General features: G+C 46.6%; 5 protein-coding genes, 5 long non-coding RNA genes and 2 pseudogenes across 21 annotated transcripts; 7 read left to right on the forward strand and 5 right to left on the reverse strand.

The window, feature by feature from the left end:
• Window positions 1-7629: 7629 nt before the first annotated feature.
• On the reverse strand, window positions 7630-249890 carry ATPSCKMT (ATP synthase c subunit lysine N-methyltransferase). 4 transcript variants are annotated; one of them, XR_015240458.1, is made up of 8 exons: window positions 249605-249883; window positions 245096-245382; window positions 241982-242119; window positions 240552-240602; window positions 48970-49102; window positions 44681-44771; window positions 15289-15399; window positions 7630-9901 (listed from the first exon to the last, which is right to left on the reverse strand). XR_015240458.1 is itself a non-coding variant. In XM_086675994.1 (5 exons), the coding sequence occupies exons 1-5, from the start codon at window positions 249618-249620 to the stop codon at window positions 101731-101733; spliced, it is 552 nt and encodes a 183-aa protein (XP_086532120.1). In that variant the 5' UTR covers window positions 249621-249882; the 3' UTR covers window positions 101578-101730. The 4 variants fall into 4 exon arrangements, 3 of the variants coding, with proteins under 3 accessions (XP_086532120.1, XP_086532103.1, XP_086532110.1); XM_086675994.1 differs by lacking the exons at window positions 7630-9901; window positions 15289-15399; window positions 44681-44771; window positions 48970-49102 and adding an exon at window positions 101578-101790 and having other exon boundaries at window positions 249605-249882; XM_086675977.1 differs by lacking the exons at window positions 7630-9901; window positions 15289-15399; window positions 44681-44771; window positions 48970-49102 and adding an exon at window positions 110401-111742 and having other exon boundaries at window positions 249605-249890.
• LOC112860242 (large ribosomal subunit protein uL18 pseudogene) lies at window positions 109687-110565 on the forward strand (annotated as a pseudogene).
• Window positions 178989-187428, forward strand: LOC147584012 (uncharacterized). 3 transcript variants are annotated; one of them, XR_015240445.1, is made up of 4 exons: window positions 178989-179437; window positions 185033-185168; window positions 186854-186942; window positions 187111-187428. It is a non-coding gene; the product is annotated as an uncharacterized LOC147584012 (long non-coding RNA). The 3 variants fall into 3 exon arrangements; XR_015240452.1 differs by having other exon boundaries at window positions 185038-185168; XR_015240444.1 differs by lacking the exon at window positions 185033-185168 and having other exon boundaries at window positions 179001-179437.
• Window positions 249891-249909: 19 nt separating the features above from the next.
• Window positions 249910-262977, forward strand: CCT5 (chaperonin containing TCP1 subunit 5). Its single transcript, XM_025923476.2, has 11 exons — window positions 249910-250176; window positions 253137-253197; window positions 253721-253885; window positions 255126-255324; window positions 256920-257112; window positions 257197-257346; window positions 258835-258954; window positions 259547-259732; window positions 260330-260467; window positions 260945-261125; window positions 262616-262977. The coding sequence occupies exons 1-11, from the start codon at window positions 250072-250074 to the stop codon at window positions 262741-262743; spliced, it is 1626 nt and encodes a 541-aa protein (XP_025779261.1). The 5' UTR covers window positions 249910-250071; the 3' UTR covers window positions 262744-262977.
• A 3765-nt stretch (window positions 262978-266742) lies between these two features.
• Window positions 266743-289330, reverse strand: CMBL (carboxymethylenebutenolidase homolog). Of its 4 annotated transcripts, none has more exons than XM_086676014.1 (6): window positions 289152-289330; window positions 276705-276938; window positions 275436-275543; window positions 270697-270839; window positions 268560-268651; window positions 266743-267493 (listed from the first exon to the last, which is right to left on the reverse strand). In XM_086676014.1, the coding sequence occupies exons 2-6, from the start codon at window positions 276917-276919 to the stop codon at window positions 267314-267316; spliced, it is 738 nt and encodes a 245-aa protein (XP_086532140.1). In that variant the 5' UTR covers window positions 276920-276938; window positions 289152-289330; the 3' UTR covers window positions 266743-267313. The 4 variants fall into 4 exon arrangements, with proteins under 4 accessions (XP_086532140.1, XP_086532132.1, XP_086532152.1 ...); XM_086676006.1 differs by having other exon boundaries at window positions 276705-276941; XM_086676026.1 differs by lacking the exon at window positions 289152-289330 and adding an exon at window positions 288955-289129.
• Window positions 289331-330269: 40939 nt separating this feature from the next.
• MARCHF6 (membrane associated ring-CH-type finger 6) lies at window positions 330270-406760 on the forward strand. 2 transcript variants are annotated; one of them, XM_086676032.1, is made up of 26 exons: window positions 330270-330537; window positions 349449-349545; window positions 350333-350406; window positions 352855-352998; window positions 357734-357806; window positions 361770-361938; window positions 364622-364811; window positions 366427-366488; window positions 367233-367265; window positions 368426-368477; window positions 371618-371676; window positions 372950-373030; window positions 373259-373327; window positions 373407-373481; window positions 375250-375384; window positions 377349-377468; window positions 378250-378350; window positions 380816-380953; window positions 381554-381758; window positions 384747-384816; window positions 387746-387942; window positions 389610-389744; window positions 395064-395153; window positions 397811-397943; window positions 399334-399469; window positions 402946-406760. In XM_086676032.1, exons 1-26 carry the CDS (start codon window positions 330519-330521, stop codon window positions 403034-403036), a joined length of 2748 nt encoding a protein of 915 aa, XP_086532158.1. In that variant the 5' UTR covers window positions 330270-330518; the 3' UTR covers window positions 403037-406760. The 2 variants fall into 2 exon arrangements, with proteins under 2 accessions (XP_086532158.1, XP_086532166.1); XM_086676040.1 differs by having other exon boundaries at window positions 387761-387942.
• Window positions 341722-343315, forward strand: LOC147584013 (uncharacterized). The gene is made up of 2 exons (XR_015240491.1): window positions 341722-341867; window positions 342527-343315. It is a non-coding gene; the product is annotated as an uncharacterized LOC147584013 (long non-coding RNA).
• On the forward strand, window positions 363122-364615 carry LOC147584014 (SCAN domain-containing protein 1-like; annotated as a pseudogene).
• Window positions 406761-413080: 6320 nt separating the features above from the next.
• Window positions 413081-430939, forward strand: ROPN1L (rhophilin associated tail protein 1 like). Its single transcript, XM_025923497.2, has 5 exons — window positions 413081-413535; window positions 417639-417762; window positions 419194-419355; window positions 426541-426716; window positions 430759-430939. The coding sequence occupies exons 1-5, from the start codon at window positions 413405-413407 to the stop codon at window positions 430820-430822; spliced, it is 657 nt and encodes a 218-aa protein (XP_025779282.2). The 5' UTR covers window positions 413081-413404; the 3' UTR covers window positions 430823-430939.
• A 3446-nt stretch (window positions 430940-434385) lies between these two features.
• On the reverse strand, window positions 434386-442991 carry LOC147584015 (uncharacterized). The gene is made up of 3 exons (XR_015240497.1): window positions 439255-442991; window positions 438791-439036; window positions 434386-438538 (listed from the first exon to the last, which is right to left on the reverse strand). It is a non-coding gene; the product is annotated as an uncharacterized LOC147584015 (long non-coding RNA).
• Window positions 442992-454414: 11423 nt separating this feature from the next.
• LOC147584016 (uncharacterized) lies at window positions 454415-456371 on the reverse strand. Its single transcript, XR_015240506.1, has 2 exons — window positions 455601-456371; window positions 454415-454519 (listed from the first exon to the last, which is right to left on the reverse strand). It is a non-coding gene; the product is annotated as an uncharacterized LOC147584016 (long non-coding RNA).
• A 6635-nt stretch (window positions 456372-463006) lies between these two features.
• On the reverse strand, window positions 463007-468228 carry LOC147584017 (uncharacterized). Of its 3 annotated transcripts, XR_015240511.1 has the most exons (3): window positions 467837-468228; window positions 464609-467147; window positions 463007-463864 (listed from the first exon to the last, which is right to left on the reverse strand). It is a non-coding gene; the product is annotated as an uncharacterized LOC147584017 (long non-coding RNA). The 3 variants fall into 3 exon arrangements; XR_015240510.1 differs by having other exon boundaries at window positions 463007-467144; XR_015240509.1 differs by having other exon boundaries at window positions 463007-467147.
• Between the last annotated feature and the right edge of the window lie 31468 nt (window positions 468229-499696).

A 499696-nucleotide genomic window follows, 5' to 3' on the forward strand; every position in this document is an offset into this window, starting at 1 on the left:
GTGGGCTCCCTCTCCTGTAGTTCCGTGCTTACATGGCCTTGTGGGGCTGTGCAGGTTCCAAGAGGAACCAGCGAGAAGGCCCACTGTGGGCCCAAGAATGCACTGTCCATGGATGATCCCCATGGTCAACCCCTGGTCTCCAGGCCCGAGGCTATCTTACTTGGATGGAAGTCCTAGAGAAGAACCATTAAAGGCAGTGCACCTCTTGGGCTCCCGCAGGCCTTGGGACCCCAGCAATCACAGTTACAGGCCTTCAAGATTTGCACGGTAAGAATACGCACAGGCCTGCAGGAGGAAAAGGCCATAATCCGGTAAGAGGGGAGTACACCGGGGCTTAACCGGAGAGAGGACCTGTAAGCATCCACAGACACAGTGAGCAGTGCACATGAGGTTGCAAGAGAATGTACAGAAGCTTACGTGGGGAGTGCACACAAGGTGGCAAAAAGAGAGCATAGGCGCACGTGGAAACTGCACACGGTTTACATGGAGAAGCACACACCGACGTGGGGAGGGGCGCCCAGGCTCACGTGGAGAGACCCACAGTGGCCACATGGGGAGATGCACAGGGGCTCACGTGGGAGACGCACATAATTCTTGGGGACCTAAAAATCCCTCTCAAACAACTCCCGCATTTAATAGAAGAAGAGTGACCCTGGAGGATCCAGGGCAAGTGCATCCCCACCCAGCCAGTGCAAGTCACACGTGGGGTCACAGACCAGGATCATTGGCCAAGATGTGATTTTTACTGCCTTCTTTAATTTCAAAAGAAACTAAGACAAAATTTCGCCCGAGACCTTTCCGACCTTGGGTACAAGCAGCACAAGGAACACTGAAGTCAAGACTTGAAACTTCAGGGGCATTTTCTCCAAAGGCTGCCTGGGAGCTGACAAAGAGGAGGAGATCTACTCACTACAGGTTGGGATTTGAAAAGAATAACGAGCTCGGGAGCCGAGCACGTGCCTCCGCGGGCCCCGGTGTTCCTCGCTAAGCACCTGCCACGCTTCTCCCTCGGGACGCTCAGAAGGGCTCACATCTCTCCGTGCTCGGGAGCCCGTCCCTGGCCCCGTCCACAGGAGGGCCCCCCTCACTCTCAGCTGCTCCTCCTTTCCTTTTCCTCCTGGCGTCTATGCTGAGGGTGATTCTATCGTTCATGTTTTGCTTTTTTACCATCTCTCTCCCTTCTAGAATGTCAGCAGAGTGAGGCTAGGACCTCACACTCTCCTGTGTTCAAGGCTCTGATCTCGGTAGCTAGAATAGAACCTGGTACAGGGTGGATCCTCAGTCAACACCTGCTGGGATAAAATAACGATAAACAAACCATACACCTAAATGCACACGCTGTTCCATTTCCAGAGGCTGTATTAGAGAATAGATGATCTTACATTTTAAGAAAATTCTCTCGTTGGTTCCCGGAAAAACAGTGTTTTTGTGTCCCTATAACTCACTGTCGTTCCTGCAGTAATGACTGAATGAGTATGGAGAGATTAAGGAAGAGGAAACAGGCATTCATTTCTCTTTGTGACTTTGACACAGGTGAGGCATTCCTCTGAGAGTTCGTCTCCCCGAAGTCCTTCTGCCCCCAGGGAGGACCAGGAGAGCCACACTCTACAAATGCCCATCCCTGAGGACCAGGGCTCCGCAGGACGGTCGCATGCTGTTAAGTGTGCAAACTGCAATTTTTCAGACAGCTCCCGAGACGCCTGCCTGGGGCAGAGTTGCAAGTGATCCAAAGGTGACAGAAAATGACGCTACACCAGAGTCTTTCACTTTCCCGACGATCTGTCACAAGGACAAACGCCATCCGTTCCGGTGGTCTTTGAGATCACTCCATGCTTGGATGGTTGTGTCAACACCAGGTCAATCCGGGATGGATCAACAACCCCGGTAATTCCAAGGAGCCCGCTTTTACTGTAAGCCACGGTAACATTCCACCGCGAGGCCTCCGTGAATGTGCCCTGGGCTGCAGGGTTCCACCCAGAGGCGCCCAGAGGGGCGACAAAAAGCCCCGAGGGAGAAGCCACCGCCCGCTCACCGTCACGGAGCAGCCCTGACCAGCTCTCCGTTCAGGTGAGCCTGAGTGAAAGGTACGCAGTCAGTTCCTGGGCAGGTCTCATTACCCACGATGTAAAATGTATGTTTAACACAGGCCATTTTACCAAACTGGCCGCCACAGTCACCTGGAGACCGCTGCCCTTGAACGGCCAGTAAGCGGTAGGATCGTTTCTAGGAGTTTTAAGTCATGCTAAAGGAGAGTAAGCAAATATCCAAATATCCAACATTTACAGAAGCAGAATCCCAGCCACATCCTCATCAGACATAGCTGTTGAGATAGGACGCTGTAAATCGTAGCAACTTCATACGGTCGTCAGCCTTCGTATCTGAGCCTGGTGTCTCCTTCCACCCCTCCCCCCCCCACACGCACCCACACACACACCATCCACACGCACGCACACACCATTCACACTCTTACAAAGCCTCTGCTAACAACAGCCTCTTTAATAATGCAGCATGGAGCAGAGGGCAAGAAATTATCTTGTTCTGCCCAAACCCAAGTGGCAGGAGAAAATATTTCCCAGCCCTCACGTCCTTGAGATGTTAAAACTGGATTTGCAATCAGTTTGGTGCTGCACACAGTGCCCAATGGAACAGCATCGTAGCAAGACCGATGGTTCTGCTTTGCAAAACCTAAATAGCACACTTACTGAAGACAATCTGAATGCAGAACAAAAGGTACCTTAGAAATAACCGTCGGGCTAACAGAACTACAGCGCTGAGTGGGTAGGCCTGAATTTAATGAAATGATGTAAAATGTGTGCTTAGGAATGTACTCAGTTCTCTGTGGGATAGTTTGGGTTTGCATCACCAATTAACACAAGTTCCCAGTGACCATGTGTGTGTGTGCATGCGTGTGTGTGCGTGTGTGTGTGTGTGTTAAGTGTCTACAATGGCAAATGCCCACACCAAAATACACAATGTCCAGAAACTTCATTTCTCTGAAAATGAATCCCATTAAGTTTTTTCCTAAATTTTTTTTATTATGTGTCTTTATTTTTGAGAGGCAGAGAGACAGAGAGAGAGAGAGAGAGAGAGAGAGTGAGTGGGGGAGGCACAGAGAGAGAGAGGGCGACACAGCAGCCAAAGCAGGCTCCAGGCTCTGAGCTGTCAGGACTGAGCCCGACGCGGCTCGAACTCACAAACTGTGAGATCATGACCTGAGCCGAAGTCGGACGCTTAACCGACTGTGCCACCCAGGCGCCCCTCCATTAAGTTTTTTTAAATGTAATTTATTGTCAAATTGGCTAACATACAGTGCGTAAAGTGTGCTCTTGGCTTTTGGGGTAGATTCCCGTGGCTCATCACTTTCATACAACGCCCAGTGCTCATCCCAACGAGTGCCCCCCTCAATGCCCATCACCCACTTTCCCCTCTCCCCCACCCCCACCATCCACCCTCAGTTTGTTCTCTGTGTTTAAGAGTCTCTTATGATTTGCCTCCCTCCCTTTCTGTTTGTAACTATTTTTTCCCCTTCCCTTCCCCCATGATCTTCTGTTAAGTTTCTCAAGTTCCACACATGAGTGAAAACATATGATATCTGTCCTTCTCTGACTAATTTATTTCACTTAGCACAATACCCTCCAGTTCCATCCACGTTGCTCCAAATGGCACGATTTCATTCTTTCTCATTGACAAGTGGTATTCCATTGTATATATAAACTGCATCTTCTTTATCCATTCCTCAGTTGATGGACATTTAGGCTTTCAACAACAGCCAGATTATGGAATCCCATTAAGTTTTAACCTCCAGCATGTAAGATTTGGAGGTAAGCACCAGAATTAAGAGGCTGCTTGAGGAACCAGGATGGCCATGATTCTAGTGATTTCTTTCTTTCAATCACTGCCAGCCTCGGCATGCAAAGTTATCTAATGGGGAGTCCACAGAGAATAATCCAGAAGCTAAAAGACTACAGGGACCCTCATCACACAAGCATGAAGACATAAAAACAAACTTGGCAAAAGCAAAAAGAGAAATTAAATGACCTTTAAAAGGGTTATGGAGCCAGCTAGGAATACTAAAGGATATTCACACAAGCCTCTTGCTCACGGAATGTGAATTCCGAACTGCACTTTCTCCAGATCCTTTAAGACACACGGTTCCTGACATGCAAGCATGAGGGTTGAATGAAAAATCACTATACAGTTCTCATGTGAGGTGGAAAAAAACTTCAGGGCGTAAAACAGTTAACAAACAAAGAGAAATGACAGCTTAAATTTGAATTTGGAGAGCACCTTGCAAATTGTTTGCACAGATGTGACATTATTTACATGATAATTTCATGCTTCTCAGCACACAGAGGAAAATAAAACTTGTTACATGACATAATGGGACCATTAATTCTATTAATGGATCAAGGGTTGTTTCTAGAACCTTTCCATTGCTTCATCATCTTGATATAATTGGCAATATTGTTACATCTGCATTTCAACACCTACTGCAAAAGGCAAGTCAGAAAGAAAATAAGTTTGCTACCTTGCCTAGAAAAATAATGTTTCCTAGTGTCAAAAATAGTCGAGGCACTACAGATGACTCTTAAACGATATGGGTTTGAACTGCCCAGATCCACTTGTAAGTGGATTTTTTCCAATAGCTACAGAACAGGACTCTAAATGTATTTTTTCTTCCTTATGATTTGCTTCATAACATTTTCTTTTCTCCAGCTGACTCAGTCTATAATACGGAAAGCATACAAAACATGTGTTCATCGACTATTAATGTTATCAGTGAAGCTTCCGGTCAACAGTAGGCTATTAGCAGTTAAGTTTGGGGGGGGGGGGGGGGTCAAAAGTTACATGGGGATTTTCAACTGCAGCGGGTAGGGGAGTGTTTTTGGCACTCCTGACCCCCGCATCGTTCAAGGTCAGCTGTATCTGGAATGACCTCTCGCCAAAGCATTAAGAACCGTTTTAGGGCTGAATAGTTTTCCAGCCATTGAAAGAACAGAATAAAGAGCTTTGTCTACAATACTTATTTCAGAAAGCCTCAAAGAAATAAGCATAGATCAGCCACAAAACCACGAAGCTTCTTCAACGTGATGTTGCTACTGTTTCCTCCAACGGCGCTGAATCAGCTCCATTTCGGTGGCAACGCTCTGGAAGCAAGAAATGATAGATTACAGCTGCGGTGAGTTTCACTTCGAAAGCACAGGAGGAATTCTCTTCCGTCGGCACTCACATTTCATCACTTACTTGCAATTTCTGTAGAGTACTCTCCAAACTGGGAAAGATGAGGAGGCCACGGGATAGATTCAGATTCAAGAGATTCGAGACTCACCCTTCACCCTGGAAAACATTCCACGCTGTCCCTCTGTAAATGGAATTATGGCCCCGGCAACACACGCCGGGGTGCAAAGTGCCCGGGTGAACCGAAATTAAATGCCCATGAAAAAGGGCTCCCTGCACATCAGCGTCCATCTGATCTGGCCTCCTTTGCCTCCGCCATCTCTCTTGATTTTCATTTAGAGCCACGCCTTTCGCTCCGGGTACACTCCCTCACAGTCGTGGGTGGGTGTATGTGTCCTTGTCACCCACGGAGCGACACGGGGGAAAGAAATTACTTACTGATTTTCCTTTCTGTGGAATGGTGTCTTTGGAATGGCTTCTTGAACCAGGCCAGCAACGTGTGCGGCTCCAGCGGTGGTACCTGAGACAGGATGCCGTGCTGGGACCATCCTGCTCAGCCCTCAGCCCTTCTCCGCAACTGTTCCTCCTGAGACCGCCAGCTCCCAGCCTCGTTGAGAAGACAAAGTGTGCCCTTAAACGTCGTAAGGATGAACAAAAAAGGGCGTCTTCCCATCTGAGCAGCTGAAACAGCACGACGAGAGCTTTGTTCTACTTCTCTATTCTGATGGAGGTTTGGGATGACTCGTCCGGAAAGGGGGCTGCCGCTTGGACATGCAGGGAGGGCAGAGACGGACAAAGGGGTACGGAAGGATCTGGAGCAGGAGCACGGAGAGGGCGGGACCTGCGTGCCACAGCGGGATACAGAACCGGGTAGGCGGTGGAACCAACACACGAAGAGTCCTTCACAGCAGGGACCATGTGACCCAGGCAGGGGCCCAGGTAAACATGACCACCTGCTGTTGTAAACAAGCTCTTATCGGATTGCAGGATCTCACCTGAGACCAACGTGACCCAGGCAGGGGCCCAGGTAAACGTGTGTCTGTAGGGGAAACTGAGCCACACGGCAGCTCATACCCAACCGGCCCCACGGGCGCCCTCTGTCTTTGCTGCCCTTGGCCCAAGTGATCCCACTGGCGCTGGCAACCCAGCCTCAACCTTCTCATTGTTCTGACAAACCCTCTTCTCGCTGCCAAGACTCTCCTTGAACCCCAGCTTCCTGCCATCAGCTCAAAACACACTGGGGGTTCAGGAGAGTCAGTTGGTGATAGTGACTCTTTGAAAGGACTGTAGTAAAATCCAGTTTTAACCTCTTTCTCAAGACTTTAATTTTGTTGAAATGGTCTGCACTACCTAAGAGATCTAGTAATCTCTGAACAAAACGGTTATTTTTTAAATTTATTTTTTAAAATATGAAATTTATTATCGAGTTGGTTTCCATACAACACCCAGTGTTCATCCCAACAGGTGCCCTCCTCCATGCCCATCGCCCACTTTCCCCTCCCTCCCACCCCCCATCAACCCTCAGTTTGTTCTCAGTTTTTAAGAGTCTCTTATGGTTTGCCTCCCTCCCTAACTTTTTTTTCCCCTTCCCCTCCCCCATGGTCTTCTGTTAAGTTTCTCAGGTAGCACCACTAGGAATTTACCCAAGGGATAAAGGAGTGCTGAAGCATAGGGGCATTTGTACCCCAATGTTTATAGCAGCACTTTCAACACTAGCCAAATTATGGAAAGAGCCGAAATGTCCATCAACTGATGAATGGGAAAGAAATTGTGGTTGATATACACAATGGAATACTACTTGGCAATGAGAAAGAATGAAATCTGGCCTTTTGTGGCAACGTGGATGGAACTGGAGAGGGTTATGCTAAGTGAACTATGTCATCCAGAGAAGGACAGATACCATATGTTTTCACTCTTATGTGGATCCTGAGAAACTTAACAAAACAGTTTTTAAAAGTAATCTGACTATCCTATGTTTCTATATTAAGCTCTTGCTGCAACTTATTGGAAAAGTAAACGAGCATCAATGCAGATCAGGTTATGCTCGGGTGTAGTTAAAGAAGAGAAATAACCAAGGGGATACCAGAAGGTGAAAATGAGCCATGAGCTGTTGTAAAAACGTAACAAAATAAACAGGTAAATTCAGAAAACTTGTAATTGGGAAATTTCTAAGGACTTCACATTTGTCAGGAAAGGTGTACTACAGATTTATTTTTCCTTCTGGGTTTTGCTACTTGAAAAACCCAAACTTGATGCAGATAAGCAGATGTGTCCCAAGCATCCACGTCAACACCGGCCTTGGCCAGCCTGAGGCCACCGGCAATTTGAAATGCAGGTCTGCTATGAGCGCTCGTTGGGCTTTTACTGTGCAATATTCATGGTGAATTACAAAAGGCATTTTAATCACAATCTCTATAAAGCACATGGATAATAAGAAAAATAGCCACCAAATTGCAGCTTAGACTTCTATTTATTTTACAAAGACACTCTAGAGTAATTACACATTTGGCAGGTTAATGCTAAATTCAAATTTAAAAAGTAAGATTAGCTTTTATAATATAATGAACGGCCAATTTCTTATATCCTGCCCTTGGTTGCATCCCAATACTGCCTCCTGGTGGTACTGCAGCTTAATTGCAGGAACAGGTTTTTGAAAAACAGTTGTTTGAAAGATGAAACCTCAGGTGATTACAAACACCATGACATTAAGCAATGTAGCCCTGAGGTCTGTGGTGGGAGAGCTGTGACCAAACATCCATCTCTATCCTTTGAGAGAGACTACTGTGACCTCTGTTGTTCTAAAAAATAAACTAAGAAATGAACTAAGAAATAAAATCACCACCTAGAAAATTTGGCTTTATTTTTTTTAATGTTTATTTATTTTGAGAGACAGAGACAGTGTGAGAGGGCTAGGGACAGAGCGGGGAACAGAGGATCCGAGGAGGGCTCTGGGATGACAGCTGAGAACCCGATGCAGGGCTCGACCTCATAAACCATGAGAGCACGACGTGAGCTGAAGTTGGACGCTTAACTGACTGAACCATTCAGGCGCCCTGAAAATTTGGCTTTATTAATATCCAAATTCAGAGCAGTCAAACCAAGTTATTAAGTGGCATTGGAAAAAGAAAGACATGGTACACTCAGGTTCTGTTACTTCAACCTGCACATCTCAGACGGCTTGGCGTTCGGTGTGAACTGGAGACAACACCCACCTGAGTCCTCCAAACTTGGTTTAAGAAACTGATTGGCCCATTTCCCTCCAGTGGCTCCTGGGTTGTGACAATCTGGGTCATGCAAAACCTCCATAACGCTTCATTCCAAACGTCCGACCCAAATCCTTCTTGTGTACTTCAAGATCCGGTGCAAACCCCGCCTTCATAGTATCCTCCTTTCTGCCTCAAGACTGAAGTGAATTCTCCTTCTATCTTTTAGATAACCCTGTCTACAGCAGTCCCCTCTACCGCTCTATGCTTATATAATGTTACACCATTTACTTCCTTCACTCACCTATCACGTGCTGTGGTCACCTTACCAGGCTATGTTTTTGTTTGTTTCCTGTGGGTCTCTCCCCATAGAATGGATGCCTCCTGAGGGCAGGGACCTAGCCTGTTCTGCTCACTACTGCATACCTCGCTCCTTGCACAGTGTTTAGCACATGGTAGATGCTGAATACGTATTTGCCGAAAGAATACACATTTAGTGTTGCTGAAGGTGTTACAGTCAGTCCTATGCTTGTTGCCGAGATAGTACAAATTATTTAGCGGACAATTTAGCGATACGAATCAAACTTTGTTACGCGAATATAGTAGTGAAGTGTAAAAAATAACCCAAGCGTTTGTCAAGAAAATGGACATAAGTGATGTGCGTCAAATAGTAATATGCTATGCAGCCATCAGAGATGATCAGGGGCACTCGCACAAGGGCCATCCTTAGGGGCACCTGGGTGGCTCGGTCAGTTAAGCATCCGATTTTGGCTCAGGTCATGATCTCACAGTTCATCAGTTCAGGCCCCATGTCAGGCTCTGCACTGACAGTGCAGAGCCTGCTTGAGATTCTCTCTCTCTCTCTCTCTCTCTCTCTCTGCCCCTCCCCCACTTGTTCTCTCTCTCTCTCTCTCTCTCCCTCTCTCAAAAATAAGTAAACTTAAAAAAAAGGATGATCATCATCTCTATTTACTGACATGAAAAAATGTCCATGACATATATTTAAACTCAAACAGAGACAAAAACAAAAACATGCGTAATGGTTAATTTTACGTGTCAACTTAAGTGGGCCATGGAGTGCCCAAATATTTGGTCAAACCTTATTTTGCATGTTTCTGAGTCTGTGAAAGTGGGTTTTGTTTTGTGTTATTTCAGATGAGAAAAACATTTAAATCAAGAGATCCAGTAAAGCTGATTGCCATCCTTAATGTGGGTGGGCCCTATTTAATCAGTTGAAGACCTAAATAGCACAAAAAGGCTGAACGTCCTCTGGTAAGAGGAAATTCTTCCCACCCGCCTGCCTTCAGACTGAGACGCTGATGTTTTTCTTGCCTTCAGACTCAAACTGAAACATGAGCTCTCCCTGCTTTTTAGCCTGCCAGCCTTCAGCCTGGAGCTATATCAGCGGCCGTGGTGATTCTCAGGTCTTCGGACTCACTCCGGAACTAAACCGTCAGCTCTCCGGGGTCTCCAGCTTGCCGACTCATCCTGCAGGTCTCGAGACTTGCCAAACTCCATAGCTGCATGAGCCAATTCCTTATAATAGATCTGTATCTGTGTATCTATCCATATTGATGTATCTGTAGCTATCTCTCCATACGTAGACAGAAATATAGATACAGCCTATTGGTTAGAGAACCCTGACCAACACAGCACGTATAACAGAATCTCATTTTGTTAAAATATCACGACAAGGTAGGTTTAGTTGTGGTGGCTTGATCGCAGTATGTCCGATCCGCTCAGGCCTCCCTGAGTCCGTTGCTCCTCCACGGTCCCTTTCACAGTGACACTAGGTACCCATTTAACTTGGTTTTGACCAGTGCGACAGCAGTAAATGCGACGTAAGCAAGGGCCTGGAAAGTGTTCGCAGGCAGTTTGCCTTTCCGCAGCTCTTGAAACCTGAGGATGCCGTGTGAGCCAGCCCAGGCGAGGCTGCCGGAGTAAGAAGTCACTGCAAAAAGGCCCCAGATGTCCTCCCTGTGCTGGTCAAGGCCAGTCCATCAGTTGACTGTGAGGTCACATGAGACCTGAATGCCAGAATGCCCAGCTGAACTCAGTACAAATTGCCGACCTGAAGAATCCTGAGCTAAAGAAATGGTTGGTATTTCAAGCTACTAAGTTTGGGGATGGTTTCTTATAAAGCAAACAATAACTAATGAACTATAATAGAAGAAAAAACCCAGAGGTCTGTATTCTAAATTGTCAGCAGCTGTAATTTCTGTGTATATCTTTCCATTCTGTTTATGAGAATATATTATGTCTGTGAGCATTAAAAAAAACCCACATTTTCATTTTGAAAAATTATTTTTTAAAAAATTGTTTTAATGTTTTATTTTTACTTTTGAGAGACAGAAAGAGAGACAGAGTGTGAGTGGGGGAGGGGCAGAGAGCAGGGGAGACACAGAATCCGAAGCAGGCTCCAGGCTCTGAGCTGTCAGCACAGAGCCGGATGCAGGGCTTGAACTCATGAACCGTGAGATCATGACCTGAGATGAAGTCAGACTGACTGAGCCACCCAGGCTCCCCCCAAAATTAATTCTTTAAAAGTGACCTCAGGGCGCCTGGGTGGCTCAGTCAGCTGAGCGTCCAACTTCGGCTCAGGTCATGATCTCACAGTTTGTGGGTTCAAGTCCCACATCAGGCTCTGTGCTGACAGCTCGGAGCCTGGAGCTACTTCGGATTCTGTGTCTCCCTCTCTCTCTGCCCCTCCCCTGTTCATGCTCTGTGTCTATCTCAAAAATAAATAAACGTTAAAAAAAATTAAGAAAGAAAGAAAGAAATATAGAAGGCAGGCATCATTCCACTTTCTTTGATTTTCCAAAAAGACTCCATGCATGCTTTTAAGAGGAAGGTGATACAGAAAACAAACAAACAAACAAACAAAAAAACCAGTATGTTAAAAACAAGGCAAGTGGTAGATTAGACACTGAAGCAAGATGGCCGCCGCCTTCAGCTGTCAGAGGGTCACCAGCCTACCTTGAGGAGTGCCATTACTCACCATAAAGCTAAGTGGCTCTGACGAGGACACCGGGGCTCTAAAATCTGCTGGCAGCACTAAAATGGGAGTTGGGAAGAATGAGGAGCTGTGTGACCAGGTTTCAAAGAATTTGAATCATTTAGGTAATTGGGCCAGCAGATGGCTAATGCGGTTCATTTTGCGAGACTGAAATGATTAGTCTGGGAGAGAGAAGCTAATCTAGTAATAATGATCTTCCATTTATGTGGTATTATTTTTTACAAAGCACCTTTCACCACGAGGTTCCCACAAGGCCTCTGTGAAGGCTGTGCGCGGTTGGCTAAGACGGTACAGGTGGAGGGAGAAGCATAGAAGGAGAAGTGTAATCCGCACAACGGTGGCCCAGACGGGAGGAGGGGGCCCTCACAAGAGAAGCAGGGGAGCCCCAAGGTGGTTCACCAAATAGAGACATCTTTTGGGCACTCAGCTGGGAGAACTCAACCGGCAGAATATTTGCACGATTCTGAACGGTGACTCATGAGAGATTAGGGCGTTATTTCCTGGGGGTAAGATCTCAATTCTGCATATACCCGATTTCAAGGTTTTTCCCTAAATAAAGGTTTAAAGAGATTAGCTTTATCTTGCTAAAACGATGAAAACATACACACACCAAAAAACCCTCAATTGGTCAAATGAAACTTTTCAGTTTTGCGAAAAATTCCCAAGACTGAACAGGTGATTTCGGTGAGAAGTCGTCCCGGGGGAACAGAGAGAACGTTGTTCTATAAATCCCTCCTTCAGAAGAAAACTTCTCTCCTTGCTTTCCCACCCTCTCATGCGCCAGCCCCCTCCCTTCCTGCTCCCATCCTCCTAGCTCTCAGTCAACAGAGGGTGTTGGATGCAACTGGGGGGCAGCGCGGCTGGACTTTCGTGCATTCAGAGCGAGTTCTCCAGCCCTGCTCATCGCCCCTTCACCAGCCACCTCGAATAAGCAAACAGGAGCCTCTGGGACATTTTGAGAGCCTGGATTTTCTATCCGCCTAAAACACATCGATATCACCTACTACAGATCAAGTATGGCTTAGGGTGAGTCGGGAGCAATCAGTCAGCTTACATGGGATGTCAAGCAATCAGAAGCCCAGAGAACAGGGACAATGGAACTTGCCTTGTGTGGCTTCAGAGGCACCTGAGTTCCCAATTCCAAAAGCTCAGCGGTTAAAAACGCAGCGTCTCTTGTTTACATAACCAGGGCAAGTATTTACACGAATTGTCTCTCCCGGGGGTAGATGGGAGAGCATCCAACTGCGTCTCAGACTGCTGTTAGAAGGCGGGATTCTGCAGATCTCCAGGAGCACAGGGCAGGGAGGGATGAGTCCCGGGCCTGGAGGGCTGTGATTCTTGCTCCCATCCACCTGGGCGCCGTCCTATTGCTAGAGGGTCAGCTCCGAGTCAGACCTCAGCCCACCTCACAGGGAAGTCACCCTGAAAAGACTGCGAACTGTTAGCATTAGGCTACGAGCAATCTCGGACCGTGTCATGCAGATTCCAGGCCCTCATACTCTACTTCTGCGCCCTTTCTAAACCATGGTCAGGCATTATTACATGCAATTGCAGACAGCGTTTTTTTTCTTTTTTTTCTTTTTTAACATTTATTTATTTTTGAGAGACAGAGAGAGAGGCAGAGCGTGAGCAGGGGAGGGGCAGAGAGAGAGGGAGACACAGAATCCGAAGCAGGCTCCAGGCTCTGAGCGGTCAGCACAGAGCCCGATGCGGGGCTCGAACCCACGGACCACAAGATCACGACCTGAGCCAAAGTCGGACGCTTAACCCCCTGAGCCACCCAGGCGCCCCATAGACAGCATATTTTTAAGGGGGACATTGACAAACGGGGGTTTGATCAATGGGGTGACATGCTTGGTGAGCCCTCTGGAACTAGGTTGCATAAAGAGGAAATTCACAAAATTAGGGATACTTGTTTTTTAAATTGGGGAACTTCCAAATGTCTTAAAGAAAGCATAATCATGTATATGAGAGATTCAACCTAATCTGTTTCTATAACCCGGAGCAGTGCTGTCCAGCAAATTATAATGTAAACACAGGTAAAAATGTTAAGTTTTCTAGTACCCACACGTTTCAATTTTTATTAATGTTTTTATTTACTTTTGAGAGAGAGAGAGAGAGAGAGAGTGATAGAGAGTGAGCAGGAGAGAGACAGAGGGAGAGAGGGAGACACAGAATCCGAAGCAGGCTCTAGGCTCTGAGCTGTCGGCACAGAGCCCAACAGGGGGCTCAGACCCATGAATCTCGAGATCATGACCTGAGCTGAAGTCAGACGCTCAACTGACTGAGCCACCCAGGCGCCCCAACCCCACACATTTTAAAGTGAAAAAAAATGGTGAAATTAATTTTCTTACTGAGAATGTTATGTGAGTTTCAGGTCAACAATATAATGATTTGGTATTCGTATATACTGTGACAGTGATCACCAGTGTAAATGTAGTTAACATCACTCACCATGCAGGGTTACAGCTCTTTTCTTTATGATGAGGGCTCTTAAGATCTACTCTCTTTGCAACTTCCAAACATGCAACACGGTGTCATTAAGTAGTCACCATGCTGCACACTCCATTCCATGATTTACTTCATCTTATAACCAGAAGGTTGTTATTGAAATTAATTTTAATAATTGTATAAAAACTTTATTAACCCAATATATTCAAAATATCATTACAACATGTAATCAATATTTTTCTAAATGTTTATTTAGTTATTTCGAGAGACAGGAGAGAATGTAAGCAGGGGAGGGACAGAGAAAGAGGGAGAGAGAGAATCCCAAGCAGGCTCTGTGCTGTCAGTGCAGAGCCGGATGCGGGGCTCAGACTCATGACCGTGAGATCATGACCTGAGCCAAAATCAAGAGTCGACGCATAACCGACGGAGCCACCCGGGTGCCCCTATAATCAACATTTTTAAGAATTGCTGAGAAGTGTAGTACTTTTTTCTGATTACATCTTTGAAATCCAACGTGTATTTGACACAATTTACACTAGCCACAAGCGGCCAGTGGCTGCCATATTGATCAGAGCAGCTCTAGAGCTTAAATTGGGCCATCGTGTGCTAGAAAAAACATCAGAAGGTCTGTCTTCAAAGTCCCGTGTGACCTGAGGCTCTTCCCTTCTTAAATCATTACGAGTCATAAACGTTTGTGGCTGAGGGTGATTTCTCAACTGGAAAAACATTTTGTCACAGCTCTCGTCTCTTTTCAACTAATGCTAACAAAGAGCCACCTGCTCTCAGAGCCCTCTCTCCCTGCCATAAGCCACACTCTCTCTCCTCCTTGTGGCCAAAGGCCTACATCTCCTCCTCTGCTCCATCTTCCATGTCCCTCTCACATTCTGAATAGGCACACCACCTCCAGGCACATCTCACATCTAGTTCTCACCCCTGAACGCCTGTAAACTGAATTGTGATAGCACATTGCTGCAAACCTCCGGCAGCTTTATAACACCACTCAGTAGCTGCAAGCAAAGCAGTCCAGGCAGGGAAGTCCTCTTAGCCACAGTGCTTCAGTAACACATCCGTGCCCTTTGGCTTTCTCATCTGTCTTGCAGTTTTTGTTGTTGTTGTTGTTTTCACAAACACAGCTACAAAAACTATTGTGAAATGTATACCCTCCTATCCCGCCTATCCTTCTTTAATTACAGGGCCCTAAAAAGCTTTCTGGGCATAACTTTTATTCAAGAAAAACCTCAGAGGATGTTATCCAAGGGATACTCCACCAGAAGAAATCCAAATCTGGCATACATTAGCATCCATGCTGTTCCAGGTTATTTTGGAGTATCTTGGGAATTGCAGACATTTAGCTTAAAGGTCCTTCGTAGGTCCTTTTACAGATGGCAGTTTTATGATGCTTTATGCTATAACAAGAAGCTAATAAATGGGGGTACTTACCCCTTCCCCTCTCATCTGACACCAGAAGAAAGTAGCCACTGGGTCTCTCGGAGCATCCTCACTGTTCTTGGCAAGACACGATGCCAGCAAGTGAAAGTTGCTAAGTGCTGGCTTTTAGAAAGAAAATGAGATGCATGCGTTAGGTCTCAGTGTGACTTAAGGAAAGTGCCAAGTTCAGTATTTTTTAAATATTCTCACCATAGGGACAGGAGGGGTAAAAAAGGTGTCAGAATAATCTATATCCAAAGGCTTTTTAATTGTGACTTGACTGTAGCTTTCATCTGCTGGTTTTATTAAACTCCTGCACACTAGGAAAGAATACACACGTTAGCAGGTATGACCCCTGCTGGCAGTCTCTACGGGCATTGGGATCGAGGACTGCAGAGTGCAGACCTTTTAAGGCATTATTTAAGGTTCTCCTCAACTGTCCACACCGCACATTGATTTTCTGTCACAGCTCTATGTCTGGAGGGCTGGTACTCGCCATTGATCCACAGAGAGCATTTTTAGTGCATCAAAGAGGTACGGAAGGTGAGACTCCAAGGGAAAGACAAGAACCATGCTTTTAGGGAGGGACACGGCTCAGCAGTGTAAAAGTCACATCAAATATTAAGCTGAACTTGAGATTTTTTTTTAATGTTCTGAAATCTGTTGACATATGAGACTCAATGGGACACAAAAAAGGAAGGGATTATTAGCTCTTCTAATGGAAAAACTCCCCCTAACGGAATGGAGCAAGCTGCAGGAACTGATAAATTGAATTCTGCATTTATCTATTTGTGGAGGACTTGAGTGTTGTAAATCACAAGCGTCCAGGCTATGAAGTTCAATCAGTCAAGATGCTATGTTAAGAAGTCAAGGTCAATCCAAGGACAAGCTGGTCAGCTTTGCTCCACTGTCAAGGGTTGTCCCGTGAACTTTAAGATGGATCCGTGCTGTTCTCAGGAACAGGAAGTAGCTGACTTCATGGGATTTATTACAGTAAAGGGCAAAACTTCTCTGGAGAAAAGAGCTGCCCACCTCCCAGGCCGGAACGCCAAAGCCCATGGAAATTCTATGCATCTGAAGGGTTAGATGCAGGCTCGCTATATTAGTCAGATCAGGCCACCATCACACAATGCCACAGACTGGGTGGCTGAACAGCAGAAATCTGTCACCATTTCAGAGGCCACAAGTCCAAGATCAGAGTGCCAGCATGGTAGGGTTTTGGTAAGATATGTATTCCTGGCAAAGAGGTATTTGTTTACCATATGTTCACCTGGACTTTCCTTGGTGGGTGTGTTTGTGGGGAAAGAGATGGCTGATGGCTCTTCCACTTCTTATAAAACCACCAATCCTCTCAGCATAAGACCCCACATTTCAGCTCATTTAATTTTAATTACCTCCTAACTGATGCGTGTGCTATCTCCAAACGCAGTCACATTGGGGGTTGGGGCTTCAGGATATGAATTGGTGGGTGGGGGCAGGGAAACACAATTCAGTCCAGAGATCTTCCCTTTCCTTATACAGCCTTCTCTCACCTCCCTAAACGGACACAGACTTCACTTAAAAAAAAAAAAAAGAAAGAGAAGGAAAGGAAAGGAAAGGAAAGGAAAGGAAAGGAAAGGAAAGGAAAGGAAAGGAAAGGAAAGGAAAGGAAAAAGAAAGAGGATATCTTTTCTTCTTTGAGTGAGATGTTTAGACACCTTTTACCCAAACGTTTTTCTGGATACTAATAGAGTTACATGTGTACGTGACTAATGAAAAGATAATCCACTTATACCTAAGCGGTAACTAACTCAACTCATGAAGGCTGTGAAGACGAAAAGCAAGGCCAAAGGAAGACCATTATGAATGTAAAATGTGAGTTTCCAATATCATGACTTACATAGTTCCTGGTACTAAACAGACCCTCACTGTTGAATGAATGAATGAATATTTTCTAATAACGGAAGGAGACTAATATGAATTGAAATCAAAGCCAGAAATGGCCTCATTCATCAATGCTTATTCAAGACTAAAGTTGACCTAAAATGAGTTTTCTTTTAAAATCGGGATTTCAGAATATAAAACTGTAGCATTTCAAATACGGATAATTACATTTCTTATCAAATGCACTGGTTCTTGTAAAATAATTCAGTTTAATATATATCCAGCTTAATTAAAATTTATAAGTGGTTGTGGACCAAACCAAGTGTATCTTAATTAAATCTGAACATGGCTCACAGATGTTAAGGTTGACCCCAATTTTAATAGAGGAGAAGGAAATACAATCATTAGGGACTTGGCTGAGTAATTTTGGTCAGGTGGAAAGCAAGATGAATGGGAGGCCAAGACTGTCTCTTCTTTTTTTTTTTTTTTTAAGTATATTTATTTATTTGAAAGAGAGAGCACATGAGCAAAAGCAGGGGAGGGGCAGAAAGAGACTGAGAGAGAGAGAGAATCCCAAGCAGGCTCTGCACTGTCAGTGTAGAGCCCAATGCAGGGCTCGAACTCTGAACCGCAAGATCACGACCTGACCTGAAACGAAGAGTCGGACGCTTAACCAACTAAGCCACCCCGGTGCCTCGACAGTCCCTTCTACTTAAGGCTGGAAAGTAAATGACCCACTAGCTAGAACATACAGAAAGATGGCATGACCTGCCCAGCCAGCCACTGAAATGGAAGTAGGCAGCTATAGGGTGAACATTGAAGTCAATCACCAAGTAACCAACCCACATGTGATAAGGGGGGAGGGGGACTTGCTCTGGAAACTCACACATCCTAGAATTTTCCAGTCAGTTCTGCCACTGTTCAAACTAATCAGGAATGGAGACAGAGAAGGAGACAGAGCCAGGCCAACGCTGATGACTGAGGGTCCACACCAATAAGATTACCAGATAAAATAGAGAGTGCCCAGTTTGCTTAGAATTTCAGATGAACAATGAATAATTCTTTGCATACTTATGGTACGTCCCATGCAATAGACATCCTGTATTTTTTTTTTCCGCTGAATTTGGCAACCCTCTCTGCACGAACCATCTCAGAGCTGTAACAAAAAGCTTGTCAAGGACTTTCCTGTAATTCCAATATAAACCACAATATTGGTTGACCAGCCATCTGAAATGGTAACCGCACACCTGAATCACGCTGTTGCCAGCCCTTGGAGGGGGCAGGGAGAGACAGCCTGCGTTTTAACATTCTTGTCTTTCCAATCTGCCTGGTCCTGATCGGGAGTCCTTCTTTTTAATGTATCTCCTTGAGAGCAGACCAGACCCGGAGGAACATGACAGTCAGAGGGAACTACGCTGGTCAGAAAATCAATCTAGAAGCATTTATTTCAGGTCTCTTTTGTAAACAAGGCTATGCTGGTGATCACATCTGAAACAAAAACAGACAGCACTTACCCGCTCCAGGAAAGACCCTGGGCAGGTAGAGAAACTAAGGCCCTACACGGAGAAGGAGGTGGTCTCCCCAAGGTTTAGGTGGCTCTTAACTGGCAAAGCTAAGAGTGTTAAACTACTCAATTATCCTTCCACAAGCTTTTCAGCATGTAATAAAGTTTATAAATGTTACAGCCTCTCTGAAAAAAAATTAATCCTTCCCAATGTGGATGCTCAGGAAAGATTGACACGGGTTAAAACATATTCACTTATTCACTGATTTCATTCACCAATATTTTTTGTTATGAGTTCTGTGCCCAGCACCGTTGTAGATGCTGAGCCCATGGATGCAATGCCTGCCTGTAAACAGACTGACCCGACGCTCCCCGCACTCTTTCCTGTCTCTGCTAGGCACAGCCAGACTACGTTTCCCAGCCTGCCTTGCAGCTCTGCGGCCATGTGACTGAGCAGTAGCCAGTGGAATGGGGGCAGGAAATGACGACGGGTGTTCCCAGCCCAGGTCCATTGAAAATCTTCCGTGTGAAATCCTCCATCTGTCTCCCTCCCCTGTCTGCCAGATGGAGGCAGAGGATCCCACAGTGAGCCCCAGCAGAGGAAGGAGGAGACCCCAAATGGACACCTGGAAGGCTTGTACCCCAAAGAGTCACATGGAACAGACATTTGGAAAAAGTGAATAATCTTCCACTGTGCGAAATCACAGAGGTGTAGAAGTTACTTGTTACAACAGTGAACTACCCTGATGCACTGCCTTGGTAGGATTTACAAGGGAAGTCAGGTAATAGACCAATACACAAATGAAAACAGATATGATTACAAATTAATTACGACCTGTGAGTGTTCTTCAGGAACAACCAGAGTGCAGCAATGAAGCATAACAGATGAGCAAGGAGGCTGCTTTGGACATGGCTAGTAATGAGCCAATTATAATAAGGATGGCAAGAGGAACATTGGGTGCTTATGGAGCATTCCCTCCACGGCAGGCCTTGGGATAAGCACTTTATCCACTTAAACTCATCTGCTCTCATGACAAGCCTACAAGGTGGGGATTATCAGTATCTTCATTTTACAGACAAAAATAAGGATGCTTGGGGCCAGCATATATTCTGATTGGTTGAAGTCTATGCTATAGCAGTTATTAAGTCATTTTAATGCTGGCCCTAGGTCATGGGATGATGGGTGGGTGTAATTTTGGGTAGAGCAGGGGCTGATTTTGCCAACTAAGGGGAGATTTCACCAACTAAGAGACCTTTGACAACGTCTGGAGCCATTTTTAGTTGTCAAACTTGGCATGGGGGGATGCTACTGACATCTACTTGGAAGAAGCCAGGAACACTACTAAACACTCTCTAATACATATGTCAGACGCCCACAACAAAGAATTATGCAGTCCCAAGTGTCAGCAGGGCCAAGGTTGAGAAGTCCTGAGAGACGGAGAAGAGTGTGTGCAATGCTCCTAGGGCAGGAGAGTCCCAGCACAGCCAGTGGTAAGTGTACATGAGACAGAGGAGAACAAGTTAGCAAGCTGGGCAGAGGGGAACAAGAGTACCCTGTAAGTGATGGCGGGAGCTGGGATTTTACCTTATAGAGGATAGAACAGAAAAGGGGTCAGAGTCATAACGCTGCTATGGTGGCCCGGGTGAGATGTCAAGAAAATTGGAATGGGGCGCCTGGGTGGCTCAGTCGGTTGAGTGACCGACTTGGGCTCAGGTCATGATCTCACGGTTTGTGAGTTTGAGCCTGGCGTCGGGCTCTGTGCTGACAGCTCAGAGCCTGGAGCCTGCTTCGGATTCTGTGTCTCTCTCTCTCTCTCTGCCCCTCCCCAACTCATTCTCATTCATATTCTCTCTCTCTCTCTCAAAAATAAATAAACATTAAAAAAAAAAAAAGAAGAAGTTTGGAACAAAGAGAAGTGGAGAGGTGGAGAAGAGCAAATGCACCCTGGTGGGGGATATGGGATACGGCAGGATATATGGATGGTTTGCACAGGGAGGGGGATGGGGAAGCAGCCTCGGTGGGCAGCTGGCTGGTGGGGGTGTCATTTACTGACTATGGAAAGGAAGGACGACATGACAACTCTGAGACCAGACTGTGAGCCAACAGACCAGATGTATCAGATGCAGGGCTCTCAGGTTCACATCACACGTTTGGGCTAGAGATTGATGTGTGGAGGTCAGCAGAACAAATCTGACCTCTCAAGGGCAGAGAGAGTAGGGAGATGAAAAGTGAGCCGTAGGACCCTCGAACAGTTGCAGTTGGGGAGAATCAGAGGAACAAGAGATGGGAAAAAGAAAGATGCCAGATCAGAAGAAATCCTGAAGTGTGAGAGAGGGTCTTCCAGAAAAAGAGTCATCCTCTGTTCCAATTCGAGTGAGAAACAGAATGAAACGGAATGTGGAGACCACTGGTGAACTTGAAGAGAGCCAGTCAAAACAGAAGTGGGTGAAAACCAGATGAGAAGGTTCTGCCATCGTGAACAAACGGAGACAGCGTGTGTATACAATTCTTACGAGATTGCGGACGTCTGCTGTGAACCGGGGCAGAATGATGGGGCGCTAACTGAAGCAGGAGAGGGTCAAAGAAGACTTAAGTGGGTCAGAAAAAACCACAGCCTGTTTGTGTGCTGTGAAAAATATGCTGGCGAAGAGAAACTGAAGTCGCAGGAAGGAAGGAAAGGAACACGAAGTGAGTTAAATCCTTGAGAAAACAGCAGGAATGGTGGCCTAGGGACGGAGAAAGGACAAGGACTCCCAGGGCTGGTAGGCCTCTAGATTTGATGGTGCTAAATTAAGATGCTTCCACCTAGGGGCGTCTGGGTGGCTCAGTCGGTTAAGCGTCCGACTTCAGTTCAGGTCATGATCTCGCGGTCCGTGAGTTCGAGCCCCGCGTCAGGCTATGTGCTGACAGCTCAGAGCCTGTAGCCTGCTTCGGATTCTGTGTCTCCCTCTCTCTCTGCCCCTCCCCTGCTCATGCTCTGTCTCTCTCTGTCTCAAAAATAAATAGAAACATTACAAAATAAAATAAAATTAAATTAAATTAAAAAAAGATGCTTCCATCGAATTCCTTCTATTTCCATCTAGTTAGCTGATGACCTGGCTGTGGAAGGGATGGGAAGGAAGAGAGGCTTGGAGATTTAAGGAGAAAAATTGAGGCATGAAACAGTTATCCCAGAGAATGGAGAGCAGATATTCCATGGCGGGAAAAAAAAAAGAGAAAGATTTGGTGCGCAGTCTTGGGAAGTTACTGGAAGTTTGAAACCATGATTGTGAAGTGAATTGCATCAGCTGAGTTGTCCAAAATTCCACAGCATCACCTGACAGGTCAGATGCAGACGTAGCCAGAGAAAACGCTGTGTGTTTCCAAGATTGGAGCGTGATCAATATGTGGACTCCCCAGTGCACCCCCAAGCCTTTGGACCCAGTCCCTTGCTATCTGGACCACAGACCTTGCTTTCTGCTCCCATCCTCTCCAGTCCCCCCGGTCGCAACTGCACCAAGCACTGAATCTTTATCCAGCAGGGTGACAGCATAGTCTGGCTCTTTCTCCATTTCCCCCAGCTCCATATTTTTTTTTTTTTTTTTTTGGTATAAACTTTATAAATCTATACACGGGGACTCACTTAGCTTTTGATAGGCAAAGACAAGTCATTGACTTTCAAACACCTTTTTCTCTTTCAAAAGGCCCAATTCTTGCAAATCAATAGCCTTAAATCACAAGACTATTGTCTCTTCATAAATTCTAAAAGCCGTCTAAGACACTCAAGCAGTAAGACAGGCGCAGTGTTCACTGCCCTTGGCTTCCATGACAAAAGAATGAGGAAGTCCCCACCCCGTGGAAACCTGAGAGCAAGGAGAAGTAGGTGTGAAAAGCACCAAAACGTGTGTGTCTGGAGGTATACTACACTGGTGAATAAATCAAAACTGCTATGTTTCATAACAGTAGTTGAACGGTTTGTGCACAAATATGTTTATTATATGCTGGGGTGCCTGCAGGGCTCAGCTGGTTAAGTGTCCGACTTCGGCTCAAGTCATGGTCTCACGGTTCATGGGTTTGAGCCCCACATTGGGCTCTGTGCTGAAGCCTGCTTCAGGAGGGACGATCCTGGGTTATCCAGGTGGGCCCAGGCTTGTAAACAGATCGGATGTAGCCAAGGAACGAATGGCCTTAGAAGCTGGAAGCACCAAGGACAGGTTATCCCCTGGAGTCTCGAGCAGGAACCAGCCCTGTCGACATCTTGATTTTAGCCAGCTGAGACGCCTTTCAGATTTCTGTAATCCCTGGAACTGTAACAGGATAAATATGTGCTGTTTTGAACCACTAAGTTTGTGGCAATTTGCTTTAGCAGCCAAAGGGGGGGAAAAGACACCTGACACAAAGCCAGAGAGAGGCCCCACCCCTCCATGCCCCCTGTCCCGATGGGATAATGGCTAGAGTCTTCAGCAAGCTCTTGCCTGTTACGGCGCTGCAGGGCTGCTCGGGGTTCATGGCCATTCACACATGTGCCTGCAGGGTCTGGATCAACAGAGGGCACTGAGCAAGGAGTACAGACCCTGTCTTCCTTTTGATTGTACTCGCTTCTGGAGCAGGAAGTGCTGAAAGCCTATCCTCGTTATCAAGAGGTCAAGCCTAAGTTCTGTTGGTGACAAGAATTGGCAATTTGTGGCTACTATCTTCTCAATCAGGGGGCAGCCACTGAAATTCAAAAGGCAGTTGCACAAAAGGCATCACGGGAGCCCGGTCACTCCGGGCTTGGGTCTTACAGGCTGCCGTCCCACCCTGGCCTCCTTCCTAATGACCCATCCGGTGTCGTGTAGGGCATCCTTTAAATAGCTTGCATTTCCAGCTTTTCATCTGTAAGATCAGGATTAATTATGCCTTCTCTCCAGGGATGCTATAAAACCTTAAATAAAGTCTGTGCTAATTTTCACACCATGATCAGCCAATGATGGGAGCACAACCTGACCGATGAGGGCTCCCAACACCTCTGAATCAGGTGAGAGAGTGGTACATTGTCACCTAATTCCTGACACCTCGCCAGGGGTGGAGCAGAGGATGGGAAAGCTGGACTGTTCTGGGCAACAGAGAACCTACAGTCGCTGGCTGGCTGGCTCCCCTCCCCACCATACTCAGCTGCGATGTCTTCTCGTTTAGCTAAAAGAATATTTCTTAAAGTGAAATGCAGGTAGAAGCCGAACACCCAACAAGTAAAAGCCATGAATGTGGGGTTATTTGGGTTGGCGTGAGACACAGATCTCAGCGCCTGGCTGGTCCCCTCTGGCTGCCCCAGACTCTCAGAAAAACCTTCATAAGGCTCAGGGGAGCTGATCGACAAAAGCCCTGTCCCCGTCTGTTCACAGGGAGGTGAGAGCCAGGGGTCCCACCGGCTCCAGAATGTTTTTAATGACAACAGAGACCTTTCATGTGAAAAAACAGAGCCTTAGAATTATTGTCTCGTTGGGCAAATGTCAGACTAGTACCGGAGCGTGAATTATGGAGCAAAGGGAGCCACAAGCATCCGATAAATTGACGCCTTGTTTCACGTCACCCCCGTCACCTGACTTGCAGCCCTGCGCTCTCTATGTTAAACCACATGGCCCCTCACGCCTTCTCACACTCAGCATGTCTTCTCCTCTCTGCATCCCTGATTTGCCACTTCTAGAGCTTAACCCCTCTGGCTTTCCTTCCACTCTTCTCACACCCAGCTTTCGTGCAGTCCTGTGCGCCTTAAAGACCCGTCTTTCTCCTGTGTGCCTTCCAGTCGGCTTCCCCATAAATACAGGGTAGTAGGAAATAAATGATGGTATAGCCCAAGCACAGCGCCATGTGTTAACTACGGAAAGGTCAGAGGAAAAGAAATCTGAAAAATAACACGACTTATAAAACGCATGGGTTGCATACACAAGTAGCTTTTAACAAGCGCAGATCTTGGGGCGCCTGGGTGGCGCAGTCGGTTAAGCGTCCGACTTCAGCCAGGTCACGATCTCGCGGTCCGTGAGTTCGAGCCCCGCGTCGGGCTCTGGGCTGATGGCTCAGAGCCTGGAGCCTGTTTCCGATTCTGTGTCTCCCTCTCTCTCTGACTCTCCCCCGTTCATGCTCTGTCTCTCTCTGTCCCAAAAATAAATAAACGTTGAAAAAAAAAAAATTTAAAAAACAAGCGCAGATCTTGAGTGGGGTCCTGAATGGTTTCTGGGGGTGCGTCCTGGCACCTTGTCATAGCTCTTATTGTTCTCTTTCTGCTCCCGGGTGGTGCCGCTACCACTCGGCCCTTGGCTCACTGCACCTCCCCCTTGGGTCCTCCACCGCCACCCTGTTCTACCAGCACGACATGGCTCTTTCCCAGCGGCAGGTAGACATTAAGGTGCGGAAGGAGACGTCAAAGGCAGAACGACACCCAGCGGAGAACGTCTGCCTGGTACGGTCAGAAGAATAGCAAACGCATGTGGAAATAGATGAAAACCAGTCAAATGGGAAAAGCGAAGTCTGTTTATCCTGAACTTGCTAGAGCAAGGGAGTCGGCCGCCGTCACTCGAGCTTCGGCAGAGACACAAAAGTTAGGGAAGGTGCCAGTAATTAATCAAGTCCTGGCCATTTGGGGCTGACTATGATGGGATTATTGCTTGGCTTCCTGGATTACTACTAGAGATAGTGGTCTGACTTACAGCAGGCTGGCTTCCTGGGCTGGTATGGGGATACTGGGTTGGTTTCCTGGGCAGGTTGCTACAGGTTGTGGGTCAGAGTTCTATTTACATATATATATACGGTCTGGCCAGCGTCCACTGTGTATTCAGTCCCCCAGGCAAGCAAAACAAGCAGCCATATATACGCTGTCCACATCCGCCTCCAGGGGACAGGAGAGTGCGACGGGTTGACTGATGGCCCCTCCAGAAGTATGTCCGTATTCTAATCCCCAGTATCCATTTGGGAAAGAAGATCTTTACAGGTGTGATTAAGTTAAGGGTCTGGAGAGGAGATCATCCTAGATTACCCAGGTGGGCTCTTCATTCAACGACAGTGTCCGTAAAGGAGACAGATGAGAAGGAGACCAAGAGAGGAGGAAGAGACCATGTGAAGACGGAGGCAGGGACTGGAGGGACACAGCCACAAGCCAAGGAACTTCTGGAGCCACCAAAACCTGGAAGAGGTGAGGAGAGATCCTTTCCTAAAGCTATCAGGGGGCGTGGCCCTACTGACACATTGATTTTGTACTTTTGGCCTCCAGCACTGGGAGAGAATAAATTTATGCTGTTTTCAGGGACAGAATTCATGGTGGGTTATTACAGCAGAGGGGTTCCAGGACGCACGGGCATCATAACCCCCTTCCTCCAGGTCTGCTTCACCTAAGGAGGAGACACAAGAAAAACGGATGTTCCCCGTATCAAATACCCAAAATATGCAAAAGAAAACTGAAACATTCAAAATTTGGGTATTCCAAAATAACTTTACATTTCACACAAAGATAAATATCCAGATTTTTATTTCTTTGGCTTTTTATAAATATAGGCTCTCTTTGCTATGTGGCCAACAGTCCCTCGAGGGTGTATCTGTGGCTATTTACTTAAAAATGCACAGCAGCTAATACCGTTTATACGTAGGTGATTAATAATAAACTTCCTGAAAGAGCTTATTCACAACACCAGGGTAATATGCATGACAGGGACATTCATAACAGGGCATAACGGGCCAGAACATGTTACCTGAGAAACTAACTCATATTAGCATATTTAAGACTGGGCAAATTACCATCTTCGTACGTTCTCCCACCCCCTGGAATTTCTCTCTCCCCTCTTCCTCGTCCTGCATCCTGGTCACTTCTGAGTTAGCCTTAGTATTTTAGAAGCAAAAAAACGTGTCTATGTTGCATTTATTTCCAACTTAAAACCCCCAAGTCTTCAAATTCTGGATTGATCGCCACTTTTCCCAATGCAACACCCTTGTCGTATTAATCCTTTGTCCCTGATTAACTCTAGTAGCGTCTTTATTTTCAAGCAATAGTGTCTAGAGATGTGATTAGCATGTATAACAAATGCTCTTGGGAATTCACAGCAAGCCCCTTTCCACTCAGCATTCAGTTGCCATCACCTTGTGCCCACGGAGGATTGTACACTGTCCCTGAACATAGCCCCAGGAGCCGGTGGGCAAATTCATATCCACACAGAGGCAAACATTTTAGAGAATCCATTGGTATATTCAAGTGTGGGTGACTCGTGGATTCAACTCTTGCAAGATGTTGGCCTCTGCTGCCTACACGGTATTCCTGGATAGGACCCTGCGCACTGGCTGTCGGGAAATCAGGCCCCTTCTGGCACTATTTTAGCATCTTCCTTTTCTCCTCTTTGCAGATGGAAGAAGAAAGGATTGGTTCAAACATAAAGGGACACTCCATTTCAGCAGACCTACTTTCATAAATGAAAGCGAAGGACCCAGTCATCAACAAACGGACTTGGAAAGTCTCCAGCCCCCCAAATCAAATGTCAGATGTGTGTCACAAACCTTTAAAATGTGCATTTCCTAGAACTGCACTTCTAGAGATCGATCCTAAGGAAATACCAGAGAAGAGCAGAAGGACATATGTCAAGGATATTAATTGCATTGGTGTTTACTGTAGCAAAAAGAAAAAAGAAATCTGAAAGCAACCTAAATGTCCAGCCATAGATGATCAGTAAGTACATTATGATACAGCTTTTTAATGGAAAACCATGGGAGTCATTAAAATGAGGCTAAAGGAATACATCCACGGACACGGAAAATGTTTATCACATATTTCAAGTGAAAGATTGCTTCAATGTCCTCTTCCTGCTGTAACAAATGACTGCAACCTTCGTGATTTAAAACAACAAAGACAAATGTATTATCTTGCAGTTCTGGAGGCTGGACACCACCTGTATTCCTTGGCTCGTGGTCCCTCCCTCCAGCTTCGAAACCAGGCATGTAGCATCTTCAAATCTCTCTCTTTGACCTCTGCTTCTGTCATCACACCTCCTCTGACTCTGACCTTCCTGCCTCCCTCTTATAAGGACCCCTGTGATTACAGTGGACCCACCCGGATAATCTAGGATAACCTTCCATCGCAAAATCCTTAACTAAATCACATCTAGAAAGTTCCTTTTGTCGGATAGGATAACATTCACAAATTCCTGGGATTAGACATGGACCTCTTTGGGGGACCGATATTCTTCCTGCCCCAAAAGATCAAACTGCAAAATAATAATATACGTAGGTAAATGTGATTCCAGTTCTGCTTTTGACATAAATTATATAAGCATTAGGCACTGAGAGATTTTAACAAGAGAATGAGAGGGGACGTAGGGTTTACATGTGCACGCACAAACTCATGCACACACATGGTTAAGATGTGCATTCCCTAGAGCCCGCCCACACCCTCAATTCCCCAAAGCCCCTTGTGATCTGACTTTCCACCTCGTGAGCACACTGGCTCTTTCCTGCTCCTTCCATGTCCTTCCAGCAGCCCCAGGTTCAGGCGGCCCCCACCGCCTAGAGTAAAACCTGAGAAATTTCCTCAGGTCTTCATGGGACAGGTAGCCCCTTCCTGGGATCTTCTACCTGGAGACACAGGCTGCTCTGCTCTCGTGTCCTACAAAACCACCTGAGGGGTCTGACTCTGATGGCACTTACCTTAGGAAGGCAGGGCACTGGGGCTCCCTTTTCAGGGGTCCACCAACATCTGTGCCCCACTGCTTCCCCACAACAGTGGTCCTGGCCCTAAAGGAAGGGAAATCTGCTGGGATCGCTGCCCTAAATCTTCTCTCTTATTGTCCCAACACCAATTCTCCGACACCAGCCAGATCTCTTGCCATTCAGCTCAACTCCCAGAGCCGGGGCAGACTCCGTGGGTTAAGGGCAAAGATTTGCATAAGACCACCCCCACTTCAGATGGCAAGTGTATGTTTCAGGGCTGCCCACGCTGACTGGCTACAAATTCGGAGGATCCCGTGACCCCCTCAGGTTCAAGAACTTGCAAAAACAAGTCAAGGAGCTCATGGAGAGCACTGCACTTACTATTAAGGTTCTACTAAAGGACAAAACTCAGAAACACCCAGATGTCAGGGATGCAGGGGACAATAACTGGCCGGGGGCAGGTCACAGACGTAAAGTTCCCATGACCTCTCCCCAGGAAGTCAGGGCACGCCATCACCACAGCATACCAATAGGTGGGGTGTCCAGAGTCTTCCTGGGATCTTATTACAACTCTGGCCATGTGCAGAGCTATGTCTAGCCCCTCTCCTCTCCCAGACCCCAGGTCTTTCAGGCGTGGGCCAGCCTAATCTTATATCAAGGGCCCACCCACCTTGAGTCACCTCATTAGCATAAACCCAAGTGTGGTTGGAAAGGGCTCCTTGCCAATAACAAAAGACACTCTCATCATGCAGGAAATTCCAAAGGTTTTGAACTCTTATACTAAGAACTGGCCATAAAGACCAGATATATTCTTTACTGTGCCGAACTCAGTTTTCACAACTCACAAGCCAGAAAGGGACCCTGCCTGCTTTTCTCTACTCTCTGCTCGTTAACACCCATTTCCTTAGGGAGTGATTGCAGCGTGGCAGAGATGTACCAAAAGGACCATGGATAACTGAAGAGTAGAAATGCACTGGGCTAACATTCACTCACATGGCACTGCCACGCAAGCTGTATATATATATTCCTCGTTCCTGAGCTTTCTAGCTCGTAGGACAGCTCCCCCTGCCACAGTAACCACACATCCCAAATGTCCATTTATTTCTCTGTTTTAACAGGGAACCAAGGTAGTGAGTCCAAGCAGAGCTCTGGTGTAGAGGAAACATAGCAGCAGACACAGTACCTGCCCCCGGGGAGCTTATAGTTTAGCTGGTGAGAGAGACACCAAACAACTAGTTAAACAATGATTTGATCGCAATGATGCACAAAGGAAAAGTACTGGGTGCTATGTGGGCAGACGGCCGGGAGATGCAGCTCAGACTGCTGCACCGGGAAAGGCTAGTTTGGGCAGCTGCCGCCACCTTGGGAGCTGACACATGAGTAGGTGTCAGCATGGAAAAAGCCTGGAAGGTAGAAGCAGGAGGAGCACGATCCAAGCAGAGGAAATGTGCACGAAGCTCTGAGTTGGAAGGCCTCAGTTCAAGAAACTAAAGCAAGGGTAGCATGGGGCGCAGAGAATGAGAAGCATGGAGCACAGAGAGAGAAGAAGCCACAGGAGCAAACGGGCAAGTAATGGAGGCCCCATGGGTCACAGTGAGGATGGGGTTAGATCTTCACAGCAATGGGGAGCCACTGAGTGGTTTACACAGGGGGTCAACATGGTCAAATGTGGTTTTAAAAACCCAACTCTGCTGCAGGGTCAAGAAGAAATTGAAGGGAGAGAAGGGGCGCTTGTGGAGGCAAAGAGGCAAATTTGACTGCTGTTTCTAAAACCCACAGAAGATATGATTGTGGCTTCACCCAAAATGGTGGTGAGAGTAGAGACAAGTGGATGGTTCTGGGAGGAAACACTTTTCTTCTGGCTGGTCTGTGAATTACGTCGACATGAGACAGATCAACGGGAAAAAAAAAATCAACTTTAATTATGCACTCCACATAAACATGAGAGAGTCCGAAGACAGGCAAAATGAGGTATATGTGTCATCCTGAACTAAGGAGAAGGGGGGGGCAGGGGTCCGGAACTTCAAAGGGAAGGAAGGCAATTCACAGGAAAATGAAAAAGAGTGAATGTTTGGTAAGCAAACATTTGCTAGGCCATACAGAGCAATGGGACATAGACTTTGATCAAACAGGCCTCTGCTAAGTTCCTCCTTGTCTACCACCCCGGTTCACATTATAATGTAATTATCTATGTGGTAGCTCTCTTCCTGGAGCAGGTCCTCTATTTAAATTCTTTTAGGCAGTCAGGGGGAAGGTCAAAGCTTCTTTGGGCCTTGATTGTTTCAGATCAAAATAATCTGCGTGCCAACATGGCACATATTGGGGCAATTCTCATTCTGAACCCCTAGGATGGTTATTAGGAAATATAATCAGTAGGACTTAGCAACTGATTGGATACAAAAATTCTGCAAGAAGAAGGTATAAAGGATGATGCCTGATGTTCTGGCTTGAGCTACCTGGTGGTGCTCTCACTTAGTAAACAATGGTGAAGGATCCAATTAGGGTACAAGTAGGGGGAATGGAGGATCAGGACAGAGCAAGAGTTTATCTTCACCAATACAGTCCTGATTTCAAATATTCGATTCTCTTGTCTTCATAAACTCTCAACATCTCTCAGGAAAATCTGCTATTTTGCTAATGAAGCCACATTTCCAGATTTCCAGATTTCCTTTGGTACAAAAGTATCCTCAAATTTTCTTTTATCAGACTAAAAAGCCTTTGGGACCACCACAAATCCGTGAGATATCCCTTTTGTTTGAGAAGTCATGTTAATTAACCACTCTCCTAAAACTTGTAACCATTGTGAATTTTAGCACACTGATGATAAGAAACTCAAGTAAGCTGCTTTCTTTTAGGCAAAAAACAAAAACCATTTGGAAACTTCAACCTGGACACTTAATTCTATCCTGGCAAAGACCAGATCCCTCTGAGATGATTATTACCACCACAACCCTACTCCATTTTCTGTATTCGACCTTGATTAAATAATGGGAAACATTTGGCTATAATGAGTCACCCGCCATTGTCAACAGCCAAAGAACTTTACCCCTAGGTCCCTTCTGCAACATGGCAACTTGCCCTACTAAACAGTGATTAATTCAGGAATATAGAGCTGATCTATAACCAGGTTCCAAGAGAAACATTTTAGTACTGTTTGTCATAAGCAGGAAAGGGTGAGCATACTGAGATGGTTACTAACCAATTTTCATAATCAAAAAGCATTGTACTCTATTGGCCAAAACATTAGTCATGGGATTAGAATCCATCTGCCCTTGAATAGTCTAATCCTCTTAAAAATAGCCCAGAGTAATCAGGTTAGCTTCACTGTAAATTTTAGTAAACCCATCACTCTTGTAAGAGTTTCAGAAAAAGAAAGATCAAACACTTTCTAAAATCCTTGATGCTGGTGAAACACTGGGCAAATTAAATGTTCTTACGAAGCACTTATATAATTGATTTAAGCTAAAATATACTAATAGAGATACATTTGCCATAACAAATGGGTTTATACTATAAAGACTTCCACTGTGGAAGCAAATTCTGAGTGCTGGTTTTCTAAATAACAGGACAGTAACAAGAAAGGTCATAGGGAAATAGCTCACCAAGCACTCTACTTTCTAGCAATTTTTAAATGGAAGCCCCTTTTAGCAATGCCAGTTAAGGATGTTAGGAGTAAATGAAGTAGCCAACGGTTCTGTGACTTTCTGGTGAGCCCAGTGCCCTCTCCCCAGCAGGCAATGCAGACGTGACGAGCAAACTCAGCTCAGGTCTTCAATGCATCCACTTTGCTCTGGCCAATTCACCAAATCCACTGTCACCTCAAGTCTCCTAAGTCTTTTTTACACGTCCCACATTACCAAGCCACAACCCCACCTTCCTACAGTTTGCAGAAGTGCTTCTGAAGCCAAGAATAGGATCACTAATGTGCTCTTGTAAGTTTCCACTTAGATTCAGTTCTACGTTTGAACCTCTCCACATTATCCTGGACGCTCACTTATGGTCTTATTTACCCACTGTCCAGTCCAGATTCAGCATACCAAAAAATTATAAGGCACACCTGCCTATCTTCATTCAAATTACTGATACAAATGTGGAAGCTTACAGATTCTAGAACAATGTCATTTTTTTCAAGTTCAAATTGACATAAGATGGCATCATCACCCAAATGGTTATTCTTCCCAATAAGTGCCCTTGAATCCAAACCAAAGTTTTCTAAAGGCTTAGGTGAAGCTGAGCACACACACAGACACAGCCATGCATGCTTTGTGGACGTACACTGAATGCATGCATTCAGAAGGGCTCTAAATGTTTATTTATCTTTGAGAGAGAGAGTGAGCAGGTAGGGGCAGAGGGAGAGAGGGAGACAGAGGATCTGAAACAGGCTTTGCATTGACAGAACTGACAGCACAGAGCCCGACGCGGGGCTCGAACTCATGAACCGTGAGATCGTGACCTGAGCTGAAGTTGGACTCTCAACTGACTGAGCCAAGCAGGTGCCCCAAAAGGGTTCTAAAATTCAAACTTCACTGAAAAACTAGAAAGGAGTCATTCTGCCTGATTCTACTCCACCTGACCATGGACTGTCCCTTCTTTGCTATTTATACAGGAGAAGTCAACCAGCCTGTCAAAAATAAAAAAGGCTACTATCTATATAATTGCAATAAAAATGCTTTAATACTTTCAGAGAATATTCCTGTGATGGTTAATTTTAGGTGTCAACTTGGCTGGAACATGGTGCCCAGATACGTGATCAAATATTATTCTAGATGTTTCTGTAGGGTTTTTTGGGGGTTTTTTGATGACATTTACGTTTAAATTGGTGGACTTTAACTAAAGCAGGTTTCCCTCCATAATGTAGGTGGGCCTTATCCAACCAAATGAAGTCCTTACCAGAGCAAAAGACTGACCCCCTTGGAATAAGAAAGGATTCTTCCAGCAGACAACCTTCAGACTTGAGTTATGACATCATCCGCTCTTCCCCTAATAGCATGACAGTCTTCAGGTTCATGACCTAACTCAGCTCTTTCCTGGGTCTCCAGCCTGATGGCCTTCAGACTTGAATTACAAATTTTGAACCTGGCAGTATACACACACACTCACATACAGACACACACACACACACACACACACACACACACACACACACACACATACTGGAGAACCCTGACTGATAGAATCAAAAGGTATTTTAATATTGAAAGTACAAAAATTTACTAATACAATGCACAGAAACAATCTTATACCTTTAGTTCTTCAAAGGAATCATTAATGACATCCTATTAGCTTCTTTATTCTCTTTAAGTAGCTCATATCCATTGCCCTTTAGACTTTTTTTCAGGATGTATCCACCTTCTTATTCATCCTTGAAATCTTGGGTGAAGGAAAGTATATAAATATTTCACCTCTGCAATTCCAGTTTTCTACTATTCAGAAGATATCTACTGAATCATAGGTCAAAGATACAGCCACTGTCTGTGCAGAAGTCATAAGAACATTAATAATTCCTAGCGGATTTATGGGTCAGGCTTATTGAACAAAAAAATTACTTTCAGGGCACAAGACCCCCTTAAGGTAAATGAGAAAGGGAAGCATGAGTGAGAGAGAGAGAGACTGCACTCGCTCAGGGCAAGAGAATCCTACGCTCAACACCTGTGGGGGAGGGGAAGAAAGGCCATCTTGAATGTAGGCATTTCCAACAACAGCCACTCTACACACACACACACACACAGTGGCTATAACAATGATTTTTTTTTTTAACAAGCGATTTCTTGGGAGAGGTCTTGGTCTGATGAGATGCCACCATAAAGTAACAAAACCACAAAAGACCATGGAAATACACAATGATGGATAACACTGTGTAACACTGCCAAGTTACCTTCGCATTTCCATTACTTGTGGCAACAGGAGACAGACAGCATATGGGTAATAAAAAGCCATCAGTAATCCAAAAATCTAATTTTAGCAAATGGTTCAAAGTCCTCCCATAAGATCCTTTATGAAAAGGATTCATAAGTGTTGCGTCTGCAGTGAAGGGAGCCACAGAAGCTGTCTGAGAAGACCAGGCAGAGCCCAGACTTCTGGGAGAAGAGCACTGGGGAAGGTGACTTGGTCCCCAGCTCTGCCAGGCACCGGACGTCTCCCAGGGACTGGCTCCAGCTGTCCTCAAGAGGCTGATCCATACATGAGAACAATGGTTTCTTAGTTCACCTCAAAAGAACTCTATACTGAGGCACCTGGCTGGCTCAGTCGGTAGGGTGATCTCGGGGTTGTGGGTTTGAGCCCCACGTTGGATGTAGAGACTGCTTAAAAATAAAATCTTGGAAAAAAATTTAAAAAGAACTCTTCGCTCACCATGAGACTCACTTCTTGTGGTCAGCACATTCTCACCTCCTTGAAGATTCCAACACAGTCAGTCAAATTATAAATAAAAAACTGTTTGATGAGCACGCAGTGAGGACAAGAGGAGATTGTGGAATGATTTTATGGATAGTGACATCAAGTCGTCAGGATACAGACAAGCCTTTCAAAGAGATGAAACCATGTCTGCTGCTCCAGGCATCCTGTCCTGCAGACAGTGAAGTTCCCACACAGGAAAGGCCCTGTTCCCCACTCTCATTCCCTGGGCCCATGTTGATAATCTGCCTCTGGTTCTAAGTGTGCCTAAAACTCCCCAAATACTCACCTACAGATTATTGCATAAGATGGGTGCCCTGAGCTGAATTATGTCACCAAAATTCATATGATAAAGTCCTGACCCGAGCACCTCAGAATATGATTATATTTGGAGATAGTGTCTTTAAAGAGTAACTAAGTTAAAATGAGATTATTTCAAATGAGGTTCTAATTCCATATGACTGGTGTCCTTATATAAAAACAGAATTTGGGGGCACGTGGGTGGCTTAGTCAGTTAAGCATCTGACTCTTGAATTCAGCTCAGGTCATGATCTCACAGTATCATGAGTTTGAGCCCCACATCGGGCTCTGTGTGCCGACCATGCGGAGCCTGCTCGGGATTCTCCCTCTCTCCTCTCTCTGCCCCTCACCCACTCACACTCTCTCTGTCTCTCTCAAAATAAATAAACTTAAAAAAAAAAACAGAATTTGGACACAGATACACAAATGAACATTGGGAAACCATGCAAAGACACAGGAGAGGACGGCCGTCTACAAGCCAGGGAGAGAGGCCTACTACAGTCTCCCACATTCCTCAGAAGGAACCAGCCCCGAGGACATCTTGATTTCAGAATTCCAGCCTCCAGAGAAGTCTGTGAGAAATTAAATCTTTGTTGTTTAAACCACCCCCTCTGGGTAGTTTGTTATGGCAGCCCCAGCAAACGAATACGCAGGTTATGTCAGAGTTAGGTGTGGATTTTTCACTCTCTGAGAATAGGGTCTTTCACAATTTTAAGAGAGGTGTTTCTTACCCTACACACCACTACCATTTCAAACACTAAAAATTACTGCACTGGCCCCAGCTAATGAGCAGAGATATGCCTACTGCCAGAGTCTAGAGGAGGGAAGCTATTTTAAGAGGGGGAGGAGGGATTTTTATGTTGCTCAGATCACATAATTAGCTCAGAGTAATTGATGAGTATAGACATAAGTCCTTAGTACATATGCATTCGTACCATTAAATATTCATGAAACGATTGTCTCCAACTGGAAGCTCAACATTCCTCTGCCCTTTTGTTCTCGACCCCTGCCATTCTCCCTACCCCAAAATCATTCCACCTCGGAAGAAGCGTCTCGTTTTTTAATTGCCAAATCCAGTGGATGGTTTTCTACCACTCCTTACCCGGACCTCTCCTACAGTTGATTGTTTCCTCTTTGTTGAAACCCTCCCTCCACCATCTCCCACCTTATCACCTCACAGGAAGCTGGCCTTTCCATCTCTCCCTACCCCCTTTTTGTCTCTGCCATGATAGTTTTCCTCTTGACACTTCATAAATATTACTATTCCTTGAATTTACGTCAACACGCTTCTCGTAGCACATAAATTTACCTATCACTTCTATGCTGATGATCCAGATCCACACAAGAACTAGCTTCTCCCCATTGCCTTCAGCCTAGAATCACACGTCCCGCTTTCTGATGAGGAAGCCCAATTTTACTTCCGCTCCTACTGCATTAGAGAACCATTTGCGTGGCCCTTCCTGCAGCCCCTTGTCAGTGACACCTCTACATCCTGAGAGAGGGAGCACATATTTTCTTGGTCCTCTCTGCTGCACAGACTCCTAAGTACCTGAGAATTTGCATCACCTATCGAATAAGGCAAACCCTCCTTAACGTGGCATTCGAGACCCTGGGAAAATGGCCCTGGTTTACCTTTCCAGCCTCTCCACCTTCCAATCTAGACAGAGGAGTCTGTTCCTTCTCGGATATTTCCAGGCCTTCGCTCATATTCTCCATGTTTAGAAAAGCTTCCCCTACTAATTTAGGAAGATCTTGTCATCTTCCTAATTCAAAAAAGAAAAAGGAAAAACTTCCTCCTTTTAGCTTTCACTGAAACTTAGCCAGGCAGAATGCCACCATATGCTTTGCTGCATAACGTATACATCCCACTATTACAGTGTTTATTCTGTGTCGTGCTCATTTGTTTGTAAATCTGCGTTTGCTATCATTCCATGAGTCATTGCAGAGACCATGGCTCTCATCTCTGAAGCCTCTTGAGCCTGCTACCATCATTAACATGGTGACTCATGAGTATTCCTGAAGGGAACTAAACTCTTCCGGGGAGGAAGCATGGACAAGCCACATAAAACTGGGAGGACGACACGGCTCTACAACGAAATGCAAAGCACTATCCACACACAGAATTAGTATATCATTCATCCTCTTCAGGATTTAGGACTTTTGAACATTAAAATGCCCAGGAGGTATCACGGAGAACAGCACCAACCAAGGCTGGAGCCCACACCCTGAAATTCCGGACATAAAGCCTGGCCAACTACAATTTTAAATGCTCTCGTCTTCAGTTTAGCTTCAGGGAATTAAAAATTGACCCTTCACCTATCTGAAAAGATTTCTGTTAAGATCACACAGTCTGTGAAATACAGCCCTTGATATTTGTGTAAGAAGGTGGCCTATGCAAAACTCAACTCTGAGGTTTCTAGAACTGTAGAACGTTCTCAAAAGGAACAAGCTAGGGGGTGGCTCATTTGTTTGAACACATCCTTCTGACTCCGCAGATATAGAGTGAGTTCCTACCTATGGTTCCAAGGGAAAACTGTGAGGTGACCTGGTGCAAAACCAGATTCTAAAGGACTGAGTTTGAATCGTACCTCTCACTGTTGACTTCTCACTGGAAGAAGAAAGGAAAGAAATTGGTCGTGATTTGGTTAAGAATTTTAGAAAGAACTATAGCTTATCAAGAATTTATGTCAATCTTTCCCAATAAAACCCTGGATCTTCTAACTTGAGACCTGGAACTTCAAGAAAATTGTGGAGACATGGGTCTTTCCCTAATGCTGGAGTCTAGACTATAAAGGAAGTAAATTCCCTAATGCTGGAGTCTAGACTATAAAAGGAAGTAAATTTGGCTTGGCAAGACGAAAGCTGCATAGGACTGTTAACACGTGTGCTGGTATTATTTGCATGAACCACCCTCAACATTGGTGAATATCCTGGTGTTGAACCGTCCTCTTCCGAAATGATTATCTTTGGGGCCCCTTGGAGTGAGACATGAGCAGTTTCTGTTAGGATGAGTGTACCTTGCATCCCTTCCCCTGGGAAGAGGGAGATATGGGAACACAGAATGCAGACTTCAGAGATGAAGTTTACAATGAGGTGAAGGGGAACACCATCTTCTCTTCGACCTTGTAGCGGATGGACTTTGAATGTGTGCATATAATGCATGCGGGGGTGGGGAGGTGACTTCCCTCTGAAAACCACATCTCAGAACCATTGTTAACTATTCTTGGTATTGTACTTTCCATCATTTACCCATAGACATTCAGTAGAACCTTACCAACGCAGCCCAATTTCAACTGTGGGCTCTAAATGGAAGGGCTTGATTTATGTTGGAGACAGAGAGGCAAAGGCGGTCAGTAATACCCCTTTCTCAGGGTGGAGTACAGGCCCTTTAGCCTTCGCCAAAAGACGGAGGCCCGTGTCCACCAGAGGGGACTCTCCACGTGGGCCACTGGTGGCAAGGACCGTAGGCTAGTCCGAGAAGTTGAGGCTGGGGATAAAGGTCATGAGAGAGCCCATCCCAAATCCACAGAAGCCTCCCAGATACCCAGGAGATTGCTTCAGGGGGGCAGGCACCTGCAGGGGGAGGTTTGAGGTAGTGTCACTCTGAGAGTTAAAGAAAATGTGACTTCAATTTGAACCTGGGGGCTGCTAAGGGCTAGACACCCGGGCACCACTTCAAAGTAGTTCTCTTTTACGAAGATGCTTCCTTGTACTTTTCTTCTCATTAAGGAGAGCTCCAAATACCAGGTTGTTGAAGAGCATTATCATCATTTTTAGTTCCAGGTTCTCCTGGTCATGAAATAGATACACACTTATTCTCAGGAGGAGAATCTAGTCGGCGTGGTATCTACTGAATGAGTACTGGCTGCAGAGACTTCGACTCTTCCATTGGCTTCCCCTAACATTGCCCACTTAGGAATCAGAGTAAGAAATGTGTGCGCGTGCGCGCGCGCGCGCGTGTGTGGACGCTCGCGTGCCATATGGCCTACATTGTGAGGTACAGGAGGAAAAAAATGTATGATGTTAGAGAACTGTAACCTTTGTTGGCAGTTTCACATAACCAATGAATTGTTACCTCTTTCACATTTTTAAAGCCTTAAGTTTACTTGACAAAAATTAATGAACAATGGAAGAGCAGCATAAACACTTGGAATTATTACCCAGGACATCTCGTACTTATCAATTTATGCAGAATGACCGGCTCTCTTGGAACAACTCATTAAAGTGGAGAACGGGACTTCTGGCCCGTAATTCTTTCTGGAAGACCAGTCCTAGATGTCACTGACTAATTGGGCTAATTGGAGGAGAAAAATGGCACAAAATGTTCCTCCAACATATACATTAATTTGCTTTTATTTTCAGCTGAGTCCTTCATATCTAATTGTATTGATTTGTAGTTCTGAACAAATGAGAGATTCTACGGGAAAAAAAAACATTTACAAAGGATAATTCCAAAAGAAAATAAAGATAAAGAAGAAGAAGAAGGTCAAAAGTGCTATAAAGTCTAAAACATTATTCTTTTGACAACCGTTTTAAGATACCACAATCACTTAAAACTCACTAAAAATATCGTCTTGAACACTCTCAGGAACTGAGAACTGCGTGTCCCAAATAATTGTCAACATGACATAGAGCTTTTGCTTTGCTGTGAGGCAGTTCCCAACTGACAAATGAGTTGTGCTCAAAAAGTTCTTTTGAAGTTAATTGTTCAGAACTCAGGCCGGCTCACAAAAGAAAATTAACCCTACACGCTTCGTGTTTTAGTTTCCTCGGCCGACCGTGCAGAGTACCGAAGACCATGGGGGGTTCAACACCGAAATGTATTGTCTCACAGTTCGGGACGTTACAGGTCCAAGATCAAGGTGAGGGCAAGTTGTTTCCCAATGAGGCCTGTGAGGAAGAGTCTGCTGTGTGCCCCTCTCCTCGCATCTGGGGATTTGCTGGCAATCTTTCGCATCCCCTCCCCCCGGGTGTATATCTGTCTATGGGTCCAAGTTCCCCTTTTTTATAGGACAGCAGTCATACGAGATGAGGGGCCCACCCTGCTCCAGCAAGGCCTCACCTTAGCTAATTACATCTGCAATGACCTTATCTCCAAATGAGGTCACAATCTGAGGTCAAGGTTCAACAAATGAATCTGAGGGGGACACAGTTCAACCTGTAACACTCCCAAAGGGCCCTTCGAGCACAGGGTCACTGAGAACCTGCTTCTGCCAGGGGGGCCGAGGCGGGTAGTAATGCCTCTTCCTCAGGCCAGGCAAGTGGCCCTTTAGCCTTCACCAGAAGATGGGGGTGGGGTGCGGTGTCAGGAGCTTCTCGGGGCTCACAGCTCCACCTGAGGTGGGGGAAGCGGGAGAACAGGGCTGAGCCCTCCGGCCCCAGGGAGCTGTGAGTTCTCCGGGCCAGCCCAGCAAGTCAGGGTACTGGAACACAGTACTGGAGAAGGTGTGGGTCCCCTCTGAAGGCACCCGGCAGAGATTCTCCAACTTCAAACACAGCAGGATCCCCTGGCTGGCCTGTTGAAACAGACTCCTGGGCCACAGGGCCGGTTTCTGGTAGGTTTGGCATGGGGCCTGGGATATTGCATTTCTAACAAGTTCCCGGGTGAGGCCGACGCTGCTGGTCATGGTCTACCATCTGTGAATTGTTGTCCCGAGAGACACATTATTGAAAAGATCTGCTTTCTGATTTAAAAAAAAAAATGTGCACCCCCTGAGGAGAAACCTCCATAGGAAGAGGGGCTCCAGGGGGTTGAACGGTGGTCTCCCCAAAGACAAGTCTGCCAGGAACCTCGGGATGTGACCTGACTTGGAAAAAGGGCTTTTGCAAATGTGTTCTTTTAAGTTTATTTTGAGAGACAGAAGGAGAGAGACAGGGAGGGAGAGAACCAGTAGGGGAGGGACAGAGAGAGGGGGACAGAAGATCGGAAGCAAACTCTGCGTTGACAGCAGAGAGCCGCGGGGCTGGAGCTCACGAACTGTGAGATCATGACCTGAGCCGAAGTTGGACGCTTAACCGACTGAGCCACCCAGGCGCCCTGCAAATGTTATTAAGGACCTGAGATTAGACCATCCTGGATTAACCAGGTGGTTCTAAGTCCAAAGGTGCACGTCCTTGTAAGAGACAGAAGAGAAGACACAGAGGGCACGAGATGACGGAGGCAGAGATGGGGGTGATACCACCACAGATCGAGGAAGGGCAGGAACCCCCAGAAGCTGCAGGAGGAAAGGAAGGGTTCCCCCGCAACCAGGGACTTCAAAGGGAGCGTGGCCTTGCCGACACTTGATTTCTGTGAAAGGATAAAACTTCTATCATTTTGAGCTACTGAGTTTGTGGTAATCTGTCACGGCAGCCCTGGGAAACTAATACAGGGAGATTCTTTGACTAAAGATTAAATAAGCCTCAACTGATCCAAAGACAAGGCCATTTTCCTAATTTTTCCCAGAGACAGATAAATCACAAATTAATACCAGCCACCCTTCTGCAGTCTCTCGCCCTAAAATTAACATGCTTCCAAGGAAATAATATTGCATTACATAGAGAATCTGTGGGGCCTTTTCTTCAGCAGCTAATAAAAATGTGCTCCGTAGGGGGGTTTTATATACAGTCAAAACACTGTGAAACCATACAAGGTCGTAAATAGGAGGAGCTATGGCTGGCGGACCCACAGCTGGGGCCCCAGGGCTCCTCCAGCACAAAGTAGATTCTGGCACACGACCCGCCTCTCTCAGGGTGAAACGGGGCCCCGTGAAGCCGAGAAGCCAGAGAAACGCCAGCCACCGACAGAACTGAGCAGAGGGAGAGAGAACTGAACACACAGAGAGAGAACTGGACCCAGCCACGGTGACGAGGAAGGGGTGCCCAGGGATCCTTCAGAGCACTCAGAGGTGGCCGCGCTGGGGAGTACCACAGGAGCCAACAGGCCAGAGGGCAGAAGCAGAGGACACTGAACCTTCCGCCTGCGCCAAAGCCACACCGCCGCTGTGGAGTGGAGGCAGTCTGGAGACGGTCCTGGCCCAAACCCTTCAGCCCTTCCCGTGCTCATGAGTCAAGGATTCGTGGATCTCAAGGCCCACCAGAGAACGGGACATACAGGACCAGGCAGGTTCTGTGTTAATCACGGGATTCGTTCTGGGAAAAATGAACTCGCCTCCAGAGGACGTTCAGGAGTCGCCCCAAGTCAACACAATAAGATGACGCAGACCGGAGTTTAAACGACCATACCAAGGGGAAGAACCAGGCCCTCCCAGCATAGGTCCTTGTACTCTGTGGGCTGGTATCATCCCTTCCTGGCGCTTTGGAGACACAGGGAGGGAAAGGAGAGTTTCCGGGAAAATCTACTCCCGAGCACGTGTCACCTAAGCAGAGACTGCTAATATTCTGCAGGAAGTCATCAGGGCCTTACAAACGGAGGGAGCAAACTGCAGCCCAGGTGGCCATGGGGCCCAGAGGAGGGTCAGCGGAACCTGAGAGGAGCCCCCCAACCCAGACAGGGCCAGAAGAGGAGCTCCTCCCAAGACACAGGCCACGAACTCACTGCCCGAGGAGGCACAAAGCTGGACGGCACATCCCACTGCACTGCTTGTGTGTCTCAGTAAATAAACACACGCATCACACATAATCTAGTATCGATGATAGAGATGTATTAGTAAAACTGTATTGTGTTTTGTGTATTAATGTCACATGTAACGTGTTAATAGTCACATACATTATACGTGTAAGAGAACAATACATATTACATGTATTGCATATATTAATAAATTACACATGTGTCTATTACGCCATCTCATAAATTATGTATGTATATAGCTATGTCTACCCGTCTCTATCCATCTGTCTCACTCCAGAGTGTAGCGGCCCTCAACACATCCCTTCGTCCGCCTTCGTAAAATTCTATACGAGAAGCTCTATTCGACTGTCGTAGAGAGAGGTCCTGAGTGTGCCTGGCAGACAGCGTGTCACGAGACTTACTTCAGCCTGGATGTGTGATGTGACTCACTGCTCTGTACCCAGAAATGGGAAAGAACCTCCTGGTTTCGGTGCCATTTCTGAGTTGGAAGCGCTAATGTCCCCTTCAGCAGGTGTCCAGAGAAGTCAAGTAGTGGTCAGGAGGGTCCCCTTCTGTTCACTCTGCCTGCTTTCCAGATGGGTTTCTCCAACCCTCATCACACTTGACTTTCCTCTCTTGCTCCAGTTCAGACAAGACCTGGGGCATAAGATGAGACAGTGATGCCTCCTTGCTGCCCCGCGCCCGCAGGACTTCGTCTTCTCCATCCATTTCCTCCGGACAGCGTGGGACACAGGATAACGGACGCTATAGACTGCTGCCTGCCTTCACCCCAGGAACATCAGACTGACTCCCGCTTCTTCTGCCGGCCCCTCCCGCCTGTGTAAACAGACTGGTTCACCCCACGGCAGCCACAGGGTCTAAACCGATCTCCAGTGAAAGGGAGAACAAGATCAGAGACCGCTGTGCCCGCACAAACCACTTCATGGCTAGGCCAACACTCTAAGGGAAGCATTAAAAATACACACGTTTCGAGAGGATGATTTCTTCCTCTCCATCTCTACAACAGAGCTCTAATAGTTGGTTTTCTTGCACATAATTTTTCCTAGTAATTAAAAATGATGGCACAGTATGTAAATGGCCTAAAATCTCAGTGATAGAGAGGGTGTTTGAGGCTCTTGTTTATAAATACTATCAGTTTCCTGGCAGTGAAGGAACTCAATTTACTAAGACCAGCAGAAAGCACTTCTATGATAAACCTACTGTTCCGGTTTTCCTTAGAAACATTTGTAATCTACTCTATCAGGGATGGAGATTTTCTATTAAAAATATATCAACACCCTCATAAAGGCCATTTTCCCCTTGCAATTTATTCTGAGTAATAACATCCAAGCCATGAATTTGTTGACAATCAATTTTTTTGCTTCTCTATGCAATTCGGCTCAAGAGTACCTTCGGCTCAAACCCAAAATAACATTCAATTGCCAGGTGTGGTGACTGCACATCCTACAATGCTCCCTGTTTTGTGGTGACATATCTACATATCACCACTGGTCCTACAGCCTGAGCCTCGCGAGGGCTTGCTGTTCGACTTTAAATGGGTTTAATTGACTCCAAACACGAGAAATGTGAGTATTGAACCTCAACTACATCATGAAGAATGTCTCCGGGGTATAGACGTGTGAAAGAGTCACTTAGATGTTGATGAGGGGTGCCCTCTTGATCACGTTTTTCATCACAGAAAATACTGAAAGGCATGAAACCGGTGAGTCTAGCGGCTTGAGTAAAGAAACTCAAAGATGGGGATGCTCGAGGCTGCCTCCCGCTTCATTCTGGAAGGCTGCTGGGATGGACTGTGGTAATTAGAGCTTTTATCCGCCCTGCCCTTTCCCTTCGCCCCCCCCCCCATTTCTTCCAGTAACGAAACCCCCTTGTGAGAAACTCTTTCCAACCAACGTATTTAAGACTTATGATTCAGGCTTGGTCCCTCCAGGAAACACAAGCCCCTGACCACAGTGATTACTTCAGGGACAGACACAGCCACTTGGGCCAGAGAAAGTGGTCCCCCTCCCCCAACAGGGACATGGCTGGCATCATCAGAAAGGAGACACCCTCCACGGATTGCTAGCATCATCACCGGGAAGACATGAGCCCAGGTGTGCCGGCAGCAACCTCTGACAACACATGGACAACCTACCTGAGAAGGGGAGAATTCGAAGAAGCAGATTCAGAAGGTGGAGAGGCAGAATCCTGACGTCACCGCACGTGTTCCTTGGACCTAGGCACTCCTGGATGCAAGAAACAAACGCTAAGTTAATTTGAGTTGTGTTTCTGTCGCTGGTAGCTAAAAATATCCTCACACAGACCCTGAGGACAAAATCACAACCTGTTTCTAGGCTAAACCAAAACTCTCATTTCTGCTACCCGCAACACTTCTGACACCAAATGTGTAGGCTCTACAGGCCGAAAAAGGCTGATTCTAACTACCTGGCATCAGCCCAGACCCCACAGATTAAGGGCTGAGTCCCATAGGAATGCCCTCACTTCAGACACCAACCGAAAGTCTTGGCCTCTGGCATTTTTGACCAACAGACTGGCTATAAATGAAGGGTTCCCATGACCCCCTTCTCGGGTTCAATAATTTGCTAGGAACAGCTCACAGAACTCAGGAGTGTTTGACTTACTATTTGGAGGTTTACTATAAAGGATACAACTCGGGAACAGCCAAATGGATGCACAGGGCGATGTGCAAGGGGGAGGGAGGGAGAGAGGCTTCCAACCCCTCTCTGGGCACAACTTGATATACTCAACAACACAGAAGCTTTCTGAGCCCTGTTGTTTCAGGTTCTTGTGGGGGTTCCATTATGTAGGTATGATCGATTAAATTATTAATCACTGGTGATTAGCTTAATCTCCAGCCCCTCTCCATTCCCTGGAGATCAGGGGTATGGCTCAAAGTCCTACCCCTCTAATCCCAGGCTTGGCTTCTCTGGCAACCAGCCCCATCCTCCACAGTCACCTGAATAGTATAAACTCAGGTCTGGTTGAAAGGGCTTTATGATGAATCACGGAAGATGTTCCTCTCACTCTTAAATTCTAGGGACCCTAGGAGGTCTGTGCCAAGAATTGGAGATAAAGACCAAGGATATAACTCTTATTATGTCACAATATTGTATAGGCAAATCTTGTCTGAGTTTTAAGGGTGACAACTTTCAGACCTTGGGTCGTCGGCTAATTTCAATGCAAGAAGTAAGTAAAAACAAAGATTTTATTTTTCATTTTTTGCTGTTATTTTTGTTTTTATCTTGCCTTATTGGTGTTCTAAGAATGTTAAGATATACTAGGACGAGCAACAATCGGACATAAATTGTCTCAAAAGGCATTTCTTGAGCCGAGTTCTAAGGCGGCAAGGGTTCCCAGTGACGGCGTTGGTGAACAGGACTTTGTGCTCTGTGTTCGGACATTTGTGCTTCTCTGCTGTTGTTGTCCAGGGCCTGAAATCTGTGCAGAATCAAGAAAGTGTTGGCTCATCGTCAGAATCTGACCTGCTCGGATAAGGAAAGATGGTGGCCGTGGCAAGATCGCGGTTCCTGGCGCGTGAACCATGGCTCATGGGCTATCTGGAGGCTGGTTTCTCCCAGCGCCGCTATTAATAAGATCATTGCTACATTTCCCTTTCTGACATGAATAATTTATTTGTGGCCACTCTCCCTGAAATCTCGCAAGAGGTACAACTCCTTCCTTTTTGTTTTAAGAAAGTTGCTGTGGGGGCTATTGAGGGACAGGGGTTTAAGCAAAAAATAAGCTAACAGAAATCAAATGTAGTGGCATATGTCAACTCAGCAAATGTGAATTCAGTGTTTCTTTCAAGAACGACATTATGCTGGGGGAGGGTGCAAGGGAGGAAGAGACATACAGAAATGAACCATCACCCTGTCCCCACTGAGTATGCAGTCCAGTGGATGTGAGGGAAGGAGCTTAAGCAAGAGAGGGAAGACAAACATATACATCTAAACAGTAAGACAGCAATAAATAAATAGATAGATAGTAAGACAATAAAAATATGCCATAAGAAAAATAAAAGACAGCTAAAATGCAGGGAAGCTAATATTTAATAGGGGGAAGATAGGGGTTTTTTCAGATGTACTTATATATGCATTTCCCAAAGTTTGTCCTATAAAACACTCGTCTGATGCGATGCACCTTGAAGAAAGGGTTCTACGGTCCAATATATTTCCGGGAAATGATGATTTCCATTATGTCACAATTATCCCACCTTACAAATCCCCAATATATTCGAGCTTATTCAAGGCTCTGATTAGTTCTACTGAAAGGAAACTATTTAACACAATATTTCCCAAAGTTACCTGACTATAGATATGATGGGAGTTCTCTATGGAAGATATTCCAAGTCATGCTAATGTATATCACATAAGGAAAGATTCCTGATTTCATGGTGCAGACCCAGACGTTCCATAAGATTGGATTTCTTGGAAATCCCACAGATTGTTACCTCAACTGTTGCCTTCAAATTAGTTAGTAAACCTGCTTTGTTCCACCAAAAGAGAAATGAATGAATAAATGAATGAATGAATGAATAAATGTCATGACCTTTGCTAAGAGATGGTGCACATTCTACTAAAATTTCAGATGTGTTTAAAATTTGACAGGGGCTAGGGGCGCCTGGGTGGCGCAGTCGGTTAAGCGTCCGACTTCAGCCAGGTCACGATCTCGCGGTCCGTGAGTTCGAGCCCCGCGTCAGGCTCTGGGCTGATGGCTCAGAGCCTGGAGCCTGTTTCCGATTCTGTGTCTCCCTCTCTCTCTGCCCCTCCCCCGTTCATGCTCTGTCTCTCTCTGTCCCAAAAATAAATAAACGTTGAAAAAAAAAATTAAAAAAAAAAATTTGACAGGGGCTATAGACAGCAAAGAATGGATATCTTCAAATTTTTGTTTAAACAGAGGATTATACACACATATGTCTGTATACATATATATTTCACATGTATACATTTGTGTATAAATATCCATGTGTATTTCATCTGCCATGTGTACATATATATGTACGTGCATTTGTGTACATATCCCCTTCATGTGCTCACTGTGATCATTAAGAAGCACTTGCAAATTCATGCGGTTTTAAAAAAATTATCATCAAAATATGCTTTAACCCACTCTTCGTATTGTGAATGGCCAAGCTCTCATTTCAAAGAGGAGAAAGTAGATGGAAAGGAAGGGTGAGAGGGAAGCATCAAACCAAAGACTGGGGGTCACTAGGAACGTGGCCTAAGTCGGTTTTGAGAACCAGAGGAAGGCCAAACACCGACATGATCCAGGAGCATGGGAGTGTTTATCACTTGACAATTGTTGTACATCTGTCTGTCGGTGCTGTTCTCACCTCGGGGCGACCCTGCTCAGAAACCCCCGACTGTCGGCACTCATTTAAGCTCTCTGGGAGGTACTGTCTTCAATGAAGACCTCTTGCTCATCATATCACCGGGGAGGGGGTTGCTCGGAATAGCCAAAATACAGATGCTGGCCTGCAGGGGATCTCCAGACAATAAACTGAAGCTTTGGAGCCTGGGATGGAGTAGGGGTCCTGATGCTCACTCCTTCTCACCTGTAGATTAAAAGCGGACGGGGAAATGGTCATAATGAGGATCAAGGAATCGGCTCCTCACCTAAAACAGGACCGGACAACGGTCTGGGCTGAGGCTGCAGGAAGCCTTCTCTCTCCGGTGCTAGACCCTGAGACTTCCTCAGAAAAGTGCAGGAGCACAGGCCAACCCGGACTCTCATCACTGCACAGAGAAAGCGCAAGAATGAGGGAGAAGGCACCTGCTCCTAGGGAAGCCCTGAGCAGTAGGAAACAGGAAGTAGGAGAGCTGGTATTAGCCACTGCGCCAGAGCCAGAGAACCTCCCAGATACAAGCAGAGCCCTTGAACCTTGCCCTTCCCCCCTCAAACGGCACAGGCACGGACAGTGGCCATCCAGCTCCCATCCTAGGCGATGCCCCCTCCCTGGAGCCCATCAGCAGGGAGAGAGGATCCAGCCTACTCCCTCCAACACCCACCTTTTGTGGGGATCTCTCTGGAGACCCAAACAAGGGGAAAAGGTTCTCATCAGCAGCATACATGCAAATATATATGCATCCATCACAAGTGCAGTAAACCTGTCCCCTGTAGAATTTTATATTTAAAAGGACATAGCTCTACCTGATTGGCAAGAAAAGGATTATCTTTCATCTGGAGATGGTCATCTCCAGATAGATGGACTGGGTTACTTCTCAAGAATTATGTTTCCCTGAGCCTTGCACTGAATGTCAACAACAGTATTAGGAACTGAGCGCCCACAGAGCAGGGTCTCTGCTTTGTAGAACACACAATAGTATTTGCACACTACATTTAGCAAAGTGGCTTAGACGGGCCAAGACATTTTGTAGAGTATAATTATGCGATCTGATGTTTGACTTATCTGCGAGCCCTCACCATATTTTGTCCCTTTTCAAGTCAGCAAGAGCTCTTCTTCTGGGTGGCTTCAGGTCACATGTTTGAGATCCATTCTTCTCCCTTGAAGTAAGTAAGCTTCATTTGCCGGTTTCATGGAATTCAAGCAGAGGATCTGAAATACAAGACAGATAGGAGTTAACTTTCTCTGAACAATTTCAAAGAAGGCTTAATGGATAACAATCAACTGGAACGAATACTTGATCGATCGACTGAGGTGATAAGCAGGAATAAAGCAAGAGCACAGACCAGAAGCCCGAGCCAGGAAGAACCCTAAAGCTATCGACAAAACAGATAGGAAATGTAAAACATTTCAATCAGTACCAACTTTGGCAGATGAGTAAACGTTTGACTAATGCATCTTATCAGTTGTAAATCAGCTTTGAACGGCCATAAGATGTCATAAGACCATCTGAAAGGAAATTGGGGGGGGGGGGAGCCTAAGTCCAAAAAAAAAATCATATTTTATGGCATTTGTACTGGAATTATTTCTAGAACAATGCAATTTCACAGCTATAATTCAAACTAGGTTTTAGTCTATTGGTTTAACTGCAGCACAGCTAAAATTTAGAAGTTTTTAGAGTGCTCAATCCTACATAATGGTGGATAGAAAACTCAGAATTCAATTACAGTACAGGAGACTGTGCTCCTTTCGTTCCTTCACAATGGACTTCATTTGGAGACCTACTAAATAAACAGCAGCTTCCAAATTTCTAACCCAATGAATATACAAATGGGGTGGCTTACTAACCCAAAAGCACTATCAAGAGATGCAGAGATTATGAAATGCAGCATAGGAACATTACAAAAAAAAAGTAATTCTCTAAAAGAGTAACTCTTGTTCAGGTAAAATATATCCTGATCCTGACATGGTTTTAAATATATTACACGATAAGGGGCATCAGGGTGGTTCAGTCAGTTTAGCATCCAACTCTTTTTTTTTTTTTTTTTTTAAATTTTTTTTTTCCCAACGTTTATTTATTTTTGGGACAGAGAGAGACAGAGCATGAACGGGCGAGGGGCAGAGAGAGAGGGAGACACAGAATCGGAAACAGGCTCCAGGCTCTGAGCCATCAGCCCAGAGCCCGACGCGGGGCTCGAACTCACGGACCGCGAGATCGTGACCTGGCTGAAGTCGGACGCTTAACCGACTGCGCCACCCAGGCGCCCCTTTTTTTTTTTTTTTTTTTTTTGCATCCAACTCTTTATTTCGGCTCAGGTCATGATCCCAGGGTTGTGGTGCTGGGCTCTGTGCTGAGTGTGGAGCCTGCTTGAGATTCTCTCTCTCCCTCTCTCTCTCCCCTTCTCCCCCACTTGCTCTCTCTCTCTCTCTCTCTCTCTCTAATAAAAATAAATATAAAAAATCTTAGGGTGCCTGGGTGGCTCATTCGGTTGAGCATCCAACTTCAACTCAGGTCACGATCTCACGGTTCTGAGTTCGAGCCCCCCATCAGGCTCTGGGCTGCCAGCTCAGAGCCTGGAACCTGCTTCAGATTCTGTGTCTCCCTCGCTCTCTGCCCCTCCCCCACTCGTGCTGTCTCTCTGTTTCAAAAATAAATAAATAGTAACAGAAAAGAATTGTTTCAAACCTTAAATATATCACATGACTAAATAATTATACAAATTCCTATAAATTAACAGGTGGCATCAGAATGAATCTAGAAAGGATCCAGCTGAGAGCTAGAGGTCTCACTTTTTATCTTGAAGAAACTGGAAGGGAGAAGAGACACTAGGCCCCCAGGATACTGGCACATCTGGACACCAAGGACAGCTATGCACTTGCAGCTACTTCCAGGGGCATCTGCTGCCCTAGAGATGGGCAACTAGCAGCTCAGTGTTTTGCTTTCTCAGAAAAAGAGAAAGGGATTACAGGGTTAATTAGAGTTCAGTTTGAGAGATTATCTAATTCAAACGTCTCAGTTTGGTCCAAGAAAATGAGATCCAAAGAAACTACCTGGCTTGCCCAAGATCAGAGAGCAAATTCTTGACGACCTGACCTACCTAGAGCCCAGCCTCCTGATTTCCAGGCTCTGATGGCTTATCCTACACTAGAGCCAAGCATGGCCTTCTCTCCTGGGATGGGCATCCCCTTACGACAACCTTCTCTCCTCCAGGCCCTGGATGTCTTTGGCTGGCTGAGCTGGCAGGAACCACAAGAGCACCTCGCCATCATATCTGAATCTCAGAATGGGTCAGCAGTCGGTTGTGGAACGGGTCTTGACTCAGAGGATTCCACTGAGCGGTAAGTTCCAGCACGTCACGTATATTCATGTCGGTCTGGGAGTTTCTGCATACAGTGCTTTGTCAATATACATGCATTATGCATCACGCCTGCTCAGTGAGCTAGCTGGTGTGCGAAGAACCAAGGGCTGTAGCGGCACAGCTGATAACTTCAGTCACTGTGAGCCCCCCAGGCAATGACCTGTAGCCTTCAACTATGGGCTTGTCATTCCTACCCTGGGCAGTATAAAACGGATTATTTTGAAACCAAATATTTAATATTTAAGAAAGGACATACATAGCAAATATGAAATATGCAATAGATTTGTTTAGCCCATTAACAAAAGCACATTTCCTTCTTGGAGTTAGCCACACGGATTGGGGGTTGGGGTTGGGGGTGGGATGCAGATTTATGCAAATTAGCATTGTGCCAAGAGCCTTGATTTATTTCAAAACCATGAAGATTCCATTGCTCTTGGTAAACCTTAGAGATTTTCTTTAAAGGAATCATTTGTTTGCTATTGTACTGAACGATGCTTTATCGTGTGTGTGTGTGTGTGTGTGTGTGTGTGTGTGTGTGTGTGTGTGTTACACACACTTTAATTTAGTCTTATAGCCTCTCGTCCTCGCTATCGATTTTTATTAGTTTGGTTTCCTATGTATTCAAAGAGATTTGTAAGTCAAATCCACTTTCTGTTTTTAAGGATGCTTTATGTTTTAGGAATTAAATAATGCATTTTTATTTTTTAAATGTTATGTCACGCTGTGCTCACCGCAAGTGTATCTGCCACCTGCTCCCATACGACACTATTCCAACACCATTGACTTTCTTCCTTCTGTTGTACCTTTCACCCCCGTGACTTATTCATCCCATAACTGGAAGCCTGTATCTCCCTCTCCCCTTCACCCATGCCCCCATTATTAAAATACTGTACTGTTAAATGAGTTTTTAAAACGTAAACTAGATACTATACCAACCGTTTAAAAGGGAAAAGGGATTATCACAAGTGTGTTTGCATCCCACTCAAATCAAGTATGTGCAATGAACTCCGTGGCAGAGTGTTCCGGGACGGAGCAGTAGGGAAAAGCTACCTGTGGTACCGAGAGATTGCCACTGGCTTTCTCATGATCCCCAAGTAGGGTCACGTTCCTTGCAAATTCTGAGGGCTGACTGACGCAGCAGGCATGATGACGGCTGCCACCAGCAGGGAATCCAGCTGACATGCCAGCTGCGCTCACTCGAGGCCGGAGCCTGTGTGAGGCTTCTTCTCACTGCCGACGGCATTCCTTCTCCTTGGCCGGGAAGTTTTGTCCGTGGTGGGTCATTTTCTCAGATACATGGATCCGATAAGGGTAAAGAAGCTGTGAGTTCTTTGGTTCTGTGTAGCAGACCCTTTTTTTAAATCCGTGGTTAGCACCGAATCCTAGTACCTGGGGTCAGATTCCTAGTTCCGGGGGTCAGAGAAGTGAGTAACTAACTTTACCAAATTGCTGGTGCTCTGGAAATCAGGCAATGGTAGAAACCTAACCACTAGCCCCTTAGGCAAGATACCCGGGGAGAATATGTTTTCATAAGGAGATTAGGCATCAGACTTTGTTTTTGTTTTTTCTTCCTAATCAAATGAATGAATGTCCCAGGGCTCTACGCTGAAGTCGACCAACACACCAACATAAAAGAAATGAAAACACCCGAAGGTGTTTCACATCCTGCCAGCTGGGTTGATATTGTCTCGAGGCCCCAGTAACTCCTGCCTCTGCACTTGTCCTACGGCACCTGGGGAGCACATCTAGGGAGCACCCATGGGTGTCCTACGGCAGGTGAGCCACTCCGGAACCCACAGCCCACCCCACCGGCCCTCACTTGAATGGGCTCCTCTCATCTTCAGGGGGCTTCAGAGAAATTCAGAAGGTGTCACTGAACACTACAGAGGAAAGCAAAGCTTCCTAGAAAAGTATGGATGTGAGCTGGACCTCAAAACACGGTGCATAAAATGACCTCACTTACTGTAGATCAGTGTTCCTCAACCTGCTTTTCATCATCACCTCTCCCCCCACAAGGAGCCTTTTTAGCTTTTTCCTAATCGCCCTTCCCCAAGACATTTTAGTGCCTGTATCTCTGGTTATGCACCTTGACCCTGTAAAAGGTCCACAGACCATTGTAATATCTACGATTTTTTTCACTCCCCACCTTAAGAATCAATTTTTGCCTCCTGGGGGGTAAGTATCACTGTAGAGAATGCACATCACATGTGTTTCCCTTGTATAAATGATGATATTCTTCTGATACCCTACCGTGGGTAGTCAAATTCCCCTTTAAGAGAGATCTTTTTCAGTGTGGGTTACTTAAGAGAATGTGTGAATCCTCTTAGGGGAAAAACGGAAGTCCCCCAACAAATGAGCCTTGAGTTGGCAAAAGAGGAGATAGTTCATCTCCGCCATTCTTTGCTTTTTAGATCTAGACGCCAAGGAGTCCAGATGTCTTAGAAGGCTGGGAGGCGGCCCCTAACTCATGGAGAGAAGCTGAGCAGCAGAAAGGACAACCTTCTTGGAGCAGGAATTCCCCAGAAATGGGAAACACCGTTTGGTGGGCTGGATCATTATTTTACATCACTCTGTACTTACCCACATTCACTGTCTCTGAATTTGTGAGTCGGCAAGAGTAGGAAAGTGAGCCGAGGGGGTAAGTCAGGAGAGCGGGCCCGTCAGGACACGTTCAATGGAATCAGTGAGGGCCACTCACTCCTTTTCCTGGAGTAGTATAGACAGCTTCATAAAGGAGACGGCAACCAAACACTGCCTATGTCTCAATGTTGCATACAACCGTAGCAAGTGCTTACATCCTTGACCTTAACTAAACCAAACTAGCCTCCTCCTCCCTTTACTTATTCCCTCAACAAATATTTTGAGTGCCAAGTATCTGTGAATACTGTGAAAAATGCAAAAGTCAAGAGGGATCCACTTTTCCCCGCCGAAGAGCCTACAGCCCACAGGGAACGTTCAGATGATCGGATTAGTAGAATTGGTGGGTAGTGCAAGGTTCCCTGGAGTATTTGCTCCAGCTCCCCATATTGCAACACCCCCCTCCCCGAGATATTCACTGTTTGTTGTTCTTCGAGGATGAACTCACTCTTTGGGGGACTTCATTTCATTTGTACTTCCAAATCCATTGTTTTTCAGGAGCATAACCAGGTGTCTTAAAGTCAAGCTGCTACCTAAATTAAGCCCTCTTCCCTCATTGCACTCTCCCCACAAAATCAGTGATTACAATCAAAGAAACAATTACCTTTCACAAGATTTGCTTTTAATTAACCTGGCTGTACCTCCTTGAAAATGCCACTACTAAGAGCACATCTAATGAGTCCTCCTGCCGTGGTAGTTGCAAGAACAGACGGACAATAAGCAAATGGCCTGATGGTGGTTCCTTCGTCCTCCACACCTTAAATCACAAGAGACTCAAGTCTGCACACGGGATCCCGGGAACTGGGCCTTGCTCCAGACAGCTTTTGAGGACACGGGGTTGTTCGGATGACAGGAGAGAGGGGGCTAGTCCTGTGAGATGGAAATGCTCCTTGGGAAGAGCTGAGACTTTTTTCCTGACTAGTTCTTAAAAGTATTATGTCAGCCTCATAAGGTGTTGTCATGACATTCTCCCAGTCTGTCGACCTTTTCACATCATTAGAACAAACCTGAGTCAATAGATCCCCTCGAGCCGGCCTCCACAGCCAACCTTAGCCACGCGGCCGCCGAGCACAAGCCTGCTAAATCTGCTTGTTCTGTTTAGAAGCTACGGAGGTGGGCACGGTGGCTAGCCTCCTGAATGATTCTTCGAGAAACCCAATTCTGAAAGTCCTTTTTTTTTTCCTACAGAAGCTTACCTACTGAGCACTCCTACATTGTCAACACATCTCTCCAGCAGGAGACCTGCGCTTTAACAGGTTGTCCTAAACATCAGACACCATAGCCTCCTCCAATGACCATCACCGAGTTGCAATCCTCTCTTGTAGTAGAATTCTTAGACATCCCTACCTTATCAGTAGAATGGCAGTAGTGTGTAGAGCAGGAAGAATTTGGGCTGCAAGTGTGTTTCCCTAGTATGGTTCTCAGCTTCCATAATTCTAGGCAACTATGCTGGGAAATTTTCCTGGAAGATTAACCATTAACTTTATCCTTTATCCTTGGCAGATCCAACACTGTGTATCAGCCCGGCCTCTAACGCTGGAGACTGATTTCCTTTTGAACATTCTGAATGCTTGAGCCCTCCCAGGGCAGTTGCTGGGTTTCAGAACTTGACTCGGGGTGGCTGGGTGGTTCAGTTGGTCCAGCTCTTGACTTCAGCTCAGGTCATGATCTCACAGTTCGTGAGTTCGAGACCCACGTTGGGCTCTGAGCTGACAGTGCAGAGCCTGCTTGGGATTCTCTGTTTCCCTCTCTCTGCCCCTCCCCTGCTTGTTCTCTCTCTCTCTCTCTCTCTCTCTCAATAAATACATAAACACTAAAAAAAAAAAAAAAAAAAAAAAAAAAAAAAAAAAAACTTGGAGACTCTCCGTGTCTGTAAAGCAATCAGTGTGGCAACTGGCTCTCCACCTTCTGGACACCTACTGCTTTTCTCCACTTCTCCACTTACAGTTACAAGTAAGTTACTCCCATGGTAGGAAAAAAAAAATCATCTAATTAAAAGTATATCTCTCATTTGTCCTTTAGAAAAGTTCCAGAATTCCATCCGACCCCCAAATTCCATCAGTTCAAACAAGAAAAAAAATGTATTGCCATGTAAATGAATCACCTCACAAAAACATGATATAGACTACTTTTCTTTGATAAATTTACCCATCGTCTCATATTTTCCAAAGATGAGCAAAGAGCCTCTGTTAACTCTCTTCCCTTGTTTCATTTAATTTGAGCTCAAATTTAAATGCAGTGGTTCCCTTAGAAACTACTGCAACCTGCAACTTTTATGACCAGTCTCTAGCTACAAACTCAAGCTTATTCACGAACATAAGTTTTAACATAATGTTGAAATAGAACTTAAAAACTGAGATTCTAGTGTTTTTATAATAAGGACTTATTAGTAAAGAAATGAAAAAGATAAGGAAATAAAGTTTTGTATATGAAACGAAGTATGCTGTTTCATAAAAGCCATACCTCTGAAATGTATTATATAAGTAGCTGAACATGCTGATGTCTCTTGAAATTTGCTGAGAATAAATTTGAAATTGCATTTCCATGGAAGTAATTGCCTATCCTCTAGAGCAACGGTTTCTAACTTCTTCAAAGATCCTTTTTGAATACCAAGAAATTTTAGCAAGAACTCCCACATGATCAGAAAAAGGCAGAACGCATGTGGAGAGAGACTCACAGGTCTTTGCCTTAACTTCACAGTCCGCCAGTCTGGTCTCACCAGCTGGCTTTCACAGATCCTGTGTGCTGATAGCCATAAAATTATCCAGAAATGACGGTCCCTGTGCAAACATTCTAGAACGAGCTCGTGGCTTACATGAAAGCTTCAGAGATCACTGTGTCTACACCAGATTTGCCTACGCCAGGAAACAAATGTCCTCCTTTCTTTCTTTTAGTGTCAATGCATAGTCTACTATTGATGTGTTACACCCCCGAAATTTACCTTTCTAGTACTGTCTAATTAAATCTAAAACCTGTTCACCTTCTTCTCAAGCGTAGGGTTGAGCTGTAAGAATGCAGAGAATTCAAGAAGGACCTTTCTATATGCAAATAATAAGTGTGATAACTTATCATCCCCTCCATGGGGATGATTATCCACATAAATCTTAACAGTGCCATTGAGAGCTGCATTAAATCATCCCACTGGCCCGTCGCACTGTGGGTGAGAAGCTGGCATTTTTATATATTTAACCCTATTGCACTTTGACAGGAAATCACACCCTGTCCATATGCACCATCTCTGCAAGAAACCCAGGTCAGAAATGAGCGAGGCCCAGCCCCACCTGGCTTGTGGGCACAGGCATGCAAAGTCGTGCTGCTTCCCAACCCCTTGTGCCATCGAAGTTGCCTCTACAATGAACGTGTTGCCCTTTGGAGAGGGGATTTTCTAATTTCCACACTCTCTGGGAGATCTTCCCCCTGACAAACAGGAATTCTGCAGGCTCTTGTTTAGAAATTGTTCTTCCCTGGCCTCTGGCATGCCTCACGACTTATGTATCATTCCGCGTCTGCCTGTGGGTCACAGAATCATAGACATTATCTGGATGGCATGAATTCAGAGGATCCACCAACTTGAATGGGGGGAAATGTTACAGCTTTATTTTCACTCATCTCTAACTGGAAGTTAGCATTTCCTTCAAATGTGAATGCAGGCAACAAACCACAGTTGTCTTGGAGACATTATCACCAAGAGAAATCGCAGGTGTTTTCATATCACAGTAATGCTGCACGGATATTTCAAAATATTTACTGTTGTCACTATTTCAAAATGCAGGTAGCTGTTAGACATGCCATGAGAGCTTGAGCTTGCTTTTAGTGTAGTTACAAAGAAGCCTACATATCGCTACATCACCAATTTGATACATATATTTGCTAAGTATATTTTAACAAGATTGGTTGCCATTGTATCCTTTGTGTTTTATTTTGTGCACTTAAAACCATAATTTCCTTTGCCTTCTGAGACGTGTTGAGTAAGAAGTTGCTGTGGCTGAAGTAAAAGAGGCTGTTGCCTGTTTTCTCCTCTACGGTTTTGATGGTTTCTTGTCTCACATTTAGGTCTTTCACGGGGACCCCATCGAGATAAAAAGCTTCTGTACAGCAAAGGAAACAATCAACAAAACCAAAAAACAACCGATGAAATGGGAGAAGATATTTGCAAATGACATATCAGATAAGGGGTTAGTATCCAAAATCTATAAAGAACTTACCAAACTCAACACCCAAAAAACAAATAATCCAATGAAGAAATGGGCAGAAGACATGAATTGACACTTTTCCAAAGAAGTCATCCAGATGGTCAACAGACACGTGGAAAGATGCTCAACGTCACTCCTCATCAGGGAAACACAAATCAAAACCACACTGAGATACCACCTCACGCCGGTCAGAATGGCTAAAATGAACAACTCAGGAAACAACAGATGCTGGAGAGGATGTGGAGAAACGGGAACCCTCTTGCACTGTTGGTGGGAATGCAAACTGGTGCAGCCGCTCTGGAAAACAGTGTGGAGGTCCCTCAAACAATTAAAAATAGAACTACTCTACAACCCAGCAATAGCACTACTAGGAGTCTATCCAAAGGATACAGGAGTGCTGATGCATAGGGGCACATGTACCCCAATGTTTATAACAGCGCTTTCAACAATAGCCAAATCATGTCAAGAGCCCAAATGCCCATCAATTGATTAATGGATAAAGAAGATGTGGTTTATATATACAATGGAATAATATTTGGTAATAAGAAAGAATGAAATCTTGCCATTTGCAACAACTGGAGGATACTGGAACTGGAGGGTATTATGCTAAGTGAAATAAAACGTCAGAGAAAGGCAGACATCATATGTTTTCACGCATATGTGGAATTTGAGAAACGTAACAGAAGACCATGGGGGAAGGGGAGGGGGGAAAACAGTTTCAAACAGAGAGGGAGGCAAACCGTAAGAGACTCTTATACAGAGAACAAAACTGAGGGTTGATGGAAGGGGTGGGGAGGAGGGGAAAATGGGTGATGGGCATTGAGGGGGGCACTTGCTGGGTGGGATGAACACTGGACGTTGTATGTAAATGGTGAATCATGGGACTCTACTCCTAAAACCCTGGGCACACCGTATATCCTGTATGTTAGCTAACTTGACAATAAATTATATGTAGGGGAGAAATATTCAAAATACATACATACATACATACATACATACATACATACATACATGCATACATAAAAACATTATTAGGAGGGGCATCTGGGTGGCTCAGTTGGTTAGGCATCTGACTCTTGACTTCGGCTCAAGTCATGATTCCAGGTCCTGTGATGAGCCCTGAATCAGGCTCCACGCTGAGTGTGGAGCCTGCACAGGATTGTCTCTCTCTCTTTCTCGCCCTCTGCCCCTCTCACCCACTTGTGCACGCACACGCGCGCTCTCTCCCCGTCTCTCTATAATTAATTAATTAATTGACTAACCAATTAAAACACACTTTGGAGAAAGGGTCCCTGGGACTCATCAGAGGCTCTAGGTCATAAAGAAAAGTAAGAATTCTTGCCTTGAAGCTGTGAGTCCTTGAATTTTCACTGCTGCTGCCACATCCTTGATCACCCTGTGCTTGGCTCCGTTGCTCTCAAAGCCCCACTGCTCTGCCCTACGGCCTCTCATGCTTGTGTATATAAGGCTGGTCTTGTTTGACCTCCACAAGCAAGAGACATTGTGGGCAGAAGTTCTGTCCAGGAGGACCCATCCTGACAGTCACCCTTTATCGATTCTTTCCTGGCATCTTACTCTTGGGGGAGTGGCACGAACTTCAGAGAGCACACAAAAACATTCCTTGTCCCCTCATGCATTTCGACCAAGTGTTAAGAGGCCCTTACAGAACATTTGATCTGCCTCCTAATTCCACAGTCAAGTCAATGGAATCCCTGACGGCAAAATGAACCCGCCTCAAAATCCCACAGCAAATTAACTGTCCCGACGCCCAGGAAAGTTCTCTTCTGTATACTACACACACACAGAGATAACAACAATGACGAGCATTTACATCGTGCTCACGCTGTACCACGCACTGTTTCGTGGTACTGTGCTTTACGTATATTAATTCCCTTAGTTATCATTATGAATCAATTAGGTATGTTCTGTGATTACCCTCACTTTACAGATGGGGAAACTGAGGCCCAGAGTGGTGAAGAGACTAACTAGGTTACACAACCAGTGAATGATGTAGCCAACATTCAAATCAGGCAGTGAGCCTGCTCTCAGCCCTGAACCATCCTGCCTCTCCAGCTAACCTCCACCAGTCCCACCATGGCTGATGACAAAACCATGCAGAAACGGGGCAGAGATGACCTCATTAGGCTTCAGTTCCCTTATCTTATAAAACAAGGACAGAAAAGACCTATCTTGCAAGGCTGGTCTGAAATGGAAATAAAACATATATATCAATGCTCAATGTGTTCAACGCATAAGTTCCTAAAATGGTAGTTGTTTTCATTTGTGGCAAGGTAGACACAAAACACTGTGGACAAAGACGAAGCAGGCGGTGACGGCCAGACCTTCAGGAGAGGGGGAATGAGCAGAAAACTGTGGCCCAAGTGGAAGAGAAGTTGAGTAATCCAGCCCACATTTGCAAAGACCTACTAGACACCTCCAAACTCCTAAGGATTAAGACTCGAGGGGCACCTGGGTGGCTCAGTCAGTTGAGCATCTGACTTTGGCTCAGGTCATGATCCCACAGTTTGTGGGTTTGACCCTTGTGTCAGGCTCTATGCTGACAGCTCAGAGCCTGGAGCCTGCTTCGGATTCTGTGTCTCCCTCTCTCTCTGCCCCTCCCCCACTCGCGCTCGCACGCTCTCCCTCTCTCAAAAATAAATAAACATTAAAAAAATTAAAAATCTATATATTGCCTCTTTCCCCCCAAATTCATCCCTGCTCCTGTATTCCTTTACTCAGTGAAAGTTGCTACATTCAACTTCTTTCTTGCCCTCCTCCTCCCATCCCACCCACAAACCCTGCCAACCTGCTCCAGAAATAGCCCCTACAACTAACTCAAAATATGACTCAAACACTGAATTTAACTCCTTCTCAAAATTAGCACCAGCTGACCAAAGAAAATCTGTATCAATGCTGGAAAATTGGAAAGGTTGAAAATGACATTCAAATGATACTCAAGGATTTTCCAAGCAATATAGTAACGTGAGACCAGCCACAGACTAGAATACTCTGGGCCCACCACTGCCAAATGCAGAGAAAACCCACTTGGGAACAAGTGGGAACACAGGCAGGGAGCCCCAGCTAAGTCCCACCAGCAACTCCTAGCTTGGAGAGCATGAGGGATGATGGGTTTTTGTTTTGCCTACTTCCCTTCCTTCTTTGGGGAAACTGTACATCTCCCTCCGGGCCCCCAAACATAGGACCTGCCACATCCTGACCACAGAGCTGAGTGCGTGAGCAAGCTAGGTCACACAGACTCCCTCTTGGGAGCTCAACTTTGAGGGATACATGACGGACAGAGGCATCTGGCGTTGAATCATCAGGTTGACAGCCACACCCTGGAGAGGTGGTCCAGAAGCTCTTGCTTCTAAGATCCCTAGAACTGTACGATGTCCTTTCCTCCTGAGGCCTAGTGGCTCCATCTTCCCTGGACTCCATGAGATGTTCAGTATCCTGGGTGTTTACTGTATTATTACACTTCATAACATACACGTACACTACATACATCCTTCTACATGGATCACTATTTCTTAATCAATGTTAAAGAAGAAAACAGCAATTCCTAAAAGAGGTTTGCTTCCAGGCAGTGGGATGGAACTCACTGCAGACTCAAATGAGAGGAAAAACTCATGCACTCGTCCTTCTAAAGACAATGGAAACCATGAAAATGACTTAGGCTAAGGCAACATAAAGTTTAGCCAAGGAGGGAGGGAAGTTAGTGCAATCCCAGTGAGGTTGAGGGCTTTGCTCAACTCAGTTAACTCAATAATTGGTGAGAGTTCATTTGAACCCTTAGGACATGGGCTGCAAGACCATTCCATTTGATGGGTGTGAACTAAGAGTCCCCACAGTCCCCCTATGAATGACCATAAAAAGGCTTCACGTGTCCATCTGAAGCACAAAGGGCCCGGGCATCCAGAGCATGAGTCCCAGAGAAAATTCTCCTAAAGAGAACCAACATCTTTCTGCTTAGGACGAGCATCCCAATATACCCGGAAACAGTGAGTTACTGAGCTCAGGCTGCCATAACAAAATGCCATAGACTGGGGGGCTTGAACAACAGACATTTATTTCTCACAGTTCTGGAGGGTGGAAGTCCAAGATCTAAGTTGCCAACATGCTCAGGTTCTGGTGAAAGCCCTCCTTCCTGCTTGCAGAACACCCTGCCTTCTCACTGTGTCAGCATGATGGGAAGGGAGACAGAAAGACGTTGGGAGGGAAAGAAAGAGGAAACTCCGTCGTGTCTTCTTACATGGTCACGAATCCCATTATGAGGGATCTATCTTCATGACCTCGTCCAAACCTAATTACCTCCCAAGGGCCCCACGTCCTAATGTGATTTCATCAGGGTCGGGCTTCAACATATGAATTTGGGTAGGGGCTTGGGACACAATTCAGTCCAGAGCAAATGATAAAACTCTTTTCCACTGAGTATCATTTAACCCTTGGAAGAACTTAAAATATGTATAGCCCATCTTAAAATACTCCCACATAGACAAGTTACCCCGTAGGCATGCTCAGTGGCCTTCTGGAGAACCCCAACCCTTGGCTGGTGTTCTCACTGGCAAACCCACACACACCGAGATGGCTGCAGCAAGAGTGTCAGCCTCCCAATTCTCCATCCATATGCAAGGATGCTCTAATTAATATAGAGAGGGTCAGAAAGGGATTTTTTGTTGGGAAAATGAGTGGTTCTCAAGCTACGTGAATGAACAAAATATGTCAGTAATAACCTCCATGCTTCGTGAACAGCATAGACCAGGAACTCAGTAAATGGTACCACTGCCATTGGATACCATAAGACTCCCATGTCCCGCCCCTGTATTGGGAAGACTCTGGCCTGCGGGTAATGTCGTATCTTCCTCCATGAACCTTCGGTGCAGTGTCATCAGACCACCCACGAGACAGAGAACTTGGGTTTCACCAAGCTCACAGACTTGGTAATAAGAGTTTGTTTTTACAAATACCAGTAAGGAAGGTTCGGCTTAAGACCTCCCTTCCTGTAACGTGGCTGAACCATGATTACCCCACCTGCAAGAACCAGTTCTCCGTAGGCTAGAATATCAACGCTCATATGTTACAACGGGGAACAACCTACGTATATCTCGTATGTGAAGTGTTTTTGGATAATTTGGTCTATCGGAACGAGCAAATTCTCTTTGTGGTTCCATTAAAATGTGCAATTTACTTCAGACGTGAGATTTTAAGCTGAAAGAATTTGGCTAGGTTTGTAAATAGCACTGGGATGCTTAAGAGAACTTGAGATTTACTATATCCATAAGTTTAATTTATCACATCAACTACATAGGAGAAATCAAATGTATTATATTTATAAATGCAGTAAAAATGTTTAAAGGAATTTAATTAACCAAGTTGTAAAGGGGGCTGATTATTTAAGGCAGTTTTGTCTGTTCAACTGGAACACTAATAAAAGCACCCTTGAATAGGATTGTTAAAATTCAATGGATTTATAAAAAGAACAATCAGATTTACAAGCAGGACTTAGAAGCTTAAAGAAAACAAGAATTTTACATTTTTTTATTTGAATAAATTGAAAATTAATCTGAAAGTCTAAATAGATGTAAGTCAACCCTTTCAGGGAGGGGGAAAAAAAGTCATGTTAAAGACCCAAACACTCATACCAAGAAATCAGAACTTTTAGGGGCACCTGGGTGGCTCAGTGGCTTGAGTGCCTGACTTCGGCTCAGGTCATGATCTCACAGTTCATGGGTTCAAGCCCCGCCTCGGGCTCTGTGCTGACAGCTCGGAGCCTGGAGCCTGCTTCGGGTTCTGTGGCTCCCTCTCTCTCCACCCTGCCCCCACCTGTGCACTCGCGCGCGCGCTCTCTCTCTCTCTCTCTCTCTCTCAAAAATAAAGAAATAAACATTTAAAAAAAACAAATCAGAACTTATAAATCACTATCCATTTTGATGCTGGCATTATTTTCCCACAGAATGAACCAGTTCTAGGATAGTTGTGACTCTGCACCTTTAATAGTAAAACAATCTTGAGGATGTATCTTCGATATACATATATTTATCGACACCCTGCAGTGCACACTGTGAGGCCCCGCCCAGAGCCCCCTTTGATGAAGGACATGTTGCCCAGCTGCTCAGAGTGCTGCGGGCAGGCAGCCTCAGTGGTCAGACCCTTGAGGGATGCCCGAGCTACACAGGACCTGGCTGACTGCACAGATCCTACCCAGAGACTCTGCCATGAAGGGCTGGCCAGCCGGGACCGGCTCCGGATGACTCTGAAGGTCATCCTAGCCACCTGAGCTCTGCCCAGGGGTGGCCAGAGCTGCTACGGGGTCTGCATCAGAGCTGACCCAGGCCCCTGCCCCATCCCTCTTCCTACAGCTCCCTCCCACAGAGGTCAGGGCCCAGGATGCCCCCAAATAAACGCCCTGAATGACCAACCCCTTCCCAGGGGCTGCTCCCGGGAAGCCCAACCTGTAACACAAACTGTGCCCAAGCCTCTCAATTGCTTTGTTAACCAGGAGACAAGTTTAATATCCTTACGGTTTTCATATCTTCAGAGTGGGAAAGAGAAGTGAGGAGGCCAGAATTCTGGTGAGCCATAAAGTATGGCTAATGGAGAGATTACCTGCTAGATGGTCTATACTTACAGGGGAGACTCCATCACGGCCTACATAACATACTGTGCTTCATCTTAAGACACATCTCTTCACATATTACTGTCTCTGGCTTTGCTCCCGGCGAGGCGACTGGTCTTAGGTCACTGCCATCACCCACACAAAAACAGGCATCAAAACTATCAGCATCAAACCCTGCAGGGTGGACATCTGCTTCCAGGAAGGGAGTAGATGTACTTTTCCTGACTCCGTCCACTAAGTACAATGAGAAACCCTGAACATTACACAGAAAACAAATATAAAGAGGCTCTGAACGATGGAGAAAAGGCATACACACTGGATGAATCTCTAGTTATGCTAAGTGGGGGAAAACCCATTTCAAAATGTTACATACTGGGGAAACCTAGGTGGCCCCAGCAGTTAAGTGTGTGACTAGATTTTGGCTTAGGTCATGATCTCATGGTTCATGAGATCAAGTCCCATATCTGACAGTGTGGAGCCTGCTTGGGATTCTCTCTCTCCCTCTCTCTCTCTCTCTGCCGCTCCCCTGCTTGCACTCTCTGTCTCTCTCAAAATAAATAAATAAACATTTTTTAAAAAATGTTACATACTGAGTGACCCATTTATAGAATAGTCTCAAAATAACCAAACTTTAGAAATGGAGACGAGACTAGTTACAGGGATGAAGGAATAATGGTATGAGAAGGAGGCACGTGTGGCTATAAAGGGCAACATGAGGAATCCTGCTAGTAACGGAAATTTTCTGTCTTGACTGTATCCGTGTCTGTATCCTGGTTGTGATATCGCACCGCAGTTTTGCAAGATGTGACCGCTGGGGGAAAGTGAGTAAACGGTGCACAGGGTCTTTCAATACTATCCCCTGTAACTGCGTGTGAACCTACAGTTATCTCAAAATACAAAGTTCAATTTGAAAAAAAAAAAAAAAAGCATGCAGGTTGAATGTTAACGATCGAGAAGAAAACCCTGTGGATGAAGCAGACGACTCTTTAACCCCTTGGAGCCAAACACTTGTAGGGAAGGGCTGGAGAACAGCGAGTCACATGCCTTTTGCAACTTTCCATAGTTGACACCAAAGTTTGTTCTCCGAGACGGATTTACCATGAAAAAAACAAAATTTAAGCTGCAGGACCCCTCGCTTGCACAGACCCTACCGAGGCCCTGGCATGCACCTTAGCAATGTATTCGCTTGAGTACAATTTGCAAAGGTAAAATACTCGACCGGCGTTGGTGAGGATTGAGAACACCTTCTACTCTGATTTGTCCTCCTATAGCTTCTCCTTGTGTTGGGCAGGGGCGAAGTGGCCACAGGCATCTTGGGGACCTTGTTAAGGGGAAGCCGAATAGGAGAAACAGCCTGTTTGGTAGCTGAGGTTACCACATGAGGTTATCACATGGCTCATAATCACGTCCAAGCATAACCACGCTATCACCAGTTATCTCAATAGAGGAATGCTTCCAGGATTTCCCTACCACGCACTGTGTCGTCTCACCCAGCATGACACAGAAGTGTAGGTCCAGAGGTCATACTCCAACCTAAACATTATCTATGGCCCCTGTTGGGACTGAATCATTTACCCCCCAAATTCCTAGGTTGAAACCCCAAGCCCCAAGGTGACTGTATTTGAAGAAAGGGCCTTTAAGGAGGTAGTGAAGGTTAAATGAGGTTGTAAGAGTGGGACCCTAATCCAAGAAGACCAGCGTATTTATAAGAAGAGAAAGAGAAACCAAGGATGCCCGTACACAGCAAAAAGCCCACACGAGGTCACAGCGAGAAGGTGGCCGTCTACACGCCGAGGAGAGAGGCCACAGGAGAAACCAAACCTGCTAACACCTTGATCTTGGACTTCCAGCCCCCAGAACTGTGAGAACATAAATTTCTGTTGTCTCAGCTGTCCTGTTCTATGGTTCTTTGCTATGTCCGCTGGAACAGACTAATACAGCAGAGGGCAGTGGTGGAAATGCACGGAGCCTGGAGCCAGTCAGTGCGAACTTGTCCCAGTCCTCAAAGGTGTAAAACTGTAAGCAGGGAGCTCAGTTAGCATGAGTTCAAACCCGAATGGAGGTGCTCTTCCGTAGAGAAACTCAAGAATGAACTGTGGGGCACCTGGCTGTCTCAGGCAGTACAGTGTGCAACTCTTGATCTCGGGTTTATAAGTTCGAGCCCCACACTGGGTGTAGAGACTACTGAAAAATAAAAATCTTTACAGGCGCCTGGGTGGCTCAGTCGGTTGAGCGTCCAACTTCAGCTCAGGTCGTGATCTCGCGGTTCGTGAGTTCAAGTCCTGGAGCCTGGAGCCTGCTTCAGATTCTGTGTCTGTCTGTCTGTCTCTCTCTCTGCCCCTCCTCCCTTGTGTTGTCTCTCTCGAAAATAAATATTACATTTTTTTTAACCTTAAAAACAAATGAAATGTTCACAGCTAGAAACAAACCACACCCTCTTATAAAAATCACACAATTAGAATCCCTCTGTCTTAAGAGGACAAACATGTAACAACACATCAAACTGTTGGTGGATGAAGTCTTACATATTCTGTGGGTGACGTCTTACGCATTCTGGTACATGAGATGGCTTTTGAGCAACACCGTGGCATCCCGTCCTGACGCAATCCAGCTGGCGCAAATGAAATAGCGTGTAAAATCAAAGCAAAGCAATGAAATGCTCCAGAAAATCAAGTGTTGTGATGACCAAACTGCTCCTTATATGGAAGAATAAGTCGCTTTGATGGCTGTTGCCATGTGGCAATCAGAGTATGCGGCCAGAAAAGGTATGGAAATGGGCATCATAGATTGATGCAGTCGTGCAATTAATGGGAAGTATCTACGTTCTTTTTTTGTATTTTGTATTTGTGGTATTTGACAGCTTTTGAGAGCAAAATTTGACTTCACAAATCTGTAATGTTTCAACATTTTTTGCTTCTCCCATTTTAAATAAATAACCATGATTGTAACCTGATTTTGTCTGTAATGTGCAATTTTGTGGCCTCCCTCCCCAAATTTTATAACCTTCCGACTCCACATCACCTAGATGACCCCTGCGGTAGCCGCATGATGACAGAGCTAGGTAAGAGCCGGTCCCGTGGCTTTTTGTTATTTTTAAGAAAAGACACAGCATCAGTGTCCTTGATGACACAAAGAGTAGTATTGGGTTAACCAGAAACAAACAAACGAACAAAAAATAAACCAAAAAATCAAATAAAACCGAAAACACCTGTTCAGGCAAAAAAGTGAGAAAACTCGAATTTGTGATGTGAAGTTTTTTTTAGGAAAACTGTAACCCATTCTTCATCCATATTTTTCCCTCTTAACGTATAAACATGCTGGACATATGGTAAAAATCTAAGTCTAATCCAAAAAGCCTCTTTCGATAAGTATACTATAAAATTTTCAAGTGAGAAGAAGCACTGTCATCAATTTTACTGCCGGCATTTTTTCTTTTTTTAGCAATACATAAAATACTGGCGTTTGACATTAGTGACGGCATCCCAGATTTGGTAAAATAGCCAAGCGTGTGAAAAGCGGTCGGTTTTAATCTACAACCTGGGAGCGGCTCACCAACATTTTAAAGACCCCAATCAGAAATCTCCCCTCCAGGGGCAGCCTCTTAATATCTGAAAGACCTTTTTCAAAAGCCCACATTGCACTTCAACTACCGCACTCAGATTCTATCAGGGGGTGTGGTTAGAAATAACTATTTTTTGTTGGTGAGATGAGTGGTTCGAATCGGTGAATTGGCTGGAAATATTTTCCAGCACCACTGCTCAGGCGTGAGCAGGGTATGAGAGTCTGACCGGCTATCCAGCACACGCCCACAAGCCCAGTAAGCGTTGCACTCCTTGCAACTGCTAAGGATTCTATTGTGTGGTCTGACCTTCAGAGAGCCGCAGGACAGACGGCTGAGCCTTCTCTGAGCTTCCGAGGACAGGTTTTGTGCCCCTTGCTAAGCAAAACTTATTTGGTGGCTGAATTCATTATAAGACTCGATTTCACCGTGGACACTTGGGGATGAGGTCACGGAGGGCAGAAGCTACAGCCTTCACCCACCTGTGCTCTCGAAAGGGAACGTATATCCACAAAAAACACCAGACATCTGTGAAGATGCAACTGACCACCTGCAGCTGGGACCCCACCCCGTCCTGACGTCCAGTCACCATCATGACCCTCCCAAACCAAAGCCCCTTCTCCTAGACACCCAGAGTATAGCTGATTCAAGAGCCACAACTGATTCAAGCCACAATCGTGAACCTTCATAATTATTATCATGAGAATCTCTCTCCCCGGCACAAATATATGAATGAAATGATACTGGCAGGGGTTCACCTTTGGGACATTCTTTTAATTATGCCCCAGGTAATTAGTTTGTTTCTGAAAGTGGCCCCAAACTTACCCATTTGGATTCCCTGTTACTAACAGACATATAGTGGTTGCTAGGCAACATCATGCATTGTTATTTCTTCATCTAATTTAAAATTCTCAGTTCGCAGTAAAGGTCTTCAGAGGGAAGTTATTGTGTGGGGTGGGCCAGATACTATTTTTCACTATAGCCCATTCAATTTAGAAAAGAAATTACAGCGTACTGTTTAATCAACATAAAATGATTTGTACAGAACATTTAACATCTTCTTGAAATGTAGCTGTCTTCTTTCACTAATCAGATCTACTTAATTCATTTTACACTTTTCCAAGGATACTTCCTTTCTCCTTCTATCCTTGCTTCTTCTTCTATGCCCCCAACTTGCAAGCTAAATTTTTAGCATAAGAAACGGGAGATCTGGGAGGAAGGTCTGGAGATATAAGAGACACCCTGTCATTTGTCCTGGAAAAGGAACCTCAAGTAATCCAGTCACCATTCTAATGAGTCACTCACCCAGCACTCCAACTTCATTAGAAAGAAGACATTTAACATACAAGTTTTCTGTCACGAATGCTGCAAAATTAATCAACTGTTTGTTCTAATAACAATCTGGCTTGGCTTCAAGTATTTGGGAAGAGTGTTGCTGAAGTGCTCTCCCAGAGGACAGACCATCACATTTTTTTTCATTCACCCAACAGCATTTCTTGACATGAAGATTAACTTCTTGGCAAAACTTGTTGGAAAGGAAGTACATTTTCACGAAACAAGCAAAAGGCATTCCTGCAGAGTGACCCTCTCATTGTATGTTCGGTGTATTGAAACATCAACTGAACCCGAGTAGATTAAAATAGACTTTTCCTTATCTCGACTGCTTGGAATCTGGAACAATCTAGAATAAAAACTCACAGATTCCGTGGAAGAAAAGAACTATAAAGCGAATAAATGGGCAAAACTAAGTGGGGTGTTTTAAAGGAAATGTAATTTTGTTACTATAACAATAGGGAGAAAATCTGATTTTCATAGCAGTAAAATCTCTCCCAGGACAGACAAGATTGATTTTTGTTGGCTTAAAACCTTGTTAAGCTTCTTGGTGTGTGTGTGTGCGTATGTGGTGGGAGGAGACTCCCCAGAGACTGTGTTTAAATTACAACAGAGTAGATGGCCAATAAGTTACTGGGGTGGTGTCAGTTTAGTCATGGTTGTTGGGATTTGTTTTCCTAATGAAGGTATGATTTTTAGGGGCTACGGGTAAGGGCGGTTGGCAACACGGAAAGAGAATGTTCGGAGGGAGGCCTCTTCCCTAGAGAGGCCATGAGGGCGCACATTGGAACCAAGTATCCCTGGGTTCCAATCTCCTCGGTGCTGTTTTCCTCCTGTGAACTTATTAGACTGATCAGACTTTCCCTTATGTACCTCAGCATACGCATCGGCGAAATGGGAACATGAGCATTTAAGAGTTAATACGCAGCCTGTGTGATCACACCATGTCCCTCCACCTCCTCCACGCTTAAAAGCACCCCCCCCATGGGGCGCCTGGGTGGCGCAGTCGGTTGAGCGTCCGACTTCAGCCAGGTCACGATCTCGCGGTCCGTGAGTTCGAGCCCCGCGTCGGGCTCTGGGCTGATGGCTCAGAGCCTGGAGCCTGTTTCCGATTCTGTGTCTCCCTCTCTCTCTGCCCCTCCCCCGTTCATGCTCTGTCTCTCTCTGTCCCAAAAATAAATAAACGTTGAAAAAAAAAATTTAAAAAAAAAAAAAAAAAAAAAAAAAAAAAGCACCCCCCACCACCTGATCTGGCTTAGTGTTTGGTTGTCATTGTCTTGAAATTCCTAATCATTCTTGCACGCACGGGGCCCAGTATTTTCATTTGATCTGGAACTCACAGATTCTGTAGCACGTCCCTAAATACATTAGGAATTTGGAACAAGTCCTGGCCCATTGCCAGGGCCAGCTGTTATATTTATCTCCCTTCTCCTACCGCAGAATTTTAGGGAAATTCCCAGGAAGCAGACATGGTAGGGCAGCTGGAATTCAGGGGGGAAGGGGAGCAGGGAGTTGACAGAGGAGCCAGCCTCCTGCATCCAGTACGGATTTCTGCAACATACTGCCAATGGGGCAGGATGAGACAGAGGCTGCCCGGGGGGGTCCAGGCACATCTGGGCTGCCTGGCTTTGAAGTCTGGACAGAAACGATATACGCTGACAAAACACGCATTGACAGGGAGGTCTTTAAGAATCAGTTAGTGACTAGCTGATAACACACGTGATGAACACATCGACTATTTACACACAAACAGGCATTTAAAAAGTGCAAGAGACCATCTGAAGATCCTTTATCCCTTTAAATAGTTTGAGTCTCAGTCCTCCCTGCCCCACGAACCCTGCATCATTCGCAGGGAACAAGACAAGAGTGGAGTGGGGCCCCAGGAGCTTTACATCTAAACATGTACACATTATTCATCGAGACAACAAACTCTCAAGTTATTCTCCATTCTATGGCCTGGAAGTTTAAAGTTTAAAATGTCCTTAATTTCTCAAAGTTGCTCATGCGTATGCATATGAGTGTGGACATTCGTCTCTTCCCATGCAAGATCCAACTACCTCTTCGTGCTATAACCAGTCAACCCTCGGCCACCCTCGGGGCCTGAAGTCATGTGTACAGTGCAATGGGCCATTCTCCATTGGGACGAACCTGAGGAAGACACCAGCCTAGACCTGGAAAACAGGATCCGGGCTTTTGGACTGGGAAATCCAAGGCCTCAGATATCCAGTATGAGGTCGGAAAGTAGGGTAGGGGTTAATGAGGGCCGCTGCTTTTTTGCCCACAGACTTCACCTCGTGAGAGGGGCATGGCTGGAAGCGGGTCTGAACAAGGGTCCCTAAGCCCAGGTCGAACACCAACCCCGAAATATTGGTTACGCTTTGAGTCTGTGCTCTGAGTATCCCCTTAAATAAAACTGAAATCCCTGCTCCTCCCATACACATTCACACATTCCAAATTATTATAGCTTTCTCTATAGAGAATTCCAACTTTTCTGGACCCGAACTCATATCCTCAATTATGCTCCCAGTTACCCCCCCCCCCACAAAAACACATAGCTCCTGCTCAGCCGGCAATCCCCAATCTCCTCCCACCCCCGTCCACCAGCTTGTTTCCCTCAGGTGCCCCCCAAACACTTTGGGTGAGCTTTCTCCCCAGTGATGAAATCTCAGCACCTTGTTCAGGAACAGATGGGTTAATTTATATTGTACTGCTGACTAAAATTAAAATATTGAAAACACATCTATTATAAATATGAAGGTCACCATAAAAAGAGAGAAAGATGTCATCATGGCAAATGGAGCCCAGGCATATTCTAAATATAGCCTTTGTCCAGGGACCTTTTAGAAAATCATTTTTCTCATGTTGCCCTTTGTATCTGACAAATATTGATTTGAGTTGTGTTTTGAATAACAATGAAAATAACGCCTTAGATAGGAGTTTACTCTTATGCTTAAACTAGTTAACACTCTAGAAAGTTGAAAGAGCACTGCACTTCTAATTCTGAGCTTGGGGTCCTGCGTTTCAGCAGCTGTGTGAGTCTGAGGCAAGTGCCCCAGCCTCTCTCTCTCCCACATTGTAAGGCATCATAAAAGACTGTGACCCAAAGACAACAAAAACACTAATTCAAAAAGCTTTACGCACCCCTGGAAGGAGCTCAAGTGTCCATCAATAGATGAATGGAGAGAGAAGATGTGGTAAATATAGACAATGGAATATTACTCAGCCATAAAAAAGGACAGGGTCTTGCCATTTGCAATGACGTGGATGGAGCTAGGGTGTATTACGCTGCGTGAAATTAAGTCAGAGAAAAACAAACACCATATGATTTCACTCATATGTGGAATCTAAGAAACAACACAAATGAATAAATAAACAAACAAAAAGCATAATTGGACCTGTAAGTACAGAGAATAAACTAGTGGTTGCCAAAGGGGAGGGGAGTTGAAGGATGGGCAAAATGGGTAAAAGGGAGTGGGAGATACAGGCTTCTAGGAACAGAATGAACAAGTCATGGGAATAAAAGGTACAGCACAGCGAATATTGTTAATGGTATTGCATAGTGTCGCATAGTGACAGACGGTGGCTATACTCAGGGCGAGCACAGAACAACATAGACGCTGAATCATTACATTGTACCCCTGAAACTAATGCAATATTGTGTGTCAACTATATTCAAATAAAAAAAATTTTTTTTAGTGTTTGTTTATTTTTGAGAGAAAGAGCAACAGAGTATGAGTAGGGGAGGGGTAGAGAGACACAGGGAGACACAGAATCTGAAGCAGGCTCCAGGCTCTGAGCTGTCAGCACAGAGCCCGACATGGAGCTCAAACCCACGAACCATGAGATCGTGACCTGAGCCCAAGTTGGATGCTTAACCGACCGAGCCACCCAGGTGCTCCAACGATATTCAAATTTTTAAAAAAAGAAGAAGAAAAATAGAAGTTTGGAAACAAAAGATTTAGAAATCTCTTATGTAATCAAGTCTAATCCCCAAATTTCACACTTGAAAAAACTGAAAACTTGGACCTGTTACAGATGTGCTCATATCACACAGGTCCCCACAGAAGAAAGGTTCGGCATGAGTCACTGTCAGTGGCGTGAGAGTGGTCACCTTGAGGGGCCCTTCTAGTTCTAAAAGTCAATGCTTTTTAAGAAAAGCAAAACACTTCAGTCAATCATCATCTCAATCAGCACATCCAACTTCTCATAATAGATTCTGTTTTTTTTTAAAAAAAATGGTTTTGTGAAAAAAAAATCAGGTCTTTTCTGTTAATTAGGAAATCAACAAGATAATAAGAAAAAACTGAGCGATGACCAAGGAGAGAGCACGGAGAATTGGATTCTGGGCCCTGTTCCAGAGCATTCCATAGTGGGCCTTGGCCAGGGACTAGCCTCAGCAATTCTGTGGTTCATAATTGTCACCGCATCTGAATGGGACCAGTGACAAAAGTCCTTGACTGGCTGAGACTAAAACAAGGAAAATCTTCCCTCAGAAGGAATCCTAGTATCTTTTTTTTTCATGAGCCACAGAACAGAACTTGGTGGGGGGAAATATATATATTAACAAAGAAAACCTGATCAATCAAACACTAATGGACCATAATCATGTGACAATATTTAGCACACATTTCCAGTACACACAGGCCAAAGGAATATGCCCCTAATTGGTAGACTGACACTTTAACATGGGAAAATAGCCTTAATTTGTGTTCTTTACTGTGTCCCTCTAAAACCCAGCCTTTCAGAAAGAAATCTTTAGTGATTCACTGCTAATGTTTTTTGTTTGTTTGTTTCAGTTCCTAGTTAGTATGGCCATCAGGTATCATCTGAAGAACCTATTTAATTAAGAATGGTTCATAATATTAAGGATAACTGAGCTGTCCACAGCTCCAAGCATCAGGGTGAATACTGACCCTTGCAGGTAACAGAGCAAGACGTTTCTGCAATAAGGACTGTTAACCACAGAGCCCAAAATGGCCTTGTGTCTGTAACGCTGCCCTTCTGCTTGGAGCATCCACCCTCTTACCCTTGAACCTGATTCCAGCTAGCGTACTTCAACTCATCCCCAGCACCCCCACTGAAAGCTTAACCACCTCTGCCAATATAATAGGAAAAGACAGGATAAAATAGGCAGAGAGGGACAGGAGAGGACCTGAGGTCCCTGGGTGGGGAAAAACACGTATTTTGGAACAATGCTGGGAGTATGTGACCACAGCAAACCCCCCTCAGGGGTAAGGTGCCTCTTAAAAATATAACAGACACCACCTAGCCCCCTCAGGTTTCCCTCAGGAATTTGACAAAAGACCTGACTAAAAATAAGCAGACCATAAAACATATGAGCCACGAGAAATGATCTGGCCATAGACCACCCCTCATACAACGGAAACGAGCCAACCAGGAGTGGACAACCCAGCACCTAGAGTTGTGCAGCCAAGAAGGGTAGAACCTGAGAAGGAACAAGCAGAAAGGAAAGTATGGGGGCGACCAGAACCTTATAAAACAAGGACCCTTGCCTATAATCCTTGGGTATTCACTTTCAAATGCCCCTTCTCTGTAAAGAGAGCTTTCCTACTATTCTTGCTTTCTTATCTTATAGTATAATAAACTTTGTCCGCTGCTCACTCTGTGTCCACTTCTTCATTCTTCGGAGCAGCGAGACAACGAATCCTGGGTATTGTGTTAAAAAATCTTGCCACACCAAGCAAGATTGCATCCCTCCTATCCATACTTCTCCTGCACCCTGTTTGCTTATGTGCATTTCCCATGAGACTCCAGTAGGCCCGCCTATGGCAAGGGCTGTGTCTCTCTTACCATTTTATCCCCAGGGGGAAGCAAAAGACCCTATCCAGTGAGGCGTCAGGAAATATTTGTTGGAGGAGTGACGACTCTGGTTGCAAGAATGAAGATGCTCACCACCCCCCTTCTTTCCATTAAGGGTTAGACACTCAACTAAACTATCTCGTTCAAGGGTGTTTACGGATAAAAGGTTCAGGGAGGTTTTTCAGGAACCACAGCTTGGAATGGAAAATGACGGAGCAGTGAGTGTTTCCTCCCTCTCTTCCTTCTTCCTCTCCACGCCTGCTCCTCCAGCTCCTGACGCAGACAAGCATTCTCTTCCTCGGCACGGAGCCTGGTTGCCTCAAGCCCCGCCCCGCGTGACCTTCAGTACTGTTACTTGGAAGCTCTCATGGAGAGCGTGAACAGGCCCAAGGCCACCAACCTTAAAATCCAGCATGCTTAGCTGCAGAAACTGGATGTAAGCCATGCCGAAATATTCCTCTGGGTCGCCCAGCAAGGGGAAATCAGTTAAAACCTTTTGCACGGTCCATGAACGGAGGTTTGCGTACCACCCCCTGCCCCAAATTCATGTTGACGTTCTGACCCCCAATGGTGGTTTTGGAAGTGGGGGCTTCAGAAGGTTTGGATGAGATTATGTAGGTAGAGCCCCATGATGGGATTAGTACCCTTTTATAAGGAGAGGAAGAGATAGACTCCTTATCTTTCCATGTGAAAACACAGCAAGCAAGCAGCCATCTGCAAGCCTGGAAGAGAGTTCTCACCAGAACCCGACCACACTGGCAACCTGACCTCCTAGTTTCCGGGCTCCAGAACTGTGAGAAATAAATTTCTGTTCTTTAAGCCCCCAGTCTATGACATTTGGTCATAGTAGCATGAGCTAACCAAGACATATAGCATTTGCCTTCAGTCATGTTCCAGATAACAGATGGCAGAACCCGGTACTAAGTTCCTTCCCCTCGGACTTGACGCCATCTGCAAAGAGCCACATCTGGTTCTGTGTCTTTGCTCTATGCACTTCCCTCACCCCCAACTCCAGGGAAGAGGGGGATGCAACTCCATGGCATCATCTGGGTGCTGTTTCATATAGCGAGAGTAAGCCATCAAAGCCTGACCAACATTTTGGTGGTCAGGCCACCAGGCTCCCCTGCCAGGACACGTGTCCCAGGAATGGGACTGACAGGGGACTCACTCTCACAGAAGCACTCTGGCTTTCTGGAATGTGGTGTTGAGAATCAATACAATGGATCCACCTGGCAGGTTCCCTGGACTCACAGCCCAATCACAGCTCATCTTGTTATAATTATGGGAAAGAAAATCTGATTGGTCACTCATCAGCCAATGGGGTTGGCCCAATCAGAGATGTCCAGTGATAGAGGGTCACTAGAAGAGGAGAAGAAAAGCTACCTAGGTACATCTTCTGGGGAGGGAAGTTTCCAGAGAAGGTAGCATGGGCTCCTTGGTACCCCCAAATATAGCCGGCAAACATTTAGTCACATATCCAAAACTACGTAGTTTCCCAGGGAAGATTTTCCAGCAAACGAGTAATGTTTTGGAAGGCCAGTTGGCATTCCAGTCACGAGGGAGGGTTGCCGAAACACTAACTAGTGCTGAAATGGGCATATCACCAATGCTTCCTATATCAGTTCCTGATGGACATCACTAGCCATCTCCAATATCCTGTTCTCCTCCCCCTCTGGCCAGTGGAAGATTGCACATCTCAGGCCCTTGCATTTGAGGGCCAAGAGACCATGAAACTAGCTTCTGGTGGGTGGGTTGATCTGAGGTAGCAAAGAGCCATGGTCTCTTCTCCTGCTGTGGCCATCTGGAAGTCCGTGTGTTCTAGATGGCAGAGCCCAAAAGCAGTAAAGCTCCAACATTCTGGGCCACCGAAAATTGTATGGGCACAGCTATCCACCCACCACGTTGGATAGGAAGTATGACTAAGAATAAACTCTTGTGTTAAGCACAAGATGTTGGGGATGTTTCTTACTGAAGCAAAACACAGCCCAATACATTCAATCTGCTAAGTTCCAAGTGACTCAAACTTAGGCCTAAAGCCAACAAAAAAGGCTATAGAGAGCATTTGATATTTAGAGCCACCTTTCAAAATTAACAGGGTTTCTGGTTCTTTCATAAGTGGAAAAGAGAAAATACCAGGAATTTACTTAATTCTAAGAGAGCTGGATGTACCAAAGCACATGAGAATCTACCAATTAACTTGGGACTGCATGAACAAACCATGACTAATCAACCCAGAGTACACCAGACCACTGCCTTCACGAGAAACATCATCACAGTCGGATCCCAGACGGATTAGTGGCCCGTGCAGCTCAATCACATCTCAAACAGTAACACAAAGTTGTGCCCCTACTTTTCTGCCCTCAACTGCACATCGTTTTAACCTAATTTCCTATAATTTTGTTTCCCATCACTTTTTACCCTCAAACAACCTTACAATTGTGATAATTAGGAGCATTAAAGCAGACGGAAGTTTGTAAGGGGAAATTAGATCCATTCAGCATATTGCCCTACCCAGTTAAGGTAATTATCTCAAAATTCAAATGCCACCACCAAAATTCAGAGCATCCTACTCACAGCCAAGTCACGCCTAGTCGTGGCCATTGTGGTGTCCATTACATATTATGACAACTGTCGTTACAAAAACAAACATGCTGCCTTGTCAGGCAAGCAGGAAAAAGACAGGGCTCTCTCTAATTCAAGTCCACACAAACATGACGACCCAGATACCTTAGAACCCAGCAGTTGTCTTAGTGTCGTTGCTATAGTTGACCTTGGGGACTGTCCTTGAGACTCTCTATTCCCCCATCCCAGTAACAGGACTGGCTCATGGTTCTCCTCTTCCCTCCGCGACTACTCCTTCTTGGTCTCCTTGGTGACCCTGACTCTTCCTCCTCCCCTTGATTGTTGGCATTCCTAGATGAGGCAGTCTCAACCCACTGTTTTTCTTGTACATGCTGTCCTTGAATAATCTTACCTATTCTCACCTAAAACACAGACAATGATACCCAAACCACTCTCCTGAGTTCCCAACTCATATACCTTCTGTACATCTCTACCTGGATATTCCATAGACACCTCAGATTCTTCATGCCCAAAACCAAACTCACCACTCTGTCCCAAACTCCTTCTTCCTTGGCATTCTCCATTTTGTTCAGATGATGTAGTGGGTTAAATGATGATGGGGGTTAAATATCCCCCGCCAAAAGATATGTCCTTCTGCAACCTCAGAATACAACCGTATATGGAGAAACTTCTGGAAAACTGTAAAATGTGGGGGAGAGGGACCTGGGTGGCTCAGTCAGTTAAACATCCGACTCTTGATATTGGCTTAGGTCATGATCTCACCATTCATGGGATCGAGCCCTGTTTTGGGGATCCTCTCTCTCCCTCTCTCTCTCTCTCTCTCTCTCTCTCTCCCTCTCTCTTTCTCCACCCCTCCCCCAATGTCTCTCAAAATAAATAAATAAACATTTTTTTTAAGTAGGGGAGGGGCACCTGCATGGCTCAGTCAGTTAAGTGTCCAACTTCAGCTCAGGTCATGATCTCACAGTTCATGAGTTCAAGCCCCACATCAGGTTCTTTGCTGTCAGCATAGGGCCGACTTTGGATCCTCTGTCCCCATTTCTCTCTGCCCTTTCCCCACTGATTTTCTCTCTCTCTCTCTCTCTCTCTCTCTCTCTCTCTCTCTCTCTCTTTCTCTCTCTCAAAAAAAGGGGGGGGGGAAACCATTGCATTGGAAAAGGGCCCATTGAAACTGATTGTGGACTAGATGATCCCCTGACACTCTGCAAGGCCAATGTTGTCCATCCACAGGTGACTAAATTTAGCCACAGTTACAGGATTTAGAAAACTTCATTTTCACGAAGTTGAGTAACACTTATAGTTACCTCCCCAAAGAGATGTACTGAATGTCTGAGAATGGAAGCTTGGAGCTCAGTAACCAGTAGAAAGAACAAGGCACCTTGAACAGGTGTTGAGCTAGAGATTAGGTTATCTGTGGGAGGGAAGAGAAGGCACCAGGCTCAGGTCAGCTGGCCACCCAGAACGTCAGGAGGTACACAGTCCACAGGAAGACTTCAGAACACCTTAACTGTGTGATATGGTTGCACATGTTTAGCCTTCGTGCTTAACTAGCATATAAATGTCCTTATCAAAAGCAACACCAGAGCATTCAGTAATCAGAACAAGAAGCTCTTAAGAAATTGTTTACTGTAGTAGAATATATATAACATACAATTTACCATTCTAACCAGTTTCAGGTGTACAGTTCCTTAAATACATCTTCATTGCTATTTAGCCACCACCTCCATCCAGAACTTTCATCTTACAAAACTGAAACCCTGTACCCATTAAGACACTATTTCCTACCCCTCCTGCCCCCGCTCCCCGCCCGGCCCCTGGCAACCACGATTCTACTTTCTATGAATCTGACTCCTCTGAATACCTCATATCAATGGCATCATACAATATTTGTCTTTGTGGCTGGCTTATTTCGCTCCACGTAATGTTCTCAAGGTTCATCCGTGCTGTGGCATGGGGCAGGATTTCCTTCCTTTGTAAGGCTGAATGATATTTCACCATATGTATAGACCACGTTTTACCCATTCAACCTTTAATGAGCATTTGGGTTGTTTGCACCTTTTGCCTCTTGTGAATAATGTTTCTATGAACACGGGTGTGCAAATATAGGTGCAGGGCCCTGCTTTCAATTACTTTCCACTGTGTGTGTATGTGCATGTGTGTGTGAAATTAATGGCATTTAAGATTGGTGGGTGGTAGGCACCTACAGGAAAGAGGCACAGGAGTCAGGCCAGCACCTATACCAGAGGAGCAGGTGGCCGGCCCAGAGTCCCACACACTGAGCTGCCACAAAGAGGCAGGTCATGCCACTCATGGCCCCGTTGAGGGCTCTACCGCCAAGGAAAGGTGTGCGGTCTGCAGACAGGCAAAGGGGCAATGCCTCCCGAGTTACCTACCCAAAGACGCCCAGCATACCGGTGTTTACCCAGATTGGCTCAGGCCAGTTCACAACCTACAGGGTTCCTGGTATCGGCACAAGGCGGGTTATATAAAGTGGTAAGTGAGTCGCACACAGCACCTGGACCGTGCTGGGCACTCAGCGGAGTGTTCACCAGATGCAGGCGAGGGTGAGTGGCGGGTGTGATCCAGGCAGGTGGTCAGCATGGGGAGGTGTGGAAGATGCCGGGTGACAGAACCGGTGGGCAGTGAGAACACATATGTGGGTTTCCTACTGCTGCTGTAACGAGCTGCCATAAACCTAGCAGCTTCAGACAACACAAATTTATTATCTTACAATTCCGAAGGTCAGAGGGCTAAAATGGGTTTCACTGGGGTAAAATCAGGGAGTCGGCAGCTCCGTATTCCTTTCTGGAGGCTCTAAGGGGACAGCCTGTTCTTCATCTTTTCCAGCTTCTGCGGGGCTGCCTGCATTCCTTGGCTCGTGTTCCCTCCCCTCATCTTCTAAGCCAGCGGCAAGGTGAGTCCTTCTCCTATCACATCACTCTGACCTCCTCTTCTGCCTCCCTCTTCCAGTTTTAGGGACCCTTGTTTGTCATCTCCCCATCTGCTGATTGGCGACCTTAATCCCATCGGCAACCATAACTCCCCTTTCCCATGCAACCTGACATACTTACAGGTTCTGGGGATTAGGATGAGGACATCTTGTGCGAGGGGGTTCTGCCCACCACGTGTAATCTACAGAAGGCAATATTGGGAGACCCAAGGGGGAAATCAGAATCAGGAGGAGGGGCAGGACTCCAAACACCAGGGAGAAGTTTCAGAATCTAGAATAGCCTTCCAAGAGCAAAGCAGGGGGTCAGGTTTAGGAGACCCAGGTTATAGGGTGCATTATTAGAGCAAAAATGGAAGCCAAGGAACCAAACAGGGGTCTGGCCGGTGAGACTGGGGTACAAGTGGAAACTTGGCCTCCAGAAAAAGATAAAAGGACAGGCACGCTCAATGGGTCAGGATCAGAGCAGCACTGCCAACAAGACTGACGTGCGTCCGAGAACCTCATCAGTTCTCGGGAGGCCCTTGAGCCCCCTTGACTTTGTACCCAGGCAGATCACAGCCTCAGGTCAGGAGGCAAGAGTTGGCAGGAAACAGCCCAGGCACCCGGTTATAGGTCCCATATTCAAAAAGGCTGAACACTACTGGAGCGTGAAACCCAACCAACGGGACAGTGGGAAGAGGAGGAGGACAGCTGGGGATACAGACTCAGCCAAACAAGGACACAGACCGGTACCCAGGGGTGCACTGAGGCGCACTGAAAAGATGGCGGCCGCTCACTCCTCTGCTTATGCTCTGCTGAGTGAGCCTTCAGGCTGTCAGCCAGAGCCCAAGCCAACCCAGGAAACAGAGGGCAACTTCGGAGGGTGTGTTGGGGTGAAGTCAGAGAAGAATGCTGGCAGGGGGGTCAGCGCCGTCCAATAGAAACTCGATTCCATGTCTACTGGGCAGACAGCGATGCAAATGATCTTCTCCATCTGTCCAGAACACCCCACGTCAAATATCCCTTTCTTAATTAATGCATGGTCAAATCAGATCTGCTAGGGGGATGCTTAGAAACACCAAGCCCTGCTTCGAGTGGGCGCGGGCATGAGTGTGGTCGCCCTACAGGTCCTATGTCACCAAAGGAAGACCATTAGAAGGAATACATCAGCCCTCAAAACAGAATTCCTACTTGCAGACGTCAAATAAGCATGGGACATAAATGGGAGCTCTCCCACGTTGGTTCTCCCTTTGCTCTTAGATTCTATCTGATTTCCTAGGAGACCGCAGGGCACTGCTTTGTTTAAGATCCTGAAAACCCAGCAGTCCTGTGTTGTAATTAGTTTTAGCCATCAGCAGAAACACCTTTGTCTTCTCAAAAGTCAAAGACAATCGATACACCCCCACTTTATACCTCCCCTGGCTGATCAGAAGGTCAACCGGCAAGAAACTCTCCACCCGGGGGATGGTGGAAATCCTTAGGACTACTAAAAGAGCAAAACCCAGGCTGCCTTCCCCTGCCTTCCTCTGAAAAGCTATCGAAGGTGAACCCAAGGGCACTGGCCAAGTGTGGTAATAATGTTCCAGTTTAGCCTCAAAACGCAGGAGCTAGGACCCAGATGGAACTCACAGACGCGTTTCTGAGTTAGCCTTTTCCTAGCCTGGGGCCCCACTATTAAAAATGAATATATTAATTGGATCCCAGCCAGCCCTTTTAACTAAGAGTTTCTGATTTGCGATTTAATAAACTCCTGCCACAGTGACTAGTTAATGAAAACTAGAGCATTAAGACCCTGCTCAAACACCCCCTTGCCGGCCTTATGAGGCTGGTTATCAATAGCATCCAATTTTAAACGTCAAGCCTTTCATTTCAGAAAGCCTCAAGATCACACATGGTTTGCCATGCAGGAATTATTACTACAGAATGATTTCAAGGCTGCTGAAAGGGTATAGCCCGGGTTACGTCCAAAATGGAATACTCTTTGCTTATTACAGCTTCCGAAGGAAAGTGGCAGCATCCATGAATTTCCCATTAAGTAAAATAGGGGCCAAGCACAGGGAGGTCTGAAAGGAAGAAGAGTAGACCGTTGGGTAGCTGTTTGGAGCTCGTAAAGAAACTTCTCTTTCTGCCATTTCTGGGCGATCGCAAGGAAAGAAAAAGGAAGTATAGGTAAGGATGGCAGAAATAGGTAACACCTTGGCATTGATTTTAGGAAATCGAACACGGGCTTTAGTCTGGATTCAGTTGCCACTCATTGCTAGGTCGGAGGAGAAAACCTGAAGCCCTGGAATTAACAGAAGCCCACAGCCTTCCCAGGAAGAGTCCTAAAGGCACGGAGCTGTTGGGTGGAAACCCCACCTCTGTGGAATCGCTAACCCATCGGGAATGGCGGCATAATATTCATCGACAACTGTACCCAAAACAGGGATAAAGCGAGTCAGACATACTTCCTTAAAGTGTGTGCTTGGAACTCAAGTTCATTAAGGCCCGCAGACTGGGCCCAAAGAAATTTATGCTAATACTTTTCAGGTGACAGACTATGATAAGGCTGCTGGGACTTAACAGTGCTGATGAATTTTTGCCTTCCACCTTGTACAAAAGTCCCTCCCCTGAGGCCCAAGGCCCAGGCCTACCTAGCTAGCTTTGTCCCTGATGGACACCAATCTTCCAGCCGTCCTTCCCCACATGACCTCTCTCCTATTCCTCCCCTCTCCCAGGGGCCCGTCCCTCCCCATCCACATTGTCTGAACCCACAGGCCTCAGGACAACCAGGACTGAGGCCTGGGGAGGCGGCATTTTTGCAGGTTCTCTGTTAGGAGACATTCACGAGGCTCCAGATCAAGAGCCCTCCTCGTCCAAGCAGCAACCTCATTATCCTCATCGGCACATCCCAAGCTGTGGGATGTAGCCCGCCAGCACAGGGGGTGTTGACATCTGTGTAGAGAGCTAAGAGTGAGCTGTAATGCATTAGTACCGAATCAGAAATGTCGGAAATCATTGCAGGATCCATAGTAAATGCCACTTCCTCAAACTTTTCTTCCAGCTGATACACACCCATCAACACACTTGCAGAATCGTATGTGAAACATAGTCCTTAGACTGGATTGGTGCTACGAAAAAATTGGAAAGCAATGATCTAAACCAACAGTCTCCAACTGTTTTCGACCGCACTCTCCATCCTTTAAAATTTTTTGAAAACTGGGGCATCTGGGTGGCTCCGTTGGTTAAGCATCCGACTTCAGCTCGGGTCATGATCTCACCATCCGTGGGTTCGAATCCCGTGTCAGGCTCTGTGCTGACAGCTCAGAGCCTGGAACCTGCTTGGGATTCCGTGTCTCCCTCTCTGCCTCTTCCCCTCCCCCGCTCATGTTCTGAATCTCTGTCTCTCTCAAAAATAGATAAACACGAAACTTTTTTTAAAATTTGTTGAAAACTGCATTTACAATATATGCGTCTTTATAAACATATCAGTTATACTCATATTTATTACCAATGTACACGTACTATGACACGGTACATGACGTATCTTATAAACACACCCAGAAACAGTAATGAAAGATTTTATGGAAAAACAAGTAGAAATGTTACTCCCAATACTTTCTGCTAGCGTCCATTCCGATAACCCTGGGCATGCAGAACCGGCCCCTCGGACAGGAGATCACATGGCAGCCCCCTTCCCTCCCGGCTCAGAATCCCTTCTCTTGTGCGCTCTCACAACACCCAGTGCTTAGAAGACACGAGTCCGGCCACAAGCCCCTCAAAATCTGGTGAGGAAACTGAGACACAAAATGTCGATGAGAAAGTGCTGGAGCACGATGCGGTGGCACTACAGAGGACAACCAGTCTTCCTGAGACAGGCAAAGAAGACGTCGCCGAGACGGTGATGTGTGAGCTGGTTGGGGATGGCTGGGGGGTGACGCCAGATGTAGGGGGGAAACGCCTCTCTAAACCAAAGGAGCCGACAGGCACAGCTCGACCTGCGCTTCACAATCACCCGGCACTTGTTTCAAATTCTCTGAATCCATCTGCCAGACCCCGGCTGGTCGGGTCTGAGGCCGGGGGAGCCCAGCTCGGGCAACGAGAGGCAGCGAGGCAGGGAGGGGCTCCAGTGGAGACACTGCATCAGGTTAAAGTGGATTTAAAACAAGACCGAAACCAAGATTCTCAATGCATGGAAACAGTGTCAGCACAGGAAGCAACAAATCACTCAGGCAAAGGTTTTTTTGTTTTTTTGTTTTTGTTTTTTTAACATTGATAAAGTTCAGCACCACTTATACTCAGGAGAAAAAAGGCTTCACACCCCATAATGCTGTTCAGCTAGACATCCTGAACAGAAATGTCTGCTAATCGTAGAAAATGTCTGCTGATTGTTTTTCCATCTACCAACCGTGCCTCCTTCTTCATCCTTGTGGAAGCCTGTCCCAGACCTTCTGAGATTCTCAGCCGGGTTCCAGAATGGGGGGTGTAACGCAAGCCTAAGGTAACCAGCAGCGCATTGCAATCTTCTAGCTACAGCCATTGATTTTGGGAAGTAAAATCCACACAGAAAATCACAACTAAGAGGAACTAGGAGACTCTGCTGGGATTGCTCGTGGAAAGACACGTGCTTTTTCCCTCCTCATCCCCACCTGAACCTAAAAATAAAGAGAGACTCAGTTGCTGTGGCAGCCATCTTACCACCGTGGGATGGAGAAGAGTCCTTTCTAAGAATTCACACAGAGGAAGTAGAGCTCACAACTGGGAACGCCAGCTAGGACAAGGTAACAGTGTGAGAGCCCTAGAGCCTGGTCCACCTTTTCCATTATATAAACAAAAAACTTCTCACTTTTGTTTAGGCCAGTTAGAGTAGTATTTTTTATTACTTGCAGCTGCAAGGGTCCCACTGATACATCTTCCATCTCTTCGACACATCGCAAGGTGACTGAAGGCTCTTAACTCCTCAAACTTCTATGCACAGGGTAGGCACTTGGTCAATAAAAATGGATTTTTCTTGGTCAATTTTTACTGACCAAGTGAACAGATAGTTCTTTCCCAAAGCATAAAAGCACAAGTTACAACAGAAAATTTTGTTTTTCCAAAGAGAAATTTTGGACATCACTATTATACATCCTACATGATCATATGTCAAAATAAAGCCACATTCTCAAACATCCAAAAGAGAAACTTTAAAACATAAATGGCCAAAATTTATTTGGCCTGTGTAACACAATATGCATGATAAACTATGGTTATAAGAATTCCTTATCCTTAATAATATGACTGTAATCTTCTAAGACTCTCTTCCAAACTCCAAATATAAAATTAAATTTAAGGGATCATTACAACTGAGTTAAGTTCAGTTAAACATGCATCCATTCAACAGTAAGCCAGTTATCAAATGCAGCATGCCTCTATGTACCAAGCCCCATATCAGGTACTAGGTTCATGTCAGACATGAGATGCCTTAGAAGCTATAATGAAACTGGGCTTGATAACAAGAGAAGAAAAGTGCAGTGTACCAAATTGTTCCAGGCATTTTGTAGAAAGGAATTCTGCCTATCTGCAGGATTAGCCTTCAAACCCTCTAAGGTCCTTTCCAACCTAAATTTCAATTACTATTTAAAACGCCTCTACCTTTTTTTTTTTTTTTTTTTTGGTAAGTTTTACAAAACTGGGAAAAATTATAACTAAAAAGATTAAAAGTTAGAAACTCCTGAGCTTCTCTGGGGCAAACATATTGCATTAGGATTTCTTGATTGCAATTGACAGAAGCCCAATTAGAAACGTTTGGGCAAAGAAAGGGGCCCAATGGCTCTTATTAAGCACATTTTCCTTGCCAAAGGTGGGGAGATGGAGCCAGGGACTCAAATGGTTTCAGACTCTGTCTCCATTTCATTCTCTGCCAGTAGGCTTTACTATCAAATGAGCTTAGTCCTGAGGTTGGAAACAGAGCTGCCAACTACTCTGGACTTACATCTTCACAGTTTTGTGGCCAGAAAGAGAAAGACTCCATTTCTAGTCCCAATCCCCTCTTAGTTAAACTAAGCCAGTTTAGTTAAATGTTGGATAACCAACCATCCAGTTTTCCTAATACTGAGGAGGTTCCCAGGATATATACGTCTTTCAATTTTGGAAGGGAAGAAATCCAAGCAAACCAGAATAAGTGTAACCCTAGTTAAATGCCACCCCAAGACCAATTATTGTGGCTAGCAAGGTAAGTTACTAACACTTTATTTCAAGTCAAGTGACTGCCCTTTAATTAATCACTGTTAGAGTTGGGACCCATACAGACATCATGGTGGGATGAGGGGAAAGAATGACTTCCATCAAGGAGGAATGGCTTATTTTCTGACCACAACACTACGAAACTAGAAGTCAACCACAAGAAAAAACCTTCAAAGACCACAAATACATGCAGGTTAAAAAACATCCTACTAAACAATGAATGGGTCAACCAGGAAATCGAAAAAGAAATATATGTGTGTGTGTGTGTGTGTGTGTGTGTGTGTGTGTGTATGTGTGTGTGTATGGCAAATGAAAATGAAAACACAATGGTCCAAAACCTTTGGGATGCAGCAAAGTGGTCTGAAGAGGGAAGTATATAACAATATAGGTCCACCCCAAGAAGCAAGAAAAATCTCAAATAAACAACCTAACCTTATACCTAAAGGAGATGAAAAAAGAACAACAAATAAATCCTATAGACAGAAAAAGGAAAGAAATAATAAACATAAGCAGAAATGAGTGATATAAAACTAAAAAACAAAAACAAAAAACAATAGAATAGATCAATGAAACCAGGAGCTAGTTCTTTGAAAAAATTAGCAAAACTGATAAACCTCTACCCAGACTTATCAAAAAGAAAAGATAAAGGACCCAAATAAATAAACTCACATGAGAGAAGAGAAATAACCAACACGACAGAGTTGTAAACAATTATAAGAGAATATTATGAAAAATTATATGTCAACAAATTGGAAAACATAGAAGAAATGGATAAATTCCTAGAAACATATAATTACCAAAACTGAAACAGGAAGAAATGGAAAATTTGAACAGACCAATAACTAGCAAAGAAATTAAGTCGGTAATCAAAAAACTCCCAACAAACAAAACTCCAGGACCAGACGGCTTCACAAGTGAATTCTACTAAACATTTAAAGAAGAGTTAATACCCATTCTTCTCAAACTATTTCAAAAAGTAGAAAAGGAAGGAAAATTTCCAAGTTCATTCTATGAGGCCAACATTACTGTGATACCAAAACCAGATAAAGACTCCACCAAAAAAGAGAACCACGGGCCAATATATCTGATGAACACATATGTAGAAATGCTCAACAAAATACTAGCAAACATTAAAAAAATCACCCACCACAATCAAGTGGGATTTATTCCTGGGTTGCAAGGGTGGTTCAATACTTGCAAATCAATCAGTGTGATACACCACATTAACAAAAGAAAGGGTAAGAACCATATGATCATCTCAATAAATGCAGAAAAGGCATTTGACAAAGTACAACATGCATTCATGATAAAAACCCTCAACAAGTAGGTTTAGAGGGAACATACCTCAACATAATAAAGGCCATTATGAAAAACCTGCAGCTAATACCATCCTAAATGGGGGAACACTGAGAGCTTTTTCTCTATAATCAGGAACAAGACAGGGATGCCCACTCTTACTGCTTTCATTCAACATAGTACTGGGAGAACTAGCCTCAGCAATCAGACAACAAAAAGAAATAAAAGGCATCTAAATTGGTAATGAAGAAGTAAAACTTTCACTATTTGCAGATGACATGATACTCTATATAGAAAACCCAAGGGGTGCCTAGGTGGCTCTGTTGGTGAAGCGTCCAACTCTTGATTTCAGCTCAGATCACGGTTTCCAAGGTCTTGCTGAAGCATGGAACCTGCTTGGGATTTTCTCTCTCCCCTTCTCTCTGCCCCTACCCTGCTCGCTCTCCCACTCAAAATAAATAAATAAACTTAAAAAAAAAAGAAAGACTGCAAGACTCCACCAAAAATGTTTATAGCAGCATTGCTTACTATAGCCAAATTATGGAAACATCCCAGTGTCTATCAACTGATGAATGGATGAAGAAGCTGAATGTGTGTGTACTGGAATATTACTCAGCCATAAAAAGATATATATTCCAATACACACACACACACACACACACACACACACACACACACACACACACATCTAGATATATAGATATACTAGATATATAGAATATCTATACTGGAATACTACACAACCATAAAAAAAGAATGAAATCCTGCCATTTGCAACAACAAGGATGGAGCTAGAGAATATTATGCTAAGCAAAATAAGTCAGAGAAAAAAATTCCATATGATTTCACTCATCTGTGGAATTTAAGAAACAAAACAAACGAGCAAAGGGAAAAAGAGAGAGAGAGACAGAGAGAGACACCCAAGAAACAGACTCTTAATTATGAAGAACAAATGGGTGGTTACCAGTGAGGAGGGGGTTGGGGGTGGGTGTGATAGGTGATGAAGGAGGGCACTTGTCGTGATGAGCACTGGGTGACGTACGTTAAGTGTTGCATCACTATACTATACATCTGAAACTAAAATTACCCTGTATGTTAACTAGCTGGAGTTTCAATAAAAACTTTTAAAAAAGGAGGGGTGACTTAGAAATGACACTAACAGATTACGGTCAGTCAGGCAGCTGCCCCAATCTGGTTTGATCATATATTCCTAATAATCTGGTGATTCCTAAAACCACTCCAATCAAATACACTCATCTTGGAATTTTAATTCTCTAAATTCATTAAAATGAATCTTATTCCATCATTGCTTCAATGGGACAAATGCCACCCTCACGAGGCAAAATACCTCATATACGCCTTCAACCACTTCCACATCCAAGAAATCTAATTCACTTCTTAGAAACTATCCCACTAAGTACGACATTAATCACTTGTCACGTCTTCAAAACTACTATGCTCTGTGAAAACATATCCTGCAGTTTGATGCTAAACAGTCTGATGCATTTGTAACAATATAATGTATGCACACTGTCAAATTGCCTATTTGCCCCTTGTAGCAATTTTCTGTTCTGGAGAACTTAGTTTCCCCTCCATGTGCTTTAGAATTTCTTGCATTCTTTAGCTCATTCTTTCAGGAAACAGAATTAATATTTAAAAGCAGTAACAGGGGGCGCCTGGGTGGCGCAGTCGGTTAGGCGTCCGACTTCAGCCAGGTCACGATCTCACGGTCCGTGGGTTCGAGCCCCGCGTCGGGCTCTGGGCTGATGGCTCGGAGCCTGGAGCCTGTTTCCGATTCTGTGTCTCCCTCTCTCTCTGCCCCTCCCCCGTTCATGCTCTGTCTTGCTCTGTCCCAAAAATAAATAAAAAACGTTGAAAAAAAAATTAAAAAAAAAAAAGCAGTAACAGTGTCATTTCGAGAATGTCTCTGTCATAAGCAGGGTTCCCATGACATAAATTATCCATCCTTTTAGCAGTCTTATTTCCTTTACCAAGTCATACAATCAAGAGAAGCTGGAGAAAAAGGGGTTTGAATTATAGTCCATCCCCCAGGAAGACTTAGGTTTGTTGAACCAAGATGCAAAGTCAACGAATTCAGACGTACAGACATTTCTAGGTTGCCTTCAGTCGCCTGTGATTTTCAGAAAATAGATTCAGTACCACACCTGCACAACAGCACAGTGTATAGAAACACTCTGGGTTACAAAGACATGAAATTAAAGATTCTCACTCCTGTCCAGACTGTCTCACTCTGAGAATTTCTGTTCACTCCCTTCGTCCCAGTTGCACAAACTAGTTGAGTTTTGCAGCCAGAAGATGGTCACTCAGGGACCACACATGGCCTCTAGGGACATCCTGACCTCTGTAGAATGAAGGATCTTTTTTTTACCTTGATCCAGCCGATTTGAGTTTGATATTTCTCCAATGGATATTCAATAGAAAATGAAGGACAGATAAAGCAGGAGGAAATACAAGAGCACAGACATGGATGTTTCCAGAGCAAAGGTGCTTTGTTCTGGGGCTACTCAAATCAGACAGGTCTTACTCCCTCCTGCGCTCAGGTCCAGATGACTTGGAAAGTGAACCACATGCGTCCTAGTATAGACCCCAGTTCCACGTGCTCTCTCCCCACCTCACCCTGCTCACAGCACCTTGGCAGAAACTGCACAAGTCAGGTAGGGGCTGAAGACAGACTGGGAAAGGGCAGGTGCTAGAGAATGGACAGAAAGGTTTAGAAGGAAGTAGAAAGTCCTGGAAAGGAAGGAAAGGGGAGAGAACAGATGTGCTTAGCATAACCGAGGGTGAGCACGCTGGCAGGGGACAAGAAGGAACCCCCGGAGCTGCGCAGAGGTAGAGCTCCCACTGAGTCTCCTATCCAAGGCCCAGCCCCCTTCAACATGACTTTGTCCCCCAGTTGGTGAACTGGTGAAGGACGCCCTGAACCATCAAATATATTATCTAAATTTTGAGATGACTAATTTTGGGGGGTCCCTTCAATTGAAGGCAAACAGAGACAGGGGTGCCTTTTGGGGGGGTGGGGGGGCTCAGTCGGTTAAGCGTCCAACTTCAGCTCAGGTCATGATCTCGTGGTTCATGAGTTCGAGCCCCGCATCGGGCTCTGTGCTGACAGCTCGGAGCCTGGAGCCTGCTTCAGATTCTGTGTCTCCCTCTCTCTGCCCCTTCCCCACTTGCACATATGCTTTCTCTCTCTCTCTCTCTCTCTCTCTCTCTCTCAAAAATAAATAAAGAGTAAAAAAATTTAAAAAAAGAAAAGAAAAGAAAAGAAAAGAAAGCAAACAGAGACAAACAAACCTAAACAGGAAAGGATTTATCTCCAGTGAGTTTGCAACACAGCACTTTGAAGCCACATCCTTAAAGGTTTAATTTCAAGGACAAAAAAGTGCCATCTACAGTTATACTTCACTTGGTATTTTTATAGTTTGTAAAAATATACACGTATCTTAAAGCCGTTCACTTTGTATTGTATGATCAAATAGTAAGTCACTAAGGTCATGGTTGTGGTAGGTTGAGGAATGCCCTTGAAAAGGCAACCACAACTTAATCCCTGCAACCTGCTCAAATGGAAAAAATTACTTTTCAGAGGTGATCAAGCTAAGGATCTTGAGATGGGGAGATTAGCCTGTATTATCCAGGTGGTCCCTGAAGGCAATCACATGTGTCCTTGGAGGAGTGAGACAGAACGATGCCTTTACTTTTGCTGAAATGTAAAATAAACTTTCTAGTTTTGAGCACTGACACGGCCTAAAGCCTCCGCTATACATATTTGTGACAACTGTAGCAAGAACAACAAGAAATATTGATTATAGTGCATTGAAACACAATGAATCCGTGACAATACGTGAGTCCGTGGTAATACTTAAAAAGAGAGAGATCCAGAAAAATTCCTTATGTCACCACCTGCTGGAACTTTCTTTGAAAACTGGTGATTAAAATGAAAGAACTAAGCCTCTATCAAGCCTTTCCAGGAAAAAACATGGTGTTTCAGAGAAATCAACGATCTGGTTGATGGAGAAAAAGGTCTGCTTCACAGAAGAGTGCCGGGTAACAGTGAGAGGGAACAAGGGAATAAGGAAATCAGCATATTCTGCAACACTTTACAAAGCCAATGGCCCAGGAAAGGAGGTTCAAATGGTGTTAAAAGTGTTGGGGGTATGGCTGCTTAAAGTGGCTGTTTCTGTAAGGCCACAATAGCACTGCACAGATCCTTTGTGAACGTCAAGAAGAAAAATCAATAACTGGATTGGAGGAATGAAGCTGTGGCCATCCTAGCCTAGTGGCCACGCTCACTAATGAGGTCATAAGGCACAGAGCCCCAGTGCAATGATGAGGCACATGACATCACCTGTGATGCTTTCTAACCAAAAAAAAATGTGTGACTCAGATCCAGTAGTCCTAGAGCATCAACTCTCGTGACACCACAAGAGACAAACGCACCAAACCCAGACAGGGGGCATCTTCCAGGAAGGCTGGCCGGCCGGTCCACGAGTCTCGGCCACAAAAACAAAGAGGAAACTACACCCGCACAGACGACACACAGATCTCGGTGAGTGGTCCTGGCTTTGAACAAACCTACTGAAATGGACATTTGAGGACAATTGAAGAGACCTGAGTGGAGGCTGTGGCTAAAATAAAATTAAAATGGATGGGCACGGAAAGGCGGCGATTACCAATTGCAAACAGCCACCTTCCATCTTCGCATGGACAATACGACCTTTCTCTAGGTTTAAAGAGCGCACACGGATATCCACCATGGACCACTTGTGCCTGCGTGTGCCCCCCCACACACACACACAAAACAAGCTACCCCGAGGTAGCTCATCTCAGAATGACAGGAATGCAGTGTTTTTATCTCCTTATTCTTGTTAATCTGAATTTCTTAACCTCCTAGAATGTTCATTTACTGCATGTGCAATAATAAAAATTATATAAATAATATACATTATATATAAATATGTATATATTTATGTATTTTATATATAATTTGGTACATAAAAATTTTATATATTTTATATATTTCTATATTTGAGAGAGAGAGAGAGAGAGGGTGCAAGTCATTGAGGGGTAGAGAAAAAGAGGGGGGGAGAGAGAGAGAGAGAGAGAGAGAAGTGAGGCTCACCCGGGGCTCATGTTCACACGAAGCAGGGCTTGACCTCTCGAACTGTGAGATTATGACCTGAGCCGATGTTAGATGCTTAATGACTGAGCCACCCAGGAGCCCCACAAAATTATATTCTAAATTAAAAAATAGAATCCATTTAGGACCTCCATATATAAAAGACCCTGACCAACCAACACAATTAAAACTGCTCAATAAGCACAAAAACGTTTTTTAAATGTACTCACAAAATAGCAAAAAAGTTAAATTTCTCCAAAGGCCCCCCCCCAAAAAAAAACAGAATGAGGAAGGAAAGTCAGAAACAAGGAGAAGGAGAAACAAATAATAAGAACAATACACATGGTACATATGAGCCCAGATATATGACAATAATGTAAATGGACTAAATGTTCCAGTTTAAAGGCAAAGATGGTCAAATTGGATTGAAACATCCAAATTTCATATAGCTTACAAAAGGCACATACATAATGAAATGATACAGGAAGGTTCAAAGAAAACAATGAGAGAAAAAACTAGGAGAAGACAGGTCAGGAAAATAGTAACAAAAGAAAGCTAGTATCACTCTGTTAGGTATTTTATAAATTAAGAAGATAATGGATTAGAGAGAGAGAGAGAGAGAGAGAATGATTCATAGAATGATTCATAGATCTATAGATACAGATACACACACGAATTTACATTATTAGATACATAAACCTTAAGGCAAAAAGCATTTCTAGATATGGAGTTAAGATAACATTTTAATTTACCAGGAAGATACGATAATTTGAAATGTGTACACAACTGACAAAGTAGACAAAGTCAAAATGACAGAACTACGAGAGAAAAATTCCAATCAACAATCATATGGAAAATTTTTACATACTCCTTTTAGCAATTAAGCCAAACAGGGCCACTGGCCTAATTAGGGCTATAATATAATTAAGGATATAACAGACTTGACCACTGTACTCAGTAAGATTTGCTGAGCGGACCTATAAAGAATATTGCACCCAGAAAACACAAATTCCTCTCAAGCATACATGAAAGATTTATAAAAATCAACCACATATCGGCTGTAAAGCTTGTGCAAGCTCGAACACGTTTTAAAGGAGTTGGATTGTACAGACCATTCTGCAATTGTTTAGAAATCAGTAACAGAGGTCAGAAAAATATATTTGGTACAACCCATCAAGTTCAGACTACAGCCAATTTGGGGATAGCGAAAGAATATGCCTGACCAGATGAGCTGGCCACACAGAATCAATCCTCTTTAGGATTCTACCAGATGAGAATCAGTGAATGACCACCACGTGTCCAAGGAAAAGAAATAATGTTTGAATCTGGGCATAAGGGGTTAATTTAAACTTAATGTGATCTTTTCCTCTCTGGAATGTGGGAAATCATTTGTTCCTAAGCAATTCACAGTGTTTTCTGATTCAGCCCTCGTGATCTGCCGAGCCAAAATGTTCCTTCCCACGGTCCGGCAAGATAAAGTACGCGGGACAGCTGGATTTTAAAAACACCCTTGTGAGTTGGGTCTTTGTTATTAGCAAAGAAATTCACTAAATTTAGGTCTTCTTTCAAATTTTATGTCCTCAAGATTGAGCTCTAAGTACGAGCACCAGAAAACACAAGTTGGGTACTTGGACCCCACATGTCAGGTGGCGTGCAATCCACGCGAAAAAGAGGGAATCTGAAAGCCGGACTGTGGGCAGACTGACTGATAAAGGCTACAGAGCAGCTGTGTGGTAATTCTATGTTTGATGTGAGATGTAGTTCTCTCTGCTGTTACTTGGAAGATACTCCGGAGCTTAGAAAAGAGGAGTGTGAATCTAATTAACATTGATGGGAAAATTCCAGAATGCCGTCTGAATGCCAAAGTGCTCCCCGCGACCCTGTGGTCAGCAGATCCTTCGGTTGTAACTACAACCATGAGTCGTCATTCTAGACACAATTGGGGCTTTAGGTCTGTTTTTATTGATTTGTACAACACTATAGGAGAAATCGTGAACTCTAAGATCTCGTCTGTCTACCTGAAACAGTTGGGTCTTCCAGGGAAAACATAGATCAGAATTCCGGGCAAGTGTTAAATGACTTTATGGTATAATATTGCAGAAAAGGAAGACTCCCACCAAAGAAGTGGTGGCAGGATTACAGAAAAGGAATGGAAGGGGGCAGTGGATTCCAAAGTGATTTCAGGTGTAGCCGTGTACATTGTTGGATAATTAAAACTTGGAAAAATCTTTTTTCTGGTCTGATCAGAGCTCCTTAGTTCACGGATGAGAGCTGAAGCGGCGCTAGCTTAGGGCCGTGCTTCCCGGCCCATTTCACCTCCTGGGACACGGAAAACGATTGTGCTTTTGGAAGGGGGCAGTGCCGGGAGAGCGGCTGTCCTCCTGACCCAGCCTACACCTGCCTCCAGCCCAGGCCCTGCCCCGCACACAACCCGGGCCTGAGGAGACCCATATTGGGGCCAGGCGCCGAGCGGCTTGACCGGAGAGCCGCCAAAGGAACAGCTGTCTCGTGGACACCTCAAACTCAACATCCAAAGCCCAGTTTCTCATCCTCCTCCCAAGATCTGCTTCTCCCACAGATTCTCCATCTCAAATCGGTGCAACTCCGCTCTTGCCATGGATCAAACCAGAAGTCTTGGATCGAAACTTGACTTGTCTCATTTTCTCCCACCCTGTGATAGACTGAATTGTGTCCCCACCAAAAACAAAACAAAAACAAAAACAAAAACAAAAACAAAACCATGTTCAGGTCCTAACCCCGAGCCCCTCAGAACATGATCTTATTTGGAAAACAAAACCATGTTCAGGTCCTAACCCCGAGCCCCTCAGAACATGATCTTATTTGGAAACAGATCATAGATGGTTGCACATGTGATTAGTTCAGCTTGATGAGGTAGCAGAGGGGTAGGGTAGGTTCCCAATCCTACGTGACCGGTGTCCTCACTAATGGGGGAAATTTGGACCCAGAGAGAAGGCCGTGTGAAGATGAAGGCAGAGGTCGGAGTGATGCTTCGGCCAAGGAGCACCACACGTCGATAAGAAACCACAAGAAGCTAGGAAGCAGGCGGGGAACGGATTCTCCTTCCACTAGAAGGAACCAAACCTGCTGATACTTTGATCTCGGACTTCCAGCCACTGGAGCTGTGAGACAATACGTTCACGTCATTTAAGCAATTCAGCGTTTGGCCCTTTGTTACGGCGGCCCTGGCGAATGATCCAGACGCCGCATTCAGTCCAGCAGCAGATCCTCTGGGTGCTACCGAGCAGTGTGCCCGTGTCCCCCACACGCCCGGCTCCAGCCTACTCCCAGCCCCCACCACCCCTTGCCTGGCTTAGGGTAGCAGCCCCCTACCTGGTCTCCCTGTTCCACCCCAGCCCCCCTTTTCCCAGCGATCTATTCCCAGCACAGTCATCCATGGCTTCCCTTGAAGAATCAAGTGAAATCACATCGCTCCACGGCTGTCCCCGCCACACAGGGTGGCGTGTGGCCAGTAAGACCTCCCGTGGTCTGGGTCCCTGGCACCACTCTGACCGCACAGCCTTCCACTCTCACCGCTGGCCCCCCAGTCTTCTTTGGCTGTCCCCTGCACGCTCGCCACTCGGGATCTTGGCACCTTCAGCGCTCCGTCTACCTGGAATGTTCTTCCCCCGGTGTTCACATGGGGGAGATTCGCCTCCCTCACCTCCCTCAGATCCTGGCTTCTCATGGAGGCTTTCCCTGACCTCCCCACCCAGGGCAGCGACTCTCCTCCCCAGCTGGCACCTACCCCCTGCCCTCTCCATGGCACACGCCCCCTCGGACATCTGCACATGCTGAGTCTTTTTTGCTGTGTCATCCTCGACACCAAGCGGTGGCAGCTGCGGACGCAGAGGACTCTATCCGCTCCGCTCACTGTTTACGACAGGGCTTGGAACGTGGCCATCTCTCAACTAGATTTACTGAATGACTGAAGGAATAAATGCATCCCAACACCCATGACCTCCTCTTAGACGGGATGAAACCACTCTCCATCTGCCCCCTGATACTGATCCTGGTGAGTGGGGGCCACCTGGGAAACGGGGTGCCCAGATCTTGGCTAGGGAAGAGACTATTGTCTGGACGACCCTAATCTGCTAAAGACCAGGAAAGGGTGGTTTTAACAGGAACCAGTGAAGAAGTTGATTAAGATGGCCAAATAAGAAGAAAGAGGAGAAAGGAATCCTCTGCGAAACTATCCGTGGTACAGAAGGAGAACAATCAAATCTGAGAAGAATACTTGTGTACAAAAGGAAAGTTTGCACAGTGTGGGGCTCAGGGACACCAGGCCCATACAACATATTTTGGAATCAGCATTTAAAAAGAAAAAAAGAAAAAAAGGAGCTATGATGGGGCGCCTGGCTGGCTCAGTCGGTTAAGGGTCCGACTCTTGATTTTGGCTCAGGTCATGATCTCACTGTTCATGGGTTTGAGCCCCACATCACGCTCTGTGCTGACAGTGCAGAGCCTGCTTGGGATTCTCTCTCTCCCTCTCTCTGCCCCTCCCCCACCTGCATACACACATGTCCTCTCTCAAAGTAAATAAACTTAAAAAAAAAAAAAAAAGAACTATGGCAATATTGTTGTCACTTCCAAAAGAAGTACGGTGTCTTTATCATTTGTATTACTCTTTCACTGTATTGAGGGGAGAGAACGAACAAGAAGACTTGGAAATACGTTCACGGGCAATACAAAAAAGAAACAGCAAAAAGCCAATAAACATATGAAAAAAATGGGCGTAACCTCACAAGTCATCAAGGAAACACACATTAGAACAATAACAAAACAATTTTCCTGTACACTGGGTGGGATTACTTAAATAATATATGATGAATTTCAAAATAAGGATGGTGGGAATAGAAAATCCACATAACCTGTCAAAGGAAAATCTGGCATTATATATCAAAAGGTTTTTAAAATTCCTATTCTATTATTCAGTGACAATGTTTATACTTTACTCCAATTTGCCCGCAAGGCTTTTTCTACATGAAAGATCACCACTCCTGGTAGGTACCCGAGCTGGGACTGGAACTCAGGCTTGTCAGCTCCAAAGCTCAGGGACCTGCCAGGTTCCCTACCTCCCACAAGCAGGAGAGTGGATCTGCAGAACTAGAAAAAGAGCCTCGACGTGCAGAACTTTCCATCCATCAGCAGATGGGACGGAAAACGTTCCCACCGTAAGTGCTGAAAGCCACGCTTTTACCTGCAAAACACCTGATGCCGGATAATTCCCAGCCAAGTGAGACAGTACACGGAGCCTTCAAAACCCAAGCCCAGACACCTTCCGACTCTGGAACACATTACCAATTCACATCACAGTGATGTACTTAGGAAGGTTATCTTAACAAGAAATTTCCTGACACTCGCATGAATAAATGCATGTACACAGCTGAATAGATTTAAGGATGCTTGCGCTAGAACTCTTTGCTAAAAAGAGCTTTAACTCGAGATACAAAACACACCAATTACTTTGCAGGCTCAGGCTTAAGCAATTTAGCATTATTTTGAAAGCCCTTGCCATAAGAGCAAACAAAAAAAACAAGCAGGGCTTGGCCCGGGTCTCAGCCTCCGCCTCCAGTCAGCCCCCTGCCGTGGGATTTTACAAGGTTAGTTGCAAACGTGGACAAGACAAGTCCGGTCGGAGCTGTTCTCGCAGAATTAATACGTTTCGAAGTCGAGAGCCTGGCCAGGAGCAGTGCTAATCAAGCAAGTGACAGTATTAATCTCCTTTGGCTCGGCTCAGAATAGGATATGCCACAGGTGACCCCGAGTCCTTCCCTCCCCTTCTCAAACCATTAGCCAAACATCATATTTCTTTCTGCTGCCAGCAACGCACGACCAACAGCACAATTCAAACAGGGGCAGAGAACACACGTGACGAGAACAGCTTATTAACTCTGTCTGGGAATTTCTGTGCTCACCTGTGGCCGGTTTTAAGGTATTCTCTTCATTTAGCAAAAGTAATGAGAAGATAGCCCTCAACCAATTACCCAGCGTGCGTTTCAGGAGGACCGGCTAAGAACATTAGGATTGAAATTTAAATTGTGTGCTCAGGCCACAGAAGAGAGGCTTAAGCCAAGGGAACTTTCAGGAAGGTGATTTAAATACGAATGAGTCGTCAGGAAAACAGAGGCGTGGCTGTTCAGTTGAGTGTCTCAAGCAGGACGAGGTGCCGCGAATGAGCTAGAAGAGACAAGGTAGCCGACCTCCGGAACCGGGGCCAAGCTCTGCCCTGAAGGAACGGTTGAAAGAACAAACCCGATACGCAGGTAGGAGTCGTGCTCCAAAAACTAGGGTTCTGGAGCGAGCCTGGCAAACAATTCCAAGGTCTGTAATCACTTACAAGAATGGAGTAGTGGCCCTCAACTCTAATTTCCACCCCGGAGAGCTCCAAGTACCCCTTAATTTAAAGGCCAAAAGCCTGGGGCACCTGAGCAGCTCGATCGGTTAAGCATCCTACTTGAGCTCAGGTCATGATCTCACGGATTGTAAGTTCGAGCCCCGCATCAGACTCTGCACTGACAATGCAGAGCCTGCTTGGGATTCTCTCTCTCTGCCCCTCCCCCACTTATTCTCTCTCTCTCTCTCTCTCTCTCTCTCAATAAATAAATAAATAAATAAACTTAAAAAAAATAAAGATCTAAAGCCTGGCAAACATGTCCATGCGTCCTCCTATCCAGGTCTGAAAGAATCTTTTACAATTCTTCTGTCCACATTTGCAAGAATCCAGAGTCATTTCCTTGATTATCTGACAGAGAACAGGGGTGGAGGTACCGAACATCAGCTTCACCTCCTTCGCCAGATTCCAGCTCTCATCAAGCACAGAGTCTGAATCTTGACTGCTTATTTTCCAGACCTGAAATGCATCTTTATTCCTCTTCTCCTTCCCAGAGCCCACACTCTTCAGGAGGACCCAGCCTCCTCTCCTTCTGAGTTGCAGATTCTAACAGAAGTCTCTGGATCTATATTCCCTTCGGAGAAGGAAGTTAGGGAGGAAACTACCTTGAAAGTACTTCCTCCACTGGGCGTAACTCAATCAAGCCAGTGGCCACCTGGCCCAAGGACATCCAATCGGCAGGCTGACAAGTGACCTGAAACAGAATCTCGGCAGCAGGGGACGTGGAGAGGGTGTGTAGTTCAAAAAAAGGGCAGTGAGATACCATCTAGAGATGGAAATGGATAACGAAAAAATAACACCTGCTGTTTTCACAATACAGACTATAGAATGTGATGTTTGCCAGGATTCCCTGGGCTCAGGGGATGCACAGGAACTAGTGATGTGAAATTTCTAAGGTTGAATATTGAATAACCCCCCAAAAGGCAGTGAGAAGGGCCCGATGAGTACAAGAAAGCGGGAAGGACTGGCGTGCTTACTGTCACGGTGACGAGTGGCCTTTCCTAGGCTCCTGTGGATGCATATCCTACAAGAAAACCCTCAATACTTAAAGCAGCACAAGGGAGTCACTCCTCTTAAAACCAGAGTCTGTGGGGCACCTGGGTGGCTCAGTTGGTTAAGCGGCCAACTCTTGATTTCAGCTCAGGTCATGATCTCTCCATTGGTGGGTTCGAGCCCCGTTTCAGGCACTGCTTAGGATTCTCTGTCTCCCCCTCTCTCTCTCTCTGCCCCTCCCCTGTTTGCACTGTCTCTCTCAAAAATAAATGAATACACATTGAAAAAGAAAAAAAGAAAGAAATATAAGGACTGCAGAAGACATCCTTACTCTATCTCCCGAATTTCTTTGAAGGAATCTATTAAGAAACATGAAACTAACATTCCAACAAGAAGGAAAACGAAAAGCCAGAGCTGGATGTCAGCAACTCCTCATTTCTCACTGACGCTCAAGCCATGTGTCCTGAGGCCCCCGCCTTGAGGTTTCTTCACCCAACAACTGCCCAGAGGTGACAGCACCCGAGAAATGGGAGAAGAGTGAAGGACCATGGCAACGGAGAAAAAGTGCTCAAATAACAAAAACAACATGATTTTCCTCCTAGTAATCATTACTCATAGAAGGATTGAGTACGTAGAAATTCAGATGCGGAAATTAAGCAAAACACCTCGCAAAGGGGCAACTGTGAGGAACAGGCACATCACGTGAACATCGGTCATCCAAGGGACGCAGGCAGTTAAAACCCAAGCACACTGTCCACCAACGTTCTGTGGCTCTAGTTCTGCTGAGAAACGTGCTTTTCACAATATGCCTCAAACCTGTCTGCGGGAATTACCTGGGAAGCAGAAAGGTGGCATTTTAAATTTTAGTGACACATTAATGAACAAGGTAATACTCTTGACAGATAGAGAGAAATGTTCCCCATATCAAGCTAAGCACGAGCTCCTCAGATCAAAATACAAGCCGTGTAACTGGCCTTGGCAGGTCCACCGTGCACAGAGCCGCACTTCGGATGCCGCACAGCCGCTGACGTATTTACTGCTCACACTGTCCTTGGCAGACGTTTGGCAGATATCTTGTCTCAGAAGATTCAGGCCTTTGTCTTGGGGTCGAGGGTTAATAGGATCCCTTAACTGCAGGATCAGTTATAATAAGGTCCTACCTTTTCAAAAGCAGTAGTGTCTTCTTCAAGCTTAGTCATTGATCTTCTAGTTTGCAGTGGTACCATTTCCAAGTTCAACGATTCAGAGTTCAAAGCTAGAACACGAAGGGAAGTAGGCTTCCATGCAGCAGGATATTTTGTGGTTATGAACACGTCCCCAGACACGTTCTGTGGCATCTTTGGCCAATAGCCAGAGCCATTGAGAGGACAGGTGGGTGCCAGAGGTGGGTGCCCCCGCCCCTGCAGGCTTCTCGAGGTGGCCAGGCGTCCTGCAGGCAGCTTGAGCAGTAACTAGCTCAGGGTCACTGTGAGGGGTTGAACTGCATCCCTCAAAAATTCATGTGTTGAGATCCTAGCCCCCAGTGCCACCGAACGTGACTTGATTTGGAAACAGGATCATTACAGATGTAAATACTTAACATGAAGCCACTTGGGGTGAGCCCTAACCCAATATGACTGGTGTCCTCATAAAAGGGTGAAATTTGGGGGCATCTGCGTGGCTCAGTCAGTTAGGCGTCCGACTTTGGCTCGGGTCATGATCTCACAGTTTGTGGGTTCAAGCCCCACGTGAGGCTCTGTGCTGACAGCTCAGAGCCTGATTCAGATTCTATTGTCTCCCGCTCTCTCTCTGCCCCTTTCCTACTCATCTGCTTGCTCTCTCTCTCTCTCTCTCTGTCTCTCTCATAAATAAATAAATAAATAAGTGGAGTGGATTTGGACACATAGACAAGCACACAGGAAGAAACTCATGTGAAAATAAAGACACAGAGGAAGACAGATACTGCATGGACTCACTTATATGTGGAATCTAAAATATATATATTATATATTTTATATATATAAAACTAATATTGTAACAAATCTAAAATATACATATTTATATATATAAAATTTTATACATTTTATATATAAAATAACATAACTAATCTAAAAAAATGTATATTATATATAATATATATAAATAGGGGCGCTTGAATGGCTCATCCGCTCAGGTCACAATCTCACAGTTCATGGGTTCAAGACCCAGGATGGGCTCTGTGCTGACAGCTCAGAGCCTGGAGCCTGCTTTGGATTCTGTCTCCCTCTCTCTCTGCCCCTCCCCTGCTTGTGCTCTGTCTCTGTCTCAAAAATAAATAAACATTAAAAATTTTTCAAAATGAAAAAATTATATATATATATATATATATTATACATATACATACATATACATATACGTATATACATATATATATTATATACATGTGATCGCCAGGGGCTAGGAGGACCGGGAAGTAGGGAGAGGTTGGTCAAAAGGTACAAACCTTCCTCTATAAGATGAAGCAGGTCTGAGGATCTCCTGTGGATAACACTGTACTGTGCAATCTGCTAGGACAGAATTTAAACGTTCTCGCACACAAAAGATAAATATGTGAGGTGATGCTGTGCTAAGTAAGTAACTCAACGGGGAGATTCTTTCACAATGTATATGTGTATCCAGTCATCACATTGTAGGCTTTAGGTATCTTACAATTTTATTTGTTAATTGTATTTCGAGAAAACTGGGGGAAACAATGAGGGCAGAGGAGGGGTGACCTTTCCACAAGGTGGGCAGACCACCAGAAGCTGGCAGAGGGCAATTCTCCCCCACAGCTTTGGAAGAGCCAGCCGCGTTGACCCCTCGACCTCCACCTTCCGGCCTCCTGATCCACGAGGGAATGCATTTCTTCTGTTGAAGCCACCCAGTTTTGTGGCGCTTCGTTACCGCAGCAGGAGGAAACTGACACAAACGTTACCTCAACTCCCGGTTACCAGCCACATCGCCGCCGATGCAAACCCTTGATCTGGGGTGAAAATTGAGAAAATTGCCAGCACATTCTTCTTTGGTCTACTCTGTCAACCCATCAGTTCTTCTTATATTCAGAAACTGCTCATTTCATATTCTAAAACATTAACTTATATTTCAGCTAAGGTGCTGTGGTCACTGGAATGTCAAAAAGCAAGTGGTGGTTCTGGACTAAGACATTTTCTTGCTTAAGGTCATTGGTTTGTAAAACATTCTAATTGAGCAATAAAAAGAAGGACAGCAGAGAAGAGGAAGCAAGAGAAAATGTAAGGAAATTCTAAACAGCTGCCCTTTTCACCCAAAGGACCCCTATTAAACTGGAAAATTGAGTGGCCACCGGTTAATGGTTCCTCTAAAATCCAAGATGGTGGTCCCGAAAGCGTTCTCCCCACCCAGCAGCATCGGCAGCAAATTCTCAGACCTATTAAATCAGAAGGGGTGGGGCCCAGTTCCTGTGACACAACAAGTCTTCCAGGTTTTCTGATGCCTGCTGAGGAATGAGAACCACTCTTACACTCAAAGCCAGGAGGCAACTTGGTTCCGATCGCAGATTCAGTTGAAATTCCCAAGAACAGCGTGTTGAGAAGGATTCTGGAGCAGACACTGAGCTTTGATGTTAAAATGAGGAATCTCTTGGGCAAGAAAGAGAAGGGGACGGGACAAGCCACTTGGCAGCCATTCCTTGAGTCTCACCAGGAGCCCTAAGCCACCACCACCACATCCTTCTTCATATCAGTTGTTCCAAATAAAAAATGTCCCTAACCATAACCATAGCCAAACCATAAGAGACTCTTAAAACCTGAGAATAAACTGAGGGTTGATGGGGGGGGGGGAGGGGTGGGGAAAGAGGGAGGGTGGGTGATGGGCACGGAGGAGGGCACCTGTTGGGATGAACACTGGGTGTTGTATGGAAACCAATTTGACAATAAATTTCATATTAAAAAAAAAAGAAATGAAATAAGATAAAATAAAATGTCCCAAGTTTCTGAAGTGACTTGGACACTACGTATACTGACATAAAAATGAAAAGAAATAAATAAAAAGCTTGCTTTCAGTTCTGAGACAAAACGGAAAGAACTTGATAGCAGTGCTCTTCCGTCTACTGAAAATTTATTTTCCCCTTTTCTCTCCATACTTTACTTCTCTTTCAGGATGGCATTATTTTGGTGATGGGAGAAGACAAATGGAGTTGTACTTCACTTAATCCAGGAAAACAACGTACAAAATCTGAACTCATAAGATCATTGAATTTGAAAGTCACTATTTTCACTGCATTTACACGATAACACATATTCTTTGGTTTTTAAAACAATTTACAGGGATGCCTGGGTGGCTCAGTTGGTTAGGCGACCGACTTTGGCTCAGGTCGTGATCTCGCTATCTGTGAGTTCGAGCCCCACGTCGGGCTCTGTGCTGACAGCTCAGAGCCTGGAGCCTACTTCAGATTCTGTGTCTCCCCCTCTCTCTATCCCTCCCCTGTTCACGCTCTGTGTCTCTCTGTCTCCCAATAATAAACGTTAAAAAAAATTTTTTTTAAGGATTTACAAAAGAGTTCTTTACAAGATTGTATTTTATATCTGATTTTATTTATTTTAAAATTTTTTAATGTTTATTTATTTTTGAGAGACAGAGCTCCAGCTGGAGAGGGGCAGAGAGAGAGGGAGACACAGAATCCAAAGCAGGCTCCAGGCTCTGAGCTGTCAGCACAGACCCTGACACAGGGCTCAAACCCACGAATTGTGAGATCATGACCTGAGCTGAAGTCAGATGCTTAACCGACGGAGCCACTCTGGTGCCCCACTGATTTGATTTACTTTAAAAATCACCTACTGCTTCCTGTTACCTTCAAACCTGAACTCCCAGGACCAGTGACTACACCCTGACTACAGGGACTATAGCCAGGAACTACTGGCCCACCAGCCAACCTTCTCCTACTTCCCTTCCCACAACCAGCTCCTCCCCAATGTCAGGCAGGGTCGCTCATCCCTCTGTTGTCTCTTACAGTGCTTTTCTTCATCCTTCCCAATACTGAGCCCTCCCCACACCCAGGTAACATCTTCCCTTCCTCTGTACCCCTGCTCTGACCCTTTGCCTCCCCACAGCCCTCCCTGTCCAACCCAGACTGGAATGTCTCTTCTCTGAATCTCCAGTGCCTTCCCACGTCCGCCCTCACTTGCCCTAAAGTTGCGCACTTGGTCCTATGGGGCTTGCATATTCCATCCTTGCTCACTGTCCACCCCAGGGGAACCATTTCCATCAAATCTCCCACTGCAGCAATGCAATGAGTCAACAGGTTCACGGCATGAAGAGATTCCTTGCTGGGAGAGTGTGGCCAGTTCCTTCCTCTCCTGGGAGCACTGCACGTACACTACAGGCTCCAACTGGAATGACTAAATTTCTTACCTGTGAAGGGTCATTTCCAGCCTCAGGGAAGCACTGAGAATGATCTGGGTACCCCCAAGGAATCTACTTAACATCCATAGATCGAAAAACTAGGAAATCTGGATTCTGTCACTCAGCAGCCCCTAATGAAGTATGTGGCCTGGAGCATTGTGTCTCTGGCCTCCTCCTGGGCCATAGGATCTCCATCACCATTCTTAGGCATAATTCACATGAGGATCCACTAAAACGGGTTAAAGCATCAGCCAACCTCAGCACCATCTGAACAGCATTATTAATCTTTTGCCCTGTCCTCCTAAGATATTCCTCTGATCCTTATATTTTCTAGTACAAATGACAGGAGGCATCTTTATCTTATTTATAGCTCTAAATAAATTGGTATGAGCATCCACCAAACATATTTATTTTATTTCCCAAGAAATATACCCCCAGAAAATGTCAAGGAAATGATCTTTGAAAAATGCACATCCGAATGCAATATAAAATATTTAAGGGAATGACTGTGCTCTTGGTTTCCATTTTCTGTTAGATTATTCTACAGGCTCTTGTAAAAGTCAAGTCAGTGCTTTTAAAGGCAGAAAATGGCCACGAGTTAGGAAAAGCCTTCAAAGCCCCGGGGTTCTCCTTGATTTCGCTTTTACTTTCAGCATTTTGCCTTGAATGAACGACCTCAAATAACTGAGATATTCACAAATTGATGGACAGTACTTAGCAAAGTAAAACTCGGATAAAGATGGTAAGAACCAAGCCACTCACCAATGGCTTGAAAATTCACAGCCGCACCCGGTGCTTCCTGACAAGGTGTCTCTTGGCTACCACTTCCAGTGCGTTCTTCCCCTCCATCCGCCTTCCTAAAACCCTCTGCGGCAAATCACGTGGTCGACAAAAAGAATTCCAGAGAAGATTATTACTTAAATCTCACCATAAGTCCATTCAAATGAGTTGGCCGGGGAGCAAATACTCACCTAGGTTAACTCACTTAACCCTCCAACAACCCTGTGAGGCAAGTACCGTCTTATCCCTCTTCTGGGATCCAGGAACTGAAGCACAGACAAGTCAAATCAGTTGCTCAACACAGCGATGGAGTAGCCAAGCCAGAGTCTGACCTGCCTGGCCCCAGAGCCCGGGTGCTCAGCCACCATGACACAGTGCCCCAAAACCAATGCCGTCACCCCACAGGTGCTCATACTGGTTTCATAAATGACGAGACGGATGAAAATTTTCAAGTAACTGAAGTTCATCAAAGTTATCTGTAAACCTCACTGGTAGAGAGTAGAAAGGTGAGGCTCATAACAAATGAGGACTTCCTCAGGATCCAGGGAGAGTGACCCAGGGAGGATGAGAGCCCCCAAGGGGACATGCCAAGACCAAGTTCCACGGTCCAGGCAGTGAAGGGAGCCCTGAAGGAGGCTCCCAGTGATCAGGGTAGCACCCTGTTCACAGCTCCTAGATGGCCAGTGTGGGGTAGGGCTCATCGAGGGGGGCACAGCCAGAGGGCAGGCTTGGACCACAGTTTTGGGCAATTGTGAGATGACCTAAATCCAACCCTCATCTACCCTCCTGGACAGTCCCCGTCTAGAGACCTATGAAACTGAGGCTTCCACATCAAGACATTCTGCACTGACCTCTTATCATTGGGACCAAAAGTGTGTAATGAGGTCCAGCCATCACCAGAGCGAGGACACTCCCAGCCAGCTCCTGAGGTCTGCTATGCTGGCCACAGCTTTCTCTGGCTGGACTGCCATTTGCTTTGGATCTGATCCAGTGGGTAGCAGAGATGTTCTGAGGTCACACACTGGGGTGAATACCTCTGCACCTACTAGCTACTGAGTTTGAGAAAGTTTAGAACTTCACGGAGCCTCAGCTCCCTTATCTGAAAGATGGTGCTAATGAGACAGACAACCCCAATGGGTTATCATGAGGATTACGTAGGTAATGAACGTAAGACACGGGGGGCAGTGAAGTGCCCCCACATCAGCTGCTGCTCTCTGACTGTCACCTATAATGGCACAGGCTCCCTCACCCGATGTCATCTGTTGTCCATCTCTGTGTCAGAAGGTCACTTTTAAACACTCCAGATCTACCATGTGATGTGAAGTGAGCTGTCAGCACCCTTGTCAAAGGAGCAGAGCTCAGGGTAGACTGTGGTGTGCTATGCAGGGAGCCCAGACACCGGGGTGGTGACTGCAGAAACTTCTGTTGTCATCAAATAAGGCTTACAGAATACCAAAAATGGTGCCTGTAAGTGCAGTTAGTGACCTATTAATTATCATGATGGCTGCTAGACAGGAGCTCCCAATAGTGACATTAAAGGTATTTAAGATGCACGGATTGGCTAAAATATTTTTTAAAACATCCCCACCCCTTCAGGAAGAGGGTGCAAAACTCATCGATGCCTGAACCCCTTCCCTTGGGAATGATGTGTGACAACAGCCCTAAACCATCCCCCATCGTCGGGCCCTGGACTTGGGAGGATTATCTTTGTCTGATGCTGGTGACAGCATTTGCCTCCACAGCCTTGGCATTTGCCTCAAGACTCCTTCTGCCCAGCAGGAGTCAGAACCCCTAAGGGGCAGGAGCTAGGACTTCATTAAGCTCATAGAACAGGTTAATGAACACGTTGGGGCCTGCTGGCAAATTAAGACTGTTTCAATAAATGCCCTGTGTGTGGCTGAAGCTGGTTTGAGGCTTTTTGAGGAGCAAAAAGTCAAGGCTCTCACCTGCCTCCGACTTCTTTAGCTGCTACCCAAATCGACCAAGAAGAACCCAAGAGATGCACATAACCAAACAGACTTAAGTCCATTGGGGCTGTGCCTGTGCCTGTAAGCTTCATGGGGGAACGATAAAGGGCAAGTGTCCTCAGCTCTGGAGAAGCCACTCGAGCTGACAGCTACCGCCACCCCCATGGAGTCACCAGGAGAAACCCACCGAAGCCAGGAGGTCATGTTCAAGGTCGTACCACAGGGAGATGAACTGAACAAGAAAACAATTTCAACAAGGAACTCCTTCTCCCTGGTTGACCCTGCGCATTAAGCAGCCAACCTCAAGTAAGGGGCGAGGTGTGGACACCGCTCTCTGTGCCACAGGATGGGGCTTGTTCAAGTTGCCAAGAATAGGGGCACCTGGGTGACTCAGTCAGTTAAGCGCCTGACTTTGGCTCAGGTCATCATCTCATGGTTCATGGACTCAAGCTCCGCGTCAGGCTCTGTGCTGACAGCTCAGAGCTTGGAGCCTGCTTTGGATTTTGTGTCTCTGTCTCTCTCTGCCCCTCCGTTGCTCGCACTCTGTCTCTCTCTAAAATAAATAAACATTAAAAAAAATTTAAATAAAAAAAAATAAAGTTGTCTCACTTCAAGAGATACCAGGTGAAATTTAGAAGAAACGGGGGGTGGGGGGGACGGGTAAAAACCGATCACCATGCTTGGAAACACGTGGTAGTTCAGGGTAAAAATAGGTACAACACACGTAAATACAGGGTGATCGCTCGTGTGACCAACAGGGATATCGTTTGTCAGATGGCTTATGCCCATGCAGAAGGAGACATGCTAGTCTGTGCAGCTCATGCTCATGAACTCCCAAAGTACGGTGTGAAGGCTGGCCTGACAGGTTATACTGCAGCATACTGTGTCCACCTGCCGCTGGCCAGCAGGCTTCTCACTAGGTTTGGCATGGATAAGACCTATGAAGGCCAAGTGGAGGGGACTGGAGATGAATACAACGTGAATGGCACTGATGGTCAAGCTGGTCCCTTCACCTAATATTGGGACGGAGGGCTTGCCAGAACTGCCCCTGCAGATAAAGTTCTGGAGCTGTGGGTGGAGGCCTGTTGGTCCCTCACGGCACCAAATGATTCCCCCCGTCACGACTGGAAAAGCGAGGGGTTCAATGTAGAAGGATATCGGAAGCACGCCACGGGTCAGAACGCTGCAGGCTCTGTGTGTGGCCTCATGGAAGAAGACGAAGCTGCTTCCAGAAACAATTCCCCCAGTGCACAAAGAACCGTGGGCTCCAGACACGGCAGGGGAGACGCACGAGAGAGCTCGCACCGCTGTACAAGAGAAGGCTATGAGAAGAAGCCCAAGAAAGAGGTTAAAAAGATGAGGTGGAGCCATCACAAAATACCTCCTGCCCCGAAGAACGATCGGGTAATTCAGAAGTACCCAGGCTTCCTTACACCTCCGAGTAGGCTGCTAAGAGCTGATAAACCAAGCCGCAATTCCCTATGAAGATTTTTCATATACAGACAATAATAAACTCATTCATCAAGCTGAGAGAGAGAGAGAGAGAGAGAGAGAGAGAGAGAGAGAGAGAGAGAGAAGCTGTTTTCCTCTCCCCCCAAGATGAGTATAGTCCAAACTCCCCATCAGAAGCAAAAGGACTCTCAGAATTCTGGGTCCCTAAACTGGGGAAGCAGAAGAGCAAGCAGTCATCAAAATCCAGCCTCGGGACTTCCTGCTCCTTAAGGGTGTTTGCCGAAGCCAAGTTCCCTGGGCAGCCCCTTGGTATCCAAGAATCGCCCTTAGGCTCCATCCCGACCCGCGTTCATTATACTGGGAAGTGTGTAGATGAAGCACAGCGTTTCACGGGAAAGGTGAGTGCCACGTGGAAGCACAGGAAGGGTCCTGGACAGTCAGCCAGTGCGTGTCCCCCCCGAAGAACATCGACCCGAGAAAACAGCGCACTGTCTGCCAGAACCTCAAGTTTGGGAGCTCACGGGAGACACACACTGGTTTTCCGCTCAGCTTCTACACAGCTCCCAGCACCGCCCCCCGGGCTCCGACCAGTCAACAGGCTCCGAAGCCCGCGCCACGGAAGACACAAGTGAGGACGTCGCGGACACGCGTGCAGATGTACAAATCCCAGATCCTGACCGGGGGTAGAGAGCTGAATACGGGTATCAGTCAATCCCGGGGAACACGTACATTCAGGTCACTCTGGAAAAGACCTTCGAAGAGAAGGGGTCAGCTGCAGCCCAGCGATACCACACAAGGAAACCCAGACTCTCTGGCATGGGCTCACATCATAAAGGTTTTCTTGCTCAAGGGGGTCAGAGCTGCTCCACCATCGTGGGGCTACGTATGCCATCCAGAGTGTGTCCGGCAAGGTGGCCACAGCCAGGGAAGAGAGGACACGTGGGATAGTTTAATTGCTTCTCCCCACCCCTCCTGCCAGCGCCGCGGCCCGGTCTCCCTGCAGGGAAGTCTGGGTAAGTGGGGGGCAGTCTCTGCTCCGGGAGGTAAGCCCTCTGTATGTGCTGTGTGTACGGGACTGGTCACGAAGCCTGGGTCCCCATCCTCCTCTCTGCTCCCCACTTACACACCTGAATTCCCACAGAGGTGCCCGCTGGGGAGGATGACAGACATTCTGGAATGCACGATACTTCTTCTGGACTCTGCATGATGCCTGGAAGGGATGAAATGTTGTTTTGTCATCAATGCCACTTCAAGGCATTGGCATGTGATAGAAGCAATTCTAAAAATCCCCAAATCGTTCCTGACCAAGGTCAGGGTCCAGGAGATACAGATGGGTAAGGAAATCCACAACCAGGTAGAAGGAGAACAGAAAATGAATATGAGCAAAGGACAAAAGAACAATGCACATGAGCGTAAGTCCAGGTCAAGACAGTTAATGAACTGCTAGCCCCACGGGGGTCACAGACGCCAGAGGCTGTGCGAGTGCAGAGCTGGGGGGTGAGCTGGTTGAAGAAGCAACCCAAGGGGCTGGAGGAACAGGGGAGGCGGGGATACCTGAGCAGAGGCCCTGAGCATCACCAAGAGGATGGGATGCAGGGAGAGGGGGGCATCACTCGTGCCTCCACTGGAATCCAAGGACCTCAAATCATTGAGGTTCGGTTCTAGGACCTCAAATCCAAGGACCTCAAATCGTTGAGTTCGGTTCTAACTTCTCTGACCCCCCACACACCAAACCCTGCCACACAGACCCACACAGCCCCACCCTCGTGCCTGCCCACACCTCCCTGCCTGAACTGGCCTCCAGTGTTTCCCCAAAAGGGAAGAAAGAATCTGTCAGAACCCTTCCTCTGTGCTGGTCATTCCTGGTCCAATGCTGGTCCCGTTCTGGTGTCAGCCACCCCCCGGCATAAGAGCGGGGTTTATCTTTTTATTTCTTTAATTGCCTAGAGTATGAGTCTTCAACTTGATCTTTCATCGGAGTTCTTTCTCTCCATCTGAGATCCTGAATTTCTCTTAAACCACCTCAAGAAAGTGGCCTGCAATCCCGCTCTGCCCGCCTAACTTTAGATATCGGATAAAACCTTGATTCTCAGCACGAGAACATTTATCCCAACAGGTCACTGTTTGAAAAAGGTTAAAGCAATTGAAGGAAGCCTTTTCCCTGATATCAAAGCCACAGACTTAGGTGATTTTTTTAGGCCAAAAGAAACCCACCATAAAAAAAAGAAAAAAGAAAAAATCGCCATTCCCTAAAAAGAAAGCAGCCCTGCTTCTTTTTCTTAGCCCAGAAAATTACTAGTTCACAAGGTGAATCTCCCCGTGAATAAACGCAATACGGATGGGGAAATAAATCATTTGACTGTCTACATTTTTTTCTTTGTGACAGTCATCTTGTTGAAAAAGGCCTTTTTTGTGTGTGTGTGTGCTAATGGAAGTGTCTTGCTAGGTGAGACTTACACACTATCTAAAATGTATAGAAAGTTTTATCTTTTCAACGCATTTTATTCTCTCTCGCTGATAATTTTCTGCAGAAGTGCCCCAAATTAGGTTACAGGTATAAACATCTGCACGTCAGAGGTGTGGGGGAGGTCTGAAAACCCTCACCGAGGTCACCTTCAAGTGACCTTGACAGCAGCTTCGACTCTGCTTCAGGCACGATCCCAAACGACTTGATGAACCATCATCCTTCCAGGCGTGGGTCACCCCTTAACAACGACATGTCCCAGATTTTCCTGTTTCTTCCCGCCCAGACTGAATGTCCCAGCAAGCTGTCCTACCTCTTTATTTGTGAGATATGCCCACCAGAGCTACAGCCGGGTGGGCTATCAATCAGAAAGCTTTCATACGACACCATCCCGCGGTCATTCTGGCGGGTGGGTGAGCACCCGTGCTGTGGAGGTTGTTGAACATCGTGAACTCACCCCTGGCAGCAAGAGTCAGCCGTGGGAGAGCACAGAGCATTCCTTTCTCCGCCCCCAGATCAGTCGCCCCTGGTCTCCCCAACAGCACCCTCCTCTGGTTTTGCTTCCACTCTTCTGGTCCCCCTTCAGAAGCCTTTGCAAGCGCCTCACCTTCCACCTGTCCTTAAATGTTGCCATTTCTTTTTTTTTTTTTTAGTTTATTTTGAGAGAGAGAGAGAGAACGAGCAGGGAAGGGGCAGAGAGAGAGGGAGACACAGAATCCGAAGCAGGTTCCAGGCTCTGAGCTGTCAGCACAGAGCCCGACACGGGGCTCGAACCCACAAACTGGGAGATCGTGACCTGGGCCGAAACTGCTCAACCGACTGAGCCACCCAGGCGCCCCTAAATGTTGCCATTTCTAAGAGCACTTTTCTCCTGTTCTCACTCTACAGTCTCATCAACCATACGATTCTCAGATGATTACCTCCGGCCCAGAGCTCTCAGAACTAACTGGCGCATCTAATGGAATACCTCTCTAAAAGCTCAAGCTCCGTGTATCCAAAACTGAACTCTGTATCATTCCACGTTGGAACTCACGTGATTCCAGCTACTACCAAAGGAGTGTGCACCCTTCCCGCTGCACCCTAGAAATGGCACCCCAAAACACCCACTTGTCTCAACCAGACATGTCGATGCCTTCCTTGATTCCCTTCTCTCACTTTCTACTAAGTGCCCTTTCTCTTCCGTCCTCAGCAGCCGTCAAGTGTGTCTGCTTGTGCCACGCCCACCCTATGAGCCCACACCCTGTCTTGCTCCGCGCCAGCCTTGATGGCGCCCTTGCCCTCCTCTCCTCTCATCTCCGCACTGCAGTGGAGAGGGAAGTTTCCAGAACTGAAATCTGATCCTGACACCCCGCTGCCTTAAAACTTTAAAAGACAAATATTTTCTACTGTCTCTAGGGCGAAACCCGAATTCTTGGCCGGACTCAAGGTGCCCCCAGACGCAGGCTCTGCCTCCTCTCGAGCCTCACTTCTCTGTTCTTCTCTTTGTACGTACCACCCTCTCCCTCACCTCCCAGCTTGTACGTAAGTTGCTCTGTGGGCTTCAAACAGTGCCCCTCTCCCTGCCCTCCATACCCACTCCCATCTCATTTGTGTGGCCAGCTCCCTCCAAGTTGTATTTTATTTATTTATTTTTAAATTTTTTTTATTAAGTTTATTTATTTTTGACAGAGACAGAGTGCAAGCATGAGCTGGGGAGGGGCAGAGAGAGAGGGAGACACAGAATCCGAAGCAGGCTCCAGGTTCTGAGCTGTCGGCACAGAGCCCGACGCGGGGCTCCAACTCACAAACCGTGAGATCATGACCTGGGCCGAAGTCGGATGCTTAACCGACTGAACCACCCAGGCGCCCCTCCAAGTTGTATTTTAAAGCCCTATTTCCCTTTGGCAGGATTTTCCTGACCTTCTAAGGAAGACGAAGATGTGTCCTCTCGGCACCCTGCACCCACCCACATAATCATTGCACTTTATTTTGATTTTTTTTCTAAATTTTCCTTTTTCCCATGAACCTGTAAGACCCATGTCCATAGAACTACTCTGATGGTTCCCTCCCACAGCCTCAAGACAAAACAGACATCGGAGAATGGTAGGCACTACACAAACATTCAACGATTATGAGAATGAATGAGTCGAAAAGTAAATTAAATCTCACTCGCTCCATAAAGCCCAGCCTTGGTGCTCCAGCCTACACCAGGGTTTCTCCAACTTGGTGCTGTTGATATCGTAAGCCAGGCAATTCTTTGTTACGGAGGGCTTTGCTGTGCATTGTAGGATGTCTAACAGCATCCTTAAACAGCCGTAGCACCCCTACCCACTTGTGACAATCACTAATGTCCCCAGACATTGAAGCATGAGATCTGAGAACCACGCTGGCCTCTCTCCCTTCTCAAAGCACCTTCGCTGCCACTTGTTAATTGTTCTTTGTCTGGGTCATGTGTATTAGTCTTGCCACCCCAGAGGACTAAAAACTTTTTGGGAGCAGGGCCCTGTCCTCTGCCGTCCCCTGCAGCACCTTACCCAGGACTTCATGTAACACATGGAATTGGCATATGTATCCATCAGTGGAAAGAAGTAGAAAGCCAAGACCATCATTCTTATTAGCAGGTGGGATTCTGACACTCCATCCTAACATTCTGCTGCCTGCCCAAACATTTCAACGTTGGGAAATTCAGCTTTCTCAGAAAGCCTTTACTGAACTCTCAATCGTATATGGCGCTTACGATGGTTCATTCCATGCGTCAGCTTGAATGAGCTGCAGGGTATCCAGACATTGGGTCAAACATCATTCTGGATGTGTCTGTGAGGATGTTACTGAATGAAATTAACATTTGATGTGGTAGGACTGACTAAAGAAGATTGCCCTTGTTACTGTGAAGGGGTCTCATCCAATCAGTGGAAGGCCTGAAGAGAACAAAAAGGCTGACCCTCCTCAAAGAAGGGAAACTTTTCCTGCTTGACTACTTTCAAGCTAAGATATCAGTCTAAAATATGCTCTCTCTTTGGGTCTCAAACATGCCAGACTAGGACCACACCACAGGTCTCCTGGGACCCCAGCTTGCTGGCTGCAGATCTAGGAACTCATCAGCCTCCATAATCTCAGGAGCCAATTTCTTATAATAAACCTCTTCAGGTAGATAGATAGATAAATAGATAGATAGATAATCTCCTATTATTGGTTCTGGTTCTCCGAACAACCCTGACAGTGTGGCTTTACAACTCTGTAAAGAAGATTTAAAACATTTAAGAACTAATAATCTCCCCATCTGGAATTCATTAAATTCTCATCTTCTAAAAATTCAACAAAGTCAACTGGACCATGGATGGCTTGCTATGGGTTCAGCGGTCACCCCCTTGAAATGCTACTTTCTCTGGATAACACAGCTCTACATACCTTCTGGCACATTCAGCATGTAATCAGAGAAAATGGAGCCAACTTGCCCTTGACCTGTTATTAATAATGACATTTGATTTCCCTTAAACGAACCTAGATGCCGCCATTGCTCTTTAAATAAATAATGATGATAATAGCCAAAAAATCGATGGTTAAAAATTAACCATTTATTTTAAATATTTAGCAAATGTTTATGTACTAAATTTGAGTTTAGCATTGTAGCAGTCCTGCTTAAAAAGAACCCCCGAAAGCCACTTCCTATGATTAGAAAGGTATCTCAATTAACACATGGACATGTAGCAAAAACAGGTAATAAAACAAAATATTGGGGGGCATCTTTCCCTTGCTATGTGCCCATGCTCAAATACACAATAAACAGTTTAAACCAAAGCCCTGTTTATGAGTCCAGCCACACGGTGTGGTGGGCCGAACACTCCCCAACATTGTAACCCCATGTTCTGAGCCCAGTTCTGCCAACAGTTAGCCTGTGAGCATGGGGAGAACTTCCCTATACATCTCTCTGGCCCTCAGTTTATTCATCTTCAAAGTGAAAAGAAAGACAGACTCCACATGATGACCAAGGTCCCTACAGGAGCTAAAATTCCACAGTTCTGAGTATAACCTTAGGACATGATTTTTTAATCCCAAAATAATTGTTCTACTTCTTTAATTGACAAGTGACCACAGTAAAATTGGCAAAACACCATCTACACTGGCCTGGGATGAAATGGCACAAGACAGAAATACATGATTTGGGCATTGGGATAATTTTTCTGTACCCGGAAGTAAGCAATGGCGGGTTTATGTAGAAATATTTATGTAGCAGTGAGCTCCCGATTAACTCGCTTAAAAGAAAACGTGGACATTCAGGGATTAAAAGGGGCAATAGAGGGGCACCGGGGTGGCTCAGTCGGTTGAGGGCATGATCTTGAGGTTCGTGAGCTCGAGCCCCACAGCAGACTGGCTGCTTTCAGGGAGCCTGTTTGGGATCCTCTGTCCCCCTCTCCCTCACTCTCTCTGCCCCTCTCCCTCTTGCATTCTTCCCCACCCCCCTGCTCAAAAATAATAAAATAAACGTTAAAAAAGGGGAGCAATAAAGGGAAGAGAAGACTTCAATACAGATGGAATCAATGGCAGTAAGAGCCAGAGAAAATGCCCCCAGAAGGGACACGGGACAGTCTTCTCTCTGATAAGGTCATTCAGATTCAGGTCACTCTGGTAAAAGTTCTCTTCATGGACTCCCTTCCGTTCCCACCTCTTTCCAATGAACGTGGCAGGTAACCACACAGGCTTCGGCTGCACGTTGAAGCTAAAAGTGGAAAACCCGCTAATGAGCCAATAAACGGCCCAACGACACATTCCTAGAGCCGCTAAGGCTGCCACATCAAGCAGCACTCATTTACAGGCAACAGAAACCACTCGAGCTATTTTAAGCAGAACACGACTTCATACAGGGAACTAGGTTCCTATAAAGTCGTCAGAAGGGTTGGAAGGTGGAGCTGGGCCATCAGGAATAAGGCTCACAACGAGATGCCCAACTGGCCCCTATGGGAGCTCCCACCTCTGCCGCAGATGGCGATGGGGCTGAAGGTCTGCCCTGGGACACCTCACCTCGCCACGGGGAGCTTTTGTCCCCTCTTGCTCCGAGCAAGGGGCACAGGCTGCCACACTGAGGTCCCCCACCTTCAGAACAAGTGACGCCGGAACAGTGAGCCAGCTGCCAGCACCACCGGGAAGTCGCCACCTTTGTGAGGCCAGGAAAGCACCGGAAACACCCCTGCAGCAAACCCCGTCACGTGACCCTCCCCGACAGCAGCAACACGAAAGCAGGAGCAGGAGGGGCCCTCTGCACGGGCACCTCGCGCCTCCCAAGCCTCAGTGAGCAGGCTCTGAGGGCCAGAACCCAACTCACGTTCACAGCCAGAGCTTGTAGGGAGGCTGGGGATGTGGTCTTCAGCCTTCTAGGCTGCAGTCCTGGAAGGTGCGTTCCAGAAGGAAGCCGGAAGAGACGGTGGGGGCCAGTCCACCGTATCCACCACAGCTGGGATGGAAGGCACTAGTAAAATCCTCGCCGGGATCCTAAAGACAGTCATGAAGCATGCTGTCTAGCAAATCACAGCCGAAGGATAACACGTGACTTCTCCAACCGACTTCTTATCGCACTTTTATCTAGAGGAAGGCACAACGATCTGGAGATCGAGATTTTACAGATCTGTATACACTACAAAGTCTTGGGTACTACATAGTACCTGCAAATTCTTTTGGTTGTCTGTAAGAGAAAGAGGTGACAAAATACAGCAAAGTCTGTGGCTTCACTCATCTGCTTACGTATTTACCAGGCTCCTACTCAGCGGCAGGCACTGGAGAAGCCACGAAGATTCCAAGGCAGAGGGAAGCAGCCATGTGAGGTCACCGGCTTTAGCACGGAGCAAGCGCCAGTCTGATTCCCATCTCTGCTGCTTACTGGCTGTGTGGCCTTGTGCGAGTTCCTTGGCTTTTCCATGACTCTCTTTATCCACTTTTCAAATGGGAATAATAACACCCACCTAAAAAGGCTGCCGTGAGTATTAAACGAGATAATATATATCCGCCCTCAGTCAGCATCCCCCAAAGAAACATAAGTAATAGGGTGTAGACTGGGGGGAGCAAATGTTTTATTTCAAGGAATTGGCTCACATAATTATGGGAGCTTCTAAGTCCAAAATCTGCAGGGTAGGCTGACAGGCCTTCTCTGGAGCCTGACTGTATGAGGCCCACCTGCCTTATGGAAGTCATGGAACATCGCTTACTTTACGCAAGGCCTCCTGATTTAAATGTTCCTCTCATCTAAAAAGTACCTTCACAGCAACATCCAGCCGTGTTTGATCAAATACCTGGGTACCAAGGCCCAGTCAGGTGGACACATAAAATTAGCCATCACAGTCCACTAAGAACATTTGCTGAGTGAGAGCTGTTACTATTACACAGCTTACATCTGGGGTAAAGACACACAACGACAAAACAGTGTGGTAGGTTCCGTGGAACAGATGTTCGGGACACCAGGAGCGCAGACAATGGGCATATGTGCAAAGCAAGGATGCAAAGGGGTATCTGAGATGGAATAAAGAAAGCTGGAGTTACAGGCTCCTGGACGAGAACACTGTTTGGACACAAGAGAGATCAGAAGGATCCAGTTAACCCTCACCAGACCTGAGCACAGTCGGGTCTCGTGAGAACACCTCCCTTGGATCAGGAGGGTCCCCTGGCTGGTTGAGGTGAAGGTGTGCATGCAAGGAAGCTAAAGGCGTCAGAGATAAGGATGGGTGGTCAGAGTCATTATCAAGAGGGGGCGAGGTCATGGTCAGGAAAACGGGCTAAGCATTTAGCCCAGGGGAAAGAACAGAAACCAGATCGAAAGCTCCTCTACCTGGAGAGGGTAGGGTCGGAAACAGAAGAGAATAAGGAGTGAAGACAGGATAAGAAAGCAGCTCAGAACTCAAGCTGCCAAGGGCAAACTCGTGCCACAACACCATCACCCATCACCCCCACTACATGCATTCATATCCATGGTGAGCTTACTAGAGTAGCCGGTGGCAACATAAATACCATGTAGAAATGGACAAGCAGAACCGCAGGCCGCTAGAACCAAATGTTGATGATGGGCCATGGTTGGTACAAAAGAACTTTGACTGGTAAAAGAACTCATTTCTCCAACACAACATGGAGGCCCACAGTCCAGGAGTCAACAACATTGTCATTGCTGTCCTGAGATGCCCTGTATAAAAAAGCCACCCCTCCCAGGGGCCTCAACCCCAAACATCTGATGTGTGTCACAGATGTCCTTATCACTGGACATTTCCTCCAGCCTGGTCTAGCCTCAATAAAATTAAGATGCACTTTTAAGTTACAATTTCCAAATGTCTTCTTAGCTACAAATGGGAGTGCTCACCTCAGGTAAGATCCCGTGTGCCCAGGATCTTTTGGTGCCAAAGATTTGACCCAAATCCCCAAAGACATTCCTCTTCGAGGAGATTCTCATGGGATTTGAGTGAGTGAAAAACACCTGACAACAAACGGAGACTTGACCGTATCAGTACCTCCATCACTGACAGCAAGAGACACAGAGAGAGGCAGACAGGATTCATCTTGAATGGCATGGAGCAAAGACAGTGCACAGCCTCAAGTTTCTCCTCGAGAAACATGTGCTAAAAGCCTGTAAAGGGGTGGGGAGGGAAGAGTGACAAGTAGCCAAAATTCTTTGAGTTTGTTTTTCAAAATGGATAAAATTCCCAATGAGCATTGATGTTAGACAAGACCCAGGTTAGTTACACCCCAAAAGAGGCTAACGCCGCCTAGTTTCTTTGAAGTCTCCTACATTTTTTACCCTCCTGCAAATTTTAGGTGGTATGTGAATAGTTGAAAGCTGTTTCTGTCTTTTCTCTCTTAACTTCCAATTATACCCCCCGCAGCATCAAATGGAGAGGGAATTATAATCAATTTCTTAAGTAAATTCATGTAAAATAAATTTAGACTCAAAGGATCTGAACAACAAAGCCATTTCATTCAACCAGGAAATCAGATTTTGACAGCCAAGGCTTTTTAAAAAATTGAATCTATTTTCCAGAGAATTTATTCAAGTGCTCACTGCCACCAGGCACCATAACAGAACTATAACCAACCCACTGTTCCCCTGTGGGTCACATTTGTCATTTGAGAACACACTAGATGGATGGGTAAGAAGGGATTTTTTCCTAGACTGACCACCAAGGAGCTGTAGGCCCTGAAGAAGTCACTTCACCTCTAAGCCTTTGCTTCAGTACTTGTAAAGTGGGGTGTGGTAGTTGATATATTAATGGCCCGATTCTTTACCCCTCTTGTATCCCCACCTTTTGCCAAATAACTTGGTAATCCTCTCCAATGCTGACTCTAGACTCAGCTATGTGACTCTGGTCAACAGAATGCAACAGAAATAAGAGTTCGTTGGTTCCGGGCCTATGCCAAGAGACCTTGAACACTTCCACTTGTTTTCTTAAGCTTCTGCCATCACCAAGGGAAGGGCATGCCTGGGCAAGCCCCGTGAAGAGGATGAGGGACAAGTGGAGCACAGCCAAGTGTCCCAACCAAGTTTCTCCAGCCAAGTCAAAGCCACTCCCAGTCCCCAGGAGCAAATGCTACTGAGATGAGCAAAGCCACCTAGCTGAGCCACCCATGAGAATAAATAACTCAGAGTGGATTGTTATACAGCAAAAGCTAACCAGTACACGGACAATACCACCTGCCCCACCTGCCTTATTACCTTATTAGCATGTTAGCAAAATCAACTGAAATCATGTCTACAAAAGCACTTGAAAGACTGTAAAGTTGCCTTCCAACATGGGTAGAGCCATGGGCTGTACAACCCATTATGGTCTCTTCACACATCTTGGGGTGGTCTATCCAGGTGGATCTTCCATTCTGAACTTGGTTTTCATAACGTGATGACCCAATTCCTATACCATGCCTCAAAACAACAAAAAGTGGGTGATCTGAAAACTCCCTATCAGCCCATAAAGAACCACATACCCTAAAATCATTCAACCACTTCAAACTATTGCTTAAGGTTCTTTGGTGAACTTTGTATTATGAAAGTTCCCATCCACCTCAAATAGAAAGCTTCCCAAAATACATTTCTATTTTAGCAAATTATGATCAATAGGTGAGACTTGAATAGCTTGGTATTTTTCTGCCCTTGTATGAATCACTATACAGAAGTGCAAATTAAACCAAATGATGCAGATTTATACCAGGTGATAAATCGGATCCCATATTACCCTGCTTGGGCTGTCATGACAAAATGCCATATAATAGGTGGCTTAAACAATAGAAACTTATTTTCTCACAATTCCAGAAGCTAGAAGTCCAAGAATAAGGTGCCCTGAGGGCTGGTTTCTAGTGAGACCTTTATTCCTGGCTTATATATGGCACCTTCTCACTGTGCCCCCACACGGTCTCTTCTCTGTGCATGCCTGGAGACTGAGACTGCTTCTCTTCCTCTTATAAGGACACCAGCCCGATAGATTAGGGCCTCACCCTTACAACCTCATTTAACCTTACCTGCCTCCTCCAAAGCCCCATCGGGGATCAGGGCTTTAACATATGAACTGGAAGAGCAGGGAGGGGAATCACAATTTAGTCCAAAACAGCTCCCAGAGAAGGACTCGGGCAATACAAGTGTAGACTAGCAAATCCGTATCTTCCTGCCATAGACGAGGCACGTCACTCTCTTATTTGAATGAATTTTTTAAAACATGCATTTATTTACCAAACACATACGAGTGTCCCTCTGTGCTGAGCCCTGTGCAGGGTCTAGGGATGCAATGGTGGGCAAATCAGACATGGTCCCACCCTCTCAGAGCTTACATTCTGGTGGAATGGGACTACTCACCACTCAAGTACTGAATGAGGAAGGAGGGGCGGAACTTGTGCAACAAATACAGAACACGTTCATTTCCCTCCGTTATGCCATTTCACGTGTTCCTCCCAAATTACTCACCAAAATAGCTACCCCAGTCTACCTTCTCATGAGCAGGACACAGAGTTCCCCACATTCAAGTCAATACTTGATATTTTCCAACTTCATAGTTTGTGACAGTTGCATGGATATGTTGGTTTAATTTGCATATCTCTGATTGCTAATGAGATTGAGCATCTCTCCATATCCTCCAAAAATTAGCTTTCCCCTCTGTGAACTCCTTATTTATTCCCTTTGCCCATATTTCTAGTGGTTGCCTGCCTTTTTCTTGTTGATTTACAGTTGCTCCTTTTATACTCGAGAAACTAATGACTCCTTGACCGTGTGTCTTACAAATACTGCCTCCCTGTCTACTAAGGGTGGCTATGGTGCTGGAGCAGATACTTTTTGCCCCTCCCTGAGGGAGGATTACACATGCCTGACCCACTGATAACAAGCTTGGCCACATGACTTTTTGGCCAATAAAACGTGAGCAGAAGTGACATGTGACCTTTTCAAGCAAAAGTTGAAACGACCATGTACTTTACTCTCAGAGAGGGGCCACCATTTTGGCCTGGATTCTGGAATGAAGGAAAACCCATGGAGCAGACCCACAGCCAGCCCACAGCGATCTCAGTAGAAATAAACCTTTGTTACTGTAAGCCACAAGTTTGGTTGTTTGATTTGTTTCGTGTTGGTCGTCATGGTCAAAGAGCTGAACGATTCAAAGACTAACACCAGCAGTGAGGTGCTCCCATAATAATACACAAAATATGTGCCTGGGTCTTATCTTAGGGCAGAGTGGCAGGTGGTGAGAAAACTGACAGTAAAGGCTTTTTATGCAGTGGTGACATGTTTGATAAAACGATCACCTGTGATAACCTAGAAGGCTGAGAGTGCAACTAATGAATTTGTGGTTTTAGCGAAGTGGGAAAGCAGAATATTGGTAACACTGGATATTTGCTAATGGCTGTTCTTGACAAGGCACCATAAGAAAGAAATAAGCTCATAGGAGAAATGGCCATTTTACAAGCAGGATTGAAAGAGCATTTGGAGAGGCCATAAATTCCAGGATTTGCAGGTTAGAAAATGGAACTGTTTCTCATCTCCAACTGGTAAGAGATAAAAGTGAGAAGGCCTTGAGCTACAAAGCCCAGTTAAGACTCATCCTTGGGGCAAAGATGAAACCAAGTAGCCCGGTCAGCCCACTGTTAACTCTAATGGGGCACAAATAGAGGAGGTCAAGCGTGTAGTGAATGAACTCTTCACCCACCAGAGAAAGAAGTCATACGTGATGCCTAAAACTAATACTTCCATCGATAGCAACATAATCACATTATTTAGAAATATAAAGGTGGGAGCACCTCAGGGGCCCAGTCAGTTAAGCATCTGACTCTTGATTTCACTTCATGTCATGATCTCATGGTCAAGAGACAGAGCCCCACGTCAGGCTCCACACTTAGCATAGAGCCTGCTTGAGATTCTCTCTCTCCCTCTCCCTTTGCCCCTCCCCTGCTCGCACTCTCTCTCTCTCCCTCCCTCTCTCTCTCAAAATAAATAAATAAACATTTTTTTAAAAAGAAATATAAAGGTGTAACTGTTTCCTATTGCTGTGTAACAAATGCCACAAACTTAGTTGCTCAAAACCACACATACTTACTATCTCCTAACTTCCCTGGGTCAGGAGTCTTGGCACGGGTTAGCTGGGTCCTCTGCTCAGGGTCACATCAGACTAAACCAAGGTGTCAGCCAGGACTGTGACTTCCATCTCAAGCTTGGAATTTTCTCCCAAACTCACTGGCTGTTGTCAGAATTCAGTTTATTTATGGTCATTGGACCGAGACCCTCAGCTCCCGAAACTATCCACTGTAGATTTCAGATGGACTCATCACACACACACACACACACACACACACACACACACACACACACACAAACAATGTGAGGACATGATATGATAATGAGCTTGACTGTAGTAATCATTTCACTGTGTATATGTAGATCAAATCATATTGGATACCTTAAATACACACAAAGATATATAGATAGAAAGCAAAGTAGTATGATTAAAATACAAAACATGGGAAGGTTTATCATTGGACAAAGAGTGTTTGTTGATACTGATAAAAGGCAAAATTCACAAAGAACATGTTAGTATCTGCTACACAGGCAACCATGCCAGGGCTTAGGAGCCTAAAGCAATGACCATTTCTTTAGCTCACTAGCCTGTGGGTTGGCAACTTGGGTTGGGCTCAGCTGGACATCTCTCATGATGGTCTCAGCTGAGCTCACTCCTGATTTGTGATCAGCCATGGGGGTCTGCAACCAGGGTCAGCAGACTGTCGGCAGGACGACAGGGGCGACGGTGGAAATGGAGCCACGTGTATCTCCTCATGGCATGAGTTCCCTGAGCAGCAGCAGAACTGGCCAGAGCGAGCAGGTACTGTTCAGGCCATGCTTCCATCACCCATGGATGTTTGTGAGCAACTCAGCACCAAAATAAGCCAGACCAGAGCTGTCAGAAATATAAGAAACAAGAAACCCAGCCATAGCTTTACCTTCAGCTCTCAATCCTTATCTGGATATAAAGCAAATAAAGAATTGGGATTCAAATAATATAACGAATAAAGTCAGTATCACATTTTGTTTTCTATAGAAACTATGAATTTTTTTTCAATGTCTTTCGAACATTTACAAAACTGATCACACTTTTAGGCCATAAAAGAACATCTCAGTAAGAAAGAAAAGAAAAGAAAAGAAAAGAAAAGAAAAGAAAAGAAAAGAAAAGAAAAGAAAAGAAAAGAAAAGAAAAGAAAGGAAAGAAGGAAGGAAGGAAGGAAGGAAGGAAGGAAGGAAGGAAGGAAAGAAAGAAAGAAAGAAAGAAAGAAAGAAAGAAAGAAAGAAAGAGAAAAAAGGAAATAAAGGAAGGAAGGAAGAAAGGCAGAAAAAAGGAAAGAAGGAAGGAAGGAAGGAAGGAAGGAAGGAAGGAAGGAAGGAAGGAAGGAGGGAAAGAAAGAAATGAAGGAAGGAAGGAAGGAAGAAAGGGAAGGAAAGAGAGAAAGAAGGAAGGAAAGAAGGATAGAAAGAAAGAAAAGAAATTATATAGGCAATATCTTCTGGCCAAACACAATAAAACTAAAATTGAAAGAAACTACAAACAAGAAAATTCAGAGGCGCCTGGGTGGCTCAGTTGGTTGAGCATCCAACTCTTGATTTCGGCTCAGGTCATAATCCCAGGGTTGTGGGACTGAGCCCGGCATTGGGCTCTGCACTGAGTGTGGAGCCTGCTTAAGACTCTCTCCGTCTCTCTCTCTCCCTCTGCCCATCTACCCTACTCCTGCTCTCTCTCGCTCTCTCTCATGCTCTCTCTCGCTCTCCCTAAAAAACAAACAAACAAGAAAATTCAAACCACATAGAAATTAAAACACTTTCCAAAACAAGTTGTGAGATGTATAACTGCAGGCTATTTAGAAGATAAAAACGATGACAAAAGTATATATCAACAACTATGGAATGCTTTATAGGGATCAGCAAACGTTTTCTGAAAAGGACCACATAGTAAATATTTCAGGCCTGGGGCGCCTGGGTGGCGCAGTCGGTTAAGCGTCCGACTTCAGCCAGGTCACGATCTCGCGGTCCGTGAGTTCGAGCCCCGCGTCAGGCTCTGGGCTGATGGCTCGGAGCCTGGAGCCTGTTTCCGATTCTGTGTCTCCCTCTCTCTCTGCCCCTCCCCCGTTCATGCTCTGTCTCTCTCTGTCCCAAAAATAAAAAAAAAAAAAAAAAATATTTCAGGCCTAATGAGCCATAGGTTTCTATCACCACGGATAACTCTGTCACAGTAGTGTGAAAACAGCCACACACAACTCATAAATGAATGGCTGTGCATGTGTTCCAATAATACTTTATTTATAAAAACAGATAGCAAGCTGAATTTGATCCATAGCCTTGGCTTGCTAACCCGCTTCACAGTAATTAAATGTTAAGCACCTAGAAAGAAATTCCTAACTTTACATGTTTTTATTGCTAAAGAAGAAGAAATAGAAACCAATGAAATAAGCAATTTGCTCTAGAAGCAGGAAAAACATCAACAATAGCAAAACAGAGGCAGCAAGAGTAAAAAATAATGAAGCCCAAACAGAAATTAATGAAACAGAAGGCAGGAAAACAATAGCATTGATAAATAAATCCAATATTTAAAAAGACCAATAAAATAAACCCAAAACAATGCTAATCAAGAAAAGTGAGGGAAGAACCACAAATATCCATTACTGAGAATTAGATATCATACCCACAGATGTAGAAGATTTTTTTTTTTTAATTATAAGCAAATACTGTGAACAACTGTATGGTAATAAAAGCTCAACTCTCAGTGAAATGGCTCATTATCTAGACATAGTCTATTTACTAAAACTGACTCTTGTAAGGGGAGCAAATCTGAATAGATCAAGAATAAGAAAAAGGCCAAGGTTATCCAGCATTTGCTAGTGTTGGGTCCTCTTTGGCTAAGTGCTTTCCTTGTATTGTCTCAGTTCATCCGCCCAGCAACCTAGTGATGTAGGTCCTATTATTATGCATGTTTCTTCAGATAAAGACAGAGAAGTTTAAAAAGGTTAAGAAGCTTCTCACACTCTGGTAACTGGAATTGGCACACTCTGACCCGGGTAGTCCATCATTGACCTCACACTGCAGAAGAAACTGAACAATATGTCAAAGAACAGTCCCTAAGGAGACAGGAAGGCAACATGGCTTCCTGATTGGGCAACTTGCTCAATCTCTTGAGCAAGTGACCATTTCTACAGAATTTCAACTGTTTTTCTGGGAGAAAAACAAGAAAAAAAAAGTTTCATTCTATTGTAAGAAGCTTGAACCACTTAAAATCAAAATGGGACAAGGATAACTAGTAACTAAATCTCACAAGTATAGATGCAAAATCTTATTATATCTCAAGTCTAGAAATATATTAAAATAATAACATGCCCTGAACACATATGGTTTATAATAGAAATGTAGAGATGGTTCCCAGCGAGAATTAAATTCTGGACATAATACATTATATTAACAGGTCAAGGGAGGGAAATGATTTTTCTCAACAGATGCAAAATTTAATCTCCTTTCTGGCTTTTTAAAAATTTAGAAAAATAGGAATAGACCAATACAACATGTTAGATGTCTTCTTAATGTCAACAGTAAGCATGGTGTTTACTGCTGAAATACTAGGGCAGTCTTTCTCAAACTGCTTTATAGAATATCAGCTTCAAAAGTGAGAAATTCTTATTCTACCATTAAAAGAATTCCATATTTCAATAAACCCAGAAACGGATACATGTCATATCCCCATTCTGGAAGGGATATCACAATATCACAATATACCTGACTGTATTATATCTACAAGGATAGCAAACATACGGGCACCTGGGTGGCTCAGTCAGTTAAGCATCCAACTCTGGATTTCGGCTCAGGTCATGATCTCATGGTTGGACTCTGCACTGACAGCATGAAACCCACTTGGGATTCTCTCTCTCTGCCCCTCCTCACCTCAAAATAAATAAATGGCCGTTTTTAAAAAGAATAGCAAAAGTAGCAAATAAATTCTGAGGGAAAAAAAGACACAAAGGCACATTATAAATATTCAGTATTAAAATATTACGGTAATAATAACTGAAGGAACAGACATAAAAAAAAAATCTTCCAAAAGAGTAAATATAGGATCCTAGTATATGATAAACTATACCATTTCAAAACATGAAACAAAGGTCAGAATATTCAATAAAAGATAGTAGAACAACTAGAAAAAATATGTATCAGACCTCGAGCTCATATATTACAAAAAGGTAAATGTGGCATGGTTTCATTATATATCAAGAATGAAATCATAAAGATGGCTTCAGGAAACAAAGCTGGAGTTCAAGTGTGAGCATGGCTACTTAAGCATACCTCTCTCTCCTTGCCCCCTAGATTATACCAGCCACCAGAAGCATCGCCAACACAACTGAGAAATTTCATTCTCAGTGAGACTTTAAGTATAATTGGTGGACTTGAAGATGTATGTGAAGACTGAGAAATTCAGTTGAAACTGAGCAGAAACTACATGGGAAGAAGTAAAAAGAAAGGGAGAGAGCATGGAGAGGATACAGTGCTTCCAGGGCTCAGAAATGCTGCTGAATGCACCCCCTGAAGGGGAAGGGCTGCTACTTTATTATAACAGGTGTATCCCTTAACAACAACAGTGACTGTGAATGACAGGAGGGGGCAGAGGCGGAAGCAAAAGGTCTCCTTGATCTGAAAGAAACAGCAGAAGAGCCTACATTAAGAATCACACTGGAGGCGCCTGGGTGGCTCAGTCGGTTGAGCATCCAACTTCGGCTCAGGTCATGATCTCCTGGTTCATGGGTTTGAGCCCTATGTCGGGCTCTGTGCCGACAGCTCGGAGCCTGGAGCCTGCTTTGGATTCTGTGTCTCCCTCTCTCTCTGCCCCTCCCCTGCTCATGCTCTGTCTCTCTCTGTCTCATAAATAAATAAAAACATTTTTTAAAAAATTTCTTAATAAAAAATTCAAAAATAATAAAATAAAAGAATCACACTAAAAGCCATATCCGCAAGAAGTCTGCCTCTGGAAAGCTATCTTAGTCCCCATGCACCCTGTCCCTAAACAGGAACCTCTTACAGACTGGCTAAGGAGAATATGATCACTCTGTGATGAGTGATAAAAAGGGAATTAGCGTTAATACAAAGATGATCTAGGAAATAATAGTGAACAGAGCAACAAAATACATCAATGATGAAGAACACTCATAGAAAAAACGTTGCCACAGAGCAGATAAAAATCTGAACTAAGTATTTCACTGCGAATTTAAAAATATTCAGTGTGGCCATTATCTCTATAAAGGATGATGAGAAACACAGGAAAGATACGATTATTTAACAGAAAGAAATAAGACATGAGCTGGCATACTCCAAGAAAGAATCAATGAATAAATATTGGAAGGAGCAAAAATGTGTCTAGATACTCTGGAAGCTCATGAAGAAATAGAAGTAATAAGAAGAAGAAGAAAAATGAGCATTATAAAACAAAATTAAAGAAAGGATTTTTTTCTTAGGAAAAAAATGCTAGCGCTGGAAGACAGATAAAGGAGATTCAACTCCTACATCATCAGAATCCCTGAAGAAACACAGAGCAATGTAACAAAACAAACATTTAATGACACGGTTCATGAAATTTTTCATGAAATAAAAAAAGAATGCCATTGGTACAACTGAAAGATTATACCATGTACCAGACAAAAAGTTAACCCAGAATGGTTAAAACTACAACTTAATCACAGTAAAGTTTCTGGATTTAAAAAAAAAAAGAAAAAGAAAAAAATTTCTAGACCAAGAAGTCAATCTGGCTTTAGATTTTATCCACCATTAATCACCAAAAGATAATGGAGCGGCATCCAAGAGGTACTCATGGGAAAAGTATGACCTGTCCTTCAAGTATGAAGAGTCCTTTTTTCTGTAATTGCAAGAAGTTAGGAAACATTGCTATCATGAGTCCTTGAGAAAACTATAAGAAAGCAAATGTCAGCCAATCAGAAGATGATTAGGAAAACCACAGGGAAAGAAAGATGCTAATGGTAAGCATCAGATATGCTTAAAATGTATTTTTTAATGTATTTATTTATTTTGAGGGGGGAGGGGCAGAGAGAGAGGGAGACAGAGAGAATCCCTAGCAGGCTCCACGCTGTCAGCACAGAGCCCGATGCAGACTCAAACTCTCCGAACCATGAGATCATGACCTGACTGAAACCAAGAGTGAGACGCTCAACCGAGAGAGCCACCCAGGTGCCCCAACGTTGGATGTTTAATTGAAAAATAAAACCAAAACAAATGTGTGGACGAGAGTCACAGAGCAGAAGTAAATGCTACCTGCCATGACAATGTTGAAATGTTGCAATGACAAAACTCGGCAGAAAAAGGGAGTATGAAGGCAAAAGACAGAGTAAGTTGGTCAGTTGCCTCGTTTGTAAGAACTGAAAACTGAAAAGCAACGAAAGTCATTAATAGCTGACAAATCACGTTAGAAGTATAAACATAACTAGCTTACAAGGATACGTACTAATGCAGATGGGTTTTATTGACTAAAAGTGGGTGTATGCGAGGGAGAAGAAAGCTGTCACGCAGGGATTTTTACCGTTACTTTACTGAGGAGAACATATACTGTATAAAAAATAGAGGACCAGGGGTGTTCATTTTAAATGAAATTATAGAAGCAGCCACTAGGATAATAATAACCCGAACCTTCCTAGACTTCAGAAAGGTTTTCAAAGACAAGAGACCACCTGGTAAATGACTTTATGCAAAAGCATAAAAATTGAAATCATAACGTAAAATAATATGGAAAACTAAAAATGGATCCCATCTACCATTAATAGAGGTAAATGAGCTCAACTCAGCTCTGATGGAAGCGTGGGAAGAGGGAAAGCAGTAAAAGGAAGAGATCGGAGGCCAAGGCAAACCCAAGCACAAGCGATACACAAGAGCCACAGCCGAACCGACATGTTTCATAAAGATTTCTCAGTCTTTACAAAGGTTTTTCAAATTCAAGCACAAACACAAAAGAGCAAGGGTTGTGATCTTAATACACTCAAGACAGACTACAGACCACAAAGCATTAAACAAAAAAGAGAGAAGTGAGCACTCTATTAAGTTAAATGCTATAATCGCGTAATAAAGATAACAGCTCTGTATCTCTGTGCACCTCCCCCTGTCCTTGATGCATAAAGTAGATTAAAAAAATAAATTATATATGGCCTAAGTAGTATAATTAAGAAGTAGGTCTGGTTTACATGTACAGAAATGCACCCATGCATACATTCGCACGCACCCTAAAAACAAAGAAAATATCTTCAGCTTAAGTGCCCGTGAAAGTATAAAAAAAAACAAAACAACAAAAAACTGGACTCAGTTAGGAGCCAAAAAGAAAATCTCCGGAAAGTAAAAACAGGGCAGAAAACTTCCTATGATCACAATGCAATAAAACTAGAAACTGAAAATCAAATTAAAACACAAAAGACCCATCCCCCTGGGACAGGGGCAAAGGCTCTTACATTTTCCTTGAGTCAAAGAAAACGGACAAACAAAAACATAATTTCTAGAAACTGTAATGAAATGGCCACAGTAAGAATCCATAGGAGAGAGCTAAGAAAAGCTCAGCCAAAAACACTTCAGTTCTATTGACCAAAAAGAGAAGAAAAACAAAGAATGAAGAGAAAATGAATGAAGCACCCAACACAGAACATTGAGAGGGCACAAAGGAAAGTCAAGGAAACCTACAGGAACTGTTATTAAAGAAAAAGGCAGAAACTAGACAGTTAGAAGACAGAAAAACAGTAGAAAACATAAATCTGAAAGCAAATTTTGCTCAGACAAGAGTTTCTTTTGGCTGCGGGACTTTTTATTGGATTGAATGCCCGCTCAGTGTTAAATGGCCACACAGCACAGTGGGAGGTGGGGAGAGAATGTCACCCAAAGGAACAGGGCTATTTAGGGAAGTAAAGAACCAGGATGGGCCAGGGGGACAAAAAGAGGGCTGAACTGCTTTGTATAATAAAGTGAGGGGAACTTTGCAAGGACCCTCAGAGGAGAACCGTGTTCTTGCCCGTCTGAAAATGTCTCTAAGTGTCCCTCAAACTTGATGGATAGTTTTGGCATAGAATTCTAGTGTATTCTAGTATGAAGTCACTTTGCCCCAGGATTCTCAAGGTACTGCCCTATTTGTCTTCATATCCTGCAGTGAGCACTTCGAAAAAAAAAAAAAAGGAAGAGGAAGAAGCAGATCAATATGTACTAAAATGGATAGTTCTCCAAGGCACAATGTTGAATGAAAACTACAAGTCTTGGAGTAATTTATAAGGTGTGGTAAGTTTTAGATCAGGAGAATCTGGAAAGGGATCTCCCAGGGGCTCCCTTGGGGGAAAGGGGAGGGCACTGGAATTGTGGGGGTCTGGTCAAGGCAGGCGGCAGTCTGTGCACTGACAGTGTGCTTTCCAGTTTATCTTATAAACACAGTTGCCCCACAAATCCAACAGAAGTGTGAACAAAAATAAGAAAATGATGTTCTAGAGCTCTTACAACCCACACTAATCCAAAAAAGCTTGAACCAGAATTTCCTCCCATCAAGCGCTCAGTAAGTACAGAATCCTATGCTCCTACATCTTAACCATTTTCATCACTTTTCCATTTACCCTTTCAATATACCTGGAGTTTATTCAGTTGTGTGATATGACTTGATGTCTTACAATGATATTTTTTCCTATTTCCTTACCAAGGGTTCCCACACCATCACGGAACATTCCTTCTCTTCCCTCCTGATGTAAAGTGCCTCGTGGAGGCATGCAGCAAGTTGAAAAACATCTAGTATAGAACTCAGGTTTCCTAATTCCCAGCCTGGTGCCTATTCCACTAAATCACCGAGTAGATTTTAGATTACTTTTGTTTTAGACCTGGCCTTTTTTCTCAATTTTTTAAAATACAGTTGGCACACCATGTTATATTCATTTCAGGGCTACAACACCGTGATCTGACAACTCCTGGGCCGTGCTGTGCTCTCCACAAGCGTAGCCACCATCTGTCACCACACAACGCTACCACGATACCGTTGACTATAATCCCTACGCTGTACCTCTCGTCCCCATGCCTTTTTCTCAATTTCTAAAACGTCTCACATTCCTAACATTCCATTTTATTCTTGAATTGGACTAGTTAGATTTTTGCCCTCTGTTATGGAAGATGTCTTCCCAGGATTTGGACAAGGGGTGCAGAGCAATGCTTGGGTTCATTCATTTATTCATTCAGCAAACAGTTCTTGAGCCCCAACCATGTTCTAAGTACTCTTGCCAACGCTGGGGATCTCAGGAGATGAGGGCACGGAGTCGCCTCCTTCTTTTTCATTTGCCTTTTATTTGATTTCAAGCTCTGTAGCCTGTCCCTCAGTCTTTGCCATTTAACTATTCACTCCATCCACCCCATGGCCTCGATTCTACCAACTAGCAGCTGATGATGATTCCTGCTCCTTGGTTTAGGATGAATGGTAGTTTTGATACTCAGCGACTTTCCATTGATCCCCTCACTGCCTCAATAAGCTGCTGTTACCCAGGACTCACGATGACCAAAGCCCACTCCGTGATGGGAATGTATTTCATTTTGTACAAGTGAGGGGACGGGACACTGGCATCTTGCCACCCATCCCTTCCTACCTCTACCTCCACTAAAAACAAAAGGAGTTAGTTGTTAAGACCTATTGTGCACTTTCCAGAGAAGTATTGTCTATAGCCTAGATAACAGTGCAAGGGGCACTTTGAAACCTTTTCCAGTTAGTTCTGATTTATTATACAAGCCCCAGGCCTCCCATGGAACTCTCTGCGGTGTTCTGGATCTATAAACCGAAGAACAGATATTACATCCAACCACAGGAATCGTCTCGTCATCTGTGGTGAGTGTAGCCTGGACAACATTCTTCATTTAATAAGCCATTTAGATGTAGTAAGTGGCTGCAGCAAAAAGGAGGCACTTTCCATTGTGGGTTAACTCTTGTTTGGATGAACTGAACTCAATGGAAGTTAAAGCGATAGGGTACATTGTGTTTGGATCCATGACAAATCTAAGAAATTAGCATGGGGGTTCCTGGCTGGCTCAGTCGGGAGAGCATGCAACTCTTGGTCTTGGGGTCTTGAGTTTGGGCCCCACGTCCAGGGTAAAGTTGACTATGAATGATCAGCATCTAGAGTCGTATACAGCCATTACACCTCTTTGAGCAAGAGGGAATCATTTATTCCCTTAAGACTCTGCGTGTGTGAATTACTGCCTTGCTAACACAGATACCGGCTGACACGAAGGTGCAGATTTTCTTTTTTATTATTTTTTTTTATTTTAGACTGAGAGAACGCGTGCACACGAGCAGGAGAGAGGGGCAGCGGGGGAGAGAGAGAGAAAATCTCAAGCAGGCGCCGAGCTCAGCACAGAGCCTGATGTGGGGCTCGATCCCACGACCCTGAGATCATGACCTGAGCTGAAGTCAAGAGATGGACGCTCAACTGACTGAGTCGCCCAGGTACCCCAGCCTGTCTTCATGGAGATGATGACTTTGCCCTGAAACAGTCCCCTCGAAGACAGCTTCCGAAGCAGGTGCCATGGCTCAGTGGCATTTGGCAAATAGGTTAAAGGTGGTTGTGGGGCTGGACATCCTCAGACCCAGAGTATCCAGAGCTCAGACCCCTCACCCTGACCATGGGCAGCTGCCTCCATTAACCCCACGTATGTTCTCATTTTCTGCACATGCTATGATAAAAAAAAAAAAAAAAGAAAGAAAGAAAGGTAACGAAGGACTGACTGCCACAGTGTAATGTAAGTGAGGAAATTACCGTGTCGATTTTATAGGAAACAGAAATGCTGTTAAGCAAATTGTCAAAGCTTGAGACATTCTCAATATGCAATCAGTTTTCCTATTTTCCTCCTTGCAGTAAGTATGCTAATGAAACTCTCCTGCCTTAGCTCGTCAAGGGCCTAGGGCCGCAGTGACAGACCTGCCCCCCATTCGACAGACCATCTTCCCGGCAATCCTGCCCTGCTTCCACAGAGAAAGTCCTTCCCTCCTTCTGGAAGTGTGTCCCCCACAGCCTGACCACAGGTTTCCAGTGGCACTTGTCCCTTGCCTACGGACCCCACCCCCGTCTGTGCTGACCGGTCCACGGTGGGCACTTAACCCCGGGACGGGCAGATCCGATGCCTCCAGGCAAATCTGGGCCTGATCCCAGAGGGACAAACACGTGAGGAGGGAGGCACGAGCTGTCGGAGGGGGCTCCTTGCGATGTGATGACATCAAGACGAGAGATGGAGTCGGGGGCTTGCAAAGGAGCGAAGAAAGAAAGTCGGAGACAGTCCGGCTGCACGTCTGGCGACATTTTGCTCTTTCCAGTGAGGCTGCCGATGATTTCTTTCTCGTTTTCTAGGCCTTTGCTACTCAGGGGGTGGTCTTCGGAGACGCAGCACCTCCTGGGAGCTCATTAGAAAGAAATGTAGTCTCAGCCTGGCCCCAGACCCAGGGGACCAGAGGCTGCATTTTAGCAAGACCCCCAGGTGGCTGGTGCACGTTCAAGGTTGAGAAGTACCAGCCGAGTCCACTTCAGATGGGCCTCCCTGTCCCAAGGAAACCCGGCTGATACACCCTGACAGCCTGAGCCTCTGGGTCTTTTAGTAAGTGCTGCAGGTGCTCGGACACCTGCCTGGAAACCTAAAACACCCTTCTCCCCAGCCACAGAGACCTTCTCCCTTCGTGGGACTTGCCTCAGTCAGCTGACAGTGGCCCTTCAATGCAGAGAACAGGCCTGACCAACAGCAAGGACAATGGGGCACCAGGGCAGCGCATTTAAGAGGGCATGCGCTCGGGGGATCTTTCAATGACCCTGAGAGTTAAGCAGAAGTGAGCACTACTTGGGGCGCCTGGGCGGCTCAGTCAGTCGAGCATTGGACTCTTGACTGCGGCTCAGCTCACGATCTCGTGGTTTATGGGATGGAGCCCCGCATCGGGCTCTGCACTGACAGTGCAGACCCCACTTGGGATTCTCTCTCTCTTTCCCTCTCTTTCTGCTCCTCCCCCGCTCACACTCTCGCTCTCTCTCAAAATAAATAAACTTTAAAAAAAAAAAAAGCACTTTTCAATGTCACTGATCATCAAAAAATGCAAACCAAAACCACAACAAGATATGTATGACCTCATGCTAGTCAGAATGGCTAGAATCAAAAAGACAAGAAATGACAAGTGCTGGTGAGGATATAGAGAAAACGGAACCCCCATGCACCAGGGGTAAGAATGTAAACTGGTGCATTTACATGTGCAAAGCAGTATGGAGGTTCCTCAAAAAATTAAAAATAAGACCACGATGGGACGCCTGGGTGGCTCAGTCCGTTGAGCGACTGACTTCGGCTCAGGTCATGACCTTGCAGCTCGTGAGTTCGAGCCCCGCTTCGGGCTCTGTGCTGACGGCTCAGAGCCTGGAGCCTGCCTTGGAGTCTGTGTCTCCCTCTCTCTGCCCCTTCCCCGCTCATGCTCTGTCTCTCTCTCTCAAAAATGAATAAACGTTAAAAAAATTTTTTTTTTTAAATAAGACCACCATATGACCCAATCATTCCACTACTGGGTATTTACCCAAAGAAAGCAAAAACACTAATTTGAAAAGATATATGCACCATTATGTTGATTGCAGCATTATTTACAATAGCCAAAATATGGAACCAACCCAAGTGTCCACCAATAGACAAATGGATAAAGAAGATATGGTATATACATACCATGGAATATTACTCAGCTATAAAAAAGAATGAAATCTTGCCATTTGCAACAACATGGATGGAGCTAGAGAGTGAAAAAAGTCAGACAGAAAAGACAAAAACCATATGATCTCACTCATGTGTGGAATTTAAGAAACAAAACAAATAAACAAACAAACAAAAAACCCCCAGAGAAACAAAAAAACAGACTCTTAAGTACAGAGAACAAACTGATGGTCGCCAGAGGGAAGGTGGTGGGGGAGAGGTGAGGGATAAAGGGGATTAAGAGTACACTTATCCTGTTGTGTGCTGGGTAATGTATAGATTGTTGAATCACTAGACTGTACACTTGAAACTAATATAACACTATATGCTAATCATACAAAAATTTTATTTATTTATTTTTGAGAGAGAGAGAGAGAGAAAGAGAGAGAGACAGAGCTTGGGTGGGGGAAGGGCAGAGAGAGAGGGGGACACAGAATCCGAAGCAGGCTCCAGGCTCTGAGCTGTCAGCACAGCACCCAACGCGGGGCTCAAACCCACAAACTGGGAGATCATGACTTGAGCTGAAGTCAGATGCTTAACCGGCTGAGCCACCCAGGCACGCCCCCCCCCCTTTTTTTTTAATTTAAAAAGTAGGCACCTTGTATGTTGCTGGTGGGAACATAAAATGGTGCAGCAGCCACTGAGGGAAAAGTTAACCACAAAATTATCATATGACCCAGCCATTCCACTTCTAAGTATATACCCCCCAAGTTGAAAACTGGTACTAAAATAAATGTATGTAGGTACACGCATATTCACAGCAATGCCATCACTATAGCCACAAGGTGAACAAAGCTCAAATGTCCTTCGGCAGATGAATGGATAAACAGAATGGGGCATCGCCACAGAATGAAGAGTATCCAGCCGTAAACAGGAATGAAGTGTTGCTACATGTTACAACATGGATGGACCTCAAAAACAAGCTACATGGAAGAAGCTTGAACCGAAATGTTTTATGATTGCACTCATAGGAAATTCTAGAACAGGTAAATCCACAGAGAAGGAAAGCAGAAGGAAAGCCGACTGGTGGATGCTGGGGTGGGGGGGGGGGGGCGGTAGGAGAGGCCACAGAGCCACAGCTTACTGTCAGGCTTTCCTTTTGGGGATTGAAAATGTTTTGGAACTATATGGAGGTGAGGGTTGAACGGCACTGTGAATGTCCTAAATGCCACTGAATTGTTCACTTTAAAATGGTGAATTCTGTTATGTGAATTTCAGGTCAATTTTTAAAAAAAAAAAAAAGAAAAGAACTATATAAAAAAAAATAACAAATTAAACGAGGCACCCGGCCCTGAGCATAACATCCATCAAATGGTAATAATCACACGTGAGCCACAAGCAGAGCCCAGCCCTACGGATCTCCAGTCCCTTCCTCTACACCTCGATACCTCCCCTTGACTGCAGAAGCTTTGCAGAGTTTGATTTCTGCAAAATATGACATTGCACGTGCATGTTGCCATTGCTACACTCCTAATCACTTCCATGAGGCTAATAGATGTAGGAAATCTGTCCTCCAAGAAAGAGCTAGGAAGGAAACACAGAGGTAAAATACACCAGGACGCTTGCTTCCACACAGAGGACGTCCAGCGCGTGTTTAACAACAACAACAACAACAACAAGAAAAACCGGCAGCAAAATCTACTCACGGTCCAATATTCAGACAGAGGCCAGAGAGTTTGCCAGAAAGCAAAGAGAGGCCAGAAAGCAGAGAGAGTTTGCTGAGGTTTGGCAGCATAAACCAAGGCCAGACTGACGAGATGATGAGAACTACCGTTCGTCATTTCTGAACCACTGGCATTTCCAACCTGCTCTCCAATCGTTTATGTACCGCTGGAAACTGGACACCACAGCGAGTGATTTGGTATTTTGGGGTGGCACACGTAGGCACACAAAGGTCATCAGGACCTGGTGAAGCGGCAGGTCACGAATTAGGACTCGGGGCTCTGAGCTGCAAGGTCCTGGCCCCGTCTGCCTCTCACCGGCTGGGGCTGTCTCGGGGGCGGTGCTGTCTGCAGCTCGCAGAGCTGGTCCCGGCACTGAAGCCAGGAGAAGAAGCTGGCCAAGTGGATCTCTCCTTTCCCCCATCTGCAGGCTTCCCCCTCCCCTGACCCATCCTACCAACTCATACTAAGACGGAAATTCGTGATCTCCCCTCCTCCAAACGCAGAGAATGCCCGGCTCACTCCCACATCCCATCCTCCGTGCGCTTCATTCATGTCTGCACATCCAGACGTGCCTCGCCCTGAAGGCAGGGAACCCCCACGGCATCTCTCATGTGACTCACAGACCATTGGAGACTCAGCTCCAGTGAGCCCTCAGACGACAGAAAGACATAATGAGCCATCTCTGAAATCAGCCCGACAGTTCAACAGCTTCAAACACCAAACTCACCTGTGCGTACAAACTGGGGCCAAGCCGAGAGACCCTGGGCCACCCGAGAAGATCAAGAAGTTTCTGGTCCTTCAGATGGCCCCCAAATGGCTAGACGTCTTCTTCTTCTAAGAGGGCATAGGATTTTCTAGGGCTGCAAAACAACTCGCTACCAACTGAGTAGCTTAAGACAACTGCCACTTTATCTCTCACAGTCCTGGAGGCCAGAAACCCAAAGCTAAGATGTCAGCAGGATCGTGTCCCCACCAGAGGCTCTGGAAAGAATCCTTCTTTGCCCCTTCTAGCATCTGCTGGTGTGCCAGCGACCCTCAGTGTCCTTGACTTACAGATGCGTCCCTCCAGCCTCTGCTTCCCTAGCCACGTGGCCCTCCTGCGTATCCAAGTCTCGGTTCTCTCCTCTTACACGGACACCAGCCATCGGGTTGGGGCCCACCTTACTCTAGCATGACCTCACTGCAACTAATTACATCTGCAAACGCTCTTTCCAAAGGTCACCTTCTGAGGCTCCAGGTGGGCAGGACGCTGGTGGGGACACTATTCAACCCAGCACAGAAGAGAACAGATTTGGAATTGGGATTGACAGAAGGGGGAGTCTGCTCTCCATACCTTCGTCTGCTAAGCCGGTAAGAGCCCCCGAGGAGGGCTCCCCTGAAATCCCAAGTGACGTCTCGGCCTTTGCTGTACGTTTCCTCCTCCTCCCCCCCCCACACCTCCCCCCACCCTGCTGTTGGCCAGGGATCAGTAGCCGCCTGGGGTGGCCAGGTTCCTTCTCCATCCTGAAGGGACTCCTCAGCCCCTGCCTTCCTCACCTAAGTGTTCAATTTGCAGAGATGGATATTAAATCAGATTTTCTCCTGCTCCATTGCATTCTGATGATTTTGAGCTACTGGGATTTGCAATTTGAAAGAAAATATTTTGATACAGAAATGCCCACAGGACAGCTTCTAGGATGAGCTGCATTAAAGGCCACTTGAAGCGTTCTGGGAAGCTGCGGAATGAGTCTACATATAGACATGCCACTTAAAACCACGAGTTGACTTCCTAGTTGGCCCAAAGGGAGGTGTCGTTATAGGGAAGAGTTTTAGTCCGAAGTTTGCTTAAAATAATAGGCGCCAAAAGAAAGAAGTCCTTTCAATATCTGTACTGCATCCCATTGACTCAGCACGGCTCACTTTGATGCAAAACTTACAAAAGCACTCACTTTATGGTATTTTTTTAGCAGCACAGATGGACTAAGGCATACTATTTAAAAACATAATTTATTGTTAATAGACTCCTCCTCATTTTGGGTTTGCTCCATGGGCCCTCGTGGTTAGATTCAGGTTATGCCAAGCCAGGACAGAAAACTCCAGGAATGACGCTCTGTCCTTCTCAGGGCTTCACAGCTGGAAGCCCAGGACACCCAACATCTCCTCAGTGGTGACGTTACTTTCTGTCACCTGGTCAAAGTGGTGCCGTTTTCTCCCTTGGGTAGTTATTCTTCTTCCCCTTGTAATTACAACCAGTCTGCAGGGCGGCACTGTAGGACCACACAGATACCTTGCTCTTGGAGGCTTTCCCCTTGGGTTAGGACCCATTGATGACTTTTGCCTGAACCAATCTTTAATGGGTGTAAGATGACAATTTTCCAACTCCAGCACGCCCCCCACCTTTATCTCGGTACTCTTCATTCTGCTGCAAGCCTTAGTGCTCCCATGTGCCAGAGGAGAGAGACAAACCCACACTAGTTCAGGGGCCCAGCGCATCAAGGACGTTTCTAGGACTTCAATGGGCAGGAGACTTCCTCTGCAATGAGAAGCAAGCGGTCGCCCTTACACTGCCCACCATGAAAAACCTCGGACTTAGAAGGCAAGATAAACCACATTTAAAATGCTTCTCTAGCCATATAACCCAGAAAGTAATCCTGTCAACCCAGAAGGTGCCGGCTACGAACACCGCCTACAGCCAGGAAGGGCTGCGCAGCGGACTGAGACAGCAGCGAGCACTGCCCTGGCCTTGGACCTTGTGACTACTTGACCCAATGACACTGGAAGTGTCTGCAGCACAGGGATGGTATGTGAAGCCTCTGAGCGGCTCCAACAGGAGATTCACAGCACAGACACTTGGGGTGCAGGAGTAAGGAGCTGCCTCCCTCCGTCAGCAACCATCTCCACTGGGCAAGCAGCTCCTTTCCGACCTGGCCCTGGGAGAAACAGGAAGCCTGACCACGAGACACAGGCACAACGTGAACAGAACTGGGTAGCTTCTCATCTACCAGCCCATCGTGAAGACGCACAACCGAATGTGCACAAAAGCATTTCATTATAGAATGGAAATGGTACATGGAGAGCAGTTGCGAGCAGGTGTGGGACAGATAAGGGAACTGCAAAGGAGGTGGCTTAGACCCCCAAGCTGCTGGCTCTGACTGCTTTATCCCCTCCGTCACCCCATACTATGGAAGGTGGAAAGAGGACGATCCTACCTCCTAGGAGCCCTCCTAGGAGTCTATTTTGGCCTCTTCATGCCGATGAGTCAATAGAGTAGGGGTCCAGGAGAAAAGGAGAGGGGTGGTTTCAAAAAGGACTTTGAAGCCTGGAGGATTTGTTGGGATACCTCTCTTTTCTTCCTTGCCCCCCCCCCCATTCCTGGTCAGCATGAAACTGCAGAAAAGTCACCAAGATCTCATATCCCACAAGAACGAAGGTGTGGTCACCTCACCAGGTAAAGAATCCATCCAGTACAGGGAACTAAAGAAAGGGTGGTGGGAAAAGATGACTCTCCAGGCTCCCTGAGCAGCCACCAAGTTGGGAATTGTAGCAGCTGGGTTTCCAGTCCTAGAGTGGGATCGCATGGTCACCTGTATACCCAGGAAGAGGACCGCTAACCTGGGGAGCAGCTCTGAAAGATGCTGGATGAGAAACCTCCCTCTAGATAGAACCTCAGGGGACACATCTGATTTTCATGTAGAAGGACAAATAGTTGAAGATGTAAATAAACCCTGACTGACCAGCAGGGCCCAATGAGGTGGCCAGCTAGTGAGGGGCTCTGAGAGAACAAACTTGAAAACCTGATGGTAACGAGGTCAGGGAAAGCTGTGTGGACAGACTTCTGAGGATGCAAACTCATTTGTGTGCCATGTAAATGCCCACCAGAGGACAGCCAGCCATAGTGGAAGAGGCACTCCGTAACAGGTGGCCAGGAAGACCTGAGCATGGGGCCAGGATGGATACCACACATAGACTCAACAGCCCAATAGCATGGCTGCCCTCACCAAGATAAATGCGGCCACCATCACTGCTTAGTGCCCAACCTTCAACAGCAGAGGACAACACTGAGATTTCCCTACAGAACCATTCCCAGGGGGACCCACTGGCTCCCTGGTGGCAGGCTCATGACATTGGACTCCTCCCTTTACAGAGGGGACAATGTCTTGTCCTCACAGGGTAACGCATCTTCCATGTGTGACTTTCTTTTTTCCCTGCCCTCAGCACTTCTGTCAGCTTCACCATTAGTGGATTTACAGAATGTCAGAATGCCTGAACCAGCACCCTGGTATCCACATAACATCAACTAAGGGACATTTTCAATAAGGGAAACGATTCAGTGGTCTCATGCTTATAGAATCCTCTGAGTTTACCACATGCCTATTGCCCAGAAGCAGTTGGCTTGACAGAATGATGGAATGGTGCGCTAAAAGCCCAATTATGGTACCAGCTGGAAGCAAACATCTATAAGGTTATAGGGTACGATGTCTGCCTTAAAGTTTAAGGATTGAACCAGTGATCCACATATGGTGTGATGTTCCCCCATGGCCAGGAACACAGGCCAGGGAGATGAGGAGTGGAGATGGGAGTGGCCCCTCTTATTATTCTAGCTGGTAACACACAAGAAGTTCTGTCCCCATGCCAGTAACTTTTGGTCATGAGCAGAACCATGACCAAAGCAGAAAACAGTCATGGGTCAACAGGAAGCTGAGCCCTCCTAGGAGTCTATTTTGGCCTCTTCATGCCGATGAGTCAATAGAGTAGGGGTCCAGGAGAAAAGGAGAGGGGTGGTTTCAAAAAGGACTTTGAAGCCTGGAGGATTTGTTGGGATACCTCTTTTTTCTTCCTTGCCCCCCCCCATTCCTGGTCAGCATGAAACTGCAGAAAAGTCACCAAGATCTCATATCCCACAAGAACGAAGGTGTGGTCACCTCACCAGGTAAAGAATCCATCCAGTACAGGGAACTAAAGAATGGGTAGTGGGAAAAGATGACTCTCCAGGCTCCCTGAGCAGCCACCAAGTTGGGAATTGTAGTAGCTCGGTTTCCAGTCCTAGTTTTTAATGACTGCCCCATTTCTATTTTCCTTATGTGAAGCACACAGACTTGGCTAACAATGCAAATTTCACATGGAAATATGAGCAAATCAACATCACCGTCACCTTGCATGAGAGTAGCTGGTGGGACTTCATACCTTCCCTCTCCTGGGCATGTGGGCTCCTCAACCAGAAGGAGAGGAAGGGAAGCTGGGGCCAGATCTTTCCATTTGCTCTTCTGGGTCTGTCTCCACCCTTCTCCACCCTGGTCTGTGCCCCAGGATGCTGGGCTGATTATACTCTATATCAGGTCCCTGGAGAAGTCTGGCTGCCAGTTGGGTTCAGCCCATGAGAGCCCCAAGAGAAGGAGGAAGGAGAGAGTGAATCAAGGTGTTTATTCTCTGGTTCCTCACTGAGGACACCCTCGGTGTCCTCTGTGGTAAGTCCCACTGAATGTCATCGTTCCTCTCAAGGTGGCTTGCTACAACTGGAATCCCTCCTTCTGGGTCTCGATAAGATCTCCTTCCCTCATCCTCGAATGGCAATCGTTCCTCTGTTGTAAGCCCTGGTCCCTGAATTATGCCATGGTTCCCCCGAAATCTGCTATGACTTTGTAACAAGTCCCTTGTAATTAAAACCTCAATTTATCCTAACAGAAGACGCCATTTGTTACTCCTGGGGACTCTAACCAATACAGAGAGTTTAAATATTGTGCCCCGTATCATGCATGTGGGTAAGGACAGGCAGTGACTTGAGACCTGCTCCTGCAGCCCAGTAAGAAGTGCCACTGGTTCCTGCCCCAGCAACATGGCCCATCCAGGAGATGGTCCCACATCAGCCACACCTGCTGCCTCCAGCTCCATGTCCCTGTGTCCAGGCTTCTCCCTGGTTGCTGGAGAGCTCACGCAGAGCACAGGGAAGAGGAGGAGCTGCTCAGGGGACATTCCAACACAATACCCCCCAACAGGAATGGGAACAGGAGACACGTGCCCAGCGTCATCCTCCCGAGGGGTTCCGACACACAGCCTCCCAGAGAACCCACGTGGGGCTCGGCTCTAGCTGCCTACAAGGCTGCCCTGCTCCCTAACACGCCCTCCATCAGCTTTCCCACTTGCCATCTCCGGTCACCACTGCCATTAACAAACCCCTGCAAACTAAGTAGTAAAACACATTTTCCGGTGCACAACTATCAGAATGGCACCAGTCGGGAACAGACGACACCAAATGCTGGTGAGGGCGTGGAGCAACAGGAACGCTCATTCACTGCTGGTGGGAATGCAACATGGTGCAGCGTTTTGAAAGACAGCTGGGCGGCTTCTTCTAAGAGTAAACATATTTTTACAGTGAGATCTAGCGACCACACACCTTGGTATTTATCTACCCCAAGGAACAGAAAATTTCTGTCCCCACAAAGACCTCGACCTGGATGTTTATAGCAGCTTTGAAGCGATCACAAAGGCCACCCAGAGCCCAGTGGAGGAACATAGATTCACCTCTTGATGCAAGAGCCTGGGCAGTGGGAGATGTTGTGGGGGACCATCTGTGGAAAATATCATCTGCCCTAAGACTTCCTCACATTTCTGGTCTCCTCTCCGCCATCCATCTCAGGCTCTGGGAAGCCTTAAAATCACGTGACTTGATTTACACAAAGTAACGTATTGTTCCCTCTGACCCTCCTGGCCATGCCCTGGGAAACTTCCTCTTTCACACCGGAATATTGTCCTAAATAGTCAGCACTATTTTGCAGCAAACAGGTGTGCTCCAAGCTAGGTCTTATCATGAAATACCTAGCCAAAAAATATCTTCCAGAAGATGGATTGGGTGCTACTCAGGCATAGAGAATTTGTTTCATCGTAATTTATGGAAGCCACATTTACAAAGCTGTATTAATACTTTGCCCATGGAGGGGGGGGGCAAAAATATTTAGTGAGTGAATGGATAAATAAATGAATGAATCAAATGTGGACTATCAGCCAAGATGTGGAAATAACCTCATTACTTGGAACTGAGTGTTTTAATGTTATTCATTAAAATAGATTCTGTCTGTATTTGTGATATATGTGCGCTTAAAATTCATGGAGAAAATGAGCATTTTAATTACAAAATGCTGAAATCATTAATAATTCAAAGATCATTATTCAGCATCCCTTTCTAAGCAACCAAGCCCTTACAGACAAATCAAACCAATGCAAGGGCACAGGCAAAGGGCAGATGCAAGGGAAGGAGGAACGGGCAGAGCAATCCCCTCACCCCCACCTGTGGGCCCGGACGAGTTTAACCCAACCTACCAGAATGCATGAGGCCCAGGAACACCGTGGGAGACAGACTCCCACAGAGGGACTATGACTCCTAGCTGATCTCAGCCTCTGCTGGGAGACCACGGCCCCATCCACGCCCCCAGCCCCCCAGCCCCCCACCACCCCGATCAAGACTGCCCCCCCCCTGCTGCCCCAGGGCAGCCTACATTCTCCACTTGGATTCCTTCTTCTGCTGTGACTCCCCACCAGGAAGGCACCTCTCGATTCCCACCCACTAAAGGGCCCCACCTCGAGGACCCAGTCAAACGCCACACCACCAGGAAGCAAAAGGAACTCCATCACCCAGCCCAATATTAGCCGCACCTCCCCCGGGCCCCCCTGCTCGCTGCACTGTCTCTACTCCATTCTCTCGCCTCTAAAGAACCACGAAAACCAACATTCAGGATGTGCTTACTTGATGGGTTTTCTCCTCGCCAGCTCCATTTCATCCACTCAGCAGCCCCTGAGCCACCGGGGCTGTGATTGTCCTCATTTTACAGAACTGGGGCCAGGAAATGAGTGAGTTGCTTGAGGCCACACAATGTGCGCTGGGTCACCCACCAGGTCCGTGTGACAACCAATCACCAGGGTCATCTGGGCCACGCGGGGAGGTCTTGGTGGCGCCCCCATGTGAGGGTTCGTGTTCAGCGTCTGGTGGTGTATTGCACCTACCTTTGCCCATTACAGAGGTGTGCAGATTATATTCCTTTAAATAGCACAACATGTAATGAAATGAGAGACCACAAATAATTCTGTCACCTCGCAGAGATTTATGAGTAAAGAAGGCAAGGTGCTTCCCACCGTTGTCAAGTAGAAAGAGGTTAGTTACACTTCACTTGCACCAAAACAATAAGGTTTCCAAATCGGCTTGACTTTTTTTTTTTTTTTTAAGACAACTGGTAAGTATTCTTCTATCGTACAAATACTTGTGAAAACACAGACACTCCATCTGTCCCTTCAAAGTAAAAGTAACATTTAATATGAGTATGCAAGAGAGTAATGTTATACAGAGAGCTTCTGAACACAGACACATGGAAATGTTTTCAGTATTACATGACTTTGCTGCCCAAAACAAGATATGTCCTCTATTAAATTCTCATAACTGCACACTTAAAACAGAATTTTCTAATCTGTTTAAAAGACTCCAAATGAGTATTTTCAGTGGATTTGGATTCCATATGTTTTAAATTGCATAACTGGTGGGTGGGATTTGGAAAATGAGTTTCATCAAAGTCATGAACCCAATTTCTGAAAGTTAGTGTAAAATGGGATTTTTACGAATCTTTGCCAAACTTATCCATTAACATCTCAAACATGACTTTTCCTTCTTCATATGATTAAGTGATAAAAAGGCAGTCTTCAAGAACAAATGAAAATAGATTAACAAAGCTGGCTTTACTGTGTATTAAATACAAATATGCCGGGGTGCCTGGCTGGCTCAGCCGGGGAAGCGTGCAACTCTTGCACTCGAGATGTGGGGTTCGAGCCCCACGGTGGGTGTAGAGATGACTTGAAAACAAAATCTTTAAAATAAATAAATAAATAAGTACAAATATGCCGAGATCAAATTTTGAAAAAGTCATTGACACATTTGCAGAAGTTAAGGCTTAAAAACAAAAACTTCGATGTGAGTATTTGACACTGCAAAAACCACTACTGTGTTTTCTCTTTTTCTTAGTACTATATTAATGGAATTCTTCTAGTACGAATCCATAACTTTTTTCCTTTTTACTGTAATTGTTTTTCATTTTCTATTTTTAAAAAATTTTACTAGCAGATTAGATAGACAAAGTTCAATAAAATAAAAATTTCAAAAAAAAACCAACTGAGTTTCATGGTCCAGTAGACACAACCGTATGGACCTATATATATTTGCGAGGCACTACCCTCAGCTAAGACGGCATTAAAACCCATATGAAAATAAGCTACACTTAGAACTGAGTCATCAGACCACTAAATCACAGCAGATTAAACAAGATTTGTTAACAAAGCATGTTTGATCATATTCCTATTATTAAAATTTTTTTAATTTGTTAATGTTTATTTATTTTGAGGGAGAGACAGAGTGTGAGTGGGGGAGGGGCAGAGAGAGAGGGAGACACAGAATCCGAAGCAGGTTCCAGGCTCTGAGCTGTCAGCACAGAGACTGACCTGGGGCTCGAACCCATGAGCAAGATCATGACCTGGGCTGAAGTCGGACGCTCAACCGACTGGGCCACCCAGGTACCCCTATTATTAAAATTTCTTCATGTATTTTAATAAGGGCAGAAAGAAAGGTACAGACAATTTCAGGATCATTCATAAATACAGAAGCTATTTTTAAATACTTCATATTTTCTCTTTAGTTCATTCTTTATTTTTATGTTCATGTATTTTGTGTGCTGCAGTGTCACTGCCCTCCAGCCAAAAGCCATCTGCAGCTGAACAAGTTGTAATTGTTACTCATCGTGCTAAGGGAGACCACACTCCGTGGGGAATTCGGGAAGGGGAAGGGACTTCAGAGAGAGGGTGCTAGCAAGAACCCACTGCCGGACTTGGGACTTTGATGTGGTGATTTGCATGAGGATGCAAAGGAGGGGTTCACTCTAGATCAGATGCTGTCGGAAAGAGGGGCAAGTCTATGATCGGGCATCTCCATCCATCTTATCTGGGGGAGGACCGCCAATTAAAGTTGTCATTGGTGGGGCGCCTGGGTGGCTCAGTCGGTTAAGTGTCCGACTTCGGCCCAGGTCATGATCTCGTGGTTCGTGGGTTCGAGCCCCGCATCGGGCTCTGTGCTGACAGCTCGGAGCCTGGAGCCTGCTTTGGATTCCGTGTCTCCCTCTCTCCCTGCCTGCCCTCTGTTCGCGCTCTCTCTCTCTCTCAAAATAATAAATAAACGTTAAAAAAAAATTAAAGTTGTAACTGGTAAAACAGCAGTCACTCATCTTGGCTGAGGGGGTGAGTGGCATGGTGGTCATGTTTTTATCTGTGCTTAGACAAAATTATGAAGGGACTTGCTGACTCTCATGTTTTCACAGCCTCAGAGGACCCCTGTCTGAGGCTGGGGTTCTGTGAGATTGCGTATGCTCTACAGGAGAGGAGCAGGCCTGGCTGTGAGCGGCAGGCCCCTTCTGGAAGCCTGGGCTGCTCTTTCCAACTGTAACATGATTTTACAAAAAACAACTCTATTGAGATATAATGTACATACCATGAAGTTCATCATTCACGGTGTACAAGTCCATGGTTTTTACTTTACTTGCAGAAATGTTACACGTAAACGTGTAACGGTTTCATTACCCCAAGAGGAACCTGTACCCTATCAGCAGCAGCCACTCACCATCCCCTCGCACCCCAGCCCATGGCAACCACTTGAAATCTGCCAATTCTGGACATTTCGTATGCATGGTTCGGATAGTCGATTTTAGGTGTCGACTTGGCCAGGCCATGGTACCCAGATGTTATTCTAGATGTTTCTGTGAAGGTAGTTTTTAGGAGGGAGTAACTTTTAACCCAGTAGACTCTGAGTAAAGCAGATTACCCTCCATAATGTGGGTAGGCCCCATCCAACCAGTTAAAGGCCTTAATGGAAAAAAGACTGATCTCCCCTGAGCAAGAAGAACCTTCCCTGGGAAGATGGCCTTTGGACGTGAACTGCAACTCTTTCCCAGATCTCAAGCCTGCCGGCCCACCATGCCGATTTTGGACTTGCCGAGATTCCACCACCATGCGCACAAAATCCTTACAATAAATAAATTTTAAGATAGACACACACTCTCTCCTACACCCGCACGCACACACACACAACACACACCCACTCACACTGGTTCCGTCCGCCTGGAGAACCCTGACAAACACCAGAGTGTCACAGAAAATGCGAGTTTTTGTGACTGGCTCCTTTCACTCAGCATATCTGTAGGACTTTTCACTTAATCCTCAAACGCCATCATGAAAGAAGTATCTATATCAGCGGTAAAGTGGAGCGGAGTCTCCCATCCAGAATGATTGCAGCGAGAAGAGGCGCAGACACAATCCAGACTCCACGTCTACCATTTGGACGCTCCGGATACACCATTCTGATGCTGGTAAACCCTTCCCTTCCCCAGTTTCTGTGAACTCGCTGGAGACGTCCCCTCTCCCAGGAAGCCTTCCTGGGCCTGCCCTCCGCTCTGCACCAGAGTCTCTCCATCACATCCCTCTGCTCTGCTTTTAATGGGCTGTGAACTCCAACAGCTTCTTGCCAAGACTGAAAGCATTAATGCTACAGGCTATGTCTTATCCAGCACCAAAATCCCATCCCTCAGCTCAGTGAACTGTCCACAGAACGTTCCATTAAGACTTGTGGAAAGGCTCGGGGAAGCCTCGCTTTAGAGCACACCTGTTCTCCGTACCCAAGGGAGGGCAGCACAGCTCCTAGCCCCTTCGCCCCACCAGAAACTCTGCCTGGCTGCATCGATGGAGTTCCGCAGCACAGCGACCTCACCTACAACCAGCAGCCAGATCGGGGACTGCCTCTCAGCATCTTATTTTCTGTCCAGTAAAATGAGTCTTAAGTACACAGCCTTCCACGTGTCTAGCTTCTGACTGACAGGCCCGCTAGGAGCTGCTGCCTCCTGCTTTCTCTCAGCATGAAGGGGGAGCCAAGGCCTTCCAGAATTTTCCCTCTGGCAGCTTGCTTGCCCTCTCCACCTAATTTCCTCTATTTCTGTCCCGTCACAGCATCACCTTCTCCACTACCCACCTCCCCCCCCAAACACACACACCGAGAGCCCACACTTGCTTGGAGTGTTTCTTAATAAAACTTTCAGAGTTCCTATAGGGTAAATTGGCAATTTCCTTTTGAACCAAAATCCATTATGTATCATGAACGTGGCTCCAGCAGCCAGTAAACAGGGGGAGTTTTTCACTACTACCCAGAAATGAACCCAACCTTCCCTCACTTTTATATATTTTCCGTGACAGGCACTTACAGAATCACAGAAGGGGGCCCCAAGCTGGCATTCTTTTATTTCGGGCCTGACTTCCAGCTTGTCCCTTGGGCGGATTGCAGCCAGCCTCCTGGTGCCATTTGTTCAGTCTCCAACAGATCCATGGAGAGCAGCCCAGGGTGCAAGCCCGGGGCCAGCAGCTGGCTGCGGAAGACAGTGGGACATGGTCCTCCCCACCCCCAGGCTCTCAGCCCGCCAGGGGACAGGCTGCAGCTGTGACAGCTGAGCATCATGATGCTGGCTGGAAGGACCCGACACCATTCATTCAAAATCACAGAAGCAGTTTCTAATCTGAAGACTCCATACCGATGTGGGCTGAACTGCATCCTTTAAACAAGATATGTCTGGGGCGCCTGGGTGGCTCAGTTGGTTAAGCATTCGGCTCTTGATTTCGGCTCAGGTCATGATCTCACTGTGAGATGGCACCTGCCCCACATCAGGCTCTGTGCTGTCAACATGGAGCCTGCTTGGGATCCTGTCTCCCTCTCTCTCTCTGCCCTTCCCCTGCTTACGTCTGTGTACATGCACTTGCCCTCTCTCTCTCTCTCTCTCTCTCTCTCTCAAAATAAATAAATGAACACTTCTTGTTAAAAATTTAAATAAATGTGTTCAAGTCCTAACCCCCGGGGACCTGTGAGCGCGACCTGACTTGAAAAATACGGTCCCTTCAGTCAGAGAAAGACAAATATCATCTGACTTCACTCGCGTGAGGAATTTAAGATACAAAACAGATGAACATAAGAAAAGGGAAGCAAAAATAATACAAAAACACAGAGGGGTGACAAAACAGAAGAGACTCTTTTTTTTTTTTTTTTTTTTTTCAGAAGAGACTCTTAAACACAGAGAACCAGCTGAGGTTGCCGGAGGGGTCGTGGTTGGGGGGGGACGGGCTAAGTAGAGGGCACCACTGGGACGAGCACTGGGTGTTATGGGGATGAATCACTAGAATCTACTCCTGAACACATTATTGCACTTGTATGCGAACTAACCTGGATGTAAATTTAAAATAAATAAGTATTGAAAATAAACATTAAAAGTAATTAAATAAGGGGCGCCTGGGTGGCGCAGTCGGTTAAGCGTCCGACTTCAGCCAGGTCACGATCTCGCGGTCCGTGAGTTCGAGCCCCGCATCGGGCTCTGGGCTGATGGCTCAGAGCCTGGAGCCTGTTTCCGATTCTGTGTCTCCCTCTCTCTCTGCCCCTCCCCTGTTCATGCTCTGTCTCTCTCTGTCCCAAAAATAAATAAACGTTGAAAAAAAAAATTAAAAAAAAAAAAAAGTAATTAAATAAATAAACAAATAACTAAAAAGGAAGAAAGAAAGAAAATAAGGCCCTTACGGGTGATTAAGTTAAAATGAGGTCACTGGGGTGGGCCCTGATCCGGTACGACTGAGTCCCTAAGGGGAACTTGGGACGCACACGTGGATACGCACAGAGGGAAGACGACACGCAGGCCAGTGACGACGCAGGCAGAGGTTGGCACGGTAAGCCAGCGACGCCGAGCGTGGCCGGCCGCCGCCAGAAGCTGGACGAGGCGAGGAAGGATGCTCCCTGGAGTCCCGGCAGGACCCTGGCCCTGCCCGCACCGTGATCTTGGACTTCCGGCCTCTGGAACCGTGCGGCTTTCTGTTTGGTGAGCCCCGCCACCCAGCCTGGGGTACTTTGTCACGACAGCCCTGGGAAACTAACACCTCCATCTCTAGGCGCAAAAGCTGTGACCGTTTCTTCCTCAGTAACTGCCAGGCGCCGTCTACTCATCAAGGAGACCTTCCCGAGCCACGAGACGCATCATGTGTAAGAACGCGGATGAAAATGTCAGTGCCGAGTGCCATACGGAGGGTTATCACGGACTGTGCCCCTGGCTGCCCTGGGCGGTCAGGGACCATGTGCCACCCACCTACCTACTCTGGGGTCCCCATCAGCATCACGGCAAACTGACCAAAACACTGCCACCTGCCTGTCCTTCTGCACTGATAAGGATGACAAGCAGGTCTGCTGTCACAGACCAAATGTTCATGTGCCCCCCGCCCCAGATTCATATGTTGAAGCCCCAACCCCAGTGTGGCTGCCCTGGAGACGGAGGTCCTCTGAGGAAGTAATTTTTTTTTTTTTTTAATTTTTTTTTTAACGTTTATTTATTTTTGAGACAGAGAGAGACAGAGCATGAATGGGGGAGGGACAGAGAGCGAGGGAGACACAGAATCGGAAGCAGGCTCCAGGCTCTGAGCCATCAGCCCAGAGCCTGACGCGGGGCTCGAACTCACAGATTGCGAGATTGAGGAAGTAATTAAGGTTAAACGAGGTCATAAGGGCGGGAGCCGATGGACAGGATCAGTGTCCTTATGAGAGAAGACTGTGCTGTTTGCTGCTTCTCTCTCCCCACACACACGCTCACAGAGGAAGGGCCATGGGAGGACACAGTGAGGAGGCCTGCGAGCCAGGAACCGAATCCACCGGAACCCGGGTTTTGGACGTGCAGCCATCCAGTCGGTATTTTGTCACGGATCCCAAGCTAACACACCCATCCGTCTGCAACTCTCCCAGGCAGGCCTGAGTGAGTCTAGAGCAGCATCTTTATGGAGAAACCACTTCTTCAGCTCCATGCACCCAGGATCTAAAGCAAAGTATGGGAGAGGGGGAGTCAAAATGCAGACTCCCCAGCCTCCCAGGAGGTTCCGATGCGGTGGGTCTGGAAGACAGGTGGTCTGTCCGTAGTTAACCAGTCTCCTACCCAGGTGATTCTGAGGAAGGGTTCTCCCCAGCGCACTTCAGCTAATGGCAGGAGTGAGAAAAACGATCCCAGGAAGGAAATCCATGGAATGTGGAGATTCGCTGCTCTCAGCCAGAGAGGGTGGCCTCCCGCCCCCACCAAGTCCAAGAAGCCCCAGGAGATCACCAAGGAACAAAGAATCTTCCGTGTTTTCTTCCACCATCCCCAGCCGGGGGCTGTCACACTGCGATCACAAGAAGGCTGCTGCACCCCCGGCATCATGCCTGTTTTCCAAGCAGGAAGAAGGAATGCCCTGTCACAGGAATTCTGCCTGCTGCTTTGAGCGTGTGACCCTCACCACCTGGCCAACCCTAGTTGCAAAGGATGCTGGGAAACCAAATGTTTTTAATGTGAGTGAATTGCCAACCCCAATGAATTTGAGAGTTGTTCTTTTTTTTTATTTTGAGAGAGAGAGAGAAAGAGAGAGCACAAGCAGGGGAGGGGCAGAGAGAGAGGAAAAGAGAGGATGCCAAGCAGGCTCCACGCTGTCAGCACAGAGCCTGGTGTAGGGCTCGATCTCACAAACCATGACATCATGACCTGAGCCAAAATCAAGACTCGGATGCTTAACGACTGAGCCACCCAGGCACCCCAGAATTGGGAGTTTTTTTAAGTAAATAAGAAAGGAGAGTAGCTATGCTCCTAGCATGGTGGCCACAGGTCCATATTAGGGTATACGGCAGATTTTGCTGCTACTATGATTGGGGTCATTGTTTCCTACTGTAATTTTTAATTATTTATTGTTAGCGTAAGAAAAATCACTTTATATGTGATGAGCACTCTCACTAATGTATGGACTCCAACCGTTTATCAGATGATTCACTAGTGTTTCAAATTTAACAATTATAACATCTGAACATACTAACGGTTTTGTTTCTTCCTTTCCAGTTTGTATTTCTTTTCTTGGAATTTGGCTAAGATATATGAAGGAGCAGCGGTGACTTGACTTTAATTTTGTTTTATCATTAAAAATAGTGGCTTCTACAGTTTTCTGCAATATATTCTTTATCAGTTCAGGGGGTCCCCCTTCGATCCTCGGGGACCCTAGGTGTTCATATGGTGGATGAATACGGAGGTGGGGGTGGGTAGCATCTATAGTGAAAATCATGGCTTTTTTTTCTTCATTTAGTTTAACACAGTTAACCACACTGATAAATATTCTTTGCTGAACCAACCCTACTGGCTCAAGATGCATTACTCCATTAATAAACTGTAGGATTCAATTTGCTAATATCTTCATCATGGTTGTTGCATCTATATTCATAAGTGTAATGGGTCTTTGGCTTTTTTCTTATTCTTTCCTTGTGCAATAGGGCTTTTACTAAGGGCTTTTACTAAGCTCATAAAGAGGGTTGGTTAGCTTTCCGTATTTTCCTTCACTCTGGAGCACTTTCTCCAGGTCTCTGGTTACTTGTTACCCGAATATTTTGTAGCACTCGCCTGTCAAACATTATAGACTCGGTGCCTCTTGGTTACTGATCTTTGTCTATCATTTCCATTTATTTTACGATTGTTTCTCTATTCGTGTTTTGGGGTCAAACTTGATTGTTTACATTATCTTAAGAAGTTTTCAATACCAGCTACTTTTTAAGCGTATTAGTATAAAAACATTCAGTTCTTTCAGGGGCGCCTGGGTGGCTCAGTCAGTTAAGTGTCCGACTTCGGCTCCGATCATGATCTCAACAGTTCATGGGTTCCAGCCCCACATCGGGCTCTACGCTGACCGTACAGAGCCTGCTCGGGATTCTCTCTCCCTCTCTCTCTGCCCCTTCCCTGCTCATGCGCTCTCTCTCTCTCTCTCTCTCTCTCTCTCTCTCTCAAATAAATAAACTTAAAAAAAATATTAGGGGACCTGGGTGGCTCAGTCGGTTGAGCGTTCAACTCTTGATTTCAGCTCAGATCGTGATCTCGAGGTTTCTGAATTCAAGCCCCATGTAGGCCTCCGTGCTGACAGTGTAGAGCTTGTTTGGAATTCTCTCTCTCTTTCTGTCTCTGCTCCTCACCCACACGGCCATGCTCTCTCTCTCTCTCTCTCTCTCTCTCTCTCTGTCTCAAAGTAAATAAATAGAAAGTAATATTCACTTCTTTTATAGCTTTTAAGAGTCAAATATATCTAAATATCTTTTCAGTTTCCTTATGATATTTATTTATTACGCTTACTTTCTCTTATTGATTAAAATTGCCAAAAGTTTGTCAGTTTTGCTAATCATTTCAAAGAACTTGCTTTCGATTAACTCCGGTGGACTTTCTGGCTTTCTGCTCTTCTTTCCTTCCTTCTACTTTCTTTAGATTTGTTTTCTTGTTCCCTTTTATCGTTTCTCAAGCTGAAGGCTTAGCTAATTTCTTTTTCTTTTCAATCTTTCTTGTTTTCTAATAAATGTACTTCTGGCTGCAAGTTCCCCTGCGAGGACCCCCTAAGCTTTATCTCCCAACTTTATGTGAAGAACCTTTACAAGTCATTTGGCTTTCGGTATTTCAACTCCCATTTTGATTTTCTCATTAAAACGTGAATTATTTAGAAGGTATTTTTTAATCTCCCAGCGCATGCGGGGAATATTCTGCCTATCCTTTTGTTGGCAGTTACTGTCTTTGTCACACTGCCCCCAGAGAATAGGATTCGATGACTCTAACCTTGGAAAACTGCGTATCGTTCTTTGTTGACTATGACGCGGTTAATTTTTGCGAACCTCCCTATGTATTCACAAACATTGAGTACACTCAGTTGGATGTAGAGTTAAATGCTTCAAATCCTTGATGTTCTTATTAGTGACTCTTTTACTCGACCTGTCCATTTTTGAGAATTTTGTTGGTCTTCTGTGGCTGCCGTAACAAATTACCACACACGTAGTGGCTTAAACCAACAGGAATTTTCTCTCTCACGGTCCCAGAGGCCAGAAGACCAAAATCAGGGTGTCAGCAAGGCCGCGCTCCCCCTAACACCCCGAGAGACATTCACCCGGGGCCTCCTCTGGCACCTGGCACCCATCCCTCACTGGAGGCCACATCACCCCACCCACCCCTCCCTCCACCTGGCTCCACACCACCTGCTCCATGTACACTAGTCTCCCTCTGCTTCTCTCACGCAAGGACACTTGTGACGTAGGGCCCACCTGACGATCCAGGATGACCTCACCTCACAGCTCCTGACGTAATTACATCTGCAGAGACTTTTTCCTAATAAAGAAATACTTAGACTCCGGGGGCTGGAACACGAACATATTTGCAGGGCCACCATTCTGCCTGCTACAGGAGGGCTGGGGTAAAATCTCCATCGTTCTGGGTTTGTCAATTTCTCCCACTCCAAGGACATTGTACTCTACACATCACAAAGCTGTGGCGGTAATTGTACACAGCGTCAAAACTATGATATCTCCTTGGTGCATTTTCACTTTTATTAACATGAAATGTCTGTCTCCGTCCCTCTTAATACCTTTCATCTTGAGTTCTGGTTTATCTGTATGAATATTGCTACGTTATCTTCTTAAATTAATTTTAAGACTTGCAGAGTCATTTTGTTCGATTCTGTTTCATTTTGATATCATCACAACCGATAAATCTGGGCTTATCTCTGCCATTGGACGTATTTTTCTTCCTCTCCCTCTTTCTCTAGGTTTCGCTTGACCCTACCTTCCCCGGCTCCGACCTCCATTCACTCCTCTGCACAGCTGAAACCACAGCTGTGGGTGTTTTCAAGTTCAATTACGATTTCCAGGTAGGTTTAGGTTATATGAAGAAAGCTGCAAATCTCCCCAAAGTGCACATATCATGCTTCCCTCGAATATGAGTTCGGAGAGTGACGTGAGTGACCAGTTACATTCCCATGTTGCCAAAGCCACCGTTATTTCCGGCCCCGGCAAGAAAACTGCTTGCTCATTAAACTATTCCAAGGGAACTCGCTGTTTTGAAATGCATCCAGTCACACTGCCCTTCGGTGGGGAAAATGATAATAATGATAATAATGGGTTTTGAAGTATCCTGCAGACACAACCAAGGAACACACATTAAGGGTAAGCTGTGAAAGGTGCTCAGTGTCAAGGGCAGCAAACAAAAGCCACAGAAGCCCCGTCATTTGAAAGTGTCACGCACTGTACTTTTGTTAAGCACGCTGTGGCAGAGCTGACTTTGAAAAGGACAGAGTTACATAAGGGGACCAGTGTGCTCAGAGGGAGCACAGCCACGGAGCAAAGTGCATTTCTTCGCCACCCAGAGCGTATTTTTGGCTCAATTCACCTGCAGCTGCTGAGCTAGTAAAATCAGAGAAAAGAAGGAACACAGTGAATAAAGAAGACAGAAATGAAAGAAGAGAGTGCAGCCAAGAGAACCTCCAGATAAGGCAGAGGCATTAGAGAGAAAAGGAATTTATAACCCAGAGAATACACTCAGCCGGGGCTTTCTCACATTTCCACTGTCTGTGTTAAACGCATCCGGGTTCAAATAAAAGAATGCTCTGTCCCAGTCATTATTCATGTTTCCTTTAAAGGCAGAAATTCCAGCATAGGCAGTTTCGGTGGGAACTGAACTATTTATTTACCGGAGTCTTGCTTACGACTGTTGTATCCAGGCGAGCACAAAAAGAGCCAGCACGCGCAGAAAGCGGGGCTGGCGTCCTCTCTCCCGCGAGTCCGAGGAGGTCTCTGCCTGACCCAGGATGAGTGCCGGTTATAAAATCTCGGCAAGGCCAAGGGCGGAGGCAATACCGCCTGGCGAGGGAAGCCATAAACCAGACAGAAAGACGGCCTCCGCCCCGCACTTTCCCAGAACATATTTGCAGGTCTGGGGTTTAAATCACTCCGTGAACCAGTTTCCGGATCTGTAAACAGGTGACACAGAAGCCACAAATTCAGAGCTGCTGGGAGGAAAAAACCCGTGAGGTGATGAGACAAAGCAGCCGTAGGGAGCGCTGGGGAGGCGCACCGCATCCCTCAGCCAGAGACCGGGCACCCGCCGCTCTGCCCAATGGGAATAAGCAAGGGCCTCGGGGGCCGGAGGAGAGCGAGGCTCCGGGCCCTGCCTGTCACCCCGGCTCCCTGAATGGCCGGGGCAGGACCTTTCTCACGATGGTTGTCTCCAGCCAGGAGACCAAGGCCGGGCTCACCCGTGCCTTCTGTGCACTGGGGAGCAGGACAGGCGCTTCTCGCAATGGAGCGTCCATCTGACCCCAGGAACCTTCGGAGGAGGACAGAGAGGAGCCGGGTCAGGGCTGCTCGCTGCCTCTGTCTTCAATGGGACCAAGGAGCTAAAGCCACACGCCGCTGCTCTCTCCGGTGCGTCCAGGTAGGTCCTTGCAGCACCTTCTCCAGACTTCTATGGGAGACAAGGCCGTGTCTGGTGTCTTCTAGTCTTTCCACACGTCCACACCCTCCTTCGCCCACCCCTCTCCCCGCCCGGAAGTCAGGGACCACGTGTGATCCCCTGCTGCCTCATGTCCTCTGTGCTACCCCTCCGGCTCTGCCTTGCCAGGGAAGCCACCCGCCCACCCCTGACTCCAGGGCTGCACCATCCGCCTCCTTCCAGGGGGACTCACTGTCCTGGGCCCCAGTGACGGACATCAGTCATTCAAGCCAGCTAAGCATCAACCCCCTTCTCTAGCAGAACCCAGGTCTCCTTCCGGGGAGTCTCCTCTCCCACTGGCCGCCTCTCTGTGCGCAGCCGTGGCGGGACAGTAAACACGGGTGCTGGCGTGTCCCTGGCACAGCCCCTCCCCTCCAGAGCTCTGGGGAAGCTCACAGAAGGGGCCTAGGTCTCACCAACCACACGGGAGGTGAGAGGCCCATCTCCATCCGCTTTGCTATCCCCCCACCCCAGCTGGATGCAGGGGCAGGCAGGCCCCGACTCCCCAGAGGAAGGAGCCCGGGTCCCTGAGTCACCAGGAACGCCTTCACTGCGTTGCAAGAAAGCAACTACCACTAGGTCCAGCCATCGAGACTTGGGTGTTTACTGGATACACGAGCTAAAGCTGCCCTGAAAATCTAAGGTCAACAACGAAGACACCAAAAAGACCGCACGCGGAAGGGTGGCTGGCTCTAAGAGAGAGAAGTAGTCCAACTTCATGTTCTGCTCTGCTCCGAATGTTCCACAGTGATCCGTCTTCCAGGCCTGCTGGGATCTGCATCCAGTCCCCCCGCCCCCAACCTGAAACCTCCCCCTGGTTTTATCTGAAGTTACAAACCCACAACTGCCCTGGAGTCCTGGCTCCTGTGGGGGAAGGCACCTTCCGGCGGCCCCACCCTGGCTCTCTCCTGGGCTGCAAGTAGCAGCCACTGGTGCTCCAATGGGCCTGGGAGGGTGGGAGAGCAGCCGGAAGTGTTGGGGGGACCTCCTTGGGGGGAGGCGGGGACAGAGAAGGCCTCCGGGCAGCGACTGTTCGGGATCACCCAGCAGCACTGGTCGCTTTCTCCCACCAGGTTTCGTAATCTGAGCGACGCTCAGGCCCACTGCTCTTTGAACGTTCGCTCCGCCTGAAGTGCCCACATTCCCCCGCAAATTATGAAGCTGCTGCTACCCTTTAGCTGAGCAAAGGAGACCTGTTTGTCCAAGCATTCTTTTTTTTTTTAATTTCTGCATATTGATTTTGTATCCCACAAGTTTCCTGAACTTGTGCATCACTTCTAACAGTTTCTTAGGGGGATGTTAGGGATTTCTATACATAGTGTCACATCATCCACACATAGTGACAGTTTTCTTCTTCGTTTACAATTTGGAGGCCTTTGTCTTCTTTGTCTTGCCTGATTGCTCTTCAGGTGGTTCTTCTAGAAACATTTACTGAGCACCTACTGTGTGCCAGGGGAGCGCAGGTGCCCCAGCCCCAAGGACGGCGAGGCACCCGTGTCCCTCTCTCAGGAGCCGCAGTCCGGCAGCCATGAAGGACACTGGGGAAGGCAGTTACAGCACAGGGAGCGTGAGTTTCATCAAAGTCCCACACAGGGTGGGAAAGGGCTGGGACAGGTGACCACAGCCGGCGGGTGGGACCCCAAAACCCACACGCACAGCCAGTCCTCACCTCATGTTCAAGGTGCCCAGGCTGGCCACCCATCACCCCTCTGCCCTGCCCTGCATGGTGCATTCAATCAAACAGCGCAGACCCTCCTGTGACTCGAGCACATCCTGGGCCAGGGTCTGTGGATGAGGCCTGGAGGCCAGTCCACAGGCAGCCACCCCAGGTCCCCAGGCCAGGGGCACTGCTAAGAATGGCCTCTCCACTTCCTGGGCTGCCCATAGGGCTGAGTCTGGCCAGACCCACTCATTTTTCCAAGCACCCAAAAGGGGTAAGCAATGCCTTCTTGCACAGGAGAGTGTCCTACACAAAGCGAAGCTTCTCAAACCGAGCGTTTACATCTAATCTGCCCCGCTGGGATACTTGCATGAAATTAACAATAATAAATTCCTAGGGAAGTGAAAAGACATACAAAACACATACCTAAATTTTTTATGATTGGCCTCAGTAGACATAAAATTACTCTATCAAATTGTCATAAAAGTTTCTAAACACTCTTTGTTCTGTGCTTCCCTCACTGCAAACAGTAACGGGTCGTTTCTCCACCCTCAGAGTCGTGCGGCCCAGATGCGGTGCCGGCCAGGTCCATCGTCCCCTCGAACGTGTGTGGTCCTGCGGCTGCTCTCAGGGTCCGAAGAGCTGAGCAGTTGAGACAAGCATTTCCTACCTGGCCCTTTACAGAAAAATGTTGCCTGCCCTGTCCTAAACTGTCGCAGGGGACACTGTCCGCCCTTCCCAGCACCTCTGGTCTCCGTGAAGCCATGGCTGCTGGCCTCCTTCTCTGTGAACAGTGAGAACATTACATCAATCAGGACAACAAGGGAGACCTGGGTGGCTCAGTCGGTGGCACTTCCGACTCTGGATTTCAGTTCAGGTCATGATCCCAGGTTCCTGGGATCAAGCCCCGCGTTGGGTTCTCCCTGGGCTTAAGGTTCTCCCTCCCTCTCTCTCGTGTGAGCTCTCTCTTTCTCCATCTCTCCACACCTCCCCGCCACTCACACGTGCTCTCTATCTAAAATTAAAAAAAAAATAGGGGTGCCTGGGTGGCTCAGTCAGTTAAGCGTCCGACTTCTGCTCAGGTCATGATCTCATGGTTCATGGGTTCGAGCCCCGCATCAGGTTCTGGGCTGACAGCTCAGAGCCTGGAGCCTGCTTCAGATTCTGTGTCTTCCTCTCTCTCTGCCCCTCCCCCACTCATACTCGGTCTCTTTCTCTCTCAAAAATAAACATTAAAAAATTGATATAAAAAATAATAAAACAATAATAATAACAGTGAGATCACAGGTACTGATTGCATCAGTCTCCTTGGGCTGCTGTAACTAAGTACCAAACACCGGGTACAGAAATTTCCTCTCTCCCAGTTCTGGAGGCCAGAAGTCTGCCATACTCCCTCCTCTAGGGGAGGATCCTTCCTGCTCCCCCAGCTTCCTGGGGCTCCCTGTGATCCTCAGCTTCTGGCCACCCCACTCCAAACCCTGCCTTGACTTCCCAAGGCCGTCTTCTCTGTGTGTCTCTCTTTCCTCTTCTGTCTCTTACAAGGGCACTGGATTTAGGACCTGTCTAGATCACCCAAGATGGTCTCACCTCAAGACCTTCAGCTTAATTACATCTGCAGTAACCCTTTTTCCAAATAAGGGCATATTCACAGGTTCCTGGGGTTACAACATGGACATATATTTTGGGGGCCACTATCCAGCCCACTAACTACCCCAAGAGTTTGCTCTGTGCCAGCCGCTGTTCCCATGTTCATCTCAGTCTCACAGTACATTTATGAGGAAGAACTATTGCTGTCTCCAAAGTTAACTAAGGAAAAATGAAGGTTGGTCAGCAGACATAGTGGGCAGATGTAATCCAACGCATTGCTAGCCCATATGGTACTTTCCTGCAAATTATTAAAAGGGAACCCCTCGAGACGTCCATCAAAAAAAAAAAAAAAATCATCATCATATACCAATCTTTGTTAGACCAAGACATTGACTGCCACCTGCTGGAAAACTTGAGTAAAAAACACAAATCTGCACCGTCTGTGATGTGAGTGGTGACCCCTGGGAACGGGCGACATCATGCAATGCACAACCTGCACAACTGTACACGGCAGCTCTGTGTTGATGATGAGGCCACATGAGCAACAGGAGCCGGGCCAATCAGAGAAGCAGGATCCAAGGGTCGAGGGGGACCTCTGGATAGACCGAACACAGTGCTGACATCAGCCTCTGGTATTTTAACCACTGGTGGAGAAGAGAGATGGGGAATGAAGCAAAGGCACAAGCAAACACATCTTTTTCATAGACCCTGTGGTCTGAAAGGCTCCACTCTGGGAGAATGTGCAGCGTGCCTGCCCCTGCACACTGCTCTCTAGCTGTCCCCTAGAGCAGCGCCCACCTTCACGATGCATGCATGAACCCTGAGTCTCAGAAGAAAGAACAACAGAGTCACAAGGAAAACAGAAACTTTAAGGTTGTCTATCTGTCGACAAGCCCAGAAGGTAAACTGCCTGAAGGCAGGGGCCACGTCGACATTATACCCTTGTCGCCACTGTGTCACGAATAGAACTTCGGGCACCGTCTGTAGACACCGACAAGCAGGGCACTGTCCCAAACCCCAGACCTCAGAGACCCGCGCTTTGAAGCACCTTCCTCACCATACTCTGTTCCTCTCCACTGGCCGGGCCTGGCCAAGACTGATGGCGCCAGGCTGGCACTGCGGCCCAGACCCACACGCCCCTTTGTCTCCATGTCTCTGTTCACTGCCCCCCATTCACCTTCATGGGGGGCTGACAGGATGCCCCAAGGACTTCTCCGCTATGCTGGACCACGGCTGGGCTCTGGTTCCAGGAGGTTAGCCTGGCCAGCAGGTCACTCCCACGGGGCAGCGCCATGTTGGTTTCAAGGGTTACGGTGACACCAGGCTGCTGGAATGGTGATGATGTGCTAATTTTGGAGAGCCTCACTCATGTCAGACACAAGATGAGTTCAGGGCTCTGAGCTCTCAAAGGGTCACTTACGACCCTTGAACCTGAGCCGAGTGTGCAGGTCTATGAATTGACTCTTATCCATCTGTGCTCCCACCACAGTGCTGCCTCTAGTCCACAGCACCCGGGGGGCAGCTGGGATGGTGGCAGGTGTCCTGTACCCTGGCCTGGAGGAGGGTCACACTAACTCCTCTGCAGGCTCCATGCCACATGTCAGGCAGTCCTAAGGGCTGGCTACCCCCATCTCCTCCTGGGGCTTTTCAGACCGTTGCCCCATAACACGTCGAGTTTTCCAATGTTCCCTTCCACCTCCAATCAATGTGGTGACACAGCACTCTTCTGGGTCAGCCTTTTGTTCTATTTTATTTATTTCCTGTTAGATTAATGTTTTGGAGCACTCTTTGGTTCACAGCAAAATTGAGTAGAAAGTACAGAGTTCCCAAATACCTCCCCCCCACACACACACACAGCTTCCCCTATCAGCAACATCCCTTTAAAAAAATTTTAAGTCTTTCATTAATATTTTTTCATGAAGGAAAAAGAAAATCAACAGCAAGATACACTTCACCAATGGGTGCAGAAAATCACGAGAACGGCTGAGCACTTACAATAATTCACACGCACACACATGCACGTGCACCACGGCTGGGGCACACGGATGCTATTTTTACAAACTTGTTAGGTTCTTGGAAATTCAGGATTTGTCAAGGTTCTCAGTTATCTGGGACTACCTAACGGACTGTTTCTGGGAAAAACTCAAGGAGGCTGCTGTAAAACTTGAGATTGACACTTTCACAGAAGTGACGGTAAATACAGTGAGAATCTTTGGGAGCTGTACTTTCCTGGGTCGGTGCGAGCCCCCCATTATTCTAAACCTTCATTGATAAATCCATACACCTCAGTGGGCCCATACATTTTACAACACATTTTTCAATCACACTGTCCACATGGACAGGAGCCACAGAAGAATATTTACCTGGGATCCCACACAATCTAGGGGAGGCCCTGCTAGGCACCACAGTAAATACTGCGCGGATAAGGAAAAGAAATTAAGGGGGTCTCCCATGCACTGTTGACTGGGATGCAAACTGGTACAGCCACTGTGGAAAACAGTGCAGGGGTTCCTCAAAAAAATAAAAATAGAATTACCACATGATCTCGTAATTCCACTACTGTGTATTTACCCAAAGAATACAAAAACTCTAATTCAAAGGGATACATACACCCTTCTGTTTACTGCAACATTATTTAAATAGCCAAATGATGGAAGCAACCCAAGTGTCCACTCACTGATGAATGGACAAAGAAGATGTGTACACACACACACACACACACACACACACACACACACACACACACTGGAATATTACTCAGCCATCAAAAAGAATGAAATCTTGCCATTTGCAGGGACATGGATGGAGTTTTTGAGTGTAATGCTAAGTGAAATAAATCAGTTAGAGAAAGACAAACACCACACAATTTCACTTCACGTGTAGAATTTAAGAAACAAATGAACAAAGGAAGAAAGAGAAAGAGACAAACCAGGAAACAGACTCTTAACTATAGAGAACAAACTGGTGATGCCAGAGGGGAGGCAGGTGATTCAGGGGATGGGTGAAAGAGGGGATTCGGAGCAAGGAGCGACCGTCTGTATTGAGCACCAGGTGTTACATATATTGTACGCCCGAAACGAATATAACACTCTGTTAACTATACTGGAAATAAAATTAAAAACTCAATACATTTTGTTAAAAAGAAATTACTTGCCTCAAACATGAGAGCCAGGAGAAGCCAAGAGTGTCCATCAAAAGGAAAAGGCAGAATGAGATAAAAGGATTGAGATTTTTTTAATAATAAAGGATTGACAGTATGCTTTGCATTTAAGAATAGTTATATTGTCCCTACGTCTTACATTTTGGATGGAAAAGAAGAAAATCAGCTCTGTTACTTGTCAGAAAATAAATACATTGAGATTTAGAAAGTATACACACGGCTGGGACATTTTCTTTGTTAATAACATAGCACCAACCTAGCCAACATAACCAACAGAGACATTAATATAGGTTTAAACAAGTGTATCTCCTAGGCAGATACTTAAATTCCTTTAATTTTACATTAGGATATAAAATCACTCATTCTAATGGGTTAGTAAATGCACAGTCCTTCAGAAGCCCCATTGACAAAAACACAACACAGGCAGAGGGAAATATACTGTTATTTCTGCTCTGGCTGTATTTCCATTTCCTAATAACAATAATGAACTTGAAGCATTGTATTTGCATACAGATAGGCCTAGATTCCTGTTACGCGGCGGCTGTACAGTTTAAGCATGTCGCTGATGTGCACTTCCCAGCCTCAAAACACAATTTAATAACCACTTTATGGAGAGTCGGATTACAGCGATGTGTTTAAGCATTAGGGCTGTGGCTTTTCCAAAAATCGCTGGCAACAGGGCAAAGTTCTATGCACGTAAAAGTCGATCACAAAGTTCTGAGCTGTTGCAGCACACTGACTGTGGTTGTTCTTCAAGCGTCTTCACGGCCCCATCCGTGGCATACTGCCACCCATTCCATTTCCTTGACACGATTCATTCCTTCCTTCCCCCCACACCTTGCTCACACGTGTACGAATGACTGCTGCGGCCGTGCACAGCACTGGGCACGGGTACAAACACGGCAATGCACAGACCCTACCCTCCAGCAGCCCAGAGTCTAATGCCACTGCCCATTTGAACCAAACGTTTGTGAACATGAGGTCAACAAGCAAACATCAGGCTGGGGCACGAGAGGGGGCATCTCCAATAGGTGTTAAGAGTACAGAGGTGCATTTAAGAAACAAAACAAATGCACAAATACACGACTTCTCCAGGAAATAAGGGCATGGTGGCAGGTGGTGCGGCTCAACTGTAAGACAGGGCAAGGAGCTGAAACGCGAAGGCCAGATGACGATGAACATTCTTTAATGTGAAGCCGAGAGCTTTTGTATTGACGCTGTATTGGTTTCATTGGTTGGTTGGTTGTTGCTATTGTTTTTTTGGTTGTTTTTTTTTTTTTTTTTTTTGCACAGGAACAAAGAAAAGAGGTAAAACAAACAAAACAAAACAAAAAGAACAGAACAGAGGCAAGGAGATCAGCTAGCTAAAAGGCCATCACTGTACTTCGGCACAAACCCCAAGTTCTGAAGGAAGTCACTGACAGAACCCAGTGGCTGGCTGTGAGTGACATTTCAGAAGAGGAGTCACCTGGGCGCCTGGGTGGCTCAGTCGGTTGAGCATCAACTTCGGCTCAGGTCATGATCTGGCGGTCTGTGGGTTCGATTCCGGCGTTGGGCTCTGTGCTGACAGCTCGGAGCCTGGAGCCTGCTTCAGATTCTATACTCACGCTCGCTCTCTCTCTCTCTCTCTCTCTCTCTCTCTCTCTCAAAAGTAAATAAACGTTTAAAAAAAAATAAAAAAAGAAGAGGACTCACCAAGGTCTTGGTGCCCAAATGTGAGCAAAGACAGAAACAAGTGTCCACAAGGTTTCTACCTTGAGCGCAGAGAAAAGGGAATCCCGCCATTTTTTAAAATCCAAGAATGTCAAAGGAAAAACAGAATTGGGGAGCAAGGGGGTCAGAATAATGCTTACTTTACACATAACTTTGAGCATCCATTGGCGAGGTCCAAAGGTCAAACTGAGGCAAACCAGGCTGCGGGTGTGGGATGTGCACGGGTCCCAGGAGAGGGGTGGGGAGAACACCACACTGGAGTAGTGGTGTTGCCAGAGGAAGCCAACGCTGAGATTCCCAAAGAGGGAGACCAGGTTAGAGACCTTAAGGAAATCCGGGAGGTAGAGCCGATGAAAGTCAAGTGTTACCGATGGAAGACTAAAGCCAGGAGAACACATCGGGGCCCCAGGCCTTCCCCAAAGGGGATACAAGCCATGTCACAAGTGAAGAGAGGAGGTGCCAGGGCCTAACTCAGGGGGGAGGAAGGGTCTGAGGTTTGCTTTATTGAATAAGGTGTGAGTGGAAGGAGCTCGACTGACAATGGTCACCTAAAGGGCAAGTGGAAACCTGAGTCTGGAATTCCAGATCAAAGTCAGAGACATGGGGACGCCTTCAGCACCTGGCACAGTACCTGAGACAAGGCGTGCTGGACACAAGGAGGGATCACCAAGGGAAGGCCAGCTTGGCCACCAGGAAAGCCTTCGGGGAGCACCCACCTTGGAGAATTCTCCGTGGTCTGGCCTGACCCCTAGCTGGGCAGCCCAGAGCCTCGTCTGTGCAGAGTGCCAGAGGGTGTGGAGCTGAGAGGCTGACTCTTGCTAACAAGGCAACGATATATGAACTAGACTCAGACTCACCAATTCACAATGTGAAATGCAAATGGTCAGCATGGCCACTGCATCTTCTATGAGTAAAGGAGACCCTCGGGAGGAGGTTACTGCCTGGTGACAGGGAGGCGGCCCCCAGGAGCTACGTGGTCTCCTGGGATGGTGGGAACCCCCGGCCTCCAGGGCACCCCCATCCTGCCCTCCCACCTGGGGCCCAGTGAGCACCTGTCAAACATTTCCTTTCCCTGTTCCCCTCCCACCAAGGTCTCTTCTCTATCAAATCATGCTCCCTAAATCCTACCCGATCTCCCCAGCTTCACAAATCTTTAGTGCTCCCTGGGGCCAACAGAATGGAGCCCAGAGCTTTCATGAGGCTGCCTGCGATTGGCTACATCCCACCCTTCCAGACTCCCGACCTCCCACACGGTCGCACATGTGATTCACTAGAGAGGGTACGCAACGTGTCTTTGTCTCCCACCTGCTCCGTAGCCCTGGGTCCTCGTTCCTGTGTGCCAGTGATGGAAGTACACACCAGGTGAGCCCCTCCTCTGCTCCAGGCACTGAGCAAAGTCCTGAGTACCTATCTGTCCAGGTGATCCACATCCAGTGTATGTAGCCAGTGTATGTAGCTCTAGGGAGTGGGTTCCATCATCAGATTCACTGACAGATGGGGAAACAGAGGCTTGAGGAATAAAGAAATTTGCCCAAGGCCAAATAGCTATCGAGCAATGGAGTTAAGCCTGTGAACCCAGCCCAGAGCTTGGAGTCTACACTCTCAAAACATCTACCTTCCCAAGGCACTTACATGGTCCGCACTGTAAATGTTTGTTTAGTCCATACATTTACATTTGTACTATGAAAAAATGTGGATTAGAATCATGAATGCAATACCTTAAAAAGAAGTGTTTTATTATTTTAAAGACCAAATGTGTTTCTTTATTGTAAAATGAGATCTTCAAGACCGCTTCCCTAATTTTAAAACACTCATTTAATTTACTCCAGCCACCATCTCTCTGGAGCGGTAAGACTGCATTTCTTTTCAAACATTCTGTCTTTCAAGGCGCCCAGCTGGCTCAGTCAGTAGAGCATAGTACTCCTGATCTCAGGGTTGTAAGTTTGAGCCCCACACTGGATGCAGAGATCAAACATTGTGTCATTCAGACTGCTTCTCCTTCTAATCCTCAAATTAGTGTGAATTGATGAGGCTTTATTATAAAAAGCGATCTTTGGCAGAGATGCAGCTCCTACAGGTGTTAAGCACCTCTATCCCAGGGTTTGTCTTCCTGAGTGCAGAAGGTGGCTCTATCACAAAATTGCTGGGTGATTTTAGGCAAGTCAATTAACCTCTCTGACCCACATTTTTACATCTATCAAACAGGGGTGATCTTCATAGCCCATCCACCCTCCAATGGTGAGGTACACAGATATCTGGGTAGAAGGTGGCACAGAATAAACTTTCAATAAATACCAGCCATTACGATTCGACACTACGTCCTAAAGACACTATCAGAATATTGTATTCATAGGGACGTCTGGTCACTCAATCGGCTAAGCGTCCGACTCTTGATTTCAGCTCAGGTCATGACTCAGCGTTTGTGAGTTCAAGCCCCACATCGGGCTTTGCACTCACAGTGCAGAGCCCCCTTGAGATTCTCTCTCTCCTTCTCTCTCTGCCCCTCTGCCACTCACAAGTGTGCATCCTTTCTCTCTCGAAATAAGTAAACTTTTTTTAAAAAGCAATATTTTATTTGTATTTAAAAGTGAGACGTAAGCTGTCTTTGTTTCAATTCTATTTAAGAAATTTAAGGGGCACCCGGATGGCTCAGTAGGTTAAGCCTCTGAATCTTGGTCTCAGCTCAGGTCTTGACCTCGGGGTCATGAATTCAAGCCCTGTGTTGGGTTCTGTGCTGGGTTTGGAGCCTACTTTAAAAAAAATGTTTTGGGGGGCGCCTGGGCAGCTCAGTCGGTTAAGTGTCCGACTTCGGCTCAGGTAACCATCTCGCGGTTCGTGAGTTGGAGCCCCGCGTCCGGCTCTGTGCTGACAGCTCAGAGCCTGGAGCCTGCTTCAGATTCTGTGTCTCCCTCTCTCTCTGTTCCTCCCCCACTCGCTGTCTCTCTGTCTCTGTCTCTGTCTCTGTCTCTCTCTCTCAAAAATAAACATTAAAAAAAATTTTTTTTAAGAAATTCTTGGGGAAATTGATAAAAAGTCAAATCAATTATAAAGTAAGCCTCCGCTGCTCCCTGGGAAGGAGGGAGCCACAGCGCATCTGTGCCACAGCGGCACTGACTCATTGCTGAAAGAGAGGAGAGCTCAGGACTCTAAATTCCGAGCCATTCAGACAGCCCCACCATTTTCCAAACATTGCGCCAACATCGTGAAATACTTTAAAATCAATAAAAATGGGCTTGGCAGCAGTAGGCAATTATTCATACGTTATCTGAAAACAATAAAGTAAAATATACCTTCCACTCAATTTTTAGGATTATACGTATTACAGGTGAGTATTTATTTTTAGCTGCCTTTCCCCTTCTTTCTCTCTTTTTGCTCCAGTGGTTAGTTTCGGAGGGTCAGACAGAGTTCAGTTGTATAGAGAAAGTACTAACTGCTGAATGGGTCTGTCAGGCTCCTGTATTTAAGGAGACGGAATTGCATATTACAAGAAAATGATTGTTCAGCTACCTTTTCATTAACAATTTGTCTAAAAGGAGACAGACTTAACTGCTTCCATTGGAGTTGGGAAGCAACAAAGTGAATGTGCTCCAGAAGGATTATGTCATACTTCAAACATATGGTGAGCTACAAACACCAAGATAGCACACTCAGAAATGGTGGTGGGTTCACTGTTGTTTGGTGGCAGTTTAATTGAATAGCCATAAATAGTACCAAAAAAAAAAAAAAAAAAAAAAGGAACTTGTCATTATCTGCACAATCTCAAGTGAAATACTGTAATGATTTTCTTTTATATATATTTTGGGTCCCTGGCACATCGAAGAAAAATTTCTTTAGGGGGACCTATACCGAAGGTCATTAAGGAAACATCAGCTACTAAATGCATCCCAGGTCGCTTTCCTGTAATGGCTTGCCATGTTGGAGCACAGGGGGGATGTACAAAGGGCGGAGGGAAAACTTGAGAATGAGCCCAGGGCTAGTGCAAAAAGGAGGCTTCCCTGAGTGCACCCCCAGACCGAAGTCCTGGGGCCAACAGGTCAAGCAGGCTTGCTTCTATGTCTGTCCACAGACCAGAAAGTCTTGTCACTCCCATTCTCACCCCCACAATGTTCTACCTTTTTAACTCACCACGTGATGACATTACTTCAGACGTTTTCAGAAAGCTCTGTGCTGGTGTTGCATTGCCATGACTTATGTGGCCAACAAGTCCACAACAGGTAAGAGCCCCAGACCCCCAGTCATGTTTCAAGGGGGCCAGATTTACTCTGCTGTATCACCGAGACCTGTGTCCACCAGGAAATCCACTCTTCCTCCGCCATGGAAATATTACTCCTGAACACTCATTGTATATAATGGTCACGTGCTCAATGCCCAAACAGCTGTTCTCTTCTCCTATTGAATAGAAAGCGATCACTCATTACCACAAAGGGGGAAAAAATATACTGAGAAACACAATGCCACGTGCAACAAAAGAAAGTCGCAGAGGCTGTCCTGGGTAAAGCTGGCTCCAAGGGCCAGGTATGGGAGAAGCAGTGCATTGCTAGAGAGAAAGAAGGGAGAGGTTGTTTTCTAACAAAATTTTAAAGATACTACGTTGAGAAGGAAGAATACGGGTGAACAACGGACACACGAAAAGATGCTCCACACCATTAATCAACAGGGAAATGCAAATCAAAACCACAATGAGATGTCACCTCACCACAGTCAGAATAGCTGTTATCAAAAAGACAAGAAATAAAAAAGAGTGTCAGTGACGATGGGGAGAAAAAGGAACCTTGTGCACTGTCGGTGGGAATGTGACTTTGGGGCAGCCTCTGTGGAAAGCAGCATGGAGGTTCCTCAAAAACTTCAAAATAGAGATTCCATAGGATCCAGTAACTCCACTACTGGATATTTACCCACAGAAAATGAAAACACTAATCCAAAAAAGATTTATGTATCCCTATGTTTACTGCAGCATTATTTATAAGAGCCAAAGATATGAAAGCAACCCACGCGTCCATCGATAGACGAACGGACAAAGAAGGTGTGGTCCGTATACACTGTGGACTATTCGTCGGCCGTAAGAGAGTGAGATCTTGCCATTTGCAACAACGTGGACAGACGTAGAGGGTATTAGGCTAAGTGAAATAAGTCAGTCGGAGAAACACAGAGAACATATGATTTCACGTGCGTGTGGAACCTAAAAAACAAAACAAACAAACAAAAAAGCAGAAACACACCTATAAATGCAGAGAACAGACTGCCGGTTGCCGGAGGGGAGGAGAGTCAGGGACGGGCAAAATGGGTGAAGGGGAATGAGAGATACAGGTTTCCAGTTATGGAAGGAATAAGTCAGGGGGATTAAAGGCACAGCGTAGGGTATACAGTCAACAGCACTGTAATAGTGTTATATGGTGACAGAGGACAGCCACCCTTTTGAACGCAGCATGACGTGCACACTTGTCAAATCACTATGTTGTACGCTCAACACTAATGCGACGGCGTGTGTATTAAAATAAAGTGTAAGAAAAAGATAGCAGGTGGACAGGACTGTTGTGAAGTCATGAAGAAAGACGGGTTGTTGTCAACCCGTTAGGGTAACAGATATTTTATGTCTACCCCTTAACTATCTGGAGATAGAATTCATGCAAAACATAACCTAAAACAATACTCACTAAGGTAACTACTATCAAAAAAAAATTTTTTTTAAAAAACAGAAAATGACAGACGTTGGCGAGGATGCAGACAAATTGGAACCCTCGTGCACTGTTGGTGAGAGTGTGCAATCACACAGCCACTGAGGAAAACAGTATGGAGGTTCCTTAAAAAATTAGGGGCGCCTGGGTGGCGCAGTCGGTTAAGCGTCCGACTTCAGCCAGGTCACGATCTCGTGGTCCGTGAGTTCGAGCCCCGCGTCGGGCTCTGGGCTGATGGCTCGGAGCCTGGAGCCTGTTTCCGATTCTGTGTCTCCCTCTCTCTCTGCCCCTCCCCCGTTCACGCTGTGTCTCTCTCTCTGTCCCAAAAATAAATAAACGTTGAAAAAAAAAATTAAAAAAAAAAAATTAACTGTAAAAAAAAAAAAAAATTAACTGTAGAGCTACCATATGACCCAGAAGTCTTCCTTCTGGGAACATAGGCAAAGAAACTGAAAGCAGGGTCTCTGAGATATTTGTATACCCATGTGCATAGCAGCATCATTCAAAATAGCCGAGAGGTGAAGCAACCCAAATGTCCACTGATAGATGAATGGACAAGCAGCACGTGGCCTATACATACAACGGAGTATTATCCCACCTGAAAAAGGAAGGAAATCCTGTCCCACGCTACAACACGGATGACCCTTGAGGACATTACGCTAAGTGAAATAAGCCACTCACAAAACGACAAATTCTGTATGATTCCAATTATATGAGGTATCCAAAGTAGTCAATTCGTAGAAACAGAGAGTGGAACAGTGGTTGTCAAGGGCTGGGGGAAGGGAAGAATGGGGCGATGTGGTTAACCGGGTATAATTTCAGATTTGCAAGATGGAAAAGTTCCAGAGATCTATTTCTCAACAATATGAATATATTTAATACACATAACTGTACACTCTAAAATGATTAAGATGGTTGAGATGTGTGTGTGTGTGTGTGTGTGTGTAACCTAACACAAACAATTTTTAAAATAATCAACACCATGTCCCAATGGTAATAAAATGGAGAAAATAAATTTGTGATCGATGTATACATATCTCAACACAGAAATGCTCAGAGAACATAAGGGGATATAATTCAGGAGTCAGTGCTTGCCGCTATCCTTAGAACCCTCAGAAGACACAGGGGCGCCTGGGTGGCTCAGTCGTTTAAGCATCTGATTCTTGATTTAGGCTCAGGTCATGATATCACGGTTTGTGAGTTCGAGCCCCACGTTGGGCTTTGTGCTGACAGTGCAGAGCCTGCTTGGGATTCTCTCTCTCTCTCTCTCTCTCTCTCTCTCTCTCTCTCTCTCTCTCTCTCTCCCCCTCCCCCACTTATGCACATGCACTCTCTCTCTCTCTCAAAATAAAATAAACTGTAAAAAAAAAAAAAATCCTCAAGGACACAAAAGCCACAGGGGCAGGTGACAGAGGTGGTAACCCCCAGTGAAGTTCCAAGCAAAATGATGGACACGGTGGCTGCCTTCCTGGCAGGAAGCTGACGGAAAGCTGCAGCCCTTCGATGGGCAGTACCGCCCCAGCCACTGCGGGACGCTAAGTGCTCCTAGACCACAGTCACTCAACACTAGTAGGGCCGTCCCCCTACCCCCATCACTGTGTCCCCTCCAATTTCCACAATGTGACACCCCCAGGGGAAACCACCCCAGAGAAGCAGTGAGAGCTGCCAACCAAACCACGAGACTCACAGAGAAAATAAAGGGTAGGGCCTCATATGTGGGGTTCTGTCCTCTGCCAATCACACAGCTCAGGCCCCACCCCCACACCCTGGCCCCCGTGAGATTTTCAGATGTCTCAGAATGCACGCCAAGGCTCCTCTTGGCAAAGCTATCTCGCGACAGAATTTAGATTTTGTGTTTTAATTTCTCTGGCACTCAGTTTATGCCCTCCCCCCCACATGTCCCCATCACAGCATTTTATTTACTTAGGACTCTTGAAAATAAAAGGCTTCAGCCTCAAAGGAATGAAACACTAATGGTGAAAATGAATGTGCCGTTAAACCAGTGGGGGAACCGTTTTTGGTCTTCCTGACAATCCCCAAATAATCCGGTGCCTGAAGCCACCCACTCCGCCAGCAACTGGCCCTGCTCCTGGATTGGACGCTCACGTCCCTGCATTTTCACTCTGTGATCGGCCTCTCTCTTCCTGCTTGGCTGAATCGTGCAGCCGCCTGAAGGCTGAACAGAACTGCCACAGCTACGGGGCACAGCCTCTCCGGGCTCCGCCGGCCACAGCCTCTACTGGGGGTTTCGAGGAAAAAGAGGCAAAGGGACTTCTGGGCAATTACATCGAGGAGAAAATAGGGCTTGAGCGGCACTTACACACTTGTTAACACCTCAGCCACACGCCCTACATGTCCTAAGAGGGGCAATGGACTCCCCTCCCGGGTTAAGGCCACATAAGGATCTTTAGAGGTTTTCATGCTGGACAGCTCCCCCCCACCCACGCATGTGCTGAACAACCCGTGTGCAGCACCCGAGCTGCAGAGAGGAGACCCCCGTCCCTCTGCCCAAGAAGTTCCAGCTGAGGATGCAGAGAGCGGCAACGGGGAACTACCCACAGCGCCGTCGAGAATCTGGGGGTGGCACCGACCTAGGATCGGCAGGAGGCGGTGGGAACTTCCTCCGGACTAAAATGCCCGAGTCCGGAAATGACTGGGGCCAACGGGTTTCATATGCCTGAATGACCAAGAACGTGAAAAACGGTAAGCAAGTTTTGTGTCTAGACAGAGCCCTGTCTAGGAACCGCCAGTTGATATGCAATTTTCTACTTAGCGGAGCAGGTACACAGAATTCAATTTGGGGGAGGGGAGGGGTGATCTGTATTCTATTCAGTTTCCACAATAGCATTCAAATGTAGGCAGGGACAGAATTTATCTTCCTGCAAATTTGCTCCCTAGGGGTCCGCTGGCTCGCAGTGGGCTCGGCGCTAGCTAGATGGGCGGCAGAACAGACAACGGCAAGAAATTACAGCCGCAAATTGCCCTGTGGGAGCCGCGGTGCCAGACCCGCCGGCTGACGCTGGATCCTGTAATTGCAGACCCAAACCCGCGGCCGGAAAAGGGATAACTAACCTGCAAGACAAAAATGCCTCCGCAGCTGCCCAGGGAGCGGGTCTTGCTCTAGTCCAGAGCCGGAAATCTTTTCTACCACATTTCCTTGAGCTGAAGCATTTTGCCATTTCATCACATTTTATCACTTCTAAAATTTGGAATGTGTCTTGCAGTCAAATTGTACATCTTCAAGGGTATTTCGTTCTCCAGACATGCACGCACAAATACTGTTATGGAACTGATCGTGTGTTTTGCCATCAGTGATATCTTAAAACCTAGGGAATTCAGTCACTGTCATGATTTGAAGACATATTCTACAGAGCGATTAGAGATTAGAAACAGAGAGCTAAGAGGAGAGGCTGAGCCTTGCTTCCCACTCACATCCGTGTCACAAGGTCGTTTATTCACAGCTCGGCCACCCAGCAGCTCAGCTTTTGGAATCCCCAGGGAGGCTAAGACCTGCAGGCCTCCCCGGGAGACCCTCATGCCCGAGGCCCTGCAAGAGAGACCCTCATGCCCGAGGCCCTGCAAGAGAGAGCTCCTGGCCAAGCTCTCCCCAGGCGAGAGTGGCCAGGCTCTCGGTGGCCTCAGCATACATCTGTAGACCCAGCCGAGTCAGAACGGTGGAGTCAAACCCCTGAGCCCAGCCCTCATCCCATCTTTGCTTTTCCAAAAGGTGAGGCCCTGGCCACACGGATGGGGCTGGGAAGCAGGGGGCATAAGCTAGATGAGCAAGGGGCCAGTGTCCGTCCCGGGTTCCCTCCAGTGCCGCAGCAAGCCCGGCAGCAGCCCTCTTGTCCCGCAGCCAAGCTACGTGAGCGTCCAGGGACAATGGCATATTTCTTAGAAGCAAGTGACTGCCATGCTGGTCTTGGAGAGGAGGTCCTGGAGGAGTGTGATGATGACCTGGTCTTGCGATGGAGCCAATCGGCAGGCAGTCACTCACTTCACAGCGGGGCTATGCCTCTACCTTGCACCCTCTCTAGCTCGCCCTTCATGGCTGTTGAACTCGGGCCCCTCACCTTGCACCCCAAAGTGGCTTACCAAGAACGAACCAAAAATGACAAAACGGTACACGTTTCTTTTCACTGCCTCGAGCCCAGAACTAGTTAGAATTTTCTTTTTTCCTAACCATGCCAGCATTTTCCCGAGAAGCAGCTAAATGTGGAACCAGGTTCTGAGAGCTTTAGGAAGTGCTACGAGCATTGCCAGCTGTGGCCGACAAACTTGAAAAGGCCAGTGCTGACTTGAGAGCGGAGTCTCGGTGCCCCATTTAAGGAACTGTTAATAGCCTGAGCAGTAACACAGGGGAGTCAAGAAATCTCCACGCTCCACAAGAGCCTGTGTGAGCCAGGCATCTGTCAAAACACCCACAGAAGCCAGCTCTCAAGGTGGGAAATCAGAAGGGGAGCAACGCAAAACACCAGACATCGTCAGGAAACGCAGTTTTACAGGAAAAAAGCTAAAGGAAAACATAAGGCTAATATCTGAGAGCCTGAAAAATGCATTGCTTCTCTGCTATTTTTTCTTTGATGTAAAACATTAAGAGACAAAAACCTACATTAAGTTTTACGAGCCTTGTTTTTAAAATGCAATTAATGGCACAGTGTACTGAAGCAATGTAAAAATATAAAAATCATGGGGCGCCTGGGTGGCTCAGTCGGTTAGGCGTCCCACTTCGGCTCAAGTCATGATCTCGCAGTTCGTGAGTTCGAGTCCCATGTCGGGCTCTGTGCTGACAGCTCGGAGCCTGGAGCCTGCTTCGGATTCTGTGTGTGTGTGTGTGTCTCTCTCTCTCTCTCTCTCTCTCTCTCTGGCCAGCACTCTCGCACTCTGTCTCCCTCTCTCTCTCTCTCAAAAATTAATAAACATTAAAAAATAAAATAAGCAAATATTTAAAAAATATTTTAAAAGTACATGTATATACAACTCAGCACTTGCAAGCATATCTACAGTGCACTATATTCCTAGGAAGAGGCGGGATCCTGGAATGATGAAAAGGCATTCATTTAGGTAGAAGCCAACTGGAAGTTGAGTGATCTAAGGTCCTAGGGAAGAACAGAAGCACAAGAAAGTACTTGAGGACAAAAGCCACCCAACTAGGAGCCCCTAACTGGGTCGTCACTTGAGTAAGACACGAATGTCTACACGTTAAGCCCTGAAATTTAGAGGTTTACTTGTTCAGCAACTAGCATGGCCCCAGTGAACCAGTTCTATCCCTACTGGTACATGATTTTAACGATGCTTCCTAAGTTCTCTGAGCCTCAGTGTCCACATCTGTAAGATGAAACTAATAATGCTCCTTTCCAGGTATGTGGTGGTAATTAAATTGAGCAGGGAATCGGGATGTGAACCTGGAACATTGTAAGTCTTCAATAAAGGTTTGTTGGCTTCACTTGGTTTTTTCCAAGGAATAGAGACTAAGAATGGCCAGCGGCTGCAAGGAGGTAAATAAAACTTAGAGGAGCATTACTAAGCATAGGAAAAAGCTGCCTGGAAACAGATATAAGGGGAAATAAAAAATTGTAAATATGATTTTCTCCCATGTAACAGGAGGTATGTGTTTCCATCTGGAAGTTCTTTCCCCTTGCGCGGTTCTTAGTGTTGGGACAACTTGGAACTGAAACTGGACGTGAGGCAGGAAAACAACTGCTTAAGACCTGTTCCTCCTCCGCCTTTGGTTCACATGTTGTTCTTCCCCATTAAACTGAGCATATCCTGGGAGGGCAGACAGGAACTTTCTAGAAGAGAGGCACGCATGTAAGCGGAAGTGACACATGTCACTTCTAGGCCTGGTTCCGGAAACCTTGCATATGTCCCCCCCCCCCCAACATTCTTTCCCCTTCCTGCTCGCAGAAGTGCCAGGGATTAGGATGACTCTGAAAGCCACGCATTGAGACCTGCAGAGCCACTGTCAGCCAGTGTCCCTGAGTGACCACACGGAGTGGAGCCACCCACCAGCCTGAACTGTCACAAACCACTGATGTAATTACAATTCTGGAACGCGAGGTCTCTTTGTTACAGCAGCTAGTGTCAGCTTAACCAACCCAGACTTGCACATCTTGGTATCCCCAGTGCCTCCAACGGAGCATGGCTCTGTTATCGACTCAATGATCAAAACGCAACACGTGTACCTGGGAAGCAGAGCTCCCCAGAATGGCTCCCAGTTCTAGGAAAAACAAAATAAAATCTTACTCCTTAATATGAGGGGAAAAGGTCAGAAAGAAATGGAAACACTGGAGTCAGCAAGTATCTGGCCGAGCCATCTGGAGGATACATACAATCCAGACAATATCAGCATACGAGGTCGTCATCTGCTATTTCTTCCGCCAGCATGATCTCCCTTCATTTAAGGTAAAAAAAATTCCAAATGTCTTTACAAACCTCCCCTCCACCACTCGGCTCTGTAGTTGAGAGAGGCGGGCTCCACCCTCCTCACCCCACCCCCAGCCAGGTTTGTGCCTGACTGGCCTAAGTCAAATTGATTCTTCCATCCCCCTAGCCGTGGAGATTGATCTGGGCATGGTTTGGGGAACTAGGCCAGACCACAACGTCTGGCCAGGGTATTAAGATTGACTAGAATTGAAAGCATGAATTCAGTCCACTTCGGTGTACCCACTGAGACAGCAGACAGTGAAGAAGGGATTCCTGAGATACAGTCACACGTATGAGAACAAAACACCCCGTGGCTTTCCTTTTTGCTCAAAGAAGCAGCTCCAAAATGGAATAGTGGGTGCCGGCTTTGTGGAGTGAGCGATCCAGCAGGTCAGGGAAGCTTGGAGCTTTATACCATGCAGTCTGGGGGCCACAGCAGCAGACAGGCTCTAAGCACTGCCGTGAAGAGACTACGATACAGTTAGTCACATGCTCCATGGCCCGTGTCCTACGAGTCACTAAGCCTGCAGTAGGACCAGCCGTGGCCCACCACAGTCCACCCCTTTGTGAAGATACAGATGGACCAATCTCGTGCCCCACCACGTCCCAGTGCTCCCAGTGACACGAACAAGTGTTACTAGGACATAGCAGGGCACTGCAAAAAAACAGTAATAATAATAACCCAAAACTAAATTAGCATGTGCTATTCGTTACAGCATAAACCCCAGCTTTGAATGGGTAAATTACACGAATCCACTGTGAGTATTTGCACTCCTGGGTCTGCTGGAGTACGTGAACTTCACTTCCAAAGAGGTGGCAGTTATGTGGCCTCGCCTGCAAGACTCCGCTCTGAGTGTTCCCACTCAGATTTATCTCGGTGGAACCGACTTTCAAAAGTGTGTTCTTGAGACCCTCAGTCCCGCAGAAGCTGCAACACTTCTGCGATAGTGATGCTGTACGATCTGCAATACATGCCAGGAGCGGGGGGGGGAAGGGGCGGCTCACGTCCAGTATGGCTAGGCCCACCCCTCCCCCCAACATCATGCATCTCCTGAGGACACGGCTGGTGGAAATCACTAGCTATGCCCCTGGCCGTAAGTCCACCGCGAAAACTCTGCTTCACGGTCCTTGCCCCCTCCCTGCCATCCAGCACGTGGTAGGTTAAATAGTGAAAAATTTCATGTCTACCCCAAAACTCAGAAGGTGACCTCATCTGGAAAAAAAAAGTGTCTTTGTAGAAGTAATGAGTTAAGGATCTCAAGACAGAATCATCCTGGAGGGGCACCTGGGTGGCTCGGTTGGTTGAGCATCCAACTCTTGGTTTCAGGTCAGGTCACCATCTCACCGTTTGTTAGATCGAGCCCTGAGTTGGGCTCTGCGATGACAGAGCAGGATTCTCTCTCTCCCCTTCTCTCTCTGCCCCTCTCCCATGCATGCATGCATGTGCAAACACTCTCTCTCAAAATAAATAAATAAACATTAAAAAAAAAAGAATCGTCCTGGATTTGGGGCAATCCCTAAATCCAATGCCTGGGGTCCTCATAAGAAGAGGAGAGGACACAAAGACACGTGGGGAGAAGACCAAGCGATGACAGAGGTAAAGATCAGGGTAATGCAGCCACGAGCCCAGGAACCTGGGGCCACCAGATGCCAGGAGACGCGAGGACCCTCTCCAAGAGCCTTCTGCAGAAGTGTGTCCCTGTTTCAGACACCTTGATTTCAGATTTCCAGACCCCAGAACTCTGAGAGAAGAAGTTTCTGTTGATTTAAGCCTCCCGGTTTGTGGCGCGTTGGTATGGCAACACCAGGAAACTCATACCCAGTCCATGGTCCCAGAGGACCTTCCCAAACTGCAGCGGCTGCCCAGCCAGTGCTGCCTCGGCCGGTCTGGTACAGTTCCCCAAACCCCGCTTCGCCAGGCCAGGCCTCTGGGCCTCCTTCCTCTTTGCCTTCCCCCCCCACCCCAAAAGCATCAGGAACAACCAGGTGACCTCGTGCCATACGGCTCAAGAGCACGGCCCACGTTCTGCAACCACACCACTTCCTCCCGATGTCCGACTCGACCCCAGACCGTCAAGCACGCCAGGCAACTGGACACGGCGTGCTGAGCCACCCGAGGAAAGATGAATGCCATGACGTCTGCCCAGGGCACACTCTTCTCGCGGATCTGGCCAGTGAGATCCCTCCAGAAACTGCACAGTGACGGCAGTCCCCCAACACCAAGAAGTGGTATGCAGTCCACACGCGACTCTCGTCCACCTCTTCACCCTGGAGGACGCTGGGGCCCACGCTCCCTGCCGGTGGCTCAACACACTTGCCTTTTCTCTGCCCAACTGGCCATAAGCAGGTTTACGCCAATCGTCGCGAAGCTGGGGCTCTTGGATCCTGGCTCCTGGCAATTCAGGCGGGAAATTCACCCGGGGGAGAGCTAGGGTAGGGCTTTGGCCATCTACCTCCCGAGGCAGCCTCGTGAGCGGTCCTCGTCATGCCGGGCGACAATGGCCACCCACGCTCCTGCCACATCTGTCTGCTCTCCTCTCAGGTCGAGCCCTGAGATCTGCCGCCATCCAGGGAGGAACGTGGCCACCGCCCACTGTCTCCTGGGCTAACGCTCATGCGCCTGCAGCAGACGGGTCTGGAGGCTCCATCCGGCACCTCAGGACACCTGTACTGGAGCCTGTGTGAATCGGGACTGGGCGGGCCCAGCACCCGTGTCTTCACACGCAGCAAGTGAGAACAGGCTTGAGGACATCATGCCGTGAGCACAGAGCCAACGCCACCACCGCCCCATCTCACGGCCCTGCGGTTTTGTGCAGGGACCTGGCACGAGGTCCCAGCTCCCGCCACGTCTAGGCGCCTGTCCAGCACTCCCTCCAGGGGGTGCTCAGGCAGTGGCCACGGGTACAGCCCCATTTCGAACAGCCCCAGCTATAATCCTAGTCCAGGGCTGAGCCTGTCCACACTCTCAGGGTGGCTGGGATGCCCCTGCCCGCTGGCACCTGGAGCGTGCCCGACCCCAGGTCCCAAGTACCATGCCTCAGTGCCCACCAAGCTGGTGGTCAAGGGCCCCCCAGGTCTCCCTCTGGAACCTCTTCGAGATCAACCTCACCTACCTGCCGTGATGGCTGGAGGGCGGCAGGCTGGACGACCAGGTGGCTGGCTCCCCAACCTTGGCAGACCACCCACCACCACAGGCCCTAATTTAACCTCAACGGAGGATCCTCACGGGGACCCCCAGCTCAGAGCCACCAAATGCCCTGGGCTCCCAATAAGCAGGGTTCTTGCCTTTATTTCCCTCCTTCCCATTTCCCAATTAAACGAGACATCATCCTTTTCAATCTTGTTAACTACACCAAAGCTCGTTCCGGCCACACCATCTATCCTGGGTTCGAACTCCGGCAAGAATAAGGACAGCGTCTTACTCAAGATTGCTTTCGTCTTGGTTTATCACGAAACCAGCCATCGGGCAGCACCAAGGGCATGCGTGAGATAAAGACACAAAGGGAGTCAAGAGGCCCCTCTTGGCCTCCCAGTTTCTCACGAAGGCACCTAAATGCCCACATCTCCTGCACAGAGGGGGCCTCCTCCAGGCCACAGGAGGAGGTCACAGGTCATGATCTCACAGATGGAGGGTTTGAGCCCCGCATGGGCTCTGTGCTAATGACTCAGAGCCTAGAGCCTGCTTCTGATCCTGTCTCCCTCTCTCTCTGCCCCTCCCCCTGCTTGCAGTCTGCCTCTCTCTCTCTCTCTCTCAAAAATAAACATTAAAAAACAAAAGAATAGCTTATGTTTGGTAGATGCTGGCACACATGTGTGCTAATGGATGTAATCACCTCAACGATCATCTTCCGCTACTTTTCCATATGCGGGAACTGAGGCACAGGGTGGGTGAGTAGCCTGCCTATCCCAGCTCTCCTTAGACATGGAAGATGGAGGCATGTGGGTCTCCCAGCCTCGTCCCTGTTGGTCTGGGGCACCCACAGGTGTCCCGTCTTCAGAAATGTCCTGGTTCGAGGATAGTGTTCCATCCTAATTTTCCAGAAGTGTCCTTAAACTTCAGAAGGTCAGGGGCGCCTGGGTGGCTCAGTCGGTTAAGCGTCCGACTTCAGCTCAGGTCACGATCTTGCGGTCCATGAGTTTGAGCCCCGCGTCGGGCTCTGTGCTGACCGCTCGGAGCCTGGGGCCTGTTTCGGATTCTGTGTCTCCCTCTCTCTCTGCCCCTCCCCCATTCATGCTCTGTCTCTCTCTGTCTCAAAAATAAAGAAACGTCAAAAAAAAAAAAAAAAAACTTCAGAAGGTCAAATCCAACACTCTCCCCCTCTTGGGAGTACAAATGGAGGTGCTTAATGCCACAAACTGCTCTCTCCCAAAAAAGAAGACAAATCTTGCTTCTGCCCAGATGGCTCTGATGTCCCTCCCCAGAGGAATGCCCGAGAGGGGGTCAATTTGGTCCTCTGGTCTCCTCCAGCATCGTCACCTTCCCTGGAAAGGTATCTACCGAACCCCCGTCAGAGACCGGCAGAGGGTGGCCGCGAGGCCCAGCAAGCCGTCCGAACTCCCAAATGACCACACGAGGGAAACGCTGCACTGGGCTCCGAGGGGGTGAGGCCTTCTCCCTGCTGCCGCTCACACAGGGTCGTCGCAACCAGGGTGCACTGTCTGGCCGCGCCCTGGGCTACCCAGGCAGTGAGGCCGTGTCTGTGGTGAGGGGGAAGGGGGCGGAAGAGAGGCGGGCAGCAACCCCCTCCTCGGTGAGCTCCGAGGATGAACAGTGAAATCTCACCTCCTAATCCGTGCTTCATGTTTTTCTTTCCTTCTGGTGATAGGAAACAATGCAGTCTCGTTATGAATTTTTTTTAAGTTTATTTACTTTGAGAGCGACAGAGACAGCATCGGCGAGAGAGGGGCAGAGAGAGGGGAGAGAGAGAGGGTCCCAAGCAGGCCCCGCACTGCCAGCACGGAGCCCGACACGGAGCTCAAACCCACAAACCGCGAGATCGTGACCTGAACCGAAAACCAAGAGTCGGACCCTTAACCGGCTGAGACACCCGGGCGATCCTTGTTATGAATTTTTAAAAAGTGAGCAGAGTAGGAACGGAAAGCGTCCAAAATCTGCCCCTCCCCCCTCCAAATCCTCAAAGTGATAGGTGGATGTATACTGCACAGAGCTTTCTAGACCCATATAAATACAAAGGTGTGTGCATTAAATTCTTTTTATATTAATCATCAGATTAGATGATTTCCAAACAACCACTCGGCCAAGTCATCACTGTGTCTTAATGTCCAGCAGTAATCTGGGCTTTTAACATACTGAAAATGCAAATTCTAGCAGTAATCTGGGCTTTTAACATACTGAAAATGCAAATTAATCATTTACTATACATTTAAGGGTGGGTCAGTTTTTCATAATAATTTTCTGGCTTCTGATATTTTCCCTGTAATTTGTTTTCTTTCCTACCCACCTCCGTGTAGAGCAGAACCCTCCCCGTTCCCTCATCCCTGTGCGTAAACACAGTATGTTTAGGTGAGTTGGTCAGATGACACAGATTGAGCTGGCCCCCTTGCTCCCTGAAGGACAGGAGTGTCTTCTGAATGCTGGGACGTCACTCGCCTGGATGCTTGCCTTAACAAGATGACAGCCACAGGACCTTCTGGTTGATGACAGCTGATGGCGCTCCTGGTTCCAGAGAACAGATCTGGCTGTCTAGAGGTGACAGAAAGCCCTAAAATCCCCAAGTTTCAAGAAGTCCCTCCTTCCCCTATTAAAAGGTCCACAGTGATGTGGGAGCATGCACTGTGACGCCCAAGGGCCCAGCCTGGCGTTGAGAATCAAGAGCCCGCAGTGGATACTGAGAATCTGATCAGTGTGGGGACACCTCCGTGCCACACGGGCATTCAAGATGCCCACCCCGTAAGCCTCACACTCTCCCCTTTCCTGAAATAACTACCATTTCCAGTCAGGTGGCCAATTCTAGTCACCATTGACTGACCCTGTGAATATAAGCTCTTTTCTAGAAAATACATTCTAGGGGCACCTGGGTGGCTCAGTCAAAGTGTCTGACTTTGTCTCAGTTCATGATCTCACAGTTCATGAGTTCGAGCCCTGTGTCGGGCTCTGCGTTGACAGCTAGGAGCCTGGGGCCTGCTTTGGATTCTGTGTCTCCCTCTCTCTCTGCCCCTCCCCGGTCTGCATCTCTCTCTCAAAAATAAATAAACATTAAAAAAAATTAGAAAATACACTCTGCACATTTTTCTTTTAAAATTTCATGACATGGGGCGCCTGGGTGGCGCAGTCGGTTAAGCGTCCGACTTCAGCCAGGTCATGATCTCGCGGTCCGTGAGTTCGAGCCCCGCGTCGGGCTCTGGGCTGATGGCTCAGAGCCTGGAGCCTGTTTCCGATTCTGTGTCTCCCTCTCTCTCTGCCCCTCCCCTGTTCATGCTCTGTCTCTCTCTGTCCCAAAAATAAATAAACGTTGAAAAAAAAAAAATTTTAAATTTCATGACACAATTCGCTGGCAGCATGGAGCCTGCTTGGGATTCTTTCCCTCCCTCTCTCTCTGCCTCTCCCCTGCTCACTCACTGTCTCCCTCTCTCCCTCTTTCTCAAAATAAAATAAATAAACTTTCAAATTCCGTGCCACACTTAACTGAGCCTCGAGCCCAGTCTGTGCTGGACAGGTGAGAATACGGAGTGTCTGGATTCCAGCACCAATTCGATCACTTATGAGGTATAACTTTAGTCAGGTTGCTAACATCTGAGCTTTCCTCGCCGAAAAAGTGGGAATATAAATACTTCTCCCAGAGAGTTCGTATCAGAATAAAAGCAAGAGGAGTAATTAAAAGGAAAAAAAAAAACAGGGAGGAAAAAAATACAATAAAACCGTGTGTTAAGCTGAAGAGGCACTCTGTAAAATGCAGCACCGACCAGAATAAAAGCACGTCTGCGGAAGGCAGACACAGCACTCAGGAGCAGGAGTGCAGAGCACGGACCAAAGATTCTCCAAAAGAGACCCACGCAAGAAGGGAGATGCCCGGTGGCATGCCTGGGGAGGCCTCCGGAGCTAGCCAGCCCCAGGTTCAAATCCTAGCTCCCCGCTCGACCACTCACGAGCTGTACAGCAGTCAGCAAGTGGCTGAGCCCCCCGAAGCCTCAGCAACCTCATCTGCGACAGTACTGACAGCACCACCTCTCAGGGTAGTTATGACAAGTACATCAGGCCGTGCATTTCAAGGGCTAAAAACAATTAGCCAAATGTTGATGACTGTTGAAGCCGGATGTGTTACCGTTCCCCCTACTTTGGGCACATCCGAAATCATCCCTAATAATCTGCAACCAAGTTCTTAAAACAGTCCTCACACATTAAGTGTTTACTACACATCAGCCCTTACGTTACAGTCGAAGAGAAGTTGTTGCACGTTGTTCTTGGCGCCTGGAAGATCACGGACTCCTTTGAGAATGTGAGGAAAGATGTGGACGCACTTCCCGTAAGTATACCATAACCTTTGCCCCACCTTGTACACAAAGCCTGCCTGGGGAACCCCTGAGGGCTCCACGGATCCCAGATTAAGAAACCCTGCCCTTCAATTATGGGGAAAAGGTAGAGCCATGGTCGTTTTCTGCCATCCTACTCATAGTTTCCTAACTTCCCTTAGGTTAAAGCATGCTGTGGAAAATCACTGAAGGAAGAGGGACTGAAACGATGGGCCAGCCCTCGCTAAGAAAACACCCAACCCAACACGCACACAACGAGCAAGACGCGTCTCATCTCTATGATTCGTATTTGTTTTTCTGTCTCAGGTCATTTATCTGAACACGGAGACCTTTTCGTTTCCAGCCAGAGTATGAAAGAAGGTTTGGCTTCATAATCTTAAGAGCTTGAAATTTTGGCACACCTGTATTAGCTACCATATTCTCGGGTTGAATCTTCTCCACAGCAATAAATCTCAGAAAAAAAAAATAAAAGATGATGCAGTATATCATTTCTGACTCCAAGAGTATTCTTGGTTTAACATATGACTTTTATGTCTTTGTTAACATTTTTTATCTAGCTTTGTGCAAATAGATGGAAAAATATGTAACGTGGCACAAAATATAACTGTGATATAAAAGCTCTGGGTGAAGCCATAAGCGGGAATAATCAGCTACAAATATACCTCTCAAGTTGAGTAAAATAGTTAAAGTTTTAGCTGAACTATCAATTTGGAATACAATTATGGCCCGGTAGTTAGCAGATCACTCAGAAATGGGTATTTTAGTGTTCTACTTTTCAAATTACAATGTAGAACTTTCCGCGATAAAGGGCAGTTTGAAGAAGTGAAAAGTCACAAAATGGGAAATGTAGCATATCTAGGATGAACAAGCGGAAAGGGAAGTGTGTGGAGCACGAAATGGGACTGGTATCGTTGTAAAATTTTAGAACAGCAACGCCTCTGCTCTGAAAATCCCAAGAAAGTGTACAACAAGGGAAGGCCGGATGAGTTACATTTACAAAAAATAGAGTAAGTACTCTGAAATAAATGTGTGGGAGAAAAGTACAAATGATGTCAGCTAAAATCAAGCTCGGGGCTGTCAATGGGAATTAAGCAATAGCAGATAATTGTTGCCGTGGCAACAAGTGAGCGTCCAGGATTATTCATATTACCATGGAAGGGTATGTCCACACTAGAGGAGCTCATAAAAAGATGATCTGCTTGAATTTGGTCAACTCCTCGTCTAAATGGTACTTTCTCTGTTCTAAGCCAAAAAGAAGGCTAGGCTCCAAACACCTCCCACCACAAACTAGGAAAAGCAATCTCAGTGCTCTGAGGACACAGTGCTGAAAACCCCGAGGGAGGCACATCTCTCACTTCCAAGGCACTGAGCAAAGCCACCACTTGCTCCAGGAGGAAACAGCAGCTCCATCTTCCAAGGCTGTTTGCTCTAAAATCACCCGTAGAAAGGACAGCCCAGGGGCACCTGGGTGGCTCAGTCGGTTAAGCGTCCAACTCTTGATTTCGGCCGAGGTCATGATCTCGTGGTTCATGAGTTCAAGCCCCGTGTGAGGCTCTGCACTGCCAGTGCAGAGACTTTCTGCTTGGGATTTTCTCTCTCCCTCTCTCTCTACCCCTCCCTCCCTCTCTCTCTTTCTCTCAAAAAATAAATAAGTGAATAAATAAACAAACAAACATGAAGGGAGAACAAAAAGGGGCAGTCCAGAACAAAGGCTGTCAGTGTCTCCTTTGCAAGACATTCAGAAGTGCAAATGATCATGACAGTGACATAGACTTCTCTTTGACAACATTGGATGTAGGGAGACAATGGAATAATATCATCGAACTGATTTTTAAAAAACAGCCAAGAATTTTACCCCTCAAAAGTGTAGGCAAAAGAAAGATATGCTCAGATAAATGTAACCTTTATGACGAACCACCCAAAATCTGGAATATAATCATAAAGCAGCTGAAACTTAGTAACATCCATTTTCATCTCATTTTCGCTTTAAAACTGCTGGTGCACAAGTTCCTCTTCTACTCCTGGGAAAAAACACTGCCCCATACATGTCCTGGTCACTGTTAGAGTATAAAAATCTAAAAAGGCCTAAATCACAAAAGATCAATTCCATATTTTAAATATCTGCTCCCCTGTAAGTGTCGAAATTCAAACCACTCTCCAAGCTGTGGTTTCTCCACTTGCCCAGGTCAGACTGTACTCTGAGGTCAGGACAGGAGCTGCCACAGCCTGTGCCGTCTTCCCCGGCTTCCCCGGCTTCGGCTTCTATCCCTGCTCGCTAAACAGCTTCTGACCCCCGCGGGCCATAGCGGGAAGGAAGAAGCAAGGAGGGCAGGAAAGCTCTTACTGACTGGCAGGGGAGGTGAGCTGGCACAGTGCTCCTGGGGTTCGGCAAACGTGCACATCTGACTCTTTATCTCGTGGTGTATTAGGAGCTGACTGTGTCGCCCCAACGTTCACATGTTGACTCCTAACCCCCAATGTGATGCTATTAATTGGTGGGGCCTTTGGGAGGTGATTTGGTTATAAGGGTGGAGCCCTCAGGAATGGGATTAGTGCCCGTATAAGAAGAGACACGAGCTTTCCCTCGCTCTACCCCACCCCCAGCTCTCTCTCTCTCTCCCCCCCCCACCCCATGTGAGGATACAATACAACACCCATCATAATCCGGAAGTAAGTTTCACAAACTCCAGGAAGAGGATAAATGCATCCCAGGAAAAGCAGCGGCCCTGTTAGCAATACTTGCAGGCGCCGAAGGCGGGAGGCACCTGGTGAGATGGCTGTGCCCCCTCACACCCCCATGGAGTCAAGCCCCATCAACACACACAGAGTCCTGGGGTTCCAGCCGGGGGTCTCTAGACATATGAGAAAAGCCTCTACCTTATTCAGCTGCCATTCTGTTTGCAGATGATATGACCTTCGGCATAAGTAATCCTAAAGACCCCCCCGAAAACTGTTAGAATCGATAAACAAATTCGGTAAAGACGCAGGATACAAGACCAACATACAGAAATCAGGTGCACTTCTATACACTAACAACAAAATATTTGAAAAAGAATAAAACAGTCCCATTTATGAGAGCATCAAAAACAACACCTAGAGATATATTTATCCAAGGAGGTAAAGATCTGTACAGTGAAAACTAAAAGACTTTGATGAAAGAAACTGGAGAAGATACAGATACATGGAAGATGTGTTCATGGATTGGAAGAATTATTTTTTATTTATTTTTTTAATGTTTATTTAGATTGAAGAGAGAGACAGAGCATGAGCGGGGGAGGGGCAGAGAGAGACAGAGACAGAATCTGAAGCAGGCTCCAGGCTCTGAGCTATGAGCTGTCAGCACAGAGCCCAATGCAGGGCTCAAACTCACGAGCTGTGACATCATGACCTGAGCCGAAGTCGGACGCTTAACTGACTGAGCCACCCAGGCACCCCTGGAGGAATGAATATCATCAAAATAGCCATACTACCCAAAGTGATCCACAGATTCAATGCAATCTCCATCAAAATTCCAATGGCATTGTTCAAATAAATAGAAAAAAAATCCCCAAAATCGCATGGAACCATAAAAAGACCCTGAACAGTCAACGCAATCTTGAGAAAGAAGAACAAAGCCAGAGACGAAACACCTCCTGATTTCCAACTTTATTATAAAGCTACAGCAATCCAAACAGTATGGTAAAAGATGTATTTTCATACTGGCATAAAAATATACACATAGACCAATGGAACAGAATGAAGGGCCCAGAAATAAACCCACAGGTACATAGTCAACTAATATTTGACAAGGAAGTCAAGAATATTCAATGGGGAAAGGATAATCTCTTCAATAAATGGTGGTGAGAAAAACGGATAATCCTACCTTACATCACTATCTCAAATGACTCACAAAAAATTAACTCGAAATGGATCCAAGATCTAAACACAAGAACTGAAACTGTAAAATTCCTAGAAGAAAGTAAGAGAAAAAGCTCCTTGACCTTGGTCTTGGCAATGATTTTTTGATATGACACTAAAAGCACAAGCTCCAAAAGCAACAATAAATAACTGGGACTAACATTTGAGAGGTGTGACCTTGTGGAAAGCTGGAATAAAAGTCGGAAGAAGAAGCTGGTTGAGAGTGTAGAAAGGTAATGTCAGAGAGATGAAGAAGGATAGAAAAGGGAGAAGAAAAATTGCAATTCCCAATAGAAAGGAACCAAATATGGAGAGAAAATATAATCGTTAAAATATAACTTGGCTCATCAGTAAGACTGAATAGCGAACATAATGAAAACACTGAATGTATAACCTCTCCATCCCTGAAGGTGGGGAAGGGAACTACATATAAAGTTTAATTGAGTTTTCTTAACATAAATTCAACAGTAATAAAACTGTAATCTGAAACTAAATGTCAAGAAATAGCAGTATAAGCATTATCTTTAGAATTATGGAGGTAAACACATAAGGAAACAGCAAAAAGAATAGAAAGGGTCTGCTGGTGGGGGTGGGGAAGGATGTAGAAAGGGTCGCTCTTTTTCACTGCAGATTGTGATGGTTAACTTTATGTGTCAACTTGACTGGGCTGAGAGATACCCCGATTGTTAGAAAAACATTATTTCTGGGTGTCTGTGAGGGTGTCTCCAGAAGAGATGAGCATTTGAATCAGTAGGCTGAGTAAAGAAGACGGTCCTCACCATGGTGGGGGGGGGGGGGGAGGGCATCTGCCAAGAGCCTGAATGGAACAAAAAGGCAGAGGAAGCGTGAATTCGCTCGCTGTGAGCTAAAACATCTTATCCTGCCCCTGGACAATGACACTCTTGATTCCTGGGCTTTTGGACGTAGACTGGGACTGACACCATCACACCCCCTCGGACTGTGACGTAATTAGACCACCCGCTTTCTGATTCTCCAACTTGCTGATGGCAGACTGTGGGACTTCTCGGCCTCCGTAACCATGTGAGTCAATAACTTTCCTCTTATAACTCTCTATATATCCTAGGGGTTCCATTTCTCCGGAGAACCCTGACCAATACAGCAAGCAAAACACTTGCAAGCTTCTGCTGACCTCCCGTTTTCTCCAGCCCCTTGGTCAAAACGAGTCAATGGCCAAGCCCAGCTTCAGAGTGGGAGGGGGCTAAAAGCTACGGGGGCAAGGCCATTCAGGGGCCATTCATGGGATCAGCCTACCCCACTGCCCCGCTCCACAGGGTTGTTGCAAGAAGAGAATGAAGCTACCATAACAAGAGCGGAAAGGCTGATACTCAAGAACGGAGGAATCCAGGATGGGTATCTAGGCTGAACTATCCAAGGGACACAGCCAGCCGGCTCTGGCCTCTTCTCTCAGTTTTCTCTGAGCTACAATGCTTCAAATTGAAGTAGGCTTAGATTTATGGTCCAGGAGGACCATACATGGATCTAAGCCACGAGTTTTCAAACTTTGCACTATATGATCCTAGAAGTTGGGGGGAAGGTGGGTGGGAGGGAAGGGGGAGGCAAGGGGTACGGGTTTATTTTCTGTTTTATCTCCTGGACCTCTGCCAATGATTTCATATGAACCAAGTTCAAACCCCAGCCACTTAAGTACTACGTTCAGTGCCAGGCTGTCGGGAGAAACAGGATCCACCTGTCGACTCTCCCAATGTCCACAGTGCCATGTAGTACCAGAGACTAGGAGCCCCCAGGAGACAGAGTCGCAGAATCTCAGAGGATAAACAGCTACAAATTTGGAGCCAAGGCCCTAGCTCCGTGCTGAGTTCTCCCATTTCTCTCAGTAACAGCGCTGCTGTTTTAATTATGGCTTGTGGAGGATGCTGGCAAGGAAGAGAGTGGAAAGGTCGGAGAGGTGCTGTAGAAAGACGGAGGGTGGCAACCCACGTGAAACCTCATCCAAATTTGCCCCTCGCACCCAGGGTTCCAATATTTCCTCACCGACGATTCAGACGCAGGCAGGTAACTGGAGGTCGATACAGTGTTCTGTCCCAAGTTTGTGTAAGTGTCGCCTGCCACATTATTTCGGGCAGGAACAGCTACGTAGTTTGTGGGGCTCGGTGCAAAATGCAAATGCAGCTTCCCTTCCTCAAAAACTATGAAGAGTTTTAAGACCGCGAGGGAGAGCAGAGCATGCAACCAGGCACAGAGCCCTTCCAAGCGTGGGACCGCATGTGACCGCCCAGGTCTCGAGCCCACGTGGCCAGTCCTGACTTCCAGACGCCGGGAAGACTGCTCCTGGTGCAGGGTGCTTGTTGAAAAGGAACTCACAGCCTGTTAGCTCCCTCCCTCTCAAGTAAACACGGCCAATCCTACAACCTGGGTTTCCTTATCAAATAATTGCACAAAAACAGCAAGTGATGGGAAGGATAAACATTTTTAAAAGAAGCCATCTTTTCTCCTCCTGTATTTCTAGAAAAAAAACAATCAAGTATCTGCTGTGTGTGCCCTGCAGAGAACCTGAAGGACAAAGAGGAACAAACAGCAGCCCCAGCCTTTAGTTTTAAACCTTGTCTCTGATGAAAGCCTTGGTCTCCCTTAAAGGAATCTTGGGCTTCTGCGAGAAGCCGGGAGAAGCATTTTGGGAGACAGGGAGCGTTTTCCCCCAAAGAAGCTCTTAAAATCTTTCCGTGTAGGCAGTGACCTGCTTAGACTAGAAAGTACATCAACACTTCAGAATCCCTTTTTTGCAGATCCCAACGCCGAGGTCCATTTTTAACTATAAGTGGACAATTTCTACCTGCACATAAATCTTTAACCTTGGCTCATAACCACCCGTCGAGGGAAACGTTTGTCGAGCCTGAGTCACACAGGTGTAGCGTGGGCATGATGACGAGCTCCAGTTCCGGAGACAGACACGCTTCACTAGCCCGACTCTACTGTTTGCAATCCCTGTGACCTTGAGTAAGCTGGCTCATTTCTATAAGCCTCAGTCTCCCAATCTCTGCCATGGGGGTGACAGCAGGTGAGGATCAAATGAGACGGTACGTGTAAAACCCATCTGCAGCCTGCCACGTCATCAACTCAACAAATGTTAAGTCTCATCGTGGAGCCGTGGGTCCCACAAGCACACTGGGTCTGATGTGAAGCCCAGGTAGAACACCGCATCCCCAGGCCTCCTGGGGATGTTCCGGGACTCCGTTCTGAGTCTGGGGATGCTACTGGGAGTCCTGGTTTGACACCTGCCCCTGTTCTGCCAGGCAGCCCCTCTGCTTCAGACAGCCACCTACCCAGTCCTGATGGAGGAGCTGGGCTCAGCCTGCGGCTGTGACAGTGGCCTCCACGCAAGTCCCCTACTCTGTCACCTGCCTTCCCCAATCCACGACCAGGCCAAACCTCCCCAAACACTCTGAGACACACCGAGTTCTCTGCTCAAAGCCCTATTCCTTCCCACCTTGGCCTGATATCGAGGGGCTTCCCTATGACTCCCTCCTGAACTGATCTTGTTTCCCACTCTACTCCACAGCATCAACCTCTCCTTAGCAGCTCCTTACTGCCTGCTGTGACTATGCCAAGTTCATGCCTCCAGCATTGCCCCCATCTGGAAAGTCTTTCCTGGTCCTCTGCCTGCCCGACCTGACCTGGGGCCGCCCAGACCTACAGGTGGGATGTCTGGAATTTGTAACTTGGGAAAGCATTGGAAAGAACACCATTTAACCTAGAAGCCTCTGCTCCCCTTTAAGTTGCATACCTACCACGCTCATCGTACCAAAATAAATTACAAGCGGGTCAAAGATTTAAATTCTTAAAAATCCATAAATATTGTTGGAGAAAACATGGGCCAACTCCCTTATGTTCTCAAAGTAGGGAAGATCTTTATATGCACGACACAGAGTTCAAAAGTTATAAATAAAAGATTTTTAAAATCTGAGTAAACAACTTTCAAATTTTCTGCATGGCAAAAGAAAAATACCAGTTCCAGTATTGTTTGCAGCACCGTGACAAAGGGCTCCTATAAATCAAAAGGTAAGAGTGCAACAACATAATATAAAAATGGGCAAAGGACGTGAACAGACACGTCACAGGGAAAAAACGGCTTTCAAACATATGAATCTTATCATTTAAAAATACAAACTGGGGCGGGGGGGGGTGGGCATCTGGGTGGCTCAGTCGGTTAAGTGTCCGACTTCGGCTCAGGTCATGATCTCACGGTCTGTGGGCTCGAGCCCCGCATCGAGCTCTGTGCTGACTGCTCAGAGCCTGGAGCCTGCTTTGGATTCTGTGTCTCCCTCTCTCTCTGCCCCTCCCCTGCTCATGCTCTGTCTCTCTCTCGCTCTCTCAAACATAAATAAACATTAAAATTTTTTTTAAAAATAAAAACACAAACTGGAAACTACAGTAGAATCTCAGTTTCCATGACCAGTTTAGCAAAGATACAATTTTTGTTTCGTCCATTGCACTGGCGCTCTGTTCTTACAAATACCATCGTCTACACTCTCAGCTGGAGATGTAAATTGATACCAACCTCTCTGCGCAGCAATTAGGCAGCAGCAATTAAGATTTAAAGCTCACGTGCCCACCGACCCGCCCTTCTCGACACACTGATGGCTTGCACTGGATGGTCTGTTGTCAACTCCAACACCGCCACCCACTTTGGCATCACAGGAGGAAAGGAGGGGGCTATGTCCCCAGCGCCCCCTTCCCAGGGCGGTTCTGAGTTCGAACTCTGGTGAGCAGCCCTTGCAGACGAGAGACAACTGGAAGGTGGGAGACTGCTGCTCGTGCTGAGCTCCTGAGGACCACACGGAGATCCTTGGTGAGGGCTTCAGAGAGTTCTGGGAACCACAGCAAGTTCACTAAGCTTGGAAGGACCACCCACCCAGGTGCTCCCCGCTGAGTCCCAGATTGTGGTTTGTATCCTCCCTGACCTTCACCGCCCACATGTGCTAAGGATGTGTACGTCCTCACCACCTTGAAAACCTTTAACAGCAGCACGACGAAGACTGGCTTGTTTTCCTGACCAACCCCTGTCACACATTCACCTTTGGGGAGTTTATCCTAAGGGTAGACTCACACACATGTGAAACCATGTATATACCACAAAATTCAATTGTTTCTAACAGCAAAAGAATGTAAACAACCAAAAAGTGTATCAGTGGTGGATGATTTAAAACATCATGACACGGGGGGCACCTGGGTGGCTCAGTTGGGGAAGCAGCCAACTCTTGGTTTCCACTCAGGGCATGATCTCACGGTTCGCGGGTTCGAGCCCTGCATCTGGCTCTGCACTGCTGGTGTGGAGCCTGCTTGGGATTCTCTCTCTCTCTGTCTCTCTCTCTCTCTTTCTCTGCCCCTCCCCTACTAACATCCTCTCTCAAGAATATTTCTTTAAAAAATCATGATACAGCCGAATGATAGAGTGCCATTTCAGACCAAAAAGCACAATGCCTCATGTATTCATACAAACTGATCTTCAAAATGAAAAGAAATTAGCTTATATTGTGTCCTCCCACTTGTATAATTTTTTTTAAAAAATACGAAGAATATTGCCAGGCATATACGGAAGAAACCAGTGACCATGGGTGCCTCTGAGGAAAAGTTAGGGAATCAGGACTGGAAGACAAAGCTATCTCACTCCATCTCCCCTTTCTACTCCTGGATGATTATCACGTGCATATATTTCAAACATGAAACTACTAATTTGCAGTTATTGAAATGACATAATCATTATGAAACAGCAGCAAGGCACCCACAGGACTCCATGCTTTCCTCCCTTTCTCTCTCTTTCTGTTTTTTATTTCTTCCTGAATTGTAAAACGCATTGGAGACAGGGAACTTTCCTCCTGGTTAGGGTGCTTTGCAATAATGTCTCCTTGGCTTTTTGGAGATTCATGTCCTACAAACATGTACAGGGTCTAGCACTTTCTCCTCCAACCCCAAAGATGAGGCAGAAGCTGGGTTGAGATTTATGTGCTCCCTCATCTATTCGAACACAGGATTACTCAAATTGCAAATCCATACGCTTGATCTTACTGAGCTGAAGTGCCAACTCTCTTTTGGTTGACACGTTCTAGGGATCGATTTGACTGCTCCATATCTTCTAATTAAAAAAGAATAAACACAAAGGGGGTACCCTATTGACCTGGGAAGAGAATCCACATTCTTTAAGTTTCAGCCCTTGGCTAGAAATAGCGAGTCCGAATGGATGCCCTCCATTGAATGCTGACTGTCCGAACTCCAGTAACACTATTGAAACCGGAGTTCGACATCATGAGCCCGAAAAATCCCAGCTTCAAGTCACTACTCACACCCCAGACCTGTGATAAAGATCTCACGCGCTTCATCAGATATGGCTGATATTTTAACTTTTCCGTGAAACCTTTTCTATTCCAGCAAAAAGTCCTTTCTTCCTTCTTTAGACCTCTATAATATCACCTAAGTTTAAAAACTGGCCATTCACCAATGCATTCAAGTATATTTGGGTGCCTGATATTATTAATTTCTAGACAGTTATAATAATGAGAGATTTCCTGGCTCTTTCTGATATTTCCCCGTAACGACCAATGGTTATGTTTGATTCTGCTTTACATGTAATATGTCCGGTCTTCCCAGTCTTACGTGTGTCTGTAACCCCATCTCTCTTTTTTCACTTTGGCAGTTTTGAGCTGGGTCTCTCTCTTCCAAAGGCAAGAATCCCAAGAGCTGTCATCCCGTCTTCCCTCTGCTGTAGTGTCGACGGTTCATGCAGCCACGCACGCCTCTTCTCGGAGCCACTCTGCTAACTCAGCTCCTAATCAAACAGTCCTCCCAACACTGATAAGTCCTCCTACATCCCACCTTCAGTGCTCCTTCCCTCACACCCACTCTGCTTCAGGCCCTCAAGTTCTGCCTCAGGGGACTTCCCTGCTCATCCAAGTGACATTGCAAGAGACCCAAGTCCCTTCCAAGAAGCTTGAGGGAAAAGACATATTACAAGGTGTTGTGGGTTGACTTATGTCCCCTCAAAGGATATGTCCTAATCACAACCCCTGTAAACGAGACCTTATTTGGAAACAGGATCTTTGCAGATATGACAAGTTAAGACCATGTCATTAGGGTGGGTCCTAATACAGTATGACTCCCCCACCACACACACACACACACACACACACACACACACACACACACACCCTTGAGATTCTCTGCTTTCAAAATATTGTTTGGAGAACAAGCATCCAACCACTCAACAGACAACAATGCATTCTATCCTACAGAATGTTTTAAGCCAGTCTTAACTCCCTATTATAACAACATACCAGACTACATTCATAGAGTTTTATCAATGAGTTGTTAGAATGATATGGAGTTAAATTCCTGTAAATTCTCATTATTCAAAAAGGTACACAGCGTATGCCTTGGGTCATCATACCCTGATTTTACAAACGTTAGTAATTCGTGAGTTGCCATTCCTTGTTCCCGGCTCGTGGTTCGCGTTAAGGCTAAATGCGATCTGAAGGTTCCTTGATGACTCCGCCTCCTTGCTGTCGAGTGTTCATCGGCCCAATTGCTGCAGCTCGAAGTAAATGGGACTGACGTGTGGGCTGGAGGCCCAGGCTTGCTCTGATCAGTGATTACATGGAACCCTTGCCTAACTAGAGGCAGCCGAGTGGAGGAGACTGCCTGGTTTGGGGAGAATCCAGGACCACTACTGACGAATTAATGTAAAGCACGTTCTTCCGACCCCGATTCAAGAGCATCGCTTTCGACTACAAAAGACAGCTCTGTGACTAATGACCATCCTCTGAGGTCAGCTCTACTGTTTACCGAATGAAGGGCAAACTCTAATACACTGATCATATTAACACAAATCCCGTGAAAATTCTGGACATTTCCCTTCTCTTGTTGTTGACTAAATCAGCTGAGATCGAGCAGGCTATGCCACCATAATGAACAGTCCCCAAATCTCAACAGCTGTAAACATCATTTCTCACCCATGCTCATGACAACTGTCGACTGGCTGGGACTCTGCTCTATGTCATTTGCATTCAGGCACACAGGTTGACAGACACTCTACCATCTGGAACGTCACAGATGCTGTGGCAGAGGGAAGGGGGGGCGATGGCAAACTGCGCATTCCCTCTTATGGGAGTCTGCCTAGACAAAACACCTGTCGCTTCTGGTCACATTTCATTGGCCAAGTGAGCCACATGACCGAGCCTATCTTCCAGAGGTTGTGGAAGCACAATCCTAACAGCTGAAGAGTCCTCATGATAACTGCAGTTCACCTCTCTGGTCGCTAAATAGTCAGCTCTGTTTTCTTCCCTTTAAACAAAATCTATTTATTTCCTACCCAGGAGAGACAACTCAGAAGCCCCATGCCCCGGATCAAGTATCTCTGGGTGACGCAGGGCAGTCTCTTCCTCCTGAGTTGGGTTAGTCTGCTCAAGCTGGCATCACAAAATAGCACAGAAGTGGGGCTTAAACAACAAAAGTTTATTTTGCACAGTTCTAGAGACTAGCAGTCCAAGGTCAAGGCGTAGCAGGATTGATTTTTTCCTGAGGTCTATCCCACTAGATTGGGGCCTCACCTTTATGACCTCACTTATTCTTAATCACCTCTTTAAAGGTCCTACCTCCAAGTATAGGCTCATGGGGGGATTAAGGCTTCAACATTCGATCGTGGGGGATACAATTGAGTCCATAACAGGAAGTGAGACACAGTAACTAAGCTGTGCTTAGATGTGCCTCTTCTTGTTCTGGAGACTTATGAAATAAAAAGAGTTACCTATCCCTCACATACCCAATTTACAAAGATGAAACAGGGAACAAACAATTCCAACAAACGTTCTTGTTTGGAAAGAGAAAATAGGAGAGACACAGGGACACTGGTCTCTAGCAATTCTGAAACCCCTGGACAAATATCTTAAGGTCAACCCTGAGCCTGGGGAATATTAGACCCTAAATATGCTCTCCGCGAGAAGCCTCATTATCCATGATCCTCCATGGACCCTGATTTCCTTTTATGTTCTGCTATTCTGCTCTCTGACACTTCCAAAGCAGGCAGGCATTAGGGAACAGGCTGAGCTTGAGGGTGAGCTTACTAAGCCCACCTCCTGCCCTAAATATCTGGGGCCCAAGGATCATTTTAAGAGGTTAGTAGTTACAGTCTCCTATAGCTCAACCTAGAGCGATTCTTTTGGAAGTGTATCTTCTGCAGTCACATTAGCCCCTGATCTACTTGATTCTAGAAAACTTCATCCGCCAGCAGGCACACCCATAGTTACCTTCAAAATATATCTTACTTGTATCTTTGCTCTAGTAAAGACGTTTTAATAACGCAGAGGTTTTAATAATGTAGTGACAGCCAAGGAAACAGAATCAGTTGAATGGTTTTTAATAGTGGGCAAAAGAGGTCACGCCCTTTGCTGCAAGACTCAGATTTAACATTTTTTCTATTAGCAAAGGCTCTCTCAAGTTTATCTTCTGCTGTTTGGAATCCAATGTCAGTCAGCCTTTCCAACATTGCAAAGCCTCAAATTTCCCATTAACCCCTGATTAAAATCCAGCTAATTCTTTTCTGACCCTGTCTCTTAAAATGCAGCCAACAGAAAGCAACATGCGTTGCTAATATTCTGTTTTCCTGCCCCCTTCTCTACAGCTACCAATTCACTAGGCGCATCATCTGCCTTCCAAGTTAGCTGGGCAATGGTTTAACCAAAATTTTCTGCGCTGCATAACATGGATTGTTGTCTTTCCAGACTTTATAACCGTTTCTTCACTGCCTATCACTTGTGGTTCGAGCCAGTGACAAATTATAATTTTCTGGCTAGGTTAGCACCCCACTCCTGGTAGCAATTTCTGTAGCAGTCAGAATAAGCTAAATTATGCCACAGTAAGAAACAACCCCACAGTTTCCATGGTTAGAAGAAATTATTATTTCTCTCTCATGTTATATATCCATTACGCATCAGCTGGTGGGGCTCTGCTCCTTATCATCATCACTAAGGGATCCAGCCTGACAAAAACTCCACCATCTCGAACTCCTACGACAGGAAGAAGTCAAGGGAACAACTGGTATACTAGCTCTTAAAGATGTGAGCCCACATTCTATTAACCAAGTCAAGTCACATGGCCAAGCCTAACAAGGGTTGGGTGACTTCAATCCTACCATGTGCCTGGAAAGCAGGGCACCTAAAATAATAGTAAAATGTCCTGGTGATTATCACATTCATTTTTTTTAGATTGAGATGTGTGAGAATAAGTTCCAATAAACTTTACAAAAATACACCCAAAAGAAGACACCAGTATTCACCTGTGTTTCTACATGCATGAGAATACCTTAGGGCGTTTCCCAGACTGCTCTGCAAATTACAATTTAAGAGATGCTATGTGAGAAAAAGAATTATGTATTCTAATAAATCTGTAAACAGGTGGATAAAGACTTTAAAAGGTTTCTTCACTACAGAACTTCTCAGGAACATCTCATCGAACTAGTGTGTACCTGGACGTATACCTTGAGGGGAATGGCTTTTGCTTCTAAAAATACAATTCAGTTAGTGACCTTACTTTGTGTTTGGTCTAAGTTTTTATTTCTCAGGTGAATTAACTCTAAGCTTGGCTCTTTTAGAGGATACAAGTCATGAAGTCCAAAGAATCACCTGTGACTAACTAGAGCAGGTGTCCCTGTGTCACAGAACCACCTCTAGGATGTCAGCTTCATATTCTGCATGCCCGTCACCTAGGAGGCATCTGCGAGCTGGGAGGAAACCTCCGGTTCTGTATAGATAATTCTATCACAGCTTCTTCTGTTCTCCATTTCTGACTATTGACCAGGCGGAAGTATGGGGTTTCTTCTCTCCTATACACTCCGCATGCCCTTCAAAAGTTCCTTTCCCATAAAGACTGTCTTGCCATCTATATCAATACAACTTTATTCATCTAACGATAGAAGAAAGCTATACCTAGATTTCATGACCTCCATGGGCCTGGCCCAAACTCACCTGGGCAGCCTCATTGATCCCAACCTAGTCCATCTCTTACCCAACTATTACTGGAGACTTCTTTGTGTCTTACCCCAGTGTAACCTCCATGTCCTGATTTTCTCTTCAGGGTATAAGAAGGCTGTGTACCCATGCATATCTAGTTACCATTGTGTTTGTGACTTTAGAAATAAAGGACTGATTTATTTCCTGATACCAAACTGCATTATGAACAGTTTAGTGTTTGAAACACTATCAAGAATGAGTTTCCTCTCTTCCTGTCCTCTTGCCTGATTTACTCCGAGAAGAACACTGGGAGCTCACTAAAGAAGGATAATGCTCCATGGTTATGTCTTCTCTGGGAGTTGCAAACAAGACTCCATCAGCCTGCCAAGCATATGCACAGTATCCCAATGTGAAACAGAAGCTTCACTGATCAGTGAACAGAACAAGCCACAGCTGCTACTTTAGTTCTGGCTCGAATCAGAAGGTGTGACTTACGCCATCTCCAAAGGCTGGTTAAGGCTCTGATTCGTGCGTGAACTCCCCAGTCCGTATGGGGTGGGCAACTCGGCCCGAGCTAAAACTTTTCTACTGGAATTTAAGAGAGTTCAGGAAAACTGCTCGGATACCAATCCATTACCATTTTCTGATGATTAACTGAATAGCGTCATTTCAAGCCACACACTTTTAATCTCTGAAGAAGCAACGTGACTTGCTCATAGGTAAAATTTGTGGAGAGCTGCTAAAAGTTATCTTTCCGACCAAACTACCATCTCCGTCTCTTCCAATGAAGGCAAGAGTCTCAGAAGTCCCCCTCCTGGTATGGATATGTGCTCGGGAATAACTCCTAGAGCCTACACTTCTCAAACTTCCCCACTAACAGAAGACAGTAAAGGCACAAGAGGCATTTCAAAACTCTAGAGGAGAAAGCAGGAAAAAAACCTCTCTGACCTCAGCTGCAGCAATTTCTTACTTGACACATCTCCAAAGGCAAGGGAATTAAAAGCAAAAATGAACTATTGGGACCTCATCAAGATAAAAAGCTTCTGCACTGCAAAGAAAACAATCAACAAAACTAAAAGGCAACCGACGGAATGGGAAAAGATATTTGCAAATGACATATTGGACAAATGGCTAGTCTCCAAAATCTACAAAGAACTCACCAAACTCCACACCCAAAAAACAAATAATCCAGTGGAGAAATGGGCAGAAGACATGAATAGACACTTCTCTAAAGAAGACATCCAGATGGCCAACAGGCACATGAAAAGATGCTCAACGTCACCCCTCATGAGGGAAACACAAATCAAAACCACACTGAGATACCTCCTCACGCCGGTCAGAGTGGCTAAAATGAACAAATCAGGAGACTATAGATGCTAGAGAGGCTGTGAAGAAACGGGAACCCTCTTGCACTATTGGTGGGAATGCAAACTGGTGCAGCCACTCTGTAAAACAGTGTGGAGATTCCTCAAAAAACTAAAAACAGATCTACCCTATGACCCAGCAATAGCACTGCTAGGAATTTACCCAAGGGATATAGGAGTGCTGATGTATAGGGGCGCTTGAACCCCAATGTTTATAGCAGCGCTTTCAACAATAGCCAAATTATGGAAAGAGCCTAAATGTCCATCCACTGATGAACGGATAAAGATGTGGTTTATATATACAATGGAATACTATTCGGCAATGAGAAAGAATGAAATCTGGCCATTTGTAGCAATGTGGATGGAACTGAAAGGTATCATGCTAAGTGAAATACGTCATACAGAGAAAGGCAGATACCATATGTTTTCACTCATATGTGGATCCTGAGAAATTCAACGGAAGACCAGGGGGAAGGAGAAGGGAGGGAAAAAAAAAGTTACAGTGAGGGAGGGAGGCAAACCATAAGAGACTCTTAAATACAGAAAACAAACTGAGGGTTGATGGGGGGTGGGTAGTGGGCATTGAGGAGGGCACCTGTTAGGATGAGCACTGGGTGTTATATGGAAACCAATTTTGGCAATAAATTATATTTAATATAAAAAAAGAGGCATTTCTAAAGAGGTGTGAAATTCCTTTGAGGTGGTTTCTGTTTTATCTCTTAAATGTAAATAAATGTTGTGTTCTACTCCATAGATATTATGATTATTTTAATATCATAGTAAATACTGATTGACGTACTTGTATCAGTCAGGGTCTGGCCAGGACACAGAAACCATGCGCACTGTTTTCACAGAGAATTTAACAGAAAAGCTGACAACCAAGCACTGGTGACCTAAAAACGCAAATGCGGGGGCACCTGCGTGGCTCAGTTGGTTGAGCATCCGACTTCGGCTCAGGTCATGATCTCACAGCCTGTGAGTTCGAGCCCCGCATCGGGCTCTGTGCTGATGGCTCAGAGCCTGGAGCCTGCTTCCGATTCTGTGTCTCCTTCTCTCTCTGCCCCTTCCCTGCTCATGCTCTGTCTCTCTCTGTCTCAAAAATAAATAAAAACATTAAGGAAAAAAAAATTTTTTTAATAAAAAAAATTTAAAAAAAAACGCAAATGCGGACACACAGAGGTTCACAGAGGTCGTGACGCAGAAAGCAACTAACACGCGAGGGTCAGGGAATAAAGAGAAGAGGCTGGGATAATGGAGCCCTTGAAGCCCAGAGGAGGAGCCTCATAAGGGACCCGGGTCTCTGAGTGGGGAGGATATGCACAGCCAGTGCCGTGTTTCTAAGGAGACCCATGAGACTGGTCCTGGGCTCGTGGAAAAACTGCAAACTGAAATCAACCGTTGCTACTGGAAACGTGATGCTGCGGGGTAAGGAAGTGAACGGGCCCCGGGCGGTCAGCCAGTCACAGGAAACAGGAAGAACTGGGTCCTTTCTCCAGCCCTGTGGCCACGCTCACGCTCGACCCCCCTCTTGACAGAGCCTGAAAAGGAGCAGCTGGCAAAGCAGAAAGGTGCGGCCTCCGCCCCTCACCGAACACGGAAGGGGACGGGGAGCTAAGAGACACGACCCTTAATTTTTTCCCAAGAAGAGTACTTCTTGCATTGACCCTCCAAGAAGAGGCACCATACTGATTCACCCAGTGGCTGTGCAGAGCGCCACAAAACCTCTTAGAGCCCTGCCAACGTGGGAATTGGGTATGGCCGGCCCGGTGTGGATGAGCTTAGCAGGCATTCGGCCAGATCCAGGGACACTGGCCAGGCCAGGCCAGCCACCTCTCGAATGACGTCACCTCTCACCTTACCATGAAGGAGCTGGTTAGCTTTCTTCAGGTCCATCCCAATGTTATAGTTATGGGAGACTATCATGGAAAAGCTCACCTTTCAGCGGCATGGTTTTTGTGGAGAGAGGAGTCCAAAACAACGGGACTCCTAGAACCCTACTGGGGCGTCCGGAAGTAACTCAAGGGCACTGGGAGGAGGAGGGCCTCGAGGAGAGGGGGTGAGAGAGAAAGAGACAGCGCGGGAAAGGAAGAGTGCTCAAGAGAAACCCGTCAGGGGCATGAAGGGGAGAGCAGACAGGCCGGGCAGGAGAACGTACCTGGAATCTTCTGTGATTCTGATTACTTGAATTTTCCCAATGGCTCATCCCACGGTTTCTGACAGTTGGGAAATGCGAGCTTCGCATGCGCGATCATCCCGTGTGGGAACCTGATGGCACGGGCCGGCACAAGTCCCCCCGGGGCAAAGCCAGCCTTTCTTCCGTAGTGAGGAATGAGTCCGAGGTTGGACACTTAATCCTCTCTTCCCTTCAGGACTGTAAAAATGGAAGGTGGGGGACCTGTACACATCGCCATCTGCCACAAAGCATTTCTTGACATCAGACTCCCTGCGTATAGATGAAATACTTGTGCTTCTTGGCAGAATGGTGTTATTTCAGTGCGATGTGTAACTCACCGCCTTGCAGAGGAAAGAGCCGCGCTTCTAACGGGATCACAGAAAAGACAGGTGCGTACAAAGGATACACAGTGTTTGTGGCAAGACTGTGTAGGCCACTTTGGTGCCAAGATGCTTACAATCCTCCCTAGAACCCTCCCGTGAATTTGGTTACAAATCACTCAGTAATTAAATATCTTCTCCAAGATATCCTGGCTGGTTTAATAAGGGCCAAACCCATCACAACAGATCTGAATCTGAGCTGGTGGGTTGTTTTTTTTTTTTTTTCCTCTGTGCTTCATTTTCCAAGATTTTTATTACAGTAAGATATTTGGTAATATTCTTTATTAGGCTGATAAGTTTTGAATTGCTTTTCATTTTATTATCACATTAGTTCCTTCTTAATGGTTTTACTAGAACTCAGAAGTCTCCTGAGTTTTAATAACCTCTCTTTTTTCAGTACTTATAGGCGTGGAATTAATTGTATAAAATCACGATCCTTCACAGATGTGTCACCGGGCCAAAAGAAGAAAACTCAGTAGGAAGAATTAGACCTTAAGAGTGAATGATGATTCATCTTGCTACAGATTTTTCACTTGGGGGCTTTCATTTGCTTCTCAGTAACACTTTTTCCTTCCTTTCCACCTCTAAGAATGCCCTTCAAATTGAAGAATGCTTTGGAATTCTCTGAACTGAGGTTTATTAAAATTGAACTTTTTAGTGATCAGTTGACTTTTTTTGATTTGTTTAAACTTTTTTTTTTTAATGTTTATTTATTTTTGAGAGAGAGAGAGAGAGCGAGTGCAGAGGAGGAGCAGAGAGGGAGGGAGACACAGAATCCGAAGCAGGCTCCAGGTCTGAGCTGTCAGCACAGAGCCCGATGTGGGGCTCGAACCCACAGACCATGAGATCATGACCTGAGCTGAAGTCGGACACTCAACCGACTGAGCCACCCAGGCGCCCCCCAACTTTTTTAAAGTATATGAAAGGACATCTTTTTATTTACCTAAGAATACTCTCTATAGTTGGCTCTGTTTAAAAGAGGGACAACAATAAGGTGGACTATACAAAAGTATCAACTTAGCAATTAGCAAGTTTTCTTTGGGTCTTATTTTCACGTTCATCTTCCTTGATCCATGTTGGTAATTCTCTTAAAAATAAATGGCTATTAGTTAAGGTCCTAAAGTCAAATCATCTTTGTTAAATCATAATTAATTGATATAAATGAATATTAAAAGAGCAAAATGCCAGATATAACAAGCTCAGAAAGAACCGAAATTTTAAATAATCTTTTATTTAGATTTTAGCAAACAATGAAACTATTGAGTGGAAATCAGTGGCCAGGTTTTCAAAAAGGAATAAATAATTAAATGCACAGTAACAGGATTAAAGTTTTCTCATACTTTCTAGCACTTCTCCATATGTTGTAATCATCCACATCCTTTCCATCATTTAGGATCCCTGAAATTATAAACTTGAGTATTAACACGGATCATCTTCCTTTATTTCAACTCAATGTGAAGACGAGTTGGAATTAATGACTAAGAAAGGTTTAATTAGAGAGTCCATACCAATGTTGGGAAATTAAATTAAACTGTTTAAAAGTTCATTATCAGGGGCACCTGGGTGGCTCAGTCAGTTAGGCATCTGACTCTTGGTTTCGCCCAGGTTGTGCTCTCACAGTTCATGGAACAAAGCTCCACATTGGGCTCCGCACGGACAGCAGGGAGCCTGCTTGGGATTCTCTCTCTCCTCTCTCTCTGCCTTCTTCCACACGCATGCCTACTCTCTCTTTCAAAATAAATAAACTTAATAAAACCAAGAAATTTCCACTCTTTCTTTAAATTTTTTTTTAATGTTTATTTATTTTTGAGAGAGACAGAGAGACACAGTGCGAGCAGGGGAGGAGCAGAGAGGGAGAAACAAAATCTGAAGCAGGCTCTAGGCTCTGAGCTGTCAGCACAGAGCCCGATGCTGGGCTCAAACCCACGAACTGTGAGATCATGACCTGACCAAAGTCCAATGCTTAACTGAGCCACCCAGACTCCTCAAGAAATTTCCACTCTTAACCAGTATACAACTGATTATGTACATTACAACTGAAGTCTCTCCACAACAGCAAATTAAAACATTATGCTCACATTAAAATTTCTCTTCTAAATCTAACACATAATAGATATGCCACAAATGACCACTGAATAAATGGATTTGTTCAAGCAGTGGTTTCAATCAGTTAAAACATAACAGAGTCCATCAAATATAATTCCTTAGTGTAAGCTGTAAATTTTGAAACTAGTCAATTACCGATGGATCTGATTTTTAACAATTCATTTGGGAAGGTGAGTTATTTCTAAAGGTATTTAAATAAGGAAACTATTTACGTGATAACCAAACTATGATGCAAAAGATTACTACATTGGTCCTTGATGTATGTAAAGCTAAATACAGATTTTATTTTCTTCAAAACCAGATGGCTTCACTGGTGGATTCTACCAAATGTTTAAAGAAGCCTTCACATCAGCCTTTCACAAACTCTACGAAAAGACAGAAGAGGGGGCAACATTTTCATAACTCATTCTACGTCCAGTATTATCCTGATACAAAAACCAGACAAAGACGTTACAAGAAAAGAAAACAGGCTCATATCCCTTATGACGACAGGCACAAAAATCCTCAACAAAATGCTAGCAAACTGAATCTAGTAACATATAAAAAATCATCCACCACAGGTAAATGGGATTTATCCCAGGGAAGCAAGTTTGACTCAGTATATGAAAATCCAGGTAATGCATCACACTAATAGAATTAAAAACAAAGACCACGTCATTGTGTCAATAGACAAAGAAAAAGTGTTTGATAAAATCTAACACCCTTTCATCACAACAACACAATAAACTAGAAATAGAAGGAAACGTTCTCATCCTGATAAAGGGTATCTACAAAACGCCCCGCATATGACATTATACTTAATGTTAAAAGACGGAAAACGTCCCCCCTAAGATCAGGAAAAGACCTCCTTAGGTCTACTCTCACCGCTTCTATTCAACACTATACTGGAGGTTCTAGTGAAGGCAATTGGACAAGAAAAAGAAATAAAAGTACGCAGATAAGATATGATCTTGTGCATAAAAAATCCTAAGAGAGGGGCACCTAGGTGGCTCAGTCAGTTAAGCGTCTGACTCTTGATTTCAGCTCAGGTCATAATCTCATGGTTCATGGGATCAAGCCCCATGTCAGGCCCCACACTGACAGAATAGAGCCTGCTTAGGATTTTCTCCCCCCCAACCCCTGTCCCTCCTCTGCTCGCGCATGCACACACACAGTCTCTCTTTTTCTCTACAATAAATAAACTTAAAAAAAAAATAAGAAAGAAAGAAAATCCTAAGGGATTCACAAATATACTATTAGAACTAATAGACAAGCTCAGAAAGGTAGTGGGGCGCAAGATCAATATACAAGAATCAATTACATTTTTATACACTAGCAACAAAGAATCTGAAAAGGAAATTAAGAAAATTCCATTTACAATAGCATAAAAAAATAAAATAGCTAGGAATACACTTAATAAAATAAGTACAAGATTTGAATGCAAGGAACTACACAACACTGTTGAAAAAAATTAAAGATCTAAATAAATTAAATGACATCCCATTTTCATGAAGAAGAATGTAATATTGTTGGGGCACCTGGGTGGCTCAGTCAGTTAAATGTCTGACTTTGGCTCAGGTCATGATCTCACGGTTTGTGCGTTTGGGCCCTTCTGAGATGTCAGCACAGAACCTGGAGCCTGCTTCAGATTCTGTGTCTCCCTCTCTCTCTGCTCCTCCCCTGCTCACACGCTGTCTCTCTCTCAAAAATAAATAGAGATTAAAAAAATTAAAACAGACTTATAGGTCAATGAAATAAAATTAAGAGTCCTGAAATGAAACCATACATCTCTTGTCAATTGGGTTGTGACAAGGGCACCATGACAATTCAGTGGAGAGACAACAGTCATCGAATGGTACTGGGACAACTGGATAGCCACATGCAAAATGATGAAATACCAATTCTGTGTCATACGATATACAAAAAGTAACTCCAAATGGATCAAAGACCCAAATGTAAGAGCTAAATCTACCAAACTCTTAGAAGAAAACATAGCAGTAAACACGCACAGCCATGAATGAGGCAACGGTTTCTTAGATGTGACACCAAAAGGGCAAGCAACGAAAAGATGAACTGACTTCACCAAAACTAAAAATTCTTGCGTTCACTTTCGTGCTTTTGACGCTGTCAAGAAAGTGAAAAGACAGTCCACAGAATGGGAGAAAATCTTCACAAATCATACACCTGATAAAAGCCTCTTATCCAGAATATTTACGGAACTCCCACAGCAGAGCAATACAAGGATATACAACCCAATGTCTCCAATGGGCAAGGGAGTTGAATATGTATGTCTCCAAATAATATATTTAAGTGGCCAATAAGCACATGAAAAGATACTCAGCATCTTTCGTCATCAGAGAAATACAAATCAATGCCACAGTGTGATGATACCACTTCACGCCCACTAGAATGGCCGTAATCAAAAAGATGGACAGTAACAAGCGTTGGTGAGACGTAGAGAAGTTAGAACCCTCACACGCTGGTGAGAATGTAAAATGGTGCAGCCGCTGTGGAATACAGTTTGCCAGGGCCTCAAAAATGTTAAACACAGAATTACCATAGGACCCAGCAAGAGAACTGAAAACACACGTTTGCATAAAAACATGTGCACAGATGTCCATAGCAGCATTATTTCTTTTTTTTTTTTTTAACGTTTATTTATTATTGGGAGACAGAGAGAGACAGAGCCTGAGCATGGGAGGGGCACAGAGAGAGAGAGGGGGACACAGAATCCGAAGCAGGCTCCAGGCTCCGAGCTGTCAGCACAGAGCCTGACACGGGGCTCAAACTCACGAGCCGCAAGATCGTGACCTGAGCCGAAGTCGGACGCTTAACCGACTGAGCCACCCAGGCGCCCCAGCAGCATTATTTCTAAGAGCCAAAACGTGGAAACAACCCAAATGTCCATCAACTGTCCATCAGTGGATAACAACATTTAACATATCCACAAGGTGGAACGTTATTCAGCCATTAGAAGTGCTGAAGTACTGTTATGTCCTACGACATGGACGAACACTGAAAACATACTAAGTGAAAGAAGCCAAGCACAAAAGCCCACATATTCTATGATTCCCGTTAGATGAAATTTTCAGAATTGACAACTCGATGAAGGCAGGGAACAGATTCATGGTTTCCAAGGGCTGAGAAAGTAGGGGAGGGAGGTTACTGCCAGTGGGTAATTTCCGGGTTGTGGAAAATATTCTGATATTAGATACTGGTGACGATTGCACAACTTTGTGAACATATTAAAAAAAACACTCAACTGTACACTTGAATTAAAAAATGTGAAATTTAAAAAACAAAACAAACATAGAGGAAGGGGGAAAAATGAGAGACGGAAACAAACCATAAGAGACTCCTAACTATAGAGAACGAACTGAGGGTTGATGGAGGGGGTTGGGGGGATGGGCTAGATGGGGGAGGGGCATTAAGGAGGGCACTTGGGATGAGCACTGGGTGTTGTACGTAAGTGATGAATCACTAAATTCGACTCCGGAAACCAGTATTACACTATGTGTTAACGAGCTAGAATTTAAATAAAACGTTGAAAAAAAAAAATCGATGTTCTAACCAAGTGTAAGTTTATTTAAAAAAAAAAAAGCATCAGATAAAATACTAAGATATGTGAAAATGTGATTATGTCCAAAATACTGTATAAAAAGTTATAGCTCTACACCTGAAACTAATAACGCACTGTATGTTAACTAGCTCAAATTTAAATAAAAACTTGTGGGAAAAAAGATGTGTTAATAAACATATTAAGTAGAAGCATATAAAAGTTATAGCAATTAAACACTAAACATCATATTTTGCTTTGTTACATCTATTTTCCCTAATAGAGAAAAAATTTTATCATTACTTTTCTGTATCTTACAGTGTTGATGTAAAAATATGTCACATTATTTCTACAGAGTAATGACTAATAAAATGATCAAAAATCACTGTTTTCATTGGGATAATTGTAATAAAATATTCTGCCATGATTATTTTTCAGTAGGAGGTAAATCACATCCATTCATTGATTATGCCCCACCTTCTCCCTTTCCTGAACATGTTTTATCGTTTTACAAAGCATATGATCAATTAAGTTTAAATAAAATACCAGCTATTGTTAAGACTAGCATATTTCAACTACTGAGAACTATTCTGCAGTAAATGCACCTGGTGTCTAATATCCATTGATCCACCAAAAATTTTACAAGGTCCTTTTCAAAAACAGTGTGTACATGTGTGCGTAATACTGGAAAAACATTTGCAATCAGACCAAGGAAACAGCTGTAATCTAATGTTCATTAAGGGTCACTCTTTTTTTTTTTAATTTTTTTTTTCAACGTTTATTTATTTTTGGGACAGAGAGAGACAGAGCATGAACGGGGGAGGGGCAGAGAGAGAGGGAGTCACAGAATCGGAAACAGGCTCCAGGCTCTGAGCCATCAGCCCAGAGCCCGACGCGGGGCTCGAACTCACGGACCGCGAGATCGTGACCTGGCTGAAGTCGGACGCTTAACCGACTGCGCCACCCAGGCGCCCCAGTTAAGGGTCACTCTTAAAAGATAATTATAAAGATATGACTTAATTATCTCATAACCTCAGATGGTATACACTGACCTACAAATCTAAAGATCAACCTTTTATTCTTTATCAAATGGCAAGGGGAAACACTAGAGAGGCTGCTGAACACTTAAAACACTGGAATGTAAAATGTCCATCATGTGGGGCGCCTGGGTGGGTCAGCTGGTTAAGCATCTGACTCTTGATTTCAGCTCAGGTCATGATCTCATGGTTCATGAGTTCAAGACCCATGTCAGGCTCTGCACTGACAGTGCTGAACCTGCTTAGGATTCTCTCTCTCCACCCCTCTCTCTCTCTCTCTCTCTCTCTCTCTCTCTCTCTCTCTAAAACACATACATACATACATACATACATAAATGAAATTTTTTAAAAAGAAAGAACCATTATGTTTAACATCATTCTAGCACTGACACTGCAAATACATAATAAATTTTAGAAGGCACTCTTTATGTTGGATTTGAATTATAATGATCAAATCTATCAATTGTTACCAAAATAGATTTCTTACTAAAAATGCATTACAACTCTAATGTTTATAACTCCTTTCTTATGAAAAGTCTGCTTCTCAGAATTCTCACAAGTCATGAAAAGGGAGCGAGAAATCAGGTACTAATATCTTCAGGTCATATTTTTAGTAAGAGAAAGTGAGAAATGAAAAGTCTTGCCCCCTTGTTGGGATGAGCACTGGGTAGTGTGTGTAAATGATAAATCACAGGAATCTACCCCCAAAACCAAGAGCACACTGTATATACTGTGTTAGCTAACTAGACAATAAATTATATTTAAAAATAAATTCTAAAAAAGGTTTTTAAAAAAAGATTTAAAAAAAGGAAACGTCTTGCCCAATGTCACCAACATTACAAACATTTTTAAGAGTAGGTAGGCCAGATGAGAGAGAAAACAACCATAACAGACAAATTGAACCATGTGGCCCACACCACGTAGGAACTCAAAATTCCTACTGTGAATCAAAGATTTTCCAAACAAGTGAGTGTGAAGAAAGCAGGACTGACACTGACACAAGTAGCTTACTGTTGGAATCACATTTCTACCTGACTAATTCCAAGAAGGTGAAGAAAGACTGAAAATGCTCTCTTGAAACGGTAAGAATGAAAAAGACATCAGTTCCTACAAAACTCCTTTAAAAAGTTATTCATAAGGATCTCAAATTGCCAAAAGGAAAGGATTTTTTGAAGATAAAGGAAATAGAAAAAAAAAAATCCTTAGAGCTAGTACAGGCTCTTCTCAGCATCCCATCATCTAGAACAGTCCCTACTAATTAGAATCGTGCATGAATACAGGCTTAGCACTCAGTGATGACACCACTTTGGCACTCTATAAATTTCTTATGGTATTTATAAAGGATGGCATATTTGTCCTAATGGTTATCATTTTATATAGAAATATATATATATAATACACATTTAATATATTCCGTAGATTCAATGCAAACCTTTTTAAAATCCCAGTAGACTTTTTTGTTGAAATTGACAAGCTGATTCTAAAATTCATATGGAAAGGCAAAGGAAATGAAACAGCCAAAACACTTTTTTTACAAGATCAAAGTTGGAGGACTCCCCATCCGCTTTTCAGACTTATCATAAGCTAGTACTTAAGACCGTATGTTATGGAAGAAAGCATAGACACATAAATCGATGGAATAAAATATAGTGTCAAGAAATAGACTCACATACTTACAGATGGCCAACAGACCCAGGACAAGATGCTCAACATCACTCATCATCAGTGGAATGCAAACCAAAACTACAATGAGCTATCCCCTCACACCCGTCAGAATGGCTGAAACCAAAAGCAGAAGAAACAACAAGTACTGGTGAGGATGTGGAGAAAAATGAGCCCTCATGCACTGTTGGTGGGAATGCACACTGGTGCAGCCGCTGTGAAAAACAGTCTGGAGGTTCCTCAGAAAATTAGAAATAGGATTACCATAGGATCCAGCAATTCCACTATTGGGTATTTGCCCAAAGAATATGAAAACACTCGTCTGAAAACATATATGCACCCTATGCTTATAGCAGCATTATTTATATAATAGCCAAATTATGGAAGCAGTCCATATGATGGAAGTGTCCATCAACTGATGTAAGCCAGCCAGAGAAAGACAAATACCATATGATTTCACTCACGTGTGGACTTTAAAAACAAAACAAATGAGCAAAGGAAAAAAGAGAGAGAGAGACAAACCAAGAAACAGACTCTTAACTATAGGGAGCACACTGATGGTTACCGGGGGGAGGCTGGGAGGTGGGTGAGGTGGGCACTTGTGATGAGCACTGAGTAATGTACACAACTGTTGAATCACTATTTTGTACAACTGAAACTAATATAACACTGTATGTTAGCTATACTAAAATTAAGGTTTTTTTAATAAGAAAAAATTGGGGCCCCTGGGTGGCTCAGTCAGTTAAGCGTCCAACTTCGGCTCAGGTCACCATTTCATGGTCCATGAGTTCGAGTCTCGTGTGGGGCTCTATGCTGACAGCCCGGAGCCCGGAGCCTGCTTCAGATTCTGTGTTTCCTTCTCTCTCTGCCTCTCATCCGCTCACACTCTGTCTCTCGCACTCTCTCAAAAACAGATAAACGTTTTTTTTTTAAGTGGATTCTTATACATTTTGTCAAATGATTTTCAATACAGATGCACTGGTAACTCAATAAAGAAAGAAGTCTTTTCAGTAAATTCTGCTGGGACAACTGGACAGCCACGTGCAAAGAAACAAACCTTCATCTATACTTCACTCCACAAACAAAATTTAACCTAAAATGGACCAGAGACTTAAATATAAAGTCTAAAACTATAAAACTTCTAAAAGTAAACACAGGAGAAAATCTCTGTGACCTTAGGAAAGATTTCTCAGCTATGTCACCAAAGCAGAATTCAGAAACGATTAATTGGACTTCATCAAAATTAAAGCCTTCTCCTTTGCAAAAGATGCTCTTAACTGAATGAAAAAGAAAGGCCACAAACTGAGAGCAAGTACTGGAAAAACATATGTAAGACAAAGGATTTGTATCCTAAATATATACAGAACTGTCAAAATCCCCAGTAATATGTAAACGAGCAACACAGTTTTGAAAACAAGCAAAAGATTTGAACAGACACTGCACCAAAGAAGATATATGGGTACAACAAGATTACAAAGAGACGCTTCACAAAATGCAAATTGAAACCCTAGTAAGAAACCAGGACGAACCTATTAGAATGGAGGGAAGAAAATTAAGAAAACCAGGCAGTAAGGACACAAAGCAATGGGAACTGTCCTATACTGCAGTCTCTTATGAAGTTAACACACAAGCCCGCAATCCCACCCCCAGGGAATTACCCACTTTGGCAAAATTCGGGTTCACAAAAGAAAGCCTACATGCCATGTTTATAGTGACTTTACTCATCATCATCAAAAACTGGAAAAAAAAATCCAAATGTTTTTTTTACCGGTGAATGATAAAGTCAGGGGCATTCATACAGTGGAGCCCTACTCAGCAAGGGAGAGAAATAAACACCGAACAAACAACAGGGATGAATTTCAAATGCATTATGCTGAGTGAGAGAAGCCAGACACAAGAGGCTACATTCTGTATGATTCTGTCTACGTCACATTCTGGAAAAGGGCAGACTAAAGGGACAGGAAAGAGATCAGTGGTTGCCAGGGAACAGGAGTCAGACAAGGCACTGACGACCACCGTGGGACAGGTGGGAATTCTGTGGTAGCAGGATTATTCTCTATCCTGATCGTGTGGTACTTATGTGACCATATGCATTTGTCAAAACTCAGAGCACTGAAGACCAAAAAGGGTGAATTTTTCTGTACGTAAATCATACCTCAGTGTTTTTAAGTGTCTAGCATTCCTACTCTACCATTATTAACACCTACAAATAGTATGTTAAAACATTTCTACATAAGGGCACCTGGGTGGCTCAGCGTCCGACTCTTGATTTCGGCTCAGGTCATGATCTCAGGGTTCATGGGTTCAAGCCCCACGTTGGGCTCTGCGCTCACAGCACGGAGCCTACGTGGGATTCTCTTTCTCCCTCTCTGCCCCTCCCCGGCTTTCATGCTCGCTGACTCCCTCTCTCTCTCTCTCAAAATAAGTAAACATTTTTAAGAATTTTCTACATAGTACTAATATACATCATCCTAAATGGCCTACACTTGGACACTATTTTTTAGGCCAGAATATTAGTTTTTCTGAACAAAGGTTTGCCTGTTAGAAATATATATAGGAGCGCTTGGGTTGCTCTGTTAAGCATCTTGACTCTTGATTTGGCTCAGATCATGATCTCAGGGCTTGTGGGTTTGAGCCCCGTGTCAGTCTCTGTGCTGGCAGCATGGAGCCTGCTTGGGATTCTCTCTCCCTCTCTCTCTCTCTCTCTCAAAAAGAAATAAATACACTTTTTTTAAAAGGCTAAATATATATGTACATCAAACCCACTCTGAAACTCTGAAGCTTTCTCCTGTTGTGGAGATTTAAAAAATTGTAACTAGCAAATCACTGTCCTTTATCATTTCCCTCCACACACAAATTGAACAGTAAAATCCTTTCTTGTCTTAATTCAAGCAATAAATAGTTCATTTGCTTCTGGGAAAGAATTCATCACAGTCGATTATTTTCACGTTTGCTAGCAGTCTGCGGGATCTGACCAACAGTCACATGGATAATTTGAAATGTTTGTTTGTTCATATCCATTTCAACACAACACATTGTGTTCTGTAGCAAAGTAATTATTTACACCTGGAAAAAAAAAATCAGAATCTTCTGTTTTTAGGGAAACACTCTTTACATAGGACCAAAATTCAGGTCTGAAAAGGCATCACATAAAAAACCTGGACAAATAATCACCAAACTACTGAAGATCCCAAACATCGACACGTGAATCAAACCATGAGGCAGAATCAAATGCAAACCCATCACGTTCCTTTCTCATCTCAGAGAATCGCTGAGCACTCAAGCTTTTTCCCTTCCCTTTGCCTAACTACCAAGTGGGTGGAATTGTTTCCTTTCACTCACTGGAAACAAAAGTGATGCTACATCAGCAGATAGGCTACAAAATAAAACATTAAAAAAAAAAAAAAAAAAAAACAACAAGATGACGCCTAGTTAAATGTGAACAAAATGACAAGAGGCTTCATTAGGGCATGAATTTTGCAATCACAGATCGTATTCAGAAAAATTAAACTGTGGAAGGAAAAGCCTAAGACCGCATCAAGGACAGAAAGAGCACAGGGTCCCAGGTGCAAGAGAGACGGGACAGAAAAGAAGGTGAAGGTGAATGTCGGAGGGAGGAAGAGAGTAACCAGCCCAGCTGAACTGGTGGATGGTGAAAAAGACTATCAAATGGCAAGTACTTCATAAATTGTAAATAAAAGCAGAAGTGTGCAGTAAATGCAAAATCCATTGCTCTATTTTGGGAACCCACCACCCCCAAAATACTTAGATTTTAATTGACACATTAAAAATGAAAAATTGTGAATGGGAAGAAATGTTCTCCCAATTAGTGCTTCTGCTAAGAGGAAAATTTTTCACTAGAAATTCCAAATTTAGGGGGTGCCTGGGTGGCCCAGTTGGTTGAGGGTCCAACTTCGACTCAGGTCGTGATCTCATGGTTTGTGAGTTCAAGCCTTGCATCGGGCTCTGTGCTAACAGCTCAGAGCCCGGAGCCTGCTTCAGATTCCGTGTCTCCCTCTCTCTCTGCCCTTACACTACTCATGGTCTGTTTGTCTCTCTCTCTCAAAAATAAACATTAAAAATATATACATATGTGTGTGTGTATATATACATGTGTGTATATATACATGTGTATATATATATATATATATATGTATATGTATATTTAAAAAAAGAAATTCCAAATTTAGGCTGATTTACTCAGGAAGAAACTAACACTGCTACAATTTCAGTCATAAAAAAACAAAAGGAAGTTTAAAAAAAAACAGGATAGCAAAATGTATTCTAACTTGGGCTTTTTTTTTTTTTAATCTTTATTATTTATTTTTGAGAGAGAGAGAGAGAGAAAGAGAGTATGAGCAGGGGAGGGGCAGAGAGAGAGGGAGACACAGAAGCCAAAGCAGGCTCCAGGCCCTGAGCTGTCAGCACAGAGCCCGACGTGGGACTCGAACCCACGAACTGTGAGATCATGACCTAAGCCAAAGTCGGATGCTTAACCGACTGAGCCACCCAGGCGCCCCTAACTCGGGCTTTTTTTATCTACAGAGAGAGCTCTGTCAGTTAACTGCTCTAAATGAATTCATGTTAGAACCAAATAGGCTCCACTGTATGAACGCCCCTGACTTTATCATTCACCAATAGAAAAACATTTGGATTTTTTCCACGTTTTGATGATTATGAGTAAAGTCACTATAAACATTGGCATGCAGGCTTTCTTTTGTGAACACAAATTTTTAAAAATGTTTACTTACTTATTTTGAGAGAGAGTGAGTGAGTGCATGAAAGCCGGGGAGGGGCAAAGAGAGTGGGAGAGAGAATCCCAAGTAGGCTCCGTGCTGTCAGCTCAGAGCACAACATGGGGCTTGAACCCATGAACCCTGAGATCATGACCTGAGCCAAAATCAAGAGTCGGGCACTCAACCGACTGAAAACTCCAGAAAACTGAGAAGTCGTGTACATGAGACAGCCGAATCACTTACTGGGGATGTTGGAGAGATTGTGTAGAACAGAAGTGCCAGAGATCCAGGGTGGTCCGTGAATATTAGTGAAGTCTTAGAAGGGGAGGAAGATCTGGGCACGACAGACCCACAGGCTGGGCGTTAGTTAACCTCGGGAAAGAGCGGGCCCTACAGAGAGGAAGTCACACGCGGCTAGACCCGGACAACACTCTGCGGAGGGAAGTAAACCAGCCACAGAAGGCCAAACACCGCAGGACTCCAAAACAGTCAAGCTCCTAGAAGCAGAGAATAGAATGGAGGTCACCAAGTGCTGAGGGAGGGGGGAACTGGGGAGCTGCTCCTTGGGGGGTCTAAAGTTTCAGTCACGTGGGGTGAATAAATTCGAGAGATCTGCCGCTCATTACAGGGCCTGGAATTAGCAATTCAGTGTCGTTCTCTTCAAAATCTCACCGTCAGTGTTCTTACCACCAAGACAGCATCAACAAAAAACAAAAGAGCAGGAGGAACCTTCTGGAGATGACGGATATGTTTATTACCTTGGTTGTGGTGATGGTTTCATGGGTTTGTATGTCCAAACTCATCAAATTGTATACATTAAATAAACATGTGCAGCTTTTTGTGAGGTTTGGTTTTTTGGGGGGGGCAGGGGATCTATTATACCTCAATAAATTTTTTTAAGAAAGAAAAAGAAGGGTGCCCGGGTGGCTCAGTCAGTTGGGCATCTGTCTTCAGTTCAGGTCATGATCTCACGGTTCGTGGGTTGGAGCCCCGCATCGGGCTCTGTGCTGATGGCTCAGAGCCTGGAGCCTGCTTCGGATTCTACGTCTCCCTCTCTTTCTGAGCCCACACCCCCCCCCACCCCCCACTCATGTTCTGTCTCTCTCTCTCTCTCTCTCTAATATAAATAAAACATTAAAGTTTTTTTTTTTTTCAACGTTTATTTATTTTTGGGACAGAGAGAGACAGAGCATGAACGGGGGAGGGGCAGAGAGAGAGGGAGACACAGAATCGGAAACAGGCTCCAAGCTCTGAGCCATCAGCCCAGAGCCCGACGCGGGGCTCGAACTCACAGACCGCGAGATCGTGACCTGGCTGAAGTCGGACGCTTAACCGACTGCGCCACCCAGGCGCCCCTAAAGTTTTTTTTAAAAAGGAATGAAAAAGAGGGGCACCTGGGTGGCTCAGTCAATTAAGCCTCCGACTTCAGCTCAGGTCATGATCTCACGTCCGTGAGTTCGAGCCCCGCGTCGGGTTCTGTGCTGACCGCTCAGAGCCTGGAGCCTGTTTCGGATTCTGTGTCTCCCTCTCTCTCTGACCCTCCCCCATTCATGCTCTGTCTCTGTCTCAAAAATAAATAAACGTTAAAAAAAAATTTAAAAATAAAAGGAACGAAAAAGAAAATGTAGGAAGGCAAATAATAACATAGGAGTCCAAAAAAAAAAAAAACCGTAGAGACTCCAGGAGACAGAACGGATTGCCAGGAATGAATTCTGGTGATTTTCTTTTTTAACTAGTAGTACACCAATGCCACCAGGTCGAAATAAAGGGAAAAGATAATGTAGCTGGACTTCAGTAAGATGTGTGTCCACTCTCCCCGGACGTCCTTCACTTACACATTTATTCAATAAATATTTATGGACTGCCTAAGACATGCAGGCATCATCCTCCAGGCTGGACACACAGTGATGAAACCCATCCTAGACCACACTCATCTACGTGTCCTAACAGTCAGAGCGAGGGCATCACCGAGTAGAGCATACGTTAATGAACAGCCACCTTCTGCGAGCACTGATACAGTTTATAGGACGGGGAGGTCCTAGGGCTCTGTCTCATTCAAAATTTGTGGCTGTTCCTTTCAAATAATGTAGATGAGAGCACTAATTTCATGGTTATTAACGTTGTATGCGGCCTAAGGTACACAGGGACAAGTAAATAATTGGATGATTGAATTAGTGTCCAAAATCCCTTAAAAACCTGCAGCAGTGGGACAAACCTAACGTGACAAAACTTACAAAAAGGAAAACAGTTCATTTTTTCACTTGCTTCAAAAACATAAAATGCACTTGGGTCCAAAAAAAAACCCCCAAAACTCCACTGACATGGTTTATATAAGAAGATTGTGTGTGACAGACAACTTATCAGAAGCCTAAGTAAAAACTCCACGCGCATCGAGTATCAGGCATCAGTCTGAAGACTACTTCAGAGCGAGGAAGGGGGTCATCCGTTCCCCTCTGCGCTGGCCGGGCCACCCCTGGCTCCGCGTCTGGCTCCAGGACCCACACTTCAGGAAGATAATTTAAGGGGCACCTGGGTGGCTCAGTCAGTTGAGCGGCCGACTTCAGCTCAGGTCATGATCTCATGGTTCATCAGTTTGAGACCCACGTCGGGCTCTGTGCTGATGGCTCAGAGCCTGGAACCTGCTTCGGATTCTGCGTCTCGCTCTCTCTCTGCTCCTCCCCTGCTCGTGTTCTTTCTCTCTGTGTGTCTGTCTCTCTCAAAAATAAATAAAAAAATTAAAAAGGAAGGAAGGAAGGGAAAATTTAAAACCTACCTTCTGTTAAGAGGAGAGTTACCAGGCTAGGGAGGGTTGGTTTTTCTGAAGAAACACAAGAATGAAAGATTCAGTGGGAATAGGAGAGGGTCCTCCAAATCTTTGGGGTTTTGGATTTCCCACGAAGGAAGCATTAGATTTGTACAGGGTGGTCCCCAGGAGGTAAAATTAGGGCCAGCGGGTGGGAAATGCTATGGAGCCAGCTTTCAGCCAGGTGGGTATACAGAAGGCATTGCTAACACGGTGTCCGAAGGTAAAGTGAGCTGCTGTAAGAGTTGGGAGCGAATTGACATTCCCCAGAGGCCCCCACGCAGAGGCGCCGTAAAAAACCAAAATGTTGGGGCGCCTGGGTGGCTCAGTCGGTTAAGCGGCCGACTTCGACTCAGGTCACGATCTCGCGGTCCGTGAGTTCGAGCCCCGCGTCAGGCTCTGTGCTGACAGCTCAGAGCCTGGAGCCTGTTTCCGATTCTGTGTCTCCCTCTCTCTGACCCTCCCTCGTTCATGCTCTGTCTCTCTCTGTCTCAAAAATAAACGTTAAAAAAAAAAAAATTAAAAAAAAAAAAAAAAACAAAATGTTTCAGGCAGGAGTTGAGGGTTATTCAGAATCAATAACCTAAAGGTTCCGCTCAGAGCTGTTATGTCACTTGCTAGTCTACCCAGTGTGTCCCTTTTTACACACCACAAAAAGCAGAGAAGAATGTGTCTTGCTTGGCTTTTAACTTGCGATCATAATTTGGTGTTGGGCACAACCAGTTCTAAGTTTTTTTTAATTTTTTTTTTTTTTTTTGAGAGAGCACAAGCAGGTGAGGTGCAGAAAGAGAGGGGGACAGAGGATCTGAAGCGGGCTTTGCGCTGACAGCAGCGAGCCCGATGTGGGGCTTGAACTCACGAACTGTGAGATCACGACCTGAGCTGAAGTCGGATGCTTAACTTACTGGGCCACCCACGCGCCCCCCCCCCAAAAAAAGTATTTTAAAATATAACAAAAGGGGTCTTTTCTCACCTCAGATCCCAAACCCCACCCGTCCTCCCCGGAGGCAAAAGCTATTACCAGGTTCTCGTGTACTCATGGATTCTTTCTGGCAAGGTATGTGTGGGAGAGTCGGGGAAGGGGGGCACACGCGGGTAAGCATGCAAATGGCCCTTTTTTACAAAAGTGGAAACAAATACCACGCTGTCCTGCCCCTGGTTTTTTACACCTGTCAACACTCTACTCTGCTAGAGCACCTATCATCGTAACACCAATAACTCCCATACCACCGCTGCAGAGGGGATGATGTCAGAATAACCTGGAAGTTTCGTTGGTTTCTATGTAGTTATTTCTGCAAGGGGAGCCTAGCTTTGCATTATGAGTAGAACTTGCTGCTTCAGCAGGAAGGGAAGCGCCTCTCAACGTGGAGCCCCATCAGTTGGATTTTTAGAAAACGTTAGCAAGAGGGCCTGCCCCTCCCCATAGAGGGGCTCCCCGGCCTTTCGCGGTCCTGGGCGTGCAGCAGGGTGCAAGCCCTCCAGTGCTCATGTGCACCATGTCGTTCCCCCAAATCAGCACTCCCAGGCTGATTTCTAAAATTACTATCCCCCACTGGGTGTTGTATGGAAACCAATTTGACAATAAATTTCATATTAAAAAAAATCTAAATAAAAATAAAAAGGTTAAATAAATAAATAAATAAACAAATAAATAAATAAGTAAAATTATCACCCTCTCGGGCAGTCTCCAGTGCCACTGAGCTGCCTGCCTGCACTGCCCAGTTCTCTCCCCAGATACTGATGGTCTCCTGAATGCTCTGATTTCAAGGTGGCAACCATTCCGAGTGGTCTGCTATTAACCCAGCTTTTTCCGCCAGACTGGCTACGCTCGGCGCGTGTTGTTGCAGAATGCGTGTCACAGCACAGGAGCCTCTACTGGAAGTGCCACGTGCCCTGGTACCTGTCACTCTGCCACAGGCTTTTTTCACGGCTGCCCAGCCAGTCTCGACTGACGCACGCTTAGGCTGCGTCCAATTACTTGCTTGTGAAAGTGAGGCTGTAATTAACTTGGTGGGATTTCTCAGGCACTGAACCGTGTCCCCCTCAAAACTCATCTACGGAAATGCTAATCCCTGGTATCTCGGAACGTGACCGTAGCGGGACTTCCAGTCTCCAGAGCTATGAGAAATGCGTGTCTGTGGTCTCAATGACGAGGCTGTGCCACGTTGTTATGGCCATCCCAGCGGCCGATGGAGACGTGTGCTTCTGCAAGTCGTTTACTGTCTAACACAGACGGGTGATACGTCTGCACGCACCCATTTTTGGGAGGTGGACCTAAAAGGCAGGTGGTAAGTCAGCTCTGCGTAGAACTCATTACTCCCTCTGCCTATTTCTGAGCGCGGAGACGATTCTGAAAAACTGGCTGCCTTATTCTTCTCACGGGCTTATGCTTCTGACTCAAAGACCACCCTTGTGCCTACCAAAAACACGATGTATTCTGATTCAAAGACACGTGGGGCCCAAGCCTCAGAGTTACTCAAACGTTGCTGATATCTAAGCTTCTGGGTAGACGGGATCGATTCTGGAGCAGTAGGGTCGTCCCCACGCCCTGGCCGGGCAGGGACAAAGGGGAAATCACACAGGTGTTAGTGCCAGACAGGCCTGGGTGTGAATACCAGCTCCACTACCTGGTAATGGGTGCATGGGCTTTAGCAAACGAATTACTCTCTAAACGCCTCAGATCACCCCTGGGAAATATCATATCTACACTGTAGTTAGTATGAGAATTAAAAATAATGTATCTAGGGGGCGCTTGGGTGGCTCAGTCAGTTCAGTTAAGTGTCCGACTCTTGATCTCAGTTCAGGTCATGATCTCACAGTTCGTGAGTTCAAGTCCCGTGTCTCTCAGCGCAAAGTCTGCTTGGGACTCTGTCTCTCCCTTTCTCTGCCCCCTCCTGCTCTCTCTCTCTCTCAAAATAAATAAACTTAAAAAAAAATAAAAATAATGTATCTAAAAGACGTATGACTTGGTAGACAGTCAACACTTGAGAGCTATCCTTGTTATCATTGTTTCTGGACTATGAATTTCTATTCATAATTAACATTTCCAGGTCAAGAGAAACTTTCAGTGACCGTAGTCTGCCTTTCTGAGCTGCCATGATTATGTCAGTTTGGTAGTTTGGTAGTTTGGTAGTTTGGACTGGGGTAAGAGCAGGTGGAAACAAGGAACCATTGCAAATCCCATCTTTCGGCCTCTCTGAACATTCAAATACCTATTGAATGACTCCTTAACAAAATGCAAATGCCCTTGAAAATGGCAATATGTAACTCTTAAATCAGAGATTAGCAGACATGTGGGAAAGAGGCCATGGGATGAAGTGATAAAGCACAGGTGCCTGGGACAGGTAAATGTCAGGGAGCGAGAAGAGACGGTCTCTGGAATAGCAGAGGCTTTGGCCCCCTCCAGAATGTGCTGACCGCTCACCATGTGCACCAGCATGAACCTAATGCCTTGTGACACCCTGTCTCTGTAGCTGTCACGTTCCCCACGAACAACACTGCCTGGCAAAACCCGTAAGACTGCGCCACTCAAACGTCCCCAGCAAGTCTGGGACATACGTGCAGTTTTGTGAATTTTTCCGGCATTTGTATCAATTCTCATAAAGAATAATTTTGCTGCCCGATGTTTCACCCCACAGTATTCCAGAGGAGAAAATGTACTCGATTCCTCCTTCCCATCCTTGACTCAAACCTTGTGATCAATGAGCTATTGTTCGATCAGCCCTTCTCAGGTAACATTCACACCGTAACATTAAATTAGAAAAGGTAAGACCTGATTCCCCTTACCTATAAAAGTTATATGATTTCTTTGTTCACGTTCAATTTGCATCGGTCCATTGGGTCACAAGTGTGCCAATTCCAATATAACCACAACGTGTCACGATTACGGGAACGCTTCACTCTGCCTGAGAGGATGCCAGATGACTCAAGTTTTCTATTTGAGTGCAGAAACTTGATTGTGTTATTCAGAGGGGAGATTTCTTACATTTATATAAATACCCACTTTTCTATTTGAAATAGATGGCCTGCGCCACCTTTGGGGGTACCAAGCTCCTTGTGTTTAACACCTGTCGTGACAAGTATTATTTTCGTTCATCATAAAATAGCCGATTACATAAATGGAGTTCTTCACTGGGGCGCCTGGGTGGCTCAGTCGGTTGAGCGTCCGACTTCGGCTCAGGTCATGATCTCGCAGTTCGTGAGTTCGAGCCCCACGTCAGGCTCAGTGCTGACAGCTTGGGGCCTGGAGCCTGCTTCTGCTTCTGTTTCCCTCTCTCTCTGCCCCTAACCCACTCACATTCTGCCTCTGTCTCTCTCAAAAATAAGTAAAAACATTAAAAAAAATTAAAAGAAAAATGGAGTTCTTCAGGAAACACGACACTCAACTGAACCCTTTGAGGGGGGCTAAGATGTGAGGGGCAGCAGGGGTTCCACCCGGCCCGGTTCTTGGGCCCTCTAGTGGTGGGCGGGCTGGCCTGCGGCCGGCTCCCTGGACTGGGCCCTTGACCCAGAGAAACCCGTTACCCTCTCGTCTGTCACAGCCCTCCAAACTCCCCTGGCCTCAGCATCATGCCCTCAGCCTCCCCCTGGACATCCCCAGTCTTTCTGTTCCCCAATTTAAATTCTCAACATGGAATCAGAATAGCTCATCTCATTTCTGTGGCCTGACGTTGGCTCCAATCAGTTGGAGAGGGGTCAGAGAACCTTGTGAGGCTGCTCCCTTGACAAGGGGATGGGTAAGACGGCGTCACTCAGAAGGCAGTGAGGCATCATTAGTGACGGACTTGTCCCAGGGGCTTCAAGAACAGTCTCCTGGCTCTCATCAGAACTTGGAAACACATGGGGCGCCTGGGTGGCTCGGTCGGTCGAGCATCTGACTCTTGACTTCAACTCAGGTCAGGATCTCACGGCTCAAGCCCTGCATCGGGCTACGCACTGAGCAAGGAGGCTGCCTGGATTCTCTCTCTCCCTCTCTCCCGCTCTGTGCTCTTCCCCCATTCATGTGCACACGCTCGCACTCTCTCAAAATAAATAAATTTTGGGGGTGCCTGGGTGGCTCAGTCAGTTGAGTGGCTGACTTTGGCTCAGGTCATGACCTTACAGCTTGTGACCTCGAGCCCTCCGTTGGGCTCTGTGCTGACAGCTCGGAGCCTGGAGCCTGCTTCGGATTCTATGTCCCTCTCTCACTCTGCCCCTCCCCGAGTCATGCTTGCTCGCTCTCTCTCTCTCTCTCTCTCTGTCTCAAGGTTAAATAAAACATTAAAAAATATTTTTTTATTTAAATAAATAAATAAATGTTTTACAAAAGTGGGGAGGCGCCTGGGTAGCGCAGCTGGTTATGTGTCCGACTTCAGCTCAGGTCATGAGCTCCCTGTCCGTGGGTTCCAGCCCCGCATCAGGCTCCGTGCTGACAGTTCAGAGCCTGGAGCCTGCTTCAGATCCTGTGTCTCCCTCTCTCTCTCTGCTCCTCCCCTACTCACGCTCTGTCTCCCTCCATCTCTCAAAAATGAATAAATGTTAAGAACTTAAAAAAAAAAAAAAAAGAAGAAGAACGTGGGAGACCCAAGTGTGCTCTCTGGGGCTAAGCTCTCTGGGGTCGAACAGATTCCAACCTTCTCTGAGCATCAGCTCTCTGCTGGGGTTCTGATAAAACCTATTGTCATTCATTAGCTTCTCCGAGATTTCAAAATTTCGACTACTTCCATTTCGTATACCAGAGTAAAAAGCCGCCCGTGGCCTGGAGCTGGGGGAGGCTAAGTTGAATCGGGAAGCATGTACAACGTCGCTCCTCAAAGGCCACTCTGATGCCTCACAGACCCACTGTGTTCGGCCGGGAAGGTTCTGGCAAGACTGCGAAGACTGGAAAACTCGAGGTCATTTTAGGCCATTTCAAGACTCCACACCTGCTTGTAGATGAATCCCTTCTACAATATCTCCACCAAGTGGCTGTCCAGCCCTCTGCTCCACTATCTCCAGTGACAAGAAACTCACTGTGTCCAGAGGCAACACATCCTAACCTGAAACGACTTTACCCAAACTGTGCCGGGGACTGAGCCGCAGCCTCCCGTCCCTTTGGCGCCAGCCCAGTGTGACCCGAGTTGGTATCTTGGAGCCAGTTAGAACGTAAGACTCTGTGCTCCCGTGTCCGGGTGTGACTGAGCAAGTTGACCGCAACTCCCTTTGGTTGAGAGAAAAGAAACGAGCTCGTGCCTCCGCCCTACAGATACGAACGGGGTTATTTCCAGCACATGGAAACTGCTGACACACGGTCACGTCCACGATCACTTTTCCTTTCTTCTGCCGCTTGGCAAGACTTCGAACACCAGAAAGGTCCGTTCTGTGTCCTCTACACCTCCTCTCATCCCGGGCAAACATCCACAGCCTGTTTAACTGCGCCTCGTAGGAGAGGTTTCCAAGACCCTCTGCCACCTAGACTTCATTTCTGCTTGTCAACGCAGCTTCTGTTCCTCTCCCGCTAGTTTTGTTTCATCTTCCACGTTAGTTTAGGGACAAACCGTGCCAGAAGCATCCTCCGAGAGAGCCAAGAGGGAGAGGCACAGAAGAGTCCCCTTGCAGGGAAACCTGCCCTCGAGATGGTGCCAACCATTCCCCCCGACGGCCATCCAGAGAGGGCCCCTGTGGAACTTCAGAACTCAGCCAACCGACCCTGACCATCACGTCGGGGGGAAGGTTTCCCGCTCCTCCCAGCTGGCACCGGAGGGAGCCCTCTTCAATCCTGGCTCCCTTCCTTTCCAGGTCAAGGAAGTGATGGCTGGAGTGGTGACAAGACTGGACAGTGCAGGGTGGGGCTCTTCTCGGGGGCCAGCCTGTCTCTCACCAGCTCCGGCTGCCGCACCATCACCCAGACCAGGGCGCTTAAACAATAAGCATTTCTTCGTCTCAGTTGTGGAGACTAAGACGTCTAAGATCAAGGACCCACAGATTCGGCGTCTGGCGAGAAGCCGCCTCCTGGTTCACGGCCGGCTGTCTTCCCAAGCTCGCTGAGGCCGCCAAACCCGGGCGCCAGCCCCACTCGTGAGGGCTCCACTCTCAGGACCGAAGCATCTCCAGAGACCCCCTCCCTCAACCATCGCACTGGGGGTCAGGATCTCAACCCAAGGACACACACGTGCCGTCCACACCGCAGCTCCTTCACTGGGCAACCCCACCTGCCAAGTGGGCAGTCTGAGGTGTTTCCTTCCCCTCCCTTCACTAAGTCCTTTCTAATCCTGAGGAATCATCCTTCCCCCTACGGAGCCCCCCGCATGCAGGGGTGTGGCTGAGGCCCTGCTGTTACTCAGCCCTGCCTGCGTCCCCAAGAACAGGATGCCCGCCTGGGAAGACTCCTGTCGACTGTGAATGCTGGGTCTAAGTTCAGAGCCCTTCTGACCTGGTACAGCTCCCCAGGCACCCCTCTGGCTGTGCCCACACCCCACACCCTGGGGCATCCTCCTCACCCCCGTTCAGCCTCACACCCTCCTGTCCCCACCAGATGGCCACACAGCCCAAATACTGCCACCCCCACAGGACAGCAGCAACGTGGGTTTGTCACTTCCCTTAAGATGTCCTGAAGTCAGGGCCGGTGGGGGCGGGGGGGGGGGGGGCGCGGTGGGTGCCTGGGCGGCTCAGTTAAGCGTCCGACTTTGGCTCAGGTCACGATCTCACAGTTCGTGGGTTCAAGACCCGCGTCAGGCTCTGTGCTGACAGCTGAGAGCCTGGAGCCTGCTTCCGATTCTGTGTCTCCCTCTCTCTCTCTGCCCCTCCCCTGCTTGTGCTCTCTTTCCCCCTCTCTTAAGAATAAATAAACATGGGGCGCCTGGGTGGCGCAGTCGGTTAAGCGTCCGACTTCAGCCAGGTCACGATCTCGCGGTCCGTGAGTTCGAGCCCCGCATCGGGCTCTGGGCTGACGGCTCAGAGCCTGGAGCCTGTTTCCGATTCTGTGTCTCCCTCTCTCTCTGCCCCTCCCCCGTTCATGCTCTGTCTCTCTCTGTCCCAAAAATAAATAAACATTGAAAAAAAAAATTTTAAAAAAAGAATAAATAAACATTTAAAAAAAAAATTAAACAAAAAAAAGACATCCTGCAGTCAGAGGCTCCAGGTCAGCTCGGCAAGTCAGCAAACACCAGGAGTCTGTCCATCTCTCTGCTCGGCCGGCCTCAGCACCCCCGCTTTCAACTTCACTTTCCCCTGGTGGCTGTAACACAGCCGTCAGAACTGCAGGTGTCAGGGCTCCATACAGCCCGTCCGAGGCCCAGAAGGCCACGCTCGCCTCAAGCGCCTTCCGTTAGCAACAAAACCTTTCCCTAAGCTCCCAGCAGACGCCCCTTCATGCCTCGCTGGCCGGAGCTGAATCACCTGCCCGTGGCCCACCGCCCACCGCCCACCGCCCACCCTGATGCCCAAAGCACTGGGGGGGGGGGGGAGCTCTGTTCCCAAGAAAGAGGAGAGACGGCTGGGGGATCCCAGCGAGCGGTGTCTGCGTCCCTTCAGCCGCTCCCCGACAGGTGGCCCGGGTCAGAGACGCGCAGACTTCGGTTCCCCGGGCCAGGTGAGAAACGCTCCCCCACGGCCCGGGGGACTCCAGATGATCTAGGAAATACAGGTTACAGCGCAAGCTCAGAGGACTCCTGCGTTTGAGAACAGCTATTTCTTTTATGCCTTTGGCCATCAGGGAAAGTACTCTGGCAGAGGCATAGCATCCTGCCGCGTGGTTTAAATGTCAGGACCTTCGTTCTTTCTGTCTGGCTGTAACCTGTCATGGTGTATAGCATCTCTCAGCAACGGTGGACCCGGTGCATCTAGAAGGGTCTCGGTCTTTCAAACTCGGTTTCCCATACTCTTGGCGGAGCTAAGCTCATTTCAGGGGGTCTGAACGCCGGAACTGGCTGAGGGTCTGACGGAGCCCCTCTGGCAGGGCTGGGAAAGGCAAGGGTTGTAGCTCTGGGGCCATGCTTTGGGAGAAAAATGCACTCAGACGGGAATGGGCTCAAGCCCCTGACCGTGTGTCAATGGAACCTCCAGGTCTGGTCACAATGGCTCGTTAGGCTACGTCACCCCTAAGCTCTATTCCTATTCCTGTTTGGTTGTTGTCGTTTTAACTTTAAATTTTCTCAAGCTAGCACTCATCCCTGATTTCAATCGGTCAGGCGTCTGTGAATCCTACTTTCGACATCAAACCTAACAGGTCTCGCTCCCTGCCTTGTGTTGTGTGCAAATTTCAGACCCTGAATCCTGGAACCAATAAAAACTCAAACCAGCCAGTCAGAGAAACCACAATAACCCCTGTAAGAAAATTATTATAGCTCACTTCCAGGTTATTCAAATGCACAATTTAAAAAAATCCATTAGGGGCGCCTGGGTGGCTCAGTCTGTTAAGCGTCAGACTTCAGCTCAGGTCATGATCTTGTGGTTCGGGAGTTCAAGTCCCGCGTCAGGCTCTGTGCTGACAGCTTGGAGCCCGCTCCCGATTCTCTGTCTCCCTCTCTTTGCCCCCCCCTGCTTGTGTGCTCGCTTGCTCTCTCTCAAAAAAAGAATAAATATTTTTTAAAAATCAATCAATCAATCCATTAGAGAGCTTACAAACTCCATGAATGCCAACACTTCCGTGAAATGGTCCATTTTATTCTGAGGTTGCAATACCAGGGGCCATTTAATCTTTGGGAAGCTAAACCAGAAACCTCAAAAAGGCAAGTTATATATGCCTTTGCAGACAGCCTGATGCCTCCACAAGTCTGCCAGGAGCATGTCTAGAAGACTACTGAACACACTCAAGGTTCCACAAAACCCTACCTCTCCCCGTCACACCTGCCTGGCCAGGAGCCACGATGGGTCCCTCTCCAGGCGTGCCTCACCCACTTACAGAGCTGGCTGGGGTGACAGGCAGGGACAGACACCAGACTACACACCGTCGTAGGGCATTCGCTCTTCGGAAAGAAATCGGGGGGCTACTGGGAAGGGATGGACAGTGGCAGCCAAAAATCTGACAAGTGCCCATGACTGTCACACTGTTTACTTCTTTCAGAGAGCTTCACACACACACTTACATTCACGCCCGTATTTGTCTCTCTCTTCCGGAATACACGTTTCCATAAGATTAGGGGTCCTTCATGTCTACTCACCACTGAATCGGACAGGCCTATTACACAGCAGACAAGAAGCATTCGCCGAATGAATGAACGGGTCCCCAGTTGCTTTTCATTTAAGTGAAAATTCTCAAGCTGATCGTATTTTCGTGAGTTTAGTTAAAAATACAAACCATCTCATTTTATCAAACCTCCATGAAGACACAGTTTGGTATTTAGGTTACAGGTGTACGATCGGGAGCTCAATCCTTTTCTGTGATACACAGGGATTATTAGAGCCACCACTTAATAGATTAACGTTTCAGATACATGAAGCCTATCTATTCACATTCAAAGGTTTTCTGTAACTTGTCTTTATCTAAATCAGTCAGGTCTCTTCTCCTAAATGAGAATATTAAATGAATGGCTACTTTCATAAAATAAAGATGTGACTAGCAGAAATAATCCGTGACTTCTTTAGTATCTAAAATGATAAGACCAAAGACTTTGCGTCATGAGTTTTACAAAAAAAGAGTCCCCTGTTCGGTGTATCATTATCCCAACAGAGGCTGGGGACACTCGGGAAAGCGAGGCTCCAGGAAGTCAAGCCACTGGTGCAAGGCTGGTCGCCGAGCAGGGATGTGATCCCAGGTCTGGCTGCGCCCAAGCTCATGACGGTTTATGTTATTACCTATAACTCCTGAACGTCCTGCATCTCCTCTGAGCACCTCGCATCACATCTGACATACCATCCGTGGTGGCTACAGCTACGTCGTGACGTGCAATGCTGCCCATCATAGACACAAAACACCATCAGCCGGAAGGTACGTCACAACTTCAGAAACGGTCAAATGTGTGTGTCTATCCACACGTTTACACGCACACGTATAGACACCTCAGATCCAAGAAAATACAGTAAAGCGCTGGCCTCACAACAAATTATTCCTAATCAATGTTATAAAATAGGAGCGCCTGAGTCCTTTAGAAAACGTTGCCATGGGGGCGCCTGGGTGGCACAGTCGGTTAAGCGTCCGACTTCAGCCAGGTCACGATCTCGCGGTCTGTGAGTTCGAGCCCCGCGTCGGGTTCTGGGCTGATGGCTCAGAGCCTGGAGCCTGTTTCCGATTCTGTGTCTCCCTCTCTCTCTGCCCCTCCCCCGTTCATGCTCTGTCTCTCTCTGTCCCAAAAATAAATAAACGTTGGAAAAAAAAAAAAAAAAGAAAGAAAAAAAAAAAGAAAACGTTGCCATGAAGTACAGAAAAAAAGAAAGACAAATCTTAAGTGTGAATAAAGTTAGATGAAACTGCAAACATTTCCTACTGCACAGCCTCTTTAAAAAGTGTTTCTGTTCATCTCTGGCATTAAATCATACTTTTTGTAGCGTGAAGAGCTGTTCACATCTCTCCCGCCCATCAACACTGACCATCCCCTGGTCATATTTTCATACATCAGAGCGCATGGGAAGGAAGACCACTTTTTTGAATATGCCACGAAAAGGGACTTTAAATCTACCTGCTGTTCTTAACTTCTGTTTGTTTTCCAAAAGTTAAGGAAAGTAATAGATTTTCGTTCCATAGTGAAGAAAAACAGACTCTTTGCTGACGACACAGCTGTAGATCTCTATGAAACCGAAGACCACCATCACCTGGAAAACCACTCTCCATAAAGTCTACACTTGAATGACCGGCTGGAAACGTCTTCAGGGCCTCCTGCCTCGCAGCGTGCTCAGGTCGTAGGCCCACACGGTGTCTACCCCCTCCCCAGTGACGTGGTCTGGGGTCCAGCGAGGGAAAGGGAACCGGCAAGCAATGACTCTGGCGTCATCCTTCAGTTCAAGCTCGAGTTTCTCCTCCAACTGTGGCATCTGTGCAGAACGACAGTCATTATTTCAGTAAGCAGGGAGTCGGAGGAAGAGACTCCCAAATGCTCGTTTGGATTTGAGGGCCTGAAAATACCTGTGCAGGAATTAGGAGCTGTAGAAAAGATCACTCCGGGGCATAAACACATTATCAAACGATCCATCAAATCACGAAAGTCACATTAGCAACGGTTACAAGAACATCTTCTATCAATCATAAAGTAAGCCATTTTTAGCAGAGATGACAGATTTCCCATTTTCTAACTAAAACCATGATGTGGCAGTCATTAAAATGAGAAGCAGCTTTATTTTCCCACCTAGCATCTCAATCCACCCTGTCTCAACTATTTCACACATTTTCCCACACATTTTAACATCTCTAAAATCAGGATACACCTTACAATGGACATAATCTTAGATTTACAATTGGCAGTATTTTTTTCTTTCTCAACAGCAATGGGGCATCTTAAAATTGACAGCATCTAGATTCAGTGAGATACGGTATTATTAAATTAGACCATGAAAAAACAGACTCTACCAACTTGAAATATAATGAAATATTTCATAATTCTTCAAAAATGTATCGATAATACACTGATAATTTGTTGACCATCAACATATCTTCTAAAAAGTAAAATCCTTTTATCATTTTTGTATCCTTTTATTACCAATCTACCTGCTGAAAACACTGTCATCGTAATCACAACGGCAAATTAACAATCGCTTAAAAATTTATCTTCAGATCCTACCAGCTTTACCTCCTAGAAGTATTTTTTCCACTTTCTTCATTTGTTATTCTGAAGTCATTTCAAATTTAGAGAACAGTTGCAAGAAGAAAACAAAGGACTCCGTACTTCTTTACCCGGCTTCACCAATTCTTAATACTCTGTCATATTTGTTCTCTCCAATCTGCCCTCTTCCTCTATGAATATTTTTCCTAAACCATTTGGGAATAGGTTGCACACACATGCCCCTTTGTTCCTTGATGCCTCAGTGCTTCCTAAGACATAAGCCCAGCTCAGTTATCAAATTCAGGATATTGAAGATTGTATTCCAATAATAATAATTCCAATCGCATTCCAATTTTGCCTAAAGTCCCAATAACGTCCTTTATGATGTTTTTCCTTACGATGTCATATTGCATTCAGCTAGAATGTTTCCTCAGTCTACTTCAATCTGGAGCAGTTCCGTGACCTTCCTTTGTCTCATGACAGCTTTAGGAATACAGGCCAGTTATTTCCCCAGTGGCCCGCACCCTGGATCATCTGATGCGTGCTCGTGACGACTCAGCACGTGCATCTTTGGCGATGCCCCACAAGAGGGGCAGTGAGCTTCTCAGGGCCCCACAGTCAGGCACCCGTGAGGACTTTCTGCTTTGAGACTGATGGTCACCACCTGGCATCTCCATAGTGGGGTTACTAATTTTCCTTCATAATGAGTAATTTGTCAGACTTAGCTTGAGACGATGTGAATATCCTGCTGCTCATCGAACTGTCCCTCACAAGATGCAGCATTCTTGATGACCCGCCTGAGTCAGTTTTCCCTATACGGTTGCAGAGTGGCCATTTGCTAATTCCATCATTCCTTCCAGGCTGACAGTCAGCATTCTACCATAAAGAAGAACTCTCCCTTCTTTTCTACCTATCTACCTATTGCCATAAGTAACAGCTCCCAGATTCCTATCTCGTTCAATGGGTTGTAATCCACTATCACCCTTGTTTCTTCTGATGCTCAGACTGCCCCCGTCTGGCCACCAGGAGCCTCCTCAAGTTGGCTTCTCTCTCCTTTGGATGTGCCCCAACAAATATTCTGAACACTTCCTTAGACTTGGGATCAACAAAATACCCCAGGCTTTTGTTATTGGTCCCCAACTCAGCCCTCAGATCAACCACCTCAACCAATCTCAAACATTCCTGGTTCCTCTAAATGGGAAATGCTATCTCAGAACCAAGACCTGAGCAAAACGAATCCCTTTAAAACTACAAACAAATCGACAGTGCTTCTATAAAAACTTTACTCCTGATCTATATCTTTAAAAAGCGGCTTGGGGAAAGTCCTCTACATGGCCTAAGGCTACAGAGAGTCAAAATTCTAATTCTTCATTACAATTAATACCAATATAACCAAAAGTAAATTCCATTAAGGATGGGATGTTTCTACTCTTTTAACAGCCAGTGAAAGATTTCTTTAAAAAAAAGAAAGAAAGGGGCGCCTGGGTGGCTCAGTCGGTTAAGCGGCCGACTTCGGCTCAGGTCACGATCTCACACTCCGTGAGTTCGAGCCCCGCGTCGGGCTCTGTGCTGACAGCTCAGAGCCTGGAGCCTGTTTCAGATTCTGTGTCTCCCTCTCTCTGACCCTCCCCCATTCATGCTCTGTCTCTCTCTGTCTCAAAAATAAATAAACGTTAAAAAAAATTAAAAAAAAAAAAAAGAAAGAAAGAAAAGAAAGTTTTGTTCCTTGAGGGAAACATTAAATAGGCGAAGAATGAGACAATATGTATGTTTCCAAAGTATCAGAGATTTCTTACGGTAATTTTATTCATAAAAAGAATAATTGTAAACTTATTCATGTTACCATGATTCTTTTCTCTTTTACGGTTTCCTTTATTTCCCAATGACTGTCATATGCTAAGTCAAGATAAACCCACAAATGAAAGGAGCTATTTCAATCACAAGAAATTAACTGGCTAAATTACACATAAATATGCAATGAGCCCGGGTCTTGATATCACGCACAAAGAGAGGCAGTGATGTGTCATGTCTGTCTAATGGAATTCAAAATTATTCATACAATTATAGTCTCAAAGTGACACGAACTCGTCATATTCTAATTACATCTTCAAAACTTTAAGCCTAAGTTGAAACCAGCTCTAAGACATAGGACAACTTAGCCATACCCATGAGCAGCTCTTGAGCCCCTTGAACGTCTCCCTCCTCCCCAAAACACTGGCTTCACTGCGCTCCTAGGGTAACCGCCACCCCCCCAGGGCTTTCCTCCTACCCAACGCCTCCTCTAGGGTCCTTGGCTGGGTGCCCTCATTTGTCAGAGGCCAGAACTCCAGACCCGACCCGCTCTGCCTCCTCCCGGGTGACCTCGGCCACTCCCGGGCTTCAGCTCCGTCGGGGACTGATGCGCAATCTCCAGCCCCCTCCCCTTCCTGAGTCTCAGACCCCCTCCGCCCACTGCCAACCTCACACCTCCACACACATCTCGGGCTTCACTTGCCCGAGGAACCCCCGGCCCTCCTCCTCGGTCCACACAGCCTGCACCTTTCCCAGCTCAGTCACAACTGCAAACTTCCAGTTAGTCCGGCCAAAGCCCTCAAGGTGCCCTTGGTCCCTCTTTCTCGCACGCCTCACACCGGATGTGCCGGCTCATCCTGCTGGCATCTCCACCATGCCTCTGGAACTTGACCGCTTCTGCCCGGACAAGAGCCTAGCACACCTACCGTCTGGATGCCTGCAAGAGCTCAGAACCCGTCTCCTGGCTTCCACCCGCACTCGGCGTCCACACAGCAGCCTGAGATCCTCTGCAACCCAGGCAGGTCCTCTGCTCCTCTGCCCAAACCCACCACGGCGTCTGCATTCCAACAGCACGGCCCCCATTTCCCCTCTGACGTCACCTCTCCCTGCTCCCGCCACCCCCCCCCACCTGCTCCTGCTGGAACCCCACAGGCACACACCCCTGGGCGCCTCCACAATGGCTCTGCTTGGCACGTTCCCCCTTACCTCCGCAGGTCCTCTTCAGGGGCACTGTCTCCTCCCCTCCCTCTCCTGCTTTAGTCTGCCCCACGGCACTTACCTCCTGCTACTGAACGACACATCTTACATAGGTACCCCCAGGTAAGAGCTGCTCTCCTCACTAGTGTATAGGCACCTCGGGGCAAGGATGTTTCTCTTTCTCACGCACTAAAGTACCCAAGTGATTAGAACAGAACCTGGCACTTAGGGGCACCGGATAAATAATTGTTGAATGGATGCACGAAGGATAAAGGATTCCGTTGTGAATCATTTATCTTTATCAGAACACGATAACATTTTCGTTCATCAATTCACAACAGGATCTGTAACTAAAATTAAATTAGTCAGTCTTTGAAAGTTATGAAATTTAACAGCCCACTAGGAAGTGTCATTAACGGATATGTTTCTACCATACTCGTTCATTCATTTAATGAGTATTTGAGTCATTACTTTGCGCTGGTGCCGCTGCACTGGGGGTCTGGGAGCAAAGACAGGCCGGCCCTCACTCTTGAGCTCACAGTGCGGTCCACACGGCAAACCTGCCGAAGCCATCATGTGAGTAAATACAGTCTCACTACGGAGAGGGAACAGGCACTGTGCAGATGGAAAACAGGGGCACTGGGGTCTGTCTCGTTGGGCAATCAGGGATGACTTCCTGGAGGAAAGGACACCCGACCTGTGAGTGGTCAGCAGCTCGCCAACTAGGCCCAGAGCTGGGGGGACTTAGGTCAGAGGGAAGAACACGGCTCACACAGTGGAGTCCAGGGGCCGGGAGAAGGGCAGGGGGCTGGCAAGCACAGAGCTGAAGGAAGCAGGGGCCGCTCCACGCCAGGCCTCAGGCCACGTGGAGCATTCAGGCCTTATCTTCACTGCTTTAAAGCAGCAAGACGTCCTGGGCGTGTTTTAAACAGGGCAGGACTGATCTTCTCATATTTTGAAAAGAACAAAAGCTCAAGTTACACGTGGGACTTTACCATGCTAGCACTGGATTTACCAGATCTGAACAAGATTCCTCACTCCTGGGGGGGTTACAGACACACCTGTTGAAATGAGTTTTGAGCCACAAAAGCTCAACAGTCAGTGCAGTATGAGAAGCGGGGTGGACGAGTTCTAGAACACCAGGTTTCCACCTCTCACGTTCCCTACGTACTCCCCTAGCTCTCTCCGGGCCTGTGTGGGCCTCAGCTGCCACAGGAACATTCATGCTGCACTGGCTTTGCTGAGCCACGATGCCATGACTGGACTGCCGACCAGTGCTCAGACAAGGGAAGTGCATTTCACTAAAGACGACCCAATCGGGGCTCCCATGACTCCGGAGAGCAGAGCTGGCCTCCTGAATCCCCAGCCAGCACCGTCCCTCCCCTTCCCTGCTCCACGTAGGTGAAGCTCAATGAGGGTTACAAGCGGGGCCTTGCATGCATGAACGATCCCCTGTGAGTCCCGTGAACAATACACCTGCATGGAGAACTGCATGCTGGCTGAAACCCTCTCGCTCATTCCAGGGAACATGGATGCTTTGTGTACTTCAGCTGCCCCACTTTTTCTTGGGAACAGTGAAATGTCACAAGTTCCTTACTTAAGGTTTCTCTGCGTACAGAAAAATGGACAACAATTGCAAAAACATTCATCAAAAAAAAAAAACAGAGCACTCTTATTTCTGCTAGGTGAACAGCTCCAAAAACCGACCATACTCAAACATGGTAAGACGCACAAGGAGTTGGAGCCCACAGGTTACGGGGTGACGTGCCCACCAAAGGCCACTGCTGCCCCCCACTGGGGCCTCACGAGCCCACAACTCAGGCCAGGATCGGCCGGCCTCTCAGAATGGCATGGAAATCTCAATAAACATTAATTTTCTATTTTCATAAAGCATGGAATTCAAATGAAATCTATTTGCTCCAAGATGCTAATTAATCCAAAGAAATGCCCAAACTTCATAAGTAGTAACTAACCATCAAGTTCCATAGCAATGCTATGGTCCCAGTTTCTTAAACGACTTAAACTCATGTCCCTTTTAATTTCCTTTTTTAAGTTTATTTATTTTGGGAGAGAGAGAGAGGGAGAGAGAGGGAGAGAGAGAGAGAAAGAGCACGAGAGGGGCAGAGAGGGAGACAGAGAGAGGAAGACAGAGATAGAGAGACAGAGAGAGAGAGAGAGAGAGAGGGAGAGAATCCCAAGCAGGCCCCACACTGGCAGCACAGAGCCCAATACAGGGCTCAAACCCATGACCCTGGGATCCTGACCTGAGCCGAAACCAAGAGTTGGACGTTCAACCAACTGAGCCACCCAGGCGCCCCCCTCTTTTGATTTCTCTAACAAAAGTGTAAACACCCCAGTTTCATCTTAAATTTAGGCTTACTGAGATTTCCAAACATATAGAATCCTGTTCCTTTCAAAAATATGTAACAAAAGCACTTCTAAATCAACTTAAAAATAAATGTGGTGTTGTACCCAACATCCTGATAAGAATAAATTTCTCAAGCACTAAACCACCTTCGACCAAAATTAAAGTGTGAATAAGTAAACAAAACAACCAAAAAGTAAATATCCTTTTTTTTTTAAAATTAAAAACCATACATATCAGTTGCATAGTGGCATTTTAGCAAACATCCAATTTTGCCAAGATTATTATGGCTAGAATTATAGACCTTGAAAGATGAAAAGGGATTTCTTTCTATGGTCTGTAAACCAACAATTACAATAAAAGCATCCCATCCTGGTCATCTTTCCAAAGGCTAAATTTAGAACCATTTTCAGCACAGATGCCACAGTATTTTCACTTCTGAAAGTACGTAATCAAAGTTCGATACAAATCAGTCAGCCGAGGTCAACTGAAACTAGCCAGCGCTCACCCGCCCCGAAAACAGCCTCATTGCAAAATCGGAGGAACGATCAATTCGAAGGGAACATGCCATTAACTCTCCCAAGTGACTTCAGCTGGATGGTGAGTGAGCAACCGGGAAAATCTCCAACTACATTAGACACCGGGAGCTCATAAAGCAGTTTCCAGATTGGAATTTTTAGGGCTTAGGGAGATCATTGAGAATTTTATCTGAAGCAAAAGTTTTAACATGACTGAATCTTTTATGATTAAAGTTTTAAGGCCCTGAAGTACTTTGTCAAGCCAGTGAACTGAAATCCGACGTGCCCCCAGAATCCCTGGGAGGCCGCCGAGGGCGCAGGGGCAGGCGGCCAAGGACACGGTGTGGTGGACCTGGAGGGGCCACACGGGACCTAGAGCCAACCAACCAGGGACAGGAGGACGTGTACTCACCATCTGAGGCACACCGAAAACAACCACGTTTGTGTACTGCGAAAAAGTAACCTAAAGAAGAGGGGGAACAAGGCACAGGTTAATTTAAAAGGCCAAACACAAGGATCCGTTTCATCAAACAGGTTTTCACAAGGGATGTAGCTTCCTTTAAGATTTCACGAGAAGAACCCAAGTTCGAGCTTCTGTCTCTTAATTCAACCCATTACGGTTTTCCAAACACCTCCCTGTAAGTCACTCCTGCCATCTTCAGGGATACTCCACACAGGGCCCCCCAGGGGTCATCTGTCAGACTTGCCAGTGACTCATCCAGTGACCAGCCGGTGGCCATCTATGTCCCAGTCCACACTCTCTACGCTACCCCACCATACACCAAACCAGCTCAGCAAGAACTCGCGAGATCAGGGAACCACCTGCCTTTCGTGCTGAGCCATCCTTAAAATTCTAGTCCCTCGCCTCCTCTCGAAAATACTACCCAAAAACTGAAATAAAATGGTCTTTAGTCGAAAAACTGGGGGGAAAAGTGCTTTGCCAGTCAAAATTCTTATTGCCCAATAAAAGTCTTATTTACTCCATAGAGAGATCATTTACGTATATATGGTATAAAAAACAACGCAAGCAAAACTCAATGAATTTTTATAAGCTACTGATGACAATATTACAATGGGAAATTCTTATTTAAGAAAAAGCATTTTATGGAGCTTTCCTAAAGCAAAATTACAGGGTATTTTTTTTAGAGTACAAATAAACTTGGAAGTTTCTTATACATTATGAAGACCAGAAAGAACCATGAGAACATAGTGGATTCTTTCTTTTGCATTCATCTCTGCCTCTTGCAAAACACACCTGCACACACACAAGCACGCACACAGAAAAGTCCACCGTTTACCAAGAACATTAACAAATTAATGTCTACAATTTATGAGATTTCCAAATGAAGTCAAAAAAAAATTTCATCATTTTGTAATAAATAGAAATGAGAAATTTTTTAATTGAGCAAATTCTTGGAATTCACATGACATATCAGGTTTAAAACCTTAAGCTTCTACTCTAAAAGAGTTGATAGGTAAACCTGTCAATTTAAAAGGTGTTCATGTTTCATTATACAGAAACATACGCTTGTATTTTAACTATTTTTCCTTTAATACATTTTACATTTTTTTAATGTTTATTTTTGAAGTAGAGAAAGAGCACAAGCAGGGGAGGGGCCGAGAGAGGGAGACACAGAATCCGAAGCAGGCTCTAGGCTCTGAGCTGTCTGAGCAGTCTGACATGGGGCTCGAACTCACGAGCCGTGAGATCATGATCTGAGCCGAAGTCAGACACTTAACTGAGCCACCCAGGTGTCCCCATTTTATGTTTTTGAGTCACACTAATTATGAATTATAAAGTTTTGGTTGGCATTTCCTAGGACCATTCTCTGCCTTACATACCTTCCACAAATCTGAAATATAAAATTTGGCAGAGTCCTGCACCCCTTCTCGCCAAGCACGGTATCTGGAGTACCAAACGAGCCATGGGTTTAATTCATAACCGACAGCGGTGAATCCCTCCTTTGCAGCTGCTATCACCTGCAGAAAGAAGTGAGTGTTTATTCAAGATAAGAAAAACATCAACCTATGGAATGGGAGAAGGTATCTACAAATGCTATATTTGATAAGGGGTTAGTATCCAAAATACATAAAGAACTTCTATACTCAACACCAAAACACCTGAAACATTCCAATTAAAAATGGGCTGAAGATACGAACAGACATTTCTCCCAAGAAGACATACAGATGGCCAAAGAGACACATGAAACGATGCTCAACATCACTCATCATCAGGGAAGTGCAATCACACCTACAGTGAGATATCACCTCACACCTGTCAGAATGGCTAAAATCCCGAAACATAAGAAACACTGACGTCGGCGAGGATGTGGAGAAAAAGGAACCCTCATGCACTGTTGGTGAGACTGCAAACTGGCGCAGCCACCGTGGAAAACAGTATGGGAGATTCCTCAAAAAATTAAAAATAGATTGACCATATACATGATCCAGTAATTCCACTACTGGGTATCTACCCAAAGATGAAAACACTAATTCAAAGGGATATATGCACCCTTATGTTTATTGCAACGTTATTTACAACAGCCAAATTATGGAAGCAGCCCAGTGTCCATCACCAGATGAATGAATAAAGACGAGATATGTATATGTGTATGTATGTATATATATATATATGTGTGTGTGTGTGTACATAATGAAATCATAGTCATAAAAAAAGAATGAAACCTTGCCATTTGCAATGACATGGATGGATGTGGAAGAGTATGATGCTAATAAATAAAATGAGAGAAGACAAATACTCATGATTTGACTCATATGTAGAATTTAAGAAACAAATGAAAAAAAAGAGACAAAAAAACACACTCCTAACTCTAGAGAACAAACTGATGGTTACCGGAGGGGAGGTGGGTGGGGGGCTGGGTGACAGGTAAGGAGGATTAAGAGCACACTGATCATGATGAGCACTGAGTAGCATACAGAAATGCTGAATTGATATATTGTACACCTGAAAGTAATAAAACACTATGTTAACTGTACTGAATTTTAAAAATAAATTTTAAAAATTTAATTGAAAAAAAAGAAAAACATCAACTTACGTGGTCAAATGATATGAATACCTCCCATTTATGGTCTATAATCAAAACGTCCGATAAAAAAGGCACCTCTTTTGTTCAAAATATCACTTAAAGACAGAACTCTAAAGTTCTACAGCTTTGTAGACAAGACAACGCTAACTGATTTAAAGTCAGTTTCTGTGTTCTTGTCAAAGATTTCACCGCGAGCATTGCAACAGTCAGGTTTGCTGTGGATAAAGCACTTCTGGATCGGCCGACCCCTGGGGACGCCTGACCAGTTGCTGAAAACCCAGTGTCTCTCTCCATCAGTGACAGCACAGCAGCGGGCAAGATGGACCTGCCTGGGAGAATGTTCTGTGAACTAGTTGTAATATGCAATCAAAATCCTGTCCGTGAAGAACCTGCCATTACTTATTACTTACACAGTTCCTTCGGCTTTAAAGACTGCTCACTCAAAACTGAAAACAGGTAAAAGAGAAGCGGAACGATTCAGAACAAAGTCAACCATAGAATGCCACCGGCCTCTGTAAGGTGAGGACAGTGGGCTGGGCCTGGGGCCTCTGCTCATTTGTCTTGCCCACTCTTCAAGGCAGCCTGCCTGAAGGAGCCGTCCGCCTACAGTAATTTCCCTAGTTAACTACAATGTCACCCCCTTAAGAAAAGGAAACCACAAAGATACTATTCAGATGTGTAAAGCATTCAAATCTGGATTTTAAAACTTCCTCCTGGTTAATATATACATCTTGCGGGGCTCCTGGGTGGCCAGTCAGTTCAGCATCCTACTCTTGATTTCGGCTCAGGTCATGATCCCACAGTCATGGGACCGAGCCCATCAGGCTCCGTGCTGAGTGTGGAACCTGCTTAAGATTCTCTCTCTCCCAGGGCGCCTGGGTGGCTCAGTCGGTTAAGCATCTGACTTTGGCTGAGGTCGTGATCTCAGGGGTCGTGAGTTCGAGCCCAACGTGAGATTCTCTGTTGACAGCTCAGAGCCTGGGGTCTGCTTCCAATTCTGTGTCTCCCTCTCTCTCTGCCCCTCCCCTGCTCACGCTCCATCCCTCTCTCTTCTCTCAAAAATAAATAAAACATTAAGAACAAAACTTAAAGATTCTCTCCCTCTCCTTTTGTCCCTCTCCCCCACTCATGCTCTCTAAAATAAAATATATACGTCTCTTGATTTCTTAAACAAGTCACTTCCTAACCTCCTTCTGGCTATTCGAGTCACTATGACGAAATCACAAGGTCCATGCTGCAGGGGTGGTGAAAGGTGTTGTGCCCCTTTTGGTCCCCATGTTTCCAGAACGCAGGCCTTGACTACCGCTATCCTCACTTTCTGGCTCATGGCTGGATGGAAGCCTAAGGATGATGCCACCAGGCCCATGAAGAAATGTGCTCTCGGACACCCACCGGGCAGTCAGTGGCCCTGAATCTTTATTTATAGGTTCTCAACTGGAGTCAGTATGCTGAGGTCACTCAAAGTCTGATCTTTGGATAAATGAGGGTTAATGGCGCTGGCTCTTTCCTATTTTAACTCTTCATTACCCCTTGAGATTATTATGCATGTAAAAATAGTAATAAACACAGAAGCAAACATCTCTGTTAAACTCTATGACTCAATGTTTCCTCTAATTATGCCACCTCTACTGACCCAAGTTTTTTTATTGGACAATTTCATAATTACCAATTAATTGCTCCTTTTTACCTGGTGGATCTACAGAGCACTTTTTCCTTTCAGAAAAATTAAATCTGAGAAAAATAAATTCCAAATCATGCTGGAAGGTTTGATCATTAAACACACACAAAATACATGACGACTTAATTACCGTCAGATTTAACGGGGCTTTGCATAAGCCTCACAAGAAACGTGAAGCAGAAATTTTAAAACTTTGGGTTTGAAACCTTAAAATGCCTTAGCGGAACTCACAACACGTCCGTCGCCACTGCCAATGTCGACCAGGGATCCTCTTCTGCAATGCAACATTTTCACAACGTTGGCAATCTGCTTTGTAGTTGCGGGAACGAATGGCAAACAAATTTTTCGGAGGGCCGGTGTTAGAAACGGGGTGGCCACGGCATACACGGCCACCAGGGTCCCACCAACGATCCCAGTAAGGAAGAACCCCCAACTGCTTTTCTTCAAACCGTTGGCTCCAAGACCTGTAGGTAGACTACATCCTGACTGACTTTCTTCAAGTATTTCTGGGGGTGTACCTAGGTGGAAAGCAAGCAGGAAATATATACGTCACACCAAATCTGAAATCCAAGGTATTTTTTTCCCTGTGGTTCTTATTGACAAACTCGTACTGTGTAAAGAATAACTTAGCTGAATACAATCTAACTTACAAATGAAGGATTCCACACTGAGTTCCAAATTCTATCAACTAATGTGTTTTACAGAAAATTCTTTAAATCTAATAGAAAACTAAAATCCTTTGCTTCCAACATGATTTTTTTGAGTCATCCTTAGAAAACAATGTGTTCATCTCTATTTAGCATTTTATGAATTCAATATATCCATTAATACAGATGTTAACCATGAACTCTGTATTTTTACGGTTTAGAACAAAGCCTCACAAATAAGCATTAAAATGTCTAATTACTGCCTTATTTTAAATAAGATGCAAAGATTCCACATCAAAACGGGTTAGGCATCTATAATCCAGGTGCAGTAATACGATTTTCAAGTAACAAGAGACCAAAGTCAGGTTCCACTAAAAAAAAATAAGTATGATAATGAAAAGATTTTTTAAAAAGACCCAAAAAGAACAAAAGATAAAATAATCATTTCAATGCACCAATATGAAATAAAGCAAACTCCAATCACTGAAAACAGAGAAATGAATGATCTATCCTCCTCTTGAGTTTTACCCTTTAAAATACATTCTTGGGGCGCCTGGGTGACTCAGTCGGTTGAGCGTCCAACTCTTGCTTTTGGCTCAGGTTGTGATCTCACGGTTCATGAGTGTGTCGGGTTCTGCACTGAGCATGGTGTCTGCTCGGGATTCTCTCTCTCCCTCTCTCTCTCCGCCCCTCCTCCCATGTGTGCACTCTCTCTCAAAGTAAATACACTTTAAGAAAATAAAATACATCCTCAGGAAGATCTCAAGTTCTGGAGACTGAAACTGATTTCATTTTGAAATCGATTGAGGGGGAAGGACACATCAAGAGCACAACCCCAAGGTTAGGACCTGGGCTCCGCACCTTGCCAACGGTACGATCCTTTGCCTCTCTGAATCTCAGTTCGCTCATCTGACTCACGGGGATTAGAGTCACCACGCGGATAAAACTAGGGGACCCACTTAGAACATTGCCCAGCACAACAGGGCCCGTTGCCGTTATTATTTATCCACAGTTGGCTAGATGCTGAACCCTACAGGGAGCAAGGCTGCCCTGAAGCAGCTCGGTGTAGTAGAGAAGACAAGGCCAGAAACACAGGAATCATAAGAAACAGAAGACAGTAAGAGGGAGGACACCGGATTCTGGTCATTCGAAGATGTTCTTATTCATGGCTGCAGGAATCAGTAAGCCATTCAAAGCGCCCACTGGATTCCATTCCCAAGGCTGCAGTAGGAAACCACCACAAACTCAGAGGGTTAAAACAACACATGCTCATTATCAAACAGGTCTGGAGGTCAGCTATCTGAAATGGGTTGGAAGCACTGGGTTCCTTCTGGAGGCTCTATGGTAGGTTTGCTTGCCTTTTCCAGCTTCTAGAGGCCACCTGCATTCCTGGGCCAGTGGCCCCACGTCACCCCAACCTCTGCTTCTATCAGGATACCTCCTTCTGACTCTCCTGCCTCCCCCCTTTATTTTTAAATCTGTTTATTTATTTTGAGAGAGCAAGCTTGGGTAGGAGAGGGGCAGGGAGAAGGGGAGAAAGAATCCCAAGCAGGCTCCACACCGTCAGCACACAGCCCAAGACAGGGCTCGAACTCACAACCATGAGTCCACCACCTGAGGTGAAATCAAGAATCAGGCGCTCAACCTAATGAGCCACCCAGGCACCCCTCCCTTTTCTTTATAGGGACCCTGTGATGACAGTGGGTGCATCCAGACAAGCCAGCAGAATCTCCCCATCTCAAAGTCCTAACTTCACCCCATCTGCAGATTCTCTCATGTAACATATTCACCGGTTCCAGGGATTAGGACATGGACGTATTTGGGGGGTCTGCCTACCACACTCATGAAATGTGGTGATCTGTTACAACTTTGTGAGGTACAGGTGTGAACACAGGACACACGAAAAGCTGGCCCACTGCAGTGAGTCACTGCTCCAGGGCAACCGACCAATCACCAATATCTCACGCACAGTAGAGCTTTGTTCCGGACACCTGAGGTCCCCTAAAGTGAGCTTTGTTTTGTTTTTTACTTTAGAGACAGAGCACACATACCCACAAGCAGAAGGGGGGAGGGGGGGAGAGAGAGCACGAGAGAGAGCGAGAGTGCATCTCAAACAGGCAAGCTTAGCGAGGAACACAACCCAGGGCTCAGTCCCACTGCCATGTGATCATGACCTGAGCCAAAATCAAGAGTGGGACCCTCCACTGACTGAGCCACCCAGGCACTTCTAAAGTGACTTTTAAATCTGGTTACACAGTGGAAAACCAACTCAGAAACAAGAACAACAAAAGTCTGCTGCTGGTGCTGGAGGTAAGATAAAAGGTAAAGTTTAGGTAGGTGACGGTGTTTGATGGAAAGCAAAGGTTTTAAATACATTTTGTTATACTTATCAGCATCGTATGGAGGAATTTACATGCTATAGCAATAGTCATGCATTTGACTGTTTTTTAAAAAGTCAAAGCACCATCTCCCATGCCTCTGTAAAATTATCCTGTGGGCATTCCAATTATACAGTACAGTGGTTAAAAGGATTTGAGTCATCAAGTTCTGGAGTCACAGAAGTTAACTAGTGTGAAACATTAGATAAGTTTTTGCCAAGGCTCAGATTCTTCGCTTGTAAAATTCAGAAATAATACTATCCTCACAGGATTATTGGAACACTTAAAAAAATAATACAGATAAAGCATTTAGTGCTCTAAACGAGACAATAAGTGATAACTGTTGGCTACTATTGTCAGTCTCAATACTATGCTTGGGAAGAGATCCATAGTTTTTAACAGTTTTATTGAGATGTAACTCATATGCCACACAATGTGCCCATTTAACGTATATGGTCCTAAGGTTTTCAGTATATTCATAGATAGATGTCACCATCACCACAGTCAATTTTAAAAACATTCTCATTACCCTTAAGCTTTACCTATCACCCCCCACCTTTCCTTTCACACCTTAGCCCTAAGCAACCACTGACTGACTTTCTATCCCTAGAGTTCCTATTCTGGACTTTCACAGAAGTGGACTCATACAGTATGTGGTCTTTTAGGAATGGCTTCCTTCACTTGGCATAATGTTTCCAAGATCCGAGCATCAGTACACTTGATCCTTCAACAACACGGGTTTGAGCTACGCAAATCCACTTACAGGTGGATTTTTTTTCATAGAGTACTGCAAATTCATTTTCTTTTATGATTTTAATAACACCTCGCCTCTAGGTTATTTTATCATAAGAACACGGCATATAACATACAAACAAAAACGCTGACTTCTGACCAATAGGCTGTTAGTAAAATTTGGGCGGGGGGGAGGGGGCTGGGCTGGAGTCGAAAGTTATAGGTGGATTTTGACTGCATAGGTCTGACTGCACAGGTGTAGACAGCACCAGCACCCCGAACGCCCACGTTATTCAAAGGTCACCTGTACTTTTTTTTGTGGCCGAATCTAAGCCTGTAAAGGATTAGCTCATGATCAGTGTTCTCAAGAAAAGGCGGCAGAAGCTATTTAGAGGACAGAGTAATTAGGAAGATAGAATGGCCAGGGAAGATCGCCAAGGCAGCACAAAGCGGGGCTTTGGAGTGGGACCCTTAGCGCTACACAATCTTGCTTCTTACTAGCTGTCTGACGTTGGCCAAGTTACTGGACGATGTGCACAATGAGGATTTCTTCAACGAACACTTACACGGAACTTGCTTGCTAAGGGCCCGGCACTGCTCCCCCCGAATCCTTTCAGGAGCCGTGCAAGGCAGACAGTACGGTTCCCATTGGTATTTTTGCAAGCAAGGTAACCGAGGCACAAAGAGGCTACTGCCCACCGAGACCCAGCTGGCAAGGGGCCACGCGGATCCCCACCCACACGGGGGCACTCCGGTCAACTCAGAAGATCGTGCTGCACACGCCGGGAGTCACTCGCCCTAAGGCGCTCAGAACAGCTCCGGGCAGCTAGACGCGGGTACCAGCGCGCGCACTGCGGCCCGCGCCCCGCACGCCAGACTCCGAGCCAGGGCTGCGGCCGGCGACTCCCACTCCCGCCCGGCCAGGAGCCCAACGTGAAGCCCGGCCCCGCCACCCCGGCAACCCGCCGCGCCCGCCGGCTCACCGCCTCCTCCCTCCATCGCGAGATTTCCTGCGGCCGGAGGCGGGGCTGGGAGGATGGAAATCCGGAAGTGGGTTCTACCATCTCCTCCGAGCCGGGGAGGGGGGCACGGAGGGAGAAACTAACGGCGTGACGAAACGAGTTCCTCGTTGGGGCCCCCTGCCCAGAAACTCTCGAGCGTGAAGCTTTAGCAGATGAGCTCGATCTGCTCTCGGCTGGAGGGTTTTAAGTTCCCGTCCGCGTCTTCGAGCTTCCTCTCCCCGACAGGGTCCTGGACGATAGAAGTTCCCTGAGGCCCCTGATTCCAGAAGCTACGGTGTGGCGTTAAACTAGTCTCGCGTGAAAAATAAGTCTCGCGCGCCCGGACTGCGCACGCGCGCGCTGTGGCGCCCTCCCGCGACCGGAAGGCGTGCTCTCGGTTCCGGAGCGGACTCCGCAGGTCTGGGGAAAGTAACCAGTGCTGCCGCACCATGGCGTCCGTCGGGACCCTCGCCTTCGATGAATATGGGCGCCCTTTCCTCATCATCAAGGATCAGGATCGCAAGTCTCGTCTTATGGGACTTGAGGCCCTCAAGGTAACGGGACGGACGCTGGCGGTGGGATGAGAGGGGAGGCGGCCGAAGCCCGCGGCTCTGCGCCTGCGCAAGCATGGGAGCGGTTCAGCCATGTGCTCCCCGGAAAGGTCGGGGATCCCCTCTCGTCTTCGGCCCTGCACCCCGCTCCTTTAGCTCGGGAGAGGCCGATGTAGAAGCCTTTAATCCCGGTTTGGAAGTTGGGGTGGAGCCCCTAGCGCCCTTCAGCGTTGGGTGGGGCGGGTTCAAGTCCTAGGCTCTTAGCCCGCGTCTCCGATCGCTTCTCCAGCCTGTGGTCGTTCCTTACGGTGTTTCCATCGGGAAAGGCAGAGGTCATTCTCAGGTCACCCGGCTGCGAGAGAAACAATAGCCCATGAGGATGCCGTTCGTTTTCCGGTCACTCCTTAAAGACTTGGTCGCCTGTAGAGTAATTTCTTGCGATGCGTGGCGTAATACTGGACGCGGTGTCGTGAAAATTAAAAACGTGTGCTTTTAACGCAGAAACTTACCACCGCGAGAGTGGAAAGTGGACACCAGTGACCGTAACACAAGGCAGCGTGTGACTGGAATCACCAGTTACGGATGCAGCTAAAAGTTGGAGGGTGTCCTAGAGACGTTTAGTGGAGACTGGCTTCTGATCGGGGATGGCGTCACTGCTTTGAATGCGAGAGAGAGCGCGCTAGCGCCTGGGGGAGAAGGGACAGCAAAAGCCAAAAGCTGGGCAGAACGCATGGCACGTTGTAGGGCAGAAGAGCAATCTGGTTTGGAAGGAGCACAGTCTAGTCTCAGTGAACGGTAGGGCCCCAAAGGTGGAAGCCCTCGAATGCCCCACAGTCAAGATGTTATCCCTGGAAGGAGGGAGCCCTTGAGGGGGTTTTGAGCAGAGCCACGGTTGAGGTAGAAGCGTGCTTCAGAAAGTAGGGTCTGGTGGACCAAAGGGGCCAAGAAAGACCAGAGGCGTTAAACCGCCAGGAGTCCAGGTGAGCACAAGCCTGTTTAAACAGACGAAGAAACAAACCGTAGAGTTCCCTCGCTGTTTGCCTTAGGACAAGCTGCACAGCCTCTCTGCACCTCCTTTCTCGGCGGGGGCAGCACGCCTCTGTGGAGCTGGGGATGAGGATCGAACGGGGCAACTTAAGCAGGGGCCACACGGTGCTCGATCTGTGGTGGATACTCGAGCGCTTGTATCACATACTCCGTTTCATCGTTCGTTTAAAGGAACCAGCAGAGAACGTACCCTCCAATACCTCGTGTGTAACAGCACGACAAAAGCTACGTGTTGTGCGTGAGCTGTCACGCTGGCTAGTTAATGGTCACTCGTACTCTGCATCACACCATCCTCACGCTCGGAGGTAGGTATTGGGGTGACAGCTGCAAGCGTGGCCCCGGAGCGGGTAAGGTGACAGAGCTAATCCAGAAGGGGGGCATGATTCAAGCCCACCCCTGGCTGACTCCAAAGCCAGAGTTCGGAGCATCGGCAGGGTTAGCATTCGGGGCCAGGTCATTCTTTTTGTTGTGGGGGCCTGTCCTCTGTCGGACACGGAGCAGCAGACGGGCCTCTACCCACTTTGTGCTGTTAGCGGCCCCCACCCCATTTGTTAGAACCAGCAATGTCTGCAGGCATTGCCAGGGGGCTCCTGAGGGACAGAATCCTCCCTGGTTAAGAGCGGCTTACCTGTGATTACCTTCCTCTAAAAAATCCATTACACTGACAGATCGGGCAAAGTGTATTTTCGTGGTTACCAGCATTTTCACCGATCCGTGAACTCTGTGTCTTGTCTCAGCTGCCAGATGCAGGGACTAGGGAGGGCTCCGCGGATCATGGGCATTTGAACTGCGTTCAGTGTCGGTCAGCGTTTTGATGACTGGAGGGCCTTCGGTGCATTAGCGCTTCAAGGATCAGAGGGCATATGTGGGGGGGACACATGGACGGCCATCGTCACTGGAAGGGAACTAGGTCTCAGATTGTGGGGGGCATTGAAGAAAAACTGAAGCTTTCAGACTCCATGTTGAGGCACTAGGGAGTCATTGGAGGTTTGGGGACCGGCAGATGACACGGTTGAAGAAAATGGGTGAGTTAGCTGGGCGTCAGATGGACCTAAAGGACAGACGGTGAGATCAGAGACCCCGGATTTCTGTAGGGTGCTGTGGAGCCAGGCCAGGCTGGTGACAGCAAGACTAGGAACGAAGGAAACAGCATCTGCAGAAAAAACACACTGCTGATCGTGTGTGCAAGCAGGAAAGGATGCTTGCAGGTTTCCGTTGAGTTAGCTGTCGATGCCCTGGGCAGATGGCAAGGGTGACTTTTCACCTATGGGCTGTGTATTGACTCAGCCGTCAATTTCTGGGTGTGTTTCTGCAGTAAGTCTAGTATGCCGGTTCAAGGGGCTGTACGTGTACATCTGGACTCTTGACATGAGGCTAGCATTGCAGGACGGTCTTGCAAGGCCTGTCCCTGTCCCGTCAGACCGCACCTGCTGTGAAGTAGGGCAGATAAGAGAACCTGCCTCGTAGGTGTGCTGGGAGTTAAAGCTCTAGGCTCTCGTTCTTTTGTGTAAGAATTACCTACTAAAGCTGGTGGTTGTTATCACGCCAAGGTTTAGACTTGGGTGTTGCCTCTTAAATGTAGAAGCTTCTGGAGAACAGAAACTGTTCTGTATGATTGGATTTTATAATCATCAAGCGTATGCTTCTAACTATTAAAAATTGGGGGGCCTGGGTGGGTGGCTCAGTCGGTTAAACATCTGACTCTTGACTCCAGCTCAGGTCACGATCTCATGGTTCATGAGTTCAAGCCCCATGTCGGGAGGTGCCTGCGTGGGATGCTCTCGCTGTCTCTCTGCTCTCTCCCTCTTGTGCTCACTCTCTTTCTCTCTCAAAATAAATAAAAATAAACTTTAAAGAAAACCACTGAATTGTTAAAGTTATTTGTAACTTGAACCTTTTCTGTGTCTTTCATTTAGTCTCATATCATGGCAGCAAAAGCTGTAGCAAACACAATGAGAACATCACTTGGACCAAATGGTAAGAGACTACCATTCTATGTTAATGCATGTTATGTCTAAATCGTGGAGAGTTGATGGAACCCTTTTATAGAAATTTGGGACGTGGAGCAGGGGGCGTCCTAGGCCTCCGGCACTAACGCACTTGTTTTGTGTATTTCAGGCTTTAAACACGTTTATACGTGCACGTACAATTTTAGGTCAGAGGTTTCTTTCTTCTTTTAACATTTTATTAGCATTTTCCACATCAGGGCTGTCATTTTTTGTAATTAATACATTTAGTGATGCTCCACCCCCATTTCTCTAGTTTTAGCCCTTTAGGTGGTTTTGTACTCACCAGTGCAAAAATGTCTGCACACAGATACTCTCTTACGTATGCTGAATTTTTCTGATAAATTCTGTAAATAGGCATTGGGTCAAGAGGTCTAGCTTTTTTTTGGTTTTGGTGCAGATTGCATTTTTGTTTGGTTTTGTTTTGGGAGGGCTTTTTTTGGTTTTTTGTTGTTTTTTGCATAATGTCATTCTAAACGTTGCTGTCTTCCTAGGACTTGATAAAATGATGGTGGACAAAGATGGCGATGTGACAGTGACTAACGATGGTGCTACCATTTTAAGCATGATGGACGTCGATCACCAGATTGCCAAGCTGATGGTTGAACTGTCCAAATCACAGGATGATGAAATTGGAGATGGGACCACGGGAGTGGTTGGTAAGAAAGCAAATTATCCTTACTTGTTTGAGAGGCATTCCTTAAAGTCACGCACACCTGCCAAGAGTGTTTGCTCTGAATCAGATCATGAGAAGACTGTTGCACAAATCCAAGTTGAAGGACATGCCGAAATACAAGCAGCCTAGACTCTTCAGAAGTCCTTGTCCTGGAACAACAGGACAGTTCTTCAGGGGAGAGTTAAGCGGCTCTTCTAGATCAGGAGAGCCAAAGAGAAATGACACGCGGCTGTAATGCAGAACACTTGATGGGATGCGGGCTTTTTCTTTATTTAAACTGGGGGGGGGGGGGGGCGGTGTTTGGGATACATGGGAGGATTTGTGGATCGTGCATCGCAGAGTAGTGCCCTGTTAAGTGTCCTGAGTGTGACAGGTATGTTAGAGTGATAGGGAGATTGCCCTCGTATCTTAGCTTACAGCTGAGACGTGTCATGATTTCTGCACCTCTCACATAGTTGAAGGGAATAGGTGTGGGTTCGTAGAGAAAACAAATGTGGCAAAATAGTGTTAATCAGTAAACGATTCATTTGAATGTTCTTACGTTTTCTCTGAAGTTCTGATATACTTAGAGATGGGGAAGATGGAAGAGAGAAATAGCTTTAACGTTACTTTTTCTGCAGATGAGGTTTGAATTCATTTATTCAGCAAGTATTTGTTGGGAACCAAGCACTGTTATGGATGTGCTTGGAGTATAGCAGTATTGAAACAAATATCATCATCTTTGTGGCCCTAAAATAACGGGAGGAAGGAAGGTGGTGGGGAGGATAAACCATAAGCATATCATATATAAATTCTCTTATCACCAGCACAAATTTTACTGACTAGAAATCCCTCGCCTGGCCGGCTCAGTTGGTAGAACATGCAGTTCTTGACCTCAGGGTTATAAGTTCAAGCCCGCATTAGGTGTAGAGATTACTTTAAAAAATCTTGAAATCCTTGGCTCGGGAAACACGAGATTTTTGCCCTTAGACGTTCTTAGGTTACGTTCTTCACTTACGTTTTGTCCATCACTGAGAGCTGAACATCCGTTTATAAGGGGTGACCTGTTAGATCTTTGTTAGAAGCAAAACCAGAGTCTCCCTTTTAAAAAAACACTTCAGCCTCCCAGATCCTTTTGCCTTAATTTTGGACCCTTCACATTCCCAGGGTGTAGCATCTAATTGGTATCGATGGTGTAAGTGTCAGTGCTTGCCTGACGTGGTTGTGCACTGTCTTGTCTGCAGTCCTGGCCGGCGCCCTGCTGGAGGAAGCCGAGCAGTTGCTGGACCGCGGCATTCACCCGATCAGGATCGCCGACGGCTATGAACAGGCTGCCCGCATTGCTATCGAGCACCTGGACAAGATCAGCGATAGCGTCCTCGTTGACATGAAGGACACTGAGCCCCTGATCCAGACAGCAAAAACCACGCTGGGCTCCAAAGTGTACGTTTACAATACAGTTCTTCAGCGCTTCTAGAGGAAGCAAAACGTGTGTGCTTATTGCTAAAAACCTTCTTCTGTAACGATCGCACGTAGCTTCATGCGGACTCGATGAACTTCTTTCCGCTTTTGTTGTTATTTTGCTTTGCTTTGTTTCTAATGCAGGTGTAGCCACATGCATCTTGTGTTTTAGTTGGAAACTGAAGTTCCAGGCTTGGGTATTAAATCCTCTCAGTATTTGTAAGAGATCCAGGGCTTTGATTTAGCAGGATAGGCTGTGTTAGCAGTCAAGCAGAAATAAATGGTCCTGCTTGGGGAATGTTAGCCTTCAAAACACCTTCTACCATTTCTTTGCTAGGAAGCCATTTAGGAGGAGAGGCTCTACTTTTCATTATTGACCAAGCAAGTTACTGGTCCAGAATCTTAATTTAGTGAGAAGGGGCAGTCTTGAAAGTGACTTACATGGGGTGTTTTCCACTCTTGCATAATGCCTGCTATTTACCAGGCCTGCTGCCACATCTTAAGGGCACAGAGACACAGTCCCTGTCCTCTGGAGACCCAAAGTAGCCTCGGCCAAAAGACACACTTATTTGAACAATAATGGAGACCTGTGGGCTCTTGGCACGATGTAGCATAAAAATTCTAGTATGAGGAGCTTTATTACTGGTTTTTCGAATCAAGATCAGGGTGAGAAACATTTTAAACTTTAATTTGTGTGGTGGTTTTAGCAAAAAGGCATGGCCTTGACTCAGAGGTCAGGGGAAGTGCAACAAAATTGTTGCCCTCTCCACCCCTAGGGAAAAGCCTCTGCCACCATGCTGTGCTAGAATGTGCTGGGTGCCAGGTGCCCTCTTACACGGGTGCTGAGACCAGCTGCTGGGCAAGGGGGCCACCAGGATGGTCTCTGTCACTGCGCACTATTGTTCTCCTGAAAGGAAAGTGTCCTAGTTGAAATGCACAAATCTTATCAATGCTTTGTAAGTTGATCTTGTTATGTTTGTAAGTCTTTGTAAAATCCACGTATCTATAGGTCTTTACTACAGAAAACGTTCAAAACAACTGACAGCAGCCAAACATAGTGTGAGGCAAGTTATAAATCACTTAGGATACTAACATTTACAGTTTTCCCGTTATTTTTTCTCTAAGATGAGTTGAGATTTCATGCACTGTTTCAAGTATTAAATTTCCCTTGCAGTTTTTCCAGAACCAAAAATAAATTTATTGAGCAATTTATTCAGATGTTTCAAAGCTTTCAAAAAAGATCCCCACCCGACCGCGCTCCCGCCTGGAACTGATGTTGGTGGAAATTCCTGCAAGGGAAGCAGCCATGTGGAGTCCTCTGGCTTCTTACTGAATGCTGCACCCCATTTACACAAGATGTCGCTTTCTCCCGTCCCAGTTTATTGGCTCTCTTTGGGTTCTGTGGATCCCAGCTTGAGAACCCCTGCCCCAAACTTGAAAGTGCAGGTTCTAGTGGCACAGCTGTCTACAGAGTCTGAACGTCCTTCGTTTTATAAGACGTATCTGAGTTGCCACATTACGTTCTGGGTCCTGCTGTGGCTGCAGTGGAGTGAAAGGTTGCTCTTTGTTTTCATCAGGGTTAACAGCTGTCACCGGCAGATGGCTGAGATCGCTGTGAACGCTGTCCTCACCGTAGCAGACATGCAGCGCAGAGACGTGGACTTCGAGCTCATCAAAGTGGAAGGCAAAGTGGGCGGGAGGCTGGAGGACACGAAACTTATCAAGGGCGTGATCGTGGACAAGGATTTCAGTCACCCACAGATGCCAAAAGTGAGTCCGTGTCCTGCACGCACGGCTTCACGCTGTTTTTCACTCCTAAATCCACGAATTGAAAGATTCTCTTTGTCCCCACAGCAAGTGGAAAATGCCAAGATTGCAATCCTCACGTGTCCTTTTGAACCGCCAAAACCAAAGACCAAGCATAAGCTGGATGTGACCTCTGTGGAAGATTATAAAGCCCTTCAGAAATACGAAAAGGAGAAGTTTGAAGAGATGATTCAGCAAGTAAGTCTTCCCATAGCTTTTCGTGAGGTAGGTCTGTAGGTGGTAATGTGGCACTCCTCTTCACCGTCTTGATTCTTCAGCGCGTGGCTGCAGATGCCGTGTTGGTGTGAGCCCCCTTTTTTCACTTTTAAGTTAGAATAGTAATCAGCATTCACGGCGAGAAGAAATCAGGTGGCACAGAAAGGCTTAAGGGGGAAGAGACCCGATTCACAAAATGGTCACGTGTCTGGGGCGCCTCAGAGAGTTGGCTCCGTGACCTTCCAGCTGTGCTTTCGATTTTACGATACTGTCCTGGACGCATCTAAGCCAAGCTCGTATGTTCAGGGTATAAACACCTCAACTCTCCTCCTCGGGCTGCTAATCGTGCACACCCTGACAGTGGTTCCTCTTTGGGCCTCTGTCCTTGGGGACTTCCAGCATCCGCACATGGGTACGTGGACGTGGGTATCGGTTGAAACGTTACTCGTGACAGGCAAGAAGTTATGTGGATGTCTGTCTTCAGGGGGGGAGTTGGGTTCGTCTGCTCCTGTGTGATCTGTGTCTCCGCCTGCCTCATACCAGGCACCGTCGTAGGGACCTGAGACACAGCAGCGACCAAAGTAGAGCCCTTGCTCTTGCGGCGCAGAGTAAGGGGATGGTGGGTAGGGGCCGTGCTAAAGACGGGGCCTCTCAGGCAGAGACCCACCTACCTGGGGGAGGGGCACTTACCCAGCTGGGGTAAGCTGGGGCGGACAGCGGGTGCAGAGGCCCTGAGGCAGGAGCAGGGTTGGCATGCTGACAGGTCGGAGGGGCTGAAGACCCGTCACCTGGGCTACAAGGCTGCCGTGGAAATGCCAGGCAGGGTGCCCGGGGCGACAAGGTGGCAGGACCTAAGAGGCCGAGGGAATCGGATAGGTGTGTTGGTGGATATGCAGGTTGCCGGGGATGATGACAGGAAGGTGATGGGCTGCATGTTTTTAAAGAACAAGAATGGCCCAAAGAGGAACGTTGTAGGTACTTGTGAGGGGCACGAGGGAGGAGAAAGAGCCGTGTGAGGACAAATGCTGAGGCAGGCTGGTTTCCAGGGGACAACCAGGGTTGGCCCCCGGGGAGAACGTGGCAGAAGCGAGGAATGTGCAGGAACGAGTCGGCTGTTAACAGACAGAGGGTCACGGAAGAAGGAGAAGCAGAGAGCCGGGCTCAAACTCACGAAGTGTGAGATCATGACCTGAGCCGAAATAGAGTTTGATGCTTAACTGAGTGAGCACCCAGGTGCCCCTGAAGTACTGATTCTTAAAGCATATCAAGAACTGAAGTGAGTCCCTTTGATACTTGCTCATTATTTGGGATCTGGGCCTGACAGAAGGTAGACACTTCTGTGCTTCCTTCCTTCTCTTTTCTCTGCTTTATTTTAACGCTCCCACCTTGCACGCCCCTCTGTGCGCCTCATCTTTTTCCCCGAGCACAAGGAATACTTACTAACGTGATGGGCATTTTTCTCCCCCGCAGATAAAAGAAACTGGCGCTAACCTAGCCATTTGCCAATGGGGCTTTGACGACGAAGCCAATCATTTACTTCTTCAGAATAACTTGCCTGCGGTGCGTTGGGTAGGAGGACCGGAAATAGAGGTAGGCGGCTCATGGGAAGAGACTTCCGAACACAGGGCTCAGGCTCGATGCCTGTGCGTGCTGGGGGCCTGCTTGGGGAGCAGTTGCCGTGAATAACCACAGTGTCAAGGCTCCACAGACAGAGGGCCAGTGGGGAGAGAGGAGACTGCTGCGATCTTTCTCTATTTCAGCCACAGTGCTGTGAGTTTCTGGTGTTCCGTGGGATTTAGAAATGCTTTCCGTGTGTCGTCCCACTTGGCTCTCTGAGGCAGGGACACCTGCTTACCCACTGGTGTGTCAGCCACACGCTGACCGCCGTCCCACACGTGGTCCGTGCCCCGGGGCAGGCTCGGCCTCCGGTCCTCACCACAGCCAGGGTGCGATCCGGTCAGGACACGGTGATACGGAGGGTGGTGGCATCACCCCGAGACACCGGCTCCTCAGAAACCCACTCGTTTCATAGGCCTTCTTGGGTTGACCTTGAGATTTGAGGCTAGAGTGGATTGCAGTTCGGGCACAAGGTAGCCCTGGGTGGAGTTTGGGTCCTCTGCGGTCTGATCGTGAGAGCCCAGTGCTCACCAGCGCCTTCCTCCCCCCGACCCACCCCGCCTAGTTGATCGCCATCGCGACAGGAGGGCGGATCGTGCCGCGGTTCTCAGAGCTGACCCCTGAGAAACTGGGCTTCTCCGGGCTCGTGAAGGAGATCTCCTTCGGGACGACTAAGGACAAGATGCTGGTCATCGAGCAGTGTAAGAACTCCAGGGCTGTGACCATTTTCATCAGAGGAGGAAATAAGATGGTGAGAATCCTAGTGACTTGCCCTGCATTGTTTTCTGCCCTTGGTGTAGGGTTTGGTTTTGCCCAGAACGTGTTTGAGTGAGATACTGGTGCCATTTCTCAAAAAACGATCATTTTTCTCAAAGAAACCGTGGCTTACCGAGGTGTAAAATCAACGAAGACCACATTCGATGCTACCTGTTAGTGCTACGCAGGCCTTTTTTGCGTCGCTCGGGTGGAAGTATGGGCCCGGGTGCATCCACGCTGCTAATCTCCCTCCCGCGAGAGGGGGTCTGTACCGCATCGACCTCAGTGAGACGGGCCTCAGGTGTCTCTTGGTCAGTTTTGGCTCGTCTGACCACGTCTCGTGGTCACGTGTCCCGAAATGAGTCACTGGCTGCCTCCGCCTGGTGTTCACGTAACCACGTGGCAGAGAAAAGGGGGAGAACGGCAGAAATACCTGGTAATGAACATTCTGGCGCGTGCTCTCCATTTGTTCCTAAGCAAGGTGGCTTTGATGCCGGTACCTGGCAAACAGAGGTTCAACCAGGCGCCGCGGATTTGACTCTAAAACACTAGATTGTGCTAATGTTAACTTCTGCGGGACTGTCTTCCCTAGATCATTGAGGAAGCAAAGAGATCCCTTCACGATGCTCTGTGTGTCATCCGGAACCTCATCCGGGACAATCGTGTCGTGTATGGCGGAGGCGCCGCCGAAATCGCGTGTGCTTTGGCCGTCAGCCAGGAGGCGGACCAGGTAAAACCCGTGCGGGGCCTCCAGGCCTAAGGCGTAAGGCAGTGGGACTGAACAAACTGGGGGAAACAAAGTGTCGTCGCCGTGGGTGAGCAGCGCCTGGTCCTCGCCCTGGTACTGAGGTGCGGCCTCCCGAAAACTAGCATTGCTCAGCCTTTTCAACCTTTCCAGCCTTGACAGTAACCGCTCTCCAGTCTTCAGTGTTCTCATTTGAAGTTCCAAATAAATTGAATATCATGACTGTCATAACTAAAAGTAGAGCTGATTTGTCTTCAGACTCCTCTCACGTGTCTGTCTTCTCCGTCCTTACTCTGTCGTGACATTTTAATATTCTGGTAGCTTAACAGTAATCAAGACGGCCTATTCTTAGAATTCTTCGTGAGTTAGGTTTCCAAAGTATGCGATTTAATTTACCCTTGCAAATTGCCTGCTTTTTGTCTTGTTTTTTGCTAATAAGCGCACTTACTTGTACCCTCCCAGTGCCCGACCTTGGAGCAGTACGCCATGCGGGCGTTCGCGGATGCCCTGGAGGTCATCCCCATGGCCCTCGCCGAAAACAGTGGCATGAATCCCATCCAGACCATGACCGAAGTCCGAGCCAGACAAGTGAAGGAGACGAACCCCGCTCTTGGGATTGACTGTTTGCACAAGGGAACAAACGGTGAGAGCCAGTCGCAACCCGGTGGGGCCGTGTCTGGGTCAAGACCGGGTGATCTCCTGCTGGCCGCACAGTGTGCGGTGCCTTCCGTGAGCTTCGATACTTCCGCACTTCAGATATTCGGGTCCTAAGTTGTAGAATGTTTCGGTTTGATTACCTGAGGATTTGGTCAGACTGCTGGTCCTGTAACGCGGCACTCCTTAATAACGGTAAGCTGTAGCACGCTGGCTTACACCAAAGGCGACTTCCGTTTCAGTCTCTGGTTTTACAAAGTCCTCCTTCTCTTGCTCTTTAACACCGATGTCTGTCAGGTAGGTTCTGGATGTCCTGGGAAGCAGCCCTGCAGGTGACTTGGTGCCCTCTGCTTATTTTGTGCTTTCGTCCAGGACTTAGGGGTGTTTTCAGATGTGACGTACTGGGACCGTAGCCATGTGTGTAGTTTAGAGGGTGATTTCACTTAAGGTTGTTGGAACAGTGGTGCCAGTGATTTCTCACTAATGGGCCAGGCCGACATTTTTTTTTTTTTTTTTTTTAATGTTTGTCTTTGAGAGAGAGCACGCAAGCGGGAAAGGGGCAGAGAGAGAGGGAGCCACGGAATCTGAAGCAGGCTCCAGGCTCTGAGTTGTCAGTACAGAGCCCGATACGGAGTTTGAGTTCAAACCACGAGATCATGACCTAAGCTGAGTTCAGATGCTTAACCAACTGAGCCCCCCAGGCACCCCCATGTCTGCACTTTTGCAGCCACTCCCAGCCCACAGAATCAGATGATCTGTGCTTTTATGTAAAACAGCAGCTATGTCCTGGTTTTCATGTTCACAGCCAGCAGAGTTTAATAACAGCAACTCTTTGTTAGACAGATACTTACATTTTCTTTAACTTGAATGCCTGGTTCTGCTGAAATTTGTTTACATCTTTCTTGGAATTATTTTATGTTTCATATACAGTCTGATTTTTTCACTTACATTGGGCTTTCTAAATTATGTGAGTGAATATTTTGTGGGATGAAATGTCGCTGAAAGGTTTTAGCCAGTCACCTAGCACTTTGGCTTGTCATTGAAGAGAGGTCCCCTTCACCCCCAGCTTTCTGGGACCCAGGTTCAAATTCCAGACTGTCCTCTGGAATAATGGAATCTTACTACCCCTCTGAAAATGTAGCTGGATGAGTGGTTTCTTCTGGATTTGGGTTTTGTTTTAGAAATTTTTTTTTTTTTAATTCTTTTTTTTTTTAGAGGGAGCATACATGCAAGCAGGGGAGGGGCAGAGACAGAATCCCAAGCAGGCTCCACGCTGTCAGTGCAGACCCTGACACGAGGCTCGAATTCACAAACCTCGAGATCGGGACCTGTGTGGAAATCAGGAGACACTTAACTGACTCACCCAGTCGTCCCCAGATTTATATTTTTTTAAGTTTCAGTGTCTTTGTACAAATGAGAGCAAGTTACTAATATCAAATACATATGTTTTAGGATAATTCATTTATTTGTGTTTTCCAGATATGAAGCAACAGCATGTCATAGAAACTCTGATTGGCAAAAAGCAACAGATCTCTCTTGCCACACAAATGGTTAGAATGATTTTGAAGATCGATGACATCCGTAAGCCTGGGGAATCCGAAGAATAAAGAAAAAAACGAGAGTAAATGTAGTAGTAAGGTTCACTGTTGTGATTAAATAAACGGATGTCTTGTGATGCATCTACAGTTATTTATTACTGTGTCTTTTTTCAGACACTGTAGATGCTATAATAGAAACAGATGTTTAGTTACCATGGTTCTCCTGTTGAAAGAAGTTCAGTTATGGGAATGCGGTCTCACAGGCTTTTGTATCTGTTCTATTAAAGCGGTCTCTTTAAACAACGGCTGTCTTCTCTTCAAGTTAAGAAACTGGCTGTACCAACCCAATGCTGCCCTAATGAAGGGGTTTGGTTGAGTAGATCTTTTTTTTTTTTAATTTGTAGATACTTGTAACAGCTTAAACATGGAGTTTGGTCTCAAGCTTTGAAAGAAGACCGGGCTTCGTCCTATGAAACGTATTTAAATGCCGCGTGTCTCTAAGTAGACGGGTCCTTTGATCGTGGAGACCCATCCTGAGGAGTGTGGGAAAGCGTGAGATCGGGGCGGGGGGGGGGGGGGGTCCTAAGTGCTTTGAGCTGCCAGCCACGTAGCGAGCGTGGGTTCCAGCCTCATGTCCCCTGGGTGTTTGGTTGCCCCTGTCCTGACCCTCCCCAAACGGCCGGACACCTGCTCCCCCTGCAGAAACCTGGAGGGGCCGTTAGAGCACAGCTGGGGCTTCCCCAGCGGGACAAAAGCAGCGAAGGTTCAGAGCGGGGCGTGGAACACGAGCAGTGGGCCGGGTGCGAGGAAGGGTCCCCAGGTTACCATATGTGGGTGGGCTGCTGTCACTTCATTCCCCTTCCTAAAGTAACCATGACGGACGTGACCGGGCCTCGTTCCCGCTTCTCCCACCACCCTGGACGGAGACCTTTCTTTTCCCACAGCTTCCAGGCGAGGCCCGATCCTCTGCCGGCACCTCATGGCCGGCGAGCGGTAGAGCAGGTCAGACGCCCAGCCGTCGGGCTCCCGGGTCCCCGCAGCCTCTGTGCCTTGTGCATCATTTACTTGTGTGCGTGGTTCTCTGGGTTCCATTTTTCTGGCCAGTCTTGGGATCGAGTTCACTTGTGTGCCACCAGGGGGAGCCTCCCACAACTGGTCAGAACCGGAATCTGAACCGTTCTGACTGGTGACCTTTCACTTGCCTTCTGTGCACCTGGGTGCTCGTCAGCCCTAACGTGCTGGTCGTCTTTTCTCTGGCTGCACTGGTGATTTGACTAAGCTCGCACCCGTCTCAGGAAGTTCTGGAATAGACCATCGAGTTTTGAAAGTTTAAAAACTACTCCACCCAAGCTAGCGTGGACGTCCCTCTAACGTGTGCTATGCATCGGCACCACTGTGATCTGTCATGTGCTTGTGGGTGCAGCGTCCACGTGCATCCATAGTCTAGACTCTGACACGCTTCGTGAGGACTGATTCCGGACTCCAGACAACACAGGCTTGCCTGAAGGGGTCCGTGGTCGCGTGAGGAGCTGCCAGACCACCCCTCGGCTCCAAAGTGGGCCTCGCATGTTCCCAGTGGGTCTGGGGCAGAGAAACCACGCGGCCTGCGAACAGGAAAGCCTGGAGGGGTGGTTTTGCTTCATTAGAGGGCCTCTCCGAGGTGACCCGTGACCTTTACGTTCTAGTTGCAGATCCCTCATCAAGCTATGTGTGTTCTCCCCCCGACTTTTTTTTATAACGCAAAATACTTATCTCTGCGCTGGAAGAGGATTAGGACACTGGGTAAAAGACAGTCTGTCAACTAGGATCCAGAGTCTTCGGTAGCTGAGGTCGTGAAGTCTCCACCTGACGCTTCGGTGGGCTTTTCAAACGAGCCTTCCCTCCGGGCCCACCTTCCTAATCTGACAGCCGAATGGGGACCCCAGAGAGCTGTCTCGTGAAGTGCAAGACCAGTCCCTTGTGCTTCCGCTGACCATGACCCCAAGGCCAGATTCCCACGCAGGACAGCACTCTTGTTGGTTCCCAACTCCCACACTTGCTGGACTTACTCGGTGTTCGTTAAATGGTCTGGCTTTCGATTATAATACCAACCACTCAAGTACGGATGCTTCTGGAAGGGCCGAGAGGCTGGTGTGTCACATGTGAGGATTTCGTTATCCCTTTTCCTTTCTTTTCTGTTCTTGGCGAAGCAGCTCCACTAAAGGGTCAGGAGTTTGGGGCCAGGGGCGAGCGAAGTGTGGTACTAAAGGGAGGACAGGGAACCGCAGGCATTTGAGGTGCTTCTTGGAGGCAACCTGCACAATAGAGGCCCCACCTAAAGCACCAGAGGCGAGACGGCTACTTAGAAAATGTGTTCAAGGTCGGCAAAAGCAGGGAGGCAGTAGGGAAGGTGTGTGTGAGGTATTTGTGGTGTCCCAAGTGCTGTTGTAAATGTTTAACACAGACACTGGCGGTGTTGTAATGTGTGGTCCCAGACGGGGTCCTGGACCGTCTCAAGGGGCCAAGAGGTCAACGGTATTTTTATACTAAGCTTACTTGCTTTTCCCACTGCTGACGGGAGTCATTTGCCACCACAGCAGAAGCAAGCCGCTCTCCCTGAGGGAGGGCCTTGATGAAGCACCAGCTCTCAGCCTTGAGCTCACGGCTAACGTTCTGCGACAGTAAGTGTGTAAAGCATGTCCGTGTAACAAGCGTTCTGTCCGCTGCACTAGCCCCCTTATCCTGGAACACCATTGAAGGAATGACCTTTGAACTGTGTGGAATTGGATATATGACAGACCTCTCAAAAATGATAGAGTAAGCCCGAAACTTCCATAGATAACAGTCCTGTCCCGGCTAGAGCAAAAATCCCATAAATGGTGGCTTCAGTGTTTCTTTCTCACTGTTCTGGAGGCTGGGAGCCCAAGACTAAGAGGGGGTTCTTGGGAAGGAGTTCCCTCCCTCATAAGAATAGGTACAAACAGTCCCTGCCCCCCCTCCCTGCTCTGGCAGGTGTTCTGTGAGGCAGAGGCCTAGAGTGCGCCCGTGAGGAGAGGGCCCGGACGGGCAGGCACCTGCCCCATGTCCTGAGGTCAGCAGGGCCCTGAACCACTCTCGGACCCCGTTAGGAGTGTTCTTCTCTGAGCCAGTGTTAGGCTCTCTGTTGTTCGCAGCCCGAGAAACCTGATGTTCCAGACGGCCCTGCTTCTCTTCCCGGATTCCCTGTCCAGCATAATCTCTACACAGACCTCGGACGGGTCGCTGTGTCTGCCCTCCCAGTTCTCTTCTAAGTGCCCTGGAATCCCTCCCCTCCTCTCCATTTTCCTGCAGGGGTGAGGTCCACATCACTCCTCCCTTTTTCTCGTCACCCCTCTGCTGTCACAGAAAAAAGTAAAGCCATCAGTCACATGGGACTCCAAAAGCCCAGCGATGAAAGAAAGGAAGGGGTGCGTGTGGATGCTGGAAGCCGCAGACACCCTTCTCGTCCCTGGCTCCCAGAGTGGAAGTGCCATGAGTTCCCCTCTCCACCCAGAGCCCCACCCTCAACCCAGGACCCAAGCAAAATGCCCTCCCCCTGGTCCCACCGGATGGAGGGCACCTGTGGCAGGGCCGGGGCCGGGGTGTGAGGGGACACGAGGTGACCCTTCTGCATCTGCAGACTCACAGGAGCCAGTGGGAGTGCACAGCCGTCTAGCCGAGGCTTGCTTAGTTTGCAAAGTAAAACTCTCAGCTGGCACAGAAGAACACCAAGTGCGGGACTGTCACGGGGTGGGTGGGGGGAGGGTAACCGGGTTAAAGGAAAGTCAACGGCGCGGCTAGAAGAAGGCAGGGCCTTTACTGGTGCCGACTGGCTCCGCCCCATGTAGCTCCTACCGCCACGCTGTGCACGGCATGTGGCCAGGAATGCCGAGGAGCTGAGCTGTTCATGCGATTTAATATGAGTCAATGAAAATATATAAAAACCGAAGCGTGACCCTGTATGCCACCACCCTTCAACTGAATGCACGAGTGATTCCTGACGCAATCCCAGGCCCTGGGCCCCGAAGATGCCCACGTTCTGGAAAATCACTTCCTTGGGAGACAGCCAGATAGTCACTCTAATCCACTGTTCTTTATTAGCTTTTAGAAAAAGCCACACATTCAGAAAGTAAGTTTATTGGCTCAATATAATTAGGTCAACGAAACCCTATTTTAGCTTCAGTATTTCTCACAGTGCAATCCATGAACATGACCGACTCATCCGTATTAAGACAGACAAATGCCCAAGGAAGCTGGGCTTTGAATCTGAGTTTACAATTCATGCTCTTCATGGCTCTGCCACACCCATCGTTTTAAAGAATGTACTTAATGAAGAACCACGAAGTCCATGGCTGAGCTGTCAGCTGGTCCATAAACAGCCCTAGGTTTTTGCTAACAGGATATTAACTCTACCATTCGAATTCTTCAGGTACTGACCTGTTTTTCCCTTAGTGTATGTGTTCAAAATTAAATTGTATCATGCATTAACATTTCCTACTGCATTTATGTTTGAGATGGAATAATGAATTTCAGGATTCCTGGATTTATTTTACATCAAGATAGTAAAAATTAAACGACCCAAGTATCCCAAAGCAATTTTCTGGATGCGAGCTATTCTGAGAAAGTGCACCCTTGGCCCCTGCTAAACATACTTGTGCAGCCACTCAATTAAATTCCTTCTTGCCTCGTCAACATAGGGCTTGTCCTCGGCTGAACAATCTTCTCTTTTTCGATGCACGAAGCCATGGGTTTGCCCAGAAAATGTTTTAATTTGATATTCCACTTTGCAGTGTTTTTTCAACTTCTGGGTCAGCAAAGAGACCTGATAATGCAGAAGATTTCATGTTAAAGTATGACTTTAACAATCTGGTAATATTTTCCATTCTCCAAATCCTCTCTGAATGCTCATAAAAGAAGTCTAACATCGGTGCCTTAAGTTCCGTAGCTACTGTGGATTTGTTACTTTTAATTTGACAACTAAGAGTCCTCGGCTCTGGCAAAGGAGAGCATCCCAAGCAATGTAAAAATTCGATAAATATCAATTTCTTGAAATTAAATTAGTATCTTTTGTGTATCATTCAATATATAGTACTCATTCGATATATAACAAAATACTCAATATAGTCAAGCATAAATTGTTTTAAGTTTATATTAATATAGTGTATTAGTAATGAATAATAATTTCTAAGCGACTGCTTTTGAACCACAATTTTCTGCTTTTTTCTTATCAACATACTGGGTTTAACACACCCATGTTTTTTTCTTTTCTTTTTTTTTTTTTTTTTTTAAAGTAAACTCTATCCCCCATAACATGGGGCTCGAACTCACGACCCCGAGATCAAGAGTCGCATGCTCCACCGACGGAGCCAGCCGGGATCCCCAACACGCTCATGTCTTTAAGAACACACTTTATCTGAACTCCCGGGTTCCATGTGGGAGGATGGGGAGGCCGAGCTTCTATGCCCAGTAACCAGGCCCCACCAAGAGCACATTCGGAGGATTACAATCCCTAAATTCCCCAATAAAACCCATCTTTAAATTTTTCATGTTGAGAATGTTTGGAGGAACAAATGAACCCTTTGAGACATTTTCCCCAAAAGGTCAAATCATGTCATTAAATACAGAGATGAGGGACACCTGGGTGGCTCGGTCAGTTAAGCATCAGACTCTTGATTTCGGCTCAGGTCATGATCTCAGGGTTGTGGGATTGAGCCCCGTGTCGGGCTCCGAGCTGAGTGTGAGCCTGCTTGGGATTCTCTCTCCCCCTCCCCTGAGTTCACTCGCTCTCTCCCTCAAAAAGTAAAAATCGAAACAACAACTGTGGGTGTGCCCACTCCTACAGGAAAATAAGCAAAAAAAGAAAGAAATGAGAAAAGATACCAACTTACTTGCTCAAGAGGAATCACAGCATCATTTTCGGCAAAAATGAACAACGTGGGGTTCTTCAAACTGTGCACATCTTCAGAATCCTTGATGATGCCTGGAAATTGGGGACAGGGACACGGGGGTAGGATTTCCACACACGTGCCTCAGAAAACCATGTGGGTTTGGCTTGATTTTTTTTCAAAGTAAAATCTGTGCTTTGGGGGTTTTGTTTATTTTCTTTCTAGCAATTCCACGCAAGTGGCCCGACTTTCCTGCTCTCCACCTCCTTCACTGGGTCAGGCCACAAATAACGGAATTAGACCTTGCAGCGGCTTTGCACGCAAAGATACAGAAGCAGCCCCGAAAATACTCCCTCCTCGTGGGGCACGCCTTCATTTACAAAGAAGTGACGACTCTCCATCTGCACCTTCTGACCACCACTGTTCTAGAAGTTTCTCAAGGTCCACACAAGCCCCATGGCTTCTGGCCTCAGTATGCCGAGGGGCCTCGTCCATACAGCGTTCCACGGGGTAACCGTGCCCAGACCAGACCACGAGTGTCAAGTCTCAGATGTGCCACCTGGTCCGTCTGCAAAAGTTACCTTTCATCCTTCAGAATCACAGAGCATTTGGTCAGAAGCCTGTCCTGCCTTGGGGACAACCACCGTGGGTGTGCCCCCTCCTACAGGAAAATAAGCAAAAGAGGTACCATATGTTGCCCCTCTAAGAAGAACCGTAGTGTTAAAGGAAAGATTACTCTGACACTTGGTAAGGAGGCTGTATTCAAAGGGGACCACCGCACAGGAGGGTGTGAGGGGAGAGAGATCCCTCCGCCCAAATACAAGGACAAGTGGGGATTTACGGCCAAGGAGCAGGGTGCGGGGCAGTGGGCAGAAAATTACGAAGAGGAAACACTGGGGTAAGACGGATTCTGGCCAGGTGATAGGACAGGGTTCTTGCTGACAAGAGACGGAAGGCGGGGTGTGAGGAACTTGGACAGACATCAAAAGTAGGGGGTTCTCTCTGAACTGCCCCAATGGGCCAATGTCAGAGCCCGGTCGGGGCCTCCTCGGAAGGAAGACTCACCGTGGAGCCTGACTCGAGTTTGGTGCCGGACAGGGTCCCAGTCAGGAGGGAGAAAATAATGGAAATCTTTTGTTTCCATTTCCTGCGGGAGCCCAGAGAGCCTCCCCTCAACCTGGAACTCGTCTCTAGAAGCAGGGAGCCACAGGACAGATGGCCACGCTCTGTTAAGGCCACACTGTGTGGCTGGACAGAGGTTTGACGCTCTGGAGTCCCGCCAGGCTCTGCAGCTCGTGCAGTGTGCAACAGCGGCCAGCAGGGGGTGCTGGCGAGGCGTCCACCAGGCTATTTCACACCAGGGCACCGAACGGCCCGGAACAGCCAGCCCCCTCTGCACAGCGGCAGCTGACAACTGACTATTAACTTTGGGGTAAGTTACTATTTAAAGGGGTTTTTTTTTTCTTGCTAAAAGCAAAAATGCCACAGCAAGAAACCATTAATCCAAATAAGAATCCTTTGTGTAACTGTACAATATACTATCATGAAAGAAAGCCAAATTGCCTTCCACATCTTTTTTTCTTTTTTTAACATTTTTATGGTCCGAATGCTTCTACACTGTGAACTTAGTATGCCATTTCTATATAGAGATGGAATGTTCTTATCTCATTGCTATCATACGTGCGGTTGGTTTGGCTACAATGTTTATGTTGCTACTTACATTTTAGAATCGCTTTTCCTTTTCTTTCCTTCCTTTATATTGTGTGCCTGTGTGTGTGTGTGTGTGTGTGTGTGTGTGTGTGTGTATGCGGTTGAAAATAACTGCTATCTTGGAAAAATACCTTCACAGATGTTCCTCGTAAAGAATATTGTTTGATATTCACCATTATCACAGAAATAAATGTGACCCCCTTCATCCTCGGTGAAGAAATTGAGACCTCGGGTTAGGTGACTCCTCTGGTTACTGCATTACCAACCTCCACCTCCACGCTCACATTTTTAAAGCCAATTCCCTCAAGACGGGCCATCTCTGCACAGCTGGGTCTATGCTGCTCCCCGAACCGTTAGTTTGGGAAGAGGCTCCCGGGTGTCCCTCAACCACTCCTGTTCCCATCGCGTAAAATGCACAAGGCAGATTTACCGTAGACGGACACCCCTGCCCTGAGTTCTGGGTATTTCATCATCACGTGATGGACAGCCACTCCGCCCCAGCAGAATCCCACGACGCCGATCTTCTGAGCGTGACACTGCTGTTTCAGAAACCTCAAGACAGCATCGACCTCTCTAGGACAGAAAGTTATCCAAGAATCAACAGATACGGATCACTTCTATGTGGAATCTACAAAGCCAAACTCAGAGAAACAGAGCAGAGTGGGTACCGGAGGTGGGGCGTGGGGGAGAGACTGAGACTGGACAGACGACATTAACTTCCAGTTAGAAGATTAACAAGCCTAGGGGTATAAGGTGCAGCCGGTGACCTCAGTGAGCAACACTGTGTGACAGACTTGAAGGCTGCTAAAAGGGTAGACCTTAAATGTTCTCACCGTGAAAAAGAAACGGCAACTATGTGACAGGACCAGGTGTGGGCTAAGGCTATGGTGCCGATCCTTTTGCAGCATATAAATGTACTAAATGAGCACATCGTACACCTTAAACTTATACAACATTGTGTGTCAATTATATTTCAATAAGATAGGGGCACGGTGGTGGCGGGGGAGGCAACAGCGAAACACACACACACACACACACACACACACACACACACACACACACACAATCAAGAGGGATTTTGTGAGCCCCCTGGGGAGTGAGCTGGACAGCAAGTGCTGTACCAACAGTAACAGGGGCTTCGGCATCCGCTGTTCCTTGACCTTCTGAGATTTCTTACTTTCGTCCTGCCTGAGTGACGCACATCCCCCCACCCGTCTCCCCACGGGTCTCCCTTCCGAGCCCAGCCTCCTCCAGCCACCTGTCAGGGCTGCCGGAGGGCTCTCAGCAAACCACACATCAGACCAGCTCGCATGCCAGCTGGAAGCAGAGTTCTGGCTTTCCGAAGCCTCCGGATAAAGGCCAAAGGCCAAAGCACCACTCCTAAGGCCTGATCCCAAGATCCACCCCCAGCGAGCACCCGGGCCCGCCCTCCTCTGGCGGGCACCGGCCGCAACTGGGCGGCTCCCCTAACTCTCTAACTTGGCACGTTCACCCCTTCAGCTAACATCCCAACTCAGCACCTCCGGACTCCTCCCTCTGGTGTCCCCAAAGAGCAGAGGGGGGGATTTGGAAAGCCACCAGGACTATTTAAGCCAGGAGAGGACCAAGAATAGTGGCCCAGTCTGGTAAATGGCTCATTTGCAAATTGATTGTTTGGAACTCTGCGTTTTCAACTAAAAGCAATACACCCAAACGGAGGCAGGGCTTCGAGGCCAGCCAGAAAGTCCTGCTTGATCTGATAAGGAAGAACTGTGGTTTACAAGTTAGAAAAAGAAAAAGAAAGCCATCCCACTGCACTTCCTCCTTCCTTTCTCCTTTAGTCATAGCATATCCTTGAGCACATTTAAATACGTGTATCATACCACTGCGTGCAGTTATTTTCATAATGTTAGCAGAAATTAAGTAGTTCTGCAAACTGAAATGGAACAAGCAACGGTTTTTGACATTTGGGGCTTTAGGTTTTCCTTCAATGCTTTGATCGCAAGAATAACTGCTTTGGGGCGCGCGGGTGACTCGGTTAAGCATCCAACTTCAGCTCAGGTCATGATCTCTCGGTCAGTGGGCTGGAGCCCCGCGCGTCAGGCTCTGTGCTGACAGCTCAGAGCCTGGAGCCTGCTTCAGATTCTGTGTGTGTCTCTCCCTCTGCCCCTTCTCAGCTCACGCTCTGTCTCTCTCTCTCAAAATTAAATAAACAATAATGATAATAAAAAACAAATAACTGCCTTCATTGGAGGGAACAAGAAAGAGGCCATTTCCATAAAAATACTGTAACTCGAGTGAACAGGCCTTTGCTCGTGCTGCTCTGAATGTGTTCCCTACTTTTCTGGGAGCACCAAAGTTTAGCCTTGGATGAACCTCTCCCCCAACCCATGCTTGATTCTTATACCTTGGGAACTCTGCCCTAGGTTCCAGGAGTGAAGTATGTGGGTCAGGCTGACCACCAGAGTATAGCAATCTCCTGGCCACAGTGATTGGTTGAAGGATGGACCTGTGACTGAGTCATAACCATCAGGGCAAAATGAGAATTTTACTGGCTTGCGGGAAAAGAAACCAATGTGGGGGCTGGAGCTGCGGCAGCCATCTTGCCACCCAGAGGCAAAAGCTGCCTGAGAATGAAGCCAGTGCACAGGATGTGGAGTGGAGACACGTTGGGAAGGCAAGTCCTGGGGATACTTTCTGTACTGCGAACCAACCCCTGCTTGAAACCAGAAACGACCTCTTCTCAGTTCTATAAACCAAAATATCCCATGACTATGTAAACAGTAAGCATTCAAGATGGGTTTTCTGTTACTTGCAAACAAAAGACACTTGACCAGACACAAGGGTTTCAGTCTCCTTTCAAAGTCAGTGTTTCTGTTTAATGTCTCATTTTTATTTAGGGGCGCCTGGCTGGCTTAGTCGGTTAAGCATCCGACTTCCGCTCAGGGCATGATCTCACGGTCCATGAGTTCGAGCCCCGCGTCTGGCTCTGTGCTGACAGCTCAGAGCCTGGAGCCTGTTTCAGATTCTGTGTCTCCCGCTCTCTCTGCTCCTCCCCTGATCGCACTCTGTCTCTCTCTCTCTCTCAAAATAAATATTTTTAAAAAAAATTTTTTTAAGTGCATAGCTCTCGTTTTCCCCTGTGGCAGAGTCCCACTGGCCTGCTCCCACACCTGCCAGAAACGACCCCTCTGCTTTGTGCTCACAAATGGAAGGCAGGCCCACACAGCGACCCTCCCCCACCCCGGCCCCACATGCAAAGCTGAATTTCTGCATTCACATCCCAGCCTCTTGTGCTTCTAATTCTCATTTGCTCTGAACTTCTTGCTTCCTTTTGTTTTTCTTGGGGTTTCAGGTTGAGGTTGCAGGTCCCCCAGGAGGGACTTGGGAAAGGTAAGCATGCAGGGGAGTTATTCCAGGAATCTCAGGGCCAGCACTGCGGGAGAGGAGGGAAGGAAGTGGGGTCTGCTCGGGAGAACCTGGCAGTGGCAATCTCCATGCCGGCCTCGGACAGTTCCCTAGGGGAGCCTGGAGCGCCCTGGCCCCTGGAGGTGCCCCTGACTTGAGGTGGGGGAGCCAGGCCTTCATCCCAGGGAGACTCCTCAGGATGGGGCAGAGAAAGACAAGGCGGCTGACATCCAGAGGCCATCCCAAGGACAGTGAGGGACCGGACGACGACTTTGTTAACACAGCCCCGGGTGTTCGGCCACGCCTGCCGGGAGCTCCCAAGGCAGCGGGCAGCACCCCCCACGCCCCACAAGCTGCACAGAGACCCTAGGATGACCCTGGCCTGAGCCACAACGCGCTGCCACCCTGCACAGGCCCCTAAAAGAAGGTGGCCCAGTGAGTGCGGGGAGTGAGGCAGGGCCAGGGAAGCAGGAAGGGGCACTCAACAGGACCCAAGGCCCCTTGGGGCTACGGGCACAGGTCTGCTTGGCGTCCACCAGCCCAGTGGAAGGAGGGGCCAGCTCTGGAGGGCACTCTGGTGATAGAAGAAAAGAACAGACAGTCCCAGGGACCCAGCGGCCACAGGCAGGGGACCACATTATTAGTTCCGCCAAGCTGGGCTGGGGGAGCAGTTTATCAAAACCAAAGCTCGGGGTGCCTGGGTGGCTCAGTCGGTTGAGCGTCCGACTTCGGCTCAGGTCATGATCTCACAGCTCGTGAGTTTGAGCCCCACGTCGGGCTCTGTGCTAACAGCTCGGAGCCTGGAGCCCGCTTCGGATTCTGTGTCTCCCTCTCTCTCTGCCCCTAACCCACTCGCATTCTGTCTCTGTCTCTCTCAAAAATAAACAAACATTAAAAAAAAATTAAAAAAAAAAAAAAAAAAAACAAGGCTCAGGTGCATGGTGGGAGAAAGTCAGGTGACAGGGAAGGATGGCTTTCAGGACAAGTGGCCAAGGTGAGAGTCAAGGCTGGTGGTGGGGAAGCTCCTTTGCCTTGGGCTCATGTTTACTTGCTCAGGAGGAACTGGGCATCAGAGAACAATCCTGCCCCTCTCCCCCTCCACACTGAGTCCAGACAGAAGAGGGTGTCTGACTGGCAGCTGGGAGGTCTGGTCCTTGCTTCTGAACTCCTGGAGCTAATTTCCTAAAAGGCTGAGATCCTGGGGGATCCCCTGCTTTTCCTCTCAATGCTCCCCGGGTCCTGGCACGATGGCAGTCTAGCCCTGGCGTAAAGACCCAAAGTCTCGGGGCGGGGGTGGAGGGGGGAAGTAGGGGCAGGTCTCGACTGGGGGGAGGGGACGGCCCTTCGGGTTTCCAACCAGCTGAGCGGTAACGGAGCCGGGGCTGGTGTTGGCTCTGGCGTCTTTTCTCTCCCCGTTGTCTCAACTGGTTCTGCAGCCAGGACAGGAAGGAAGGAATGTCCACCCTGTGGACCCCGAATGCCCCCGTGTCAAGGGAAATCGTACCGCCCGCAAAGCAGCACCTCCACAAAGTTCCCCTGGCTTCAGTGCCATGAAGTTTCTGGAAGGGGGAAGCAGACGAGCCTGCTGGCACCGCAGGAGCCCTTGCCGGGACCTCACCTCCAGGGACACACTCTGCGCTGCACGAAAGCATGTGTCCATGGAAGTCCTGCCACAGGGGAGGGAGGGTGGGCGCCCAAGTGGTGATGTCACACGCGCTTCTCTGCTCTCCAGGGGCCCTGGGGCGGGGAGGAGGGGGAGCACAAATACGGGTGATAACTTACCTGTCGATCTTTCTGGCGTCTCTTGTTTTCAACCAGTCCGGGAAGGTGGACCAGTCCCCAGAAGGCTGCCAGGGTTCTTGCCCCACAAAGAAGTCTGGAAGGATGGCTCTGCAAAAAAGGGACGTCAACTGACCTTCACTTTGGAGCTGGCGGCACTCGGTATTTGCTTACGCTCATTAAGACCCGGGCTACGAGGGAGATTCTGCTTCAGAGGAAAAGAAAAGTCGTGCCCACGAGAGCCAGCTTTGATCACATCCGAGAGGCCAGCTGGCACCGGGCCACACCACTTCGGATTTCACAAGCGTAGGTGCACGGCCTCTGACGGCCGCCGGCAGCCCAGCCCATCCGAGATGACGAGGCAGTCGGACAGGGCGCCCTCCCCATGAGACTGATGGCACAGGATGGAGACCCGGGAGGCATGGGCCCGGGAGGGGCGGGGTGGTGAGCGCAGGGGTGTCCCCGACCCCCTGGAGGAGTCGCAACGCTCAGCTGGCCTTTCGAGTTAGCCTCAGGTCAGAGGGTACATCTGGGGAGCATGTCTAGTCACCATGACTAAGCAGTTTTCCCCCGCCCCCTGCCCGGAGGGGAAGGTCTACTGCAGGTTCTGAAATGGGCCGCGCAGAGAAAACAAGCCAGTCCACTGCGTCCGCGAACACCCCCCCCCATCCCGTCAACCCCGGAGGGTGGGTCAACACAGCTTTGGCCAGAGACCTGCTTCCGAAAATAAAGGTCATCGCCAGGGATGGAGGAGCATAGCTCTTCCTTCCTGGCGTCGAAGGAACCCTGAAGCCTGGGTCAGAAGAATCCAAGTTCAAGTCCCAGTCGGCCCTGTAACCTTAACAGGTCGCTTACCCACTTTTAGCCTCATTTTCTTGACCTGAAGAAGAGACTGCACCCTGCACTGCCCAACCTCAGGGGGTCGTTTTGAAGGAGAGAGGACTTGTACGCCTGTGAGGGGGCTTTGTAGATCACGGGCGGCTTTGCTCATTTTTCGTGTTCTGTCTCCACCCAAAGGACCCCGTTGGGCAACAGAAACCCCAGCCCCAGGCAGCCTGCTGGCTGGACTGGGCTGGGAGCGGTGGGAGCTGTGGCCTCCAGGTGCCGTTTTAGGTTCGTGTGATTCACCTTCCCCATCTACCTGTGCCCAGCGAGACAAGGACGTCGACAGCTTAGCGCACAGTCAGGGTGTCGTGGTTTTGTTTTCCCTGAAGGGATCAAGATAGATCACAGAGGTTTCCATGAAGTGAAGAAACAGAACCGCATACATACGTGTATCCATTTCCTGCGATCATGTCAGTCATGTATCTGCTATTGGGCAACTGCCAGCCAAATATGTCTTGAATGACGATCACAGCCTTGCCCGTGTCGAAGGGGGGTTTGGTGACATAAGCCTTGATGTGCTCGACTTGAACTTCGCGCCCCATCCCTCCATACTCTATCTTATGGCCAATGTCACACGGACAAGGATGAGCCTCGTTAGCCATTGGAGATATTTAAGTTGGGCTACTGAGAGAGAAACATGCATTAGGATCTGAATGGTGCAAATCCAAAGACTGTAAGCAGTAAGTAAATTAAAATCAAGAGCACAAAAAATGGGGCGCCTGGGTGGCTCAGTCTGTTAAGCGTCCGACTTCAGCTCAGGTCACGATCTCGCGGTTCGTGGGTTCAAGCCCCGCGTTGGGTTCTGTGCTGACAGCTCGGAGCCTGGAGCCCGCTTCAGATTCTGTCTCTGGCTCTCTCTGCCTCTCCCCTGCTCTCTCTCTCTCTCTCTGTCTCTCTCAAAAATAAGATAAACATTAAAAAAAAGAGTACAAAAAATAATTAAGTTTAACTCTACATATCGTGTATTTATGGAGGAAATCACTGATAACCTGGGATTTCAGCAACGTGGCAGATGAGAGCTAACAGGAATCCACTCCCATTACAAACACTCAAAATACCTAAGTAAATGTAACCAACGGATAAAAATTAAAATGGGGAACTCATAGGAAAAGAAGGGATTGGAGAGGATTGGATTAGCCAGGATTGGAGAGGAGACCTGAAGCCAGGATCAGCTTGGCATGAGCAGACACTGAGGGAGCCCAGGGATACTGGGGAGAAGGCTAAACCCAGGAACGAGCTCTAACACCACCCGATGCTTAGGATGTGTCCAGTGAGGCCTCTGGACCCCACAAGATAGGGATCCATGGCTGACAGCCCATGCAGTGTCAGAGCCCCAAAAGGTTTATATTTAGTGGGGAACGTAAAAACAAAAAACAATAACAAAAGAAAAAAAAGAAAATTCTACCGACCAGGACTAAGACTGTGATTAGAAAACCCAGAGAAGGTAAAAATAACCCCCCAAATGTCCCCCCCACTGTCCTTTCAAAGTAGGAATACCTAGACTATGACATTTAACCCAATAACTGACCCTGGGCTGTGAAATCCCTGGGCACCAGCAGAAGCAGAAGCAAATCTACTCAGAGCAAGACGTTCCCAATCCAGGACAAAAAACGCCACCCACTGGGGCAGCTGGGTGGCTGTCGAGCGTCAGGCTTCGGCTCAGGTCATGATCTTGCGGTTCGTGGGTTCAAGCCCCACATCAGGCTTGCTGCTGTCAGCACAGAGCCTGCTTTGGAACCTCTGTCTCCCTCTCCCTGCCCCTCCCCTGCTTGTGCTCTCTCTCTCTCTCTAAAAAATAAATAAACATTAAGAAAAACAAAAACAAAATACACCACCCACTGAAGAGGGACAATAAAGGCCCTGACAGTGGCTGGGGTCTGGATAGAATTTGCAGGGAAAGCCAACTGAGGCAAAGAGGAGACAGGAGGATGAGGGGTTTTGCCTGAGCAACTGTCTTTAATTGAGAAGGAGGACACTTGGGAAGAGCAGGTTTGAAGAGGTCAGGACTTAAATGCGGAGCCTGGGAAGTCTGAAATGTCTGCTCGACAAGCTCCGTGGACCGCGCAGAACAGCAAGTTTGGGGCAGGGGTCCAAGCCGGAAGCACAAACTTGATACAGTATGGTCAGCCTACACAGCCAAGCCTCATTTTTTGCCGCTTCCATGCACGTGAAGTTGCCTAGTCACAAAACTTATTTGCAACTCCAAAATCAATACTTGCAGTAATACTGCGACCATCCACGGACTTTTGTAAAGCACTGAAAAATCTGAGTCACCCACATGCAAGGTCCTGGCCAAGGTCGAACAAGGCAACGCCCCGCCTTCCCATATCAGCCCTCACGCTGTAAACAAGTATCCTTTTCGCTTTCTATTTAGCGCCACATCTTTTGCATTTTTGTGCTTTTTGGTGGTGATTGCGGTGTTTAAAGAATGGACTCCGTGCACAGTAGTGAAGAGCTGTCTAGTAATAGGGCACGAAGGCTATGATGTGCCTACAAAGATAACGTGTGCAGTAGACAAGCTTAGTTCAGGCACACATTACACCTGTTGACTGCGAGTTCAATGTTAATGAATCACCTATGTATTAAATGAGGTGTCTCTACACAGAAACACACAAAAAACTAGGTTATGCACTGATCAGTCGACAGAAACATGACCAGAGGCTCATAGAACCCTACCTGTATTTCCTCTTGGAGCCATGGTTCAGTATTTGCTAGTTCAGTGTCCCTGTGACTTTATAGAACGTAACCACGTTCTATGGCTGACCCTTGAACCACACAGGTTTGAACTGCACGGTCCACTTACACGTGGATTTTTTTTTTTTCAATACATTCAGCACAGGACTGCAAATGTATTTTCTCTTTTTTTATGATGTTTTTACCATTTTCTTTTCACTAGCTCACTTCATTGTAAGACTACAGTGTATAACGCACAGAGCATGCACCCTCTGTGTTCATCAACCGTTTATGTTACCAGAAAAGCTTCCGATCAATAGCAGACTATAAGGAACTACATTTCTGAGGGGGTCAAAAGTTACATGCAGATTTTTTGACTGCACAGGGGTCCATGCCCCTAACCGCCCCCCCCCCACTCCGATGTTGTACAAAGTCAACTATACTGTAAATAACGAGAATCAGCAGTACATAGTATTGGAAACCTCGAGCGTGAATGGCATGATTAAAGGAATGATTAGATAAGAAGAGATAAGGAAGAAGAAGGATCTAGAAGAGCGAGCGAGCCCTGGGGCCTTCACCATTAAAAGCTTTGGGGAAAGAGTGAGCCTGAGAATAAACAGTCAGAAGGGAGGAACCCCCCATTCACGAGCCTGGAGCCACATGAAGACAAGTTTTCAAGGAGGGAGACTGTAGACACAGGCATTCTGCAAGAGGGGTGGCCACAGGGCTCAGCAGCGTGGACGTCAGGGTGGTCTCCACGAGAACAGGTCTGGTGGCCATGACGGCAAGCGGGCTCGGGGGAAAATGAGAGGAGAGCACCTGACAGCGTGAACACAGAAGTTCTTCGAGGCTTTTACCAGAAAGAGGGGCCAAGAGAGCGAGCAGACGGAGGGAAGGGAGAGCAACAGGTCTTTTTATTTTTTAACGGAAGAAATGTTAGTACATTTACAGGTGGATGAGAACGGGTGCCTCACAGAGGCAAACAAAGCAAAACCAGCCCAACCCACGGTGCCAGGTGATGAGGGACACAAAGGCAAGAGAAATGTAGCTTAAATTAAATTTCCTGACAGCTTGCAGCCCACTGACACCTGACACGTAAGAGCGTGACCTTGCTCAAGGAACTCACCGCTGCCTTAGTGCCTTAATGTTCACTTTTATTAAAGATTAAAAGCGACCTTGGGGCGCCTGGGTGGCTCAGTTGGTTAAGCGTCTGACTCTTGCTTTGAGCTCACGTCATATGATCTCACAGTGTGCGAGTTCGAGCCCCGCGTTGGACTCTGCACTGACTCTCTCTCTCTCTCTCTGCCCCTCCCCTGCGTGTGCTGTCTCTCTCTCTCTCTCAAAATAAATGAATAAACATAAAAAAAACAAAAAGCCTAAAAGTAACCTTATCTTAACAGCAGCTAGCCCCTCAAGGTCCTGAAAGCCTTGATTCCAAGTTCCTTAGGGACTTGAGCTCTCCCTAACTACCACTAATTACTTAAAAGTACACAACCAGTCCCTCCTCACAACCCCAGGGCAGCTCTTTCTGCCCACAGGGCCTGTCCCCGTGCTATAATGAGATCACCTTTCAGCACCAAAATTCTTTCTTAGCTGTTTGCTCACAAACCCTAGAGCTAGGTGAGCTAGGGGAGGGGGGCTGGGGTCAGCCCAGGGAGGAGACCACCCACCTTCCTTGGAAGCGTGGACGGGTCCTCCTCGGTCCCAGGAGGGGAGGCGGAGGAGGGGTGGATGACATCGGGGCAGGGGGCCGAGGACGCTCCGCGCATCTGCTCAGAAAACTGAGAGCAGAGTCAACAGTCAGGGTGAGAGCGGGGGGGAGGGGGGGGAGGGGAGGGGCAAAAGAAGTGGGAAAATGAAGGACCAGGGAACTGTACACGGTCCTTGAGGCCATGCGCCCCCAGCCAGGTCCGGGATGGTGGCTTGAGGCTGGCAGCGAGATGCAGCAGAACAGACCAGGCTCTGGAGGTCACTACGGGGCAGGCGGATCCACGGTGAACAGGCAGAGCCGAGGTGGAAAGACGGACTGGCCAACGAAGGGGCGTAAGATGCGCCGAGATCACAGTGGATCCCTACCTGCCACGTCGCTGCCCTGCCAGATGGTTAGAAACCTGAGTAGAAAAGCAAAAGTCATCTGTTGGAAGAAAATAAAGGGGAACACCTTTTCCTTGAATCTTGGAGCAAGGCAGCATTTCTTACATTAGACCCAAAAACATGAACCATAAAGAAAAAGATTAATAAATTTCATTAAGTACGTATCAGTCTGCTCGAGCTGCCGTAACAAAATACCACAGGCCGGGCAGCTGACACAACAGAAATGTGTTTCTCACCGTTCCGAGGGCTGGATGTCAAAGGTCAGGGTGCCAGCAAGGTGGGGCTCTGAGGGGGACTCTCCTCACTTGCGGACAGCCGCCTTCTCGCTGTGTCCTCACACGCAAGCTTTCTGGCCTCTTCTTAGAAGAGCACGAATCCCGCCATGGGGCCCCACCCTCATGACCTCATCTCAGCCTGATCGGCCAAGGCCCCACCTGCAAATACCGTCACACTGGGGGTTAGGGCATCCACCTATGAACTCTGGGGACACACAATGCAATCCACAGCGGTAGGTGACTGTAAAAACCACTTATAAGACAACTGGGGGAGACTGAACTGGTTGGATGTCTCATGATATTGAGAGTTACTGTTAACGGACTGGTGGGCAAGGGCCAGATACAACTATCAAAGTGATGGTTTTGTGTGTGTGTATCTGTATCTTTTTTTTTTTTTTGAGACAGAGAGAGACAGAGCATGAACGAGGGAGGGTCAGAGAGAGGGAGACACAGAATCCGAAACAGGCTCCAGGCTCTGAGCTGTCAGCACAGAGCCCGACGCGGGGCTCGAACTCACGGACCGCGAGATCATGACCTGAGCTGAAGTCGGCCTCCCAACCGACTGAGCCACCCAGGGGCCCCTCTGTATCTTTTATAGCCACCTGCTGATGTATATACCGATGAAACAGCCAGACATCTAGGATGTGCTTCAAAACAGCCCAGGGGGTGGTGGAGGTGGGGAAGAGATATTATTATTTGAGATATTATTCTCAAAGCAGAAGATTTAGTATCCAGATAACATATAGGGAAAATCCGTATAAATCAACAAGGAAAAGACAAACCCAAGAGATAAATGCTCCAAAGATCTGAACAGGCAACTCACAAAACGGTACCCCTGAGTGGCACCCAGACCTCTGAAAAGACATTCAACCTCACTGGTATTTAAGAAATTATACTATTTTGTACCTAAGAAAGACGTTATTTTGCATCAGCTTGGCAACAAGGTCTGTTAACACCAAGAGTTGGTGACCATACAGGGAAAGAGGAAGGAACGTGAGCTGATACAAACTCAAAATACAAACTCTGGCGAGACAGACTACTTTGGTCCGGTAAGGTCTGGCAAAGTCAAAGATAAAGACACCTGCAACCCAGAAATGCCACAGCTGGGTGTACTCCCTAGAGAGATTTACACCTGTGTGTATGAGCACGTGGTGAGGACAGAAGGCGTGTTCCTGGCGGCAATAACCGAAAGCAATGGAATTGACCTTCAGGAGGAAAACAGGGTCAACTGCGGTTTAGTCGTTATGGTGGGCTGAGTTGTGTCCCCCAAAAAGGTATGTTCAAGTTCTAACTCCCAGAACTTACGAATGTGCCCTTATTTGGAAATAGAGCTTTGTAGAGGTAATCAAGTTAAGATGAGGTCATACTGGATTAGGGTGGCCACTGCCCCTAATTTTGGAAATTTGGATACAGCAACACACAGGAGAGAAGGCCCCATGGAGACATAGGTGGAGACTGGAGTATCTACCAGCCAAGCAACACCAAGGATGGCCGGGCACCATCAGAAGCTGGGAGAGAAGCAAGGAAGGATCCCCCCTCTGTAGGTCCATAGAAAGCACAGCCCCCCTGACACCTTCACTGCAGACTTCTGGCCTCCAGAACCGTGACAGAATAAATTTCTGTTGTCCTGGGACACCTGGCTAGCTCAGCGTGTAGACCGTGCAACTCTTACTCTCGGCATTGTGAGTTCGAGCCCCATGCTGGCTGTAGAGATGGCTTAAGAATAAAAAAAACCTTTAGAAAAATATTCTGTTGTCTTAAGTGACCCAGTTTGTGGTAATTTGTTACGGCCACCCCAGGAAACAAATAGATTCATAACTACTCTGTGAATAAACTACACGTGTATTTACCGATATAAATCTTAGAAACATAATGCTATATAAAAAGACAATGTCCTTTTTGATGCTAAATAAAGACTAATAACCCAAAATAGTACTTATTTTATTAATAAATATACTGTAGTAAAAGTGTGATGCATGGGAATAAAACAAATCACATTAGCCAGTGGTTACTAGCAAGGGAGAAAGGATGGAGACAGCTGGCTTTAACTGCATTTGTTACATTTAACTTCCTAAGAAAGTTGTTTTTTGGTTTTTTTTAAGATTTTATTTTTGAGTAATCCCTACACCCAACACTGGGCTCAAACTTACAACCCCAAGACCAAGAGTCACATGCTGTACCGACTAAGACAGCCAGGAGCCCCAGAAAGTTTTGATTAAGGACAAAATGTTCCAACTGTTTTGCGTGGGTCACATGAATATGGGTGGCTGTTAGATTATTTCCTATACTTTCCAGAATATTCTGGAAGGCAAATACCTTACATTTTAAGGAAACACATATTAAGAGCTGGTCTTTTGCTCAAAGAAGATTTGAATCTATTCCCCACGGGTTTTGTTTTCACAAGCTATGTTATGAAACTATTATTAGCAAGAGAAGTCACAACAATCCAGCACCAAGAGCGGTAAATTTTACGTCCAATGCGCTATTTGTTGACAGCCGATTCCTTACGCTGATTGCTTACCTGGATTGTCCTACGGGGACCTGGAGACCACGAAAAATCCTTGCCGTTCCAAAGGGGCTTTGAGCCTGAATCTTTTTACTTTATCTTCAATTGATACCCACTTTTTTTTAAAGTTTATTTTTATGTATTTTGAGAGAGACAGACAGCAAGTGGGGGGGTGGGCAGAGAGACCGAGGGAGACAGAGAATCCCAAGCAGGCTCCACTCCTCAGCGCAGAGCCCGATGCAGGGCTTGAACTCACAAACTTGAGATCATGACCTGAGCCGAAATCAGGAGTCAGACACAACTGACTGAGCCACCCAGGCGCCCCCAATTAATACGCACTTTCCAGAAGGAATGTTTATGGCCAGGAGAGCCACTGTCTGGATGCATCTTACGCAAGCAGGCAGTGGCAGGGAGAGGCCTGGCTGTGGAAGGCGGGACTCCGGCCAGACCCCTCATGTAGCAGAGTAGTGCATTGTGTGTCCTGGGCCAAGGCCACAGGGCAGGGAAGCTGGTTTCCATGGACAGCCCCGCCGTGGCCCCCCTGTGGCTCCCCTGTGGCTCCCAGGGAAAGCGCCTGGGGGAGCACACCCAGGCGGGCCCTACTGACAGGAGGACACTAAAATCCCTACAGCCCTTCCAGGATTCTGCCTCTGCCCCCTCCCTCCCCCAAATGACACATTTGTTAAAGGATAATTTTCACAAGGAAAGGAAAACCATGACTCTCATGCAGATTTACAAAAATGAACACGTGAAGGATTTTACTTCTCTAAGAAGAAGGAACGAGGCAGATGTGAGAACTGGTTCGAAGGAAAAAAGAAAAGAGCACACATGTATATGGACGACAGCACAGCTGAAATTACAGAAGGACAGAAAACGGAGTTTTCCGCAGGAGGGAGGAAGCCATGAATCCCACCACACAGGACAGAATTTACTAACTTGTTGGTTACCGGCCACTTACAAAGAAGGAGTTGCAGCGGCTCAAAGACCACGGGCCGGGAAGGATGCCCCACGGATGACCGAGGTTTTCTACAGAAACACGAAGTTCCTTCTGCATGACCTTCACCGTGAGGTCATTCTGCGTGAGCGACGGTGCTGCGCTTTCCGCCTACTTAGGGACGGGACAGGGGGTCTGACGTGGACGGTGGGAGGCTTATAAAATGTGTCAAGAAGGGCTTTTCTGGGGCGCCTGGCTGGCTCTGTCATGGAGTACACGACTCTTGGCCTCGGGGTTGTGAGTTTGAGCCCCATGCTGGTGTAGAGATAACTTAAAAATAAAATCTTAGAAGGAGGAAGGGGGAAGGAGGAAGGGGGAAGGAGGAAGGGGGAAGGAGGAAGGGGGAAGGAGGAAGGAGGAAGGAGGAGGAGAGGAAAAGCTTTCCTGCATCATGACAGGTGGGCTTGGCAAAACTCACCGGCCACCTCGAGACCAGATCCGTGGTCTCCACTAGGGAAGCCTCTGAACTCAGAACCCTCCTCATGGTGCCAAGGATAACTGAGACGCACCCCTGCACAGGAGAGCCTGACTCGCACCTTCTTTGGCGAGGCCACACTGGCCAGCAGCGCTAATGCTCATGATCCGCCCATGACATTCACCCAAGATGCCACCAACATGTGACTGATCTCAAGGCTCACTCTCCCACAGTGACTTTTACGGCCCCTTAACCAACCTTCTCTCCCTCACCAAGCTCCACTGACTTCTCTTCTCAAACAGGCCTGTGTGGGGCTTCTGGATGCATCTCTGCTGTGCCTAGTTTCAGTAAGAATCCCGCTAAGTCAGTTTCACAGAATCCCTGACCCTTGATATCTGATCTGGTTGCTCATCCTCCACCCCCTCACCCCCAGGCGATGTCTGATCTCTCTGGCTTGTCTCCTGCAAGAACCCTGTTAGGTCGGTTTATCCAGAACTCCCATCCCCTGTGATGTTTCCTCTTAGTCATTTTCCATCCACTGACCCCCACCACCCCACTCCCTGGCTATAAATCCTCACTTTTCTTTGCTATTTCCAGGGTTGAGCCCAATCTCTCTCCCCCACTGTAAAACCCCACTGCGGTGGACCCTACACCTATCCCAAAGGTCCTGAATAAGGTCTGCCTTCTGTTCCTTAACAAACGCCATGAATGAATGATTTGTTCTTCAGCCCCCTGCAGCCCTGCTTCACGCACCAAGCACCTCCACAATATCACCCGTCAAGACCCATGGGGATCACTGGTACCTGTCTGATGCCAATTCCAAGGAGCTAACATGTCCTGCCTTATCTCCTTTTTTTTTTCCATTTCTTTTTTTTTTTTTTTTTTAAGTGAGTTAACATACGATGTAGTCTTGGTTTCAGGAGTAGAACCCAGTGATTCATCGCTTACATAGGACACCCAGCGCTCATCCCTAAAAGTGCCCTCCTGAATGCCCATCACCCATTTCAGCAAATGGTGCTGGGAGAACCGGACCACTTTCTTACACCAGACACAAAAATAAGCTCAAAATGGATGAAAGACCTCAATGTGAGACAGGAAACCAACAAAACCCTACGAAAGAAGACAGGGAGCAACCTCTTTAACCTTGGCCGCAGCAGCTGCTTACTTGCCGTGTCTCCAGGGGCGAGGGAAATAAAAGCAAAAACGAACTATTGGGACCCCATCAGGATAAAAGCTCCCGCCCCTTCCCCTAACATGAACCTTCCTGAGGCATTCCTTTGCCCCATATATACCTGTCCTTCTTGATTTCTCTTTTGAATCAGTTATAAAATCTGCCTGGTTCCTTCTTTAATAAATAAAATAGAATCTTTAACACATGCTCATTTAAAAAAAAAAAAAAAAAATGACGGGGCGCCTGGGTGGCGCAGTCGGTTAAGCGTCCGACTTCAGCCAGGTCACGATGTCGCGGTCCGTGAGTTCGAGCCCCGCGTCGGGCTCTGGGCTGATGGCTCAGAGCCTGGAGCCTGTTTCCGATTCTGTGTCTCCCTCTCTCTCTCTGACCCTCCCCCGTTCATGCTCTGTCTCTCTCTGTCCCAAAAATAAATAAACGTTGAAAAAAAATAAAATTTAAAAAAAAAAAAATGTTACGTAATCTCTCTACATCCAACGTGGGACTCGAACTCACAAGCCCGAGATCAAGAGTTGCATGCTCTACCGACTGAGCCGGCCAGGCACCCCAACATGTGCTCAGTTTTCTGTCTGTTTGAGAGTCACGCTCTCACCTTCCCCTGAAAATGCTCTTTTAACAACACTATTGAATAACATTCCCCTTTTCTCTCCAGAAGTCAAAACGGTGAGAGATGGATGGTGACGTATGGCCCAGAGGATGGGGTTTTCCTACTTTCATACCCTCAGGGACGTAAACAGCTCAGAAGTCAGACTTCCCGGTGCAGTGAAGTTCTCCAGCAGAAACAGAGAAAACAGATTTCAACGAGCGAAGGGAATTGGCGTAGGTGGGACTGCAACAAGCAAAGAAGTCCAGGAAGAAATTTCTAGAAGCTTCAGAGATTTGGAAACCATCAGCAAGCAAACAAAGGCTGAAAGGTAACAGGGGAAGGCAGTGGCTAAAGGGGAAGGCTCAGTGTTTTCCCTTCACTGGGTAAACACTGCAGGAACTTGCTTGGCAACTGAGTTTTGATCTTGCAGCTGGGAAAGCAGGGCCCTACTTACCCACAGATGATTCTACCAACTTCAACAACTCCAGATCTATTTGTCCTCAATCATGCTTCTATTTTCCATAGGGGACAGGTCTAGACAGCATTGATTAGAAAGGTAGATATGATGAGGACCCACCGGCCTGCAAACAAGCCAATCACATGGCTGCCTTTGGCATCTCTCAGGCTGTTCTGAGGCCTGGACAGCATGTCCCCAGACACCTGTGGGGCTCACTTCTGACCACCTTATTTGAAATGGGCTTTGAAAACATCAGCTTATATCTTCCATCAGCAAGGAGACCTGATCGCAGTCCCCTATGTCAGCAAGGCCTAGGAGAGGAGACACTTTTGCCTGCCAACCCACACGGCTGAGTGGGTGACCCGTGCGGTCCTTCTTGGCAACACGCACCGGGTACCGAGCACCAAAGATGCCATGATGCTAGACCCACGGTCTCCTCTCTAGACCCAGTAGTACCCACCCTAAGGAAATACTGCCAAATGGGGATAATAATTTTTTTTTTTTTTTTTGGAGACAGAGAGAGAGCGAGAGAGAGAGCACACACAGCAGGGGCAGGGGCAGAGAGAGGAAGAGAGAGAAAACCCCAAGCAGGCTCCACACTGTCAGCGCAGAGCCCGATGCAGGGCTTGACCTCACGAACCTCGAGATCATGACCTGAGCTGAAATCAAGAGTCCGACATTTAACCAACTGAGTCACCCAGGTGCCCCCTATAATGATTTTTTGAAGGCCGCATCCCTCTTGTCAGTTCAGATGAAAGGATGAAACACCAGAGGTCATATCTACCCAAGGCACAACCAGACCAGCCAAGGAACAAAAAGGCCTAGGCTCAAGGGATACGAATGCTTGCTTTAATTTCTAACATAAGAAATAAAGATATTTTCCAGATTCCAAGCCCCTTGAAATGGAAAAGACCTCCAGGGCACCAGATGAAGTGGCACCAGGTCACCTGCTAGTAGGACCTCATGGGCCTCTAATCAAAGGTGTCCACCTTCTCACAAGACCTCTTCCCCCAAATTTTGCCCTTAAAAACCTTCATGCAAGCCATCCGAGAGTTCTGGACTTTGGAGCATTAGCTCCCCCGGGTCTCCTGGGGGGGGGGGGGGTCACACCAATAAATCGCCTGTTTTTCTCCTCTGCAAAAGCTTGATGTCAATTCGTACTGGCTTGCAGCCCTTGGAAGGGGGGGGGGGGGGACAAACTCTCCTTTGGTTTGGTTACATTTTGATGCAAATAGGCTCATCTTTCCCATGGGTTTATACTGGCAAAAACCACACAACTGAAATGCCCAACTTGTAGGACAATAATTACAAACAGTATTCCATTCGAAGGCATGGAAGAAAGGCTCCGGACACAGCGTTCTATGGAAAAAATAAATAACGAGTTTCTGCACAGCACGATTGCAGCTAGGTTTTTTACAGAGGTGGCTGAACAGGACAGGAAAACATACCCAAGTGGGCCGGCCCAGGTTGCTTTTCTGCGGTGATAATGTACTGCTGCTTTGGGAAAAGGTTTGGGAAAAGGACTTTTTGGTCGGCTCAGGACCTGTGCGCAGGGCAGACTTGCTCGAGCTGCTGCAAACACTCGCGCCGAGTTAGCGCGGCGCCGGGCCGCGCGCGTTTCCGCGCGCCCGCGGAGCGCACCTACCTGTCCGCCGCCGGAAGCCTGGGTTCTCCCCGCGCCGAGGCTGCCCGCCGGGCCCGGGGACGGTCGGGGCAGGCGGAGGGGAGGCGCCTCCCGCCGGGACGGAAGTGGACGCGCGGTGACGGAGGGCGGCGGATCCCCACGGGCCAGTGGCTGCCCGGGATTCCAGGCCTCCCGGGAAGGCCGGGCGGGGGAGGGGAGGCTCGGAGCGTACGGGGGTGGGGGTGGGGGTGGGGGTGGGGGGGGTGCGGGGGGCAGGAGGGGAGGGGCGGGGACGGGAGGGAAGAGGGGGAGGAGGAGGCGGGGGAGGAAAGCCAAAAGCAGCCAGACAGCCGGCCTGTGAAATTTACGAGAGTGCCTGGCTCCTAGGGCCTGGGACTTCCCTGTTGTAAATCTAAATTAGGCTGTTTTTAAAAATAAGTCGTTACCGGGCGCCTGGGCGGCTCAGTTGGTGTGTGGCCCACTTTATGGGACGTAGGCTCAGGTCATGGTCTCACAGTTCGTGAGTTCGAGACCTGCATTGGGCTCTGTGCTCTCAGCATACAGCCTGCTTCAGACCCTCTGTCCTCCCCTCTCTCTCGCTGCCCTCCCTAGCCCCCCCCCCCCAAATAAAGAAACATTAAAAAAAATAAAATAGCGGCGCCTGGGTGGCTCAGTCGGTTAAGGGTCCGACTTCGGCTCAGGTCATGATCTTGCAGTTCGTGGATTACAGCCCCACATGGGGCTCTGTGCTGACAGCTCAGAGCCCGGAGCCTGTTTCCGATTCTGTGTCTCCCTCTCTCTCTCTCTCTCTGCCCCTCCCCAGCTCCTGCTCTGTCTCTGTCTCTCTCAAAATTAAATAAACATTAACAAAATTGTTTTAATTAAAATAAAAATAAGTTGTCGCATACTTCTAGTTGCCCCCACTGTGTTATATCTGGTCATCTAAAGTTATCATAACCAATTCAGCTGGCTCCAAAGAACGTTAAAGAAACAGGAAGAAATGTGCATTTGGAAAATAAGTGACGGTGGAGAAAATACCAGCTTCCTGAGGCCACAAGAATTTGACCACAAATCTTAAGACCCAGAACATAGAACCTTATTAATTTAGATGCTTCTAATTGGAAAATGTGCGAATCCAGATAAAAGATGACTTCGATCTTTCCGGCCAGAAAGATGGAAAATCGGTAAGATAAAAAGACAACAGGAGTAAGGTTTGTGAACAGACAATAGGACTGTTCAAGGGTCATTTTCAGACGAGTGAAATCATGATGTCACACAGATGTAAAAATGACGTGTTACAGATTTTGTGGTACTCATTAATTAATGAGGAAGACAGGCAGATATTAAAACCAGTTCAAAAAAAGAGTCAACGGGTGTTGTATGTAAGCCAACTTGACAATAAATTATATTCATAAAAAATAATAATAAAAAAATAAAAACCTTTTTTTAAAAAAGTCAAAGCACACACATTTATATGGAGTTAAAAAAAAAATGTTGAAAGGCAAGTGCAAAGGAAAGCAAATTGGCTTTTTTCCACAGGATGGGGAAGAAGGGCAATGACACAGGACACAGCCTGCTCATCTACTATTCACCTGTAATTACACGAGTGTCAAATGTCTCCAAGGCATTGAAAGATGAGAATCAGCCTGGAAGGCATCTTCTAGACAAGCATAGTTTTCCATCAAAACACAAAATTGTTTCTATAAGACTGTTTTTAAGCATCTTCCAGCATCTTGGAAGTACTATTTACATGGAAAGACTAGATATGACTAATTACATGTCATTTTTCTCTATTTGCTAATTTAGTTTCCCCAAGCATCGTTACTAACTTCTTATTTAATAACACTGTTGTTAAAATGAGACAGTTCATCCTTGCAAGACTCTGTGCCTTGCTAGAATTTGCTGGCTCAGGGTGAAATTTATTCATGTACTTTAAAGCTAAAAAAAAAAAAAAGTTTCCTCCCAATCAGTCTCAATTGGCAAAATGTGCTGTACATTCAAATTTTATGAGCCACCCCTATATTATGAAACATGCCTCTGCCACAGCATTTAAAAGCAATTTATTCCTACCATCTTGCCTATTTTCCTAAACGTACCTAGCAGATCCTTCCTACACTCTACTCATTGTCTTAAGTTACACCTTCTGCTTGAGCCGGGGTGGACCCCTGCCTTCTTACGGCTTTCCCACCTTGGGGAGAAGGCTGCCCTCTGTCTTACCATTTATGCAAATCATCCCCGGTTCTTAGAACTCTTCTCCAGGAAGTTTGCTTCAGTGCTGCAACTCTTTTAATATTCTCTCCTCTGCATTCCTCAAGAACTATTCCTTCGGCATTTTGTACCGCAAACACAGTCACTGGTCAAGCATCACCGTCTAGCTGAAGAAAGCCTTGTTTACGCAAATGTAGCAACCGGAGGTTTATCAAGACACAGGCTCTGCTTGTCCCTCCTGTCATTTTCCTTAACCCCTTAATCCTTCTCTTTGGATTTGGTCGCCCTAACTATAAAATGAGAATCAAGTGGGTAGCAAAACCACTTAAGAAACTTGTAAAGGAAATTCAGATGTCCCGGGCCCAGACCTGCTGAACCAGAATCTTCATAAGTGGCACCGGGGAATTTGTATTTCAAAAAAGCTTCCCAGGTGACTCTTAGAATGGACGAAATTTAGAACCCAATTGAACTAGATAATCTGTACAAGTCATGTCAGTATCAGCCTTCCACGGTTTTAGGTTGAAAGATTCAGCAAGAAAAGCCCAGCTGGCGAAAGGCAGGTGCAACTCTCAAGCTGGAATACCCCTGTAGCTCAAACTGGAAACTACAAGAAGGGATTTCTGGGCAAAGTGCTTAGTCTAGCCAAAAGAACACATCGCCAGACCACCACACCATGGTGGTTACTTTTCCTGTCCTCCCCACTGTTATCCTGCTAGAGATACACTGACTTAGCATCACACAGATCCCTTCATATCCCGGTCTGAAATATGTAGGATCTAGTTATTTTATTGCATTGGGACTTCTCCAAAATAACAGGGAGGTATTTTTTTTAACATCTGAATAATTAAAAGCAGTCCGCCAAAGTATTATCTCCAAAAACAAATCGAGGGACAGCCCCAAATATAAATTTTTATTTCTATCCTAAAATGCACAAGTTTGTGTTTTGTTTTGGTCTTTCGTTTTTGAGAAAGAGAGAGAAATCGTGAGCAGGGGAGAGGGGCAGAAGTAGAGAGAGAATCCTAAGCAGGCTCCCATGCTCATCAGGGAGCCTGACACAGGGCTCGATCCCACAACCCTGGGATCGTGACCTGAGCCAAAACCAAGAGTCAGACACTCAACCGACTGAGGCACCCAGGCGCCCTACAAATTTCTTACAACACCCAAAATGGCAGTTTTTCAGCTTCCCCAATTTTAGTTCCCAATTCCTCTGGAAAATTCATCACACGAGTTAACATTTAACCCAGGCTTTAGAAAAAAAATTTTTAATTACATTCTTATAGAAATACTTTGTGTAAGTGAACACTAGGATTTCATGGAGTTCCTTAATAAATTAAAGAACTGTGGCCCAGCAGGCACAGCTGGTTATCTTCCAAAGCTGTTTTATTTTTCATGATAAAATAAGGAACTACACTCCAGGGACCGAATGAGCCCAAGCTGAATTCACAGTCGGGGCTAAGGCAAAGTTCAACAAGACCGCTGACTCTGCTAAAACCCCATGGTTAACACTGACCTGGAAGGCAAGGCCACAACAAGTATTCCGTGGCACTGTTCCTCCAGAGAGATTTCGGAACAAAATGAGAAAAAGTGCTGGTGTGTTTCAGAACATCTCAGAATAAGACCTGAGGGAGAACACATTCGGGTTCATCTGGTAGCATTTATGGGGCCGCGCTGCTGACTCAGTCCCCCACCCCCTGAATGCAGCTGTATTGGTAGCCAGCTGGGAGAGCGCCGTGTGCTGGTGCGGGGCAAGTCAGGAGTCTGGGTAGAAAAGAGAGTAACTGGCTTCTAGAGGATTCTTGGGCCAGTAAGCCATCTTGTCACCTCCAGAGAGAAAGCCTAAATTTTGCTCAGTTTGCTTCATCAGTCTCTTTTTTTTTTTTTTTTTTTTTTTTTTTTTTTTGCTGAAGTTTGTCAACGATAAACAACATGACGTTTGGCCCCTCAAAAATGTTGTGGTAGTCGGCCTCCAAGATGACCCACAATGCTCCCGTGCCTCTGGGAATTCATGCCTTGGTGCAATCTCCTCCCACGTGATGCCAGGGTCAGAGGAGACAGAAACAGGGATGGGATGTCTCTTCTGGTATTCGGCGACAAAAGACAGCCGACTTCCATCTTGCATTCTAGCCCTCTCTGGGATCGTTCTCTGGGGGAAGCAGGCTGCCACGTTATTGAGGAGCACGTGGAGAGACCCATGTGGCAAAGAGAGCCCTTGATCTGCAGCCACCTGCCCGGGCCATGGCGGACGCGAGTCCCCCAGCTCCAGTCAAGTTTCAGATGACCACAACCCAAGCCAACATCCTGACGGTAACCTCCTGAGAGAACCCTGTACCAAAACCAGCTGGCTAAGCTGCTCCCAGATTCCTGACCCTCAGATACTGCGCCGAAATAAGCTCTATTGTTTTCAGCTGCTAAGCTTGGGGCTAAATTGTTACATAGCAATAGATAGTTAATACATACCTTTTTTTTTTTCAAATATCGCCTCACAGGTGTTTTGGGGGCTTTTATTGTTATTCTCAAATGTTCGGTGTGCCAATATCATGTTGATTTCGTTATCACAGTTTTATAACAGAGAGTGAAGCTCTTCCCTCCGTCTTCAAAATCATCTTGGCTCTTTCTGATCCTTCACTTTGCTATCCTAATTTTGGAATCTTGGTGTCCATTTCCATGAAAAACACCTAATAGGATTTTAATTAACCTCTTAATGAAAACGGCACTGATAGGAGTGCCTGAGTGGCTCGGTTTAGCCTCCAACTCCCAATTCCACCTCAGGTCATGGTCTCAAGGTTCAGTTCATGGGTTCGAGCCCCAAGTCAGGCTCTGTGCTGCCAGCATGGAGCCTGCTTAGGATTCTCTTTCTCCTTTTCTCTCTCTGCCCCTCCCCTGCTTGTGCGCTCGCTCTCTCGCTCTCTCTCTCTTTCTCACACTCTCTCTCTCAAAATAAATAAATAAACATTGTTTAAAAAGAGAGAGCGTTCAGAAAGATATACGGTAGTACTCCAGAGCTCTGTTCTCAGACAACAGGCCCTCTAAAGAGATTAAAGGTGTCTGAATGTTTGTGTCCCTTCCTAATTCATGTTTTGAATCCTAATCCTTGGAGTGCCTGGGTGGCTCAGTCAGTTAAGCATCCGACTCTCGATTTCAGCTCGGGTCATGATCTCACGGTTTGTGAGGTCGAGACCCGCATCAGGCTCTGCACTGACAACTCGGAGCCTGCTTGGGATCCTCTCTCTCCCTCTCTCTACCCCTCCACTGCTCATTCTCTCCCTCCCCTCCCCCACAATAAATAAATAAACTTAAAAAAAAAAATGAAATCCTAATCCCCAATGCAATGGTATTAGGAGATGGGCCTGAGGGGGTGGTTAAGTCACAAGGGTAGATCCCTCTGAATGAGATTAGAGTCCTTACAAAAGAGACCCTCAGAGCTGCCTGGCCCCTGCCACCATGTGAGGACACACAGAGAAGTCTGCATCCTCAAAGAGGACCCTCAGCCCACCGTGGAGCACCCTGATCTCACGTCTCCAGCCTCCGAGGCTGGAAGAAACAAATTATCTGTTGGTTATAAACCACGCAGTCTGTGGTGTTTTGTTACAGCAGCCCGTATAGACTAGGACACGCACAGAGCCTCTCAGTCGGAGGACGGTGCTCCTAGGACATGTGGCCATGCTGACCCTCAGCTGTTTGCAGAAGCCCAAGGTGGAGAAGGGCTCATCTCAGAGAGGCCTGTGGGTGCTGTCTTTGACTAATGGAGTGGATAGTAGTGAGATTCACAGAAAACTCGTAGTCTTTAAGAGAACTACATGTATAGGAATAGCACCACCACACACTGAAAGGGCAGAGACAGTACAAAGTACAAAGAGGCCTTCGGACCCTCAAAAGTCTAGTGGCAAGAGGCAGGCTGAGAATATCATTCAGCGGCAAACACATGATACCTTCCAGGAAGGAGGGACGACTCGCAGGGAAGAATCAGGAGCCCAGAGGGCAGAGTCCAGGGCCTGGGAGTATAGCTCCTAGGCCTTGAGACGTAATTAAGGAATTTACAATGTTTGCCTGACTAGCTTCTAGAATCTACGTGGACCAGCGACTTCTTCCTGGCTCTCCTTTTCCCCCTTTCCGAGCAAGAGCATCTGAAATGGTTACTCTATGTCTGTCCCATTATATATTCAGTGGGAAGGGTGTTATGGACTGAATGTATCTCCTCAAGACTCATACGTTGGAGCCCTACCCCGTCAATGTGATGGTGTGTGGAGAGGGAACCTTTAGAGGTAATTAGGTTTCCATGGGACAAGGAGAGTGGGGTCCTCCTGGTAGGATCAGTGCCCTTGTAAGAAGAGACCAGAGGAGCACCTGGGTGGCTCAGTCGGTTGAGCGTCCGACTTCAGCTCAGGTCATGGTCTCACAGTTTGTGAGTTTGAGCCCCGTGTCAGGCTCTGTGCTGACAGCTCAGAGCCCGGAGCCTGCCTCAGATTCTGTGTCTCCCTTTCTCTCTGCCCCTTCCCCGCTTGTGCTCACTCTCTTTCAAAAATAAACCAACATTAAAAGTTAAAAAAAAAACAAAAAAGAAGACAAAGAAGAGACCAGAGAGCTAGCTCTTTATCTCTGTCTGCTGTGTAAAAATATATCACGAAGGCAGCCAGCTCCAAGCCAGGAAGCGAGTCCTCACCAACACTTGAGCAAGATGGAACCCCGATCTTGGGCTCCCCGGGCTCCAGAACTGCAAGAAAGAAGTGCCTATTGTTTACAACCCACCCCCCCACCACCTCGAGTCTGTGGTATTTTGTTATAGCAACCCATTCTGACTAATACACAGGGGATGGGACAGACAATTTATAGAGAAGACCTGTATTGGAGGAAGCGTATCTAAGGGGAGATAATCACACCCAGGCCTGAGTTAGATGATGAGATTCTGGACGTGGAGCTAGATGCTATAAGAACATGACACTTCCGGGGACTCTGGAAGGGACTGACTTATTTGCACACGGGGAGGGTATGAATCTTCGCGGACTGCCGCCGTCTGTGAGTTGGCTGGCACTGACCCACGCCTCCCAGGACTCGTGTTCCCCCACAAGCGCGCCACAGTTAGTCTGCGTGACCCGTAGCACACGACAGAAGTGACAGTTCTGCTGATGTTAATGTATTTTTGTAAGTGTGGCTTACTCCTCTCTCGTTCGCTCTCTCTGTGTTTCTCTGTCTGTGACAGAAGCTGACAGTCCCATCGAGAGGCGCACATGGTGAAGAACCAAGACTGCTGGCCAAAACCAGCCATGAGCCAACACTTCCTTCCAACGCCATATGCCTAGGCCACCTTGGACACAGACCATCCAGCCCCAGGCGGGTTTCAGATGACCGTGGTTCTGGCCAGCATCCTGACGGTAACCTCCTAAGAGACCTTGGAGCCAGAACCACCTGGCTATGCCACTCCCAGATCCTGACCCTTAGAAACTGTATGAAATACGAAAAATAACTTTAAATCACTGTGTGTATTAATCATCCGTCCCTGATACTTTGACATGCGGAGCCTTGCTGACCCTGGAGAGGGTGTCCTTTCCAGGCCTAAGCCAATTCCCAGAGACAGTGAGACCTTTCCTGTGCAAACCAACCGATCCAGAGCCTGTGCTCCAGTCACTTCCCTGTTGGACTCTCCCGGGGCCCCGACACTCTGGGTCACTGTCCACCCGCACTCATCACCCCAGGGCCAGTGTCACACAACCAGAGGTATCCCCAGGCCCCAGAGCGCATCGAAACTATTCAGACTGGCCAATCTTCAACTTGCTTTCCGTGTCTTGCCCATTCCTTCCTGCGGAAACCCCAGTAAAGGCCCTGGCCCATATTCTCTCCCACTCCCTCTGCCTCCTGGATGACCCTGATACTTCCCCACGTGGCCCCCCTGAGGCGTGATGTACTCCCTTCTTTGGGGATGTATAACAAACTGCCTTCCCAATGGCGGTCACCTCCCGATCTGTTGACTTTGCCACACCTAAATAACAAGAAGCCTACATTTAAAATACTATCATTTGGGGACGCCTGGTTGGCTCAGTCAGTGGGGCACTGTCACTCTTGATCTCAGAGTTGTTGATTCAGGCTCCACGTTGGGCATAGAACTTAGTTAATAAAATAAAATAAATAAAATAAAATAAAATAAAATAAAATAAAATAAAATAAAATACTATGGTTTGGGTAATTTGTCACACACAGTAGATTATCATTGGCCTTCATACCACAATGCCATCTTCACATCTGAGAAAGTTAAAATTATTTCTTAATATAGGTCATCTAATACCTGGACCCACCGGTAAATGCCCTCCGTCTCCCTAAAAATACCTTTACAACTGGCTTACTGGGAAACAGGATCCAAATAAGGTCCACATATTTTATGCGTCTCTTTTCAAAGTAGAATTTTCAAAAAGGCAAAACCACAAGTCTCCTATTAACATTCATTAACTAGGATGATGGCACCGGTTAAAAGAAAGGGTATGAGAGACCCTTTGAGAGACCAAAGCACTGGAGAAGGATTGCTAAGATAGGTGGGCAGAAACCTGGTCAACAACTTCCCAGGCAATAAAACTGATCATCCAGACAGTCTCGATTATCTTTGCAACCAGACAGGAATCATTTGCATCCCTAGCAGACGAAATTAACCTCAGCTGCTGTCACATAAGAATCGTTGACGTCACTGGGTTTTGCACATCATCCCCTTCCCCTCACAGAATTGCCAAATATCTCAATGAAATGAAGGTGCCCCCTGTCCCAGCCTGCGCCCCCGAGGGTTAGAGCCCCAGCATGACACTGACATTGGAAGGCAAGGACATTAAGCCATCCGTTTTCCATTTCCAAGTTTTGAGATTGTCTTTGTTTTTAAAAAAATTTTTAAGTTCATTTATTTATTTTGAGAGAAGGAGAAAGAGAGAGCACACACATGTGCACAAGCAGGGGCGGTGGGGGGAACGGAGAGAGAGAAAGGGAGAGAGAGAATCCCAAGCAGGGTCTACACAGTCAGCTCAAAGCCCAATGCAGGCTTGAACCCACGAACCCTCGAACCGTGAGATCACGACCTGAGATGAGGTCAAGAGTCGGATGCTTAAACGACTGACCCACCTGGGCACCCCAGAGATTTTCTTTTCTCTTAAAGCTCTTTTAATCTAGTGTCATCTCCCTGTTAGGCTGTTACCCTGCAGAAAGTTCCTACATTCTGATTGTATGTGCTTCCTATCAGTACTTCAATCAAACGTGATTTGAAAATCAATGCCTGGTTGTAAGAAAAACACACGGCACTGAATGGATGAGATGGTGTTTGTGTCGGTGAGTTCTTAAACTATTACAGGAGGTTGAACTCAGGTTTTATGAATTTATTCACTTTATCGTTGACCTCAAGTTCGAGCGCGTAGGATTCTCTTTAAGCACTCTCAAGTGGAGACTGTGGGCTTGTTTCGGAGGCATTGTCCTGAGGTCTTTGTTTGACCTCCCTCCTCTTCCTCCAAGGAGTCCCCGGTGCCTAACAGAGACTTCCTGGTGGTTGTCTTTGAAGCACGGGCTGCAAGTTTTAGGGGGTCGTCTTCCCCACCCCTATTCCTTATCTCAGCTGGTCACCGAAGGTCCTGCAACTTCTGTTCTCTGTAAAGCGCGTTGACTTTGCTCCTCGGCACATGTTTGCGGTTTGTCCTGCGGGTCCTACGTGTCTTTAATATCTTCATTGTGGCTTCTTTGCCTGGTTTAGCAGAGGGAGCGTCACCCAGATACCAGCGATTCCTTCCTGGATCTCTTTCAAGCCGATGAGGCCCCCATTTGCGAGAAATAGTGGGTGAAGGAAGAACATTTACTTAAAAGCAAAAGTTCTCATTTCCTTGTGGGCAAAGCAAGCCAAGGATGACAGCCTGATTCCTCAGGCTTGAGCTGGAGAACTTCACTCTGAACTTCACCCAAACCATCCTATTGCATTTATCTACTTTTAATTGTGAAAATTTTGGAGGTATAAAAAGTCAAGAACGAGTACGATGAACACACACGTACTCTCCGCTGAGATTCAAGTGTTAATATTTTGCCTCTTTTGCTTTATCTCTTTTTTCTTTGACCTGTTTGAAAATAAATGGCAGACAGCAGACATCATGCCATTTCACTGCTAAAGTCTTCCTTTTTTTTTTTTTTTTAACGTTTATTTGAGACAGAGACAGAGCATGAACGGGGGAGGGTTGGAGAGAGGGAGACACAGAATCGTTAGCAGGCTCCAGGCTCTGAGCTGTCAGCATAGAGCCCGACGCGGGGCTCGAACCCACGGACCGCGAGATCATGACCTGAGCCGAAGTCGGACTCTTAACTGACTGAGCCCCCCAGGCTCCCCTAAAGACTTCCACTTGTATCCTCTAAGGATAAGGAGCTTCCTCCACATCACCACAACGCCTTTATCACACCTGCGGAAATTATCAATCATTGTCTCATGCATCTGATACTTTTTTCATACCCGAGTTCCCCAACTGTCCCCTAGAATTACTTGGATGGCTTTTTTTTTTTTTTTTTTTTTTTAAAGAAATCCAGGATCCAGTCAAGAATGTGAAACATTGCTTTTGGTTCCTTTGAATCACTCCAGTGGTGATTTTTAAATATGTCCAGAAATTCTTTGACTCTCCAGACTCAAAAGACAGAACTTCCTCTTGAGGGTCAGCCACATCCTGAGTCATTCCTAACAAACGGAATGTGGCAGAAGTGACAGCTTATGCCTCCTGAGACTAAGGTCACACCCGGCTCTCTCCTTCCTTTCTCTCGTATCGTCGTGTGAGATGCTGTTCAGCGCTCACGTAGCTCAGTTTGGGGGGTTATCTGTTCCTTAGCAATTGATAACGAATACAGGATCCGTTCAACGCATCCCTCTAGCACTCCGTGTATTTCCCACGTACTGGAAGTTCAGTTTAGAGGCTTAACGAGGTTCAATTCAAACATGTTTGGCAGGAGCCTTGATAGGTTGTTTTAAGAACTTCACGTTCTCCTACGTCAGGAGGTACATAATGGCAGGTGTCCCACTATGAGCCGTATCATGTTTGGTCATTTTGTTCCATTACTAAAAACCCTGTACCCTGTGATAGATTCGATTATTACCCCCAAATCCTCTCCCACCCACCTAAACGCCATTAGAGGAGTGTACTTCCCCGCCCCAACAATCCAGGGCTCAGCTACGTGACGCTTTGGCCAATAGGGTGTTGGCGCATGTGATGCAAGCCTGGGCTTGGAGCGTGCTTGCCATTTGGGGCTTGCCCTCCTGTACCTATGCCGTCACCACAAGAAGAGCTGTTCCCTGGTGGCTGTCATCCCCTGAGCCTGAGCTCCAGGACTGTCCAGCCAAGCCCAGCCTAGATCAGCTGCCCTGCAGGGCTGTGAATGTAAGTAATTATTTGGGGTTTTTTAGACAACATTGTGGGACGGGGCAGTAGCCAACTAATACACAACACAGAGCAACAAGACAGGTGCTACAGGTACACTGTTCAACACCTGCTTTCTCGGAGAATCAGCCTCCTGACCTACAGACATAGGTACCCGGCAGCCATGTTTAGATGGTGAATCTTGCCCCCAAGATTGGTGGATCAAACTCAGCTGGGAACCTGGGCTACTCAAGTTGGTTTGGGGGTGAATGAGACTAACTAGTCTCTCTGTGTGGCTGGAATAGTAACATATACCTACAGGAGCTGCGGGGTGGCCATATTCTACATGGAAGCTGGGTGGCCGGGAGAAAAAACAATGAAGCAGACACAAAGATAAACAGGGTCCTGCCCTCATTCTATGTCCTGCTCCTCATCCCTTTCTGAGGCCCAGATCCTTTCTTGACCTTCAGTTCTAGTAAACCAGGTCCTTACAAGTGCCTCGTTTATGAATAGGGTGGCGTCACTGGGTTTCCAAACTTGCAACTCAGAGAGCCTTGGGGCGCCTGGGTGGCTCAGTGAGTTGAGCGTCTGACTCTTGATTTCGGTTCAGGTCCTGATCTCGCAGTTCATGGGTACAAGCCTGCCTAGGGCTCTGAACTGACAGCACAGAGTCTGCCTGGAATTCTCTCTCTCCTTCTCTCTGCCCCTTCCCCACCTGCGCTTGCTCTCTCTCAAAATAAATAACTTAAAAAAAAAAAAAGTCTTTTTAGAACATGTTTATTTATTTATTTTGAGAGAGAGAGCGCGTGTGCACATGCACAAGCAGAGGCAGGGCAAAGAGAGAGAGGGAGAGAGGATCCCAAGCAGGCTCCGTGCTCAGCACAGAGCCCCATGTGGGGCTTGAACCCATGAACCGCAATTATTACCTGAGCTGAAATCAAGAGTCAGACGCTCAACCCCCTGAGCCACTCAGGCGCCCCCTCAAAAGATTCTTTTTTTTTTTTTTTTAACTTTTTAAATGTTTGTTTATTTTTGAGAGAGACAGACAGACCACAAGCAGGGGAGGGGCAGAGTGAGAGGGAGACACAGAATCCGAAGCAGGCTCCAGGCTCTGGATTGTCAGCACAGAGCCCGACGAGGGGTTCGAACCCACGAACTGAGAGATCATGACCTGAGCCGAGATGCTCAACTGACTGAGCCACCCAGGCGCCCCTAAAAGCCCCTTAACACACGTGCTGACACCTGCCTCAGCAGGTGTGCCCGGAACATACCTGCATGCGTTTCCTGGGGCGGCCGCAGCAAATAACACCAACTCGGTGGCTTAAAATAACAGAACGGTCTTCTCTCACAGTTCTGGAGACCAGAAGTCTGGCAGGACAGCATTCCTGCCAAGGGCAGAATCCTTCCCGTTCTTCTAGCTTCTGGAGGCGCCGGGGGGTTCTTTCCCCGCGTCTCTGCCTCCACCTCCATTCGGCTTTCTCTGTGTCTGAATCTTCCCCTCTTCCGCCTCCTACAAGGACAAATACTGGATTTAGGGCCCACCCAGATTATCCGGGAAGATCTCGTGTCGAGATCCTTAATTACATCTCAGACTCTTTCTAAACAGGGCCACATACACAGGGCCAAGTATTAGACCGTGGGACTCACACCTCATGCAGCCTTCTCACCAGGCCTCAGCCAGTGGAAACCTCATAAATTGGCCATTTATGTGTGACCTACAGAATTCACCGGGATCGCGTTTTACATATCTATGGGACTTGTGTGCAGTCTGAAAAAATAAGAGGAAGGAAGGTTCCAAGAATCTTTTAAAGAATTTTAAATTCTTTCATGTCGAAAGGAAAAGATGCTTACATATTTTAGGATCCCTGTTAAAGTCAAAGGTGTTTGAATTAAGGGGCACGTATAACCGGAGCACAGGAATTCGGTCTACACTCACACATCTTGTTGAGGGTCTGGAGTCACTCGCACAACCACTGCAGACAGGGCTCCCCCACACGGCTGCCAGGCAGGGAGACGGCCCGTTCCGAGTCTCTGCGGCATTCCGGCTCGTACTGGCCTGGAACCCTGGGCCGCAGTAGCCTCGGTTAGCTGGGTTACCAACTATCCTTTCCTGTGCACAAATATCTTTCAGTCTGGGAAGATTTAGAATTAACAGAAGTTTTTTTTAAATGTTTATTTATTTGAGAGAGAGAGAGGGGCAGCACAAGTAAGGTAGGGGCAGAGAGAGAGAGAGGGAGACACAGAATCCGAAGCAGGCTCCAGGTTCTGAGTTGTCAGCACAGAATCCAACATGGGGCTTGAACCCACGAACTGCGAGATCATGACCTGAGCCGAAGTCGGACTCTTAACCCACTGAGCTTAACCCACTGAGTCGGACACTTAACCCACCCAGGCACCCCTGGGAAGATTTAAAATTAAGTATCAAAAACTTTTGAGACTCAAAACCCATTGTATTTTTTTTTTAAGTTATCTCTACACCCAACATGGGGCTCGAACTCACAACTCCGAGATCAAGACGCATATGCTTCACGGACTGAGCCAGCCAGGTGCCCCTCGAAACCATTGTATTAAAATGAAATGTGTTAGGTTGTTATGCACCTGTTTGATATTTGATACTCTTGGGATACTTAAGAGACTTTGACCTGTGGGAAGGTCAGCCGTATTACACCAATTTAAAATGTGCAACAAGAGGTGCCTGGGTGGCTCAGTCAGTTAAGCAGTTGAATCTTGAGCTCAGGTCATGATCTCACAGTTCACGGGCTCAAGCCCCATGTCGGGCTCTGTGCTGACGGTGCAGAGCCTCCTTGAAACTCTCTCCTTCTTTCTCTGCCCCTCCCCTGCTTGCACTCTCTCTCTCTCTCTCTCTCTCTCTCTCTCTCTCTCTCTCTCTCTCAAAGTAACAAAAAAATAAAGTGTCCAACTAAATCATTAACTGGACTAGGGATTGGGGGTGAAGTTTTACCAAATTTATTTACTATGTTGAAACAACTCAGAGAACTTAAGTTTTGTTTACTTTATAACTTTAATTTGTTAGATTTCCTATAATTATTTAGTACTCAGGAATCTGGGGGGTTTTTTAAGTTTATTTTTTTTTTTTTACTTTTTTTAAGTTTATTTATTTTTTTGAGAGACAGAGCACAAGCAGGTGAGGGGCAGAGAGAAGGAGAGACAGAATCCCAAGCAGGCTCCATGCCATCGGCACAGAGCCCAATGTGGGGCTTGAACTCACAAACCGTGAGATCACGACCTGAGCCAGGATCAAGAGTCATCAGATGCTTAACCTGAGCCACCCAGGCACCCCAAGATTTTTTCACTTTTAAGTAATCTCTACACCCAACATGGGGCTTGAACTTACAACCCCGAGATCAAGCATCACATGCTCTATCTACAGAGCTAGCCAGGTGCCCCAGGAATCTTTTATTGTTCATTCAAACAACAAAAACACTCTAAAAGGAAATCAGTTATATTACGTTTAAAATTGCAGTTAGGGTGCCTGGGTGGCTCAGTCAATTAAGCGTCTGACTTGGCTCAGGTAGTGATCTCACAGTTCATGGGTTTGAGTCCCACGTCTGGCTCTGTGCAGATAGCTCCGATCCTGGAGCCTGCTTCAGATTCTGTGTCTCCCTCTCTCTCTGCCCCTCCCCTGCTCACACACACTCTCTCTCTCTCTCTCAAAAATAAATAAATATTAAAAAAAAATTTTAATAAGATAAAATTAATGGGGCACTTGGGTGGCTCAGTTTGTTTGGGCGCCCGACTTCAGCTCAGGCTCATGGCTTACCGTTGGTGGGTTCGAGCCCCGTGTCGGGCTCTGTGCCGACAGCTGGGAGCCTGGAGCCTGCTTTGGATTCTGTGTCTCCCTCTCACTCTGCTCCTCCCCCGCTCACGCTCTGTCTCTGCCTCTCTCTCAAAAATAAACATTAAAAAAAATTTTTTTAAGAAAATAAAAATGCAGCTTAAAAGATCTGAGGGTGGGAGGGGGGGGATAAGAGGAAGGGGGTCAAGGGCACAATCTTCCAGTTATAAGATAAATAAGTATTAAGGATGTCATGTACACCAGGAGGTCTTCAGTTCATGCTGCTCTAGGGTATAGAGGAGAGTTAGGGGAGTAGATCCTAAAGGTTCTCACTCCAGGAGAAAAAATTTTTTTCCTTTTCTTTTTATTATGTCTTTATGAGGTGATGTGTTAACTAAACCTATTGTGATCATCATCTCACAGCATATGCAAATCAAACCATCATACATCTTGAATAAGTCAGCCAACGAGATAAAAACGGGGCATTTGATGTTGAGAAAACCATGCATAGAAAGGCTCGGTGACTAAGGAGGACAATTGACATAAGGAAGTCAGAAAATTATGTAATCTTAGGCTGGAGAGGTACATAGGAGCAGACACGCACATTGTATGCCCATTCTGTTTATGCCCCATCACGAGAGGAATAGCAATCCCTTGCGCTAAAAGCTTTGGGAAGGCAGTATTTCAGCTATTTTAGAGTTCCAGTAAGGATGAAATAAGGCACATGTGTGAAAACATCTTTAAGGGTGTTATCATAAAAGTATGAGTCATGGGGCTCCTGGCTGGCTCAGTCAGCGGAGCGTGTGACTCTTGATCTCGGTCAGGATTGTGAGTTCAAGCCCCATGTGGGGTGTAGAGATTACTTAAAAATGAAATCCGTAGAAAAATGAAACAATTTTAAAACGCTGTGAGTCATGACTATTGCTTTAGCTTTCAATCCAGGAAAAAAATAGTGTTTTTTCTTTTTATGAAGTTTATCTTTTCCCCACCATTTGTGACTTTTAGATTTACTGTAGGAGGGCGGTTCTGATTTTAATTGTATTCCAGTTACAATACCTTTATACTTGCTCATATTTAAAAAAAAAAAAGTTTGAAGATGGCTAATTAAGTTAGTAAATAGGACCAAGTATTTTCCAAAGACTTCTTAGAACTGACGCCTCAAATTTGTTGGATGTATAATGGGAAAAATGAGATCTGTACCCTAAGCTTTCATATGGAAAGAATAACAATTGAGGATTTGCAATCTTCATATACTGAAAATTAAAATGTAAAGCCAAAGTGAACACCTGCACAGTTCTTTCTGTGCCTAAAATCTACCCTCAAGGACACCCAAACCCGCATATCAACAATCCATGCCATTCTCTGTCCATTTCTGGCTGTCAATATTGAGTGCTTTCTTAAGTCCAAAGTGCACCAAATTAAAAAAAAAAAAAAAAAAGTTCTGTTTCTATCTCTCCACCTTCAGATCACATGTAAAATTGCCCTGCTCCAAACCACCAACCATTTCACTGTATTTGTATCCATTATGTGGACTTGATCTTACTTGGCTTTGGGTCATCAAAATTTGTGGGGGCATATTTGTAACACCACTGATGGAGCTACGGAGGACCGTGCTAAGTGAAATAAGTTAGTCAGAGAGAGACAGATACCATCTGACTTCACTCATATGTGGAATTTAAGAAACAAGACAAACACACAAAGGGGGGGGGGGAGACAGACACAAAGCAAAAAAACCAGACTCTTAGCTATGGAGAACAAATAGATGGTCACCAGAGGGGAGGCGGGGAGGGGGAGGGGTGAAATAGAGGATGGGAATTAAGAGTATACTTATCTAGGGGCGCCTGGGTGGCTCTGTCGGTGAAGCGTCTGACTCTTGGTTTTGGCTCAGGTCACGATCTCATCGTTCGTGAGATTGAGCCCCGCACTGGGCTCTGTGCTCACAGCCTGACAGTAAGGAGCCTGCTTGGGATTCTCTCTCTCTCCTTTTCTCTCTCTCTCTGACCCTCCCCTGTGTGCATGCACGCACTCTCTCTCTCTCTCAAAATAAATAAATAAATTTTAAAAAATTAATTAGATTTGAAAAGAAATGATACTTGGGGCGCCTGGGTGGCGCAGTCGGTTAAGCGTCCGACTTCAGCCAGGTCACGATCTTGCGGTCCGTGAGTTCGAGCCCCGCGTCAGGCTCTGGGCTGATGGCTCGGAGCCTGGAGCCTGTTTCCGATTCTGTGTCTCCCTCTCTCTCTGCCCCTCCCCTGTTCATGCTCTGTCTCTCTCTGTCCCAAAAATAAATAAACGTTGAAAAAAAAAAAGAGTACACTTATCTTGACAAGCACTTATCTTGACAAGTAATATACGGAAGTGTTGAATCACTGGGTTGTGCACCTGAAACTAATATAACACTGCATGTTAATGACATGAATTAAAATGAAATAAAATGTGTAGGTGCATATTAAGTTATGGTAGTTATTGAATAAAAATATATTTATTTAAATAGTAGTGATTACCCAAAGGAGATGCTCATTTAACACCCCCAAACTACTAGAATGAACACTTCAAATAAAAATCAAGGTATCATAAACTACGGTTTAATATTTCTCTGAGAAAGTAGTTTTGAAATAAATAGCATTATAGTTTTATGAATTAAAATGAGGAGGGGTGCCTGGGTGGCTCAGTTGGTTGAGCGTCCAACTTTGGTTCAGGTCATGATCTCAGGTTTCATGTGTTCAAGCCCCACGTCGGGCTCTATGCCGGCAGCTCAGAGCCCGGAGCCTGCTTTGGATTCTGTGTCTCCCTTTCTCTCTGCCCCTCTCCTGCTCACGCTCTGTCTCTCTCTGTCTCTCAAAAATAAATAAACTTAAAAAAAATTTTTTTTAAATAAAATGAAGAGACAGTGGGGCTCCTGGCTGGCTTAGTCGGAGAAGTATGCAACTCTTGATCTCAGGGCTATGAGCTCGAGCCCCACATTGGGTGTAGAGACTAGATAGATAGATAGATGATAGATAGATAGATAGATAGATAGATAGATAGATAGATAGATAGATAGATAAAATGAAGAGACATTTGTAGCAGCTCTCTTCATAATTGCCCCAAACAAGAAACAACCCAAACATCTCTCAATGAGTGAATTGATGAACAAACCGTGATGTATCTATGCCATGGAATGTTCCTCAGATAAAAAAGGAACAAATTATTCATACACCCAAAAACACAGATGGGTAAGTAAAAGAAGCTGGTCCCAAAAGGTTACATACCACATGGTTCCATTCATACGGCATTCTGAAAAGGCAAAACTGGAGGAAGAAAGAACAGATCCGTGCTTGCCAGGGGCTGGGGGTCATGAGAGGGCTTGACAAGAAAAGGGCCCACGAGGCAGTTTCCTGGATGATGGCAGTATTCTGGGCACTGACGGTGGTGGTGGACAAACACATACCTGCCCGTGTTTAAAACGTACAGAACTATGCGCCAGAACCCAATGCCTATTTGATGGTATGTACATCTAAAATAATTCAAGATACATAAAGGGGCACATATGAGAAAGTCTGAACAGTAATTCCTTAACTCGCTCTTTTTCTCTGGGTATTTGGTGCTCAGTATTCTGGCGAACAGAGGACTAAATTCTGGCATCAGATCCCTTAATCTCAAGAGAACCTCAAGAAAGGAGTCGTCAGAATGTGTTTCTTTTTCAACAAAGCAGCAGAGAGGTCCTTTCTGAAATCCTGGTATTGGGAGAGGAGTTTCCATTTAAATCCCTGCACGAGAAAAGGGTTGAGACGCCAGTGCGAGAGATGCCATGAAATGTCAACGTTGGAGAAGGGACAGAAAGGAAGACCACAATGTTGCTAATTCAATGCCACGTGTGAAGGATGGCAGGCCCCAGCTCCTCTGGGCTGGAAGCGAGCAAAACACCAGTGAGGAGAAAATGAGAGGCAATCACTAGCCCCCGTTTATCAATTTCTTTCACTTTCTCCCTAACTGGCTCTTGGTCTAAATAATAAAACAACTCAGGGGGCGCCTGGGTGGCGCAGTCGGTTAAGCGTCTGACTTCAGCCAGGTCACGATCTTGCAGTCCGTGAGTTCGAGCCCCGCGTCGGGCTCTGGGCCAATGGCTCAGAGCCTGGAGCCTGTTTCCGATTCTGTGTCTCCCTCTCTCTCTGCCCCTCCCCCGTTCATGCTCTGTCTCTCTCTGTCCCAAAAATAAATAAACGTTGAAAAAAAAAATTTTTTTAAAATAAAAAAAATAAAACAACTCAGGTGGTTTTTTTTTTCATGGGTAAGCATTATGATATTTTGGCCTTCAAATCTAAATTCCCAGACATTCTTGAACAATTCTGCTTCCTTTTTTCCTTTTTTCAAAGGCAGAAACTCTACTTCACTATTCTGGAAAGTGGGAAACTTTCTCATTTGTTTTCAGAGAGGAGATAGGTCTTCGTAGAAAAAGGACACCTTTCCGTCACCATGTAGGGCATTGTTTGTAGTAGTTATCTCTTGCTGCATTACAAACGTCCTTAACATTTAGCGGCTTCAGAGGCACCGGTGGCTCAGTCGACTAAGCGACTAAGCGTCTGACTCTTGATCTCGGCTCAGGTCATGATCTCACGGTTAGTGAGTTCAAGCCCCACCTTGAACCCCAGGTTGGACTCCACGCTGACAGCCTGCTTGGGATTCTGTCTCTCCCTCTCTCCGTCCGTCCCCTGCTTGTGTTCTCTCTCTCTCTCTCTCTCTCTCTCTCTCTTTCAAAATAAATAAATAAACTTAAAAAAAAAATAAGTGCTTTAAGCAACAATGCATGGCTTCTCAAGTTTCTGCTGGCCACCCCCGGGTTCAGACAGCTGGTGGAAATGGTGGGGCTGGAGTCCAACGTGGCCTCGCTCACGTGCCTGGGGCCTTGGGATGGCGTTGGCTGGGCCTGTCTCTCCTCGGGTTCCAAGAGATTGATTGACAAGAGAACTTAATATCTCTTGAGGTCTAGTCCTCCAGGTTGCACTCCGTCATTCCTGCTGCATTCTGTTGATCAAAGCCAGCCCAGGGCAGCCCAGGGCCAAGGGCTGGAGAAACAGGTCCTACCTCTTGATTTAAGGAGGCACAGCCTAGTCACACGGCAGAGCGGTTCAAGGACACGGGGAGACGGTCACTGGAACAGCGCGCCACACTCCCGTTAATAACGTTTAAAGCTCATATAAATATTAATTCCGTTAGTCCTTGGATCTGAATCTGGATGAAATTAGGCTAAAGATATGTTTTGGGTTAGAAGCTCGCATTCACGCCAGCTTTGATGTGGTTAAGCCTCATTTTACAGCCATCAGAAACCACTTAGAGATGATTCAGAGAAACCTGACCCCGCGGTTTTTAGGGGGATTTTAACCATCAACTAACGGAAGAGTAACGTGGAATCCCTCAGCTATTTTAAAATACCCTGTTATTATCTAATCGTGTGTCAGCTCCCCTAGGTGTCCTAATGTCTAAACATTTCATAATGTTGTAGGATGATGAAAGGATCCAATTCCCCCAAAGGATGTGGGCAAATCTGAGCATACCCATGAACTAGAGTGGACTGCTGGTAGGTCTCTGGGGCAGAAGGCACAGAGGAAGACCAGGATAATCCTCGTGCGTGCAGTTCAGACTTAGCCCTCTGTCAGCACAGGCTGCCAAACCTGTCACCTTTCTGGCAATAAGGAGCGATGCTCACACGGGAACCAGGGCTACGCCAACATCTCACCCCCTCTGTAGTCTGGGCTAATTCCAGCAATTTGCTGGGGGGGGGAAGGTATCATGCGAAATATATCAAGGTCAGGAAACTGCCCACACACCTGCCCCAATTACTCGGCCTCACCAAATTCGTCATGCTCTTTCCTGCTTCAAAGCCTTCGTCCTAGCAGCCCTCCCTGACCGTGAACTTGACTCCCCAGGATAAGTAATGAAGTGGAGTAGAAATCAAAGGTGGGGATTTGGCCCCCGCAAAGTGCCTTGGCTTGCCCTTCTGTTGCTCCAAGGCCAGATCTGGGGCCTCTATCCTGCCCTAGGGGATGTTTTTCCCTCTGACCCTTATGGGGGGTGGGGCGGGGGCCCTTTCTGCAACTCCTCCCCACTCCCATCCCCCCACACTTCTCCTCCCCGCCTGTGCCTGAGCCCAGGGCCTTATTGCTGGAAAAGAAATCCCACCACCCTGGCGCTCCCGCAGAGACAGTGGGCAGCTGGGGCGTTCCAGGTTCTTACAGAAGAGTGGGGGAGTAGGGAGGAGAACCTGGGAAGCAGAGGAACCAGGAAAGGAGGAGGAAAAAGGACGGCTCTGGAGAGAATTTCCTTTTCACGCTTCTGCTGACCCTGGGGTGGGACTCAAATTGCCAGTGAGGAGGGGCCTGGAGGGGTTTGTAATGTGGGGCTGGGCGTGGGGTTGGGCGGCGTGTGCCAAGGAGGGGGGCTCCGTGTCATGGGCACTCACACGCCCACCTGCTAGAGACAGATAGGGAAGGCTTTGTCCCAAACCGAAAGGATCTGCAAGCCTCTCTAAAAATTCTGAGTTTTCATGTGAGCTTATTTTCCTGCGGGGACTCAACAGGGTGAGACGTGCAGTCAAAGCATTTAGCAGCTGTGTGTGCCTCAGGGTGCTGAAACATCAAAGCCGTTCTTTCTCTCCAGAAAAACACAACTGACCACCCGCCTCCCACCTTTCATGCACTCCTGTGGATATCCCCCACTGGCCCCCTCCTCCCTTCCCCCCTCACCCCCACTGCCTCCTGATGGCAGCCTCTGCCCAGATCCCCATCCTCAGGCCTCCCGCTCCCCCCTCCAGAAAGCTCATGGCTCCGGGACCTGGGCTGACCGCCCTATCCAGCCCCCAGTCCTGGGACAGCTCCCGGAGCCTAAAGGTTCAAGTTCAAACTCATTGATGTCGGGCCTCAGTTTATCCCCGCACCCCTCCACTGCCCCCCACTCCTGTCTTCCTTTCACCGGGGCTGAGTGCATCAGGCACTCTCATGCTGCTGGGCTTTAATCCATGCTGTTCTGCCCTCCCTGCAAACTCTCTTGGAGGTAGAGGCAAATATTATTTCAGCTGTAAGGCTGCCCTCCTCCCCACGGCCTCCCCAGAGCCCCCACCCCAACCAGTCACTGCTGGCCATGCCTGCAGATTTCTGTGCGCTGTGTGTTACACCCCTGTGGTGGCTGACAGCTGGCAGCTGGGATGTCTGTCTCCCTCCTGTCCGGGAGGAGGGTGTCTTCACCGGATCCTGCCCTCCCTGAGCTCCGTCTTCCTCCACACTATCCAGTGAGCGATTCCTGTCCACGCAGCAGGTTTTCTGTAGACAAGGTTCTCTGTCAACACATGGGAGGTGATTTACCCAGCGCTGTTGCAGACCTATTCAACTACTTTTTGAACTGGCCCCACCTTCCTCTTCCCAAAAGAGCTAAAACCAGGTCTTTGATGGTTCCCTGAAATGTTAACCCAGCGATCCCGCTCCCAGGTAGAGGGCCAACGGAATTGAAAACATGCGTTCGTATACCTACGTGTTCATGGCAGCTTTATTCATAGTAGCCAAAAAGCAGAAACAACCCAACCAAATGTCCATCAGCTAATGGATGGAGAAATAAAATGTGCTATATCTATTCAATGCTATTCAATGGAATAGTATTTGGCTATAAAAAGAGAACGAAGCTCTGACACCCGTTACCACGTGGATGAACCTTGAAAACATTATGCTAAGTGAAAGATGCCAGACACAAAAGATCACACATTTAGAGGAAATCTATAGAGACAGAAAGGTTAAAGTTTGCAGGGGCTGGGGGGGGGGGGGGAGGAACAGAGGGTGACTGCCGATGGGTACAGGTTTCTTTTTACAGAGAGGAAAACATTCCAGGGTGGATGGTGGTGACGACTGCAGGGCTCAGTGAGTGAACATACCAAACGGTTGACTTGTACGTGTTTACATGGGTGAATGGTACCTGTGACTTATGTCTCAATAAAGAGGCTAAAAAGGATTGTCTTTTGAGCACGGTCAAGGGGGTACCGTTCCAGTTCTTACAGGGCTGTGTATTGTATATCGCTTCTGTACTAAGCCCAAGAAAAGTGGTTTGGGAAAGCTCTTCTGGCTCTTGGCCCCCGTTAACTTTTCTCCAGGCTCCATGATCCCTTTCCTCTTCTTTCCCCCTCGCACGGGGCGGGCCGGTGGTCAGAGCCGCAGAGGGCAGGAGGGGGGCCCCTACCTGCAGATGCAGGAGGAAGGCTGCCTGGGGGGAGGCGGGCCCTGCAGGTGCACATGGACGGAGCCTGCGCAGACGCGCCTGCCCAGCACCCCCACCCCTCAGGACTGCGGTCCGGAAAAGGATGACACCCGACACTAACCGAGCTGTTCCGCGCCGGGTGCACCCAGCCTCCTCGACGGACCCCCAGACCAACCTTAACCGGACTGCCGTGGGAGCAGGGGTACCTGGATCCGTCCCTCCCGGGTCGTTGCCGACCTCAGGCGGCCAGGATCGGGGAGGAACCGTGGGCGCCGCCAGGGGACGAGAGGACTGGTGTCCTTGGGTGCGATGCCCCCCCCCCCCCCCCCCAGGGAACATCGGAGATTGGAGAGGGGGGGCGAGGAGAGGTCGGGGAGCATGAATACCCAGTGCCGAGTCAGCGGAATCCGGCCTTAGAGAGAACTGGCTCAGAATCAAAGGGACAGCAGGGGGCGGGAGGTTTGAAAAACAGCAATATTTGTACTAGGGGAGAAAGGCACATAAAAGTGTCCTCGCAGTCGGAATCGGGAGTGGGGGTCACGGGGGAAAGCAGAAACCAGGCGGCCAAGAACGTGTGGGTGGCGAGGGTGCGCGGGAGACACGTGGGACCCCTGTCCAGCTCCGTGGGTGGCGTGGACAGGGCAGGGCAGGCTGAGCGTGGTCAAAGAAGCCAAGCGGTGTGGGTGGGTGATGGCGGTGTAGACACCGAGACCATAAGATGCAAGAGGCGGGTTAAAGAATCCCCCCCCCCCCCCCCCCCCCCCGTGTCTGCTTGCCGCCCATCTACTCGAATGGAAACCCCAGGCGCCTCATGGTGTTCTGGTATCCTCTCTAAAATGCGAGCCAGCTGGAGGGATCTCAGAGACAAGGAAAGTTGGGGGGGGGGGGGGATATGCCCGCAGGTTGGAAGGAGAGCCCCTGACCAGTCTGGAGCCATTGGCCTGGGGCCTTGCCTTTGAGGCTAGCTCAGATCACCTTGTCCCAAGTTCCTACCTCTGCTGCCCTCCAGCCAAATGCCAGGGAAGCCACAGGAGCTGGTGGCTCAGGCCAGCAAGAGTCCCAGGGGTGAGCCAGAGGGCGGCTGTGCCTCTGGGCCTTCTTATTTCTGTTATCACCAACATAGTTAATGCTCATTATTTAACAATACGTAAAACACATTATGATGGCATAAGGCTCTCCACAGATGTCCACCTCCCAATCCCTAGAACCTGTAAACATGTTATGTGGCACCCCCACGTGCACAAAGTGGGGGTGATTAGATTAAGGCTCTGGAGGTAGAAGATTATCCTGGATCACCTGGGTGGGCCCAGTATAATCACAGGGAAGAGGGAGGCACAAAGGGCAGAGTCAAGAGGAGAACCCCAGAAACAGAGGTCCCAGCAATGCAATTGCTGACTTTGAAGATGGACAAAGGGACGTGAGTTGCTGAACGCCGGCAGCTTCCAGAAGGTGGAAAGAGGCAAAGAAGGAGTTTCTGCCCTGGAGCCCCCACGAGGAACTCAGTCCTGCAAACACTCCAATTGCAGGACAGGGCAGTGAAACCCATCTCAGACTCCTGATGTCTGTAAGACAATAAATGGGTACCGTTTCAAGCTTCTAAGTTTGCGATAATTTGTTATAGCAGCAACAGGAAATCAGTACCTGAACATGTATGTCTGAAAACAGAAAAAAATATGGGGCGCCTGGGTGGCTCAGTCGGTTAAGCATCCGACTTCGGCTCAGGTCACGATCTCACAGTCTGTGAGTTCGAGCCCCGCGTCGGGCTCTGGGCTGACGGCTCAAAGCCTGGAGCCTGCTTCCGAGTCTGTGTCTCCTTCTCTCTCTGCCCCTCCCCCATTCATGCTCTGTCTCTCTCTGTCTCAAAAATAAATAAAAACGTTAAAAAAAAAATTTTAAAAACAGAAAATAAAATCAGTGGTGATCGACCACCCAGAATAAGATCACAGTTTTTAACGTCTATGATTTAGCAGTCGACTGAGAACGAGAACTGATAGGTGAAGGCGCTCGCAAAGAGCGAAAGTGTCGTGTAGCTATGCTGGCATGTCCAGGGCAAGACACCCCAGTAATTCTACCAGCTGAGAGGGTCTCGAAGCTCACCCAATGCCCAGATCCGGGTTTCTGAATCCCATTCTCCACCCAGAGACACCAGAGCTCCAAGGCCGACTGGTTAATTTCAGGGTTCAGACAGGAAAGATACAAGATGAGGCCAGATCACAGTATTCTGCCAGACAGTGAGGAAGTGCGCAAAGAATGACGCAAACTTATCAAAAGACTGGAAGGAAGTTAGCTTGAAGGAGCTCCCTTTGGACAAATCTGGAATAATTTGCCCAACAGTAATGATGGTATTGTGTTACAACTATTCTTACTTTATTCTATTATAATCATGGTCTCAAGTAAAAATCCACAAGTGCCTACAGATCCAATTATGTAAGTGAAAAAAAAAAAATGGGGAGAAGAGAAAGGTCTTCCTATGGTAGAATATCAACTAGTAAATGTAGAAGGAATAACGGAATCGGAAATACCATCAGGAGCCACCATAGTAATAACTGTGTCGGAGAGAATCATCAATGAATACTAAAACAGGGGGTGAAAGGTTAACGAGAAATGAGATTTGTATACGGTCTCACTCTTCCCTCACAGGATACTAACTATCAAAGGTAAAATAGCAACTTTACGGTGGAGAAAAATCTGGCAGCCATCTTAACCAAGTGATCAAAATTAACATCATCAGTAACTGGACAAACTGACAACAGGAGCCTCTGATACAATGCAACAAGGGCACATCACTTCGGTGCTGCTCATGCCCAAATTCATAACTTGAATTTGTGACGGAATATCAAACCACACCGAAACGTATTTTACAAAATAAAATGAAATGGCCTGTACCCTACAAAAACGCCGAGCTCATGAACAACGCAGGAAGATTAAGAAATTGTTCCTTATTACAGGGGACTAAAGAAGCATGGCACCTAAATGCACTCTGGATTTGGGACCGGATCCTGGACCAGGAAAAATGGCGGTTCCCCCTTTTCCTTATAAAGGACATCGGTCATGCTACAAGGTGGATGAACCTTGAGGACACTATGCCAAGCAAAATAATCCAATCAAAAGAGACAAATATCGTGTGGTTCCACCTTTATGAAGTTCTTAAAATAGTCAAATTCAGAGACAGAATACATAGTAGTTTCCAGGGGCCGAGGGGAGGGGGGGATGGGGAATTATTGTGCGCTGAGTACTCAGTTCATTTGAGATGATGGGACAGTACCGCAAACCGATAGTGGTCGCTGTAGACTGGATGTTTGTGTCTCCAAAAATTCATATTTGAAACTTAATCCCCAGTAGGGTATTTGGAGGTGGAGCCTTTGACAGATGATTAGGTCATGAGGGCAGAGGCTTTGTGAATGAGATTAGTAGTCTTGTAAAAAGAGACCCCAGGGGCACCTGGGTGGCTCAGTCGGTTAAGGGGCCGACTTCCGCTCAGGTCATGATCTCACGGTCCGTGAGCTCGAGCCCCATGTCGGGCTCTGTGCTGACAGCTCAGAGCCTGGAGCCTGTTTCAGATTCTGTGTCTCCCTCTCTCTGACCCTCCCCTGTTCATGCTCTGTCTCTCTCTGTCTCAAAAATAAATAAACGTTAAATAAATAAATAAATAAATAAATAAATAAATAAAATAAATAAATAAATAAATAAATAAATAAAAAGAGACCCCAGAGTGCCTGGGTGGTGAAGCATCTGACTTCGGCTCAGGTCATGATCTTGCAGTTTGTGAGTTTGAGCCCCCTGTCAGGCTCTATGCTGACAGCCCAGAGCCTGGAGCCTGTTTCTGATTCTGTGTCTCCCTCTCTCTCTATCCCTCCCCGGATCACGCTTTGTCTCTCTGTCTCTCTCTCTCAAGAATAAATAAACATTAAAAAAAATTTTTTTTTTTAAAAGAAAGACCCCAGAGAGCTCCCCTGTCTTTCTGACATGCAAGGACACAGTTAGAGATCGCCATCTATGAACCAGGAAACATCCTCCCCAGACACCTCATCTGCTGGCACCTTGATCTTGGACCTCTAGAACTTCGAGAAATAAGTGTCTGTTGTCTATAGGTCACCTGCTCTATGGTATTTTTGTCATAGCAGCCCAAATGGACTAAGATGGTGATAAGGCTGCACAACATTGTGAATGTACTTAATGCTGTGGATTGTACACTTAAAAATGGTTGAAATAGACAACAGGTGTTGGCAAGGACGTGGAGAAAAAGGAACGCTCATGCACTGTTGGTGGCAATGCAAACTGGTGTAGCCACTGTGGAAAACAGTACGGAGGGTCCTCAAAAAGTTAAAAATAGAACTACCCTATGATCCACTACTGGATATTTACCCAAAGAAAAGGAAAACAGTGATTCAAAGACAAACATGCACCCCTATGTTTATAGCAGCATTATTTACAACAGTCAAGACAGGAAAGCAGCCAAAATATCCATCAATTGATGAAGTGGTGAAGTTTGGGGGTTTTGGTAGAGGGGTCTGGAGCCGATGGTCAAGAAAGAATTCTTGAAGACGTCTTTGGTGCAAAAAGGTGATTTTATTAAAGCACAGGGACAGGACCCATGGGCACAAGAGCTGCACTGGGGTCCTGACGGGTAACTGATTATATATCCTCAGGTTGAGAGGGGGTTAGGGATAGAGTAAGTCTCTAAGGAATTTTGGAAGCAAGGTTTCTAGGACCTTGAGGGGCTAGGTGTTGCTAGGGAAATGCATTTTATTACTGTTTGGTAAAACCTCAGTCATGAGACCCTTCAGATGTGTATCGGGGGGCCATAAGCTTGGAGTATGATTGCTTGCATATATCTTGGTGGAGTTGAGATAAAGAAAGTTTCCAAAGGAATTTTTATATGTTCAAGTAGACTTACAGGTTCCTGGGGCGTCAAGGTTAAGCCAAGATTCTCTTTTGCCCCTAGCAAAGTGTCATCATCAAGGCAGCTGAGCTCCTAGAGGGAGGTCACTCAGCCCGTTTCAAGGACTTGTCAATGGGCTGCAGGCAGTAAGGGAATTTAATTTTTCACTTGCCTTAGTTTCCCACACCACCATAGCAAGCACTTAAACCCCTCTCCTTGGTTCTTGGGTATCCAGGAGTGTCCAAAGAATATCACAACCTATCCTACCTGGAGGAGGGGTGCTGTTAGCCTGTACTTTGCCCTCAACTTGCCCCCTACTCTCTCATCAAATGGATAAAGAAGATGTGGGATCTGGGGCACCTGGCTGGCTCAGTCAGTGGAGTGTGTGAGTCTTGATCTTGGGGTCATGAGTTTGAGCTCCACATTGGGTGTAGAGATTACTTAAAAAAATTACATCTTTAAAAAAAAAAGGAAGATGTGGCATCTACACAATGGAATATTATTCAGCCATAAAAAAGAATGAAACCTTGCCATTTGCAATGACATGGATGGAGCTAGAGATTATCACACTAAGCCAAATACGTCAGTCAGAGAAAGACAAATACCATAGGCTTTCACTCATGCGTGGGATTTAAGAAACCAAAGAAGTGAACAAAGGGAAAAAGAGAGAGAGAGGCAAACCAAGAAACAGTCTTTTAGCTATGGAGAACAGACTGATGGAAACAGAGGGGAGGGGGTTGGGGGGGTGGGTAAAATAGGAGATGGGGGTAAAGGACTGCACTTGCTGTGACAAGCACCAAGTGATGTACGGGATTGTGGAATCACTATACGGCACAGCAAAAACGAATATAACACTGTATGTTAACCACCTGGAATTAAAATAGAAACTTCAAAAAAAATATTAAAAAATGTTAAATTAAGGTGAAAATAGCAAGTTCTATGCTGTATATATGTCACTATAATAAAAAAATAATTTGAAAAGTCCCGCAACTCTCACAAACAAACTCATTACCGGCTGATGGGCAGAATCTGCATAAGGTCGGGAGTTACAGAACACTGGTGTGCCAATGTTAATTTCCTCATTTTAATAAACGTACTGTGGTTACGTAAGAAAATGTCCTTTTGAAAAAATAGAAATACATAGCGAAGTATTTAGGGGCAAAGAGGTATGATGCCTACAATACACTCTCAAACAGTTTAGAAAAAACGTACACAAATAATTCATATAGGGATAGAAAAAATGGTAGAGCAAGTGTGCAAAACATTACTATTTGGGGAAGGTGGGTGAAATGTACTAAAGAGTCTGTACTATTGTTGCAACTTTTCTGTAAAATCATTTCAAAATATGCAGTTTTAAAAAGTAGAAGAAGTTCCGGGTACCTGGGTGGCGCAGACGGTTAAGCATCTGACTCTTGACCTTGGCTCAGGTCATGATCTCACAGTTGGCACCCTGCGTCAGGCTCTGCGTTGATGGTATGGAGCCTGTTTGGGATTCTTTCTTTATCTCTGCCCCTCCCCCACTTGTGCACCCTCTCACTCTCTCAAAATAAATAAACAAACTTAAAAAAAATTTTTTTTAATAGGAGAAGTCCAAATAACTGGAAAGGAATGAGACTGTCTGGAGGGAAGAGGATTCTAATGCCTCAGGCTGTCTTGGCCGCCTGGGCTCTGTGACGCCCTAATTCAGGTGGCTCAGGAACAAGGGAAGCAGTGTGTGCTCAGGTACCCTACCACCCTGACTAATGGGGAAAAAACAGTCCAGGAGCCCTTGGAATGGAGGCTGGGGCAGCTCCAGCCACTTGCAGAGATGAGCCAATTTGCGAAGAGCCTTGGTGAGGAGCTGAGGTTTGGTTCAAGTGGACATCCACCAGGAGTTTCAGTGGAAGGCGAGGCAGAGAAGCCAGGAGGCTGATCAAGTTCAAACCCCTGACCGTTCTATTGCCGGAGGGGCGGGGGGAGAGGGAATCCTCCTCTTCCAGCCACACACACAATGGGGAAATCTCACTCCCTTCATGATGAGCGAAATAAGTCAGCCGCAAATGGTCCATGAGGTCTGATTCCATTCATCTGAAGTTCAAAAGCAGAACAAATTGATGGTGATGGAAGGCACATGCATGTCCCTGGGGGACGGGGGTCGTGGGAAGGGCAGTAGGGAATTCTGCGCAGCCCTGGAAATACTCTATATCCTGTTCTGGGTGTTGGTTGCAATTTATCAAGGATGTGCACTTAAGCTTTGCCCACTTTCTACTGTGTTAATCCTCCGTTTAAGACGAGTCAGCCCCGCCCCCACCTTGGCACTGCAGCACTGACGATGCGTCCATGTTAACAAGGCTTTCACGCAGATTCAATGGAGATTCGATTTACCTTGTTTGTTATTTCGTTGCTAAGCAACGCGGTCGAAGCTGCACGACCAAGTGACGCCAATGATTAAGAGCCAATGTCGGGGGTGTGCTGGAGGAGGATCCAAGAGGGACCAACATGGACAATCCCCACTCCCACCCCCTTGTTGCTCTGGGTGGCGGCGTGGGGGTGGGGTGGGAGGAGGTGAGGATGGGATTGAGCAGGGCCGACCAGGCTGAAAGCTCAGGCCCTCGCTGCTTGGAGCCACTCTCCCTCCTGCCTGTGCATCTATCGCCATGGCAACCGCTTCGCAGCACCGGGGCTAAAATGAGCCTCGGTGGGTGTCAGGCAGTGATTGGAGGTCTCACCTGCCATGAAACTGAGTAGCCTGATGAAGAAACTGATGAGTCACTGCAAGAAAAGGCTGAGGCTTAGGGTCATTCGTGTCAAAAGGGGACAGATTTGAGGCCAGGGCCAGGCCAGAGAGAGTGGTGAAGGTTTTCTGCAGGGCAGGGGTGGGCAGGGCACCAAAACAGAAAGACCTACAACCAGTTAAAACTCAAATGATGTGGAAATAAACAAAGACCATCCAAATGAGAAAAGCAAAGCCTATTCATTCAGAGCTTACTATACAAGAGGAGTCAGCCCCCCTCCCGTGTTTGGCAGACCCTCAAATGCGGGCACAGGAGGGGGGAAGCTTTATAATGGAAGAAAGGAAGGTTTCAGACACGCTCTGTTTGCAGACTGTTGGAACGGGGAACCCGAAGCGGGGTGTCCTGTGTGAGCCGTTACAGATGCATGTTTGGCTTTCTCTCGTTGGTCCTAAATTGGAAGCGGGACCACAAGGTAGAGGAGTTGACAGCTACTGATGAAGTTCCAGGCCAATGCCACAGGGCTTGAAGCTTGGCTTCCTGGGCCGGTGGCGGCAGACTGTGGGGTAGAATTCTGCTGTCGTGCATGGTCAGGTCAGGGTCCATTTGTGTGTTCAGTCCCTCAGTGAATGCCTAGAAGTTAGATGGGTCAAGAGAGTGGTCCCCACGGTCATATTGACCAGGAGGTGAGGCACTGTGTATGACAGAGGCACAGCTGTGAAGGTCACCCCAAGAGAAGCGGAACATGGAGCATCACAGGAAAGGAAGAGACCAGGACGGGATTGAACACCTGTGTAGACTCAGCAGTTATGGGGACCAGGAGGCACCTCTGATGGGGACTCGGGGTCTCCTGTGAGCCCGGGATGTGTTTCCTTGCTCAGGCCCTGGATTCAGACACTGAGGGCGCCACTTCTGAGAGTGTCAGATGGGAGTAACTCATGGAGTCTGAGAGTTCGTCTCTCCAGCTCCTACCGCACAAGAGTGTTGAGATTTGAACCAGTTACAATGCATCAGGTCCATTGGACAGGGCCTGGCACTCAGCACGTGCTCAGTCGATGCTAGATGTTATTTAGAGCTTCTGAATGGTTGCTCAAAAATTTAAATTCAGAATACTATGAGGATCACTCTCCAAAGTCTGTAGATGTAATTGGAAACTAACGTGTCAGTAACCTGGAGTCAGAGTAGGGTGAGAGGGATGATGAGTGGACTGAAGGGGTTAGTGGGAGAGACGCAGCATCTTGGGTGCCAAGTGTATATATTTGTCCAGGCTAGACTGGATGCCCTCCCCAGGGACGGAGGAGGAAAGGGGCGATGGGCCAGTGGGGAGACTCCAGAACTCTGGAGTGACACAGGAGCAGTTCTCTAAAAGGGAGACAGATCGGGGCGCCTGGCTGACTCTGTAAGTAGAGCGTGTGACTCTTCATCTCCTGGTCGTGAGTTCAAGCCCCACAATGGGTGTACGTCTTACTTAAAAAGAGAGAGACAGAGAGAGACAGAGAAGCAGATCTTGTTACCAGGAGACAAGGAGGAAGGAGAACTTCACAAACAAAAATAACATGTCGTACACTTCAACGGTTTGTGCTCAAAAAGAAGATTTAAACCTAAGAAACTGAGAAATTCTAGTTAGACTTTGAGATTGCATCTAAGCAGTCAGAATGGTGATCATTATGTGGCTTCCCCAAGGGAAGTTGTAAAAAAAAGATTCCTTCCCAGGAAACCTAGAAAGCAGTCCTGAATTCAGTGGTAACCTTCTTCAGGGACAGGAACTATGTCTTTGATCTGCCTGACCTGCTTATCTCCAGGGTCTAACATAGCATATTCCACAGAAAAACCACTCAGTAAATGCTTGATGGTAATGGAGACCCACGAGATACAGAAGAAATGCAGCTTTGGATTTTAATAAATACAGGAGGGAGAGGTGCTAGTTAATCCCTAAAGATTCCTTTGGGTGCCATACAGCTAAGGTGAAATTTCTAAGGGAGACCCTCCGTTTAGGGCAGCTACACAATTTCAGGTTAGAAGCCAAACAGATTAAAATGTACGTTGCAAGAGAGGAGCCAGAGAGAGACTCCTCTGGAGCCTGGGGAGTGGCCCCTGAATGCTACACGTGGCTGAGTGTGGCAATATTCGCTACACCCAGCGTGGGTCTCGAACTCATGACCCTGAGGTCAAGAGCGACATGCTCCTCCGGGTGAGCCAGCAAGGCACCCCGATTCTCTGTCCCCCTAAGGACACCTGTCATTGCATTTCTGGTCTACCCAGATAATGCAGGATGATCTTCTCATCTCAAGATCCTTACCCGAATCACACCTGCAAAGGTTGTTTTTCCAAATAAGGTAATATTCACAGGTTCCAGGGATTAAGGCATGGACATAATCTTTTTGGGGGCCACCATTTAGCTGACGATTCCACATCCCAAAGGTAAGAACATGAAGAAGTTCATAGTCCACTCCTGGAAATGCTTGTGAACTGTCCCATGACCTTCTGGGACTGACTCATGAGCTCACACAGGGCAACCCAGCATCCATCCTTGGAGGTGGGATTTATTACCAGCGTGGGGTGATCTGCCTTAACCAGGGAAATCCCACACAGTTTCAAAGAATTTGTGGGCTATAGGATCCTCTGGAAGTGGAAGGTTCCATAGCTAACTTAGATGCTTTTCTACTCTCAAGGGTGGATATCTTGCTTTATTTATCCTTAGGGTCCCTCTGACTTTTGTGGTTCAGCGTTTTGCAGAGTGCATACTCGGGTACTCTAGCCACATGAGATGGCCTTTTAGGGAAGGGTTCATGGCCAAGGATATGTGGACATCACTGGTGACATTCCCTTTTTGTAAATCCTCAACACGCTTTCATAGATTAAAGTCACCCAGAAATCCAACAGTAGAGAAGTCTAATACTTCCCAACTTGCCTGCAACCCTTTTACAACTCACGCTTTGCTCTGGGAAAGAGATCTATTACACAGGAGTTGGAGGGTATGTGTTTGCACTGTGTTTCCTCTGGTTGGCAGGGTGAGCCGATGCCAGATTATTCTTCATTTCTGACCCTATTTGCAATCCCAGGGCTGGGGCCAACTGCTGACTCTAATGGGCTCTGATCCCTGCTAGGCATCCTCTCATCCGCTGATGTTTTACTTCATCCCAGGATTCAGCCGTGTTGCCCAGGACTTACTGATCTTCCTTTGATGTTGCAGCAGAGATACAGAATCCTTGGTTGTGCTGAGTCGCTACGGCCCTTCCCATGCCCTTCCCTTTCACAATAATTGGGAACTTGCCTTGTTTATGGGTGATCTTTTGTGTCCATGGGCATTAAATAAAAGGTTTCTTTTGTCTGGCTTTATTGAGTAGTAAGGTCAGAAATGCGGCAACTCAATCTGAATTTCTAAGTGGCTCAGAAGGGGTTCCTAGCTTCTTTCCCTCCTTTGGTTTCTGCAGGAGGAACTCTCTAGGCCCAGCCTATTTCACACGGATGAGCACTCAGGGCCCTGACACACTCAGGAAGACCAGTAGGAGTCAACAGTGAAATTTCCCTTTCTTTCTTTCCTTTCCTCTGTTTCTTCTGCCCTCCCTCTCTCTCCCCACCCCACACCTCTTTCTTTCTTTCTTTCTTTCTTTCTTTCTTTCTTTCTTTCTTTCTTTCTTTCTTTCTTTCTTTTCAAGAATTAGGAGATTGACACAATTAGAACAAGGTTTTATTTCACGGGAAAAATCAAGGGAGAATTTTGTGATAAAGAGCCTAGAAGGTTTGTAAAATACACTTGTTATTATGAACATCAATGTTTTCATTTTTTTAAACTTTATTTATTTATTTGAGAGAGACAGAGACAGCGTGAGTGGGAAAGGGGTAGAGAGAGAAGGAGAGAGACAGAAGCCCAAACAGGCTCTGGGCTGCCAGCACAGAGCCAGACGCAGGGCTCAAACTACAAAACTGTGAGATCGTAACCTGAGCTGAAACCAAGAGTCAGATGCTTAACCGACTGAGCCACCCCAGGCACCCCTGAATATCAATGTTTTTAATAACATGCAATTTCAAATTTAAAAAGAATTTTAAAACCTAGCTGTCCCACTTAGTAGGAAGATATGAATGAAAGGATCTGAAGGCCTGTGACTTTCAAGCATTGCTCAACAGATCATGAGTAGATGGTGAGACTTAGCCATCACCTTAATGAAGTGATCAAACTCAGCAACATTGGTAGTGGTTCAACCTGACTTTCTGGCCTCCCTGTGTGCTGCCACACCACCTATCAAATATTCTTTTTAAAGAAATGTTTATCCCGGATCAAATCAAGCCTCTAGGCTAACTTCCAGTTTATGTGATACAGACAGCCTAGCGGAACAGATTACATGACAGCCAGAAGCAATCAGACAAATCTAGAATGAGAGACTTTGTATTAACAGCTGTCCTATGATCTGCCAACAGACATGTCGTCAGAAAACAAAGCGTACAGGACTGTTTTAGAATAAGGGCGATGACCACCCAGACTTAAACCTGTGGCAATGAAGGAGGCTGGATTGGATGCTTATGTTACACACTTTTTTTTTTTCAAAGCAAAACTGTAAAAGACATTCCTGGGACAATTACAGAACCTTCAGGTTCTAGGTATTATTATGGGGTGCTAATGGTTTTAAAAGAGATTCTTCTTTTTCTTTTTTTTAATGTTTATTTATATTTGAGAGAGAGAGAGAGAAAGAGAGCACAAGCGGGGGGAGGGAGACAGAATGTGAAGCAGGCTCCAGCCTCAGTTGTCAGCTCAATGTGAGGCTCGAACTCACGATCCATGAGATCATGACCTGAGCTGAAGTCGGACGCTTAACCGACTGAACCACCCAGGTGCCCCTAAAGGAGATTATCCTAACTCTAGAAGATACAGTCCTAACATGCTCAGGGGCAGAGTTGTTCAGACAAAGTTGTTCAAACAGGACATATAGCTGTTCATTGTACTATTTCTTCACCTTTTCTGTATGTTTGAAAATTTTCATAATGAAAGAGTGGAGAAAAAAGGAAACGTGATCTTGAAGGCCTTCATCTCAGCAAACTTCTGACTTAAATCGTAAGTGATTTTTATGTGATTTTTGTATCCAAACATGCCATGAATAAGAAACACTTGGTACTCCATTTTGATGATTTTTTAAAATATATATAAATTTTTTTTTAATTGTAGAGAGAGAGCGCAAGCAGGGAGCGCAAGCATGACCCTGGAATCATGACCCAAGCTGAAATCAAGAGTCAGATGCTCAACCGACTGAGCCACCCAGGTGCCCGCCATTTTGATGAGTTGATTCAACTCAGTGTATATCCTCATTGAGAACAGCTGCATGAGGTATTGAAATCGGATTTATTACAACCAAGAAATGCAGATATAAAGGTACAGACACACTAAATGTAATGTATCATTGTTGCTCATTTAATATTGTGGCTAGGTTATGAACTTATCTCTTCCTAAGAAAGGCTTTAATACACATGTACTATTCCAGCATCCAAAGGATGTCCTGGAAATTTATGCTTAATTTATTCAGCCAATATTTATTGACATGTTGCTACATGTCGAGGCCTGTATTGACTTCAGGGATACATCAGTGAATGAAAGGAGACCACAACTGTGAAGGACCACAGGTGACAGACCTCCATGTGCACAAGGACAGATGTAGCCTCATTCATACACGAGTGCAGAGTTCTCTAAAGATTTTGCTTGCGCACATCCTAAAAAATTATGTGTACCTTTATTTCTCAATAAATAAACATTATCAGTTTAGGTTTAAATGGTGGCAAAAGATGTAATTCTGTTATAGCATTAACATTTTATTTTTTTAAAGTTCATTTATTTACTTTTTGAGAGAGAGCGAGCGAGCGAGCGCATGAGCAGAAGAGAGGCAGAGAGAGAGGGAGAGGGAGAATCCCAAAGAGGGTCTGCACCCTCAGCACGGAGCCCGACACAGGGCTCAGACTCACAGACTGTGAGATCATGGCCTGAGCTGAAATCAAGAGTCAGACGCTTAACCGACTGAACCACCCAGGCACTATAAAATTAACATTTAAAAATTTTTTTTTCAACATTTTTTATTTATTTTTGGGACAGAGAGAGACAGAGCATGAACGGGGGAGGGGCAGAGAGAGAGGGAGACACAGAATCGGAAACAGGCTCCAGGCTCCGAGCCATCAGCCCAGAGCCTGACGCGGGGCTCGAACTCACGAACCGCGAGATCGTGACCTGGCTGAAGTCGGACGCTTAACCGACTGCGCCACCCAGGCGCCCCTAAAATTAACATTCTAAAATAACAGTGTTTTATCACTCTTTTCAGAATGCCATAGTAAGTGTAGCTTCTTTGTAATCTGTGCGTCTAGGGATTTCCATACCCAAGGTGTTTGCAGGGTGGTTTCTGCTGTCATGTAAATTCTTGCTCAAGGTATCTTGTGACATACGTATGTATAGCTACACACACAAATGTTTGGTTATGTTTACTGTGTGCAGTTTGTTGTCCTTGTACATTTACTCGTGGACGTTCTTTGAGGGATGACGTTATGGACGGAACCGTGTCCTTCTAAGGTTCACTTTTGAAACCCTAGCTCTCGGTGTGACGGTATTAGGAGACAGAGGTTTTGAGGAAGTAATTGAGATTGAATGGTGTCAGAAGGGAAGGCCCCTAATCAAGTAGGACCCCAGTCCTTGTAGGAAGGGGAAGACACACCAGGGATGTGCACACACAGAAACAAGGCCGTGTAAGGATGCAACAAGAAGGCGTCTGTCTGCAAGCCAAGGGGAGAGGCCTCCGGAGAAACCAATCTTGATGGCACCTTGACCTTGTACTCTCAGCCTCCAGGACCATGACAGAGTAAATTTCGGTTGTTTAAGCTACCCCATCTGTGGTCTTCTTTTATGGGAGTCCTAGCCGACCAAGACAGCTAGGAAGCAGGGCATTCCCCTAGAAGAATCGGCATTTACTTCTTTCAGGTGCTTAGGGCTCCCAGTGGTCCAAGACCATTTTGAACTGAATTCACTGTCAGAGATTATTTGGTCACTGGGGTGATGGGAGTTTGGGGTGCAATCCATGCCGGGGTTGGTTCATGGGTATCATCAGCAGACAACTTTTCCTAGATGTCTTAGAGAGGATTCAGATTTATTTCTGGCCCACTGTTCCCCAGAGACAGCAGCCCTATGGGCCTTGGGGAGAATCCTGGTGGAAGGTCCCTTAACAGAGCCTCATGCTGGTCAGGTTCTGGGCTTCCAAAATTATTCTTCTTGCTGTCAAAACACAAATTCATATCTGCCTGGCTCAGCAGAGCAAAAGCAATTTCCAGGTTCCATTTTCCTCCTCTCCTCAGATTTTGGTCCAGCAATTGCTTTACTGTTTTACTCAACATGTAAGAATATGTCTTTTATATTTTTATCTAGCATTTTCAACTGTTGGCTTAAATAACCTAGCCTGCTATATCCTCGGAAAATGAAATGGATGTTATTATTTTTCTCAATACTTTAACTGAGGTTATTAAAAAAAATTTTTTTTAATGTTTATTTATTTTTGAAAGAGAGAAAGAAAGAGACAAAGTGTGAGTGGGGGAAGGGCAGAGAAAGGAGGAGACACAGAATCCGAAGCAGGCTCCAGGCTCTGAGCTGTCAGCACAGAGCCCAGTGCGGGGCTTGAACTCACAAACTGTGAGATCATGACCTGAGCTGAATGAAGTCAGACGCCCAACTGACTAAGCCACCCAGGTGCCCCTAACTGAGAGGTTATTTTAACCAGGAATTTATGCATGGACTTGAAGGCATCCATGAACTACGCCCTGAAATTTTATGCAATGTTTTGTGCCTGTGGAATTTTTCCGGGAAAAAAGTCCATAGATTTTATCAGGTTGTCAGAAGTGTTTATGACCGATCCCCAAATTTGAGAACTGCTGCTCTGGAGTTCCATCTGCACTTACCAATTTTGCCTTTAAAAAATGATTTCAGAATAATTTCAAAGTCACAGAAAAGTTGCAAATGCAGTACAGACAACTTTCATATTAACTTCACCCAGCTTCAGCAACTTTTAACTTCTCCCTTTCTCTCGGATACACACACACCTGCTTTCTCTCGATACACACGTGTGCACGTACGCACGTGCACACCCATGCACACACACACACACACACTTACACGGATATACAGTCTTTTTTTCTAAACGATTTGACTATAAGCTTCAAACCTAATCCTACCTCAAACCTAAATGCTCTAGTGTGTATTTCCCTAAACACAGATCTCTGAAAAAGTCAGGAAATCAACACGGATGCAACACTAACCTCCAAAGACCTTACTCAAATTTCAATTTTGCCAATTGTCCCCAAAATATCTTTTTGCATTTTCTGGTATGGGACCTCATCCAGAAACACACATTGCATGTAGTTGTCGTGTCTCTTTGGTCTCCTCCAATCTGAAACATCTCCTCAGTCATTTTCTTGTCCTGACAGTATAGGCCTTATATTCTGTAGGATGCCCCTCAGCCTGGGTTCGTCTGGTGTTTCCTCATGCCCAGATGCAGGTGTGCCTTGTCGGCAGGTTTTGATTTTTCATCATGTCCATCTGTCCCATCACTGGTGATGCTAACCACCCCGACCATCTGGTCATGCAGATGCCTTCACTGCAGTACATAACCCGTACTTCTGTGAGCAAGTCTCATTGTCTGTCTCACAGAATCCTTGCCATACAATGCAAGACTGGGTTTGGTGATCCTGAACTGGGCCTCCGGTCTCAGCTCAGTGAGAAGTGCTCTGCCACAGGCCTTACAGGCACGTGAGCTCATATTAGGGTTAGGTGAGGGATAGGGGCTGGGGAATGAGCCTCCTTCAAATTCAGTTTCTTGGGAGATAGTCAAAACATAGTTAAAGAAAGACTTAAATGGGATCAGTTCTCAAGCTCAGTCCTTGAAATCAGCGGGTCTCCATTCTGGTGTCAAGAATTCGCTTTCCTACATTGGGTAACATGAGTAAAATCAGTGACATCGGTCTTTAAGGGTTGTTCTCTTTTTGGAGGACTCCATTTCACTATTTTTACTCTAAATCTCATTCTGATTCAGAAAGTGGGGGGGGGGGGGAGGTCTTCCCAATGCCTTCAGTCACGCAGATGTAAAAGAGATTGCTAGCATTCTTGAATCTATTTCTGCAAATCATCTGTATATTGCTTAAAATGTTTTTCTTTGGGGTTAGAGGCATCTCTGCTTCTACTCAGGCGATCCTAAGGCACTGGCCTTTCTAATCTGTATTTTGTAAGTAGAGCTTCACTTAAAGAAAAAGGCAAGCTCATGGTGTGGAGTACTGACGGAGGCAGAGGTCAGCCGCTCCTAAGGCCGAGGCAGTTCGGCTCCGGCCCGGTAGGCGTCCTGAACTCCGCACAGGAAGGCCTGTTCGCATCCGAACCGATCTCTATTAGAGGCGGATGTCTCAATCCTCAGCCTCAGTGGGTTATTGAAGTCCTTCCAACCAAAATGCATGAGTCTCCCCGGGGGGAAATTTTGGTAAACTTAGCGAGCGTCTTCTCACATTTCAGCGATGTTGCACCGTTTCCTCAAAACGTGCATCACAGCCACCCAGGTGCCGAACAAAAGTGCGTCTCCTGGGCCCACTCCAGACACACGGCACTAGAGTCTCGTGGCGGGAGAGGGGGAGCAGAACCTGTGTTTTCTTTCACCCAGAGGATCCTTAAGCCACCCAGAAACGAGCCTCTGTTGTGCACCGCGGTCGGGTCCGCGCTGCGCTCGCTCACGCTGCCCCGCCCCCCCCGGCTCTGTTCCTTTTTTGTCGCCGCCCTCGGTGCCACCAGAGTTCGGCTCCTGCTTAGGTTTCAGCCACGCCGCCCACGACGAGACCCAGGTGGCCCGGAGCCCGGGCAGGCGCAGCCCCGCCCGCGCCCGCCCCTCACCGTCCCGGAGGCCGCCGGCGGCGGAAGTGACGGCGCGCGTCGTTGGGGGGCGCTCCCGCCCCTTCCGCCCGGCGCCCCGCCCAGGCCTCTCCGCCCCGATCTCCCCGCCCCTCCCCCTCCCCTCTCGCGGCCGCTTTCTGTCAGCCTGTCTCCCTCTCCCTCTCCCCCTCTCTCCTTCCTCTCGTTTCCTCTCTCGCACCTGAGCACACGCACCTGCCCGGCCCGGCTCCGCTCCCTCCTCCCTCCTCCCCCTCCCTCCCTCCCTCCCCGCCCGGGCCGGAAGGCTCCGGCCCCGGCCGCGGGTGCCTCGCGGCTGCGTCACCGCCGCCCCCCCAGACAAGATGGACACCGCCGAGGAAGGTAAGCGGCGGCGCCCGCGCCCTTCACCGGCGTCTGGGTTCGGGCCAGGCCCGCGCTCTGGCCGCGGCGCCCCAGACGGGCGACGGGCCCGGGCGGCGCGGCGGGGGCGCCTCCCCTCGGGGCGGGGGAGCGCGGTGACCGGCGGGGCCAGCGCCCGGGCCGTTTGCCCGCCGAGGAGCCGGCTCGAGGGGCGGCGGACCGCGCGGAGCGGGGGGGGGGGGGGGGGCCGAAGGTGACCCCTCGGCGCTCCCCACCGTTTCCCGCCCGTGCGCGCGGGGGGCGGGAACCCGCCGGGGGCGCGGGGCTGCGGGGCTCCGGGCTGGCGCGGCCTCCCTGCCCCTCCATCCCCCCCCGCACGTCCCCGGGGGACCTGCAGTGGTCGCCGCCCGAAGTACGGGGGCGTATTCCACGCCCATCCCCCACTCGGTTTTGTCTTCCTTATTGTCGTTTCGCCTATTGCTGTACAGGCCCTATCCCCTGACGACAAAACTTCTTTGTTGACTCTGAAACTTCGCGAAAAATGCCCCGCCAGGTGACGGCTGAGTGCGGTTGACTGACCCCTATTTTAGAACCTTGCCCTGTGCGTCCCTGCCCCCAAATAATTTGTTTACTAAACGTGGAAGAGTAAGGTCCAGCGAGGTTATTGGGAGGAGGGAGATTGTTTGGAATTCTTTTGTTTCGGTGTAGTTTATTTTGTGTCCAATCCCTGACACTAGCAAGCGGGGGTTTGTGTGCTTTGTTTTGTGAGTGTTTGGGATACGGCTGTTTGTTAACCCGTGTAAACTGAATACATGAGGTATAGACATCTAGGGGTATGGAAATGCGTTTGCTTATCCACCGAAGGGTAGGGTGGGTTCACGTTCAAGCGGTTTTATCTTTTTAGAATCGACCAAATAATTTAGTGTGTCTGTAGAGGAAATTACTACATTATCCTGTTTCTTGATGGTTTGGTTATCAGTGAAGATGCCCTGATGCGTTGAGTGGCTTTATGTGGGGATATGTCTTGCAGCCTTAATGGATTGCGATTTGGGTGGTTTTGGATGAAAATCGTGGAGCACTGCCATGGCATGCAATAGTGATAAAAAGTTTAAGATCTTAGTGTATGTGAAGAATTGGTTGAACTTGACTTATTTTTTAAATAAATCTTTCATTGGATAATAAGAACCTAGGCTGTAATGACATTTGTGTGTGATGGCTTACGGAGCATACCCACGTGCCTTTACGTTTGATCCTCATAGTGGTCCGGTGGAGTAGGTAGGTATAGGTGTGGAAATTCAGGCTCAGTTGTTTTAACAGCTGGTCCACGTTTCACACACTTGTAAGAGATTTTTAGCCCAGATATTCTGATTACCAATCGACGTTTCCTTCCATTATGTCTCCGTTGTGTTTATTACACCCAGTGAGTGAAGCTAGTCGCCACAGGAGATTCCCTTGGAAAAAAATAGTAAAGCTGCTGAGAGGTTAGGAATTACTTTGTTTTTGACAGATGGTCCTTGTGTGTGAATTTCCATCTGCAAAGATGTTACGTCATTTCGGATTCACATTTTAATGACTCAATCTAGTAAGGCACGTATTTATTTATTTATCACTCGATGTGTGCTGGCAACCCTAAATTCCATTCTTTGAGCCTGGGCGCTTAGTACTTGCCTACACTTATGGTGCTATAGTTAGTGGTAAATCAGGAATTGCAGAATCTGGAGGTTCATATGGAATCATGAAAGGATGATTTTCAACGTACTTCCAGTGCTTCAACATTGTTTTTCCTTGTAAAATTATAATCAGGGTAAGGCATAAATGATTTTTACTTACTGACTTGAACACTGTTTCTTATTGAAATAACTAGTATTGAGTACGTGTGTGTGGCATGTGTTTACTGAACACTTTATACACATCTTCTTTAATTCTCCACATTTTTAGGGTATCCACTCTTTACAGAGAGGAAAGGGGGAGTGTGGGGGGGGGGTTTGAGGTGAGGGGTCGGGTTGGTATGATTACGTGACTTGCCCAGGGTCATCTAGATGGCGCATATCAGAGGTAAGATTCAGACTCAGGTCTGTTAGACTCTGTGGTTAAAATAGATAATAAATAACTTATTTTTGTCACTCCCTTTATAGGATGAATCATTTACATATTTTGACAGAACCTTTTTTTGGGCATTTGTTTTATGAAGCTATTAGTCATGAAATGAAAGTGAATTTTAGTACTTCTCCTGCTCACTTTGCTAAATTCCAAATCAGAGATCTTCTGAAATTTTCAAAATTAATTTAAATTTAACTTGGAAAAACATTGAAAGGAAAGAGAGGGTTATAGAGAATTATTTCATGATAAAGTGAAAAAAAAAGCTTGGAAACAACTGCTCTATTTGCTAAACTAGTTATTACAGATTATTTCTTAAAATGCATTTGGGTTTTTTTTTTATCTGACTATAAAAGAAACAGTTTTTCTGTAGGACACAGTAAAAATGAAAGAAAATGACCAAAAAAAATGTAAAGAAAATTAAATTTTTAAAAATTGTCATTTATTATTAAAAACACTGATAATGTTTACTTTTGTATTTTTAGTATGTTAATCTGAGCAAAGATGAAGAATGTAATTAAAATACCAACTATACAGTGTGTAACTCTTCCCTCCTTTAAAAATAGCATGTCGAGGGGTGCCTGGGTGGCTTGGTTGGTTAAGCATCCGACTTCGGCTCAGGTCACGATCTCACGGTCCGTGAGTTCGAGCCCCGCGTCGGGCTCTGTGCTGACGGCTCACAGCCTGGAGCCTGTTTCGGATTCTGTGTCTCCCTCTCTCTCTGCCCCTCCCCTGTTCATGCTCTGTCTCTCTCTGTCTCAAAAATAAATAAAGTTAAAAAAAATTTTAAAAAGCCATGTCGCTTTCCTCTAGGGTATCACAGATGATGTTGTAATGCTCAGAATGTTTTGTATTTGTGGTAAACAGTACTAAAGTCTGTTAGAAAACTGATAATTTGCTAGATGGATTTTGGCCCTTCATAATAAGTGTTTGCTAGATTTTAAAGATCTCTAAAAAGTGTTTGGGGTATTAAATTTTGTTTTTGTAAAATCAACAGGTTTATGATCTAGTTTCATAACAGAGGATGTGTGAGTCATTCATATTGTTTTTTGTATGTATTTTGTATGAGTGGAGATACGTTATGTAAACTGCTATCATCAAGTCTTTAATGTAAGAGGATACCTTAGATACACAGCTTCCTCATTTTATGGATTAGGAGTCTGATCCTGCAATGCACTGAGATTTTTTGGTTTCAAAAAATATATATATGTCTTTTGCTCAAGGATATACATTAAAAAAAAATGTTTATTTAGAGAGAGAGAACCAGCGGGGGAGGGGCAGAGAGAGAAGAGAAGGGGCACAGAGTATCCAAAGCGGTGTCCACGCTGACATCAGAGAGCCTGATACAGGGCTCGAATTCATGAACCCATGAGATCATGACAAGAGCCAAAGTCACACACTTAACTGACACGGCCCCTCAAGGATATACATTTCTTAAAAGGAAAAACACCACGCTGTTGGAATGGATGTTGGAAGCAAGTATTGATGTATGAAACCCTCATAAAGATACTAAATACATTTTGCCATAGTAGAGTGTTATCATTTCGGTCCAGTGATACAGACCCGATTTTTTTATTTTGCTAAATTACTACTTGCTAGCAGAACACAATTCAAAATCTTATCAGCAATTTGTTTATGGAATGCCAAAGCAATTATTTTATATGCTTTGTGAAACATTGGGAGGGTATAAATTTGAAAGTGTATTGCAGTCGATCGTGTTGTATATTTACTATGGCAAAAACTTGAGATGACATAGATTTGGAAGAAAGGAGTTAGAAGTATGGGAAGTTGTCAGAACCAGACAGCTAGTTACCATCTTTCTAGAACCACATGGTCTTTCATCTCTGCTTCCAGACAAGTCTGCTTCATTCTTCTCACCACAGATCAGCTTTCACTGCATTGGCAGGCTTATCACCAAGCAGACATGCACTTATTTGACAAATGTTTATTTGAGCACCTGTTAGAAGCCAGGCACTATTTTATGCTCTTGCGCTAGGCAGAGAACAAAATAGACAGAATCCCTCATTTCATAGAGTTTACATTCTTGTTTTTGGCTTGGTAGGGGAGGAAGGGATGACAGAAAATAAATTATATGGCATAGCTGGAAGGTTATAAATGTTGTGGAGAAGAGTAAATCTGGAGGGAATAAGGTGTGCCAGGGTGGGAGGACGGGATTTCAGTTTTAACTATGGCAGTGAAGGAAGGCCTCACTGAGAAGGAGCGAAGAGAGGGAGTTGGATACGCAAATACTCTGTGCACAGAGAATTCTAGGCAGAGAGAATAGCCAGTGTGAACTCTCTAAGATGGGAGTGTGTCAGGAGACCAGTGTAGCTACAATGGAGTGAATGAGTTGGGGGAAGAGTAAGTAAAATATGAGGTCAGAGATCATGGGACCAGTGTAGAAGCAGAATGGGTATGTAGGACTTGACTTCTGTTGTGAGATAGGGAGGGTTTTGAGCAGAGGTGAGGCATAAATTGTCTTGCCATTGTGTCCATGGCTATTTCCGTGAATAGATCTCTTTCCTCATCAACTTAATCTTAAATCCAAATTTCTGGGAGCTAGAATCTGATTGGCCCGTGTGGGATCAGGTGCCTACCCATGATCCAGGTGGCTGTGTGATGGTGGGAAAGATGATGGAAAAGTAAAAATCATGCCAAAAGCTGCAAACCAGCAGTTTAGTTACAAGTCCTGGAGATGTAGTATACAGCCCCATAACAATAGTCAGTACTATGTTATATATGTGAAAGTTGTTAACAGAGTAGATCTTAAAAGTTCTTATCACAAGAAAAAAATTACGTGTAGTGATGGACTTAACTAGAGTTACTGTGGTCATTTCACATGTTACATATATTGAATCTTTATGTCATACACTCAAAAGTAACGTTATATGTCAGTTATAGTTCAATAAAAAGGAAAAGAATAAAAGTCATGGCTGTCAGTGTCCATTCTCGATTCAGGGCAGACATCCCAAAAGTTGTTTCCTCCATTGTTGAACTAGAATATCTTCTGGGCTGGAATGCTGTGAGTGATTAATGTTGAGCTACCTGGGTATCCTCTTCCAGACCAGGCTTATTTTAGTTGGGCTTTACTTCTCTCCTGTAAGGACATGAAGATTGCTTATTTTTAGTATAATACAGGTAGAATGGAGAGTGTTCTTAAAAAGGTAACAGGAAGTAAGACCCCAAGGGAAAACTGATTAATTCAGACTATATTTTAGAATGCTATTGCAGTGGGCTGGGCAAGATATTATATAGGGGTTTAAATTCAGGCAGTGGAAATGGAAAGAATGAGAAAGAAGAAACAGATCAGGGTAGAATTAATAGAAAATAGTGATTGATGAGGTGATATAGGAAGGAAGATTTAAGAATGATTTCTGGTGTAGCTTCATTAGCTCTGAATGGGAAGAGATGAATTCAGTTTTGGATATTATATTTTCAACAGGCGCCATAACAAAGGATCACAGACTGGGTGACTTAATAGAGACTTATTTTCTCACAGTTCTGGAGACCAGAAGTTTGATACCAAGGTGTCTGCAGGGCTGGTTTCTTCTGAGGCTTCTCTCCTTGCTTGCAGATTTGTGTCTTCTTCTTGTGCCTTCTGTATGGTTTTCTTTCTTTGCATGTTTGTGCCCTAATCTTGTTTTTACAGAGGCACCACTCATGTTGACTTAGGGCCCATCCAAATGATCTTATTTTTTAACTTAATTATCTCCTTAAATACCCTGTCTAGAAATACAGTCATTCTGAGGTTCTAGGTAATAGGACGTCAGTTTATGAATTTTGGTAGAGCTGGTGGAAACAACACAATTGAGTCCATAACAGGCATAAATTCTTGAAGGCTTGGAAGACATGGCACATTTTCTGTACACTTATTTCTTATAACTGAACTTAATTACAATGTCTTTTTTACTTTTCTCTCTCACTTCCCTGCTTCCACTTGTGTATTTTGTACTGATAGGTTAATAAGGTATAATTTGTATACAATCAAATTTAGTATTTTTAGTGTGTAATTCTATTATAGCACTTTTGAGATAGAAGATTTGGAGGTTCCTTGTCTCTTCTCCATTTATCAAGTATTGAATTCCCCCATTCTTAGCCATTTCAAAGTTCCTCAGAGGCACTTTTATTAAATGGAACAGTTTGTAGACCATTGGACTTAGGATTCCTTTACACTTTTTTTTTTTTTTAAATTTTAGAGAGAGTGATCAGGAGAGAGGGACAGAGAGAGTGTGTGTGTGTGTTTTTAATGTTTTTATGTATTTTTGAGAAAGAGAGAGAGAGGGAGCAAGAGCACAAGCAGGGAAGGGCAGAGAGAGAGGGAGACACAGAATCAGAAGCAGGCTCTAGGCTCTGAGCTGTCAGCACAGAGCCTGATGCAGGGCTCGAACTTGTGAACTTCGAGATCATGACCTGAGCCGAAGTCGGACGCTTAATCGACTGAGCCATCCAGGTGCCCCATGAGAGAGAGAATCTTAAGCAGAGGCTCAATCCCATGACCTGGAATCATGACCTGAGCGAAATCAAGAGTTGAACGCTTAACTGACTGAACCACCCAGGTGCCCCTCCTTTTACACTTTTAAATACTGAGGAGCCATAGGACTTTTGTTTGTTTATTTTTAATTTATTTTTTAATTTTTTTTATTAACGTTTATTTATTTTTGAGACAGAGGCAGAGCATGAGCGGGGGAGGGGCAGAGAGAGAGGGAGACACAGAATCTGAAGCAGGCTCCAGGCTCCGAGCCATCAGCCCAGAGCCCGACGTGGGGCTTGAACTCACGGACCGCGAGATCGTGACCTGAGCTGAAGTCGGACACTCAACCGACTGAGCCACCCAGGTGCCCCAGGAGTTTTATTTATGTAGGGGTTATCTTTTTACTCTATTAGAAATGAAAACAGAACTTTAAATACAATGCATGTTAACAAAAGTAACTTTATGATAAATGTATTTTCCAAGACAAAAACCTCAGTGAGAAGAGTATCGTTGTTTGAATTTTTTGCCAATCTCTTTTATGCCTGGATTCTTACAAGACAATTGGATTCACATCTCTGCCTCTGTAGTTCCTCTTGCCATATGTTTTGGTTAAAGTGTATGAAGAAAATTTGGCTTCACACAGGTAATTTGAAAAGGGAGGTATATTTTCAGGTAATTTTTGATATCCTTTGATACTATGCCAAAAGTTGACAAGTAGTAGTTTCTTTAAGCGGTATTACATCTGAAAACATATATATCACCTTTTAAAAATTAAATCAACTTAAATTAAAATCCATTGGTCTGATGGCTCAGGATAGTCCAGGAATAGACTCATACGTATATGGACAATTGATTTTTGACTAATCCAGTTACAAAAGCAGGGGTGCCTGGTGGCTCCATCTGTTGAGCGTCTGGCTCAGGTCATGGTCTCAGGGTCATGGGATCGAGCCCTGTGTCAGGCTCTGTGCTGAGCCTGGAGCCTGCTTGGGATTCTCTCTCTCCCTCTGCCCTGCTTAAACTTCCTTACTCTCTCTTTCTCTCTCCCCCCCCCCCCCAAAAAAAAGGAAAAGAAAAAAGATACAAAAGCATTTCGGTGAAGAAAGTATAGTTTTTCAACAAATGGTGCTGGAATAATTGTCCAAAGGCAGAAAATGAAGTTTGAGGCATTCCTTGGACCATGTACCAAAATTAGCCCAAAGGGATGTTAGATCTAAATGAAAAACCTAACTGTGGAAGTTTTAGAAGAACATAGGAGAAAATCTTTGTGATCTTGGGTTAGTCTGCTAAGATTTCTTAGGTACAACACTAAAAGCATGATCCCTAAAAGAAGAAATTGTTAAATTGGATGGCATCAAAATTCATCACTGTGTAGAGAATGAGGACATGCCACAGAAAATGTTTGCAAAACATATATCTGATAAAAGGACTTACTGGAGTATATAAGAAACTCTCAAAACTCAATTAAGAAGAAAACAAATGACCCAATTAAAAAAAGTTTTTTTTAATGTTTATTTTTGAGAGATAATGAGTGTGAATGGGGGAGGGGAGAGAGAGAGGGAGACACAGAATCAGAAGGCTGCAGACTCAGCTGTCAGCACAGAGCCTGATGAGGGGCTCGAACTTGCGAACTTCGAGATCTTGACCTGAGCCAAAGTCAGATGCTTAGCCAATTGAGCCATCCAGGTGCCCCACAAATGACCCAGTTTAAGAGATGGCCCAAAGATTTTGGAAACTTCACCAGAGGATATATGCACATGGCTAGTAAGCATATAAAAAGATGGAGAGCATCACTGGTCATTAGGTACATGCAAATCAAGATGACAGTGAAAGAATTCACACCCACAACAATGAGTGTCATCAAAAGGGACGGATAATCAGTGTTGTTGGGATTGTGGAGAAATTGGAGCTTCCATTCGTTTCTGGTGAGAATGTATATAGTGTGGCTAATTAACCTCAAAAAGTTAAACTGAGCTGCCAATTCCATTCCTAGGTATATACCCAAGAGGATTAAAAATGTCACAATCCGGGGCGCCTGGGTGGCGCAGTCGGTTAGGCGTCCGACTTCAGCCAGGTCACGATCTCGCGGTCCGGGAGTTCGAGCCCCGCGTCAGGCTCTGGGCTGATGGCTCAGAGCCTGGAGCCGGTTTCCGATTCTGTGTCTCCCTCTCTCTCTGCCCCTCCCCCGTTCATGCTCTGTCTCTCTCTGTCCCCAAAATAAATAAACGTTGAAAAAAAAAATGTCACAATCCGTTGTCTATTATCTGATGAATGGATAAGTAAAATGTGGTAGATCTATAAAATGGAATATTTGGAAATACAAAGGAGTGAAATACTGGTATGTATTACAACTTGGCTGAACCTCATAAACATTATGCTAGGTGAAAGAAGCTAGTCCTGAAACACCACATTTCATATGATTCAAATTGTGTGAAATATCCCCAATAGGCAAATCTGTATAAAAACAAAGAATGAGGAGTGACTGTTGATATATTGTTACAAGGTTTCTTTTTGGGATGATGAAGCTGTTAAAAAACTAGATTGTGGTAATGGTTGCATAACTCTGTACATAAATTAAAAACCATCAGATTGAATACTTTAAGTTGTTGAGCTTTATAATTTGTGTATTTCAATAAAGCTGTTAACAAAAGAAGACTACGATGAGATATCTCTATTGTGTACCTGTTAGAAAGGATGAAATTGTAAAGGACGACCATACCAAATGTTGGTGAGAATGTGGAACAACCGGCGCTTTCGTGTACTGCTGGTGGGAATGTAAAATGGTACGGCCACTTTGAAAATCAGTGTAGCGGTTTCTTAGAAAGTTAAACATGCACTTAACACATGATCCAGCCATGGCACTCCTAGGGGTTTACTAGGAGAAATGAATGCCTACAAACTCGTATGTGCACGTACATAGCAGTTTTATTTGTAAAATCCCAAAACTTGCACTAGCCCAAATGCCCATCAACAGACGAATGGATAAACAAATTGTGACACATCCATACAGTGGAATACTAGTCTGTGCTAAAAAGAAATGAACTTTTGATACACGTAACAACATAGATGAATCTCAAAATAATTAGGGTGAGTGAAAGAAGAAGCCAGGGTATGTGCCACTTAGATAAAACTCTAGAGAATGCAAGTTAATCCGAAGTACTGGAATGCAGATAGGTACTTGCTTAGGAATGGGGCGGAGAGGAGAGTGGGACAGTGAGATTATCAAGGAACTTGAGTTAATTTTGGTGGTGATGGATACCTTATTTCAGTTGTGGTGACCGTTTTATCATTGTCAGGTGTACCAAGTGATATTTAAGCGCATTTTATTGAATGTCACTTATTCCTCAATAAAGCTATTTTTAAAAATCTATTGGGTTATTTTTTTACTCATGCATGGTTTTGTAGCATGATGTGTTGATCTTTTGGTAGATAGTCGCTGAGTTCTGCATATCTTCCAAATGGTAGTAGAAAAGCTTCCATTCACTAACGTCACCACCTAGCTCGTCTTGAAAAGCCTTTTAGGTATTAGAGAGGCTGTTATGCTCGTTGTGATGGATACAAGTTTTCTGAAATCATAATTTTTGTCTGAAAGTTTGATTTTTATTATTGGCAGTAAATATCGTTAGTTGTTTTCCTTCACTCTTGGGCTCACTTGATTCTTTTGTGATAAAATGTCTGCCGAATACCTAGACCTGAATAACTGTTTTTGTTTTTGTTTTCTCAGTTTTTTTTACCCATGGTAAACATGATGTTTCAAAAAACAACATGATGTTCCCTGGAAGGAAAAAACAGTTAGTCCAGCTGGCAAGTCCAAAGAATTGTACAAGTGCTGTTTCTTGTGGTAGCCATTGCTGTCGAGCTCAAGTCCAGGATGATGAGCCCACACTCCCTGTATTTTCCAATTCTAAACCTTCCACTTGGTTTTTTAAATCTTCTTTTTCTTTTTTTTTACTGTTTTTTCTTTGTTTGTTTTTTGCAGTCCTGGTCTAGTGAGGAGACAGAAAACACACAGTAATTTAGCCAGAGGAAGTTGAAAGAATTATTAAGCTACAGTAAGAGCGTAGCTATAAAGGTATAAAGCATACTGTAAAGGGTACTTTGGACAAGAGGGAGTCTATCCAAGTAGGGACACGTTCTGAATTGGTGGGGCCCCCCTCACGTCTGTGGTTCAGACATTGGAGAAATGTGGAGTTGTTCAGAGCTGGTCTGCAGTTTCTGGGCAAGCAGGAAGCAACCCTCCAGGGTGCAGGCAAGCCAGAGTTGATGGATGGGCATGCAGAGGAAGTTGGCTACCATTGTTAGGTACAAGGCCTGGAGTGTATTGGGTTCTTCTTACCAGTAGGATTGTGAAAAGGTAGACATTATAACAGACCTACTGACAGTGCAGCAGGAGCCGGAAAACCACTTCCTTCTTCTTGCCTTGTCCCTCCAGCACCCTGTACTGACATGTTTGTGTAAAGAAAGGCTTCAGGATTCAGTCTCTTACCACTGGACGGATACTGAAGAACGAATCTGAGAGGGAATGCGTTGATACCCGGCCCACCCCTCCCAAAGCCATTGGAGCCACTGCCTGTGCTGCTGGCAGAATCACCACCAGGATCTGTAACTACTGCAGGAGTCCACAGCACCTGCAGGTAGCCGCCACTGCTGTTTTCAGAGCCAGTAGTAGGAAATGGCTTTACCTTTTCCGGCAAAAGTGCTTCTTGTTGACCGAATGCAACTCAAGCCTAGTCAGCAAAGAAGCCCAAAAAATGTGGTTTTCAGGCTTCCAAGAGCAACAGTACAGGTGAATGTTCATTTTGTAATAAGTAATCTGGAGAGAGAAAATAACTAAACCTTGGGGTATATGTAGAATTAGGATTTTGAATCCTGTGTTTGCAAGGCCTAATTATGTACATTTTTTTATAGGCAAACTTTTCCAGGTAGAGTGTGGCAGTGAAGCACTAGAAACTTTGGGGAAGGAAGGCAAGAAAATCACCAGTGTTCTCATCTAACCAATTATAATGGCTATGTTGGTTTTTTTTTTTTTTTTTTTTTTTGTATTTTCTCTTTTAGGCTATTCTGATATTTTTACCTAGTAGGAAGTACAGTGTGTATTTTATTTCAGTTTTTATTCCTGTTTTGTTTACTTAACATTTTGCATTTTTCTATATTCCATGTAGTGAATGTACCACAATTTAATATGCCCATTCCCCTGGTTTTGGGTATGTAGGTTATTCACTGACATTTTGAGTAATATTTTTCAATCCTATATTAATATTTGCCTACTGTGATCATAGCTACTAATTGTAAAATTTTATTGGTAATCAGATATTAAAAATCCTTTGTTACTTCAGCCAAATGACTCAAGGCCAACATTAACAATCATAATTCATGTTAATGGTATATACCCTTAATACGATGTGATGAAAATGGCACTTTGCCTATGTGATTTTCTTCCCTCAGACCTATAGCCCCATATTCTAATCATGAGCAAAACATGAGACATTCTGAAAAAGACATCCTACAACATACCTACCCAATACTCCTTAAAACAACCGAAGTCATCAGAAACAAGGAAAGCCCAAGAAACTGCCAGAGCCAAGAGAAACTCTTAGCCAAGCTAAGGAGACATGACAGCTAAATAAACGTCAGGTGGATTTTGGAACAAAAAAAAAAAGGATATTTGGTGCAGAGAAAGGAAATCTGAATGAACTGTTGATTTTAGTTTATGATAATGTGTGAATATTAGTTCATTAGATTCAAACAAAAGTACCATCCTAATGTAAGGTGTTAAAAACGTGATACTAGGTGCTGTGCGTATGAGAACACTGCGCTGTCTTCTCAGATTTTCTGTAAATGTAAACTTGTTCTGGAAAATAAAGTCTTTTAATAATTTACCAACCCTTTGCTTTTTGAGTTATCATTAGTTGATTACCTGAAGGATTGTGCAAACATTTTAAAATCTTATGTGGAAAAACATTCAAGGTAGATGATGGCCTAAAAATAATGACATCTACCCAAAGCTCTTCTTTTTTCTGTAGTAGGTGCTTAGGATACATTTGGTGAACTGGATTATTGGCTAGAAAAATTGATGGGATGGGCCAAACCAATACGGGTGTTGACTTCCACAGCTGACTCCAACTTGGTAACCTACTCTTCTTACTGGTTGTTCTTTTCTCCCTCCCTCTCATTTCCTGGGCCATCTCCATACTCAGTTACTAAGGATTTGAAGTTTTTCAGTAAAAAAACAAACAAACAAAAAAACACATATATTTATTGAGCTAGGCTCTGTGCTATTAAAGGGTATGCTTTTGTGAAGATATTAGGTATTCAAATAAAGCCACAAAAGTTCCCACACGATTAAACAGAAGAAATTTACTTTTGAAAAGCGGGAAGAGCCTGGGGAGAGGGAAGGGGGGAAAAAAAGGCAGGAAGAGTTTTTCTTCACTGTTTCTAAGCAGGTTTGCATTCCTAACAAGTAAAATGCGATGTTTTTACTTTGGCCTGACAAGATTTGTAGTTTTGCTGCATGTAAATCCGGTGGGAGCCTTGTTCTACCACAGAACTTTATTATTTCAGTTTTACTAAAAGGCCTCAGGCTGTGCCTTATGCAGACTTTATTGTCTTATAACCTTGGCCATATTATTCTGTTGAGGCGTTGGGTGGTGTGATTGATTTTAGTATACAAAACAGGTTAGTCTTTCTTTGACTTTCTGTGTTGGTGGTAGTTGTGTTTTAGTTGCTCCCCCCTGCCCCCGAAGCTGCTAAGACCCTTTCTGAAACAGGATAGGCTAATTTATGTCTTAGGCACAACTCAGAAGTCACGGCAGCTTAAAGAGACAGAGGTTTCTTTCTCCCTGAGCATCATGTCTGGTACAGGCTGGGGAGAGATGCCCCTGGTACCTGCGGTCATGTGGAAACCTAGATTGCTGGAAGCTCCATGTTAGTGTGCTTCCACAGTCGTTAAGGCAGGAAAATGCAGTGTGGTGAGTTGTGTTCGTTAGCTCCCAGAGTTTTCTACCCAGAAGTGGTACACATCACTCTAGCTTGTATTTCATTTCTAATTTCAGAGTGGCAGGGAGGGCAGTCCTATTATTTATCCAGAAAGTGGAATGCCAGAAATATTTAATGTCCAGTGCTGATGATTTCCACAGTCCCTAATGGCATTAGTTCCTGTCTGACTGGATGAAATTAATGTGTATGTTGGGATACGTTTCAGTATGCAACTTCATCAGACTACATTTGAGTGAGGGAACAGTAACTTTCATGTCATTACCCTTTCCCATTTGTTCTTCAATTAAAGTATTTAAACGATACTTTAATTTACCTTACTATTTAATGTTCACGGGGTTTTTTGTTTTTGTTTGTGTTTTCGTTTTTTTTTTTGGTCTGGGTCAGTTTGTGTAGTTTTTTAATTCCAGTGTAGTTAACATACAGTGTTATATTAGTTTCAGGTATACAATATAATGATTCAACGGTTCCTATATTAGTGCTCATCATGATAAGTGTACTGTTAATCCCCTTCACCTAACACCCATCCTCCCACCTACCTCCCCTCTGGTAGCCACCTGTTTGTTCTCTGTAGTTAAGAGGCTGTCTTTGGTTTGTCTCTCTCTTTTTTTCTTTATTCGTTTTGTTTCTTAAATTCCACATGTGAGTTAAATCATATGGTATGTGTTTTTCTCTGACTTTTTTCACTTAGCTATAATCTCTCTGGATCCATTCATATGTTGCAAATGGCAAGATTTCATTCTTTTTTATGGCTGAATAACAATCATTGTATGTGTATATAACATGTCTCTCTCTTTTTTTTTTTTAATGTTTATTTTTGAGGGGGAGAGAGAGAGAGAGGGAGGGAGGGAGGGAGGGAATCCCAAGCAGGCTCCGCTGTCATTGCATAGCCCCACGCAGGGCCCGAACCCACAAACCATGAGATTATGACCTGAGCCAAAATTAAGAGTCAGTTGCCCGACAGACTGAGCCACTCAGGCGCCCCTACAGCACATCTTTATCCATTTATCAATGGTAATGTCCATGAGTTTTTGACAAATGCAGACAGTCATGTAGCTAGCACATTCAAGGTATGGAATAGTTCAGCCACTTCTCAAAATACCCCTGTTCCCTTTTTTGGGCAGAGACCCTGACAACCACTGATGTGTTTCTGACTCTAGTTTTACCTTTTCTAGAATGTCATAAATGGAATAATATAGTATGGAGCTTTTTTCAGTCTGGCTTCTTTTGCTTAACATACAATTTGAGATTTATTTACATTGTTGTATATATCATTATTTCATTCCTTTTTATTGCTTAACAGTATTCTGTTGTAGAAAAGAATATCAGATGTACCACAGTTTATCTGTTCTCCAATTGTGGAATGCTTGGATTGGTTGTTTCCAGTTAGGGGAAATGATGAATGAAGCCATTGTTCAAATTCATGTGGGTCTTTATGCAAACATAAATTTTCATTTTATTAAGTACCTAGGAATGGGATTGCTGGGTCGTATGGTAAAAATGTTTTATTTTTTTTCCTTTTTGTCATTTTAATCGGTATGTAGTGGTATCTTACTGTGATTTAAATTTTTTTGTAGTAAAATATGCATAACAAAATTTACCATTCTAATCATTTTTAAGTGTACAGTTCACTGGAATTAAATATAGTCACATTTAATTGTTGTGCAGCCGTCAGTCACCATCTTACTGTGATTTTAACTGCATTTTCCTAATGACTTCATTCTTATGTATCCTTCCAGAAAAAATGTTTAGCTCTGTATGCCTATGCCTTGTTTCAGATTTTTTTACTGGAACACGGATTGACAGGGAAGAAGCTTCCATTCCTTCCTAGTCCACACACAGACTGGATAAGGAAATTTAATTGAGGATATAGAGTGAGAGCAGGTGCGGCCTTTCTGTTGGCAGCTTTTCCCAGCTTCCAGTTCCCTAATAAGGTGTGGCTATGCCCATGACACAGTCTAATCAGGGATTGGGGACTGCTAAACTGCCAAATGTTGGCCTTACAAGTATTTTATAGCTAGGGCTTATCACCATTCTAGTTTATACCAACAATCTTCACCTTTCCATTTAGGGTAATATTTATACATGAGGTGCTTTTGAACGAAACTTAGTCACATCTTCATGATGTGGGAAAACAAAGGGTCAGTACTGCAGAAGAGATTTGTAATATTTTTTGGACCAAGTTCCATATTAAAGTCATTTAGAATAAATGGTTTTTAAATTAGAATTGGGTTGTTGGTGCACAGAAACAGGCTTTTAGGAATGTTGAGACATATTTTTTAAATGTTATTCTGCTTTCTTCCCCTGATGAAGATATAGCCAGTGAAAGTTTTATCACATTTTATTTTACATTTTTTTAAGTTTTTATTTTGAGAGAAAGTGAACTGGGAAGGGGCAGAGAGGGAAAGAGAGAATCTCAAGCAGGCTGCACACTGTCAACGCAGAGCTACAGCTCCTTTTCAGAAGCCCCACCCAATCTGGCCAATACACGGTCCTCCCTATAGCTTCCTCTTGCCACATGGGGGCTGCGCCGTCCTTGTGGGGCTGGTCCCCATTGCAGGATGAGCCCAGTGGCATCAACTGTTGGCACACACATGAGTATCCCTTCCCCGTTGTCACTGCATCCTGTTGGCAGCAGTGTGCCCACAAAGGCACTCCTTACTCAGTCACCTTGTTTCTGGAGGGTGACATAACTACCCTTATTTGTGTGGGTGCAGCAGTATTGCTGCTGCTTTCCTTTACACTGTGTCCTGATGGCATTACACTCCGTGCCACACTTTTGCTGCCATGCCCTACTTCTGCAACTGCCTGAGAGCTGCCTGCAGAGACAGGGTGAGGTGGGACTGCTTTGCCTCGGGTCTGCGTTGGCTCACCCACATTTGCACCCAAACCACCCTACCTGATTAATCCCTCAGTAGCACATGCCTATCTCTAAAGTCAATCCACGGGCATCCTAGCACTTGTGGCCTGGTGTGGTCATGTTCCATATGGCTTTGAGTGCTTATTCTGCTCATACCTGGATAATTCTGATAATCGTGGAACTAATCGATGCCCATAGGCACCAGCATCTCTGGTGATTCTAGATGACCCAGATTGGTCGCCTGTCTCTTGGACCTGTCAACTACTTTAGGTAGAAGTCCCAGTGCCTTTAGTGGCGACCATCACAACCAGGAGTCCAGACTTGGTAGCATAAATGTAGCTTGATGGTCAAATACCCCAACCAAGAAAGACCACAGATGCACAGATGACCTGCTTGCGACCAGGGAGAGCAGTGATGAAAAACAACACTGGTCTCTTTTGAGGTCCTATAGTTGGAATGAGTCCATCTTAAATCCTTTGAGGAGGATCCGTCGCAGGGCAAGTCTGGTGCTGATCCCAGCTTCAGTGCAGATACCGAATTCGGTGTACTTAAAATGTTCGTGTGATATTGGATCTCCTGCTTCCCTGTGGGTCTACTGCAGGGTCCTTGCAGGTCCCCACCCCCTGCCTCTAGTGAGCTCCTGGCTCTTAGCCTAGTTTCCCTAGGCTGAAGTGTGTGTTTGGAGAAAATTAGAGTACTCAAAGCAGACTTGAGCTGCCAGGATACGGCCCCGGGAATCATGGAATTCTAGTGTGGTTCTATTTTGTTTGTGTCAGAACTTTGCAGAGGCTGATTGGGCAGAATTGTTGGGACATTCATATTGTTGCAAGAGCCCAAAGTCTTAGAATGGTGCAAGATGGACCAGAGTGAAAACTTTTGCCAAAGATGTTTTCGTTAATCAAGGAGGAAGGTGAAAGTGGGAGGTTTGAAGAGGCTTTGGATCCCAGTACCCAGTGCAGTTCTGGCTGTAAACAGATGCACATCGCCAGCATTGTTCTCATGACCCCACAGGCTGCTTCCAGGAAACCAAAGTCCTTTGAGCGGTGGTAGCTGGAGGGTGTGGTTCCGAAGCTGAAGCTGGAAGGCACAACCCTGGAGTGTGTGCCTGATTTGACTCAACCTGGACAACCCCTCCCAGCTCCTGTGCAGACAGAATCGGCACGGCAAAAGCTCCTCCACGGGTGGTGGTATATGCCCTTTCTGTGTTGGCAGTGGTTTGTCTGGCTTATTGATAACCAGGGGTATATTAGCGTGCTGAACAGTTAGCCAGCCTGAGTCCTCAGAATCCCTCGTGTTTGGTAAGTGGCATTCAGCCACTCGAGATTGAGCAACACGGTGCTTTTTAATGTTGGGGACCAACTACCACGCTGCTTAGCTCATGTGCAGCCTAGTCCCACGGGTGCTAGGGACTGGTTAAATGCATTAATAACGGGCTTGGATTGCAGTTACTCCCCATTCACGAGAAATTCCCTGTGAGAAAGTAGGTCGCAAGTTTGCCTAAGTCTCTGCCCCTAGTACACACTGCCTGTCGCCTTTCAGATCGACCACTTGGGGTGGGCACTTGGCCCTGAAGATCTCAGAGAAGATGGTCTAAATAAAAGTTGCGGCCAAATTTCCATAGGTGGTCTTGCAGAGGGAGCGTTATGGAGCCGGGAGGATTGCTCGCGTGAGGCGCTTCCTCTGCACCCCAGGGGCCACCCCAGGCAAGAAGACGGATAGATGTGCTCAGAGCCATGTGGGGCCGGGTGAAGGTCTGCCGACCAGGTAGTCCAGGGCTCTGGCAGCTTTTGCTTAAGGTGACCTCTAGCTTGCCTCTCTCTGGCCTGGCACCTTTGTGGTTTTGGGGTGCCCCCTCACCCTGTGTGTGCGTGTCCTTAGACCTCTGGTGGTGTGACGTGAAGCTAAAGGGGTGTCTCCTATGCTGCCCGCTGTTGTTACTGTGTCAAGTCCTTGGATATGTTTTTTGTGGAGTTTAAACTGTTAGGACCGGACTTAGGACTTTAAACTGTTGGGATTGGAGTTTAAAACTCTTAGGACACCAGTGGTGACCTGATTTTGCATATTTCTATTTAATGTTTGTTAGTTACAGAAGAGTGCAGTTTTAGGAGAATAGTTCTTATCAAAAGGGCAATTCACCTTTTTATGTATTAGGGAATTTTTTAGCTTTGAATATACTTATTATCACAGTCACACTTTTACATCTCTGCTGCTGACAGATTCTTGCTTTAACACAGTATTTTTGCTTTGAGGTTGTGTTTTTTTTTTTTTTTCCTAAGTTTATTTTTGAGAGAGAGGGAGACAGAGCGTGAGTGGGGGAGGGGCAGAGAGCGAGAGGGAGACAGACTCTGAAGCAGGCTCCAGGCTCTGAGCTGTTAGCCCAGAGCCCAACGCGGGGCTCGAACCCATGAACCGTAAGATCGTGACCTGAGCTGAAGTTGGATGCCAGGTGTTCTGTTGTTTTTTTTTTTTTAAGTTATAACGAAAGATAATTCAATTTATCTTTTTCGTTCACAGACATATGTAGAGTGTGTCGGTCAGAAGGAACACCTGAGAAACCTCTTTATCATCCTTGTGTATGTACCGGCAGTATTAAGTTCATCCATCAAGAATGGTGAGTCATCCTTACAGAAAATTTTATGTCTCAGCTTCAGTGTTGTCATGTATGTAATAAAGGGGATTATTTCAGTGAACTTTCTCTATAATTATTTTTTAAAAATTTTATTCTGAAAATTTGGAAATTACCTATATTCATAATTACCATACCCTGTCATTTGGGTATTGTTTTCCAGGTGCATGTGAGTACCTGTTTATTTCTGCCACAGAGAGCTTATTTTGTTCATTGGCAGTATGGAGGTTTTCGGATTCTACTTGTTGTGATAATAGCTTACATTTATGCAGTGCTTTGTGCCCGGTGGTACTCAGTGCTTGTACACAATTCATTTAATTCTTAGAACCATGAGGTGGGATATTTTTATTATTATGCGGATGAGGAAACGAGCATGGAAAGGTTAAGTACCTTTTTCTAGGTCACTCAGCAACCACTTAGTGACAACCAGGGTTCAGACCTAGCTGCCTAGGGTAACAATATTATCAGACCAGCGTTAGAACTGATGTTGATGCTTGGAGATTCTTTTGTATTCAAGGCTAGCTTTGAGGAGATTACAATTTAGTTAATTGAACTTTTTTAGTAATAGAAATATATATTTTTATTTGTTACAGTTTTGGACTGTCAGCATGAAGTTATAAAAAGCTAAAAAATGTTATAAATATGAACCTGTCAGAATTGTAAAAGCTCTATGATACATAAAATTTTAATAAAATAGAATATTGGCTTTCAGGGAAATCTTAAAGTTTCTTTGCTGTAAGTACTATGCTTATTAATGTATTTTTGATTGCAGCTTAGTTCAGTGGCTGAAACACAGTCGAAAAGAATACTGTGAATTATGCAAGCACAGATTTGCTTTCACACCAAGTAAGTTCTTTAGAAGTTTGCATTGCGTTTTGGGGTTATAACTGGTAACATAAAGATATTTAATAAAAGTATAAAATTTTGGGAAAATATTAAAAAAATGTTTTTTTAAATGTTTGTTTATTTTTGAGAGAGCGTGAGCGGGGGAGAGGCAAAGAGAGAGGGAGAACAGAATCCAAAGCAGGCTTCAGGCTCTGAGCTGTCAGCACAGAGCCCTGTGCCGGGCTCAGACTCACTAGCCATGAGATCATGACTTGAGCCGAAGTCGGACGCTTAACTGGCTGAGCCACCCAGGCGCCCCAGGAAAATCTTTTTTAAAACTACATGTCAGCTTTCAACACACAAATGCATGTGTATGTGAGAAAGAGTGATTTAATTTGTGAGATGTTCCTTTCTTCTTTATTTTTTAACTTTTTATTATGGACAAATTCAAACATTAAAAAAAGGTATAATAAGCCCCCTGTTCATATCTCTTAGTTTGACTCATTTTCAAATCATGGCCTTTACGTGGTATTTCTTACCTGTGTTCTTGTTCCCCACCTCCCTATCCTTTTTAAAGCAAATCTCATTTATTTTCATTGGTACATATTTTAGTATGTGTCTCTGAACAATAAGGATTCCTTTTAAAAACAATAACTTTAGGGGCATCTGGGCAATTCAGTTGGTTGGGTGTTCAGCTCTTAATTTTAGCTAGGGTCGTGGTCTCGCAGTTTGTGAGATCAAGCCTCGCATTGGGCTCTGTGCAGACAGCACAGAGCCTGAAGCCTGCTTGGGATTCTCTGTTTCTCTGCTCACCTCTCTCTCTCACTTTCTCTCACTCTCTCTCTCACTCTCTCTCTCACTCTCTCTCTCACTCTCACTCTCTCACTCTCTCACTCACTCTCTCACTCTCTCACTCACTCAAAAATAAACATTTAGAAAAAATAAAGAGATCTTTCTAAAACATGGCCAGACCTTCCCCTGAGTGTGTTGAACCAGATTTTACAGAGAGATGGGGAGATCTGAATTTACTGTTTGGAATATTAGTTATTGTGCTGAAATTGGGGAGATGCAATTGGCTAACAGACATCAGCGGGGTGTTTGCTTCCACATGAAATGACTTTACTGTGGATTGTACTTTTTAGGTGCTATGTTTCAGGCTTGTATTTGGGAGGAGGGTTCTTTCTTCCTTTTTTTTAAATTGGAGTATAGTTGAGACACGGTGTTAGATTAGTTCTGATGTACAGCATAGTGATTCCAGAACTCTGTTATGTTGTGCTCACCGCAAGTGTAGCTACCCAACTTTCACCATACAGTGCTATTATTGTACCATTGACTCTATTCCCTCTGCTATACTTTTCATCCCCGTGACTTATTACGTAACTGGAAGCCCATACCTCCCACTGTCCTTCACCCATTTTGCCCCCCCTCCCCCTTCCCCTTTGGCAACCACCAGTTTGTTCTCTGTACTTATGGGTCTGTTACTGCTTTTTTGTTCATTTATTTGTTTTGTTTTTTAGATTGCATATATGAGTAAAATCATATGGCATTTGTATTTTACTTACTGACTTATTGCACTTAGTATAATACCTTCTAAGTCCATCTTTGTTGTCACAAATGGCAGGATCTTATTATTTTTCATGGCTGAGCAATATTCCTGTGTGTGTGTGTGTGTGTGTGTGTGTGTGTGTGTGTGTGTGTGTAGTATTTTTTCTTTATCCTTTCATCTACCAGCGGACACTTGGTGGGTTGCTTCCATATCTTGGCTATTGTAAGTAATACTGCAATAAATATAAGGGTGCGTATATCTTTTCGAGTTAGTGTTTTTGTTTTCCTTGGGTGAATACCCAGTAGTGGAATTACTGGATTGTATGATGCTATATGTTTTTAATTTTTTGAGGAATCTCCATACTATTTTCCACAGTGGCTGTGCCAATTTACATTCTCACACCCATAGTGCACGAGGGTTCCTTTTTCTCCACATCCTCGCCAACGCGTATTATTCCTTGTCTTTTTCATAATAGCCCTTTGACAGATATAAGGTGGTATCTTAATTGCGGTTTTGACTTAGGAGGGTTTTCTTTAACATGCCAACAGCTTCACCTTTTGCTCCTGTTTGCTTTATCTGATCTTTAATTTGGGAAAACATATTGTTTGAATGCTAAAATATGTATAAATTAGCTATGCATGAAGTTCATGGTAGTGACTGAGGGAATATGAACTTCTCTTGAATCTTTTCTCCTGCACATAAGGCTTTTTTGTTGGCTTCTGCATTTAACACGTGATTTGCTCTCCAATGAGTTCTGGGTAAATGTGGTATCATTGTGACTGTTTGATTCCCTTTTTTAATAGGAAAAAATAAGTGCAATACAAAGATTGAAAGTTAAGCTAGCACTACATGCCTATTTTATATTTATGAATTAAGCTATTTTTAAATCTTCATGAAATTATGTACTTTTTCTTCCTTTCTAGTTTATTCTCCAGATATGCCTTCACGGCTTCCAATCCAAGACATATTTGCCGGACTGGTTACAAGTATTGGCACTGCAATACGATACTGGTTTCATTATACACTTGTGGCCTTTGCATGGTTGGGAGTTGTTCCTCTTACAGCATGTGAGTATTCACTTCTCTGTGGTTGGAGTAATTTAAAATTTACATAACTATTTAATATTACAAAGTTATATTATATCATATTTGTGTTCAAATGGTATTTAATTATTTGATATTATAATTTCATGTATTTGGAAAGCCTCACTTAGAAAACATCCACCTAAATTAAGAACTGTTATCAACAGATCATTTTATCAAATGAATGTGGGAAAGACAAACACAGCATACAGAGGCTAATAATGAAGGTTCATGAAAGAGTTGAAAAAGCAAATTATAATTGGAAGGACCATGATTTTTATTCTCTGAAGTATATTAGAAATTTCAAAGATTGCAGAAGATGGACTATTTTGAGGTTTTCTCCCTCTTTTAAAAGACAACACGTGTATCTATTATTATAGTCCTGAATAATTGGGACGCTTATCTTTCAAGATATAGGAGGTTTTCTATAGGTTGGTATACTAACCCTTAATTGATCCCTTTTGTGTTTTTACTTTTTTGTGTGTTTATTATTTAAATGTTTATTCATTTTTGAGAGAGCGTGTGTGTGTTCATGCACAAGCAGGGAAGGGGCGGGGTGGGGGGGGGAACAGAGGGTCCGAAGTGGGCTCCATGCTGACAGCAGCGAGCCCGATGCAGGTCTCAAGCACGTGAACTACAAAAATCACAACCCAAGCCAAAGTCTGACATTTAACCGACTGAGCCACCCAGGTGCCCCTGTTTTTTGTTTTTAAAGACATGCAGAAGGTTAGATAGCATATGGTTCCAGAGTGTGCAGATACGATTCTTTGGAATTAGATGCAAATGAGATTTTTAAATAAGCATAATTCATATCGTCGTTTCTCTTTAGAATAAAATACACTTGATCGTTCATGAAGATGAAAGTCTTTGGGGGATACATCAAATAGCAGAATAAGTATTGTTGAAGAGTGAGGTGGTGAACTAGGAGATTGAGCAAGGAGTTCTCTAGGATGGAACTCAGAGACAAGAAGTTGCAAGTATGAGGGGAAAAATCAGGAGGTAAAGGCTGTATCCAGTTGTTTCACGATCTGTCTAGTAAGTACTTTGAAAAGGTGAAAGAGATACTGGACATGAGGAAATGACCAGCCTCTTTTCGATTGAAAGACAGCTGACCATGATAAAGGACAGAGACTCATAAACCTAGACATTCTGGTCTTCCAGGGCTGAACAGGATGGTAGATAATCCATTTTCAGATTGTCCTACAAAGTAATGAAAATCAGACTGGCATTAGACTTAAAATCAGCAGCTTTGAATGCCAGAAGACAGCAGAGACTTCAGATTTTGACAGAATTTTTGAACCGGAAATCTACCCATAAATTATTCTCAGATGAAGAGACAAAATGCAGACATTTCAGTCAGTGCAAAGGCACGAAAAGCTTGCCACCTCAAACTATTTATGAAAAAAGCATTTGAGGACATACTTCACCAAAATGAGTAAGAAATCAGAAAGGCGTGAGCTACAAAGAAAAAGAAACAAGTGCTTCTCACAGCTAACCAGCAATTTTAATCCATAGTGATTGGTAATTTTTATTTCTGAGGGGACTGTGGGTGCTCTAGATACAGATAGGAAAATATAGTGTGACTGCATATTAAAAATAATAGAGGTAAGCAAATAGAGCCCAGAACTAGACTCACATCTGCATCATCACCTGAATCACAACAGTGGTACCACTGCTGTTCAGTGGAAGAAAGCTGATCCTTTCAGTATATGGTACAGCATCACCTGGCTGGCCAGATGAAAAATGAACCGTGTCATTATCTTACACCTGACACAAAAATTAATTTGAGTTGGATCATAATCTTGAATGTGCATGTTACAACCAAAAGACTTCTAAAAAAAAAAAACATGGGAGAATAACCATAAAAGAAAATACTGAATAAATTGGATTTCAGTGAAATTGAGAACTTTTATTCATGCTTAGATACCTTTGAGAAAGGCAAGCCACAGAGAGAAGATATTTGCAATACATACTTCAAACAAAGGACTTGTATCTACAGTATGTAGGGAACTCCTATAAAAGTCAGTAAGAAAAAGGCAGACAACCCAAATAAAAAGTAGACAAAAGATTTGAACAGGTGTTTCTGGAAAGAAGATGATCTAAATAGCCAGTGAACACACAAAAAGCTGCTCAGCATCATTAGTCATCAGGGAAATGCACAAGAAGATACTACTACATACTCCGCAAAATGGCTGAAACTAAAATAGAAGACAATGCCAAATGTTTCTTAGGGTGTGGAGCATCTGGAACATGCCTTTGTTGGTGGAGGGAACATATATGGTGTAACTACTTCAGAAAACTGTGTGGCAATATCTGACAGATGCTAAATATTACAAATACTTATGATCCAACCTGAAGTTCCATTTCTGGGAATATAGCTGACAGAAACTACAGCCTGTGTCCTCTAAAAGACGTGTGTAAGAATGATCACAGCAGCTTTGCTAATAGGAGTTCACTGGAACCACCAAATACCTATCAACAGTAGAGTGCGTACATTGTGGTTTATCTATACAATGGAATACTACTTAGCAGTGAAAAAATAGGTGATTATTGTGATATGGAATAACGTGGATGAATTTTACTCTGAGAGAAAGAAACGAGGCACAAAAGAGTATGGATTGCATTTATGTGAAATTTCAAAGTAGGCCAAATTGGGGGTGCCTGGATGGCTCAGTTGGTTGAGCAGCTGACTTGGCTCAGGTCATGATCTCACAGTTGGTGAGTTCAAGCCCCGTGTTGGGCTCTGTACTGACAGCTTGGAGCCTGAAGCCGGCTTCAGATTCTGTGTCTCCCTTTCTCTCTGCCCCTCTCCCACTTGCGCTCTGTCTCTCTCTCTCTTGAAAATAAATAAGCATTAAAAAAAAAAATTTAAAGTAGGCCAAATTGATCTATGGTGATAGAGATCAGACTAGCAGCTACCTTTTGCTGGAGATTCCAACTAGGAAGGGGATTGAGGAACCTTCCACGGAGCTAGAAATGCTGAATATCTTGATCTGGGTGGTAGTTTCTTGGATATATGTACATATATAAAAATTCCCCCAGACACATACTTAAGAGTCACGTAAATTTTACCCTAATAAGAAGTAACAAAATGAAACTTAAAACTGAGTGCCAGAAGAGTAGAAGTGGGATTGAGTTTTTATCCTGGGGAGTGGGAGTAGGAAACAGCAAATACTTGGAAAATCTAACAAAAGACAGGAAAGACAGGGAGAGAGGGTAGAGGGAGGGAAGTAAGAGAGGAAGGGGTAAGGTTGCAACTTCTGTGATCCTAAGACTTGAGATTTATCTATTGCAAGATAGGGGCTTACGGTTCTGTACAGAGAAAAGTGATTCACTGTAAGAGATAAGTACAGAGCAGCCCAGGTTAATGCTAGAGGGATGTCAGCAAATGCTGACAAAACAAAGGAACAGCATTAATCAGCCAGATGTCATTCAAGATGAAACACTTTAATGGGTAAAAAGCATTTATTTTGTATGAGTAAAATGCACAGGCTACCAAGCAAATAAAATTGAAGAACTTTTATGCACCAGAGAACAGGACTTCGAAGTATGTAAAGTGTTCATAGTCAAGTGGAAGACTAACCTCTCTAAAAGCAGTAGATCAAATAATAAATTAAGTAGGGACTTAAAGAATTTACATAATACAGTCAACAAGCTGAATCTCTGTTCTCACTTGTTACACACGCACACATTCGTACTCAGAATTTAAGTTCTGCCACAAATACATGGTCTGTAATTTTTTTTTTTTTTTTTTAGTCTAACTTTTTTAAGTTAGCAGTGTACCCTGGGACCTTTCCATGTGAGAACTTGTTGAGCTACCTTAGTTTTTAATGGATGTAAAGCACTCTGCACTGAGGACACCTGTAATTTATGAATCCATTTTCTTATCTACAGACATTTGGTCTGTTGTCAGTTTTACTTTGTTACAACCATACTTGCTTGGAATATTTTATAAATGTATGTAAGTCATTGCTATTACAGAAATCTTTTCCTACCTTTTCATTTCGATTTGGCTTTTGAAAACAGCCGTTGAGGTCACTGAAAATTTTTGATACAAGGCCATAGGGAGTGCTTAAACTAATATACAAGTTCTGGTTAGAAGGAAAAGCTCAGCTGTTTCCTCATGGGCCCCATTTCTGTTCTTGACTTTTCTGAGTAAGAGGATGAGGGGGTGGCGGTGCATTCACCCACACTTGATCTTTTTTTCCCTTGATGGCCAGACCCTTAGTCTGTGTTGTTTCAAAATTGGTTGTTAGTTTGCTATTCATGTTATTAGAGCCTTTACTCTTCTGGAAAGTCCTCTTAATTTCAAATTGTATACCTTTGGAACTGAAACCTTTTATTTTTGTGAGCAGACTCCATGAATTTTAGAATTCTCGGCTCAAAAAAATTCTCCGTGTTGTAATTTGGAGGTCTTTAATGTAGAATTTTTTTCCTTTTCAAACATCTAAGCTCATTCAATAGAAACAAGTCAGTCTATAGAGAATCTAAGCTCTCAACATTAGTGTGTGATGTTGACTCACTATTTTTATGCTTAGTTCACCGTGTTGGGTTTTTTTGATGTAGTATTGTATCGTATTGCCTAGTATAGTGTTTAATGTAGTAAGACAGCCTTGCAAAGACTAAATATTTCAGTGGCTTTCACTTTACCGCTGTTTAATCGAGGCCCTGAGTTCATGGTGAGCGTTATAACCACATGCTGTCTTGCTCTTTTTGCTAGGCCGTATCTACAAGTGCTTGTTTACTGGCTCCGTGAGCTCACTACTGACACTGCCACTGGACATGCTGTCCACGTGAGTACTGAACCTTGTGAAGCTGGAAGGCTGCACAGCACAGAGAGTGCTCATTTTTCCTGCACACATTTATGTTTCTTACAATTTGAAAATTCCTTTTGTTCTGAGGACAAAAAGTAACTTATGTGTCTTAGTCTGACAGTTATAGGTACAGAAGAAGTGGCTGACAACATGTACATGTTTGTTTAAAAACAGATATGTTTTAAAGGACTGTTTTGTAACCGGGGGGCGGGGGGGCACCTCTTAAATAGGCTCATGTAATGTGAGATCTATGCTGCTGTGTTCCTATGCTGAGAGTTCATTTAAACATGTGTTTTTAATGACATAGGCATTTGAATACAAATTTATTTTTTAAATGTTTCTTGTGATTATTAGAATATGGACTCTAAAAAAACTTGTTCGTGGTCATTGTTTTACTGTATCTTAATTTGACATCAAGCATCGTAATGGCGTTTTTGGGGGGAAAGACGTGTTTTATTACTGATGTCAGAATTAGAAATGCTGTAAATGATTAACTGTATCAGGATCACTAGAATATTCAGCCTACCAAAATTGCACCTATATTTGCCAAATCTTTTGTACCCAGTTGACCTTAGGTTCCTGATCCTTATGTCAGTGAGAACAAAGAACAGTATCAAACCCTTCTGTGAACAAAAGTATTCAGAGTATATTACCATAAAAATAAGTCACTCGGCAAAAGGAGAGAGCAAGCTGTATTTCCAATAGAAAAGAAATTAGGAATTCTTTGAAGTCTGTTGCATCTGCATCATTACTTCTCATCATGTTTCTAAATATTTAGAAACATTGGTTGTGTCTGTGACTTGGTTTTTCTACTTGCTGGTTATACCTTTTTGGGTAGAACAGGCAAGGTACTTCATTTATGTCTGTTTCTTTGGCAGTATAGGGAATAATAGGTTTTCATTGAAGGTTTTCAGCTTGAGCCTTATTTACATTAGAATTGTTTTTTGTTTTCATTTTTGAAGAACAGCTGTGATAAAGTAATTTTTAGAAGTAGACAAAGGCCTCAAAATAGGGCACTGATGGCTATGGCCATGACAAAACAGGGAAGCAGTAATTTAACACACTTGAAAATCTGGAATTAGTGTAAGGAGATAACCCTTTGTGTAAAAATACAGGCCTTTTGTGAAATGATGCAGTAGAAACCAACAAGATAGTGATCCCTTTTCTGGACATCAAATTTTTTTTATCTCAGCCATCCAGAGCATGGTCTTAGTATAGAAGTTTAAAAAGTCTGTCTTAAATGGCTCAGCTGTCATTTGTGTGTATGACATAGTTCACCTCTGACTTGCGGTTAGGAATTGTGTACAAAGCAAAGATACATATTAGAAGTAGTGAGGGAGGTCAGAAAAAGCAAGGGGTGACTGCTAAGTGGGATGGAAGTCTTATTTTAATAGGTATAAACTAATGAAAGAACCATTTCACGTAGGGAAGGCTTATTCCATTTAGTTTGGACTAAAATTCCGTAAACCATTATAGTTTATGAGTGTGTGTAGTAGAGGCCAGTCAGTATCTCAGTTGTTTAGAAAAGTTGGCTTGAGTTCCTATCTGGACAGTTTAATGAAGTAGAGATACATTATTTTTCTCATGGTTTCTGTTTTAATGGCTAAGTTAACATTTACCAAAGCCTGAATTGGGAGGCTTCGGCTGTGTGAAAAACAGGTGTTTATGGAAGCCATGTCAGTGAAAATGCCGGACAAAGTGTAGTACTTTACTAGCTACCTTCACTTCTTATTGGTAGAACCATTGAACAGCTGGTTATTTGGCAGGTGTGATCACTCAGGTGATACAGAGAGGTAGTTGGTTGTAACAGAAGGAACCCTAGCATTGGAATACAGTGTCTGTAGCTGGAAGTTTTTTGGTGACCTTGGGCAAATCACTGGAAATTTCTGAATCCGTTTCCTCATCTGTAAAGTCAGGAAGACCATGCCTCAGGGATTTGGGTGGGCTATTCAAAGATTAAATTCACATATATCCGTAAAAACTCCATGTGAATTTGGAGTACTTGTGGTAGTGTTTTAGCAGAATTATCCCCAAATCTCAGAGCCGTTGCTTGCCTTACATTGGCAAGCTCCCCTTTTCTTTCTAACCTGATTGGTTGGTGAAACACCAGAATCGCCTTCGAGACACTGCTGATTGACGGGAAGAACACCGAAGGCATGGATCGGGGGGATAGTCAAAAGAAATTGTAAACCTGGTATGGTTTTATAATTCCATGCTGCCTTCTACAGTTTGAAGAATTGAGCCAGTTTTCCTGAAAGCAATTGTAGCTAAACTACTTTTTTTTTTTTTAGTGAGCATTATTTAATTTTCTCTATAGTATTAATTTTATTTCTGCAATTTTACTTTAAATTTCTTAATATTGTAGCTGCTGCTTATATATTCTGTAGCTAAGTTCTTCAGATCATCTCTAGGCACAACATACTAAAGCAGTTAATTACTGCTTTCAAACATACTGCCCCCAAAACTTACTGACTTAAAACAACAGTAATTTTGTTTGCTCATAATTCCGGGGGCCAGCAGTTTGAGCTGGGCTCAGCTGATCAGTTCATCTGTTGGGCTTGCCTCAGTTACTCATGTGTTGCCCTGGGTTTGGATGGTCTAGGATGGCTCTGGCTGGGGTGCCTTGGTTCTCTTCCACGTGGCCTCTCATCTCGCAGAAAGCCAGTGGGGCTTCTGTAGGTGGTGGACACAGGGCAGCATTCTAAAAGAGTGAAAGTGGAAGCTCACAAGCTGTCTTCTAGGCGCTAAACTCAGACAGCCTCTCCTTCATCCAGGCAGTTCACAGAACCAGCCCTGACTCTAGATAGGAGGGAAAAGAACCCTACAAAGGGTTTGTTACTGTTTAAAACTGACGTCAAACAGTTGTTATTCTTATTGCTGGTGACAAGTAGAGAGTAGAGAAGGGGGTGTTTTAGTCCCAAGCTATCAAAGTTTTAATAATCTGAAGGGTTCCTTAGCTCAGGAGTGGTTAGCATTCCTCTTTTGATTGGGATATATTCCAGATCATATCTGTGGGCCACATCAGTTCTTTAAGTTTGGAGCTTGTAGGCTGAGATTGCTCAAACGGGTCCTTCTTTAGACTTTCCATGGAGGAAAAAAGTCATTCCATTCTGATGGAAGATTTTCCTAAGGCCACCAAGATTTTTGAGTTATCCTTGAATTATTCTGAAATCAGACGTAGGCTGGGGAAGGACAAGCCCTTTCAGAGAGGGAGAGAACAAAGAGGTCTTTGGTGTCATGATAATGTATTTTCATGTACGACTGTAAAGGAACCGTAATGTCTTTCTGAATTGGTTAAGGGACTACCGGTATGTTTGCAGTTGCCATCAAAATTCGATCTGCTTTCTAAGTGACACTTGTCTAAAGTGCGTTACAGACTTTGTCTTATACACTGCATAGCGAGTATCTCAGCCTTTCTTGGGCATTGTCATTAGGCCTTTCTAGAGGTGCTTCTGTCCCTTTCTGTTTTACTGGTTATCTTCATGTGTGTGGGTCTCAGCCAACCAAGTTTGTTAAACTTGTGTGTAAAGTAAGGATAAGGAGAGTCTCCCTGAGGGTTGGACAGTCACTCACCTCTAGTAAATTACATGTACGTTCGGCTGCTTTTGGTTTTTTGCTTTTTGCCTGCCCCTGTTTCTAAGCCATGTTCATAGAGAGGCTAGGTAGCTAAGTTCTGTGTAGTTCTTATGTTATTCTTTGCTTATTAAAATAAAAACACACATAGTAGAAATGTAGAAATAAATATATTTGGCCAGCTTATAAGATAGTTAGAATTTCACCATTCTCAGAAGTAATTCTCAGAGGCTGATTTCACCCAGAAAATGATGACTTCTTTTTCTGGCCATTCTTCTGACATTTAAGTGTAAAATGAAATGTTGTTACCTTTGTTTTCTTAATTTTAAGTGTTCTTTGGAGTAATTCTCTATAATTTTTTTTTAATAGGGACAATTTATTGGCGGATTGTTTGCAGGGTTGTTTCGTGGTGACGTGCACGCTGTGTGCATTCATCAGCCTCGTGTGGTTGCGAGAGCAGATAGTCCACGGGGGGGCACCGATTTGGTTGGAGCATGCTGCCCCCCCCTTCAATGCTGCTGGGCACCACCACAATGAGGTAACTCCCTCGCCCCCAGTGATTCTATCTGAGTAGGACGTGGGAATTACTGTCACCTTCTGAGACCTAAGCCCTTGACTCCTGTGCCCCTTATTCAGAAGCAGGACAGTGAAAAGGTTTGGGAGAAGATTAAGGGAGATGCAAAAAATCAAAAGAAGGCTACTTTTTCTTTGCCTCTTAATTTTCTAGTGAGATTGGGAACAATGGTGAGGGTGTACCCAAGCGCTCTTGCATTCTCTTTGCCTGGATTTACTGCTTAGCGCTGGCCTGGAAGTTACCATGTGTACTTCCTGGTTATGATGCTGATGTGCCGCCTGGCACTAAGGAGGCTGCATACCTCTTTGGTTCATCAGTTTCTTCATATGTAAATTGCTTGTGTTTCCTGCTCCCGGTAGCAACATTACCAAAAGTAGAAAAATCGGAACCCTGTTAACAGTCTGGTGCATTTTCGCTGTTTCTTGATGAGAGATGCCATGCTTAATGTTAGATACAGGAGCATTTGCTAGAAGTATTAAGAGAAAGAGGATAAGGTAAATGATTTTTAGTGTCTTGCTTGCTGAGAAATTTTGGGGCTGACAATGTCAAAATATTAACTACTTATGTTCGAAAACTACTTACACTTCATACAGTTTTATTATGAAAAATTGACTCTAAGATACTCAGAATGATAATTAACAACTTAATTTTTCATTTAAGGACCTTTTGCTGTGTCAGTGTGTAGCTTGGTCTCCTCAAATTCTGACATTCTTTTTAAAAAAATTTTTTAACGTTCATTCATTTTTGAGAGAGAAAGCATGCAGGAGCAGGGGAGGGGCAGAGAGAGAGGACAGAGAATCTCAAGCAGGCTCTGCACTGTGAGTGTAAACCCCAACATGTGGCCTGAACCCACGAACTATGAGATTGTGACCTGAACCAAAGTTGGACGCTCAACCAATTGAGCCACCCAGGTGCCCCCAAATTCAATCATAATTTTTTCTTTACAGAGTTAAGAGTGTAACTTCTCCTTAGCAAATCACACATGCAAGATGTGAGACTAGAAAGAAAAGATACTTCTTATGTAGCATTACTACATTTATGGTCGTACCTCATATTTTGAAGCATTTAATGCAGTTTTTTAAGAATCTTTATTGACTCCATGGGGGTTCAGTGTTTTCCTTAACTGTAGCTGTGTCTTTGCATTTGGTCGGTAGCAGAACTTAGTAAGAGCCAGAGGAGAATGCATGCGGGAACTGACAGCATCCATACGGATAGGTCCACCTACTGAGCAGGAATTAGACACCTTTTCCTCAAGTATTTAACTGATAACTGAGAATTAAGTTCTATATCTGTATGGGTGTAAACGAATAGGTAATGAGTAAAACTATTTTCGTCCCTGAGATGGTCAGTGAAGGCAGTAAAGAAGAATTGCCACCCTTTCCCAGAGTTGGTTGTGAGGTTTGAGTCTCCTCATGAGCTGCCCCCGCCACCCTCCAGGGGAATCTGAGTTCTCTTTTCCCAGAAGTGAAGAATGGAGTTGGAAGGGTACCCAAAGACACTAAGAAGTAGAGAAATTCAGAATGATCAAATAAGGTCACCACCAAATGAGATGGTGGCTCAGGAGCCAGAGGTCATCCTAATAATGGCTCCCCAGGTCCAGGTTCCACAAGAGCCTTCTGGGCTTTCCCCGGATGGCCTTGATGAAGACTGGAACACGTTGAGATCATTCCGTTGAAGGAATCCTCCAGGTAGAGGTGGCAGCTGGGCTCAAGGGTGTCCTCAGACCTCTCCAGGATCTTGCTGGACAGTGGCTGAGACCCAGTGTTTACACAGAGGAACAGACTGGAGATGCTGGCGTACGAGTAATTCCAGGTTGTCTTGCCTGAGGAGCTCAGAGCGCAGGTGCAGGGATGGCAGCCTGGGGTCAGAATCCCTGGTTGAGTCTCATTGCTCCTTCTTGCTCAGCCTGCATGAGAAGTAACCAGAGTTCTCTTGTTGCAAGATCTGACTGCAGTCGTGGGAAGTCTAACCTTGGTTTTCCTTGAGTTTGCCTTTGACTAGTTGTAATAATAAATCAGAACTCAGGTCTGGATCTCTTTTGGCTGATGCAGCTGTTTCCTGAAACTGTGAACTCCTGTTGTTTCTCTCTCCTGTTGTTAAGACAGTCAGCCTGCTGCTTATTTTTACTCTGCTGAATGCCTCCTTTTTTGCCTCCTTTTGTGACATGTTTTAACGTACTGTTTTTATGTATACAAAGGGAATATTGCTTTAACTTTCTGAATTCTCCATTCTTGCTTTGCTGGCATGAATAGAAGCTTCTGTAACCACACCAGTAACTCATTTGGGATGTGCTTGAAATGTTAAAGTTTGGTCCTCAAAAAAAAATGTTTAAAGGTGAAGAAGGATTATGGAATCATGCGTTCAGAATAGCCAGCCAGATTTGTTAACCCATTTCCTGTGCTGTTTTGTGAAATCCCTAAATTGTACTGAATGAATATAGACACTGTGACATGAATTCACGCTCTTATATACTGAGTTGATCCAAAATCAGATACTTGTAGAAAAGGTGACTTTGAGAGGTATGTTTTGGAATTTTAACAGTGTGTGTGTTTATTAGTTTTATTTTTTTAGCAGGAAGAGTGCTATTTGGAAATAGAGCAAAACTGAGACAAGTTAGCTAAATTTCTGGGCTTCTCTGTCACTTTAGGCTCCAGCGGGAGGCAATGGTGCTGAAAATGTGGCCCCTGACCAGCCTGCTAACCCGCCGGCCGAGAACGCGGTGGTGGGAGAAAACCCTGATGCCCAGGACGATCAGGCAGAAGAAGAGGAGGAGGACAACGAGGAGGAAGAGGACGCGGGCGGGGAAGATGCAGCCGATGCCAACAACGGGGCCCAGGGTAATGGCCGCTGGCCCATCCTTCTGCTCCCTCCATGACCATGAACCCACTTCTAGCTTTTCTTGAGGAGAAGGACTAGAATTTTCAAAATTTTATGGGCTTGGAGTTGTATTTCCGGCCTGTTTTTACTCTGTTTTGCAAACTTGCATTTCTGGATGTAATTTTTTTTTTTTCCTGTGAAGCAGGGTACATTTTGTGTTTTATTTATGTATTTAATGTTTATTTTTGGGTGAGTGCAGGCGGGGGAGGGGCAGAGAGAAGGGGACAGAGGATCCGAAGCAGGCTCTGTGTTGACAGCAGCAAGGCTGATGCAGGGCTCGAACTCAACGAACCATGAGATCGTGGTCTGAGCCCAAGTGGGATGCTTTACCGACTGAGCCACGCAGGCGCCCCACGTTCTGTGTTTTAAAATCCTGCTTTGTGTGGGACTTTTCTAGAATGAATAGGAAGAAGTTACTTGTAAGTTGTAGTAGATCCTAGGTTTTTTTTTTTTTAAAGGAATTTGATACAGATATACTTTATTCCTTTCCATTTCTATTAAGTCAGCACAGCTTTTTATATCAAAGAAGAATTCTTGAGGTGTACATGGCAGGCCAGATGCCATTAAGGAGGCCATTTCTCTTCTTTTCTAGCAGTTTGTGACTCCAGAAAGTTAAGAAAATCCAAGACTGTGCCCACCAGCCTGCTATATCGCTAGCTCACCACCTCCATTTCCCCCTCTCACCCCAGAGTTTTCCTGTCAAGCACCATACTGTGTCTAGGCCCTCTTGACATTGCTGACATCGGAGTGCCTCCCGGGCGCCGGCACTCGGGTCCCTGCCTTCATGGAATTTCTGGTCTCTGTGAAGAAGCAGGAATACCCAAGTGAACAAGTACCTCGTTACACGTTGTGATAAGTGTGCAGGTTGCTCTGAGGATGCTCTTGGGAAAGACCCTTTTTAAGTAGGTTCTCCGGGTAGCTCAGAGTCGGTGACAGCTGAGACCTCGAAGGATGAGGAGCGAGTTGGGTCATGGGAGCAAGGGGCCTTCATCGGGAGGGGCGAGTGTGTGTTCAAAGGCTCTGAGAATGTGGCCCTGCTGCCACCCTGATGCAGCCTCCATTTCCCTCTCTCGTCCAGCACAATAGCTCCTAATGAGCTGCTGTTCTCTGCTCTCGCCCCACTGTATTCTCACTGCACAGAATGTTCCTAGTGCCTCCTGCCTTAAATTCTTGTAGTGGTTTCTCCGTTGTACTAAAGAAGAAAACATAGTCCAGTTTTACCTTCCCCGCTTGTATGATTGGATCTCTGTCTGCCTTTCATACTGTCTCTTCTGCCACCCTCCCCCCGTGAAGAAGTCTTGTCCCCTGCCTTCCTCATCTTTCTCAAGTTTGCCAGATTCATTCTGGTTTAGTTCCTCTCTTTCACATAATCGTATTTATTGCCTTTCCAACACTTAACCACAGTCTAGAATTAACTATGTATGTGTTTCATTTGTTTATATGTGTTCTTCCTGCCCTAACAGGCAAGTAATGTGGTTCAGCTTCTCATCAGTGGTTTACAAAACACCAAACTAAAAGAATGTGTTTGTGGTTCAGGTTCCATCAGTAATCTTTAAATGACAATTATATTTCCAGATGACATGAACTGGAATGCTTTAGAGTGGGACCGAGCTGCAGAAGAACTTACGTGGGAAAGAGTAAGATTCTTTCATGCATTCTAGTGTTGTTGTTGTTTTTAATTATTTTAATTATTTGAGAAAGAGCACAGGGCAGGGGCAGAGAGAGAACCCAAGCAGGCTCCTCACTGTCAGCGCGGAGCCCAATGCAGGGCTTGAGCTCATGAACCGTAAGATCATGATCTGAGCTGAGATCAAGAGTCGGAAACTTAACTGACTGAGCCACTGAGGTGCCCTGCGTTCTAGTGTTTTAACCTGAAACTGTGTTTTAAAGTCAGGCATTTTTATATTTATACACTAATTTTGTAGTCAACGTTTGATGGAGACTGTGAACTTTAATTTCTAGAGAAAAGTGACATATTGTTTGTGGTGAAAATATTAAAAATATAATGTTATTACTATTTTTCTATTTTCTGGCCTTTAATACAAACACATTGTGGACTTTTGGAAAATGAAGTAACAATTTAAATGAAGTATTATTCTGATACTGCAAGTTGATAGGTCCTGAAGTCTTGACTGGCTCCATAGCTAATGTAAGAAGTAAACCCAAGATGGAATTGTTTTGATTTCATAATCATAAGATTTAGAATAAAAGGAGGCCCAGATATAAAACTCTAGTAAGTTTTTTACTCTGAAAATGATAAGCTGTTTTAGAAAGTAGTGGGTAAGGATTATGTTTACAGATAATTGAAAATGAGCCTTTTTTATAAACAGAAAAAAAATCCTGTTGCATCTTTAATTCATGTATATTGTTATTTATTTTAGATGCTAGGACTTGACGGATCACTAGTTTTTCTAGTAAGTAAAGCCAATATTTTTTAATGATAAGAGTTGTGACTTAATTATCTTAATGACTCAGCAGTTTCAAATTTACAGTATTATGTGCTGGCTTTTTACGCTAAAGGTCAGCATGCCCTGTGCCTTTTGATTACTTGATATGTTGAAGAAAGTCTGTTTTGTGTATTGAAAATATTGGCAAAGAACAAAGGTAATAGTATTTAAAAAGGTAATTATTGATTGCTTGATTTTTAGGAAACAAAATGAAATACAGAACTGTAGTTAAGAAGAACTTGATTTTTTTTTTTTTTTTTTGGTCTTTTTAAACTTTGCAGTATATTAATTCATGCCTGAACTGGTGAAAATAGAGCAGCTTTGCAGTGTTCCCGGTGACAGGCCCATTTTCATGTTAGGTTTCCACTGTTTGCCAAACCTCACCTATCTTCTTTACTTACTGGTAAAGAGTACATACAGCTCAGAGGTGAGGAGTAGTTCCTTATTTAGGAGAAGTGGTGCTCTTTTCAGGTTCTGTAATATGAAATCACTTGGGATTTTTGAGTATTAAGATGACTTTAGCTGCATGGGGAAGATTCCCTACTGCCTCAAACAATCATGTAAGGTGACAGTCATCTTGGAGGTGATAATACATAGTAAGTAACTGTGGGGGTGGATGAATGGCCAAGAGGGAATGAGTATTCTAAGACCTCCACTGAGAAAACCGGGGTGCCATAGGGAAAAAAGGGACCAAGGAAGATCAAATGACCTTGCAGAAACCATGAGAACAAAATGGGCAGTGGAAAGAAGCACTGTGCAGTGTACATTCATAAAAAGTTCAGAATTAATGTGATTTTTGAATTTTCCTCCATTTGGAAATTTTCAGCGTCATCTGATTTAAACGAAATCTGGGTATTTTTTGTGAGAATCTGTGATTTGTAGTGGCTTCTTTCTGAAGAGGAAATGTTTATAGATTGATTTTTTTCCCCTACATGTAACATTATGAACTTGAGCCTTATTAGGCTTAATTGTATGAGCTATGTAATGAAAAATAAGTTGCACATAATTTCTGAAATGAAATCTCAACATTCTAGAGTGAAAATTCCAGCCTCCTAAGTAAGTGGAGTAGTCTCGTTAGACATATAGTAAGAATTGAGTATGTTTTATTAATGGCTCTTTTCTTTTAGGAACATGTCTTCTGGGTGGTGTCTTTAAACACACTCTTCATTCTTGTTTTTGGTAAGTGGTGTTTATACTGTTATTTATGGTAATAAGATAGGAGTTGTTTTTTTGGAGCCTTGTTATGGGTTTTGTTTTTGTTTGTTTTTAAACACAGGGATATACGAAATGGTTTCAGATAGTTATCCTGTACTGGAAGGCCCCACCCATACAGATAACTTTTCTTTCCTAAGCGACATTGACTATAGTTACCTACCATCTCTGCTTCTTTGGGGCATTTCCATCTCTTTTTATAGAAGCTGGTTTTAGACTGACTTGAGGATAGGCATCATCCTGTCTCTGGAACCAGTTTTGTGGTGATTATCTGTGTGTTCTTCCCTTTGGCAGAAGATCTTGTTTCCTCTCTCAGAATCCTATCCAAGGCCTTCCCAGAGACCCTGGCTCGGGAGCTGTCACCAGAGGTGGATAGAGGCTTGAGGAGAAAAGTGAACCTTTCCCAAGTGTGAATTTCCTTTAGAACCAAATTCCAGTAAATGCAAAGTCATTTCCAAACACTTTGACAACTGCAACTGTGAGGATTTTGTGACGACACATGAGTCCCTCCTGTTGGGAGTGATTAGAGAAAGGAAGATGGGCGAGGAGACAGAATTCACAGGTTTTTCTGCTTTGAGAAAGATGTAATTCCTGCACCTCTCAAGGGAAAGGAAGTGGAGTCTGATAGAATCAGGCTGTTAGATTGTACTTTGATTTGCGTCTCATAGAGACACCTCAGGCTACACATCTCTTGATAGGGCTGATCTTTGAGAAATTCCTTCTTTCTGCATGTGAGTTACCCCTTAATTCTGCTCAGGAGGGGCAGTATAGATTTCCCAATGTTCTTACACTTTATCCTAAGTTACTCGTTTTGGGTTGCCAACCACGTTGTGACTCAGAAAGCAGTTAGGCCTTCAACGGGAAGTGTTGAAGTGTTGTAAAAAAGACATTGAATATGTAGACTTGAGAATGAGACGAAAAACTAATTTCTGAATATTATCTATGAAAGAACAAAAAAAATTTAAAGGTATCTTGTTGAAACAAAATAATCTTGAAAAAGTTCCATTGATTCTTAATTTTTAGTAGCTATTTAAGATGGTGCAAATTGATAGGAAGCTCATTCTTTGTTTCCTTTTGCGAGGGTTGGGGTGGGGGGGTGGAAACATGAAAATGAAGATTATTCTGCATACATTCTTCATTATGTAAAATAATTGATACATAGAGTGTGAAACTGTTCTGATTCTTTGAGAGAAAAAATGATGTGTAGATTTTGTCTTTGTTCTTGCAAGAAAAGCTTAATGCTGAATTAATGTTTGGAGGAACAAGTCGCCTTTAAAACATGAATTATAGTGGGGCACCTGGCTGGCTTCTTCGGAGGAGCGTGCAACTCTTAAACTTGGAGTTGTGAGTTGAGCCCCGCATTGGGTATAGAGATGACTAAAAAATAAATAAATAAACTTAAAAAGAAAACATGAATTATAGAAATGGGAGCACTCATTTATGTAAAGCAAATCTAAGTAAATTTTTTTTTAATCCAGCCTCTAAGCTTATGCTATAAAAAAAGTTGTCTTCGTATGAAACCTGTATATATTATACTTAGGATCTTTTGAAATGAACCAAGAGGTTTTCCTTTTCTTAGGAATATACTTTTCCTTAAAGGTGAATGGCCATTGGGATTAAGCACACTCCTATTTCTTTTCTACTTTAGTTGCTCTGTTGGAATTTTCCACCTCCATTTTTGGACTCTTATGGTCATGTACTTTGCAGAATTATAACCTTATTATGCAGCTGTGTCCTAGTAGAAGGGAATGATACTGAGAAACTGACCTTAATTTCAGGATATTTATCTGGTAGTTGCTGTGTAATTGGATAGAAATTGTTAACAATTGGTGCTTCTCAGGAGCCTATTTGAGTCATCATCAGAGCTGGGTGTGAACAAAATAGGAAAAATTCTGCATAGAATTTTTTCTTACTCTTACAGGAATTTCTCGTGCTTTATAATACACATATTAGTAAAATAATGTGTATATGATTTATAATTTTAAATATGTTGAGAATACCTGTTCAAAATAATTTCTACCCATGGAATATAATCGATTAGAGAGGTGTGGTGGCCAGATCCTGTAGATTCACTCTTTTGTCTTAATGATTGAGTCCCCTCGTGGCTTCCCTAGTAATCTGTGCTGCTCAATTAATTTTGCCATAAAGAAAATATAATTACATTTTATTAAGAAAAATAAAATTGTATTAACATGACAAGAAATACTTGAGGAAAAGAGACTATACAAATTTTTATTATGAAAATTTTAAGGATATTTTCTCGTTCAACCATAGTGTCTATCACACTGTACTAAATTAGCAGAATTTAAGTTTTTTTTTAACAATCCATCATATTAAAAATTCCTAGATTGTCTCCTTAAATGTCATTTTACAGTTGGTTTGTTTGAGGATGAAAATAAGGTCTACACATTAGTTTTGGTTGTTAAGTCTTAAGTTCCTTTTGATCTAGAATATTCTTTGCTCCTTTCTGCTACTTCTACCCTATTTTGCCATTGATTTCTTGAACAGACTAGGTCACTTGTCCTACATTTGTCTGATTTGTTTCTTGTATGCTGTCTACCGCCTTGCTCCTTTGTCTCTATTTTTCCTTTAAACTGGAACGTTTAAGTCACATCATAGTTAACCTGAAGCTGTTTGTTCAGAAGAAGCCAGACAGGTGTGTGCGGTTCTTTCCCTCCAATTATCAGTTTTCAGGGTAAGGAATTGATGTGCTGTTTCCATGGGTGATGAAAGTGTTTTTTCTTCTGTTGCTTTTTGTCCTTTTGCGGTTTTGTTTTTGGCTTTCCCCTTTTTGAGTAGTATGAACTCATGTATTTGTGAAGCATTCAGTGTGTTTCCATCAGTTTGGTCATTCTTTGATGCTCATATTGTCCTTTCATGAGACTTCATGATGGTTCCTGGGTCCTTTTGCCATGAGCCTATTCGACTTTGATATCTTTGTTGTTTTCCGGTTATAGAGAACGTCCTAGGCAGTACATTTTTGACCCCAGTTCTGGAATCTTTCATTTCTCGAAGAAGCTCTGGTTCCTTTTAGTGTGGGTTGACACTAGGAGTGTTCGTTGTTTTGATTTTGAAGTTTTCATTGAGTTTTTTTCTTCCCTTTTTAGCATTTTGCCCTTACCATATTGGTCATTTCTCCCTTGTTGGTTTGGGATTTGAAGAACACGTGAGTATAATACTTTTACAAGCTTACTTTCATTATTTTGCCCCAGATTTGATATTTGTTGAGTAAATGATAGTGTTGTAAAGAGTTACTTCATTTCTCAATTTGCCTTACACAAAGGAATAGTTATCCAACATTACCTCATTGTTTTTCTTTTTTAAACTAACAGAGGCTTAAGACAGTATAGATAATATTGCCAGCTGAGGAAGATGTGCTCTGAATCCCATGATGCACTCATGTCTTTCTTCCTGTTGGGTGGGCCAAAGGCATGCTACTGGAAAGTTTTCGTACAGGATGATTTTTGACCTGTTCCATTAACTTGTATGCTCCCTTCTCTCCCTTTTCTTTAGCTTTCCCATAGTGAATTTAGAAAAGTAGCAACATATCAGTCAACTTAAAAAAAAAAAAAAAAAAGGATTGGTCTGTTTTGGAATGATAGGCTATAGTGTTTTCTAAAGAATTTGTTTTAATTTTGACATCTCCATGTTTTTAGAGGTAGATAAATATTTGGATGGTCAACTACAGCTATTTTGTGGGGTCTAGTGACTATTTTGTGTAGGGGTCTATTTTGTGAAAGATCTAGTCTTTCAAGGAAGAGCTGACATATCTGGAACGTTCTGTTCAATTTGTGTATGTAAATCCGGAGAGCTCAGATTCTGAAGCGTTCTGAAAGGGCAAAGAGATGTGTTTCAGTGTTTAATTGCAGCTCTGCTTCTCGCAGTTGAACACACTTGAAAGGTTCACATAAAGCTTTGATAAATTTGACTTTCCAAACTATCACCACTTGCTGTCTGAAATTCAGGAACCCAAAAGATTTGTCACTGTCCAAACTTTCACTCTCTGTAAGTTGAAAATGGAATGGATTTGGAGAGCAGGGGAAATGTACGCAGTCGCTCCTCGGGGTGGGAGGTGAGGGGCTGAGACGGACCTGGCCGGCCGGCTGCTTGGGTGGCGCGCTGCTGCTTTCTTTGCTCAGCCCTGGGCGAGTCCGCGTCAGGCCAGAGTAGAGACGAGACTAGTGTTTTGCAGCAGTTAATTTTGTAAAATTTAATTCACTCTGCTTTTATTTTGTCTGCTTGAGTAGAGTGTTACTCTTTGATTTTACCTCATCCTTTCATAATATACAGCAGTGGGAGAGTCTGGTTTGCAGAGATGTCATTCAAAGGGGATTTTATAGTTGGTTTACAGCTTTTAGTCTGCTTGGATTGTTCATACATTATTAAACTGGGATGTAGACCGTATGGTAAAATTAAATTCTATTTATTTTTATTTCCAGGTACAAGCATCTCATTTTGAAGGTCTAATCACAACCATAGTTGGGTATATACTTTTAGCAATAACACTGATAATTTGTCACGTATCCTTTAATTAACTAACGTGGGTATTCAGTGATGTTATTCATACCAAAGAGTTGTTCCTGTTAATGACAAAACTGTTTCTTTTCTCTTGTCCTTTCAGTAAAAGCTGTAGATATATGTAGTGAGGAGGAGGACAGATAAAGTATGAAATAAATTGTCAAATAATATTAAGTGTTGCCTAAATAAGTATCTGTTATGCTCTGATTTTCCTTGACTAGATGCTGCAGGGCTTGGCAACTCTTGTTAAATTTCATAGGTCTCGTCGCTTGCTGGGAGTCTGCTATATCGTTGTTAAGGTAATTCCTGTTATAAGTTAAAACCGGAAGTGGCTTCTCCCCATTTGGATGATACTGATGATCTTTGTTTTTACCACAGGTCTCTTTGCTAGTGGTGGTAGAAATTGGAGTGTTCCCTCTCATTTGTGGCTGGTGGCTGGATATCTGTTCCCTGGTAAGTTTGTTATTCATTATCATATGACCTAATAATTTAAAAGCTTCAACAAAGGAGGTCTTTAAAATGAATTCCTTTTAAAGGAAACTCAATAGGTTAGTAATTTGCTTATTTTTTCTGAGAATGAATCATTGTGGAGTCTTAATGTTACTAGTATTTGTTGAGTACATGATTTTATTTGAGGCTTTGTGCAGATTTTTGATGTCCGAGTATTTTGACTGGAACCTTTCTAATAACCAGTGGAGAAGTTTTGTACCCATTTTACTCTTCTAAATTTTACAGTAATGCCGAGACGTTACATACATAAAGAGAACAATCTAATAAGCTGTCTTTGTTTAATAAATTCAACTTTAATCATTTCTTTTAACTAAGATGCTTAGTCTTGATTATAATTTAAAAAAATTGTGTTTTTTTTGTTTTTTTTTCAACATTTATTTATTTTTGGGACAGAGAGAGACAGAGCGTGAACGGGGGAGGGGCAGAGAGAGAGGGAGACAGAATCGGAAACAGGCTCCAGGCTCTGAGTCATCAGCCCAGAACCTGACGCGGGGCTCGAACTCCCGGACCGCGAGATCGTGACCTGGCTGAAGTCGGATGCTTAACTGACTGCGCCACCGAGGCGCCCCTAAAAAAATTGTTTTTAATGTTTATTTACTTTTGAGAGAGAGAGAGAGAGAGCGCGTACATGCGAGCAGGGGAGGGGCAGAGAGAGAGGGAGACACAGAATCCAAAGCAGACTCCAGGCTCTGAGCTGTCAGCACAGAGCCTGATGCGGAGCTTGAACTCATGAACTGTGAGATCATGATCTGAGCTGAAGTCGGAGGCTTAACTGACTGAGCCACCCAGGTGTTCCTTGATTATAATTTTTAAGGCTGCCAGTGATAATCACGTTTTGACTTTTCAGAAATATTTTGTGTGTAGAAAAGCACCCATACCTTACTATTAAAACTTGTCATGAATGCAGACCTGTAACCAAGGAAAGAAGGTATCATTAACCAAAAATGTGTCTTTCACAGTAGCAGCATTAGTAAAGTTTGTTTTTTTTGTTTTGTTTTTTTTTTTGTGAGAGACAGAGACAGTATGAGTGGGGGAGGGACAGAGAGAGAGAGGGAGAGCAAGAATCCCAAGCAGCCTCCGCACTGTCAGTGCAGAGCCCGACACAGGGTTTGAACCTATAAAACCACAAGATCATGACCTGAGCTGAAACCAAGAGTCGGACGCTCAACTGACTTACTGAGCCACCCAGGCGCCCCCGCATTAGTGAAATTCTTATTCGCCCATTGGTTTATCAGTCTTCCTTCTAATATTTAAAACTTTCAAGGGTCATTATCTATCTTTGAAATAGTATCCTGTCTTATATCAGTTATATTTCTGTCATACCATGAGATGACATTTAAAGAGCTGTAGTCCGGGGCGCCTGGGTGGCGCAGTCAGTTAAGCGTCCGGCTTCAGCCAGGTCACAATCTCGCGGTCTGTGAGTTCGAGCCCCGCGTCAGGCTCTGGGCTGATGGCTCAGATCCTGGAGCCTATTTCCAATTCTATGTCTCCCTCTCTCTCTACCCCTCCCCCATTCATGCTCTGTCTCTCTCTGTCCCAAAAATAAATAAACGTTGAAAAAAAAAATTAAAAAAAAAAAAAAATAAAGAGCTGTAGTCCTAGAACGTCATAACCCATACACGTAGTGATATATTCACTTCCTGGAAGATGGAGATGTTAATTTGGCAAATGTGAGTGGTACAGATCTCTCACTTGTTCTGCTTTGATTTAGGAAATGTTTGATGCTACCTTGAAAGATCGAGAACTGAGCTTTCAGTCAGCGCCAGGTACTACCATGTTTCTGCACTGGCTGGTGGGGATGGTGTACGTGTTCTACTTTGCCTCCTTCATTCTGTTGCTAAGAGAGGTAAGTTCTCAGGGAGACGCCAGCACTGTCCCTTTAAGGAAAGGATTTTGTTTTAACCACGTGTCCTGACTAATTTTCTCAAGGATTTTAGTCTAAGAAGGAATAGCTGATAGAGGAATTTGGCTTTATGTCTTTAAACTGTTTTCAGTCATTTGTCTCAAAAATTGATAAATTTTAATATCTCTGCATATAGTTAACGAGTTTGAAAGATGAGTAGATGGAGATTGAAACTACTTGTTTTACTTGGTGTCTTTTGTAGCCATCCTCTCCTACAAATCCTTGAAATTTTATGTGATGTGAGTCTGACTTGGACTTCGTTCAAGAAAATATAGTGCTGGAAATACCCAGAGGTTTTGCAGGATCACAGTGTAAAGTTTGTGATCAAGTACCTTAAATATGGAATCACAGTGAGGGTCGTTTATGACTGCAGTTCACTTGCGGATGAGTACTTTCACTAGTCCTGTTTTTAGAATACGGTCTTTCCCGATTTGAAGAGAGTGAAAGTAGGGTCAGTATTTGATTAGTATATGTCATGTGCAATCATTCTGGTGCGGTGGGCAGTATAAAAGTGAGTAATTTTGACAAGCGTACTTGCTGCTGTGCATTAGTCCCTCACATATTACCGCATAGTCCCTCTGTGCCAGACACGGTGCTGACTGCTGAAGTAATAGTGAGAAAAACAGAGACACGGTTCCCGCTCTTTCCGATTTTATATCCTGGGAAGGAAGAGAGGCATCTGACAAGTCCGCTTACAGCAGTGAGAGTGGTGATGGAGATGCACAGGGCCGCCGGAGGAGGCCGACTGATCCAGTGTGAACGGCTTAATGCTATCCTGGCGTACATTGTGTTTTGGGAAGTTGAGGCATTAAGGAGGGGGGCTGAGGTCAAAATGTTCTCCTGAATCATATAGTGTAAGTTCGGTAAATTCTACTTGCAAATAAAACTTGTATTCTTTCTTTGAAGCAAGTGATTGAGACTAACTTAATCTATTCAAAACTGTATATAGAACCTCTTAATTATACTGTTAAGTGATAAACTGTTTCACATTGAAATTTTTCGTCTTCTCAGTGGGGTGGTTTTTGTGGTGCACAATCCTAGAATTGGGGTGTCAGATGAAACCTTAGAGGTCAGATACCCCCTCATTTGGAGGTTGGAGAAATAGAGCTTGGGCAGTTGAAATGCTTTACACATGGCAGCTCCGTGCATTTGGACCACCTGAGACCACTACCTAGCCTCGCCCATTGCCCCACCACCCACAGCCTCTTGGGTTGATGATTTCCACTGAGAAACGGAAAAAGGATGTAGACAGTAAAATGAAAATGCTGAGAGTTTCTAGCTCCTTTCGGGAGTGTGAGGCTGAAGTCAGATCTTGTATTAAAACATTTATAAATTGCAACATAATTCTTTCACTGGATGACACAATATAGTGACAGTTCTTTATTTTTCTATTTTCATTTTATTTATTTTAATGTTTTTGATTTATTTTTGAGAGCGAGAGAGTGAGCGAGTGAGCAGGGGAGGTGCAGAGAGGGAGGGGACAGAGGATCCTAAGTGGGCTGCACGCCGACAGCAGAGAGCCCGGTGCAGGGCTCGAACTCACGAACTGTGAGATCATGACCCGAGCTGAAGTTGGGTTCTCAACTGACTGAGCCACCCAGGTGCTCCTATAGTGACAGTGTTTGAAAACAACAACAACAACAAAAAACAACTTTTTATTTTTGGAGATTTAGGTTTCTTGACAAATTCTACATATTTTTTTTTTCATTGAATGATTAAATGGACATCTAGCAAAATAGTTTATTTCATATAGATTCTGATTTAGGAACTTCTTTTCATAGGAAAGCCATGTGAATTTTCTGGGACCCATTTTATTAAGTTTTAAAAGCTTACTTTTCTGTTGATATTTTAGCTCATCTACAGAGTCTGAAGACATTGGTGAGTATTCATAGCATTTATATTTGCAGGTACTTCGACCTGGTGTCTTATGGTTTCTAAGGAATTTGAATGATCCAGATTTTAATCCAGTACAAGAAATGATCCATTTGCCCATTTATAGGCATCTCCGAAGATTTATTTTGTCAGTGGTAAGCATACCTTTTTATTATTTTTTGAGTAAAGTGTGCTACTCTTTTGTATTGTTTTGTGGGGGTTTTTTGGCAGCGGGGGGTGCAGTCAGGGGCTGGTAGAGTAGATACGTTGAGTTATTTAAGTTGGTGGAAGTTGGTTGTCAAATAGCTCTTCTATTGGTTGTTTTGATAAAGTAATTAAAATGTTTACTAAAAACAACATTCCCTAGTTCTTTAGTAGTATAATTGGTTGCCAAATTATGGCTTTTGAATTACACTTCATTTGCATTGGAGCAATGGAGATTCATTAATAGTTTTTAAATTCAAAAAACTCTAAACAGAAGTATCTTGAAGTTTCTTTCTTACCTGGAAGAAGAAATTACCTAGTTAAAGCTAAGTTTTTTTAAAATAAAATTTACAAAGCAATATGGTGCCTTCCGGAAACTTTTGTAGCCATTAATATGGGTCACGTCTTATATGTGGTTTATTAAGTTGCAGATGATTCTGATCGTTCATTGTAAGTTTCTGACCCTCTCTTCACATACCGTGCAGTGATTATCCTTTGTGGCTCCTCCTTGAGCCTTTGTGTCCTAGAGAGAGAGAGAGAGAGGAGCACCCTTCCCAGGAATGCATTCTTTCCACAAAGTGACCCAAGTATATAGTCTGTGGAGTGAGAACACTCTGGGCCGTGGGTGGGTATAGACACTTGGATTGCATCCTGGCTGGGTATGTTCAGAAGTCTGTTTGTCTCTCACAGGAATGGTTAACAGTGGTGTTCTGCCTTTTTTCTTAACTGCAGATTGTCTTTGGCTCCATTGTTCTCCTGATGCTTTGGCTTCCTATACGTATAATTAAGAGTCTGCTGCCTAATTTTCTTCCATATAATGTCATGCTCTATAGGTGAGTTTTTGAAATTTAGAAGCTTTACTAGTTTAGCTTTGTTGATAACCTAGAGTGTATACATTTAAAACATTCGTTTCTTAACAGATACTGGAAATCATTTGATACTTGAGTTTTGCCATTTTAGATTGTATAAACATTAGTTTAGCAGTTGCATTTTCCAAAGAAAGACTTATTTTTATGCAAATCAAGTGTGCTTTTGTTCAGCATTGAAATGTTTACCATACTTAATGACACCATGTTAGCCACCATCATTTTTGTATGAAAAGCACATCATAAGGAATGTGTAGCCATAGTTATATGTTTAATTGTAGATTAAAATTAAGAAATAAGGCTTATGGATGGAAAATCTCTTTCATTTAAAAGCCTAAGTCACCTGGAAACTTAGTCTCTGCCACTCCCCCGCCCCCCCATTCCTTTTTTCATTGACTTGCATCATCCTTTCAGTTACCTAAACAGAAGGCTGCTGGGAAATTGGATTTCTTTCTCAGACTTCTAATTAGTCTTTAAATATCGTTAAGTCTTATTTTTAAAGGTCTCTTATCTAATCCAACTTGATTTACCACTTCCTTCGTTTAGGCTTTCCTCTTGTTCTCCATTTATAGCCCATCCTTACTTAACACCCTGCCTCTTCCTCCATAATCTACATCATAATATCCGGGTCATGTGCAAGGCTTGGCATAGTCTCATGTTGACTTTCCAGCGTCCTGTCCCTGCATTGTCTGACTCGAATTCTGCCCTCCAACCATGCTCCCCTCCGCTCAGTCTCCCTAAAACACCTAGCTATTCCTTGTCTTCCTTTCTGTTTAGAATGACCTTCTTCCTCATGTTTAGCTGGAACCCTTTTTGTTATCTTTACTCAAAATCCAAATTAAGATTTGATTCTCTGAATTTTTCCCTAACTAGAGTAAATCCTCATTCCCTCCTTGTGAATTTGGGTCTGGTTATAGTGAGAACCAAGAAGCTTAGGCTTTGGCTATATATATTGTTAGGATAGACCCATTTTGGTAGTCAGTTACACTTAGAAGTTTAGCAGTTTTGGGCCTGTATAGCAGTATTTAGTCCATTCTTCCATTAAAAACAAAACAAAACAAGGGCCCATTATATGTCCGGTCCTTTTCTGTGCACTAGGTATATAACAGTGAACCAAACAGAATCAAGACAATTCTCTGCTCTTGTGGAGCTTACATTTCAGTGAGGGGGAGACACCCCTGAAAATAGAATATGTATATTTGGGGTCATCAGTACTAGGGGCTTGGAAGATGAAGCAGAGAAAGGGGATAGAGAGAGTGGCCAAGATGGGGTTTAATTAGAAGTGACTGATGAGGACCTGAAGAGGTGACAGCTCAGGAAAGCCCTGTCGGAGCTGCTGAGGGATGAGCCATATGGGTTCCTGAAGGTAGAGTGTCCTTGCAGGGGGTGGGCAAGTGCGGTGACATTGGGGTCCGTTTGAGGAGCAGCAGGGAGGCCAGTCTGGCTGGGGTGGAAGAAGGAAAGCATGGTGGTTGGCTGTGAGGTCAGAGAAGTCATGCAAAACCAGATCCTACAGAGTCTCGTAAGCCACTGGAAGCATTTTGGGTTCAACTTGAGCGATTTGGGGAGTTCTTGAAAGGTTTGACCAGAAGAGTGATCTGATACAGGTTAATTAAGAAGCGTCACCGTGGCTGCTGTGATGAGAAGAGACTGGGTCAGGTGGCCAGGACAGAAGCGGGAAGCCGGCTGGGAGGATGGCGCAGGGACCTTGGTGCTGAGGTGAAGGAAGTAGCAGTGGAGGTAATGAGAGGTGGTGAGATTTAGGGCATTGCTAGGATCCATCAGCAGGACTCCGGCTGTTTGAGTTGGAGTGAAATAAAGGCAGTCAATGACCTGAGCACCTGGAAGGATGGAGTTGCCATTTCCTGGGATGAGGAAGGCTGTGGAGGAGCAGGATTAGAAGGGAAGAGTGGGAATTTGGTCATGGTCAACTGAAGACGTCTCATGTCTGTAGGAGACGTTGAGGTTGCACTTTGGATACAAAGTTAGGAGTTAGGGAAGACGTCTGAGTGGTGCATAGAAATTTACCGCAACGTAGAAATTTAAGCCACACGAGTGTGCATTCATCCAGAGAGCATGCACACATGAGAGAGGACAGAGCCTGGGGCCCTCCGTTGTCTTCGGCTCCCTGAGCTAACAGATCTAGAAGGGCATCCAGTGAGAAAGCGTTTTGAGGACCAAGGAGTAACCAGTTGTGTAATACGCCATACAGCCAGTGAGGTGGGACCCAGACCTGACCATCACATTTAACACAGAGGTCACTGGCTACCCTTGTCGGGACTGGTTTTGGAGGATTCAAGGGAGAATGGGGGAGAGGTGATAGAGACCGCGTCAAGGAGTTTTGCTGTCATCCCATCAGATGTTTAGTATGATACAGTTATGATGGAAAATAGAGTCGCGCTGTAAATCACAGCTGTTTGTCATTGTCCTAGTGATGCTCCAGTGAGTGAACTGTCCCTTGAGCTGCTCCTGCTTCAGGTGGTCTTGCCGGCGTTACTTGAACAGGGACACACGCGGCAGTGGCTGAAGGGGCTCGTGCGAGCGTGGACTGTAACTGCTGGGTACTTGCTGTAAGTAGGCACTTGATGACCTTTCTGACAGAGTACGTTCCGTGCCCCACTCAGGAGATCGGAGTTTGAAGAAGAGACCATTTGGTGATATCTGCAGGTACATAGGATACTTACTTTGTTCAATTCTTCGTCTTGCTTATTTTTCTCATTACTGTACATCCTTTTATAGAGAACGTACGCACGTTTTTACCCTCTTGAAGTTGAATCTTTGTGATTTAAATGTTTTTCCAGAGAATGTGTGGCATTCTGCTGATTCCTTATTGCGAAGTACGCACTGGCTTGTATCGGATTGAGCAGGTGTCCCCTGCAGCCTCCGCCATCTCATTTTTGCCGCCACGGATGCGCGTTGAGTTCCCTGCCACAATAGGCACAGGCGCTGGACTGAATTTTCAGGGTGTTTTGGACGTGAATAGTGAATTTGGAAAAGTTTAATTTAAAGCAGGAACCAGCGTTTAGGCCAGAATGAGGGGATTAATAGTGCTGTGTATGGATTCTGCTTGTACGTTTTCTACCTTAAGGAATAACAAGAAAGTACGTCTCCTGTCTGCTGTTTTATTCTGATCTGAAGAGAGAATTTTTATTGATGTAATTTTTACACAGGGATCTGCATTCCTATTTATTGGGAGACCAGGAAGAAAACGAGAACAGTGCAAACCAACAAGTTAACAATAATCAGCACGCTCGAAACAACAATGCTATTCCCGTGGTGGGGGAAGGCCTGCATGCAGCCCACCAAGCCATACTGCAGCAGGGGGGGCCTGTTGGCTTTCAGCCTTATCGCCGGCCTTTAAATTTTCCACTCAGGGTAGGTACTAGAAGACTTAGACGTGGGGCGCCTGGGTGGTTCAGTTGGTTAAGCATCTGACTTTGGCTCAGGTCATGATCTCGCAGCTCATGAGTTTGAGCCCCACGTCGGGCTCTGTGCCGACAGCTCAGTGCCTGGATCCTGCTTTGGATTCTGTGTCTCCCTCTTTGTCTCTCTGCCTCTCCCTCACTCACAGTCTCTCTCTCTCTGTCTCTCAAAAATAAAAAAACATAAAAAAAATTTAAAAAAGACTTCACCAGAAGTCAAGTTTTTTCCCAATTTCTATTGAGAAATTTGCTGCTGTGGCTGGTGCTAGGAGCAGGTAGTCCTCTGTATAGAACTATCTCGCAGTCTCCTGAAAAGAGCCCCCAGCTCTCTCGTTAGCAGCGTGATATGTGTAAACCTAAGGTAAGTTGATCAGATCTCATAAGTGGCTCACAGTGTTGGGACTCCCTATGCTGCTGCTCCCTCTGCTGTTTGAAAGGAGCAGTGTTAAAGACCCTGGTGAAAATAAGACATTAACATTATTGATACATTTCAATTATGTGTCAGAGCTGAAATGGGCATTTTAATGTTTTCCCTATTTAATATTCTTCCTAATATGGCAAGATTGAGTAGTAATCTCATCTTTACATCTGCTGAAACTAAAGAGCAGATTGGTTAAGGAAGTGTCTTGTCCCAGCAAAACTTTCCCCCAGGCCCCACCAGAACTGTTCCTGACAAGGGTCGCAGTGGCTTTTGTTTCGTTAAATCCGATGGTCAGGTCTTGGTCCTCACCTCACTGGCTGGATAAGTAACATGTTGCACTTTTGGTCGGTCCTTACTCCACAAAATGCTCTTTCAGAAAGCATTCAGGAATCTTCAGGGAGGAGGTGATGCTTTTAAGTCTCTAAATTAGGCCAGCCAGAGAATAAAATTGGAAGTGGAAGGGCATGCCAGGCACATGCCAAAACACGAGGCAGGTTAGACATGGTAAGTTTGGAACTGAAGGGAATTAAGTGGATCTAGAGGGTGGAGTGGTCAGGGGCTGCCTGGGTGGCTCAGTCTGTCTGAGTCTGACTTTTTTTTTTTTTTTTAATTTTTGTTTTAATGTTTATTTTTTAATGTTTGTTTATTTTGACAGAGAGAGAGAGAGAGTGGGGGAGGGGCGGAGAGAGAGGGAGACACAGAATCCAAAGCAGGCTCCAGGCTCTGAGCCGTCAGCACAGAGCCCAATGCGGGGCTCAAACTCACAGACCGTGAGATCATGACCTGAGCTGAAGTCGGATGCTCAACTGACTGAGCCACCCAGGTGCCCCTAAATGTCTGACTCTTGGTCTCTGCTCAGGTGTTGACCTCAGGGTCATGAGTCCAGGCCCCGTGTTGGGCTCTGCACTGGGTGTGAAGCCTACCTTAAAAAAAAAGGAGTGGGGTGGGGGGGGGGCCACCTGGGTAGCTCAGTTGGTTAAGCGTCTGAGCCTTCATTTCACCTCAGGTCACGATCTCAGGATTTGTGAGATTGATCCCCATGTCGGGCTCTGCGCTGATGGCATGGAGCCTGTTGGGGATTCTCTGTCTCTCTCAAAATAAGTCAATAAGCATTTAAAAAACAGAGGGTGGGGTGTATGCAGGTGAGCGTGAGCGATGGGGGAGTCGTGAGAGATGAGGCTCTTAGGCAAAAGGTACTTTTCGGCCCAGATGAGAGACAGTCGGTAGGAGTTTCTCAGGCAACGAAGGCCGACAGGCTCCTCTTGGAGTGTTATGGTGGGTGCTTCTCCGTCTTCCCTCTAGAGCTCTCCCTCCTGGGCCTGGTGAGGGAGAAGGCCAGCAGCACATGCTCCTCTTCTGCCCCGGGGGCAGCCACTTTCCTCTCAGCCTGCTCGCTTCTCATGCACACATGTCTGTCCAGGAGCCTCCGCTACACGTGACCGTTCACATTTAAACTTAATTAAAAGTAAATACAACTCGTGCGGATGTGGTGTGATGGATGTGTTAATTACTTCACTGGTAGGAATCCCTTTACAATGTGTACGTACAGCGAATCACGTTGTACACTTTAAATACATCACGGTTTTGTCGGTGAGGGGAAAGTACATTTCTAGTAACAGCACACGCAGAGTAAAGACAGTGTGGCCGTCACTGCCCGGTGACCCCACGTTGCGTGTGCTCGGCCGCTTGTGCCAGCGCAGGTTCCGTCATCGGTCACAGGTCTAATTAGGCAGCGCTGTTAGAGAGGAAGCTTTCCTTTTCACGAAAACTTGTTTTTTTGAGAATGTGATTACAAAGTGAGTGTTGGGGCACCTGGGTGGCTCAGTCAGTTGCGTGTTCAGCTCTTTAGCTCAGCTCAGGTCATAATCTCGCGGTTTGGGAGGTTGAGCCCTGAGTCAGGCTGTGTGCTCACTGACTGTGTGGGGCCTGTTGGGGAACCTCTCTCCCTCTGACCTTGTTGTCCTACACGTACGGGCACTCTTTTTCTGTGTCTTTCTCAAAATAAGTAAACTTTTAAAAATGAGCGTGCACACACAAGTGGGGGAGGGACGGAGAGAGGGAGGCACAGAATCCGAAACAGACTCCGGGCTCTGAGCTGTCGGCACAGAGCGCAACACAGGGCTCGAACCCACAGACCGCAAGATCATGACCTGAGCCAAAGTTGGACACTTAACCGACTGAGCCACCTAGGAGCCCCTAAGTAAACTTTTAAAAGAAATTGTATGTTTTTAGTTTTAATTTGGAAACATGTAAGCTGATTGTGTTTTACTTTATGCTGATTACAAAATATACATCCTTGTTACTTGCTGATGTATCTGGTTGTCTGAAAATAGACAGTTTTAGCTGAAATTAGAGGTAAATTTACCTAAAATAAAAATCTTTTTATGTGAAATGGAAGGAAACCTGGGAATAAAAGCCATTTCTTCTTACTGGGAGGATTATGCTGACACATTGAGGGGTGTCCTAAAATATGTTGAGCACATTTGAATCCCTTATGCCCTCTTATGTTTTGCCTTGCAGATATTTTTGTTGATTGTCTTCATGTGTATAACCTTACTGATTGCCAGCCTCATCTGCCTTACTTTACCAGGTATGAGCTAATGACGTGAAAAGATGCTTTGTATCTTCCATCAAGTATAAACCTGAAATAGTTTGCCCCTTATTTTTGATTGAATGTGGGCTATTGATCTCTTTAGGACTCTCCATCTCCTTGGAGTCATTTGTCTTAGAACAGAGGGGGACAAAATCGAGGTATAATTTCTGATTCATTTTTAGAAGTAAATTACATATGGTCACTCAGTTTTCTTGGACGTAGTCTTTAAAAAATCACCTGTGTGGCTTAGGTCATTTTTTTCAAGTCAGTCTTTTGACGTTGATCACGTTTGTCTTCACTGTATCTTTCCAGTCCGCTGTGTCTTGTTGCTAGACACCTTTATGAAGCCAGACCGGTTCCCTTTATTGTCTGGTGTCCACAAATACTAATCTTTAAATTTCAGCTAAACAGCATTTCTTCATCTGACAAGTGAGATGCTGTGGATGAATATAGTAGTTTGTCATGCTCTGCAAAGGTCAGGAGTAAATGGGAGTCGAGCCCAGAGCCAGTGACAGAGTCTCAGGAACAGCTTGCTGCCCCCACCCTCCCAGTTAGTGTGTATAGCAAGCCAGAAAATCCTGATTCTTACTGATCTATGTTAGCCACTTAACTAGTCATTAAGTGGAAGATACTTTTCATTCTTTTTTTTTTTTTTTTTTTATAAATTTTTTTTTTTTTTCAACGTTTATTTATTTTTGGGACAGAGAGAGACAGAGCATGAACGGGGGAGGGGCAGAGAGAGAGGGAGACACAGAATCGGAAACAGGCTCCAGGCTCTGAGCCATCAGCCCAGAGCCTGACACGGGGCTCGAACTCACAGACCGCGAGATCGTGACCTGGCTGAAGTCGGACGCTTAACCGACTGCGCCACCCAGGCGCCCCAAGATACTTTTCATTCTTACAAGTACATAAATGTGTATTGACTTAGTATCTCAAGTATAGCACTGCTCTTATAATGTTCTAAATCTGATTTGTATTGAATACTTGAGTTTCTCCATGAGGGCTAAGGTCAAGGAACAAGTAGGAAATTTAGTTTTGAGTGAGGTTTTTAAAAATAATGAGAATATTCTCTAATCTGTAGGAATTGTGATTTAACTTAAAATGGTAAAAATAAAGGTGGTTTGTTTTTTTTTTTTTAACTGCTTTTGAATAATAAACTTTGACCTTTAGAACTATGCTCGTAGGAAGCTCACTACTCCTCATATCACAGCTCTCAACAAAGTTTGATTAACGGCTGGGTGCAACATAGTAAATACATTGCTGAGAAAAGTTGGATTTTGAACTTGGGACAGTTTTACATTTGTGGTTTTAATGTTCTATTTTCATGTCTTTATCAGAAATACTGAAAAGTTAAAGGAAGGAAACCTAGTTTTAGTATCCAAATTTGTTAGTAAAAGTACTTTAATTTCACTGAAGATTGTTAACTAAATATTCCCCTGTTAATCTAATCTCACTATGGGTTAGTTTTCTGTAGCTTCAGTTCAGCTGATGATAACTTAGTACAAACTAAAAATTTTAACCCCGTCCTCTCAGAAACACTTAAGTAGAAGTGTGTGAAGTATGGAATAGAAACTGGCCATCAGATTTTTAAAAACCACCCAACTATAAACAACCACAGCAACTACAAAAAACCTTGGGATAGCAATATATGTAAATATATGTGTGTGTATAAAACACTAAACATTTCTGCAGAATTACCAGTAGTGATTTTTATATCTTTTTCAAATTAACATTCACATGTGTTTATTTCACATAACATTTATGTGTATTTGTCTTTAACAATAACTTATCTTCACACCCAAACCATTTTGTGAGGTTGCAGAGAAGTGTCGGTGCCAGCAGTGTGGCTTGTAAGACTTAGTTGTTGAGCTGCTTTAGTTCAGTTGGAGGCAGAGTGCTTCATTGGTCAAGAGCATGAGCTCTGTGGTTCATTGGTCAAGGCATGAGTTCAAATTCAGCCTCCACCTTCACGGGACCTTGGTTGGGCCAGGTTCTTAATCTTCAAAATGGAAATAGTGGCTGCTTAGGGGTTCTTAGGAGGATTGAGATAATATATGGAGAATGCTCAGCACAGCTACTAGCTCCTTTTAGGTATTTAAAAATAACAAATAACACTGTATTAACAAGAACTTGATCCATAGAAAAATACGCAAGACGTTTGGGCCTTGCTCTTCTTTCTAGCCTTATTGAAAAGTAACCAAGTGAAGAAAGTTACCATATGGAATGGTCTTGCCTGAGTTAGATTTTTATGGGTACGTTACAGAATTTCTTTGTATTAACTCTTTGTGTGAGGCAGTTATTTAGACACTTCTCAAATCTGTTTAAGTTAAGACACTTTTCAAATCTGTTTAATATTTGGATCTTTTTTCTGAGAGAATTAATATGTTCCTTGATTATTGTGCTTTAAAATGTTACTATGCCCATTTCATATTAAAATAAGCTTAGTTTTCTGTCTTGATGGACAAACCAACTGAAAGAAAGTTAATCTGACTTACTTGTAATGTTCCTAAATGTTGAAGGTATTGACAGCATAAATAATAACTAAATTCCCCACTTTTGTCATATTATGTGGTAATGATTTTATTTGGTGGTAAAAACAATGGAAACAACCTCCTCAGTCGTTTTCATTCTGAAAGAGTAGGTAATCAACAGGGCCGGGCAGAGTAGATGTCACAGGAGAGCTTGTCCCCTGACCTCCTCCTGTGTTTTAGTTGTGTCTTAATCAAATAATTGCATTCTTTAGAGTGTGTGTGGGGGGGGGGGGGGGGCTTATTGTTAACTTATTTTTAATGAAGACATTGACATATCAAAATGTGATGTCTTTTTACTTATCACTTAAAATGATTGAAATAATTGAAAATACTAACAGAAGGACATCAAGATTATAGTTCTCTTTACATAGATAGCCACATATCTCATTTATCAGCCTTTCTGTTTTCAGTATTTGCTGGCCGTTGGTTAATGTCATTTTGGACGGGGACTGCCAAAATTCATGAGCTCTACACAGCTGCTTGTGGTCTCTATGTTTGCTGGCTAACCATAAGGGCAGTGACGGTGCTGGTGGCCTGGATGCCACAGGGACGCAGAGTGATCTTCCAGAAGGTTAAAGAGTGGTCCCTCATGGTAGGTTTTTCTCCTACAGAACTGATGGTGTATGATAGGAGTAGTGGATACATTTTTTAGTCATTTATTTAAATATTTTCACTTTTGTTTCTTCATTATGCATATGGTGTCGAGAGTTCATTTATTTTTAATTAGAAGGGATATTCCTTTAAGACATTAGCTTTCTGATTCATTCTGAGAACCACAGTTGGATGAATTCAAGGGTCAAAAGAAAATCATATTATTACATGATCCAGTAGGGCCCTTAAGTAAGTAATGTAATTAGAAGTTATTTTGGAAATGTTAAGGTATAAGATACTCTTTAGAATTTAAAATCAGTCTAAGTAGACATTTTAAGATATTTTTTCTAAATTTTGATTTTTTGATCTATTTGAATATGTAAAAATCTTGACTTCAGGATTAAGTTTGTGTTTTTCATATAAATGGTATTCCTTTAATTACACATTTCTATTGCTGATTCAAGAATGTCTTGGCTAATGTGAAAGTGTAGTAAGTAATGGAAATTATTACTCAGTAAGTACCTAATTGCACAGCGGTGGGGGAGAATGTCAGTGTAAGATGACCATCCATGTGTGATGATTTATTGATTGATTGTGATGTTGGCTATGCTTGCTAAATAGGTTTAGGTCACTGCTTATGCCTCTTCATTTGTATAATCCTAGTTTTGTATCTGAATCTAGATTTTAATTTCACTAAAAGGTTAATATTAGTGTTGAAAGAAAAACTTGAGATTTATTATATATTATGAACGGAGGGGCTTAATTGCTGTTTAATTTCACAAGATAATGAGACGCTTAAATATATTTAAAATACGGAAACCAGCTAATAACCAGTTTTCATTTGGTAATTTTCTATTTCTGTTTTCTATTATCAATATGCCATTTAAAAAAGCAAGTACTGCATTTTATATGACCCACGTCATGTTAGTCTCTTGTTGAAACAAATGTACTCACCGAGGCTACGTTAAGAGAAAGGGAGGTCATCCGACATCAGGGCCACTTTAAGCACTCATTTCTTTGTCAGGATTCTGTAGTGGTGCTTTCATAGTCTCTATTGTTTTCTCTGTGTTGACTTTATTTTCATTTTTTTGTTGCTTTGTCCAAATTCTAGAGCTGTGCTAACAGAGTAGCCATGTAGCTAATGGCTACTGTATTGGCAACACAGATAGAGGACATTTTGGTTATCATAGTTCTGTTGGGCCACAGAGGATTCTAGAGGGAGCCAGTTTGATCAACGGGTTTAATTACCTTCACTGGGGTTTCTACAGAGCCCTTCTCCTGTACCCGTCCACCTCCGGGGTTACAGGTCAGCCTGTGAGTTGGCTTCATTGGATTAGGAGCCTGGGATAATCAGTAGCTTTTCTTGGACAAATGAAAGCCTACTTCTGAGAATGAGTTTGAGAAAAACAGCACAGCCACCTGGTTAATATATGTAATAATGACTTCTGTAATTTATAAGCAGAAATGCATAATAATTTCATGCTTTTATTATAGCTTGAGCTTGATATACATATTCATTTAATGATATAATATGTATGTGAGGTGTTTAGGTAATGTATTTGTTCTGTTAGGCATCAGGTTAAAAAAGAAAAATAAAGTTCCAAGTGGAATAGAGTTTAGCTAAAAGCCAGAAAGACTCTCTAGTGACATGGCCTCATTTGCTGGCAGATCATGAAGACTTTGATAGTCGCTGTGCTGCTGGCTGGGGTTGTCCCGCTCCTGCTGGGGCTCCTGTTTGAGCTGGTTATTGTCGCTCCCCTGCGGGTTCCCTTGGATCAGACTCCTCTTTTTTACCCATGGCAGGTAAGTGCATGACTTCTGCTCATGGTATTTCTTTATGGATTTGGAATCAGAAAAATTTGTGATTTTTTTTTTTTTAAAGTGATTTTAAGTAGTTTGTTTAGAAAGACTAATTTTTTCTATTCTGGGAACCCTTATAAAATTGATTAAATAGTACATTTTAATTAATTGCTTTCAAAATATACAGGTCATTTAACTCCTTTAAAAGGTCTTTATAGCTTAAAATGTCACTATTTGGGCTTCACCTGATCTTTAAAGGTACAGACTAACACGTGTTGGTTTTTTCACTTATTAGCTAAGATGAGATACCTTGCTTCTTCTAGGTTTGAGGCTTTAAGCAGTAACTTACATTTTTGAATACTCACAGCATGTTTTCTCACAAAGTCACAGGTTTATTAAAAAGAGCATTCTGAGGGAACCTATGTAGATCACAGCAAAGGTCTTAAAGCTATCGGGGAAGAAAAATACTACTTTTCTATAGTATTTAGAGCCTGAAATTAGCATCCTAGACTTCAAGTTCTTAAGAGATCATAAGGGAAGAGCTAGGCATTGATTCAGTCATTCATAGGCTTTTCAGCCTTGTTTCTATTTCCTCTTAGTGTATGAGAGTAGATTTAAATTTTTTTTTTTTTTCAACGTTTATTTATTTTTGGGACAGAGAGAGACAGAGCATGAACGGGGGAGGAGCAGAGAGAAAGGGAGACACAGAATCAGAAACAGGCTCCAGGCTCCGAGCCATCAGCCCAGAGCCCGATGCGGGGCTCGAACTCACGGGCCGCGAGATCGTGACCTGGCTGAAGTCGGACGCTTAACCGACTGCGCCACCCAGGCGCCCCGAGAGTAGATTTACTGGAAATGAAAATTATGCAGGATGTATTTCCCTTCCTCTACTTTCCAGATGGAGAGACTCCACAAACTTTACTTAACAGCAGATAACTTACTTTTGTGCTCTAATGTGTGCTAAAACCCTGTATTATATAACTCAGATGGAAATGAGTCCAATGCAGGAACTTCTTGTGGACCTTATGGGCCGATCGGCGAGACAGGTGCCAGGTGGGCCGCACTGTGATTGGGGCAGTACAGGCTGCTGTGGCCTCATGTAGGAGGTGTTTATCCTGGCTTTAGGAGTTACGTATGATTTTCTGTACGAGACAAGGTCTAGGACAACCTAGAAGAGAGTACAAAGGAGTGGCCAAGAAAGGAAGAAGTGTATTCAAGGAAAGAGGGATTGGGCAGACCACGTGGTGAAACAGAGCATATGTGTGGAGCTGTCTATAATCCTGTGTGCTCTAGATTAGACTTGGAGAAGTGGGGAACAAAGGGAAAGTTAAGCACATGTGACGTCTTTCTGTAAGGTCTGTACTGCAGGGTAGTCAGATGGCATCAGTGACTGAAGGAAAGCTCTTTTTTTTATGGAGTAATACCAGCTAATAAAGGTAGAGGAAGTAACAATTAGAAAAATCACTGTTTTGCAATAGTTCACAAAACAGGTGATTTCAGCAAAGACTGTTAGTGGATGCTGAACCCGTCAGGTGAAAGTTGATGGGTCTTCAGTTACTACCGCTACATAGCAAGTTATGTCACAACGGTGTGGCTTAAAACAGCCATTTATTTTGTCTACACAGTCTGTGGGTCAGAAATTAAGACAGGGCACATTGGCTGGTCTCTGCTCCATGTTGTGTGGGGCCTCGGCTGGGAAGACAGTAGCTGAGTGTGATTTGACAGCAGCAGCCGGAACCCTTTGGAAGGGTCATCACTCACATGTGGGGGTTGGTGCCGGTTGTTGGTTTTACCCCAACTGGGCTGTCGGCTGGAGCTCCTGGATGTACCTGGGCTTCCTCACAGCCGGGTAGCCTCCAGGAAGTGGGGCCTGTTACTTTGTACTTGAGAGAAACAAGTGTCCCAACAGACAGGGTAGGAGCTGCTCATCTCGGAATTCCCACGGTATTGATTTTCACTCCGTTGTAGTGGATCCAGGCAAGACGCAGAGGTGGGCCCAGGTTCATGGGAAGGCAGTGTAGACCCCTAGCACCTAGGAAGAAGAATTTGCAGGCATGTTTCAACACCACTACGATGCGGAAGTAGTTATTTAAATGGTGGCCAAGTGTCATCTTGCACATTACTTGATATCCCAAAGGAAAATACACAGCTTTACTGTGGAAGGGTCAGTCAGACGCTGCCTTAACGCAATGATCACTGCAGATGCCACAAACGGGTACGATTTCAGTGGGCGGCACTGAAACAGAGCAGATTGCCCCTGACATGCAGGTGCTGGCCTGGCATCGGCTGGGCCTTGCTGTTCTCCTCCCGGCAGAAACAGTTTCACAGAACATCAGCATCACACAAGACCACTTTGTGACCGTGACGGGTCAAGACAAAAACAAGACCCTTTCAAAACCATGTCTGAACATGGGCAGAGCATGAGCATTGTCCAAACCACAAAAATGAGAAAACATCCCCCGTTCCCAGCTAACGTCATTAGCCGCTGCTGCATTACTAACTACAGTTTTAGCCTCAGTTGGTCCCTGCTTCTGGGCAAGATATATTAAGATACCCAGGATAGATCACCTCTGCTTTCTAAGAGTATCCGACACGGAGCAAAGCCCTGTGCCCTTCCGTCCCCCATATCACTTCACACAAACCGAAATCCTACAGTCAGCTCTTCCAGCACTCTCACCGAGCGCCCCACGCTCCCCAGACGGTGTGCTCTTCCTTCCTCACGGCAGCGAGCAGTAAATGCAGCTTGCGTGGTTACACGTGTGTCCCTGTGGTGTTGACGGCACCCAGCATCGTCCTTCTGCAGAATGACTGGAAACGCTCCGGTTTTGGGAATATTGATGTATTATGACCCAGTGGTTTCACTTTTCGGAATCCGCGGCAAGGGAACATTGACATGCGCGGGAGGCACAGACCGGGCTGTCTCCACCATGTCATTGTTTCTAATGCCAACATCGTAAGCAGCCTGCATGTCCATCAGCAGAGAATGCCTAAAGAAAATGTGATATATTTTTGCTTTGGCACTTGATGTAGCCGTTAAAAAGAGGGAAGTAGAGTTGTGTGTTTTGTTAGAGCGAGTTGTCAGTCATGTTTGTAAGTAGGAGAAAAATACAAGTTGTAGATGGCTATGCATAGCATGGTGTCCTTAAAATTCTGGATAAGAACAGCTTGCTTTTTCTCTGTAGCTGACTCTAAGCTGCTTGCCTTTCCCGTGTTAAGTGGCTGCAGATTTATGGGAGACTGGGCCCTTGGAGTTCTGGCAGAGGGACCCGTGTGTGTGTGTCCTGTCCTGGGGGAAAAGACTGGCTATCAGTGGCTCTTGAAAGAGCTTGAACCTCAGCAATCTGTGGACCTCCTCAGGTGAAAATGAACTTCACCTGGGTGTCTTCTAGACTCCAAAGGCCAAGAGAAAGCTGAATTTGCAAGTCAAATCTCCCCTGCCTGGGGACCTGGGACAGCACAGGAATGAAGCAAGGAGTCTTCACCATGTTCTGAGTAGGGGACTAGGGGCTTGCTATCCGAACGTCTAAAAGGCTAAAACGTCCTTTTGTAACCTTTAGGATATTCTTAGTCTGACCTGAGCCTCATTGAACCTGCAGAGAAAAATAACAAATGCTTGATCTAAGGGGGTGCACAGCAACCACAGAAAGAAAGGTCTGGCAGAGCGATGAGAACACGTGCCCAATGACATGCCTGCCAAACCCTGAGCATCCAAATAGAAGAATAAAAACACAGGTGATCAAGGGCAGTATGTGTGTAGATGCACACACAGTGGCAGTAAAACAAAGTGAAACTGTGGTGCTACATAGCACGGATCTCAGACATTCAGCAGGTGAATTGAAGACGTGGGTCGTCACCATTGAGGTTCACACTGTGTTTCTGGAAGACGACTGCAGAGCACAGAGCTAAACTGAACAAGTAGGAAGTTGAGGGTAAAGGTAAGGGCCTTGGAGAGTACATCCAGGGAAACTAACATCCCCTAATAAGGGCTCCAGAGTGCAGAAATGAGCGGTGTATAATGAAATAGAAAAACTTAACTGAATTGAAGAAAGTACTGATTCTGTAGGTTAAAAGAGCTCATCAGGTTTGGTGAAATGGACATTGATGAGAAAAATTGGGGGCATATCTTGGTAAGATAGTTCTGAGTCCTAAAGGTAAAGAGAAATCATAAACCTCGAAATAGAAAATCATATTGGTAATAGACTTTTTTCTGTAACACACAAAACCATACGGCAGAAGAGCATTTATAGACAATTGCAATAAAAGGTACAAAAACCAGGCCTCCTGTACCGAGGCAGAATGTCATTCAGCCATTTGTCTGTCAGGGTGAAGAGCCATATTTGAGATAGCAAGAATTCAGTGCATACATCAGCCTTTCACCTCATTTGAAGAAGGTGCTCAGAATACAAACTAAGCAGAGCAGTAAATCACATCAGCCTGAAGATGGTAGACAGTGAAGAGGTCTGACAAACAGTATGAGCAAAGTTCATATAAAAATGATGCTGCATCATTTCTATGGGACGTAGATACATAGATACAAGTAAATGCACAGGGGAAAAAACGTGGAGGGTACGTTAACAGTGGTCATTGCTGGGGAGCGATCAGGTTTTGGGCTGGTAGTCACAGAGGACTCCAGCCTTCTCTGCAAAGGTTTTGATTTTATGTAAGAGTACATCTAAATGTTAATGTGTTACTTTTTAAAAAACACATTAAAAAAACAAACCCAGAGACTGGGTTATGAAGGACTTTGTGTGCCGTGCTCAGGAGGACTTCCGAGTTGTAAGCAGGAGACTGTCCTTATGTGATCTGACTTGTGATGGGGGTGGTGATATTTCTGGCGGCCTGGTGGAGAGCTGGCATGGGCGGTAGAGGCTCTAATAACAGTTCAGCAGTACTAGAGCTGGAAACTCTCTGAGCCTTCGGGGTGGTTTCTTCAGGCCAAACATGGCTCCACAGGCTTGTTTTGATGTAGTGTTAGCTCAGCTGAAGGCAACACAGCAGCTTAAGACGGTTGATGAAATAAAATCATGGCACTGTTTCACTTGCTTTTGAGATCCCCATTAATGTTGACACGTTTCCTCATTCTCCTGGGGAAATAATGTAGGTTTCTAAAAGATAATAGAATGAGTTTCATTAGAAAGACTGAACTTGAGCTCTTAGGGGGAAATTTCCCTGGATTTTTCTAGTGTATGTTCATCTTCTGTAAAATTGTTACTAATCCTGTAGGACTTCTGTTTTGAAATGAAATATTCAAGAAAATGTACAGCCTGTCTGCTGGGTTTATTGCTGAAAACAAACACCTTTTAAATGGTTTTTATTTCCTAGGACTGGGCACTTGGAGTCCTTCATGCCAAAATCATCGCAGCTATAACCCTGATGGGCCCTCAGTGGTGGTTAAAGACAGTAATTGAGCAGGTGAGCAGAGTTCGCTTTCAGGAGAGACTAGGTGGGGCAGGGGTGGTGCTTGGCTGCTGGGGTGCTTAAGTTTCATTTTCCATCTTTGAGTTTTCTGCATTTTCTCTAATAAGTATATGTAACTTTTTTTTTTTCTAAGAAGACAGTTTGCTGTTTTATCACCATGAATTTTCATCAACCAGTCTTAAGACTTTCTCCTTTTTTTAAAAAATGTTTTTGTATTTATTTTGAAGGAGAGAGATAGAGCACACATACACGCCAGTGCGTGGGAAGGGCAGAGAGAGGGGAGAGAGAGAGTCTCAAGCAGGTTCTGTACTGTCAGCCCCATGCAGAACTCGATCTCACAAACTGAGATCATGACCTGAGCCAAAATCAAGAGTTGGACACTTAACCAACTGAGCCACCCAGCATCCCAAGATTTCCCTTATCTGAAGTTTAACCAGTGGCTTACAGTACCTAAAGCTCCGAAGTAAAGGCAAAAATTAGTACATGTGGTTTGTTTCAGGGAAGTTCTGATGTACGCTTGGTACTCAGTTTTCTAAATCTGTAGTCGAATAAAGAGGTTACTGTTCGGGGCGCCTGGGTGGCGCAGTCGGTTAAGCGGCCGACTTCAGCCAGGTCACGATCTCGCGGTCCGTGAGTTCGAGCCCCGTGTCAGGCTCTGGGCTGATGGCTCAGAGCCTGGAGCCTGTTTCCGATTCTGTGTCTCCCTCTCTCTCTGCCCCTCCCCCGTTCATGCTCTGTCTCTCTCTGTCCCAAAAATAAATAAATGTTGAAAAAAAAAAAAAAATAGGTTACTGTTCAAGATAGTAAATCAAAGGCAGGGGAAAAAATAAAAAGTAAAGCTGATACTGTATACTTGAAACTAATATAACACTATATGTTAACTAACTGGAATTAAAATACAAACGTTGGGGCGCCTGGGTGGCTCAGTTGATGACGCATCTTTCAGCTCAGGTCATGACCTCACAGTTCGTGGGGTCGAGCCTTACATGGGGCTCTGTGCTGACAGCTCAGAGCCTGCTTGGGATTCTCTGTCTCTCCGTTTCTTCCTGCCCTTCCCCCGCTTGCACATGCCCCTGTGCACTGTTGGGCTCACTCTCTCTCCCCCCCCAATATAAATAAACTTAAAAAAAAAAAAAGACTTAAAAAACATATCCCAGAGCCTTAAAAAATAATTAAAATACAAAATAAAAACAATCTTAATGAAAAAAAAAGCAGAACTGTTAGGGAATATTTTACTACATAGCATGTAGGTTATTATTATCGTATTATGGAACTGTCCGATAACTTGATCATTATGGTGATAACCTTGAAAAAAATACATTGTGCCTCTGTACTCTGGTATTAAGGCTGGGAAGTATGAGAATTCGCTTTAGGAAGATTTCTATCTAAAATAGCCAACATAACAGATTTTGGTACTTATTTCTTTAAATTTTAGTTGACTAGAAAACGTACTTGTGGACAATCCTCTTATCCTTAGGTCAGCGTCAAATAGATTCGGCGTTCTGTTGCAGGAAACAGATGTATAGGAGATAAAGACAGTAGTTCCCAGCTCAGTATGCACAAGAAAATTGTCAGAAAAATCCTGGCCCCGGAGATTTGTGGGGGTAGGAGCGCCAGGAAGTGGCCGTGTGTTTGCATCCACTTTGGAGTCTCCAGGTGTGACTCTGGCCCTTGCCAAGAAATGTGGAGAAGAGGGTTTCGTCGCAGTTGGACATTGTGAAACATTGTTGATCTTTGTAATATTTTGCTCTCTGAGACGTTCCTTTTTCATACTGTGTGTGTAAGTTTGAACAAAATGGTTGAGAAACACTGGGATGTCTTGTTGCATCAGTTTAGATTCATCCGGGATTGGTTGCCTTTGGAGGGTTGAGCCTGTTGTCAAGCATGTCCGTGCGCTGTGGCCCTTGGTTGAAGTGTGCTTCAATACTGTGTGCTGCGGGCCAGGAGAAGGCGGGGTGCTGGGGAGAAAGCAAGAACAGAGGTCTTCAGTTCTGTCCCCCTCTGCTCACCATCTTTATTTTCCGTTATTCCCAAGGTTTTCCCACTTCTATTCATCCTTTCCTCTGAAGTGCTATTCATTAGAACTTTCTGGATAAGATAATGAAAATACTGGAGAAATTCTTGACATAAAAAAAAAAAAAAATTCACCATAGAATTCTTTCATACTAAATTTTCACATAAAATATCTTCGGTTAAAATTTGATTTATACAAGCTTATCAGAAACATGTTCCCTGCTTATAATGTTTTCTTTCATATTCAGATAAAACGAACGTAATCTTGATTAATAACACAGATCATTCTTACACACATATGTGAGTAGTTGTTTGGGGTTATGATGTGGTCTTCACCTCATATTATTGGGTGTATCCAGTATTGTATAGTGCAGGGCTAGTATAGTTAGGATTCTAGACTAGTGTTTTATTGTTTCATCCCTTTGCAGAGTTAACCTCAATGTGTAAGGAAATAAATGCATTTCTGTAACGACTTGTGGGCACCGTACTTAACATTTGTGTTCAGAATTTGTCTTGACTTCGGAAAAAATCGCCAATGGATTCAACTCCCTGTGGCTTGGATTCAGTAGAGATTGCTCTGTCAACTTGGGGGAATTTGTCTTGTCTCCCTTTTTCTAATTTTCTCCTTCACGTTTCAGGTTTATGCAAATGGCATCCGGAACATCGACCTTCACTATATCATTCGTAAACTGGCAGCACCAGTGATCTCTGTGCTCTTGCTTTCCCTGTGCGTACCTTACGTCATCGCGTCTGGCGTCGTTCCTTTACTAGGTGGGTAATGCTGGCCAGGGAGCTGGAGACGGCACCTGTTAACATCACTACTTTCTCGGCACTTGCAGTGCCATAGGCTGTCTGGCTCCAGATGATTAATTTGTGAATATAAATCCAGCTAAAACAGTGATTTCGCAAGACTCTTTTTCTTCGATTTGACTACTTAGGGCAAGATTTGGGGAATCATAAACTTCCTTTATACAGTTTTTTCTCTAGGCAAGTGAGGAAGTATTGACATTTACACTGTCCTCAAAATAGGTACAGCTTTCCTTCAGGTTGTCTTCTCCTGACTAGAAGTGCTGTGATCCCATACTTGTAAAATCAAGGTGAAGTGTTGTTATATTAGTAACTAGATATTATTTTTTTAAGTTTATTTTGAGAGAGAGAGAGAGAGAGGGAGAGCACGCACATGCACACTAGCAAGGGAGGGGCAAAGAGAGAGAGAGAGGATCCCAAGCAGGCTGTGCACTGTCAGCACAGAGCCCAGCGCAGGGCTTGAACCCATGAACTGTGAGGTCATAACCTCAGCTGAAGTCAAGAGTCGGATGCTTAACCAACAGAGCCACCCAGACGCCCCACAGCTAGATATTAGCTTGTCAATAACATGCTCACAGGTCCTCACAGGACCTTAAACCCAGCATATTTTCAAAATTAGAAGCACAAAGTTTCCCCTCCAAATCTTTTTTTTCTACTGAATTCCGTCTCTTAGTGCTTAGTGTTACCATCCAGAATTTGCATGGGTCAGAAACCTTGTAGGTCATCTGTGTCACCTTCCTACTCACATGGTCCCCAAGTCCCGCTGCCCCAGCCTCCAGAAGCCATTCTCTAACCAGGCACCTTTCCCTGTGGCTCTTACCTTAACCTCAGTGGCCTCCTGTCTGGTTTCCCTAATCTGAAGCCACCGCCACTAATTCACTCTCCACACTGTGGCCACAATGACCTTTCAGAAGAATAAGTCTCATTGTTCCTGTCTGGTGAACATCCTCTTGATGGTTCCAGCATGGCCTTTATTTTTTTTATTTATTTATTTTTTTAAATTTTTTTTAACGTTTATTTATTTTTGAGACAGAGAGAGACAGAGCATGAACGGGGGAGGGTCAGAGAGAGAGGGAGACACAGAATCTGAAACAGGGTCCAGGCTCTGAGCGGTCAGCACAGCTTGACGCGGGGCTCAAGCTCACGGACCGCGAGATCATGACCTGAGCCGAAGTCGGCCGCTTAACCGACTGAGCCACCCAGGCGCCCCAGCATGGCCTTTATTTAAAGCATTTCACGTGGCAAGCGTCAGCTTCAGTTAAGCACCTCCCAGCCCTGCCTCCCGGGGGAAGGACATATTTTTATTTCACGGTCATTCCATATACACTTAGTTTGCCCTTTCTTTGTTTTACAGGTGTTACTGCAGAAATGCAAAACTTGGTCCATCGGCGAATTTACCCGTTTTTACTGATGGTTGTGGTATTGATGGGGATCTTGTCCTTCCAGGTCCGCCAGTTTAAGCGCCTTTATGAACATATTAAAAATGACAAGTAAGTCTAGATTTCCGTTTATCTGTTTTTAAGATGTCTCTCTTAATTTTTGTTTCTAATGTGATAAGTCATAGTTGAGAAGGGTGCTCAGATTCTGGATACGTTTTGAGGTAGAATTAAGGGTTTGCTAACAGATTGGATGGAAGATGTAAAAGACAGTGTTATCAAGGATTCCACTGGGGATAGGGAGCTGTCACTTTTGGAGCTGAACAAGACTGGGAGAAGCAAGTAAAGGGGGGAAGGCTTTAATGCCCATTCTAAATAGTTTTTAGTCTGTTTCCTAACGTTTTGGTCTGACAGTACATTAAATAGTTTTAGGTAAAAATAAGCCTGTATGAGGACTTGGCCCACCTAAGCTCTACCTGCAACCAGGGGCCACTGGGTCACTCTGACCATTGCCAAGAGAGGCTGTAAGGTTCCTACAGAAGTACTGTAGGGCCTCTGTTTGAGGGAAACTGTGACCTCTGCTCCGTGAGAGATTGAGGACAGCCAAGGAAAACACGTTCTGGGGATAACAGCCGTCTGACCTTCCATGTCCTAACAAAGCCAAATGGTGGCTGGCAGAGAGAGTGAGTTTATAATATAAGTCCATCCTGGTTTGCCAGGAAGAGTCCCAGTTTACACGTGTTGTCTTGTTTCATTGTTAACAACACTCTCATTTAGACATGAGATACCTCCTCACACCTGTTGAAGTGGCTACAATTAACAACTCAGGAAACAAACAGGTGTTGGCAAGGATGTGGATAAGGGGGAACACTTTTGCACTGTTGTTGGTGGGAATGCAAACTGGTGCAGCCACTCTGGAAAACAGTGTGGCGGTTCCTCCAAAAATTAAAAATAGAACTACCCTACAACCTAGCAGTTGCACTAGTAGGTATTTATCCAAAGGATACAGAAATGCTGATTCAGAGAGGCGCATGCACCCCAATGTTTATAGCAGCACCAAATTATGGAGAGAGCCCGGATGTCCATCGATTGATGAATGGGTAAAGAGAGTGTGTGTGTGTGTGTGTGTGTGTCTGTCTGTCTGTCTATACAGACATACATATACACAGTGGAATATTAGCCATCAAAAAGAAAGTCTTGCCATTTGCAATGACACATAGAGTGTATTCTGCAAAGCAAAATAAGTCAGGCAGAGAAAGACAATTATCCTATGATTTCACTCATATATGGAATTTAAGAAACCAAACAGACGAACATAGGGGAAGGGAAGGAAAAATAAGATAAAAACAGGGATGGAGACAAAACATAAGAGACTCTTAAATACAGAGAACAAACTGACGGTTGCGGGAGGGGAGGTGTGGGATGAGTCAATGGGTGATGGGCGTGAAGGAGGGTGCTTGTTGTGATGGGCACTGAGTGTTATATGTAAGTGATGACTCACTGGGCTCTAGTCTGGAAACCAGTAGTACTACGTTGTATGTTAACTCACTTGAATTTAAGTGAATAAAAAAAAAAAAGATGAAATTTAGGGTGTTCAAGGCTTTTCCAAAGCATTCACTGACAAAAAACCCAAGTATACTTGAGCAGTCTGTAAAGTTCTGTCTACCGGGAAAGAACAGAGAGGGGATTTCAGTGGTGAATGTCCCATTTTTCTCACTTCAGTCGTTTAGGCTGACGAGTACATTCTGCAGACAGTGCAGACGAGACATGGCCTCGGCTTTTTGCTGCTTTCTTCCTCACCCTTGTCCCCCACCCTGCTCGTCTGCCCCAGCGGTCTCTCCTGCCTACCTTGGAGCGTGTCTTACTCATTATTTTCTGCTCTCTTGCTGCAGCCCAGTGTACGCTCTTCTCCCATGTTCGTTCTTCGCATAGCAAACTGTGAAGGGCAGGCTCCCTTGAGGCCGCACCTCGGGTGCCGTGGTTTCCGCCGGTCCAGCAGCGTCGGAAAGGGAGCAGGCTCTGCCCGTGGGGTGTGCGGGGCGGGCTGTGGGCACGAGAGGGTGCTCGGTCATTAGGGAGAGTGGGCGGTGGGCTCAGAGTCTCCTTCCTCTGCACTGAGTTCCTTTTTGGTCCTGGGCAAATGAATTAAAATCACTGTTGTCTCTGCTTTTATTGCTTTTTCATTGCCATAACGTCAACCCCGTTTTTGGCATAACTTGGTGTATCTTGTGATTATGGGTGTGTCAGGCAGTGCCTGACATTAGCATCAGGATACATTAGCATCCAGTTGTCATTGTTTAAAACATTGATAAGCCGTCACAGTTAAAAATACACTGGTGGGGGAACTAACTGTGAGGGAAAGGAGTAGTTAACATCAGGAAAAGGATTGGTGAGAGAGAAAGAACGAGGATTATACCGTGGGATCATGGATGAAGAAGCAGTAGGGTTAGTGAAATGCTTTAAAAAGTGACGTGAAACTACTCGGCAGAAACTGCCACAATTTCGCATGAGGCTGGTGTGTGTTAGTGGAAAAGTGGCGAAAGTCAAAGAAGCAAAAGTAACGGTGAAAAGTGAAAGTCACTACACTGAGTCCAGCACATGCCAGGCCTTTGTTGCCGTGGCTTTTGTGTGCTTCTTATTTCTTACAGCAGTCACGGGGCACAGTACTGCTGTCCTCGTTTTATTGGCGAGTAAGTAAATTGGGTCTCAGAGACCCAGCTCCCGGGCCAGCCTGTCGCGTGCCGGCTTTGCTGTCCCGTGCTCGCACAGGTGGCTGAGGACCGAGTGGCCACTCGTGGGTCTGCAGCGCTGACTTCACATGGGCACCGTGTACCCCAGCCTCCTGCCGCTCATGGCCACAGTCGGCTCTCATCCACTGTCCTCCGAGGCTCAGCCTGCAGCCCGGGCACCAGGGTCAGGAGGCCCCCCTGCTTCTCCACAACCGCTGCTGTTGTCCTGGGGATGTGGTGTCTGGTCACGCCAGCCGTGGTCACTTCTGTGTCTGGTGCTGTAGCCCTGCACCCTTTGCCCTGACCTCCGTATCATCGCGGCACGTGACTTAGGGACGTGTAACGTGACCTCCTTCCTTCTGTCCCTTGCACATGCTCACTTCTCTGCCTTCTCCCCTCTGACCTCATTGAGACTCTTGCCCTTGGGTTTCTCCTTTTCTCTAGAACTAGAGCTATTCTGATCCACTTTCCTCTCTACCTAGCTTTCTGTTTCTTCAGATCTGTCTTCTGAGCTGTTTTAGAAAATATTCCTAACAGATAAATGCCCTGAGTCAGTTGACTGTGTCTTACCCCCCTGGTGTCTGCGTGTGCACGAGAGCCCCAGCCTTCGGGCCAGAGGACACACGCCATTGCCTGGGATCCGAGGCCTTCCGACGTTTGCTGCTCTCGCCTCGCCGTGAGCTGCCTGCTTATGTGCCTGTTGCCAGTGTTCATTCTACGCTCCCCTTCAGACCATTGAAGGGTTTGAAGTGGGAGTGATCTGATTTGCATTCAAAAAATGTATCACTGGGTGCTCTTAGGAAGAATATTTTAATATGTGGGATCATATAAGAGAGTAACCACCCTGTTTTTACAACCTAGATACCTTGTGGGCCAACGCCTCGTGAATTACGAACGGAAATCTGGCAAACAAGGCACATCTCCACCACCTGCACAGTCGTCCCAAGAATAAAGTGGTTGTCTCAACTACCTTGACCTTCCCCTTGCCTTTACGTGTCCTTTTTTGTGGACTTCTCTCTGGGAGATTTTTCCCAGTGATCTCTCAGCATTGTTTTTAAGTTAACTGTATTTGACTTGTGTTCTCAGCATTCGGAGAAGCAGCGTGCAGGGCCCTGCCGCCCTTCCTGCATCTTCCACCATCGTTGCTGTCTGAGGTCTGTACATGTGTAAATAGAAGTTCCTGGATACCCTAAAACCGTGGATTAAACAGAATGTGCATTGTACATCTTTAAACAAAATGTATATTAATTTATTAAATCTAGTTGTCACTTTATTTTGGACCTGCTGTGATCTTGACAGGAAATGTGCCACAGAGCCATAGTGCAGAGGCAAAACTTTTTCACGACGTCCTTTGGAGCGCGGTATCCCGGTGTTCCTAGCAGTTCTTATTAAGTAAACTGTGCATTCTGTCTTTCTTGGCTGTTCAGACCTTACCAAGAACTTGAAAGGAAACAAGTAGAAATCAGCAGTGGAGTGTCTGTGGTAAGAGAACATGGACTTTGTGCTTCACTGTCGATCGTTTTTGGAAGTTATTTTGTATAACACCAAAGCTGTTGTACATTTTCTACTGCCTGATTTTTTTTCATGCGTCTGTGTTTATAATATTGTATAGTATCTTGTGCTAGGTGAGGAAATTATTTTTAATTTTGATAATTTAATATTCCTAGTGATCAGCATTAGGGGTTGGGCTTTTGTGCTTGTTCGGGGCATGTCTATACTTAGAGAAAAAAAAAAGTCCACAAGAACGTTTTCCTTAGTTCTCTCCAGCCCCCCTTTTCCACACACAGCTGTCGTTTTTTTTTCTCTTTGGCAGCAGTAGCCAAAAGTCATGCCGGATCGCAAGTCTTCTAGAATACTGCCAACAACAGTACCGCATCATACTGGAATTAGGACACACTGAGGTGTTAGCTAAATGCACACGTCGTTTGTGGTCTTAGATCGGCAGCACCAGGGAAGGCAGCCTAGAACACCTGGTCCTGCTGTTTGGGGCACCCCGTTGGGTCAGGATTAGGGAGTCCGTTTCTCCGATTTTCCATGAGTAAATCCCAAAGTTTCCAGAGCTTTTTGTTTACAGAAGAAAACTACAAACGAAACCAGTTTGATTTTACTCGTCCTGAAGGAAGCTGGCTCGAGCTGGCCTTTTTAACATAGGAGTGAAGAAGGTGTTTCATTGGAAATGTGCTGTAAAATCTCAGAATACTGAACACTTACAGATCTGGTTTTCCCTGAGAACCAAAGCTTCGAGAATGAAGTATTTAGAGCAATACAACAGTTGGGCACACGATCCCAGTATTTAATGGTAATGGTATATTGTAAGGGTGGTGTTTGTGTTTTGAATGTCGTCAGAGAAAATGGGCAGCAGAGGTCTCCAGGAACTCTTAAAGAGTTTCCATATAGTATTAAAGTCTGTACACTTAAATCTGGAGATTCTTTAAAGATGAAAGTCAGCCAAACGTAAGCTACCACAAAAGCAGACATAGTCTGGTTGTTTTACATTTCAACAGTTTTTGCTGAGGGGGTAATTACTTTACCTTAAAATACAGCGTAAAACATCAGTATCAAAAAAAAAAAAAGCTTGACATGGGGTTCAGTGTGAACACCCTCCGGCACTTTGTAGCAGTCCTTTCCCTTGTATTTGAAATAAGGTCTTTGCTAGCCCTGCATTTATGTGGAAATGGAATCCTACTTTAAAAAATTAGGAGCATTTTAAAATGTACTGCCACCTATCGTGGTATGTGTCTATATAAATTGTTCTCTTTGGGAGAAAAATATTATCAATTGGGCATAGAACTTGATTATATTAATTTAGCTTTCTTTTTAAAATTTTCAGAGAATTTATAGATCTTGATATAAAGTCATTGAACACATTTATCCATTTTATCAGAAAGAGAGCTAGGCAGATACCACAAAAAATTAAAAATTGTTATTCTACAAAATTTTAAATGAATCTTATCAGATATTTTGTAAAAAAAAAAAAAAACTGAAAAGAAAAACATACATATATATGAACATACACAAATGGTGAGAATCTTGCCCTCCATTTCACCGGCAGATACTTTATCTTGTTGTATCTAAGGATTTCCTCTTGGTTTTCAGTTGTGCTCTGTCCTGTTTTTAATAAGATGAAAACTTTCATAAGGAAAGCGTTTGCTGACATAACATTTACATGGGCAGCACCAGAATTTTATTATTAATCAATAGTCTCATGAACATTTGAAACCTCTGGTTCAGAAAGTTCCAGTATTGCTGCCCTTCATGTAGAATTAAAAAAAAAAAAAAGTGTAGTTTTGCTTCATTTTACATTGGGCTAAAACCGTCTTCAAGGAAATTAATTACAAAAGAAGACCATTTTGCTTTATTTTTAATTGTTTATAAATGGAAGACAAATCAGCATTTGGGAGTAAGTTTCACATGACCAGTTATCAAATGGTCATATTATGAGGTGTGCATTTGTCATTATTAGCAAATTATGTTTGAGTTTTAAACTGTTCAAGCTAATAGTTGAGATGAAAACAGGAAAATACCAATGTGAGGTTTATGTCTAGCTAGCCTTAAAAAAGTTCCATGTTTTTAGGTGATTTTTTCCTGTTAGTTCTCTGGAGAAACCGTGGAAATTGGACATCTCAATTCCAGATGTAAACAAAAAGTAATTTTTATTTCAACATTTAATATAGCTGTTATTACTGTGGATCCTTGTGTTTTTTCTTTCCCTTATTCAAGTAACAGAGAATAACTTTTTCTTAAATGATTTGGTCTTAGAGATGTCATTTCTGTATTGGCAAATGCTATTATTAAAGTGTAATTCTTGAATTTAGGTTGAATTCATGACTTTTTAAAATGAAGAAGCACTGGACATTTCTCCACTGTATTGTGTTTACCCCCCGCCACACACACACACACACACACACACACACACACACACACACACACACACACACACACACACACACACACACACGCACACGAGAATGTAGTGCCGGTCTAAGAACACTGGCAGTTTTGTCAACTTCGCAAGTTAGCTACTCATTCTCACTTTTCAGGACTATTTTAAGATCTCTACTTACTGTGATAAGTTTTATACTTGTAAAATTTTAAAGTGATTATGTTCAAAATACTCCTTTAGAATGTTACCTACTCGGTTGCCATCAAGAAAAGACAGAATGTCGTGCCACTAAAGTATTAACAAAAACCTTGTGTGTGGAGATTGTAACTCCCTTGGTTGGGCTGTCTTACATCTCATTTGTCCCTCGGGCACATATTTTCTCTTCACCCTGTTACTGCCCTGTGTCATTTTTTAAAAGCAGCCATCATGAGAAAGGGTTTCTTTCACGTAATCTCCAACAGTATGCTTGTTACTAATACAGTATTAAAGGTGTAAGACAGTATATACCCAATTTCATTCCCAGTGATTCTGTATGAGTGCCTCGTTTTGTGTCAGCAGAGCAATATACAATACCTTAACTGGAAATGTAATGACTGTAAGGCCTGGAACTGACTTGTAGATGGTACGTAGAGCACTTAGTTATTTAGGACGTCAATTTTCTATTGACGCGAACACCTTAGACACCCAGACCAATTTTATGTATATATATTCTAAAATGCTCCCTTTTTTATGTGGTTGGTTGTTGCCTTCTAAGTCAAGAGAACAAAGTTGAATAAAGCGAATGTTAGCTGTAGCCTAGTTTTTTTGGTTTGTTTTTGCTTTGTTGCAAAATTACTTCAGAATTACAGAAATGTGCATTATTAATCAGCATAGGTAGATAATCTAGGTTATTAAAATTTTTTTTTAATGTTTATTTTTGAGAGGGAGACCAAGTGCAAGTGGGGGCGGGACAGAGAGAGAGGAGGACACAGAATCCGAAGCAGGCTCCAGGCTCCGAGCTGTCAGCACAGAGCCTGATGGGAGGCTCAAACTCACGAACTGTGAGATCATGACCTGAGCCAAAGTCGAATGCTTAACCAGCTGAGCCACCCAGGCTCCCTAGGCATTTTTTAAATATAATAATTACATAAGAAAATTAATATATGATTATAGTTCCTCCATTCTGTTTTCAGTATAAATTTAGAAGTATAGTTGCAGAGAACACATCCCTCTCCCCTCATCCCCTGACTGTATTGCTAGACCATCTTCATGGGGAACAGTAAAGGCCCTCGTCTTGTGGGCAAACTGCCTCCCGCTTCGGCAAGATCCACATGCCAGAGCCTCAGCAGGTTTTCTCTTTAAGTGGATACTTGGAATAGAGTAAAACCAATCAAAGCCATTTTATGTAGCTGCCTGTAAATCTCAGAGAAAAAGGAAAGAATTGCATGAAGCTTTTTTCCTCCTGAGTGCCCCCATGTGAAGAGATCCTTTTGTTTCGAGGTTCAAAACTTGATGATTTCTTTTTAATCAAGTGCATTTAAGAAACACTTTTTAAATGTTTATGTATTTTGAGAGAGAGGGTGTGTGAGAGAGCGGGGGAGGGGCAGAGAGGGAGAGAGAGAATCCCAAGCAGGCTCAGCACCAGAGCCTGAGGCAGGGCTCAGTCTCATGAACCGTAAGATCATGACCTGAGCCGAAATCAAGTCAGACGCTTAAGTGACTGAGCCACCCAGGCGCCCTCCAAGTGTTGTTTTATTTATTTTAAATGCAGTGGTGGTAGGCAAAATGTTATCTGAACCACAGGGCATCTATGAGGTTTTACAGCAAAGGGGACCGCATGGTGAATCTCAGAAAGTGGCCATTCCCCCTCACACCCCACAGTTCACAGCCACTCTTGTTGGAAACGAAACTGCTGTCACAAGTGGATTAAGGGTCCGAGGAGGTAACACTCTCCTCTCCTCCCTCCCACAATGTTTCGGTTTGGTGTCTATTTTGTTGCCCTGCCCTGTACTGAGTACTGTAGTTGAATGGAGGTATGGTGTCTGCCTTCAAGTAGCCCAGTTAGAGTGGAAAAGGCCAGAAAAATGAGCAGAGGGTTCTAACAGGGATACAGTGCCCTGAGGAATACAGAGGAGGGGCCCCCTGTACGCATAGACTCGTCCCCCACCCCCCGCAGTCCCCCCCCCCCCCCCCGCAGTCTGCCTCCCACAGCCCCACACTGTGCTGGAATGGGCCGACAGCAGCCGTGACCTGGGTGGAGGCAGCCCCTTCTGCACCCCTGTACATGCTTTATCTTCCTTTTGAAATTTCTCTTTTTGCACATATGCAACAGTGTAGTGTCTTTCTGCTTTTCCACATTTATTCAGTAGCTTTTTTAGGACAAGAAGCTTTGTGTCAGCAACCCCCTCAATAACTCCTTTTTTCTTGGCTCCGTTGCATCCGTCCCTCCTGCCAGTTACACAAACCCACTGGACTGATGGAGCAGAACAGAAAGTCCAGAAATAGACCCACATGCGTAGGGACAGGTGAGTTTTGACAAGGTGCGAAAGTCAAACAAATGGTGCTGGAACAATTGGCCATCCAGATGCAAAGTTAAAAATTGATCCTTATCTCAACATACGCAAAAATTAAAATTATTATATTCCTAAACATGAAAGCTCAAACTATATAACTTCTGGGAAAAAACAGGGAGAAATGTTCAGCCTCGGGTAAGGCAAAGATTTAGATTGGATACAGCCCAGAAGCACAATCCTTAGAAGAAAATTTTGATAAATTGGACATTATCAAAATTGAAAATGTCCACTCTCTGATATATGTCATTCAGAGAACAAAAGCCATGGAGTGGCAGGGAATATTTGCAGAACATTTCTGATAATAGACATGCATTCAGAATAAAGTCTCAAAACTCAGTAGTTTGAGAAGATCCATTTGCCCATTTTTAAAATGGGCAAAATACTTAAGCACACTTCACTAAAGAGGACATACAGATAGCAAATAAGCACATGAGAAGCTGGTCAATGTAAAAGCCATTAGGAAAACAAATTAAAACCTGTGAGTTACCACCACATATCAGAATGACTAAAAATACCATACCACGTGTCGGTGAGAATGTGAGGAATGCTCACGCTGTGCTGGAAGGAGAGTAAAGGGGTGAGCTAATTACTTTAGAACAGTTGGGGGGCGCCTGGGTGGCTCAGTCGGTTAGGCATCTGACTTCAGCTCAAGTCGTGATCTCACGGTTTGTGGGTCCCAGGCACCCCCTGCCCCCTCCAGTCAGGCTCTGTGCTGACAGCTCGGAGCCTGGAGCCTGCTTCATATTCTGTGTCTCCCCTGTCTCTCTGTCCCTCCCCTGCTCACACACACTCTCTCTCTCTCAAACATAAAAAAAAAAAAAATTGTTTTAATTAAATAATGGGCAGTGCTTAAAAGGTTATAGTAACTACTCACCACCCCCAGTTACTGACTGAGGGAAAAGTAAGTCCCTATGATGACTCAGACATGAACGTTTATGGTAGCTTTATTTGTAATAGCCCAAAGGTGGAAAAAATGCACATGGCCAACAACAGGGAAAGAGATAAATGATTATCCATACAATGAAATACTGTTCCAATAAAAGGCAATTAACTTGATATACGCAACATGGACAAGTCCCAATGCTGATTGAAAGCAGACCAAAAATGTATGCTTTCGTTTATCAAAACTTCTGGAAAATGCAGAGTAACCTACAGAAATCAATAGAAAGTACATGAGTGGGGGTTGGTGGGGAGGGACATGGAGAGATTTCAAAGGGGCATAAGGAAATGGGGGTGATGATGTGTCCGTTATCTTGATGTGGTTTGACATGTATACATATGTCAAAGAATTGCACATTTTCAACTTGTGCAATTTGCATGTTAATTACATCTTGATTTCAAAAATAAATACCATGTTCATATATGCTCTCTAATCATTTCATACCTTATCTTTCTACAAAGTGCCCGCTTCTCCTTTCTGACTTTTGGCTGATGACTTTTCTATTTCACCGAGAAGACCGAAGCAATCGGAACAAGTCTTCACGAGTTCACACCATCGCATTTACCCTCTTACTTGCACCTGTGCCCAGATGCCCCGTGGGCCATGCAGGCCATGCACGTCCCCTCCGGCGTGCCTGCCCTGTACGCAGAGTGAAATGCGCCCCCGGGCTCATGTGCGATCACTCCCTGAGCCCTGCCCGCCTTGCACGGCCTCACTGGATGGACACGACTCTCACCCGCTCGAGGTGCTGCTGCAGATCTCCCTCTCCCTCATGGTAACTGTTGTGTTTCCTTCCCATCATCCAGACGTTTCCGTTGTTTCTTGCATACGAAAAATCTTCACCTCCTTCATCTGCTCTATTTTGCTTTCCTTTTCAGTTAAAGGCCTTCAGTTATCGTACTCCCGCTTTCCAATTTTTCCTCTCCTTTTCCAACCCTACTACAATCAGCTATTTGCTCCACTCTTCCGCCGGAATTGCTCTCGTGAAAGGCCACCAATGGCCACCCCTAACTTCGGTGGTTAATGTTCGGGTCTCACCGGAAATAGCTGGTCCCTCTCTCCAGTGAAACCATTTCCCTTGGCTCTCAGGACACAGCACTCCCCTCATCTTCCTCCTACCTGTCTGTGGACTCTGCTTTATAAACTCCTTCACTGGCCCTGTCTTGCCTTTCAGCTCAGTCTGGGACCTCTGTTCTACCTGCACCTATTGACATGGTGATCTCACTTACTCTCATAGTTTTAAAGGCCGTCTAGATGCTGATCACTCACATATATATTTATTTACTCATTCCATCTTCCTTCCTGGAACTCCAGACACATCCGTGCGGCTGCCTATGTGGACTCTCCGGACATCTCGAACTTAGTAGGTCCAAAACACAACTCGTGATTCCCCTACCCCAGATTTATTTTCTCAAACTTCCCCTTTCAGTTGGTAAGCACCTGGACGGATTCAGGTTGCTAAATAAAAAATGTTGGTAATACCTTTGACACTTGTTTTTCCACGCTTCACATACAATTGGGCAGCAAGTCTTCACTTCAAAATAAATTGGATTCTGGCTACGTCGCAGCACCCCCACTGCTACCATCCTGGTGCAAAGCACCATCATCTTCCTCCTGCCTGGGTCACTGCAGTTTCTCTGGAGCTCCTGGCCTCTGCCCATGCTCTCTTTTCTTTCTTCCATTGACTTTCAACACTGGATCCGGAGTGATCATGTTGAGATCTAAGATCACGTCAGTCCTTTACCCAGGTAGCTGACCATCACAGACTCCCAAGTCCACAGTTGCTTTGAGGCCCCCTGTGCTCACTGTGCTCCAGGCAGCCTCCTTGCTTCCAGAACAGGTCAAACCTCTGGGCCTTTGCACTTGCTGCTTGCTGTGCCTTACTGTTCTTCCTCTAGGCTCTCCCCAAGTTCTTCCTTTCTTCACTGAAGTGTCATTCTTAGGCTTATCTAAAATTGCAGCTCCTGGGGCTTTCCCCGACCCCTCTACTGCTGTGTTCTGTCTCTCATATGTATTAACATACTATATGGTTTTCCTGTATTGTTTACATTAGCATGTTTCCCCCCATTTGAATGTAAGCTTCGGAGATTTTTTTTTGGTAACTATTTGGAGATTACTATTGTATTTCAGAACGGTTCTTGGGACATATTCCATATTCAATAAATACTCGAGTAAATAAATGGATGAAACAGCATAAAAATAACGTGTCTAGGATTAAAATAAAAACTGAAAACCTGTGCCGTTCTCCAGAGGTAATTACCACTATTAGTAGTTTAGTGTTTGTTTCCAGAATGTGGTGTGGGTCAACATACATTGACAGACTCCTTTTATCACAATATAGGTAGTGTGCTCCCACAGACTCTGCTCAATGGGGTGCTTTTTTTTTTCTGCTTTATATTTCATGACCATCTTTTTATATCAACACTTAAGTAGCTACCTCATTTAATAATTCTGGCTGTATTGTATTCTGTTGTGTGGATAAGATTATGATTTCAGTTTTCTGAAAGACCATTAGTTAACCCATTTTATTATATGCTATAATAAACACATTTGTCCATACTAATTTATATACTCAGGCTAGTATTTCTGTAGGATCAATCGGTAAAAGATTGGTAAGTCATCAAAATATAGTGCCAAGTGGCCCCCAAAGGTACTAATTGACATTCTTCTCTCACCAGCATATGAAATTCCTTGTTTTCCCATATTCTATCAACATTAAATATTGACTGTTTTAAGTTTTTGCTAATGCTGTTAATTTGGAAATGTGTGTGCCCAGGTAGAGGGGTCATGGGTGGGGGTGATGCCTCTAGGGCAGGAGGAAGGGCTGCCTGACTCTTCCTGGAGATAACTTATTCCAGTTCTCCGTTGTCCGGGCTAGAGGCGAGCAGGGGAAAGCAGGCTTCGGGGGCCTCATACATTCAGGGTGGGTTTAAACGTAGCCGCCTTGTACACTGCCCCGGTCAGGATTCACCAGAATGGAGCCAATTACTCTATCCATGGACCCGAAGCTACTGTATCAGAAGACATGGCTTATGTCCTTCTAGACCCAATCATATTGGCTCAACCATTCTGTCTTCCTTAGGAAAACAATTTAAACAGAATCTTCTTTTAGCTGAAAATCACCCGCTGTCTAAACTCCTAAGTGGCTCTTAAACTGAAATCAGCAGACTGAGTGGGAGATGCGATGGTATCGAGGCTGGGGGCCTCTTGGACGAGCACGTGCAGCATGAGCGCGACAGTCGAGGAAGGCAGGGCCACATTCCTTCGGGGGAGGAGGGAGCTCGTGCCACCTGCACCGACCAGCCCCCATGATTACAACGGCTTCCTACCTACGAGGACTGAGTCACCTCGTCCTTAAGTTTACGACGCCAGAGCAAGGGGAAGGGGAGTCCTTTGTGAATTCGCCCTTCACAACTGGCAGTGGGAAATCGACCAAAAAGGTCCTTTTCTAAGCGAAACGTTCGGCTCCGTATAAACAACCAATTAGTGGCGAAAGGGGGCCGGAGCCAGACTGCGCAAGCGCATTACCTGCCGCCCGGCGCGGGCGACCCTGCCGTCTCGGCCCGAGGCGTGCGCGCCTGCGCGGAGCCAGGGGGCGGGGCCCTCATGCGTCCCGGTTGCCTGGATGCCTCTGCGACACAATGGGTGCCGCTGGCGCTTCCGGGCTGTGACTAGAAGGGGCAGTTGGCCTTCACTTTCCGAGGAGCCCGAGGAGGAGCGGCTGAAAGACCCGGCCGGCCACCCCGGACCTCTCGAAGGCGGCCTCCTGGCCCGCCCCCAAGTCCGGGAGCCCGGCCCCGCCACAAACCCCAGGTCCCCTCCAGGCTCCAGATCCGGGGAGGCTGGGCGGCCAGACCCTTGAGCTGCGCCTGAGCCCCGAGGCTCACGCCCCCACACGCAGCGCACCTGGATTCTTCGCAGCCTGGTCCCGGTCCGCGGAGAGCGATGCCGCTTCCCGACACCATGTTCTGCGCGCAGCAGATCCACATTCCCCCTGAACTGCCCGACATCCTGAAGCAGTTCACCAAGGCTGCGATCCGCACCCAGCCCGCCGACGTGCTGCAGTGGTCCGCGGGGTAAGCGCCTGGGAGAGCCGGCCGCTTCGCGTGGTCCGACGCTCAGGACACCTTCCCCAGCTGGTGTCTACACCTGAGCGTCTAGGAAGCATCATGGTTGGGTGACCTTCCCAGAAATTACTGCAGAATGCTCACTGTCCTGCAAAGTAATGACAACTCCACCGTGGGAGAGTGGTACTTACTCAGAGTAAAACTTACAAAGCAGTTGCGTCGGGTAAAAAAGTTTCTGCATTGTCTTATAAGACCAAGCCACTGCAGACCCTGTATTTTATATGTAAAGTGATTTTTTTTTTTTTTTTTTTACAAGAAGGAATCTTAGGGCTAGGTTCCTCCCAGGGTTAGGTACCTGGGTCAGTTTATTAGAACCCAAACGACCAAAGTCATGTTGGGGTGATTTTCCCAAGGCTGCTGTAAAGGTTAGACTTCGCCCAGCTTAGTTCATAGAAGGCAAATATTTCTTGCAGCAAACATACTATTTCCCTAATTTTAAAGTTGCAAACAGACCTTAAAACCATTAAAATAAACCCATTTGGTTTTGAAAGGAAAGTTCTTTGTCCTTTTCAGGAAACAGACTTAGAAACTCAGTTTTATGATCCCAAGAACCAGTATGAATGTAAACGTTTTATTTAGTAACCAGCATATCCAGTTTCTCTCACCTGTAAAACCAAGGTGACCTAGTTCCCTGTGGCCTACTCTAGCGAATAACCACAAAAGCTGATGGGTTAAAACAATAGGCATGTATTCTCTTACAGTTGTGGAGGCTGCAAGTCCGAAATCAGTTTCGCCTGGCTGTAGTCAAGCTGTCACGGCTTCTGTCTGGAGGCTCTAGGGAGAATCCAGTCCCTTGCCTTGCCTTTTCCAGCTTCTGGAACTGCCTTCCTTGTGTTCTATGGCTCATGGCCCCTTCGTCTTTAAAGCCAGAAGTGTGGCATCTCCAAGTCTCTTCCTGTGCCTCCCTCTCCCAAGGACACTTGTGATTGCATTTAGGACCCCTCAAGATAATTCAGTACAGTTTTCCCATCTCAGAATCCTCACTCACATCTACAAAAGTCCCTATTACCACACAAAATGAGATCTGCAGGTTCCAGGATTAGGACCTGGATATCTTTGAGGCTCTTACAGAACCTACCACACAAGGCTGCTTATCAATCCAGTGCTTTGCCTTGTGACAAACAGTTCTGTCGGTTGCTTCTGATAGATTCTCTCTGGGTTCTTACCCCCAAAGAAAAAAAATTATGGCCCTGGTTTTAACCGTCATTAAAGCATCAATGAAAGTAGGACATGTAAGAGTTTATTTGTACTGGACAGAACATTCCAAGATTGAGTCACTGTTTTCTTGGAACATTAAATTATTTTAATTTAAGCTTCACTTTAAAAGGCTCAACTGAGAACTTTCTGGATGTGCCATGCAACTGTTTTCTCTCAAGAACAATTTTGGAGTTGAGGAGTAAAAGGAAGCATTATTCACTAAGTAGTGTGTGTGAAATGGTCTCAGCCAGGTCCCACCTGTCACCAGACAATCTGTTAGGGAGAGATGTTGCTCAGAAGAGGACGAATTGGTCTTTGAGGTTACAGCCAGGCAAGGGTAACCTGGGTGGCTCAGTTGGTTAAGCATCCAACTCTTAAAAAAGTCTTTTAATGTTTCTTTTTGAGAGAGAGAGAGAGACAGACAGAGAATCAAGGGAGGGGCAGAGGGAGAGGGAGACACAGAATCCAAAGCAGGCTCCAGGCTCCGAGCTGTCAGCACAGAGCCCGGCATGGGGCTGGAACTCATGAACCACGAGATCATGACCTGAACTGAAGTCAGACGCTCAACTCTTGATTTCGGCTTGGGTCTTGATCTCACAGTTTGTGAGATTGAGCCCCTCATTGGGCTCTGGTGCTGACCGTGCAGAGCCTGCTTGAGATTCTCTCTCTCTCTCTCTCTCTGTCTCTCTCCCTCTCTCTCTGCCCCTCCCCTGCTTGCACATGCTGTGTCTCTTTCTCTCTCTCAAAATACATAAACAAACAAACAAAAAACTTTAAAAGACAAGGCAAGGGTATTCCAGGAAGAGGAATGGCATCCGGACAAAGGGATGGTGACAGGAGGAAAAAGCAGAAAATCAGGATGCCTGTGAAGGTAACTGCAGAAGCCTCCAGGAGGCGTTCAGGTTAACGAACGTTACAAACGAGGCTTTCAGGTGGCAGAGGCAGCTCGGCCTGGCTCCCCCGCCTGTGTTCTCTGCTCTGACGCAGCAGCTAGTTGGCCGTACCTTGTTACGTCGCCTGTGCGTCGTGCGGTATGACTGGGGCAAGAATTGGTTCAATGCTATAGGCTGCTTTCTGCTGCACGGGCCTCCAGGGAATTAGCACATCGGGGCTCGCCCCTAACGCAGGCTTTCTCAGCCTGGGCACTGTTGACACTTGGGACAGGACAATTGCTTGGGGGCTGGGGGGAGGGTGGGGCTGGGGGGGTGTCTGGGCCTAGCAGGGCCCTTTGCAGCATCCTGGCCTGTACCCCCTAGAGGCCAGTCGCACCATCCACCCCCTCCTGTGACGACCAGAAATGTCTCCAGAAACTGCCAGGGCCTTCCTGGGGAGGAGAAGGGAGAACTGTTGAGGACCACTGCTTTAGAGGCTGTGTGGAGGTGGGTGAGTGGCTTGATCGGTGATGAGGAATAAAGTCCCCCAAATAGGCGAAAACCCTAATTAGGAACAATATGACAAAGCTACACACCCATGCCTCGCCCCTGTCACCTTACTTCTTCCTGTCCACCTTTGTCTCTCTCACTGCTGCCCTTGTGTTAGGTCAACAAAATACGGACGGAGAGAGGAAAAGGAGACGAGGTACAAAATTTCTGTTAGCCTATCAAATACCTAGCTACGGCTATCTCTGTTACATAATCAGAGATGTTTCTAATGACTCATATTTTTTATTACTTTTTAAGTTTACTTTTGAGAGAGAGAGAGAGCTGGGGAGGGGCAGAGAGAGAGAATCCCAAGGAGGCTCCAAACTGCCAATACGAGAGCCCCGTGCGGGGCTCGAACTCACAAAACGCAAGGTCGTGACCTGAGCTGAAGTCAAGAGTCGGACGCTTAACCGATTGAGCCGCCCAGGCGCCCCTCGTTATTCAGACCTTTTCGATTATGACCTGTTGGCCTGGCGGAGGATTTGCCATTCATTTCGCTGTGTATATTGTTTCTTTTTGTTGTGTTAGCCATGAGAGTGGCCGGTGACTTGCCTTCAGCGGCTGGCCACCCCTGGCTCGCCTGGTGCCTCCTCCCCGTCCCCACCAGACAGAAGCCGAGTGTGTGTCTCATCCTGACTCGTTGCCCTAAACTGGTTCCATGCCCTCACTTGTCCCGCTAGAGGCAATATTGGTACCGACGTAAGCACCCATATTCCCACCCCAGAAAGGAACAGGGAAAGGGGAAACAATGCTAAAACCACTACTAAATTGTTACTGTTAATTACTAAATTAATTAAATTAATTGCTATTATTACTAAATTGTTAAATTTAATAAAGCAGTTTCCTAAAAAATTACTAAAACAAGGTACCAGGCAGGAAAGCGTGAAGGGTGGGGGAGGGTGGCCTCTGACTTAGAGGAGTGGGGCAGACAGGTGACCTCCCTGATCCAGGACCGTGTCGGGCTGAACTGAGATGGTCGAAGTCAGGCCCCTTGGAAGGCAGCCAGGCCAACCAAAGGGAGGGCCAGATGCCAGCTGTCAAAGTGGAAGGACTGCACTGTGGCATTGCCCTTGGGTCACTGTCATCCCAAATCTCCGACCTTCTTTGGCAGCATTCCAGGACCCCTCATAGTGTTTGCTTGATAATAACATGTGTTTCGGGAGCCCCCCCGCCCCTTGGCCTGATGGCTGAGCGGCACGTTCAGCCCGCTGCGGCTTGAGCTCAGTGCTCCTAGGGGCCCTACAACAGGGATTGCCATTATCGGTTTTGCAGACAGAGAAACTGAGGCACGCACAGAGGGTTAAGTTGGAGAGCCGAGTAGAGGAGCCAAGACCCCTGGAGGGGTTCCAGGCATTGGGGGTCATTTAGGAGACCGCATTCATTACAGTGCTTTCTGTGTATCGACGAGCCTTCAGGGACATCTGTTGCTGTTAGGTATTTTTCAGCTTTGTCAAGAGGAGATCCGCTTCCTGTCAAGGACAGAATTGAAATGCCCGTGGCCACTCAGAAAACGGACACAGGCCTGACTCAAGGACTCCTGAAAGTTTTGCACAAGCAGGTATGAGGGGTCTCTGTTAATCTGTCGGCTCCACGAGATAAAGCGTGGCTGCGTTAACGCATCCCAACACATTTGCGAGGCCTCCGTTCCCTGTGCAAACCCGCAAGATTTAGTCAAAGGAGGGATCCGTTGTATTCAGTGCTCTTTCTCTAGTTGAAAGAACCCAACATAGCTATTCGTGGTTAGATTGTAGGAAAGTGAAATATAATTTCTTTTAAATACCAAATTACAACGCTAGATGCTCCTGGACTACAAGTCTGAACATTCAACTCCAAACATGGGGGCTGCAAGTCTCTTCTTGAAATATGTTTATAAAAGTTTCGTATGTGCTAAAGAAATAATTTGCCGCCTCATTAATCTGAACAGCAGAGCGCCCTTTGACGTCTGGTGTCCTTCGTCCAGAGAGCCCGGGCATGGGCGAGGCCCTACCCGCACAGTCTTGCGCAAGAGTCCCGGGCCGGTGCTCTCCCGACCCACCATCTTGCTTTCAGAGAAACGAGTTACCAGATTGTGTGTTATCCGGCCAAGCTTGGCAATCCTAATGATTGCGTTGTGTTGCTAAAAATGACATAGTGGTATCACCTTGATCTTTAAAGTGATTTGTCCCCATTACACTTTTTGACTTACCGTGCTTCTGTGCCAGATACGCTGACTTCTGGAAATCTGGAGGGAAAAACGAATAACCATCGAAAGGGGTAGCTCGGGAAAAGTCACGCTAAAATTGCTCAAAGCATTTCACGTTCAAGACCATTAGCACATCGCGGTAGTTACCAGTTCTCACAGATTATTTCAAAAAGTAGAAGGAATGAATTTGTTTTCAGTTTTCAAATTTCTCTTATTTAACTGTTAACACATGGAGCGGGTGGGATTTGAAAGGTTTTCATTTTGTTTGTTGAAGTTTATTTTTTTTGTAATATGAAATCTATCGACACATTGGTTTCCGTACAACACCCAGCGCTCCTCCCAACAGGTGCCCTCCTCGGTGCCCCTCACCCACCCTCCCCTCCCTCCCACCCCCTCATCAACCCTCAGTCTGTTCTCAGTTTTTAAGAGTTGAAGTTTATTTTTTCTTGCGAAGCATTTCACACAGACCACAGAGAATCACCTACCCCGTGTGCGTGTGCCCTTTTCCTAAGTCACAACGGGAGGCCGTATTGACCTCACCGTCCTTTTTCCTTTTGAGAAGTTAACTGTGCCGATATCGGCTCGCCGCGCCCTCTTGCCGGGCGAGCATCCCCCCACACACCTTCCCACCCAGCTCTCCCCGGGCTCTCTGTGTTGTGAATTCAGAGCTCATCTCTTCCCAGCATGCAGTTGTGCGCCTGGGATGAGTTTAAAGATTCATCGGCATTATGTTTCACGGGTTTTTAAACCTTAATACTTGCAGACGTAAAAACGTACTGATTTTGTCATACTGTGTTTTCTATACAGTGTAGCCACAAGCAGTATGTGGAATTAGCACATCTTGAGCAGAAATGGAAAAATCTGTGCCTGCCAGTAGAAAACTTCAGAACTCTGCTGCAGCTGGATCCTTGCGAAAACAAAATCGAGTGGATAAAATTTTTAGCGCTCGGATGTAGCATGCTTGGTGGGGTACGTACCTACAAGTAGTGTATTAATCATCCTGGGTAATCATAGGCCTGGCTTGAAAATAATGGAGGTGTTTCAGTAACTGAAGGAAACACTCTCATTACTTTACTCACTTTGTCTAAGAGAAGCAATTTTTTTTTTCCAGAGACTATCGTATTTTTTTCAATGTTTATTGATTTATTGAGAGAGATTGAGAGAGAGAGAGCGAGTGAAGGAGGGACAGAAAAGGGGAGAGAATCCCACGCAGGCTCCATGCCGTCAGCACAGAGCCCAACGCGGGGCTCAAACTCACGAACCTCGAGATCATAACCTGAGCCGAAGTCAGATGCTTAACCGACTGAGCCACCCAGGCACCCCTGACTGTCTTATTCTTGGGCTTACAGTTACTTTAAACTTTTTTTTTTAATGTTTATTTATTTTGAGAGAGAGAAAGAAAGCATGAGTAGGGAAGGGGCAGAGAGAGAGAGGGAGAGGGAGAGAGAATCCCAAGCAGGCTCCACGCTGTCAGCGCAGAGCCCGACGTGGGGCTCCATCTCATGAACCATGAGGTCATGACGCTGAGCCAACACCAAGAGTCAGATGCTCACCCAGCGGAGCCACCCAGGTGCCCCTGGGCTTACAGTTATTTTAATTTGGGAAAGTTAAAGACTTACGAATGCTTCAATTTTAAAATTGTTAACAGTAGATAAAATATCATTAAAAGTAGATAAAAAAAGTAGATAAAATATCATTAAAAGGCATTTGGGTTTTAGAAGAGAATGCATCAGTGACTTTTTATGAAACTACACACCGTTTCATAAGCAGATGTTATTTTCCTCCTCTGTGGGAAGAGGCGTAAAGTTAGTTTATATTTGAGTTAAAATCTGTGATTAGTAGGTGACAGATATAGTGAACTTGGCTTATGTTGAAGTACGACCGTTGGGAATCAAGACACAGGCGACTCTCCAATTCCCAAGGTAAGAGCGTCTCTGAACTGAGGGGGGCGGGGAGAGGAGGGACCGGACTTCTTTGGGGATCTGGACGCTCTCTCTCCAGCTCCAGTGTTCGAGTCTGTGAGACACCGGGGTCCGAGGGAGGAAGAGCTCCCACTGTCCGCTTGTGAAGAAGGGGTTTTTAGGAGAAGTGGCCCCTTCACTGCCGAGATGGCCACCTGTTTTCTGCCCTCCCTTTTTATAGTCTTTGCACCGCAGAGAGCACGACTGGTAATTCAGTCCACGTTTCATGACGCACTCATCTCCGGTTTTAATTTTAGACAGTCATTTAATGTCACAAGCGCCCATGATCCCCACATGATCGCTAACACCAACAATGCGCCGCTGCTGAGGGCCTCTGCTCTCTTCCTCCGTTCGATCCCCCTGCCTCCCTGGCCCGAAGCAACCGCTGTCCCAAATCTCACGCTTCCTGGGGGCCACGTACATACCCCAAGAAATACATTATCTCGGGGCACCTGGCTCGCTCAGTCGGTTTTAAGTGTCCCACTTCGGCTCAGGTCATGATCTCGTAGTTCATGAGTTCGAGCCCCGCACTGGGCTCTGTGCTGACAGCTCAGAGCCTGGAGCCTGCTCCGGATTCCGTGTCTCCCTCTCTGCACCCCCACCCCCCGCCTCCCCCCGGCTCATATTCTGTGTGTGCCTCTCTCTCTCTAAAATAAATGACCATTAAAAAAAATAAAAAGAAAGAAAGAACGTTCTTTTATTTTCGTTGGTTTCAACTTTATGAAAAGAGGATTCTGTTATTAGTAACCTTCTGGAACTTCTTTTCACTCCCAGTTAGATTTCCTTATCTGTCCGTCTGTATCATTACAGACCGCTGTAGGTCGTGCATGGCCTCTGCCGTGTGATAGCCACTCTGTGATGGACCACAGTTCACTGGTTCTACTCAGGGCCCCAGTGAGAAAGTGGGAAACCCCAGGAGAGCCAGGTGCTGGCTGGACGCTGCACACTGAGCTGCACGGGGGCCCAGAGGCAGTGTTTCCACCAGCCGTGGAGAGGACGGCAGCCCCGGGGACCCTCCTGCGGCAAAGACGGGCCCCGATGTGACCGGCGGGAAGGACAAAGTCAGATTTCGTTACTGAAGCTAACGTTGCCTTGCTTGGTTCATCTGGAACTCCGGTGAAAGCAAGATTTTCATAATGTAAAATCAGTAATATTTGAACGGATGTTTATGGTGTAGTTGTGAAATTCAGATTTTCCCAGAAGGTAGAATGTTTCATACTGTGGGGGAGCCACCTTTGTCACTTTCACTTTAAGCCTGACGGTTAAGCGCTAGATTTGGAGCCAGGCCAGAGCAAGCGACAGGGTCTCTCGTCCACGCGTCGGGTGGGACGCTGGGTGGAGACATCTGGTCACCTTCTGAACGCAACACCGGGGAAGGGGCCAGGACACCAGCGTGGGCGCCCCTCCTTTCCTCCTCGAACACGTCTGTCATCCTGGCTGGTCAGTGTGGGGTCCGGTCCCGTCCCCGAGGCAGGCCACCTCGGCAGTAGTGCTTGCTGTGAGCCGTGGACTCTGGAGCCAGGCGGTCAGGGAAGGTCCCCTCCTGCTGGTGCCCGTCCCCTCTGGTCCACCGGCCATGTAGGTGGGGAAGGGAGAGGGGGGCGGGGGAGTGAAGGTGGCCCGGGGCAGCCAGGCCCCGAAGGAGAGAGGCCACTGGATGCCCACGCGTTGGCGGGGCAGCGTGGAGGCGCATCAGCAACCCGTAGCTGTGCCTCGGAGGGGACGGTTGTGGTGTCGTGGGGCATCTTAGCGTTTATGTTTACGCTTTTTAAAAACCCTTCAGAGGGAGGAGGCGGAGCGGTGAAGTGGAAGGACAGGACGAGTATTTTACGACGGATTACTGCCCGTTCACCTTCCACAGAGGCTTTCCGGTAAACTGGAATCTGGTGGCTGTGTCCACAACGGGCTCGACCCCGCCGCCTCCATCCACGGTCTCTGCGTGGCTGGTGGCAGACGCGTCCTCCGTGCTGTCCGTGCTCTCAAATTCCTCTTCGAAATCACCGGGCAGAGGGATCAAATGCAAGGTCTCTGCGAAGACCAGAAGAAGCTCTACTTAAACTTCAGAGTCCTGTGAATCGCGCCTGCCTACCGTCCTTGCTTCACAAACGTGTGCTGAGCCCTGCTTCGAGCCGGGCCCCGTCCTGAGTGGACAGAACAGGCAGACGTGCCTCGCCGCCACCTGGCTTACCGCGTCGCGAGCCACAAACGGGGTTCCGGGCCCGTGTGCGCTGCCGGGGCAGGTGGGAGGCGGGGCGGGCGTGCTGGTGACTCCCGCCCCCCGCCCCCTGCTCCGATGCCGTGCGATGCTTGCCCGGCAAGATGACATTTCATGTCGTGATCTTTGAGTTTCCTTTTCTGCAGCACCGGCAGTGATCCTAAGCATCGAAGCAGGGGATCAAAATTCTTTGCTTTGTTTTTTTAAGCTTGAGGACCTCTTTTAGTACAAAAAAATGTTGTGAATGAAGCCCCCGCCACCCTCCGCCCACACTGAGGGAGGAAGCCCGGAATGGCAAACCACCGGCCTGACGCTCGACAGCCTCTGAGAAGCATGAACTTTGCTCTGCGTCCAGTGGCCAGGATGCGTGTGTGTAACGCGATTTTCCGTCCAAAACACGCCGCTTACGAATGGGCGTCACGTCCAGGGTTCTCGCCGTGGGCTGGGACGTTCAGCGCCTTCGTCTCTATTCTCCTTAATCCTCCAGCAGCCCTCTGCAGAAGGGCCGTCCCGGGCCTCGCAGGATGACTAGTTGTGGAGGGAGGCTCAGGGACTCAGATTGCAAGTGGCAGAGTGGGATCTGAACGCAGACCACGGGCTCCACGCTGCCGACGCACGGCCACCGGCCTCCCTGGAGCCCAGGAGTGTGCCGCCCTCGGGTTGGGGCACCGTGTGAGAGCCTGCAGGTTCCTGTCTCAGAGAATAACCACTCCCATTAATATCACTTGATTTCCTAAAAGGAGTTTTACTCTGAAAAGCTCTTCCTGCCAGCCTCCTAGCAGGGCCCAGCTGGAATTCTTAGGACAACCTCCAAGCACAGTGGGTCATCTCCCCAGTGGCCCAGTGATGGAGGCAGCGTCCTGGCTCGCTCCCCTATTCAGGTTTCCCAGCTTGGCCTCTGAGCCCATTCTGAGGTGCCCACGAGAAGTCCTTTTACCATTTGACCGTGGAAAAGAAACAGCCCCCCGCCGTGGGTGGGAGCCTCACGTCACAGACAAGTTTGGTAACTGTCTCCACCAGGAGGGCTGCTCTTGGGTCCCTGGGGTCTCCGGCCCCCAGCACCAGGCACCCCACTGCTGAGGGTCTCCCCCAGGGGGGAGAAAGAGGCGGGGTGCACCCCACCCACATGCCTCCACTGGCCTTGTCCCTGTGCTCACACGTGGGGGCCCTCCCTCCTCCCCGGACGGCGACATGGGCAGCATCGGCCCTCACGAACGGGCTTCTCCCGAGGACCGAGTCCCGCCATCTCGAGAGTACCCGTCTGCCACCCTCACCTGCCGCAGGTCCCCGAACTGAACTGCCTGCGTTTTAGATGAGAAAACCCCTGAGGATGAGGAAGGAAGTGAAAAGGTCCTCAGACTTTTTCAAAGTGAAATGCGGGGGTGACACCACTGCTTGAGGTACTGAGCTCTCCCTCCCGGCTGCCATCAGGCCGCACCTCAGAGGAGACCCCCCTTCTTCTTTTTAAAGGGATCAGTCACGATGTTACACAGATTGTCACTTCCCGCTAGCTAAAAGGGGATTGGGGGAGGTGTGAGGTGCCTCTGTTGTCACCACAAGAGCAGCTAAAATTCTGAAACAGAAGCTTCCACAGAGCCGGTGCCCTGAAGCTGCTCAGGAAACAGCAGGCGTCTCCAGGCCTGTCTTTGTCTCCTGTCCCCGCCTGAATCGCATGTGACGGCTCAGACTTAAGTGCTGGGCTAGAAGCAAGTGCAGCCACACCTTCCAGAAGAGCTTGTGTCAGGAGAGTGAGTCGGGGCAGGGGCGCCTGCCTGCGAGGGTCTTCTGGCTGGAGAGCAACCCTTGGAAGCGGAGAAATCTGGCTCAGGTACAAAGCCAGGCAAGTTGCCTTCCGAACCCTCGTGGATATAAAAATGGCGGTGCATCTCATTGCCAGAAATGTTCACACCGGTAGCATCATCGGGCCTTTGCACAAGGCAAGGATGCTGGGATGTTTTGATGCACTTTTTCCTTAAATGCCTCCTCCTCGGAAGCATTGGAGCCACAGTTTCTCAGACCTCATCTGCTTGCTCCGCGAAGGCTGCTTCCGTCCCCATCATCCCTCCTGAGGCTCAGCATTGCCACACCCACCGGCGACTCTCTCCCGCTTGCGACGGACATAAAAGCAAAATCTAACAAAACCACATGTCTTTGAAAGGTTTCCAGTGGCCCTCGGTCCCGGGTGGTGTGGGAAGTGGCTTTCCAGACACCTGGAGCCCCGGCTACGGCGATGGGGAGCTCTGGGCTGGTCAGGCCTCCTCCCCTCCAGCCCCCAGCCCGGCGCCTGGAGTCCCCGAAGGTGGCAGCTCATCTACCCCCCGCCCCCCCACACCAGCCTGGTGGCTCTTCACGTTGCTGGGGTGTGTTCACTGCTCCTGCCCTGCTGGCTTCACCTCAGGCCAGCCGCTCAGCCGCTGGGCCCCACTGACTCCCTTTTAGCCCTCTCCCCCTCTCCCTGCTGCAAGCGTGAGGCGTCTTCTCTGGCATGAGTGTGAGAAGCCGGTGGAGCTCCTGGAGCCTGGTGGAGGTGCACTGCCTTGTTGTGAGGGTCCGCAGAGAGCCGGCCGCGAGGCAGCGAGTCCGCCGGCAACTTGGGTCAGGGCGGGGGCAGGTCTGTCTCCAGTCGAGCCTCCAGATGAGGCCCCAACCCTGGCCAACACCTTGACTGGAGCCGTGAACGGGCCAGCTAAGCAGTGCCGACTCCTGTCCCCCTACACAGCCTCAGTCCCGGTCAGGCAGATCCGTGTGTGACCGTCCCATCTGTGTTTTTCTCACTCTTTCCTCCCAAGTGCAGCCCCCTAAACAGCCTGCTCTCTGCAGGGGAGAAGGGCCCTGACTGGCATGAGGTGTAAATGCTCCCACCATGGCTGGTCTCAAGCTGCCAATGGGAGGTCAACCCTCTCAATAAACTCCTGGAAAGTTTACAGTCCGCAAGAGCTGGTCCCCTGCACACAGGCCTGGTCCCTGCGTCTCCACGAGGCTCTCGTGGGGTCACCAGGGATCCGATACAGTCTAGCACTAAACCAGCGCTCTCTGCGTGGGCCTTCCCGCTGTGCTTGACGTAGGCAGTGGCTCCCCCTCCGTGAGTGCGTTTCCTTGAGCCCTCCTGGTTTGGAGGGAGTCAGCCCGCTCAGAGCTTGTGCCTTGGTGGGAGACGCACGGCTTCTCCCAGGCCTGGCTTTCGGGCTCAAAGCCAAAGTACCGGCAGCCGGGGAGGGGGTGGGGGTGACCGACCCAGGCAGAGGGAGGCACGGTGCACAGGGGCGAAGGGGCTGGTGCTTCCCGGAGCTGAGACAAGGCCCAGAGCAAGGCCGCCCCTGCCTGGGGCCTCCACGGAGCCTGACGGGCAGGTGACACGTCTACTTGGTGAGCGTTAGCTCCGTCCCCTAGGCATGTGGTGATGCTGAAGGGGCTGGTGAGTTCTGCGCTGGCTTGGGGCCCGTCTTGAGGGGGCTGATACTTCCTCACATCCTGGAGAGTCATTCCCATTTTATTTATTTATTTATGTATTTATTTATTTATTTAAGTTTATTTATTTATTTTGAGAGAGAAAGTGTGAGTCAAGGAGGGGCAGAGAGAGAGAGAGAGATGGAGAATCCTGAGCAGGCTCTGCACTGTCAGTGCCAGAGCTTGACACGGGGCTCGAACTCACCAACTGTGAGATCATGACCTGAGCTGAAACCGAGAGTCAGATGCTTAAGCGACTGAGCCACCCGGGTGCGCCCCCCCCCATTTTAATGTAAAATAAAATCTGTGGATTAACATTCTTTTCAGGCCAATCACATCGTGATCAGACCTGCCCTTTTCTTTGTTTATGGCAATTGTAACCTTACCCAGTTCTTCATTTAGATCGAGGAGAACGTACCCTTCGGAGACTTCCTGTCAAATACGCTCCGGCGTTTTCTCTGTGGATGTCTTAGGCTTCCGTTTCAGCGGTGCCAAGTGGTAATTGTTTCCCCCTGTCTGTCGTGTCTCTAGTCACTGAACACTTCGATGAAGCATCTGTGTGAGATCCTGACCACGGACCCCGAGGGCGGGCCCGCGCGCATCCCGTTTGAGACTTTCTCCTACGTCTACCGTTACTTGTCCAAGTTGGACTCGGACGTCCCCGAGGGGGACACAGAGTCCTATCTCGCCACTTTAAAGGACACTGTGTGAGTACAAGCGCTCCCCGGAATTTGAGTGTGCTGATGCCCGGAGAGGGTCCTTTCTCCCTCTTTTCCTCAGATGACTGGGTTCCTGCGGATCCTGCCCGTGCTGGGAGGGAAGGGCCACGCACACCGGCTCCCAGGTGTCCCTCGGCTGCACCAGAGAAAGCCACACGGCAGGAGGCGGCTTTTCTCCGGGTGTGACCCAGGGGGGGACGCTGGTTCTCTTCACACTTGAGAGGGAGGGTTTATCCTGTCTTTAAGATGAGTTTATCCAGAATTTATCCTGATTCCTTCGGGCGTCAAATGGTTTCACATCACAGCGTGTCAAAGCGGAAGATGGAAGTGTCTCCTCAGTGACCCTAGGGGTGGGGGGGTGACTTCCCGCCGTGTTCCTTGAATGTGTCCCCTTCTGTCTTTGCTGGGAGGGGCCGGACACCAGACTGACAGAGTGACAGACATGGCCGGCCCGCAGGCAGGGCTGAGGGCCCTGAGAACAAGGGAGCAGAGGCGGACACGCGGGGGCAGGGCACCCGCTGCTCACCAGGCCTTGTCCCTGCCGCCAGACTCTGGTCCCCTCCTGCCCAGGGATGCCAGGGCCAGCGCCCAGACTCCCCAGCTGCCGCAGTGGCCGTCTCTCCTCGGCTCGGCCTCCTGCACCGTGTCGTGCCCCCCCTCCTCCAGGACCCATGTCCTCCGCCGTCCAGCCTGCCCCTTCCCCCACGTGCCGCCTGCTGACTTGGCACGCGCTCCTCCTGGGGGACAGCGCGCCAGGTGACCCCCTTCCTGCCGACACTCCTGACGCCACAGTTCTTGGGGACTCGCCCCTCCCCTCTCCGATGTCCACGTGGATGTCTCTCACCTTCCCCTCTCCCTAGCGCCCCTCCCCCTGCAGCTGGCTCCCCACCTCCAGGGCTGCGTCCCGGGAGGTTTTAAAATGTACCCTGCCCGGCGCCTCCCTTCTTTCCTGAGACCTCCAGCACCACCCCTGGCTGCCTCCCGGTGGCGCGTGATAGGAGGGGACTGCCCGCCCTGGGACTGTCCCCTTCTTGACTCCTGGTCCCACCTCGTCTGGTCACAGTCACGCTCTTCCTGTGTCAGTCTTAGAGCACGCGCCTGATCTCAGGTCCTCACGGTGGGCGCTGCATAGACCCTGTCCTGTCACCTCGCCCCAGACCCATTCTCTAGCTCCAGACCCAGCCTGTCCCGTGGCCCGGAGGCAGCTTACGCCCTGCCAAGGAGAGCAGCATCCCAGAGTTGAACCAGGCTTTCGGAGACTCGCTCCTGCTGTCCCTTCCCCCCTCCCCCCCCCACCTCTGGGAATCTCAGCCCCCCAGCCCTGTTTTGAAGCCAGTCTTGCTTCCCAGCTCTGGACTCTGGTATCAAACCACCCACTTGACCTTCCCGCTGGGATGTCTGTGCACGAGCCAGGCTGAACATGTCCCAACAGAAATCCACCTTCTTTCCCATGAGTTCCCCCCCCCCGGTTTCCCTCTGTCCGTAAACCGAGCCACCCTCCTCCCCACGAGGGAGGTCAGAGCAGAGACATGGGTGCCCCTGTCCTCCCTTACCCCCCCTTGACCCATCTCACATCTTTCTGTCCTTCTCTCCACTCCTGTGTCCCCACCTCCCACTGCCCCTGTCTCTAGCCGTCTGCAGTTAGCTGGCCTTTAATTTTTTTTTAATGTTTGTTTTTGGGAGAGAGAGAGAGAAAGAGACAGAGTGCAGTTGGGGGGGGGGGAGGGGCAGAGAGAGAAGGAGACACAGAATCCAAAACAGGTTCCAGGTTCTGGGCCGTCAGCACAGAGCCCGACACGGGGCTCGAACCCATGGACCGTGAGATCATGACCTGAGCCGAAGTCTGATGCTTAACCGACTGAGCCCCCCAGGCGCCCCGTCAGCTGGCCTTTAAGAGGGAAAACCTCTGTGCCTTCATGGCCTCCGGGTCCCGCAGGCTCTGACAGCTGCCCACCCGCAGGCTCGCTCCTCTGATTTGCGTTTGACGACCCCTGTTCATCGTGCTTCAGCCACACGGGTCCCCGAGTGTTTCAAGCAGGCCAAGCTCCCCCACCCCAAGCACGCTTGTTCTTCCCGAACATCCCACCCCCTTTGCATGACTGCCCCGCGTCCCTGCTCAGAGAGGCCTCTCCTACAGGCCCCTCTCTGTCCCTCTGTGAGGTCATCTGATGTGATGTTCGTGGAGGGTGGCGACGGGATGCGGTGCCGTCTGCCCGCCCAGCGGTGCCCAGGGGACCCTTGGCCTGCCTGCCCCCCACAGGTGGTGGAGGAGGAGAGGTTCAGAGCCTCTAGGGAGTCCGGGTTGTGTCCGGTGAAGAGCCTACCGAGGGAACTGGGGATGGGTACTGGCCAGAAGACCCTCGAGAGACATGATGACTCCGGAAACTTCTGCAGAGGTCCAGACCAGAGCTGACAAATAGGGCAAGGCTGTAGCACTGCCCCAGACTGGGAAGGCTAACTGGATGGCAGGGGTCGGCGACAGGCTTCTGGGACTGTGGGCCTGTGGGCCTGTGGGCCTGGGACCGAGCACTGGACCCCCGCCCCCTCCCCGCCCGCCTGTGCACACTTGCCAAGTAGGCCTCTTTTTGCAGCGGGAGTGATTTCTTTCTACTCGGTAATTCGTTGATTCCCTCCACGATTCCCTCAGTGTTTGAGACACTTTGACTTTGCCAAAGTCAAAGGCGCTGGACATGACCTTGCACTGATGCGCCACAGGTGTGCGTGGGAGAGACGGGCTGGGCTGCACAGGCCTACCAGGGGCCCCCGGCTGAGGAGGTGCCCCGGGGGCTGACCCTGAGATGGCTCTGCAGGGACCTCGCCCCGGAGGTGTGCGAAGCCCGTGGAAGGTTGGAGTGGCCCCTTCCTGTGTCCAGAAGAATCTGGCGCGGTGCATTCATGGCGAGATTTGTTCTGAAGCCGTTAGCTACTACCTGAGGTGAAGAATCACTGGTTCCCAAGGAAGGTCCGCGTAACATCGCACTCAGTGCTTTCCTTCCATCACTCGGTGGATGGCTCTTCCTTCACGCGGGGAATACACTCCGGTTGGGCCTTGGCTTGCTGTCCGCACAGCTAACACGGCAAGCACACTCTGCCCTGCGGCTTGAGGACCGTCGGGTCTGCCGTGGCTGGAAATCCTCACAGCCCGGATAGCAAGAGGGCAGGCGGACAGGCATCCTTCTGCAAGATTCTGTTCTTGGTCTCCAAGGAGCCATGGCGGGAGACTGTTTGGCAAGCGGGATCCTCTTGGGAACGCAGGAGATGGTTGCCTTTCGTGGTAAAATACGGGTTAGAGCCACCAACCGGTGTCCCTTTCGCCTGTAAAAATACGAGCCCTCTGAGACCGTTCTCACCTTCCCCGCCGACCACGCAGAAGTTCAGTATTTTTACATCCACTGATGCTGACAATAGTAGTTTGCTAATGTTCACCATCTCTTAAGAAATAAAAGTGCCTCTAGTTAAAAAAAGAAAATCGAGGGACATGCTGTTGTCAATGCCAAAGTTTCATAGACGCAAGACACCCTTTCAGTTTTACTGGACCGACATTATATATATATTAATGTTCATTTGAGGGAGAGAGAGCGCGCAAGCTGAAGAGGGGCAGAGAAGAGAGGGAGACGGAGAGTCCCAAGCAGGCTCCGAGCTGTCAGCACAGAGCCCAGGGCGGGGCTCGGACCCACGAACCATTGAGGTCGTGACCTGAGCCCGAGTCAGACATTTAACCGACTGAGCCTCCCAGACGCCCCCGACCAACTTTTTAAATAGAAGGATACTTTTGTTTCAGTAGTGACTAAAATTTGAGGGGTCAGTGAAGAAAAACATATAAAGTATGGATCGTTTCACCTAGAAATAAATGCCCATTTTTATACAAGAAAATAGAATGCTTTCTTTTCAGAGGTAAGAATGACTGATTAGAGACCAGAAAGAATCCATTTTTCTAGGTAAAACTTTTCAGTTGTTTTGCGCTTCATAAAAATCGTACTGCGTGCCGTGAGAAATTACTAATAAGTGTCTTTATCTGTTTCCAATTTAGAGACTCTAGAAAGAACGGCATGATAGGACTTTCAGATTTCTTCATTCTGACAAAGAAAGTTTAGGAAACCTCGAAGAGAAAGTGCAGAAGACAGAGCCATTAATACAGAAGAGAACACTTCTTAATGTCAAGTGGTGCCTTTGTAAAACGTCGGCACCAAATACAGCTTGTCATTGACCACGTACATGTGTCGCATGAATTTTTCTCCGGGTGGAAGTTCAGTGCGGTCAGTGAAACACGGCGGGGCGGGGGTGGGGGAGGGGGGGTCTTCTAAATGATGGCTCTTCACATGCTTCCTGAAGAACCTTACGTGTGAAGGATTCACAGCAGGGAAACAGTCTTTCTGAGTGAAACGGTCTCTGTGGGTGCTACAGGATAGGGAGGGGGAGGGGCGGCGTAAAAACTGGCCACTCTGTTTCCTCCTTGGAGGCTCCCGGCCAGCGAGGTGTTTGCTCCCCGGGGGGAGCACACGTAAGACGCCCCAAGAAGAGCGTCCTCTGCTGAAGCGGGATGTGTTCCGGGAGACGTGGCCCTGGAGAAGGCCTGCTGGCTGGAAGAGGGTCATGGCCGCCGGGGAAACAAAGTGGACCATTTAGACCACAGAACAGAAATAAGCATCCCAGGGACACTTGGGTGGCCCAGTCGGTTAAGCCTCCAGCTTCAGGGCTCCGGTCGCCATCTCGAAGTTGGTGAGTTCGAGCCCCGCGTCGGGCTCTGTGCTGACAGCTCGGAGCCTGGAGCCTGCTTCGGATTCTGTGTCTCCCTCTCTCTCTCTCTCTGCCCCTCCCCTGCTCACGCTCTGTCTCTCAAAAATGAGTAAATGTTAAAAAAAAAAAAAAATTTTTTTTTTTTAACATTTACTTATTTTTGAGACAGAGAGAGACAGAGTATGAACAGAGGAGGGTCTGAGAGAGAGGGAGACACAGAATCTAAAACAGGCTCCAGGCTCTGAGCTGTCAGCACAGAGCCCGATGCGGGGCTCGAACTCACGGACAGCGAGATCATGACCTGAGCCGAAGTCGGACGCTTAACCGACTGAGCCCCCCAGGCACTGCCAAAATTTGTTTAATTAAAGAACTAAGCACCCCAAATCCTTTATCCTTGCTTTATATAAAGTCTTCAAAGTGAGATGGCAAGTAATATACCTTAGATAATTTTTCTGATAACTCAGAAGCAGTGTGGCTTGTTGGCTCTCTGCAGATCGGCCACCATAGTGATAAAAGTTATCGGTGTTCCAAGACTCGCGAAAACCCAAAGTTAGGAGGAATCGCTTGCTTCAGGGAAAAGGCCCCTCCTGTGTCATCTCTACCAGAGAGCCAGGAACCCTGTTTGGTGCTGGCCCTCCTACAGATAGGACCCTGGCGAGCGGGAAGGTGAGCCATCGATGTCACTGAGCCCCAGAGCTTGGCATGCAAGGTGCCCGTCCAGGGGACCAAGGACCCAGTGTGGGGGCCTGATGGCTTTGGGGCCTGCCGTCCATTTGGTAGAATTTGTGGTGAGCTGTCTCATCGAGGGGTCATAGGGGAGGGACATACAGCCCCTGCCTCCTGTCGTCACTGGAGGCCACCGACATTCCCCAAAAGAACTTCATCCAGTTGCTGACCAGTCACACTGGCTTGGGTCAAGACGGTAAATTTGGACCGAGTTTTATGAGACTGCAAATGGGTGAATATTATCATAAACTTGCTACCGTGGACGTCTGAACTAAAAAACGTAAGTGGGAACCTTCCTCAGTCTATCAGAAAAGCATAAGGTGTTAAGGGAATGAAGCAGGTGAGAGGTAAATAAACTCTGGTCCATCCAGACACCGGGGTGTCAGCTCTAAAACAAATGAACTGTAGGGGCGCCTGGGTGGCTCAGTCAGTTAAGCATCCGACTTCGGCTCAGGTCACGATCTCATGGTTCGTGGGATCGGGGCCCGCAGGGCAGGCCCTGCTCTGACAGTGTGGAGCCTGCTTGAGATTCTCTCTCCCTCTCAGCCCCTTCCCCACTTGCACTTTAAACAAACAAACAAACAAAGAAATACAAGAAATGAGCTGTCAAGCCAGGAGAAGACCTGGAGGAAGTTTGAATGCATGTTATCAGGTGAGGGAAGCCAGTCTGAAAGGCTCCTTACTATATGATTCCAAGTGTACAACATTCTGGAAAAGGCAAACTATGGAGACGGTAACAAGATGAGCGGCTGCCAGGGAGGGGGGTGAGTGGGTGCAGCACACAGGATTTTCCGGGCCGTGGAAATCCTCTGTACGGTACCATAACGATAGAGACCTATCGTTGGGCATCTGCCCAAACCCGTAGACCGCGGAGCACCAGGAGTGAGCTCTAGGGTACGTCGTGGGGCTCATCAGCTGTCTCAGCTGTCACCCTCTGGCTGGATGCTGACAACGGGGAGAGTGGTGTGTGTGTGTGTGTGTGTGTGTGTGTGTGTGTGTGCAGGCGTGTATGGAATCACGTCCTCATGATGCCGGCCACGCGGGTGTGAGTAAACCAGCCCCTGCTGGTGAACAGGCTCTGGTGTTTGTCTCTCATCTCAAAAGATGTGCAGCCCCTCAAATTGTTTTGGTCTGATGCGCTGCCCCACGAGGGCCCTACAGTTCCGACGAAGAGAACTGGGCACAGAAACACGAACTCAGCCTTTGTCGAGGTGATAGCACGTGACCATACATTTCATCTCAAGGGAACGACCAGAACGCATGTTCTGTTTCCGGGGATAAATGCACATTGGAACAGCCAGACGCAAGCGGGGTTTTCTGAATATTCTTTAGAGCGGACTCAGGGTCAGCAGAGTTGGACGTGGTTGTCCGGCCCTGTCTGGTCGCCTCAATGCTGGCCCTCTGGCCGTCCCAGCAAGGACTATGAAAGTAGCCAGTTAGATCTGACCCCACCCTGAGATCTTGGGGCTCTGTTCCTGTCCCTGCCACAACACGGTATGGGGGTCATCCTCTGGGTCACTCTCGGCTTTGCCTTCAGCCCCAGAAGCTGTCCCTCCGTGTTGACTACCACCACTGGGCCCCCGAGTGTCCAGAGAAAAGGTGAAAAATGATCTAATTCTATAATTAGCAAAGCATTAAGGGGACGTACTTTTCTGTCTCATTTTTGCCCGAGAGCCTCCGGCATCTTGTTCTAGCACCTAATCAAGAGACCATGCCGTGTGCCCAAACTGGATCATTCCCTCTTCAATAACTAGATTCCTAATGTTCAGACAGAGGGCTTCTTCTCATTAGAGAAAACACTTTTCCTGTCCCCATGCTGATTCGGACTCCTTGGGTTGCCTTTATCCTTCTCCATACCCCGCGGTTATGTCTTTTTAAAATAGCCATGGGAAGCTTGGCTTTCAATCAGATTGTTAACTGTCTTCGGGGGGCCCACCCAAATGGTTTAATTAATAACTACAAGCTTGTTACAAGTATCATTAATTAACGCGTTGGATAAAATAAACCACGCAAGTGACAGGAATGTTTGAACAAAGTTGCTCTGGGCAGAGACCAGCAAAAACACGCCTCACGAGGGGTTCGGAACCGTGCTCTGCGCACCCGTGGAGAGGAGGCAGATGGCCTCATCTGGATTCAGTTTTGGGAGACAAAGAAGATTTTTCCAATTAAAGTCACTTAAAAACAGACTTCACAATGAGGGAGACCAAGCATTTAAAAAAAAAAAAAAATCCCTGACATTTGTAAGGTGTGGGTTTGGAAAATACCTGCTTTCTCTTCCTTGCAGGGGAGTGGGTTTGGGGAAAGTCCGATTGGAAAAGCCCAATCGGATGCACATCAGCTGATGGCGACTTTGACCTTATGACTCGGAACCGTCTGTCCTGCTGAAATGCACATCCAAGGCCCTGGTCCCTGCGTGCAACCCGAATGATTTGGCGTTCCACCTAACTCCGTCGGCTTCCGTATTTTTCATGTTCAGAGAAAGAGGTTTTGGTTGATTGGTGTTTGTGATGAGTAAGCAAGAGAAAAGGGGACGTAGAGACAGCTCTGGAAGTGTGCAATCACCTGGCATGATGAGCTCTGCGGCGGTTGGGCGGGGCTGTGATTTTGCTCCGAAAATGACTTTAGCTACAAGTTGCTCATTCAACTTAACGATTAGCTGTTATGTCCTGGCAATCACTGGCATACTTACCAGTTCTTGTAACATGGGAACACTTAGCTTTACAAATGTTTTTCAGATGTAGTGAGACTTTCATGTGTCCTCAATTTCACAATTAATGGAGGAGTATGTAAAGTAATCATCTGAGTTTCCTATTGCTGTTTCCATACTTTGAGGCCTCTAATTTTTTTCAAGTCTTAAACATTTCCAAAGCTCCTTGAAAACACACGTAAGCCTGAGGCTCTTTATCTTGGCGGCTAAAGAATACAAGGGGTCAGACTCTCGGGAAAATTCTGAGTCTTATGCAGAATTAGTTCTCCTTGATGGTCAAAGTACATTCTCACTGGAACGTCCCGAGGTGGGTGCAGAAGTATAATTAACCCCCTTTTCTAGGTTCTAGGTTCTAGGTTCTAGCTCCCGGAATGGTGACTTAACAAACATGTACTCTCTCTGAGAGTCCTTCCACGATGGGTCCAAGGGGACAGGTTTCTCTGCTGCACGTGCTCACTCAGGGACCCAGGTTCTGTCACCTTGCTGTTTTGCCGTCGCTTAGGGTATCGCTGTCATCTGTGTGGTTGCAGTTCACAGGCAGGTGGAGGGCCGGGCGGGACATGGGCTCGATGACTTAAGGCCCAGAGGCAGTGGTGGTGCCTGTCGCCCCCCACCCACATTCCAGCGCTGATGCGTCTGGTCACACGACCACGACAAACTGCACAGGAGGTCGGACAGGGGAGGAATCTCCCGCGGAGCAGCCAGGAGCTCGACCAGCACTCGGTCCCGTGGAAGAAGTGGGAGGTGGGGGGGTGGGGATACTGCGGATGTCCCCCGTCCCGTGCCAGCTCTCCCAGACTCCTCCACGCGTCACCCCAGCCACCACGGTTCAGGAATGAGAACATCCCTGTCCTTGTGGGAAGTCCATGCTTCCTCATTCTGCTTTCGCTTTACAGGCAGGATTTGTCGAGCTGGCCCAGAACGTCTTCTAACGCTGAAGAGTAAGGAGGTGACGTCTGTGACTCACAAAACAGCCCCGTGCACCTGCTAGGGAAGACAGACTTTTTTCCTCCGACATAACAAATTAGAACCCATCTGGGAGTTGAGAAGCCCGAGCTAAGGTTTCCTGGATCTGTTTGCACACGGGGCAATGATGACAAGCAAAGAAAACGATATGTTTAAAGAACCCTTCTGTGTCGAGTAGAAGGAAAGCTTAAGAATTCTTACACATTTCACTCTGGTATAGGATGGTGATGTGTAAGGATCTGAAAATAATTTAACCCATTCACAGTACTTCTATTTTTTTTTTAATTTTTTAAAATCTGTGCTGTTAGCACAGAGCCCGATGCAGGGCTCGAACCCACAAACCATGAGATCAGGACCTGAGCCGAAGTCAGACACTCAACCGACTGAGCCACCCAGGCCCCTATCCACAGTACTCCTAAGTGCCGGGCACGGTTCTAAGACCTGAGAAATGATAGTTTCTCTAATCCTTACAATGCTATTTTGAAATAAGGACTGTTGTACCCATTTGAGGGATGTGGACACGGAGGCAGAGAGGGAGACGGAACTTGCCCCCCGTCACACAGCCAGTAAGCGGTGGATCTAGGATTTGAAGTTAGACAATCTGGCTCCAGAGTCTGTGCCCACGGGCCAGCAACCTTTCTCAGGAACATCAGCTGGTACATATGTTAGGCTCCGCGGGTTGTGCCGCCTGTCACAGCTACTCAGCTCTGTGGCCGAAGGGCAAAGCAGCCACAGAGAATGTGGAAGCGAGTTAAGTGTGGCCGTGTTCCAGTAAGACTTTGCGGACACCGAACTTCAAATTTCATGTAATTTTCACGTGTCACAAAATAGTCTTCTTTTATTTTTTTTACTCAACTATTTAAAAACGTAACAGCCGTTCTTGGCTCGCAGGCTGTTTGCTGGCCCCTGGTCTTTGCAAGTAACCTTGACGCCCCATGGATTCTTGAAACTGTGAGTTCTTTCCTGAGCCTGACTACACTGGGCGGTCCGAGAAGAGCCTCCTGTGCCCTGGAGACCCGCCCCCTTCACCGAGAGGAGGAAGGCGCTCCTATGTCCTTAGAACTTGGTAGAAGGAGAAGGTGAAGTGTCCCTGTAACCACGCGTCATGTGGCCAATGAGGATGTGGTCATGTGGCCAGTGAGGACCGGGGCTGGGACCTACTGATGGACGGGCAGGCAGGATTTGGGTTGGCAATCAGAGCACTCACAGGAGCTTAGAGAAATGGGGAAATGAAGAAAGGAGAAAAAAGGGCGGGTGTATGGTGCAGAAGGATGAGAGGCACAGACACGGAGCGTCGTCTCTGCAATTTCCCATCCAAAGAACTCAGTCAGGCAGCCTCTCGGGCAGCGAGCGCTCAGAGAACACATTCCACAAAGCCCGTCCTCATCTGGGTCTTCCTTCAGTTTGGTGACAGCCTGGTGGACAGCCAGGCTGCTTGGGACAGGCCGGGACTGACCTAGATACTGGGGGCGCGCAGGCCTGGCGGCCGTCCCAACTGCTTCCCACCGTGGGTCAGATGGCACCAGAGGGACCTGAGTCTTCTCCGGGTGCCCAGCCTGCAGCCCCGGGGTGTTCTGGCCGCCTCCGGAGCTCCCTTTGGGGCCTTCTCGGTTCGGGCCCTGGCTCCCCTCTGTGTTAATTTCCAAGTGCCACGTGTTGGGGGCGGGACTTCCCGTAACAGAAGTAGCTTTGGGGACAGGAAGTCCAGGCCACAGTGTCTTGAGGGCTCTAGGGAAGAATGCACCTCCTGATTGCAAAGATCAACGGTGATGATGATGTTGATGATGGTGACGTTCTCACTCATACCAGCCACCCCCTGTCCTCACAGAGGCACGAAGAAGATTACCGCCCTGGAAATCTGTGTCCTAGCACTGCATTATTAATTATTACGACTCCCCTGGTCTGTTTTTGAGGCGGCTGCTATCATCATGGTTCCTTGTGTACGGACATTAAGAGATGTCACGGATGTTTGAGCTAAAAATTAGTCACGTAGAGCGGGCAACAGCTCTTTCGAGTTCTAGGGGTGTAACTGGGGAGAGGGGTCTACAATCATTATTCCCCTGTTCCTCACAGAGAAATCGAGACCCAGAGAATTCAGACTTGCCCAAGTTCTCGCGGTGAGTCAGAGCTAGAAACATCTCGAGCCTCGAACCTCAGTTGCCACAACTATCCCCTTGCAAATGTTTTTAAAACGGGGGTTCACGCTTGGCTCACACACCCCACATTTTTCCAGTGAGAGGCTTACAAACTACCATGGGTTAGTTTCACTTGGTCAAGCGGTCAACGCAGGGAGAAGACTCCAGACAGAGCGCCCACCCCCTACTCCATAAGGTGAGCCAAGGTTGAAGGAGCGGGGCCTTTTGCTGGGGGGCCTGCTTCAGGGACACTCTTTCTTCCTGTGAGTGTTTTCTGGGGCTGTGGGACAGGACGCCTCTTCCCCCACTGTGTCTTTCTCTTGAACCTTGACACGACTTTGCAGTTTATAGGCTGGGAAGTGTCAACTTTTTAAGAGAGCTTGAAGGAAAAAAAAAAAAAAAATCCATGCTTCAGCATGGGAGGTGCTAAAAATAAGGGCTTCTTAGTTTCCAGAAGAGCAGATAAATGAACAAACAGGCCATAAGCAAATGTGGTTATTTCTGCCGGGAGTTTTCTTTCTCTCAACGGTCCCCTGGAGCTGTAAGATGCAAATACAGATTGATAGATTTTTGTTATTAATTCAGAAGCCATTTCTTGGACCCCCAACTATGTGCAAGGCGACGGGCCCCGCAGCCAAATTTCTGAGAGGTTGGAGGTGCTCCCAGGGACGTTAGGAGGGAAGAGAGGTCAGGGCCATTCTGAGAGGCCCATCGTCTGTCTCAGAAAATTCCCAAGGTCCCCGGCGGTCATAGCCACAGTGCCCCATTTTGGTCGCCGAATGGATGCATACCTGGGAATTGAGACTGTGCCTGTTCAGGTGGGGACAGGGCAGTGGGACTCGATATGAGGCAGGGTGGTGCAGGTGGCAGGCCTAAGGAAGTTTCCGTCCCATCCTCCTGGCACAGGGGTAAATGCCAGCCTTATGTCAAGTGCGTCCGTCCCCAGGACCCTGCTCAAGCGTGTCCAAGGCCAACAGCATCGGCTTCCCCTGGGAGCTTGCAGACCTCCTGAATCTGTCTGCCTTCTCACCGGCTCCCTGGGGGAAGGGGGTCGTGTGAGCATTAACACCTCGTGGGTCTTGCTCTAGACTCCACAGGCGTGGTGTCCCCCTGTGACCCCACACTTCCGCCTCCTTTTGGAAAGCGGGTCTCCCAAGCACAGCTCTTTCAAGAAGATCTGCTTTCTCTCATGCCCAATTTGCCCAGGACATGGGGGGGGGGGGGTGGTGGGTGGGCATCTTCTTTGCTTCCAGACCTTCCACTGCTTTCTTCAGACACCACAGCTCTCATGAAACCCATCGAGGTATCAGGCCTGGGTCTTGTCAGACTGTGAGCGGTCTGGGATTGGCCTGTCGATCCTTCAGAGTCATGGACACTGCCAGGTGGCTCGGGGCTCCTGGGGCTCCTGGGTCAGGGACAGAGGGCTTCGTTATAGTAGAACAAGCATCATAATCTTTGCCTTAAAATATAGCATAGGAGCGCCTGGGGGGTCAGTCGGTTGAGCGTTGAACTCTGGGTTTCAGCTCAGGTCACGATCTCACAGTTGGTGAGTTCGAGCCCTGTGTTGTGGGACCTGCTGGGGAATTCTCTCTCTCCTGCTGTCTCTCTCTCTGCCCCTTCGGTGTTAGGCGTGCTCTCCCTTTTTCTCTCAAAATAAATACACTGAAAAAAAATGAAAAATATGTAGTGTATTAAAAATAAATAAATTAATTAAATTAAATATAGTGTATTGGTAGGAAACTTGAGGTATAGTAAGGCCGACAGATTGGAAAGATGGGTTGTTACCCACATTTCCCAAGGGGAGGGAGGTGCCTCGCCATGGGGGCCACTTGGGGAAGCACCAGGGTAGGTCGGTGGCAAATATTTACCATCTTCACAGAAGTTTCCTGTCTCCCGACCCTGGGCTGTGAAGGTAGGGAGGAAGCAGGAGGGAATCTGCTTCTCCCCGCCCTAGCCTGGACGGTACCTACGAGACTCTGTTCCCGTTCCCCGAGCCCCATGCGCCCACAGGGCTGCTGGGAAATGTAGTGCCCGGCTGGGAAGCGCCTTCTCTGTAACAGCCCTGCTCCACGGGTGTGAGCTTTGGAGCTAACCCTCTCCGTCACATCTCTGGTCCTTCCTCCAGGACTCAGTGGACCGTCTGTCCGTTCTGAGGCCTCAGAGCTAGCTGCATGGGCTTCAGACAAATCAGGCCCACGTCTGGCTTTCAGATTCAAGAACCAGAAGCTCAGCGCAGTGAAGGCTGCCGAAAGGGCCCTCAGGAGTGCAGGGCATGGGGTGTGGCCGGAGGGGACAAGCAGGTGGCCAGGAAGTCCTGTTTTCCATCCTGGAGGAAACTGATCCCCAGCTGAGCTTTCCCTCGACAGCTGTGTGGTCTGTTGCCAAAATATTCCGTCTCCTAATTCAGCAACATGGGGCTCTGCTTGGAAAGCTTTGTTTAACGGATATAGGATTTTGGCCTGGGATGACGGAAAGTTCTGGAGAGGGACGGTGGGGGTGGGGATTCCAAAACAGTGTGAATGGACTTAATGCCACTGAATGAACTGTATACTTAAAAGTGGTTAAAGGGATAAATTTTATGTTATGTGTATTTTACCATAATTAAGGATAAAAACGAGGGGTGCCTGGGGGGGCTCAGTCAGTTAAGCATCCAACTCTTTCTTGACTCTGGCTCAGGTCATGATCCCAGGGTCATAGGGTCGTGCCCCAAGTTTGGTTCTGTGATGGTGTCTGCTTGGAATTCCCTCTCTCTCTCTGCTCCACCCCCCCCCATTTGTGCTCGCTCTCTCTCTCTCTCAAAAAATAAAAATAAAAACAAACAAAACAAAAACTCTTAAAAGACAGACCTTTGCAATTGCTTCTGTAATTTGCTATAATAGTCCCTCATATCAAAGCCTTTCTGGTATATTAAAGACCTGCTCCAAAGGGAAAAAAATAAAAGAAGCCAGTGTCATTTCCTGGACCTTTTAATACCATCAGCATTGCATACCTTTCTTACCCATAAATTCTGGAAAGTTTTAGGTGGCACATGGGAATTCCTGGAATGAGAGTTTTGGGAGGGGTAATCTGGATCCCGAATCAAACCAGATTGAGAGCCAGAGCCCTCACAGGGTGTGGAGGCAAAGTTGGGGGTCATGGGACCATGATGCTCGCAGTGTAGGAAGGGATGAGGCTTTGCAGGGGGTTGAATAGTTTCCCCTCAACACTTAAGCCCGCCTGGAACCTGTGAATGGGAACTTATTTGGAAATAAGGTCTTTGATTCAATCGATCAGATGGATCTCGATTGAAAATCACATCCTTGGGGCGCCTGGGTGGCTCAGCCGGTTGAGCGGCCAACTTCGGCTCAGGTCACGATCTCGCGGTCCGTGAGTTCGAGCCCCGCGTCGGGCTCTGTGCTGACAGCTCAGAGCCTGGAGCCTGTTTCAGATTCTGTGTCTCCCTCTCTCTGACCCTCCTCCGTTCATGCTCTCTCTCTCTCTCTCTCTCTGTCTCAAAAATAAATAAACGTTAAAAAAATAAATAAATAAAATCACAGCCTTGTGAGAGGAAAGAACGCAGAGGGACAGGTAAAGATGGGGGCAGAGTTCCGAGTGACGCAGCCGTGAGCCAAGGAACACCTGGAGCCACGAGGAGCTGGAAAAGGCAGGCGGGATCCTCCCCGGCCCTCAGAGGGAGCACCCCTGCCGACACCTTACATGTGGACCCCTGGCTCCGGAACTGCAAGGCGGGACACATTCCTGCTGTTTGAAGCGCCCGGTGTGGGGTCATCTTCGAGGACAGCCCAAGGAGACTGATACAGGCCTTCGGCAAAGGTGTGGGCTGCGGGCCAGGAAGGGGGTGGGCGTGGGGGAACGGGAAGGAACGTCGGGCTCTCGATGCCGGGTCAGGGATCCTAGCCTCGCCGGTTGTGCAGAAGAGAGAACTTACGGGTTCCCAGGCTGAAACAGCCAGTGAGGGTCGGCTCCGGAAGCGGCTGGATCTGGTCATTCAGAAAAAGTCAAACAAACCTTCCTTTCCCCATCTCTGGGCTCAGCTTGAGATTTTGGTGGGCTCGGGGGCCTCTCTGGGGTGGCTTTGGGAACCTGCCCGTCCAGACGGAGAAGAGCAAGCAGGGAAGTGGGGCCGCCTGAGTGGCGGGACCCGGGTCCCACGCTCACTCTTGGACTGACACGGGGACAGGCGGCCTCCTGACGGCAAATCGGGGTGTTGTCACCAGAGAGAAGCAGGCCAGGAGGCGAACAGGCAGAAGCGAGGGAAGCACGTGACCAGGAAGTACTCCACACCTCTGCCTCCGTGTCCCTCCAGACTCAGCTCTTTCGCCACCGAGTGTCGCTCTGAATGCTCAGCAGTGACATCAGCAGAAGGATCCAGCTGTGAAGAAGCACCGTTCCGGATGCGCTGTCTCCTGCCGACCTCGGGGGTCCACCCGGAGGGCCCGCTCGCAGCCCGATGCCCTGACTCGGGGGGCCAGGACTGTCCACTGGATGGAAATGTAGTGACTCCCCTGGCTTCTCAGAGAGCAATCCAGATGGTCAGCGCTGACTATTCACATGTTAAAATTTCCCAAGCGAACCTGACTGGGGGGAACAGCGTAATTGGAGTGAAAAGATGCTGTGCAGGAGAAAACGTGTCCTTTTACCTTTGGAAAGCTCTTCCTCAGGGTCAGGAGAGCTTCCTGGGGCCTGTGCTGACTCCTTCTGACGACACAGCCCCTCAGCGTCTGTCAGAGGGCTCTAAGGCCCATCAATCCCAGGGGATAAGCCAGGGATTATGTCTAGAGGATAAGGACATCGGTGCCCTGGGTCACCTAGCTGGAAATAGGCTCTAAATTGGGGGTGGTGGGGCGCCTGAGTGGCTCATTCGGTTAAACGACCGACTTCGGCTCAGGTCATGATCTCGCCGTTCTTGGGTTCGAGCCCCGCGTCGGCCTCTGTGCTGACATCTTGGAGCCTGGAGCCCGCTTCGGATTCTGTGTCTCCCTCGCTCTCTGTCCCTCCCCCACTCTCACTCTCTTTCTCTCTCTCAAAAATAAAAATTAAAGTAAATAAATAAATAATCAATCAATCAATCGGGGGTGGGTAGGTGGGGATGGAATGAAGCAAACCAGACGGATAAATGGAGCTGCAGGGGTATTTTTTTCTGCTCAGGGGGCCTCTCAGCCATCTCAGTGGCCAGCCCCTAGCGTTCCCCCGGAGCTGGGCAGGTGCCCAGGGCAGACAGTCACCCTTGAGCTGAGAGGCAGAGAAAGGGTGTGAGGAAATGACAGGAGAAGACTAGGAGAAGGCGAGAGAAGGAAGAGGAAGTAGGGGGAGGGGAGGAGATGTACACAATACAAGTACGTCCTTGGAAGTGTTTACCAGATGCCAAACACGGTCCTAAGTGCTTCACGGGCCCCCGGTGACTCCTCCCGAGGAGCCCGTGATGCAAGAGCCATGATCTCCCCCTTCTTAAGGATGCAGAGACAGAGGCAGTTTACAGCCTGACAGTCATGAACATCCGCTGAAACGCAGGTTCACGAACACGGAGTTCAAAAGCCACGCATGGAGTTCGGATGTTCCCGCCACAGTACTTGCTACATATGTCCCACGATTGTGAAAGGCACTGGACCCCAGTGCTGCAAGCGTCCCTCCGGGATGCTCATGGCTCAGGAAGGGGAAACACAGGCGCAAGTTAGTGCGGGGCCGTGGGATGATGCTGTCGCTGGGTGCGGACGCCGAAACACCGGGAGGAAACCGAGGGCCTGGAACTTCCCAGCAGCCACAAGCCAAGGAACGCCAAGATGGCCAGCGCCTTCGGAGGGCTCCAAGTGCGGGACGTCGGGCCCAGTGGGGGGCAGTGGTGGACATGGAGTAAAACTGCGGGGCAGGGCCTGTGGATGCCAACTCCAGGGGAGTGACCCTGTCCCCCAGCATGGCACACAATAAGACGCTTCAAGATGGGAATGCGTGAGGACTTTTTCAGTCGCAAAGGACAGAAACCAAATCCACGTGTGGGCCGGTGCCATGGGACAGGTACCCCTGAGTGGAGGCTGCCATGAGGGAGTACCTTGGTGTGACAGTACCTATTAACATCATACCAGTTTACAGGACCCTGTATAGAAGGACCAGAGACAGAGAGAGAGAGAGAGAGACTCTATTTCCCGGCTTCAGTATAAAAAGCCCCAGGGAAGGACTCTGATTGGTCTAGTTTCAGTCACGTGACAAAACGCTGGACCAATCACTGTGGCCAGGAGAACCGAGGACACGGGCAGGCCTGAGTCATGTGACCACCATGGGACCTGGTCCTGAGCTGGGTGCAGGGAAGCTGGTGAGTGTGCCCCCCCCTCCCGGGAGACCTTTTCTGGAGGAAAGGGATGAAATGCCTACAGATAGACAACAGGCGTTCGTGGCGGGCAGGCCGGACCCAGATGGGTTTTAGAGCTCGCTGGGCAGGTGGCCGGGGGGAGGCTGGGTCTGCCGCTCGCTGGGTGTGGGCGGTGGAGAGAAACGCCCCATAGAATAACGACCCAAGCCAGGGTTTAGAATGTTAACTGAAACTCAAAATAGATAACCGTCGGGAAGATAACCCAAAAGAATGCCACTTTGCCACCGAACCACATCCTTGAGAGCCACAGAGCCCATGCCCTTCCGCCAGGAGAGCCAGGACCAGGCCTTGAACGGAGCGAGCTGTTGTGTTGGTGAGAAGGGACCCACCCTAGTGGTGTCCAGACCAGTGCTTGCCTCACTGCAGCGTGCCCGAGGATGTCCTGGGGATCAGGTTGAAATGCAAATTCTGATTCGGGAGGTCTGGGGCAGGGACCGAGACTCTGATTTTCCAGCAAGCTCCCGGGGGACGGTGACGCCATTGTTCCCACACCCCACTTGAGCCGTGAGGTCTTAGAGTATGGAGTCACCAACTGGATGAACGTTGGATGAAGCTGGGGGGGGGGGGATGCCTGTCACGGAAGCCACCGAGGCCGCCAGCTCAGGTGGTCGCCCTTGGCCACGCAGAGTTGGAAGTGCGGGAGGCAGGCCGGTGGATGGGCCTTCCCTGAGCTGGCGAGTGCCGCGTGCTCTGGGCCACTGAGATGCCCTCTGGACACAGGGAGCCTCCGCAGAGAGCTAGAAGGGAAGGCGGGTAGGATCTGCTCTTGTCCTTGGATTAGAGCCTGAGGACCTCAGCGGAGGGGGCCCCCTCAGGGCGCCTGTGGCGGGGGGGGGGGGGGGGGGGGGGGAAAGGGAGGGGCCCGTGTGCCCCAGCTGGTCTCTGTCAGCAATTCCTGGTTACTAGCGTGGGTGCCTCGCACCCATCCTCGCTATTGTGGGCTCAAAAATGATGCCCGAAGACACCAGACTTTAATCTTCGTGACTGCAAAGGGTACTTTATGCGGTAAAGTCCTTGCATAGGCAATTAAGTTAAGGACCCCGAGATGGGGGGATTATCCTGGGTTGTCCAGGGGGCCCCCAAGTGCAACCACACGTATCCTTATAAGACGGAAGCAGAAGATTTGACACAGAAGAGGAGGGGCCGTGTGATCACGGGCGGGGGGGGGTCAGGGATCAGAGTGATATGGCCACCAGTCAAGGAAGGAGGGCAGCCCCCCGAAGTGGAAGGAGGCAGGGAAGAGGTTGTCTGCCGGGGCCTCTGGAGGGTGTGACGCCTCAGACACATTCATTTCAGATTTCTGGCCTTTAGAACTGTGAGAGAATACGTTTCTGTTGTTTTAAGCCACCCACTTTGTGGTCCTTTGTTCTAGCAGCCACTGGGGGAGATGAACGCAGCCTCCTGGGTGCTGGGAGAGACAGACGGCTGTCCTCCCCACCAGCATCTCTTCGGAGCCAAGGCGCACCTCCAGGCTGTTGGGAAGGGGGCAGCAATGCCTCAGGGCGTGGAGAATGTTCAGAAGGAGCCAGAGGCAGCCAGGGCAGCTGAAGGTGAAGGGGCAACACAGGAAGCTGATCCACGACCCCCAGGAATGACACCCACCCTCGGAAGGCCTGTGCCCCTGGCTCAGCTTCCTTGGGCTCCTGCCCATCCTCTGGCCAGTAACATCTGGGAGTCCAGACTCAGTCTTCTCTCTCTAACACCTCCTTTCTACAACCTCCCCACTCAGACCCCATCTTTCCCACCCCAATACCCCCCCATGCCCCACCCCAGTGACTTCCCCAGAGGCTTCGGTGGGCGGAGCTATCAATTTCCCCACTCCTTTGTTTTTGTTAAGACTTAAACCTGCTCCAAAGCCCTCCTACCTTCCCTTCTGGGTCTCAAGAGCCTAGTGTGGGAATTGAAAGCCCTATCTTTTGTGTTCCTGCAGTAAGGAGCCTGTTCAGTGAGTGGGCACCTGTCAGAGACAAAGGGAAGAAAAAAAGCACGACAATTTCATTTCGAGGTGTTCTGGGCACAACGGATTGGATCTCCAAGAAAGGATTTGTCTGGGGCGCCTGGGTGGCTCAGTCGGTTGAGCTTCCGACCGCGGCTCAGGTCACGATCTCGGGATTCGTGAGTTCAAGCCCCACATCAGACTCTGTGCTGACAGCTCAGAGCCTGGATCCTGCTTTGGGTTCTGTGTCTCCCCCCCAACCCCCTGCCCCTTTGCCACTTATGCTCTGTTTCTTTCTCTCTCTGTCTCTCAAAATAAATAAATAAATAAACATTAAAAAAAATTAAGAAGAAAAAGAAAGGATTTGTCTGGACGGAATGATGTACAGGAGTACAGGTGGGCCTGTTAAACACCGTCCCAGGTGTGACAGAGGCGGTGTCATGGATGGAACTGTGTCCCCCCAAAAAGATATGGTGAAGCCCTGACCCTAAGTACTTCAGAACGTGACCTTATTTGAAAACGGGGTCATTGCAGATGTCATGAGTTGAGAGGTCCCGCTGGAGCGGGTGGGCCTGTATCCGGTGGGATTGGTGTCCTGGAAGAAGATGGCCACATGGCCACGGGAACATGCAGGAAAAACACCCCCGAAGTCGGAGGCAGACATTGGAGCCGTACGTCCACAAGACGAGGGATGTCAAAGGTGGCTGGCCGACCACCCGAAGGAGGGTGAACAGCAGGGGAGGAGTCTAGCCAGAACCTCAGAGGGAGCACGGCCCTGCCAACACCTCCATCTTGCACTTCCAGCCTCCGGAACGTTGACGGTAAATTTCCGTTAAGCCACCGCGTTTGTGGTGGCGGCCACAGGAGGCGAATACAGGTAGTGTCCACCCGGTCCTCCGCCTGCCCGTCTGTCACACTCCACGGCCAGCCCCCAGGTGTTGACCCTCTTCTCCTCGTAGGCACCCACAACGACCCCCTTATCCTGTGTCTGAAAATGGATGATGACCTTTAGTGAAACGGAATGAGGGCGGGAGTCTGATAAGGGGAACGCGACAGTCAGGGATCCGCTTTTTGGCAGAAGTACTTTTGTCCCTCAGAGGAGGCACCTTCGGAAACTCCAAGCTTTCCTCGGGGCTGTTGTCCTTGCTCAGACCGCGTCGGGACTTTTGTAAGGAACCGCCCTGAGCACCAGATGACAACCCACACGAGGAAACCAGGAATGTCACGTTGTGGCCACGTGTGGGCTTCGCCTCGTAAAATGGAACGGAGTTTGGTCACCCAGCTCAATCACCTGATTTGATTCTGAATAACTCCTGGCCGTTTCCAAAAATCAGCTCCGGCCTGGAAAGGTGAAGGGCGCCCCGTTAAGAGACACTAAAGTCACGGTGCTCCGGCAGCTCGCACAAGCGCCACCAAGTGTGACTAAAGAGCTTCGTTCTGCGCCCGTTCTGTGGTCTCGGAAACAGAGGAAACAACACTTCCTTTCTGTTAACGCCTTTCTCTTATTTCACTTTTGCACCACAAGGCTGGAACCAGCCCATCCCGAGAGGCGAAGGAAGCTTGTATCTTCTTCCCTGGGCTGGGCTAAATTCCTGACTATTCTTCTACCGGGAATGACCCCCACGTCTCCCACTGAGCTCCCCTTCGCCGTGTTTCTTGCATCCCCACACACACAAGCCTTCCAGGGAACAGAGCCTTTTCAATCAAAGAGCAGGTGCAAAGCGCATCTTGCTTCTGGCCTGTTTTTATACCTTCCTCATCCTTGTTTCTGCTCTTTCCTTCCTGCATTTTTGGGCTTTGGTTGCTTTTGGCGCCTGAATTAAATGTTCACTCGATCTGTGTTGTGGCACGAGGCTGGAGCTTACTCCTTTTCATCGCTGAGCAGAACTCTGCCGTTGGAACACTCCACAATGTACCGGAACTGCCGTGGGTGGGCCTGGCAATGTTTCAGGTTTCAGAAGGGCAAATCCTGTCCTAATCCGCGTCCGTGTCTTTTGGTGAACACATTTCTGTTTAGTGTCTCTTTTGGAGCGAATGCGGGGATCACAGAGTTTGCTTATGTTTAGCTTTTTAGACACTCAGTTTTCTTAAAAAAAATTTTTTTTGGTCTTTATTTGAGAGAGAGAGGGAGACAGAGGGCAAGTGAAGGAGGGGCAGAGAGAGAGGGAGACACAGAATCCCAAGGGGGCTCCAGGCTGTCAGCACAGAGCCCAACAAAGAGCTCGAACTTACGGACCATGAGATCATGACCTGAGCCAAAGTCAGATGCTTAACCGACCGAGCCACCCCGGCGCCTCGAAAATCTCAGTTTTCTGAGGTAGTTGTTCTAAGTGGGTATTTTCATGCCCCCATTTTACTGTTACAGATATTACAACCACTTAAAGCAGATCCAACCTATTAAGGTGCAGGTTTTAACAAAAATAACTTACATAGAATGTTATGTATTGAATCGTGTCTCTCACCCCATCCGTATGTAAAGTCCTAACCCTCAGTACCTCAGAATGTGACCTTCTTTAGGAACAGGGTCATTACAAGGGCACCTGGGTGGCTCAGTCAGTTAAGCGTCTGACTCTTGGTTTCAGCTCAGGCCACAATCTTGCAATTTTGTGAGTTTGAGCTCCACGTCGGGCGCCGTGCCAAGAGTGTGGAGCCTGCTTGGGATTCTGTCTTCTCCTCTCTCTGCCCCTCTCCCACTCGCGCTGTCTCTGTCTCTTTCTAAATAAGTAAGTAAACTTAAAAAAAAAAGTGAAAAATATTATAAAATTAAAAAAAAAAGAAATAGGGTCATTACAGATGTCATTAGTTAATATGAAGTCATATTGGAATAGAGCGGGTCCTAATCCAACGGGATTGGTGCCTCACAGAAAGTGGGAATTGGGACAAAGATACGCACACCAGGAGAATGTCATGTGAAGACTGGGGTGGAGCATCTACAAGCCCAAGATTTCCAGCAAGCTTCCAGAAGCTGGAAGAGAGGCCTGGAACAAGTTCCATCCCACGGTCCCCGGGGGGGTGTGGGGGGAACAGCCCTGCTGACGCTTTGACCTCGGACTTCTAGCCTTGACAACAGTGAGGCAATCAGTTTCTGTTCTTTAAGCCACTGGCTTGATGGTACTTTCTTCCAGTAGCCCTAGCAAATGGTACCCGGCGACTGTTCCCTTTGAGAAAGATGATGTTTGGTAAAGAATACTCATCAAGTTGGCATGTCTCGAGGTAGCCTGATTAGCTATTGTGCTTACAATCCATTTGCCTTTTAAAATTTGATTCAGGAAGACATCCAACGCAGGATGTGTTAGATTTCTGAAAGCTTGCAGTAAAGGTAAGACATGACTAGGGTGATAATGAGAAGCTAGCGGATTCTGGTCAGCACGCCTCAATAAGCAGGTGGCCCTGAGGGGATGGGGGCGCGGAGAGAAGGGCCCCCACCCATTGGGTGGGGTTCTAGGGCCGGCCATAGCACAGAACAGCAGAGGAGGGCAGGTACCACGGCTTCCCTTGCCTCCCTGGCCTCCTTTCTGGCTGGGCAGGTGTCTCTCCTGGAGAGGTTTTCCTCCACCCGCTCTAACGCCTAACGCGGCCCCTCCAGCTGGTGTCTGAGTCGCAGACCGCTGTGAAGGGTGGGCCAAACCATCTTCAAAGGTAATTAGGCCTCGGCTGGTAGCCTGAGGGTCCGGAATTTTTCCTGGCCGAGAACTTGCTTGCTCTGGAAGCTTCCCGGCAACTCAACCCCTTGGGGACTTCTCTGGAAGATTGAGAGGAGGTGAGATCTCTTCCCTGGGGTCTGTGCTCACACCCTCCAGCTGGAAGCACAGATTTAAGATGCGCTCTTCTGAAGGGAGAGCACGTGACCCGGAACGGGGCTAAAAATAGCGCAATTTCTTAAGGTTACATGAGGCTTTGTTTACGGGGTATATTAGTTTCCTGCACAAGGAAGCACCACAAGCAGGGGGTGGGGGTGGGGTGCTTCAAACAACAGAAATCTATTCTGGCACAGTCCTGGAGGTGAGACGTCCCCACAGGAATCCTTCCATCCCTCTTCTGATTCTAGTGGCCACCACCAACCCTCAGTGCTCTTGGTTTGAGCCACATCCCTCCAGGCTCTGTGTCTGCACCCGGCCTCCTTCTCTGTGTGTCTGGGGCTTTGTGTCCAAATCTTTGTCCTCATACAAACACCAGTCGAATTAGATGGAGGGCCCGCCCTTGCCCAGGATGACCTCATCTTAACTTGATTGTGTCTGCAAAGACCCTCTTTCCAAAGAATGTCCCATTCTGAGGTTCTGGGTGGGAATGAGCTTTGGAGATACCCTACTGATCTGTTTCAAAGTAAATGTTTTGCTCCGTTAAATGTGCTACATTTGAGAATCTCTTCCTCCACTGCCTTGAACTTGGATAGTCCAGAGGTATTCAGAGGACATTTGTGTTTGAGGATAATCTCTGTGCCTTAGTGGCTTTACATAGTGTAAGTTTACTTCTTACTCTAGTGAAGCTAGAGGGAGACTCTGATGAACGGGTGTTGTCCACCCGAGCAGTGACTTGGGGACCCAAGGTCTTTCCACAGGGTTCCAAGGTCTCTGTGCTCATCTGCATCAATGCAGAGGGGACGACCAGACAGGGCCTTGCTTGGGCAGGTCGATGCGGCCAGGCCTGGAAGTATCGGGTGCCCTGTGCACGCGCGTTCTGCCCACGTGCATCCCGCTGGCGTGGACCACACTGAAAAGCAAAGGCAGCTGGACAGTGAGGAGGCTGAGGGCCGGAAGAAGAGGAGACGGATGAGGGGAGAGCAGAGCTGGCCAGTCAAGGTGGCAACGAGGGCAGGCTTATCCCAGAAGGAATTTTCCTTTCGCTTTTTGTCCCCTTACTTCTTCCCTGTGTCTTGCTAAGCACCTGCTGGTCTTCACTCGGACATCCTAGTGTCCCTACACTGTAGTACCGGTCCCTTGGACGCCAAGAGACAAACATCAAAGGAGCATCTGCCCTTTAAAAGGTGACTCTAGGGGCGCCTGGGTGGCGCAGTCGGTTAAGCGTCCGACTTCAGCCAGGTCACGATCTCGCGGTCCGTGAGTTCGAGCCCCGCGTCGGGCTCTGGGCTGATGGCTCAGAGCCTGGAGCCTGTTTCCGATTCTGTGTCTCCCTCTCTCTCTGCCCCTCCCCCGTTCATGCTCTGTCTCTCTCTGTCCCAAAAATAAATAAACGTTGAAAAAAAAAAAAATTAGAAAAAAAAAAAAAAAAAGGTGACTCTGACTGGATAAATCCTAAATCCGTGTTCCTGAGCACGGCCTAAGCGATCTGGATGGCCCAGACTGGCAGGTACCTGTGTGGGGCCCTGCGGATGGGGCTTCACAAGCTTTCTTCTCGAGACTGGGGCCTGGCAGGAGGGGCTGGTGCTGAGGGAGCTGGGGCCCAGGTAACCCCAAGGGGGTGCTCAGGACCACGCCTGGGCAGGGCTGTTCAGAAGACTGAACTCACTCTCTGCCTGACTCGTAGTTTTCAAACTGCCACATGAGGCCAGGTTGAAGCCAGTTTTCTTTCTTTAAAGTGTCTTTACTTTTGAGAGAGAGACAGAGAGAGCATGAGTGGGGAGGGGCAGAGAGACAGAGAAGACAGAGAATCCCTAGCAGGCTCCAGACCATCAGTGCAGAACCCAGTGCAGAGCTCGAACTCTCAAACGGTGAGATCATGACCTGAGCTGAAACCAACAGTCAGATGCCTAACCTACTGAGCCACCCAAGTGCCCCAAGTGCCCCAGGTTGAAGCCAGTTCTTTTTTTTTTTTTTTTTTTAATTTATTATTTTTTTTTCAACGTTTATTTATTTTTGGGACAGAGAGAGACAGAGCATGAACGGGGGAGGGGCAGAGAGAGAGGGAGACACAGAATCGGTAACAGGCTCCAGGCTCCGAGCCATCAGCCCAGAGCCTGACGCGGGGCTCGAACTCACGGACCGCGAGATCGTGACCTGGCTGAAGTCGGACGCTTAACCGACTGCGCCACCCAGGCGCCCCAAAGCCAGTTCTTAAACATAAAATAGAACCACATGGAAAAATACCAGGGCACACAGCACAATTAGAACATAGTAAGAGAAAGTATGTTTCAAGAAACTTGGGTTTCCCTTTTATATATATCTGTTCTGGGTCGTGATTTACATCACATTTCTTACCGAGGGTTGCAATCGAAACCATTTGAAAGCTACTGGAACTTGAAAGTAGGGGATAAAAAAAGCTACTGGAACTTGAAAGTAGGGGATAAAAAGGCACCAGGGAGATAATAAGGGTCTTCTGGTTTTCACGAATGTTTTGTGCATCCCGACAGGAGAGATGATGTAATGCTAAGGAGGAGCCTGGGCTAGGTTTGGATCCAGGCTGACCCACTTCTCCCCAGGAGGTCCTTGTGAGGGTCACTTCATTCCCCCTGAGCCTCTGTTTTCTGGTCTGGAAAATGGGCTAAATAATTCCCTTGATGATAAGGAGGAGGAGGAGGAAACAGCTACTCACATTTATCGAGTGTTTCCCACCCCAGACCTTGTTCGGCGCATCGTGTATCCTCGTCCACAATGTTCCTCTGGTGACGTCCCAGTACCGTTGGGGGTGTCCGTACAGACAAGGAAGCAGAGGCACAGGAAGGTCAAGTAACTTGCCCCAGTGAATCGGTGCATGTAGATGCCTGATTCAGTGCTTGGCACGTAGTACTGAACAAATGTCAATTTCTTTCCCATAGTTTTGTCTCGAATGTGTTGAAGAATCCTTAAATATAAGCAGATGGTCAAGCTTCTGGAAGGTGCTGGGAGATGCTGGCTAGCAACCTGCCAGAGAAACCGCCTCAAGAGGGCCCTGGAGGGATGCCTGGCTGGCTCAGGTGGAATAGCGTGTGACTCTTGATCTTGGAGTTGTGAGTTCAAGCCTCACGTTGGGTGTGGAGATTACTTAAATACATAAAAGTTGTTAAAAAGTTAAGAATATGATACTTTTTTTTTTTTTAAAGAGGGCCCTGGAGGTGTGAAGTCAGATTCCCCATGAGAGGGCCCTTGAGACAAGGGGAATTTTCAGCATCAGGGGAACCATGTAAATTGGGAGGAAGGGACCCTCGCCTTTGGCCCTTAGAGGATGCCTCAGCCTTGGCTTCTAGAAAGAAAAGATAATCATGAGCATGTGTGTCAATAAACTGGTGTGTTACAGGTGTTTTTCTTTAAAGTGTATTTATTTTGAGAGAGAGAGAGAGAGAGAGCAAGTCTTTGAGTGGAGAGGGGCAGAGAGAATCCCAAGTAGGCCCCACGCTATTGGTGGCCGAAGTGGGGCTTGAACCCACAAAACCATGAGATCATGACCTGAGCTAAAATCAAGAGTCAGATGTTTAACCAACTGAGCCACCCAGGTGCCGAATAGTGTATTACAATTTTTAAAGACTAGAAACCCAGGATCCCCCAGCCCTACTCTGTATCCCCGGAATCAACACTGCCTCTAAGAAAAAGCCTGCAATACAAACGCAGCTTCAGAGCCTCCGGGCCGCACCCCCCCCCCCCAAGAGAGGGACTGCAGGTGCCCCTGCCCCCCCCCCCCGCCCCGGGGGACAGCAGGGTTGAACTCCCTTTGAGGGCATCAGACAAGTAATTAAACCAAAGTGCAAGACGTAATTACGTCTCTGTTTCACAGAAATTATAAACAGAAAGCAAAGAGAGGATTGCATCACACTGTCCCCGGGGCAGCGGGACTTTTGCTCTGAAAGCACAAGCTGAGCCTGTGGAAGTCAGAAGGGACCTTGGCAAGCATTTCCTCTGCAGTCTGGGCTCAGAAAGAGGCCTCCCTGAGTGAGAGATTCAAAGAGGTCCCTCCCTGCCGTGTTCCTGCACCAGCTAGTTCCCAAGAGTCTTTTCTCGGTCATCTTAATTGTGTAAGGTCCTGTGCTTTATGGTAATACAGTTGTTGTCTTAGTTTGAGAGAGAGCGAGAGAGCGAGAGAGCGAGCAGGGGACGGGCAGAGACAGAGAGAGGGAAAATCCCAAGCAGGCTCTGCCCTGTCAACACGGAGCCCCACATGGGGCTTGAATTCACGAACCGTGAGATCATGACCTGAGCCGAAATCAAGTCAGATGCTTAACTGACTGAGCCACCCAGGCACCCAATGCAGTGTTTTTGTTTTTGCTTTTAATCGAATCCATGACTTATTTTGGCCTCATCAGCAAAACTCGGTAGTTGATCTTGCACAGTGCCCGGGCCGGGCACCAAGTACCTGTGGACTAAAAAGGTGATGGTAGCCATCGTTAACGCACATAAGTAGATAATAACACGACCAATCATGAAATCCGAGCTAACCCGTTGGAGCACTTTCTGTGCCTCCTGTCTTGCCCCTGGGAACATCCCGGGGGGGGTGCGCCGTGTCTTGTGAGGGCCGCCCCCCTGCTCCACCTGGAACAGCCTCACCACCGCACGCGGTACGCCCTGGAACCGAGGGCGGGTGGAGGTGAAGGCTGGATCAGGGGAGGGGAAACCACAGAGCCTCCTGCGTGAGCCCTGAGCCTGCACTGGAGGAAGGGAGGTGCAGAGACGCTGGACCCAAGTTCGCACATCCCTCTGCCCCACCCACCCGGAGCAGGGACTTGTTCCCCAGGACCCCGCCGCACCTCCCAGTGCTCTGCTCCACTCCAGCGGTAGCAGGACCCCAGGCCCCAGAGGCTGGGGAGGGTCTGGGGCTCAGGGTCCCCAGAAGGGGGGATGGCGGTGGACACCATCGGCAGGGGGGTGGGGGGGGGTGGTGGACAGGCTCCTCTGGGCAGGTCAGAGGAGCCCAGGCCGGGCTGGGGTCACGGGGAAGCAGGCTGTCCCTGTGTGCTCACATCTGGCGGTAACATCCTAATCCGGGCTGTGACCGTCCCCTCACCCCCAGCCCTGTCTACCCTCCGGGAGAGCAGGAGCCTGGGCAGGAAGGCCTCTTCCACAATCCTGCTCCCAGAGAAACGGCCTTCCTGTGATACAGGAAGCTGGGAGGGTGGTGGCTGTGATGTCACTCACTATTGCCAGCACCTCTGCAAAGCCAGCTCTTCGGGATCCCCAGGGAGCAGAATCAGAGTGGGGGCGCCTGGGGGTTCAATCGCTTAAGTGTCCGACTTCGGCTCAGGCCATAATCTCGAGGTTCGTGAGTTGGAGCCCCACATCGGGCTCCCTGCTGTCATTCCGGAGCCCACTCTGCATCCTCTGTCCCTCCCTCTCTCTCAGCCCCTCCCCTGCTCCCACACACACTCTCTCTCTCAAAATAAATGAACATTAAAAAAAAGAAGAAGAAGAAGAGTGGGGCTCTGGGGCCAAGTAAATACCTGAGAACAGTCCTTTTTTTTTTTTATCAGATCCAGAGGTACATTAGGGCGGCTATAACAGCATACCGCAGACTGGGGGCTTCAACAACAGAAGTTAATTCTCTCACAGTTCTGGAGGTTGGAAGTCCAAGATCAAGGTGTTGGGGAGGCTGGTTTCTCCAGAGGCCCTTGCCTTGTGGATGGCTCCTTCTCACTGTGTCCTCACATGGCCTTGGCTCTGGGCACGGGCATCCCTGGGGTCTCTTTGTCTTTCTACAAGAACCCCAGTCATGCTGGGTCAGGGGTCTACCGTCGGGCCTCATTTAATCTCAGTTGTCTCCTTACAGGCCCCATCTCCAAACACAGTCACCTTGTGGGTCACAGCTGCAGAGTATGAATTTCGAAGGGACACAGTTCAGCCCGCGACAAGAAGAAAATGACTTCTAAGTGGCTCCCGAAGGCTTCCAGGCCGTTTTGGCTTTAGGCAAAATGCCCAAACTCTGCAGCCTGATACAGCATGTGATAGAGCCTCAGACGTACAGGAAGCAGGTGCTCGCCATAAATCCTGTGGCCAGCATAAACCATGTGGCATGGCCCAAACGCTCAGACACGCAAAGTTGCTGTTGTCGGGAAGGATTCTCCAGGGGCTCAGAGGTCACGTCCCAGGAGCCAATCAAGGGCCACGCTTGGGGTTTGAGCAACCCACGTCAGCTGAGCTAACCCTTTACGGTATGGCCAGCACGCCTAAGTCCCTCTGGCTGGGACGTTTGGGGACTGCTAATGTCAGTGCCAAGTGCCGTCAGTCTGGTCTGCCTTTGCCAGTATGATTTGAGAGAAAGTATACACTTTTTTTAAAGTTTATTTATTTTGAGAGAGAGAGAGAGAGAGAGAGAGAGAAAGCATGACCAGGAGAGGGGCAGAGAGAGGAGACAGGGAGAATCCCAAGCGGGGTCCACTCTCAGCCCAGAGCCCGATGTGGGGCTCAATCCCACGAACCAAGAGATCATGACCTGAGCCAAAGTAGGATGCTTGTCCAACTGAGCCACCCAGGCGCCCTAGAAATTACATGTCTTTATCCTAATTTCCATTTATTTATCTGTGAAGCAGAAAAACTCTGCACACATTTCGTTGCCGTTTGGATTTCTCCTGTATCTTGTCTAGTCATTGAATTTGTTTATTATACATAAACAAAATGTGGGGTCACTGATAACTTTTTTCTAATTTATAGGAGCCCGTTCTGCATTGCACATATTAGTTCTTTGTCACAAACTGCAAACGTTTTCCTTTCAACTTTGTCATGTTTTGTGAACCATGATTTTCATGTAGTGGGTCAGCCAGTCTTTTCTTTCATAATTTCAGTCTTCAGTGGTAGGATAAGAAAGACTTCCCTCTCCCCAAACTACACACTCTCCATTATTATTTTGAAACATTGAAATATTTAAGCTTTTGGAATGTTTTGCTGTCTATTGTATTAAAGTCCTAGGCCTGCTGTAATAAATTACCACAGACTGGGTGGCGTAAAACAACAAAAAGTTTATTCATTCACCGTTCTGGATGCTAGGGTTGGGGGGTCAAAAGGGCTGGGCTTTTTCCAAACGGTCTAGGGAAGGATCTGTTCGCTGCCTTTCTCCCGGCCTCTGATGTCGCTGACAATCTTTGGCATTCCTTGGCTTGCAAACACATGCTCGCGTCTCTGCTTCTCATCTGCACCTGCCTCACTGGATCTCTTCTCCTCTTGTTATAAGGATCAGCCATGTTGCATGGGGGCTCACTCCAGTGCTCTCAGCTCCGTTGATCTTGTAGACTCCACCCACATGGCCACCACTGATTGGTCAGAGTTGGACGCCTCACCCTAGCTGGGCCAATCAGAGCCCTTCCTTGGATTTCTGAGCTTGGGTGGGAGCAGTGGATTGCAGTTGTCTGTGGGTGGTGAACACCCAGGGTCCTGGCTGGTGGAAGAGCCTGACTGGGGGTAGGAGAAAGTGAACAGACACCAAGATAATCCCTGGCGAGAGTTTCTGAGGCCCAGCTACACCCTGTGTCCTTTTTGGATGATATGGACCTTCTGTCGGGTTCCAGCCGAAATCTCTCACGAATACAAAGACAGCGTTTCATGTTCTCTGCGTCTCCAACGGGTGCTGGACGGTGGGGCACACACTACATCTCACACGAGGGAGTGAATGACAGAAGAAAGTTTTAGGGACACGTTGTCAACATCACAGCTTTTGCCATCCCTGCCTTTCGATCCCCATTTACAAACCTGGCAAATCAGCGCCGTGTCACGATTTCTTCCTTGTGGGTCATTTCAAACATGTTGAGCAACGTTCATTTTACCCAGCACCTTCAAGTCGCTGTCCAGGTGATTTGCCAAAAACAGTCTGCTGGCCTAATGAAATCAGAACAGCCAGTGGCTTCCATCCTAAACTCGGGGATTAAAAAGGAAAAGCCGCTGTAAGCAGGACACCCGGGTTAGCACAGCTGTGCAGGCGTGCAGTGAGCAGATTGCGGGGCTCAGCACGACGGCCCAAGTCAGGAGGAGTCAGCAAGGACACAACCCAAATGGCAAAACTCGGTCAATAAAAATAAATAAAGGAGGTCTAGGTCTTACTTCTCAAACAGCTCATCTTAAAAGAGGTAAATAATTCAAGACAATGAATTGGTTGGACACGTTATTTCTACTTTATGCCTACGGCTGCACGAGGGACAGAAATAGGACACTGGCGTATGTTTTGGCAAAATGAGACTCTCTTGTTTGCTTGTTTAAAACAAAACCGTGTTTTTCTTTTTTTGATTATACAACATACAAGCCCATTTATAGGAATTTTGCAAAATATCGGAAAATATGGTGCCCAAGGCTGGGTCGTGTGAGGAGGGTGAGGGCCGAAGTGGGTAGGTGGTCAGGCGTGGCTTTCGGGTGGCCCTCCCTGGGAGGCCTGAGGGCCTCTGGGGGCCACCGGGGGGCCTGGCTGGGTGGTCAGCTGCAGGGAAGGAACACAGTCGGGGCAGAGAGAGCCTCACGCAAAAGCCTGGCGTTTGACTTCTCTGCTGTTGAAGCTACAAAGGAAACCTCCCTGAGTCTGCACAGCAAGACACCCCCTCCCCTGCCCCCCTCTCCCGTGAGAGCAGGTGTCCACATCTGGGTGGTGGACAGGGTCCAGTGAAGTCTTTCCAGGGTTTAGAGGGAGTCTGGGCAGCACCCAAGGTGACCGTGGCCTCGGTGGAGAGATTTGAGGGGTCACTCTAGACTATCACCCAGCTTTGAGCACATTGAGGCTCTGACCTTGACTCCAGCAGCAGCAGGCCTTGGGGTCCCAGGCTCTGGTGGCCCTGGAGGGCAGTGGCAGTCCAGAGGTGGTTCTCTGGGGGCAGAGGCAGTGGCTCGGGTCCTGGGCACACCAGAACACTTGGCCACCCTACTTTGCAAACAGATGGAAATTTCCATGAGCAGGGCCCTAGCGCCTGTTAATTGTCATCTCTCCCGTATCCCTACTCGGACACAATGCCTAGCACAGAGTATGCTTCCAATAAACATTTGCTGAATGGTAATTATTATTACTGGAGATTCTCAGTAAATATTTGCTGAATAAATGTCCCCCTGCCAGCAAATGAATTGTTTTCCATATTATATTAACAAAAAAAAAATGGGACACACTGGACTTACAGATCTGTTCTGAAAAGGAATAGAGATTTTTTTGTGTAAGTAGAAAGTGCCAAGCGGGATAAGTTTAGCAGGATAAATCCTCTGAAACGGATCAGCCAATGGCCTCCAGGGGGTTGGTGGTGGTTTCTTGAATCAGTCTGTAAGTGGAGATTATGGATTTGCGGCTCCTCTCAGATATGTGGAGCCGAAGCAGGAAAGACAGCTGTCAAACAAGTGCAACCGTCAGTAAGAAGAAGCACTTACGTGGCACCGTCACCTACCACAGCCATCTCACAAACTTGCCCTCGGGTGGGATGCGTGAGACCTTAACTGGCCTGGAGACGTGACGTGATTTTGCCAAGGACACGCACAAGGTAGAGGTTGGAAACCAGGCCGCGTGTGTGTTTTGCTGCCTTCTTCTCCTATTTCACGTTGACCAGGGCCATGGCGATGACGTCCGGCGGCCAGTAAAGGGTTTCCCGAGGCTGAGCTGTGTAGACGCATCTGTAACTGTAGGCTGAGGACCATTTAGAAAAGGTGAAAACGTGAGGAAGGAGCCGGCGCCGTTACTTACGTAATCCTTGAATGTTTCCAAGGAAACCTGGAGCCACGACTGACCCTGCTTGGCCAGCCCTTGGGAATGGGGGTCTCAGAAAGTTTTTATGTCAGTGATGGATGATCTTGTTGTGTACACCGGGAACCACGGACCGGGTCCCGCTAGCTTGTTGGGGTGGCTTTGCGAGAACATTAAGATCGATGAGATACGCCTGGCTTCCTGCTTGGAGTCCTGGTTTCAGTTGCCGTGGCTGATTGATAGCAGGATAAGTCTATCTGACAAACACCCCATAAACACCTTGGAGCCTGAGACCTGCATGGGTTTCCCCGGACGCAAGACTTCACACATGACCCTGTAGTTCTCTGGCAGAGAAAAGCCCATCCCGACTGGGCTCGGGTGAGGAGGCACAGTGGGGAGCTGGACTTCTCTGGGCTCCGCTAATGTGTATCCACCTTCTCTCTCTGCGTCCTTTTCTGCAGCAAATCTTAGCTGAGCACCACTCACTATGGAGTCTTTTCAGTCTTTCTAGCAAGTCACCAAATGTAGGGAGATGTCAAGCCCAGCTCCTCTTTATTCGGCAGGGTTCCACCCAACCTTGGAAGCCCAGCTAGCCACACACCCGACCCCCTGCGGTTTTGAACGTGGGCTGTGAGAACCGAGGGTGGGAGAAGTTACAGGCAAACCGGGGGCTGCAGTCATTATTCCCTTGAAGGGGCTCCTCTTCCAGAAGCTCACAGCTCCAGGGTCCACCCACCTGGAAAAATACGGCAGGGAAGGGGGATGTCTGGGCAGAAGGGGGTAGGGAGGGTGAAGGTCCCTGGAGAGCAAATTTCAGGGTTGATTGCTTTTTGGAATTCTGAGATTTGTAGACTCCAGTTAATATACATGACTGGCGTCAAAGCCGAGAGGGCTTCCCTAGACCTCTGTTACTTATTACTGGCTCAACCAGGCAAGTGCTTTGGGTCAAAGTATCCTCCAGTCTTGCAAATTCTCCTCCATGTGTGCATATCTCTGTCTCGCAGTCCAGAAGCACATTGCAAATTCATTCTTTCCCTTTTTATCTATCTATCCATCCATCCATCTATCCATCCATCTATCTATCTGTGTATTTATCTTGAAGATTTTTATATGTATAAACTGATGAGCACAATCATAGACACAAATACAAATTAAACAGTTAAAAAATAAGATAATTGAATAATTATACATAGACTTGCTATTGAAAGAAAGTCCCAGCATTTATTTTGCATCAAAACTTAAGGGCTAATTCCGAATAGCCCAATCTTGAAAAAAAGGGCAAAGTAGGAAGGCTCACACTTCCCTCTTCCAAATTTTTTTTTAATGTTTATTTATTTCTGAGACAGAGAGAGACAGAGCATAAGTAGGGGAGGGGCAGAAAGAGAGGGAGACACAGAATCAGAAGCAGGCTGACACGGGGCTCGAACTCACAGACCGCGAGATCATGACCCGGGCTGAAGTCAGATGCTTAACCGACTAAGCCACCCAGGCGTCACACTTCCCTCTTTCAAAACATCCAGCAAAACAGTAGTAATTGAGACAGTGTGGTACTTGTACAGGATAAATATATTGACAGAGTAGAATTGAGAGTCCAGAAATAAACCCACGTGTCTATGGTCAACTGATTTTTGACAAGAGCTCCAAGAGCATTGGGAGAAAGGATGTCTTTTTAACAAATGGAGCTGGGACAACTGGATAGACACGTGCCGAAGAATGAATGACTTTTGACTCTTACCTTACGTCTATACAAAAACTAACTTAAAATGGGGCGCCTGGGTGGCTCAGTCAGTTGAGCATCTGACTCTTGGTTTTGGTTCAAGTCACAAGCTCATGGTTCGTGAGTTTAAGCCCTGAGTCGGGCTCCATGCTGACAGCAGAGAGCCTGCTTGGGATTGTCTCTCATGCTGCCCCTCCCCTGTTCTCTCTCTGTCTCTCTCAAAAAATGAATAACTACAAAAAAAAAAAAAAAAAAAGGAAATCATCAAGAAAAGCAGGAAATATTTGTAAACCATACACCTGAGAAGAGTCTAATATCTAGAATATATAAATAACTCTTACAGCCCAACAACAAGACAAACAACCCAGTTTAAAAATGGGCGAAGGACTTGTATAGGCATTTTCCCAAAGATGATACACAAATGCCAACAAGTACATGAAAACATGTGATTCGAACTTCAGTCAATATTATCAGTAAATGGACAAAATTGACATCAAGTGTCTCCATAGGGGAGGCAATGACAGAGACACTTCACTATATATTCTGACCAAAAATGCATAATCCGAATCTAGTGATGGGGAAACCTCGGATAAACCCAAATTTCACTGAACTACAGTAAATGCTAACTAACTTGAATTAAAAAAAAAAAAAAGAGGGGCACCTGGGTGGCTCAGTCAGTTGAGCATCCAACTTCAGCTCAGCTCGTGATCTCCCGGTTCATGAGTTCGAGCCCCGCGTTGGGTTCTGTGCTGACAGCTCAGAGCCCGGAGCCTGCTTCGGATTCTGTGTCTTCCTCTCTCTCTGCCCCTCCCCTGCTTGTGCTCTGTCTCTCTCTGTCTTTCAAAAATGAATAAACATTAAAAAAAAAAAAGAATAACCAAAAAAAACCCACCCAAATTTCAGAAAATCTGGGTGAAGAGTATACGAGAGTTTTTACCACTATTCTATTGTTCCTCTTTGATAGCTACTTACATGTGCCCTTCAAAAGTGTTACTGTCATGTAACACACACACACAAGCAAAAAAAAAAAGCTAACAAGAGACGTCAGATTAAAGGAGACCGAAGAGAATTGTAAACCAAATATAATATGTGCTTCTGATTTGGATCCTAGACTGGAAGACCATTCTATACGGACATCACTGGAGCCCTTGGTAATTAGATGATAGGACTCTATCAGTGATGAATGTCCTGGCTCAGATACTGCACTGTGGGTATGGGAAAGAAGGTTCTTGATCTTAGGAGATCTACGTGGGAAAATTTAGGGATGAAGAGCCGTGATGTCTGCAATGACCGGGGAAAGTAATATGGACGCTTATCTAGGGAAAGAGGGATGATGTGGCAAAATACAGCAAAACGTTCACAATGGGTACGTCTGGGTGAAGGGTATATGACAAATGTTCATGCTATTCTTGCAACTTTTCTGTAAGTTTGCTATTATTTAAAAATAAAAGGTTGAAATCAGTGAATATAACATAAAATATATACAAATCTTATCATAAAAAGAAAATATTTTATAGTATAAAGTTAGAGAAACAAAAGGATCTCTACCATAAAAACTTTGGGGACAAAATGCCCCAAGCCTCTAGAGGGCAGTGCAGCCTCCAGTTGCCCAGGGCGGTTGCAAATGGAGCAAAGGTGAGCTTGGCACTGACAGCCTTCCCTGGAAGAGAAGAGCTTCATTTCCCGGCAGAAGATGAGGAGGAGACTCATCTGGGACTCATGTGGGACTAAGTGAGCTCCTAGAAGATTCCAATGACCCAGAAGCTCTGCATGTTTCCTGAGTGTCCTCAGCAAAGCCAGCTGTGCCCCTTTCTACCCCAGGTGATCAGAGCCACATTATCTCAAGCCAAGGTGCAAGGTTTGAGCATCTACTCTGTGTAGGATCCTGTGGGAGTGAGGAGGCCATCCAGAGAGGCGTGTGTGTGTGTGTGTGTGTGTGTGTGTGTGTGTGTGTACATGCGTGTGTTTGAGGTGGGGTGGGGAAGGCTTCAAAGCTTTGCAGCAATGCTCCCAGTTATTACTGAATTGGGAACAGGATGCAACCTCACTCCCCGGAAAAACCCATCTAGTGGCGGTGAGTGTTTCAAAATGGTGGGATGACAGGTCATCCTCATGAGCACTTACTCTTCGCCAAGGAACCCTTGAACTATTTCACCCACATTAACTCATAACCCTCACAACAACCCCAGGGAGCATCACTGTTAACCTTATTTTGCACATGAGAGGTTAAAATAACTTGCCCAAGGCCACACGGCCAGTGACAGCAGCAAACAGGATCCAGAGGTTCTTGGTCAAAGTGAAGGTGGCCTCCCTAGCACTTCAACAGATACGTCATTGGTTTTGATGTTGCCCTCCTGAAACATAGGTTGAACTGCCTATAGGAAGCGGCTCTAAGGAACATTAACGGTGTTCTTATCACTCTGGGAGACAAGCCAACACTTTTGCAATACTATGGCATGTTCCTACACAGAAGGAGTTATGGCCCCATCCCCGCCTGCACAGAGAGCTTCTTCTGTCATGGTTTCATTGCTCAGTTATGAGTCGATTGCTTAAATTAGCATTCGTGCATCTCACACCAAATTGGAAAAAAAAGATTGGTTCAGCCAGATGACATTTTAGGAGCGTCTAAAATATTTAAAGGTACTGGCACAAGCTTTTGTGCACTCCCATTAAAAAAAAAACCCAAAAAACCAAAAACAACCCCAAAAACCAGATTGCTGCCAAACATATTTTGAGCATAGTTTGTGAAGACAAATGCCCACACTGCCCAAGGCCAGGGAAAGAAAATCAGGGGGAGCTTCCTTCTTCTCCCTCTGGAGTGTCATTTACAGTCAAGTAGTACCTTGGGGAAATGCTCTTGGACCCTTCTTCTGAGTTATTAGGAAGAATTATAGCCACGCAATGAGTCTGCATTTCAGATTTGCACCTGCCGGCCATCACCAGGGAACACGGCAGCTAGCACGTTGTATCTGGCCCATAGTTTTTCAGCACAGATAGCTACTTAGCCTGGGCCAATGGGCAAGTGACAGCCCGAGTGCACAAACTCTTTAAAAAGAGTATGTTGTGTCTGGGAGCCGGTGAAGGCACCACACACCTACCTTGGTCTCTGGAGATAGAAGGTGGTCTAAGCCAAGAGTCACAAAGGTCTTCATCTAAGACAGGTGTTCTCCAGCTCAGGTGTCCAACAGCATTACCTGTGGACCCTAGAAAAAAAAAAAATCAATGCTTCCCGGCCCCAGACAATTCAACCAGACTCTGTGGACGGGCCTTGAACCCATGGTCTCAACAAGTCCCCAAACAATACAACTGGAGAAGAGATTTAGGTCAGGCATAGTACAGTAGTGATGAAAAGTAGTGCCATCGTTGTCTTCTATGGCCCCACTACCAGGTAAGACTCTGGCGCAACACGAGACAGAGGCCGCTGTCAGGACCGGTTGAGACTTCTTTAGTTGGGTCGCCATTTTGGGTCACCCAGTCCACCTGCAAAATGCTCACATTACCCATCAAAGGTGGTTCCTCACTCACAGGAACAACAAGATAACCAAAGTGAGAAGTGAATACCTTCAGGATGAGGTCACTCAAATTGGGGCAAAGAAGTTTCTGCAGTAGGCAGGCCCGGGCTAGGCAAGCTGTGTTTTCCACAGTATTCTCGCCCCTCCCTCAGGCACTCCTGCAACGTGACCTTGTCACGCCCTTGCTGAGAAATGGAGTCTCTTTCTTCCAGCCTCTGGCTGCCTTGTAACTAACAGCACGTGGCAGTAAGCGACGCCGCGTGACTTCTGAGGTTAGGTCAGAACAGGTCCCGAAGCTTCTGCCTGGTTCTCTTGGAATATTCCCCCTTGGCGTGCTCGCTCCTGCTCAGGTGCCAGTCACCGTGCTGTGAGAAGCCCACACCACTAACATCGCAGCCGAACCCAGCCTTCCCGTCATCCCAGGCCGGGAACTGAGAGTCCGGAAGCCTCCAGATGACCCCAGCCCCGGATGATGCACGTCTTCCCCGCTGAGCCTGCCATCCATCCCCATTTTGCCCCACGCAAGTCTCGACCCACAGAATCCCTCGGCATGATAAAATGGTTCTTATTGGATGCCTTTAACCTTGGGATGCTGTTTCTGAGGCATGGGTAGTGTCATGAGCATGTGTGGGTGATGGGGCCCTGGGGATAGGGACCCTTGGTGAGGCAAGACCTCCTAGGCTCTGGCTAAGAGACCAGCTCTAGAGCTGCCTGGGTTCAAATCCACTTACCGGCTCTGTGGCCTTGGGAAAGTTGTTGAACCTCTCTGTGCCTCTCAGTTCGTCTGTGTAGTGGTGACAATAACAGCCACGAGTGGGTTGTTATATGGATTAAATACATCAATGCATGAAGAGTGCTGGTAGCACTGTGTTTGCAACATTTACGGTTTGCCCAGGCCTTGGCCCAAATTTGACCACCGGAGGAGTTAGTTCTGAGCCAGAGGGCATTTATACTTGCAGGGTAGTCCGATTTCCTTGTCTCCGAGCCCAACGCGGGAAGAAAGACAGGTTATGTGTCTCTCACTGTGAGCTGGGAAATTGGGGCATAAAGACAGATGCTGGGGGCGCCTGGGGGGCTCGGTCGATTAAGCATCCAACTTCGGCTCAGGCTCAGGTCATGATCTCACAGTTCGTGGGTTTGAGCCCGCATCGGGCTCTGTGCCGGCAGCTCAGAGCCCGGAGCTGCTTCGGATTCTGTGTCTCCCTCTCTCTCTGCTCCTCCCCCGCTCATGCTCTATCTTTCTCTCTGTCTCTCAAAAATAAGTAACGTTAAAAAAATCTAAAAAAAAGGAAGAAAGAAAGATAGATGCTGTATTCCTCCTGGAAGGAGCCGCAGGGTGCCTGGGAGAAAGCACACCGGTAGAATCAAGAATAAAGCGAAGCAGGAGAGAACCAGGCGACGAAGTCGGAGAGGAAGGGACCCTGGCCTGGGGAGGAGGGTTGGTGTTTTAGTGGTGTGTGTGCGTGTGTGTGTGTGTGTGTGTGCATGTGTGTGGTGTGTGCACGCACATGTACATGCATGTGTTTGCGTGTATACGTGTGCATGTGTGTTGTGTGTATTTGTATGACTGTATGTGCCTGGAGGGGGGTGGTGACCCCAGGACAGGATGGGAGCTGCCTCTGGAGAGGTGAGCCAGGCTTAGCCAACGCAGGGCACCCGAGACGTGCCGACCGTATGCTGGAGTTTAGCAGTCGGGGGTTTTATGTGAGGCCACGGTGGGGACAGTGATCAGAAGTCCCTCTGGAAGTGGTGACAGGGGCGTGGGGAGGTCACGGGACGAAGCACAGGCATGACCACCTACGTGGTTCCCGAGAGCGTAGTAACTTCCAGATCCTCTGCTCGCGCCGAGACGACCCTGTCTGCGGTCTGGCCAAGACGGAGGGATTGAATCCGACTCCCCGCACACGGATAGACATGGATGCGTGACTCAGTTCCTGGGTTAATTTTTCCTTCGGTCTCTCTCTTCCTGGGGAACGGACCAGCTTCACTGTTCCTGGTTCCCAGATAAGCGCTTCCCTTGCGGCCAGGTTCCCCGGAACATCTGACAGATGGCTGTGTCGGACACCAAGCAAACGGCACTCAGGCTGGTGAAATGCTGACCTTGGGGCGGGGGGTGCGGAGGCTGCTGTAATAAAGACCTTGCAATTACTTTCATGAAAGTGCTGCTTATGCTAAACTATCGCGCCCACAAATCTGCATGTACCATCTGCCTTTGTGAAAGACAATAACGTGATAGTTCTCCTGCAGAGGATTCCAGCCACTGCCTCCCTGGCTCAGCCAAAAAACCAGGAGATTTCTCTCGTAATCACTTTGGCTCCCAAATGGTTAAGCATCATGGTGCCAGTAGCTGGCACACAGTGGGTACTTAACAAATGTTTGTGGGACGAGCGTTAATGAATAACTGAATGAAAAGCGCTGGCAGTTATGAGGCCCTAATTAAAATTGTTCTAATTTAACTCTCCCAGCCTGGACCAGCTGTGCTTTCCAACGTCACCCATGCAAGGCGCGTGTTCGCTCGGTACCTGGATTTGACCATAAGGAGGGAAAAGGCAGAATAAGGGACAGGCTGACGCTGCTCACCCGCCTTGGGCAGCTGGACCTGCCTGTCCCGGCTGGGCGTCTGCCCCCCCCCCCAAACACCCGGGGCCCCTCCTCACCATCATCACCGGCAGGGTCCCAACCCCAGGGCCAGGGGCTCCGAGGGTCTTAGAATGAGGCTGTGGAATAACAGAGCAAACTCGTGCCCCCCTTCACCCAAACAGCACCTGAGTGGCAGGCGTGGCCTCTCGGGGACGCCATCGCGGGTGACCTCACCTGGTCATGGGCCCCACGCGCTGGCAGCTCCTGAGGCCAGATGGGCTGGGAGCCCAGCTCGTGCACTGGCGGAGCCCGTCGTATTCCACCCCTGTGACTTTCCGGGCAGGCCCGCTTCTTTCCAGTCTCCCGTGGGAATTCTTCTGCGCCTCCAGGAGCTGCCTGGTGCTCTGCACGCCTCTCCCCCCCGGGGAGGGTGGGCCTCCCCGGCGTGACCGGCCTCAGGCGGGCGCCACCGCCTCGTCCGCGGCAGGAGAGGACACATCATGATTATGCAACTGATCCTTCACAACCTCCCGGTCCCCCACATCCCCAAGAGGAGTCACCTTGAGAAGCGAGATGCAGATTTCAGCGTCCGTGATGCTTGAACTGCTTTCCAACCTTGTGGCAAGTTGTTTTGAATATATTCCCACCAAAAAAAAAAAAATCGAAAACCTTCAAACTCTAAGGGTTGACGCCAGAGAAAGCTGAGTCACTCAGAGCTGAGTCCGGGAAGCGAGGTGAATGATCAAATTTGAATAAAGAAGGCATTTTTAGGTGAAAACCGAGGGCTGCCTTTAAAGAATCAAACTGGTTTCCACATGGGACTCCTAACCCGAATTTAGTGAGTACCTCATAGGTGTCTTGGGCAAAGACAGCTGTAAAACTGAAAAGCACTTTTTCCCAAGATTGCCCACAATGACTTCCACCGAGATGGGCAAATGTGGGTGTGTTCATTTATTGCCACAACAAATACTGTCTGAAAACAAATCTGAATAGGCCAGGATGATCAAGGAAGTGTGCCCCCAGCAGGTATCAGACCCCCCCCCCCCGTTCTGCAAAGTTGTCCTGGCTTTTGAAGGTAAGAGTTATTCTGTGTGTCTGTGGACTGTTTCCCACTTTCTTGCCTTCGGGTCTCCACAAAGGTCACAGGGGCCTCCAGAAAGGGACTAGGCCTTAGTCCCTAATATCCCACCGAGGCTCCACACCAGGCTATTTCCAGCCTCTCTCCTGAGTGGCTACCCCCAGGTCATTCCGAGTTGTTATGACAGACCCAGTAGCAATGCACGCAACATCCATCCCTGCCCTCTGCCTTGTTGGCAAAGAATTGCCATTCGACCCCAATACACATCCTTCTTGCAGCCGGAGGCCCACTGCATGAAAACAGAAGTCACCTGGCTCTTGCAAAATGTTTAGCTTTCTTTTTTAAAAAAATTTTTTTGATGTTTATTTATTTTTGAGAGAGAGAGAGAGAGAGAGCATGAGTTGGGGAGGGGCAGAGAGAGAGGGAGACACAGAATCCGAAGCAGGCTCCAGGCTCCGAGCTGTCAGCACAGAGCCTGACGTGGGTCTCCAACTGATGAACCATGAGATCATGACCTGAGCTGAAGTCGGATGCTTAACCCACTGAGCCACCCAAGTGCCCCAAAATGTTTAGCTTTCCTGATGAAAGGCCCAGACGTGGCCACAGCCTCCTCTTGTCTTCCTTCTTGCTGTCTTGAAGTTAACGTGATGTCTGGGGCCGCAGCAGCCCTTTTGAAACCAAGAGGAAACGAGCCTGAGGATGAAAAGGCAACTTGATAGGGATGGGGGTGAGCCTGGGTCCCTGATGGCATTGTGCAGCAGTGAAAGCAAGACCAGTGACCTCAGACTTCTGGGCTTCCCAGCATCCAGGAACCACACGACCATTTGCTACGGCAGCCAGGCTCTCTGTTCCTGGGAGCAGACACAGCCTGACCTAACACACCATCCCTTTATTCAACAAAAGATGTGGCAAACACAGCTGTGCGGCAGGCCGGCAGGAAGGGTGGGAAGAACCATGGATGGAACATCGAGCCTGATGATTCTGGTCTTGACAGAATTCTGGAGTCGATAGTTGTAACACAAATTTGGTTTCTTGTGTAAAGTGCCCTAAAGCAATTGTATATTAATAGTTTGAATTTGCAAATGACTCATGTGCTTGGGAGGCCATAATCTTTAGTGGGTGGTGGGGGAGGGGATCGGATGCTGTTAAGACCCTCGTTCAGGGGAGAGATGAACGGAATCTGGTGTTTAGCCTGTGCTGCTGTGTGCCCACGCTGTACCACAGACTCCGCCTACATCACTTCATTGAGTTCCTACACCCACTTTGACAAGGAGGTCTTATGCTCTCTCTTTTATACATTTTGAACACGAGTCTCAGAGAGGGTGAGTAATCTGCTCAACGACACACAGCCGGTAGAGCAGATCGCAGGCGTGCCTCACCACGAGCAGACTTGAGTCACAATTTCTTGATAGAGATCTATCAGAGAAGAGCCCAGTCCCAAACTTAGAAGCATCTAGTTTCTTTGGAGTGGGGAGGCGGGTACAAAATTCGTAACTTTAGAGGCTCCTGAATTCCTCTGATGCATTAGCCTAAGGAAATTGCTGGGCTGCTCTCTGGCATGTTTAGAGAGAATGCGAATTAAGAACTGTTGAGAGAGACGTTAATAGATGTGAAGTTTTTGTCATGATTTAACCAATGCCGTGTTCGTAAGAAACAGACTGAGGCGCCCATCTGTAGAATTTTCCTCTCTTCTTGCGAGGATACAGCGGAAATGTGATTGAGTCACCCAGCCTTCCTCCTGTCTTCTGTGTGGAAAGATAGCTCAAGGTCGGTGTCTCAGGTATTGTATATAAATATCCCATGACCCCACACTCTTTTTTATTTATTAATTAATTAATTAATTTATTTATTTTTTGAGAGAGAGAGAAGGCGCGCACATGCTGGGGAGGGGCAGAGAGAGGGAGAGACAGAATCCCGAGCAGGTTCCACGCTGCCAGCGCAGAGCCCGACGCGGGGCTCGAACTCACCAACCGTGAGATCGTGACCTGAGCCTAATCAAGAGTGGGACGCTTAACCGACTGACCCCCCCAGGCACCGCGCCTCCACAGTCTTTCCAATCAGCTTCATTTCTACCAGAAAAAATCCTCGAGGTCCTACTGCAACTGAGTGAGGGTGTCTGGGGGACAGTCGGTGGGCAGACAAGGGCTGAGCACGTCTAAACGGGACAGTCAGTGGGCAGACAAGGGCTGAGCACGTCTAAACTTACATCTTCTCACGCCACCCTCCCGAATAACCCGAATAATCTGGAGGAAGCAGCGGGGTGGGAAGAAGATTAGGCTGTTCCAAGTTACGGGCTGAATTTCGTGTCCTCCCCCCGCCCCCATTCATCTGTTGAAATCCTAAACCCCACGACCTCCGAAAGTGACCTTACTTGGAAACAGTGTTGTTGCAGATGTACTTAGTTGAGATGAGGTCATGAGGGCAGGGCCCCAACCCTGTAAGACTAGTGTCTTTCAGACGGGGGTGGGGGGGTGAACTGGGTCACGGAATTTGCACTGGGAGGTGGGCACACGAAGATAAAGATGGGGATTAGGGTGAAGTGTCCACAAGCCAAGGAACACGAAAGATTTCCAGCACGTCCCCAGAAGCAGGGGAGAGGCGTGCAACAGAACGGGGTGCATACGTGTGTGCACGTGTGCGTATATACATGTAGATGTGTCTATATGTGTGAGGGTGAGTGTGCATATGAATGTATATATGTGTGTGCATACGTGTGAGTGTGGATGTGTGTGTATATATGTATATGTGAGTATGTGTAGGTGTATAAATATGTGTGTAAGTTTATATGTGTGTGGATGCATGGGTGAGTGTGCTGGCAGATGAGAATGGTGTGGATGTGCCTGTGTTCCTGAGTGTTTGTGAATGCGTGCCAGCATGTGCGTTCGTGTACATTTGTGTGCACATGTATGTGAGTGAGCATGTGGCAGACAATGAGTGCTGTGTGTGGTGTGTGTGTGAATATGTACATATGTGCGATTGTATGTGTGGGAGTGAGTGGTGTGGGAGACGTCACAGTAAATCTGTTTGAGGTCTTGTCATCCGTCCGTCTCCTAGTAGAGTCTGAATTCACCACTAGAGAAAAGACCAGTGAAGGGTTCCCGCTGTCCCTGGAGAAAGTTTGGGTCTCTGATCCCCACTTGATCCTTGGTGCCTGTAGACGAGGGTGGTCCTTGGCCCAGATCCCCAGGACCCACACCACAAGGAAGGGAAGAGGCCGGTCAAGCCAAAATTTTCACAGGATGGGAACACTTAGGAACACCTCGTTGGCCCACCCTGGGGATAATTAACGGCATAGCACGCGGCCATTGAAAAGTAAGTTCTCAAGAGTTTTTAATGCCTGTGAAAGCTGCTTGTGATGGATGAAAAACACCAGGGTTCAAGAGACAGCTGTGGTGTCATGAGACTCAGGAGCCTGGCATACTTCCTGGGTTCAAATCCTGGGTCCAGAGTCAAGGTCGCCATTTCCTAGCTGGGTGACCTGAGCAGGTAGCTTCCTTCCCTCCCTGGGTTTCTTCATCGTAAAGCGGGAATGACGAGAGTGCCAACCCCTAGGCAGTGGTGTGATGTTAAAGGGGCTCCCGATGCAAAGCACACCCCAGATTTGTGGCACTGCTGAGTTATTTTGGGAATCCAGGTTGCCCCCGCTATCCAAACGTGGAGCATTCCTATGAAAATGTTCATAAGCCGAAAAGCAAAACAAAGAAGCGATGACCATTAATTGATGTTAAAATTTTTTGAACCAACCCAGACCGACCTCCGAAATAACCTCTCTTAGGCTTTTCTAAGCCCTGGGGGCACAGTGCTAAGTGATGCATAAAATACCTGGAGATAAGGTCCAGATGCTCACGGACGGAAGCAGTTCAAAGCTCTGGGGGCTGGGCGCTGAGACGCTGGGTGTGGTTCTGGGGAAGGAGCTGGGTGGTACCCTCCCCGAGGCTCCGATGCACGCTGACACCAGCTCACCTCGCTGTGAAAGCAGTGCTGGCCGCTGTTGCTGTGTTTCCCCTGCTCTCGTCAAAGTGAAAATCCTCTTTGGGTATCTTTCGGTCAGCCCAAACAGGTACTAATAGAGGTCTTTCATAAAAGCGAAGCGAGGTCTTTCGAAACACAAATTTTCGACAGGTGGGAGGTACCTGTGCTGCCATAATGGCCAATTTCAAGCTCCAGATGGTTAACAACTGACTCACGAAATTCTTGAGAACTTGAACTATCAACTTCGCAAGCCAGGTGAGGTGAAGTGGAGCTGAAGCCAGCAAACCGCTGCGGGGGTTATTGCAGGGAATAAATGCACCTGTGTGTTAAACGCCTGCAACAGTGCATAGCACAAAAGACAGATACCAGTCGTCCTATCAATGCTATTATATTTTGAAACGCAGGACAAAATAAGCCAGCAGAAAGAGCAATGCATATTCAGGTGACACCGTGTGATGGATTTAGGGCGACGATTAACCCAATTCTGTACATCTGAGGTCCAAAAAATAAGTTTTGTTTTTGTTTAATGTTTGTTTATTTTGAGAGAGGGAGAGAGAGAATGCGTGCACGAATGGAGGAGAGGCAGAGAGACAGGGAGAGAGAGAATCCCAAGCAGGCTCTGCACTGTCGGCGTAGAGCCTGACGTGGGGCTCGAACCCACAAACCATGAGAACACGACCTGAGCCGAAATCAAGAATCAGATGCTTAGCAAACTGAGCCACCCAGGTGCCTCCCCTCCAAAATAATTTTTAAATACATATATGGCTAAAATGAAGTTCACCAGCATGCTGAGTGGTGGGATTGGGGCAATACGCATAGGTTTGAGGATCTGCCCAAGGTATGCACCATTTGCCCATATGATGATGCAATAATTTAATTGAAAGGTGGGAGAAGTCCGGAAGGAGAAAACATTATCTCTTGGGAGGAGGTTGTAGAAGCTCAACCGGGGCAAGGGAGCCCATGGAGGGGCCCCCCGGGTGCAGGGACCTCAGCTGCTGGAGGACCTGGCCCCTGTCACCTCCCAGTAAGTGGCTCAGTTTTCATGACACCTGCCTTCTTTCGGATCTAAAGGGTTAATGTTCTCAGGGCTGCTCCTGCCTCTCAGATACAGTGAGAGAAAACCAGCCACCTTTCTATGTGGGGCTGTGGGCATTGGGGTCCCGTGCACCAGGTTGAACAGTGTCCCAATCCACCCACTGCCCAAGTCATGTCCGCCTGGGCCCTCAGGATGAGACCACATTTGCAAATAGCCTTTGCAGATTTAATTAAGATGAGAGCATTCCAAGTCCTAAACCAAGGTGACCGATGTCTTTCTAAGAAAGAAGATGGCCATGTGACGTCAGGCGTGAAGATTGGGGTAATACAGCTGCCAGGGAACCCCAGTGATTGCCCGCAGCCACTGGAGCCTGGGAGAGAGGCAGGGAACGGATTCTGCCTCGGGCCTTCCAGAGACGATCAAGTCTGCTGACACCTTGGGTTTGGAATTCTGGCCTCCAGGACTGTGAGAGGATATATTTCGCTTCTTTTAAGCCAGCCAGTTTGTGGCACTTGGTTACAGAGGCCGCCCCAAAACCGATACACTGGGGCCAAGGCCGGGAAAGGTCGCAAGGTGGGGCGCTTCTCCCTGCCCGGCCGCCAGGGCGGCGCTGGGGAGCAGCAGCCCCAGCTCAAGGCCGCCCCCGGCCCCCCCTCCCAAGCTCCGGCCGACACCCCAGCCCCTTCCCCCCACTCGTCAGGGCGCGATCCGAGCACCGAGGTAAGTCCTAGCCCAGCAGCTTAATAGTCACTGCAGAGCTAGACCGGTGGAAGATTAAGGGTTGCTAATTTGGAACCGGGGACTGATGTTCTATAAAAAGCAGAGGCTTTGGGATCTGGTTTTTTTTTTTTTTATAAAAGTAAGCCATTTTAGAAACTCTTCCTACACAAAAATGATGAAGTCAGAGGAATTAGTCTGCTTTCCTCACCCGTTTCTTCTTTTGCGCGTCCTCTTTTCCACCTTCCTGTCCAGCCCCCCAACCCCCCCCCCCCCCCGCAGGTTGCCCGTGCACCCAGCTCGGACGCACATCGGGGCCCCTCCAAACGGGGTCTGCGCCTGTCAAGACACGTGCACAGCCTTCCAGGAGGCTAGGCGCAGAGAGAAAAGATTGGAGAAGGGGCCCCTCCGCGCGGTCCTGGAGTGGGCGGTCCCGGGGAAGACAGAGGGGATGCGTGGGAGTGGGTGACCCGCCCGAGGGCCCACGGGACTCGGGACTCGTGGTGGCCCTGCCAGGAGTGTGTCCGTTTCAGAAAAGCACCGCGGGGGAAGAGCCCTTGGGAATGAATTGCTGTCTCGTTCAGGGAAGTGGGGCAGGAGGGCATCCCCGGGACCCTCAGATCGCACTACAGAGGCCCCGTGGCAAGTACCCTGAATACTTGCCCAGGACGGACACGCACGGGAGCCGTGCCCTTCCCGATGCCGGCGTGAGCGGGGCCCGGCTGGCGGCACAGCCTCCCCGCACTTCGCGTGCAGAGAAAATCGAAAAAGGAGGCAGCTTCGCGTTGCAAGAAACCAGAGCGCTGAAGCTGGCGAGGAAAAGGATCTTCACTTGGCTTCGTCTCTGTATCCATCAGAGAGCGACTTAGCAAGCGGAGTGTCGTGGGGGAGCAGCTGTGTGAACACACACACACACACACACACACACACACACACACATCCTGAAGAGGACACGTCTCCAGAAAGCAAATTATGGAGAATCTGGGAGTCTTGAGTGAACCAATTTCCGCTCCTCTCTGGTGGCAGAGAATTTTTTTCTTCTTCTTTCTGAAATTCGCCCCTCACCTGTTTTTCTGGCCCCTGAGAAGCCCTTCAAGGCAGAAGCCCAGCCAGTCCTCCCTGGAGAGCTCGCTGACTGGGAAGAGGCCTCCACGTTCTCAGGGGGAAATTCCAGGACATTTGTTTGGGGGCATAACATCTGCTGTGTGCAGCCACTGAGAGAAATTCATTGTGAAATCATGAAAAGTCCCAGGGCAGGGCGAAATGGAGACCGAGTTTGGGAAGCGGGGGCTCAGAGTTGCCCACGGGACCCTGAGATGTGTAGCCGTCAGCGTCCTGATTGGAGGCAGGGACTCCTGGCTGGGAAGGGGTACAAGATGTGAGGGAGGCACAGCCTTGGGACAGCCCCGCCTTGGCCAGTGGGAGACTTGAGGCCACCTTGTCCCCTGGGACACAGGACTGGGAAGGTCCCCGTCAGAGGGTGGGGACGGGAGGTCACAGAACCACAACGGCAGGACCCAGGGAGATGCTTGCAAGTTTCCTGCTATTCTTCTCAGGGAACAAGGAGTTGTGGGGCTTTCCAGAAGCAAATCCAGGGCTAACCCAGCTGCCCTGTGGGTGAGGTGTTGGGCTCTCAGAAAAGGCACCCACCCTCTGCCTCGGATGTCTTCTCTTTCTGAGCCAGTTCAGTGAAGTGTAACACCGTGTCTATATATATATATATATATGGGGCTCAAACTCACAAACCTCAAGATCATGACCTGAACCCAAGTCGGACCCTCAACTGACTGAGCCTCCCGGGCACCCTTATATTGTGTAGTTTATAGAATTATATAATGCTAAAATAGAATATTGCATATAGTATAATGATTATATAGTACAACTTATATATTTGTACGTAGTGTTATATAGTATAATTCATACATTATATAAAACACATTTATATATAATATAATAATTATATAATATAACACAACATGGTGTTATATGATTTATATCATCTACTGGGCTATGATTTTTGTCAGATGTATACAGTTAGGAAACCACCATCGTAATCAAGACAGAACAGATCTAACACTTCCAAAACTCCCTGTATAGTGACACCCCTTTGGAGGTGGCCTTCCCCCCAGCCTAGTCCCTTGCCACCCCGTCTGTTTGCCGCCCCATCCTGGAGGCCTCCCGAGCCTCCTGCCCGCGCCGGGTGCTGGATCTCAGGGGTGCAGCTTTCTCAGTGACCTCACCTGTCCCCTGGTGTTATTTTCAAGTGTCAGCATTTTATCAGTAGCCAAATCAGACTTTATTGTTACCTTCCAGGCTCTAAGGGAAGCAAACTCAGCCCTAATATATGAAAATATACCTCTTATATCTCGTTTTCAATTGGGAGAACTGCCATGTCAGACAATGAGTCACGACCTGGTAAATAATTGTTGATTCACATCAGCCTACTGGCCTACTGAAATGTGTTTTGCGGGAACGCCCCGTGACTGGTATTATCTAACGCAAACGAACAAACTCACAAACAAAAAGGCCTAAAACATGAAATCCCCTCCCAAACTTAGATCAGGTCGCAAACAAAAGTTCGGAAATGTCTACTGTCTGTCCATCCTGGACGGGACAAGCCACACATGAGTAAGTAGCACGGATCGCTGTTACCAAGCTGGCTCCCACCCGGGAGAGGGCCCCTCGGCCAGTGGGGGTGCCGGAGTCCAAAAGAAAATGAAAGACGGCACATGTCAGACCAAATTATAACCAAAAGGTGCTCAGGCCCCCCATCCCTGCTGACGTGTCTCCTTTGTCTCTTTAAAGCAAACATGTGCAGGACGCAGCCTGTCCATGGGGCCACAGGCCCGTCAGAGGGGCAGGGCCACGGCCCGTCTCTGGACGGGCACCTGGTTGTGGCATGGGCGCAGGAGGCGTGTGTCCTGGGCCCTGCAGGCCCCCTCCCCGCTGCCCTCAGGCCTGGGCTACTTGCCAGTTGGGGGGTGACTCTGAATCCGTCCTCTCAGGGAAGGCCCAGCCCAGGCCCTGACGGACGGTTGGAAACCAGCAGGGCACCGCAGGGGTGGGGGTCCTGGGGGCTGCTCTTGGTGTGGACAGCCACTTCCCATGGACTATGTTCCCACCCATCCCCAGCCCACTGCCCACCTTCTGGATGGGCTTCCTGGAGGCCCTCCCGTCATTTGCAGGAAAACTCAGGCAAGCTGAGGTCAGCCTCTTCTGTCCTTTCCATACCTGTCCTGGGCCCAGCTGGGTTGAGAGGAGGGAGGTTTGGGTGACAAAGCCTAGAAGGGGAAAATTCCAGGTGGAAGGAATGTGCAGATGCTGGTGACTCAGGACGTCTGGAGGAGCAGCATGAGGACTGGGGAGGAGAGGAGAGAGGAGGGAAGGGGAGGGGGGAAGAGAGCGTGGAGAGGAGAGAAGAGGAGGGGAGGGGAGGCCAGTGCTGTGAGCTGGGCCAATTTGGAGATAGCTCTGGGGTCTGGCTAGAGACTTGAGGCGTTGCCCACGTCAGTCCCTATTCCTGATCCTTCTTTTTATTCTCTTGTCTAATGGCTAAGGATGATTTCAGGAATAGAAGGTTTCAGGGGAAGAATCTAAACCCTAGACATCCAGTACTGAGGGCCTCAGACCAGGTGGTGGCCATGAGAATGTTCCAGAAGGAGCCTAAAGGAGAAGAAAGTGCTGACTGACCTGTAGTCTTGCATAGAAAGTTCTGGGGGGCAGGGGGGGGGTCTCACCTGTGCCTGCACATGTGTGTGTGTGTGTGTGTGTGTGTGAGCCTGCGTGTGGACACGGCCCCCGGTTGGGGCAGGAGCTCTGCTGTCCCCACCTCCACCTGGGAGAGCTGGCTCCTGTCCAGGGCATTCCAGGTCGCTCTCCCACGAGGGAGCAGGTGGCGGGCACACGGACTCCATGGCCACGCCCGCAGTGAAGCCCTGCTTCGAAGACGAGAATAAATCACTTGATAGAAGAACATGCTGTGCAAGGTGGAAGGGAACAAATAGAAAGTCCCCACGCCTCCCACGCCTGTGGGACTTCTGGCAGGGAAGGAGGATGACGGAGCGCGGAGGCAGAGGCACAGACAAACCACAACTGCACTGCCTGTTATTCAATTCGTGCCGTCGCTCCTTACTTTTTATGTCGTGCTGGTTCCAAGGAGTCCCTGTAAACATTGGCTTCGGGATCACTTTGCGCGCCCCCTCCCCCTTAACACACAGGGCCGCCTAAACCGCTTGTTTACATACGGACAGATAGCATCCGGCCTGCAGGTGATTTTATAAAAGCCTCGTCTGGTGGAGCAGGTTGAACCGAGTTAACTTCTGCCCTGGGGAAACCGAGTGGGGACGTGACGTGGAGTGGAAGCATTTTCAGGCAAGACCTCATCATGTCTCACCACGCTGGTTGGAGGCCACCCTTCTGATTTCTCTAGATGATTCCGAAACCTCACTGGCTGTGTTTCAGCTGCAAATTAGGCAAGGCTTTTTTTTTTTTCTTCACATCTTTGGGTTGACATGGAAACCCTGCTGGGCATGCCACAGCCCCATCTCGGGGAGCGTGTCCCATTCCCGGGTCCTGCTGGCTGCCTTCTGGGACTCAGCTGAGTTGGCCAGGGGTATAGGGTGGACTGCTGGCCCAAGAGAAATCCATATGGCAGCCTGCAAGAGACTGGTGCAGAGAGTCCTGTGCACTAAGGACAGGCCTGGGCCCATCAGCTTCCGGGTCTCGAGAATTCATCAAGTAGGAGCAGAGGGTAAAGCTGAAGTCATCCTCAGCAGGTGCAGCGGGGGTCATGGGTGATCACAGGTTCATCAGAAGCAGAAGATAAGATGAGTCAGACAAAAGACGTGGGGTCTCGAGTAAGGAAGCCAGTGGATCGCCAGGCACAGCCCAGGCAGAGATGGCCTGACCAGCAGCAGACACCCCTCGAGCCCAGGTCACCATGCCTTGGACCCTCGGGACACCCACTTCCAGCATTGCCAAATCCTGGCCCACCCATGTCATGGCTTGGACCTTCAGGAGAGTCTGGACCCCATTACCCCCATGATACTCCATCCCCTCACTTGCGGGGCCTGGGAGAGCCTGGCCGTGGAGGGAGAAAGAAAAAGCCATGTCACCAAATCAGTCTCTGCTGCACAGGATTTTATTTTATTTTATTTTATTTTTTTTTATAAATTTTTTTTTTCAACGTTTATTTATTTTTGGGACAGAGAGAGACAGAGCATGAACGGGGGAGGGGCAGAGAGAGAGGGAGACACAGAATCGGAAGCAGGCTCTAGGCTCCGAGCCATCAGCCCAGAGCCCGACGCGGGGCTCGAACTCACGGACCGCGAGATCGTGACCTGGCTGAAGTCGGACGCTTAACCGACTGCGCCACCCAGGCGCCCCTGGGATTTTAAATTCATAATGAGTCAGGGTCATGATCAGAGCCCCAGGGCTGGCCGCTCCTGCGTGTAGGTGTTCCCCAGCCAGGCCACTGTCTGCTCCTGCAGCCCATATCCTCCTTCGCCTACTAGCATCTCAGGAGCCGTTTTATTAGCTATCAGGTGAAATCCAATTCTGTTCCTAGTCTGTGAAGATTGATCAAACGGCCGCTGCATGCAGGGCAGTGGGGGGGGGGGGGGGGGGCGCTGTGCCCGATGCACCGGATGGTGGAGATACGATGCCAACCTTTCGTCAGGAGAAGCACGGGAAGGAGGCAGGAGGGGACGAAGGTGTCCAGGAGTCCCGAGGCTGTGTTAGCGATCACAGCACGTTTATCTCTTGCAGCTCTCTGGTCTGCTGCTCTGGAAATACACCCAACAAAAGTCCATCAGTGCACAGTGGAAGCGGGGGAAAGTAGCGTTATATGGGAAAAGCCTGGCCGATGCCACCTTGGCCAAACAATCAAGGTCAACACACCAGCAGCGATGAGTCCGGTTGAAAATGTGGCCCCTCGATAGGGTGTGATGAATATGGAACTTAACCTCTGTGGTCTTTCTGTCAAAACCGATTGTCTTCATCTATTTGTGAGAAAAACACCAGGCATATTCCGATGCAAGAGCATTCTACAATATTCCTGACACTCTCCTGAAGACTGTCAAGGTCATCAAAAACAAGGAAAGCCTGAGAAACTGTCACAGCCAAGAGGAGCCTACGAAGACATGACTACTAAATGCAATGTGGAGTCCTGGATGGGATCCTGTGACAGAAGAGGAATATTAGGTAAAAACTAAAGAAATCTGAATAATCTTTGGGCTTCGGTTAATAATAATGTATCCGTACTGCTTCATTATTTGTAGCAAATGTACCGCACTAATGATAGCTATTAATAATAGCAGAATCTAGGTGCAAGGCACGTAGGAACTCTCTGTGCTACCCAAAATTGTTCTAAACACATAACATCTATTTAGAAATAAATTAAAAAATCCACCTGCGGCAGTGAGATTTGAGACGGCCAGCCCGAGAGCCAGAATCTCTAGTTCTCCATTTTGGCGAGTTATCCAATGTCTTTCCTACATCCATTTTCCGCTTAAGCAGCTGCTGAGAGAGTTCTGCAGTCCTGTGCCCAGGCCAGGACGCGCAGCCCCATATTTACATGCAACATTAAAAAAAAAAAGAGCGGCAAGAGATCTGGTGTCATTTTCGATTTTGAGTTACAGTCATTTTAGAAAGGCAGGATAATGTGTTTGAAGCACCTGGGGACAGAATCGGGGCTAATGAGATAATATCTGCAAAATGCTTTGGGTTCCCTGGAAAGGCAAGGTACACGTATTATCATTATTAGAAAAAACATGCTTTGAAATTTTGGCAGGAAGGTGGATATAAGTGGAAATCAGTTCAATTACTCTTGCTTTTCAAAATAGAAAAGTTCTATAAAAGTTAAAGTGATTTTTTTTTTTTTTTTTTTTTTTGTAAATCAAATTCCTCCTTCCTTCCTGTGTCAAACATTACTGTTCTACCATCTCTCAATTATTTTTGGTCGGGCACCCTTTGACAACATACCCAAGTAGCTTTAGCTTCTCTGCTTTCAGATCCTCTGGCTGGATATTCTCATACTTCAAAATCTATCCTCATTTTGAGAAAAAAAAATCATATGCTTTCCTTGAATGTTATTTCAAATTTCAAAACAACACGATTACAAACAAAGCAACGCAATGGTAATAATAACAGAAAATGATTATTTCTTTTCCTTTAAAGATACATTTAGGGGTGCCTGGGTGGCTCGGTCAGTTAAACGTCCAACTTCAGCTCAGGTCATGATCTCACAGTTCAGGAGTTCAAGTCCTCCATGGGGCCGTCTGCTGTCAGTACAGAGCTGGCTTGGGATCCTGGGTCCACCACCCCCTCCCCTCCCTCCCTTTCTCTCTCTCAAAAATAAATAAACATTAAAAAAGTAAAGATACATGTAAAAATATTGTCAACTCATACAAAAACACTGGGTGAGCTTGGGGTTTACGTTTGACCCCCTGTATTAGAGGATGAAAATGGTCCCTCCCCTCAACATCAGCCCGATGTGCTGTTTGGTTTTCAGAGTCCATCGTGAGGAAAAACCAAGCACGTGTGGTTAAAAGTTGCGTAACTCTAAGAATGCCTTCCTTCTCATTTGGTAGAGAGATATTTTACCTAGAAATTCTCCAAAGTGATTGTATCAGTTAAGACCCTGTTTGAATTAAGGAACTGTCAGTTCTGATCGCACTTCAACCCAAGCTAGGTTTTTGGGGTTTTGTTTTTAGTTTTTTGTTTTAAATCTTACAAAAGATCACAAGAATTAGCTAACACGTCTGGAACATTTTGTACCAAGACCTAATACTATCTTGGTAGACACATGGCCTATTTCCTAAGATGTAACTGAAGACAATTTAATTAACCATTTTGCAAACATGTAGCAAGATTTGCCAGTTTCAAAACCCCCGCTAATGGTGTCCTCACTGTTTTCCAGGCACTTCAGAATTTTAGGGTTTTTTTTATTTGCCACACCCACGCCCTGGCCTCAAATTCAGTTCAGCAAAGATACCTGATGGGCAAGTAATTAGGAATCCAATTTAAATGACAAAGGAGATTCGCTGGCTCCCATAATGGAAGCCAGAGGTGGGCAGATTTCCCAGAAGGCTGATGGATGGCTGAGTTATGTGATGTAGAAACCCAGGTTCCTTTTGTATAAATAGTTTTATTGTGGACCTGTAGAGGTCAAAGCCACCTACTTCCTCCTCAACATCCAGCAGGACACAGACAGCTGGTCTGTCTACAAATTCCCAAGTGTGAAGGTCACTTGATTGGACAGTTCGCACCACATGGTCATCCCTGGACCAGTGATGTGAAGGACACTGGGCACCCGTCAGCAGCAGCTCAGCCCCTGGAGTAGGGAGGTAGTATCACCTTCCCCCCAAACTCTGGGCTTCCCCAGGCAGTGGGGGGTGCACCCAAATGAAAATCTGGTTACCCTTAGGAAGGGGGAAATGTCAACAGATCCTTCCAGCAGACCCCCTATAGGAGGGACCTCTGCTCTGCAGTGATTTTCTGAAAGTTACCTTTGGTAAAAGTTCAATTGTCAAAATTTCTTCTTGGGCACAGCTGGAATATTAGGGGGAGAGGGGATTTATTGATAAGCTCTGAAAAGAGATTTTTCAGTCATGACATCTAGAAAATAGTTCCTAAATTCAGCCTATACACACACTAGATACAAATTTATTTATTGAAATTCTTGAAATAAACGAAATTCTTTTTTTTTAATTTTTAATGTTTATTTTTGTGAGAAAGAGAGAGACAGAGCATGAGCGGGGGAGGGGCAGAGAGAGGGAGACACAGAATCTGAATTAGGCTCCAGGCTCTGAGCCATCAGCACAGAGCCTGACGCGGGGCTTGAACTCACGAACCGCGAGATCATGACCTGAGCCGAAGTCGGATGCTTAACCGACTGAGCCACCCAGGTCCCCTGAAATTCATGAAATTTGTTTCAAGACCTTTGTCCTTGAACGTTTCAATTTTAAAAAAAAGTATAAAATGACAATTTTAGCAAATGATTGCCAGCATCCATGGCTTGATTTGGGCGCTAAATGTCTTCGTAATAAGGGGAAGTGTATATTCAAACTTCCAAATATAGTTGTCAAATATGATAGGCTTTGCTGAAACACATAATTTTAAGAAATTTACAGCTGTAGATCTTTTCTCCAGTATTTCAAAAATAGGACACCTGCCTCTTGCAAGAAGAGAAGATGTTTATTTCACTTTGCCAGTCAACAAACCTCAGTGGAGCAGAAACTTCTGACTGGCGTTCAGATCTTCACGCAGAGCAGAGTGAATCATCTGGGGGCTGACGCATAGCTTTTCATGTAATTGATTACCGTTAGTTGTGGTTTTCTTATCAATTCCTGGACAGTGTGCCGAAAGGTATTGCTGATGATGCATGACACAATGTGTTCCAGAAATGAGTGTCTCCCTTTGATTTTCACTCGGTATCTGCAAAGCCCAGCATCTCTGGAGCGTCACCAGGGCAGAAACCCGTTATTACTTTTTTTTTTTTTTCTATTTGGCCAATTTACTTTGAAGAATTTTCACACTGCTTCAAAAATATCATCAGCTTCCTCTAAGACCTGAGAAAACCACAGTTCTTTCCCAACAGTGTCTTGAGCCATTGTGCCTCATCAGATTATGAAGCTGCATTTCCTCCATGGGTCTCTTTATCACAAGTAGTCGGGAAAAGAGGGGCATTAAGTCAGTCTTTTGCAAATATGAAGTTTGATGACCTAAGCAAATTCAGCTAATCATTATTTGATTGAAAAACTGGATTGGCTTAAACCACAAAATCTAGTTTTTTTCTTTTTTTTTTTTTTTAATTGTCTCTCAGATTCTTCTCCAAAGAAAACTTTGGCAGTTTTCAGAATGCAAATGTTCACGTAAGTTTCTCCACCACGAAAGGGTGACTTTGCCGTTACTGCTGTTCCTCCAGTGCTGTGATGTTGAAAAAGCTGAATCATGCAAAACCTTCAGCACTTTGTAGATTCCTGACATGGTGTTCTAGTTCTGTCCAATCTTACGGGACGCCGAAAATTCTCTTTTGCAGGAAAAAAACGAGTGTATAAACATACAGAAAGTCCTCTTGAAAAATTTTGGCCAAAGTATCATTTAAATCAAGAATTTCTGACACAGTTACGGATTTATGGAACTCCAACATACCGGGGAAAAAATACTCCATGCTTTTACCTGAATCCCTATAGGACATTGCCAAATTTGTGATGCCAGCTTCAACTACCTGAAAGAAAAAAAAATGTGAGTAAAAATGAAAGGTTTGGACATACACTTCTGGTCCTGCATTTGTAGAGTGATGAAGGGTGTGGTGTGGTGGCTGGTCCAGACACCTGTGATGCTGAGACCGCCTTCAGTTTCCCAGTCCCGTCCTTGGCCTGAGCCCACCACGTCTAATGGCACTGTGGCAAGATGCAAATCCTCTCTCTCAATAGTAATCTAATGTCATCCTTGCAGGGTCAGGACACGTGCTAACCTGTACAGACCAAAGATGCTCCCAGCGTCTATTTTATAACTTTATTACAGTATATGATTATAATGATATAGTCCAATGTTATTTTAAGGATATATGAATCTTTGTATTTAAACAGAAAGCTCAAATACTGTGTAGTAGGAAACAGCAAAATGAATTAAATTTTATAGACCAGGTGAACACAACACGTTATATGAACACGTGAGTTTCCTCTAAAGGCTTTCTTGCTTGGTTTTCTGCTTATCCCCACCATTCAGGAATCTTGTTATTTACCCTTTGTAGTTTCTATGTAAAATAAATAGGCATCTTTGGGGCACCGCAGTGGCTCAGTCAGTTAAGCGTCTCACTCTTGATTTCAGCTCAGGTCATGATCCCAGGGTTGTGAGATTAAGCTCCGTGTCAGGCTCGGCACTGAGCATGGGGCCTACTTAAGATTCTCTCTCTCAGGGCACCTGGGTGGCTTAGTTGGTTAAGTGTCTGACTCCCAATTTTGGCTCAGGTCATGATCTTGCAGTTTGTGGGATCAAGCCCCAAGTCGGGCTCTGCACTGACAGCTCAGAGTCTGCTTGGGATTCTCTCTCTCCCTCCCTCTCTGCCCCCCCCCCCATGCATTCTCTCTGTCTCTCAAAATAGGTAAGTAAACTTAAAAAAAAAGATTCTCTCTCTCTGCCCCTTTCCCCTATTTGTGCACTCTCTCAAATAAATAAATAAATAAATAAGCAAGCATTTTTAATTTTCCATATATAACTTTAGATTAGGATACTTACTGTGTTTCACTCCTGCCATCCATATTCTGACATCCTCTCCTACCAAATCCTTCCACACGAAGTACGTAACGTAAAACGACCCAGCAATGAATCTCTGAGAAGCAAGAGTGACTTTGTGAAACTCAACTACACTGAGTTGCTCAAGCGGGCGTGAAACCAAAACACTAAAGTAGGCAGTCCTCAGGTGACGAACGGAGGTGTGTATTAAAATGCCGTGTGTCAGTCATTTATTTGGAACCTGGAATCACGGCTCCATCAAACAAAATGTTCCAAATGGTGGCTCAGCCATGTCCTGTATCTGTAAATCGAACCAAGTGACTTATGTTGGATGTTGAAGTGCCACAAACCGAGCGGCTTAGAGCCACAAAAAATTTATTGTCTCATAGTTGTAGAGGCCAGTAGTCTGAAGTCAAGGGGTCAACGGGGCTGTGCTCTCTCTAAGGTCCTCGAGGAGAGGACCCTTCCTCACCTCTGCCAGCTTTTGCCGGTTGCCGGCCATGCTTACTGTTCTTTGTAGGTGTATCAGCTGCGTGCTTACTGCTGGGCTTGTAGTTTCTCAGCCCAGTCCTCGTGTGGACTTCTCCCCGTGTCTGTGTCCAAATGTCCCTCTTCCTATAGGGACACCAGTCACATTGGATTCAGGGCCCACCCTCGTCCAGGATGGATGACCTCATACAAAGATCCTACTTCCAAAGAAGGTCATATTCACAGGTTCTGGATGGACACAGATTTTTGGTGGTCACTACTCAGCCCAGTACAATAACTGATAACAACACAAAATAATTCTGTCCTGTTCAGGAGAGGTTCAACTGACTTTCCCCCTCTGCCCTTGGCCTTTATTGGCACAGTGTGGCCTTTATTGGCACATTCATCTCAATATGGTTTTTTTTTAATGTTTATTTATTCTGAGGGGTGGGGGAAAAGCAGAGAGAGAGGGGGACAGAGCATCCGAAGCAGGCTCCGTGCTGACAGCTGCGAGCCTGACGTGGGGCTCATACCCACAAACCATAAGATCATGACCTGAGCGGAAGTCGGACGCTCAACCGACTGAGCCACCCAGGCGCCCCTACAAGCGCTCATTTTTATATCTGTATGAGAGTCATTATTTTACTTTAAAAAATAATTATCTTTGGACAGTGAAAAGGAATAGGCAAGGAAGGAGAAGGAATGCACAGGGACTTCCCTTCCCCTTCCATGGGCCTTGGGTGAGCCCTGAGCAAACTGCTGAAGTAGGTCAAGGCTACCTTGAACCCCCTCTGCCTTCCACTCAGCACCTGTCCAGTCTCCCAGGAGATGTCTTCTTAGGTCTGTCCTGCACCCCAAGTGGTTGGAACCCTCACATGGGGCCTGAGCACCTGATACAAATGTTTGCTCATAAACCCAACCCACCTTCCCCATCCAAAGGCCTACTGTCCTCAGTGGCTCCTGTGTGAGCTAGCTCCCAGGGACTAACTAACCTCCTGTGCCCCCCAAACACCTTCACCTTCTTCTGCTTTTTAATTTTTTTCTCGTGTTTCTTTATTTTTGAGAGAGAGAGAAATAGAGCACAAGGAGGGGAGGGGCAGAGAGAGAGGAAGACACGGAATGTGAAGCAGGCTCCGGGCTCTGAGCTGTCAGCACAGAGCCCGACACGGGGCTCGAACTCACAGACGGTGAGATCACGACCTGAGGTGAAGTCAGATGCTCAACCAACTGAGCCACCCAGGCGCCCAATCTTCTGCTTTTCAAAAAGACAATGCTTGCTGATCCAGTTTAACCATTCTTCAGTATGGCTTCCAGTAGTGTAATCAAGATACTATTCCTGCCTTTTCCAGCCTTTTCCTCTTTTGCTGCTGAATTCAAGTGTCTAAATCTTTTTTTACTTTTTTATTTTTTATTAAAAAAAAATTTTTTTTTCAACGTTTATTTATTTTTGGGACAGAGAGAGACAGAGCATGAACGGGGGAGGGGCAGAGAGAGAGGGAGACACAGAATCGGAAACAGGCTCCAGGCTCCGAGCCATCAGCCCAGAGCCCGACGCGGGGCTCGAACTCACGGACCGCGAGATCGTGACCTGGCTGAAGTCGGACGCTTAACCGACTGCGCCACCCAGGCGCCCCATACTTTTTAATTTTTTTTTTAACAGTTGCTTCCTATGGCACAGCAGGATACTGTAGATAGCTAAAAAGTCGGCTCTTACAAATGGGGAACATTTTCAGATAAAACATTTTTTCAAATTATTTTATTTTATTTTTATGTTTGAGAGAAAAAGAGAGAGAGACAGAGAACCAGCAGGGGAGGGGCAGAGAGACAGAGACAGAATTTGAAGCAGGCTCCAGGCTCTGAGCTGTCAGCACACAGCCCGATGTGGGGCTCGAATCCACAAACTGTGAGATCAAGACCTGAGCTGAAGTCGGTTGCCTAACCAACTGAGCCACCAAGGCGCCCCAAAACATTTCTTTTTTTTTTTTTTTAAATTTTTTTTTAATGTTTATTTCTGAGACAGAGACAGAGCATGAGCGGGGGAGGGGCAGAGAGAGAGGGAGACACAGAATCAGAAACAGGCTCCAGGCTCTGAGCTGTCAGCACATGGCCTGACGCGGGGCTCAGACTCACGAACCATGAGATCATGACCTGAGCCGAAGTCGATCGCTCAACCGACTGAGCCACCCAGGCGCCCCCCAAAACATTTCTTTTTAATCTTAACGTGCTTATTTTTTGGAAATGGGCAATTGCTTTAACAATTTTTTTCTTTATACATTTTTCTATTCCCCCCCCTTGGTAGGTGATTTAGTCTAAATTTTCAAAAGTGTAGAAACAAGCATATAAATAATTCCACTTATAGTAATAAATTTAAGGATTTAAAGATATATTTATACAAAGACGTGCATTGCACTCTCCCACAGGAGATAAATTAAGGGCTCATCAACATTGGATTGTTGACGTAAATTATGATGTGACTGTGTCATTCAATGCTATATAACCATTAAGGAATTTGTAGATTAGGGGATGCCTGGGTAGCTCAGTTGGTTAAGCATTGGCCTTCGGCTCAGGTTGTGACCTCATGAAACGTGAGCTCGAGCCCTGCTTAGGGTGAGCCCTGCTTCTCTCTCCTTCTCTCCCTCTCTGCCCCTCATGGGACTCTCTCTCTCTGCCCCTGGCTCACTTGTGTCCTCTCTCTCTTAAAAAAAAAAAAAGACATTTGTAAATTAGATTAGTAGTTGTTTCCATTTTGCTGTGGCTGGTATAACAAGGTACCACAAACCAAGTAGCTTAAAAGAACAAAAATTTGTTTTGTCACAGTTGGGAGGCTGGAAGTGTGAAGTCAGGGTGTTGGTCAGGCCGTGCTGTCTCTGAAACCTGAGGGAAAGGATCCTTTCTCACCTCTTCCAGCTTATGGTGGTTGCTGGCCAGTCTACCTCCATCTTCGCATGGCCTTCTCCGTGTCGTTTCTCTTCTTTTCATCCTTTTTTGTTTTTTGGTTCTTTGTTTCTCTTCTTAAAAGGACACCAGCCGTACTGGATCAAGGTCCAACCTACTCCAATACAACCTCATTTAATTTAACTAATTATATCTACAATGACCCTATTTCCAAATAAGGTCACATTCTGAGGCACTGGGAGTTAGGACGGCAACATATCTCCTTGGGGGACAGAGCTCAACCCATAACAGCATGTGAAGATATCTACAACATATTCTTAAGTAGAAAGAACGGATGAAAAGATATCGTGCATAGGACTGTCTCATTTAATTATGGAGCAGGTTCTGATGGAATCCCACAGGTTGGTAGGGAAGTATGTGTCAACTTCCAAGGTCAACCAGAAGCAAAGCTGTACTTTTTTTTCTTAAAAAAATTTTTTTTCTAATGTTTATTTATTTTTGAGAGAGAGAGAGAGAGAGTGCAAGCGGGGAGGAACAGAGAGAGAGGGAGACACAGAATGCGAAGCAGGCTCCGGGCCCTGAGCTGTCAGACACGGCCCGACCTGGGGCTTGAACTCACGAACTGTGAGATCATGACCTGAGCTGAAGTTGGATGCTTAACCGACTGAGGCACTCAGGAGCCCCACAAAGCTATACTTCTTAAGAACTGGTTCTGACTGAAGAGGAGCCATGAGCCGTTGAAAGTTAGGTTTTCAACGTTTTGTGGCATTCACCCAAAAGAGTTGAAGTCAGATAAATGGATTTCAGGTTTGGCAGGTTTCAAAGATTTAAATAGTCACTCGAGACAGGGAATATCCATGGCTGTACCTTGGGTGGCTCTTCCAACTTCAGCATTGGGAAGTAGCCCCTCTGGCAGGAAAGATTAGGCTTGTCCCAGGAAGGGATTGGCAGGGGGAAGAGGAAGATTCCAGGAGACCAAGGTGTCCTACTAAAAGCCGAGTGTGAAAGTTCAGTGGAGCTTTGACATATCATGGCGGAAGGAAGTTGGCAATTCCAGATCAGGACAGTCTGTAAATTTCTGGAAGCTTTTCTGTGCTTGTTATTCCCTCGTTCCTGTCCCAGGAGAGAATGCAGGCTAATGGGCGGTGACCGTGTTTCACCGCATAACTGGAGAAGGGCCTTCGGCGTGGAAGGGCTACTAGTTGTTGTGTTAAAGGAGGACTTGCTCAAAGAAGAAGGACGTTGCTGCCACAGCTGGTGGGAGGCTGGGCAGTGACCTGGGAGATGGCCCAGGATGGGTCCACCAATGCCTCGGCTTTGTGGCACCTAGTGGCCCTGGGGCTTTGGAGAGTATGATGATCATATCCTTGCCCGTCGTCTTTACCCTCTTCACTGCTTCACTTTTTAATCTTCCAGGATGACACCAGGTCTCAGGTGGCTGGTACTCTCCCGTGTTCCACCCTGCTTCTCCTGTGTGTTTTTCTGGAACCTGGTATAACCGGAGGCTAGTTAGAGCAGAGGAAGACGAGAGCTCAGACTTCAGGACAGTTAAACTGAAGAAACAATGTGCTTGTGTTCTAAAGAACAACGGTGATGCCAATCCCAACACTTACGTAACGCGTATTATGTGCCAGGCTCTGTTTTAAGCATTTTACATAAACTAGCTCATTTAATCCTCATTAACAAAACTGTGAGGAAGACACGATTACTATTGTCATCTTTATAGACAGAGAAAGTGGAGCACAAAGAGGTTAAACAGTAGCTGAAAGACTATTCTACTCGTCAAGGAAAGCTCATGTCTTTCTGAGAATTACATTAATCGTGTCCCCCAGAGAAGGCTGATCTTGAAGAATGGTGGGTATTCTGGTGAGCTAGTTGGGGACTGGGAGCTACTGGCACATTCTTCATCTTCAATGTCATTCTTTGGGTTAAAACGTGCAACAGTAGATCTGAGGGGCACACTGGGTAGACATTCCAGTCGGTGATCTGGCCATTGGGAATTCGGGGGTAAACAATGATGTTAGTATTGGTTAATTAAGTTCCTGAGCCAACCAGAAATGTCTAAAACATGAGTAAGCCTAGAAAGGATCCCAGATTCCAGATCCTGAGGGGATCTGGAGCCTGGACAAGCCCCTCCTCGCTCCACTCGGTGGGGTGGGGGCAGAAATTCCCTTCTCAGAGGGGGTTTGGAAAGGGGTGGGTGCCCCTCCAGAGGGTTTTCCTTTGTAGAAGCAGGGCCTCCAGCTACAGGGATTAAGAGAATTTTGGGGGTGGGGAGAGTTGGGCTTTTGTTTATCTTTCCCTCCAGGCAGGTTCACTGAGTGCTAATGAATAAGAATAGCTAATATTAATCCAGTGTTTATTCAGTTAGTTTCCATGTTAAACCTCTTTGTAAAGTTTTCCTGTCTTCCCTCATCCTTAGAGAGGGATATTTAGTATTAGAGGGGTTAAATAAGTTGCCCAAGCTAAAGAGAGTTTTAAGAAATTTATTGAAGTGTGGTCAACATTGGGAAGAATCGTAAGGGTATAGATTGATGAATTATCTGCAGTCATCTCTCAGGATTATGGATAGGACAGGACATTCCACATGCCCCAAACACCTCCCTGGCTCCTTTCCAATCACTGCCCCTCCTCCTCCCCAAAGGTAAACATTATTCAGATTTCTAGCAAAAGAGCTTAGTGTTCACAAAACAAAATCCAACCAAGTACATTTGAAGACCTAACTGGTGGGGCGCCTGGATGGCGCAGTCGGTTAAGCGTCCGACTTCAGCCAGGTCACGATCTCGCGGTCCGTGAGTTCGAGCCCCGCGTCGGGCTCTGGGCCGATGGCTCAGAGCCTGGAGCCTGTTTCCGATTCTGTGTCTCCCTCTCTCTCTGCCCCTCCCCCGTTCATGCTCTGTCTCTCTCTGTCCCAAAAATAAATAAAAAACGTTGAAGACCTAACTGGTTTCATTAAGTGGCTCATGAATCCAGAGGCCTTCCATGGAACAGGTAGAAGAGAGCTTTAGAAGGTCCCACAAAATGGAAGGTATTCTGTGTTTTTTTGAAGTTTATTTATTTTGAGGTGGGGGAGGGACAGACAGAGAGGGAGAGAGAGAGAGAATCCCAAGCAGGCTCTGCACAGTCAGCACGGAGCCCGATGCAGGGCTTGAACCCACAAACCGTGAGATCATGACCTGAGCCGAAGTGGGGTGTCCAATTGACTGAGCCACACAGGCACCCCCAAATGGAAGGTTTTTATAGGAAGTTATTAGCAAAAGAATAGAAAGGAGAAAGGATTGATTTAGGTAATATCACTTTACCTTAAGGGGGACTGCAGGGGTCTTATTATGCCAGATTATCTCATCTTCGTTGTGATGGGGGTGGGGGATTGACCAATGGAGAAGACTCGGGTGACATATTCCTCATGGGTGCTGATCCGACGATTCCTAATTGACCCCATAAGACTGCATTTCAAGGGGAGGTTGAAACTACAAGGAGGCTAGGTATTAAGTCCGGATTTAGTGACTTGGCCTAAATGACACCACTTAGGGCCTGTGTGTGTGTGTGTGTGTGCGTTTAAACATTAGTTTTGCCCTATGTTCAACTTCTTATAAATGGAACCATACACCGTGTGTTCTTTTGTGTTTGGCTTCCTTCGGTCAACATTCTGCTGGTGACATTTTTCCCTGTTGCCCAGTGGAGCCAAGGTCATGCATTTCCACGGCACTGTGATGCTCCACTCCGTGATTGGAGCGCCGAATAGGCCACAGCAAATGGATCCAATCCCTTCTTGGCCAACATTTGTTTTCTCTTCTTCTAGTTCTTGCTTTCTCTTTCTCTCCTCCTTCTTCCTCCTCTTCCCCATGATGAATGAAGCTGCTGGGAGTGGCCCGGCCCCCATCTTACTGGACACGCATATACATTTGTGCGAATGACTGAGTCGTAAGGCTGGTGCCAAGTGGGATCTCGAACCACACGTGTCAACTTTACCCCTAACAGTTGTGCCATATGCCAACATGTGCCATGGTCGGCGTCAGGCTGGGGATGTGGAGGCAAAGCCACAGACAGGCATCCTGGGGAGACACCTGATGTGGCAGTGGAAATTGACAGGGAATGGGGGGGGAGTAGCAGAGCTAGGAGACCTGGAGGTGATGAGGAGAAGGATCTTGTCTCAGGGTTGATGCTGACGTCAAAATCAACTTGAGGGCAGAGAGGGGAGCCGACTTGTGGGAGAAAAATGTGGTCTCTGTCTGGCCCACCGGAGTCCCAAGATGCTGGAGGGACCTTCAGTGGCGTCGTCTCAGGCGCAGTATGGCTGTGCTCCTGACGCTTCCCTCAGGAGCCCTTGGAGTGGGGCCAGCCTGGGAGGTGAGCTTGCCAGGGGAGGGTGGTCACAGAGTGAAAAGCCTGGCGGCCCCTGACACTGGAGGGTCAGGTGGTCTTCTGTGACCAAGTGTGGTCAGGGGAAGACAAAGTGGTAAGCGTCTGGATAGCAAGAACCAAGAACGGGCCCAAGAATTGGCCAGTGGCTCTGAGCACCTCCCAGGGTGGGGGCCACACCCACTTTTTTAGGACCCTTCTCTTTTAGGAGGGTGGGCTGGAGCAAGGTACGTTGAGAGAACGCCTACAGCCGAGAGCCCTAGGAGTGCTGGTTCGGGGAAGAAAGAAACTCAGTTCGGTATGAGGTATTTTGGGGCTGATAGAGTTCAGAAATGGTGCCATTCCCCTGACGACCTGGAGAAGGGCCCAAGCACCTGGGGCTCAAAGAGCAGAGTCTGACATGGTGAGCGGTGACAGGCCGTTGGTAACAGAGAGCCAGAGAATTAGGTGACGTCGAAAAAGCCACCATGCTATGTCCTCCTAGGTATGTGTTGGGGGACACGATCCTGCCAGGGAGAATGGGGACCACCGGAGCCGCTTGGCCCTACATGACAAGACAACGGTGACACGGGCAACCTCCCTGCACCTCTCACCCGACACATGCACCCCGTTAAGTTTGAATGGCCGAACGTGCTGGCACATCCCCTCAGCTGACCACCCTGCATAAGGACTCCGGTCAAGCTGCTCCCCTCAACAGAGGAAGCCTTTCAGCTTGCCTCCCCAAATTCAAGGATGTTGTCGTGGGCCTGCTCTCTGTGGGGACATCGTGCAACCCTCCCTCTGGAGTGACCCCCGGCCCCGGATGGTGGCTCTCGGGGACACTGACCGCCTATCTGGTGAGCATGTGGGCCGGCACCCGCGTCTCCTCCCCAAGTCTAGTGGCTGCTTCACAGAGGGGGACCAAGCTGGAGTGCTTTTCTATCCCTCCCATTAAATCAGCGCTAAACTTACAAACACTGTCGAGGATACCTGCTGAGGGATGGGAGTGTGTGCTAATAAGGAAGAAAGCAGAAGCCAGGTCTCAAAGGGGAGCCTCTCCCTGAAATGTCCTTGCAGTCCGGTGAGGGGGACCAGCTGCCACTGCAGGGAATGTGGGCATGAGTCACTGGTGGCGGGGGGGGGGGGGAGGGCTCCGTGGAGGAAATCTATGATGAAATGTGCATATTGAGACATTGATTGTACATCTGCTTTGCTCAGTAAACCAGTTGTCTGAATAACTCCAGACTGGGGGGGGGGGCGGGGGGGAAGAACAGAACTTTGCGATTTTATCATCTTAAACTGGGGGGATATGTTTGGTCCAAGAATGGAATACCAGAGTGCTCTGGTGAACCCTGGAGGGAACTCAGTTCACTGTCCTTCAGCCTTGCCCCTCTCCCACTGCCTTCCCCTTCCTGGAGTCCTGGGGGCCGAGAGTAAGGGGCATCCCTGCTTCCCAGCTCTGCCTTGAGGAGCCGCGGGGACTACCCTGTGGGCAGCCAGAGGGAGTCCAGGCGACCCTGTCTGTGTCTCCTCTCGGGGGCCACAGTTCAGGCAGAGAGCCGTGTGGAGACGTTGACTTTGGGTCAGAGCTGGAAATGTCCATGAAGAAGCCTCTGCAGGTCCCTTGGGGAAGCAGGGGAGGGGAAGAAGCAGATGACAGACATTCAAACAGTAACAATGGCAACCGAGAGGGGAGACATCGTCCTCCCACTCTGTGGACTCAGAGTGCTTGGAGGCTTTTCCAAAAAAACATGTGACTTTTGTAATCTTCAAAAACACGTTTTTAGGGTGGCTCAGTCGGTTGAACTTCTGAGTCTGGCTCTTGATTTCAGCTCGGGTCATGATCCCGGGGTCGTGGGATAGAGCTCCTTGTCGGGCTCCCGTGCTGAGCATGGAGTCTGCTTAAGATTCTCTCTCCCTCCCTCCCTCCCTCCCTCTCTCTCTCTCTCTCTCTCTGTCTAAAAAACAAACAAAAAAAGCCACATTTTTTAAACGAGTAACTGAAACACGAACACTGGGGCTTGGTGAAGATTTATCTTGCAGAAAGTTCGTTTGTGAAAGCACAGCAGGTTGGGGGAGGCGGAGGGGGAGCAGAATCTGTTTTCAGATGCAGATCTGAAGCGGGTTGTTGATGGCCAAGGACAGGTGCCGCATGACATATGAGGACCCTGACAGGGAGGTATTAAGAGTCCCCAGGGAGGAGGGCGCTGGATCTGGCTGTGGGGGAGGGAGCCTCTTCCACTGGCAACTGAGAGGCGACAAAGGCCAGAGAGGCAGATGAGTGTCCGCGAAGGTGACTGTGAGTCCAGAGGAGATTGGTTTCATCTTCTGTGTGGAGCAGGAGGCGAGGGCTCTGAGGAGGGCGGTGGGTTGGGCTTGAGGGCAGTGAGGAAGGTCTGAGAAGGCCCCTCAGGTCAGGTTGTGGGTTTGAGCCCCACGTAGGACTCTGTGCTGACAGCATGGAACCTGCTTGGGATTCTCTCTCTCCCTCTCTTTCTGCCCCTCCACCATTCCTTCTGTCTCTCTCACACACACAAAATAAATAAATAAACGTAACAAAAATTCCTGATATTAATCTGGCTTTACGGGAAACCACAGAAGGTCAGAAGCTGGCACATTGCCCTGGACGTTGCTCAGGGTCCCAAGTCCTCCCACCCAGGTGGGAATCCCAAGTGCACGGTTTTTGTTTTTGTTTTTGTTTTTTAATTCCTGAAGAAACAGAGACTTGGAAGTACAAATGGCTAAAGAAAGTTCAGGTTCTTGTGCTCGATCGCGTATAAATCCAGAAGGTTCCCAGACACAGCTGGGGCTGGCCTAGCAGCCCTGCCCGCCCTCTCCTCTAACAAGGACCCATTGAGCATCACTCAAGACGGCGAGGTACCCGCTTAGCTGACGGACATCAAAAATACTAAGAGTCGATTTTGAATTTGGTGAACCCTCGGGTTTTAAGGAGGATAGTTCTGCAAAAATTACTTGAGAACGGGGCTGTAAGAGCTATTCCAGGGGTGTGAACAAAGAAGCAGTGATGGCAGAAGGGCAGGGGTGGGGGCTGTGGGGGGCATTTGCCCTGTACTTGGGGTGGGAGGCCAGGGGTCACGGAGAAGCCTTCTGTTGTGTAAGTTGCTTAACGGCTTTTGACATCAGATGTCACTCCTCGAACTGGCCTTCAGAATCATAACCTCGATCTTAAAAAAGAACCAACTTTATTCAGGTGAAGACCCAAGGCCTTTTGTCCTTGAGTCAACATGGCGTCCCTCGCTATGCCCCGTTACTGCTAATTCCTTGTCAAGAGCAGGAAAAACGAAGAACTGGCATCAGGTGCCCTTCCACAAACATCTTCCACATATTTACCCTCCAAGGCAGAAATCCTCCCTAAAAGCAAACGAAGCTGTTAAATGGTTAGACCCACTCAGGTCACAGCGAGAGCGGGCTCTTGTGTCCGTCAGTTGAAAGGCGTTAGGGCCAAACAGCAGGTAATCTCTTCAATAAGGAGATCCAGAAATACACACAGAGACTCTTCTACTTCTAAGCAGCTCAGAAAGGTAAGCTGGTCTCGTCATTCTATAGATTGATTTCAGGATACTCTAGGTTGCTTCCCTCCTTGTCACCAACCCAGGGAAATTTGCAAAAACTCCAGACCAAAGGGTTCTGGTTTGCTTAAACTGTTTTCAAAAAACGAGTGACTGAAAGGTGTCCTGTCTCCCGTCACTTCTTCCTCTTCTCACACAGGCAGAGGGGAGCTTGTGGAGCCCGCTGCTGACCTTAGAAGGCCATGTGCATCTCCAAGCTCTGTCTCAGGCAGCTTCTCAGCCTTTTCACGAAGCCAAGCCTGTGGGCTCCTCCACGGCCCCAGACCCACCCCGAGACCCTGTTTTCTTCCTTTGACACCAACCACAGGGACTGGCCTTATTCCCCTTTTCTTTTAACTGTGCCTGTCATTCAGTCCGGACCCCAAGAAAGCAAGACACAGGCCAGCCCACGAAGCTCCCTCCCAAAGCCCAAAGCCCAAAGCCAAGCAAAGAAACGTTTTCATGTTAATGAGCTTTATTGCCAGCGGCCCCGGGGAGGGGGAAGGGCAACAGGGTTAACAAAATTGATAAACACACTGCTTTTTCTTCTTTATTTGCAAGCATCTCTCTCGATTCTAGTTGGGAATCGTTTGTAATGGGCAGCAAAATTAATGCGTTCCCTACAATTAGTGTTTTTCTCCCATTTGGCTTAAAACACCTTCCCCGCCCCCCCCGAATTAAGGTTATACCCACAGTATGCCTGAGTATATCCACAGTAATACACATTCAAAATGTAGAACCTTTGGCTTCCAATTCAGCAGTGGTGGAGTCATAACAAGAAGCCGGGTCTGGTATCAGAATCTGCTCTTTACCCCAAACCACAATGCCTTTCCTACGAGAAAATAAAAAATAAAAAGCATTTTTCATTCCCCTCACATCGGCTAGCTCTCTGTGCCCACGGGGCAACATATTTGGAGAAGCAGATCCTTCAGAGCCGTTTATATCATCAAGACTTATGGTTATCTTAATTTTAATAACAGGGTAACTTCACAGGAATCGTGTGCTGAATTCCAGACGGACGTGCGAAGGTTTAAAACCACTCTCCCAGTCCATCCTCCCTCCAGCCCTGGTTCTGAACGGTGGGGTGGGCTTCGTCTTGGATCTGATACAGTTTCTCAAAATGTTGATTTATAGTTATCCTGGGTGTGTTGGCAGTTTTCATAAGCTACTTTCTCCTTGCTCTGCAGATCTTGTACACGTAACGTGTAAGTGTTGACTTTATTAAAAATACATCTGCCTCATTTTGTGTTGTTTTGGCCACACTGAGAATCCATTGTCTTTGTGGTGAAAGGGGTGCGTTTCTAAAAGGGTTTGAAGGGGCGCCTGGGTGGCGCAGTCGGTTAAGCGTCCGACTTCAGCCAGGTCACGATCTCGCGGTCCGTGAGTTCGAGCCCCGCGTCAGGCTCTGGCCTGATGGCTCAGAGCCTGGAGCCTGTTTCCGATTCTGTGTCTCCCTCTCTCTCTCCCCCTCGCCCGTTCATGCTCTGTCTCTCTCTGTCCCAAAAATAAATAAACGTTGAAAAAAAAATAAAAAAAAAATAAAAGGGTTTGAAAACGGTCAGCCCGGATTGGGACTCTGGTCACTGGCAAATGGCCAGCTAGTTCTTACTTGGAGTAAACGGCTCCACAAATTTATCTTTCAAGGGAAAACCCCATCCCGGTGCTATTTGGATCCAAATTTCTAAGAAAGAAAAGGAGGAAGTGGTGAACTCTGAACATAGAGCCTAAGTTATGTTGCTCACTAGTGGGAAGATGAGGGCCACGGGGCTGCCCGACTCCAGAAAAGGGTGCGTGGGTTCTGGGGCTCCATCCATCAGGGACCCCGCCGCAGCCCGCTAGCGTTCTTTCTTTGAAACCACACGCTGCCTTACAAGGTTGGGAGGGGAGGGTTAGCCAACTCAACCCTGACCTGGGATGGGGGTGGGAGGGCGGCATTTCAACTTGTAAATCCCCTGACTGTATTTGACGGGCCTCTGGAAACGCTACCACCACTGGCGACCCTGAAAAGGGGGAAATTCCCAGTGGGAATTTATGTAAATGTGGCCAGTTACAGAAAAAGGTGAGACGCAAACCATGACTTGGGTATTTTTGACGTCGGAAAGAAAGTCCCGAGTACAGAAGGGAGCAGGGCACCTGAGTTCACTGCTAGCTCAGGGAGTGCTCAGGCGTGGATGCGTCTTCGCCACAAGTCGCTGTCCGCCGCCCCCCGCACCCTCGTGAGCCCTGCGGACGCTGGGTTCTGAGCCGGCTCCGATGACACTGGAGGTCCGCGTGATCGCCACGGAGGGGCTCGCCCAGTGAGACAGGCTCACGAGGTCTCGCAGGTCAACCTGGCTCCGGCCCCACCACGCACCCAGGGCATTTTTGGCCGTGTTCCCCTACTGAGCCCCTCCGCTCGCCCTCCCAAGCCAGGGGTCCTTAAGTTAGCCCCCCCCCCCCCCCCGCGTGGTTTCGTCTGCCTGGTCGCGTCCACCTTGGGGCCCCGGGGGCCTTGCCCGGGCCTGCCCCGGGTGGGCACGCTGTCAACAGCGGTGGAAAGGGAAAGGAGGGAGGGGGGGCAGAGAGAGGCGTGGCTGTGCCCCTCGCGGGACCCGCATCGCCCCCACGACCCAAACGGTTTCTTCTGCCAAAGGGGCAACTCTTCCAACCCGGGCTCACCGCAGCGCCCTCCGCGCACAGCCTCTTCGCGAGGCTGTGGCCCGCCGCACACGGTCTTCCCCGAGGTCGGGGGCTCCCCGCGGCAGACCTCCACCCCCAGGCCGGGGCGGCGGCGCCAGACC

Source organism: Puma concolor, chromosome A1 (genome assembly GCF_028749965.1).
Source record: "Puma concolor isolate L17-30 chromosome A1, mPumCon1.1.hap2, whole genome shotgun sequence".
Lineage (NCBI taxonomy): Eukaryota > Metazoa > Chordata > Mammalia > Carnivora > Felidae > Puma > Puma concolor.

Coding starts and splice junctions, on each gene's coding strand:
- ATPSCKMT (XM_086675977.1), bottom strand. Junction 242,120..245,095: donor GCAGTGGCGACGGACGTGTT/GTGAGTTCCGCT, acceptor TTCTTTCTGCAG/GTGATAGCAGCTGCAAAGGA. Junction 240,603..241,981: donor ATATTTCAGATTTGTGGAAG/GTATGTAAGGCA, acceptor CCTCTTCTTTAG/GTTACTTTTTCGCAGTACAC.
- CCT5 (XM_025923476.2), top strand. CDS start 250,072: ATGGCGTCCGTCGGGACCCTCGCCTTCGATGAATATGGGCGCCCTTTC. Junction 258,955..259,546: donor TAGGAGGACCGGAAATAGAG/GTAGGCGGCTCA, acceptor CACCCCGCCTAG/TTGATCGCCATCGCGACAGG. Junction 260,468..260,944: donor TCAGCCAGGAGGCGGACCAG/GTAAAACCCGTG, acceptor GTACCCTCCCAG/TGCCCGACCTTGGAGCAGTA.
- CMBL (XM_086676014.1), bottom strand. CDS start 276,919: ATGGCTAACGAGGCTCATCCTTGTCCGTGTGACATTGGCCATAAGATA. Junction 275,544..276,704: donor ATCGCAGGAAATGGATACAC/GTATGTATGCGG, acceptor CCTTTTTTGCAG/AGCCATCCTTCCAGACTTCT. Junction 268,652..270,696: donor GGCAGGGGTGTCCGTCTACG/GTAAATCTGCCT, acceptor CCCAATTTCCAG/GCATCATCAAGGATTCTGAA.
- MARCHF6 (XM_086676032.1), top strand. Junction 349,546..350,332: donor AAGTTCATCCATCAAGAATG/GTGAGTCATCCT, acceptor TTTTGATTGCAG/CTTAGTTCAGTGGCTGAAAC. Junction 350,407..352,854: donor CAGATTTGCTTTCACACCAA/GTAAGTTCTTTA, acceptor CTTCCTTTCTAG/TTTATTCTCCAGATATGCCT.
- ROPN1L (XM_025923497.2), top strand. CDS start 413,405: ATGCCGCTTCCCGACACCATGTTCTGCGCGCAGCAGATCCACATTCCC. Junction 419,356..426,540: donor GATGTAGCATGCTTGGTGGG/GTACGTACCTAC, acceptor TCGTGTCTCTAG/TCACTGAACACTTCGATGAA. Junction 426,717..430,758: donor GCCACTTTAAAGGACACTGT/GTGAGTACAAGC, acceptor TTTCCAATTTAG/AGACTCTAGAAAGAACGGCA.